We start from the raw sequence: 530,000 nt of genomic DNA, 5'->3' as shown, positions 1-530,000 counted from the left end.
CTGACCCATTCATTGACCCTATGTGGACTTTATTGCTTTAATTGCTACATCACATGACTTTCTGGCAATAAATTTACCACTTAGACCTCAGAGAATTTTTTTTTCTTAAAAATTTGCCACTTTAATTTCAGAGAATATCCATTGTTTTTTCTTTTTCTTTTTTATAAATGTACCACTTTAATATGACAGAATATCCAAACTTTTCTTATAAAAGTACCACTTCAGTTTCAAACAATATCCTTTTTTTCTCATAAATTTACCATTTTATCTCAGAGAATATCCATTTTTCAAAATAAATGTACCACTTTAATTTCACAGGATATCCAAGTTTTTTTCTTATAAATGTACCACTTTATTTTCAGGGAATATCCAAATTTTGTCTTAAAAAATGCCACTTTAATTTCAGAGAATATCCATTTTTTTTCCTTTAAATATACCTCTTTAATTTCAAGGAATATTCAAGTTTTTATCTGTAAAATTTACCACTTCAAATTTTTCTCAAATGCACCACTTTAATCTCAGAGAGTATTCAAGTTTTTTCCGGAAAATTTAACACTTTATCTCAGAGAATATCCATTTTTTAAAAATAAATTTACCTCTTTAAACAAAGAGAATATCCAAGTTTTTTCTTTTACACTTACCACTTTAATTTTATAGAATATTTAAGTTTTGTCTTAAAAATTTACCACTTTACTCTCAGTAAATCTGACATTTTCCTGGGAATTTTCTTTCCCTCTTTTGCTTCCATTTTTCTTTGTTTTTAACCTACAATGGCACCAATACCCCATTGTAAAATACAACTGAAAGGGTTAGAGATTATTTTTTTGTGACATCACTGTCCTCTGACCTCATCGTCACAGCTGCAGCCCAGGTCACTGGTCACAGTGGCATCAGAGTCTGACGCTGGTGACGGCAGTGTCACTTCCTCTGGCATGCTGGGTTGGTGTGGAGGATCTTTCAGCATGTCGTTCAAGCTGCCGTATGTCCCATTGTTAGGGGCCGGCTTCAACCCTAACAAGTCTGCGACACAGAGAGAAAGAAGGAGAGACAGCAGGGTCAGTTTGTCGATAAAAATATCAGAAGTGTATTTGAACAGGAGATAAAAGTTTGTTGTATAGCTGTAAAAAAGGTTTCAGAGCTCTCTTGACACATCACACATGAAAACATGACCTGTAAAGTGGCCTTATATGACCCAAGGTGCATCACTGATGACCAATTTAAAAAAAAGAAAGTTATATTCTCACCACACATGACGTTGTATAATTCTATATTTTCAAACTCTGGCACGCTTTTCTGGAACTTGAAGCTCGGTCCATGACCCACGAATATGGTCTGTGTGAAAAAAATAACACATTAAACCCTGAGGAAAAATGGTTCTCCTCTAAATCACTGGTTTACATATGCCTGGTTCTCAGTGGTTGGAACTACAATAAAAGAAAAATCATTGTGTATGCTACAGAGACATCAGGTAAAAACAATATGTTACTGTCAGAGGTGTGTTATACAATGTGATTATATCACAGTTAATAATACAGGAGACAAAAAGAGATAGTAATTTAAGGAGACTTTAAATCAACACAGTACCCTCATGCTGGTAATCTTGTTGTCAAAGCCGTGGTCACCAAAGAAACCACACCGAGTCCTCAATTTTTCGGGCATTTTCCTAAAGCAAAAACAAAAGTACGTTTTTTCCAACTATCAAAACCTTCTGCAGCCTTTCTTTAAGAAGTTTAATATAACAACTCCCAAATCTTAAAGTCTAACACTGTCGGGCAAATGTCTTTTGCCATGGGTTTATTATGATGACAGGACATTTTTCACTTTAACCAAATATTTCAGGAAATCTCCATTAACCCCTCAACAGACCACACAATCCTTCAACTCAGTTTAAAGGTGCAGTATGTAGAATTCAGTGGCATCTGGTAGTGAGGTTGCAGAACAGGCGCCAAGCATGTAAGAGAACCATGGAGGCCGGTGTGAAAACGCAAACATGAGAATGGCCCGATATACAGCCAGTGTTTGGTTTGACTGCTCTGGGCTACTGTGGAAGCATGGCGGACTCTGTAGAAGAGGACCCCCTCTGTATGTAGACATCAATGGCTCATTCAAAGGTAACAAATACACAAAGATTCTTAGTTTCCTGGGGGTTTTATATCAATGAAAGAGAACATAGTCATGAATATTATACTACATTTCTGCCCCTAAATCTTACACACTGGACCTTTGAAACATGAAAATTATTAAGGACACTCTCCAACATTACAAAAACTATAGAGATTTCTTAAAATACATCTTCATTGGGATGATTAAAGCAGTGGTGCTGGCAGCTGTAAACCTGTTTGCACTGCGCGCACATTTTTTTCAATGATTTATCATCCTATCTTGAAAATAAAATTGTGACAAATGCAGCAGATTGTGTCTTTGGGCTCTTTTTTACCGATGAATGTGCCTGAGATGCATGTTCTGGTGTCCACTCACTATGACACATACATTTGGATGCTGATGATTGGTGCACACATCACGGGCCAGAGATCAGTGTATGATAAACATTTCTGGAGCTCAGTAGTGATGCTAACAATATTGTGTTACTTATCTTGTGTGTTAACAAGCAAAAGTAGTTAGAAATGAGCAAACGAAAACAACTGAGCATTTTTCAGGATTTTGAAATAAGAACGCAAACAAGCCTCAGCAGCGAAGAGTATGCAGAGTGCAGCAATGCGAGCATCGAGTCTGCTGACGTTATTGCTGCTAGCATTAACGTTACAACGACAGAGGCTAGCAGCCAGCTACATGTCCAGGATCCACCAGCTTTGCAAAGCGATGAGCCCTGCGATCATCATGATATTGGAATTGATGCAGAGGCCATTCTGCAGGAGTTTGATGCAACAGGGAGAAATACAATGAACTTCAAATAGGTAGGAACACTACTTCATTTTATCATCTTTTTATTGTTAATTGTAGCAGCTTGGTTTGGGCTTCGTGTTACATATTGTTGCTGTATATTTTGTTGATGCTGAAGCTGTGTTGTTACTGTGTGATGCTGCTGCTAAATGAGGGAATCTTTTGTCTGCTAAATGCCTGTATGTTTCTCTGGGCTACAGTACAGGCCAAAAGTTTGGACACACCTTCTCATTCAATGCGTTTTCTTTATTTTCATGACTATTTACATTGTAGATTCTCACTGAAGGCATCAAAACTATGAATGAACACATGTGGAGTTATGTACTTAACAAAAAAAGGTGAAATAACTGAAAACATGTTTTATATTCTAGTTTCTTCAAAATAGCCACCCTTTGCTCTGATTACTGCTTTGCACACTCTTGGCATTCTCTCCATGAGCTTCAAGAGGTAGTCACCTGAAATGGTTTCCACTTCACAGGTGTGCCTTATCAGGGTTAATTAGTGGAATTTCTTGCTTTATCAATGGGGTTGGGACCATCAGTTGTGTTGTGCAGAAGTCAGGTTAATACACAGCCGACAGCCCTATTGGACAACTGTTAAAATTCATATTATGGCAAGAACCAATCAGCTAACTAAAGAAAAACCAGTGGCCATCATTACTTTAAGAAATGAAGGTCAGTCAGTCCGGAAAATTGCAAAAACTTTAAATGTGTCCCCAAGTGGAGTCGCAAAAACCATCAAGCGCTACAACGAAACTGGCACACATGAGGACCGACCCAGGAAAGGAAGACCAAGAGTCACCTCTGCTTCTGAGGATAAGTTCATCCGAGTCACCAGCCTCAGAAATCGCAAGTTAACAGCAGGTCAGATCAGAGACCAGATGAATGCCACACAGAGTTCTAGCAGCAGACCCATCTCTAGAGCAACTGTTAAGAGGAGACTGCGCCAATCAGGCCTTCATGGTCAAATAGCTGCTAGGAAACCACTGCTAAGGAGAGGCAACAAGCAGAAGAGATTTGTTTGGGCCAAGAAACACAAGGAATGGACATTAGACCAGTGGAAATCTGTGCTTTGGTCTGATGAGTCCAAATTTGAGATCTTTGGTTCCAACTGCCGTGTCTTTGTGAGACGCAGAAAAGATGAACGGATGGATTCCACATGCCTGGTTCCCACTGTGAAGCATGGAGGAGGAGGTGTGATGGTGTGGGGGTGTTTTGCTGGTGACACTGATGGGGATTTATTCAAAATTGAAGGCACACTGAACCAGCATGGCTACCACAGCATCCTGCAGCGACATGCCATCCCATCCGGTTTGCGTTTAGTTGGACGATCATTTATTTTTCAACAGGACAATGACCCCAAACACACCTCCAGGCTGTGTAAGGGCTATTTGACCAAGAAGGAGAGTGATGGAGTGCTGCGGCAGATGACCTGGCCTCCACAGTCACCGGACCTGAACCCAATCCAGATGGTTTGGGGTGAGCTGGACCGCAGAGTGAAGGCAAAGGGGCCAACAAGTGCTAAACACCTCTGGGAACTCCTTCAAGACTGTTGGAAAACCATTTCAGGTGACTACCTCTTGAAGCTCATCGAGAGAATGCCAAGAGTGTGCAAAGCAGTAATCAGAGCAAAGGGTGGCTATTTTGAAGAAACTAGAATATAAAACATGTTTTCAGTTATTTCACCTTTTTTTGTTAAGTACATAACTCCACATGTGTTCATTCATAGTTTTGATGCCTTCAGTGAGAATCTACAATGTAAATAGTCATGAAAATAAAGAAAACGCATTGAATGAGAGGGTGTGTCCAAACTTTTGGCCTGTACTGTATATTCAGTATATTATATTGTATTCTGTTATTTTGCTGGCTGCTGTTGTCAGGTCTGTTGGCTTGTCTCTGAAATGCACGTTGTAGGCTAATCAGAGTTATAAGGTGCTGTTGTGTTAGAAATGTTAATGTTAATCTCTTGCTCGCTTGCTGAGTACACTGCGTATGTCCGTGCGTGGGAAACCTACGTGTTCATGGTACCCTACAAGTGGGCGGGAGGGCAGTCCCTGTGTGCACTATGAAATATAATCCTGCCGGCACCACTGGATTTAAGTGCCACTTCATCTTTACTTCACTAACTTGAAAGAACACTTATTTGAAAATCAAATGAATATGGTTCAGTTATTTGAGCTACAATGTCTAATATGTATTAAATACCATCAAGCATTGTTTTTTTCTTACCTGATGAAGTAAACTGTCAAATAACACCACACAGAATAAACGAGTGGGCTTACTGTGTGCTTGTGTTGGTGACAGTATAAAGATTCCTGGCACAATCATTTCTCAGAATCAGTATGGTAATGATTTATACATATTAAACTGTCACATTAATAAGCACGTCTCAGGTTACCTGGCGATGTGCCACTTCCTCTCCATCAGCAGCTGGACTTCCTCGATCCTGCGGTTGTTAGCATAGTGAAGCCTCTTGGGTAAATGCTGCTTCAGGTACGGCTTGAAGTGCTGAGTCGGCATTTTACACTGAAACAACAAAGGTAGTGACTGATCTGACCTCTCTTTCTCTCTGTCACACTGGACAGTTTGAAAAATGGCAGGAAAAATGGTTTAGTTTATGTCTGTATGGTGGCACTCACAGTGAGGTTTGCGACCACAACTTTTGGGTCATCTGAAAAGAAAGAATAATATCAAAATGAAGCCCATTTTATTTCTTTTTTAAATGTCTGAAAATCTGATCCAATCTAGTGCTAAAACCAATCAGTCTCTTCTTACATGTAGTGGATTTGGGGTCGCGGGGTCGTATTCTGCCCAGTGAGCCGGGGATCAGTGTAATCTCGTCGATGTTGAGCGGGTAGCTGCTAAGAAACTCTGTCCGGTCACAGTGGGTCTCCTCCATACCTGACAGTCAGACAGAGAAGACAGCCATGGTGTCAGTTGTTATTATTAGTGAAAGGGTTGGTTCACCTAAAAATAACACAGATTACATACGAACTTTTTTTTCACCTCATTTTCTGTTCATGCTGATGCTGATTCATTTTTACGTGCCAAAATCTGAACCTGCTGCTCCCACTGAAAATACACTGGAGGTGAATGAGACTTTTTGCTCTTCAAAGTATTGAATAGACTGTATATTGATAATGGGTGTAGCCACTGTGGTGTCAACCACAGGTGGGTGAGATTATTATAAGCCCAAGCACAGTCAGTATTACTCAGTAATAACTAACATAATGATGTTGTTTTTTGGGTTTATCTGTATTTGTAGCCCTTGTATTTGATTTTGTAAGTCATCCTCTTTGTTATTCATTCAGCTTTAAATAAACAGATTTAACTATAGAAAAGAGATATAACATCAAATGTTACATGGCAGTCATACCATGGTCTCCTACGATGATGACGTTGACGCAGCGATGCAGGTTCATCTGCTTTAGACCGTTCATCAGCTGACCAATGATGTTATCCATCTCCCTCAGAGGGTTATCCAACTGTAGACAAGAGAAACTAGAATTACCACCTTGGGGTTGTATGCCTCTGCAAACCACTCAAGTTGCAGTTACAGTTTACATCCATGTCTGTGAACACATAAATTCTTCACATCTTCAGCCTGACAGCACAGAGGATCTTCAGCCATTGCCACCAATTCAGTATCTGACCAAATGTCTTCCCTTCTGCTCCTGAGATGTGACGTTGAGTAATGGCCAAAAACATATTTTATGAGGTCACACTGGCCTTGACCTTCAGCCACCAAAATCTAATCAGTTCATTCTTCAGTCCAAGTGGACCTTTGAGCCAAATTTAGGGAAACTCCTTCACAGCCTTCTTCAGATATCATGTTCACGAGAATGAGGTCTGGTCAAGGCCAGAGTGATCTTTGACCACCAAATTCTAATCAGTTCATTGAGTCCAAAAGGATGTTTTTGAAGAAAGGAATGAGATGTTTAAGAGAATGAGATGGACGCAAGGTCATTCCCACTAAAGAATTTCAAACAAGGTCACAGTGACCTTTGACCTTTGACTACCAAAATCAAATCAATTCATCATTGAGTCCGAGTGGACATTTGTGCCACATTTGATTAAATTGGCTAAAGATATGTTTAAGATATTGCATTCATCAGACTGGAACGGACGGAGGGACAGACAGAAACAGATGGACGGATGGATGAATGGACAGACAATCTGAAAACATGATGCCTCCAGTTACGGCTATCACCAGCACAGAGGCATAAAAACAGGATAAATAAAGAAATAACCGAGACCTTTATTTGTTTTTTCACTTCTCAACCCACAGGTGTCACACTCACCTCACTGCTGAGCGGACCCAGACGATGTCCGAAGGTATCAGGCTGCTCCGAGTGAACGGCGTAAACGTACGGTCTGAGGATAGACAACATAGACAATTTATTTATGATTTTTAATTCAAAAATCATCCAAGTGTGAGACCATTTTGAACAAGATTAAATCCTTTGCTGAGCGTGTTGTTTCTGGTGTAAGCATCTCATCTCATCTCACACTGAACTGAGAAACAAAAACACCTACTAACCCTCAGCTTCACTGCACTATAAAAACACTTATCAGCTCATGACCCCTTCGCTGACCCAGCATCTACTCAACACTAAAATAACCTTTATCTTCAAGTCTTGAAAAGACACTTACCAACCCTCAGACACGCCTAACTACATATAAAACATACAGCATTTCTTATATAAATCTATTTGAGACTAACAACTCATTGCTGAGATCTTTGACATAAAGTAAAAGTCCAAGTTGTATTTATAGGTCATCTTGCCTTGGGATCACTCAAGCTGGGATACAGCAATCTGCAATTTAAAGCAAATGTGAGCCAGGGGCGAAAATGGCCACCTTCCCTACTTCGTACCCCTTACCACCCTGGGACTGTCTGCTATTTCTTCAGAAGAAACTCTAGATACTGACACATACACAGAGCCATGGCAGGGGAAAGCTCAGACCAGCAGGAGCTGCAGCATGGACAATCTCTGTGTGACAAGTGTGTGTTGAATCCTGCAAAATCCACAAGAGGCTCATCATGCCAAAACTGTTGGATATATCTACAGGAAACTGCTGTGCTACAGATGAGAATTTTTACAATGGAAGATGAGAAAGGGCTTCATGGGATACTCCCCATGACAACCAATGGTTAGACAGCTATGTTTGCCACCACTGATCAAAGTAGTGTTAACCATAATGTTACCTCAAATATCCTAAACCTGGATGATACTAGGGATGTCCCGATCCGATATTCGGATCGGTATCGGCCGCCGATATTAGCAAAAAACGGGCATCGGCATCGGATCGGACTGCATGGAAAAATGCCGATCCAAGAACTCCGATCCAGTTTTTCACAGAATCCGATCCAGGTTTTCCGGCCAGCCCAGCGCCCTGTGATTCAAGCAGTCCATTCCAGTGGCAGCTCCAGCTCTTACTATCAATCCACCAGGCCAGCATGCAGACGGCAGACCATGCCGCAGACACACACGGAGGGAAGGGTTGGAAGAGTAGCGGTCAATTTAGTTAACTGACTATTTGTTTTCTGCTCTGTTTTTTTGAGAGTGATATTTTTATTTGGTTTACACTCTTACTGTTTAAGTAAAGAGCACTGATGGCATTGTTTTGGGCACAATTAGTAAAATTGGAGCCATGGATGGACTATTGCTTGTTTAAACAGTTGTACAATATTGTGTGCCTGTGCACCAGGCTGGCACTGACTACTAAAATAACTGAAAAGGAAAGGTTCAAGTTTAAAGTTTGTTTATTTAACCCTGTTAACAATAAACAGGTCAGTTTCTCATACTAACTGTTGTGGATCATTCTAACTAACCTGATTAAGTAGTTGTTCTTGATAGAGTAATATTGCTTGATCAAACCTTTTCTAACATGACTGACAACAAAATAAGTGAATATGTATAATACACACTTGGATCGGATCGGTATTGGCCAAAACTCAAGGCTGTAATATCGGTATCGGATCGGAAGTGAAAAAGCTGGAACGGGACATCCCTAGATGTTACAGTGTCTTTCCTGAAACTTTTTAAAGTGCTAAGTAACAAATGGAACAGAATCAGAAAAACAAATTGTGGTATCACAGGAAGAAATACAGCATTGCCGGGCATTTGGCTCAAAAACAAATATCAACCACTGTCTGCACTAAGTCTGAACGAGCCGGAAAGCAATTTCATGACTGGGAAGCAGGGAATAAAAAAATGATCTCACTCATAAAGGAAAAACATGATACTAATATACAGGACAAGACCAGAGAATCTGTGATAGAGGTGAAGGAGATAGATATCCTCCTTGTGGGAGACGGTGCTATCAGTACTGTAAACAATGGAAGGACAAGTTGTATTTAAAACTATAGATCATCTTTCACTGGAATCACCCCAGCCATGATACAGCAATCTGCAACTTAAAACAAATGTGGGCCAGGGTCATAAAGTGTGGGGCAAATGGCCCCTTCCCTACTTCCTATCCCCTACCACTCTTCAGCCCCTTTGCTCGGACCATACCCATTTTTGAACTCGGCCTTCATTGTGCGCTCAACTACACACCTGTAAAGTTTCATGGCTGCATCTTGCAGTTGTGCTGGTATTACAATTAGGGCAGCCTACAGTCTTTTCAAGGTAACTTGTTAGGTATGACATGATATAAGTCCATCAATGCCAAAACACTGGAAGAAATTGTCAAAAGTCTCAGTTCCCTCTGGCTCCCCTCCCAGTATTTTCACAATTTTTAACTGGACTTTCAACATTTATTTGTTTCACCAGAATTTTTTCTCCTTCTAAAAGTCAAAGTTTGTACCATGAGAAAACCTGGGTTTACAAAAATCCAGTCAGAAAGATATGTTTTTCAGAACATTGAATACATACATTCATGTCTAAAAAAATCCCAAGTCAAGTCCCAAGAATGGAAAGACACACCTCTCAGCATCAGGCAGGTGCAGCCAACCCAGGATGGTCAAAATCCTCCTCTCCAGAGGAATCACCCTGGAAGCAAAACATGGTGAATGATGATGAAGAAGTAGGAAAAATGAAATTATTATTATTTTTTTAGTTATTATTATTAATTACACATCTTTCACAGGACTTCCTAGGTTCATAGAACCACCCGTCTTTATGAACAAAAAGGGGGAAAGGGGGGAGCTGATCTATCTTTAAAACTGTCTGTGTTCAACATGTCCTCTGACAAACACAAACACATTTAGTGCAATAAATATAAGCCTAATTGCAATCAATATCAATAATATTAATATATAAAATCCAGTCTGATGTCTGTCTTTTACCACTCAGCCTTCAGTGTTTTTTTATTTTTCAGCGCTTGAACAGGCTGGTGTTTGAGTCTCCAATGGTCTCTGTTGTGACGGTGTGTGTGAGGATATTGTTCTGTGTCTGTGCATGCTTGAATCCATTGTCAGTCAGCCTCAGGATGTTGCCCTCGTGATCATTATGTCATCGATATGCAAATGTTTTCTGAAACCAATCTGTCTGTGCTGTCATTCAGCTGAAGTAAGGAGAAAAGCCTCTTTATGTTTTTTTCTGAGAAACCATATTTCTATCACTGCTTGTTTACTTTGGTAAATTGGAAATAAAAACTCTGTTTAAACCAATCAACTTTAAAAGAATCATATTGAAACAATTAAAAATAATCATTGATTGATTGATTGTAGACTTTTTTTTTTGGCATTTCAAAGTTCAGAAAACAGACTGAGACTGCTTAAGTGGACTGAAAACTTTAACACGTACACCGGGTTTTTGAATGAGTCCTCATCAGTGTAAACATTAGATTTTGGCTGGTTTTAAAGTATCTCTCTGTTCTACATTTGTTTCAGACACCTACAAAGTGAAGTTTAAAAGGCCATTGATTTAGCTCCCTTAAATTTTTCACGTTTGTTTTGCTCAGACCAAACTGTGTAATCATCTATATAACATTTTTGTCAGTGCGTAAACAGGCTTGGATTCTCCAACATTTGAAGTGTTATTATCATAAGCAAATTTTTTAACTCGTGAGCTACAATACAAGACTTAATGATGAAGGGTGACTTTGTTATTTTTCAACTAGTACAGAATTTTCCTATGGATGTGTCTAAGTGACGAGTGGAAACAACAAGTGTTCAATATTGAGTGAGAGCGCTGTAGAATGTCAAGGGCCATGTCATAGTTTCAGCCTCCACATGTCTCAAGGATCTGCATGTCTGTGAGAGTCCACATGACATAATTGTCATCATCCACCCATGTCCTCCACACAGATCCCTGTGCAGAAATCCGTATGCAGCCCATTTTCTGTGACCAAACAGACTTAACGTGTAGCGTGCCAGTGGTGCATGCTCCATTCTCTGGTTCCACACAAAACACTGTGGTTGAGTCAGCCGCAGCCACTGCACCACAGAAATTAGTTTTAATTTCAATATTTGACAGACATTGACCCCGGACCCAGCAGTATCTTCTTAGTTTCAGTCACATACAACACTGGCAGTAGGACGATGGTAACCTCACCTCCCAGCCATTCTGTTTATTACTGGTGGCTGATGCGGGCCCCTTAATTGTAATATAAATAGAAGCCTGGGCACGACTGAGTGACCGCACCTGTCCACGGTGGAAAGTATGTCCGAGCCTTGATGAGCAATTGTGCATCGTCAGTGTAGGTCTACCAAAAGTGTTTGTTTTTGCCACCAACAGGCTCAGATTATTATTATAAATGTCTGATTACATCATAGAATGAGATCATTTTGTTAAAGAGTAGAATTCTGTAAGTTTAACCAGAAACAGCTCTAAAATCTCTATCGCCAAACCCACCAGACTTCATTTACAGTAATGTTATCGTCATAAAACACACTTCAGTCAAAGTACACAGACACAAAATAAAAAAATAAAAAAAACTGCCTTTGTTCATCTTTCCAGTGTTCCAACAATCACCAACTCTGGTTTGGTTGAAATTAACTATTTTTTCACCCAGTAGATGTGAAACTATGCTGGCTCTATACACTGTCAAATTACTGTTTATTTAAATGAAGTCTGGTAGGTTTGCCAAAAGTGATTTCAGGTTTCTGGTTAAACAAAAGGAATGTCATACTTTAGCGAAAGGTCGATCTCTGTAGGGATCCTTTCCATATCCTTCCCATAATGTTGACCAGTTGTTATTTTTTTCAAATGTCTCCATTAGTCACTCAGACACAAAAACATGGGATAATGTGGTCCAAGTTGAAAAATACCAAAGTTACCGTTGAAGGTCCACCAATAACACAACAGAACAGGATCTACGATGACAACTCCACCAAGTATACATCATATATTATGCACTACTGTATACCATAAATTATATATTGGAAATTCAGCTCTTAAAAAAAATTTTGCAGTGGATATTGACATCATAAACACACAATAACCCATAATAATAACAATAACAATATCAGTATCCACAGCTGTTTTAAGGTTTGTAAGTTACCAGTGCAGTGCAGCTTTCAGTGTCTGAAGCTATTGAAAAATATTCCAGTATACTAACTTAAGTACCAAGGCCAGAAGAAAGTGGCTGCTTTCACTCCTTGCTCCTTTGCTGTGATCCAGATCTGTAAAACAAAAAGTAAAGGGGAATATCAGAATGTCCCACTTATACTGTCTTATGTGTGTCCTTAGCACACTACTTATGCAATGTTTCACATTTGCTCCTGAGATCAGAATGCTGCACATGAATTCCATACTACTAGCTAACTGCATAGAGTACTTCCTGTACTTCTGTTTTGCACTAACAGGGAATGATGCATTTTTAGCTAGGCCTTTTTGGTACTGTATTTAGTATAGCAACTAAATGTCAGTTTTATCTTTCTGAGTCCAGATGGGTACAGATATACAGTAGGCTCAGGGTGTGTTTACCTTAGCATAAATTAGCATGAAGACTGAAGGCAGGGAAGACATGCTCGCTTACCTCCATCAAAAGCAGTATTCTCTACATGTTGTATTTGTTAGCTAGCAGGGTAGTCACCAGTCAGTTTAACTGGATTTAGCTCCTAGTATTGTGAGGCTTTTCTCACTGGTTAGTTGTTTTGTCTGGCTCTCTGTCCCTGTCTCCAGCCCCTCTTCACTTTCCCCAGCCATGTTCTCTCCTCTGACTCCCCAGATCTGCCATCCTTGAACCATCCATAGATGCCCTCAGACTGTCTTGCTACTCCTGGTCACCTGATGTCCCCTCCCACTGACACACCTGTTTCCATTTTCATCATCATCAGCCCTGCAGACATATACCAACACATTCCCACTCGCTCCAAGTCTGATTGTCTTATGCCTACCATAAACTGAAAGACTTTATAAAGACTTTTTTAAGACTGAAGTGTTACGTCCTCTCACATCTGAAGACAATCTGAGTTTTTAGTCAGACACTATAGGATTTTGCAAAGATTGGGAATCTTGCAGTGTCACTATTTGCAAGACTACACTTAGATAACTTTTGACAAACACATGCATAGATAGATGCCCTTTTGGCCTCTGACTAGATAAGTGTCCTTTTTGTAAGACTTTTTTTCCTGTTTTGTCATTCTAATTTTAGTCTTTGAATTCAGACCAAGGAATGAACTCTAAATTAAAAGCTTGTTGTAACCACCACCAACTGCATTTGAGTTTTAATTCTGCAAGACGCAAGAGCCCCTGCCCCTCCCAATTCGACTTCCCTTGTCACAGGTAATGCAATCATTCATTCATTCATTCATCTTCTAACCGCTTCATCCTCTTGAGGGTCGCAGGGGGGCTGGAGCCTATCTCAGCTGACATCGGGCGAGAGGCAGGGTACACCCTGGACAGGTCGCCAGACTATCGCAGGGCTGACACATAGAGACAGACAACCATTCACACTCACATTCACACATACGGACAATTTAGAGTTATCAATTAACCTAGTGTAATGCAATCATATCAAGCACAAATCAGGAGGAGGAGAGTACAAGTGGAGCTGCAGCCATTCTTTAACAATATAGCATAGTGCTGGGATATGAGATTATTTCCCATCCTCTTCCTGGTGGAAAATACTACACTAAACTCCTTTTAGGAAATGTGACATATTAACAACTCCTTGCGTGTCTACAAAAACACATAAATCCAGAAATGCAAAAAAAACAGTGTCATATGTCAACAGTCTCCTTTTCAATTCAGAATCAATATAGGCTAATCCACAAATATAAACTGTATTTGTGTACAAACTTTACATTTGGATTTGTCGCCTCAACTTGCTACCAGCCTCGATTAGTTAGCTGTGTTGTTTTAGTGGGAATGAGAGGAGAGCTGTTTCAAAAATTAAGATCTCTCAGTCAAATAAGTGCTCTTTGGTGGATCAGATACATGCTGAGTTAAACACCAACTCTTGTTCACTCCACAACTCCATCAATTACTCCTTCTTTTCCACTGTCATGTTCATGTTCTCACACCTCCACGGAGTCTCCTCCATGGTTACTCAAACTGTATGGTTTGCCAAAATGAACGATGCAAGTACTATAGTACGCGATGACCAGCGCTAAAAACAACCAGCCTATTTGTCCCTCTATTAGCAAGTGTTGCATTTATCTTGCAAGTGTACTCTTCTTCAACGTTTTGTTTACTTCCTGGATTTTTCCTGCATGGACATTCTGACCAATCAAGAGCAGCTTTCTCGCACACAGCATTTGATCTGGTCCCCTTTTAAATGCTGCAGTGAGAACACGAATCTCCTCTAGACAATTATGACACTTGATAACAAAATTACTCCCTGATTCAGACCAAAGCAAGAAAACTCTAGGTCTGAGAGCACCCTTACATCCATCTTACACCAAGCGATTGAGATCACGTGAACGCATACCAACTGAGGTAAATTTTGTGGTGCACAAGGTTTTTAAATAAGGTGTCATTTCAAGTTAGTGTCAGCATTCTGCTAACTTTTTGTGCTAAGCCAGGCCAAACATGTCCTGTGTGCTCAAGTCAGATGCAAAATTTGATATCAGTCTTCTCAAAGATGGCAAACAATAACATTTTCCAAAATTCATTGTGGGTTTATTGAAATGGCAAAATGTACATCTGAATCATCTGAAACATCTTGTGCATCTGGCGTTTTTTTAAATTACTGATTGTATATCGTAAAATTATTGTGCAAATACAATAATTACTGTACATATGGCAACACTGAGTGACGTGCAGTAACTGATGGCTAACCAGTGCAAGTCTGAATTGATTCCTGTTACAAACTGATATGTAGAGTTTACTCACAGGCTGTCCACCCCACCAGCGGTGGTTCAGTTTCTCTCTGGTGCGCAGGCTGAAGGTGGCATTAAACACCGGGTCGTGCATCGTGTTCCCCACAATCCCATGAGACTCTGGGTACAGACCCTGCAGAGAGATCGTACAGAGCGAAGTCTCTACAGTTCATTTTAGCGTGGCTATCTTACAAATGTAGCAGTACATATTTACAGCTCTGCTTTACTGTACCATCTGATGTTACATAATAAAGATATAAACCAGTTATCAAGACTTTACCCAGCATCACTTACTGTGGCTAGGGTGTATAAATTTGGGAATGTCTTTGATGGGTAGATTGGTCGCATGTAGGGTGATGATGTACCACACTCTCCTAGGAGGAAACAAATGCACTGAATTTATAAAACATACTTCAAGCACTCAATTAAAATAAAAAAAGTTGTCTGCTGCTGACCCAAATCTTGACTTGTGCAACTGTAAGCAAGACAAGGCAGCGTTCATTATACAGCACATTTGAAAAACAAAGACTGAGCAGAGAAGAATAGAGAAAGTTAGTGGCACAGTTGGTCCCAGCTCTACTCAGGGACATTCATAAGTGCCATCATCCTTGTGGCCTGGCCAGACAGATCAGTGAGAGTTTGCTATATTTTGTACACAGTCAGTTGTGCCATCTGGACTTGATGTGCTTTAATCAGGCTGCATAGACAGAGGATGATTCTAATGCTGTTGAGGAGGAAGGGGAGATGGCGGGCGTCATAAACTGGCCGGGGACTTAAAGCCAATGGTGGAGGCAAACAGAGAGGGAGTTAGGGGAGGTAAAATGAAAACTGGGCGAGGGGTATGTTCACTGGCGCCTACCCCTATAGGCAAGTAAGGCAAATGCCCCTCCACTTTTCAAGGTGGGGGGGCAAAATATGAGCTTTGCCCCCCCACTTTTTTCAACTCTTTTTAAGTCAAAATGTTGTTGCATAATATTTAATTGAACATTTTCAATATAAAATGTAATTAAAATTTAAACAAATTAATCTTATTTACATTTAAATAATCGTATTTGAATTATTCTGCACCCCATTTTCAATCCAAGTGGCATATTCCAGGCAGTATGGAGCAAGTGCACCATGGTTGCCATGTCCGCTTATTAGAAGGAGTTTGGATTGTTTGTACTTCTGTAAATTTGCTCTCAAATACTGGTAGTTAGCTTGCCTGTTTTAGTTGTGGATGCATTTCACGTTTTCGCCATTGTAGTTTAAGACACATTAATGACAAAAACGGGAAAGATGTGGAGAAGCAGCTTGTCTGATTGCGTGTTTCACTCCGGACATCTAGCGCTGCTCTCTGCACGGCATACTGCAGCAGAAGCTGTACAGTCTGGTACAGTGTGCCACAGACTAGGCCTACATGAAAAACCAACTATGAAACGCCAGCTAACTATCCATAACTTATGGAACAATAAGATAAGGAAAAAAACATGTGGGGTGACCAGACGTCCCACATTGCGTGGGACTGCACAGCATTTCTGTCTCTTTTCACGCATCACGCAAATTGAGACCATGTCCCGCATGATTGGTTGTCACCCGCGCTTGCATTCACCCTCAATGAGAAGAAGCTACATGCAGCGGCCGGCCCATGTAGGCTCTCTGTTTATTGTCATAGCAACACCGCATGTGCTTTTAAGCCCTAGGGCTCGCCCCTCCCGCCCCATATAGCAACTATTTCAACCTCCTTGATCGCAACAGGTGACACTCGTTAGCGAGTGTCCATAGGCTCGTTCGAGATGAACTGCACCTCGCCTGAAAAGTAGACGAGATCAGGCGGCCGCAGCGGGGCCGGTGACAAAAAGCTGCGGTGAAGTCGGACAGTTTCCCGACAGTTTCCAGCAGCCTTCAGTCCGTACAGGAAGTCACAGACACACTTACATCCTGTCTGGAATGATGTCAATTTATTAAAAAAGTGATCAGACCCATGTATCAGTTTGTTCTCAGTCTCCAGTTGTTTTAATTATGATAGATTCATTTAGTAAAATGCTTTACAGGTGATCTGTAGTTTATGTTCATGGTTTATCCTCCATTTGACATGAATTCTCCTGTAAATCAGCATCATATCAGTTTGACCTGTCCCCTCAACTACACAGGTTGAATAAACTGTGTTTGACTGTATGGTTCATATTTTCAGAGGAAAAAAATACAAGACAACAGCTTTCATTAAGGCTCACTCAGATACAGTCAGAGCTTCACATCTGTAGGCTACAGATGTCATTATAAGAATCCTCAGATCCCACTGACCATAAGTCTCTGTGTTGCTAAATACTTCAATAAACAAAACAGTCCAGTGTTAATATACAGTAGACTACGTATAGTTTATGATGAATGTATTTAGTCTCTGATGACTAAACTTCGCGCTGGGGGCGGGTGTCCCACATTGTCCCTCACAAACCTACTCCTTGTCCCACATTTGATTTATTGGGACCTAGTCACCCTACTTACAGTTTTGACCAATGCAGCATTAATGCAGAGCCCTCCAGCGTTATGTTGCTCTGGACAGTTGAAAAAAAATGTGTAACTTCTGCCTTTGTAATCAAATGTGTAAATTGTTAAAATGGTATTTGAATGTCTCATTTCTTTAAATTACTTGGTCCTGCGACACAGCATTGAGACTCATAATCAATAAATTTATTGGAATATGTTTTGTTTCTGGTTTTTCGCACATCCTTACTCAGGTCATATTTTGCCCCCCCACTTTTACACAAAGTTAGGCACCCATGGGTATGTTTGGTCCCAGCAGTTTTCAGTTTTCTTATCTGTTCCTCTCAGGTGGTAGTTTTGGCATGTGGGGTGGAAAATTTCTCTCTTGGCTCTAATGTCCCTCATGTTTTAAAGTCTCCTTAAAGGTTTCTGGTCTGATGTATTATGTCTTGTTGTATATTTTGGTTCCTATTGTCTCTTGTCCTTGGCAGAGGGAGCAAATGGGTGGTGCAGGAAGTAAAATAGGTTGAATTTGAATTGTTGAGGCATATTCCATCTGCTCTAAAAAGATGTCCACTGTCCAAGTAAAAGATTAAACTGTTAATTAAGTGCTGTGATTAGACAGTACACGCAGTTAGAAGCCAGGTGTTTGATGCCAGCAATGCTTTTCTGAGAGTGTACGGGTGCACATTACTTATGAGTTTTAGTGGATATAATAATGGTTATGTTATTACAATGTTAATAATTATAACAATGATGATAGTAGTGATAGTTATAATAATATTATTTATAGTTGAAGAAAGAATAATAATACTAACAGTAGTAGTATTGGCAACTGCTTGCATTAATAATAAAAATCATAACAATAATAATAATAACAACAATAATTATCGTATTAAAAATAATGACAGTAAATAGTAGTAGTAGTAACATCAATAATGATGATGCCAACTATACTTCTTGCAAAAATAATAATGATGATAACAACAACAACAGTCTGGAGGAAGAGTGGAGGAGGAGGATGGAAGAGGCCAATTTTTAATAAAATTGAGTAAATTTGTAGGATGCCTTCAGCCCCTGCAGAGCCGCACGGGGTGGGGGTCACCCACACCCTCCAATGCTCCCGACTATCTCCTCCATGATGTGACACACCCCCTTGTCCTATATCTTTATCTGTGTTTTTGTTGTTGTTGTTGTTGTTGTTGTTGTTGTTGTCGTTGTTGTTGTTTTGTGTGTGTATGTGATGCAGAGGACCACTTACAAATACTGCTGTATTCAAGGAGCTGAGTGTTTTCAACGGAAAGTCGGTAAAGTCTCATTTCAGTATCTCTGATTGTCATAGGTTGCTATGTGCACTGTTTGTCACAGCTGGTCGTGCATCCAGAATTTGGTTTTTTGTTTTTTGTCAAAAACCAAACCTTTTTTTGTTGTTCTCAGTGCTCCTATCTTTTACATCTCTTACAGCAAATCCCCCACAATCAGAGTTTGGGGCCAGGTCGTTTGCTTTCCCTACAGGCTTTCAGAATGAGTCTCAGTGCTTTGCTTTGTGAGGATAAGAGGTTATCCAGGTCATCTGATGGAGATCCAGGGTCTTGCAGCAATGTTGGAAATCTGTTCCCAGTTTGGACACTTTGTTGCTGTGGAGGTTTGTTGCCAACTCCTCCATCCATCAAGAGTTCAAGTCATAATCTGAGCTTCATGGAGTCTCTAAATTAAGTTATTTTAAGGGCGAAAATAAATAAATAATTATCATCTGTCACAGTTGCACTTTCCATGAGAGACAGAGAGATTCCACTGCTCATTGCATGGTCCATGAACAGTTGTATCAAGTACATGATTGCAACATTCAATATTACGATAACGTTGGATAATGGCCTACTTGTAGTGGCTTCTTCTTACAAATGGGCTCTGACATTCACTGCTCATGCAGTCTAAACAGGCATAGGGTGCATTCTTCAATGGTCAGTACAAGCTCCAGAGCGGATTCTGGCAGAAACTGTAAGTTTGAAGCGCCATGTCGTTGAGCTAGCTTCCTGTCTCTCTTAAGTAGCTGTCTGTTATTCACTCACTCTACAACAGGAAACAGCACTTCAAAGTTATTTTAAGCTTTTGCACACTATGGTGGCTTGGTGATGCAGCCATATCATCTTCCTGTTGCGGTCCGGGAGGCAGACACCGTCTCCACATTTAAGACTAGACTTAAGACTTTCCTCTTTGATAAAGCTTATAGTTAGGGTTGGCTCAGGCTTGGCTTGTACCAGCCCCTAGTTAGGCTGACTTAGGCCTAGTCTGCCGGGGGACCTCCTATAATACACCGGGTACCTTCTCTCCTTCTCTCTCTCTCTCTCATGTCCTGTTACTGCATCTTGCTAACTCGGCCGTACTGCAGGTCACTAACCTGGTATCCTGTCAGATGCCTCCTGCTGCTGCTGTTATCATTAGTCATACTTCTACTGTTATTATACACATATGATTATTGTCACATATGTATACTATCTACTACTACTACTCTCTCTCTCTCTCTCTCTCTCTCTCTCTCTCTCCCTGTCTGATTGTGTCATATGGATTACTGTTAATTTATCATGTTGATCTGTTCTGTACGACATCTATTGCACGTCTGTCCATCCTGGAAGAGGGATCCCTCCTCAGTTGCTCTTCCTCATGTTTCTACCGTCCCCCCAACCCCCCCCGGTAAAAAGGGTTTTTTTTAGGGGGGAGTTTTTCCTTATCAGCTGTGAAGATCCTAAGGACAGAGGGATGTCATATGCTGTAAAGCCCTGTGAGGCAAATTGTGATTTGTGATATTGGGCTTTATAAATAAAATTGATTGATTGATTGATATTGTCATTCACAGAGAACACAGTGCGTAGTTCTTTTGGTAATTGATCTTGTTAATAATGCTCATTGCATTCAATTTTTTTGTGTGTGTGCTTAAAATAACAATTGATGGTTATGTATTAGGTAGATGTATGGTTTAACTGCTTTCATGGGAGCTCAGAGCCCTCACTTACCGGAGTTCAGCTCCCTCTGGCTCCCACCTAACTTGAAAACCAGCTTCCATCCTCATAAGCACATGGGTTGGACAGTATTGCAGACCAAGCCAAGAGCGTTGGAAATCTCATCCTCTCATTTCCCAGGGAAATTATTAATTTCTAGGCTTTGCACCAAGAGAGTTCCAGAGAGGACGAAGACTTGCAGATTTATTTCCGAAAAGTAGTCTTGCTTGTGTCAGTTAGCTATGTGTTAGTTGTCCACTGTTTTGAGGCCATATTTAAGTTGGCTGTACAATATGCACGAGAGCTTCTCTAAGATTCACATAGTTACACAGATCATGACCTCTACAATCACTACAACTGCATTCAGGAGATGAAATACAAGAGAAAGTAAAGCACACGTACTGAGTTTATGTATGTTGGGGATGACAGAGCTGCCCTTCTTCAGGTAGGAGGCTCTGAACCCGTCAACAGACAGCATGATGAGGGGAGGACGGATGAAGCTGAGCAGAACAAAGAAAAATAAACAGAATTCACAGGTGGTATTAATACCATGTGAAAAGATTATTAAGAGAAAGATTATTAACCTTTACTGGATCCTATTGAAGTGCTCCTAAATGGTGGTAAAGGACTGATTTTTCTAATATTTGCAAACTTACACTTTTTCAAGCTTAAAAATCCCTATAGTTTTACCCACCTGCTGTAAAATGAAACAAAAACTAAATATGCATGGATAGTATCAGTATACACACTCTTGTGCTGAACAGTTTCATGTCAGTTTCAGACTCACCCTGCAGGACATTCAGCAGTCTTGATCTCCTCACATTCTCCATGCACCCATGAAGTCTCACCTCACGTGGAAACAACAGCACAGAGTCATTACCTACTTTCATGCACATTAATTCTCAAGCTGTGTATGATGCTATGTACAGACACATCATGATGAGTACCTTTACATAGTGACTTGTAGTTGGAGCAGCAGTCTCCTTTCTCCAGACAGTCATCTGAGCAGCGACAGGCGTGGTTCTCATTCCTCTCCTCCCCGCAGCGATCCTGCGTGCACTCAAATCCTCCCGCTGAGACACAGGAAGGAGGAAAGTCAGTTCATCACTTCATGACAGTCACCTCACTGCTTTAAACAATACAGTGATGCTTTAAATCCATATGGCAAAAATCACAAATGAAAACATTAAACTGTGAGTTAAATCTCAAGCACATAAAGTCTGTAACAACTTTCCAATTATAAGCCAATCAGGCGTTGTAAAATCCCAAGTAGCTTGTGGTTGTTGAACCCACTTGGGGAGATTTAGTTTAGTGTTGGAAAATGTCCCAGTGTTGTTTGCTTAATGTTTTCAAGATGAAACTGTGGTTACACTCTCTTTGCCTGGCCAAGGTCTAAATTAGCATCAGATGAAAATTGGCATTTTGGCTAACTCCAGGACAGTTGCCCTTTGTTCATGTTGCCTCAGCTGCAGCAGAGAGCTCTTATCATGTTGTGTACACTGAGCTTTACTGAGCACTGGAGCTACTGTAGTACCGCAGTACGGTAATGCAAACAAATTAAGTAGAAAATTTACAGTATCACTATACTACTGCTTACTGTTACTGATATTATAAAGACCAGCACCATCAATACATGTGTGAATCTGTTTAAATGTGTCTACAAAATGTGGAGATAAACCTGTTGCACTGGGTGACATATTTACTTTATATAGTGGTCAACTAAGTCAAATACACTCAAACAGCCCAAAACATTTCCATTAGTGGAAATGTGCGGCAGCTTCAGAAACTCAGCTCAATTCAAAAACATGTGAAAAATCCAAAACAAATACAACGGACAAAGGCTGCAAATAAGAAACATGCTGCAGAAAGCATACATTAACAGCAATCACACTGCAAATACAAAAAAAATGCAGAGTCAAAAACACACACACACACACACACACACACACAAATAAGTGTTGCTCCTAGTGATGAAATTCTAAGGAAATTCTTAGAAATATGATGTTTTTTAAGAATTTCCCCTTAAAGTTAAGACTAGGGCCTGGTACAGATAAAAGTTACTTTTAGAAGGATTTAGAGTTTCTTAAGCAGAGCAGAAAATGGAGAAATATTCTCCAAACACTGACTGACAGTGAGTTAATGAAACACCACAGATTAGATGGTGCTGGAATGTTTGTGGTCGATCTCCGTAGAGATGCGTTACCATCTCCCACCCAAAGCAATTACACTATAACACCAGAAATTACAGTGATTACTACACAGAAATATTTGGCAACTGGAAAAATGCAGCAGTGATGATTTAGGTCTGTCTCAACCTTCCATCAGCAGAGTGATCACACAAACAATTTCAACGCTTTCACAGGCTCATATTGTGATGCGGTTCATTTCATTTACGGTGTTGGGTATAACTGTTTAAATGTACTTTGATTACTTTTTGCAGTAACGAGTAACCTAACGCGTCAGTTTGCTGTTTGAGTAATCAAATACTTAAGTACATTTTCAAACAAGACATCAGTTACTTCTGTTACTTTTTAGAACGCAGGTCCTTCAGCTCCGAAACACCACTGACTGTCTTTTGGTTCTAATAACAGCAATAACGTTAAACCTATCGTTCCGAAAGAAGCCACGAAGCTTGTGGCTTGCTATGTGGTAGAAGAAATGCTGCCGTTGTCTACGGTGGAGTCTAAAAAAAGATGGAGGAGGGCTCGTTGACAGACATATTTCAGACTCAGGACTTGCATTATGCGTGGTACATGCTACACGACTTTTCTGCCCGTTCTGAAAGTCACTATGTCACATTACACGATTGTGGAGTCATAAAATCGTGCCATGACTTTGCCGACAGACATGACACACTACACGATGGTACTCACCAATTATCCCTGGTCATCTTTCATGACGTGTGTGATGTCATCGGGTTATTCTTGTCCTATTTTAATTACTTTCACTATGATTTGAGTCACTGTCAGAACTGCGTATGTTCATGTGCCAGCCGAAATGTTGTTGTAGTAACGTAAAAAGCGTCAGCAGATGGCAGGAGCTACATTTGAAGCACATTACGCAAAAATTCAAGTTACTGTATCTTCCACAACAAGTTCCTACAAATGTTTCACAATAAAAGCCTATTTAGAAAATGGAGGGATTCTCGCAGCCAAGGTTATAAGGGGCTTTTAATTTGAAAAAGTGTTGAGTTTGAAATGACGGTGTGATATGTTAACTTTATAAAGACAACGGAGCAGATAAAAAGTAAATATATAAACACACAGAGGGATTAATAAATAACGGACCGTCTATAATGTAGTTTGTTTCAAATGAAGCTGGGAGCCTCTGCAGTTGTGGTGAGTAAAAGCCCCGCCACAATTTGTTAATGTTATTACTTTATGTCCAACCGTGAGGATGTACCATTGTTTGCTAGCTTGATGCTAATGACAGTAACGTTAACTCAGCGGGTTGACAAAGTGTCTCTGCTGTTTCACACCATCATTTCCCCCTTTTACTCTGTGTGGTAACATCCCTAGAAGAAATATTAAAAATGCTGGGGTGTTGTTGTCATACAGTTGTGTACGGCAGCAGATCGTTCTGTGTTTCTACTGGTCAAAGTGACGGCTGTGATGGGAGAATTGGATCTCAGTGAAGGGCAAGTGGTCCATAACTTTAATTTTGGAGACAAAAAATGTTGGCTTTGCGCCCTGTGGTCCATTGCCCAATAGGAAATGTAGAATACTCAAAAGTACTTTAAAAGTGCTTGAGTTACTTTACTCAGGGAGTAACGCAGTAAAGTAACTGGTTACCTTAAAAAAAGTAATGCAGTAAAGTACTTTGATTACTTTTAAAGTACCCTTACCCAACTCTGTGTAAAATACTGTGTCACTAGCAACAGGGTCAACCACACCTCCTCAGTAAGGTAAAAGTTTCTGTTCCTTCAAAAGAACTTTGCTAAATCACTTCAAAAAACTAACTCCTTATTGAAATTTTAGATTTAGCCCTAGTATTTTGCAATATGACAAAATAGCAACAGATTTTTGTAGCTAGCTAGCATTAGCGGCACCAGCTGCGTTGCATTTGTTTTGGAGGTTTGTGTGTTTTTGATTTTGTAATGTATTTGTTTTTTGCTTTGCAGCATGTTTTTTTTTAGTTGCACCATGTTTATGGTGTTGTATTTGTTTTGGATTTTCGTTTTAAGTTTTGAATTGGCTTTGTTTGTGAAGCTCCAGCACCTTACTCCTTATGGAAATGTTTTGGGCCATTGTAGCGTGTTTGCCATTTTCAGCCACTGTACTGTCATTACCATGAAAACACACTGTAGGTTAGTTGACTCAGTTGTACATACACCGTCCTGCTGACCTAAATACTCATGAGAGCTCCTGCAGTGAGCTGCCATGCAATGTCTACGGAAAGTTGTTGCTCTGAACTGCTGCCGTTTGATTCTGGGGCGAAGTGCGGCCAAACTAAAGGTGCTGTGACTCCCGTGACATGCTGACCTATGTTACAAAGAGTTTCTTCCAGCCTAGAACACATGAACGCACCTTCCAGCTGCAGAAAAATGTAATTATCGCAGTGATTGGCACTTGGAATCGCCACTGCTTAGTGTGTTTTGAGTGTAACACATTGTTGGTTTTGAGCTTTCCAGTGACTTTGTTGACAATAAGAAAAAGATGAAATAACAGCCAGCGTTATCATTGAAGATATAAGTAAATAGACTACAACAAAAACTTGATCACAAAAAGCTGTTTTTGTGAGATCTTATCAAACAGGAAAGATGACACAGCTTCCTCGTTGGAGATAATATGTTGAAGATAAAACCAGGAGAAGTGGTTAAGGCAGGGTAACATCACACTGACCTGTTTTCAGGCAGTGCTGGTCGAAGTCAGAGCAGCAGCTGTAGTAGGTTTTACACAGATTGTCACATCTGCATCCTGGAGGTTTGGCCTCCTCCAGCTCAAAGCACCTCCCCTTGCAGGAGCCTGCTGAGCTGACCCACTCTGAGACGACTGGAGAGAGGAGAGGGGCACAGTCAGCCACAACTGCTGCAAACATACTTTATGTACACAAAGTATTCATGCAGGGTAAAGGCCATTAACTACAAACAGCACACACTGCATATAACTACCAGCTGTTTTTTAAAGCACTCCACAGGAAGCATATAGTTTCAGTTCAATTTAATAAATGATAAAACAAACAGAGAGCGGAATAATAGTCTTTCTGTTCTGTCAAGGTTTCATTATAGTAGCACATGTTGGGACTGTTTTGTTTTGTTTCTGTTTTTTGTTTGTATCTGAACTTTGAGTCCTGGCTGCCAAACAGTGATGTTTTTATTTAATGCATCAAACAAATGAATCCATCTGATCCTTTTTCCACATCTGCGTTTGCTTTTTGGTCGTTTCCTAGATTGGGTTTTATTCTACTTCAACATAAGTCATTAATGCAGTGGTTTTCTGCAGCATATTGTTAATTCTAAGATGTCAGAGCATCAATGTATGCACCAAAATGATCTCTGCTTGCAAATGTAGCTCCAAATAATAACAAAACAATAAAATAAAGCACCTAAATTTAACTGTAATAGTTTTAAGTCTATAGGTTGTACGTAATATAGTTTTAATGGCAATGTGGAACACACTGAAACCAATGGATGTCTGGACAGAACAAAATCTATCCACTCTTGTAAATGATTGGCAATAACATTAAGCATTCTCACATTTTAGGGCTACAACACGTAAACCACCAGTTTGATCATTTGAAGCATGCATAATCAGCTTTTTATTTTTAAAACAGCTGATTTTTTTTCACTTGTCTTGAATCAAACATGGAGGCTGTTCTCACCTTTAGTGTGAGGTGGGTTGTCTCCTCCATCTGCAGGTCTACTGGCATGAAAAACATAAGCTCTGCTGACATCAGTTCCCCACAGACAGAACGCAACCACTACCTGCAGAAAAACCACAGACCGCACATTACAAAAACATAAATTAAATGATCGTTTGTAGTCTCCAATAAGCAAAATCTCATGTAGGTTAAAGGTCAGGATCAGCAGCAGCTCTGGGGCAATTAGCACTTCTGCAGAGTGCCCTCTCTCCAATATAATGGCACTAGATGTCACTTGGCTTGTGGTGGTGCTCAAAGCACTAAAAAAATACATTTGAAAAACTCAACAGCAATGTCAACAGAAATCATGACCTGGTTACTCAAGGTAATCCACAGACCTTGTTGTGAGCAGTTTCATGTAGGAACTATTTTCTTTCTACTAAACTACAACCGCCAACTGTATCACGGTACAGAAGGAAGCATGCCAGCTACTCATGGATGAGAGGCTCGTGACAGGGCAAGATATAAACAATACTGGTGTCCTCTATGACTGAGCTGCAATGTTAGCTAGCTCAGTGATGCTAGGTGAGCTAGCAGATGCACTCTCCACTATACTGGAGAGAGGGCATACAGTCCAGTCCAGTTTGGTACACTTTTCTTCTGTTTCCACTGTGAAAAGTTGTGGATGGTACCAACAGAACCGTTCTGTACCGCCCCCATTTTTGGTACCCCCTTCTGTTGGGGTACCTAGCACACAGGTCTGGTACTAAAAGGTGGAGCTGTGAACACAGCAGTCCATTGATTGGTCACTCTGCTCAGGGCTGAGTTGTGGCTGGTTTTGAGGCTCATGTAACTACTGTTCATACTGTGGAGAGTTTTATTAGTAAACTGTAACTATAAAATGAAAGGATGTTTTGCTGCCTCTTGCTCTCTTCAGTGGGCCAACTGCTGGCAACTTTTAAGGTGGAACATTTACTTGTAATGTTACTCAATGCATGAGGCAATGACACTATAACTTTAATTTTTAAATGACATACACTTTTAGTAATGAGTGGAGCTTCATAGCGTTTATGTATATTAATTTAGTTCTGGTTATGTACTGTAAACGGCATATATTCTAATCCTCAGAGAAAAAAAAAGCCTTGCGGAGCCTTGTTCCTGTGGGCTACATCAACAATAAACCTCTGAGCTTGTAAAGTTTAAATATCCCATGGAGAGAGACTCTCACTGCAGCCTGTTCTATTTTGTTCTGAAAATGTTACTTTTGGTTCCAAAACCATACCTAAAGTGTTTGGTGGAAACAGGGCTTAACACTCTGCAACTCCCTTTCTGTTGTTATTGGCAATGCCTCATCATCGTCTGCCCATCTCTCCTGTGGTGTCCCACAAGGATCTATCCTTGGCCCTTTATTATTTTCAATATATATGCTCCCTCTTGGCCAGGTTATCCACAAACACAACATTCAGTTTCACTGTTATGCTGACGACACCCAGCTTTATGTCTCACTTAAATCCTCTAATCCCAGTTGTCTTGCTTCCCTCATGGCCTGTCTTGTCGACATCCAATGCTGGATGTCCCAAAACTTCGTTCAACTCAACACTGACAAATCATAAGTTCTTTTGTTTGGCCCCCTCAGTTCCAGATCCCATTTCCAAAACAGTCTTGGCTGGCTGTGAATGTCAGAGATGTTGTAAGAAATCTTGGTGTTTTATTTGATTCTAATCTTTGTTTTGAGGCCCATATTAAGAAAACCGTGCAATCTTGTTTTATGCACCTAAGAAACATTTCTAAAATTAGACAGTTTTTATCTTTCCATGACCTCAACAAAACTGTAAATGCCCTTGTGTCCTCCCGCTTAGACTACTGCAACACCCTCTACACCTGTCTTAGCCAGAGTTGTCTCCACCGTCTGCAGTTGTCTGCTGCCAGACTGATCACCGCTTCAAGGAGATTTGAGCACATAACTCCAGTTTTAGCTGCACTTCACTGGCTGCCAGTTAAATTTAGAATTGATTTTAAAATTTTATTGTTAACTTTTAAAGCTCTCCATGACCTAGCTCCTGGCCACATCATGGAGCTTTTAATTCCCTACAAGCCAGCCGGTAATTTGAGGTCCTCAAATATGACTCTACTGGTTATACCTAGGACTAGGCTTGTGACTAAGGGAGACAGGGCCTTTGCCATCTATGCGCCCCGATTATGGAACGATCTTCCTGAGGACATCAAGTTAGCCAGCTCCTTATCTAATTTTAAATCTCTTCTAAAAACTTATTTTTCTAAAAAGGCTTTTTATTACTGCTAATGGCAGCAGTCTAGGCAAGGCAAGGCAAGTTTATTTGTAGAGCACAATTCGTACACAACGTAATTCAAAGTGCTTTACAGAGCAAGAAAATGCATTAAAATCACAATACAAAATAAAAACATAAATAATCATTATAAAACATAAATAATCATTATAATATATTATAGTCTAGTGCATCTATGCTCTTGTTCTCTTTTCTCCTTCTGTTTTTACTGATTCATTCATTATTGTTGTTATGTTGTTTTTATTGTTGTTTTACTATGTTATTGTCACTGTATTTTTTATTCCTTGTCCATGCACCTTGTAACTTTTTTTTTTTTTTAAAAAAGTGCAATACAAAAAAAGTTTATTATTATTATTATACAACTCGGACCAAAACGACCTAGAGTGATAAACAGAGCTACAGGTAAGAGGGAAAAATGAAATTTTGATTTAAAGGAAACTGTCCTTTAAATGAGAGAATTTTCCAAAATAGTGTCTGTAACGGTGGTCACTGTGCTACCTTGTTGCCCTTACTAGGAGTTTGTTTTCTTCACCTCTCGGACACAATCATGTTCACATCTCAAGAGAGGGGTCAGAGGTCAACAAGCAGACAGGAATGGCAACCCTTGGAAAAGCTGAGTATGTTGTGATTCCACTCCTTGTTTAACTCAGAGAGAGGAACCTGGCACTGACACACCACAGATAAAAATTTACATAACATGCTGCACAGAGCTGATTAAGATGTTCACAGCAGCATCATACTAAACATCTCTACAGTGCCAGACCCAAGGTCTAACTGTGAAATCAACATGTACACATATATCAGCAAGATTAGTTTTCCGAGGTCAACATCATTTGTGAGATGTCAAAATATATCAAAGTCTCAGTGATGTCAGAACAGAACCTTCTTGATATTGAAGAAATAATGATAAACAGACAAAGAAAACTAAACTAAATTTGGATTTATAACAAAACAGTTAGACAAGAAAGTTCCTAACCAGCTCTCACAAAGTGATGTCGTCTTAATTCAACCACCTGATTTTCTGTAACAGGAATTTAAATTTTCCTCAAAGTTAAGGATCTAAATGAAGAGAAAAGACAGACAATCTGTGGTGCAAATTAAAGTCACTGACAGCCTGCTTACAATTATTTTAACTATCTGTCTATAGATTATAGAATATCCAGTGAAAAAATATCCAAATTCAATGTAATGGTTTTAAATTTTGTCGGAACAAAAGTTCAAAACCCAAAAACGTTTAATTTATAGTGACACAAAACAGAGAAAAACAGGAAATCCTCACATCTGACAAGCTGAAACCTAAAAATGTTCTGCTTGACAAATGACTTAAATGATTACTTCACTGGCAAAACTGATGGTGATTAAGTTTCTGTCCAGTTCTAGCCCTAAAACTAAGGAACACTCATCCATGCTCCTTTCTTTGGGAGTTTCCCAACAGCACCCTGGCACATGATTTAATTCAGTATAAGTATGAAGCACAAGAAAGAGCGAACAAAAATATTTTTGCAGTGCTATTCAGCCCAAAGATCTACAAACTTTTAAAACTCAAAAACTCACAGAGAGAGATACAGTAAGTGCTCAGATTTGATTTAAATGATATATATATGTTTTCCATCTGTTTACTATTTAGCTTTGGATTAATATTCTTGAGAAACCTCCTAAAAATCTGTCAATAACCTCTGAAGTTCCCTGGAGCACATTGAAGAACCAGAACCACTGAATTGAGCAGGATTTGCATCTGTAGTCCCTCTCGAATCTCTATAAACAGATATCTACGTACGTATGCAGACTCTGTTGGTAATAACAAGATTTTGGTATCTGACTTCCGTTAGTACCCTGAGTAATACTGACCAATCACGTCTGAGCGGGCTTTCATTACTTGCACGTAAACAGTCCATGTGGAGAGCAAAGGAGGCGGAACACATTAGCAGAAGAGCAATCTCAGAGCCCATCAGTTATAATGTGCCGACCATTTAGCTTTGTATTTGCTTTTAAGAAATGTATCTGCATTCATATGCAGATATCTGTTTTTAGAGATTAGCCAAAATGGCATCTGGACCTAAAACACCTTGCCTCCCTTTGTCTCAAGATGCTAATCAGATTGTAAACAACGACCAGCACATGGAAGAGGAAGTCTTGGCTATCCACTGCCTACAGATAAACCCAAGCCACTAGGAATACTGCTGGCTTTTACGCCAATTTGACATAGTGGCTAAACTGTGGAAATACAACCTCCAGGTCCATCCATGGGGCCCACAAAGACTTGTTTCTAAAGATTTACATTGTGAAAGACACTGGGATTTGATCCATTCTGTCCAGTAACATTTTGAAAGTCTAGAGGAGCTGCACAATTAAATAATTTTATCTCCATTCAAGTTAGCAGTGGGCAAAACCAGAGGTTAGCTGCTCAGCTGGTGAAGGCATGGATGTATTCAGAGACCTGGATACAACATTGGCAGTGGGACCACGTTCATTCCTATGAAAGTTGCTCAGTGGCACATGAAGACAAAAAAATCACTTTTTCCACAGTATGAAATTACCCAGATGACTGGTGCTGTTTCACTGAGCCCATAGAGCAGGCGCACTAGACTTACATGGCCAAGCAGCCAAAATCTGCTGGCCAAGCAACTGACTTCAGGTTTAATGCTCTGCTAACTTGAATGGGAATAAAATTATTTAATCTTGCGGCTCTTTTAGACTTTTCAAATGTTTTGGACCAAATTCATTAAATTCTGATAGCAGATCGAATCATTTCGTGGAGTTGTGACACTCAAAAAAGTTTATCTGCTGACTTACAGATGTCTCTTTCCCAATGTAAGTCTATGGGAAAAAGTCTGGGCCCAATGGCACCACATGATGGACCCCATAAATTGCAATACCACTGTTTGGCCACTATATAAAATGGCTCCAAAGCCTGGCCCACTTCATGGAGGTCTGGGGGTAAGTCTCTATTGCGCTTGTTCTATGGGGTCAACAATATGGAGGATCCAGCTAATTTCAAACCCAGGAAGTCAAAGTTTTTTGACCTCATGCACCACTGAGCAACTTTCATAGGAATGAATGGGGCCCGCCTCCAATGCTGTATCCAGGTCTCAACTAAGGATAGACCGATACATCGGCCGGCCGATATATCGGGCCAATATTTGAGTTTTTTACTTGTATCGGCATTGGCCGATACGCGCGTGGGTTCTCGGATTTATTTTTCCCTGGCACTTTTTTTCATTTGAAAGTATGTGGTTAAGTTGAACAAAGCTGTTGAATCCTACTATGTACAGTAGTTGTTGTTTTATTTATGCTTCAGCTTAAATATTTGTTTATTTTATAAAGACATTACTGGAAGATTTAAGAGCACTGAACTCTTTTTTTTATTTGAATGTGTAATAATAATAATAATAATAATATTCTACCTGTTCTACCTCAACTTTCCATCTTGTTTTAGTATTTTTTACTGTTCAATAAATGTTTCTTATATTAAACTTGAGACCTGTAATATTTGTTATCATTGTGTCATTTTTTTTTTTATGTAAATTGAGGGAGCAAAAGCAGTATCGGCCCCAAATATCAGCTCAAGAAAATCGGCAGTCCATAATCGGTCATCGGCTAAGGGTGATGGAAAAAAATTGGTATCGGCATCAGCCCTAACAAATCCATATCGGTCTATCCCTAGTCTCAACACCAAAACCTTCAAAATACTGACTGCTGCCTCCAGGGGCTAAATCAGGCTTATAGCTGAGGGGTTCCAAAACTGGTCCTCCCCTTAGAAACAGTGTTTCCCAACCTGGGGACCAAGACCACCAAATGGGTCACAAGATCTACGCAAATTTTGTTGTTCTTCTTGTGCAATGACAATAAAGTCTACTCTATTCAATTCTGAGGGGTAACATGATCAATAAGTGGACAGAGGAGAGCTACAAACTTTTTTTCAACATAAAAGTCTGTGTATTTCTTTATTACTTTTCTCTACAAATTCCAATTTTCTGCTAGATAAGTGTAACTTTTAAGGATAGAACGTTTGAGAACAAAAGCTCTAAAGATCACTTGGTGAGACGTGAAGCACTTTCAGCTTGAATCTTAACATGAGTCAGTGAGACTGAGTGCTTCGTGGCCAGGACATATTGTAATTCCATGATCCCTTCCCATTGGACATTTTCAAATACTAGATTTAAGGCCGTACCTTTAGTATTACATTTGGAAAAAAAATATTTTTAAATGTCCACTAAAATCTTACACATCTTATACACTCTTACAGATAATAATATTATATTATTGAAGATTTTTCATTTTTTGAATACATTTAACATATTGACCCAATTCATCACCAATGACTGATGTGCCCTCTCAGGTGTCTTACAAATAATTCTACAGTTCTTTATGATGATGATGACGATGGTGATGGTATCAAACCCATGCCCTGACAGAAAGGAGGACAGTACATAGTGTAACTACTTAATCTACAACTCACCTTTAGCTCCCCCAGGTAAACAAATCTGTGTGTCACTGTTGACAGTTAGCAGTTCCCGGCAATGCATCATCACCATCACCATCATCACTATCATCATTATCATCATGCATCTTGTCCCAGTGACGGTCAGACCAAAATAACTGTTGCCAGTCATAGCTGCTTCATAATTCATATTCCTGCTCAGTTATGTAATGTCCTTTCTCTTGAGGTAAAGCTTCCAAATTTCAAAGCTTGCATTGATGTGAGGCAAAGTGCAACTCTCCCACTCGCAGGTCGATACATCAGTTCTGCAAGAGCTTTTTTTCGGGGGGGAAGAGAGCTGGGAAAGATTTCCAAATTAAAGCTAAAACAAAGCGACATGAGAATCAAACAACAAAACTGTCACAGTCTTACCGTACCAAATTTCCCAATAGCATGATCCAAACAGCGATTTCACTTCTAGCATTCCCTCTCAAAAAAGTGAAAGCTCAGAAAATGTGTCCAACGTCCGGTAGAAGCTCCTCTGTGCGCCTCCGCAGATCGATGGAGCAGAGCGCAGGGGTCCAACTCTCTCCGTGTTTGCCTTTGCTTTGCTTTGCCTCTGCCTCTCTCGGTCCTGAGCCAATAAGCATGAAGTAATGGTGACAGCTGCGCTCTGGTACAAGAGTGCGTCAGGTCGGGGTGACGCTCCGGAGTCCAACACAGTCAGCAGCACTGAACTGATCAGCCGGAGAGGGAGAGGCACTCTGAGGGAGAAGAGGGGCTTTTCTGTCAGGCGTAAAGGAATAGGTTTAACTGGCCTTTAGGGCAACTTAGTGACAACATAGACACCAAAATCATCCATGTGTCCCTAGTTGATACGGCGGTTCATGCAGAAACTTTAAAGGCTTAATATTTGTAGAGGAACTCTCTGCTACTCACTAGGCATATTTAGACAATGTAAAATGCCATAGGCTTGTGCTAATAATGTTAGCATGTTATATTTGTTTGGAAAACATGTTTAGTATTAGACAGTTGTTTTGTCAGTGAACGTTGTGAGTTATAGGAACAGAATTTTGTAGTGTTACCTTTGTTACATGCTGCTGTTGACCCTGGCTTCATATGAGTAGAGGAAAAGTCTACTAGCCGCTAGGCAGATTTTTATGATGTTAGGTGCCATAGACTGGTGCTGAAAACATAAGCATGTTGTATTTGTGAGGGAATTGTGTCTAGCAAGAAGCAAGTGTTATGTCTGTCAGTGCTGCGAATTATAGTGAAGCTGATTTGTGTACTTGTGTTTGAAATGGTTGCTATTAAGCTATGTTTAATGTGTGTTTAATGTGTGTTTTAGCCCCCATGATACCTTGTGTGCATTAATGGCATGACTTCTGGTGCTGAACCCAAACTGGTATTTAAAAATGTTAGCGGTATTGAAGCCAATCCACCAATCTTGTTTCTTCAAGCGATTGGGAAATAACACATGTGAAACACACCAGCTGCTACACCTCAGACAAGACGATGTGATTACACCTGTGTCATCTCTGACAGCCATCTCAAAGCGTTGGGTGGTTTCCTTTTTAACCAAGCACATTAACAATTAGCTTGCCTTGCTAGGCAAGCTACATGGGTAAAAATTAAAGGTGTCCAAGGTAGCTCACAGTAAACATCGACCTCTTAAAGATGATTTATAATAGTAATATGAAGTAGTAATAAAATAATTAACTTTAGGCGCTAATTTTATCTGATTATTTTAAAAAAGCAGTATTTGCTAATTGGAGGCAAATAACTTTCAAAAAGAACTACAGTTTTGTGGTGTCATTTGTGATGATTTAAATAAATTCAGTGTCCTGTATCATAAATTCAGTGCCCCCATGTTGAAAAACATCCCAGAGGAGACACTGATGTGTTAAATACATAGTTATATTGTGGTTTTAGCTGGCTAATGTTAGCATAAGAAAGGTGGTAGAGTTGCCATTTTGTTTAATGAATCCCTCCAAAGTAAGCAAATGTATTATGGAAGTTTTGCTTCTTTTGAATATGTGGCTCTTCAATTGAATTCCTCTACACAAGTGATGTTCCTAAACATCTACAGGCCGCCTAAGTACTGTGCAAACTTTTTTGATGACTTTGCTGAGCTGCTGTCCATAGTCTGTATTGACTCTGAATGTGTAGTTATTGTTGTTGATTTTAACATCCATGCTGACAACACCCAGGACAGAGGCACTAAAGAACTGTGTTGTGTCCCTGATAACCATGGACTGACTCAGCATGTGATGGTGCCCACACACAATAAGGGGCACACTCTGGACTTAATCATCTCCAAGGGTCTGAATATTTCTAAGGTTGTGGTAACTGATGTTGCTCTCTCTGATCATTCCTGTGTGTTTTTTGAGAGTGCTATCTCCATACACACTAATATTCAAACAGAGGTAATCACCAAACGGTATATCACTGATAACACCAGTGAAATATTTATTCAGACTTTCCCTTCCTCACCCGCTCTCTCACCAATGTGATTGATGCCATTGCGCCCACTAAGTTGAAGGTGGTCTCTGGTAAGAAAAGATCTCCATGGAGAAATGCCACGCTGGTCAGAATAGAAAAAAGAGAGTGTCGTAAAGCTGAACGCAGGTGGCGAAAAACAAATCTGATGATAATGATGAATCTGATGAATGATAATGCACGTGCCTTATTTGCTACAGTCGACAGGCTAACAAACCCTCCTGTGTCAGTAGCCTCTGAACCTCTGTCCACCAGGGCCTGTAATGAATTTGCGTCCTTCGTCACTAACAAAATCAAGAAAATTGGACAAGCAGTCAGTGCCTGCATATCAGGTACAGGATATGTGTTGTCCCTGTGTCCACTTAAGACCAATTCAAGTAACATGACAGAGTTTTATACGATCAACTTTAAAAACCTGGAGGACATTATACAACATCTGAAATCCTCCTCCTGCTGCCTTGATATTCTGCCAACATGCTTTTTCAAAAGAGTTTCTAACTGCATGGCCTCAGATTATCAACAGCTCTGAAAACTGCCGTCATCAAACCAATCTTAAAAAGAATAATCTAGACACCTCAGTAATGAACAATTATAGGCCCATATCAAACCTCCCATTTCTGTTTTGACGTCTTCCAGTCAGGATTTCGACCACACCACAGCACTGAGACGGCTCTTGATCTTAGTGCAGCATTCGACACAGTCGTCCACACCATATTAGTAGACCGACTGAAAAACTGGATGGGCCTTTCCAGAACAGTACTAAACTGGTTTGAATCCTACTTAAAGGACAGAGACTACTTTGTGTCTATAGGTAATTACACATCTGAGCAGAGAAAAATGACATGTGGACTTCCCCAAGGCTCCATTCTGGGGCCTCTTCTACTTCATATCTGATGTATGTTTTATGTAAAGCACTTTGAATTGCGTCGTTGCTGAAATGTGCTATACAAATAAATTTGCCTTGTCTTGCTTTGCCTTGCCTTGCCTTAACATTAGCTTGCTTACTAAAGGAGAGCTAGTTAACATTTTTCTAACTTTCTTTATTTTAAAATATGATTCTAGTTTATTTTTCAGCACTCTATCAGTCCCGTGGCTTCTTTTATGTCTTTTTTTTATGTCTTTCATTTCAGAGTGTTATGTTATTATAGGTCTTAATATATATTTTTTAAACTAATTAATAAATGTTAAAGCATTTTAATGGTATTCTTCAACGTGGAGCCAATTTTAGATACTTTGTGTATGACTGGGTAGATTAGTAGGCCAGTGTAATGTAGCACAATAGCATATGAGCATATCATATTTTCTTTGTGTATGAAAAGAAACTGTCAAATAAATGTAGTAGAGTAAAATGTAGTATAGCATTAATAAATAGACATACATGAAAAAATTGAAACAATCAAGTAAAGCAGGTAAGTATGTCAAAATTGTATGTAGCCTACCTGAGTAAATTTACTTCCAAGTTTGAAGAAATTTGGAGAAAAAAGACTGTTTAGGCACTTTCACACTAGAATCTGCACACACACATTTCAATACTGAACGAAGATGTCACAACAAAACTGTTGCTGATTCACCAAGTTGAGCTAGAATAACGCTGACTGATCAAATGTTCTGCATTTTGTAACATCTTACAGTAAAATCACAGCAGTATGCAGTGACTGTAAGCTGACAGTGTAAAAATTCTAACGGTCAAAGTACTGCAGGCTACTGGATTGCAGAATACTGATATTAGTACTTTTTTACAGTCAGGATTAAAGTTTGATTCCAAATTTTGGCCATAAATGTTTCTATCATAAAGAGAAACACTATTTTGCAAAAATACCATACGTGTTTGCACTGACGGTGTTTAGAACATGTACAAACAAATATTCAGACCGGATTGACTTTACTAAATTAACATTGTCCTGGTGACTGAGAGTGCTGTTGTCTGTTAAAATGTGAAGTGCAGCATGTTAAGTCCTGATTAAAAGCTTTTTAAAGGACAGTGAAGTCCAAAGAACAAAAGGGAAGCATGATTTGTTTCTATATCAATGATTATTTTCAGGTTCATACTTTATTATTAGTATTTTGGGTTTCTAGTAGAACATGTTTGCATGCTTTAATGTCCAAAAAACACTATATATTCCATATACTGTCAGTGCTGGAACAACAGTATTCACCCCTCTGTCTGAAACATGGACGTATAAAGACAAGTGGATATAACATTGGAGGCAGGGTCTCGTTCATTCATGTGAAAGTTTCTCAGTAGCATATAAGTCATTTCAGGGTTAAAAAATGTATCCACTGATTGATTTACAGATGTCTCTTTTACAATAAGGCTATTGGAAAAAGTGTTTTTTGGGCCCCTTGGCATCACATGATGCCAGACTCTGACATTGCAATACCACAGTTTGGTTTGTCTCTTTAAACCTACCTCACACAAAAGCCCAGTCTGCTTTGTTTGGTCAGCATTTCTGGGTCTTCCGTATCTCTGCGTCTCTGCACAACACAGCCGCTGTAAATGCAGAGGTGACTCAGTAAAAGACAACCAGTTTTGTTGTTTGTTGGTTTCTTACAGTGGTCTGCAGCTTAACGGGTGTCTAGTGTCACACCATCCACCAGCCCCTCTACCTCCTGATGACAAGGTCAGTTCATATACTACATCACTTTAGAATCACTGATAGGTATGAAACACACAAATGTAACGTATGAGTGGTTTGCAGAAATGTACAATGCCAACATTTTCTTCACACGGGTGTGCTGAATGGAAATGTGGTGTTGCAACCTGTTCTCTTTTCCAGGTTGTCAGATATGCTTTTTCACACCCCTCAATGTCTGATACAAACGCACAGGGCCCCTTTAGTATCTTTATGAGATGCACCATAAGTTCAACTAACTCCATGGTAAACTCACCTGTAGCGATATTACACACTCAAAGCAGCTGATGTAGTATAAAGAGCAAGAAAGTCCACATTGAGATGACGTAAGGGTGGATGGATGGGTCAAACAAATACAGGACTTTCAACAAGGAGTCCGCTGTTTGTGTCCTATGTGAAACTAAGGGTGCTTTCACACCTGCCCTGTTTGGTGCAGTTCAATTGAACTGAAGTTCATCTGCCCTCTAAGTGCGGTTGGTTTGGGTAGATGTGAACACAGCAGTTGCACTCGGGTGCGCACCAAAAACAACCAGGTCAAGACTTTCTTGAAGAGGTGGTCTGGGCCCGGTTACAAATGAACTCTGGTGCGGTTCATTTGTGGTGAGAACGTGTTCCAACCTCAATCTGAACCAACTGCAGTCGCATTACACATTACACATTACGCATTGCGCATTGCGCATTGTTTGGGTTAAACATGAGCATGTTACATTCCCCGGGGATTATTAATGTGCGCCTCCTGCTGTACTGCCTTAACATGCACATTCGGCACATTCAGTGCATCAAAAGATTGCTTTCTAGTTGGAACCGTGCCTCATTTTTGAACTGTATGATTTGCCTAAAATGAACAATGACAGCAATATAGTATGCAATGATCAGTTATGCATAACTGAACCAGTTATGCAACTTTGTAACAAATCTAGTCAATGATTCTGTCATGTTCAGGAAATCTGGTTGTGTTTAGTTTTTTGTCTTGTGTCTATGTTGTCCCGTGGCTTCCTGTTTATTTTGAAATCTGATTCTCCTCTCATTTCATGTAACTTGGCCCTTCTCCTTCCCTGCCCTGATTGTTTCCACCTGTTCCCCATTATCTTGTGTATATTAGTCTTTTCCTTTGTTCTGTGCCAGTTTGTCTTGTCCTGTTCTGAGAAGCTCCATGTTCTTTGTCGAGTCAGGTTCTGTATTTCTTTGATACTTTGTCTTGAATTTTGCTTTCGTCAAGTTTTGTGTTACTTTGATACTTTGTCTTGTTTTGCCTTAATCTAGTCTTGTTATTTTGATACTTTGTCAGGCCTTTTTGTTGTTACTGTAATTTTTCTCAGAGTGATTTTTAGTTCTCAAGTTTTTGCAGTTGTTTCCTCTTAGAGTGATTTTTCTTTTGCACTTTGAAATTAAAAGATTGTTTATTTGATCTTTGTCTTCTGTGTCGTGCATTTGGGTCCAAGTCCTAGTTCGATTCTGACAGATTTGGACCATAGCAAGACAACTTTGAGTCTGAAAGCACCCTAAAAGTCAATGTCATTATAACCCAAACCATGTTTTTTCCTAACCTTAACCACGTAGTTTTGGTGCAGAAAGAAAAACTACTTGGTTTGGTGTAAGTTTATTTTCAAAAGGCACAGTATGCATGCAATGACCGGAAATGGACCGTCCAAATCTGATGCTAGAGGGGTAGCTGGAGCATCATATTTTGAAGTGTAGGGCCACTGACCAAGCTTACGAGTTGGGAATGAGAACATGTTGCCAAATGACACCCTCTTGAATGTGGTTGTGTGTTCCCACCTTTCAGAAATCTGTTGTCAGCTGAGTGAAGCAGTCAGGACTGAGACTGATAACAGTTAAAAGACAAAAACAGCAATGAAACGAGCAAAGAATTGGCAGAGACACATAATATCAGTAGGGCCCCAAATCACAAAACACACCTCGTACTTTTTATGAGATAATAAGAAACCTGAGGAACACCTGAGGCTAGCGGTGAGGTAACAGTGAACTGAGCTGCAAGAGAGACATGTGAACATCTCTGTTTTTCTCTGTAAACAGAGAGGCAAAGACTTTGTGCTGTGCGGAGAGCTCTCCTGTTGAAAGCTGTCTCCACAGCAGACAAATGCCTCCGCTGCGAGATGGGTATCAGCCTTCGTAAGATGTTTGTCTGCTCTGTGATTTTGGAAGAATACCACAGAAAGCTGCAGCATTACGCTTCTTTTCACAGCACTGCTATCAAAACACATCAGGGCTTTTTTCTCTCACTGACAAGCCTGCACTCTCCCGGGAACATTTTGTCCATACAAATCTCCCAGCTTTGAAAAATGATCTACCACCACCTCGGGGCGAACATCCTCATCTTACAAAGACCACACACATTACATAAACATTGACATATGCACGGGCATGCACACACACAGAGGAAGGGGCTGCATACACAAAGATATTCATTGTGAATGAGCACAAAATACAAAACACTTTAAGAGATTTGAAGTGATGAAACCTCATTCACAGTTTTTTCTGAGGCTTGTTGAGCTGTGTGTGGGTGTGGGTGTTGAAGGTGACAATGCACAAACACACAGACACACTCGCTGCCTCTGGCATAGATTAGCCTCCATTGGCTACAGAACAATCTGATTGGCCGATTTGTCCCTCTTCACCTGAGGCCGTGCTTATCTGGTTCATCCTGGCAAGGAATCAGACTGCAGCTTGAGTTTCAGCGCACCTGGACTCTGTGCGTCAAATTATGAGCAGGGTGTGGACAGGTACAATCCAGCAGGTATTAAACAACATCCACACTCGTTGAAAACAGGGTCTGAACATCCGTCACAAAGGTTTATTTAAAGATACACTATGCAGGATTTTCCTAATAGACAATGTTTAGACACATGCATAAGTAATCCCTCTCAGTCATCACTTATGACCCACTCTCAGTGTGGTGGTTTATTTTTCTGCAGAGACTCTGCCCTCTGCCTGGAATTTATCATTTCTTCGTATATTCTGTGCTCAGGACGTTAATGGATGTGTACCCCCACAGCACTCAGGTGAGGTCAAGACAATGGCGAATTGGCCATCGGGACGTTTGGACAAATCCTGATGGGCTGGTGTGGGCCGGTGGCTAGTTGCTAGCTGTCAGTACTCCCGCATCCCTCCCATGTTGTTTGTTTGCTGTTGATGTTCAGAGTGAACATAAGTGTCAATCTTATGTTTTGATAATTGAAGGAGGAGATCAGAGCGGCCTCCTCCAATACAAAAGAGGCTCTCTTTTTTCTTGAAATCTGATTGGCTCAGCCGCAGTCATCAGTCTTTACTCATGGCAGACCAGGCTAGTTTGACCATTAGATACAAAACACGGATAAAGCCGGTAAAACAAGAAAGGGTGGCTCGGAAATAATTCAAATAAAAAAACTTTACAAGAAGAGGCAGCAAAGTGCTCCAAAATAACCGATCTGTTTGGCCGTGGCGTTGGTCAATGGGCTGAGGCTGCTGGTGTAGCTAACGGCAGAGATGGAGCTGGAGCTAACTGCCATTATAGCAGGTGTGTTAACGTTAGCTAACATTCGTGAGTGTGTAATGTGCAAGGTTGGCTTTGGCAAATTGCATATTTCTTCTAGGTGTCCAGTTCAAGAGGCCAACTAGCCTACTAGGTATTGCATTAAGTCATTGTAATTTAAACCTGTACTAAAAGAAAATATGTGCTTGCTTTTTTCCTGTGGATGCATCATGCAATTAACATTAGGTGGTGCTCCCAGTCCCAAGGACAATGAAGCTGAGGGACAGACTAACCCCAGTCGTGAGGAGAAGGAGGAAAACCTTTTTAGTAGTATTAAGTAGAATTTTTTTGTTGTAGTAATAAGTTGACTAAAAGTTGACTATAGGGCCTATTGCCCAAGTTATACCTGCTTAGTTCATGGCTGTGAGCCATGGAGATATGAATTGGGCAGGGCAGAGCAGACAATTATATTGTGCATAAAATCAGATGCATTAGCATAGAGTCATATGCTCTTATTTTAAGTTAAATAATAAGCACATAGCAATTTGTGGCCAGGTCATTATTGTATTTATTTTGGGCCGGTGTGTGGGCCGGTGCATGGGGCGGTGCGCCTGAATGTCCCGGGCTTAATTTGTGTCCCGGTCCACCCCTGGGTCAGGACTTTGTAAGGTCCAGGTCAGTGTCACATTTATTTCTATAGCACATTTAAAACAAGTGAAGTTTACCAAAGTGCTTTACAAGAACATCAATAAAAGTACCATATAACAAGAACATTAAAATAAATAAATACAGTATACAATACAATACACATCAACATAAAACAATACAGGAAAAATTAAGTCTGGCTCACAACAGGTCCAAATGTCAAGGAGAAAAAGTAAGTAAAGTAAGTTTTTAAAGAAGACTTAAATGTCTCCAATGAATCGACGTGTCTGACATGAAGTGGCAAGCTATTCCACAGCTTTGGAGCAACCACTGAGAACGCTCGGTCACCTTTAGTTTTAAGCCTGGATCTGGGGACCTCAAACAGCAGCTCATCTGATGATCTAAGGGCTCTGACTGGATTATGAACTTGAAGCAGTTCTGTCAGATACTGGGGGGCCAAGCCACTTGTAAAAAGGTAGCAACCAGGTGCAAGACCGTAAGCAGCAGGCATCCAAGAGACACAGTGCCAAAAAAATGCAAACATAGTGAGGCAAAACGCCAATCAAGAGGGGATCTTAGGATGGCTTTTACTATCATTTTTGCTGGTGAGGACTTCTACAAACAGTAACTACAATCTTGCGTACAATACCTTTAATTATTACTTTTTTTTTAAAAAAAAATTAAGATAATCTATGACTAAAGATTTTTATTTCGGGATCAGTCTGAGTTTTCTTTCTCTTCATTGTTTATTATTATCTAATTTTTTATAAAGACTTGTTTATAGACCCTTTTACTGTTGGTAAACAGTATGATGTGTCTTGGTGGCCGGGCTTAGCTGTAGGCAAAACAAGTCTCCACAGACATTAGCTAGTGCTAGCTAGCAAGTTCTGTAGGTTTGTTTTAGACAATGGAGGAAGATGATACAAGTGGTGCATTCGGACGTACTCATTCTCAGCTGACCAATGGGACCAGACTGGCCGACCCGTATGCTCTCACTCAGTGGATGGATGATGTCACAGGAAGCTTTGTGGTTGATTACCATGCCAATCTCACAAAGAAGGACGACACTTGAACGGTTTCCTCCAGTTTGTTTTGCTATTGAAGCCAACATTAGCTAATGTGCTAAAAAGTTAGCGTTACGGAAAAACCCAATATTGCTCTTAATACCTCCCCAATTTCTGATGAGGTGGACATGATAACCTTTAATACACATTACGTTATTCATCCCTACAACAGGAAATACTTTTTCCCTAACCTGATATGAAGTGTACACTGCACATGTCAGCATTTTTGATGATGGCCTCCGTCCAGTCCTTTTGTCTTATCACATTTAAAGCAACACTTACCTTTCTGGAAATTTTACACTTTTCTTTGTTTAGGTTAAAATGCTATTATAAGATGATGGCACACCAAAATGTAAGTGAATTCCACCAGAAATAAAAACTAATAATTATACCATTCTCATATGGTTCTAAGAACAGTTTTCTCCTGTCCTGTCTGGCTTCCCCAAGTGGAGGCATCCGACTGATGTAACCACTTGCGTAGTATCTCCCCACACCCCCACACCCCCGCCCACGAGTTTGTGAGACAACAAATATGCTAGTAACAGGAACGCTTGTGGATATAAACTAGTAAAAGGGACACTTGTGGATATAAACTATAAACACGGTGCAACAAGAAGTAAATTCGTCAGTGCAATACAGTCGCAAGTTTCTCCCCAACGGGGAGACGCTGGCAGCGCTGTGACAGGACGGGGGAGCGGGGGAAACGCGGAGCTGTGCCCAGCATCCTTTTGGCAAACATCCGCTCGCTGGAGACGAAAATGGATTACCTCCAAGAGAGGGAGGGACTGCTGCATCCTTGTGTTCACTGAGACATGGATGAATGGTAACATATCAGACTCCGGTGTTGAGCTAACGGAGCTAACACTACATAGAGCAGACAGGGAGGCTACATTATCTGGTAAGCTCCGGCAATATGTAAACAATTCATGGTGCTGTGATGTGAAGAGGATCTCCCAGTTCTGCTCTCAGGAGTTTTTGACTGTGAAATGTCGACCATTTTCATTTTACTATTGCACTATATGTTCTTTCTTAAATGTTGCACAAATAGTTTTTAAATGTTTTGTTTCTTTTTGCTTGGGTAGAAATGTCAGTTTGTTTTTTGTGCTGCATAAAAATGACAAATAAGAAGTTCAGTTCATAACGTTATATATGACAACACAGCATCCTGTTGCTAATGGCTAACGTTAGGCTACTGTAGCGTAGCCTCTGAAACATTAACGTTATCTTCCTTGTGCGTTTCCACTTACTGGTAACGTTAACGCTACTATCTAACGTTAGCACTGTAACCTTATTCTAAAACTCATCAGTCATCACTGACTCCGGTTGAGTTTTAAAACTCCGGGGTTGCATTTGTAACTTTGCGCTAGCCCTCCTCTTCTGTGTATCTAACGTTACCTTGCCAACGCCTACGTCTATCGTAGACGTAATGAGGTCGTAATGGTGGAGGGGGGAGTAGGCCTTTGAAAGGAGGTGGAGTTGTTGGAGGAGGGGAATGGAACTTTGGAGGGAGGCGGGAGTTGTGGATGTTCAAATTCAAAGTGCTGTGTGAAATGTAAGAAAGGTAAGAGTTCCTTTAACCATAGTTGTCTTTGTTTTTGTTGACAGGCAGTGGCGACTGGTATGTGATGAAATTTAAGTTGTGAGTCATGACTCCTTCTATTCTGGTTCCCAATAACACAACAAGATGACATTTTTTTATTTTAATATCAGGTATTAATGGGCGGACCAATTCTTTCACAGAAGTGGTGCCTTTGAGTTGATACATTTAGAGGTATTGAACAATTTTCAACCGTTTGACTTTTGATACTTTTTCAAAATGCCAGTTTCTCCTTTGTGCTGTTATAGTACATGTACATTTGACTCTCTTCGATGCAGTGCTAGTAATCATGTTTAAGTTTACTTATGTAAACATAAAATACTCATTTAAATGCACTGATTGAGCATCCCACTTGTATGTAGGTAGAACATGTAAACCAAACAGATGTTACAGAAATGTGATCTGAGTGTATTGATTTGTCGTTCTTCCTGGGCAAACAGCAGAGTTTGCTCAGTGAGTGTACATATCAGGTTGTCTGGATTCTGGTATGATCCAATTGCTTCTCGTTCACTAATCATAACAACCACCGTGATAACAGCAAGCAGGCTGTTCTCATGCACGGTGCATACCTTTTCTTACGAAAAGTAATGAGCTAAAGTCGGTACATATTCCACGTAATGATGAGCCAGTAAGTCGTGCATAACCCACAAAATTTGGAAGGCTGTGATCACATGACCAATGCACAGATGGAAGCAAATAATAAAGCAAGAGGTGGTCTCATAAAGAGGCAGGTTGGGGTTGTGGATGGGCTACAGAACACAGGACATTCCCCTGGGACTTTCCACAGAAGACTGATGTTCAGAACTGGATTTTGAGTAAACTTTGAGTAACTTTAAGGTACGCTGTCACCATGTGTCTTTTCTTAAACCTAATCACAGTAGCTTTTCTTGCCTAAACCTAAAATCTGTAACTTGTCGTGTTATGGCCCTGGCCCTGCCACTAGTCTCCCTGTGTTTTTCCTTGTCCTCTGTGTCCTCTCCCCCTGTCTGTCTCTCTGTGGGTTCATCCCTATATCCCTCCTTGACTCCTCTATCCTCTATCCTCGGTCACTTGACCCGGAAATCGGTCGACACTCGCCATCTTGAAATGCACCCAGAGGAGTCGAGGAGAGAGGAGACTTTCAGAGTGGAGGGAAGTGAGGATACTCAAGTGCAGCCTTCGCAGAAGTCTTTTACAGACCGACACACACCCCTGATTGAATATCAGTTATTGATTGGACAGCGCAATGATTGGATACATCATAACATCCGTGGAATGTCATTCTGGGGGGAGGACAGATAGGAGATTAAAGTCAAGTGTATCACTCCCAAGTTTAATATTGTATTTGTTCTCTGATTCACCATCGAGTTAAAAAAAAGAAAAGGAGAAAAATGACTTTCTTCATTTATTAGAAAATTTTTTCTCTTCACGATCTGTTATTTCCATCATCAACTTTGATTATGGATACAATTAAAGAGTCTGTCTGTCAGAGTGTCAGCAAGAAACATTTGTACATCAGTGATCGCCTTTTCCATTCAGTCACACTGAGGCTGGTCATTCCTGAGCGTCGGGTTGATGAGTTACAGAATTTTAATTTTCCCTGAAACATTTGGCCAAATAAATAATTTCCAGTGTTCAAAAGACACCATAATCATATTCTGGGTTATTAAATAATAAATTCACAATCGGAATATCAGTAAATACAGATACAAAAAATGAATAAATCATATAAACACTTTGTGTGACTCTAAGCAGGACACAGGACAGATTATAAATACAGAACATAGATTGTTGTTCATGTGCAGGTGATTGTTAGAGTTAATAAAGCCTCCTGACAGCTGATCTAGCTAACACATCATGTGACCCTTTAGAGGAAAAGAGGTCTCTTTTCTCTAAAGACATATTTCCACGTTTCTTTTCTCCTCGCGTCTCATCCTCGCATCTCTCTCCCATGTCTTAGGAGGGCAGAGCTAAGATGCAAAGAAGAGACTCAAGTGAGGGAAACGTGGATGCGAGATTTTTAATTTTAATTGTTTGTATTTTAACAAGAATATTGTAACAGTGGTCCATGTCCTGCTCCTTTGCTGCTTTGTTCACACCCAGACTATCATGAAGATACAAAGTCCTTCATCATCAAAGCACTGACAATGAGGAGATTCAGACTTCAGTGTCTGAGGACAAGCTAATCACAGCAGCTCAGGTTAGGAAACAGAGATTTTAGAAATCCTGAAAAAGCCATCAAATTGGCTGTAAATATGCCTGCCTGTGGAAACAACTTCTCTAATTTTGTGTGAGTATAACAAGTTCCTCAATTCTGTAATTTTTATTGGTTTGAAGAAACTTATGTCCAACGTGTCTGCATGCCTTTCAAACCAAATTTTGCAGTTTAATTTCTTGAAATACAGATGCATCAGGGATCCAACTCCATGAGTTTACTGAACAGATCATGTAAGTGTGTTCAGCACACAGGCAAATAAGTCTTTAACCCTGAATAATCAAGGCTCAGGTGATTTTGCTGACTCATTCGTGTCATTGAAATCAAAAAATTCCCAGACTGAAAGCTCCACTGTCAGCTTGTTGTACCATACAGTGACTTCCCGGTTAAAAGCAGCAGTGTTAATTTTGACAGCTGTTTTAGGTTAATCTTAGTCTTAAAACGAAAATGTGTATTAGTTTAAGTCACAGTTAAGTCACTTTTATCCTTAGTGATTTTAATCAAGTTTAAGTCGACGGATATTCAAAATTTTGTAGTCGATGACAATTCATGACATTTTTGTCAATTTTTTGTCATTATGTTTTCTTCTCTTTTTATCTTTAAACTAATCCAGTGAGGCTAATTCATGTATCAGAAATAAGAATCAAGGTGACAGGTTGTATAAAATTTAATTTAGATGATTTTTTTTTTCTTCAACTGCAAGTAATTTCTGCACATTTACAAACTGTCATTTCTCCAGCAGTGCTTGGCAGGTTTAAGGGCTGATTTACAAGCACACACTTAGTGATCATCATTTGAAAAGCTCAACATCTCTCTTTTTATGCTCTCAAAAACACCACAAATAACTAATATGAGACAGCTATGATTTGTACCCAGGTTCATTGAAAACTCTGACTCATCCATAAAAATAACTTAATAAGGGAAGGTTTGTAGGGATGTTATGTGTATTAAGGGTTATCATGTCACCTCATCAGAAATTGGGGCAGTATAAAGAGGACCTTTTTAACATTTTAGCTAATGTTAGCTTCGATACCAAAACAAACTGGAGGGAACCATTCAGGTGTTGTCAATCAACCACAAAGCCAGCCATCTCACCTTCAGCAATCCTGTCAAATCATCCATTCACTGACTGACAGCATAGGGGTCGGCCAGTCTGGTCCTATTGGTCAGTGTTGGCAAGTAACACAACTGTGGTCCCAAAGAGTGAGTGACCTGACAAGGTGCATTCATAAATTCAGTCTGACGCTCTACACTAAAATGAGAACCCTGTTGGTCGAAGAAATGAAGCGTTATATTTCTATATGAATTAACAATGTTTAAGATAACACATTCACTCTGCTTGGCGGTCTGCTGCTCCGTCTCCCCAGTATTCAGAGTGCACACTGGCCCTCTGAGAGTACCGTGCTCTGGATAACCAAACAGTACATTCCAACAGCACTCGTATTGCTGAATGCACCACTCACATCATCTTCCTCCATTGTCTAACACAAGTCAACAGAACTTGCTAGCTAGCGGTGGTGAATTATTTTGCCTACAGCTATGCTCCACCCACCAAAAAATGTCATACTGTTTACTAACAGTACAAGGGTCTATAATGCTTTCAAATTATAAATTGGCATGTATAAGTAATATAACATGTAATATTTATTGAAAGCACAAACTATGTAGCATACTTTAACAATATGATTTATAGACTGAAATGTGCCTTGTGCTCCTTCCTTGTCTCACAGTCAGCCATGCTTGTGGAAAAAGGGGGCATGGTTCTACTGCAGTCCACTTCAAATAATGTAGAAACCAGTGATTGGCTTATAAACCTCCAATCAAGTAAGTCTGTGCATTTGGGTGGAGTCAGATGACAGTAGTCTAAGAGGCCGTTTACACGTACACGGTGATTTTGATAAACGGAGACATCTTCCTTCGTTTGTGCCCTTCGTTTACATGCAAACGGAGATTTCTCCTCTGAAAACGAGTCTTTCTAAAAACTCCGGCCAGAGTGGAGATTTTGGAAAACTCTGGTTGTGCGTTTGCATGTAAACTGAGATAAACGCAGATAAACAGAGTTATAGGCAGCCGACGTCACAGTATGCGCCGGAACCTGCGCCTGTGTCAAAAGTGCGACCTATGTTGCTATGGTGACAGTGGATACATGGAAGGCTTGAGCTTCTCGTTACACTGCCACCTACAGGTTTGGCATGCTCTTGTGTATATATACACGGGTAAGTGTAAACGAAGATCTTTTTGAAAACGGAGACGGTGAAATGTCCGTTTATGAAAATAGCCGGCCACATGTAAAAGGCCTCATAGATCTAGACATGCTAGAAAAGTTTGGTCCATTGGACGGGATGGGAGTATCTGAGGCCGAAAAGATCACAGTAACTTAAATAACTGAATAAGATCACAAACACACCACTGATACAGTCTCACCTTGTTCTCACCAGCTCCAGAGTCTCTCACAGAAAACCTGACGAATGTTTGATTGTGCAGTAAAATGTGCTTTAATGATACAGATGGTTGGAACCGATGAAATTAGCTGTATATGCTCCTGCAGAGAGTTTGAAGTTCAGAGCACTGAAATACATCAACTCTGCTGACATTTGTGCATCGTAATTCAGGAACAGTAATGTACTTTGGACAAAGTTAATATTTGCCTCACTATGCTCAGACACACACACACACACACACACACACACAGACAGCCTGTTCCAATGTTCACGTGTCTCAATTAACATTAAGGTCCTATACCACCCACACAGTCCAACATTTCCACAAGGTTTGAGGTTTTAAATGATTTGTCTTGATTTTTGCTCAAAGAAAAATCAGATATTTTTGACATTCGTAATAAAATGTGTGTGTTTTTTGGCATTTAGAAACTTTTGGATGATAGACACACTTTAGATCCCTGAACTAGAAAGGTTTATTCATAGGATCTCTCTGATGAAGAGATAATAGTCGTAAAACTGAACTTTATACAGTGACTACCTCATAACCCTTCATATTTTCACTCAAGCATGTTTTAAACTCATATATAATAACTATATATAATATAATTTGCCTAAAAACTGTGTAACAAAATGTACATATTTTTATATATTAAAATGTTGCTAAATTACACACCAGGCCATATACACTTTTACACATATTTACAATATGTATCTCCTTAATTTTCAAACACTTGCAGATGCAGATGTTCAACCTTATTCTGAAGAATCCTTCCACAAGGAAGTGAATCAGGGATGCAAAACACACTGCCTCAACACTGGCGCTCCCTGTTGATAGTAATAGGTACTACAGCTTTACATGCTGACTGTGTGTCTTTGTATGGCCAGTGATGATATCATTGTCAAACCATTCTTTTTTTTTTTTTTTCTTTTTTTTTTTTAACTTTTTACTACTTTTCCTTTTTTGTATAATTATAGCTCTCAGTAATCACACAATTTTCTGGAAACCCTGAAAAGAAATAAGTGGATAAAGATGAATTACTGATTACTTTGTAGCTCTGGCTCTTACACTCAGCAACAGAGGAAAGCAAGGACAGTGACTAAGACTAAAAAAAGCTGGAAGAAACACTGAGTGAAGAAGAAGATAAAAGAACCTGGAAAAGACAACACAGTGAGGTAATAAAAGAATATAGAATAGAATAACCTCCTCAGTGCAAAGATAAGTAATAAAGTGCTTATAAAAACAATAACAAACTATAAAGTAAAAAGTAAAAACAGTAATAAACATTAAACTTTAAAAAAAAAAACACTACAAAACACACATTCAGGGCATTCAGCCTGTTGCACAGATCCCTTGTATTGCACACATTTCCGCAGCCAGGCCTTTGCGAATTCATTAAGTGCACTTATTACTTTTGGATAAAAACTGTTTTTTAACCTGTTTGTCCTTGTTTGAACGGTCCTGTATCTCCTGCCCGAGGGCAGCAGCTCAAACAGGTGGTGACCTAAGTGGGACAGGTCCTTCAGAATGTTTTGGGATTTTCTGAGGCAGCAGGAACTGTATAGTTCTTCCATGGAGGGGAGAGGACAGCCGATAATTGTCTGGGTGGTGTTGACAACCCTCTGGAGTGTTCTTCTGTCTGCTCCCGTGCAGCTGGCATACCACACACATATAGAGTACGTCAGCACCCTCTCTATGGAGCAGTGGTAGAGGTACACAGGAAGTATCTGGGTGAGCTGATTCTTCCTGAGAAGTCTCGGGAAGTAGAGTCTGCTGTGCCTTCTTAATTAATGCTGTGGAGTTGACGCTCCAGGTCAGGTCCTCCTCAATCTGAACACCCAGAAACTAGAAATCTGAGACCCTCTCCACACAGTCCATGCTGATGTTTAATGTCTGAATGTTCTTTTTATTCCTCCTGCAGTCGATGATCAGCACCTTGGTCTTGGTGGTGTTAAGGACCAGGTTATTGTCTCTGCACCACGTAAGTTTTGGGCTTGAATGTATCAGAAGCTTTTCTCCAGCAGAGGGCAGCACAATATTTGTTCAAGTAAACACAAGGTGGGAAATGGAGATAAAATGAGAAATGCACAGGGACAAAATTCACATAAAAGTTTACTTTAAAATTGCACTGGCCAGCTGCAAGAATGGACTCATGTCCGCAAAATACTGAAACAAGATACTCTACATATATTAAAATGTGTCTTACTGAGTTTCAGGATCATAATTCTGCAGAGACCTGTAGGTTTATGTCTGTTTGTGTATCCAGTGGTGTGACTGTAATATGTGTTATATTGTGCTCCCTCCATATGTGAGAAATGTACCAGTGAAAACCTCCAGGTGTAATAAAACACACTGAATCAATGATGAGAAACATAGACATTATGTTCTGTGTACCCCTCTGTATATTGACTGTGGTGTTCTCCGCCCTGCAGCCTGTGAGCTTATTGATCCATGAAATCGATGAGACACATCAGCATTTATAAAACTGCTCAGGTTAAGAGAACAATGTTGCAAAATCAGATTGAAGTTTTGCAGCAAATGTGCAGAGTCTCACTTTCCGAGTAAATTTTACATCTCTTAAACTTCAACTTCAAGTAGTTATTTGGTTATGACACTGATCTGGAAATGTTATGTTATGAAAACGTCTTTATAAAGGAGCAACTGGAGACGCTTTGCTCAGAGTCACTTCCACTGAGTGTGCAATGAGGAAGGGGAGAGTTTATATGACCAACCGTTACACAACAGCATACATCAAATTACCTCCTGCTAAAGCAGAAAAACCTGCCACAAAACACCCCTCAAAGAAATTATCTGCGCTTTTTTCTCACCATGCTTGTGTCCAGCCTGTTCACACTCCTACTCATGCTAAGTCATTGGCCCTCAGCATCTTATACTATCACAGCGAGGCATCCTTTTGCATCTGTATGAGACAGACCTGGCTGCGTGCTTATCCAAACAAATGACATGGTATAAAGAGCATGAAGGTCTGTGGAGAATGGGGGCGAGGCAGGGAAGGAGTGGAGGTGAATGGGTATAAAATATACAGGACTTTCACCCAGGACAAGGTTCTGTGGGACAAGGGACAAAGTGATTGTGCCAAATAAAAGAAACCAATATAACAAAACCAGGCCTCAACTAACCTCTACCTCTAAAAACAAAACACAAACCAAAAACCTAATTTTCAAATACAAGGAGGACAACAACCAATAGACCTTAAGTTTTGACCCACAAAATAACTACATGAGGGAAATGTAGTAGTGTACCCACCCACCACTTTGTCCCTTCCGCCCCCAGATTTGGAGAACCTTGTGTTAAGTTTGTAAATAAATCACTTTTCATTTTTACACTTCTAATCTGACTCTTTCAATTATGTGATTGTCATGTTATTGTTTTCTGTTGTCTCCCGTTTTCAAAAGGGGACATAAAATTTTTGTTAATTAATTGTTTATTTACATAAGGGCGATCCTCTATCCACAGATTACTATTGAACCATAAAATTTGTTGCAACGAGTTATCTAGGTTATCTGGTGGATGATATTGGTACTGCAGTCATTTTGCAATAGCATCTTCCATGAAAGCTGACATCAAGGAAAATAAATCATTTTTAGATGGATGAAATGGGTGACTTTTAACTGTATGTATGGAAAGAGCCCTTTTTCAAATAGAGTGTGCTTCTGAGTAATCTTGCTGAGAACCAGTGTTACCCACTAAAAAGATGCTGATGATCTACTTGGGGCCAAGAACAAATGTGTTTGTGTAGTTTTTGCAGTGATGAGGATAGGCGGATTGGGTCTATGATTCGACATAGTCTGGACCACATTTTAGTGCTGATGAAGCCTTATGTATCATATGTTTATATAATATTTCTTTTGATTACTTTTGCAATCAATATGATTATTAACTATTAATATTATACTTTTATTTTCCTTAACATTGTGCTGTTATTTGTTTTTGCCCGTTCGCCCACCTCTGTACATACTCCTATTTGATGTACATTTATGTGTATGTGTGTGCTTGTGAGTTTGTGTGTTTGTCAGCATGTATTTACCTGTTTTATGTATTACATCATCTGTGGAGATGTGTGTGGGTGTGTGTATGTGTTGTTTATGTGTATACGTCAGTTAACATGCTAATGGGAGGTCTAAATTGGTGGGAATTTTAGCCATGACTACATGAAAGATATGTAAATGTGTACCATGCTGTGTGACACGTGTGACAAGACATGCAAATCCCAATGTCCAATGGAGTGGAAGCTGGACCAAAGAAAGGTCTGGCAAAGTATAAAAACCAAATAAGTCTCCACGCCAAGAAGCTCCCGTTAAGAAGGATTTTAATGCAGAGTGACGGCTCTTTTTCATACTTAATTCTGCACACCACTACTTTTCACTTTCAAGTGTGATCATTGCACTGTTTCCTGTTTCCTTGATGTCACCTACTGACAGTAAACAATTTAGTTTAGTTCAGTTATCTCAGTTGAGGCGTTGAAGTGATAAAGTTTTACAGTGTCAAACTGCTGTTCTTGGTTAAACTTAATTGCTTCTGAGGGGAAAGTAAACAAATAAATGAAGTGATGCAGACATGCTGCTGTGTTACCACAGGATTTGCAGAGCTCACAGGGTCACTGTGTTAAAGGTTAAGAGAGTGCTGAGTTTGTTTTTGGTTGACAGTGCAGTCTGTTGGTTGAACAACTAAACTTTCACATGTAAAAGACCTCTGTAGATTGGTTCCTATAAACCCCTAATAAACCCCTCAAGGACCCCTGTTCCTTGGACTTTTTTGTATGTTACAGGCAATACAGTTATGACAAAAACAGAATAAATATCTCAATATAATATTGAATAGATGTCATAAAGTTGACTCATTGACCTTTAGCTATACTTCCAGAGCTTCAAGGAATTCTAATAATCGATATCACTGCTGGAGCCAAAACAGTTCAATGGAAATGATTGATTCCTTTAACAGAAATCAGACAAAGGAGGTCATGCAAAAATTAACAGGACAAAACTGCAACTTATTTCGAAGAGTGATAATAGTCCAACAGACTCTGAGGTTGAATTGATATTGATTGACTGATTGATATTTATTAAAAAAAAAAACAGAAACCAAAAAAAACCTGATATATGACAATAATATAAAATATAAACCTTTTTTACTTTAGAGTTCCATATAATGCAGAATATTATTTGTCATTTAAGTTGAATAAAAGCTACAGGTTATAATTTGGGGATTTGAAACTGGCTTCACATTTACAAACTTAAAGTTATGATTCTGCCACATAAGTTTGACTTTAAAGTTTGCACAAATTAGCCCTGAATTATTTGGTCATTTAAGGGGACCTATTAGGCTAATTTTCTGTTCATGCTTGTACTTTGTGTTTCTACTAGAACATGTTTACATTCCTCTGTTACAAAAAAATATTTTACTCATAATAAGCCCCGTTTCCACCAAGCAGTGCTGTACGGTTCAGTTCAGTTTGCGCTTTTTTTCTGTTTTCACTGTGAAAAGTTGTAGATGGTAACAATGGAACCATTGCATATTGTCCCCACTTTTGGTCACCCTCCTGTTGAGGTACCTAGCACACAGATCTGGTACTAAAAGGTGGAGCTGTGAACACTGCAGTCCGTTGATTGGTCAATAGACGACGGTCACTGTGCTCAGGGCTGAGTTGTGGCTGGTTTTGAGGCTCATGTAACCGTTGTTCATACCTTGGAGAGTTTTATTAGTAAACTGTAACTATAAAATGTGTAGATCTTGGGCTTTATAAAAAAAATTGAATTGAAATAAATAAAATTAAAGGATGTTTTGCTGCCTCTCACAGCAGCTATAGACTTTATTCAATGGGCTGACTGCTGGCAACTTTTAAGGTGGAACATTTGCAATATTACTCATTGCATAGGCTGACAATGTGAATCCACCAGGGCACCTTATATTTCACTGACAACTCTGACCATCACAGTTTTTATATGACATACACTTTTAGTAATGAGTTGATCTTCAAGCATTTATGTAAATGACCGGGTTATGTGAACTGCATATATCCCAATCCTCACTCTGAGAAAAAAAAGCATTGTGGAGCGTCATTCCTGTGGGCTCCAGCAACACTAAACTCCCAAGCTTACCTGAGAAGGACTAAATGCACAAACCCATTTTTAAATATCCCATGGAGAGAGACTCTCACTGCAGCCTGTTCTATTTTGTTCTGAACATTTCGGCATGCAGCCTCGTTCTGTGGACGATAAACAATGTGCAGATTTCCCTCTGTAGCCCCTTTTACACTGCCAGATTTTCAGCCAATGTTGGGCCGTTTTGCCGGCAAGCCAAGCGGCCCACGGGTTTGTTTAGCCACACAGAGCCGGATTGGCGAGTTGATCCAAGGTGCCCAATTTTCTCACCTCGTAGGGTAGTCATATTGGCGTAACCTTTTTGGTTTAAAAAGAACGAGGCGCCCTTCCGCCCTGGGAGGGGCTGTTGATGACTTGTGGGAGGAGTTGTTGATGACGCTGCACGTGCCACCCACTGGCAGTGGACTAACAGGAAACAGCTGATAGCAGAAATGAGCAGCTAGTAGCAAGAGGGAAATGCAAACCTTAAAGACACTGTAAAGATGAGAAACTGGGGAGACAAGGAATTGCACACCCTCCTTGCCCTCGTAAATGAAGAGGCCATTAAATGACAGGAACGGTGAAGGATGCTTTCTTTGTGTGTGCGAGTGGGAGAGCTGCATGTCATGAATAACGTGTTTGTATGGTCTACAGTCTATTTTCATTAGTCCGATGCTAATATGTTAAGCCATAGGCATAAGAACAAGCCAACGCTACCAAAGACAGAAGCATTGTGTTTATGAGGGAGGTTGTGTTCGCCAGTGTAGCATCTGACTTAACTCGGTATTGTTGTTCTTAGATCAAGTGCCACCGCCGACGAAGTGGCGTAAAGCAATGAAAGTATAGCTAGTGGCCCAAGAAATTAGAGACTTGATGGAGGCCATGGACCGTAAGGATAACAAGAGGGAGTGGATTCGCCTTGAACAACAGGTGGCACATGAAGCTGAGCTGCAACGAGAGGCACAAGAGGCAGAGAGAGTGGTACGGGAGGAAGACCGACAGGAGTGGGCGAAACAGTTCCGTATGCTGGCAGGTATGTTCCAAGAACAGGCAACCCTCATGCAGGATTTGATCAATGGACTGTCAGTTCTTGCAAAACAGCACTCGACCCCTCACTGCTATCGTCCACCTGTGACAATGCACTACTGCCGTTCTCCTCCGCCTCCCTTCCCCAGCTTCCACACAGACCCTAGGCAAGAAATGCTGACTTTTAGTTCAGGCAGCTTTTAGTTCAGGCAGCTTCGAGTGCCCGAGAATTGCTTGAATGAGGCAGTAGGCCATTGTTTAGGGCCATGTGAAAGTTGTCTGATGTACTCTTGTATTTATATGATAACCAGAGAACATTATTACCTTGCCATTCAGAGTATTGTTCAGACAGCCTACTTCTTTTTAACATGATAAGTGGAGAACACAATTATGCTGGGACAGGTGATAATTGCCTTGAAAGAGGCAAGTATTATGTAGGGTGAAACTTGAAACTTGTTTGAGAAAGAATGTACAATTGTATTTATAAGATAATAGATAGTATTATAACCTTGCCATTCTGAGATAGATATGCTACTTATTTTAATACTGCAGATGTGATAATAGAATGTACCACTAGCTCACAACAAGGAGCTTTTTCCTCTAACAGAAGGGGATCAGTGAAACAACTAAAACAACTTAATGAAAAGCATCACTTTCACTTATGTAGTCCTTCCAGTGTCTTTATTTACTGGCATTATGTCAACAGCCATATAGTGTCAAATCAAATAAAATCAAATCAGTAGTCCATGCATAATTCAAAGAATGGATATAATAGCTTCACGGACGTCTTGATGAGCAGCATGTGTCTATGCATGTGGATGAGCAACATGTCCAATATTCGCACGGATGTGGTCTTCAACCATGGTCCACTCTGGTAAGAAATTGTCTCTCTGGAGCTCACAAATATTGTGGAGAACACAACATGCAAGTCCAACGTCAGACACGGAGGCAGTGGCAATGTTAAGTCGCTTGGCCAGGCACCTCCAGCGACCTTTGAGACGTCCAAAGGCATTTTCCACAACCGTCCTTGTCGAACTCAGGCGGTAGTTGAAAGTCCACTGCTGCTGAGCAAGTACATGGTGGTGGGTGAACCCCTTCATTAGCCATTTTCTAAGGGGCTACACAGGGTTTCCAATGAAATGCACGGGGATCGCCACATCATCAACAGTCATGGACACCTGGAAGATAAGAGTCATATAGGTCTAAGTTAAATAACCTAAAAATTTTCCCCACAAAATGCTATTGTAGCTGTAGCCTATAGGACTACATATAGGCCATGATGCTGTAATCACTACACAAAACCAAAAATTTGAGAACCACTGGCCGTTCAGTGCTTAGGCCTACTGCTGGATTTGGCAGTTAGCGGGGCAAATGCATGCAGAGAGAGTAGGTGTACATGGCAGTAATGGCCTGACTTGTATAATATACAAAACACAGACTTGTTGGTCTGGCTGCCTGACAAATGTGTTTGACCAAAGAATGTTTATAGCAAACATGGAGCTCACCTCCCATGGGAAGAGATATCCACCTTGTTCTTCAGTCCTTTTGAAGATGGAGTTGGCAAAAATCTGAGCATTGTTTGCATGACCAGGCCAACCGACATTCTAGTCTGTAAAGCTGTAATAAGAAAACATTTGAGCGGATCTGTACATGAAACACACATTGCTCTAAAGCCTTCACCCCCCATCAAAAGAAATTTGTAATGCAATTCTTACCAGTAGTAAGTGGTCAACAATGGCTTGCAGAACAACGGAATGCCACCCCTTGCGGTTGGAGTATGACATAGGGTCGCATCTGGGGGTGATGATAGGGATGTGGGTCCCATCTATAGCACCTGCACACAGCGGATACCCCCGTGCAGCAAATCCGTTGATTGTCTCTTGAAGATGAGCACCACTCGGAAAGCATACAAAGTGATGAAGAAAGAGTCTTCAACACTGCACTCACTTGTCGTACCACTATGCACAGTGTGGCAATCCCAACGCCAAAAATACAGCTAACCGATCTGTATTCCGATGGGGTAGCATACCACCACAATGCAATAGCAAGTCGAAGCCAGGGTTCCAGAGGAAGTCGCCAATTTGTTGTCTTGTGCCTCAGCTGCAGCTCGACAAGTCCAAAAACAAAGTTGAATGTATTTCACGACATACAGAAGTGTCTCCGTCACTCTTCGTCGTCAAAACCCTTGAGGCCTGTTTAGCTTCCATATCGTTCTCTGGGACCCCACGGCGAACTGACAGAGAAGAATAGCACGTCTTCGTTGCTTGCATCGAAGATCATCAAGGCACCGTTCCTTTTCAAATTCCTCTCGACTTTTTTTCAATTTCTGATTGAAAGTGCATCGTATACCACGAAGACAACATCCGAATCCTCTGGGTAGTCTGAAATGCTGCATAGATGTGGACCACATTAGGCCACTGAGCACTGTCTTCTCTCGCCATTGTTTTGAAAATGATCCCACCCACATGCCTACTTATAGGCCTTCGATGCATGTATTGTACATCACTGTTTACGTCACACGCTGAGCTACATGTTTTGTTACTTGCTCATGCCCCCCCATTGCCCCGAAAAAGGCACATTTTGTATGAACAAAAGTAGGCAGGCGGCATTTTGCTGCACTGTTGTTATACTACCAATGCTGAGCGAAGACTGATTGGGCTTTCCTGCAAATTTACACAATTCCTATTTAAAAAGGGCTTGTGTCACCAGTCGGCAGCAGACACCAATGCACAGAGGAACCCTTAGCAGCGGTATGATAGGCACCAGGCGGCAGCTGTTTCTAACACTGTAGTGTAGAGCAGTGGTTCCCAACTGGTCCAGCCACGGGTTCCAGATTCCTCCTTAGTCATTAGTTCAAGGTCCCCACGGTTTAATATATTTAGCATCATATTTGTATTTGGCCATGTCGTCAAGCTAGTTTGCTGTTTCTGTCAAGAAGCAGGTCTCTCCTGGAAATTAACTGTACTTAAAAGTAAAGTGTGTTTTTTACAAACTTGACACGTTTGTGAGTCACTTGTGGTCCATTCAAAATGGACCCACAACCCACTTTTAGACCGCGACCTACCAGTTGGGAACCACTGGTATAGAAAGCAAGAAAGTCTTCATAGAGCAGACGGGGGTGGTAGTCAAAATATTAAAGAAATGCAGGACTTTCAACCGGGAGACTGCAGGTCATGTCCCGTGTGAACCCAAAAGTCAATCGAATTACTTTAATGTATGTCACCTGACATTACATTACAACAACCATAGTTATTGTAAGCCAAACCATGTCTTTTTCTGAACCTAACCATGTGCTTTTGTTGCCTGATGCCCAGTTCAAACCAAAGATTCATGAAGAGACAAAACCGTTTCAGAACATTGCAGAGAAATGTTGCAGTGGTGTGAACTGGCTGGTCTGAGCTGGACTCAAGCTGGCTCATGGTGTCACCTGCAACTCCACTGGTCAAATCGCCAGCAGCTGGTTTTAAAGCACGTTACCTGTTTCAACAGCCAATCGGCTTGTAGTAAAGTCCACTGGTCAAGTCAAAATGACCACAGATGGTGTATTCGCTTGCTGCAGCAGGTGCTCCATCCCTGTGGAACCCTCTGTTTCTATCTTCACGGTGTGCTGGTGTCAGGCAGTGGGTTGCTGCAGCTCACTGTATGTGCTTATGCCCCGCCCACACACACATAATTATTGACTGATTAATTGGCACTGGTTTTTAATATTATTGTGGCATGTTGATTATGAATACAGTCCGTCTGATGCACGTTTTATGTTTTTCACCGTTTCAACTGTAGCCAGTATCTGTCTATCACTGTCCTCATTCATCCTCTAAGTGGCTACAAATTATATTCAGCCACAAAATAAGCCTGAAAAGCTGCAAATCAGAACGGAAGTACAGAGGGTTGTTTGATGCATTGAGATGATACACCATTTCATCTCGTTGTATTGGTGTGACAGGTTTTTAGAAAGTTGCAAAATGGCGCATCGCAAGTAGTTGTTTCAGCTTGTCTTGTTGCAAATCTTTGGTCTGACCTGGGCTTATGTGATTAACCTAACGAAGTGTTTTATCTACGTTGCTATGCTATTTTGAAAAGGACTGCAGGCATGGTACAACTGTACATTTTCTATGTGAATATCAGGGTCCTTGCTGTTAAGTGTAGCTAAGGCTAGATAGCCTCTATTTACCTGGGGGTTTCTGTTGTCTGTGACCAGTATTTTCCCAAGGCTCTGCCTGGAAGACAGAGAGTCACTCATGGAGCAACATTTCATCTACAACATATGCGACCACAAGCCTCATCACTTCTTGTAACTGCAGCTGTTCACAATTAAAATCCAGGTTTGGTTGTTTAGCCAATGTAGGGCTACAGCTGACCTCCACAGCAGAGGAAGGCTCACCTTTGGTGGGGTGTATTTCCTGGAGCCTCATGTTGTTGTGTTGTCAGTTGTAGTAGCCAAGGTGTTTCAGATCAGAGGTTTGAGGATGTGCTTTTTTTGCAGTAGAAAGAGTTGTAGTTCTACTACCTGCAGCTACAGTGTTCTTGTCATCTTTCCTCCTGACAAAACCAAAGTAATAGGAATATTTCCAGCCGCTAAGATAAGTGTTTCCAACTAGCTTTCTGCTTAATGACGTGCGTGTGCAACATGACGATTACTAAAATGAGCCAGTAGTGATGTGATAACAAAAGTAACGTGATTGATGGGATTGGTTTTGGAGTAATTGTAATATTATTACTGAAATTTCATTAGTAATAAGTTACAATACTCGTTACTGGAAAAAGTGATGTTATCACTGTAACGCGTGTTACTAGTAACGCGTTACTGCCCAACACTGATTGTGAAGCACTTTGTAACTCTGGTATAGAAAAGTTTATATGTATGACAGAAAAGAAGGAAAAGCACAATATGTCCCCTTTAATATTTTAAACTATCATTGGTATATATTTAAACTAGTGAGCCAGGGTTTGGTAGCACAGTTATTAACTCTTTTCAGTGTTATTTATCAAGATCATATCACTGAGATCAAGATAACCCTGACATAAATCAGGACCTATTATGTGGTTAACATAGAGAAGGTCCAATCATAAGAGAAAGTGGATGAAGATGAAGACGATCATAAACTATAAACCAATTTCAGGTAGCTTCATGAAGACAAGAGTCTTCTTAGCTACACACCCTATTTAAGAAAGTAGGCTAGTAGTGGAGATTTTAACAACCGTATACAGTCAGGTCCATAATTATTTGGACAATGATACAGTTGTCATCATTTTGGCTCTGTACACCACCACAGTGGGTTTTAAATGAAACAATGAATACCTGCTTAAAGTGCAGACTCTCAGCTTTCATTTAAGGCTTTTTTCAAAAATGTAGTATGAACCGTGTAGGAATTACAACCATTTCTTCACACAGTCCCCCAACTTTAAGGGCTCATAAGTATTTGGACAAACTAACATAATCATCAATTAAACAGTCAGTTTTAATACTTGGTTGCAAATCCTTTGCAGTCAATGACTGCCTGAAGTGTTGGACACATAGACATCACCAGATGCTGGGTTTCTTCCCTGGTGAAGCTCTACCGGCCCTTTACTGCAGCCGTCTGCACTTCCTGCTTGTGTTTTGGGTGTTTTGCCCTCAGTTTTGGCTTCAGCAAGAGAAATGCATGCTCAATTGGATTCAGGTCAGATGATATGACTTGACCATTACAGAACATTCCACTTCTTTGCCTTAAAAATGTCTTTGGTTGCTTTTGCAGTATGCTTCAGGTCATTGTCCATCTGCACTGTGAAGCATCGTCCAATGAGTTTTGAAGCATTTAGTTGAATCTGAGCAGATAATGGTGCCCCAAACACTTCAGCTTTCATCCTGCTGCTCTTGTAAGCAAGACAAGACTTCACTAGAATAAATACAGAGGGTTTATCACAAGATGCAAACCATTGGTTAGCCTTAAAAATGGAAGGCCAGATTAGAGTTTGTCAAAAACCATCTAAAAAGCCTGTACAGTTGTGGAACAGCATACTATGGACAGATAAAACAAAGATCAACTACCAGAATGATGGGAAGACAAGAGAAGGAAGAAGGGAAGGAACTGCTCATGATCCAAAGCACACCACCTCATCAGTGAAGCATGGTGGAGGTACTGTTATGTCATGGCCATGTATGGCTGCCAGTGGAACTGGTTCTCTTGTATTTATTGATGATGTGACTGCTGAGAAGAGCAGCAGGATGAAAGCTGAAGTGTTTGGGGCTACATTATCTGCTCAGATTCAACCAAATGCTTCAAAACTCATTAGACGATGCTTCACAGTGCAGTTGGACAATGACCTGAAGCATACTGCAAAAGCAACCAAAGACATTTTTAAGGCAAAGAAGTGGAATGTTCTGCAATGGTCAAGTCATATCATCTGACCTGAATCCAATTGAGCATGCGTTTCTCTTGCTGAAGCCAAAACTGAGGGCAAAACACCCAAAACACAAGCAGGAAGTGCAGACGGCTGCAGTAAAGGGCTGGCAGAGCATCACCAGGGAAGAAACCCAGCATCTGATGATGCCTATGTGTCCAACACTTCAGGCAGTCATTGACTGCAAAGGATTTGCAACCAAGTATTAAAACTGACTGTTTAATTGATGATTATGTTAGTTTGTCCAAATACTTGTGAGCCCTTAAAGTCGGAGGACTGTGTGAAGAAATGGTTGTAATTCCTACACGGTTCATACTACATTTTTGAAAAAAGCCTTCAATGAAAGCTGAGAGTCTGCACTTTAAGCAGGTATTCATTGTTTCATTTAAAACCCATTGTGGTGGTGTACAGAGCCAAAATGATGACAACTGTATCATTGTCCAAATAATTATGGACCTGACTGTATGTGGACTTCGAACGTGTCTTCAAAAAAAAAAAAAAAAAAAAAAAAAAATCTAAATCGACAGCTGCAGCTTAACAGCCTGAGGTGGTATGGTAGTGTGTGATGTTATGTAATGTGAACCAAAAATATAAAAACATTTTTATATATATTAACAATATTCATATATTTTCATATATTTTGCTACATCTTCTTATTCAGCTGTAATCTGATGGAGCCCAAACACACTTGGCAGCAACTCAAAATCAAACACAAAATATACTGGCTAATTAGTATTTATTATTATTCATTATTTTGTTATTATTATCTCTAACAGATGGTAATGCAAATCCACAATGTGTAATATTTGATATATATATGTGGGTGTAGAAGATTCTTAGATAAATGATAGAGGGTGAGGTGAAACATCATCTTTCATGAAGACACTCTTCCTGGAATGATAAGACAAACTCAACAGGGTCTAATCACCTTCCCCTTACATAACAGCCTCTGAATAATTTGTTCCTCAATGTCCACGACTTTATTCTCAAAAGGACACGCAATGTCTCTCCTTCCTGCTACACGTTTAGCAGGCGATCAGCCTCAGGCTTAGATGAAGCAAACCTGCGAGCCAACAGGTTTGCTTTGAGGAGTATGTTGCCATAGTAACTGACTCAGGGTTACGCTGAACTGGCTTTGTGAAACAGAAAACTCAGATTTTCCCTCATCTCAGGCTTGACATACTCAGAGTTTTCAGTCATCCTGCTCTCTGAAATAAGGCCCAGATGTTTGTCCAGCTCATTTACATGTGGTTGGAAGAAGACAACCTATGAATTGCTATCTACCAAAAATAACAAAGGTATGAATGTGTGTAAACACAGCATTTGCACGGAACAAACTTCTTTTCCTTTTGTGTGTGTGTGTGTGTGTGTGTGTGTGTGTGTGTGTTCATGTCTTGTTGTCATCACCAGTACTTGTATCACTGGGCTTTTATCTCCAGTCTAAGAAGCCATATTGACTGTGTGACTAATGATTAGGAACTGAAACAGAAATAGTGACTGATCTCTGATCAGCTGTAAAGGGTCAGGAATGTTCCTTCTGCAGACCCAACAGATTGTGAATTTATCAGAGGTTTACTCAACATGTTGTTGTTATTGTTGTTGATGGTGGTACTGCATTCTTCTTTGTTGTCATTTTCAGCCACGTTGTCCAAATGAGTCTGCTGAGAGGTTCAGATATGTTTAGTTTGAGAGCAAGTGTTAGACAAGGCTTTTTAAAATAATATACTGCTAAGTCTGCCCTCACGTCTCTGCACTGTATCAACTGATGTAAAAGCTTTTGTCTTTGTCCTGACTCTCCTCGATCCGTCAGAGCAGAAATTATCTTTGTGTTTCCTTTTCCTCTCCAGCTGCAGCATCCTACGGTCTGCATGGCAACCAGGTTGCAGTTCAGGTATATTTTTAAGCATCGACTATCCTATCACTTTGTCATTTTGTTTGCTGTAGAGCTGACAAACTCTCTTTGTATAAAAGCTTGTTTTCTGAAGTTGCTTAATGTTAGATTTGTATGGAGAAATCCACCCTGTTATCAGTAGGAACCACAAACTGCAGCCTGCAGCGACCAGTGGAGCGAAAAAGGTTAAACACAGATATTACTGATATTATTCAGCTTCTCGGGAACAGTCCGTTCTGCTGCAGATATTAAAAGTAGAAATCACACATCCTCAAACATATGGCTCTTTGGCTTGCCTAACAGCTGAAGTTGAGGGAATGAGTTTGCAGAACTGTCTAGCCCTCAGCCCTTCAGGGGAATACACTTATAACTGTTAAATAAATTAAATCTATGACATTAATCTTCATCTCAAACCCTCAAGATTTCCACAGATCTGATCTTTAGTCTCTATTGTGTATCGTTTTGAGCCAACCGATTGCCAGGAAAAATGTTTGCATTGTACATTTCTGCAAATCACAGATAAGCTACAATTCTGTGTTAGTATGTAGCAGATATGATAAAACTTTACATTTCAACGCTTTTTTACTTTTTTACTGAATCACTGTTTGTGGCACTATTCTTGTAGAAAGTGTAGTGATGTTTTGGTACCATTTTTGGTGGCACCGTCCTAGCTGAAAACACAATGATTTGTGCCTAAAAGGAAAAAAGCGATAATGACTCACTAATAAATAACCAGTTTTGTTGTTTGTTGCTCTCAAACAGTGGTCTACAGCTTGAGAAGCACCTTGCCTAGGTGACATGCCATCCACCATATAATAATAATACATAATTTTAAAAAAAAAAATGTATCTGCTATAGCACCTAAATAAAATACACAAAGTGCTTCACAAAGTACAATGAAACAGTCAAACATGCAAGCTCTTATTTATTTTATTTAATTTTTTAAAAAAAGAATTGATGCACACGACTAAAGCTTGGAAACAGTTTTTTAAATTTCGTTTGGAAAAGTTATAAAGATATAAATTGTGAATTGTTAATATTGCTTTACTATTTCAGAGAAGGGAAAATCTACTTGAGATGTGTCTCCTCCTCCCTTGGCAGGGGTCAGTTTGTTTGTTCAAAGGTTTAATATTTAGCTCACACACACACACACACACACACACACACACACACACACTTTATTTTCCTGACCGGATGACTACCTTCGCTTTCAGACCTGTTGACACACAGACAGATTCCACCGACCAGATGATTAAGAAAACTGTGCGGAGACTAAATTAATGCCAGAGAGCTGTTACTGACGGTCTGTCTGTCTGTCCATGTGTCCATCTTTTTGTTTGTTTATTTGAGCAGTTAAAGGTCTTCCTCGTCTGAATTCATCCTCAGCATCTGTCCTCTCTGACCGACTGGATAAAAGAGATGGGACCTCGTACAGCAGGTAAGAACCAAAGGACATTTTTCAGATGATGTTTCAGTACAGATACTCCAGATTATTAACATCACCAGATGTGATATGAAATAAAGAGGTCAGAGGTCAGAGCCCTCAGCAAATATTCAAATAGTTTTATGACGTTTTATTTAGCCACAAAATTATCTGAGCTAATTCTTAGAGACCACTCTGGTTTAATCATTTAAACTTTGTTGGGCTCTTTTTTAGCTGTCACTGGTTACTCACTGTTGTCTTGTTTTTAACTGAGGTTAATGTGGTAGGTCATTAGTGGTAAATCAGTTTTCCAGTTCTAGTGATAGGTCATTTTGAAATGCAATTGCTCCGTTAAAACAAGAAAATCAGGCCCATATATTTTTCTCAAAAGAGGCATTTTTCCTTTGATCAGCCCAGTCGCCAGAGTAGATGTTGCCATTGTTTCTGTAAACCATAGGCTGCATTTGTATGTTTTATAAGTATCATGATAACGTGTCTACAGTGATGTAGTTCAGATTGCATGTATATGAGCTGAGTCTCTCAGGTGGAGGAGGGGATGGTAGATGGCATGAAAACCAAGTATTTTTTTTAGCGGCACGTCAAGACATTTCCAGCCTTGTTTGTTGCGATAAAACTGGGTGATTTAAGCCGAAACATGATTTTGATGATGTCCATTTTTGTGCTTAAATCTAACCCCACATTAACCACAATGTTGTCACAACATAAAATTGAAAATTTAAACATAAAGAAAAGTTAATTTTCAAGATATCAGCTAGCACACATTCAAGTGTAATGTTACTGTGGTTTGCAGAAACATACAAAGCCAACATTTGTTCTGGTGATTGAGGTTGGGATAACTGACAGTAGAGACAGAAACACAGGGACAGACAGATAAACCTCTTCAGCCAAAATCAAACTCTGGACAATGTAATTGGATGCCATGCCAACCGGTCTCACTCTGAAGTTGTCAAAATCCAGCGCTTTGGCTGTGACAGACACTAACAAAAAAGACGTCCTTTAACGTCGGCATGATACTGTTATATTTTAAGGGTGTTCGGCAGCCTCAGGGGGAAATGTGGCAGGACAAGAGAACAAAAGTGAAGACAGGGAAAGTCCAAGTAGGGCGGGTGGGAGTGGCGGAAGATGGGTCAAACAAACACAGACTTTCACTCTGGAGAGCGGGTGTTTGCATCCTATAAGATTAGAGAGCCAAACCCTGTTCTTTTTTCTTAAACCCAACCATGTGTGTTTGTTGTTGGAGGAAAAAAAACATCAATTTGCATTGCTGTACCAACATAGTGTATTTATTTTGAAAGAAACAGTAAATGGTAAATTTTCTGTGAAAACAGAAGAGGATTTTGAAGGAAGACAATGCATGTAACAGGCAGAACCTGACATGGCGCCCCAGAATGTCAACAGCCAACGCACCCAGGGTACCTTTCATGTCGTATCAGGATGTGGAAGGTCCATGACCAAATGTCAGATGAGCGTTGTGTACTATAACAACCCAACTGCAAAAATGTTGATATTGTACATTCCTGCAAACCATGCATTCATCTCCAGATGACAAAGTCAGCTCATATACTACGTCACTTTAGAAATGTTGACATGTTTTCCTGGTTTGCAGAAACGCACAAAGACAACATTTTATTTTGGTAACTGATTAAAATGCACTGTATTCATTTGATAGAGGATTTAACCAGTAGTTATAGGAGACAATTGGTAACTTAGTAAGTAAAACATATATTAAGTTCACACAATATGAACACTTAAGAGCAGTTTACAGTGAGCAAGCATGTTGTTGTCAACAGAACTTTTGACCTGACAGTTAGGAGACAATACCTTAAACTTCCACATTACGAGACACACATTTTAAAGACACCATTTTGGTCATGTTTATGTTATGTACAATAACCATGGCTACAGGAGGAAGTAGTGTATAAATTATTATCCTGAACAGGAAGTGTTATTATGATGAGACAAAGGATATGTCTCATCTAACAAATGAAATTTATCACGTTATCATTTTATTATCTGGGTGTGTGAGGTCATCTTCCCTGAATCAGTGTGTCATGCAATCATAAAATGATCATTTTAAAAATGTGTGCATGACTAGGTTCCTACATGTCACAACTAAACAAAGGTATTATATCCAGACTATGTAAGGGTTTTATGTCAAAGAAATCCCATTCCACAAAGTACTTAAAAAATTGCGGTTTCAGTTTTCTTGCCATGTCTCCTCTCGTCGCCCAAAAACATATGCATACATATGCAACATATTGCAACATATTGCTGCAAACCAACACCGTACATAATCACATTTTAATATTGCTTATTACAAAAGAAATACATGCACACTACTGCCTGTTCAGCCAGTTATATAAAGTCAAACTGGTTTAAGATGGTACACTGGACCAGACTGGCATAACCACAAATTGATTCAACTCGGCATGACTAATTGATTTACATATGCTCATTTAATTATTTTTTTATTTTTTTATTTTTAATTTTATATACTTTATTAATCCAATGTAATTCAATGCTTTCACTCCGTTGTCATAAACATATACACACAGGCTTGAAATACACACACATGCACAAACAGGACCTATACATGCACAAAGTGGAGAGATGTCAGGGTGTGGGCTGCCCATGGACAGGCACCCCGAGCGGTTGGGGGGGTTGGTGCCTTGCACAAGGGCACCTCAGCAGTGCCCAGGAGGTGAACTGGCACCTCTCCAGCTACCAGTCCACTCTCCATATTTTGTCCAGGCGGGGACTTGAGCCGGCAACCCTCCGGTTCCCAAGCCAAGTCCCTATGGACCAGTGGGTAAATATTCCTTTAAGATCATAACGTAGTATTCCAGAGTATATCACATAACATATATGATGTATGTCAAGTTACATACGTCATGCTTTGTTAATAACAAATGTACTTACTTTAAGCCAAACCATGATTTGAATGGGTCCAACAAACACCAGTTTTCACTCCGGAAGGGCAGGTGGAGTCCCGTAAGGTTATAAAGCCAAACCCTGTTTGTGTTTCCTAAACCCAACCACATGCGTTAGTTGTTGGAGGAAAGAAAACGTCAATTTGCATTGTTGTACTGAAATAGTACGTTTATTTTGAAAGAGACTGTATGTAAACAGTGAATTTCCTGTGAAAACAGAGGTGTATTTTGAAAGAAGACAATGCATGAAACAGGCAGAACTTGACACAGTGTCCCAGAACCAGGGGCGAAAATCCCATTTCAAAGATGGGGGGGACAATAAACAGTAAAATTTTAGAGAATAATTCCGGGGGGGGGACAAGGAAAAAAAGTTGTAGCCTATCTGTTATACAGCATCTTTTACCGCAATTTGACGCTTTAATCTTTTCTCTATCTCTCCAACAGGCAGGCATAGGACCTTTCTTAGCACTGGCTGAGTCCACCTGCACATGTCCAGATTTAAAACAAAATGATTGAAATCAAATTAACATGTACACATCGACAACAGTCAGGTGCGTTGTGTTGTCCAAGGTGCTGAGTGTGTCTGGAACACTGTCTCCCCGTGCGCATTAGTGTGAATATTTATGCTATTAAGTAAACGGAGAAAACATGTCTCTCATTGTTTAATAGCAGCAAAACAATAAGGCTTCATTCATCAAAGACCGAAACTCGATCTCTCTCCCCTTCTCCCCTCTTTTTCATCTGGCTCAGGTGTGTGGAATGGATCCTTCTCTCTGGCTGGCTGCAGCAGCAAACCGTTTGTTCGTTTTTTTTTTACCGGCAGTGAGATAAACATTTCCTGCAATTAAACTGGTGAACTGGTTTAAACAGTGTGCTGTGAGATCTGCCGCTGCGCACCTCAAAACCGTGCGTAATAATCATGCGTAATGACCGCTCCTCGTCAGTTAAACTGCACGTCTGTCATGTTTGTCTCACTGACAGGTGGAGAGCCTACAGATATTAACTACGAGCCGCTCCGTCACTGACTGCTCTTGTCTTGTCCTCTCCCTCTTCTTTCTCTCCTGTCCTCTCTGACTATCACTAAACTCTGGATTTTGAACAATGCAGGACAAATGTTGCAAACAGTTTATATTATCAGCCTGGGCCTGGGGACTGTTGTAACAGTAAATGGAATGTGTTGTAACTTGTGTAAGTTAAATTGTATCTGTGTGAGTGTACATCTTACCCCGCTATGCAGGATGTGGGCAGCGGGGTCCAGCCACACGCTGCTATTGCTGCCAAGTACTAACGGCTGCTAGCCCCACCCATTGGAAAGAGTGTGGGATATACCACTTCTAGGAATGGGAGGGGGGACTAAATCTTTTAAGATTTAAATAGCACATTATTGTGCTTATATAATGAGCACCGCTTACATTGTGCTTTTAATAAATACTACTGCATTGTTCAAAAATTATTAATTTTGTCTCAAATTATTCTAGGGGGGTACAGCTTTATTGAAGGGGGAATCATGTCCCCCCTGTCCCCCCCGAGATTTCTGCCCCTGCACAGAACGTCAACAACTAACACACTCAGGGTACCTTTAACATCGTATCTGGACATGAAAGGTCCATGATCAAACGTCAATATGTGAAGAGGTCAGAGTAAGAATGTGTTGGCTAGATGGTCACCCTAGATTTGTGAAACTCTGATGAGCCACTTCAGAAAATTCTTGTGTTGCTGTTTTGTGAGATGACAAAGCTTCGGTCAGGTTTAGTCACAGAAAGCATGTGGTAAGGGTTTGGGTAAGATATGGGTTTGGGTTGAAATGTTCACTTGAAACACGGAAGATGACAGGAATCTGATTGGATTAAGGCACACAGAGAGTCTCTGTTGTACTTTCTGAGGTTTCTTCCCGTTTTTTCCCCTTATAATGTTTTTTATAGAGTTTGTCTTTTCTTAGGGTCTTAAAACAGAGAGAGTCATATGCTGCAAAGACTGTAAAGCTTCTTGAGGCAAATTTGTGATTTTTGATAGTAGGATTCTCAAAGACAATGAACTTGACTCATGTGCAAAGACTCTATGGACCAGGGGCCAAAAAGAAGAGCTGGATATCTCCTCCATGTCCCTCAGCAACCAAACCAATGTAGCCAGTTCCAGAGTAAGAACAGATACACAAAGAAACCAACAAAACAAAATTATGACAAAAACTGGATAAAGCATTTTTGGTTGATGGTTAAACCAGAGCACTTCTGCAGTTTGGGGGTATTGTTGGTCAGCCAACACCATGCCCTCTGTTTATTTAAGGAAGTGTCAGCTGTTATCAAGGCATTTTTGGACAGTAACACAGTTGTTAATGTTAACTGTTAATTGTTAATAATTGAGGAAGTTAAACACAGAACTGGGTCAGTTATGACTCTGATTATTAAAAGTCACTGAGTTCTCCACCGGATAATGATTCCCTCTCTCTCCATTAGTGGCTCCTTCTAAGGAGGTGAAGGTTGCTGGCGGTAGACAATGTGGAGGTCAGGGAACAGCCCGGCTGAGGAGCTGCAGTGATGGCAGCAGATACAGCAGGAGAGGAGTCAGCCTTCACAACTCCACTTCTTCCCCAGTGCTCTACAACCCTAAATCAGGTGAAAAATAAAATAATACTATATATATGTATATATATATATGTATATATATATATATATATATATATGTACATAGCCTATATTTATATATCTACATATACTGTATACACATTTCATATTTTTTAATCTTTAATTTTCTTTTATTCAAGCTACATTCACCCTCCCTTTTCTGTCTGTGCTTTGAGCTGCTGTGACATGTTAATTTCCCAAGTGTGGGATTAATAAAGTTTTTATCTTATCTTATCTTATCTTTCGAAGAGGTAAATTCATGTCTATGGGTAAATTAACAACTGCATTTCAAATGCATGAATTTGTATCCATGAAGCATCCTGTGTTGGTTCAACTGCTCCTGCAGAAGGAGAGCGACATCCAGCACATCATTTAATATTTGAAATGTTAAAGGTTCAGTTTGTAGGACTGTGGGGTATTTAGCAGTGAGGTTGCAGAGCTGAAACTTCTCCCATGTGCACGTGAAGAAGGACTACGGTGGTTTACACAAAAATGCAAAGCCAGTATTTGATTTGTTCATTCTGGGCTGCTGTAGAAACATGGTGGACTCCGTAAAGAGTATATATTCCCTATGTATCATTTTAAAGTAACAAAAGTTGATTATAAACTAATGAAAACATAGTTATGAATATTATAAACCATTTCTTAGTCAGGAATTTCTCCTGAATTTATGGCTCCCATCTGGATTTCTTATCTCATCTTCACCAAGGTGAGAGCAAGATAGAGCTGGGGTGACTCCCATAGATGTGTTGTATACCAGATAGATATGATCAAAGATATGATTCTTTGGTGGTAGGTGAGTTGGAGTCTCTCCTTGTTTAGTTTAGTTTATTTACTTTATTAATCCACCTGAGGGGAAATTCAATGTTTTCACTCTTGCTTGTCAATTACACACAGGTCCGAAAGACACACACATGCATAAACAGGACCTATACATGCACAAAGTGGAGAGAGTCAGAGTGAGGGGGCTGCCCTTGGTGAGGTGCTCCGAGCGGTTGGGGGGTTTGGTGCCTTGCTCAAGGGCACCTCGGCAGTGTCCAGGAGGTGAACTGGCACCTCTCCAGTTATCAGTCCACGCTCCATATTTTGGTCCGGACGGGGACTCGAAGAGGCGACCTTCTGGTTCCCAACCCAAGTCCCTATGGACTGAGCCACTGCCGCTGTTGTTGTTTGGATCTCAGAAGATCAGTGAACTCAAAAGCATAGTTAATGACCCTGGTCTGACATTTAATCTGGCTGAGTTGTCACAATTCTGGATTTTCCCAGGATGGTAATCAGCAAACTGGGATCTGGAGGGTTTCCAGTTGACACCTTTACCACTCTTGACGCCAGGATGATGGTGAAAGAGTTCATCAACTTTGAGGGGAAACGAGCAAAGCCATAAACATTTGACCCTCAGAGTGGCCCATCTCACCTCTGTCCATTTACTTACAGTTTTATGTTTTTTTTTTTTTTTGGGGGGGGGGTTCAGCAGGCTGTTCCTCCTACAGTAACAATACAAATCTCACCAAAACCGTTGTCGTTAGTCTTGTTAGTCGTTCAGTTAGTCCATTGTTCTCAGTTTGGTCGCAATAAAACTTGAATCCACTGAACTAGGTGTGAAAGTATGCTGCTTTCACTGAGTTCTTTCTGCTGTTGCTGGCCGGCCTTTTACAGACTTGTGATGTTATCCTTACCACTGGCAGTAATGTTTCAGCTCCGGTAATCTTGTCTATATGTTATCTCAGTTTCAATACTATCATGGTGTAGCTCCATTCCTTGTGGGCAAGGATTTGGAAGAGGGATAGGACTACATGGTGTTGTGTAACTCAGTCCAATCTATTTTGTTTGTTTCCTATTTACAGAGCCAGGGCTATGTATGAATACCTGATTTCTTTTCAGTGCACACACAGAACAGACAGCCAGTGGACTGTGAAGAGATATACAGTACACAGAATTGAACAAAGAGTTATTGGGATTATAATTTCCAACTGTACATTTAAGGGCCAAAAACAGTCTCACAATGAAAACATGTATTTGCAAAACACCCAGATTGTTTTGAGTGGGTGGTAAAGTACACAACGTTATGCCTCATTTGTTACCTGCTGTTGCTGAAAATGTTTATATTCATTTTGACATTATGTTTTATGTTTAGTCCTGAAGAGACCAGTGAGCACAGAAGAGCTGCAAAGACCAGGAGGACCCTACATGAAGAAAACATTTACAGTATGTAACAAATGAACATTTTTAAACTATGAGCAGAGTGGAAAACGCCTATTTCATTTAATTGAAGATGAAAGACTGCAAGCACTTCTCAAGGACTAAAAGGAAATGTATTGTCTATAATGAGCTACATGAATTTTTAACAATATACACTGCAGTTTCAGCTGGCCCAAATAAACTCAGCATGTCTTATGTAAAAACAGCCTGGAAGTCTACATGCCCATACCTTTTAGATCTTTTTCTTTTGACAAAGTGTTTATCAGTTTTATTATTTTCTTGCTGGAACCACTGGGTTTCTATAGGACTTTTCTGATACCCTGTATGCTGCAGATTAATGTCTGATGGATGTCTCTGTGTGTCTCCAGATTGTGGGTGATGCAGTGGGTTGGGGATTTGTGATAAGAGGAAACAGGCCATGTCACATTCAGGCTGTGGAGCCCTGTGGCCCAGCTGCTGCTGCTGGGATGAAGGTAGGCATCTTAAGAAATGTGCTGGTTATTCCCTTTGGTGCATATTAAAAGAGTAAAAAGAGCAGAATTACATACTGATATGAAATTAGCTGAATTTGTAAGGTAAGTTGAGGTTTTTCCCATTGATTTCAATAGTTTTTGTGGATGTGACCTCTAGTGGACAGTATAGGAACTGCAGATTATTTTGATTATTATTATTATTATTATTATTACTACAATTGTGATTATTATTATTATCATTATTATATTATTGTTGTTTTATTATTATTATTATTATTATTATTGCTGTTGTTGTTGTTGTTGTTGTTATTATTATTATTATTATTATTATTATTAGGGCTGCCCCCGACTAACAATTTTCCTGGTAGACCAATAGTCGTCATTTAGGGCCATTAGAGTTAGAGGCCGTACACATACGACTGGAAAATGCAAGGTCCCAACAGAGTTTCATCATTTTTGTATTTTTTTTTTCTGCAACTAAGTGACCAATGAAATCTTGCCTAATGACCTTTCTGATCAACTAATGTTTGGTCGACTATTAGGGGCAGCCCTACTCCATTCATTTATTTATTAAGCAGTTTTCTGAATAACTATTTATCTGCATATGTATGCAGAATCTGTAGGTGATGGGACAAGATTTTAGTATTGGAAGTGTACCATTTTCCATGTATAGTCTGATTAGTTTTGACCAATCACATTTGAGCGGCAGGTAAATGTCTCTGTGGAGAGGCAGAGCACGCTGGCTGAAATTTGAATTTGCTTTTTTTTTTTTTTTAAATTATCTGCATTCATATGTGAATATCTGCTTAAAGACATTAGTCAAAATGAATTGAAGAGGAAGTCTTGGCCTGGATATCTGCTGGCTACACTGCACAGCCCAGGATATTGGCCCTCACCCCCAGAGGGCCAATACCATCTGCTGGCTACACTGCACAGCCCAGGATATTGGCCCTCACCCCCAGAGGCTTTATCATCTTCAGACAATAGCTGATAGTTTTGAGACTGATCTATTGTAGATGTTTCCTTTTAACTTTCTGGTAAAACACATTCAGCTCTGTCATTGTACATCTACCTGTAAATTAGTTTGTTGCTCCATTGCTAATTTTCTTCTCACTTCTCTTAATTCTTCTCTCTGTTCTTTACCTGCAGGTTTGTCAGTTTGTGGTTTCAGTCAACGGACTCAATGTTCTCGATCTGGACTACCGCACTGTCAGCCACCTGATCCTAACAGGACCCAGGACTGTTGTGATGGAGGTGATGGAGGAGACTGACCACTGAGCAATGAAAGAAACACTGATGGATGGACAGTACAGCAGAAGCTGCGAATGGCTTTTATGAAACAGTTACTTATACATGTGTTGTTGAGGTTTTCTTGAAAGAACTGCAAGAATATAGAAATGACACAAGAGGAAACGTTGTCAGGAATGACATGGGAAACATTCTGTGTTAAAATTATTGTCGATGGAGGGTGTTTTCAGATTGTTTGACTGACAATTAACTTTAAGATCAACACTCTGGATGAGAATATCTGTCAGTTCTGTATGGTAGTACTCAGGGGTGCAGTGCCATTTGTTTAAGTACCGGATCGCACCTATTACAAATGATGAAGCATGATACATCATTGCATGTGCATGTTAAGTTGTGGCTCGTTTCAAACATGTAACCAGTGTTTCTACAGTGGCAAGTTTTCATGCATCAGCAATCTATAACTGACCACAGTATTAAATGTTAGACAGACTTTATAAAAGGTTTCATGATATTAAGAATATTTTGCGGCAGTCATCCAAACATCAAGCTGAGTAGTATTAGGCGATATCGTCCAGCACTGTAGCCACTTGTGCATAGGGATGAGAAAAGCCAGAGGACTCACGATATATTATCACAATACTTAGGTAACAATACAGCATTACTGCCATATTGCAATATATTGCAATTTATTGCCTTTTTGTCAACTGCAAATTATTTCCCCAAAGGAAAACTTTGTCAACATCAGTTATACGTCCTTAGATAAAGTTTTCAGTTCGTTCATCTGATTTCAATCAATTTCATTGCAGCAAAATGTGATGCAAAGCAGACAGACTGACCAACACCATCATAAACCCTGCTGCATACATCTGACAAACTGAACTGTTGGCAGATTTAAAACCCTTTGCGAGGCCAGGTAGTCCTCTGTGAGATAATGTGCCATTATAGTCACATATGAATCCACTGACCTTAAAGGTGTCACAAGTTAATGTCACCCTTCCTAATGTACTCAAAGATTCCTCAGCTTTGTCCTTCACCTCTCTGTAGAACTTGAGTACGGCTTTGTCGGTGAAAAAACATGGCACATACCTGAGTTTACATCTTTTTAGCATGTCACAAAAGTGTTTCCAGCGCTGGCTGACTTTGGGTGGAGCAGGTTTGGTGTTAACCTGGCCGTCAGCAGCTAATGCTATCTCTGGATGGTGGCGTGTGAGGTGAGCCCTCGTGTTTGTAGTATTCCCAGAGTATTTTATTCACATATGACAATGACTGCAAATCACTTGTCATATCCAAGCTCTCCTTTCCTTCTGTGTTAAAAATCCACAGTATGTCCAGGCATTTAATTTAAATGTCAACAGCATTTCTTTCTCCGGTGCCTCCATCTTTGTTTTGAGGAGCTTCCTGCCAAATGCAGCTGACTGAGACCTCTGCTGACCTCACCAGGAAAAAAAAAAAGCATTATTTAGTGGACCAAAAAAGCAACTGATTTTATTATTCTAGTACCAAAAGTTGTATTAATATGTGTATTTGCAAACATTTATTTTGCATATAATAAAAGATCGATACGTAGTGCCTGTGTATCGATACAATATCACCACGCAAAATATAAATAAAATAGAAAATTTTCCCCCACCCCTACCAGTGCACCCCCACTCATTTTAAATGCATTTTGTTCTGGAACTGGACCTGTGTCATCATCTTTAATGCTAATGAACTACCTAGCATTAGTAGAAGCCAACCTGTTACCTATCCTGAATTGGGTGTGGGCTTAGTTTTATTGTTTCTTAACTAAAGTTACATCATCAAAAACTTTCAACTTTTTAACTATTCCCAAAAAAGAAAGGATGTTTTAAAGAGATGTGTTTGAGGGGGTGTGCGCCTAATTGATAAGTGTGTCAGCCTATCACAGTCATCATGGTGAGTACCTCTTTCTCGTCTCACCTGAGTAAATACCATTAAACTTCAATTAGTAGCACAGGCTAATATTTGCTTAAACCACTGTTTGGGACAGGCGTCTATATGGGACAAGCCTTCAGTTCCTCTCACACAAAACTGCTGCAAAGATGGGAAATATCATCAAACTGTTAATTTGAACAAGTATGAAGATAAATTGTATAAATATTAGGCATCAAATAACATATAAATGATATGTTACAATATGAAACTCATTTTACGGCACTTGAGGATTATGGTACCTGACATATAGACACAGCACCACTAAATCCTGTTAAAAACAATATTCATAAGTTGGATTAATGTCATGAAAAACAGTTTTGATTTTTTTGATTGTTGGACCCTTACGGACTAAAGGAATGTAAATAACTTACTGGGTGTTTTTGTAAATCTGAGTTACAGAGCTAATAATGTGTAGCAACACCATACTGACAAAAGTTTAAACATTTATATTTGCATGTACGATCTTAACGGCTAACTGCTCTAGCTCAAGTGGGTAGCCAACAGTCTGTTTTTATACATCCGAAGAACTTCTATAAAAATTAACTTTCTGACAACCAGAAAATAGAAAAGCTGTCATGAGCTGGGCAACCACTTAATACTACATGATCCTAGAAACACCTGCATTGTGTTGTCTTAGAAACTGACCCTGGAAGTGATCATGCTGTTGACATCACTTCAACTGTTGGTGTTTTCTTTAGTTGGGGGGGGTTGGACTTTTAACCCCGTGTGCCACCTCACTGCCTCCTCCAAACACAAACACATTACCTGCATGTATCACATCAGCGTTTACACTCCCCTTTTCCTCCTCTGTGTTGACTTTTCCATCCACTACCTGCGATGGAGTGTGAGGACCGTGTGAAGTATATCAACAACTTAAGGAAGCACACTTAAGCTGAACTGCTTTGTTTTGAAGTCTCTCTCAAGTTATTCCTTTTTCTTTTTTACCTAGTTTGTGGGATTTTTTTCTGTTCATGTGTACAGATTTGATAATAATGAAATATCTCTCAGCAGGCACCGTTTTATTCTCTGCAGGGTGATTCTAGAGACTCAGTGAGTCTCTCAGCTCTTCTTGCATCTTTAATGGTGGCAGTTAGAAGAATCACAGTTGGATATTGTTTAAAATATCAGGCACTGAGGATTTTATTAAGAAACTAAATATCCGTATTAAAGTTAGATCCCATTGTGTAATACATAATTAAAAGCATACAATAAGTCTGTTAGAGTCTTATCAATATTTAATATTCCACTTTAATTTCAATTTTGTAAGTATTACTGTTATGTATAATGCTTTGAATTGCTTGCGTGTTTTATTTCTTCACCTGTTGAAGTATAGCCTGGAAATCCAGACTCAAATCAAAATCTCAAATCTGGAAAGATTTTGAGTCTGGCCCTCACCGATACACCCTTCCTACCCAAGTGGCTGCACTAACTGAGGCATTTCAAATGCTGCCACATGCAATTGGATAGCACGATGGCCAATCAGAGCAAAAAACAAGGTGATGTATCCATTGCACTAAGCCCCGTTTGTTTGCCGACCAGTGGGGCTAACTGATATATTATGCTTTTGCCGTATCCCGTCAGCAAAACAGCAAAACTTCCTTCCTGGAAGTTAAGGCTTCTAGGGCAGTCTTCTGTTCCTCTCTCAAGGAAAAAGATAAGTGTTGTTGGCTTAGCGTTTCTTCCAAAGCTAAATTGAATGGACGCTGTCCTTCGGCAGCTGCCATCTTGGCTGTTTACTTTTTGACTCCTACGGCACAATGCTGTCATCATCATGTTACCCCCGCCCAGAGCCCGCTTCTGTCAGATAGACTGATTTGATTGGTCCGATTGGCAATTCAGTGGGCTCTGCTCCTCGGGGCCAGATCCCTGTGCAGTGCAAATAAGAATTTGCTAAGGGCGGGGCATCTGGATTTCCAGGTTAGTTGAAGTTTGTTTGATTTATGATTGCAAAACAGTACACTGCATTTCTCATGTAATATATAAATACAATATAAACCAAGGCTTGCTCATTTCTCCTGTTGGTTCAGAAATTCTTCCAAGTGATTTACAGTTATTGTAAGTGCTATATCGTAGGCAACTGGACTTGCTTGCATTTCTTGAAGACGTTTTGTCTCAGTTTACAGTTATTACTCAGTTTTTGAGAGGAAAAAAAAATCTAAATTAAAAAAACAGCTTTAAAATGGAGGCTTACAGGTGAAGCGGTGGTCAGAGCTGCTTCACATTCATTAACACCACAACTACATGTGATGAGAACAGACAGTTCAGTTTGTAGTTCTACCAGGTGGCAGCACTAAGTGTGTGTGTGTGTGTGTGTGTGTGTGTGTGTGTGGTCCAGCATGTTCACATCTCTGCAGTATTTACTGTTTATCAGATATTAATTGGATTAGTGTAAGATGAATGTAAGCCATGTATATGTGACACCGACAATTATACAGCAGTAACTACAAAGTCAAATGTACATTTGTAATATTAAGTACATAGTCAATATGTGGAACGTTTGATACTCAGTTTCTGTACACCTACGTTCACCTTTGGGGGTACCCCACCCATTAAGGGATGTCTCCCTCCTTTCTTCTCCCCTTTTGCTATTGTACTTCATGGGAGAGGTAGGTGGCATTACTCTTGTAGTAATTTTGGTGTTTTAGCACTGTTAAGCTATGTCTATATGTTCATTTTTCAGCCTAAACTTACTGTATTATATGCTAACATATTCCTGTGTCCCTGGGGATTGAGTTATATGGCAGTAATTGACGGAGGATTTTGTTTTTACCTCTTGCTGTCAGTTATGTTTTCTGTGTTTTATTGTACTCAACTGAGTGTAACATGGCGCCCTTTTTGCTGTTGTACTCCATGGGAGAGGGGTTCGAATTGGTCGTAATTGACGGAGGATTTTGTTTTTTCCTCTTGCTGTCAGTTGTCAGGAATAAACAGAGATCACCTCCAAAGGTATCCATGGTCTGGGCCTCTTCATAGTAACACAATGCAGACAACACTAGAGTCCACTGGTTACATATTTATATTTATATAGATATTTTTTTTATAATATACAGGAACTGTTTTGGTACTTTTATTACCTGCCTTATTTTTTGTCTCTATTTGAAAGGGGGCCAGATTAGATCATGTGAAAATACCTGGGGAAAGCTGGTTCTTGCATCATGTGGGTTATTTAAAAAAAACAGATGAGAGAAACACAATCATTTCATCTTTTCACTAGTGCATTTACTCAGATACTGTCACTTTCATTTTTCTTTACTTAAATATATTAATCTTAGGCTTTCTAATTCAACTGCACAAGCAAAGAACTCAGCCCTTAAATTTAGTGTTGCTTTGGCTATTTTGTAATGAATTATGCACACCAGAAAAAAAGTTAGTAAAAACACACAAAAAATTGTGGCAGTTTAATGTTAAGACAGCCAAAAAATGTGTTCAGCCCAACTCTGCAACTCTTGTTGTGATTATATTGTTGTTATGTCAAGTGAACACAATTTTTGTCACAGCTCCACTCTCCCAGTTTCCCTGCTCTTCCTCTCCCTCAGTAATTTTCCATTCTTGCTGCCTCTGCTCCACTCTACTTGCCGGCCACTCCAACCTCATCAGCCCAACTCCACTCACCTGCAAGCACAGCTGCAGCTCATCTCCAATCAGCCCAGCATATAAGCCTCACTCACCCTTTGCCAGATTGTTCTTCACCTTGATACAAGACTTTCCAGTGTTCTTAACCTGTCTGAGCTCCCATTGCAGTAGTGATGGTGAGATGAAGCCTCATGAAGCATTGAAGCTTTCCAGCAAATTGGTTTAGAAAAGGGTTAATTTCTCGAGGCTTCATGTGCATACAAAACCACCTGCTGGCCAAAGTGTATAAAATAGGCAGCTGTGATCTTAACCATGTAATCTGTGATACACTGTATTTTGTGTTGGTAACAGCTGTTGGGAATGACTATAAATAATGAAAAAAAAAGTATGACCATATTTGTTTAATTCAATATAGTGTATTTTCTACTGAGTATATTATGACTATACTGTATTGAATACATGTATAATAAACTGTAGTTGTTTTGTGAATGCTTCCTGTGTGTGTAAACCAATCATTTGGCCAAAAATTGTATTGTCACATAATATAATAATGGCAGGAGGGGTAATATTTGTGTTCTGTGTCACTTCTGGAAAATGGCATTGGTTTAAGCAGGCAGAGGACAGTGAAAGTGCTTGTGTAACTTGGAAGAGAGCACTGAATATGCTTGTTAACTTTCACAATGATGTACAGTACAGGGGAGATTTTGTTCATTTTTATTTAGAAACAATAGTTTTTCTATAGTGTTTGGGTTCAGGCGATTTTCTTTTTTGAGACACAACTTCCCCAGCCTTGGAAAACACCCTCTCGCAAGGCACAGATGGTGCTGGTGTACGCAAAAACCCAATGGCAAGTCTGTACAAATGTGGGTAAATTAGGTCCTTCAGTCTCCCAATATTTGTTTCGGACAAATAACGCTGGACCTCCACGGTAGCATCTGCTGTCACGTTCTGCGTTCTCCTCGCCTCCATGACCGCATCGTCAAGATGGTGCCACAGTTTGTTACCTGAGAAGAGCACACAAATCATGTTAGTGAGTGTTTTAATTCTAATTGACCTCAAAACCAAAAATAATACATTACCTTGGGTTACAGGTTAAACATCCTGTGACACTCATGCCTGATCCAGTTCTGGGGTCTGAGCCGACATCAGCCTTTTTATTGCCTCAGTGGCTTTGGTTGGACTGAAAAATCCAATCACTTTGAATCATGGGTCCAATAATGTGGCTAGTGACATAATGCTCATGGATTGGAGGGTGTGAAGCCTCTCCCTCAGCTGCCTGATCAGGTGGTCTCCCATGTCCCTCACCACTGCAGCTGCCGTATTTGCGGCATCTTCTTGTAGTGTCTGCTCTAGCATTTTCAGCAGTGGCACAACCTTGGAGCCAGAAACATTCTCCTCTGCTGAGAGCTCCACAGTGGCATCATTAAAGGGAGACAGCAAAGACAGGCACCCACCAACAATGTTAAATTCGTCCGAGGTCAGTAAGGGGATGTCAGTTTGTAGACCAGCTAAAGCGGCCCCCACTGGCTCTCTGAGCTCCATCAAACGATTAAGCATTTGATAAGTGCTGTTTCAGCATGTCTCCACCTCTTGAATGAGCGTCAGCTTTGGCCTCCCCAGATGGTCTTTAACCTGTGCATGCTTCTCCTCAAAAAAAATACAGATGAGAAGTTAATTCAATCACTGCAGCAGTAACAAGCAAAAACTTGAATAAAGTCAAAGAATGTACCTTAGCAGTGGTGCTGCTTCTAAAGTATCCACCCAGCTTCCTTGCCTTGGCCCGAATGTCCCACAGCACAGGGGTTTGATCAAGAGCCTTCTTCACCATCAGATTCAGCATATGTGCTATGCAGACACTGTGGCGAAGCCTCAGTTCTCTGCCACAGGCAAGCATGTTGGCAGCACCATCAGTAACCAGACGTGTGACCTTATCAGTTATTCCCCATTCCTCCATTAGGGAGGCTTTCACACGGGCTAAATTTTCTGCAGTGTGAGAATGGGGGAATTTCAGCACTCCTAACAGTACTGAATTTAGCCTGGTGTTCTCATCAACAAAATGGCAGGTAACAGCCAGTTAGGCATCCATGTTAATGGATGTCCACATGTCAGAGGTAAGGCTAACTGCAGCCACCTTCTGCACTTTAGCCTTAGCCTTCTCCTTAGCTGTGTCATATTTGGCCTCCACCATGGCCTTTACAGCCTAAAGGAAAAAAGAAAACAAAATGTGCTCAATTATCAGATGTACAGTGAAAGTACTCCTTTGCTTTATGCATGCACCCATACACACCTGCCTTGTGGGGAGAACATAGGTAGGATCCAGTTTGGACACAAATGCCCTAAACCCCACGTCCTCCACAGTACTGAAGGGCTGTGTGTCATTCACTATCATGGAGATTAAGGCGTCATCCAGCTCTTGTTTTCTGGCGGCTGGATAAAAGAGAATATATGTAAATACAGTTTCTGTTACTTGTTCATTTGCATAATAAACAAAAGTCAACATACTAAGACTGTGACAGTATATTTTAAGGACTTACCATGGCTGGGTGCACCTCCAGTTCCCACTTCCATGCCTTGCATGAGAATAGGCATAATAGGCTTCGGACGCCATCAATGACGTCACTTGTCCGAAATGACACAAGCCTCGATACACGTATCGGGGAAACTCTTCCTGAATTACTTGACACACGCTTCGAAGCATTGGCACGGCACGTAATATCCCTACATTGCAGATTCTGCCTATCTTTGACCAGCCTTCCTGGTCCGACTCTCGGTAGCCTAAACTAGTGATGGTGACATTGAAGCTTCATGAAGCACTGAACCACTTTGACACAACTGCTTCAAGAATGACACACTGCTTTGAAGCATTTCATACAGTCAGAAAAGTGACATCTGCTGGCTGTACGTCAGAACTGCATCTAAGTGGAAGACCTGAAAAAGCCTCAGGACTGCCTGTCACATACTGCTATGTACTTGTATTTAATAAATGTTTTAAAAACGGTGATATAGAATTATGTGATATAGAAGTTAATGCTAGTGCTTCTGCAACTTTGCCATTGTGGTAATATAAATGGGGTGTACTTGTAAACCAGGGAGTGTTTAAAGATTTTTATTTAAAAAAAGAAGGATTTCGACAGTGCGTGGTTTCGGTCTGCTCCTTTTGTGGCTGACTACCTCTCCAGCTTTGGAGAAGACCCGCTCACATGGCACAGATGTTGCTGGCATGTGGAGATATTTTTTGGCCATCTTGAAGAGGTTTGGGTAAGTAAGCGGGTCTTCTACTCTGGAGAGGTAGGGCTCAGACAAATATCTTTGAACCTGCACTGTAGTATTTGCTGTTGCACTTTGAGATTGCTGTGTTTTACCTAAACAGAAAGAAAAGGAAAATTAGCCATTTTTCATAATAAGAAAATGATGCATACAGTAATAACAGGCCATAATACAAACCAACTCTGCTGTCAAAAAGATTGCACAAGTGGCAGCTGACTGATGGAGCTGATAACATTTTAATACATGTTACTAGAGAGTTATGGAAAACATTAATAATATGGAATAATAAATGCTACGCTACCTGTCATTCCCTTCTCAGCCCTCATAGCTTCAGCGCATTCTGCAGTCAATTTTGACATGGCCTCTTGAGCATGTGTTTCATTGCCAAAAGCTTATGTTTTAAATCGTGGGTCCAAAATGGTGGCTAGGGCCAGAACTCTAACATTTTCAACTGTGCATCTTTTGACCACCTCATGCTGCAGTTGTTTTAGAAGATGAAGTGCTGTTTGGTTTTTAATGGCTGATGCCTTTACAGCCAGTTTGTGCTGTACCATTCTAATGAGTGGAATAACTTTTGAGGCAGAAACATGCTTTTCGGCTGACAACTCTGTGGAGGACAGATGGAAGGGTGCAAGAACGTCTAAACACTCACTGACTGTCTCGTAGTCTGCCAATGTGAGATGAGGAATGTCTGTGGTGAGGGATGCTACTGCCACACCAACTGGTTCTTGTTGTTCATGCAATCTTTGTAACATCAAATATGTGGAGTTCCATCAGGTTTCAACTTCTTGAACCAGTTTGTGAAGTGGCTTCTGCAGCCGTGTTTGCATCTCTGTGAGTTTTTCCTTTGCTTTTGTGCTTGTCCTAAAAAAATGTGACAGTTCTTCAGCCTCTTGTTCTGATGTCAGCCAGCGACGGAGTTTGATCCAGTGCCTTCTTCATGATACGATTATGTAGACAATGTACTTTCTCTCTCAAGCCCCACTGATTAATTTGCAGCTCCACTGCATCCCTCAAATTTTCTGCTGTGTGGGACTGTGTGAAATGTCCCACACCAAGCAAAACACTTGCTAGCTCCATGTTCTAATTAATAAAGTGGAAGTTGCAAGATAGGAATCTATGTTCATGGAGGTCCACTTGTCTGCAGTTAAACTTACAGACTGTGCTTTCTCCAGTTCCTGTTTTGCCTTCTCTTTAGCTTCTTGGCGCCTTTTCTCCCCCCTGGCTCTTCCCTCTGGGCCTGTCCCACCCCCATGTACAATACATATGCATACATAAATGCATAACAGTATATTGGTGATTGTCTGTAATCACCTCTTCCAGTATAATGTGTGCTTTGTGCACTTTGTTTGAGAGAGCAAAGTCAGATGTTTAGTTCTTGTGGCCACTGTGTATTCTTAAATTTGTGTTGAAAACTATGATAAAAAGATTGAATCAAAGTAGTATTATTCCTATGCTACAAAACCTGGTTGCACTGTGGAAGACACACGTAGACAAAGTGCACCAAACACTACTAAATGTCTGAAATATCACTAAGAATCAGGCTTCAGTTACAAACACAGGATTAAGACATGACCTTATAAGTCATGCAGGTTCAGAGCTGCAGAGGCTACCAATCATTATTCTTACACTGCCCCCTACTGGTAAAAGCAAGGAACACCTACCTATGTGTTGCATGGGCTCTCTTTTGACACTAAAATTGTCTTGAGAGGCAACTCAGTGTGTGACGACCTGTGATTGAATTAAGTGATGAGCACCTGAAGGCAACATTAAACTGTTTTTTAGTTGTTTCAAATGGGTTTACCTTATGACCAGCTGACACGGCAGAGAACTGAGGTTGTAGTGTTACATGGCTGACAGCTGCATAGACCTGCAAAATGCCACAAAGATGAAAAAGGGAGCAATACATTAACGCTCACCTTAGAAATCCAAGGGCCCGACTCTAGATGCCCCATCCTCCCTTGAAAAGTTTGGATAATTAATATGGCACAGTTCCCTTTTATACATTTTATATGATCCAACACACATCAGCTTTATTTATGTAAAAAACTGAAAGATTTAAAGGGAAACACCACCTAAATTAGGAATTCTAATATGTCATTTCCATGGCTTAAGAAAACTCAATTAGTATTTATGAACATGACCTACTCTCTCTCAAAGCCAGAAACCAGAGAAGTAGCCTAATTCTAAACCTTTGATGTCACTTGATATAATGTCTGGAGCTGCTTCATAGACAGTGAATGAGAGGCTGATTTTGTAGATGCACAGAATGTAATGTGCAGTTCAGACCAAAGATTCACAATGAGACGAGCTGAAACTTGCAACTACTTGCAATTTGTTGTTCTGCAACGTTCTAAAAACCTCCCAGTTCGCACCAATGCAACTAGATAAGATGGTGTATTATCTCTACCTATCTATTATGCAACAGCTCTCTGTAATTCTGTTCTGGTTTGCAGCTTTTCAGGCTTATTTTGTGGTTGAATTTAATTTGTAGCTTCTTAAAATATGAATGAGGACAGTGCTAGTGAGATACTGGCTACAGCTGCATTTGTAGTAGTGATGAAACGGTGAAAAACAGAATCAAAACGAGCATCAGATGGACTGTATTCATAGTCAATACACCACAATGATATAAGTAACCAGCGCCACATTAATCAGTCAGTGAGAATGTGTATGTGGGCGGGGCATAAGCACATAACAGCGAGCTGCAGCAGTCACCCACAGTCCAACACCGGCACACCATGTGGACTGAAACCGAGGGCTCAGCAGGGACGTTGCACCTGCTGCAGCAAGCGAACACACCGTCTGCTGTCATTTTAGCTTGACCAGTGGACTTCACTACAAGCTGACTGGCTGTTGAAACGGGTGACGTGCTTTAAAACCAGCCGCCGGCGATTTAAAGAGCTGAGTTGCAGGTGACACCATTAGCCAGCTTGATTCAAGCTCAGACCGGCCAGTTCACACTGCTGCAACTTTTCTCTACAAAAAAATCAGTTTCTTCTCATCGTGAATCTGTGGTCTGAGTTAGGCTCTATACCAAATGAGCTTTATTCTGTTGTGCTGTTCTCAGATCTAAAACAGAAAATGTTCTCATATTCTCAGAACATTCCCTGGGTGCTCTGTGTCATCTAAAACATCTCTCCTGATCCATTGTCTGTGGAGCAACTCCAGGCTTTACACCCCATGACATCACAAATCTGAGTTCCAACAATCCAGATTTTGGATTTGAGTTAATGTTGTGCTAATATTTTTGCTATTATTTTTTTAGGATTTTTTTTTTTTAAAAACAGTATGATGATGATGATTGTCAGACTATCATAAGGCTGACCCCACTTTAGGTGTAGTATGTACATTATGCTTATAAAATAGGATTTACCATAAAGGTTGAGATTACAGGTTCTTCATTCAGCTCCATGCAACCAGCTCTTTTCTCTGTGGGCACACACTTACATGCAACATCATTATTTTCCATTCAGTCACAGTCAAAGTGTGTGTGTGTGTGTGTTTGTGTGTGTGTGTACTTGTGAAACTCTGCAGGTGAGCAGGGTCATATGTTCAGTTTGAGCAGGAGCAGAAATAGAATTTGAGTTCATTTGGATGTTCAAGCACAGTCAGTTCATGTGTGTCTGCCCACAATCTGCCATCAGTATCAAGCAGCATCCTGTCACATAAGTCTCAGCTCTCAGGTTTATTAATGTGGGAGAGGAGACTGTTTATATTCACAAAACACAGGTTTGATTGCAAAAATACTATGTCCTGTATCAGACTGAAAATGTCTAATATTCAGTTTCAGTAAATGCAAATCTGGTTTGAAAGCAGTGAATCTGGAATGAGTCATAATTTTACCAACAACCCATAATATATGATGATTATTTTTTATCTATTTTGTGTGTGTGTGTGTGTGTGTGTGTGTGTGTGTGTGTGTGTGTGTGTTCAGGTTTAAATTATGTTTATGTTTTTGTTGTTGCTGTTGTTTTATCAGTGCTTTTGTCCACCATGAAACACTTTGTAAATCTGATTCAATTTTTACCATCATCACAGGGGCGTGAATAAGGACAGTGCAGGCAGGGGGTTGCACTGGAGCCTGTGGGGTGGGGTGGGATGCAGACCTGGCAAATTATTTAGATTGCCGCTGTGGAACTACACCTGTGTTTAAAAAAGGACTCACAATAAATTAAAAATGGTGCCATTTGTTATAGGCTTTATTCCCTCAAAAATGCAAACCCACCTCACCATGATTTTCTTAAAATAGTCAATATCGACACCAGGGATCAGCACACCCAGGACCCCGCCCCGCACACAATGCACCGGACCTTGATTCCTGTTCCTCCGGATGGTGGGCCCACAGGCTGTATTATTTATGTGGGCTAGCCCAACCAGGCCCCATGGCCCCCAGAGTAAACATTACTGTGGAGAGGGACTTCTGGAATACTTTGCTCAGCCTGCTGCCCCAGTGACTCGGCCCTGGATAAGCGGCTGAAAATGGATGGGTGGATGGATGGATGGATGGATGGATGGATGGATGGATGGATGGATAGTGAGTTGCAATCTATAACAAAATCATATGTTCTACATAAACTAAATGAACTAGGAATAAACTATTAATAAATAAGAATGTGTTAAGTTGAATTAACAATTTCTTATTTTCTTTAATATTTTTGTCATATACAGGTATGCAATAGTGGTTGTTGGTAATGTCAAGTCTTGATCATGTACTATGGTAGCTAGTTTAGGTACAAAATCTGTCAAGACTGACAAGCTGAGTTTATCTACAAGCCCAGTGAGCAGTCAGTCCTTTCAAACATAAAAGTTGCAGTAAGAAAGGACAAGAGAGAAACAAACAAGAGGAAAAAGTAGCAAAGCTCCCTGAAGTAGATTCCTCTGGCATTTTTATAAACAGTTGCCAGTGGTGTGCGTGTGCATTTTATAACTAATTACTAACATGTACTAGGGCCTGTCACAATAGCATGCACTGGGCCTGTGGTAACTACCTTACCCCACTGCTTCATCATGATCATCACCATCATCATTTTTGTAATCTGACCACAGTTCATCTTAATCCAAAGTCAGATGAGAAAATTATTAATTTATAGTTTTTCTGACATTGAAATTGCATAGTATCACGCTGCTGTACTTGTGGTAATGTAAATAAATTAAGCATGATAAAGGTTTTGTCAGTCTGAGTTGAAGGAGCATCGAGGCGCATTACTCTGTAAAAGATAAACAAACAGATTAAACATGAACTCCTGCTGAAGAAAACTCAGGTTGATAATCTGTTTATTCAAGCTGCAGTTTGAAACTCAAAGTCTGAAGGGAACACACAGAATTCCACTGTTAAATATTCATGATTATGATAATACAGGCGACTTCAGAGACCTCCAATTCTACTGTTGGTTAAAGGCTACATGGTCAGCAAACAAACCTGTAATAACCGGGGTAAAGAGAAACTGAGCGCCTCACCTTCGGCAGACAGAAGTCCATTATTCATTCAAGGCTCTGTGCTATCTCAAAGATAAGGATGCCTGCGTATCAGAACTGCAACTCTGTGTGGACAGTTACTATGTAAAGGATTTCAAGGCCCATCATATTATGCTGTGAAATAAACACATCACAATGAAAGGCAAATTATGCTGAAAGCAGTGCAGTGTTTGTGTTTACATCACCCATAGCACAAGTGACTCAACTTAAACATTTTTAACATCCATGGGAAAAAGGAACTTAATCTGGTTGGCTATGCACATTCACAAGTTGAAATAAAATAAACAAGAACTATTTGAATTAAAGTGTCTTTTTCTCTGCACCTTGGCCTTGTATAACCCGCCTATGAACATGAAGAAAAGTTGTCAGTCTAAGTGTTTCCCATTCTTATTCCATGATCTGCACTTCAAGTTTTTACAGTATGCCACCTGCCCAGAACACAGAGACGTATTAAAAGGAGCCCTGCAGTTTACAGCCAGGGGTCACAAAAATACACATTTTGTCCCCTCAGCCGCTCAGCACCGCCTGCCGCTCAAACACATTTTTCTGCCGCCTCGCCTCGCATTAAACGAGGTAAAAGGAATGAATAGCTGCAGGGGTGGATGGTGAATGAAGCGGGAAACACCCATCAGTCCGCTGCAAGTCTCAACTGAGAGATCAGCAGCGTCAAACCAGCTGGAGACACCTATGGATAGACAGGAAGTAATGACATGTTGTCTTCAAATTAAAAGAAAAAAAGGGCAAAGCGAGGTAGCTTTATTTGTCCAACACATTTCATACACGAGGGCAATTCAACGTGCTTTGCAGAGCAATGAAGTACAAAACATAATAAAGGATACAGTAAAGAGTAAAGAGAAAAAGTATACAAATGGTTAAATTAATGAAATTAATGTACGATTTAAAAAAAAAACAATCACCATTAAAAAAAAGTGCAGACAAGAGGTGCAAAGATAAAAAGGTTATTTAAAATGATTTTAAATTAAGGTTGCAGTCATCACAGGGCCGAGTAGGCAATGTAAAAAAAAAAAAATTTTTCTTTAGGCTTGACTGAACAGTGTTCAGAGTTGGGGCTTGTCAAACATCATCTGGGAGGTTATTTCAGGTTTGTGCTGCATGATAACAAAATGCTGCTTCACTTGTTTTGTGACTCTTAGGGACGTTTAATAGGCTGTCCTCAGGGTCCCAGAAGGTTCATATGTCACAAGCATGTGTGCGATATATTTGGACACTGAGCCACAGCGTGATTTATACACAAGCAGCAAGATTTTGAAATGAATTCTCTGAGTGACGGTTAGCCAGTGCAAAGATTTTAGAACTAGAGTAATGTGGTCATATTTCCTAGTTTTTGTCAGGACCCGAGCAGCAGCATTCTGAATAAGCTGAGGCTGTTGAACAGCTTGTTTTGAAAGTCCTACAAACTGACCACTGCAGTCATCTAATTTACTGGAAATAAAGGCTTGGTTGAGCTTGGTTGTTTTTTAAATGGTAGTAGGCAGATGATGTTACAGATTTGATGTGGGTGTGGAAATTTAAGTCCAGTTAGGAAGGTTTCTTTCTTGACTCAAATTTTTATGATATTTAGGAGGGACTCAAGGTGAGAGTTGACACTCTGTCTTGCTTTCTGTGGCCCAAAGACAATCAATCAAACCAAAGATTAATAGCCTAACAAGTCCATACCCATTGGTAGCTTTGTCACCTTCTAGCTATGCCAATCCTCAATGCCTATGTGCAGTTTCACATACAGTAGATTTTCCACGTCAGTGAGTAGAAAAACATGGGACAGACAGAATGACTGACTGACAGTTTCCGTGATTATGTACAGCATACCATACCATGACTTAGTCATACCAAATATTAGAAAAAAAAAACAAACATTGGGCCACAGGGAGAGCCACAGTGATCGGTCGCATTTTAGCCATTTTTAAGCAATTTTCTGTTGTTATAGCGCCACCCAGTTGCCAATTAGAGTTACATTTCTCCAGTCACCTTGAGGCGTCCTATTCTGGATATCTACCAAGTTTAGTAAAAATCAATATGGTGGTTTGGCCTAGATAAGAAATTAGCTCTCTAGCGCCCCCATTTTGTTTGATGGGGTCAATAATGGAGGGGTCCCCTCAGATTATGTGTGGTCATATGCCTACAAAGTTGCGTGGTGATCGGTGAAACCCTTGAGATGTTACACACCTTTATGTGATGAGCCATGCCCTCCACAATATTCATTGCCTTATAGAAGCTCAGTTTTAGTAAGTTTTCCAACTTTTGCCAAGAGGGAACTTTAGATATTGGTCCCTAGATTATGTTCACTGAGTTTCATGCAGATCGGTCAAGCTTCCTAGGAAGAGATCGATTTTAAGTGTTTTTCAAAAAATTCAAAATGGTGGAAAATCTATAAACCAGAAGTTATGGGTTCTTGAGGCAATCTCTGTGCAAAGTTTCATGTCTCTACAAAATACAGGGCATGAGATATGCCCATTCAAAGTTTGCAATTTCAATCGGTTGCTATAGCGCCCCCTTTGGCCAATTGATGTAATATTGCTTCATTACCATCCTCCCATGACCTTCTACCACTGTGCCAAATTTCACATGGATTGACCAAGTCAGTGAGGAGAAAAACGTGGAACAGACACGCACACACACACACAGACACACCCATAGACAGAGTTTTCGTCATTATATAGTAAGATAAGATAGCCCGGGCTATTATTTGCTTATTTTGCTTAAATCACTTAAATCCCATCAACTACGCGGGTTGATTTTAGCGCTGGTCATCATTTACTATATTGCTTACTATGTTCATTTTAGGCAAACCATACAATTCGAAATCAAGACAAGGCTCCAACTAGAAAACAATGTTTTGATGCATTGGATGTACATATTAAAGCAGTACAGGATGAGGCGCACATTAATAATCCTCGGGGACTGTAACACGCTCATGCTTGTTTAACTCAAACAATAAGGTCGGAACACGTTCTCACCACAATCAAACCACACCAGAGTTTGTTAAGCAGAGGGAGACCACATCTTGAAGAAGGTTTAGGTCCGGATGTTTTGGTGCGCATTGCTGTGCATACATCCGCTAAAAGGAACGCATCTAGGAGGGAAACAAACTTGAGTTGGATTAAATGGAACCAAACAGGGCAGGTGTGAAAGCCCCCTTAGAATGTAGCTACTGGTAATAATATGAAAACTTGAGTAAGAACTGGTGAGGAAATATTATATTTATTGACTTTCTAATTCTCCCTATCAGCACATATTTTAGGTTTTGACTGTCATCTTATTTACTAAAATGTGGTAGTAGTCAGCAAGGATTTTATTTTGAAAGGTGAGACCGGTAGTGAGGTGTTCCATTGGGTCTAACTTGTCTCCTGGTCGACAGGGAGCGGAGAGTTGGTGAACAGTGTGGGTCAGAGTCGCTTTGGGGACTAGTGAGCTTCTCATACAGCTGTCCGGAGAAGAGCAGCGGAGCCAGGGAACATATGATCTGAGAAGGTACGGCTGCTCTTTCTTCACACACATTTTGCACACATCTGCAAAAAACAGCTGTTTGATCCGCGGACCCTTTCTCATGCTGCTCCGCTCTGCTGATGGCGCAACGTGCAGATCTCACCTGTGCATGTTTCAATTAAGGAAAACTTCCGCTGGTTTTATTTAAGGTGAACAAAAAGTGGTTTGACATTGATAAGATATCATATAGGATTTGTCTCAGCATCGGGTGCCTGTGCGTTTTTTGTGCAACTACCGATGCCTATTACTGTATTTACAGTACCTTACAGTGTGAGTGATTGATCCGGTACATGCAAAGACATAAAGCCTTAAAGGATCTGTAGTGAGGCATGCAACCATATAACTTCAGGGCTCTAAGTTATACAGGAGCTGCTATTCTTAAAGTTTATTATAGGAGTTGGACATAAAATAGCCAGGTGCTTTAATGTCGTCATAAACCCTCTACAGTGAACTACAGTCACGCTGTAAGTCCCTGAGGGAATATTTCATGTATATTGTTGTGAATTTTTCTCAAGGCAGGGCTGCTCTTAACAGCCTCATAATCCTATCTCTGTTTTTATTACCACAAGCACGGCTTGTCTTAACACTGACATGGTGTAAATGCCAAGTTAGATCTGCCAGCCATATCAATAAATTATTGAAAATTGCCCGGAATTAAAAGTTGGCTGCAGCACTAGTTGGAAACAAAAGGTATATTTATGCATCCTTTCACAAGTAATGTGACTTTTCTTTAGACACATCAGATGCAGGTTTTTCCTAATCATTAAAATATTGCCCACAGTTGCTGCAAATATATATCATTTTTGTTATTTATGTCTTCAGGTGAAAACAGAGCTCTTGAATGGTTACAGCTGTGTTGCATGTTGCATCAGTCTTCTGCAGGGAGTTATGTACTTTATGGATGATGCAGCTATTTGCATGTGTATGTGACAGCGAGCTTTAAATTTACCCACTGATATGCTTATATTTAGTGCCTTTTATACTTTGGCCTGATCCACGTATTGTTAATATAGTATGGCAAGACATTTTGTGTCATTATCATAATATGGTATTTCTGCATAAGTAAACAGAACTCCCTCTGCACAGCCAGTTTCAAGGATCAGGTGCTGGTCAGCCACAGGAACATCTCTGATAAAATCATCAACATAAACCACTGCACACTGAACTAAATTACTGTGATTTATTTAGAGAGAACAATGCGTTTCTCCTGTGGTCTCTTCAGGTTCACTGAAAAGAATCACATGAGCACTCACGGGTGTGCTAAATATACATGGGTCACATGACTAATCATCACAGATATTTCACTCTTCAATATTTTTTTCTCTCACATTCTTCAAATACATTTTTCAAAAGATAATTTTCAGTTCATCCAAAAAGCATAATAAATTTAGAAATAATGACATAGATAAAAAAACAAAGCAAGATTCCTAAAGAGTACAAGAGTTAATAAGTTAATATTTACATCACAGTTCACAGTACACAGTATTTATATGCAGTTCATGGATCCAAAATGCTTCCCTTCTTAAAAGTTGGTTGATCAAAGTACCTCCTCTTGGTTGTACTTTTTCAATGCCAGTAAATATAAGGGAAGTGACCGAACCAGGGTTTTTCTCCTTGTAGTGTCTAGCAATGGCATAATCCATGTTCCCATGTCTAATGGCAGCCTTACATTCAGCAATTCTCAATATGAGATGATGTTTTGTTTGGCTCACATACATTAAACCACAAGGACATTTCAAAATTTAAATGACATGTATAAAAGACAATGAATACATTCTTCGATGCCATATTTCTTTCCTGAATGGGGATGATTGAATGTTTTGGTGTCAAATGTATTTGAACAGTGTACACATTTTCCACATGGTATTTCTGCATACAAGAAATTTAAAGAAGCAGCAAAACAGACACTGATTTGAAAGACATATATTTTGCAGCTTAATTTAAAAAGGGATCATTTTAAACTGTAAACCAATGGGATGTCAGTTTGGAGGAAATTTGAGGGGAGGGGCAGGGGGCTGGGGTGGTCATACAATTTGTGATGTAAGTGCACAGGTCTGCACATCACTAAGGGGTTGCTTTGCTACCAGACATGGCTGCCTATTCATATCTCCATTTACCAATTTTTGAAACATTTTTGCAAATCCATTCCTGCACACTTAATGAAATCACATGCTTTTTTAAAAAGTATATTTGCAGCAATGAAATACATCAGTCTGTAACTGCAAATACACATCTTAAGTGCCTCAATATTACAGCGTGATAACATTCTTATGTGTGTCATATGGAGAATTTAAGTTGTCTCTCACACTGTTTGAATCTCTCTTCTTACCCTTGTCTTCCTCTACCCCATCACTCCCTTGCTGCTCTTCCCTCTCTATCCTCCTCTCCCTATCTCCTCCAACCTCACACATTCCCTTTCCTTCACTCCTGTCCTCCTCATGTCCTTCCTGCTCCCTCCTTCCTCCCTTGACTTCTTTCTACATCCCTTCATCTGCCTTCTTCCTCCTTCTGTCTCTCTACAACTCCTTCCTTCTTCCCTTCTCGCTGTCTTGCATTGTCTCATCACCTGTTCCTCCTCCTGTTTGTCTCCTTCCTTACCTTACCTTTATTTTCATTTTTGTCTTCTCCTCCTGTCCTTAAGGTGTGTCTTGTCCTCCTGTCTGCTGCTACCAGGATGCAGTTCTCAGTCAGACTGAGCCTCTGCCTGCTGGGCTTCGTTCTCGTCTCTGTAATCCCTCAGCCAGCACAGGGTCAAGGTAAGTACCTCTACGAGCCTGCTCTCCACTCAAGGGCCAACAGGGTCAATGAGGCCTATAGGAGGTTTACCACACAGCTACACCGGACCACACAAGGCCAAGGTGGGCTTTCATAAGAGGGCCAACATGGCTAACCATGGTGTTTCCTAATGGTCCCCAACAGGGTAAGACAGAGCTTTCAAACCCAGTGCTAAACTATTGGGACTTTTCAGGGCGGCACCACGTAGAGCTAGAAAGTGGCTGATAGCTGGGGGTTTTCATTGCAGGGGTTATGCAAGGCTTTCCACATTGGCACCGAATGCCAAATGGGAATACAGGAATTCCCACAGTGCCAAACAGGGCCTACATTTTCCTAATTGAAGCTTGCTTTAGTGCTTGTCTTCTTGATGACTTTTATCTTCAACACAGCTTTTGACAGGCCTTCGACTTTGAGGCCAAACAAGGCTGTCTACCATCGAGCCAAACAGGGCTTCCTGGGGTTTCCCATTATAGTGCTTAGCAGGGTTTCCCATCATGGTGCTTAGCAGGGTTTCCTAAGGTTTCCCTTTATAGTGCTTCGCAGGGTTTCCCAGAGCTTCACCTCTTTGCTGTCGGAGACCGCCAGCCAGGTCTTTCCATAACAGGACCAGACAGGGCTATGAACAGCCTCATTTCCTTGAAAAATTAATTGTTTCCACGATGGTGCCAAACAGGGTTAGAAATCATTCAGCATTTATCTGCGTTCAGCATTATGATAAAGCTTGTAAGCTTGCTGCTGACTCGCTAAACCTCAGTGTGGCCCTGTTGTGGAAATGCAAGTATCATCCTTTGCACTCACCATTTCACTCAGCAGGTTATATTCTGAACTTCACAATGTCGCAATTTTGATGTGCTGCTTTGCTCCAAAGACATCAGCTTTATTAGTGTTTTGATTAAAGTGATCCTTTATAACATGCATTTACCCTCATGTGTCTGTCTCAAAGGGAAAAGCCTTGATGCCAAAATCATAATGAGAAAACATGTTTTACTGTCTGCTAGACAAACTGGTCTGTCACCTCTGTAATTAATCTGCACGTGTGTCACTTATTTATTTATTTGCAGAAGTGTTCAAAGGGCATTTCTGTTGAACTCATGTTACAGATTTAAAAACTTCACTATTCCACAATTTATTTTTTTTTTAGATATTTTTTGGCCATTTTTGCCTTTAATTGATAGGACAGATAAGTGTGAAGAGGGGGGGAGAGAGAGGGAATGACATGCAACAAAGGGCCACGGGCTGGAGTCGAACCCGGTCCGCTGCGGCAACAGCCTTGTACATGGGGCGCCTGCTCTATCCACTAAGCCACTGACGCCCCACTATTCCACAATTTTATGTCTGAAATCAAAAAAGGTTTGTGCTAAACGCATTAATGTACTTTATGTGATGCAGTTTTTGATGAACCTCTCTTAAACTCCTATACATCTGTTAACCTCATAACATCTGTGTATGTGTTTAACTAAAGCACCTTACTGTAAGACAAGAGCTCTTAATTATGTTTTCCCTTTTTTTCTGTTGTCAGTCCATATGCTGACATCGTCTCTCACACTATTTAACACATTTAGCTCGTTCAGCAATTAACACATAATCTCATTAATTAACAGAGAAAAATGATTCTCCTTCACAATATAATCATTAACAATCTTAGTCGCTCCTTTTTGTCCAGTTGACCTGCTCACTGGGAGTTTAAATGATTGGCTGATATTCTTTAAAATATAGAAGACTTGATTATTGAGCTAAGATAAGGGTTTCTATCTGTTCTCAGTCTCAATGTATTGGTTGTTACATCATGTATTAGAATGTGAAAAAAAGGAACACACTAAAAGATTTATGTTTTGCTTTAAGCACAGTTAGGTATTTATGCTGCACCCAAACACATTAAGCATCTGCCAGCTTTAAAAGGTTGTTGGCAGTGTTAAACTTGAAACAAGGCGAAACCTGCTCAGTACTGCGGTGAAGAGCCAAAGCCACCTGACATAGTGCCATTACCATAAAATCAAAAGATGGGCTGATACTGTGCCATACCATAATAGCAGATTAAAGCTTTGAAAGGTCAGCATACAAGTGTTCAGGCAAGTGAGAGGTTTTCACTGTGTCTGCTGCCCAGTGAATTAGGTATCTGTATTTTGACTGGCTGGCAGCAGGGCACAACTCTTCTGCTGTACTGGCAATGTCCTTGCAGACGCACCCTTTACCATTCACCACATTTTACTAAATCTACATGCTCTTACCCAGTTAAGACCACCTGTGGACCACTTTTAATTAGCCTGTGGTGGCTTGTCTTTCAAAATACATGTGGCCTGCCATACAGGTAAATCAAGCAATGTCACTTTGCATTTTTTGTCTTCACCTCACGATGGCGGGACTATCATACAACTTGTAGACTTTTACAAAAAAGGAGCTACCCAGGCGGAACTAATGTATTTTCATTAACAGATGGTAAACAATCAAACAAACAGTTAGCTAACAGCAGACATTTCCTGCTAGGTAACAGACGTGGCCACAGCAAAAAAGCATGAAGTCATCAGCGAGGGCCGCTGCTTTCAGGAATGGTGCAAAGTTTAATACTTTTTGTCTTTAGATAACCTGTATGATGCTAGAAGGAAACCTCTGCATTACATAATATTCAAATAGGTTTGTAGTAGGGTGGGGCAACATATCAATAATATATTGATAGCAGCCCTACATGAAACTTAACAGAGAGGGAATGCTTGTCAGTGTGGCATAATTAAAATACTTATTTCCTTGTGTCAGTGTTGGTAGGCCCATAATGAATAATCCAACTTTTAAAATAGTAATTTGAGGACACTGATTTAGCACTAATTTGTGTGCAAAAATGGCACCTTCAAAAAATGAACAGGGAAAAACATCAGCTTCAAAGTAACATGTAACATTTGCCTCATTGTGGTTTTAGTATTTGCTATGATTATGTGCCAAGATGGCAATGGTTTCATTCACCCTCTCTCTTTTTGCCACTGTCACCTCTTGCTGTCTGAAATTACATAGATAATCTGTAGGTACTCCCGGACTTCTCCCTTAGCGAGAAATTCTGTGGTTCCAATGACGTTTAGCTAAGCCAGGAGATCATTTTCATTATTGATGAATCTGCCAATTATTTTTTAATTCATTAATGATTTTGTCCATTATTTTATTGTGAAAAATCCTTCTTTAAATTGCTCATGTGGCCCAACACCAAAACCTAAAGATATTTGTCATCATAGCCATAGCCATGAATATTTGGCATCTTTATATAAAAAATGACCAAAGTTATTTTAACCATAGTCTTTTTTTCTGTAGAATTATCAATTGATTCATTAATTGATTGACCTATTGTTTCAGCTCTAAGTAGGGGTGACTCCATAAAGGGAAATATACAATTATTCAATCTAAGGAGCCTGATTTGACTGCCAATCTCACAGCTGAATCTTCGCAGTTGCAGGAAAATGTGGTTATTGAATAAAGGGTACTGTAAAAAACTGTAAAAAGGCGTCAATCAAATTGTTTATTTGAACCAGTATAAATATAACTTGGCACCCGGCATACCAACACTTCACCACTTAGTCCCATCCAATGTGTAGCATCTCCATGTTGACAAAAGTTGAAACATTATATTTGTACGTGCGATCAAAACAGCTAACTAACATTGGCTCAAGTGGGTAGTCAACAATCTGGTTTTATACATCCAAAGAAAATCTATAAACATTAACAGCTTGGTAACCAGACCAGGCGTCTATTTGAGACAGGCCTTTATTTATCACAATGTGTAGCCACATTGGGCTAGTAAAATGGACTGGCCATTTAACTGGGACCAGGGTTTTAATTTAAGTTTTATCGTAATTCTATTTGGGCCATATGACGGCAGTGAATGTCTGATTTTACAGAGAATTACTTGGTTTCTCTCAATAAATCGTGATACATAACCTGTTTTGGTATAGATTCACCCAGAGCACATACTCTAACTAAGAAAGTGATGCTCATATAGCCGTAAATGTTTTTTGAACTTACGAACGATGTGGAGGAGTGTAGAAACAGCTGTATCACTCTCTCTCTCTCCAGAAGAGGGTCGAAAGTTCTATTTGCAATCGTTAAAAACAACAAGAAACCGAACTAAGTGACATGTTTTGTCTGTCTGTCTGTGTATCATTCTCTCCTGCTCCCATTCATTACTGTGGACAGCACCGCTGCCATGCCTACACACACATCCCTGACACACAACAAACAGCGCTGGATGGAACATGTCATATTACAAAATAAGTCCCTTTACCAAATCAAAAATTGAAATTGTTTAATTAGGTGTTTCAGCTGTTTTGTCTGGTGTGGAAAAAATGGAGACATAGATCAATTAGCAAAAAAAACAAACAAGCAGAAGTCAACTACCAATCTATTATAAGCAAAACTCAACAAATCAGATTTGACTATGTAAATTGCTAGTTGGGGACACACCTAATTCTAAATGAGAATATTTTCACCTCCAGAAATGTTTCCCAGTAAGTCTTCAACCATAATTGTCCTAGTAAAGGTACAGCCTCTGGTGCAGACAGAATAAATCTGTCACAATAAGGACGTTTTGTCCCGAGTTTGAACTGAAAGCAACCACAGCATTCCTCAGTGAAGAGGCCATAGTGTGATAGCCTCGGCTACACCACTGACCCAGGAAGAGCTGAGGAGTTATGAGGAGCTTGGAGAGCTTCCACAGAGACGCTCCTCAGCTCTGCAGCTCTCTGGTAGTTTCAAAGGAATCAGATAAGGTGAGGAAGATTTCAGAAAATAAAATGTAACGTAAAGAGCTGGCAGATAGATAAATAGACAACCCTTTGCCAACAGGGATCCAGAGATGACAAACAAGAATTGTTCTTTGTTATTGTGATATTTAACCCCTCTGTTTTACCAAGTTCCCCTGTGCTATAAAGAAAAGTGAGTCAGGGCTGTCGTAAACTAATGATGTAGTCATGTCCTAAACTACTATCTAACCCAGCACCTGTCACAGAATCCCTATTTAAAGGTTTAATGGTCAAGAATGATTTGAGGGGCTTAGCTCAGGCTTTGTTGAGGCTTCTCAGGTTTTCTTCGCCTGCAGACACAATGAAAGAAATATCTGCAGGATTCGGCACCTGAATGGGAAACAGACAAGGGAAATGTGGTCAAATGTCAGCGGGACTCTTTCTAGGTCACAACTTGTAGGATTCATTCAGAGAGCCACTGACATATCTAGTGAATTTAATCAGAAGCTGTAAGGACAGAAAGGGGATATTGTCAGTGTGTGATATAACTGGATCTTCAAAATTACACAGAATTTTGACATGAAGAGGAAAAACATGTTTACTTCCATCAGTGTTTCACTCTTACTGACATCCTTCATCACCAGAAACATGCAGAAAGCTTTAACTCTGTGTTCTGAGAGGATGGCAGCCTTCATCTGTTTTGTGGTTTTAAAGCAATGAAACACATAGTGTTCAGTGTAAATATACTGTGAAAAATACAGCTGTGAAATTTAATGTGATAATGATTCATTGGTGTTGTAATGCTCTGTGTAGCATCTTAAAGAGCGTCTGCTCTCAGCAGTGACAACACGGGCCCTGGTTCTTTTCTTAAAGACATGTTTGCAAACTAAAAGTGACTTTCAATTTGGAAAACTTTCCATCATCCCTTTATAGCTCCCTACAAAGCTTCCTACTGGCAAACAAGAGTTTTACCATTTTCTATACTCAGCCTAACACCATCCCTTCACCTAATAATGTCTCCTGGATTCTCCTACTCTCACTAATAATTTAAAACGCTCTCAAAACTTTGCGTGCTGCACAACTCCCGGTGGGTGTGATGGACACCTCTCCAACACTCGGCAGCAGACGGCTGTGCTGTTTGCACAAGATTCTCCATGAAAAATAGATGAGAATTAAGTTCTCATCTCTACAGGCAAGGCCTTTTGTCTTCACCCGACTGTTTGCTCAGCATCCAATACTTGTCTCTGCGTGAAAATACAATCTCACTGAGAAGATCCTTGGCTTTCTGTGAATGAGTGTGTGTGTGTATGTGTGTATGTGCTGCAAAGGAACCGGCAGGTTTTCTTAACAGGCGTGAGAAAAAAAACAACCACCAAAGCTTCATGGATTTTTATGTGCACACACCAGAGTACAGTTGCCTCCAGTTGCGGATGAGCATGTATAATTCATGCACACACATGCACATGTCGATGCATTCACACTGGTACACACAACACACTCATCACATTCCAACTACACTACAAACCGAGAGGTGCAAAATCTGCTTCTCGAATCATTTGGGATTTGAGCAGCTCTCTCCAGACGAGAGAATGTCCTTTGTTTCCGAGACAGAGAGCTAAACCCTGAGCTGAAATCCCATGCAGCCCGCATTCTCATCCCCAGGTTGGTGAGATAATTGGTACAGTATTTCTTATATGTGTTTGTATATAAATATATTTGCCTGCTGTTGAATGCGCCGGCTTCATATTTCTCTCCATTGAAATCAGGATTATCCTTCCTGTGCTAAACTCAAGTTTCTTTGCATACCTACATGAGTAGTGTTCTGCAGATAATGACATGCATAAAGAGGCGGTTCATCCAAAATGCTGCAGAGGTGTTTGTTGATAGGTTTTATCAGCTTGACTAAATCCTGTATTGTGGAGAAAGCTGCAGGGGAGTGGATAAATCAGTTTAGAAAAGCTAAAGAAAACAGACAGTTTCTCTTTAAAATGTTATCATTTGCAACAAAGCTGTCTTTTTACCTTTGGCGGCACATTACAAACAACAATCTGTTGCCACATTATAGCATATTGTTACCATGTGTCATATGTTGAGACAACATGTATGCATTTCACCCCAGACAGACACGCAATAATAAGACCCTCCTGAGTCAATATGTTTTTCTCATTATGTCTTGTTTTGGGTGAACCATCCCTTTAAGCCCCTTGTTTATTGTGTGCCAGAGCATCAGAGCTCTACCAGGCGTCAATCACAGTGTAGGTATTTAAAGAAGTCGGCGGCAGCAGATGGCTCACCTCATAATGAGGACACAAACACAGGAACGAGTTTGTGGGTTTCATATTTTACCCCCGCCCCCCCTCCCCCTGGCTTTTCTTTTTTTTATTTTCATAGTTAACCAAATTAGATTGGGGAATGTGTTGCTTCTAGATACATGATTATTATCTGGGATTTGGCTCTGCCGATGTGAAAAGGATGGGGTGTTGTGGTTGTTGACCATGGAAATGTGGTTTTTGGCATTGCAGTGCTTGACAATGGCCTTAATCCAGTGTTTTAACCTGTGCCTTAATGTGAAAACACAATAACACTGTGTGGGAGCTGAGTGAAATCCGATCTTGTGTACAAGGGAAACAAGTTTTGCTAACACAGTGTTGTTGCCTTTTCTGAGGGTTTATACACAGGTTGAGGCCATTGTAAAGCGTATTTGGATACTGTGCAGCTCAGTGGATCTAGTCATTCTGTGTTGTACATCTAAACACTCCTGCTGAGGACAGGAGAGGAATAGTAAACAGATGCTATTCCAGTGCCTTTCCCTTTGGTGCCCTTTGTTCTTTTTCTCCTTGCAGTTAAAAGGAAGTCACATTCACTCCTTTTTCTCATCCTCTTCTTACCCCTGACGACAATTTCAAAGCACAGAGACACAGAGAGGAAAGAAAGGAAAGAAAATGAGATCAGGACATGGAGGGATCAGATGGAAAGGGAAAGACAGAGGGACAGATGAGGAGACGGAGATGGAGAGCGTGAGCTTGAGAAAATGAATGTAGGGGAAGGATACAGAGAGAAAAGTGGGGGGTAGGCCTCAAGGCGGCTGACAGGGCCAACAACTAATCAGGATGAGAGGCAGGGGCGTCGCTTTGATGCCGCCGGTAAGTGGAACACAGAAGAAGACCTGTCGTATCCCCACAGAGACAAGCACAATACGGGCTTGTCAATAGATGAGGAAGATGAGGATGAGGGGGAGCAGGAGAATGGGACTTTGCTTTTTAATGTGACATCTGTGCAAGCTAATCTCTCTGATGTGTATCCTCCTGCTTGGATGAGATACAACTTATCCTTCTTTATTTATTTTCTCTCCTAACTGTTTAAAAACACAGATGGAGCGACTGCCTCTACGCCGCCATAACTCTGGAGGGAGTTCAGTCTAACTTAACTCTGTCACAGTTGTGTTTAGTGGATAAACGAGCACAAAACAGAAGGAGAGCAGATTCTGTGAAACCTGCAGTTCTGTAAAACATCCTAAACAGTGATGCTGCTTGTGACTATTTAAGGATAAATTGACATTCACTGTTAAAGGGACAGATCACCCAGAAATCAAAACACATATTACGTCTTACCTGCAGTGGTATTGATCAAGCTGGACTGCTGGTGTCAGTTGCAGAGTGCTGGCAATATCGGCCATAGAGACTTCTGACTTCTCTCCAATATAATGGAAGTAGATGGCTCTCAAATTCAACAGCAATGTCTCTTTCCAGAAATCATGACCCACTTAGTAAAGATAATCCACAGACCTTGTTGTGAGCAGTTTCATGTAGGAACTATTTTCTTTCTGCTGAGCTACACCCACCAACTGTATCACCATGCAGTAGAAAATCAGAAGCACTTGACATCATGTATTGCTGACCACTTTATTAGGTACACCTCGTTACAATCAAGTGATCTGTTTGGCAGGTGAAGTTGGATAGAAAAAAAATAGTTCCTACATTAAACTGCTCACAACAGGGTCTGTGGATTATCTTGAGTAATCAGAGGCCTACGGAGCAGGATTTGTAGTTAGTGAGGTAACTTCAGGGTTAATTCTGGGTTTTCTGTACTGCGAAGCTGGTTCTCTTTTTACCGAGATTGAATCGCCATGGTAACTTATGATTAACAGCTAACCTGCTGCAGAGCAGGTTATGTTCAGAGTATCCAATTACAGCCTGTCAACACCCCAACCTCTGACCAATCCGTTCACTGAAGAAAAAAGTATCCATTGACAAAACAAGTCTCGGGTAAAAAAGACAAACCCATACTGTATATTGTTAAAGGTCAGTAGAATCGTTTCATTGTTCCAGGGCTCTCTATCCGCTGATTTTAAAACAGAGCTTCTGACAAATGGAGAGATTGTTTACAACAATAAACACATGATTTTAGAAGGATTTTTACTTATGCAAAGTTTACTTTAGTCCGCAGTGATCGCTGCCAGTGCTGCTGCTTTTACACTCTGATCCGTCACTACAGCTCAGAATCACATGAGACACCTGTGTGATGAGAACTAGGATGAAACAGATAATATTTTATCAGTAAAATAATCCACACACTGTTAACTGGCTCCCATTGTTATAAATGCCACATTCGGTCAGGTAGACCTCATCAGTCATTATCTAGGGTACTTTTTCACCCGTTACTTCAGTAGAAGAAACAGTCTTTAAATTGTTTTATTTGACATATTCATCATTAACTAACTAAACAGTAAAAAATAGTCAATGTGTCGATGTCACATAGGCCCATAGCTTACTGATACCTACACGTAATTTAAGTCTTGGCCAACAGTGGATCTTAATTTGAATGTTTCTACATTTACTGTCACAAGATTACAGAGTATTGTTTACATCCCATACCACTGCCATATTACTGTCTCACGGTCACAGACACTTTTGGTACTGTTTCATCTTATATGAAGCAGCCTCCTTCATTCATGGTTCTGATGATGTCACTTATAATGAACACACCTGCTTCTTTCACATGAACATGCTCGTGGCTGGATAGGAAAACCCAGAGTTGACTGAACTAGTTGTTAACCAGCTTTGTAGTACCAGTTATCCAGACAGCCAATGTGATGGGTTAGTCAAACCAGATAATGAAAAGATATCCTGGGTAAGCTGAACTGGCTTCGTAGTACTGGCCTCAGGTCATGATTTCTGGTAAGACACAGTTTGACAGTTTTTCAAATGTATTTTACTTATTTATTTATTTTTTAAAACACTACAAGCTGCATGCCATCCACTTCCATTATATTGGAGCCAAGGCAGATAAATCTATGGCTGACACCTCCAACACTTGACAAGTCATGCCAAAACAATCTGTTAATAAGTGGCATACAGGTAAGAAGAAAAATATGTACTTTTGATTTTGGGCACAGCAGAACAGCACATCTGTTGTTGGTTCAACCTATTGTGTTATTAATTCTGTGCCGTTTGAAAGCAGACTATATCTGTTGGAAATTCTCATCTAAAGCAGTTTATGTAAAATTGTTTATATCAACCACTGACTGAACAAAATTGAGCTCCATCCACTGTTATGGATGTATTCCACTAATACGCACTGATGACGGCAGTTTTTCTAATAATGAGATCAAAATATTTGTGGTATGGACGTTGCATGACAAGGATCTTTTATTCATTCATTTATCAATCACATATTTACAGTATGTGTTAAACTGACAGCTGTTATGCAAAGTTTTTAATTAAGTGTTTTCTCTGTCCAGTTTCATCACCAAGGAGATTCCGTGCCAAAGTCCTGAGCCCCACTAAGCTGCATGTGTCATGGAAAGAGCCAAAAGGACAGTTTGAAAGCTACAAGGTCATTTACACCACACAGCCAGGTAAGATCCAGGTCCTGAAAACACTGGAGTCTGTATTTCAGACAGTTTGCTTTACTGACACTTTTAGAATAACTCTTTCACCTGAACCGTAGAGGGAGTTGTTTCATTCCAGACTGTCTGTTTTGTTTTGAGAGTTCTCCAAAAGAAAACTGATTTAGTTGTAATTCTGTGGACTGATTTGAAGTGTTCTGTAAAACAATTTGATAGAGTTGGGTCAATTTCTGGTTTTGTGTCCGAGCTTAAATCAGTTTGATTTTAAGCAAACCAGCAGAACCAGCATTTGTCACTGGAACATGTTATAACTGCATCAGCATCCTGCGCTGACAGTGCAGTGTGAAACAAAATACATTTCTGTATAACATACAGACTGCAGACATTTAAATATGTTTTGAAATCGGGACAGAGCTATGACTACATAAACCATGTAGGCCTATTAGTTACATCTTCTTTTGTTGTTTTTCAGCCGATTTTCTAGCCCATATATTTGGCATTACCCTGTGCAAACCTACAGTATAGGGTAGGCTGCAATAATACAATACATTTCCTCTCTGTAGCCTATATTTCTAAATTTTTCTGTATCATGATGTTATTTCTGGCCTAAATGATTCACGTTTTGTTTTAACAGGCACAGTAACTTTTTTACAGATACCGTGTTTTGTTTTTCTCAGTCGGCTATTGAAAAAAGAACCTACCACGTCACATCTGTATTGCAGTGAATTGTGGGAAATTCAATCAGTGAAATGTGCACCTCAAGCAGACTCCCTGGAATTATGCAGAAAGTCTGCTTAAAGCCCCTTGTTGTCTGGTTGAATTGTGGATTTGGACAGCCCTAAGCACTCCCTGACTTCCCGGGAATGCGCCCCAAAATCTGCGAGTCTGCAAGTGCGGTGAAGTGCGGACATTTGGATTCAGCCTTTGTCTCAGTCTGATCTCGAGTGCACAACTGATAGCTGGTTTGATTATGTAACAAAAGGGCATATTTAATGCACTCAGTGCGGACAGAGAGCTCTGATGTTACACCATGCAACATGATCAGACACTTGTTTGCAGTTCGGACACAGTGTTATTATGTTCCACTCAGGAGTGGCTGCTGAGTCAAATCGGACATTTGGTCAAATTTGGTTCACCGGTCCGGTCCGGTGTTAGGCTTAATGTCAAGCTCCCAAAATACAGAAAAACTAAATTGAACAGGAGGCAGAGTTTTCCTCAAAATTTAAATGTGACCTATTTGGCAAATCTAAATGAGGTGTTTGTTTAATGAGAGTTAATGAGAGCAAAAGTGAAAATCATGTTTTACATTCATCATCATACATCATTCATAATAAACAAGCTGCAAATAATTAGAACAGAAAATTAAACCCAAAGACAAAACTGTTTGGTTTCAGACTTGTGTGCTGTCTAAATCAGTGTGTAAGGGATAACGTTAGTGGTGGTGGATGAGAGACTGTGGACCGAGCATATTGAATATCACTGTCTACATGTTAACATGTTAATGCTTGCTGAACACATGTTTTGATTAAGTATTAGCCTTTTACTCGCTAAGGTTTAATTGCACTTAGAGTAACAAGCGTACTTGCCATCAACACAAGTAGTTTTCGAGTTATCTTCACTTCATTTCCACCTCTGCCTCTCTGCTGTTCACTGTTTACCATGTCATGTGGGTGTTAGATGTTTGTGTATGTACGTGGAGGAGGTCAGCCCCGGCACAGAGCACATGGTAGAGGCTGCAGGGTGATAATGAATTAAACAAAATGTGTAAAAGTACCGATAAAAGAACTGATAACATCAGAGCTTATCAATACTATGGTCTTTGATAATTTAGCCCCAGGGCTAATTTAGTACTGGGTTTGGGTACCTATCCCTACAAGGGATTAACCTGTACAGTCATGTCTGGTGTTCAGACACAGTTAGCCATATTCACACCTGGAAGCTGAGCAGTACAACCTCTGATGGATTGTTTTTCTAGTGCCTCACTCAAAGGCTCCTCAGCAGTGATTGCCACAGGATAATGCATCATTAAAGAAGAGCCTCCATCAGTACTTGTTGTTAGAAGACGACATTAAGGGACGTCTTAAAACAGTTCCTGTCTGTTCACAAATTATATTGATGATATGGTGTTTGTCTTTTGCTGGTGGGACAAAAATTCTAGTTATGCAGAGATGAGCACAGTAGCTGAACCTCTTCCCCTGAGGGAGAACAAATCAACTTTTTTTATGTGGGTTTCACCTGCATGCTGGTTCATAATTCACTCTGTAGAGAAAGAGACACGTAACCACACACAGCATCTGATATAACTGATACAGGGGCTGTTCAGGAGCCCACTGTGAAAACCTGTGGTTCATTGCAACAGACACATTTGGATTTATTGATGAAAGCTTCAACAAGTTTGCTTTCCACAAGTTTGTGAAAATACTTGAGCATATTTGAGTCTGGAGTTGTGAATGGGCATAAAAGTTATTGTGTAAGGATTCCCTTCAGGTGTCATTTCAAGTGGGGTTGGGAGTCGATGAGTGAAGAGTGCTTCCCCAAGCTCGATTTCATGTCAATCAATGAGGGTATGAGACTAAATATTAGAACCATCTCTCAGTATGAGCCGCTACAGTTTATTGAACACTATAATCTTCATGAAGGAAGGATTTATTTGGAGGGCTAGCCTGCATATGCTTTAGCCAGGTGTACGTAATAAACAGGTAAACTGACACCACAACTCCTGATAGGCTTGCACCAACACTGTCAGTCTCAACAGCAGTGCAGAAGGTCAAATGCATCACCTCACTGACTTCAGCCACATAGAAACTGATTTATGGTGGGCTGCTGTTCTCTTTGTCTGTGTTCTTCACAGCATAGACATTATATTGGATTTATTGCTCTTCTATTGACTGGAATCATACTTACATAATGAGGTATGAGGTATATATATGTTAGTTTGAAATCAGGCCAAGTTGTTAATATAACATCGAGTAAAAAAACAGGTGCCCTGCAGATGTTTATGGATGTGAGGTAAAGCCACATTCCAAGTCCTCATTGTGTATTATATTGTAATTATATTGTGAAGAGTTTATGAATTACATCATGTAACATCAGGGAAGCTGTTACTGAATGTTATGAAACAATAAGATAGATTATATTTTCCCAAGGTGGGGAAATTTTGCTTGAGCAATAGTAGATAGTAAATTTTATTTTGAATTACGACTTCAGCTTCCAACTATTATGAAAACAAGATAACCAAGATAAAAAATGTATAGTGATGCATTCCGTTTCACAACGATGCTCTCTTTTTGTCTTGTGTAAAAGATCCAGCGCACCTCTTTCCTTTACAGTGGTGCCCTCAGTGTTGCCAGCTTGGAAACTCACTTCCTCACTAGATTTGACGACTTATCAGACCTTCTAGTGACTTTATTAAGAATAACCCTCTGCCACCATGACTGCTGCAGTTACAGCCCATTGAGCTCTTGTTAGGAGGCAGAGCTCTCAGGATTGCATTTTACGACAGCATCACCTGAAGGTGTGGATTAGTGGAACGAGACAAAAGCAGACTGGAAGGCGAGTCCTTCTCCCGGCATCAATCCGGCAGCCTAACAGTGCAAATCGGACCATGCCAAGGTTATAACTAATGCTATAGAGTGTTGATTAGTAGGGCTGCCATCAACTAAGAATTTTCCAAGTCGACCAATTGTCATCATTTAGGGCCATTAGTCGACTAGTCACCTGCATGTTTAAGATATAAATTTAGTTATTAAACTATATATTTTGGGTGGGGCAGCACAATGGTTTGAGTTGAAGGCCTGTGAAAGAATACTATCAGTAACATTGTCAACACTCTGCTACATTACAGAGAAATACAAAACCATACTAATGAACCTTCATTAATATAGGCCTATATTTTATCTACAAGTGCACGCCTGTTAATGATGCTGTCTGCAAAGCAGTAATGAATGTGCTAAGTGGCTAATGGGCATGTAGCTACTTCCATGTTTCAGATGATACGTCATGTTTGTAGTCGACGAATGAAGATGAGTTTACATATCACCTTGGGTTTGTCCTTCACCTTCTCAAAATGATCCCACACTTTGGATTTCCTGCCCAACATGTTATTAACTAGCCTGTGGAATAACCACAGGTACCAGCCCTGGAAATTAGGGGCTGTACACATGCAGTGTCTTTAACCGCCTGGAAAACATGACGTCAGGTGCTGGGTGCTACTCCTGTGCCTTTTTTGTGCCACTTTTCAAGAGCGCTGCGACAGGTTTCATCTTAGGTTATCAAGCATTGTATAGCCTATTTACCTGAAATCCTGAGTGCAGAGCTGATCTTCTTCCAGGTGCTGTTTATAAGTGTGTAGGCCTGTCGACTGTGGGACAGATGTAAAGCTCTGGGTAGCCCTGCACGAAAATGATCAACTTTCCATATTTATCAGACTGAATATTTACAGAAGAAGGGAAAGATATCTGTTGGCTGTGATTGGTTTGTAACGTGACTCCTGTCTGACTGCTGAGCGGGGCCTCTTTCTGTGTCTGTCCTTTCAAATTAAAAGTCCCACACGGTCCAGTCATATAGATTTTGATTTGTTTTTACAAGGCACAGCTGCTCATTGAGTTTCATGTTTGTTTGTTTGTTTGTTTGTTTGTTTTTCTGCAACTAAGCGACCAATGAAATCTGTCTGACTAATGACCTTTCTGGTTGACTGATGTTTGGTCGACTATGGGGCAGCCCTACTTCACAGTCTTTCAACATGGCGTCTCGATCACTAGGACGAAAGGGTCAAAATGTTTCTATGTATGATTGAGATGTTCAACATAAAGACAGATACCCAGGCCCCAACAGGTAGCAGCTGAGAGAGGGCTATGGATGCTGTAAATATTACTAGTGTGGGTGCATGATGTTTTACCACCAACTGTTGAACATAAAAATGCTCAGTGGGCTTTGACAAGCATTCATTCATGTACCTATTGTTTGTATTTTATTTTCATTTCTATAAAATTACTGGTGTGGTATGTGGTCTAACTTCACACTCAGTTTCACTTCACAGCACTGACAAATACACGGCAACTCTTCCTCTCACGATTTAGGTTAATTTTAGGTGTTACTCATTAGCATAAAGAAGTTAAAAATGGATACAGAGAGAAGAAACAGAGAAGATAAATCACAGATGATACACACAGCGTGTGTGTTTGTGCACGCAAAACTTGGAGAAAGGGTGTGTTGTTGTTGTATGTATTGCAGTCAGAGAAAATAGATGCAAGGGCATGAGTTGCTGTAAAAATTTATTAGTGTTCTTCAGTATTTTAAAGTTATGACGAAATGTTTCAATGATTTTTTTCCTTCCTTCTTTATTGCAGTGAGAAAAGGTGCAGCTGCATGTACTGCTGTAAAAACTGTCCTCTCCCTTGTTACTGTTATGACGGAAAGCTTCAAGAATTCATTTTGTTAAGGACTTGAGTTATAGCACAGTTAAAAAGATTCCCAAAGTTAGGTGTGAGGCCCAGTAGGGGTCCCTTAGTGGGTTTGTGGAGATTTGGTTAAATTTTACTTTTATTTCAGTTGCGAGACACCAGACACTCATGCAATTAAGAAAGATTATACTGTATAAGAAAGATGAGTTACGACTGTTCTGATAGGTTTACATATAGTATGAGTTGTACTTCACTGAGACAGGAAGGAATAATTTGTCCCCATTTTTTCAGCCTTGTCTGCAGTTGAAGTAACTTTTAAATTCCATAATATATCATAACTAATTTCTGATAATCAGGGCTGTTTCAAGACACTCTGGGGGCCCCAGGCAAGAGGCACCTTGGAGGCCCCCTGGCATCTGTGACCCCCGTTCAACCCACAACTGGCAGGATTCGCCTTTCCTTTCTGCTGCTGGTTGAAATCTGTCCTCACACAGCTTGCTCCTGAATGATTTGTTTTGCTTGCGCAAAACTATTTTTTTTATATTTTTATTACATGTAAAAAGAAAGACATAATAACTTTCACTGCTTAAAGATACTCAATAGCTAATATAATAATACAAACCACTGCAGCAGCATATTGAGTGCCAGGTGGCCAGCGCGCGCTGTTATTGGACGCCGCATGGACACTCACCCTCTTGCAATTGGACTTTGACCACAGTAGTGGTACCGTGAGGTACCGTAGTACTACGGTACTCCAACAATGCTAGCGCGGGTGGCAACCAATCATGCGGGACATGGTCTCAATTTGCAATCCTATTTGTTCTTTTTAAATTAATATATTTTCTAAAAAGCAATTATTTAGAAAGGAAAAAGAACGGATAAGACTACTGATAAAGTACGAAATCAATAAGGAGTATTTATAAGAGTAGCAGTATCGATAAAATCTTAACGATACCCATTCCTATTCCTAACTTAGCCTGACTTTTTTAGTAAGGACACCTAGCTTAGGAGGGATTGAGGAAAATTCTCAGAGCAACTCTGAGCAAGGATGGGACAGAAACTTTTATCTTAGTGAGGTGGTATGGTTGACCTGTCCTGAGGTGTGACACATTCTTTTAACAGACGTGATTGGTTGTCACAGACACGTCCTGTATTGAGCCTGCAAGGTGTGGACACCCAGTGGAAGTGAAATGAACTACATCACAATATGAGACTGTAAAAGTGTTGTCATTGTTTGATCACTGCTGATGTAAGGTTGAGACAGACAAATGTAATCACTGCTGCACTGTTGCATTTTTCCAGTTGCCAAATAAATTAGAGTTATGATCACACTAAATTCTGGAGTTCTTGCGTGGGAGATCTGTGTATATCCCCAATGAGATCACCTGCAGGATCTCATCGGTAACATTTCATCATCTGCTCTCATTCAGTAATTTGAGAATATTTCTCCCATCTCTTTGTCTCTCTGCCATTTTCCACTGCTTAAAAAACACTTAAGCCTCCCAAAAGGGGGTCATCCCTATGTTTCCCGGGTTCTATGTTTCCCGGGTTCTATGTTCCCTGCTTACCACCCAGAAAGGTTCTATGTTTCCCGGGTTCTATGTTCCCCGCTCAACCAAATAGGGTTCTATGTTTCCCGCTTACTAAAAAAAAAGGTTCTATGTTCCCCGCTTATCCAAATAACCCGAGAAACATAGAACCTTTTTTGCAGGGTTAAGTGGGGAACATAGAACCCGGGAAACAGATACACTCCCAAAAAAGCCCTCCTCCTTACTCGTTTCTTAGAAAATGTCATAATTCTGAGAATTGTCTTAGAATGTTGGCATGAGGAGCAGCTCTTTGTACTAGGAAACTTTATGAATACAGCCTCTGGTCCCTGAAGCTACACATCAACTTATTTCTAATATCCATGTATTGTAGGTATGAGGGGAAAAAATCGGTACTACATAATATGGTGATATGATATTTTGTGTGACGACATTGTATCGATAGCCTACATGCAGGGGCGTATAAAAGTGCAATAAAAGTGATTATCGCAATATATTGTATCGCACAGCTCAGCATGTGACAATATCGCAATATTATCTTATCGTGACCTAAGTATTGTGATAATATCATATCATGAGTCCTCTGATGATTCCCACCCCAATGTATTGAATTTGTGAATGAATGTGAGCAAACAGGTTTTTGAAATCCATAAGGAAAAAGTCTATTATCTTTGATTGCCTATCTCAATTTTTTTTTTTTTTTTTTAAGATCAGTTTGTGGATTTCTTCTCTTTCGATGTTGTAAAGCTTTATACTGTATATTACTGCCACCATCTGTCCTCATGCACTGGTGCCCTCAGCCTAGGCTAAAATTCAAAATTGTACCCCTCCTTTTACATGTGCATGAGTATTTACACATATTTTGGCAGAAGACAACATAGAAACAATAAAGAGATATGTATCAGTGACCTCAGCATCACTAGTGGTCAAAAAACTACACACACATACTCATTTACATTACCAAGCGGGGACAACTTCCGCCTCTCTGCTCCAACACTGACTGACAGCTGACTCCACTCATTCACCCTCACCACTGCCCCAGGGCCGCTACAATATGCTATCTACAGAGATAGCACTGGCGATCTGAACCGGTCAGTGTCGAAAAAAAGCACTTTTATACGGGACGCATTTGCCCCCATTACCGTTTTGGCTTGTTTCGCAGCTCAATACTGAACCAATTTTAGAACGAGTGGTACCCATGAATCATACGCACACCTAGACATGGGGAAATAGAGCCCAGGTTGAAAAATACCGAAGCTGTCCTTTAAGGGACATGTTTCAGGTACAGCTTTGATCAGGTCTAAAAAGTCAGGCCCAAAGCTACGTGAACCCGCCTAGTTTCTGTCCATGCCCAATCTGAGCCTGAAGCACAGCAGCAGTAGCTTGTACCTTATCTTGTAATAAATATTTTAATATTAGGAATATTAAAACATTTATTGCAAGCTGGCAAGGGCTGACGTGTTTCCTCACATTACTTCTCCTTCTTCTCTTCCTTCTGTTAATTAAAGGACTGTTGTCAGCTCTGTGTCTTGCGCACCATAGATTTGGCAGAATGGGCTGTGCCCCTTGGTGTGACTCTGTCTTTGAGTTTGCACGGCGGTCCACACTACTGCAGCAGGCAGATGATGGTCACAACCCTTGGCTACATGTCACGCACATCTCTCCTGCTGCTGGGGAAGCAAAGGCAAACACTGCCAACCAAGTTGCCTTGTAGCCCTTTGCTCTCTCTTTTGTTTGGTTTCCCTCCCATCCAATGCATCTCTTGCCATTTGTACACAAGAGCTGCCAGTTTTAAGCATCTCGTGTCCAGTGTACTGGAGTTTGTGTACTGTATGTGAACAAATGACCCCCTAATTATAATGTTTTGTTAGTTTAAATCTAATTCTAAATCTCAACAGTGTCATTAGTTGTAATGGGCTGATGGCAACACAGCTTGTACATTATTCATGACATTACACAGACTATAAAAAACATGGGGGAATTGGCATGAACCCAGTGCGAATGAAGCCCGAGGGGATTTCGTAAAATAACAGCCAGCCGGGTTCAGGCCCATTTGTGTTTGGGCAGAGAATCAAAGCTCTAGTTTCAGGTGTCTCAGCCCAGTGTTATCATCACTACTCACTACCACTGCCAAACTGTAAGTGAGATATGGAAGTTATGTTTGTTGGTCCTTAGCTCTCAGCCTTGAACTTGTTCAGTCAGTAGAACTGAACAGCGACTGTTGATTTCTGTGCTGTTGTTTACTGGGTGTTTCGAGGTAGTTTATGGATATCCCAAAATGATATCAGGTGGGTAGGAAAAAAGGCAGAAACAATCTCAGTAGAAACATGCGCCCACATACTGAATATATGCTCCCAAAAAGATCATTTATTAGGTTCAATACTAATGTTTTGGCATCAGGTAATATTCAGTATGTGACCACAATGGTCCACATGTGGACTGATTCAACCAGGCTGTAAATTTCAAGGGCGAGCCCATCAATTATGTCAATGAGCTCACATTAAATTATTAACAATATTTACAAGACAAAACTCAAATAAATAGCAGTGAATCACTGAGGTGCGATCTAATGCTTAACCTCCTGCAAGAAAGATCAACTCAGTAGTTATGTTGCTAGTAAAAACAAATAATATAGGCCAGTAGACAACTTGTTTCAACAGTTGAGATAGACAAGTTTAAACAAAGATACAAAGACCAATCACTGTTCATGTCTTCAGATTCCATGAGTCACACCTGGGTTGAATCAAGTGAAGTCCATGTGGAATATTGCCTGTTGAAGACGAATAATGTTGAAACGTTGTTAATGTACGTAAAAAAAACCCATATTTTTTAGATCTTTTGAGACTGTGTCAGACTGGAAACCTAACACTTTGCCAGAGATAAACTCACCCACTTCATATTTTTATTTACCTCTACCCTGCTGGATGCACCAATTCATTGTAGCCTGAAGTTTGAAGGTGAAGTCAACCTCTGCCACTAGTGCTGCTGTCAGCCAGCGGCGGTGTAAACCTGTAGCTTTTGGTATGGGTTGGCCGTCTGTTTGATCAAAGTAATGGAGAAAATGTCAGATAAGATGCAGTAAGCACAGGCAGCCATCCCCTGACACCGCAGGGGAGAGTCGAATGGATGGAGGGAATGACACAGGAATATAAAAAGAGGGAGATGCTAGAGGGCAGGATGAAGGATGGAGCAGGAGAGACATGGAGAGAGAGTAAATGGAAGGATGGATGTTGAGTATAGATAAATAAAAGGTAAAGCAGCAGGACAGTAAATCCAGAGAAAATCCGGTCATCTGCGGCTTCTGTCAAAAAGCAAAAACTTGTTGGTCTTTTCTGATTTCTAAGTTGTAGTTTGCTACGGTGTTCTGATACAGTATGCAGAGTTCCTTTTAACCATTGCAAACCTCTTTTGTCACATGATGTGAATGCTTTCCAGTTCAACAGTAGCAAGTACTGTCGCCTCCCGTGTGCTAGAAAACTTTAGTGCCTTTTTCATATTCTTTCAGGTGTCCAAATCATTTTGACATTTTCACCAAAGCACGATGGCCTCATTTCTGAGACATGCCTACACAGCTCGCTTTGCAACATGTTGCCTTTGGGTAATGCTGCGTTTTGAAGAAAATGAGAAAAAAAAAAATCTGATTTCAGAAAGTAACTGGAAGTGCATGGATGGCTGCGTGCCTTCTGGGCCAAGTGAGGGAGGTGAATGACGGGGACGATCATCTTCTCACTGTAGGCCGCTGGTATCAGTGTACAGTAAGGGTAATGAAGGTGGAGAAGCAGTGACAGAGCGGTAGTTAATTTTCTTAAACAGCAGGGAGTTTTTGTGGAGCTCTGCTGGATGGTTTCATTCAGCATGTCTTTTCCTGGTTTAAGTCAGCACATGACTCAGACTCTGTAATATTTGAAACATATACAGACAGATGCAACACATGCACATTATTGCTACTGCTAGAGTGTGAAGACTAGTTGATTATGATGTAATGTAACTGCATGGTATCAATTTCTATTTGAAAGAAAATGCCTTAATTGTAGATTTTCTTTTGTCTTTTAGGAGTTTCAGGAACCAATTACTGCCATAAAAGGTGCATTAGCATATTTTCTGTGCTATCAGTTATTTTGCTGGAGCAGATGGTGGAAAGTTTTTTTTAATCAATCATTTTTACATAAAGAAATTTGGCTTTGATAGTTGAAAATTTAAGAAGATTTATTGATCCCAACTGTTGTGCAGTAAAAGTAAAATAACTGAGCAGGAGGCAAAATGACAAATTGAATTTTATTACACAGAAAAAGCAAAGAAGGAATCAGAGCTTTCTTCATCACAAACTCTCAAACTCATTTGCATGTGCAGCTCTGGTGATCTTGGACTTCCCAGTCGATATCTGTGGACATGATACACTCTCTCACAAAGCCAGGAAATAGAAACCTACGCTTCTCAGTCAATCTGTAAACTGCTGACTTCTGCCAAACCCTCTGCTGCTACGACAGCAAAGCACATTTGGCAGGATTAGATGTTCAAAACATATATTATATTTGATTTTTATTTACACTCCTTATTACAGTTTTCTTCATATTCCTGGTTTATATCTTTGTCCTTATTTGTGTTCCCTCTAGTCTCTGCTGCTGTGATAAGCTGTCGTCACCTCAGGCGTTAATAAAGTTAATCTTTCCTTTCCTCAGTTTGTGAAGCCAGAGGGCTTCGAAATGTTTGTTTTCTTTTCTTGTCAGTTTAAGTGATCATGTCACTTTCAAATTACTCAAGATGTTTTTCTCATATCTGGAAATAGTTTAAAGCTATTGAGAGTGCAGACAGGCGTGTAGTAGGTGTGTACACTTCATTTGTATAATGATAGTCTGGTATGGTGGTTTGAGAGACAGTTCAATAACTGAAGTTCATTAAAAGGTTACTTAGGTTTTCAGACAGATTGTGGGTAGTATGTGTGACCATAGTAAACTTCCCTCCATCTTACCAGTGCTTAGATCTCCTTAGATCTGCTCACCTCTCAGCAGTTCTTTGCTAGATGACGCATGTAGTTATGCATAGATACCATCCGCCACCCAGGCTTCCACCATGGACACTTTGATCGAACAGTAAAACGAGGCAGTGGTGATCAAATATAAACCGAGATTATGTCACTGCATTGCATATTTCTCGCCTAAAATGTTCTTTAGAAACATATTTTATTGCTCTCTTTAGCTGAAATAGTGAGAGATTATGAACCAGAAGTTGGCCGGAAAAACAGAGATCAAACAGTAAAACTCAACAGGGCTTATCAAATATACACTCACTGGCCACTTTATCAGGTACACCTTGCTAGTACCGTGTCGAATCAGCTCTTGCGGTCAGAACTGCCTTAATTCTTGCTGTCATAGATTGAACAAGGTGCTGGAAACATTCCTCAGAGATTTTGGTCCATATTGACATGATAGCATCACACAGTTGCTGCAGATTTGTCAGCTGCACATCCATGATGGGAATCACTCGTTCCACCACATCCCAAAGGTGCTCTGTTGGATTGAGATCTGGTGACTGTGGAGGCCATTGGAGTACAGTGAACTCATTGTCATGTTCAAGAAACCAGTTTGAGATGATTTGAGCTTTGTGACATGGTGCATTATCCTGCTGGAAGTAGCCATCAGAAGATGGGTACACTGTGGTCATAAAGGGATGGACACGGTCAGCAACAATACTCAGGTAGGCTGTGGTGTTTAAACCATGCTCAGTTGGTACTAAGGGGCCCAAAGTGTGCCAAGAAAATATCCCCCACACCATTACACCACCACCACCAGCCTGAACCGCTGATACAAGGCAGGATGGATCCATGCTTTCATGTTGTTTATGCCAAATTCTGACCCTACCATCTGAATGTCCCAGCAGAAATCCAGACTCAGCAGACCAGACAATGTTTTATCAATCTTCTATTGTCCAGTTTCAGTGAGCCTGTGTGAATTGTATAGCCTCAGTTTCCTGTTCTTAGCTGACAGAAGTGGCACCTGGTGTGGTCTTCTGCTGCTGTAGCCCATCTGCTTCAAGGTTCGACGTGTTGTTGGTTGAGAGATGGTCTTCTGCAGACCTCGGTTGTAACGAGTGGTTATTTGAGTTACTGCTGCCTTTCTATCATCTTGAACCAGTCTGGCCATTCTCCTCTGACCTCTGGCATCAACAAGGCATTTTCACCCAGAGAACTGCTGCTCACTGGATATTTTCTCTTTTTCAGACCATCCTCTGTAAACACTAGAGATGGTTGTGTGTGAAAATCCCGGTAGATCAGCAGTTTCTGAAATACTCAGACCAGCCTGTCTGGCACCAACAACCATGCCACGTTCAAAGTCGCTTAAATCATCTTTCTTCCCCATTCTGATGCTCAGTTTGAACTTCAGCAGGTTGTCCTGACCATGTCTACATGCCTAAATGCCACATGATTGGCTGATAAGCTATTTGCATTAATGAGCAGTTGAATAGGTGCACCTAATAAAGTGGTTGGTGAGTTTAAACTAAGACTCCGTTACTGCATTGCCTATTTCTCTCTCCAGATGTTTTCAGAAACACCTTCTGGTAGTTGTACATTTTCTACCTCTTGGAAATACCGAATGCCACAGTCCTTTTCCTCTGTTTTCGCTGGTCATTTAGCACCAATTTCCAAAGTGTTTGCATCTTTCTGCTGCATAGACAGCCCAGTTTTATTACAAGTGGTGAAATACTTCTTTAATGGCATTCTCCATAAAAAGTGTCTTCATCAGCAGCCATTTGCTTTGCTGAAGTGTCCTTGAACAAGACATTGAGCCCCAACTTGCTCACATGCCTGAATTAACTTAAATACCAAAGACAGAGTAAAGGACCCACATATAGCCTCTCAGAGCTCATTTAAAATCAAATACTTAAAATACACTTTGCAGCAGTATATTATGTGTGAGTGTGGCAGCTGTGGCTCTGCGAGTAGTCAGCAGGGCTGGCAGTTTGATCCTCAGCCCATTGGGTGTAAATGGTTGAATGAGAGACCAGGAGTTTTTGAAAAAAGCAGCATATAATTGCAGTTTATTCCATTCCATAGTAGTATTAACTCATATAAGCAGTTTTTAGCCACTGCCTCGTTGGCTAAAATCAATCTTTACCAAAAGAGCAGTTCACAGAACTGAGTTGCAAAAGCATTTGCGAGAGCCTTTTGGGGGTTTGTCGCAGTTCAGTGAAGGTACAGCAGACGATGATTCATGCACCTGCAGATGCATGTCTGCCCTCAGTGTGAGTCAGAAGTCAAACTATCTTGTGCTCCAAAAAATACATCATTCTAGGTTGTACCTGTATGCTTCTCTGTATGCCGAGAAATGGGATTTGGCACAAGCACATTTTGGATACGCCTGTGATGTGTGGAGTACGCTGAGTGCTCTGTAAGCTGGAAACTGGATAACCAAAAAAAAAAGATAGATTTTTATGGAGATTCTTGGAAAGTTATCAATTGGTCTTATCTGAAATTCAGTATAATTGTTTGCCTTAAGTCATCATCTGCTTATGTTGTATTATCTTTGTACTATGGATGGCCGCCCACCCATGACTTGCTTATGTTAACTTTATTGATGGGTTAGAATTGTTTTTGGTTCTTTGGTATAATGTGAGTTCTACTTTGTAACCTAAAGTAATTGTTTCTGTCACCTTTTCTTGTTTTCTCAGAATTTTGAGTTTACTTATTTCAAAGTGATGATACAGATGCTGTTTTCTTTTGTCTTGTCTTCCTCCTGTCATCCTTTTTTTTGCCTTCCCTTCACTGTTTTCTTTTCTTTTCCTTCCCATCCTGCTCCAGCTCTTATCAGTTGTCCATCACCTGTCCATATAGTCTGCCTCTCTCCTTTTGTGTTGTATTGAGCTGTGTGTTGCTGTTCCAGGCCAGCAGAGTTTAAGTGCATGCCAGGTGTTCAAAAAAACTTCTTCCTAAAATACAAGTCCACAGTCCATTGTGTGGATGTCTCTCAGATTTATATTTCCACATAACACAAATTTGTAACATTTTACCTGCAGTGGGTACCTACAATGCTCATCTTCAGGTTCATGCTTGTATTTCGTGTTTCCATTAGAACATATCTACATGCTTTAGGTTCAAAAAACAGTTTATTTTCTTCATACTGTCTGTGCTGGAACATCTGTATTCACCCTCTGTCTGAAACACTTTGTTTTCACACCCCTTCCTAAAAAAGCCCAGTCTGCTCTGATGGTCAGTGTATTCAGGTTCTCCATATCTTGGAGTTTCTGCACCATCATTGCAGCTGAGGAATGACTTTAAATGCCAATTCACAGTTTCGGTGTATCTCTTAGCATTCAGATGCCTTTACTCTTAGCATTTAGATTTTAGCATTCAGGATGTGTGTCCGCATGGTGTTTTTCTTTGGCAGAGTGGTGGCATGGCACTTGGAGCACTTCATCAAAAGTGTTCCCAGCGTTTTCTTTAATGACACACTCCGCTTGGGTTTCTTGTTTCTATGATATTATCTCCACATTAATGTTAACTTGGTAGCAATCAGAGAGTTGACTACACAGTTAACAGCTACCTTTTAATGTGTAAGCTGGTAAAACCACAACACTCGCTGCCCTCCCACAGATGGGCTTTTCTGTCTTTGCTGTGGAAGTTGACGACTGACTTACTGCTCGGGATAGATAGTAGCTAAAGGTGAAACAGTGCCTTTCTTAAACATTCAGAGACTTTCAACTACCAGCTTTCGGTGTGGGAACTAAAAAACCAAAGCAATCTCAAAATATACACTAGGCACTCTAGGTGGCCGCATGCAGCCGCATATGCTCTCTCTTCAATGGGAACAATTGAAAAACAGACACTGGCACTCAGAAAAAAACATGCTAAGTGGACACAGGTCTGTGACAGAGCCTCAGACTGACAGAAATAAAGATATGGGTTTGTTTTACAGTCCTCACTGTTTGCATGTTCTCCCCATTAAAGTGATGATAAAATTTTCTTAGAAATTATTCCATTATGTGGCCAGGATTCAAATAAGAAACAGTTTCTCCTTTTCAATCTTCAGACTTGAGCTGCTGAGTGTTTTTGTTCTTCTCTTACTTTGGAACAGGTGGAGGGCAGAAGGAGGTTCAGGTATCGAAGCAGGATGCAAAGCTGCTCATCGAGGACTTTGACCCCTCTAAAGAATACAACTTTAAGATAATTGCTGTCAGTGGGGGACAGCAGAGCAAACCTCTTCAGGCCAAACATGAAGGTAAGAGACTTTCACAGACAGCCAAATCTTCAGCCCTCAGTCATACGACTCCCCTGATGACTGACTCTGAAGGCTGACACGAGCAGTGTTAGATTGATGCTGTCAGAAATAAATCACACATGACATAAAACTGCTGCTGAACTGATCACTATGTGACATCAGGCTGCGCTTCAGGCTCCAATCAGTGATGTCACAGTTGGTGTTTTCCATTAGCTATGATTGGCAGAATACCTGCTGTGACATCACTGATTGGGGTGTGGCCACCAGAGCAATAGCCTTGAAAGTTTGAACCTGTGGAGATCAACACAGCAGCAGTGGGTGATTCAGTGTCTCTGTGTTGTGCCTTAATTAATGCTGCTGACCTCCATTGTTTAGTGATGCCTCCGCTGTTTATTTGGCTAATGTGTGTGTGTGTTTGGTGGAAGATGGAGTGCAAGTTGAGCAAAGCAGGAAAGAATTCAAACAGCATCACAAACAACAGCACGCCTCAGCTCACTGCTGTGGTTGTGAATGCAAAAATATGCGCGGTGAGTTGTTTACTTTGTGTCAGTTGCTGACATTCAGCAACCTACAGATATTTACTTGTCATACTGTGCATCAAGAAAAAAATAAATACAACACAAAGACCTTTTAAACAGGATTTTTAATGCAGAAATCCACAGGAGTGTTGCCTTCATGTATCACATCAGGGTGGAAAAACCCTTTGACTCAGCATTTTTTCAGGATCATGCTGCTCTTCAAAACTGAAGAAATGGCATAAAATCACAGCTTTTTCACTTGCATTCCTGTGCTGTAAAGTGTTAATGAAAAACAATGTGGGCCCCTTTTAAATTATCTACTGCACATGCTCTAAAGGGCATGTCCGACTTCACTTTTGCTTGTTGTATTCTGTTCCTTAATTAATCATAGGTGTGTTCTTCATGTAACATTAAGTAAACAAATTAAAGTGTCATCTCTAGGGCTGCCCCCAACTAAGAATTTTTCTAGTCGACTAATAATCGTCATTTAGGGCCATTAGTAGACTAGTTGCCTGCATGTTTGCGATATTAATTTAGATATTAAATTTTATATTTTGTGTTGTGTGCTACATTACAGAGAAATACAAAACCGTACTAATGAACCTTCATTAATATAGGCCTATATTTTATCTACAAGTGCACGTCACACACTGAGCGAGCCGCCTGTTAATGACGCTGTCTGCAAAGCAGTAATGACTGTGCTAAGTGGCTAATGGGCATGTAGCTACTTTCATGCATTGAGGTTGCTAAGCAACCTTAACAAACACTGTATAGCCAATATACCTGAAATCCTGAGGGCAGAGCTGTACATGCATTGTAAACCTGCCTATATAAGCACATCTTTCTATCTGAATAATACTGTTTACATAGCAGGAAATGCTGCACTATTCTAACTTTAGAGCAGGTTTTTGATGGTCAAGGCGCAATCACTTTCTGCTGCCTCAAATTGCAACACGCCAACAAGGCGCCCATACCACACCTCATTTTAAGACCTACATGCCCATGGGTGCACAGATGGGCACAAGTACATTTGCTACTCACACAGCGTGGGTGCTGGCCGTGAAAATGACAACTGTGTTTCTCTAAAAAGAACAGTGACAGTGGCGCTGTGCTGTACGTTGCTTTGTGTCAGGTGTAAGATCAGGCCCTGTGTAACTGAACCCTGGCAGTCAAGCCAACTGAATAGCAGATCTTAATGGTGGGGTTCACTTGAGTGATTGATGGATCATAAAAAACAAATATTAAAGTGCAGGCGGTTTGGCCAAAATGAAATAAAATAATGAGAAGGTATTAAAAAAAAACATCAGTGTTGATTCACTGAGATCCTCAGGCTGATTGGGAGCTACAATTGAATCACACTGTGCCAAATTGATCAAAGTAAGGAAGTATTTGATGTTGTTTTTCAGTTGTTGCCACTTGGCCTGTTTCTTACATAAAGGCTTAAATACACTCATATTTTCTAATTTGTTGTTGAGTTTATTGTTATCCGTTCTCATTGATTCTATTCTTGGAATATCAGAAATATTTGGTTTTGCTTTTTTCTCCTCTCTTAAATAATTAATATGCACATAACTGCTTTTTGGTCTGTTCTGTTGCGTTTTGTGTTTTACTGGCAGATTTGTTGATGAAATGGAGTGATATGCATCATGGCCCTCATTTATGAAACAAATGCACGACATAAAACTGAGGCTACAATCGCACGTCCGGTCTTAACTTGTGTATGCAAGTTAGAGTCAGCAGGGTCTGGCGATTTAGCATAGTAAATCTGGCTGAGTTCTTAAAGTATATTCTAACTGACTTCTAAGTATTTGCAGCCACATATTGATCCCTAAAAAAATGAATAGTCACCACATGGATGTATGTTATCAGAGCTCGCAGTGACCCGAGCCGCCTGTTAATGACACTGTCAGCAAAGCAGTAATGATTGTGCTAAGTGGCTAATGGGCATGTAGTTACTTCCATGTTTCAGATGATACGTCATGTTTGTAGTCTGAAGATGAGTTTACATATCACCTTGGGTTTGTCCTTCACCTTCTCAAAATGATCCCACACTTTGGATTTCCTGCCTGACATGTTATTAACTAGCCTGTGGAATAACTGCAGGAACCAGCCCTGGAAATTAGGGACCTATGCATCCTTAATCACCTAGAAAACGGTGAGGTTTGGGCACTGGGTGCTACTCTTGTGCCTTTTCTGTGCCAGCTTTCAAGAGCGCAGGGGCAGGTTGCATCTGACAAGTATTGTATAGCCTATTTACCTGAAATCCTGAGTGCAGAGCTGATCTTCTTCCAGGTGCTGTTTATAAGTGTGCAGGCCTGTCGACTGTGGGACAGATGCTAACACTCTGGGTAGCCCTGCACAAAAATGATCAACTTTTCTGTAGGCTATATATCAGAATATTTACGGAAGAAGGGAAAGATATCTGTCGGCTGTGATTGGTTTGTAACGTGACTCCTGTCTGACTGCTGAGCGTGGCCTCTTCCTGTGTCTGTCCTTTCAAATTAAATTCCCAGATGGTCCAGTCATATAGGTTTTGATTTATATAGCGCAGCTCCTGATGGAGTTTCACATTTTTTTGTTTATTTTTTTTCCTGTGACTAAGCGACCAATGAAATCTTGCCAACTAACTCACTACTCGACTATTAGGGTGCAGCTCTGTTTTGAACTGTAAGCCATGTCTCCAAAGGAAAACTTTCAGTTTGTCTGTTTTATCTAATAAGATAAAGTTTTCAGTCTGTTCATCTCATTTTAGCCATTTTTGCAGCAGCAACAACTAAATGTACCTAGTGGACTAATAAAGCAATTGATTGTATTACTGTAGTAGGCTACCTAAAGTTTAATTTGTATTTGTAATGTTAATAATTTATGTAATAAAAAAAAGATATGTGGCACTGTGTGACAATATGATATTACCACTCAAAAATATTGCGATACTATGCTGTATCTATTTTTTCCTCCACCCCTAATATAGGCTAATATTATTGATGCCTGTAGGCTACAGGTTGGTACGCCTGTATATCATAAATCTATAAATTTAAATATTCTAAACTCGGGCAAACAGGGCAAACTGGTTAAATTGCTCTTGGGAAGTCAGTGCTTCCATTTCTAGAAGAAAAGTTTCTCCTCTTGACCGTATTACACCTCTTTATGTCATAAACTCTAGTGGCAAGGCCTCTAAACCCAGAATATTTTGGGGTGAGATTTGTAAATGAAGATTGTTTTCAGTTGCCATATTAATGACACCTGATCATTTCTACGCTGTGATTGGACAGATAAAACCGTTTCATGAATCATATGCAGACCCTATCAAAAGGTGATTTCTGCGCTTGGATCTGCACTGGTTTGTACATTTGATTGATAAATGAGGGCCACTGTGTTTCTCCTCTGTTTTCCCACCATTCATTAATGCAGATACTTGCATTGTGTGTTGTTTGTTCCAGCTCAACAATCGGCCGTTGAGATGGTTCAGTCTCAGAGGAGACAGGACAGCGGTGTCACCGAGGAGAACAACGAGATAACAGAAGGTAAGATCCTCAGCAGGCAAACAGAAAGCAAACCAGGTGAACAGAAACACCAACACGGGAAGGACTGATGCATCTGTCAGCATGAGTCTCTGGTCGTCTGGATTCAAGACCAAGAGCAGAGGAAAATTTTTGTAAAGGAGAAATGCCGTGTCAGGAAGATTGTCATTCTTAAAGAGCAACTACAAAAGGGAAAGTAAGAAAAGTGTCCTGTAACCAAGAACCAGTTTTTTTACAAATTGGAGAAGACTGCTGTACAGACTCTCTGTTCTCAGCTCATTTCTCCAAAATGCAGACAGCTTCTGTTTTTGTGAGGATTGCTTCCACACTGACACATAAAGCTATCATTTTTAGCACCATGACCTTTTTCAGACAGATTTTGACTGAGGAAAATAACGCAACACAAACAGGTAAGTAGAAGCTGAAGAGGCTGCAGAGTTTGTCACGGACGGCTGCATTCACTGCAGGTGTGGAACGAGTTTGATTCACAGCATAAATCAAAGACAGTTTGTCCTGTTCTCTCTGTCTCTTTTTGGAGAAACAGCCATTTTGTGATTTTTTTTTTACTGACCTCACTCCTTCAAAGATGGAAGAAGACCTGTGAATGTAATATTTCTGCAACCACCCAGCGATTACCATCGGCCCCATTCCAGAGAAAATGGAGGTGAAGGAAATGAGACAGTTTGAAAAAGAGAATTCAAGCAAGAGACTGCAACAATCAGGAAATGAATCAAGAGACAAGTGCAGTAAACAAGCCTATTATAATCTTGAAAGTGATTGTAAGGCCCACATGCTGAGGTGCACAATCAGACACTGCAAGGAAAAAAAACAGGAAACAAGGACAGGAGCAGGTGAGCCTTCATCTCTGAACTGTGTGTCTCTTTAATATTACAAACCACAGAAGCACTGGACTGCACTGGCAATCACAGTTTAGATTTATATCTCCACAAAATATCTCAAAGCTTTACAAAATGTTACATTTCAGTGTTTTGGTTTTGTACCATAACAGTGTTAATACAAGTTTTTGGACTGTGTATGTGTGTCTGGTGTGTTGCTGTGCTGTGTTGAAAGGTCTTTCCCATGTTTTGTTGCCCTGTGAATGTTTGTAGGAGTGGACAAAATATTGGAAACACTTCTGAATAGCAGCTTAAATCATATTTTCAGTTGCGTTTCTCTCTGTATGAAAACCAGAAACATTTTGTCGAAAATATCCTACTGCATAAACACAGTTAGTTTACCTGTCTGTGTTTTGTTAACAGAAACCTGATGTTGTGCCGTTGTTCCTTTGCAGCTTTTGAAAATGTGATGTGTCCCTTTGTGTGAGTGGTGTTGTGTTTTGAAGCCTTGAGATGGAGGAATGGTGTTAATGATGGTGCAGATGGGACTTCTGGCAGACGGTTAGCCGCCGCCTCAAACCCAAATTACAGCTTCTGCTCTGAAAATCGTCACAACGGGATAAATACTTGGCAGTTCAAAAAAAATATATGTTTTTTTCTGGTTTCCAAATCTCCTTATTGGTGCATCTCAATCAGCCATACTACATTTATTTTCTTTACCTGTCTGTAGTCACATTTCTGTCGCAGCATGTTTAGATCCTTTTGATGGAATTTTACCTTTCAGTTTCATTTTTCTATCTCTTTGTTCAGAATGAGAAAAAAAAAATCCTCGAACTTGAGTTTTCTGCTCACTGCAAATCTAATTTCACTTCATCGCCTCATCACTTTCCAAGCAATTACAGCCTGACTCCTTTAAATGGGGATGTTATTCTCTCAGCAGCACCAGACCTTGCCAGGAGAGCTTTGGTGATTGGTTTTTCCTTTCTTTTTTTTCACCCAGACGGCAGAAACTTTACAAACCTGTCAGGAATTTTTCGCTGCCTGTAGCTGAAATTACTTAGCCTATGCTAAGTTACCTCTGAAGTCCTGGGGTCAGTTTAATCTTGTCCGAAGTTTTATGCAATTAGCAATTTTATCACATGTTAACCGAGCCGTGTAACCAGTGTTGGAGTGTGGCAGCATCAGCCTTGAGATTAGATAACACTTTATTGCTCTTATGGGGGGATTAAGGGGTTGCAACAGCAGATGTAAGAAGATTAAAGATATTTTTTAGTTGTCAACAGGTGCAAGAGTGGCCCTGGAGAGCTTTGGACACAAAGCTTGGCATTTTGAGATGACATTCACTGCATCATGACAATTTGGGGGAAAAAAGCCTGGCACAAGAAGATGCAGCAGAATCAAAAGTTCTACATTATTCAGCTTTTATGATTAAAGGTCCAGTGTGTAGAATTTGATGGCATCCGAGGTTGTAGAACTGAAGCTTCTCCCGTGTGCCAAGCTTGTAGGAGAACTATGGAAGCCGATGCAAAAACACGAATGGCCAAATTTATAGCCAGCGTTTGGTTTGTCTGTTCTGGGCTATTGTAGAAACAACATGGCGGACTCTGTAGAAGAGGACCCGCTTTGTATGTAAATAAAATTGGCTCATTCTAAGGTAAGAAAAATGCAACAATTCTTATTTTCAGGAGATTAAAAACTAATGAAAACATTGGTTATGATTAGCCTGTAATATACCATGTCTGTCAAAAAATGCCCCCAAGTCCTATACACTGGACCTTTATGAGGCCGGGAGCAAAGTCCAGCTCTCATGATGTTTGTTTTTTTGCTCCCTTGTTCCATTATTTCCAGTTAGCCTATACCTTGGGCCATCACAAGTTGATAACCAGCCCCTACAACACAGGGCCGTTTGGTCTCAGGGGGCCCAAAACCCCTCTTTTGGGACATGCTTCTGGTGTAATGATGTAAATACAAATATTAAGGAACTACAGTGACATAAATAGTCATACAAGTGGGGCGACGGTAGCGTAGTGGATTGTGCCGGCGCCCCATGTACAGAGGCGATGCTTCGCTGCAGCGGTCGCAGGCTCGATTCCAGCTTGCAACCCTTTGCTGCATGTCATCCACCCACTCTCTCTCTCCCCATTTCACTGTCCTGTTTATTAAAGGCAGAAAGCCCAAAAAATAATCTTAAAATTTAAAAAACAAAATAAAATAGTCATACAAGTATGAAATTTGGCAAGGAGTATTCGGAAGGGAAGAGTACCAAAATAAGATTCTGGGGCTTGCTTACATTTTATTTCGAAATCACACACTACAAAAAACAAAAAAGTGTCTGTCCGTTTGACAAATTCTCAAAAACTATATATATATATATATATATATATATATATATATATATATATATATATATATAGCAGTAAATATATATATATATATATATATATATATATATATATATATATATACATATATATATATATATATGTATTACTGCTCCACCTCCAATTTCATAAGCTTCAATTTGAGCCCAAGATGACCTTTCTGTCTTGAAAATTACATTTGCTCTGGCCTAAATGTATCACTATACCTCAAACTGGAGAAAATGGATTTTTCAGTCACTAGCCTTCCAGAGAGTGAATGATGTACAAATGTAAACAGACTACAGGTGCCAAAAACTGCAGTTCCTCGAATGACCACTTGAGGCTGGCTCCAAAAGCAAGACGATCCCCATAGACCCAACTTTACAGCAGAAATAAACATTTTTACATCCTGGTACAAAAAACAGTTTTTATCTCTATAGTTAATTTCTCAGTTCATGACAACTGTATGGGGGATGAATTTTTATGTAACTCACCCTTAAAGTTCATGCATAAATAAGGGCGTGGACAGGAGTGACAGGTGGGTGCCGTTGGATGACAAGTCGCGACCACAACAAAAGTGCTAGCTAGGTATCATTACCATGGTGTAACCCTAAATTTACATAGGTGTAGCTATTACTATTTTAGTGTTTTGTTTTTTTTTTGTTTTTTTTTTAAAGTTGGTTGTTAATTAGTTGCCTAAAAAAGTCTTGTTCAGTGTTTGGTTGTACTGAAAGGCCCTCTAAGTAGTTGAATGTTCGATTTTTACAGTAAATGCATTTTTCCTTAATGATTTTCATATGTTTTTTTGCTAGCCAAAAAAAAAATAGCATTAGCATTATCACAGGTAACCATAGCTGCAAATGCACCGTGCTAATCAAGCTGGCAACTAGCATTAGGATTAGCTCCACTCTGTAGTCCAAGTACGGTCATTTCTGGCTACAAAAATCCAAGATGGCGACGATGGACAAAATGCCAAACTTGAGGCTTCAAAATGGGAGTCTACAAACCAATAGGTGACTTTGCATGGCTACATTATTTTATACAGACCAAATGTATTTGCCAAAAAAAAATAAAATAAAATAAAATAAATAAATCATGAGCCTGCGGATTCCTCTGGTTTACGGGCGGATTTCTTTTTTTTTTTTTTTGTGGTTCAGTATCACTGTATTATTCCTTAGGATGTGTTACGTAGATTAACAGCTGACTGGGTGCTAGTTCAAATGCTGGATGGATTTTAGTGTTTCTTTAATAAAGACAGCCAATCAGAAACAAGACTAGTAATGATGCATTTTTTGTTTGTAGTGGTGTTGAAAAAGGAAAAGAGTTTTGAGTTTAATAGCTTGAACTCTAACAAAATGTAATTAGAAGAAAGTGTTCATCCTCTCTTGATTCCTTCATTATAAGTACAAAAATAGAAGAACATTTAGATTCCTATAATATGGGACCTTTTGAAATATAATTGATTAGCAGAATGGAGGACAGCTGCTTTCACATAAATACTTTACTGATGTTCAAGATGTTCAAGTGAAGCTTTTACAAATGTGACAGATCTGATGTCGGCCATTTCTCTGTGAGAGCACTCATGGTGAGACAGATGTTTTAAAATGGGTGCTAGACTTCACCGTCTGTGTTTGCACTCGCTGCACAAGACGAGTCAAAGCAGGGAGTGCAGTGGCAGACCGGAGGGAGGGAGGAGACAAGCTGCAAGTCCAAAGAGATCTGATCCAAAATGCTGAGATAATTACAGCTAGGACTTCCATAAAAGTCCTTTTTCTGACTCATTACTGCTTGTTGGGTGTTGCAAGATTGCTACTCTCTGTCAGTCTTCTGCTTCTTCCCACTGCATTTGTCACTTTCTGTCAATCTTAACAGTCTAATTGTGTTTTTTACAAATATTTATTACCACAAACACAAAGCAGCATATAAAATGTACACTTTTTGGAAATGGCACTTTGAAAATCTAAAATAAAGAGGTATCAGTAACATCACACAACAGTAAGTTATTGTAGAAGTTGCATTCATGAAGATAATTGAAGAGTTTTATTTATACATAAAACAACTGAATTGAAAATAGAAGCCTGCTGTGTGCAAATGTAAATGTGTCAGGAAATGGCAATATTTGTTTTTTTCTAAGGCTACTGCACACCAACATTTTTCATCGGAAATAGGGTGCCCCAGGAATGAGTCCTAAAACCCAGAAATGAGTTAACATTTTGCCACTCCCTGTTCCCTCATCTTAAAGTCAGTGGGTTTTTTTGAATGGGTTTTTGGTTAGATGCCTAACATAAGGTCTGTGGTTAACAAAGCTTAAGAGACCTTTATGTTTTGTTCTACGATATATAATACATCAGTAAATACCCCACTGGTAAATTGTGAAGCTTTTGTGCGTCATAAAAAAAGCAGTTGCTAACAAGTGGTCAATGAGACTACAGAATGTCATTGCAATGAACAGGGCTTTACAGCCTCTCTGTGGGGGGGATGTTGAGTCATGCTGTGGTGTAGTTCATTCATAGCCTAACATTAGCTGTTTACTTCTGCGAATTACGCTTAAAAAAAATCTTGAAAGTTGTGTACATTGCTGAAGATCATCTTGCTGAATAAAAGGTATAAGTATCATAAGCGCATATCATATTTGCCACAGAGCTTATTTTCTGAAATAACTGAAAATCCAATGGAAAATTCCCATACGCTTACTGACTGGGGAACCAGTGTGACACTAACTTCCATGTTGGCCTACAATGTTGCTCTCTGCTGTCATGCAACATTTATAGATGCCACCTTATTCTTCAACAAGGGGTTCCTGTAGTGAATCAAAAAAGTCCAAAACACTCCATATCTTAATCAGTGTGTTTTTGATTTTGTCTCTGACCCAATGAGAAAAGGATGGGGGAGCGTGTTGCTTCCAATTTAGAAGGATCAAACATCTCGCCAGGAAAGTAGTGAAAGATATGACCATGTGGGCTTTATTTTTCAAGATAGCACGAGATTCCTTCAAAGTTAAACCAGAAAGTGTGCAGACTGGGTCGGGGTCCAACTGCGTTTCAAACATCTCACGAAAAAGAATGTGGAGAGGTTTTGGACATAACCAAAACATATGCATTCATTAAGTCTGCTGGCCAGCCTCTACATCAAAGGAATAACAGCACAATATTCAGATATAGCTTAACCAGTCAAGCATTAGAAGTGAGTCACATGTTTAAAAATAAATATGACTACATGTTGTGTTAGTCATGTTTGCGCACTGACTCTAAAAATATTTGTGTTCGGGTTTGATTTTCCCATTTTTTTCGCATCTGTCAAAAGCCACTATTGAGTTGTTTGACCAAGAACAAGTAAAGAAAATGTGGCATAACCTGTGGGACAGATACATCTGCAACATGGGAGGGGAACAGGGTGCGCAGTATCATTTCATAACTTGCCTACTGTCAATAGGTGAGAAAGTAGTCAGGTAGATGATGATGATGATGATGATGATGATGATGATGATGATGATGATGATGATGATGATGAGGAGGAGGAGGAGGAGGAGGATTTTGACCAAACACAGATGGAGGTGTGCAAACAGACTAATGTTTCAACACCAGTGTGTTTTCATTGGGTCTTTGAGTTTGCTCCAGTCCCTTTCGTTTCCCAGGAAGCTAATATTTATTATCATTTATTGAAGTTCCAAAATGGATAAGTGCTATATAACTCAGTTAGAGGTTAGAGTGAAACTTGTCTCCTCTCTCTGTTTCCTCCATCCTCTCTCTCATTCTCAAGCTGTCTCCTCCAGTTTACCAGAATTCCATATAAATACAAAGAAGTCCAGCAGCAGAAGCTGTCACTGGAGGAGGCAGCCCATTAGTGGAAGAGTGAGAGCAAGGTCTGACTGGGACCAACATAGTAACAGTTGGTGATGATTGTCAAAGATCCCTTGGTGCAGCATATCGTGTGGCCTCTGCCTAGGCTCTGGCAGCAAAAGTCACCATTTGGCTGAGAAAGTGTTCAAAATATTCAGGGGGAGTAAAAGAAGGACGGAGGGAGGAAAAGCATCATTCACCAAACTAGTTTGTCACTAATTTAAAGAGCAACTGAGAGAATTTAAACAAGTCTGTCAAACCTCAATACTACTTCAATATTAGATTAATATAGCTGTAAAACATCATAAATGATTAAGTCAATGATGCAAATACCCCAAATGATGTCTGCAAACATTTACAGTCAAATAACCCAAGTGTGTCTGATTGAAATACATATGAAACATATATTTATATGAAACAACATCACTGCAAAAGCTATGAGACAAATGCAAAAGCTACAACATAAATCTAAAGAACAGTTCTGACCAAAGATTCGCAATGAGACAAAACCATTTCAGAAAGTGCAACACACACCGCCGCGCGTCAAAACGCCCGCCTCCATTATATTCTATGAACAAAACCACACCGGCGCCAGCCGACGCGCCGCTCTGCTTCAGCCCACTGCTCTATTTCCAGCGTGGCTGATGCTGTGAGAAAAGCCTTTTATGTACGTCTGGGCCGCCGTAGTATCAACTCCGGTTGCTTCGAATTTTTAATAAGATGATTTTGATAAGAAACTCACCCGTGAAATCCAAGTTGTTGTTGCCTCAAAGTTTTTCCTCTTCTCCTTCTGTTACTAGCAGTTGGCAACCGTAACTAGTGTAGGTACAGCCACCTAATGGGCTGGGGTGGGAAATACACTTTAGTGTCGACGGTGCCGCTCTGCGCCGCTGCCAATGTGTGTTGGGGGGGCGGCACTTGACGGCCACAGCGCTGCACCGGCGGCAGTGTGTGTTGCACTAAAGGGTTGATGGTGTCATTTGCAACTCCACTGGTCAGATCACCGGAAGCTGATTTTTAGATCGTCACAGCACATCACCTGATTCAACAGCCAATCGGCTTATAGTGAAGTCCGCTGATCAGGTAAATTAACTGCAGATGGCGTGTTCCTTTGCTGTGGCAGTTGCTCTTTCCCTACTGAACCCTCTGTTTTAGTCCTCATGGTGTGCTGGTGTTGGGCAGTGGGTCACTGTCATTGTTTATCATTGTGGCCGAGTTTCATCAGAGTTAACGTGTAGTTTATTTTGTTTTATCAAGCTGCACGATGCTGTCTGATGCTTTAGATATGACACCAACATAGAAGTGCTTCAGCCTGGGAACATTTTCCACTATATATACAGTGTGTGTGTTTGTGAGAGTCACCTGCTATATCTCCAGACTGCTCTCATTGGCCGCAGGCTGAAGGGGACAGATGGGGGAGAGAGAGGAGCCAACCAGTGATAAAACGCTTTTTCTTTTTTTAATATGACTCCACCCCACCGCCACCGTCTTTACTCGTCTTATTGAAGCCACCCCCAGCACACACACACTCACACACACACTCACAACCCCATCATCATCCCCTCCAGCTGTCTTTTTTCATCAGCTTTCTGCTTTTCTCTCTTGACTGCTATCTCTGATTTTTTTCTCTCTCCATCACTTTTTCTCATTACTCTTTTCGATCTTTTTTGGCACTATTTGGTTTCATTTTTCATGATCTCACTCTTCCCTTTCGTTTCTTCTGTATTAAGGCAGTTATGGAATATATATATTACTGCATAGCTCACATACTTCACTTTATGTGAGCTATGTTAGGATGACTCCTCCAAAATGTCCAATTTTATCATCTCTCTTGTTGTCCCTTTTTCTTTTGTTGCCGTGATACCTCAACTGTGAATTCAGCACCAATCTTAAGTTCAGTATTGAGAAATTCCGTTCTTATATGAAGACAAACACTGAGGTTTATTTATCTGTCTGTCTCTGTTCTTGATGGAGAGTAGGCGACATTCGTGTGACTTTTGTTACCCTTTTACCCTTTTGTCTTCTTCTTCTACCTGTTCTAATCGATACAGTGCAGACACGTACTCTGTCTGGAGATGATGAAAATATAAATTCCATGTCAAATTTTACGAAAGTATTGATTGTTTTTCAATTAAAGCATTAAGTTCAATTTTACTCAGTCCCCTCACAGGCGTATTAAAGCGTTGGTTATCATGATTAGACTATCTGCTGTCCTATTTTTCTCCCTTCTTCATTTCGCTCTCAATTTTCACTTCCAGCCCTGTCTCAGCACCATTTCTGTGCCTTCCTTCCAGCTCTTTCTCTCTCTCTCTCCTTTCTTACAGCGTTACCTCTCTTTGTCAGCTTTTCCGTGCTCATAGCTGACAGTCCGCTCCTTGCCCACACTTGCTGAATACCACAGCTATAGCCTCACAGGTCTGTTCTTGGGCTGCTGCCTTGCTGCTGATCAGACCTTTAACAGCTGCCTGCCTGCCTGCATGGCTGTCAATCTGAAGATTTGGCTGCTTGTTTGTCTACCTGTGTTGTTGTGTATGTCTGCTGTTCTGCACGCTTGTCTCTGCAGGTCACCTAGGTACCCACAGGGTGCAGCTAACTCTCTTGCATGGTTGCCATGCTCCACAGTTTATGTCTTAAAGGTACGCTCCGCCAAAATCCAAGTTTGGAGTATGAGATACTCACCCCTTGTAGGCTTGAAAGGCAGCTCTGATTAGTTTGAAGCTTGCTCCTGTAATTAGCTTAGATTCACAGCAGTTACAATGGATTACAATAGTGACCCAGTTTTGTGGTGTTATCAAACAGCTAAAGCAGCATATTCCACTTCTCCATTGTTCATCCATATGTTTCAAACACTTATATTTTTTTGTCAAAATGTGGCTAAATATGTAGCGGGTGTTAGCTGCTATAAAGTGGTTAGCTGTTTACATTAGTGATTAATCTAAGCCAACACAGTACATGCCACAAAGCATCACAGCCCTTCTGATACAGGATCTTTAGGGGGTGTTCACATCAGGAATCGGGGCCCAGATCCAAGTATGGTTGAACCTTAAGTCCAGTTTGTTTCATTAAGGGGCTTCTACCGCACTTCAAGGGTGCTTCAGACCTAGAGTTGTCTTGCTTTGGTCTGAATCAGGGACTAATTTTGGTACAAAGTTAGATAATTGCCTAGAGTTGGTCCATGTTCACACGGCAGCATTTACAAGCAGATCAGATAAGATCCCTTGTGTGAGAAAGCCGCTTGCTCTTGATTGGTCAGAATTTCCATGCAGGAAAAATCCAGGAAGTAAACAAAAAATTGAAGAAGGGTACACAAGATAAACATGACACTTTCTAATGTCACAATGGAAGGACAACTACATGTTGATTTTAGCGCTGGTCATCGTGGACTATATTGCTTGCATTTTTCACTTTAGACAAACTATACAGTTTGAAAACGAGGTGCGGCTCCAACTAGAAAACAATGTTTTGATGCATTGGATGTGCCGAATGTGCATATTAAGGCAGTACAGGAGGAGGTGCACATTCATAATTCTACAGGACTGTAACATGCTCATGCTTGTTTAACCCAAACAATGTGTAATACGAATGCAGTTGGTTCGGATCGAGGTTGGAACATGTTCCCACCACAAACAAACCGTGTTCGTTGGTAGCTGGACCCAGACCACCTCTTGCAAAATGTCTCAGTCTGGTTGTTTTGGAGCACACCTGAGTGTGATTGCTGTGTTCACACCATCCCAAACGAACCACACTTAGGGGGCAAACAAACTTGGTTGGGGTGTTGGTTGCTGGCCACATTCATGCATACAGGTTTTGCTCTGCTGCGCTGAGTTCACCATGTTGAACTTCTGATGGTTTCTGCCTGGCTCTACCCAACCAAATAGCGGTGTTAGCAACTTGCGAGGACCATAAGAAAAACTGGGCCTGGAATAAGACCTCTGCCAAACTTTAGATGACTAGTTACTTGTCCAAATATGTAGAAATCTTTGGTAGTTTCAGTTATTTCTGTTGTCTTGCTGGAGTATGCAGCTACGAGCTAGCTTGAAATTCTGTCACCAGAGCACCTGCCTGACATCACAGCCATGGATTGTGGTGGCAGCAGCCACTTTTAAATATGCTTTTCCTTTTGGTGGAACACTATTGCAGGTACACGGCTGTCAGGATGGTTACCATGTGGCTAGTCTCTATATACAGACTCTACATTCAGTGAATGTAGAGTCTGTAGGCAAACCCTGGAGATCTTGCCTCCGGAAGAAGAGCAGAAGAGCCCTGGTTTCAGGTCGTAGGCTGTTTGTAGTCCACGTGATATTGACCAATCACGTTTGAGCCTGCTGCAGTTGTTGCCAGGTTAAATGGTCCGTGCAGTGAACTAACGAGGCGGAACATAGTTGGCGTCACTGCAAACTCTGAATCCATCACAATGGTTCAGCATATTTACTTATATATAAACGGAAGTCGGAAACGGAAATTCGCCTCCTCCGCCCAAATCAAACCGGAATGCCAAAAAATCGGGGGTCTGCCCCCAGAGGCTGTATCGCCGTCTGCCGGAAGTCAGATGCCGAATACAGCCGATGGGTTCCGAGAATGCCATGTAGCTGTTTGAAAGCAGCTTTAGTGTGAACACTGTGTAATGTACCCGGGGACAGTACGTTGATTAGCATGTGCATCCTGTCTTGAGTATGGTTCATGCGCCCTCAGGTATGATACAAATAAAAGAAACATTAACTGTACTAGAACACAGAAGTAGACTTCTGTTTAATGTGACTAAAAGGAGTTGGTTATGAAACCCTCTCAATTTAATACTGATGCTTCTATATCAAACAGCAGCATAGCCAGCTGCAGACAGACTCAGATCAGGCTTCACTCATGCCTTTAACCTATAGTTGGAGCTCCGGTGGGAGTTGAGGAGTTCCGCCCCCCTCAGCAGCAGCTTTTTCCTCTGGCCAGAAGCAAAGCTTCACCTCACTGCTCTGCTGGTCCTCGCTGATGACAGTCGCTGGACAGCATTGTTCATCTGCGGCGCCCTTGTCTACTCTGTACTACAACAAAAATGTTGCATTTATGATGATGCAAGTGCACTTGGTACAGAACAACATTACTCACACTAAAGCTTTGCGATGGGGGAATTGCAACCAAGGGCAGGAAATTTGAAAAACGTTACTCCTCTCTGGGGGACAAACATTAGGCTAGCATTTCTGTTTTGTTTTTGTTTTTTCTTTTGTTTTTGGCTCTCATTGGCATTTTGCAATTTTATAGTGCTGATTGGACTCTGACATTATGTGTAATCAAACTCCAGATGAGATCATAAAAGATCATAAAAAAAGCAGTTCAACAGCACATCTTTATCATCATTTATTCTGGCTGGAATTTAAAGTTCTGATCAAAAGCATTCTCAGGATGAGGTCCACTCAGAGAGTAAACAAGCTCAAATCTGTCAAGGAATGAAATCTCCAAACACGCAAAGCATTTTGTGGGGAATATTTTATCTTTCAGTGTAGTGTTGATGCTTTTCAGCTTCTTAAATTACAGGAGGAACTCCTCAGACAGTGTTAAAAGTTTTGTGGCTCAGAGCACAGACAGCTGACCTGATGACTTTTGTGTCAGAGTGCTGGCTACAATGTAAAATGGGCTAATGCAATATGCTTTATATTGCAGCTTTTCAGTGGCGTCTGCACCTCCTGTCTTCCTGCTCATCAGACACACTATTAGCCTGTCTAATTCTCTTGCCGTCTGTCCACCAATGTATGATGGATGTGGAGTGTAATCTGACATGAGAGCACTATAACTCATCTAATCTCTTGCTTTGCTCTCAGAGCACCCAGGTGGCATCCGCAGGTGTCCCTACAGGTCGGCTCATGCGCCTGTCTGTCCTCCTGTCTGTCTGTCATACCTTTCTTTATCTGTCTTTTGATCTGGTTAAACATTTATTGATTAAATATTAAACATAGTTGTTACTGTATCCTCTATTTTAGATTAACAGTAGACAGAGATGAAATAAAACAGGCAGCACATTGAGTGTTTTCAAATGCAGCTTTATTCTAGTAACTGCTGTGTTTAGTTTTAATGAGGTAAAAGAGTTGAAATCATCAGGCAGATTGTCATAGGGCTTTAGCAGAATTGTGATTTATGTAATTTTGTTTTTGTTCAGCGCTTATTTACCTGCAGTCAAGTGTAGACAGATGGTTCAGGTCTTTACGTCTTTATACAGTGTGAAAAACTTTTTGTCTAAACAAGTGTTTTTGTAAAGTCTTATGTCCGATATGTGCTCCCATCGTAGAACAGTGTTACAAAGCTGTTTGTGTCTTTGAAGGCCCAGCATGGTTGCATTAATATAAATGAGACACTTTTAGCAAACAGTGAAGTTAGAGTTGTGTGGGCTTTCTAAACAGCCAGAGTTTAAAGCTGAGTGCACAAACTCACACAGCTTCCACTTAACCATACCTGTATTTGTCAGAACCTCCTGTTGACCCTTCAGGATGTATTCAAGTAGCGCAACATCTGTAATGGGATGTTCCCTCCTGATAAGTCTAATGACACACCGCAACTTTAACTCTCCTGTAACAGCCAGGACAGATTTTTATGTTGAGGCTTGTCCCCTAATAAAATGGCAGGCGAGAGAGTTACGTCCTGTATGGGGGTAAGACAATATTTCTCTTCAGAACCAAAACTGCTTACATCTGACTCCACACAAATGACTGAAAAATAGATTTTCTGGAAGAGTGTGTTAAAAATAGGCACAAGGCCAAAGACAAAAGTAAAATATTTCATTTTAATAATGTTAATGTAAGTGTTGTGGATACATTTGAAGGACTTTTGTATTTAGAAATCAGTTTGTCATATCTAACTTTGGCATTTTATTACTTAAGTAAGAATAAAAAATGCAGTTTGTATTCTGAAACCATAACAATCCTTGAGACTTTTTTTTAACCCTTTGAAACCTAGATCGACATCAGTTTGCTTGTGCTGCATTCAGACACCTGTCAATAGCATTTAAACTATTAAAATGTGGGCACTGATGTGATTTCTTTCAAAAACAGGGTAAACAGACAATGAACAACTTGGTAAGAAATATCCTGCAAGAAATTGGGAAAAGGTGACGAGAAAATTACTTAAAAATAAAAAGATAAAGAAAGGGAGAGGGAAAGTATTATTATCAAAAAGAGGAAAAATATCCAGAAAACTATATTTATTATTATTGTTATGTAGGATATTTACAATGATGTTGTATAAAATGAATAATGTATTAATGAATATATTTCACACTTTGTTATGTTCATGTAATTTTCTTGTTACTTACAATGTTTATTTATTTTTTTAATTTGTGTGTCATTTCTTGTTAAGTTGCTCATTGCCTTCCACAAGTTTTTGAAAGGAATCCAGTTTTAAAAAAGGTTAACAGATGCAGTGTGAGGTGCAACTAACAGCTCTAAACCGTGAGCCTAATAGTTAAAATGTGATTTCACAGGTACATTTGTGACATTTGCTAATTAGCTATGTTTCCATCCAAAAGTGATTCAAATCATTGGGAAATGTGCACTAAAAGAAATATGAATCCTGTGTGTTTCCATTAAATGTACGGACTTTGGTACAAACTCGCGCGAGTGTTCCGCAGAACCGGAAACAAAACAAGTCTCGCATTCTTGTTCTTCTACGTTTTCTGCCGGTTGGCAACCAGCTTGTAAATGCATTACCACCTTCCCGACCCGGAGTGTGGATATCACCATGGAGAGAGGTGCGCTACATCAGGCTTAATTCAAACATAACTGTTTCCATCCCCCGTTTGGGAATCAACATTTTTTTGAATCAACCAAAACCCGGCTAAAGAGAGCGTATTTTAGTTTGTGCGAATCAGGGGATTTTAATTCGAATTGTGGCGTTTCCATCATAATTTTCCGATGCAATACGTCTAGATACGCATCTACACAGGCTGATGGAAACATGGCTATTGGTAATATGGTTTTGAGTGAATAGCTTTCTACCTGGCCATGTGGTAAATTCACAGATGTCGTAGGCTAAGTATAACTTTAATAAATTCTCTCTTTTCCAAGCTTCTAAGGCCCTTTTATTATGCCTCCTTGGCAGTGACAGCCGTGGCCAGAGGCAGTATGTTTTCAGGTTGTCCGTCTGTCCCATTCTTGTGAACGCAATATCTCAAGCCGCCTTGCGAGAGCACCTTGGAATTTTACACACATGTCCACTTGGACTCAATGAGCTGATCAGAATGTTTCTGGCCATAACTTAAGAATACATATGCCAATTATGACAAAATCTCACACAGATGTCGAATAGGGAAAAAGTCATGAAGTAACAATATTTTATATCCAAAAGGTCAAAGGTCAACTTGACTGTGACATCATAATGTTCTGCAAAAACACTTTTCTGGCCATTATTCAACACTATAATTCAGAAGCTGGGGAGCTATTTGGTCAGACACTGATTTGATTTGACACTAATCCTGAGTGTCACCTTGAAACTGTGCTGATTGCATAGATTGTCTGTGCTGCCGGGGCAAAAATGTTTGTGAAGCATCCATGTTGAAAAATTTGTAGCTTCTTTGCTGCAACATCCAAATTTGAAGCATTGTGTACTGCCATGGCAATAACTTTGTGCTTCATCCTGTACCTCTGGTAGTCCACCATATGCTTACTGGTTTTTACGTTATTGAGCTTCAGATGATTGTCGTTGCAGCATGTTACGAAGCTCTCTGTCAGTCCTCTGTACTCCTCTGTAAAAGTAGTCTCTAAGTGAGGACAGCATGTTTCTTACTGGGAATCATTCACCGGGGTCATACGTGATGTCAATATGATGATAACTCACATATCACCAAAGAATACAGTGCATACCTTTTCAAGAACTGCGGAGAACGGCATACAACTGCACACACACACACACACACACACACACACACACACACACACACACACACACACACAGGTACTATCTCACAAACACCCAGATCATTTTAATTGGAGGATAGATAGACAGCGTTAATTATTTTGTTTTTATATTTTCCTCACATCATTTATTGTGTCATTGCTGCGTTGCTCAAACAAGTTACTTCAGGAAGTCACATGATATAAAACTGTGCACTTTACATTGATCTTTTTCAGCATTTTACAACCCCGCAGTTAAGTTCAGTGTCACATTTCAGGGCATCGTTTTGGCTTTGGAACAGCAGGCAGGCAGGTGTGGGCTTGCTTGTGTAACATTTCAGTTATATGACCATACTGAGCTTTGTCTATTATTATATCACACTTATATCCTGATACACTATCTTACAAGATTGGAATCCAAATCATTCAAGGTCATGGTTCAGTGATCCATTAGCACACTCTGTTTGTATTTGTCTCAAGGCTGTCGGTCTGAGTTACATCACTGTCTTGTTGCGTCAGTCTACTCACCTGTGCACAGAATTGACACTGGAAAGTATGTGTATGTTCCCACATTCCTGAACCTGCTGGATGTGGAGCAGATGTCCTCATAAGGATATAAAACTGAGGTTAGGTGAAGGTGAAAGTACCCCTACACAACAATGCTTGCCATGTTTAAAAAGTCTAATATTACTGTTAAGAGCCAGGTCAGTTCATTTCACTGCACCATGAAAGTCAACTTGCATAGACTTGAAACTCTCTGCAGCAAAGTCATCCATCACAGTTAACATATTGTCACCTTCTCTTTTGTCAAAGTTACATAATTGTAATGTGGTAATAGAGTTATGATCAGGGACTGCTCAGAAATTCATTGCTTATGGTAAGTTCAAGTGCTTGTTGGAAACTTACACAAACTAAAGAGTCGTCAAAGGAAAGCAACTTTTAAAGACAAAAAATTAAATGCTGCACAAAGGGGGGATTTTAACACTTTGGGGTGGGGAACTTTTATAACTATGAAAACCAACATCACAATTTTGGCTTTTTTTTTGTACAAAATAGGAATTACAGTCTGGCTGGAATGGGCTCCTGAAGGAATATTATAATGAGTCACAATTACCTCAACAATGTTAATAAAGCCTGTGTTTTTCTCCACAGAGTAGGGTCTCATATCTGCGGCTATAAATGTAACGCTACTAATCACCGCTGTGATTTCTTTTGCCCTGAATCAGTTGGGAATGGTTGCCTAACTGCTGTGGGAATAACATTAGCTTGTAATGCTTGTGTTGCTCCTTGTTTTGGTCTGTTTCCACCAATTGGCCTTTCTCTAAGCCCTGCCCTTTTGTGATGGTCCAACAAGCTGTCAGAGTAAGCATGGAGCCCACACTGTAACTGACTTTTTTTGGAAAAATGAAACAGTGATTCCAGAGAGAAACAGACAGAGGGGTCTACAAAATGTGCTTGAAGGATATATCCAGGATGTCAAACTGACTGAGCAGCAACAACAGGTTAAAAAGATAAAGATAGTTAGAAGCTAAAGCCGAACTATAGGCTACAGATCACAGTGTAAAAGTGAACCACCACATCACTGCTGATCGACACAGAAGACAATGAATATAAACGGAAACTTTGCCGATACTGAACCAGCTGTGAGGCATCGCAGTGTGTGCAGATGAACAGTGTTTGGCTTTGCCCTTGTGCTGCTGCCAGCATCCGGACCCCCGCTAGACAGGCAGGGATCTCTGTGGTTATAATCATTAAAAGCAAAAGCAGCGTGTGTGTACATTCAGTAGGCTATATCTTCAGTAGCTAGCTAGCTAACCCTACACTTTTCAGGGTTTGATTTTGGTTTTGGAACAGGGAAGAAACGTATATCTTTTTCCAGCCTCTCCAGGTAACGAGTATCATGAATACACGACATGCCCCAGGCACAACATTTAGCTCCAAATCCACAAAACCAGCCTGAAAATGAAGGAAATCTGAAACTGGTCTGAGCCAGCCTGATGCTGCATTGTAATTTGCCAGTCTACGTCTAGGGGAAGGGACTTAGCGAAGGGTCTGTTAACACACTGCAGTGAAGTCGGTGTAAATGAGTTGACATTTTCAAAAGTATTCCCACTGATCATGTGACCAACTGTCATGTAGCAGATGCAACAAACCATTGTATTTTTTGTCCTCCCTTGCTATCGTCCTCATAATTAAAATCGAAACCAAAGTGACTCCAAACCGCAGACCTGTAGGTTATTGGAGGATATTCTACTTCTAGTCTGGTAATGGCGTTACTAAGCATATTACGAGTGTGTCTCACTGGAGTAGAATGCTTTGTTTGGTGGTGGGAGGGGCAGACAGCATGTTGCCTGTTCTGTCATGTAGGCTGCCTTGTTGAGCGCAGTGGCACTGAGCACACTATATTAAACACAATTGAAGCTGTATATTTTACTTTCCAAATGTAATAGGATTAGTTCAAAGGATGGTTTGGTTTGTAATGCATACTAAATTAAAGGCCCCATACCGAACTGTTCAGTAGGAATACATGTATTGTCACAGGGACAAACTACAGACGCTCATCCCTGCTGACATCTTTTTCCAGGGTGTGTGAGGTTTTAGCTACTACAAACATTTTATCTAATTTCATTTATACATCTTTTAATTCATTTTTGTGAAAATGAGTGAAGCCTCTCTATGTGAAAGTCCACATTTCTAATGTTACATTGACATAAAAAATACTGTCATTTTACTTAATACTTACATTTACCTTTTGCCAGAATGTCGAAAAACTTTACTCACTCTGATAACCATATTCCTACATAACACCTACCTCTGCACAAGACCCTATATACTACCTGCGATGCTTTGATAAGTAAAACATGATTTGTCCAAAAATCTGTCTTCAGTTTGGTTAAAAATAATCTTGAAATCTTAAAAAGCATCAAATTTACCTGTTTGATACCTGGAGACACCCGGTTTCCCCTTTCAAATGGGTGGCTCAGATGAAATTTTAATTTGTCTGACTGCATATGTTATTTGCTGTAATGGACTCAGTTGTGACTGGAATATTTCTGCAGACAACCTACAGAGCACACTCTCACAATACCCCCAAGGAAATTACTCCAAAAGTAGTTAAAAAGTTCAAGTTGTAGAATCTCAATTTTAACTTCAACTTGACATGCAGTGTCTTGGTCAAGGACTCAGTCTCTGTTCCAGATCTCAGACTTGTGACCTTTCAATTATAGACATGCTCACTTTGAGCAAAAGTGTGTGTAGGACTGACGTGACCCATTTATTGAGGTCTAATTGCTGGTCCATTTGTTCAGGCCACAATAATTAGACTGTGTCAGAGGAGGACGAGGCAGGAATAATACAATCACAGAATGGACTTTTTGTTCCTCTCATCAGGGGCGTGTGTGTGTGTGTTTGAGAGCAAAGAACAAACTACAGCATGTTTGACTTAAAATTGAGTCACACATTTAATTTAGGCTTCCCCACAAGTATCTGGAGAATGTGTACTTTTCTAACCTATATTTATCCAGATGTAGTTTGCTGAGCTGTAGTTTTCTCCACTTCACACGCCTGTGTTGTTGTAGTCTTCAAAGATCTGAATAAATCTGATATTTATTGATAAGAACCGGAGATGGGAGACAATCTGTTACAAGGAGTATAAGAAAAGCATAAATGCCTCTATTAGTTGCACTGTTTGGGTTGTGTTGATGCTTTTACTGTTGGTAGTTAGTTTTGGAAATCTCAAATAAATACCTAAAATGTTAATGTACATTGACATTTAAGGTTAAAATTAAGACTACATGTAAGTGGTTTAGTAATCGAGCTTCAAGAACCTTATGAAAGCTTTTAAGGAAGCTTTGTCTACATTTTTTGTCGAAATAACTTTCGTCCAAGCATATTGCATCTTTAGTGAGGCAGTTGGATGAGAATTAGGAAATATCAAGTCGCGGCAATTTTTCAGATGATTCATCTGCTCTTTTTTCTGTTACACTTGGACAGTTCATTTCTCTGTAGCGAGGATGTGTCTACACCGAGACAGTTGGTGTGGAAGGAGAGCCAGGCTTGGGTAAACTTGTCAGCATCAACAGTGTGTCAACTGTGGCAACGTGCAGCTGCGTGAGGACAGTCGAGATGTGGATTTGCACTGCTGCATATGTCAATACTTGGACATGTTGATGTGGATTTGTTCATGTTTCTGTTTTTGTTGTGTACACAATATGGTGCCGTACACATGGTGGGAGGACACAGAACTTATTTGCTTTATTGCTTGTTCAGCCAAATTTTGATTTGTAGACAGTGGCAGACGTTTGTTTGCTGTGGATTTCTGTCACATGAAGATAGATAGCTTAGTTATGGTATTGTGTGCAGAAGTTTTTGTCATGGTTTAACACATTGTTGTGTTTCTCAAATACATATAAGCTGTGCAGGTCTGGATATCATTTAAAATCCTGTTTGAGGAATAAATTTTTCCTCTTAGAATCAGTGCTGCAGCTATTGATAATAATAACTTTATATAGCACAAGTCACACATGAAATGCAAAGTACAAAGTGCTGAACATAAAAGACAATCAAATCAGGCTAAGATAAGATAAAACAACCATCAGTAAAAAAAAAATACATTTTAGGACAAAGCAAAGGTAAAAGATGTGTCTAAAGATTACCTTTAAAGGTTTCAACAAATGTAAAGCCCCTAAGACCCTCAGGCAGACTGTGCCAGAGTTTAGGGACATAATTGACAAAGGCTACGTCTCTGTGCCTTTTAGTTCTAACCCCTGGAACACCCAAGAGGTTTGAGTCAGAAAAACTTATGGACCTAGCAGGCACATACAGTACAGGCCAAAAGTTTGGACACACCTTCTCATTCAATGCGTTTTCTTTATTTTCATTACTATTTACATTGTAGATTCTCACTGAAGGCATCAAAACTATGAATGAACACATGTGGAGTTATGTACTTAACAAAAAAAGGTGAAATAACTGAAAACATGTTTTATATTCTAGTTTCTTCAAAATAGCCACCCTTTGCTCTGATTACTGCTTTGCACACTCTTGGCATTCTCTCCATGAGCTTCAAGAGGTAGTCACCTGAAATGGTTTCCACGTCACAGGTGTGCCTTATCAGGGTTAACTAGTGGAATTTCTTGCTTTATCAATGGGGTTGGGACCATCAGTTGTGTTGTGCAGAAGTCAGGTTAATACACAGCCGACAGCCCTATTGGACAACTGTTAAAATTCATATTATGGCAAGAACCAATCAGCTAACTAAAGAAAAACGAGTGGCCATCATTACTTTAAGAAATGAAGGTCAGTCAGTCCGGAAAATTGCAAAAACTTTAAATGTGTCCCGAAGTGGAGTCGCAAAAACCATCAAGCGCTACAACGAAACTGGCACACATGAGGACCGACCCAGGAAAGGAAGACCAAGAGTCACCTCTGCTTCTGAGGATAAGTTCATCCGAGTCACCAGCCTCAGAAATCGCAAGTTAACAGCAGCTCAGATCAGAGACCAGATGAATGCCACACAGAGTTCTAGCAGCAGACCCATCTCTAGAACAACTGTTAAGAGGAGACTGCGCCAATCAGGCCTTCATGGTCAAATAGCTGCTAGGAAACCACTGCTAAGGAGAGGCAACAAGCAGAAGAGATTTGTTTTGGCCAAGAAACACAAGGAATGGACATTAGACCAGTGGAAATCTGTGCTTTGGTCTGATGAGTCCAAATTTGAGATCTTTGGTTCCAACCGCCGTGTCTTCGTGAGACGCAGAAAAGGTGAACGGATGGATTCCACATGCCTGGTTCCCACTGTGAAGCATGGAGGAGGAGGTGTGATGGTGTGGGGGTGTTTTGCTGGTGACACTGTTGGGGATTTATTCAAAATTGAAGGCACACTGAACCAGCATGGCTACCACAGCATCCTGCAGCGACATGCCATCCCATCCGGTTTGCGTTTAGTTGGACGATCATTTATTTTTCAACAGGACAATGACCCCAAACACACCTCCAGGCTGTGTAAGGGCTATTTGACCAAGAAGGAGAGTGATGGAGTGCTGCGGCAGATGACCTGGCCTCCACAGTCACCGGACCTGAACCCAATCGAGATGGTTTGGGGTGAGCTGGACCGCAGAGTGAAGGCAAAGGGGCCAACAAGTGCTAAACACCTCTGGGAACTCCTTCAAGACTGTTGGAAAACCATTTCAGGTGACTACCTCTTGAAGCTCATGGAGAGAATGCCAAGAGTGTGCAAAGCAGTAATCAGAGCAAAGGGTGGCTATTTTGAAGAAACTAGAATATAAAACATGTTTTCAGTTATTTCACCTTTTTTTGTTAAGTACATAACTCCACATGTGTTCATTCATAGTTTTGATGCCTTCAGTGAGAATCTACAATGTAAATAGTCATGAAAATAAAGAAAACGCATTGAATGAGAAGGTGTGTCCAAACTTTTGGCCTGTACTGTATATGTTGACCACGTCAGACAGATAAGTTTGGGCTAGGCCATTCAGTGATTTAAAAACCAATAAAAGAATTTTAAAATCAATTCTGTGATGGACAGGCAGAACAAGTGCTGCTGCATGGCTTTCTTAGACACATCGGACAGAAGAGTGTTACAGTAGTCCAGTCAGCCGGAAGTAAAGGCATGAATCAACATTTCTGTATCTGCATGGGAGAGAAATAGTCTGACTCTGGCAATATTCCTCAAGTGATAAAAGGACACCATAGTCCCATTTGTAATGTGTTGTTTAGGGTTGAGGTCAGGGTCAATGGTAACACCAAGGTTTTTTACATGTTCCTTGGTGTTCAGTGCAACTAATTTTAGGTGGTTAGAGAGTTGCCTCTCTGCTTTTGCTCCAATAACAAGAATTTCATTTTTTCTTGGTTTAACTGTAAGAAGTTCTGATCCATCCACAAACTTACACTGAACAAAAATATAAACGCAACACTTTTGTTTTTGCTCCCATTTTTCATGAGCTGAACTCAAAGATCTAAAACATTTTCTATATACACAAAAGACCATTTCTCACAAATATTGTTCACAAATCTGTCTAAATCTGTGTTAGTGAGCACTTCTCCTTTGCCGAGATAATCCATCCCACCTCATAGGTGTGGCACATCAAGATGCTGATTAGACAGCATGATTATTGCACAGGTGTGCCTTAGGCTGGCCACAATAAAAGGCCACTCTAAAATGTGCAGTTTTGCTTTATTGGGGGGGTCTGGGGGGGTCAGAAAACCAGTCAGTATCTGGTGTGACCACCATTTGCCTCATGCAGTGCAACACATCTCCTTCGCATAGAGTTGATCAGGTTGTTGATTGTGGCCTGTGGAATGTTGGTCCACTCCTCTTCAATGGCTGTGCGAAGTTGCTGGATATTGGCAGGAACTGGAACACGCTGTCGTATACGCCGATCCAGAGCATCCCAAACATGCTCAGTGGGTGACATGTCCAGTGAGTATGCTGGCCATGCAAGAACTGGGATGTTTTCAGCTTCCAGGAATTGTGTACAGATCCTTGCAACATTGGGCCGTGCATTATCATGCTGCACATGAGGTGATGGTTGTGGATGAATGGCACAACAATGGGCCTCAGGATCTCGTCACGGTATCTCTGTGCATTCAAAATGCCATCAATAAAATGCAACCTGTGTTCGTTGTCCATAACATATGCCTGCCCATACCATAACCCCACCGCCACCATGGGCCACTCGATCCACAGCGTTGACATCAGCAAACCGCTCACCCACACGACGCCACACACGCTGTCTGCCATCTGCCCTGAATAGTGAAAACCGGGATTCATCCATGAAGAGAACACCTCTCCAACATGCCAGACGCCATCGAATGTGAGCATTTGCCCACTCAAGTCGGTTACGATGACAAACTGCAGTCAGGTTGAGACCTCGATGAGGACAACAAGCATGCAGATGAGCTTCCCTGAGACGGTTTCTGACAGTTTGTGCAGAAATTCTTTGGTTATGCAAACCGATTGTTGCAGCAGCTGTCCGGGTGGCTGGTCTGTGGAGGTCCTGGGCTGGTGTGGTTACACGTGGTCTGCGGTTGTGAGGCCGGTTGGATGTACTGCCAAATTGTCTGAAACGCCTTTGGAGACGGCTTATGGTAGAGAAATGAACATTCAATTCACGGGCAACAGCTCTGGTGGACATTCCTGCAGTCAGCAAGTCAATTGCACGCTCCCTCAAAACTTGCGACATCTTTGACATTGTGCTGTGTGATAAAACTGAACATTTTAGAGAGGCCTTTTATTGTGGCCAGCCTAAGGTACACCTGTGCAATAATCATGCTGTCTAATCAGCATCTTGATGTGCCACACCTGGAGAAGTGCTCACTAACACAGATTTTAGACAGATTTGTGAACAATATTTGTGAGAAATGGTCTTTTGTGTATATAGAAAATGTTTTAGATCTTTGAGTCCAGCTCATGAAAAATGGGAGCAAAAACAAAAGTGCTGTGTTTATATTTTTGTTCAGTGTATATCAGATACACATGCAGTCAGGTAATTGATCGAACTATAGTCAATTGAATTTACAGAGATATATAGTTGCCGATTGGAGGTATATACAGTTTGAAGAGAATTGGGCCTAAAATAGAGCTCTGTGGGACACCATGTAAGGTTTATTTTAACAGAGGAGTGCTCATTCATGGCCACATAAATACACAGCTAAGTAGGACCTGAATCATTTATGTGCTGTCCCAGAGAGACTAACCAAGTGTTTAAGTCTGTCCAGCAAAATATTATGATCCACTGTATCAAACACAGCGCTCAGATCAAACAGGAGTTTGAGTTTTTTCTCATCAGTGTTCATTCTGAGGTAATTGACAACTCTGACTAGGGATGCTTCCATGTTGTGTCTGGATAGGGTGCTCTTACAGAACCACTCTCTCAGTATGTTGACTCACATATCAAAGACTTGGTGTATGCATTGCCCTCTTATCTCAAAGACACTACAGACCTTTTGAATAAGTTGAAAGACTGTCATGTGGTCCACATGATGTCTCAATAAGGTATGCCAAGTTCAGCTGTCTGATTGACTAAAACCCAGGTCTAGAGACACTTCATTTCAGGGTCTTGCATTTGTAACCACTTACAATCCTGTATCTCAGTCAGTAAAAGAAATAGTGGGTAGGTATTGGCAGACATTGAAAAGTGACCCTCACATTTCAAGTTCATTTTAAATTCTGCCCACAGCTTTTACAAGAGGTCTTCCAACTTGCATGCTCACTTGGTGAAGTCAGATTTGCCTTCTTATTTTCTTTTGAAAATTCTCAGTGGGAATTTTTCTTATCTAATTAGGCCTATATGCACTGCTATTATAATTATGATCAAGGGTAATCAATAGGGGTGGGAATCTCAAGACTCATGATATGATATTACCATGATACTTAGGTCACGATATTATCACATTATTGCGATACAGTACATTGCTATATATTGTGATTTATTACCATTTATCAGTCTGTTCATCTGACTTTAATCATTTTTATTGCAGCAAAATATGACAGAAAGCAGACAGACTGACCAACACAGTCATAAAACCTGTCAGAAATGCTGCATACACCTGACAGACTGAGCTGTGGGCAGATATAACGCTCTCTTCAAGGCCAGGTTAAGTGCATGAGCGAAACACTTCACATGCAGGTATCCCGCTAACTGAATGGCAACACCCATGTTAGATGCGTTGTCTGTTACATTCTTGTGCTGCATTTTGCAGGAGGTCTGCAGTGTTTGCTCCTTGACTTTGGTGTACATGAGACAGCAGTCTCTCTTGATTTCCAGTGAAATAATGTACCATTATAGTCACATATGAATCCACTGACCTTGAAGTGTACTCAAAGATTCCTCAGCTTTATGCCTCACTTCTCTGTAGAGCTTGGATATGGCTGTGTTGGTGAGAAAACGTTGGATGGACCCCCTCGAAAACGAGATGATACATCTCAAGGGGTTTATCCTAAGAAATAAATTTCAATATATATATGGGGAAGAATGAGGCTGTGAAGCTAATTTCTAAAAAACATTTCATGAGTGAAAATGTGATTAAATACAAAACTGTTCCTCCGAAAGCAGAGGTTAGCCAATTTATGTATGCTTGATATGCAGGCATGGACTACAAGGGGGACACATCAGCATTTACAAACAGCAAATCAGTGTGATGTCAATCTGCTACGCCACAAATAAAGATGAATAATGAACCAATAAATCATCTGTGCATGGCGCTGGGAAGGCCGCAGAGGAGAAGTGATGTTGATTTAGTGAAATTGGAAAAAAGGGCGGCAGGGCAGGCAGGGCGGAGGGTTTCAGTGCAGCTGAAGCACCATCACCTTCTATTTGACACTGTGACAGCCTCATTTAGATCTGAGAAATGAAGGGATGCAGGGAGACAGATGGGGGAAAGACCGTAGGGTTACAGTATAAATCCAGCTGCATGGCAGCACTCAGTGCTGTGTATGTCATCTGGACGTCTGATTAAAAACTGTAGGAATACGACATTTGTACACTGCTGAATATACAGCTGAGTTAAAGAACATCAAGCTATGGTGTGGCACTAAGCTCAGGGACATTAAGCTGAGGGACGGTGTGTGAGGGTGCACGCTAAGGAGATGAAGTGATGTGAAGAAATTAAATTTTCTTTGGAAAAACATGGTTTCAGTTGGTCATACATACCTTTCTGTTGCTTTGATGCACCTTTTTCACTTTGAACACGCACTGATTGGACTTTTCTTGTTCAGGAAGTGGGATATAGTGATGGTCTGAACAGGTTTCTTGCACTGGGTTGTTGGACAATATCTAGGAGACCACATAAGTGGTGCCAGCTGAGATATGGACTTTAGTTAAAGTTTAAGTATATGCGGTGTGTGTTTATCACAGGCTTTTCAGACATCTTTATGCTTCTAAGGCAGCAACAGCCGAGGCCAGAGGCATTATGTGTTTGGGTTGTTCGTCCATCCCATTCTTGTGATTGTGATATCTCAGGAACACAGTGAGGGAACTTCTTTAAATTGTGCACAAATGTCCACTTGAACTCAAGGATGAACTGGTAAGATTTTGGTGTTTAAAGGTAAACAAGACCTCAGAAGACACATCTCTGGTCATAATTCAAGATTTTTTTTCTTATTATGGGAACATCTCACGCAAATGTCTTATAGGATAGAATATTAAGTGATGACATTTTATATCCAAAAGGTCAAAGGTCAACGTAACTGTGACATTGTAATGTTTTCTGGCCATTAAGCCCAGTTCAGACCAAGATGCGAGACAAGACGAAACCCTTCTAGAATATTGATGAGAAAAGTTGCAGCAGTGTTGGTTTTTTACTTCTACTTCTTCTTTTGTTCATTCCCTCCAGCCTATAAATACCACACATTATGTCAGTAAATACGCATTATCTTTCCTCTTTTCACTTTCTTTTCTTCATCCCGGGAATACCATCCAGTGTTTGTGTCAATGGCTGTAGTTATTATCTCCTTTTCATTTTGTTTGCCTGTTTGTTTCCATGCTGTAAATATCTGGTCGACATCTAGTTCCCTCTGGGTTTTCAGAGCCGACTGTCACACCCTGGGTTTGTTCTCCAAATTCAGCAAAGAGAAAGGCACTTTGTCACTCACTCTCTCTGGTTCTGTGCTCACTGCTTCTCTCACATTTTCCATCTGCTTTCCTTTCATTATCACTTTCTCTTTCACTTTTATCTCAGACTGTCACTTGCTTTTTATCTCTGTGTTGCTCCTCAGTCACTCCCCCCTTCTTTCTGTCACAGGCTTTCACTCTTTCTCATTTCTTCTTCTCTCTCTTATTCTTACCTTCCATGTATCTTTCTTTATCTGCATCATTATCATTTCATCCTGTTGTCCAGCTCACTCCTGTTCTTTGACCTTCCTTTTCTTTATCCATCTCTCATGAACATTTTTCAACTGTATCTCTGCTCTTTCTGTCTTTCATTTTCTCCTGTCTTTTTACTTTCAATTTGTCCTTTCTTACTTGTTTCCTTCATTGACAAGACCTTTCCCTCTTCTTTGATTGGCGGATGGGTTGTATTTGTCCTTGCACATTTGTTCAAATAATGACACATTTTCTCCTTGCCATCAATCTGTCTATCTCTGCTTCCTGTCATTGTCTTCTCCCATTGTCCCTCCACTGACAAACAAGTCAGTTCCTTTTTGTTGTTTTTGTTTGTTGAGATTGTGATGGCAGCAGTCCTGTTATTTGCTTGTTTCTGTCTTTTAATGGTAAACTCAACACAGCTAATCAGATTTAAATCATGACAAGGAGGAAATGGACAAGTTTTTGCTCTAACTTATCATTACGAAGTGAATGTTCATTGCACAATGTAATGGCGAGAAATAATGACACCATCAGCCTTTAGATGTATTCTCTACACCCCTGCTTTCACCATGCACTTATGTCGGCCACCGGGTAGGCTCATCTGGGAGAATGGAGGCTCGATATACAGCACAAAGGAAATGTGTCAACCATTGGGCTATCAAATATGAAGCGGCTAGCACTTTTGTTTTACGTGGTAGCTATAGCCCCTTTTAGGTCCGACCAGAGTTGGGTATAACGCGTTAGAGTATTTTGATTACTTTTTGCAGTAACGAGTAACCTAACGCGTTAATTTGCTGTTTAGTAATGAAATACTTGAGTACATTTTCTACAAGCCATCAGTTAGTTCCGTTACTTTTAGAACGCTGGTCCTTCAGCTCCAAAGCAGAAACGACTGTCTTTTGGTTCTAATAACGGAGATAACGTTAAACCTATGAAGCTTGTGGCTAGCTACGTGTAATGGCAAGACTCAGGACTTGCATTATGCCTGGTACACACTACACGACTTTTCTGCCCGTTCTGAATGTCACTATGTCCCATTACACGATTGTGGAGTCATAAAATCGTGCCGTGACTTGGCCGACAGACATGACACACTACACAATGGTACTCACCAATTATCCCCGGTCGTCTTTCAGACGTGTGTGATGTCATTGGGTTATTCTTGTCCTATTTTTATTACTTTTACTATTATTTCAGTCACTGTGTCTGTTCCTCTATGGTCTGTTCATGTGCCAGCCGAAATGTTGTTGTAGTCACCATAAAGCGTCAGCAGATGGCAGCAGCTACATTTGAAGCACCTTACATAAACATTCAAGCTACTGTATCTTCCACAACAAATTCTTACAAATGTTTCACAATAAAAGCCTATTTAGAACATGGAGGGATTCTCTAGCCGAGGTTATAAGGGGCTTTTAATTTGAAGAGATATCAGGAAGTATTGAGTTTGAAGTGATGACGCAATGTATTAACTTTATAAAGACAACGGGAGCGGATAAAAAGTAAAAACATGAAAATACAGAGGGATTAATAAATAACAGACCGTCTATAATGTAGTTTGTTTCAAATGAATCTTGGAGTCTTGCAGTTGTGGTGAGTAAAAGCCCCGCCGCTATTTGTTAATGTTATTACTTTATGTCCGACCGTGAGGATGTACCATTGTTTGCTAGCTTGATGCTAATGACAGTAACGTTAACTCAGCGGGTTGACAAAGTGCCTCTGCTGTTTTACACCATCATTTCCCCCTTTTACTCTGTGTGGTAACATCCCTAGAGGAAGTATTAAAAATGCTGGGGTGTTGTTGTCATACAGTTGTCTACGGCAGCAGATCGTTCTGTGTTTCTACTGGTCAAAGTGACGGCTGTGATGGGAGAATTGGATCTCTTGGAAAAAAATGTAGGCTATGCGCCCTGTGGTCCATTGCCCAATAGGATAGAATACTTAAAAGTACTTTAAAAGTGCTTGAGTTACTTTTCTCAGGGAGTAATGCAGTAAAGTAACTGGTTACTTTTTTAAAAAGTAACGCAGTAAAGTACTTTGATTATTTTTAACATAACCCTTACCCAACTCTGGAAAACATGACTCTCCGCCACAGGGCTGTAGGCTACATAGGAGTCTCTACTCTTTTAACAGTACTATAGTTTTTTATACTATCTTGTTTAGCAGATGATCCTTTTTTTTATTTCATTGTCTGAGTATTCTGAAGAATCAAAAGTTCATCACTCTTTGAAAAGGTTTAATAGATAGATAGATAGATAGATAGATAGATAGATAGATGGAAGCATGCTTTATGTAGCCTGGTGAGACCATCCTGATGACGTGAGCTCAACATTCTGCTTGGCTCTCTGTATCAGTCTGGGCTCAGTGCCGCTTTAAACACTTTTAGTGGGCGTGAAGTACTCGCCTTGACGGACAAACTCCTTCAGCCAGTCAGTGTGTCAAAACACCAGGGAACATCTTCTTCATCACCAACGGAGCCAGTTTATAAATCAAGCTTCAGAGGAACAGCGAAAACATATTTTCCTCTGAGAAACTCCACAAGTGCATACTCTTGTTCTTGTGTAATTGTTGTTATTGACTCTGTTTCTGCAATAACTTCATATGTATCGATATATATACAGTACTTGTTGCTTCAGGAGCCACAATTGACCTATGGCTAAGCCACGCCTCCCTCCACTCACTCGGACAAAATATCTACATTCAGTGACCGGCACCTAAGATACTGGATTACTAAAAAATTGCCCACCTACAAAATACTCCCATTGTATGAAATGGTATACATTTCCGGTCTCCTAAGTAGGCCTTGTCTCCCGTACCCCAATCAAAGATGATGGAGAACCGCCAATCAAAGATGAGTATCCCCAACCTCGCTTCTGTCAACATGTGTGTACCCTTACTGGCTGTAAGCTAAATAAATAAACGGTCCATGAAAAAATTTTTTTTTCCAGCGGATGTCTTAGTTACAACATGATTGGGGTAACTGGAGTAGTTTGATGTCGTATCCGACAACGGGAAGCTTTTAACAGATGACGTCCTGATGTTAGCTTTGCTGGTGCTGTTAGCTGTCCCTGTCAGCTGCAGCCACTGATGTTTCGTGATTTCCCAAAACTGAATAAATACCACACATAGTAACACAAAACTGCTTTGCTAGCTCAATCATGTTGTAACTAAGATATCCGCTGGAAAAAATAATTTTTTAATCCAGTATCTTTGGTGAAACTGAACTGATTTCAGCACCAGAGAGGAGATATCTGTTGCCAGATCTCGCAAGAGTGTGTTGTTGAGACAGAGACAGGTCTTGAACAAAGTAAATTTTCTCCTGATTTGTCCATCTGAAATTTGCCATTTTGGTGTCGGAATGTTCTGAAGATGTGTGGCTTGTGATAAATGGGTCCAATATTTGCTTCCGTGACTACGGAGCGAAAGAATCGGCCATAATCTGTAATCACGTTCATTTCTCCCACTGAAGTCAATGGACTCAGGTCCTGCTGTTAGTCTCCTAAAGGGGCGTGGTGGTCGCAAACCCCACGTGACACTGATACAAGAAACTGAGTCGCAGTGGACCGTCTTACCGTCTTTGCCAGCGCTATGGCAGGTGTCACAGTACACGCCATTTTGCAGGAGGCAACTGATGATTTTTGGAGACATAACGATCAGATGTCATTGAGAAGTAACCAAACAGGCCTAAACTACGCTTTAATCATTTTATTGTTGAGAAGGTCGATGAAAAGCTTAAATGCCCAATCAGTCTTTTTTCAGCATTGGCAATATATAAACAAAATCGGGGAGTGCCGCTTCGGTCTGTTAAAACTATAAGGGTTCCGCCAATATGACTACCCTACGAGGCAGAAAATTGGGCACCTCGGATCAACTCGCCAATCCGGCTCTGTGTGTCTAAATGCTCGCAGCTTGCCGGCAAAATGGCCCAACATTCGCGGAAAATCTGGCAGTGTAAAAGAAGCTAGAGAGTGTGCAGACCTGTGGGACTTCCTGTGGTTTTAGTTCCTTTTTCCTCAGTCTTTTGAGAGCACTCATTAAAGAACATCAAAAACTTATTTTCTCTTAACTCTCCCTCTGTATCTGTCTGATTCTCTCTCTCTCTCCCTCTCTCATTCACACACATACACACACGCTCACCCACTCAGAGAGCTTCTTCACAGCTCTGTGTAGAAAACAGTGTGAACTCAGTCCTCAGAGGTGACGACATACCTGTGAAAATAATGTCAACAAGAACTCCCAGCAACACGTTGGTGACAGGTGTGCCGTCGCTTGTACGACCTGCATGACACAGCAGGGCAAATATAATACCACCTCGTGATGAAGTTACATCCCCCTCAACACTTTAAACACCACTGTACTTTACCTGCAGACTTTGTCCAATATTAGCTCATTTGGTTCAGCTGAGAATGGCTGTCAAAGTAAAACAAGGAACACAGGTAGCCAAAATAATTGATATACTCTGTTTTCCTCACATCTCATGTCCAGAATGTGGTGTAACATATTATAAATGTTTTGATTTAGGTGGCTTTAAATCTGCTAAATGTTGGAATGCAGCTGTTGTAAATAATTATTAAACCTAGTAATGGCATTGGTTTTAAAATCACTAATAGTAGGATAAATGATAAAAATGAATAAAAAGATATAAAAGATGAAGTAGTCATAATGGCATGTTTTCCACAGTCATGAAATTCCTGGAAAAGTACTGAAATTTGACACACTATTATCCAGGCCTGGAAATGGTTTGGAATAAAGAGATGTTTCGGAAGAATTTTGAATATTCATTGTTATGGCTATTGATTACCAGTAAACTCTGTTCATAAAAATCCCCAAACACCTAATGTTCTGTGAAATATGTTCCTTGTATTAGTAATTTAAAATCTAGTACTGTGCTGTGTGACCACTTAAGTGTCACGTGAAACACATGATACACATAGACCATACCAGCATAGCGTCATTGCCAGGGCTGCGCCTCCTTTTGGGGGAGAGAAACATGCTGTCATATAAGGATTTAAACAGAAAAATGCAGGAACGTTGTTGTTGTGTTGGGTAAACTAAGGCTTTAACACTGAAATTTGAGGCACTTAAGACATATGAATATTCATTGTCGGTGTGGTAAATAGCTAAATGATGCTGGTGACAGTTAATACTGATGTATCACTAATGTCAGCTTGGTTGGAAGGCTGCTGCAGTACGGTCAGTATAGCAGCATCACACTGTCATCAACAACTAAATCTCAGCCTGTAGATCAAACAGTTGACTGTTGACAGCTTTGTTTTTTACAGACAACACTTTGCCTAACAATATCTGATTATTCCATCAGATATACATATTTGTTTGAGTCACTGAGTATCCAGATCAGGTCGGGACATTTATACACATATGAATGTCCAGATAAGCAGTATCTGATAACTGTGTTGGGTCATTGATCCATGTGGATGGCGAAAGACTGAAGAGACATGGTGGTGATCAACGTTCATTTATTGAGGTTTCACAAACGCTTAAGTTCAGGTGAAGCTGCAAAACAATTATTAGACATGTCTTTAAAACATACTTTTGATATATGATCTCAAATGTAATATTATTTGAAAATAAACTGCACGTTGTAAAGCTTTTCGACCTCGGTTTAGTGTACGAGTCTGTCTCAGCACTTGACACTGAACAGGATTGATGAAAAAAAAAAATCTGACATACTGAACACTGTAGAAGATAACTCTATAGTGACAATGGTTGACAATGACATCTACAAGATAAGGTTACTAACGTTAGATTTCTCTGAAACCAACCAAGTCTCACTTTGAAGTCATCAAAATCTGGCGCTTGGGCCACTTGCGGGGTCAGACACTGACGAGAAAGCAGTCCTTAAATGTTGGCATGATACGCAGCCGGTTGCTGTTGTAGTTTAACGGCACTCTGTAGCCTCAGGGGGAAACACGGTGGCACAATAACGAAAGTTAAGGCGGCAAAAGTCAAAGTAAGATGGGCAGGAGTGGTGGTGGATGGGTCCAACAACCACTGCCTTTCACCCTTGAGAGCGGTGTTCGCGATCCATAAAGACTATAAAGCCAAACCCTGTTCTTTTTTCCGAAACCCAACCATGTGCTTCTGTTGCCGTAACCTAACCACAAGCATTAGTTGTTGGAGGGAAAAACAAGTCAATTTGTGTTGTTGTACCTACACAGTGCTTTTATTTTGAAAGAGAGAAAAACTGCATTTGAGAGAAAAACTAAACTATTTTAAGCCCAGTAACTAACATTAGCTCTCCTGCTGCTCCAACAAGCAGCCTTGAACTGCGGTGTTTTTTTTTTTGGATACTTAGTAAAATAAATCTATACTGAAAAAAAATCTTACACTGAATATCTTCTGTAATTATTTATCTGTTTTTTGATTAAAAAAGTGAAAGGTTGAAAATGTTTAACTTTGGGTAAAACGCTGTGCTCATCATGTTCACCAGCTGTCTGATTACAATGGAGAAGGGGCAGGACAGATAACTTCAAGACCAATAGTCACAGAGGACAAATGCTGTACACATGCTAAATAAAAACATCAATTGCTGTTTTCATGTGGGGAAAAAAGGCTTTAGTGGACAGAAACACCAGCGACTGTCTGACCAATGACAATTTGGCCAGATGAGAGCATAACAACCAACCAACCAGAAGTTTACAGAATGTGTGGGAACCCTGTGGCACTTTAAGTAGCACATGAAGCTTTTCTGCTCTGTATAAGTGTGTTTCAAACACACTGAGATAAAAGATTGTGGTAAAGAAACAAAACCAGGGAGATACAACATTTAGTCATTCTTCTTAACTTATGTCCGACAGTGTTTGGCATAAAAATGTTGTCATGATCATAGCAGTACATTTCAAGCTTGTTTTTTATACAGGCTGCATAGAAACAAATATTTGGGCAGTATGGCCACCAGTTAACTGATTTGCGTTGATTTGATTGACTCACTGTCTAAAGGAGTGCATGGCTTTCTTTGCAATTTACAAATGTTATATTGTCTGAAGAAGTGTGGCAGGTGGTGAATCATCTGCCACTGAGAGATAGCATAAGCATTTACCGCCGGGCTGCTGGAGATTATAGACCTGATGTGCAGCTAGCTCACTGATGTGAGGATTACTCTCTTTTAAAAAAGTTTTTTTTTTTTTGTACAGTGCACATTTAATTCTATATTTTTGTTGGCAAGTGAAACATGTAAAATACAGTTTGCTCCATGCCTGCTGACATTAGAAAGTCTTTAAATCACTCATCATTGTGTTACAGTGATAGATAATAGATCTGAAGCCAGCAGTACGTGTCTCAACAGTCTTTGGGTGGGTCTTGGGAAGTTAGATTCCTCACATGAATAGTTCTGTATGTAAAACCACATGCGTATGTTTACCTGCTAACAAGTGTTATGTTACTCTAAATAAGATTGAAGTCAGTTGTCTAATGTCTTTTTTCGTCTTTGTTGTTCTGTACTCACGCCTGTGGTGTTTCTGCACAGCACTTCAATCAGTCAACACTGTCAAGCAAACTGCTGGCAGGAGTGTCATGTCTATTCTGCTGGTGCAAGTGTTTTTCTTCTGTGGAGTGCAGCATGTGATTGTGTTTAGCACAAATGCAAAGTGCACTTTGTCTATATTCGTTCATTCATTGTCTTCTTCTTAGTGTGATGCCTTTGTTGGCCCCTCCCACATAGGATTACAAAACACTGTTCTTTCAAAACCGCCCTCCTGTGTTGCATTTATAAAACAAAACAAAATGTGAAAAAGGAAAAGAAACAAAAGAAAAAAAAATAATTTAAAACTGAATGAAGAATGTTCCTAATGTACCGCTTACACAAGAAACTACCAAACATTTACAGATGATCCCAATAAAGAGCCTGCTTTCTTTTCTCTCAGGCGTTCTCCAGATAAGTGGCTAAATTGAATGTTTCAAATGTGAACAGATACCTCAGACTGCCATCTCCCATGTTTATAAGATTGATATCTATTTTTATCTCTCTAAACAAAGCATTGTGCAGCTGACAATAAACGAATCGTAGAAAAAAAACTTTAGCTCTTTTTTTTATGTTGTTTAGACAGCATTGAATGGATCTGCATTTCTTCCTCTAGTGTGTGATGGGCCAGAGAAACAGCTCATCCTCTGAAATCTGAAGCACGGCAGGGATGATCCTCATCGTGTTCCACGATGCGCCCATTCCCTCTTTAAAAAAAAAGTCTTTGAAAAAATTCAATAGAGAATTGGGCCAGGTTCCCACTGTAAGTGGAAGTGCCACAAAGTCGGACAATTTTCCGTGGAGTGCTATCCCAACACAATCTCACTCCAACCTTGTCACATACTGACATTTGGTCATCGACTTTCCATGTCCAGATATGACATGCAAGGTACCCTGGGTGCGTTGGTTGTTGATGTGTCCAGTTATATGTATTGTCTTTTTTCAACATACACTTCAGCTTTCACAGGAAATTTAACGTTTACATACAGTCTCTCTCAAAATAAACGCACTACGTCGGTCCAAAACCACAAATTGATATTTTTTTCCTTCAACAACAAAAATACAGTCAGGTCCATAATTATTTGGACAATGATACAGTTGTCATCATTTTGGCTCTGTACACCACCACAATGGGTTTTAAATGAAACAATGAATACCTGCTTAAAGTGCAGACTCTCAGCTTTCATTTAAGGCTTTTTTCAAAAATGTAGTATGAACCGTGTAGGAATTACAACCATTTCTTCACACAGTCCCCCAACTTTAAGGGCTCATAAGTATTTGGACAAACTAACATAATCATCAATTAAACAGTCAGTTTTAATACTTGGTTGCAAATCCTTTACAGTCAATGACTGCCTCAAGTGTTGGACACATAGACATCATCAGATGCTGGATTTCTTCCCTGGTGATGCTCTGTCAGCCCTTTACTGCAGCCGTCTGCACTTCCTGCTTGTGTTTTGGGTGTTTTGCCCTCAGTTTTGGCTTCAGCAAGAGAAATGCATGCTCAGTTGGATTCAGGTCAGATGATATGATTTGGCCATTGCACAACATTCCACTTCTTTGCCTTAAAAATGTCTTTGGTTGCTTTTGCAGTATGCTTCAGGTCAATGTCCAACTGCACTGTGAAGCATCATCTAATGAGTTTTGAAGCATTTGGTTGAATCTGAGCAGATGATGTAGCCCCAAACACTTCAGCTTTCATCCTGCTGCTCTTCTCAGCAGTCACATCATCAATAAATACAAGAGAACCAGTTCCACTGGCAGCCATACATGGCCATGACATAACAGTACCTCCACCATGCTTCACTGATGACGTGGTGTGCTTTGGATCATGAGCAGTTCCTTGCCTTCTGCCTTCTCTTGTCTTCCCATCATTCTGGTAGTTGATCTTTGTTTTATCTGTCCATAGTATGCTGTTCCACAACTGTACAGGCTTTTTAGATGGTTTTTGACAAACTCTAATCTGGCCTTCCATTTTTAAGGCTAACCAATGGTTTGCATCTTGTGATAAACCCTCTGTATTTATTCTAGTGAAGTCTTGTCTTGCTGACAAGAGCAGCAGGATGAAAGCTGAAGTGTTTAGGGCACCATTATCTGCTCAGATTCAACTAATGCTTCAAAACTCATTGGACGATGCTTCACAGTGCAGTTGGACAATGACCTGAAGCATACTGCAAAAGCAACCAAAGACATTTTTAAGGCAAAGAAGTGGAATGTTGTGCAATTGCCAAGTCATATCATCTGACCTGAATCCAATTGAGCATGCATTTCTCTTGCTGAAGCCAAAACTGAGGGCAAAACACCCAAAACACAAGCAGGAAATGCAGACGGCTGCAGTAAAGGGCTGGCAGAGCATCACCAGGGAAGAAACCCAGCATCTGATGATGCCTATGTGTCCAACACTTCAGGCAGTCATTGACTGTAAAGGATTTGCAACCAAGTATTAAAACTGACTGTTTAATTGATGATTATGTTAGTTTGTCCAAATACTTATGAGCCCTTAAAGTCGGGGGACTGTGTGAAGAAATGGTTGTAATTCCTACACGGTTCATACTACATTTTTGAAAAAAGCCTTAAATGAAAGCTGAGAGTCTGCACTTTAAGCAGGTATTCATTGTTTCATTTAAAACCCATTGTGGTGGTGTACAGAGCCAAAATGATGACAACTGTATCATTGTCCAAATAATTATGGACCTGACTGTATGTGGTTAAGTTAAAGAAAAAAAAAACAGGGTTTGGCTTTATAATCTTACAGGACACGAACAACGCTCTCTCAGGTGAAGGTTGGGGTTTGTTGGACCTTTGACGTTTTGAGACCGAGTTGAGAGCTCTGTGTGTCTGCCTGCTTGTGTGTGTGTGTGTGTGTGTGTGTGTGTGTGATTGCATGTGTCACTGAGTGTATCTCTCTCTCTGTTTAGATACAACTAACAAAGATGTGTAAGCATGGGATGCATATTCTATCATTCATCATAGTCAGATCATTTATATCATATCTAATATACACTTCATATCGTTTATCGTTTTCTTGCCAGATTCGTCCGCAGGTCACGAAAAAAATAGCTGCAGATTGCAAGCCGCCCAGGGCACTCAGTGCCTCATTTAGTGTAAACAGCCTGATGACATAACATGGGCACCGAAAGCTAGTGGGCTCACTCTGAAGTTGCCAAAATCTGGCGCTTGGGCAGTGACTTGCGGCGTCAGAAACCAACAAAAGAAGCAGTCCCTTGGAGTTGGCATGATTCGTGGCTGGTTGCCCTTATAGTTTACAGGCACCTGGCAGCGAGACAAGAACGAAAGTTAAAGCAGCAAAGGTTTGAGAATGGTGGTTGTGAGTTGTGGTGGGTGGGTTCAACAAACACTGACTTTCCAGGGAAAGCAGTGTTCACGTCTTGTAAGAATATAAAGGCAAACGTCAAGTCGTGGTGTTGTATCGACGTAGTGCATTTATTTTGAAAGAGACTGTACGTAAACAGTACATTTCCTGTGAAACGGGAGTGTGTTTTGAAAACAGATAATGCATGTAACAGGCTGAAGCTGACACGGCGTCCCAGAACATCAACAACCAACACACCCAGGGTACCTTACACGTCGTATCTGGACATGGAAAGTCCATGACCAAATGTCAGAATGTGACAAGATCAGAGTGAGAATGTGTTGGAGCTCTCCATGTGATTTAAACAGAGCAGAGGAGCAGAATTGCATCCTGACTGGCGCAGATAAAAACGCTTCTTATGTGAATGTCCAGGCGACTGCTGATGGGCGACTGTGCAGCAGTTAGCAGTTAACAATTTTATTGTATCACTCATCATCCTTAAGTTTGTGTTATCCTCAAAAGCACAACTTGATCTCAGACTGAGGCAAGCTGGAACCTGGCCAGGCCTGGTGCATGACTTATTGGCTTCAGCCTCTCCGCTGCAACTAAGCTGGGCACAGGTTTGCACCAAAGTCCCCCTGATAACAGCCTGGACACTGATTGACAGAGCTGCACAAAGGACATAGAAAAAATAATCACATACCTACTTTTATTTCACAGAAGAGCAATACCTTTTGGATTGCTTTGTGGCACAAAATTGAAAGAAGGCTCTGTTCTACCAAAACTGAACAGTTAACTGTGGTGTGTACTCACCTGCCAGCTATTTTCATATTCTACCTGTTGGCTGAAAAGACAGTTTTCGCAGCAGGATGTAGACTGATGAAACAGAGGGAAAGTCATATTTCCATCTCCACATGTGTCAAAATCACTACTCATCTGCTTGGTGGTAACCCTGCTGCTCGGCCACCGTTCTCACAGCTCAGTGCTTCACGGGAGCAGTCAGATTTGTCACATCATATTGAGCTGTTCCTCTGCCATTATGCATCCATTTAGAGCTTTCTTCTTGTCTCATTGCAACGGGAAGTAGAATGATTTAATTACGTCACTATGATGTGTGTGAAGTTATTAATATTGCATGTTAAAACGTGCTGACATCTTTCATGATAAAAATTAGATCTCCGATTTTGATAACATCTCAAGTGGAAGCCATCCAGCAGTTGGCTGCAAAAACAATTTGATCTAACAAACGGTAAGATTGGAAATAAACGTCTAAATACAGAGATGCACTTAGATGTTGAATACAAACACCTTGACAGAATTCATCTGTTCCTAGTAATATATTTTGTGTAAATTAGGACTCCCTAATATGCTAGACTCTAAAGTAAGAAGTCTGGCCAACTCTGCTCCTTAGCTTTGCACTCTTAAGCTATAATTTCACACCTTCCTGTAAAGTCAGAGGGACATTTTACTGAATACTTATCTAATGTTGAGTTTGATGTGTAGGTTGAGAAATGGTTGCCATGGTCAAAATGACATTAAATGAGGCTGTAGTTACCTTGGAAAATGGACTCTTGCTTACTTGACACATTCAGGTTTTCCTCCTCCTCAGACGTTTACATTCAAATTATTTAATGCTGTGTCGGATTCAACAACCTGAAAGCCAGCTTTTTCCATCACAGTCCCCAGGCTGAATCTTCTTGCAGTAATAGCATCAGTAAATGGGTGTAGCACAGGGAAGTCCTTAAAAAGTCTTAAATATGCACTAACTAATAAAAGTAAAGTATTAAATTGCATTAAATTGGTTGATAGACTTGCATTTGTATAGCGCCTTTCTAGTCTACCGACCACTCAAACCCCTTTTACACTCCATGTCACATTCACCCGTTCACACACACAGTCACACACTGGTGGTCAAGACTACAACGCAAGATGCCACAAGATGCTACTTGGATAAACATTCACAAGACAAGGATACTTTGACATGCTCACTGGAGGGGGTCGGGTATTGGACGATTTGATTAGTGGACAACCTGCTGTACTTTCTAACATACACCCCAGATTTCAGATGGGATGGGTTTTGGTGTTTTTAGTAAGGTCACTGCTAGAATTAACGTTGTTGGTTCTACAGGAAAAATCATTTTGAAAAGAAGTTGTATTCAGTGGCCTGTATGCACACAGTTACTCTATTTTTGCCTTTGTAGCCGGCCTGCTTTGTGGTTTATTGTTTTTTGTTTTTAGCACAGAGTATCATCAGTGTTAGCTTACCTTATGTTCACTTTTTGGGTGTATTTCCATTGCAAGTTTGGTCTTGAATTTGATTTAAGTCTTAAATTTAGCCTGATTTTACCTGTAGACACCCTGGTGGCAGTGTTGATGAAGGAGCACTGACAGTTGAAACTTAAAAAAACCCTTAGAGACATGCAGGGTTGATCATTTGAGAAATTGAGAATTGGGAGTAGTCGTTTGGATCCAATCTTACCATTAATAATAGATTTTATTGTGGATCCTTTAAAGGTCTTAAAAGGCATTTTATTAATTAATCTAAAAATGAAGCCTCAGTTGGTTTTAATTTGTCTTTTATTTTTCAGAAGTCTTAAAAAGGCTAAGACATAGGACATTTGGGGGTTTTATTAATTGGTTTTCGATGTATTATTGTAAAAACTCAACATATTTGGTTACCGAATGTCTTTCGAATTAATGTCACACAGATTGGAATTTGTGTTTGACTGTGATGTCCAGTGGATCCACTGTTTGCTAGTGACCTGTCGATGTCCTCTGGATAAAAGTGCAAATTCAACGAGAACCGGCTTTTTATCTGAGATACTGGGACATGAAACTGATACAAGGCATTGCATTCAAGGCTTGTTGTATTTTATGCAAAAAGCTTTTTAAAGTCAGCACTGTGGGAGTCAAGGTGGAATTACTCATGCAGAATGAGAAACACAAAATCGCCAAGAAAACTTGACAACAGACGCCACATATTTCCCAATTCTGTTGCGACCTCCAAAGCCTGAGCCACATGTATGCTGCTCAGTCTAGTCCAGTTCCTCTGTTCCCTTTGTGAAAACTGGTGTGCATCTATACAGTATGAATAAACCATACACCCACACATATGTCCTGCTATTTCCAACTCACTTTACCTAGGCTTTCATGTGTAACCTAACTATTCTAAAGACAGCTGTTCCTTCTTGGTTGTGATAAAGAAAGACCATTGTTGAGCTTAGTCCCTGGATTGCCAGCGTATTCCATCAGACCAAGGACAAATCAGGTGTTGCACGTTTCCACCAGCTACTAGACACACCTAGGGCTGGGCGGTATGGCCTAAAATCAATATCACGGTATTATTTTGGGGGGATACAGTGACGGTATGATATCGCGGTATCGTCTTCTCTCTTTTTTTTTTTTTACACCTTAAATAAAACCATTTAAAAAGCCATACAATTCTAGGATGGAAACTATTTATCGTCAGAAGTAAAACAGTTGCTAATCCATCTATTATTGTGTATAAAACATCATATAGTATGTATAAACTAGAGGAAAGAGGGAGGGCTGCTGGCTCCCGGGCTCCCTTCTCCCGCGGGCCTGGGTTTGGTGCGGTCGGCCAGGCCACCTCCATCACGTAGCGAGGGAGGTGCGTGAGGCAGGCAGGCAGGCAAGCAGGCTGGCCGCTGGGCCCTGTTCTGCCGCTGTAGCTGGAGTAACTGTATGAAGGTAACCAAAAAAGCAGTACTGCGGGTCATGTTTACTGCGTTAAGTTACCGTCACCGCGAATACCGCCCAGCCCTAAACGCACCCTGTCCTTTACAATTCCATTGTCAAGCTGTTCTTTAGCTGGGCGCTGGAACCAATGAGGAGTAGCCTAATAGGAACAATGGCGAGTGCTATTGGGTGAGATAGATGCTGCAATTGAGGCTGTTCAAAATTGACAAATTTCTCCATATAAATATGGCGGACATCATAGTTTGTATTAATTTAGCTCCCCTTCACCCTTAAATCCTCGGCAAAACAAGTATGTTGGTATGACTAGGCATCAGTGTGGCAAAAAAAGATGATAGATTCAGATGCATATTTTGGTCTCTAGTGATTGATTAGGGAAAATGGAATCTCTCTCCCCCAAGGAAATCTGTTAGAGTAAACACAGTGTCAGACTGAAGATGGAAACAATGTGTAACCAGCAACCAGATGACAATTCTGTCTGATATGAAGCAAGTTACAATGAACATTGGGGCAAAATTGACCCCAACCCTAAGAATATGATGTTAGTTTTTTCTTCAATTTTGGTAATTGTAAAAGTGGTCTTAAGTTTTTTATTCTGAGTGGCATTAAAAAAGTCCTAAAGTCCTGCAGCCTCAAGCTGTAGGAACCCTGACATCAGAATATTGTACACTCGTTTAGAGACTGGAGAAACACCTCTTCTTCTGCACTCTAGAGCCATTTATTTCTTACTCTAAGACAAGGCTGAAATGAGTTATGATTCACAAGCCTTTCTGTCATTGTTTAGATTTATTTTGACACTGATGAGGTGCATTAATCTACTGCTAGCTTGTAACTAAGGCTCATCCAGCCACATCATTCCTGCATGTTGCAGTGGAACAAACTGCAGTTCCTTTCCAGAGGCAGAACTGGCTCCACAAAAACAACAAACAACAGAGGATTCATTTGTATCCTATGGAGATTTCTATGTGAAAAATATTTTTCTGGCCTGATAGTGTTGACTGATCAAAGGAATTACTTTTAGATTTGTAGCATTGCAACACTTTTTTTTGCAAACTGTGCATGTGTCAGTGGGTTTACCATTTACCTGTAACCTTTATTTTCCCAGGGATGCTCTTTGTGCTGAGCAAGCTTGTTTACCACAACACCCTGCTTCACATTTATATTGTTAGACATTCTCACACCTGGGAGCAGTGCAAGTACACTCAGTCCCTGAGAAGCTTCATTTGTACAAATTGGAGCTCAGTGCCTTACTTAAAGGCTCCCCAGCTAATAAGAGAGCATTCTCTGTTTTTCTATTCACATTTCCATTGTAGCATGGAACCAAAACACACGCCATCAAGTTATAGCCATGCTTCTTAAATCTTTCAGATATCTGAAATCCTTTTATAGAGTGAAACTTTCTGAAACTGTAACACTAATAAGACCTGTGACACTTCATATTCAGTGTAATAACCCATAGCTGGTATCTTTAGGCCACTTTATTCTAAACACAGGCTAAACAAACAAAATTTGCACCAGTGTTTGACTCAGGTTTAGAGGTGTCATGTGACCAAGATGACAGGAGATGTGAGATTAGAAATGTCATCCATGGCTCAGAGGAATCTGCAGCTGCATCCTAACCAGCTTGCTGCTCTTTCATGTTTTGGAAAGAAATTAGGTGCTCGCTGTTATTGGCTTGAGGTGCCGGTTGTCCTCTTTCTTATTATGTCTGAGGGTAGAAAGCCCTGGATTTGCCATCAAGCAGCCACAAGAACCACAATGTGCTCGTTTTGTCTCTGGGAAGCTATTTAAAACATCTTTCTTGAGCAGTTGCAAAGCAAAAACCTCAAGCAATTTGAACCTTGATATAAAAAAATATGATACATAAATTTGAACCTTTCTGGAGATCTCATCCAAAAATAACAAATACAGATTTATTGATGCCAAATATTGTCCTTTTTACCTTGTAATCAGCATGTTGCTGAATGTAGGATTACAGGTACTACAAAATGCAATGTACTTAAATCAACTGATTTTTTTATCATTTAAGGGGTGCCACATCATATTAAGCTTTTTGGCTTTTTGGCTTTTTAGCTTTACCTGCAGATCTGTCATTCTTTCCTTGTGTTTTAAAAGGAAGCTCTTATGCATTTTCCTAATTTCTGTCACATAGTGTTTACATTATGTAGCCTAGCCTGCTACATGTAGCTACATGCTTATGATGCTAATTTTGTCAATTTCTCCCCAATTGTGGATCACATTTGTGCTGGAACGCTTCTGGAAGCTTTTACTGGTGCTTTTTCACAGTAGAAAGTGCTGCTATTCACCATTACAGTCATTCCACCAGCTATAATAACAGGCAGAGAAGCCAAGATATAGTAGACCCAGAAATGCGGACCAACCAGAGCCGACTGAGCTTTATTCTACAGTTACACATGAGCAAATGCAGGTGAGTGACTATTGCCTGCTGAGGCAATAATGTGGCAGGTGCTAGTTGTGATGCAAATGGAAAGCTAGCTACCATTAGTTTGCCAATAAATACCGCAAAATATTATATTATTAATACATTTTCCATTGTCTTTCGTTTCAGGCCTGTCTCCCGACTCGCTAATATCCAGGCAGCATCCTTATTGGGCTGTCTGTATTTTTCATAGCCAATATCATACACTCTTAACCCAAATTAGTTGACTTTACTCACAAATTGCGTGGAAACCCGTTGCCTTATACCACTTTAGTTTTTACATTAGCTAAAACTAAATAAGTCAAGTTGTATTAACATAGAACCTTTTGTTTTTACACGTTATGTATGTTTTTACAAAACATGAAAGAATTAGTAATGATTACTCAGAAGTTTAATTAGAAACAAAATCTGGGTTTACAGTGTACAGCTTGGGATAGTTGGGAGAGATTTACTGCCTCAAGCAATGGAGTGCAAGTATCTCGGGGCTTGTTTATGAGTGAGGGTAGAATGGAGCGTGAGATGGACCAGCGGTTTGGTGCAGCTTCTGCAGTGATGCAGGCGCTGCACTGTACCGTCATGGTGAAGAAGGAGCTTACAAGGCTAAGCTTTCAATTTGCTGGTCCATCTATGTCCCAACCCTCACCTATGGTCATGAGCTGTGGGTGGGAATCAAAAGAATGAGATGGCAAGTACAAGCGGCTGAAATGAGTTTCCTCCGTGGGGTGTCTGGGCTCAGCCTTAAAGATAGGGTGAGGAGCTCAGACATCTGGAGGGAGCTCGGAGTAGAGCTGCTGCTCCTTTGCTTCGAAAGGGGTCAGTCGAGTGGTTTGGCAACTGATCAGGATCTTCCTGGGCGCCTCCAGTTTGAGGTGTTTCGGGCATTTCCCACTGGTAGGATGCACAGGGACAGACCCAGAACACACTGGAGGGATTACATATCTCGTCTCACCTGGGAACACCTTGGGGTGCTCCAGGAGGAGCTGGAAAGCGTTACTGGGGAGGGGGAAGTCTGCGGTGCTTTGCTTGGCCTTCTGGCCCCACGACCCGGCTCCAGAAAAGTGGATGAAAATGGATGGATGCATGGAATATTATACAGTTTTGGCTGGTTAGACACGGCATCATGGCATAACCACTGGCTGGTTAGACTACTTCTTTGCTATTGGTTAAGGCTGTGACTTCGCCAATGACAGTTAACCAAAGTTGGTCTCTGTGGGAAGTGAAGATGCAAATTTGCTCTGCCACCGGAAGCGAATGTTTTATTCACTGTTTTGCTTGTAGTGAATGTAAGTGAAGGGAGGCTAATATTCCCTGGTATTAATTTTGCTAATGTGTAACTGTGCTCTAAAGAAAGCTAATATGGAGCATTTGAATACAGGTGTTACAGCACAGACAATAGGAAAGATAATGTGTGTTTTGAACATTAAAGCATGTAAACACATTTTAGTAGAAACCCACAGTACAAGTATGGACCTAAAAAATAATATAGTAGGTCCCTTTTAACCTGTATTAATTTACCTATGAAATTAGAGATATTGTGTGACAGTGTATTGTATAGAAATTTTTCAATTTCAAGTTGGCTTAAATTATTTTATTAGTTCTGCAGAAGGTATTTTTTTTTCCAGTGACGAGATTGAAAACCATTTCAGAACATTGAATTTTGACTTTTGGCCCTGTAATTTAGTTGTTTTGGTTACAACAAACTACTGAGCATACACTACACTCATTAAGTTACATGTATAGAGAATGCCTCTCACCTTGCAATTAAAAAGTAAACCCTTCTTTCAGCTAGTTTGAAGTTACACAAATTAATAAAAGTTGCATGGTGCATACACAAGGTATTGTATGATTTAAAGGTAAATAACTGTAGACATCATACAGCTGCTGTGAAAACATGTTGACTGCTGTACCTGTAGACTTTCCACATGCATGACTATGTGGAATCCACATGAGCTGGACATGAAACGTGTTTCATGTGCAGCAGAAGAATCAGAGGCAGCTGACCTTTTGACCTCCTGCCATGTAAATTAGCCGAGCATAGATAAAACTATCACACGGAGCCCTGAGGCGGGAAAGCTCACCTCTGACACACCAGGTATTGGCATTGCAGTTGCATCTCCTCCCCCGTCGCCTCAAGCTGTTAGCTTAGCCCTGACCTCACTCTGACTGCTGGACGTTTGGATCAGCAGGGTTGTTGGAGGTGTTCTGTTTCTGTCGTTGTAACCTTCCACAGTTGTAAATTGTAAGTGAGCTTGCTTTGTTTATCCCAACAAAACTGATAAAGATAGATTTTTTTGCTTGTGCTGTTTACATATTTAAAAAGTACAGTATTAGAGTTTAATATATGAATAATTTGACATGTAGTTTAATCAGTCTTCACAGTATTGGTAGGTTTGTTTCCCATCATGTATTTAGAAATGTGTTTGTTATTTAACAATTTCCTCCTTCACTTTAGTGTCATTTTTATTTAATGAAAAAGGGAGTGAAGTAAATAATCACTGGCCAATTTACACTTATAGACAATTTTTTTTTCTCACCAGTGGTTCACAGCTCTATGTGCAGATTCCATGTGACCACATACTGAAGAAAATATGCTTCTACTTTAAAAAGAGATTATAGCACATCTTTAGATTTTGTGCAGGTGACAAAGTTGAAACTCTGACAATAAAAAAGTTAAAAGCACAAGCAAAGAGGATTTAGGTGTTAGGTGTTAGGTCTTAAAATCTTGCGCTGTCCATTAATAGAAGGGGGTAGCTGAACCTGTGAAGGTAGAGTTTTTAGTTGTGTGTCAGCTTTTTGCAGAGCCTACGCATGTGGCCTACTCATGCATTTATATTTGTTTGGCGGTATGTCTATGACGCCTCCAAAACACAAGTCAACAGTTGGGTTTCTGTGAAATGCTGTAAAGTCTGACTAATTCAAAAGACTCCTAAAACACACATTGGCGTAGCTTAACGGTGGCAATCTCAAACTCAAGTAAACAAATCCGTTCTTTTATAACACAAACTTCACACACTTAACACTAAAGGCACATTTTTCCCGCAAAAACAGCATGCTAACATTGTTAGCATGTTGTTTTTGCGGGAAAAATGTGCCGCAAAAACAACATGCTAACATTGTTAGCACAAGTCTGTGACATTTTACGTTGTATAAATTAGCTTAGCAGCTAGCAGAGTTTTCCTCTACTCATAATCATTCAGAAACAACGGCAACATTTAACAAAGGTAACATTAAAAAATTCAGCTCTATTACAGCTCATAAGTTTCACCAACAAAACAGCTGTCTTGCACTAGAAACAGTTTCCCCACGAATACAACATGCTAATGTTATTAGCATGCGCCTATGGCATTCTACATTGCATGCATTAGCCAAGCAGCTAGTGGAATTATTTTCCTCTCATATGAAGCCAGGATAAATCACACACAGTATGCCATTTTGTGGAGGCTATAAGCAGGACTTATAGTTCTATGTCGAATAGACGCCATACCTACAGTGTAGCCTGAGGTGCACCTCCCCAGAAATGTAACTACACATTGCAGCAATGCAGAAATGCAGAATGTCTGTTTTTGTAAGCTGAAAACCATTTCCCTCAGTGGAAAGGAAGTCTTTGGTAAGACACAATGAATAGTGAAGACAATAAAGCCGCCATAAAATAGGATTTTCTATCTTGTGTATGCTTATCCTGGCTTCACATGGGTAGAGGAAATCTCTGCTAGTCGCTAGGCTAATTTATACAATGTAAAATGCCATAGGCAGATACAACATTAATAATAATAATAATAATATTAACATTAATAACATTAGCATGTTGTTTAATTGGGGAAAATGTTTCCAGCAAAAGACAAGTGCTTCGTCAGTGAATCCTGCGAATTATCATGAAGTCGATTTGTGTATTTGTGTTAGAAATTGTTGCCATTAAGCCATGTTTAATGTGTGTTTAATGTGTGTTTTGAGTCACCTGAAATTTATAGCACTTCACCGCCGACTAGTGGTTTGGAGGTGACACAGATACACCTCCTCACAAGTGTAGCCTATAAAGGCTAAGGCATAGGCTCTGTGTAGCTGAGGCAGAACTGTAAATTTGCTTTATTGTCTTCACAATTTATTGTTTATCTGTGAAACCAAACCAAACCTTTGCTTCCAGCTAGGGAAATGATTTTCAATTTACAAAAATACAAAAATAAGCACTTTTCTGTGGAGGTGCATGTAAGGCCAAGGTGTAAGCTATTGTGTAGGGTATGTGTCTACGTACAGCCTAAGCTGTAGGTATGGAGTCATTTAGAGGCAGAAGTACAAATCCCACTTGACCCTGACAGAGGTAGTGCCTAGCTCTGTATGTATGTGATCCTGGCTGAGTGCAGCCTGTATCAACCTGTGGCCCTGCTTGAAATTATGAATATGTATGAAAATGTCAGTCCACAGGAAGGACTCATTATAATATTGTTTACACTCAGTCCACATGGGTCACGTCCTATGTTTGACCCTTGCTGTCTGGGGATGTCCCTCAGACATGTGCTATTTTGACTTTTTGACCTGTGGAGAAACACTTTGCCTGAGGGACCTCTCTGCTAATAGCTATCTGATTGAAGAATCTGTCAACAAATCTTTCTTTTCTACGTTTCCGTTCCCTCCCTCCCTTTGTCTCTCTCTTTCTCTTCCTTCCTGGTCTCCCTCCCTGTGCATTTCATCCCTCCTGTTTTAAGACTGCGACCTCTCCAAATTTAGCAATTGGACATGGTAGACCGGTAGAGTGCTTTTTTGTTACCAAAAGACAGTCTCACATCAGACTCTTGACTCTTCTGTCCTAGTTCTTCACAGCTTTGAACGTTGATCCACACAGGCTCACATCAGGACACTTCAGATCATATCAGGGAAGTTTCTTATCACAGAAAACAACATAGCCGCCTGCAGCAATATGCAGGTTCCCAGAGTGTGACAAAGCACACAGCTAGTTTCCTGTTTTCGTTCGAAGCGTCATCGATGTGCTAGCATTTGCTGCTTTGAAAGAAGTTCAGCAGGCTGTGTCTTATTTTCTTCACATATTAACATTTAAAACACATGGCTATGCAGATTTCTTTTAAATTATTCTTTCTGTTAACCTGCTGGTTTAATGTTTGGATTGATTATTGTGCCATGGGTTTAGAGTGGGCTAAACTTACAAGACAAACAATAACAACTGAACAAGTTTATGCCTAATTCTTTTGATATTTGGTGAAGACACAGTAGTCAAATTTTGACAGTCACGACAATTATGATAAATGTGTTTATTTAAACAAACTATATGTTAATAACTCCAAAGACTAATATGCTATATATTTTTTTTGTTTGTCATCTTTCATTGAATCATATTTTTATTATATCATTATGTAATGTTAATTATTTTTTCGTCCAGTCTACTAATGGGAACAACATTTTTTTAAACTACTTACATCCTTAATTTACGTTGAAAAAAACCCACTAGACTCCATTTAAATAAACAGTAATTTTACCATGTATAGAGTCAGCATATTTTCACATCTAACTGGGTGAATTAAGGGTTTATTTTAACCAACCCAGAGTTGATGATCGTTGAAACAGTAGAAAGATGAACGAATATGGTTTTTATGAGTTTTCTTTTATTTATGTCAACGTTAAATGAAGTGTGTTTTATGACATTAAAATTAATGATTTTGGGGCTGTTTCTTGTTAAACAAAAATGATCTTACTCTTAAACAAAAAGTCTTTCTCTGTAGGGATCCTTTCTGTAATGTTGTCAGACATTTTAAATAACAATCTGAGCCTGCAGTGGCAAAAAAAAAAAACACTTTCAGTGGACGTTCGATGGTGCGCGCATGCCCTAAATGGTTACATAACAGTCTGTTTCTTAGTGCCCTCGCTGAGTGCTGGACATATTTCGAAAATTGTTGTTCCCATTAGTCAGTTAGACAAAAAGACGTAGGGAAAATTGTGTCCAGGTTGAAAAGTACCAGAGTTAACCTTCAAACAAATTGCACCAAGCCCTCTTGCCCAAACAACTACAAGTCATTTGTTCCTACTCTCTAATACAACCTACAGGAGCGCTTCCTAAAATGATGCCCCTACTGTCATACCTAAGTGATAAAAAGGTCATAGCCATTGATGATCAGAGCTTTAAACATGTGGTTGCCATGCAATACACACAAATCAGCCTATTGTAAGTGTAAATAACTCATCATAGACTTTTGGTTGCACATGGGACACAAACACTAGTCTCCTGGGTGAAATCCCTGCGCTTATGTGACATATCCACCATCCTTCCCTCCTACCCTGTGCACACTTTGTTGCTCTTTATAGACCCTTTTAGGGCCGACCGCACAGTGAAATAATTTTATTAGCTAAAGGCAAAACCTGCCTCTCCACCACAGGGCTGCAGGCTACATAGGAGTCTTAAAATGACTAGAAGGAGTCATGGCTCAAACCTTAAATTCAAACGGACTGGACAGAGGCGATCATCAAAAATGCTCACATGTGCAGCACACACTTCATATCAGAATAGGGTAAAAGTATTTCCTGTTGTAGGGATGAATAACGTTATGTGTATTAAGGGTTATCATGTTCACCTCATCAGAAATTGGGGGGGGGGTCATGGTCAACTCTCACGCATTGACCATGAGACTCGCGCAACTGACACTTTTCACATGCTCTCACGCCACATGTCCATTTTCTCACACAGTGAAAACTAAATTTATAACTGATAATGTCGCGGCGTGAAGAGGATACTGACAGCGCACGGACAGACAGGACAGAGCAGCAAAACGCAGCAGCAGCACGGTGTTATTCAGGTCATCAGGGGGAAAGCAAGAAATATACATATATCTATTATATTGTAATTTATTCCCATGCATGCTGCTCCGAGTAATCTCAGTCAGTGTCTCTTCCTCTCCTCTCATGCCGTGCGCACACAGGCAGGAGCGAGTGGGTTACTATGGTTACGGGAATGCTCTGTGTCTCTGTCGCTTTCTCATGATTCCCAATAATAGGTTTTTAGGTTGGCATGCCTATGTGTAGCGGTAGCCATCAGGTACAGTGCTGTGCGTAAAACCTCACTCCCCGACACATTAAGATGCGCACTAGCGACAGACACTCGGGGCCATGGATTTTAGTCTGGATTATGTATGTAACTACCTCAATGCTGAAATCTAGTAATATAATTTTACATTTTTGGTTAACATTATACATGGTTGCTCTTTCTTGTCTTAATCCAAGAGGTTAGGTGGTGTAGAAATGCAGGAAATTTGTTTTAAATTACATGTTTTTTCTGGGAGTTGGTTCATAAGGCCTTCCTGGAACAAATCTCACTCCAAGCTGAAGTCAAAAGTTGGCAGCCCTGGGAATATTGGATTTCTCTGTAAAGCCACTTTTTTTTTAGCACATTAGCTAATGTTAGCTTCGATAGCAAAACAAACTGGAGGAAAACGTTCAAGTGTCGTCCTCCTTTGTGAGACTGAAATAGTAATCAACCACAAAGCCGCTCTGCTGCTCTGTCCCTGCAGACAGAGTGCCTAGAGCGGGCACTGCCACTCTGAGAGTGCGGTGCTCTGGGTAACCGAAAGGTGCTTTGAATTTACAAATGGTCCAGTTTGTGCCAGAGTGCACTCCTGCACTAAGAATGAGTATTTCTGAATGCACCACTTGTATCATCTTCTTCCATTGTCTAAAACAAGCCAACCGAACTTGCTAGCTAGCACTAGGTTATGTCTGTGGAGAACTGTTTTGCCTCCTGCTAAGCCCTGCCCACCAAAAAACGTCAAAGTGTTTGCTAATGTTAAAAGGGTCTATACTTTGTCACCTGACTTTCTCCGTTGCTCCTGTCATAACTACTACAGCCACCAGAGTTCAACTCCTAAAAATATTGGTCGTAACTGCTGCCTGTACAAACAACTTGTGTCTTTGAATTTTGGAAAGCACACTCACATAAACGATTTATGTGCTTTATCTTCTGTAATATGGAACAGAGTTAACAGTTTAATTTTTATGTGATTGTACATACAATTGTTTTATTTTTTTTTATGTTTTTGATGTCTGAAAAACGTTAATGCTGAATTTTATCTTCATAAAGCTTCAATCTGTGTGAACACTCGAATGTTCCAAGTGACTGTGAGTGCACTCCTTCTGGTGAGTCTGCTGATAATCACAATCCATGCTTTAAATTCTAAAGTTCAAAATGTCTGTATGAAGTCTTGGACAAAAAATAAGTTGCCTAGAGAGACACATTGAAACATGAATTAGAGCCATGAGGAATCAGCGGGAGTCCTTTTTACTCTTCCTTTTTATGGGGGGCTTATTCTGAGATATTCTGGTTGTTTAAGGAGCTGTAACAAAGTGGATTTGTCCTCTCACATCATTCTCCCGTAGCCTCTTCTGTTTCCTCTTCACTTTCATCTCTGTCCACTCCCTGAAATGTCCCACCTATTATTTTTTTTTCTTAATTCCTGATACTTATTTCTGTTAGATCTCTACAATACACTTTTCCAGATATCAATTTGTATGGAACTGTGACCTTGTCTTTGGATTTTCTGTGACTCCTTTCATTTTATTGAAGGTCATTCTCAGCCAGGTGGCTATTGCTGCTCATGTTAACAACCCTGTTCCTTTTCTTCCAAATAAACCACAAATCAAATGCATAACTTCCTTTGCAGAAGTCATGTAGGATCATAACATGGACATTTACATAAACTGAAATTATGGTTAATATTTCTTTAAGCTGTGCCATTGTTTTCTTTCCTAACCACACCCATTGCTCTTGCTGGCATCTGTACTGAGCACGATATTTTTTTAATCTCTTTTATCCCCCCTTTCAGCATTCCTGTGTCGTTACATTTTATTCCTTCCCATTATCCTGTTTACTTTTATCTTGATTTTTATCTCTTGTATAATTAGTATGTGTAGCTCTGAAGTGAAAATAGAGACCCATATTGCAGTTAGAGCATAAATAAGTAATAAAATAGAACAGCGCTGATGATAATATAAAAGCAAAGGAATCAGGACAGCAAACTCATAGAGAATAAGAAACAAAGGAAAGCAAATGCCAAGGTTTAGTAAATCAAGCAGAAAGACACACAACATTGGTATTCGCAGCAGACTCTCTTGTGTAGTTACACCCTTTAATATGCATCTGTCACAGCTTTTTCCATCGCTTCTTCCTTTCCCTCTGTCCTTTTTCCTTTTCCTCCATCTGTCCAGGTGCGAACATTTTCCCAGACGTGCTATTAAAATGAGGCTAGTCCTCTTTCACTTAGTTCTCCAAAGCACTGGTTTGCCCTTCAATATCACTTCCTGTATTGACTGAGAAACATCCTTCCTTTCCATCCTTAAATCTGTTTAAGCCCTTCTTCTGTTTAGCAGATCCATTATTCAGGGTTTGTCATCTGCGTCTCCAGGTTCTTGGACAGGATTTTTTAGTAATGACATGAATAGAGATACCGATTGAAAACCTGTGGACATTTTGTTGTACACAAATAGAACATGCAACAACGTATAAAATATGGCTCAGGGGCTTGTTCTTGTAATTTTTTCTGAAGACCAAATCACAACGTTTGTTTAAATAACATCCAGACAGAAAATCCTGCATCACATACATAAAAGTAAACGGCGCTTGGGAAACACTGCCTACCTAAAAAAATCAACATCAGTTTAATGTACACTACATTGACAGTATTTTCACCGCTTTACCTTGCTGTCTGTCAGGGAACTGAAGCCGTTATCTCAAAGCTACCAGCCTCCATCGACAAAAACAGTAATTTTACTTCGCAGAACACGGGAGTTGCAAATCAGTCGCAATCTTGATTGGTTATGTGTAAGGAAAAGTGGAAAAAATATTCCAAATGAAGCTTACACTGATATTGTTTAGCTTCCATGTTGGTAGACGCTAGCAAAGCAACACAGAATATAAAATAAGTATATCAGAAACGTCAGATAGGTTGGGCCATTGTGTTTAACCATGTACCTCTACAGTTGAAAAAAAAAAGAAGTAAAAAAAAAAAGTAAGAAAAAAAAAAAACAGAAAAATTTGGAGGTGTTTGTTATGTATAGGATGTTATGCACTGTTTTTACTGGTCCGGCCCACCTGTGATCAAATCCGACAGTATGTAGCCTGTGAACTAAAATGAGTTTGACACCCCAGCTCTTGTATTAAATGACTCAGGTCGAGATCTGGAACAAAAAACTTAAATCGAGACATCCCTACCACAAATATGTCTGTATGGCAATGACATAAGATGGGGAACAGCATGAACAACGAAATACAATGACTGAAAGGCTACATTATAATAATGTTTTACTTTTCAAAAAATATTTTCAGATGATTTAATTTGAATTAATAATTAATTCAAATAACAGAAGAAAAGTTGAGGCTTCTTTTCCTCCAGTGACATAAGTGGCTCTGACTCTTTGTACCTTAAACTGAACGCCTGTCTTTTATCATCCATGATAGCTACTGTAACTAGCCAGTAAAAATATTATGGATTTTCCATCTTGAGTAACCGACAGGTACTAGTGCCAATTGAAGAATCAAATTTACAGTTATAGTTTGAATTTCTTAGGATGAGATAGGAGGTCTGAGATGGGATAGGACACAGCCATCAGTTTAGAAATGATTTCTGTTCTCAGAAGATATATCGTTTCCTTTCTTTAAAACTCATCAGTTTTAATGCTCATGTAATGAGGCCCTGTGACTACACAAAGAAAGCATGGGTTGTCATATGTCTGCTTTCTACCAGTTATGATTTTGACTTTGATTTATTATGTTTTTTAATTTCTGCTTTGTCCTCTCCAAAATAAAGTGGTCAACCACTGGTTACTGTTCCCTACAGCTGCCAAGTGTAAATCACAACCCAATAAAGCCAGCAGAGTAACCAAATCCAGACTCTTCCACCGCTGTCTGCAAAAGTGACACATTTTACTGCTTTGAAATGCTGCTGCTGCTGCTGGGAAGAATAATTCATGTTTGCTATTGTGGTTAAAAACATACAGATATAACTCAGTGATATGGCACAAAACACACGTGCATGCTACAGTGCACAAATCTTTTGCTTCAGAATATTTTTGTGTCGTTAAGCTGACGGCGACTTGCGACGACAACCCATGAATTAACTTTAATTTCTCTATCGCTCATTGCACAGCTAAACGATAATCAGCGCCAAAGCTCAGGGCTCATTCTTTCCAGAGCAATGAAGTAATTGTGTGTCTTATGTGTCACTGCCTTTGATCTGCCAACTGAAGTCATATTGGATCACGGCACCAAGACTCCTCTGATAGACCAAGGAGGAGGTTTGAATTCCAACACTGTAGAGACTTGTAAGGAGTGATACACTTCTTAGTTCCTGTCAATGATGAATGAAATGACTGCTGAAGAATGCCCTCGCCACCCCTCAAACACACACTCTCAGATACACACACATCCCTCTCCACCTCCTGAGATGTTAAAACATGCTGCAACCTGAGTGAAATATTCTCTTATACATCTGGAAGATAAGAAATCGTGTGCCAGCGGGTGCAGATATACAGTTGAGGTCTCACATGTACAGGCCATGGCAGCATGAGGCCAAGTATGTGTCAGATTTATACTGAAGTTAAAGCTTAATGCAAATCAGTGGCTCATGCTCATGTTTCTACCAACAAGTAAAGCAGTTATTTCTAACAGTTTTTGCTTAATCCAGTGTGAAGTCAAACCATCAGGGTTTTGTTTTTACAATCATCGGTGCTTTATGGCTGCATCACTGGCTTTTGTGTGTTTTCTTAAGCTTTATTTATTCAAGGAGGGTGCCCCGGCATGAAGGGCTCTCACACAGCTCCACCTTGCTTCATTGTCTTTTAATATACACCTGAGAATCTCCCGGTGCGACCACAGCCATCTTTTGTTGGCTTTTTGGTGCTTTAATGTTGGATTTGTCGCTCAAACTACATTGGTAGTTGTAGTGACCTGGTCTTTGAACATCTTTTAAACTGTGCCACCAGGACAGGGCAGGGACGAGGACAGGGCTCCACTTTCACATGTTAAAATCACAACTTTGCAGTCGCCAAATTTACCTTTTGATTGAACTTGGGATGCACCGATTTTTTCAAATTCTCAGCCAATACTGATACCATTGTTTGAAATAACAATTTAGCCAGTAGCCGATGCCAATGTTTTTATATTGGTGTTTCTTTAGTTTTTTGTTGTTATTTATTCTTTTGTTCCAGGGAAACACAGAAATCTTCACGATCAAAAAAATGAACAGTTTCTTCATTACACTACCCTTGAATGAGCACAACTGCAATAATAGGCCTACACATGGAACACGAAACAAACTTTAACCTTCTTTCACATCATCACATCAAACTTCTTTAAAAAATAATCAGTAATCAAAAAGCAATAATCCTTTTTTACTAAATATGATACATCATAATTCCCTCTGTTATATCTTTTTTTAGAGTGCTGTGAAAACATCATCACATTTCTCCCTCAAACAGCTGGATTTATTCAAGTTTCTCACCAAAAGCTACATTTTACAATATTACATGGAACACCTCATGAGAAGGTTATAATTTACCTTTGCTCAGTTCTACTTTTTACTGGATAGACTTTGAACGACTCACAATGTAAATCAATGCAACCTCCATGAGCTGTTTGTTGCGGCCACCGGCTGCTCAGAGGTAATGATAACTAGCTGCTGACTGCTAACAGCTAACTTAAATAGTTCTCCCGCTGATTTCATGTTCTTTCTCTCCACATCCACTCCTCTCAGTAGTGTAGTGATAGTTGAAAAGGCACCAGAGAGCTTTTGTTATTTTGACATGATAACAGCGCAGCATGTTTCGGGGTTCACGTGACATCAGTGTACTCGCCCCAGAGAGCAGGTAAAGTGGAAGGAGCTGGGGAGGGGGGGCGGAGGGGAGCAGAGACCCCCAAAAAGGCCTCTGTATTATTTAGGAGGCTTTGCACGTAGTTACGTTGTTGTGGCCTTATGTCGTATTTCTAAATAAAAGTAGTAATATATTAGTAAAAAAAAGTAAAAGATAAACATTTTGATGACGGCGCTCTTAGCATTCGGCTTTACAGCCTATGCCCAGGGCTGGCTCTGGATGATCGTCATCTAATTAATAACAATCTAAAAATAATTGATTTGAATGATAATTTAACATCAATTTTTAAGTCAAAAGAAAATATTAACATCACCTACAGTAGATAAACTAGAAAACTGTGAGACTATGACTGCAATCAACATATAAATGACTCTAACAGCAGAAGGTTGAAACATAATTAGGTATCAGCTCAGCCAAGTGAGTGAGAATACTTGCTGTGCTGTTGTCAGCCAGCTCTTCCTCCCTTCATTTCCTTTCGGTCTCTACAATATCGTCTGTCTTATCAAGGCAAAAATAAACACAAATAATATAAAACTAGCAAAATTTTAGCACATAGCCTATATCTAAGGCTGTGGTTATGGATTTGAGCAGAAAGTCCAAAATTTCTAAATGAAACTTCAACATATTTAGTCCATACCAGAGGTGGGACCATTGTTTTGCAAGTCACAAGGACTGTGTCTCAAGTCTTTGCACTCAAGTTCCAAGTCAAGACTGACAAGTCCAAAGACAAGTACCAAGTCCTAAACATAATTTGCTCTTCAAATTAATTGCCATTTTAACAACAGCATAATGATGTGTTAAATTTACATGAAATATATTAAAAATCGTGAATGTTTATTGTCTGTATGTCTGTCTTAAGTCTGCCCTGTTCACCTTTGGTGTGTATGTGCCACCTTTTTTTTCTGCATTATTTCACTCAATAAAAAGAGCATGAATGTGTTTTAAAATGCGTACATAAATCTCTTGTTGCATCTCTTGTTTTGCACAGTGCAGTAACTTTTTGTTTCACCACTGCATAGTTTTTGTACATCAAACTTATCTTCTGAATCATTTTTTTTCCAGCTGGCACTCAGTAATGTTAGTTCTTGACTTGTTGGGAATAAATAGCAGTAACTTAAGTTAGATACAGGAAAGTTGATACAAAAAAAATAAAGCAAAATGAACTGATTTGTGGCATACTGTTGAAATAACCTACAATTTAAACTTTGGGTTTGAGGAAAGGTATCAAAGCTTCTCTGGTATGTGTTTATACATTTTTTTTTTTTTAGGAAAATCCAACATACCATGCAGTACCTGGAAACAAATACAATATGAGTGTTGCATAAGGTGATGAGTGTAAGGAGCTAAAAACAAAACAAAAAAACCCCCACAATTTTCAGTCCTTGTCATTTTTACAAATTAACAATTGCTGATGTTGAAACTTCATCACAGTTGACCAGAATGTTGACCAATGACATGTTTAACTTTGGACGTGGCTAAAGAAAAATGTGGATCAAAGAAAATTTAACACAAGCATTGACGTTATAGTACAGTACAACTACACTTCAGTAATCTGCCTTCAAGCAAATTAAATTGTGATGGATAAGATAATAATCTATATTTAAAATGTGCTTTTGAAAACAGAGTTACAAAGTGCTTTACATGTCAATAATTAAAATAGACAAGACATGAAAACAACAACTTTTAAAAGAACTTATAAAAACACTTTAGCATATAAAAACAGTTGAAATAAAAACTCGAGTAAAATCACGAAAGTCTGTCCAATGAAAGTATATTTTAAGAGGGGACTTAAAAGAGATCACTGACTCAACGGACCTGATTTCCTCGGGCAGATTGTTCCAGAGCCTCTTGGCCCTGACAGCAAATGCTCTGTCCCCGGTAGTTTTTGTCCTGGCATGTACAGCACAAAGAGGTCGGAGATGTATCTGGGAGAGAGACCAAGAAGAGCATCAGTAAAATCTTAAAATCTATTCTTAAACATACTGGAAGCCAGTGATAAGAGGCTAAAACTGGAGTGATGCGATCCCGTCTCTTCCATCCATCCATCTTCTATCCGCTTCATCCTCTTGAGGGTCGCGGGGGGCTGGAGCCTATCCCAGCTGACATTGGGCGAGAGGCAGGGTACACCCTGGACAGGTCACCAGATTATCGCAGGGCTGACACATAGAGACAGACAACCATTCACGCTCACATTCACACCTATGGACAATTTAGTTATCAATTAACCTAATGATCCCGCCTCTTGGTTCTGGTTAAAAACCTGGCAGCCAAATTCTGTTTCAGTCTGGAGCTGATTAATAGATTTTTGATTCAGGCTAGAAAAGAGGCTGTTGTAGTGATCCAGGTGTGAAGAGATGAAGATGTGTAAAATTGTCTCAGTGTCTTTAAAAGTTAAAATGGGTTGTATTTTTGAAATATTTCCAAGATGATAAAAACATGATATAATACGGTAGATACAATGTGATACGATACAATACGATACAGTAACACTGAATTTATCCTGTGGGAAATTGCTGAAGGAAGGAACAGAAAGCAACTATTGTTGATTTCGACTGGTACAGCGTCCAAGTTCTGTGTTCATAAAATGTTATTGCACATATGTTCTTAACCTTCATTTATCTGAGTATTGATTTCTAACCATACTGCACAGCTGCAGTAGTATCCACTTTCCTGCTCTTCAACTGGATGAGCTGCTGGGAATTAAAGGGCCTTGCTCAACTACATTTTGGCAGCTTTTTATTAATTCTGATTATTGGGTCTACTGCGATTAAAAAACAGCACCTTTACGATTCCATTGTTTTTCCACCCAAACTCACAAAGGTTTCCTAAGCTCTGTGAGAAAGATAATTGGCTGATAGACATATGGTTGTTTCCTAATTTGATTGGCCTTTGGCTCACTGTGTGCTGGACTGGCTTTTGGTAAATGAACTGCTGTTGCCTCATTAGAGTCGGGTCTGTTTTATCACCCAGTAAACTGTTGAGACAAACAACAGAGTGGGCTGTTATTTTTCATCTGCTAAAACTAAGTACCTCACTCCTCCAGGGTTTAATTATACTGTGTTGAACTGAATTAGAATTAATGAAACACTTTGTAATACTCTGGGACAAAAGCTGCACATCAAATTGTCCTACTTTTCACACTGCAGATTGAACGTGTGTGCACTGTAGGTGGCTGCGTACATGCTTTACATCCTGTTTTGTCTGGTTTATGCTTTACATTATGGATATTCGTTTTAATACATTATGAGCAATATGTTTATGCATGTCAATGCTCTAACCACAAGGGCAGGAAACTGAGCATAATTACTTACAAATTTTACAATGTTGCACAAGACTATTTTCATCTGGTAAATTTCTGTTGTTGTTTTCTGTGTTTTTGTGTGTTTGTCTTTAGCTGGAGACGAGTTTATGTGTAAGACTCCGGCCATATCTGACATCGTTATTCTGGTGGATGGCTCCTGGAGTATCGGCCGCATCAACTTCAGGCTGGTCAGGACGTTCCTGGAAAACCTGGTCAAGGCCTTTTCTGTGGAGTTTGACAAGACCAGGATTGGTGAGGAGGTTTTGATTCTGGGTTTCAGGTGTTTCAGCGTAGAAACTACATTCAGACCAGCTGAAGGATTCATTTAAGTACCTTTTTTAGCTTGTTGTCCAACTACGGTTTAACCAACATATTTTGAATTATACTCTAAATTCCAATGTTTGTAAAGATACCAAATACATCAGGGTGAATTTTAAGGAAATGTATATAAAATGATAAACAAGATTTTTTGTTTACAGTGCAATGTTGCAGCCATTGACTGTGAAAAACATGTTGCGATTGACCTCAACATGACATGTGTGCAGGCCTGGCTCAGTACAGCGGCGACCCCAGAATCGAGTGGCATCTTAACACTCACACCACCAAAGAGGCTGTGATCGATGCTGTGAAGAACCTGCCGTATAAAGGAGGAAACACACTGACAGGTACAGTATGCTGCCAACCAAACCCCAAGCTTTCCTCCAGTTATTATGGTGCTCCATACTCATCACATTTAACAGATAACACTTTAGAGGTTGACTTGGACCAAAGCCAATCCTCTACCTCAGCTCATTAAAATCACTTCAGTGCAGTTCATTTCAGCTTAGAGTTCAAACATCTGTGACCTCACAGCCTGAAGCTGATAAGAGCAGACTGAGAGTCAAAAGGTCACTGCAGTTCAATTAAAGTTTTGACATCAATGTGACCACACACAGCATTTGAACATTAACAGCAGCCCCACTGATATTCAGGAAGTATGAAACTAAATTAAATTCTTAACAATGTCATGGGTCTTGTCGCTGTTTCAATTTTAGTTTTACCTTTAAAATTACTGTATCATCATGAGGAGGCACAGGTGTTAGAAGCAACAGCTAATATATCCCCTTCCAAACAAAAGAAGAGTTCATTTTATTCAGTTGTTCCTCTGGGTTCCTTACAGTCAAGATGGCAGTGAAGATGATTTACTCGTCTCTTATCATGCCTAACTTTAGTGGATATGGAATTAATCTGCAGTTGTTCCAGATCAAAATGAGACCAAACTTTTTTTGTGGATGTCGGTTTTTGAGCCAGGACAAATGCCACACTAGGTAAGGCTTGTTTGTAGCCTTGCCAGTTGCTGGTAATGCCAAACTGAGGCAACTCTTGCTTAGTAGTCAATGACGTTATAAAACACAGATTCAAAAATTGTGACCCACAAGAGGTCTTTGAGCATACAGTCATGAATATGCACAAGACAAAATATTGCTTATGGATCCAGTAGTATCGATGGTTATCTGCAGTAAGACAGATTTACAGATGCATGCACACGCCAGGCTTACTCCATCTATCCATCCATCCATCCGTCAATCGATTTTCACCCGCTTATCCGAAGCCATGTCATGGGGGCAGCAGGCTGAGCAAAGTATTTCAGATGTCCCTCTCCCCAGCATGGCTGTCCAGCTCCTCCTGGGGGACCCCAAGGTGTTCCCAGGCCAGATGAGATATATAATCCCTCCAGCGTGTTCTGGGTCTACCCTGGGGCCTCCTACCTGTGGGACGTGCCCGAAACACCTCTAATGGGAGGTGCCCAGGAGGCATCCTGATCAGATGCCCGAACCACCTCAACTGACCCCTTTCGACGCGAAGCAGCAGCGTCTCTAGTCCAAGCTCCCTCCGGATTTCCGAGCTCCTCACCCTATCTTTAAGGCTGAGCCTAGCCAACCGTCTGAGGAAACTCATTTGGAACGCTTGTATCCACAATCTCATTCTTTCGGTCACTACCCAAAGCTCATGACCATAGGTGAGGGTTGGGACGTAGATGGAGCAGTAAATCAAAAGCTTCGCCTTCTGGCTCAGCTCCCTCTTCACCATGATGGTCTGGCACAGCGCCTGCATCACTGCAGACGCTACACCAAACCACCTCACATTCCAATCTACCCTCACTCAAGAACAAGACCCCGAGATACTAGAACTCCTTCGCTTGGGGCTGTAACTCACTCGCAGTCCAGAGGGGGTTGACTATTAGGGGGCAGCCCTACTAAAAACAAAATTTTTTACTGTCTCGAGTTTTTTAAATATCTGTATCTGTATATATATGTAAACAAATATCATTACCAGCAGAAATATGGGTATCAGAAATGTTTTACTCCCTAATATCGGCTTGGCATCCGCCCCAAAAATCCAATTTTCGGTCGGGCTCTAATTTATAAGGCTTTGAACTGACTATAAACAGACTGCCAGAGTTACATCTTCAGAGTGTGTTGGTCAACAGGCTGAGTAAATGAACAGGAAGCCAGCAGGGCTTAAAACAGACATAAAATATTAGTAGAGTCACTAATGGAGCCAACAGAAGTTAGCAGCTCATTATGTTAACACACTCATTAGACTAAACGCTTGTCGAGCTATTAATGACACTTGAATCTTATCATGTCCGTTAAGTCTTTGAGCCAGGATGTCACAAGTCATTTCAGCTGTCCTCACTTCACCTCAGAGGGGAACAGAAAGAGCAATCATACTGTCAGCCACGGCTTAACCTACTCTCACAGCTTTCTTATAAAGGACTATAAGTGGCTCTAATTTTCGGCTAACTGTCATTTTAAACAGTAGCTGACACTTAGTCAAACAAATGATGGATACAGCATGTCAAAACAAGTATAAGGAAAATGCAAAAAATGTCTTATTTTCCAGACGACTGCACACTGATTGATTGAAGGATTTAAAACATACTTGATGTCATGTCATGGCCCACTTCTGTTTTGCATTTAGCTTTTGTCAGTATTTTGATATTTTAAATCCATTTCTATTCTGCTAGATATTAGGATATGTATGATTTCCATCCTAAAGCCACTGTATCTTTTTTAAAATATGGTTTGTGTTGTTTGTTTTCTGCACAAAGATTGATGTGCTGCATAGTTTTACCACAGGAGCTGCAAACGTAAAACCTGCTGGGGACAACAACAAATAATGCATTTAAAAATTTGAAAAAAGCAATCACTGAGTATATTAAATCTTTTGAATTAGCTGTATTTTTTGCAGGGGAAATATTAACGTCTTGTTTTTTGGGGGGGTTATTTTGAGTTTTCTCATGTTGTACTTAAATTCTCCCTGCAGCCTCACAGACTATGTTCATTTTACTTCATTATTTGAGATGTTTTGGATTGTGACATCAGAACCATGGATGCTTGTTGTCAGAGTGTTGCGTTGAGGAGTTGAGGACCTTTTTCAGGAGTTGGGCTTGGGCTGGGCGATATAATGACTATATATGATATATTGATATATTTTCAAGCAAGATATCGATTTAGACAACACCATTTTTATTGATATAGGGTCAAGTTGTGTCACATAACACACGCCAGTGTTCATCTCTCCTCTCTCACACTCTGCACAGCTCCACCCACTCACCCACTCACAAGTTCTCTAGCAACACTTAGAGAGACACAGAGCTGCACCTCTGCTTACTACGACTGTTAATTAGTTTACAGTACACTCGCTACACAAAATCAGTCTGTGAGATGAATGAAATTACCACAGCAGCACATGTACAATAATGTGGGCCTTTTCAACTGTCACTTTTGACAGAGCCCAGTCAAGCCATGCTGCACTGATTTGTGTTTCCATTATCAGTTAGGACACGCTGTGCCAAGCTGACCTGCACCAGAGATAGACCTTCTCTGGAATAGGTCCGTAATGTAACAGTGTCTGTATTACACTGTATTCATTGTATTTCTGTATGTGTCTGACCAGGTCTGGCTCTGACCTTCATCCTGGAGAACAGCTTCAAACCCGAGTCTGGATCCAGGCCTGGCGTTCCCAAAATAGGAATCCTCATCACTGACGGGAAGTCCCAGGATGATGTGATACCCCCCGCACAGAGCTTGAGGGATGCTGGGATAGAATTGTTTGCCATTGGTACGTGTCACATACACTAAGACTAACAATCCAGATTGACACTGACTTGAAATGAATGTAAAACAGAAACATTTTACAAGACTTTGTTGATGGTAAAAATGCCTCAGGGCAGTCAACTGACTACTTTGTTGATATTTGGATCTTGGATACACATATATCTATAGTATACATGGAACACATTGCTCTTTATTTTTTCTTAGACCCACTGTCTTTACAGACTGTTGCTTTCAAGCAAAAAAGGCAAAAATCTTGATTAGATTTACACTTTACTTCATAAAGCTGAATAAATGTTCGCTGTGATGGATTACAAGTCTCCACAAGTTGATTTTCATATTGTACTGAAATGAGCTGAGATGCCTGGAAGGAAGAAAGTTAATCTCAAAACTTAGTTGTTATTTGGAAAATGGTTAGAAGGGAAAATGCACTTGTTTTGGAGTTATTGGGCTAACAAAACAAAATCATGTTTGCACAACTAAAATTCTCCACAAGTTGAATTTCATATTGAACAGAAACAAACTTAAATGCCTGGCAGGAAGAAAATCAGTCTTAAATCTCATGTTGTTCTTTAGAAAATGGTTGGCTGGGAAAATACATTTGTTTTTGAGTTGATTCAGAATGCCAAAGTTTTGTTCCCTTTTCATCTTTGTCAGAGTCAAATTAACTTTTTTTTTTAACATTAAGTTTGTTGTTTATGGCAGAGCACATAGACAGGGGAAGACGATGTGAGGAGGCCTGAAAAATGATTTTCAGTAATCATAGTCAGTAGTCAGGTCATCTCTGTTTGACATATTTGATTTGAAAATTAAGTATAAAGGCAAGTTTGGTGTTTACAGGGTTCCCATAGTCATGTAAAACCTGGAAATGTCATGGAATTTCACAGTCATGTTTTCCAGGCCTGGAAAAGTCATGAAATTCATTAAAAATCATTGTAAGTTTTGGAAAAGTCATGGAATTTTGTTGTGTGTAAGGAAGTTGTTACAGTAATTTTCCGTGGATAACCTTCCACGTAATGTACCATAATGACAAATTTATTTTCTGTAGCTGTCGACTAGGGATGCACCGAAATGAAAATTTGTGGCCGAAGCCGAATAATATTAAACACTTGGCCGAATACCGAGTACCGAATACTGAATATTGTTTTTCATTAGTTTTTGCAGATGAACCCCCTCCAGATTAGTGTTGTCAGGGTACCAATATTGGGACCCACTGTACGATACCAATGAAAATATCATGGTTCTGAGTAGTATCACGATACCACAATGAAAATGAGGCAGATGTGCCTTTTGTCATTTATAAAAAGATAAATCACTTTTCTATAATACATCAATGATATTTCAATGGAATAAATTACTTACTGACTTATTCATACTTCAAAAACAGCATCAATAAGTGATTAACATAGGGGGGGGATCAAAATAAAATAAATAAATAAAATAAGAATCAACCAGCCACCCTCCTCCCCTGACAAGTAAAGAACAGTCCCTTCATAAGTAATGAACAGTCCCTAAAGTGCGGTTAGGTTTGTGGGCCGTGAACGGCTCGTTTTTCTTCTGACACGTCACAGAGGAGAAACGAGAAACGCTGTTCGGCTGGCTTGGCTGTTCAGGTACTTGTGGGCAGTCATGACGCCAAGAAGAGGATATTATGGGAGCCGACTTCTCCGTCGCCGGGTAAGCCGATGGCCGCTGTATTTGACAAGAATACATTAACGTTACTGTCTGTGTCTGTGACCCCCGTTCAACCCACAATCGGTGGGATTCGTCTTTCGTTTCTGCTGCTGGTTGAAATCTGTAGGCTGCTCGCACAGCGTGCTGAATGATTTAAGCCTACTTTGCTCGCTCAAAACTATTTTTAGTCGCAAATGCGAGTGCGGTGACGGGCGGATCGCCACAGTACCGACATTTTACTCCGCCCATCATGGCACGCTGTTTGATTGCGTTATCAAAACACGCCGCTATTATTCGGTCTTGCTTTTAACTTATTCCACCGAATACCGAATGTGTGTTTTTTGCAATATTCGGCCGAATATATTCGGTTACCTTCTCTCGACATTATGTAGCTCTAATATGCATGAGTGACGTTTTGTTTACCAACACAGGGCTCCAGACTAACTTTTTTTAGTAGGAGCACTGTAGCCCCTAACTGAAAAGTTTTAGGAGCACAAAGAGAAAATTTTGGGGCACACCTTAAATCATCCTGTAATGCAGTTATTCACATTTTTAGTCATTTCAACTGTATCAAAAACTATATGTAGTCTAGTGTACATTAACATTGGACTGTTTTAATTATTGAAGTATTCAGCATCACAGACCCTTATGGTCAGTGGGAGGTAAGCATTCTTAAAATAACATCTGTACAGATGTGAATCCCTGACTATATCTGACTGATCTTTAATGAAAGCTGTTGTCTTTTTTTTTTCTCTGAAAATATTAACCTTATAGTCAGACACAATTTATTCAGCCTATGTAGTTGAGGCAACAGGTCTGCTCTGCAGCAGCAAACTGATACGATGCTGATTTACATGAGAATTCATGTAAAATGGAGGTTGAACCATGAACATAAATTGTAGATCACCTGTAAAGCATTTTAATATACTACTCTATCGTAATTAAAACAATTGGAAACTGAAAACAAACTGATATATGACTCTGATAATATTTTAATGATTGTAAGGTTTATAAGTAATACCCAATTTATTGGGTTATAGTCCTGTCGTTATTTCCAAACTGTTTTGTTTTTTTTCTGTTTTGAACACGTGTAGCCTGTTATATAGAGATGTATTAATGCATTTTTTAGTCACATGCAGTAGTATACATGGGATTTATATCTTGTTATCTGCAAGACCAGATAAGCAGGCACTATTCATTAATTTATACGACATATACAGTACAGGCCAAAAGTTTGGACACACCTTCTCATTCAATGCGTTTTCTTTATTTTCATGACTATTTACATTGTAGATTCTCACTGAAGGCATCGAAACTATGAATGAACACATGTGGAGTTATGTACTTAACAAAAAAAGGTGAAATAACTGAAAACATGTTTTATATTCTAGTTTCTTCAAAATAGCCACCCTTTGCTCTGATTACTGCTTTGCACACTCTTGGCATTCTCTCCATGAGCTTCAAGAGGTAGTCACCTGAAATGGTTTCCACTTCACAGGTGTGCCTTATCAGGGTTAATTAGTGGAATTTCTTGCTTTATCAATGGGGTTGGGACCATCAGTTGTGTTGTGCAGAAGTCAGGTTAATACACAGCCGACAGCCCTATTGGACAACTGTTAAAATTCATATTATGGCAAGAACCAATCAGCTAACTAAAGAAAAACCAGTGGCCATCATTACTTTAAGAAATGAAGGTCAGTCAGTCCGGAAAATTGCAAAAACTTTAAATGTGTCCCCAAGTGGAGTCGCAAAAACCATCAAGCGCTACAACAAAACTGGCACACATGAGGACCGACCCAGGAAAGGAAGACCAAGAGTCACCTCTGCTTCTGAGGATAAGTTCATCCGAGTCACCAGCCTCAGAAATGGCAAGTTAACAGCGGCTCAGATCAGAGACCAGATGAATGCCACACAGAGTTCTAGCAGCAGACCCATCTCTAGAACAACTGTTAAGAGGAGACTGCGCCAATCAGGCCTTCATGGTCAAATAGCTGCTAGGAAACCACTGCTAAGGAGAGGCAACAAGCAGAAGAGATTTGTTTGGGCCAAGAAACACAAGGAATGGACATTAGACCAGTGGAAATCTGTGCTTTGGTCTGATGAGTCCAAATTTGAGATCTTTGGTTCCAACCGCCGTGTCTTTGTGAGACGCAGAAAAGGTGAACGGATGGATTCCACATGCCTGGTTCCCACTGTGAAGCATGGAGGAGGAGGTGTGATGGTGTGGGGGTGTTTTGCTGGTGACACTGTTGGGGATTTATTCAAAATTGAAGGCACACTGAACCAGCATGGCTACCACAGCATCTTGCAGCGACATGCCATCCCATCCGGTTTGCGTTTAGTTGGACGATCATTTATTTTTCAACAGGACAATGACCCCAAACACACCTCCAGGCTGTGTAAGGGCTATTTGACCAAGACGGAGAGTGATGGAGTGCTGCGGCAGATGACCTGGCCTCCACAGTCACCGGACCTGAACCCAGTCGAGATGGTTTGGGGTGAGCTGGACCGCAGAGTGAAGGCAAAGGGGCCAACAAGTGCTAGACACCTCTGGGAACTCCTTCAAGACTGTTGGAAAACCATTTCAGGTGACTACCTCTTGAAGCTCATGGAGAGAATGCCAAGAGTGTGCAAAGCAGTAATCAGAGCAAAGGGTGGCTATTTTGAAGAAACTAGAATATAAAACATGTTTTCAGTTATTTCACCTTTTTTTGTTAAGTACATAACTCCACATGTGTTCATTCATAGTTTTGATGCCTTCAGTGAGAATCTACAATGTAAATAGTCATGAAAATTAAAAAAACGCATTGAATGAGAAGGTGTGTCCAAACGTTTGGCCTGTACTGTATATAAATATCACACTAGCGATAGTTGAACATTTCCATGGCAACGAGTAAAACAGTCTTGAGGGCTGTCTATCAGCCGCTTGCTGTCTCTGCCCTCGCAGACTTTGTGCGATGACAGTAAAAACATCACACTAGGTCCTACTGCAGTGTGCGCAAAGGCTCAGTCTGAAAGTCCAGAGTATGGACATTTGGACTCAGCCTCCGACTTGACCGCAGCTTGTTGTCACTGCCTCCTGCTGCAGCCGCCTGCTCTCGTCTACTTTGCAGGCCAGACACAGTTCATCTTGAACGAGCCTACTGATGAGTGTAGTTGATGTGATCCTTGCATTTAACTAATCACCCCACCTGGACTTTCCCCCACTTACACACACTGACCTACACTGGCAAACTCACAAACAAGCGAGTAGTTGTAAAATATACTCGCACTGACTCCAAAAATAGTCGGAAAATGCGACCATTTGGCCGCAGTCTCCATTTTCTTCTCATGTTCAGTCTCTCCCTTCATGTATGCTAGATAGCCAAAACTAAGTTTAAATAGAATTTGAATTTGGTATGTTTAAAGAATGCCAGGCAAGTGTGTTTGGCAAAACATTGTTCTTAAATCAGGAATCCTTTTTAGAGGGAGCTCCTTTCAGAGTTTGACTAATTTTTTTTTTTTAATTAAAGACTTATAATTATCGACATGTTGCATCTTCTAAAACATATTTCAAACACCTTAAATGTAACTACTTAACTGTCAGTCTGATCACTCCGTCTGTCTGTCTCTAGGTGTGAAAAACGCTGATGAGAATGAACTGAAGGCCATCGCCTCTCCTCCTGAGGAAACTCACGTCTACAATGTGGCGGACTTCAGTGTGATGAGCGACATCGTGGAAGGCCTCACCAAGACTGTCTGCGACCGAGTGGAGCAGCTCGACAAGCAGATCAGAGGTTTGGGCTCATTTCAGCCAAGTCACATGACAACAGACAGCTCGGACTGTGATTACTCTGTTGATGCCGTTGGTTATAATTATCACTACAGGAGATCCCCAAGCAATAAAAACCCAGTCCCCATCTAATATAACGTAGCAGTCTCATCTCAGTCATGACATCCCCCCACCTTCATTAAATGTATATAACACACACATGCTGCCTAAAATAGCAGGTGAAGATTTTATAATTTGACATTGTCCACTTCAGAAAAACAAGATTTTAAGTTTGCACATATTTCAGGTTCTGGTGTGAAGGGTGTTTGTCAGCCATTTGCTTAGACAGTATTAATAAAACGCCAGTATGGTAAGGATGCAGCATGCGCTTCTCTTCTTCTTCAGGGGGAGGACAACCAGCCCCCCCGCCCACCTCTGTAGCACCGCCCCGTGATCTGGTGACATCAGACATCACGGCTCGCAGTTTCCGGGTGACGTGGACCCACGCACCAGGCCAGGTGGAGAAGTACCGCGTGGTCTACTACCCAGCCAGCGGAGGACAGCCAGATGAAAAGGTACTTGGATTATTATTACCTTTAATCATAAAATTTGTGTATGAAAGTGACTTTATTATCATCATGTTTATTGCAGTCTGTTCTGTGGCACTGACCCCAGCTGTGATCCTCATACATTTTGCCCTTGGTCATGAATAGTTTTATTGTTATTCTGCACAAGAAACAAAAAATCCATTAATACAGGAATTCAGGCTGTCATTTAAATTTAAATTAATCCAATCGACTGGTTATTAAGTGGTTCATCTGTTTCTCCTGCTCCTTATCAGTGATGAGAGGGGGTTTCCTTTTGTCACCTTAATTGGTGGGACTTTGCTCCTGATTTCCCTGCAGAGGGTAAACAAAATGCTGAGATACTGATGTAATGGCTACATTTTAATTAAGGCTGCTCAGCTAAACCTTTTCGGGTCAATTCAGCGAGTTAAATTCATTTCTCAAAGTGATTTGCATCATTAATGGCAACGATTCTGCAGAATTTGCAATCAGGCGTTTATAAAACCAAGCACCTCCTTATGCTGTGGTAAAATATGTTCTGCTTCCTTAATGAAACACCCATTAAGTCTGATAAATGGTGGGGCGCTCCACACTTATTTTTGCTCAAGATCTTTTTTATTGGTAATTAAAGATCTACAAAATGCAATAAATCACAAATACAATTGGAAATATACAACCACTCCCTCTTTCAGAAAGCTGGGACACACAAAACTCCAGTAGAGGTGTCAGAGAGGTTCATGACTGCCCAAACACATGAAAAAATGTGACGGCGCCTGACTGTAATAGGGGTGTACATCACCATTTTCATCACAGTACTATATTATATTGATTCTTTGGTAAACCATACGATATTTGCCAATATTACATAGTCTGCCATAATACAGTTTTGAGTCGATGTGATTTAAAGGCTTGTGATCAACCCGTTTAACATCATCGTTTACAGAAGAAGCTGCCGCCCCTTTCTTTTTACTTTTGGCCATAAAAAGATAAAAACAACACGTAAATAAGTGCAGTGAAGTTTTCTTTAAACTGACTCCACGAACACATAAAACAGCACATGGGTTAAGTTAACCTTCAGGGCTTTCTATCAGAGAGACCTTTCTGGAAGAAATCTTTTCATTTTAAGGCAAACCATTATTTTTTTCCTAAAACTTCAGGAATATCTGTCTTAAAGCCCTGAAGACAAACTTCTCCCAACAGCCATAAAACATGGATTAACAACATCATTTAACATAAGAATCAAATTCAGCTCAATAATAACTGTCAAGCTTCATAGACAAAACAACTGTTTTTTGCTAATCACCCATTATTAGCTTAAGCATGTTTATACTGCATTAATTAGCCTAGCAGCTAGCAGCCTTTTTTCCTCTTCTCATAGCTTAACAAATTATATGTAACATTATTATTTCTCTTACTCACCGTTGGTTTAAGTCTCTGTATCTCCTGACAGAACAGCTCGGTTGAATTTCAGTCTGCATGCATGGTCTTTCAGCCGAACGTTGTTAAAACAGAGCAGCTAATGCTGCTGTAGTGAGAAGTTAGTGGAGTGAGATGGCCGTCCAGGAGAGTAACGTTACGTTGCGTTTTATCTCGTAACGGCATTGTTAACGTACAGCATGTGCTCTGTCTGTTGACCCCGTTTTTCTCCAAAATCCCAAATATTTCCACTGCTGATTTATTCCGGAGTAAATAATGTTATCCTCATAGTCTTTGTCTTGGCTGCTTGCCATCTGCCTGCTGCTGTTGACAAAAAGATGACAGTACGCATTGATGTTTTCACTTTGCGTCGATGATAGGGGACTGTTGATCATGGAATCGATGTATTGATCCAGACTGATGGATCGTTACACCCCAAGTGTATAACATAACAAAATTCTTCAGGTATGCGGCATTAGAGGAAAATGTTGAGAGACACCTTTTTTTATGTCAAGAATATGTCATTTCTGTTGAACACCACTCATCAGAGCCTTATCATAAATCAGACTTTAATTGTGGCAAAAACAGAAGAAACCATAAATTATTCTAAAATAATTCTACAAACCCCTGATGCTTTACCACAGAATAAGAGAGAGAGTTAATATAAAACTTGATGTAGACAGGTGTTTCTATTATTTTTTCCACCCCATTTCTTTCAACCAAGAGCAGGCTAAATAATAGAAATGCATCCCTGTGTGGTGCAATACAATTCAAACGCACCACTAACTACATCCTACCTAATAATCTCAAAGTTAAATCAACACCTTTAAAACATCTTGAACACAATCTGACCATTATAACCTTAATAAAGGAGGATTGATTACACTCGTGTTGTCTTTGACTGCAGTAGTTGTATCCAAGTGTACTTGATAAACTGGCAACTGATTGTATTCTGTAGGTATTTCCCCAGATGACATAACTGCAGCATCTTAAGCCATTTGTGGTTCTATGCAGTAGATTTTTTAAAACTTGCTGGAAGTCTCCCTACCTTTATAACTACTCATACACGCAGTGCTATAATTTCCAGAGTTGATATTTATGTTTATACAGTTCCCTCTTATTTTTATCCAGTTTCCCTTTGATGTTTATTACAACTTGCAGCTGGAACGGCCCAGTTTCCCCACAAGGAAGACTGAGGTTTCATCAAAGCTAATCTGATCTAGTTACACTCAATTTAAATCTCTTTGGAGACGAGCTGAATGCCTACAGCAACATGTGGTGCATTTTCAACCGTGCAATATGAGCCTGCCTAATAAACAGAGGCCTTTTGGATATTTCAATTCTTTTTGACGTACAAAGTGCTGCTGTCTGTTTCAAAGTGACTTAGAGCACGAAGTCAGAGCTTATTAAAGTATTTTTTAAATAATAATGCTATCAGAGATTTAGCTCCCTGAGCACACAGCTCAAATGACTTGCAGTAATGAACATTGCACATTCGAATGATGCTGTTCAATGATTCAAAAAATGAAGACTGGAGGATGTTTATTTTTGAGTGTGAAGCAGTATTGTTGTGTCCAGGTGTAACTCCAGTTGTGATCTGTCCTTAAGGTGGTCCACGGGACAGAGAACAGTGTGGAGCTGAGCTACCTAAACTCTCTGACCGAATACCAGGTGGCTGTTTTCGCCGTCTATCGCAGCTCTGCCAGCGAGGCTCTGAGAGGAAGTGCTACCACATGTAAGTTAATATGTCGCCAAGGATACAATAAAGGCATGGAGGGACTGTTAGTGGGAATTCGGGTGGGGTTAGCTATATGTGAGGTGTAGTTTTCCTGCAGTCTCTTATAGAGTGCTGCTGGAATGAGTCCTATTACCCGGAAATGAGTAAGTATTTTTGCACTTCTGGTTCCCTCCTGTCCAAGTCAATGGGTTTACTGAATGGGTTTTTGGTTTGATGCCTGAAAAAAGTCCCAAGCCCCAAGTCACAATGTGCTCTTCACCAAATGTAATGCCATTTTAACAACAGAATAATATAAATTGAATTTATAAAAATGATTAATTATTTTTAATTTAATGTATTTTTTGTTGACTGCTGCATTGTTTTTGTACGTGACTGAAATTATCTTTGGGATCATTTTTTAAGCTGGTGCTTGGTAACGGAAAATCATTTCTTCATGGTTCTCTCCTTTGACTTAGTTGGGTGCTGTCATACTGGTTAAAACAAAGTGGATCTGGGGAATCAGTTGCTAACTTGCTGGGAATAAATAGTGTTAACGTTAGTTTATTCAGGGAATGCTTCAAGACAAGTTCAAGACACAAGTCATTGGTGTTAAAGTCAGAGTCGAGTTGCAAGTCTGCTTTTGTCAAATCAAGTCATTAAATTTGTGATACGAGTCTACACCTCTGGTAAAAAAACCCACTCGATAATTTTGAAGCTTTTATATGTCACTGAACGTCATCAGGCCGAATACGAAAACTCATCTGCTCACTATTCTGCCTTTTCAGCCTCGTTGTTTTTATACTGGCGCGTTTACAAACTCCTCTTTCTCAAACTTGTAGATTTATCAATTTATGGTATTTTTCAATTGTTAAGTAAAAAGCTTAGTGTTGGTGATGTTGAAGAAATGGGTCCGTGGTGTAGTTTGTTTATAGCCTAACATTAGCTTTTTACACATGGGGATTTCACTTTTGCTTCAGAAATCATAAGATCTGTGTTAATTTGTGAAGATTATCTTGCTATATGAAATGTTTACATATCTTAAACTTTTGTTGGCCACACAACTGATTTTCTGCAATAATATAAAATTTTATGAAAAAGCCCATAGGCTTTTTGACAAGGAAACTAATGTCTGGGTTGACCTACAAAAAAACAAGTCAACCCTGCAGCGCTCTATGGATGATACACAAACTTTTCTTGAGCATGCTGGGAAATGTCATCCCTTATAATGTCTCATCCCTGTCAAATTTGACTCACAACCCTCCAAAAAGGTAAAAGCATCATCCTAATGAACTGTGGAAGAGCAGGTTTGACTTCCTCACTCTCATTAGCTTTTACCAAGACCTCATCCAGAACTACATTACCATTTAAAGAGCCCACTTTCCCTCAACCATCTACTAACGTAATAATTTCCGACTTTTCTTCATTATTGGGACCTTTCAGAAATCCAAAGAGAGCAGGATCTCCAGGAGTTTAGCTGTCTGCTAATTTTCTGCATTGCATTCTGGTCTTGTGTAAAATATGTTTGCTGTCAGTATGCTGCTGAATGCATGAGGGATGCACGATAATATGGGCACATCATCGGTATCTGCAGATTTAGGCTTTAAAATTAACTATCACAATCGGCCAATGTGCTTTTTTTATATAACCTACACTGAAATGTATTGTATTTCATGTCTCCGTCTGCTGGTGAGCCATCACGATAAGGGTATGCGTACGTAATATGATGTTTATTCCACTACAGAAGAGACTTGATTACTAAAATTATATGGGGAAAAAAGTGGATATATCATTATCAGTATCGGTTATCAGTTAAATGAGTTGTTACATATCGGCATATTGAATATCGGCCAAAAATCCAAAATCATGCATCCCTATGGCTGAAACATTTCACTATATTGGAGCTGGAGTAAATATCTGAACATGACATCACACTGTGTATCTTTATGAGCAAGTATCCACAGAGTGACAACAATTACGCAAGAAAATAGGTAGTGTAAGCCCAGCAGATCTTTTATTTAAACTTTTTTTTTTTTCAGATGAACCTTCCCTTTTTATTGCTTTAAATTAATTGAAAGAACTGAAAGGAACAGCACATAATCTGGATGCTTACTTCAACAGAAGACACACATGGCCAGTTCTTTAGCATTTTGATAGCAACACTTATCCACCAGCACATATGTGTCGTGCTACAACAGAAAACACTGAATTTGGGCCACAAAATCTGCACAGGTGTACCATTATGCATTTGAGCCCTGATCCTCCACCTCTGACAGGACGCCTGTGGTGAGCTCTAATTCTGGTTGTGTAGCCTGAGGCCCCATCATGAGGTCTGAAACACTGAACCAGAGCCTGGCAGGATTCTCCAGCCTCTCTCAGCCTTGCGCTTGCTGATGAATGACGGGGAATTCCTCCCCGTCGGTAGAGGATGAATGCTAAGTTGCAAGTCGACCTTGTCCCAAAGTTAATGGGGTTTGGCTGCTTTCATTAGCTGCCACTGCTGGTTGAGCTGCACTGTCTTTCTCAGGCAACAAATGAGACGTGACACTAAGGACTAATAGGTGTTGAGGTGTGGGGCTGTGTGTGCCTTATAGAAAACACAAGATGTAAAACGGGGGGAAAATATGTGAAAGTGAAAAGTGAGGAGCTGACCAGTTTTGTTTTTTGAGCATGATTTGGACCAATATCTAATATTTCAAATGACAAAATTAATAGCATCTTAAACCTACATGTTTAAAGTTTAGTGAATGTATTAAAAGCAAATCGAACAGTTAAACTGGCAAGTAAAATGTAGAAGAAAATAATATTTAATTTCAGATTTTGCTGATTTTTTTTCTCTTGCTGTGAGTAACCTGGTGACAGCGACTACCTGTAATATACTAGATTTAATAAACCTTGAGCACTGGCCACACTGTTCCTGACATTAAGATATTATTTGAACTAAACTGAAAATGGAAGTCTAAAGAAAAGTCAATGCTGGAGACTTTATTTGTCGTCAAATTCAAAACGCAACACAAAATTTACGTTATTTTGGATGATTTGATTAGTTCTATTTTAATATCAACATGTATTGTTTTACAACTGATGTGTTAAGGCTCCGACACGCCAAACTGATGGTTGGCCGTTGGTCAAAGTTGGGCCTTCGGTGAGCATCTGCCACCCTGCCGCCAGTTCAGGATGTTGAATTGGCGTCAGCACAGCAGAGCCCGTCAGTGAATGAAATCACTCTAATTGGTAGTTCAGCTCAGTGAACAAGACGAAAAACTCAAGTGAGGGAAGCAAACACAGAGCTAAAGTTAAGAGTGAGTGAGGTCGAAACAAACTTGTTATAAGATTTTTTTTCTTTAGCCATTGAGGTCTTCAGCAGAAACGTTCTTTCAACACTGTTACCAACCTGCTCACTGGCTAAGTAGTGTTAAGATTGTCTTCTGTTTTCCCATTTTGAATAACAGTTACAGACGACTGCTGTCTGCTGGTGTGTAGGGGTATGTCCTCGACATACAGGGGCACTCTTGTTGCTGCGACTTCTCTGACATCAGTTTAGTGTGTCTGGGCCTTTATGTTTGAAAGAAGTCTCTTTGTGTTCTCTGTGTGTGTCCTGCAGTGGCCCTGCCCATGGTGAACGACCTGGAGCTGTTTGATATCACTCACAGCACCATGAGGGTCCGCTGGAAGATCGCCGCTGGTGCCTCTGGGTACATGATCCTGTATGCCCCGCTGACCGAGGGAGATCCTGCAGACGAGAAGGAGGTGAGGATTGTGTGTGTGTTTGTGTTTCGGGGTGGGGGAGAGTTGGGGGTTTTGTCCCTTAATTAATCATAGGTGTGTGACATGAATTCAGCCAATTCATGATCATTTGCTATTTACACAGAATGGGTGCTGGTTGTGAAAATGACAACTGCGTCGGTCTGAAACTAGGAATAACATTTGCACTGTGCTGTGCACCACTTCGCGCCAGGTATAATATATGGCCCTTTATCTCCCTCTTCAACTTCCCGCATGGCAGCAACACTCAAATTGAGCACCCTGGAGCAGCGTCATGTCTCCCTGACCTGCCTTCATGCACAGCCAAGTAACAATAGTGTTTGCCCTGAGCTACAGCATTAGTTGTCACTGTTGTGAAATTAAACCACTATTAAAATGTATCACAGCCAGCCTAACTCAGGCTATAACCCCACGATTAAGCGTAACAACAAGTAGGCTAGTCTGACATTAAACCACACCACCTGCTTCCAACTCTGCTCAGTGTGAGCGGAGACACATGCCAAACTGCTTTCCCATTTTCACATCTTTTAAAATCATAACTCAATTTAAACTAATGTTGACATCTCCCAACTTGCATTTTTGATAAGTAACTTAAACAAAAATGACATGCATTTTGGGACTGTGGTGCGTAAAGAGGAGGAGAGGAGGAGAGGAGGAGCGCAGTGCTCCACACGTCTGTTCTCTGGGATTCTTTATGAATATTTAAAGCTTATTCAGGAGCTTATTTGTTTTCTTTTTTGTTGCCTGTTATGGGTAAATGATACATGTAGAAAGTGAATGTGTAGCAGCTGTTAGGTGTTTATAGTTTAGATATTCAGACACCTCACATGTAAGCTAGACAAACATTTTCCTGCTCATTATTGTGCACAAATGTACCATGTGTACTTAGGCCTTAAGAAACCCTCTGGTGCCGGCAGATAAAAACCTCCCAGCAGAGTGCACTTTGCGTTTTTTTTTTTTTTGTTCTTTTGCGCATGCGCAAAAGAACAAAAAAAAAACAACAACAAAACAAACCAAGCACCTGCTCTGCAAAATGTCTGTGCACGGCACTAATACAGCATGATGGTCATTTTGTAAATCATGGTCCTATTTAAAGTAAAACAGACATTAGGGCATAATGTCATTTAGGGCATAGCTCCCTTGTGACTGACAAGTGGCTACCATGGCAGTCTTCTTGGGTCAGATCCACCCCTTCCTCCTCCACAGCTCCACTGTCTTGTTTAAATATGGTAGTTTTTGGTCTAAAAAAAACAAGATGGAGACAGCCAAATGCTGAACTAGAGGCTTCAAAACTCAGATCTACAAACCAGTGGGTGACATCACGGTGGCTACGACGACTTCTCTTGTACAGTCTATGTTAGAAAGACAGTGTTACTGGAGCTGACCTTTGTGACATGATTTCATTCTTCTATGCAATGGTTTACCAAGTCTGAATTAGGTACAGTAACACTTGCATTGTAAAATGTTAGATAAATACATAATATATAGTAGAACATGTCATGGAGGCCCCCATGGTTTTACAACTTCCAGCTTCCTGTTTGATATGAAGGGGGCTAGTTTCCGGTCTGACTGTTTGATAAATAGTTCTTCCTCAGAGTAAAAGAAGAACAAGAAAAATTAACATTAGCAGAAACAAATATTGATGTTTTTGTACATTGTGCAAAGAACTAGTAGAGTCAAAGAAAAGCTGACAGAACAGAGCTGATGTGGACGTTGGATCGGCAACACAAGAACATTGAGTTATGTCTCACAGCGTGACAATCATACAGGACAGGATTTTTTGCTTTGGTTAAATTATTTTGCCAGTTCTGACTCTTCCTGTGGTAATAGCCATCTGAGTGTCTGTCTTTTGTAATTGTAGTGTTTGAATTTGTAAACTCCTGGCTCCACTCTTCTCCTTTTTTGTCTGCAGTTAGTTTTGGGCTTCTTTCTGTCTTTGGCCTGATGGGTAAGCGTTATAGGAACTCTGTCTACCTCCTGAAGTTCCTTTGAAATTGTCTCTTTAAAGATGGTGACTGTTGGAATCGACACAGACTTCAGCTTAATAAAACTGACCTGTGTAGACGCCTTTGTAATTGTAATTGAGTTACTTCAAAGTAAGAGTGTGCTTTGATGTGGCATTTCTGTTATTTTTCAATGCATTTTGTGTATCAAGCACATCAGCCTTTATACTCATTAAAATCCTCAGTGAGGAGATAAGACGGAGGTGAGAGGATGGGATGAAAGAGAGGAAAAAAAACGAAAAAGACAAAATGCAGTTGGCAATCTGTGAATGTAAAAATTGTGAGTTAGCCAAGGAGAAAAATCTGGTGTTCCTGACCAATTTTTTGAAAATTAAATAATTAAAGAGGAATATTGCAAGTCGAGCCACAGCAACAGCTTCTTAAGGCAGCATAGTAAACAGCATGGCAAACCCTGAGCAGCCTCCCAGCGACTCAGTGGCCCTTTTTTACAAAGAGATCACGCTACAGGGCCACCTCAAAGTCCTGCCTTTACACCTTCTTTAAATTTTTACAGAACCAAACAACCGTGGCATTATGATGTCTCCGTTTGTGATTTTAGATCGCAGAAGCTAAAAAGGCGTGACGGGTGTGACCTGTAACCCACTGTAGCGTTGGCCTCCAGTGTGACATAACATAAACATCGGCAGCACTTTCTAAACAAAAACAATGACATAACATGGCAAGAACAATCATTTACCATCCCTGTTATATGGCGGCTGATCCTGTCCTCCAAAACACTAGTCAGCACTGGGGTTTCTGTGAAGTGCTGTAAAATTTAGTTGATTCAAAACACACCTAAAACACACATTAAACCTGGGTTAATAGAGACAATCTAAAACTCAACTACACAAATCAGCTTCACTATAACTCGCAGCATTCACAGACGAAGCATTTGTCTTTTGTTTGACACATTTTCCCCACAAATACAACATGCTAATGTTTTTAGCACAAGCCTATGGCATTTTACATTGTATGAATTAGCCTAGAAGCTAGTGGACTTTTCCTCTACTCATATGAAGCCAGGGACAATGGCAATATTTAACAAAGGAATTGTTACAAACTTACAAGGTTCATCGACAAAACAACTGTCTTATACTGAACACATTTTCAAAACAAATATAACATGCTAACATTTTTAGCACAAACCTATGGCATTTTACATTGTATATATTAGCCTAGCGACAAATGGAGATTCTTTCTACTCATATGAAGCCAGGATAAATCACACACACTGTGGGTTGCACACATAACATGTAGTCATTGCGTCATACCGGTCCCGTTGATTTAGTGTTGTTACCACCTCCTCTGCTGGCTTAATGGCAAAGTAACTGGATTCCCCCATTTTGTGATTGTACCTTTCATAAAGAATGCAGAGTAATGGCGTGATAGTCCCTCCTTGAACAGGCAGTGTAAAGGGGGCTAATGGTGCACAACCCTCTGTAACTGGGGGAAAACAGATCTGCTGCCCTCAGAATTACATTGCTTTAATCCAAAAAAAAAAACTGTTAAAGGACCAGTCAGAGGGTAAAACCTAATGAAAAGCTTTCAGCTGGTGTTAGAGATCAAAGGGAAGAAAACTGAATATTGATAGAAAAGAGAAACACATTTCTGGACAGCCACATACTGAGACAAGACAACAGCTAAGAAAACACCAAAACCAAACTGGAAAACAAAAGATTTAAACATGCAGGTCACCGACAGGTAAATGCAGCAGTGAAGCAAGATGAGACAGAAGAGGAAGTGGAGGAGAGGTGTGAAGTCACCACCACCAGTCATCTATATCCCTTTCCCATCAGACCTCATTACGCCTGCCGTCACATTCCCCTGCAGGCAGAACGCAATAAAAACAATCTAGGAAGAAATTCAGAATCAGGATGGATGCTTTCCAGTGGCAAGGATGAGCCAGGTTCTGAGGCTTTGCTGTTGGAGCCTGGGCTTGGCCAGCTCGTGCTTGTGTGGCTTCCACTCGTGAGCCATGTGGGGACTCGTATGGGCCAAAGCCAGAGTCAAAGCCCATCCAGTTTGACTTAGACAAGTGCTTTCATCCACCAGAGCTCCAGGGGAGCAACAGTGGACTTCAATACAGTCTGTACCCAAGAGAGAGACACACAGTAAAAGATGTGAACAGCAACAGGGAGATTTGGTTTAAATGGGCTCCGAAGACCCGTGTCCCTCAAACTGTTTTCCTGCCAACAAAAAAACAAAAGTGAGAAGGACTCAGTTTGTGTGAGGGAGTGACTTTCTGTCAGAGAAGGAAATGCTTCTCCTCAAGCTAACAATTGATTTCAGAAACAACAATTGTATTGAACTCAACTCAGAAAGTTTTGACTTTTCTCTTAGGATTATCATCAATAAAGATCTAATTAGCTAATTTAACCTCTGATGTTTTTCTCAATGGATATTTTGATAGTGATTTTTATTAAGGCCCCGATCACACTGAAACATGTTGCCAGAAATGCAAGTAGAAAAGCAAGCAAGTCTCAATCGCACATTCAGCCTTGCTCTGGGCCCACCAGGCTGATTTGCTTGACATGAAGGGGCTGCACCTGGACTTTAAGCTCTCCACTGAGACCCAGACTAATGAAAACCTTTGAGGTCAGTTTGGCAGGTTTTCACACCAATACAGCAATCTAACTTTTGTCGTGTGTTTGTTGGGGATGCACCAGTTATCAGCAGATATATTGGCAGGGGCAGATATTAGCCTCGTTGCCTGCTGTTGGCCCTTCTGCAAATAAGATGACATTCATCGCTGACAGTGACCAATGCTTTCCTGTTGTGTCACATCTATTTTGCACAGGCTAAAAAGCAGGGTTTGAAACTCATGTTGTCCCCTTGTCCTGGGGACAGTAGAAAATGTGTTGGTAATGAAGGGACATGCTTAACTCACTATTGACACCTCAGTGGATGCAACCTGTTGTTGCACTGATAATGCGACAAATTAACAACAAATCCATGTTGACACTAACAGGAGGAGAGCTAGTTAGCTGTTAGCAGCCAGTGGCAGGAACCAGGCCCCCAGGAAGTGCACCGGGCTTTGAAGCCAATTTTTGTAGTGGTCAAACAGTGGTACTGCAACTTCCGGGGTCTGTCTCGTGATGCCAGACTTTTTCCCATACACTTACATTGGAAAAAGAGACATCTATAAATCAGTGGATACACTTTTTTGAGTGTCACTACCCCCACAAAATGACTGGTTTCACTATCAGGATTTAATCTATTCAGTCCGATAACATTTAAAAAGTCTAAAAGAGCAAATGATTAAATTATTTTGTCCCCATTCAAGTTAGGAGAGCGCTAAACGCCACTTGGCTGGCCAAAGTTGACTGTCCTCAGCCGTGTTTGGCTGTGCTCGGCAGCTGTAAGTTTCTAGTGTGCCTGCTTTATAGCAGCGCTGATCATACAGAAAATTTCATATTGTGGAAAAAAGCGATTTTGGCTTCATGTGCCATTAAGCAACTTTCATAGGAATGAACGTAGGTAGTGTAATGAAGGACTGAACAACTTACACATAGTTCAGTTATTTTTTTCACTAAAGATTTCTTTGTGTCCCTGGCACAGAAGGGGGAAAAACAGCAACAAAATAACATTGGTGTTGGTACCAGGTCTTGGTGAAATTGTTATCTTTAACACTGGTATCGATATGGGACCAGAATTTCAAAATCAGTGCAGCCCTAGTATTTGGTTATGTATATGATAGAGGACATGACAGCAACAGGGCCAAGCCAACATGCCTCCTAATGCTTATACTACCTTGTATGTGTGAACATCAATAGTACAAAAAAAATGAAACTAGGCCAAAATTAAATGTAAATATACTCTACAGGAATGGGAACCTGCCGATGTATGTAACAACCATTTAATTTAGGCTCAAACAGCAATGGAGTATCTCTGGAACATGAACATCTTCATGTCGGCAGCATGTTTTGAGTCAGTACCCAGATCCCTGTTTAAAATTCTGCATCAGTTATGAAGTATGACTCCTAAAATTTGGCAGTACATCTTATTCTCTCAGGCTCCAAAAGGAAACCAAATTATTCATGGAATGATCAGAGAAGAAGAACAGATGGATAAACATTTGTCAGGGCCTCCGTTCTGCCAGATTTTTTTTAAACATCCGTTTTGTGTTTGTCAGAAGGTGAATGCTGGTCAAGTTCTGGGTTTATGGCCATCATGTGTTAGCAGCTGCATTACAGTGGAGTTAATCATCCGGCTGGAAACTGAATCAACCTCTGATCTGGCATCAGACTGTGATCAGTTTGTTAGAAATCATTTCACCTCTGCATGACAAATATCAGCTTACAGATAGAGAGAAAGGCATATATAATTAAAATACCGTAAGCTGTGTAATAAAGCTAAGTATAATAATGAGAATAAATGTAACTGATTTATAAAGCATCTTTCAAAATGACAACTTGTTTTACAGTAAAGAAATGAAGAAAATTGAAAAGAAACAAGAAAAGTTTTACAGCTTTGAAATGGTGCATTAAGGTTCTTCAGACACCTGGAGTTTGATCATATATGTCACAGCTTAGATCATGAGGCACATGGAGCCTGAGTGGTCCCACCTGCTGACAGTAGGAGAATAAAAAAGGGCACAGCTCCATTCAGAACTCATCTTATGTAATCACAGTTCGATTCTCTGCTCGTCTGGACAGGACTGTGCATTGATGGAGGGATGATGGAAGAGTAGATGTGCTGAGCGGTAGATGATACGATAGATAAAAGGGACAGATGCGTGAGAGACAAGATAAGATGGTGAAAAGAGAGATAAGGAAACACTGCATCCTCTCTCTGCTAAAGGCACATACCTTCATGCTCTGTGCGCGTGTCTGCAGGTGAAGGTGGAGGGCTCGGTGAACGAGGTGGAGCTGGAGGGATTGACTCCTGACACGGAGTACACGGTGACGGTTTACGCCATGTATGGAGAAGAGGCCAGCGACCCCATGACCAGCCAGCAGACCACATGTGAGTCTCACACACACACACACACACACACAAACGCAGCACTGAGCTGATCAATCAATTAACTGATAAAACCATGGACAGAAAATAATAGACTGGTCCCCTGAGATTAATAAATCCACATTCAAATGTTCCCTTTAATTAATTGCCTCAATTTAGCAATGTGTGACAGTTTGTACTACATCATAATAAACAAAGTGGTGAGCAGCTCAGAACAGAGATCTGTCCTCGTCTCTGCTTTTACTCCACGCATTGGAGATGTCTGTCCATTTGTCTTTGTCCTGTCGACTCCTATCTTAGATCTACAGTAAATACATGGATGTACATCGGTTAAACACAATCTTGTCTTATCAACATCCCATAGATTTGGTTTAAGACATAACAGATCATGTCACCATAAAGACCACCAGTGATCAGTATTACAATTTATTGTGATTTTTGTCTATTTTTTCAACACTATACCATGGGAAACAAGCAAGCAGCAATCTCTGGGGCTGAGAAATGAAGCCAACATGGAAGGGCCGAAAACTGCACTGTCTTTAATGGCCACTTGAGGCTGGCTGCAATAGTGAGTCATTCTCATAGATCCCCAGTTTAAAATGCTCAATTTCACAGCAGAAATAAACATGTTAACAGTCTGGTACAAAAACAGTTTTTGTCTCTATAGCTTCTTTCCCCATTCAAGACAATTCTATATAACTTATGTTATCAAAGCAGAAATTTGCACATAATTAAGGATGTGGCTGCATTGAGTGACAGGCCCTCTGAAAGGGTCACCACCGTCTATGAGTCAGATGCACCCCTTGCTCCACAGCTCCACACTCTTGTCCAAATATGGTCACTTCTGGCTTCAAAAAACCAAGATGATGGCTAGGTCCATTATTTTTATACAGTCCATGGAGATAAGTTGAATCATAAACTTCTAGAGACTGTATATAATGAGGTATATTTCCAAAACAGTGCACATCATATGTCAGTTGGTGTGACTTTTATATCAGCAGCATCATATGCTGCATACAGAAATGGTAAATAATGGTGCTTTCAGACCCGAGTCCACTTGCTTTGGTCTGAATCAGGGACTAAGTTTGTCACAAAGTTACATAATTGCCTAGAGTTGGTTCATGTTCTCATGAAAGCATTTGAATGTGGACGGGATGAAATGCCTTGTGCGAGAAAGCTTCTCTTGATTGGTCAAAATTTCCATGTGAAAAAAATCCAGGAAGTAAACATGCATTGGATGTGCTGAATGTGCATATTAAAGCAGTACAGGAGGAGGTGCACATTAATAATCCTCCAGGTCTGTAACATGCAGAGAGTCAGGGTGGTGGAGGATGAGATCCCCGGTGCTGGGGTTTGTGCTGGCTGAATTCAAGTTGCTAAAGCCGCTCACTGAAGGCCAGTGCCACCTCTACATGGACCAAAATTAAGCAATTGAAATGTTAAAAAAATATTGCAATAAGTGAATGATTAAGTGAATCCTTTTTTTGCTTAGTGAAGAACCTGGGCTTTAAATGTGAAAGTCATTTTAGCGAACAATTTCAATAAGTTGAGGCACAAATATTTCTTAATGAGCTCTGTAATTTGCTTCCATATAAATTATGTGTCTTGTTTCTTGACATTTCCTTTCAGGTTTTGTTTAATTATGCAGCTACATCTTTGAAGAGAGCAATCAAGAAGATCAGGAAAAGTAAATGACATTGTGCTTTCCAAGACTCCCCTTAAGTTAAATTGAAATGAGCAACTATCATATTTTATATTACACACATCATCTCTTGGTTTGCTCTTTCAACACAAGCATCTGTTCTTTACATAAAATGTCAGTGAGGGAAAAATCACTGCCGCTGATTAGTCTCTGGAAGTCAGCAACTGGGTAATGCATACTGGTCTTTCCCTGTCACACAGAAAGAAGAGAGAGCCAGATTAGGAGAATCAGTTCTCATTGAGAAAGACCTACACATACACATGTGCACCTGTACTTCTATGCTTGTAAGGACACTCGCCGGTACAGCACAATACATTCCCTAGTCTCTAAACCCTAATCAGCATAACTACAAGTCTCACGCCGACCTTTACCTAAACCTAACTCTGCTCTGAAACTAAGTTTTACCCCTCAAACAGTCCGAACTGTCCACAATGTACTCATTTTACAAAAACATGTCCTCAAGTCAAATTGGTCCTCACAAAGATAGAAATACAAGGTCACACTCATTCTCACACAGTAAATATGAATATCACTGAGAAACTGTGAATGAGCTTTGCTAACTGTTGATGAAATTCCATTTCATTAAATCCCTGACAGATATTATGACCCTCTGAAGTCTCATCTCTAGATGCACTCACATTTCATTTACCACCACAGGACACTGAGATTTACTCACAGCTGTCTGATGTTGACACATCTCCTGAAAATGTATGTGGAGAGCACTTGCTTTTAGAAACCTTACAGTGAAGTGTAGGCAGTTTCTAAAGATCTGGAGTGCCACTGAACTTAGTGATCAAGAGGAGGCAGCTTTGTACTCCAAACGCTACAGCAGCTAATTTCTCTGATCAGCGCTCTCTCTGCTTCTAATCACTCAAATCAGCTGCTGCAGATACGTTTCATTTGCAAAGTATTTGCATGCAATTACGTGGCTTTTCCAGGATGGCTGCAGCATGTTGGAGTTGCGTCTCGGCACGTTTTCTGTCCCCGACAAAACTGGCAACCACCGTTGCCAAAATCACTGCGTGGCTTCCTCTTGCTGTGCTATTTTTTGCACCTCACTTTCATTTTTAAGAGTTTTGAAGCCTTGGCGAGTGTGTCTCCCCCCTCTGCCCCCTCCATATCCCCAGCATGCCCACTAATTAATGTTTTATGAAGCCTCCTTTAAGGTCTGTGGCCTGTGGCTTAAAGTCAGGGCATGTTTTTGTCTTTATGATGCGTGTAAGGGTTTGAATCCAGGTCGGATAAGGACGCCGGCGGCTGTTGGGGGGGGGAGAGTTGAGGTCTCTTTCAGATTACTTTTCATTTCCTTCATCCATGCAAGCAGGGCAAGCACGCCTCCATTCACCCATCCAGACATCATTTGTGCATACATTCAGTCATCCATTATGTTGTAAGTTCATTTCTCTTTATGTATATTTAATCATTCATTCATTATGTGCAAGAACATATCACATGAATCTCCTCTGACAGTCAGATGTGTTTTTGCAGTGATTATGCCTAGAGGGATGATGGGGTGCATGATTGTATTTTATCAGCATAGGGCATTTATCGAAAACTAAATTGATTTTAGTCCACATTTGTGGTTTTCTGCACTGCTCTGCTCATCAGCCGGTGGTCACAGTTTTCCCCTGTTTCTTGTTTCCTGATGCATCTGGACTTGCGGGAGATGAGTTTAATGTGCTTTTCACTCAGCATGTTTATTTATAATCACTCAGACCCCATCACTCTGCCTTCAGTTGCCTCTCGTCCCTCATTTCATCCAGTTATTTAACTGTTGTTTCTGTCTTTGTTAAGAAAAAATGAGCTTTAATGATGGCGGCAGTGAAAAGAGGCCACCACAGCTACAAAGAAAAGGACCTTGATAAGAAGAGAAGCAGCATGATGGAGATAAAAGATAAAAGCTCTTTTTGCAAAATCAGACTTCATATTGGCTGTGATCATGACACGCAGTTTTTACATTGTGTTATTCACTGTTAAAAGATCATGCAAGTACACCATGTGCCAATGATGTTGCGAGGCAGAGGTCCTGCTTCTCTGATGGATTTAAATCTGAAAAGACACAGTAAACTCACCGTCCATGCATGAGTCACACATGAGTGAATGCAGGGAGAGTATCATGTGCTGAGGTGATACTTGCACTTAATGTGGGCAGAGCTTGATGTGATGGACAGGAAAAGGTAGCTATCGGCTGGTTAAACATGGCAGCAATCAGTGCACCCCCACACAGACACGTCCATTGCTATTGGCTGAGGCTGCAACTGTGCTGGTCAAAGTTCATGTCATATCTGCCCCTTCGCTTGCATTAAATGGAAGTGAACGGGAGGCCAGTATTTGCCGGTGTCAATGATGCTCGTGTGAGTGTGCCCTAATGCTACATTCTAAACAAAAAATCTGTACTGAAATCACAGTAACAGTGGCATTGCGTGACTTTGCTATCTTCTTATAGTCTTCTCCTGCTTTATGGGCATCAGTTATTTTAGTTTTCATAGTGCTAGGCAGCTGTTTAGAGGAGCCCATGGCTGCTTATTGTTAGGCCAAGGTTTCAGGAGTCAGAGTATTTAAAAAGCTTTGAATTTTGCATCACCTGGCCTTTCCTACCGATGACTGTGAACAAGCCAGAGCCCTGACAAGCTAATTAAAGTCTGAGACCCTGGTAAAAATTGTCCGAGGGTTGAAATGTCCTGGGGTGCTCAAACTTTGCATGGTGCTCCTTTCCTTTTTTCATTCTAAAATTGTATTAAACAAAAATAATACTTTAATCTTGCTTAAAATGCTGATAAGCATGTTTCAACTTTGCATGCCACTGTAATCGTGCTTCTGATCGATACTCTCTTGTGTCATGTTGATGAAGACCTGATGATGATTTAGTGTCCAGGTGACACACCGTGTTGAAAAGATATTTTAACAGGCGGCTGCCATTTTCAGTATGTCCACAGTTTGTCTCACACACACAAGAGGCTGTTTTGTTTTTAGTCTCAATGAGTGAAAGGAAAACAGGAAAACTCTTGAGAGCTTATTATACTCAGCTCTCAAGATGTGATATAAAGATATATATATACTGTCTGTGGTTTTGTCAATAAAGTTTTCAGATTTGCAATTTTGTTTAATATTCAGATACATGAATATAACTATATTTATAACATCAAACACCACAATTAAAAAAATACATATGTCATTGGGGACCTACTCAGATCGCCACCTGTGGGTCCCAGAGACTCAGTACATTAAAAAAACTGTCAACATCACTGCATGTGCAGTAGAAGTATCAACTGTCAGAACTACATGAATAAATGAGAGGTGGTCTGTAATGCTGCATTCATCAACACCTTGATTAAAGAATGAAACATGGTAAATAAATATTATCTTTAATTTTGGGTGATTCTGATAGAATAGCCACCCATCGAATGGGTCTTTTAATGTAGTGGGGGCTTTTACATACTTTTGGAAACTTTGGAGACTTACCTATGCCTAAACTTTTTAATTTCCCATCCTCCTCATTCCTGTGCTGACCTCGGCTTGACCTACAGTAAAAGCAGAGGCAATCTCTGCCTTCCTCCCTACTTCTCTGCTGCTTTGTCTTTATCCTGACCCCCCGTATAATTGAGGTGAAGCAATGGTGGGCACAATCAGGATTTTAAGAAAACAGATCAGTAATTCTGAAGTTTCCGAGAGTAAATCAGATTCCCTGGCTGAATCAAGAAAAGCACTTCCTCCAGGGGAGAGAGAGGGAGTAGGAGGGTGAGTGATGGAGTGAGGGTCTGTCCACTTTATAATTAGAATAGTGGAATTCAATAACCCTGGTTCAAACACCCATGAGTCTGTGCGTGCGTACGTGCGTGTGAGTGCAAAATGTCTTACATACTCCAAACTCAACTAACCTTTGACCCCTTTATAACAGCAGCTCTGTGGCAGTCAGAGTTTCTCTTATATTCTCTTATATTTAGTAATTAAAATGATATGTGAGGCCATGGAGTTTGTTGTGTGATTTGAGTTTGTGTTGATGATTACAACTACAACTCCAAATCAACTTTATTTATAAATTTGTTGCTCAAAGTGCTTCACATAGCAAAATTAAACATTAAAGGTGCCATATGTAAGAATGTGGCCAAAATGGTTACTGCACTACTACTGCCGTGAGTCGTGTCCGCCCCCCCTCCCCTACAGATTCAAGGATGCTGGACAGTGGCACACTAAAGACTGACTTGTTTGCCCACGGGCGTCGCTGCATCCTTGATCTTTGGTTTTCCAGAGGACCGTTCAAGCAAGTCCGGCTTCTCTGCTGCTAACGCTGCTGCCGGGATACAGCTGAGGAGGAGCCGGCTGCTAATGCTATGTACTGGGACACTGCTAAAGCTGCTAGCCGTGCTGCTGTAGCTCAGTTGTAACTGTAAGTGATGCTGAGACTCTACTGACTGCGTGACTGGTAGACGGCGGTGGGTGGCGCAACAGGCCAAAACACAAATTCAAAACATAAACATGATTTGCAGACTGTAAAAATGTTTTTTAAATGCGAATATTCTGGCTGTACTATTGTTATCGGTGAGATCAGTATGTTATATGAACATTATTCCTTAGTCTCTGTGACATAGTAGGAGGATTTTACGACTATTTGCTTTAGATTTCTTACATATAGCTCCTTTAAATTAAAAAACATAAAACAAAAATAAATAAATCAAGACTAAAACTAAAAATGATTTAAATGATAAAATACTAAAAAAAATCAATAAATGTAGGTATAAATGAATTAACACCAGTGTTAAAAATAATGTAAAAATCTATGATTAAAACTTAAAAACTAATGCAACAACATTATTTCAAATTAAAATCAGACCTAATATTTTTTTCTGCTTATTTGCTTTTAAACAGGAGAGTTGCAGTGAAGAAGTTAATGTTCTCATATTTTATTTCCAGTTATTTGTGAAAAAGCTTTGTCTCTGTCGTTCCTGTGGTTGTAGAGATAAGGCAAGGTTACCGAGCACATTTCTGCAACAAGGCAATTCAAAGTTCTTTACATAAAACATTAAAAGCATCGAGACCAAATGCAAAAGAAAATAATTATGAAAGAACTTTTAAATACAATTAAAATGCCATTAAAGAGCCAAGAAAATAGAAAATGAAATTAAAAACACAACTCAGACAGGTTTAAAATACAAGAACACAGTTACAGTACAGTGTAAGAAGTGAACTTGAGAGTTGCAGCAGACCTGCAATTTTCAGGGAGTTTGTTCCAAATAGGTGGTGTATAAAAACTAAACACTGCTTCTTTGTATTGAGTTTTGACTCTGGGGACGCAAAGCAGACCTGCTCCAGATGACCTGAATGGTCTTGATGGTTCACACTGTAGCAAAAGGTCAGAAATGTATTCAGACCCTAAACCATCCAGTGCTTTAAAAACCAACAATAGTGTTTTGAAATAAATTCTCTGGCATACAGGAAGCCAGTGTAAAGACCTCAGAACTGATGTGATCCACTTTCTTGGTGTTAATGAGGACTGGAGCAGAAGCGTTCTGAATCAGCTGCAGCTGTGTGGTCGATGTTTTAGGAAGACCTGTAAAGACACCATCACAGTAGTCAAGTCTACTGAAGATAAATGCATAAATGCGTTTTTCTGAATCCTGCTGAGACACAAGTCCTTTTATCCTTGATATGTTCCCAAGGTGATGGCAAGCTGACTTTGTACTTGTCTTAATGTGGCTGTTAAAATTCAGCTCTGATCCATGACTACACGAACATTTGTGGCTTGGTCTGTGGTTTTTAACATTGCCAATTGAAGGTGAGCGCTGACTTTTGATTGTTCCTCTTTGGCTCCTTGGTATAAACCAAACACAGATCAGCTGGTAAACAAGAATCTTGTGTTCAGTTTATCATTATCCCCTTGCAGGATTTGCAACAAAACTGAAGTTCAGATACAACAATTCAGCAGAGATTCGATATGGAAGTTTACAATGTCCTCTAACGTTAGCTTTCTGTCCTTCATCTCCTCACAACTCAGTACCGCTGACGCCAGCAAGGAACCTGCGTTTCTCAGATGTGGACCACAGCTCTGCCCGGCTCACATGGGACTCTGCTTCCAGGAAGGTCAAAGGCTACCGCATCATGTACGTCAAGACCAACGGAGTCCAGACCAATGAGGTGAGGGGATCCTGCAGGCCTCAGCCACTGAGAGCAGAGGTTACAAACCTCGTCTCAGAATGCCAACTGAGCCAACAGCAACCACAGGGCTGCAGCTCTGGAGATTCTGAATCATTGCATGTCTGTAAAAATCCACACGGCTGGGTGGAGTTTTTGTGCACTGTGATGTGCCTGAACATTTAAACACCATCAGGCTGCACATGTTGACTTAAAGAATAAACCACTCCGCTGAGGAAAAATCTAAAATATATGTCACATGTTTGGTCATGTTTCTTCAGGTGGATGTTGGCCATGTGACATCCTGGTTGCTAAGAAACCTGACTTCCCTGACAGAGTACACAGTTGGTGTGTTTGCCGTTTACGATGAGGGACAAGCTGAGGCTGTGACTGACAGCTTCACCACGAGTAAGAACAAATATCAGTATTATTACCACACAGGCATTCTAATCATATACAAATTTAGACCCCAGAAATATCAGAATATACACAGAATTTTTTTAAATGGAAACATAAGCAGTCCAGTTTATGTTACATTGTTACTTTAAGTGTTTATTTGTGTGTAGAGACCGTCCCTGACCCGCCAGACCTGAGGAGCAGTGACATCTCCACTGACAGCTTCAGAGTGTCATGGCAACACCCAGCCTCTGATGTGGTGCTGTACCGCCTCATCTGGACGCCCACAGATGGAGGAGACAGCGAAGAGGTGTGTGTGTGTTCATGTTTTTCATACTTAGAAGTAAGAGGAAGTTCAGGAAAGGTTTCCCTGCAGGAATCTTAGGTGAGAATATCAGGATTTTAATGTGGGAGATTCTGTTTGCACCCAGGAATTCGTAGCTAACAATGCTCCTTATCTATTGGCACACCAGAGTGTATATTACCGGAGTCCTAGCAACGTTGAAATATAACATTAACATGAACGGATCTATTCAGCTATTCAACTAAAGTTTATGTACACAATGTGTCTTCAGCAGCTTTACACACCCTAAAAACTGAAAACATGTCAACTAAGTCTAAAAAGAATAAGCCAATGTTGACTCACAGGTGACTTTAAACCCAATCACCTGTGTGAAAGTCTGTGCTTAATCTACTCACTCACCACATCTTTCTCCGTCTGTGGACCGTGTCGCTCATCGTACTACGTCACCTGACTGTCTGGCAGCAATATTTTTCTAGTAAATTGTATCCAAAATTTGCGAGTACTACACCTAACCATGACCTCTTTGCCCTAATCCTAAGCGCTTCTGACCCTGACATGTCGACGTGACGAATACTAATCAATCACAGCACGCAGTGAGAGCCATAATAACGCCTCAGAGGGATGGGTGTAAATAGCCAAATAGCTGCAATTTGACTGTTCTCACCTGGGTGCAAATAGACTAGGGCAACACATTCTCACTCCGACCTCGTCACATATCGACGTTTGGTCATGGGCTTTCCACGTCCATGACATGCAAGGTATCCTGAGTGCGTTAGTTGTTGACGTTTTAGGACACCGTGTTAAGTTCCGCTTGTTAGATGTATTGTATTCTTTCAAAATACATTTCTGGTTTCACAGGAGTTTCACCGTTTACATACAGTCTCTTTCAAAATAAATGTACATGGTATGGTAACTGTCAGCTTTTACATCACTGTATACCTTGAAACCGGAATATCGCTGCAACCCTAAAATAGTTTTTATATAAATTCTTTAAAAATGTTCTTTAAAAAATGTGTTTTTTAAGTAGATCTCATTCGAATTTCATTGAACCAGGCTATTCCCTTACTTTTAACAACATTAAATAATATTAAAAACTCCTAAGAAAAATATTGTCAGGACATATAAGTGTCCTCTTGCTCATTTTTCTGTTCCTTTCTTTACTTCTCCCTTTTGAGGTTACAGTGGCACAAGGCTTCTCTCGGCTAAATAAACTCCTTCTGGCTGCTTGTATCAACTCTCTCTTTCTTTAGCTCACTACTGAACAGTTTATGACCTAAAAAGAGGTTTCAAGTGTAGATGGTGAATTGAGAGCTTCTCCTTCAGCATCAGCTTTCTCTACAGCCTCTGCATTATCTGCCCTCAGTCACATCTGTACACACTTGGACACCTTTATTGTGGGTAATAACTTCAAGAGAGCAATCCACTGTTGTCCAGTAGAGCACCATCGCCTCAGATGAATATGATTTAATTTAGTCACTGATGATTTGCAAACATTTCTGCTTTGCTGTGCTTATCATTGTTGCTTCCTCTCTTTCTTATGTGGATGTCAAACATTAACACGAACCAGTCAAGGTCCTCATAGCTTTAGCAATACAGACACCTATTTTTGAGTGCTACTGTCTCTGTTGTTTTTCGTTTTTATTTTATTTATAAATGAAGCCACATTTTATCTCAAATTTGATAATCTTGAAGCAGATGATTCAATTAAGATACGAAATAAGCAGAGAGGTGAACACAATAAGATTTAAAGTCAGCTCTCTCCCTCGTCTCACTCTGTCTGTCGCACTAATGAGGATTATCTCAGAGATGATATTCCCAAAAACAAGACGTGTTATCAGTCTCTTCACCTGTTGTCCTGTCACTTATCTGCTGGTTTCTGTTGTTATTTTGATGTCTCTACCTGTCTGTGTCTTCATGCAGTGATGTAACATTCAGGTTTGTTTTGCTGCAAATATATTACAAAAGAGGAGAGACACTATAGGTGAATTAAGTGATATCACCAGGAAACTTCCTGAGTTGATACATTAACTTACATTAACACAGTTTTTGCATTACAACTTTTCTGAAGTTTTTTTATATGCAAATTAGGCATGACCTAATACATTTAATTATCTAATGAAATATGTGCTGAATTGCATAAATGTCCAAAGCTGAAATCTGAACTTTGGGTAAAGCCGGATTTAAAAGTTTTGTTTCATTTCGTTGACATATCAACAGTCAGAGTTTTTTACAGAGGGGATTTTGGATATCTTGCAAAGTACTGTGCTTTCAGAAGCAGGATCTCACCTTGGTTCTTGGTGCAACAATAAACATATTAAGAGGAAGAAAATAAGGCAAAATACTGCAATACTTCATTACATAAATATAGAATAGAAAACTTACAATAAAAATATGAGGGACTATGAGTGGGAGTAATTGAGCCATCTGGGGTTTTCTGAGTGGGAGCCAAAGGGTTAAGGCTAGATGGATAGAAAAGTACAAAAGAGCATAGGTAGATAGAAAAGTAAGAAGGAGCATAGGTAGGGAAGGCAGGGCCAACAAGAGATGTCTGCACAGACTGAACTCTCCCCCGCCGGACCGAGCCGTACACTGTATCTCCACCTACTCACTCATTTTCAGGGAGGGAAGAGAGGAGAAACTAACAGGAGAAAAACGTTGCCAACTCTAACTGAGGTGGAGTTTAACTGGTCAGTTGTTATTGTACATCTTACTCTATAATGACGAAAACTCTGTCTGTGGGTGTGTCTGTTCCACGTTTTTCTCCTGACTGACTTGGTCAATCCATGTGAAATTTGGCACAGTGGTAGAGGGTCATGGGAGGATGCGAATGAAGCAATATTACATCAGTTGGCCAAAGGGGGGCGCTATAGCAACCGATTGAAATTGCAAACTTTGAATGGGCATATCTCATGCCCCGTATGTCGTAGAGACATGAAACTTTGCACAGAGGTGCCTCTCCTCATGAGGAACAAATCTGCCTCAAGAACCCATAACTTCCAGTTATATAGATTTTCCGCCATTTTGAATTTTTTGAAAAACACTTAAAATCGATCTCTTCCTAGGAAGTTTGACCGATCTGCATGAAACTCAGTGAACATAATCTAGGGACCAATATCTAAAGTTCCCTCTTGGCAAAAGTTGGAAAACTTACTAAAACTGAGCTTCTATAAGGCAATGAATATTGTGGAGGGCGTGGCTCATCACATCAAGGTGTATAACATCTCAAGGGTTTCACCGATCACCACACAACTTTGTAGGTATATGACCACACATAATCTGAGGGGACCCCTCCATTATTGACCCCATCAAACAAAATGGGGGCGCTAGAGAGCTAATTTCTTATCTAGGCCTAACGGCCATATAGATTTTTACTAAACTTGGTAGATATGTAGAACAGGACGCCTCAAGGTGACTGGAGAAATTTTACTCTAATTGGCAACTGGGTGGCGCTATAACAACAGAAAAATGCTTAAAAATGGCTAAAATGCGACCGATCGCTGTGGCTCCCCCTGTGGCCCAATGTTTGTTTTTTTCTTCTCATTTTTGGTATGACTAAGTCATGGTATGGTATGCTGTACATAATCACGGAAACTGTCATTCTGTCTGTCCCATGTTTTTCTACTCACTGACGTGGTCAATCTATGTGAAACTGCACATAGGCATTGAGGATTGGCATAGCTAGAAGGTGACAAAGCTACCAATGGGTATGGACTAGTACTTATGATTGTGAGTGAAGGTTGGAGGCATGCTGGGAGGGTAAATGCTTCACTGAGGTCATCAGGTGGATACCCTCCTTCACTAATGTTTCAAGGGCTCATTGCCAACACCTGGCGTGCAAAAGTCAACATCTCACAAACAGAAACAAGGAAGTGAATGTGGCAGACTGCTATGATTGGTGAAACTCATGGAAAGCTACGATAATTGGTCAAATTTGTGGAGAAGTAGTGGGGATCGGATGGAATTGAGCAGAATTCACTGGAATTGGATAGTTTGTTAATTATTGCAATCACAACAGCCTTGAGGGTTAAATAGGTGAAATAATTCAACTAATAGATATCCCAATGAAACTTCCCCAGCTGATTACTTACATTGAGACAATTATTTTTCTATTTCAGGTTTTCTGAAATGTTGTTTGATTTGAAAATTCGGATGTTTGTTAAGTGTGTTAACTGCAAACATAACCTGATTCAGTGTGGTTTACCACCTCTGTCTGATTTTCTGTGTCACCGACTTTTATTCATCTGCATCAGCTGTTCGTATGCTTGTCTGACAGAAAATATCTATCCCTGTGTTTCTGTTTCAGGTTCTGGTGAACGGAAACATTAACACCTACCTGATAAAAGGACTCAGCCCCCTCACCGAGTATGAAGTCCTCCTCACTGCCATCTACGGCAACGAGGTTGAGAGTGACGAGGTGATCCTTGTAGAGTCCACGGGTAAATTAAACATTACTACTGCAGGTCTTCCAACTCTACTCATGTTTCCAAAAAGTTCATCACAGTAATTAGTGAAGTTACAAGTTTGGTGCTTTCGCCGTTAAGCCAACTGTTGTGTTTATCACTAAGCCAATGCATAATCCTTTTTTACTTTATGTTGTCTGTTCTAGTGTTGGATCAGAGAAAGGCATTCCTTTTCAGATTGAAACAAACATCAGAGGATCATTTAAGATATATTAAATATTTTTGTTTCATTTTCAGTTGAAAGAACAACTACCCTGGCCACAACAACCACCACTGCAGCAAGTAAATATTTCACTCCTGCTGTTGTGATGAATTGTGTTTGTTTCTCCTTTCTACTTTCCACTCCACCTTCCTTTACCTCTTCCTCATGGTCAATGTTTTTAGCTGTAATAATACACAAAATGACATTTGGATTTGAACATTTTCTTCTGTACAAGTTTCACTAAAGTTTTAGCAAAGTCCTTAAACAAGCAGAGAGATTATAAAGGTGACGTTATCTAACAGTGTAAAAAAACATGTTTTTAGAACTTCTCATGAATCTTTAAGAACTTATCCTTAGGGAAAAAGCAGGGTTCAAGATTAAGAAAACATCAGGCAGCAAACTTCAGATTACAGTTTGCTGCCTGTGTTTCATTGATAATGTTTGTAAATCTTTTCTCATGTCTCTAGATGGATGTTGTGTCATCCATCATGAAGGCTGGCGGAAATTTTGCCAAGTTTTGATTTTGAAAAGACGCTGATATGAAGTTGAAAACCTGAGTAAATTAAATGCCAAAAAGATGACATGGTGATATGAGGAGTTTTTCCGATATAAGATGAAGAACATCAAACTGTGACAGTGTTATGCTTCGGTGAGTTGATGTTGATGTGTAACTCAGTGGCCTGCAGTGTGATTTTTTTGTGCTCTCTCTCATCCCGCAGCTCCTCGTTATGGGGTGAGGAACATGAGGATCGATGAGGAAACCACCTTCAGTATGCGGGTGGCGTGGCAGCCTGCGGACACGAGGAATGTCCGACATTATCGACTGAGCTACATCAGCGCCAAGGGAGACCGAGCAGAGGAGACGGTAAGACAGAAGGACAGAGACAGTGTTTGCTCTGTTTCATGAAAATCCGTTTGCTAACTTCTAACAGGCTGAGGGATGTTTTGATTGTCTGCTCACACTCATTAGAACGTTTGGATTTAAAGTGGCACTGAGATTGTTGTTTTTTAGTCTTTTTAAATTTGATGAATTCTTTCATCTTTTTTTGCTTTGGTGTTTCAGCTTCGATCTCCTGTTAATCAAATGTGGTTGTGATTTTTCTGTTTTGGATGTGTTTGCTCCAAACAAACTAGAAGTATATCAGATCATTTCAAACCATGAGGCCACTGGTTTTATAACTTTTATTGGCTGATAATTCGTTATCAGTGCTGTTTATGAAACAGTTGATCTGAGACATGCTGGCACAGTTTTCAAAGAGTTGTGTGGGAAATCTCTGAAGGACTTTATCATTTTTATATGTGTCATTCAAGCCACTTGTTTAATTACAGATGCACTTGGTTGTAGTTGCATCTCAGAGCAGTTTCTTTTCTAAAGGAATTCATAGAAAGTGTGTCTTTTGACTATCAGCTACTGCTTATCTCATTGAGGTTTGAAATTTAGCCCTGAAAAGCCAACCCAACTGCCAGAAAAAAATATCTGCATTTTGTTTCTGCAAACCACCAATATGTTACATTTGCATGAACCAGCGGCCGGTGACCTTTACCATTAAAAGAGCCATTATTGGCCAAAAAAAAATCTGTCTGGAGTCACAAAACATATTTGAATAAAGGTAACAGCCTATTAAGTCTGAATTATCCCATCAACATTACCAAAATTCTAAATAAGCATTCATTAAAATGATTTACTACAAGGTGGCCACTCTGCAGTTGGCTGTTTTTAAAGCCTAGTTTATGCTCGACGCAGTCACGACTGTGCGAGGTTCGTGCGCCACAAATGATGTAATTGTGCACCCGGTGACAGCCGTGCGAGCTTCGCGAGGTCGTGCACCTCCAGGATTTTGAAACTTTTTCGCAAGCCACGCTAGTGTCGCTCAGTTCAAAATGGATGAATTTGAGGGAAGACTAGCTGAAGCATCTCTTCATCTACAGCCCGCATTGGCTTCACAAGCTGGCTGTGTTCCCCAGTCAGATATCTCGCTACATGTAATGGGCGGATAGACCATCTTCTTTTGCAATGCTTTTGTCTGGTCAAAAGCCATAAACATAACAATTCCACCTTCTCTGCAATCCATACTTTTCGTGCCACCATCATTGCTGTTTACATCGTTTTCCACTTGCTTCTACTTCTACTGTTTTTTGCCTGCTTCTACTACTTCCTATAGTATTTTTTCTCTTCCGCCCCCTGCCTTTGCGGCGAATACTGCAACGGAGAATGTGCCAAGTATAAATGCCTTTGCGCTCTGTTGAGGTGCGCACGCAATCCGCGAACGGAGCCAGGCGAAGGTATAACTGAGGCTTAATTATTTAGTACTTTAACAGGTGGTGGTGACAGCAAATTAATCTGTCCACACACTTTTAAATCCTCTGACTTTTCTTGGACTTTTTTTGGATTTGGGATCCATAGTCAGCCTTGCTGGCATGACTGTAGGCTAGCTATGCTTCCTGAATTCAGTAAAAATTTCATTTCAGGTCGTAGACATATGACACACATTTAAACGTTAGAATATTTTTCGGTTTGATATATAGGCTACACATTTTTACAATTGTAGAATGCAATTATACATTTCCATATAGTTTTATGTCAAAGCCACAGGGAGCCAATGGAGAGGGTCTAAAGAGCTGCATGTGGCTCCGGAGCAGCAGGTTGCCTTCCCCTGGTTTAGGCACAAAAACCACTTTGTTCTAGTTATGGAAAGATAATGTTTTGCCTTAAAATACCAAGTCAGTGACTAAAAAGGTACAAGAAAAACAGCAAGCAGATGCTACAAAACACCCAGTAAAAAGCTGCTGAAAATGCAGGGATGATTTGCTAAAAACAACTGGTTTTGTTGTTTGTTGGTCTCAAACAGTGGTTCGTAGCTTGGCCGGCATCTAGTCTTGGTGTCATGCCATCCACCATTCCCTCCACCTCTGAATGACAAAGTCAGCTCATATACTATGTCACTTTAGAAATGTTAATATAATACATATATGGAACATTCAAACTTAACATATCCATGGTTTGCAGAGATGCACAATGTCAACATTTTATTCTGGCAGCTGGGCTGAAAAAACTTATAGCTTGTTCTCTCATTAAGTGTGGTCAGGTATAGAAGGCTTGAATTCACAAAGGTTTAAGACCTAGTCCACACGGACAGTCACTTTTGAAAACAGGTTTATTTCCCCCCATCTCATCCACACACACTGATATAAAAAAAATCCTGTCAAAACAAAAACGCACTTAAGGCCCAGAGGCAGCTATATAACTATAACTCTAAAGCCAGGCGAAGAAGAAGAGAAAATTAAAGGATATTATCAGCCTGTAAAAAGCTATTACCGGGAGGCCACCTGAAACAGTTACCTCTGAAGTACATCCTGACACCTCTGTTCCTCAGTATAGTGGGAGAGTACCTGTACAATTGTGTGTTAACATGTAAAAAGTCCTGATCGCAAGGTTGGAACCAGCACTAATCTGACCATGTCTGCCATTCAGGGTTGGAAATTTGCACCAGCCACAAACCCAATGCAGGTAAAATATACAAGAAGCTGGTAGATTTGCTTGACTCACCAGCCAAAAAACAATGGTAATCTATTGATAGATAGGTAGATGTCAGGATCCCCCAGCCACAGTGGCAGGTGGACAGAAAAGGTCAATTTCCAACCCTTTTGCCCTTGCAAAAAATGATGCCTCATTTGCAATGCCTCACAAGGGAAATTACTGCACAAAGTCTTAAGTCTCAAGCCGCAAACTCCTTTCTGGAAGTCTTCACCCTGTATGGAGTTTTGTAAAAGGTGCATTTTCAGTGACCTAAACACAGTTTGCGTGTGGACAAAAGGCCCAAACACAAAAAAGCTATGTCTTTAAAGAATACCCCTGTACTTGTGGACAAGGCCTAAAAAGAGTAAAAGATGTCCATCAGAATCAGAATCAGAATGTCCATAGACACACCTATTTCATATCCACTTCTCCACCAGTGATCTGAATGTTCAGTATGAACAGAGGACCACATGCACATCCAGCACTTCTGTCACCTCTTTGTAGTTCTCAAGCTCCACCCAAAGGAGCTTACACAGTGATTTATTGTAACATACTTAATATAAAGCCCCGTTCCCACCAAACACATTGAAACCAAAAGTAACCCCTCAGACATGATACCTAGACCCTAGCGTTTCCACTGCAAACAGTAACCACAAATGTGGGCGAGGTTGTTGTCACTTACTGCTCCATCCTGCACTGTATTTCCTAATCACAGGAGTCTGCACCTTATTTACCATCCACAGAACGAGGCTGCATGCCGACATTTTCAGAACAAAACAGAACAAGCTGCAGTGAAAGTCTCTCTCCATGGGATATTTAAAAATAGTAGGTTTGTGCGTTTAGTCCTTCTCAGGCAAGCTCAGGGGTTTAGTGTTGCCAGAGCCCAAAAGAACAACGCTCCGCGACACTTTTTTTTTTCCCACTGAGTGAGGGATATATGCGGTTCACATAATCTTGTTGAAATTAATATACAAAAAGGCTTGAAGATCCACTCATTACTAAAAGTGTATGTCATCCAAGATAGACAAAAACTAATGATATGGCCAAAGTTGTCATGTTGATATTTAAGATGTGCTGATGGATTTGTGTCGTCAACACTGAGTAATATTACAAGTTAACGTTCCACCTTAAAAGTTGCCGGCAGCCGGCCCACTGAATTAAGCTATTTTTTTCTCAGTCTACAGCAGCTGCAAGAGGCAGCAAGACATCCTTTCATTTTATAGTTACAGTCTCCTAATATATGTAAACCTCTCCACGGTATAAACAGTGGTTACATGAGCTTCAAAACTCAGCCCTGGGGAGAGTGACCGTCCTCTATTGACCAATCATTGACCAGTGCCTTGGACATATTCATGGCTTTCTTTTTTTTGGCGGGGTTTCTGAGTCACATTCAGAATCCATTTTAAACCCACAGGGGGTAATTAATATTTTAAAATAAGGATTTAGAGTAAGTGGTTTGATCAAGTGTGTAATAACTGTTGCCAATGAAAAGTTTGTTAAGAGTCTTAATACTATTGCTGTGTGTAAGTTGGATGGTAAAAGATTTGTCAAGATGTGCAAGACATTTGGGAAGTCCTGGAAGGAGCAAAAAGAGGAAGATGTTGATTTAAACAAAGCCAATCCTTCCATGTGTCAATCCTCAGTGGAGCGTAGGTATGGAGATTATTGATGAAGACGAAAGTCCTCCATGTAGAGAAAGAGGGAGGGAGACAACGACTGTGTTGTTGAAGTTGATGGCAGGCCTTCAGAGTGGAGTTGAGAGGAAGAGAGAGGGAGAGGAGGATAATGATGATGAAAACAGTGGCAGATCCTCAAAGAGTTTGTTTCATGAGAGAGAAAGGGGGACAGAGACAGACAGAGACAAAGAGAGAATGGCAGGTCTTCATACTAATGAGCCACAACAGACAGGGAGAGAAAGAAGTAAAGACTTTTATAGAAAACAAACACTGATGCAAAAACATCCAGTTTGGTATGGTGGAAATGTTCTGTGTGTGTTTACATTCCTGTGTTTGGGCATGGTTGACATGCAAACATTGGGATGCTACATAGATGAAGTGCCGAAATTACAGTTGAGATGTCTGCAGTTGTGTTCAGTTTCACTGAAATGAAATTACAAACTAAATATATTTTTAAAGGAACAGTGTGTAAGATTGAGGGAAGTGGTGTCTAATGTTGAGGATTGCAGATTGTAACCAGCTGAAACATCTCTTGATTAGAATCCCTTCAGTGTTCATTATTCAGGAGGTTTTTAGTGGTAGCTGAGTTATCCACAGGTCTCTTCCTCCCCAAAACAAAGGTACCAGGGGCCAAATTCACAAATATTTTGAGAATACTCTCAGAGGGCTCCTAACCTAGCCTAAATTTTTTAGTAAGGAGCCCTAGCTTAAGAGTGATTTAGGAAAGTTCTCAGAGCAACTCTGAGCAAGGAGGGGACAGAAACCTTTGTCTTTGTGAGGAGGTGTGGTTGACCCTGTTGCAAGGTGTGATGCATTCTTTCTAACAGGTGTGATTGGTTGTCACAGACACACCCTTTTGTGGGCCTGCAAGGTGTGGACACCCAGTGGAAATAAAATGAACTGCTGACCGTGAAAGTGTTATCATTGTTATTTTGATCATTTTTGCTGATGGGAGGTTAAAACAGACTCAAGTCATCACTGCTGCACTGTTGCATTTTTCCAGTTTTCCAAATATCTTAGTGTTATGATCATTTTATTTCTGGCCTTAGAGTGTTAGGTGGGAAATTTGTGCATATCCTTAATGAGATTAACCGCACATATTATTCCTGCACAATCTAATTAGTACTGTTTCATTTACTCATTGTCATGCAGTGTTTGGAGAATATTTCTCGCACCTCTTTGTGTTTCCACAATTTTCTCCTCTTCTTAAGAAACTCTTAAGCCTCTTTAAAGTCCTTCTTCCTACTCCGGTCAGTTCTTCACCTTAGGAGCTCTCTTAATAACTTTTATCTTTACAAGGACCTAGTCTTAACGCCAAGGGATAATTCTAAGGAAACGTCACACTTCTAAGATTTTTTTTAGAATTTCGTCACGAGGAGCAACTCTTAGCACTAAGGAGCTTTGTGACTATGTCCCAAGGTGATTCAAATCGGTAAAAACACTGAATAAAGCAATTTCACGTTACAAATCAGTGTTTCTCTGACACTGTTTGGCAAGTCAGAGAGGCTGCTAGCCGAGCACCTGCTTATCTGTGCTCACCTTTTTTCTCTGCTAACTTAAGATCCAGGGGCCGGATGTACAAAGAACCTTACGTTTGCTCCTTAAGTATGACACGGAAAGATGTCGTTTTTCCTGAGCTGAGGATATTACTTAAGGGTGTTGCACAGAATCTCTTAAATGGTTTCCCTTTCCATTTGTTTGCTTGAATGTACACTTGTGATAGCCCAGGCTACCTATTGTTAATCTTAAGTATCCTCTCACAAAATTGGCCTGATAGTGTAAAAAAAGGGCAGAAGATAAGAAGACATGAAAACCAAACTGGTTGGAGAAAGAAAAAGTCATACTTCTAGAGCAAATTGATAAAAGAAAGAACAAATTTGAAAAGTAAACTTGATCTAAAAATGCAAGTATGAAGCAAGGAATGTGGTAGGAAACTGCAATGCTTGGACAGGAACTTCACCATGGTATTCAGCACACAGGTAAGGGCGTTTGAAGCCTGGTGAATGAGGCAGCACACCGTTGACTTGTGTACATGAAATACCTCACCAATAACTGATTGGACAGATCCTGTTGCATAAAACCACAGAGCAATCCCAAATTGTTACAGGGCTAGAGAAGTGCAGCTTTGGAAAGTTGAGTAACCCAACTCCAGGCGTTGAGACAATTCATAAATTGACCTCCAGTCAAATCTATAGTGCAAATCAATTGCTCATCATTGAGGGTGTCCATCGGGTTCTCCCGGTCCTGAAACACTCGTCTTCGAATGCCTCAATTTCCCTCATTTATTGCCATAAACTCATCTAATGTTTTTATTTACTTTGGTTGCTGAGGTCCTCTGTGCAACAGTTTAAAGGGCCAGTGTGTAATATTTGGCATGGTTTATTGTCAATCTGAATCTGAATCTGAATATTCTACCCATTAATATGTTTATACAAGTGTATGATCGCTATAAAATAAAATTCGTTTGGTTTTCGTAGCCTTATAATTATGCTTTTACATATATATATATATATATATATATATATATATATATAGCAAGGGCCTTGCTTTAGAGAGGTCGCCAGACCGAGCGGACAATCCAGCCAGCCAGAGAACGCGTTTCGCGTGTATAAATGAACCAACAAAGACAGTGGAAGGAAGGAAGAAGGAGGAGGAAACAGCAGAGAGTGTTAGTAGTTCGTCAGTAGAGAGTAGTGAAAAGTTTTTTTAGTTATAAAGTTTGCGAATGGACCACACTTACCACGCAACAGGAGAGAATGAACCCGAACCGTCATCTGCGAGGAAAAGAAGACGCAACTTCACTTCTTGTGATGCACTCTCTGCGGTGCTTTTCCTCCTGATGATATATCTCCCCAACAATGGTAGCACCAAATCCCATTCTGTGCATTCAGCCTCTCTTCTCACCTGCTCAGCATCAAACACATGGAGTTCCTCATCTGTGTGCTCCGGCTCAAACAGGTATGGCTCTGGGTCTGTGTCTGCTACAAGAAACTCTTCAAAATCGCGTTCAAAGTCGTCCATTGCAGCTACTATAGTCCAGAGATATCGCTAGGCTAAATAAACAGCTGAGCTCTGTTTACAGGCTACGCTGTCAGTCAGTGTGCGGGCTGGAGATTGGTGGAGCAGAGAGGGGAGGGGGGTCCCCACTCAGAATGGTAAACGAGTATGTGTATAAAGTTATGAAGTGTGTCTGTTACGCTAGAAGAGTCAGAGTTTGGGACGGAGTGGAGTGTTACCGGAGTTTCTGGAGTGCTCAAATAAACGGGCCTTTTTCCCGAACGCTCCTCTGGTCTCCTGCTCGTGAGGGATTCATTACAATAACATGGTTTAGATTTCTAAATAAACATTCACCTCATCGCTAGATAGACCTACTCCTGAAAAAGTCATGCGCAAGGCTTTTTGTCCCTACGAGGCCACCGTCATTTACCCGACGGGAGGGGTGAGCGAGTGAGCCCTGCAATCTAGAATTTGACCACTGATGTCACTGTTTTCAACCCATTTTACACACTGGCCCTTTAACTAACTTTAAGATAAGCAGAAAAACTTAGAAGAAAACCTTAAAGAGAAGACCTAAGAATGTTTTGTGCCACAGATTCTATTTAAAGGAAACCTTTACGTGGATTTAGAGGAAAATCTTTACTTAAGGTGCTTTGTTTAACTGGTCCCAGGTGTTCATAAGGTTTTTTATAGGGAGCCAAATTATCTGCAGAGGTCTCTCCCTCTCCAAGACAAACTAACCAGATAATTTAAACCAGTAGAAACACTGCAAAATGCGAAAATGCGAATGGCCCAATCTAGAGCCAGTGTTTGGTTTGTCTGTTCTGGGCTAGTGTAGAAACATGGCGGTGAAAAGGAAAAACTGAGCACACACACACAGCTACAATAAACTTTGTAACCTGTAAGTTGATGATAATGTCTGAGACGCGGCCGTTCTGATCTATGACGGACAAAACATGAATCTTCACATTCAGTGGTCAGAAACCTCGCATCTCCATTCAAGCTTGATTTGGTCAAATATTAATAATATAAAGACACTTGAAACTATCTGACCGTATATAAAGACAGAACACGAACTTGACAGCGCAGTGTTCAATTATTGTTTTTCATTTCCTGAGAAGTAACGGTTTATAGGGCTGGGCGATATGGACAAAAATTCATATCTCGCTAGTTTCAGGCTGATTTTCAGTGTTTTTTTTTTTTTTAAGAAATGGGCAACATGGTCAGTTGCAAGATGATTCATGGCTAAAGCCTCCTGTTATTTATGCTGCATGTGTTATTGTTATTCCTCAGCAGGGCAGGTAAAAGAAGTTTACCTGTTGGATGAGCTATTTGTAGAGGTGCAGTAAGAGCCAGTTGTCTGCAGCTCTTCATCAGCATTTCACTGTAGCTGTTTCTGCTTGTCTTAAATGAAGAAAAGCTGCTAACAAAATCCCACTAATTCAATGATAAACACATTTCATTTTTTACAGATTCTTCACAATAAAAGATATGTAAAATAAAAACAGGATGCAAGAGAGAAACTAAACTCCAAACCACAGAGATTCAGTTAGAAGCTAAAGTGCTGAGAGCTGAACACACAGAGACTTTCAAAAATGCCTTTCTCTCTGGTCTCCTGCAGACAGAGGTGAGTTCAGTGTTACAACACATACAGCAGGGGAAGAAGCAGGGTCATCGGGTGTTGGTTGTGGTTGGCCAGATGTCCCCGCTACCAGCTTGAGGGCGGGCAGCCTGGTCCATCTCTGGCACAGCTCGGTGTAGCACCACACGTCTAAACTGATAATGGAAACACAAATAGGCACTTGGTGCGGCCAAAAGTGACAGTGGAAAAGGTCCACAGTATTGTATGTGTGCTGCAGTAATTTAATTCATCTCACAAACTGATTTAGCATGTGCACGTTCGATCCCAGGAGGGAGCCCCTCTGTGTGGAGTTTGCATGATCTCCCTGTGTCAGCTTGGGTTTTCTCTGGGTACTCTGGCTTCCTCCCACAGTCCAAAGACATGCAGGTTGGAGATAGGTTAATTGGTGACTCTAAATTGTCCATAGGTGTGAATGTGAGTGCGAATGGTTGTTTGTCTCTATGTGTCAGCCCTGCAATAGTCTGGCAACCTGTCCAGGGTGTACCCTGCCTCTCGCCCAATGTCAGCTGGGATAGGCTCCACCCCCCCTGCGACCGGCTACAGAAATAAATGAATGAATGTCACACTGTAGACTAATTAACAGACAAATTAAACAGATCCCTATATCAATATAAACTGTGTTTTCAAAATCTATATCTTGCTTGAAAATATATAGATATAGCGTACATAGTCATTACATGCTCAGCCCTAATCAATACCTCATGGGTAAATGTATGACATTAAATATCCATCCTTGTTTTACGTTGCACAGCTCCTTAGTGGTATGTGTACATGTGTACAGCCTTTCAGATTAACAAGTGTCAAATATCTCCGAAAAAAATCTCCCATATTAAAGAAAGTCTGAGTTGACAGGTGTGCATTTTGTGTGTGACAGTTTGTGCCATCACCACCCTGGTAGCCGTGTGTCTGCGGGCGACGCTTGGCCACAGGTCCCACATCAGCCTTTTCATCCTGACAATAAAGAGCCGCCAGCTGCTCGCACCAGCGCCTTGTTAAATGAGATCTCTTATCAAAGTGCGAACAGCTGTGGGCTCTGTTTGGCAATCCGGTCAGGTCATGAATCACCAAGTGCTGCACTCAATAGCTACCATTTAGATGTCTATCTGCTGAGGGAAAAACCTGGCAGCTTCCTCTCCTGCTTTGTTCAAAGCAAGTTTCACTCTGCGGTCTGTGGCTGCCAAATGAGGGACACCAGCCATTAAAAGAAGAAGAAGAAGAAGACAAAAACCTCATTTACATGCGATTGATTTCTGGTTGGCAGTTATCCCACATCATCTTCACTGATGGAATTAGGTCTTAAACTGTTAATAACTTGTACAAAATCTTGGATTGCAAGTTGGCTCTGGAGTTTAACAAGATTATATCAGATTTAATTAAATCACAGATTTTTTTAGTAGCAATTTAATGCACAGTGCTTCTCAAACACGAGCAAAACAGTTCAGAATTATAACACAGACAGAAAAAGGGTGTTCAACATATTAAAGCAAATCTGCAACAAAATGTCACAACCACTGTTTTCTCAAGTCTGGCTTCTCTTGACTTCAACTGCTAATTTGACCCATCTAGAGGAAGAACAACAATGTGCATGTTATCCCTGAATAGAATTATGTAGGCACTCCCTCCTCTTGGCACTTTTAGGCTTTAAATATCTTGGCATCAGTAATGGGAGCAACTTTTATCCAGACCAGTGCATGACAGTCTGATGTTATCGTCTCATACTGAGCTCTTTGCCACAGGTGGAAAACTTTATGTAAGAATATTGTCTTTGTGGAGCGTCGGTGGCTCAGTAAATAGAGCAGGCGCCCCATGTACAAGGTTGTTGCCGCAGCGGCCCAGGTTCGAGTCCAGCCTGTGGCCCTTTGCTGCATGTCATCCCCTCTCTCTCTTTTCCCCTTTCAAACTTGGCTGTCCATTAAAGGCAAAATGCCCAAAAAATATCTTTAAAAAAAACAAAGAAAGATAAAAGAATATTGTCTTTGTGTACTTGTGCATGTAAACGTAGTCATTGTTTGTAGCAGCAGTAGGCAGCAAACAACCGACAGACACATTTAGAGATTAGCTGGTGGGCGTGGTGGAGCATTTAGCAGCTAAAGAGACAGAGTTGGAGGGGACCAAAAACTGAGCTCAAAAGACATGACTTACTTACATTCATTAGACGGACACAAACACCACTCCTACAAGATGATCATGTTGAAATATGCAAATAAGCTAGTTATTTGTAAAATGGTAACCACAACAACTTTATAAGGTGATAATTAGCCATGACTGTGTGGGGCACCTTTGTTTTGGAATTCTTCTGCCCCCTGATGGTCAAAAAAAGATTACTGCAGCTTTATAGCACACTACTTTTTGCACTAAGCTCTGTCAAGATCAGCTCTTCACATGCCTGTAGATATAGAAGTTAATGGTCATGCCCATTTTTATGGCTCCGTCACTGTCTTACCAGACATTGCTGTGGGGCAACTCGACTCTGCAGCCATCTGTCCACACACAGCTGTGGTTCTGAACTCAGTGAAGCTACATTATTTCCCTGAGCTGCTTCGTTCAGTGTCCAATAAACTAAAGCTGCAGGGCATCAAGTGCAATTCCGCTGTGTGTAAACAGAGTTTTGGCTATTATTGCACAGCAACAACATGTTGTCTAGGAGGTAAAAATGTCATCAAGGGAAAATTAAAAAGTTTAAGTTTTCTTCTGTCACAGATTGTCTGTAGTTAAAACAACTTTGCCAACTCCTGTCTTAAAGTTTTGTTTTTGTGCCATCCTCCAAAGCATCCACACTCCTGCTAGATGACCTTTGTGACTTGTTTGGGTCTGTTTCTGGTGTTCATTCAGTCTCTTGTCAGGGTCTTAGTAGTTTCACCCATCTAACAATTCCCACAGCTGTCACACAATGTCATCATGAGGTCTGAAGGCCCTGACACACCAAGCCATCGGTCAGCCATTGGGGGACGTTGGGCTGTCGGTGGGCATCTGTCACTTTAGTACATGTAGTGTGTCCCATACCGTTGGCCCCTTATAGGCTCACGTTGTCGTTTTTCCAGCAGATTTCAGAATACTGAATTGGCGTCGGAAAGAACGAAGCCTGTCGGTGAATGAAATCACTCTGACTGGCAGTTCAGGTCAGTGCACAAGAAGAGAGACGGAAGTTTGTAAAGTAATGAAACAGCTAAAATCAAGAGTAAAGTTAGTTTTCTTTAGCCATTGCACTCTTAAGCAGAAACGTTACGTGATGGTAAGTGTTATTGTTCACTGGCACACAGTAAACATGCTCCGTTCTGTCAACATTGGATTGTGTTGTTAATGTGCAAACTGGCTCACTAGCATCATCACGGTATTCCGGTTTCCCTTTTTTACATTACAGACTACTACCTTCTGCTGGTGTGGAGAGTTATTTCCTCTCATGCAGGTGCAGAACGTACATGCTTGTTGGCCATTGGCTTTAGTCTTTGCAGTATGTTCATGTGCAACTTTTGGCCGACACACAGGCGATGTTAGGTGACCCAACAGTCGGCTATCGTTGCTGCTAGTTCTTTGAAGTCGGTTTGGTGTCTGCGCCTTTGCACCACTCTAGTCTTTGTACTAGAAGTGGTGTTGTAGTTGCAAATAGTTTATGGTAACTCCTGACTCCATGTGACTTTGCTACCTGCCTGATGAGGGGAGTCCAACTTGGAAGCTGCTGGTGGAACCTGTTGAGTCAGCAGGGTCTTTTCTGGTCTTAAGTAGGGTTGTCCACTCCTTGTTACCGTTGGCTCAGACTGCTCCCTGGACTTAGACCCCTGGACTTTGTAATAGTCTGAATGGCAGTTGAAATGTTTTCTTTAAATTTGTTATGGCTGGTGAAAAAGGTAAAAGTGTGGTTTCCACAGAACTGTGGCTTTTGTCGGGCCACAGTTCTGTGCAGTTTAGCAGATGTATTGTCATTTTGCTTACCAGTATAGTCACCTCACATTGACTCCCATCTCCTGTGTACTTGACCCCGTGCAGTTAGCCTTAAAGCATTGTAGCTCCAGCAAAGTCTCAGATGGATCAAACTTAATATTCTGGGCCTGCACATAGCCTCTGTCAAACTAGATTGGGTTCCTGAATCCTATAAATACTTTATGAAACCATGTTTCCATTTACAAAGTGGAGTAAAAGGAGTGTAGCTTGAGGTGGTTTCTTCCAACTGTGTGGCTCGGTGACAGTTTAGAGACTTGCTGGCTTTTTCATCATACTGGGCTGAAATTGATTTGTCAGGGCCTGCAGTGTTTGTCTGACTGACACGTCTGAGAAAGTGTTTTTTTTTTTTTTTTTGGGGTGGATGTAGAGGGTTTGTGGATGGAGCTGGGCTAGACTGTACATGCTCAGAATGCAAACGAGGCTGACAGACAGAAGGACAGATACACAGACAGACAGACAAACAGAGACAAAGACTGTGGTAGAAGGGAACAGAGGAATGAAGAGACTAAGGTTGTCTCTGTGCACATGCACAGCTTCAACCTTTAACATAAAAGATTTATCCTCCCCAGAACAAAACAACCATAGCACCGTTTATCTGGAGGTAAAAACAGGTTATCCAGCTGCAAAAAAACCTCTGAACACCCAAGTTTATAGATAACAAGCACCAGTTTATTATAGCTGTGACCTGGTATGCACATCCACCCCCTGATTACCAAGCTCCCTTTTCAACCAGTTGGCATTAACATAAAACAAACCTTCACCAATCCATTCTCACTCCCAACTCCTAACATATTGCTGCTTGGTCAATGGACTTTCATGTACACATATGAAGTGCTAGGTATCCTGGGTGCGTCTGTTGTTGATGTTTTGGGACGTCCTGTCAATTTACATCTGTTAAATGCATCGTGTCTTCTCAAAACACATTTCTGTTTGCACAGGAAAACTACAGGGTCTGTTCATTGGATGCATACAGTCTTTTTCAGTATAAACTTCAGCACTGCATACTTAAGTTTATTACATTGTCCTAAAAACATGTGGTGGCAACAAAAGCATGTGGTTAGGTCTAGAAAAAAGGATCATGGTTTGGCTGTGCATGCGAACACCGGCCTCCTGAGTGAAAGTCTGGTGTTGTCTGACCAATTCCCAACCCCTACCGCCCCTTTCCAAACAGACTTGTTCAGTCCTTAAATGACATTGCCTTCCAGTACATTATTAACTGACGCTGCCTGGATGCGTATCATACCACCATGAAAGGATGCCTGTTTTGTATTGGGAGCTCAAGTGGATTAACGACCAAGCAGTGGTATTCGATGACTTCAAAGTGAGAAAGGGTTGCCTTCACACACACACACACACACACACACACACTCCTTAATCTACTTCAACAACAAATACATGTTGTTAGGTTTAGGCAACAGAAGCCTCTGGTTAGACTTAAGAAAAAAACAAAAAAAAAACAGGGTTTGGCTTTATAATCTTACGGGATGCGACACCACTCTCCCAGGTGAAGGTAGGGGTTTGTTGGACCTGCCCACCCCACTCGGACTTTCGGCACCTTAACTTTCATTCTTGTCCCACCATGCTTCCCTCTAATGCCGTCGGGCACCAGTAAACTATAACAGCGGCAGGCCATGCATCATGCTGACATTAAAGGTCGGCTTTTTTCGTTGATGTTTGACACTGTCAGTGTCTGACACCACAAGTCACTGCCCAAGCGCATGGATTTCATCAACTTCGGAGTGAGACCGGGTTGACTGGTCAAAGCTAAAAACACCAAATTCAAATGTTGGAACACAACATTTTTAGGTGAGCAAAAGTATTGGAACATATAAACTTAAAATAGATTAAAGTGAATGAGACTTAATATTTAGTTGTAAATCCTTTGCTTTCAATAACTGCATCAAGCCTGTGACCCATTGACATCACCAAACATGCATTCTTCTTTTGTGATGCTTTTCCAGGCTTTCACCGCAGTCTCTTTCAGTTGTTGTTTGTTTTGGGGGGTTACTCCCTTCAGTCTCCTCTTCAGCAGGTAAAATGCATGCTCTATTGGGTTTAAGTCTGGAGACTGACTTGGCCAGTCTAAAACCTTCCACTTCTTGCCCCTGATGAACTCCTTTGTTGTTTTGGCAGTGTGTTTTGGGTCGTTATCTTGCTGCATGATGAAGGATCTCCCAATCAGTTTGGTTGGATCTTTCTTTAAATTAGCAGACAAAATGTTTCTGTAGACTTCTGAGTTCATTTTGCTGCTGCCATCATGTGTTACATCATCAATGAAGATGAAAGAGTCCGTCCCAGAAGAAGCCATGCAAGCCCAAGCCATGACATTACCTCCACCGTGTTTCACAGATGAGCTTGTATGTTTGGGATCATGAGCAGATCCTTTCTTTCTCCAAACTTTCGCCTTTCCATCACTTTGGAAAAAGTTAATCTTTGTCTCATCAGTCCATAAAACTTTTTCCCAGAATTTTTGAGGCTCATCTCTGTACCTTTTGACAAATTCCAGCCTGGCCTTCCTATACTTCTTCTTCTACTTCTATACTTCTACTTGTTACTCCTATGAGTGGTTTGCATCTTCTGGTGTAGCCTCTGTACTTTTGTTCATGAAGTCTTCTGCGAACAGTAGATTGTGATACCTTCACTCCTGCCCTCTGGAGGTTGTTGCTGATGTCACTAACAGTTGTTTTAGGGTCTTTCTTTACAGCTCTCACAATGTTTCTGTCATCAACTGCTGATGTTTTCCTTGGTCTACCTGTTCGACGTCTGTTGCTTAGTACACCAGTGTTTTCTTTCTTCTTCAGGACATTTCAAATGGTTTGTACTGGCTATGGCCAATGTTTGTGCAATGGCTCTGATTGATTGTCCATCTTCTCTCTTCACAATTGCTTCTTTTTCACCCATAGACAGCTCTCTGGTTTTCATGTTGGTTCCACCTCTAAATGCAGTCTGCACAGGCAAAACCTATCGTACCCAATCTGAAACTGAGCTCAGACATTCAGTGCTATTTATTGTTTGAATAATCAATGTAATTGGGAGACACCTGGGCAACAAAACACACCTGTCAGTCACATGTTCCAATACTTTTGCTCTCATGAAAAATGGGTGGGTTCAAACAAAAGGTGCTATCTTCTAAGTTGTGTATCAGATCCAGATGTAAATACCTGGAAATGAAAGCTGAAATGTTGATCTCTTGTCTCATATTCATCTTTTGATGTCAAACCCAAATATTTTCAGTCTACAACAAAAATAAAGGAATTGGCCTCACTGTTCCAATACTTTTGGAGGGCACTGTAAATCAGTAAGTAATTATAACTGTTAAACAGCAGCAGATGTGGAGAGAGAAACGTGGATAGAGAAACAAAGCAACAGAGGAACAGAAGAACAAAGAGTTGGAAGCAGAGATAAAGGGAGAAAAGAAGCCCACAGGGTAACAGAGCAGATTAGCTTTTCTTGAGTTAGGAGCAGCGCTTCACCTGGACGGATGACTCATTTAGGGATCAGTTTTAACAAAGGGCCAAGTTCACAGACAGGTGAGGAGGAAACCTGGACACAATTAACCTCTGCAGCACCTGAAACCTCAAAGTCTCACTGCAACAGCTAGCTATGCCTCACCTCCATTAAAAGGCTAATGCAGTTTTTTTTTTGGAATTCATGAAATTCTAATTTGCTTTTTTTTAGTTCATTTAAGAATCAGTCCCAAAGAGGTACAGTCATGCAATAAGGAAGATATTAAAGAGGCATTCCAACAAGACAAAATCTCTTTCAGATCCCTTTCATCTCTTTGGCAGTGTGCAACATTTTTATTGTCCTTAGCAAGTCCTGTATCAGAACACAGGAAATGAAACATAATTTGCCAGAAAACTTTTTTCCCTAGAACAAACTTAAAGCCAGTGGAAGTTCTTGTTTAAGCAATCAGCATGTGTTTCTCCTGCAGAGTGTGGAGAACAGTCAGACTCTCCTGCTGTTCCAACTTCTGCCATCAGCACGTCACCTGACACTGTGTGATCTCACAGTGTGTCTGCGCTGTAACATTAATTTAAGTAATGAGAGCCTATTTAAAATGAATGTATGACTAAAATTTTACAAAGGAAAGCAGTGTTTTTTCTTTTAATAAACAAAGCAGGAATTATTGGGGAGTTAGAATGAAATGCTACAGAACACACACTGAATCAACATAATATATATGTAAAAAAAGATAATTGTTAGGTTTCCAAATGTGGCACAAATTTCAACACATTAACTCAAAATTCGAAGTCATATTGTTCAGTCCACCAAACCTAACAGCCCCATTGAGAGTGGCCTTGGTCCCTTGTCTGCTAATGTGAATCCTCCTGCCAGAAATTGGGAAGTAATATTTGACCTTCCAACCACAACTCAAAAAAGTTGTCCAGTCCTGCTTCCTGAAATAAGAGCCATCTCATAAATCAAACCAACACTCTCACTCAGCCTTGGAAAAGTCACATGCACTAATTTTCTCCGGGCTTGACGGCTGTAACTCCTTCCTATTTGGTATCAACCAAAGGTCACTCTCTCACCTCCAGCTAATTCAAAGTGCAGTGCTAGGCTTCTTACTGAATGACGACACAATCCTGGCATCTCTCCATAGGTTCCTTGTTTATTATGTTATCATTATGTTTCCAGGTTGTCTGTCCATCCATGCGTCCCTCCCTCCCAGTCTGGTGATAGTTATATTTTAAGAACACTTAAGGGAATTTCTTCAAATTTGGCACAAACGTCCACTTGGACCCAACAATGCACTAATCAGATTTTGGTGGTCATAGGTCAAAGGACAAGATCACCGTCGCCTTGTCTATCTTGTTTTTGTTATCGTAATTTCTCAAGGAAACCGAGAAGGCATTTCTTCAAATTCTGCCACAAACGTTCGCTTGGATCCAAAGATGAACAAATTAAATTTTGGTGGACAAAGGTCAAGGTCACTGTGACATTGCATCTGTTTCATTCTCGTGAACAATATCTCCAGAACACCTTGAGGAAATTTCAACTTTGACACAAGCATCCTCTTGGACTAAACTTGCACTGTGACCTCACAAAACATGTTTTTGGCCATAACCTCCTGAGACTGTGTGTCCTCATATGCGGACATTACATTTTGGGTTTACTGGAACTTAAATGTCATTCTGCTTAACTTGGACCTCTCGTCCCTGTTTGTGGACACTTTTTTGTGGCATGTAGTGGTAGTAAGACCACAATACACTAATTCATGTAAAAACAAGATGGCAGCTATCTCTGCCAAGTCAGTCTGCAGCTGATCCCAACACAAAGGTGGACAAGCTAAGACGCTGTTAATTAGAAAGTACTCATTTGCAGACATTGGGGATTTATCAACAGCTTGTTGAAGGACATTGGAACTTTATTATTATCTACTGTGATGACATCAGGGCTTTATTGTTGTCTCATTTGAGGATATTGGGACTTTATTTATTATCATTGGCAATCTTTAGTTTTTATACTTATCAGGTCCTACTAATCTCAAATAGCTAGGAAAAACTGAAAATGTATACCAAACAAAAGTTTGGGTCTCAGGAGGATAACTCAGAAATTCTTACTTCACACAAATGGCTAACAGGATAAAATGATGAAGTGATGACATTTTACAGTATATCCAAAAGGTCAAAGGTCAACTTCACTGTGACATCATAATGCTCTGCAAAAACACTTTTGTAGCCACTACATAACATCATATCTTAGAAACAGAAGAGGATAAAAGTTAAAAAGTTAAAGTCCCACTGATTGTCACACACCTGAGTGTGTGAAATTTGTTCTCCGCATTTGACCCATCCCCTGAGGGAGCGGTGAGCAGCAGCGGTGCCGCACTTGGGAATCATGTGGTGATGTAACCCCCCAATTCCAACCCCTGAATCTGAGTGCCAAGCTGGGAGGCAATGGGTCCCATTTTTATAGTCTTTGGTATGACCCGGCCGGGGATCGAACCCACGACCTCCCAGTCTCAGGGCTGACACTCTACTGCTAGGCCACTGAGCTGGTTAAATTTGGTGAGATACCAAAATGGTGACATTAATCTTGGGTATCGTATGGATCTTTTGTGCTGCTTGGTGGAAGATGTGTGTGAAGCATCCATGTTTTCAAAGACTGTAGGAGCAACTTGACTAGTGCATGGAGGCATTCAGCTGTAGGGTGGTAATTCTAGTTTTAAGATAGATTTTAAAGTTATACAGATCACTCGTAAAGCTCATCTGGGTCTGGCCTCAAGCCACATAGCAGAACTGTTGACCCAATATGAGCCAGATTGCAGCCTCAGATCCTATGGGCCATTTCAGTTGAGGCTTAAAGGTTATTGTGCCTTTATCTTCAGGGCCCCTCTGCTTTGGAACGACTTGCCCGAGGAGATAAGGCTTGCAGAATCATTGATTTCTCTAAAATCACATCTTAATAGACTTATTTGTATGTGATGTGTTTTTATTGATTTTATTCCTTATTTATTTGGTTGTTGTGTTGTTTTTTGTGTTTGTTCTTTTTGTTTGTGTGTACTGACATTTTGCAACTTGCATTTGGCATTTTTTTTCCTCTTGATTTAACTTTATCCAAACTCTATTCTAGTTTTGTCTTACTTGTGTTTTGGTAGGACTGTTAAGCTCTCTGTTGCTGTATTGCCTTCCGAGTGTCCCATTTCTGCTTTTGCTTTACTTGTTAAAGCACTTTGTAAACTCTGTTTTTAAAGATGCTGAAGATAGATGACGGTACAGTCATTATTATTAGATTCTGAGCAAATTTTTTAGAAAATTAGCACACGAAAATGCAGTTTATGCGCTTTCCCATCCACTCCTGTTATGTGAATATTGGGAGTTGATCCATCAAGATTAGCAGTGGGTGGAGCTCATTCTCCAGGAAGATCTCACTGGAAAAGAATTGAAAGCAATGAGATGACGTAGGTGAAAGTGCCCCAAGAAAACTTTAAACGCAGGAGTTTTGAACAACAGATATTATAGCTTTGTGCTCATGAAGAACTTCTGGTACAAGCCCTGTTTGCATACGTGTGTTAAAGCCTCCAGAGACATTGAAGAGAGCTTGCAGTGGCCTACACAATGACAGTATGTCATTACTGTATGTTACCATTAACTTGCTTAATCTGTTTTCATTGCACTAAGTCACATTTGCCTTTTATGGATGCACCAATTTTTCTACCTCCTGCAAGTGTTAAAACTTTTTTTGCAATACTGAAAGATTTTTTCAAAATATTTATTAAAACTCATTTATTTATTTATATGTTTAATTTTATGTGCAATTTGAAAATGCGCATAAGTACAGGTGGATGTCAAACACACCTTCTCTCACCATCTGGATTATTTTCACATCTTGACATGTGGAGGTGGGCGTCAAACTATCAATGCTGTGATCAGTAGATGACCCACCCTACCTCCTGACCCAAAGCCACAGCAAATGCTAGTTTTTTTGTCACCTGAATCTTAATTTTAAACTTTAATTTGTTTCTGCATACAGAGGACGGTGCCCGCAGGTCAGAACAGCCTGGTTCTGCAGCCCTTGCTGTCAGACACTGAGTACAAAGTCGCCATCACTCCTGTTTACCCTGAGGGAGATGGACCGACAGCGGCACGAATGGGACGAACACGTAAGTCATTTTCATGTCCAGTTTGTTTTTACTATTTGTCCTGTAATCCAGTGGTTCCCAGCTGGTCCTGCCAAGGGGTCCAGATGTCTCCTTTGTCATTAGTTCAAGGTCCACACAGTTTAATATATCCAGCATCATACTTGTGCTTGGCCATGTCGTTAAGCTAGTTTGCTGTCTCTGTCATGAAGCTCTCCATTAGTCACTCACTCTATAGCAGAAAACAGCACTTCAAAATAAAACTCTGTCCAGAAAAATCACTGTACTTCAAAAGTAAGTGTGGTTTTTACTAACTTGACCTGTTAGCGAGTCACTTGCGGTTCATTCAAAATGGATTGTGATCTACTTATGAACCTACCAGTTGGGAACCACTGCTATAATCTATTCAGGTCATTGTTTTCTTCTGTCTCTACACGTTTAAACCTACAGTAACTGATTTTTGGTCACTTACAGGCAGTGCAAATAAATTGTGAACACAACACTGACGTATCATAACCTTTTATATCGATGAACATCAGTCAAGGTAAGGCAAGGCAAGGCAAGAGAAAAGTAGTGTTTATATTGCATATTTCATACCCAGAGGCAACCCAAATGCTTTACAGATTACACAGGTAAAAGCACAAGAAACAAATGATGAAAACAATACATGTAAGCAATCAAAAGCACATAAAATAGAAATAAAGGCAAACAGACAAAAGCAAACAGAGTAAAACAATAAAAAAAAAGTTCCTCAGTTCAATATTTACTCTCTTTTAACTCTGTTTTGGTCCCAACCAGCACCTAAGGGAAATTTATCTCTTTAGTTGCTAAATGCTGCAATGTGTTCACCAGCTAGTTTCTAACTGTGTCTGTCTGCTGTTTGCTGCTGAGCAGGTAGACTACAGTAGCTTTTTACAGGGTGGCTTTCTCATAAAAAAACTCTATGGAAGAGGTGAGAGTGAACCACAACAGTAAAGCTGGGGGCTGGACAGAGAAACAATAAACTGAAACTTACTATACAGGAGCTGGAGTTGGTAGAGAGCAAAAACTAGAGCCAACAGTGCGAATATAGGATTGATGTTCGCTAGATGACCAGAAGGTGTGTTTCTGCTGCAGTATGAAACCCTAACCTCTGCAAGGCTCTGAAGAGCAAGACTTCATTCTGGGTGAAAGAAATATTTCCACCCACAGTAGCTGTCTTCATCTAAACCCTCATTACCCCGACACACAACAGTGCAGTTTCAACAGAACAGAAATGTGTTCGCTATTCATCTTCTTTTGAACGTCTCGTTTACTCAACAAAATGTTGCAGGAATGTTGCCAGAGGGGGAGTGGAGATGGATTGAGGGGGAGTTATCCTTCTTAGTGCCAAGTACATGAAAAGGATTAATTTCTTTTAGAAAGTATAAACCCTGGAGATATAAAAAGGGAAAACCTGTTAATTTAAGACCTCATTATGATGTTATTTGACTTAATCAGGGGGAAAAAAACAACTTTCTTTAAAGAGTAAATTTAAATAGACTTCTAGATAAAAGTGAGGCGCTAAATGTATTAGTGATTCAGTAATATAGTGAATTGTAGGGTTTAATCCTGGACATACACATCAAAATTATTTTCTATTTCCACAGAAATATAGTTAAAAAATAGGTAAGATTAGTTACATTCTAGGCATAATTCTAAATTCATTCTAAAGTAACAAAAACACAACGATTCTTAGGATGCTTACACACCTGCCCTGTTTGGTTCAGTTCAATCAAACTTAAGTTTCTTTTTCCCTGTAAGTGCGGATTGTTTGGTCAGGTGTGAACACAGCAATCACACTCAGGTGAGCGCTAAATCAACCGTGCCGGGACCTTCTTGAAGAGGTGGTCTGGGTCCGGTTACAAAGTAACTCTGGTGCCTTTTGTTTGTGGTGAGAACGTGTTCCGACCTCGATCCGAACCAGCTGCAGTCGCATTACCCATTGTTTGGGTTAAACATGAGCATGTTACAGTCCTGGAGGATTATTAATGTGCACCTCCTCCTGTACTGCCTTAATATGCACATTCGGCACATCCAATGCATCAAAACATTGTTTTCTAGTTGGAGCCGCGCCTCGTTTTCAAACTGCATGGTTTGCCTAAAATGAGCAATGCAAGTAATATAGTACACGATGACCAGCGCTAAAATCAACCCGCATAGTTGTCCCTCCATTGTGACATCAGAAACTGTCGTTTTTATCTTGTGTACTCTACTTGTTAAAGTTGAAGTTTTGTTTTCTTCCCGGATTTTGCCCACATGGAAATTCTGAGCAATCATGAGCAGCTTTCTTGCGCAATACATTTTATCTGGTCTGACAAGAACCTGCTATAGGCAATTATGCAACATTGTAACAAAATTAATCCCTGATTCAGACCAAAGCAAGACAACTCTAGGTCTGAAAGCACCTTTAAATTCAGGTGATTACACAAGTGAAAACATAGTTGTGAAAATTATATTCCAATTTGCCAATACATCCCCCAAAATCCTACACACTGGACCTTTAATTGAATGGCTCTGAAAACACCAAATTTGTTAATATTTCATAATTCCGGCCATATAAAACAACATATGTTTTAAATAGCCATATGATAGCCAACATCTAAGCAGCAATGAAACACAAATGGGATGTCCCTCTTTGCATTCCAAGCTCTTCAGATTTGAAAACAAGAAGCCTTCTATTGAAAAGAGTGACTAATCAGAGAAGATGAGTGGCAGAGGCAAAGGAGGACATTTCTCTTTGTCCCGACTTTAGAGAGCATCTGAAAAATGAGTGGCCGTGGAAAAACCGGTGGATAGCGGTCTCTTCCTCTCCGTGTGCCTCACGCCCGGCTGGGCAGTGAGTCAGCATGACTCCTCTTGGCAAGACGCCTCCACTTGCCTCCAAACATGGACAATACTGGGCTCAGTTGAGATTTGTCCGCAATGGTGAGCCTCCTACACGTGATTATGTCGGTGACAAACTACTGTTGGAATCCTGCTGGATAAATGTCACGGATGTATACTCGTTCATATCTCTGCCAAATAAAAGAGATTTCGAGTTAATATTTTTCCAAGAGGCTCCTTTAAAACGTTTCCTGAAGGTATACACCTCCAAACAAGGAGAACCTAAGTGGAAAGAGTGGACGGTGGAGTCCTCCACTCAGCTGGATGTCATAAATGTGATTGTCAAGTTCTGGACTGGCAGGGTGCCAGACAGCGATATCAACTTATTTCTGAAGCGGTATTGTGACATCCTACAGGTCATTAAACCACTGGACAAGTATGGCATCTGGTATGGTGTCCAAAAATACAAAATTAAACTGCACAAAACTTCTAACGGACAGTACAAACAACTTCCCAACAGTATTTCTCTCAGTCCATACAACGGGCGCATCATTTACCCGGGACAAACACCTGCTTCATCTGTGGCTCGGCTGACCACCAGGTGAAGCAGTGTTTAACAGTTAAGTGCTTGAGATGTGGCAATCTCGGCCACAAAGCAAAATCATGCACCCTGGAAGGCGTTTGTAACCTGTGTGGACAAAACGGCCAGACCTTTTTCTCCTGTCCAAGATCATATTCCAACCAAGTCAGATCTCAGAAGCAGCAGCCTGGTTCCTCTGAGAAGCCCCCTGACGAACAGCAGCGGCAGCAGCAGCTTCGTCAGCAGCACCAGCAGCCTGCATCAACCATCCTGCCTTCTGATGACCAGCGGCAGCACCAGCAGCCCGGAACCACAGTCCAGCCCCCTGATGATCAGCAGCAGCAGCTCCATCCTTCTCCTGCTCAGCAGCAGCAGCAGAACCAGCAGCCCCCTGGTGGTCAACGCCCATCTGATTGACAGCTGCGTCGATAGGAGCAACAGGGCCCCAAGGCAGCGGACCATCGGCATACTCACAGCCAGCCACCATTTCAGCAGCTGAAGCCCGGCTCCGAGTCTGCTACTCTGCGACGGTCACACAGCCAGCCACCATCTCCAAAGCTGCAGCCCAGCTCCGAGCCTGCGCCTCAATCTTCCACCCAGCGACCAGCGTGATCCAGCAGACCAGCAGCCATGCAGCCAGCAAGCGGGTCTCAAGCCTGCAGCTCAACAGCCTCGTCCTGGCCCCAGTTCAGCTGATCCCCCGCAACAGCTTCTCCCCAAGTCCTGAACTTGTCATAAATACTGACGTTGAATGTAGTGATGATGATGATGATGAGCATAGCTATGAGAGTGCCAGTGAGTCTCCGATCTCTGATCTCTCTGACCCACTAACAGCTGGTCAGAGAGTCAGTAGTACTCCCCTTCTTTCTCCTCTCGCTGAGCTCATCCCCTGCATCAGTAAGCTGGACTGTTTTTCCACCACACCTGAGTTTCCTGCTCCCTTGAGCGAGTCTGAAGAACCCTTTCAACTTGTTAAAAAAAAAAAAAGAAAAGAAAATCACGTTTTGTGAAAGAAAAAAAAAAGTAAACGGCATGACAACAAACCCACACCTTAGACCTTTATGTTATGTGCTTTCTTAATGTTGCTACCTTGAATGTATGTGGCATAAAATCCAATGTTTTCAGACAGCAAAAGATTGATCATCTGTTGAATACCAACTTTGACATATTATGTACTCAGGAATTGCGTTTGACAACAGATGAAGATGTTAAAAATGTGTGTGATATGTGGTCTAAAGGTAAAAGTGTTATTTCAATTGGTGAAAGTAGTGCGGATGGGGTAGGAATTTTCTTTAATTCTCAAGAGGTTAATATCATTAGGAGAAGGGACATAATTACAGGTAGGCTTCTCATGATAGATTGTTTTTATAGAAATGATAAATATCGAATTATTAATGTATACACTCCACCCGAAAGTACTAAAAAAAGAGCTTTTTAAAAGACTTAGAGAACTTCTCTCAATAGGATTTAATACCATTTTATGTGGAGATTTTAATACAGTTACATCATAAAATGACAGACATAGTGCTGTACCTTTTACTTTGACATCTGAAGGTAAAGTATTAAAAGAAATATGTGAGGAGTTTAAATTAATTGATGTGTGTAGATCTTTGAATCCTTCTGGTTTTGATTTCACTAGATTTGATGCAAAAACAAAAACACATAGAGACAGTTTACGTATCATCTAACTTTAGAGTAAATAATTATTCAACTGTCCTGAACAATTTTTCTGATCATCTCCTAGTCAAAGCATCAGTGTCTTCCGAAACCTCTGTTAAAAGAGGCTTCTGGAAACTGAATACACAGTGTTTAAAATACAATGATATAGTAATAGATTTAAAATCCGAAATTAATAAAATAACTCAATTAAGCATTATAACTAAATCAAACATTAAACTGTGGGAAATATTAAAATCCAGGGTGAAAGATTTCTTCAAATTCAAAAGTAAAGAATTAAATAAACTTAAAAATATGAGATATGAGCAAAGCAAATGAAACAAAGATCAGTTGAAGAAGAAATCATGTCCAACTTAAAATCAGAAATCGATAGTATGAATAATGAACTGTTGTTTAATATTTTTAAACAAACAGAAATAAGCAACAGAGGTAATTTAATATATGCACTGAAATCAGGACAAAAGCAAATTCAAGATAAATTTATTAAATCTATAAAAAATCAGTCTGGTGATGTTTTTCTCGATGAAAAACAGAAAAGGGAGGTGATCAGAAATTTATGTGAAGAATCTTATAAAAAGATTGATATTGATTCTGGATGTGTTAGTTTATCACTCGAATCTGTTCCCAGAAGCACTGCACTTAACGATAATTTTCTGTTAGGAGAAGTTAAAAAAGAGGAGGTGATTCAGGCTATCCAACAGTTGAAAGTAGATAAAAGTCCTGGTCCCGACAGTCTTCCTACTGAGTTTTATCAGTTATATATAGATGACATGATGTTAAATGTCCTCACACTTATGCTTAATGAAGGTCTGCACTCTGGTACTTTTGGTGACTCTTTTTATGAAGGCGTGTTACACTTATTATATAAAAAAGGAGACAAGACAGATACAGGCACCTGACTATAATGAATACAGATTACAAAATATTAGCTAAAATAATAATGAATAGATTAAATGATACTCTAGATGATATTATAGAAAAAGAACAAACGTGCAATTAAAGGACGTCTGATGTGGGACAACTTGTGCACATTGAGAGAGACTCTACAAAAACGAGACTTTTTCGTTATCAGGCTGGATCAAAAGAAAGCCTTTGATTATGTCTCTAGAGACTACCTGTGGTCTGTGTTGGAAGCATACGGCTTCCCTAATGATTTTATTCATATGATCAGATGTCTGTATAGAGAGTCATGTGTCCGTATAAATGTTAATGGTGTACTTACTGATTCTTTTAACGTAGAAAGAGGTGTAAAACAGGGCTGTCCACTGAGTGCTGCTTTATATATCTTAGCAATTAGCCCTTTAATCAAAATAATAAATGCTGACTCTTTGATATCCGGTAAACTTATTAATAATAGTTGCAATGTTAAAGCAATGGCATATGCCGATGATGTTACCGTTATTATAAAGAATCAGTTAGAGATGGCTATTTTAATTAATCATTTGTGTCTTTATGAACTGGCGTCTGGTGCTAGATTAAACCATGAAAAGACTGAGGGAGTTTGGATAGGAACAGAGAGTAAAAAACCTCACTTAAAAAGAAGAAATTAAAATACTTGGTTTGACTCTCTGTAATAATGATTGTAGTGAACGAAATTGGGATGAAAAACTGAATATTGTTAAAGAAGAAATTAAGAAATGGAGAAACAAAGATAGTAATTATAAATCTAGAATTAATATAATGAAAACATACATTCTATCCAAACTCCTCTTTCTTGCTTATGTATTTCCACCAACTCCCAGCATATTAAAGCAATTAAATAAACAATGTGTGAACATGGGTCTGGGGAACCACCAGAGAAGTCACTAAACATGACCTTTTGTTTAAAAGCAGAGAGTATGGAGGCCTTGGCGCCGTTGATTTGAGTGTTAGATTGATGATTGCTTTCGTTAAAAATGTGTCAGCAGCCATCTCAAGAAAAGCACCCTGGGTCGGTCTTGTTAAAAACTGAGAAAAAAAACGGGGCAGTGCAAGACAACACCCTTATTATAAATTACTATATTCAGATTTTTTATATGAACATAGATGTGTACAAATAAACTGGGTAAGTGATACAAGTAAAATAATTTTTAATAAAATAAATGATTTTAAATAAGGTGGTGTAATTAAATATAAAAATATCTTAGAGAGAGATTATATGAAAGTAATTAAAATAATAAATGACAAAAGATACTCAGAGAGCATCAGGGACGTCCGCTGGCTCATTTCAGTTTCCAGGCTCCCTGTGCGTGCTATTGTTTCATGGAGCTGTTATGTCACAACCACAGAATGTCCAATGATTTACTGTAATGAACAAGAGACACAAAAACATCTGTTAATTGACTGTTAGATCCCAACAAGTGTAGAACATTTTACATGGACTTGGTCTATCTTGTGACATCAATTACAACTCAGTAACTTATGGACTCATAACAGAAAACATTCCACAGAAACACAAAGAACTGTATCAACTGGTCATTATTATCACTTCATACAAACTCTGGAAAACCAGATGTGCCATGTCCCTCCAACAGACTGTTATAGATGGAGACATGGTAATAAAACACATCCAGGCTGACCTCCGGAGGAGAAGGACATTAGACAAGAATCAAACTCTTCCGTGAAACATTTTGCACTTTTAATGCACTCTATTACGTGCACCTTGTTGCCTACTTGCACTTTATTATTGTAATGTGTATTTTTTTGTGAATGAAGGGTGTTGTCGTGTCTGATTTTCTGTGTTTTCGAACATGTTTTGGTTGTTGCAGTGTATTTTTTGTATGGAATTCAATAAAGTATTTTTGTAAAAAAAAAAAAAAAATTCAATATTCAATACTTAAAATATAAAAAATATTAAATATATATCATCACTGTGCAGAGCCTATAAGTGTGAAATTTAACTACAATATATACATAGATAGAATATACAAGAATAGAATAAAAGTAAACATAACCACGTCTCTCGGGGGGTCTTGTGGGGGGTACTACGAGAGTACGGGGTGCCAGGCTTGCTGCTACGAGCCATCCGGTCCCTGTGTGACCAAAGTGAGAGCTGTGTCCGCATACTTGGTGTGAAGTCGAACACGTTCTCGGTGGGTGTTGGCCTCCGCCCTTGTCACCAATCCTGTTTGTGACCTTCATGGACAGGATTTCGAGGCGTAGCCGGGGGGAGGAAGGGGTCCGGTTTGGGGACCTCGGAATTGCATCTCTGCTTTTCGCAGATGATGTGGTTTTGTTGGCTCCATCACACCGTGACCTCCAGCATGCACTGGAGCATTTTGCAGGCGAGTGTGAAGCAGTCGGGATGAGAGTCAGCACCTCCAAGTCTGAGGCCATGGTTCTCTGTCGGAAACCGGTGGATTATTGCCTCAAGCGAGGGAGTTTAAGTATCTTTGGGTCTTGTTCACGAGTGAGGGTAGAATGGAGCGCGAGATGGATCGGCGGGTCTGTGCGGCTTCTGCAGTGATGCAGGCCCTGCGCCGGTCTGTCGTGGTGAAGAGGGAGCTGAGCCGGAAAGCAAAGCTTTCGAGTTACTGGTCCATCTATGTCCCAACCCTCGCCTATAGTCATGAACTCTGGGTAGTGACCAAAATAATGAGATTGCGGATACAAGCGGTGAAAATGAGTTTCCTCTGTGGGGTGACTGGGCTCAGTCTTAGAGATAGGGTGAGGAGCTTGGACATCCGGAGGGAGCTCGGAGTAGAGCCGCTGCTCCTTCGCGTCGAAAGGGGACAGTTGAGGTGGTTTGGGCATCTGACTAGGATGCTCCCGGGCACGTTCCGCTGTTAGGAGGCCCCGCGGCAGACCCAGAACACGCTGGAGGGATTACGTATCTTGTCTGGCCTGGGAACACCTTGGGGTCCCCCAGGAGGAGCTGGAAAGCATTGCCGGGGAGAGGAATCTCTGGGGTGCTTTGCTCGGCCTGCTGCCCCCGCGACCCCCTCAATGAAAATGGATGGATGGATGGATGGATAACAAATTGCGAATCAGTTAATTAAGTCTACCGGACTCACAGACTCATGAAACATCCTCAATGTTGTCCGGCAGCTGTTGAAAGACCTCAGCCTCCTCAGAAAATAAAGGCAGCTCTGGCCCTTCTTGTAGAGAGCTTCAGTGTTCTTGGACCAGTCCAGTTTATTGTCATTATGCACTCCTAGGTACTTATAGTCCTCCATAATGTCCACACTGACCTCATGGATGGAAACAGGGGTCACTGGTGCCTTTGCCCTCCTCAGATCCACAACCAGCTCCTTTGTCTTTGTCACATTAAGCTGTAGATGGTTCTGTTCACACCATATGACAAAGTCACCCATCACAGCTCTGTCCTCAGCCTTATCATCCTCACTGCTACATCCAACAATTGCTAAGTCATCAGAAAACTTCTGAAGATGTCAGGACTCTGTGTGGTACCTGAAGCCCAGGGTGTTGAGGGTGAAGAGGAAGGGAGAAGAACTGTCCCCTGTGGGGCCCCACTGTTGCTGACAACTCTCCCTGACATACAGTGCAAGCACACATACTGTGGTCTGCCTGTCGGGTATCTTACAATCCAGGACACAAGAGGGGCATCCACCTGCATTGCTGTCAGCTTCTCAGCCAGTAGAGCTGGCCTTATGGTGTTGAAAGCACTGGAGAAATCAAAAACATGACCCACTACACTGTAAGCTATTGTACTATTGCAGGAACATTACTTTTGTTGTCATGGAAAAGCCGATACTTAAGCATGCTTACTAGGTTAATTGCCAGCACCAACCTGTCGAACAGAAAACAGGCCAACTTTGTGTCATTCTTTGTTCCCATCCTCTCCGTCAGTGCTCACCAGTGAAAATGAAAGTTAAACCTAACCCCAGATTTACTCTCATTTTGGAACAACTTTGTCTTTGCTTCTGTTTTTTCAGTACTGTGTTTAAAATTTTCATAGCTTCTAAGATGATGCCTGCTGCTTCCACCTGGTCGCTACCTTTTGAATAAAGACTTTACCTTAGCAGCGCGCTGTTATTGGCTGGGGGTTGCACAGCAATGCCCAAAGGTTGCAGCCCATTAAGCATCCCGAACACAGCAAAATAAGAAGAAAATCAGACACTACAGACAGAGGGCAGAGTCCCTGCAGATAAATACAACACCACACACTGAGAGTGGGTTGTAAGTAATGATTGAGAGGGATTACTTCTATTTGTGTCTATACCGAAGAGTATGTATTTAAAATCCAGTAAATTTCCCAAGATAGTTTGCGTCTGTTCCCGGGACAGAAAATGTGTCATTTTTGGTGAAAATATGAATTCCTAGTGAATGAGATTCATCCACCTGGGCCATTCAAATCTGTTGGGAATATTGGAGTTGTGCCTTTAGTTTAAACTTTTTAGCTTAACTGTAATATCTAGTGTATTGTTTCATAGTAATTATAAGGAAAATACTTTAACCCTTCCCCTCTAAAAGTTGATGATACATTTTAACAGCACCACCAGTAGATGGTAAATGTCTCAGTAGAGAGGAGCACTTTGCTCAGGTGCAGTCTTTCTACCTCAGCCCTCCCTGCGTCTCTGTGCAGCTCATTACACTGGAGACAATTTCAGGGGAGTTAAAAGAGATAGCAACATGTCCTGGTAGCTCAATGTTCAACATCCATTTTCCTTACTGTAGAGCTGAAGACAGAAATATGTTGGAAGCGTTCTTTTCCCTTTTGTTAAATGTGACTGATTGCTGCTGTGAATGCACCAGCAGAGCCTAATGATTTTCTCTGCTGCCAAGTGCATTACAGAACAAACACTCGACTTTCAGCGAGGAGGAAACGCTAAATTCAAGCCATTCATCTTTCCATTCCGTCACATCATGTCTCCCGTGCAGCGCATTACACACATTAGCAGACGCTAACGACATTCTCCGGTTTTTAAACGACGGGGCCTCCGACACCCGGTGATGATGAATGGTTACTGTTAGCAAGTGAGGAATGGGAAGATAGCCCAGGGAGGAGCGACAGGGAATGCAGAGGGGGGAGATGATTGGGTTTTTTAGAGTGAAGATAGATGATGTGACAAAGGGAGCCGGTGTAATCTGGGGATTTGAACCTATGAGGGATGGGCTGAACGCTGAGGGAGGCATGACAGGGAATGCAGAGAGGATGATTGGGTTTTTAGCCTCAAACTAAAGATAGATAATGTGACAAAAGAGGCAGAAAAATCTGTGGGTTTGATCCACTGAGGGATGGGGTTATCACTGAGAGAGGCGTGGCTGCGAATACAGAGAGAATGAGAGTTCTTGGTGATGTAAGAAAGAGAAAAAACAGGTAATGTGACATTATGAACTGTGGAGTTGAAATTATAAAGAATCATTGAAAGAGATACGGCCGAGAACAGAAAGATTGTTGATTTTCAAACCTTCAGAGGGGAGGCAGATATTGTGACATGTTTAATCGGGACATTTGAAGCAATGAACAATAAGCTGATGTCTCACAGATGAAAAACTGAGGATGTTTGGATTTTTAAATTCTAAACATTTGGATCTTGATGGAGGAGAGAAGGATTTGAACCAGTCAAAGCCTGAAGAGATTTAAAAAATGCTGACATTAAGACAAATGTTCAAAGGATTTTGGTTTTCAGGATGAAGACAGAAAGGTTTATTTTTTGAAACAAGGGCAAAGTACATAAGTAAGTACCGTCATAATAGCATGCACTGGGGCCCATCGTTACCACCTTACGCCACTGACATCAAGCCTCTAAACAAAACTGATTAAGAATGATTTTACTTTCACATCCTTGTAATTATAATGTTCATCTGGGGGCTGAGGGTAATTTGTCTTTTTCACAGTCTAATTTTGGCAGGTATGGAAGAGTCACGGAACTGTTTGTTGTTGTTGTTGTTGTTGTTGTTGTGTAGTGATGTCAGTTTAATTTGGTTCGGTCAGAGCTGTGGAATATTTAATCATTCATATTTTACAATGATCAGTTATTGTATCTGTATCAGCTATGAAAAGCAGGTAGTTATTGGTTGAAAGAAATCTATATCCTGCATCCCTATTTGTATTAACGCTATGGTTTCCAGTCAGTATATGGGCTGAAGTGGAAGACATTGCAGAAGGAAATGGTAGAAAAAGATTATGACTTTATGAGTCCTTTACGGTCACAACAGTAGAATTACACCATGTTAGGAAAGCTGTGGCAGTGGCACGTGATCATACTTTATGATTTGGCTGCAGCACTGTAAGCTATACAGTGATTGAAAATCCCTACCCCCAGGGATGCAGGAACTACAGCCTTTGAACAAAACTGAAACCAACTTTGTGAACTTAGAATGCAGAATTAGTACCAGAGTTTCTAAAATGTTCCAAGGGTGCTGAAGAGTTCCTTTGGTCATTAATGGTCTGGCCATTAAATCTCCAGTTCCTCATTACTGTTAGGCCTGAAGGGCGAGGACACAGTAAGGAGTGTCAGAGAGAACTCAGAGGATGATGGTAATTTTCTCAGGACCAGTGAGGGCACAGTGAAGATAGAGAGTGCAACAGAAGAAGAAAGTATAACGTGGGGATTTGAACATGCGAGGATGCAGCACATACTGAGAGGGGGGACTAAACGCAGAGAGCTTTTTAATGGTTAACGGCCGCAGAAGGTGAAGAGGGAAAATGAGGCAGAGGAGCCGTTATAATCCAGAGGTTTTAGTTGGTGAAATGGTTAGAGGGATGGATACTCAGGGAGGAATAATGGGACAGGGAGAGAATGATGGGAGGTTGTTAGCATTTGAAATGTGCAACAGAACGGCAGATTCACTCGGAGGGTTTAGACCTGAAAATGTCTCATGTTTCCCATTAACCAAAGGGATCCTGAGAAGATTTGAATCTATCAGAAGAAACAGAATGGACTGCAGAGAGGTTATAAAATGTGTGTGAGTGCACAGATGGGCTGAAAATCACACATTCCTCAAAGAAAGGACTTTTTAAAATGTACTATTAATACCGTCCTGCCATTAGTTTCCTTTTCTAAAGTTCTGTCCCAGTTGTCAGTGATAACTCCTCTGGATTTAATATCTCTCTGATAGATTAATTCAACTGTACACTCAGTAACAGCAAAGGAACATTTTTCACTGTGCTGACTGTTGAAATTCTATTAAGTGTTATCAAATGTTATCCTTCTTTGACTCTTCCTCATTATCTTCGTCTCGCTAACTTCTGTCCTTCCAGCTTCTGCCTTTACTTTCTCTCTGCTGTGCGATGACAGTTTCCTTTAATCATTCTGACATGCGGAGGATTACAATTTTGGAAAATGTATTTAATTTGATTTACTTTATAACTACATTGTATTTTCTTATGTAAAGATTCTTTTTTTTGCCATACTTCTTGTTTAATCCATTTGCCTTCCTTAAACCTTCTCTCCTGCTCTTACATTTGTCTCTTTCGTGTCATCCCCTCTCCACCTCCTGTCTTGCTCTTGTCTCTTTTTATCTGATTATCCTCTCTTCCTCTAATCTTTCCTGTCTGTTTCTTTTTCAGTCTCCTTCTCCTCTCTCTCCTTATCTTCTTTTTTTTTTTTATCCCTCTCCCTGCTTTTGGTCCAGATGGAGGTCCTTGTTGCATGTCGCCCACCTCTTTATCAACATAAGAGCTGTTAAAACAATACAGGGTGCATGTGGATCAAAAGGGTCAAATGAATTCCTCTAAAAAACACAGATGCATGATTATATTATCTTTCCATGTCCTCTAAAATGCATTGTATTTGTATTTCTAAATGTAGATAATGCACTGATCATTATTTTACCTTGCTAACATTTCAGAAATGAAGTTTTTAATCAAAACATAAAATCTGTTTCTTCCTCAGTTCCTCTCTCAGCTCCAAAGAACCTGCGGGTGTCAGAGGAATGGTATAACCGCTTTAGGATCAGCTGGGACGTTCCTCCTTCACCCACCATGGGCTACAGGGTTGTCTACCAGCCTCTCTCTGGTAAAGTACACACACAAACTGTGTCAGTCAGATGAAACTACATTTTACTGTTTTGTTTCGAGTATTACAGATTCCACAAAATAATATATCCAAACACTTTTTAACCTTTTGTAATATAGCCAAAAATCTGAAAATTGTTAGTGTCTTAATAACTTGGATATTTTTTTCCTGAACAAGTCTAAGAGTCTCCTTAGAGGACTACTTCACCCCTTAATTGATCATTTGTATATCAGTTACTTACCCTGTGATTTGTTGAATTTATAAAGAAAACTTTGTTTTCCTTGCATTCCTCCTCACTGAAAGGAGAATCCAAAACGAACAAAAAATGATTGATATCTTAAATTCATTGGGGTCCCCGTTCAACAACCGCAAAACTATACCAAAACACCCGTTAACAAACACCCACATAGCTTGTGCCATAAAATCCAAGTCTCATTTATCAAGTCTTTTGCTCAGGACCTCCCAAACAGCGAACACTTTCCAACGGGGAGCTGAACAAAAAGTGAAACTTATCTCTGCTCCCTTTGAAACCAGATTCCATTGACAGAAACAGTAATTTTACCTCACTGAACACAGGAGCTGCTGCTGGCCTTCGTTGTTTAGTTTGTTTGTGTTACTGTGTTAATTTGGTGTTTTGAAGAGTTAGCTCGGATTCACCAAAGTCCCATATTCACACAAACTACCAGCAGCTATCAATCAGCCAGGTAAAAATGACTGTTTTTGTCAGGGATGTTTGCCTTTAAAGGAGCAAAGATAAGTTTTACTTTGAGTTCAGTTCCCCGTTGGAAAGTGCAGCCTGTTTAGGAAGCAGGGAGCATATGACTGGATAAATAAGAAGTGGATTATACAGCACGAACTGTGTGAGAATTTGTAAGTGCATGTTTTGAAAATATTTTGCTGCTGTTAAATGCTATTCCCTTTTTTTTAGGTAGTTAAGAATTTTCTCCGTTTTTGGATCTAATGAGCAGTAAAACTGTTTTTTAGGACAATCTATATGAGGTGTTTCATGGCAGAGATGCATTCACAATGATATGAGATGAAGTTCACTTCAAACGTGAATGTGAACAGTCTTGACAAAAAGATTGGATATGGGGAAATAATCAGAATTGTGCATTAGGCCCTGTAATGTGAATGTAGCCACACAAATAAAAGACACAATTTTCCTGCATATTGTTTTCGTATTCTTGTGCTTTTCAACTTTTTGGTACTATCTTGTTTTTAGTTATCTTCCACTCTCTCCTTACTCACTGAAATTGAAGCTAATGATCATCTCTGAAGTCACCCTTCTGTGCTCCTTCCACTCACTGACCATTTGCCCCTCCTTGATGCATCTCCTCAATTATCCCGCGCCCCCCCCTCTGCAGCCCCTGGACCAGCTTTGGAGACCTTTGTAGGAGAGGACGTGAACACAATGCTGATTGTCAACCTGCTGAGCGGGACTGAATACAGTGTCAAGGTCATCGCCTCCTACACCACCGGATCCAGCGAGGCTCTTTCAGGGAGGGCCAAGACCTGTAAGTTAAAAGTATAATAGAACTAATAAACATACCTGTACCTTATTGCTCTTCTCCTCAGCTTCCGCGCTTTCTCCAAATAATTCACCAACCTTTAGGATTTATTTTTAAACAGTGATTTAAGTAATTGTGAATCAGACAAATTTAAGTTTTCTCTTCCAAAACAGCCTCCCTGCACATTTCAGTGTGGCAGAATTCAAACTCTAATGTGGACATAAAGAGACCTCTTTGTGTTTGACAGATTTCGCAGAGCACAGAGTAACATTCAATAAAGTAATTATATATTTATGTTTATAATAAATACCTTGCTATGGTTTATATGTCACCTGATAGAACTACATCCCCGCATTTGTTTCCCCATAGTTTATATTGCAATTTAATGCCATTTAGATAAACAGCTAATATCATCAGTTATCATACCAACAGTCACATCAAATCTCAATCTCTTCTTTTTTGTTTTCTGTTGCCCAGCTGTTGATAGCTGGTTTTAGCCTTTTATTTTTACACAGAATATTTTTCGCTGGACATCCATGACAGCACCAGCTGCTGTTGGAGAGAAAAATCTTTTTCTCCCCACCAATTAGAGGAGCCAGTCAAACACTTCAGACGTTAATTCCATCATAGCCATCTGATGCTCTTTGCAGCAGTCACAACTAATTACAGGATACAGTCTTGAAATTTTATTGTGACCATTTTCGATGTAACCAGAACCACTGATTAAAAGATTTAGATGGAGGAGTTTTCAGCCACTGCCTTGTTAGCGCTACAGTCCTTCTTTATTTCTCTTTGTTCTTTTAAGAATGGATAGTGGTTTACCATGAAGATGGTGTTAATTGGTTTGGGCTTTTATTGACGTACACTGTATGTCTATCATCCTCTTTTCTTCAGCAATTGTTCCCCAAGAAATTTTTAGTAATTTGTGTTTATTATTACTAGGGCTTCAGTGGTTTGTGTATTTGTACCAAGCAGTCATGGTTAGGTGCACGCAGTCACAAGCAGAATGTATTGTATGTAGATTAATGCATACGCAGAACCAAAGTTTACAAGCGCCAGTTTTGCCCAGTAACTTTCAGCTGAGCTTTGTTATGAACCAATGCTGTTTTTAGCACAATAAGCTGATCATGGTGGGCACAAATGAAACTGCAGAGCAGAAAGACCCAGCTGTGGGTTCCTGATTAGCTACAATAGCAATGGAGAGGGAGTTGGGTATAAGAGAAGGACGGTGTGTCAGCCTTGCTTCACTGTTGCAGGGTCTGTGAATGGGAACACATCCAACATGCACACATTGGACGCATCACCCAGATGTGCTGATCACCAGGACGAGGAAAAAACAAACTGCAGCGAGACTCCTTATCACTGCTGCTTCCAAGCAGCCTCAAGACGCCACAGCAGAATAGGATAAAACAATTACTGAAGCAGCTGGCATTTACATCGACATATAGCCAAGGTGGAACTAATTAAAACACACAAGCAGTCAGGCTGGTGAATACAGTTTGCTGACAGAGACGCTAAATGCAGGTCAGGGTCAATGTGGATTGAAAACTACATCCCCACGGCGACATTAGTAACCCTACCCAAGCACAAAGCACAACAAGATACGACTGTGTAGTTGTGTCCATAACATAACAAAATTCTCTTGGTACACGACATTAAAAAGAAAAATATCCAGCAGGGTTGGAAATGTACTTTTCAGTCCACCTGCCAGTGTTGCTGGTGGTTCTCAATATCTACCAGACACTCAATAGATTACCATTGGTTTGTTTTTTTGGACAGTTAGTGAAGCAAATCTAGCACCCTCTTGCATATTTCACCAGCATCTGGCTAGTGCTAATTTCCAACGCTAGTGTCCAGCAACATTTATTTTCTGTCAAAAATACAAATCATTTCTGTCAAGCTTCATTCATCAGAAGTGTTGAATGCCCTGTCATAAATCAGGCTTTTAGTCTGTCTTTGGCATCTGCACTAGTGTCTGCTCAAAATAAATGAAAAGGGAGTGCCCACTAGCTCACCTGGTAGAGCGGGTGCCCCATGTGCAAAGGCCCTGTTCTTGTCACAGAGGCCGCAGACTCAATTCCAATCCACAGCCCTTTGCTGCATGTCGTCCTCACTCTCTCCCCCCCCTCATGTTAACAACTGTCCTGGCAATTAAAGGCAAAAAAGCCCTAAAAACTATATTAACATAAAAGAAAGAAATGAAAATAAACTTTTTTTTTCACTGTGTCGAATTAGCACCAAACCATGACTTCTGTGTTCCATTACCCTTAGCTACACATGTTTGTAATAGTCTTTGTAACTGCAGTACATTGACATTTTTCACGACAGTTTTTCATCTAATTAGCAGTAAAATCTGGCTCAGTGGGCAATCGTGGCCTATGAACCAATTTTAAATGGCCTATGGCTTGTCTCTCAAAATATTCTAAATATGGCTCATCACACAATATTGGTTAATAAAGTAAAATTACTCCACATTTTTTCTGCTCACTTCAGAATGACAGAACTATTCTTACAGTCTGTAGACATGCACCAAGTAGAAACTACATAGGCAGAACTAATGTGTTTTCATGAACAGGCGGTAAACCAAAGCAACCCAAAAGTTACCTATCAGCAGACATTTTCTGCTAGGTAGCAAACAAGGCCACATCAGAGAAGTGCAAAGGTCGATGGCGAGGGATGCTGCTTTTGGGAGTCATGGAAAGTTTAATATGTATTCACTGAAAAATGAAAGTTGACCTTGTCTCGTTTTTTTGCTTTGTTTGTTTTTTTCAGTAACCCATATCATGTTAGATGCAGCTTGTCCTAGGTATTTTCAGATACATTTATCTGATCCCCGTTCAAGAAACACTTCTGCTTTAACCAAAATAGATCAACTAGCCACACACGACTTTAACATCCCTCCTCCGGCAGAATTTTGTTTTAAGGAAAAACAAGGGCAAAGTTTTAAAATTCAAAACATGTTTGTCCACATCATGATGAACTATCATCAGACTGATAATGCTGCTCTCAGACAATCTTCTTATTGGTAACTTAATTGTTTCCTTGGCATTTTCTAAACCTGATCATTTATGTACCTTCTTATCGTTCTTCTCTGTACAACGATCTCCACTAATCCAATCAGGGAAGCAGCTGGACACCTGCAAACATCAATACCTTGATATCTATCTGACACTTTAAAGGAAACTTCACCTAATCACATCCCAGCCCTGGAACGGACTGTAGATGTAATAGATTTGAGTAATCTCACCGGCGATGTGGATCCTTCCCGCGGCTTTTTGAGTGTCTGGCTCGGTTCGATCAATCAGTGCTTCTCAAGTACAGCCATTTGAGTAGGAGCCTGGATTTTCCTCTCCTGCATGATAATTAACCACTTCACTGCAGGCTGGCCTATTGGTGAAATAGCTGTTTTTGTAACTGAAAGGTCTGATTCACGGTTGATCTCTATGACAGCCAAAGTGAATGATAAAAACCACGTGACCTTTTGAAGTGTCCTTGAGCAGCACAGTGACCCTCCACCCTTTCATCTACTCTCATTTCTCTCCGGGTAAGAGCTCTCAATGCAAGTGTCAGCTTAATCCCCGAACATGTAGCTCTAAATGGGTCGCAGGCACGTCACTTTGCATCGGAGCCACACTTTCCTTCGCTTGCATGACAATTAAGCACTTCTTGGTTGATTTGAAGGACAAGTTTGGGGGGGTTAGGCAAAGAAAACCTGAAGAAGATGGGTAAAGGAAGAAGAAAGATGGAGAGATGGGTGCAGTTGAAAAGAGAGTATAATGATATGAGGCCAGTGAGATCCCAGGAGGTGAATGGAGCGTCTGTCATTTTGCTCAGCAGCATGTTAATGAAGCAAGTGGACCAGTAGAGATGAGTGGACTGATGCTTCAATGTCACACAGCAACACAAGTATCTCAGTAGTTGAGGACAAAAGGAGACTGGAGCTTCAGATTTTTCTGTAATACCTTTTCACTGAGCTTTGGGTTTAAATTCAGTTTTACAGTTAGTGATGGATGAACATTGTCATTTTAGCAAAACCAATGCCTGTTGTAGTTGAAAAGATACTGTACAAGTGCTTCATGTGAAAGAAGTCAGAAAGACCTGAACAATAAGCAGAAATACAGTAGCTTCTGCTATTGTATCTACCTTTAATATTTAAATTATACTTTAACTTTAATCTGATGAGCTGTGGTGCCTTTTGGTATGGTACCTCTGGAACCAAAAGTAACCCTTCAGACATGGTACCTAGACCCTAGTGTTTCCACCACAAACAGTACCCTTAAATGTGGGCAGGGTTGTTGTCACTCACTGCTCCATCCAGCACTTCCTGTATTTCCTCAGTACCAGTGACACAGATGGAGGTCTGCACCTCGTTATCGTCCACAGAACGAGGCTGCACGCTGACATTTTCAGAACAAAGTAGAACAGAAATATCATTGATGTATTATAGAAAAGTCATTTATCTTTTCATAAATGACAAAAGGCACATCTGCCTAATTTTCGCTGTGGTATTGTGATACTACTCAGAACCATGATATTTTCATTGGTATTGCACAGTGGGTCCCAATTTTGGTACCGTGACAACACTAATCTGGAGGGGGTTCATCTGCAAAAACTAATGAAAAACTAAACAACAATATTCGGTATTCGGTACTCGGTATTCGGCCAAGCGTTTAATAATATTCGGCTTCGGCTTCGGCCACAAATTTTCATTTCGGTGCATCCCTACTTTGGTTTCAGGGTAAAATATGAAGATGGAAATAAACATGTTGACAAGACAAAAGCAGTGTGCCGACACTGCAGAACAGCGGTCGGGTATGTACTTGGAAACACGTCTAACATGCTAACGCATCTAAAGCGACACCACCCGAGTTTGAACGTTAACCGGCACGACTAGAAAAAGCAATCTGGTGCAAACTACGATATCGTCGTTGTTTAAAAAGAAAGAGCGTTTCCCTGACCATCGCGCTAAAGAAATAACCAACGCCATTGGAGTTGAGTAAAATTGTTTAAGCTGCACTTTAGATATAAGCATGTTTTGTTTACTGCACTTTAACAAAGTGGGAAAGCTAAGTAAGTTCCTAGTAAAACTGAATCTGAGCAGGCTTTAAAGCTGACCAGCTGCACTATACTTTTTATTTTAATTGAGTAAAACTGTTTAAGCAGAAATTTATATTTATATTTTTCATTCAAAAAAATGTGTTAAAAAAACAGCAGGATTTTATTTTTCACTTTTATATTTCTATTTTCATTCAAACAATGTGAAAAAGCAGGATTTTATATATATTTTTTTCATTCAAAAATTGTGTAAAAAGAGTTAAGTGCTGTGGTGGTATGTTTCAATAAGATTACCAATAAGTAAAAGATATTTAATAGTTGTCTATTTTTTTTATTACTGTACCGAAAAAAAATGAACCGTGACTTGTGTACCGAGGTACGTACCGAACCGTGATTTTTGTGTACCGTTACACCCCTATTATCCAGTGTTGACACAGATCAAGACACAGGTTAAAGTGCAGCCACACAATTTGGTAAAAAAAGAGATATTTTAAAGGCTACAGTAGAATGTAGGGTTGCACAATATTGGAAAAAACTGACATTGACAATTTTATTTTTATTTTTATTTTTTAAATATATATTGCAATATTAAAAAATCCAAGAATTTTCACCAGATGACTTAAACTAAGAAAATTAAAAAATAGTGGCGGGGCTTTTACTCACCACAACTGCAAAGGGCTAACAGCTTCATTTGAAACAGACTACACTATAAAAGGGCCGTTATTTATTAATCCCTCTGTATCTTTATATTTTTACTTTTTATCCGCTCCCATTGCCTTGATAATAGACTCACACACAATGACATCACACACGTCGTTAAAGACGACGGGGGATAATTGGTGAGTACCATCGAGTAGTGTGTCATGTCTGTCACGGCACGATTTTATGATTCCACAATCATGTAATGTGACATAGTGACTTTCAGAACGGGCAGAAAAGTCGTGTAGTGTGAACCAGGCATAAATCCACTTTTACCGTTTCTCCCTCTTGCATGACGTTCATTTTCAGTGTGTGACTGCAGCGTGTGCATGAGAAGGAGAGCGGCTGCTGTTGTCAGAGAGGGAGAGAGGGAAGCGGAGCGGAGCTTCAGAGCTGCTTTTCTGAAGCAAAAAAAAGTTTACATGTTCTAAAAAAAGAGAAAACATCGCATGTCCTGCGATGTGACTATTGCACATGCGCACATCATGATGCCGATGTTCAAACGATAGCGTGCGTATGCGTAATGACGTGAGGTATTACGTGGTATCGGATTGGTCATAGGCTGTACTCGCCGATGCCCAATGTTGCATTTTAGGCAGTATTGGAGGCATTTCCGATACTGGTATTGGTATCGGTACAACTCTAGTACCATCCACAACTTTTCACAGTGGAAATGGAAAAAAAATATGCAGCGAACTGAACTGCACCATACCATACCATACCGCACAGTGGAAACAGGGCTTAAGGGTGCAAAGCCCTAGTGATCAAACTTCACTTTTTAGAGTGGCCTGTTATTGTGACCACCCAAGGTACACTAATAAAGCTGTTTAATCAGCATCTTGATATGCCACATGTGTCAGATGGATGGAATATGTGGAAAAGGAGAAGTGCTTACTAACACGGATTTTAACAAATTTGCACCCGATATTTGAGAGATAAGCCTTTTGTGTGCATAGAAAACATTTTAGATCTTTCATTTCATCTCATGAAAATGGGACCAGAAACAAAAGTGTTATTTATTTTTGTTCAGTGTATAGAAAATCTACTCTGTACTTGTTTGGTCATTGTGAGTAAAGTTATTACTGATATTTCTCAGTTTTCTTCTGTGTGAACTTTAAGCATCAATAGTTAGGGTATACTCACATTATGGACCACAGTGTATTCAGTCACAGCAGTGGTAGTTTGTCTCCCACTCTCTGCACTATGCTCTTCAGATGCTGAATTGAGAACCCCTCTGTGTCCTCTAATTGAATCACACGCTGAGATTTTTACATGAACTCCATGCAGAGATGCATTATGCATTTCTACAGAGTCCAAAATAATGCATATTGGATATTTGGCTCAACTGGAAAGTGTTCTGTTTTGTCAGAGGGAATGTAAAATATATTGTGATGTACAAGGCTATTAACCAACTCACAGAACCATGCATGCTTATGTCTTTCGGAACAGTTGCTGCTTTCAAAAGTTGGGCGATAAAAGTGCATACATTCCATTTGCATAAATAGAGAGTGTGTGGGTTTGTTTGGGTGCGTGTGTGTGTGTGTGTGTGTGTTTGTGTGTGTGCATAGGCTGCACTTCGAAAGCAAAGACAGTGAAGTTATATTACCATCTCTGTAAGTAACACTGTGAAAAGCATGTCGGTGTCCTTGAAGCCAACAGGCCATACTTGTCATAATTTGTCATCTGGAAACACAATGGCATGTGGTTTCCCAGATGTGAGCTCAGTACAGTTATATAGCGTGCAGAGAAGAATCCTTATGGGCATTATTTACTGTTCAGAAGAGTTTGTTTTTACATCTCAACACTATTTCAGTGTCATAATATCAAAATATGGTCTCTGCAATCCATTTACAACTACATGTGCGGGCCTTCAGCTGACACTTGCATTGAGGAAGTCAGGGTCGAAATATTATAGGATATGGTAGTAGTAACCACCACAGGTGACTGTTATAGAAAGAGAGGAGGGATGGGAGAAATCTTCTTTCACAGTAGGCTATATGTAATTTAATATCACAGTAACGGTATATATCATGATACAGTAAATGTTCTGTAAATTCAATCAAATAATAGTTTAAAATAAAAGAACTGTACTTCATCACAATATTAAAATGTCTCTTTTATCTTTCATCCAAACAAGAAAAAAATAAAATTAAAATTCTTTCAAAATGGAAGCTTAAAGGTTCCTTAGAACATCCCAGCCTCCACCTGGAGAGGCTGGGGTGAAGGAGGCAAAGCTTTGCCAGCAGCAGCAGCAGCAGCAGCAGTGGTGTGTAGCAGGGATCAGTGAGTAGGAAGCCATGTTTAAATGGGCCGCCTTGTTGTGAGAATGGGCTGTGATTGGTTTGTCCTTCAAACAGCTGTTTTTATTCAAGTTTCTAGCCATAAATTACATTTTACAAGATTACATTTGAACGCATCATGCTAACATAATAATTTACCTTTGCCCACTACTTATTTTTTTTTCTGAAAAGAGCTTAACCCTATGGGCCCTAGGTATTTTTGGGGTATTTTTGCTGCCTTTACTTTTAAGCTCATATCACAGTCAGGACAATGTGGGCTATCCAGATTTGCCATCATTCCATGTCCTTCTATGTGCCTGTATTTTATATTAATTTTTATATCAATGAAAAAAACAAATCTGTGTTACTAAATTCTTACATTTTTACATGTATCTCACCATAGCAAGTTGGAAGTTGACATATTCTGTCATATGCATGCAGAGGGGAGACTCTCCGGAATCTGGCAATATAAGAACCATGATGGTGGGACATTCTGTCACTTCACAGTTGTCCAAAACATGTGGTTTGTGCCAGGCAGACATAATTGCCAGTATTTTTTCATTATTGCAAGAAATTCCATTGACTCATTCACAAGTCAAAATGTGTTTTATCTGAAAGAAACATGCAATATTTACATCTAAGATAACAGAAAAATAGTCAACCAAGTGCAATGATGTCCTCCAAGATAATATTTGCCACGTTGTTTGCAGTAAACAAAATTTGTTGTTGTTTTTCAGTTTCAGTTATATACTGGGGGGGGCATTTTGGGCATTAGGGGGGACACGTGTCCCCCTCAATGTATATGGTGACTATGGCCCTGTCATGCATGCATAATTAGGCTACAGTTGTCTGGGTGTGCAAAGGTGAATTGGCTGGTTTTGTCATACAAAGTGATGGAGTGTCAACTGGACAATATGGAGATATTTGCATCTTGAAAGCCGGACTACAAATGTGGATAGACAGGGAGAAACACACGCAAGCCTAAGACATGGTAAGATACAATATTCCTCACTATATGAAGTGACTGATAACAAGATCTGTATAATGGATTGTAAAGAAATTTGTCAGGTTTTTATTTTGTAGACAATTAATCTGTATTTATAGCGTGATGGGATGACAGCACAATGATGTGTGTGGTATCATTGGAAAGCTCTGGTCCTGCACTTTCATGTGATATGCGTGGCATTTCTGTGCGATGCTGCATTCGCGAGTAATCCATCCAACAGTAATGTGTGTGCAAAGCTGTATGAAAGCTCTGTTATACATATTTTTAGTGTAACTTTATGATTGTTTTTCACTGTGAAAACATTGGACTACCACAAGTGCTTGGTCTTGTCAGAAAGCTACAATTCCGCTGTTTCACGTGATATGCGTGGCTTCTCACTATAACGCACGGTCGCGGAGAAAATCAATAGAGAAGAACAGGTGTGAATTTGGACGCACTATGCGTCGTTTGGGCCCATAGGGTTAAACACATAATAATGTAACTCAATGCAGCATCTTAGTATCGGGCACCCGCTGCTTAAAGCTAACGCTAAGTAGCTCCTGTCGTGCTTATACACAGATTTGTTGTTCACAATGTAGCATTATCAGAAAAACAATTGGGTGCGTCCCCTGACACATCAGAAATGAGTTTACTGCGTCCTTTTGTCCTAAAGGCATCCCAGTGAAGATCTTTGTTCATCCCAAACATGTTTAGTATTGTCCCTGGGATGATGGGATGACATTAGTCTTGAGCCCTGCTTTTCAGACTCTGCAAATGTGATGTGACACAACAGAAAAACATCAGCTACTGCCATACGTGAATGTCATTTTATATGCCGACCGATGGCAGTCAACAAGGAGAATATCGGCAAACACTGATGTTTGGCTGCAAAATTGGTATCACGCAATCACGCAAAAATCCTGAGATCAGGCAAGAATTCAGCCCTGATTTGCTACACAACCTGCCCCAAATAGCTCCCATGGTAGAAACGGCCAAATCTCTACCAGTGGACATATTTCTACTGTCATATGGTATATACCAGGGTTTTTCAAACTTTCTGTGCCCAAGGCACACCAAAGGGCAAGCCAAAATCTCAAGACACGCCTTTATTTATATCTGTGCACAATAGCTTCCATAATGTGTTATCACTCTTATCGCGACACAAGACAATAAAAATAAGAAATAATGAGGCAGGTAGCTTTCATGATACTGTCTACTGACATATCTTTTTTTTTTTCTATGGTAGTGCTGGTGCTTTGTTGCAAGTTGCTCTGGACAATAAAGCAATCCATTGTCCTTTCTCCTTTTAAATGTTGTCATCCATCACACTGGCTGCCAATCAGGGATTTGGATGTGTCACAAACTAATAATTCCCATTTGCAACAGTGACAAATAGGTTCCCTGTGAAGGTTTATTTAAATTGAATTATGTTTTTAGTTAGAGTTTGCCTCTTTAATGAGAAAACTAGTCCATACCCATTGGTAGTTTTGTCACCTTCTACCTATGCCAATCCTCAATGCCTATGTGCAGTTTCACATAGATTGACCACGTCAGTAAGTAGAAAACATGGGACTGACAGAATGACTGACTGACAGTTTCTGTGATTATGTACAGCATACCATACCATGACTTAGTCATACCAAATAGAAAAAAAAAAACATTCGTCCACAGGGGGAGCCACAGCGATCGGTCACATTTTAGCCATTTTTAAGCATTTTTCTGTTGTTATAGCGCCACCCAGTTGCCAATTAGAGTTAAATTTCTCCAGTCACCTTGAGGCGTCCTGTTCTACATATCTACCAAGTTAAGTAAAAATCGATATGGCGGTTAGGCCTAGATAAGAAATTAGCTCTCTAGTGCCCCCATTTTGTTTGATGGGGTCAATAATGGAGGGGTCCCCTCAGATTATGTGTGGTCATATGCCTACAAAGTTGCGTGGTGATCGGTGAAACCCTTGAGATGTTATACACCTTGATGTGATGAGCCATGCCCTCCGCAATATTCATTGCCTTATAGAAGCTCAGTTTTAGTAAGTTTGCCAACTTTTGCCAAGAGGGAACTTTAGATATTGGTCCCTAGATTATGTTCACTGAGTTTCATGCAGATCGGTCAAACTTCCTAGGAAGAGATCGATTTTAAGTGTTTTTCAAAAAATTCAAAATGGCGGAAAATCTGTATAACCAGAAGTTATAGGTTCTTGAGGCAAATTTGTTCCTCATGAGGAGAGGCACCTCTGTGCAAAGTTTCATGTCTCTACGACATAAGGGGCATGAGATATGTCCTTTCAAAGTTTGCAATTTCAGTCGGTTGCTATAGCGCCCCCTTTGGCAAATTGATGTAATATTGCTTCATTCACATCCTCCCATGACCCTCTACCACTGTGCCAAATTTCACATGGATTGACCAAGTCAGTGAGGAGAAAAACGTGGAACAGACACACACACACACCCACAGACAGAGTTTTCGTCATTATATAGTAAGATGGGTGTGCACAACATACTGATACAGTCAATTAAAAAATAATTCATAACTTTTTTTATAGGCCCACTTGAATATTGCAATAATAATGAGTGGTTATCAAAAAATCCCACAGCACACCTGGACTGGCATCACGGCACACCATTTGAGAACCACTGGTATATACCATCATATCGCCCAATCCTGACTGAGAGATGGTGAGAGATGCTCCTCAAGCATACCACTGTAGAAACCTTACTGTCCCCTTTGTGGAGCACTGGTTTTTAAAAATGCCACTAATGCACATGTATCCCCTGCTAAGACTGAAACATGCTTATTTTAAAGCAAAGGGAGAATTCACAAACTAAACTCCAGATTTTCTTTTGTATTTCTTATTTTTGTTAATGTTGTCAACAATGCTTTACATACAGATACTGAAAATGTATGCTCCTCAAGGAAAAATACTCCATGAATAATTTCTCTCTGTCCTTCCTGCAGTGTATCTTGGGGTGACTAACCTGAATACATACCAGATGAGGATGAACAGTTTTTGCGCCCAGTGGCAGCCTCACCGACACGCCAGTACCTACAGAGTGGTCATCGAGTCTCTGCTCAGTGAGTACTCACACAGCGGCGTGGTCTGTCACTACTTATGGTGTTCTTTTCATTGTTCTGTCTACACCCTATACCCTACATACCACACCCATATGCTATAGGTGTTAAAGTACGCAATTCATCCAATTGTTGTGTAGTTGGAGGGCAGCCTGGGATGACAAAACATGCACAAAATGATACTCACTATTTTAATTTCAAAACTAGTGAGTGAATCTCCTGTGGTGATAGAAAATCCTGAGAATAAATCAAGAGAAAAGTTGGACCACCTGAAGTGTTATTGGTTGATGGAACACAGTTAATACTGTAGTTGTTCATGTGCCTGTGAAACTATTAAAAAGTGCTACTTTTCTGTTGAGCTATCACCAAAAAATACAACTAACAACCTACAGGCACATTTACATGTTACATTTTGTGTGTGTAGTATACAGTCTGTGCCAATAGAAACATCTTTAAACAAAACAACTTTGAAGTTGGTTGAAGGTGTGGTTTTACCAACTTTGATGCCTGAAGCATTTCCACACAATTATCTTTTTGAGCTGCACCGTTTCACGTCACAGTCCATCATCTACATACACAACCTAATCCGTCCTTACATTTGCAACATTACCAATCGTAGTCATGCTCTCACATCCCAGCAGATATTGTGTGTTGCGCTGCGTTTCTTTGCAAATGGATGTTTTTTGTACAATGTGGGAGATGCTGAGCACTTGAGTAAGGCAACTGTATGCAGGGCGGTCAGAAAAGTGTGCTCGTTTTACAGGCATCTGCCTTCTTTCTGTTGGCTGAGTAGAAGTCTGTGTTAGTTTAAATAGGCTTAATTATTTAACAGAACATGATATAGATGAGAAGACATTTATGTGTGTGAAAACAGCATTATGTTGGGGATAAAACAACTGCACAGTCAAACAGCCACTTAATATTTACTTTACAATGTAAAACATGATCTAAATGAGGTACCCCCATGAGACTATGCCGAGGTCTTACCTGTTTGAACAATGTTTTTATATTTCATCCTAAACTGCTGCCAAGTGCGCTTCTCCCCCGCGGGATTGCACTTAAATGAAATAAATTAATAGGCTACCATTCAAGCAGTTTTCCCCTGTAATATTAAAATAAATTAATAGGCTACCATTCAAGCAGTTTTCCCCTGTAATATTAAAATAAATTAATAGGCTACCATTCAAGCAGTTTTCCCCTGTAATATTATTGTGATTGCAAAGGACTACATTTAAACTTACGCATTGACCCGAGCAGCAATGTTCTCCCACGCCATCTCCCTCTCTTTTACAGCTGCAGCAGTGTTGCACTTCTTTTTGAGAATGTGTTCAGATTTCTAATTCTAGTGGGGTGAAAAACGCAGCCCTCCTCGTCCCCCGTTGCCATGGTGACTCGTCAAATCGGAGCTCCATTGATGTTGGCTTTTTATACTTGTGGTGCACGTGCTTAACTCCAGGTGAAACTACTCTGAGTTGATTAAACTGATTCAAATCAGCTGTTCTGGAACCGGAAACTCAGAGTTTCCTATCTCAGAGTAGATCAACTCAGAGTTCAGGATTAGACTCAGAGTTTGTTGAACCTGCTTTGTGAAACGGACCCCTGTTCAGTATGACGCTTTAGGGGTGGCTGTAACTCATTCATTTCCCTTGGGGATTAGTAAAGTATATCTTCTTCTCCTTCTTCTATCAGTTTGGTACGCATTACAACCAGAGTTATACATTGAACTACCCCATTATATTTGGAAAATAAAACAGCTTAAACTAGGGTTGGGAATCACTAGGTACCTCACGATTCGATTCAGTTCCGATTCCAAGGGCGACAATTTTGATTCTAAAACGATTCTAAAACGAGCCAATAAGAAAATTTACACTAGATATTGAAAAACATTATTGTAATAAAACTGGGAATACATATCCAGTGCATACAAACTGTATTACTTATTGTGGTTGAGATGACTACACTCCACCAGTTTCCTCCGGTCCATCCTCCTCATCCACAAATCTCAAAGGGACTCTCCTGTCCCTCGTCGACGTCCTTGTCATTTCTCCTCCAGTATTTATAACTGACTATAACTATCTATGAACTATAAAAAGACGAACGATGGAAAAACTACGAACTATGTTGAAAACACGATGAAAACACGGCAAAAAACACTCAAAAGCTCTCAAAAAAACACAAATACTATTATTTACAACACTAAATATTATTTGCAAAGAAAACTCCACCCAAACTCCACTAAAACTCACCAAAACTCAGCTAAAACACCGCTAAATCACTCCAACTTGCACTCTCCTCATAAGCTGTCACTCTCCTCCTGCTGTGCTCACTTCCCTCCCCTCCTCCACAGGTAATGACGTCACTACTGTAATGCTCTAATGTATATATATCACTGGAAAGCTCCGCTTCTCAACTTTCAGAATCCGTTGGAATTACGTGAATGGTCGAGAAGTTAAGGTAATTTGAAAAATAAATATAAAAATAAAATAAAATCGATTATGAGTTTTCCACGCTTATGCTTGCATCGTTCAAGACAGAATCTCGATGCATCTAAAAATCGATTTTTTTCCCCCCACCCCTAGCTTAAACTATGTTAATTATAATGCTCTCAGTGCCATGACAGAAGAGGCGACATTCAAATCAAATCAAATCAAATCAAATCAACTTTATTTATATGGCACTTTTCACACAACAGTAACACAAAATGCCTCACAGAGGTTAAAAACAACAAAGATCCAAAACAGAAAACAAAAAGAAAAGAGAAAACCCAACCCTCCCACCCCACATAGAGATACGTAAATATACATATACGCACACACACACACACACACACACACACACACACACACACACACACACAAGCTATCACTAAAGAGACATGGCCTAGCACCGGCAAGGAAAAAGCCACCTCTGGGGCCCGTCCACACCGAGAGGGCCCATGGTCCACGGCCACAGGGAGCGCCGCCATAGAGACACCCCGACCCGGGCAGACATGAGGCCCCACACCGAGGTGCAGTGCCCTACAGCCACCCAGGTCAGAGCAGTCTCCCGACGGCACCCCCATCGGGAGACCAGGAACAACTCTCAGTGTGGTAGGCCCCCGTGAGGAAACACTGGAGCTAAAAGCTGAGGGACTAAAACAGTAAGATAGGATAAAAGGTATAAAAAGAACCAAATAAACAAAAAGCTATTTAGCTCATAAAATTGAGTTAGTAGCTAGGTAAGAATGATCTAAAACAGAGACATAAAATGCATCCAAACTAAAACCTATAGGCTAACTAAAATAACAAAAGATAAAGGTTAAATGAGATAAGAATGTAAAAAGAGGAAGGGTAAGAATATAAAAAATAAATAAAAAATAGATAATAGATGGATAAATCGGTTATAAGAGGAATTAAAAATAGATAAATAAAGAGATCAGTTAAAAGCCTGATTAAAAAGATGAGTCTTGAGCCTCTTTTTAAAAACATCAACAGTCTCTGCAGCTCTGATGTTCTCCGGCAGGCTGTTCCACAATCGGGGGCCATAATAATTAAATGCCGCCTCCCCGTGTGTTTTAGTCCTAACTTATGGTATGGTTAAAAGGCCGGTGCCGGAGGACCTCAGGGTCCGCAAGGGTTGATATGGTAAAAGCAGGTCAGATAAATAAGAAGGCCCAAGACCGTTAAGACATTTAAAAACTAATAAAAGAACCTGTCTGCCCCTCCAACCCCCAAACAAAAGTGAGACACACTTGGACACAAGCTACGCTAAGCTAGCTTGCTGCGGGGAGAACACGCAAACTCTGCACAGAAGTGCTCCCCCAGGTACCCTCGTCGTAAGGCGACAATGCTAACCACTGTACTACCGTGCCGTCCCAAATGATGATGTTATTTAAAAAAAAAAAAAACAGGGAAATTTCTCTCGCTTTTCAGAAACAGAAAAGTTTATTTTGTGTCCTTTTTGTGTGTGTTTGTTTATAACTACATTACTACATTTAATATTTTAAAAGAGACATTTTTAAATTTTTCATACTGGTAAAAAGACACCCGAGAAGATGGGTCACTTGCTGCTTTTATGGTGTAATTTTTAATGAATTAAAAATGTTAAAATATGGGGAAATTACATCCCTACTGTGAATGTCTTTTTTTGGTGTTGGTTATTGTTGTTTAAAAGATCTAGCAGCATAACAATATTTCTCTGAGATGATAAAGTTCACCTTGACCTTTATTTAGGGGGAAGATAAATACAAATGCAGATCACGTGCACACAAATATTCACAGTCCTGGCTCTCCAGATTATCTGTTTGATTTTAAACTGAGGCTGCCAAGGTTATTAAACATGACAGTGTATCTCTACCTCTGCATTAACCAGGAAGTCGGATACATAATGTTGTAAATACAGCTGTGATTCTCCCACAGTAAATTTTTACAGTAAACTCCTACACTGCATATCTGTGCTCGTAGGAGTTTGGGGGGAGGGGGGGGGGCTTATGCATACTCATACATGCTTTCATCAGTGGGAGTTTCAGTATGCAGGGCAGGGAGAGTGTCCAATTTTCTGAATCCCTAAGCAGCCTGAGATGACAAAGATTTTGTTGTATCCCATCAGAGACGTGCTGACAGCCTCAAAGGTTTAGCTATGCATTCAGACACTGAGCCGCTCTGTAGACAAGCAAGGCTTACGGATCACAGCCCAGCTGACATTTACATTTGCTGCGTGAGGTAAAACACAGGAAAAAAAGACAAAAGGTCGGTATTATGGCTGCCAAGCATGTTGGGATGAGGTTTATCTTGTTACAGCAATGACAGTAATTATGCCTTGTTGTCTGTTCTGTTAGGAAAGCTTTAAGGAGAAGACACGAAATAGAAAAAATATAGAAATAGCTCTCCTCATCAAGGTCTCTCTGATGAACATTTGGTTGCACCTGCAGCCTGTTCTGTGATTGTGGGATGATTATTTCATAGAAACAATAAAAACAGAACAAGTGCTTCTATTTGAGGTTCAGCGAGTGTGTGTGGGAGTGTGAAATGAAGTGAAATTAAGGCCGCTGTCTTCATGAGGCACAGCAGACGGAAATGACAATCAAAGTTTCTGCAAGAGAATGACTAACAGTGAATGAGCAGATGTCTTTAAACTCGACTGTCAGGTGATCAGACCATCAGAACGATCATGCAAACATTCTGTCTGCATCATAAAACTATTAGAACTGGGACAGGGCTTTTTTTTTCATGTTTCATCTGCTTTAATACAAATTGCCTACACAGACCCAAGACAACTCTTAAGTACAAGTTTAAGTTCAGTTTATTCACAAAAAAATGTGAAAAATACAAGTACAGTCCATGACAAATAATGGAGATATGAAATGGGACACCCTGACAAGCCGTCTAAAGCTTGAGAATGTTAGCCCAGACATGAAGCAAGTAGTATTTTAAAATATGTTTCCTAGATTTAAGGAAAAGAAAGAGTGTGTAATATACAGTCATGCCCAGGTCACACTACAGGATATCACCCCGATTATATCATGACACAGCCTCGTATGATGTCGGCTCGGATCGTGAACGACAATCAGTGTCGTATGCAATAATCCATCGTTTTATCCTGTGTAGTGTGTCATAGTAGTTGAAAACCAAAATCAACTGACTTGAACATAGTTCACCTGCGGCCTGAACTCTCAGTCTTACACCTTCCTCCTCTTGCGCATGGATTGGAACTCCGTGCCGGCTTGTGCGTAATCAAACGCATCAAGGGAGGTTGCTGCGGAGGCGATTGTCATTAAGTTTTGTACTTTTGCCTCGGACAGACGACTTCTCGTGGCTGTTTGGATGTTGTTCTGAAGGCTGAATCTGCACTCTGCTGCCACACTGGAAACTGGAATTACCAGCGCCACTTCAGCCACAGTTTTAAAGTTGGGGAACATTTCTCCCAGAGAAGTTATCAGAAGTCGGCAAGACTCTGTGAATGAGGGGTTTCCTGATCCTGCAAGCACTCGCTTCACTGGGAGGAAGTCCCGCAGCATGCGCTCCTTCTGCACCAGTGGTTCAGCTGCAGCGGTGTGTGAGCCGTAGTGGTCACAGACGCACTCCAAGCCAACGAGGTGGTCATGCATCAAGACTAGACAATAGCTAATTAATGCGTGCACTCTGCCGCCAAGTCGGTAGGGGTGGTAATTGCAACCGGTCAAAATGACCGACGGCCTTCAGATTTTCCGGTCATTGTTGTAAAAAAACGGTCAATGACCGAGAATATCCGGTTAACACGACCCCTGGTTGGAACAGACAAAAATGTCATGTAGTGTGAACACGGCATAAGATTTACAATCTACCAAACTCCGAAGATTAACCAAGATCCAAAAAACTAAACTACTCTAATGCTAACTACAAAATGCTCCAAAGACATTTATTCAATCAGTCGAAACATTATGTAGGTAAGATACCATAAATAGAGACAAGGCAAGTGGAAATAACAATACAATGTAAATGGATTTCAGTGTAACTGGTTTAGAAGTCCCCACAGTTTAGGGCGTTCAAGCTTTTACATATTTTTGTAGTAACTGCTGCCTGAGGCTCTTTTTGAAAACAGATAACAGATAAAAACAACTGATGACTGTTAACAAGTATAATGCAGATTTAGGGTACCTCCATAAAACTGTATCCAAATAGTTCAAGCGGTTTTTGAGAAGTGATATCAAAACCAACAATTGTCACAATCACCCCCGGCCTCCTCTAATCAACCCTGCCTTTCCACTCGCAGAGACAAACAACTCAAACAGTGGAGAAACTCAGGCAAGAAACAGCTTGTAAAAATAAAGATGCCACGTCGGTTGCGTGAGCACAGTTCAAGACGAAACAAAGCTAAATGTAAATACTGTTAAAAAAACAGCATAGCAATGTAACGCAGCATTGTCATTGTCAGTATTGTCGGTTTCGAGCTAAATGTGTATTAATGACACCTGTTACCTAGAAAGGTTGAAAAAAGATATACATTTCTTCCCTGTTCCAAAACCAAAATCGACTCTGAAAAGTGTAGGGTTAGCTAGCTAGCTACTGAAGATATAGCCTACTGAATATATACACATGCTGCTTTTGCTTTTTAATGATCATAACAGTGAAAAAAAGCCCAACCCTGCTGTACAGGAACCAGTGAAGGGAAGCAGGAAAACTTTGCAGATATTCAACCAGCTGTGTGTCATGGCATTGTGCGCAGATGAACATTATTTGACTTCCCCTGGAGATCCCTGCCCATCCAGCGACAGAGGAGGATCGGGTGCTGGCAGCAGCACAAGCTGAAGCCAAACACTGTTCATCTGCACACACTGTGATGCCACACAGCTGGTTCAATATCAACAAAGTTTCCCTTTATATTTATTGTCTTCTGTCGTGATCACCAGTGATGTGGTGGTTCACTTTTACACTGTGATCTGTAGCCTGTAGTTCGGCTTTAGCTTCTAACTATCTTTGTCTTTTTAACCTGTTGTTGCTGCTCAGTCAGTTTGACATCCTGGATATATCCTTCAAGCACATTTTGCAGACCCCTCTGTCTGCTTCTCTCTGGAATCACTATTTCATTTTTTCCAAAAATATGACAATATTTCTTTAGGGAGTGCAGTGTGGGCTCCATGCTTACTCTAACAGCTTGTTGGACCATCACTAAGGGGCTGCGCTAAGCAAAAGGTCATTTGTCTTGAGTGATTTTCCATCCTATCAGTTCTTCTGATCAGGCTTCAAGCTATTTGGAATGAATATCGGCCGTTAATGATTGGTGGGCGATTGAGTAGACGATGCTTCTGGGGGTGTTCAATTTGTAATCTTCCGTTTTGAGTTTATTGTGTATGGAGAGATTTTTTTTGCAGCAGCGCTCTGACGATTAGCAAGTAGTGCATACTGTATAGGGAAAACACTGTGTTTCTGTGTGTCTTTAGTTGTTGAAGAAAAAAAGGTCAATTTGCGGTGTGGTACCAGCGTAGTGCATTAATTTGAAAGACACTGTATGCAAACTGTACATTTCTTGTGAAAATGGAAATGTTCTTTGAAAGAAGACAAGGCATGTAACAGGCAGAACTTAAAACGTCGTCTCAGAACATCATCAACCAATGCAGCCAGGGTACCTTGCGTGTCATATCTGGATGTGGAAAGTCCATGACCAAACGTCAATATGTGACAAGGTCAAAGTGAGAATATGTTGTTCTGACAGGAAAAGTGAATATTTTCAGTAGTTTGCCACACCAATAAATCTTGATACAGACATCCCTTTAATTTAGCCTGGGATATTTGTGTCTTTGTTAACTTTAGGATCTGGAATTTAAAGTTCTGTGATCCATCATATGGAGTAATTTTACCTGTACGAATCTGACAGTAAGGGTCAAACTTTATATATTAAAATATTGGAAATTAAAGGGAAAATTACAGAGCTACTGCACAATAAACCTTATTTAAACCTGTCTTCAAATTATCTCTAGAGTCTTTATTAACGTCTTTCTGAAATTCTTTTTTTTTTTTTTTTTTTTGTTTGATGTGCTTTGATGTATTCAGCTCCTACTTTGGCTGTCAAAAATGAGTCTGCACCAAAGTCACCTCCATAAAACAGCCTTGCAATTATTGAAGTCATTTTCTCGGTCCTGATTCTCCGCAGCCACTGGGCTCCGCGCCCACAGAAATAATTGTGTATTTTCCCATTTGTTTGAAAGTGATAACACACTCCAACACACCAAAATAACATCAAACAACAGATGGTGTGGCCCCGATTCGATTGTGCACGTTCACCATTCAGTCACCACCTCAAAGGTAAGATTGACTTTTAATACAGCCGTCATCCAGCAAATGGAAGGTAGTAATGGCTGTTATTCATCACCTTCAGGCCTCCAGCAACAACACCGCCGTCATTAACGTCACATAAAAGACGCATATTATTGCAGTTTCCCTGTGTTTCTTTAGGGAGCTTCGAGGTATTGGTTCTCTTAACACATACTAGAACTAAATGTGGATTTATGTTTGTGCAGCTGGTAAATAATTACCAGAGAAAAGTGTCTGCAGCAGGAGGAAGAAAGAGTGATATGATGTGGAGTTGTCCTGTTTTTGGTGTGGATGAGTGAGACGTAAAAAAGATCAATAAAGAATGAAGAGTTGGTAAAGTGTACTTTTACAAATCCTCCTGTAGGACAGAAAGTTATTGTTGAATTGAATTGGAGTTGACAAAGATCAGCTCTTCACCTTTTCCTGTGCAGGATAGTGAGGTCATGCTTAATACACACACACACACACACACACACACACACACACACAGTATCTTGGTTGCCATAGATTTGATTCCACACAGCAGGACTCCAACTTCATTAATTCTAATCCTAAAAGTTGGTCTGTTTTTGATCATACCTTTCCTGATTCTAATCAGTTTGGGTATTTTTTAGGGTCCAGGACACTATTGTAATCCTAGGTATTCTTCTTCTTTCTTCTTCTTCTTCTTCTTCCGAGGAAATCATACTTCTCATGGGTGAAAACTCACCAAACTTTGCACAAAGGTCCAGTCTCATGCCAGATATCCTCAGTTGTAAACTCAAGCCAATAGTCCTGATGGTGGCGCTACAGCAAGCGTCTAAAGTTCAAAACTTTGAAAATTCATAACAAATCAACCATACGTGCTACAACTTCACAACTATTAAAAATTATGAAGTTCATCACTCTGTTTTTTTCAAAAACTGTAAAACTTCTTAAACCTATCTCCTCCCACATTTTTTGCTCAATTGACACCAAACTTGCTACAGAGCATCTTCAGACTGTCCTACAAAAACTATGTTTCTCAGATTTTTGATTTATCAAAAATTGAGCCTACAGTGCATCAAAATGTTTGACTGTAAACATATACATGCAAATTCTTGCTAAATAAATCTTCAGTGTTCATGAAAAAAAAGACAAAATTCTAGAGTCATGGTAGAAGATGTGTGGCAAATTTCAGAATTTTACCTCAAAAACAGAATTTTTGACAGCATTTTGAATTTTGCTCTAATGTGAACAATTGGAGTCAATGTAAAAATGGCAATTTTAAACATCAGTTTTTCACTTATGGAGCAAATCAATCATTGTTACAAACAAATTACCAACATCTCCATGCTGTCTAGATGCAATATGTGTATTTTCAGATTTTTGTCTTAATAACTGAATTTTTTATAGTGGTTTCAAATCTGCCTTTCCGTGCACGGATGGCTGCTTTCCTACACAACAGTGAATGGCTTACTCAGTTTGTAAAGCCACTGTTGAGTTGCTACTTGGCAATTACCTCAGAGCGGTAGATGACTGTCTTAGGTTCCAGAGGTTGCAGGTTCGAGCCTCAACTGGTGCAGAATCCACATTGTAATGTAATCATCTTCTTGTGCTCCAGCTTATTGCTTAAAATTGCCTGAGCGTGACTCATCACTGTGCAGCATCTTCAAGTCTTTTTTCTGCTAGAAAATCTGCCTTCTCATGCTTGAAAATAAACCAAACTTTGTACAAAGGTCCAGTGTCAATACTTCAGTGTGAAACCATCTGAGGCTTCTCACTTTGCACATAGCTCAACTAGTTAAACATCAGTTTTTCACTTATGAAGCAAATCAATCATTGTTAAAATAAAATACCAACATCTCCATGTTGTCTAGATGCAATATGTGTATTTTCAGATTTTTGTTTTGATAACTGAATTTTTTACAGTGGTTTGAAATCTGCTTTTCCATGCATGGACGGCTGCTAAACCTGCACGTCTGGCTTAGTCACTTTGTGAAGCTACACATAAATTGTCACTGACTAATTAGCTCAGTTAGATAGAAATTGATTCTTAGTCTCAGAGGTTGTGAGTTCAAGCCTCAGCTGATGCAAAGGCAGATTGTGTTCCTAAATGTCTTCCAATTCTTCTACTTGTTGCTCAGAATTGCCTAAAAATGTCCGGACCCGACCCATCGCTGCGCAGCAGCTATAATTTTTATTATAGTTTACATTGAAGGTGTTTGTAAGACAACAATGAACACTATTTTTTAAAAAATACCATCCTGACCTGCCCAATTTTAATTCTCACTCTGTGCACCCTCACTCTCCTTTCCTCGCCTTTTCTCCTTGCGTCTGTGTATTATTAAAAAAAAAAAACATGGTCTCTCCATTTTCTCCACCCATCTGCATTGCTTAGTTAAACAGCGTCGGATATGCACTGATCCGCCACATGGGACCCCCACAAAGGGCCGTGTCTGATGGTGTGACCCCACTTTGGCCGTGGGGACACTCTCAAGGTTCACAGATAGGTCAAGCATAAATCAAGAATAAGAAATTCATGCTTCAGAGCTGTTATCTAATTGAATAGGACTTTGGTAAACACAGCAGACATTCAAGATACTACAGTGAATCTGGTCATCTAAACAGCGCTCCAACAACACCAACCTTGGTATCCTCAACACCGACATGAAGACTGTCCCATTCTATGGTCCTAAGACATGGAAAAAAATCAGGGCACTCACAAGAAAGATACATGTGTTTTGCAGCAAATGTCAATGCTACTTGTAAAGCTCAAAAACCACAAATGGGGAACTGTAAGGATTACCATCTAAGAAGACAATAGCGACCACAATCAAAAGAGGAGAGAACACATATAACATCACAAGACAAGCCCACACTACAACCCAAAGGGAAAGACAAAACACGTTCCAGACTTCAAGACTTCAAGTATGCTGGCAGAAAGTAAAAACTCATGTGAAGAGAAAAGTAAAATGGTGAGCTCTGGATGATGTCCTGTGCCACTAGATTGGGTAAAAGGTTTAAAGTTCCAGTTTTGGTGAAATCTATCTGTCACAGTTTGCACTTTTGACCTGCCATACACGCCATTCTCACTCCACCTCTCCACCACACCTACCTGCCAGCCTATCACCTATTCACACGTCTCCCGCTCCTGCCGGTCCACCACACCCACCTCATCAAGCCAACTCCCCTTACCTGTGCCTCATTACTCCCTGCCACTATAAAGACTACTGCTTCACAGAATCTCATTGCCAAATTGTTCTTCACCATATCCATGGAAGATTTTCCAGTGGTTTTCCCTGCACTACCTCCCTGTTGCCAACTCGCCTGCTTCACCTGCTCCCTGGTAAACTACTTAGCCTTCTGTCTCCAATCAAGAGTTCTGCTTCCATGTTCCTGGTTCCTGGTCACCTATTCCCCATGGCTGTGTAGTGGGACTGCCAGTCAGCTCCACATTGTGAGTTTACCTGTTCTGCTGCCTGTGATTTCCTGTGCTGTGGATTACCTCGCTGTGTAGCGGCACATTCTGCCTTTGTGTGTGCAATGTGGCATACACTCGTCATCACTGATGGTTTCTTGACTCCTTGCTGGTTCTGACCAACCTATAGTCGGCTCCACACAGGTGTGTTGTTTCTCCCATGTGTACTCCTGGTTCTGGACCCCCTGCTCATCTGACTTTGCCCGCTGTCTGCTCCCTCATGGTACCGCTGCACACAGTTGAACTGTTTGCCATTTGTGTGCACTTGTGGACACCAGTGACTGACCTGCTCTCTGCTTTGGTGTGTTATGCCAAGCGCTTACTACTGAAACCTTGTCCTGGAAGACTCTGAGCCAAGAAATTGACTCTAACTGTTGTTTCACTTGTCTGCTCATTCTATGTTTGACAAGCAAAATATTAAAGGACATAACTTTTCTGTCTGCCTGTGGTGCTTTATTTTGTTCTCACCATACCTGTAACACTAACAGTGAGGACTGCAGATTGCAACCAGCTGAAACTTCTCCTCGATAGAATTTTTCTTTAGTGTTTAGGTTTTTACCAGGAGCTTAATTTTCAGCAGACTAGGTGATTTAAACTAGTAAAAACACAGGATAAAGCACAAAAACATGAATGTCCCAATCTAGAGATAGTGTGTAGTTGTCCATAGACAAGGACTCGATCCCTAAGTAGATATGAACAACTGATTCTAAGGTAACAAAAACACATTCTTATTTTCTGGTCATACACTAAAGAAAACATACTTATTATAATATGCATTCCGCTGCTGTCAGTATCCTCCTACATCCTACACACTGGATCTTAAGTCAAGTCGGTCAATAAAATATGACATGTGGCACAGCTGCATGATCAGGTGTGTATCATGCCACCTTATCACGGTTGTCAAAAAGACTTCCACAAAGGATACACCTGTGCATCCTCATAGTTCTTCCTGCAAGCCTCCTCTCTCCTCATGATGCTTTTTTGAATTTGATATATCCTACAAGATGGCGTGCAACGATCCATTTTCAGGTCTCAGGCAGGAGGACGGACGGACAGGAGACAAGGAGGAACAAAATAGAGAAATGAGAGGAGCCTTATGTTATTGTACCCAACAGTTCCTCCACATTTTCTCCCACCTTGCCCTGTTTACAGTGAGTTTTAAAAAACCCACAAATGGCTCAGAAGGATTTGGGGCCTCTGGTGAGCTGTCAAAACATAAGCGAGTACCTTGTCATTTTTTAACATTGTCAGTAGTTTCCCATAAGCCCATGTGGGTGAATGTTTGACATTTATAATATTATAATATGAATAATTTACCTCACCTTTACCTAGCCGTACTTCACCTTGAAATCGAATGAATAGGGTTTTGTTGGGAAGTAAGCTTCACTTAGTGCTTTGACATTATATTTCTTAGCTTTTCTGTTGAAAATTGGCTTAAGGACTCGATAAAATGATGAATTGAATGAGTTTGAGACAGTTTGAGTAAAAGGGATGCACATGTGAATATAATGAATATTCACTTGTTCCCATCCTGCAGCACTTAACGTGACTTTTGCTCTGCCATTCATTCTGCATCTGCAATGAAAGCATTCAGTAGTTGTGGTCATGGGGAATGTACCTGCACTGTGTCAAAATAAGTCTTTCTGGATGTTGTTTTATATTGTCAGTTTTGTTATGAGCTTCAGTTGTAAAAATTGACTTGGCACAGTGCTGCAGCTCTTTAACTCATTAAAATGTTCCACCTGCCCTTTGTGATGAAGCTGTACAAGTGAATGCGTTGTGTTTTGTGGATACGTTTTCCTTAGAAATATATTTGACAGGTTGCCAGTAGACCCTGACTGTTAGCGTGGAGTGAACAAAAACAACAAACACATGTTGATTATTTTAGTAATTGGATTTGGTTTGTCACGTATTCCTGACCGTGAAAAGTTTAATTTTATTCAGTTTTATTTGGGGAGAAAAACAAACTGAGCTGCTATAAAAAATAAAAAAAAACAGTCCTGTGGGACGTTTCAAACATGTCACTGTGAAAGAGAAAAGTGAGAACAAACTGAAAAACACATCCAAATGACACACAAGTGTTAAGGAGATCTGGTGCGTCAGTAAATGGTTCTATATTTGAAGATAATCATCATCATCCACCTCTGGAATATATAGAGGAATCTTAACAACAACCTTGCTAAGAGGAAGGCCATTTTGACTCACAGTTGTTTACCAGTTTAGCTTAGAAAATTCAGTTTGTTGTGCTGAGGAAATGAGTGCGGGATGAGCAACACTTTTGGGAAGTAATGCAGATAAGCAGTCCTCATTAAAAGCACATTTTTACATAAATCTGAAAAGAATCTGAATCTGTAAGAGTACAATCATTATCACCTGCAGAGTCCTTGTACATTTGTAGAAAAAAAGTTTCCCAAAGGGTCCTTTTTATTGGACTGAAGTTCTGCCCAGCACCATTCACTTCTGAAGAACCCTTTTTTGACAAACGGGTTCTTTTAGGGCTCTTGTAAGATTAAGGGTTCCATTATGAACACTTTTCATCGAAAGAACCCCCCTTAAAGCCCCCCTTGGAGATTCTAGATGAGACCCTTGGAATATAAGAGGGTTGTCAATATAATCACCTGGATGGGTTGTTAACCCCCCTAATAGGTGAAAAATTTCTGGATAGTTCTTCAGTGGTTCTCTGTCAGACTAAGGGTTCCAATATGAACCATTTTCGTCCAGAGAACGCCCCTTTTTAGAGCACTCCCAGGTAGGTTCTAGATGAAACCCTTGGAATATAGAGGGTTCTCTATAGAAACCCCTGGATGGGTTGTTAGCACCCTTAGAAGGTCTAAAGATTCTCTGTAAGACTTAGGGTTCCATTATGAATCCTTTTCATCCAAAGAACCCCCTGGGTGGGTTCTAGATGAAACCCTTGGAATATAAAAAGGTTATAGATAGAACTGCCTGGGTGGGTTGTTAGCACCCTTAGAAGGTGGAAAGACTGGATAGTTCCATTATGAACTGTTTTCATCCAAAGAACCCCCTTTTGTTTAGCCCACTCCTGGGTGGATTGTAGATGAAATATAAAAAGGTTCTTAAAAGAACCCACCTCGTGGGTTCTTAGTACCCTTAGAAAGTGGACAAATTCCGGATAGAACCTGCTGGGTGGACATGTTTGTTGGATTATGTTTGACCATATGATCATTAATGAGGAACTCTCTTGGTCTTTTTAATTTCTCAGCGTATATGCTGTTTTTAGTTGTAGTATAAATCTGAGTGGTATCAAATGTCTTACTGACTATTAAGATATAAAGTGGGTACTGTTTGTCTTTTTTGTACTTATTGTCATTAGCACTTTTATTGATGTTTTACTGATGTTTTTTTATTTGCTTATTTATTTTTTGTAGTTTTGCCCGTAATCTTTTGATTTGCTCACTTTGTCTTGGATTCTACGTTATATTTTTGTTATACATAATGATTTAATGTTTACTTGCGTAAACCCCAGAAAGAGTAGTTGCTTCCTTGGTAGTGGCCAATGGGCATCCAAAGAAAATAAATGAATAAAAAAACAAACACATGAATAAATAAATAAATACTGTAGGGGGTGTTGGTGAAACATTTCACAGATGGTTCTGGGTATCATCCTTTGGGTTCCAGGTGAAACCTTCATGAAAGATTCTATAAGGAACCACAAAGGGTTTTCTTATGGGGACAAGCCAGTGGACCTTACATAGTTGTAGTTGGCACCTTTATTTCCAAGAGTGTAGCCTCCTCTCTGTCTCACCTCAAAGACCGACACACCTTCATCCTGAATCACACTAACGGCGTCAAATCAATACAATGATAATAAGATATTTTTATATAAGAGGCCTATTTAGGAACAAATAATGTTAACTGGCATCGGGTGCTACAAGGAAAGTTTTGGCAGCTGGCTTGTTGTGAGACAGTAAATAATTCAATGTATTTACACATCTTTTTGTTTCTTCTCTGTTATTGCAAAACCAGTTGCCTCTCCAGAATGATAGCGAGGTGATCTCTGTATTTTTACTGCAGATGGTCAGAAGCAGGAGACGAAGCTGAGCGGATCATCCAACAGACACTGTTTCAACAACCTGAAGGCCAACACGCAGTATAAGATGAGTGTGTACGCTCAGCTGCAGGACGGGACTGAGGGGCCTGCAGTCACTGTGATAGATAAGACACGTAAGTACATCAATACACAGTCACATCATCAAACAGTACAAACAATACAGAAGGTTGTCTATCATAGATTCATTTTTCTGAAGGATTTTCATGCTTTAGTTTACGTGTAACTGAAAGTGTTGTGGGCAGTTTTAGGAGAAATTAGGCTTTTTCAGAATCCGGTATCCTGAAAAACTAACATTTCAGTTACGCTAACAAACAAATTTTTTGCACATTTTTTTGCACAGTTGTCTCTCATGTAAGGCTATGATACATAAACACACTTAGCCTATATATACACCACAGACACATCAAGTACTTCACCTCCTCCATACAATGTGCCAAACCCATTTAAATGAGCCCAGTCAGATTGACAATAGCAGAAACACACGCTTGACAAACACACACTTGTACAGAAATTGGTGGCAGCTGTCACTATGTATAATAGAAGCCCACTACAGGCTGGGAGAATGATCACGTCATAATAACATCTTTTATCCTCGTGGGAGCCCCAAACGCTAATCAGGACCCACTGTCTGCAAACAGGGGAGGGAGGCTGGGAAGGAGGGAAGGTGGAGTGTTTTCAAATTTTCAGTGTGTTCAATGAACAGCAGCAACATTTCCATTGTTTAAATCTATATTACCTATGATGACATTTAACTCAGCAGCTTCACTGTAATGATGAGGTCAAGTTCAACTCATTATTTCAGAGTGATTGTCAGCATGCCTGAAATGTCCCTCATTATGGCCATTGTTGTCAAATGGGTGTGTGAGGCTGCAGGGAAAAACGACCACATGCAGACAACCGAGCAGACATGAACAGTTCATAATTTATGTATTGGTGGAATGGTGAGACAAAAACCTCACAGGAAGCAGTCCAAACAAAAGTAGCTAAAAATCCATGAGATAAATACACCTATCAGCCAAAACATTAAAACCACTAACGAGTCAAGTCAGTAACACATCTCGTTACAATGCATTATTCTGGTGGGAAACCTTCGGTCCTGTCATTCATGTGGATGCCACTTGACATGCACCACCAACACAAACACTGTTGCAGGACAAAATTCCATGCCACACCACAAAAACTGCTCAGCAATGGCCAGATTAACGTCACAAAGAGCTCAAGATGTCGACCTGGCCTCTAAATTCCCTAGACTCCAAAGTAATCGAGCGTCCTTGGAGCATACTAGTACCCCAGAGGTACCCCACCTCACAACCCATAGGGACTTAAAGGATCCGCAGTCTATAGTGTGTGCCAGTAAACTCGGAACTCCGTTAGCGCTTTTAGCGCTTCCCGGTTCTCTCGTCTAAAAGTCAATACGTTTTTTGAATGGGATTTTGGTAAAATGCCTCAAATAGGGTCTGTGGTTAACAAAAGCTTAAGCGAGTTTCACGTTTTGTTCTATGACATAAAACACGTCAGTAAATACCCTACTTGTGAATTTTGAAGCTTTTACTTTTCGTAAAAAAAGGCGGTTGCTAACAAGTTGCTCAATATGACTACAAACCCTGTCGGGGACATTAAACGTCATCACCCCTGAACAGGCGAGAGTGCTGGCAGTCTACCATTACAGTTTCTTATTTAGCTTAAACAGTCCGATTTCCCCATTATACAATGTTTTAAAAATAAAGTGGCCGAAATCAGTTGAAAGCTTAGTGGCGGTGACATCAAGGGTTCTATGTCATTGGTTCGACAGCCCATTGGTTCGACATCCCATTAGTCCGACTGTCCGCGGTGCTGAACGGCTCGCGGCGGGCGTATGGTGCGCCGCGACCGGCTTGAGGCGGAGCAGGCTCACGGCGTATGTGTTTGTCACTTTCTTTTTCATTTTAACCCACACCATGATCTTTTCCTGACCCTAACCAGATGGTTTTTGTGCCTAAACCTAACCAAACCTTAACCAACAATGGGATGTCGAACCAATGGGCTGTCGGACCAATGGGCAGTTCCCACATCAAGAGTCATGCGACCGTGGAGTAGTCATGTAGTCCATTAAAGCCTAACGTTTTTTTACTTCTGGCGATCGCATTTATGCTTCAAATGCGGTATGAAAGGTGTTCATATGTGAAGATTATCTCGCTGAACAAAACCTGTAAGTATCATAAAATTGTGTTAGCCACAGAGCTTATTTTCTGACATAATCCAAAACGCAATGCAAAAATCACATTCACTTTTCCTTCGGGAAACCTGCGCGATGCTAAATTTCCGGGTTTTCACATCAGCCCTGGCACACTCTATGACCTGTTGGTGTACAGTCGAGTATATCAGGCTGTCTGAGTCACTGGCTTCGTTTAAGTCTCTTCTTAAAACATACTTCTATAGGGAAGCATTTTCTCACTTTATCTGAGCTGTCTGTCTATTTTATTGCTGTCTTAAGGATGTTATTTCCCATTTATTATCTTGATTTTAGCTTGGGCTTTCCTTAAATATGTTAAGTTTTAATTTACAGCATTGTGTTACTGTGTATGAAAAGGTGCTTTATAAATTAAGTTTATTATTATTATTCCCTGCTTTTAACTACACATTCATGTTCACATAATGGCTGGCCTGTGTAACCCACTTCTGTTCGGAGCGTGGGTTTGCACATCCTTAGAAATTAATGTGACTTGTCCACAAGACGCAATACACACATGACAGGTAGAAGCAGTGTTGCCAGAACAAAGTAAACATAGTTAACATTTTCACGACATGCTTGATACATATCATCTACAGTGGTGTCACTGTCACTTATTCTGTTATAATCTACAGCGATCTCAGAGCTAACAATATTGTAACCTCCTAGAGTGTCACCCTGTTTATTGTTAACATGCAAATCCAGAAGTTCTATACGGTGTGAGTTATCTGCTTTGCCCTATAGTGTAATCCTCCAGTAACACACGTCATGCATAGACAAGTATGTTAACAGTAATGTTCTCGATGCAGCTGGATGTCTACGCCAACGTGTGGTTAAAAAGCACGTATATCTCTCGCCTTAAAGTTACAGGTTTAGGTACAGGTGACAGCTGGGACAATTGGGTGTTTAAAGCTGCACTTGGTAACTTTTATAAAATAACTTCTTGTCATATTTGCTTGGACTGTCAACACATCCCTTACAGTCATACATGAGATGGATGATTTATGAAAAAGGTGATCCTCCCATTCACCCCTGAATTGCTTCTTATGACATTACGGCACAGGAACAAAAATATGTTTCTGAAAACCTTTGAATCTTAATTCATATTTGATCAGCACTGCATAGTTTGGCAGCTCATGAGCAGTGATTGTCATGATTGACAGCTGCACTAGAGACTCCTATGCTCTTATTGGTCATTTCCCAGGATGTGGGACATGATTTTTTTCACAGACTTATGTAATACTTTCTGGATGTAGCGACAGTTTCAGCCAAAATGACAAAAAGTTATTTTCATAAAGCTGCCAACTGTAGCTTTTACAAGAAAAAAACTTATAATATTACGAGAATAAAGTCATAACTGAGAAAAAGTCATAATATTGCGAGAATAAAGTCGTAATTTAATGACCTATACTTATTCTCATAATATTATGACTTTTTTCTCATTAAATTACACCTTTATTCTTGTAATATTACGGCTTTATTCTCGTAATATTACGACTTAATTCTTGTAATATTATGACTTTTTCTCAGTTATGACTTTATTCTCGTAATATTACGACTTTATTCTCGTAAGATTATGACTTTATTCTCATAAGATTATGACTTTTTCCTCAGTTACGACTTTATTCTCGTAATATTACGACTTTATTCTCGTAAGATTATGACTTTATTCTCGTAATATTACGTAATATTACAAGTTTTTTCGTGTAATATTATGACTTTATTCTGGAAATCTCCGAATTTTTTTTTCTTCAATATGGCTGTTCATCTAGTGGTTTTATATCACAATCACTGGAAAATCAACAGAACACTAATTAATGGGTGGAATAAGTAGATACATCATCTGTTTTTGGCTCTTCATGCAAATAAATAAATAAGTAACGACAAGAAGCTAACACTAGCGGTTGCAATCACATCTTAACCCTAGTGTAGCGTGGGTTTGTCCCCAGATTACCAAAATTTAAACTGGGTGCCAGACAGGAAAATAATCTCAATCTGACCTGTTGTTTTTCCACAACGTTTTTTCTAACAAATTCAGAGCTAAAGATGCAAAACTTTCAAAGATCTTTACTGTCGTTTGTTCCTCTGGCAGGCAGCTGTTTGATACTTGCATCTACTGTAGCATCCACACAACTGAGCCTCATACTTGCAACATTTTAATTTAGTTAGAGTTATTCTGTTTCTGTTATGATGTTGTATTTGACGGTGTTAACTGATTTGTAAAGGCTGGACTGTATTGCCAGGCAATTCTAATGAAACTTTGACAAAAACCATAGCAGGCACAATGTTCCCTGAGATGGATTACCTTTCAGGAGCACATTTAGAGTCTGGACAAGTTCATTTCCATAGTGTACTGAAATTAATGAAGTGAGAACAAAAAAAAACAGAGACAAAGGGAGAAGAGGCTGAAAAAAAGAAATAACCACAGCGATAAAAGAAAAGGAAAGGATAAAGAAAGAGCAGATATTTGCTAGCTTGAAGCTGCTGCCCTCCGTACTGTAGCTCCGCAGAGAGCCTCCACAATGATTTATTGCTTTGTTTTGATGCAAATGAAAGCCAGAGCCTTTCCTACAAATGACTCTCCCAATCGCTGCAGGCAGCCGTCAGTGAACGCTCCCCACCTGCCATCACAAGTAATTCGCAGCCTCAGGTAGCTGATTTACTGCCTAAACACCACTGAATCAGTAAACTGTGTGTTGTGTGTTTTTGAGAGGGGGACAGCTGGTTTATCTAAACCTCCCTCTACACACACAGAATAAAGGTGAGGGGTTGAAAGCAGAGACATTTAGACTGTAGCCAACGCTGTGATCAATCTACCAAATTATACAGGAGCTGAAATCACAGAGCTGAACGTAGTTATTTGACACATTCTGTATGTTAATGTATGACTGTGTGGCTGTCTGAGGCTTTCTTCTCTCTTTAATTGTCTTTTTATGCTTTTGAGAGGGGAAGTTTGATTTTGGGGAGGTGATGGTTTTACGATGAATGTGGTCACGATTGCAGGTTTTCACATCTTCATGTGTGTCTTGTTTATACTCTCTGTGTAGTGCCCATCCCAACTCCGGCTCCAACCAGGCCCCCCACCACCACGCCGCTGCCCACCATCCCCCCTGCAAAGGAAGGTGAGACCTGATTTTACATTGTTTGTTATCATCGATTGTCTGCAGTCCATTTCCTCATTTTAAAGGGGTAGTTCCAGTTTTTAAAGCAGCGCTTTATGCTCCCCGTTAGGATACTGACACGGGACTAGCACCCCAGCATCTCAGCTATGCATTCCTGTGGATGAGGTTAACAGCAAAACATATTTTAGCCACTTCAAAAAAACTCCTGCTTAAAAAATTAACATCAATCTAAGTTAACGCTATATTAACAATATTTTCACTGCTTTGCTGTCAGACAGCCCTTTCCTCTGGCATTACATTTTCTCAACCCTATAACTTCCATATGTCTACACAAAAACACCTAAATGTGCTGCATTGTGTTATGCTGTAGGTCAGCTGTTTGGGGCAGAAAATGACCCTGAGGTTGTGTTGTGACCACAGACTGTATATAATGATGGACGATATGACACCTCCGCAAAAGTGAAGCCAAAACATCTCAATCTCCCCCTGGTAGCTGGCTGCTTGATTTTCATTCAGTACAAGCATTTCGTCCATTTTGTGTTATCTTCTTTGAAATGGAGATCTTAGATCCATTCTTGATAAAACTTTTGCCATGAGTTTAGATTGTTCCTTCACTTTGTAATGAATCTTTTTAACACAGGAATTGTTGTTAGATTATTTAGTTACAACTGCATCGTGTAGAAAACATTCATATACATTCATCATTCAAATAAAACATGAATAAATACATTTCCTTGCTGTCGTGACCTGGTTGGCTAATTTAACTGCAATTTTGCAAATAGTAGAACATTTTAAAAATGCACAACAGCACAGTGAAGAAAAAAGAGACTGCCTGGCAGCAAATGGCAGACACTTTAAACTTGCTCTGCCATGTTTGACAGTTACTCCAGTTATTCTGTTTGGCTCCATAAAAGTTTGCCTGCTGAACCACTATCATTAGAGAAATTTAGCAGCATCACGGAACTCTGTTGGGTTCAGTCCTTCAGTCCTTAACTTTCTCTGAGAAACCTCCTGTGTAGGTTTAAAGTTATAACTGGATCACATTTTAAATTGGAGTTTTAAGTTTTGGTGTAACAGAATTAAATAGGGGTGTAAATCACCAGTTTAATCATGATAACATATTGTAGCGATTCTTTGGAAAACTTTATTTTACTTTAGTTGTTTTTTTTTACTATTTGAAATTTGTTAATTCTGTTTTTATTGTAGAGTTTCTCTCTCTGTTTGTCATGAGACAGTAGCGCACCCTGCAGTCTGCCTGAACACACACTCATGGGCTAACTATTAGCATCACGCAGCTAATGTTATCTACCAGTAATTAATGGGTTTGTTTTTTTGTTTCTTGTTATTTGTTGTTGTTGTTTTGTCCCTGAATTTTAAACTTTGAGTGCCCTGAAAAGCGCTTTATAAGTATAATGTATTATTATCATTATTATTATTATTATTATTATTATTATTATTATCCATTCATCCATCCATTTTCGTAACTGTTTATCCCCTTGAGGGTTGCAGGGGGGCTGGAGCCTATCCCAGCTGACATCGGGCGAGAGGCAGGGTACGCCCTGGATGGGTCGCCACACTATCGCAGGGCTGACACATAGAGACAGACAGCCATTCACACTCACATTCACACCTACAGACAATTTAGAGTCATCAATAAACCTATCCCCAACCTGCTCTCTAGTTAGTATGCTGCGCTTGCTCTTCTCCTTCTCTGTGTTTATTGGTGGTGTTGATGCTGCATCTGTTAAGTCTATGTAAGCAATTTGGCTTTGTATTATTGCCATTATTTATCAGCAATAATTTGTCATTATTGACCAATAATCTATCTGCCCAATATAAATCCTGCATGTTAGAAAATAAATGCAAGTTTTGGTCAGCAATAATTAACAGAAAAGTTTCTCTGAACAAAACTCTCTGAGTGTTTGCTCTCTAAATTATCTCTTCAATTTTCCTTTTTTTTTCTCCTGATGTAATTATAGCGACTTTTTCTCTCTGACAGAGAAAAGTTTAGTTCACTGACTGCCCACATTTCATGTGAAATACATCACAGTGTGACAAGTTACTTGTTGAAGAGTTTGAGGTTTGTGCATGTGTGAGGACAACAGTTTAGTGTCAGTCAGCACTGACACCGTACAAGCAGAGTAAATAAGCTTTGACTGCTCTCCTCCCACACAGTGATGGGTCTTAACCACACACACACACACACACACACTTAATTATGGTATATAAAGACAGGCTCAAAGATATATATATATATATATATATATATATATATATATATATCACAGAAAGATAACATAGAATTACAGAGATAAATCTTCAACAGGAGGGTAATTTAAAATAAATGTCTGAAGTGTAAACCTGGTGATTGCTAGATCTGTTACAGCATCTCCACAAACATGTAATTCACATTCTTCACATATCTGTCACCACAACATTCTTAAAAGACTGCATAATCAGCTGAAGTACAGGAACCAGCATGTACAGTGCAAGTCTTATCTAATCTTTATATTTAAATTTGCTATTTTCAATCACAGAGTAAGAGAAGTTTTTTTTTTCTCCTTTTTTTCCCCACATGATTAAAGCATCATGTTCATAAGACACTTTGGTTTTAAGTTGAAGCTGTCAGGCCCAGAAAGAGAGACCGAGAGAGAACACTGCTTTTTACTCAACCTACATGCATGTTCACTGTAAAAAAAAAAATAGACAGAATTTGATAGTAACACATAAGGCCCGTTTCCACTGAAGAAGTTCCTGGTACTATTTGGGTTTGGGGGGCAGGAACTACTACAGGAACGTCCTCTCGCTCGGCCCTCTCAACCACCGTGAGATTTAGTTGCATGTTGCCTCAGTTGATGCTTTCTAGACATCGTGATTTCCCAAAACTGAATAAATACCACACATAGCAACACAAAACTGCTTTGCTAGCTCAATCATGTTGTAACTAAGATATCCGCTGGAAAAAAAAAAAAATTTTCACGGACCGTGACCGGAGTTATTACAGACACCGCTAACTGCTAACCCCGAAGTTCCTGCAGTGGAAACGGACCTATAGAACTTTTTGGACATGAAGTCCTTCCACTTAAAATTTGGACTTGTTTATAAGTAAAGTTCTTTTCAAAACCTTCATGAGTATATGTTTATAGTACAGAATAAAACAACAGTGACACAAGGGCAAAATACTACAACAGGCAAAAACATTTCCTTTTTTTATAAATGTGAGGATGTTGTTCTGCATTTAATATGGTCATCCCTCACAAGCTGGTCACAAAACTGTACAGTCTGGGCACCAGTTCTTCCCTGTGTTCTTGGCTCATGTACTTCCTCACAGACACCACCAGAGCAAGTTAGAGTGGGCAAGCACATCTCCTCCACCCTTACTCTCAGAACTGGGGGCGATTTTGCCTTATTTATAGGACCACAGTAAATTGACAGGAAAGGTAGAAGAGAGAGGGTGGATGACAAGCAACAAAGGAATGAATGAAATTCTATTTGACTTCCTTGGTGTAAGAACAATTAGAAATACACCAAAACACACACAAAAGTTAAGAGCAGCAGCAATTAAAAGTGTCACAACTTTAAAATAAAATAGTAAAATAATAGCCGCGGCAGTGATAGTGCATGTTTAACCCTGTGTATTGTAGTGTAGCAATGGAGGCCACAGCTCTGGGATGGAAGCTGTTTTTCATTCTGGGCTTAATGGGCTTTCTTTTTGAGTTTGTTGGTGTAAATAATGTCCAGTCCATGGAGCTTCAACCTGATGATGCGCCATGCCGCCTTTACCATACGATGGAGGCTGTGACATTCTGCAGCTGTGCAGTTGGCATACCACACTGCGGAGCAGCTGGTCAGGATGGACTCAACAGTGCTACTGTAGAAGTTGAGAAGAAGTTTTTGAGGTAGTTTCCTCAGGATTCAGAGTCTCTGCTGAGCTTTTTTTGACCAGCTGTGAAGTGTTGTTGGTCCTTGTCAGCTGGTTTGACAGTATGACTCCCAGGAACATCACTTTTCCACCTCCACTATCTCCCCATGTATGTGGAGGGGGGCGTGAGCTCTGATCTTGGTCCTCCGGAGGTCAATAACCATCTCCTTGGGTTTGGAGGTGTTGAGGAACAGGTTATTGTCTCCACACCAACAAGTGAGATGGTCCACCTCACGCCTGTAGGCCATCTCATTCTCTTCAGAGAACAGGCCCACTATGGTCGTGTCATCAACAAATTTGATTTTGGTGAACAGTGTAAAGAGCACTGGCCTTAGCACACAGCCCTGGGGGTACCAGTTCTGAGAGTAAGGGTGGAGGAGATGTGCTTGTCCACTCTAACTTGCTCTGGTGGTGTCCGTGAGGAAGTACATGAGCCAAGAACACAGGGAAGAACTGGTGCCCAGATTGTACAGTTTTGTGACCAGCTTGTGAGGGATGACCATATTAAATGCAGAACAACATCCTCACATAGGTGTTTGGTTTCTCCAGGTGTGTCAGGGCAAGATGGAGGGCTGTTGTGATGGCATCCTCTGTGGTGTGGTTAGTCCTTTATGCAAACTGGTGTTTATCCAGATCATGTGGAATTACAGTCTTAATGTGTGAGAGCACCAGCATCTCAAAGCACTTCATGATGATAGGTGTTAGTGCTACAGGATGGTAGTCATTTAGGCACATCACAACAGGTTTTTTTTGGGCACTGGGATAATCATGGAAGTTTTAAGGCATGATGGGACAGCAGGTTATTGTAATAACAGGTTAAATATGTTGGTTAACACTCCTTTAAGCTGGTCAGCACAAACCAATAATACTCGCCCGGATACTCCATCCGGGCCAGCTGCCTTGCTCCCGTTGACTCCCCTCAGGACAGTCCTCACCTGATGTTGCTAGAGGACCAGCACTGGCTCACTGTCAGCTGAGGTGAAGGGTGGATCCACCTCCTCCCTCTGGGTTTCAAAGCGGGCGAAGAACTGGTTTAGGGCATCGGGCAATGTGGCATTATGACATCCATACCTGCACTGTTTTGATGGTTAGGTTAACTCTGCAGATCCGTGATCAGGAGGAGATAAATGTGGTCTGACTGACCTACTTATGCTGACGGGATTGCCTTGAATGCCCCTGAAATATTGGTGTATACTTGGTCGAGTATACTGTCGTAAATGTCACATTCTTGTAGAATTTAGGTATGACCAGTTTAAAGTCTACATGACCAAAATCCCTTGCTACATTGACTACACTGTCCGGGTAAGCTATTTACTGGCACCGTCATGCCTCTCCAGAGCTAACTTAGCTTTAGCTTGCGGGGGGATGTAAACTGCCATGGTTGTTATGTTTGTTAATTCCCTTGGCAAAAAGAAAGTTCTGCACTTTACCACCAGGAGGTCCAGGTCAGGGCAGCAGTGTCTCTCCACCATGTCCACAGCTGTGCACCATTTATTGTTCACGAAGATATACAGTCCTCCCCCACGGCTCTTACCAGAGTCTCTCGTCCGGTCCGCTCTGTAAGCAGAGAGGCCCACTAGCTGGATGCTGTGTCTGTTAGGTTTTCATTGAGCCAGGACTCCTTGATGATAGTGACACAGTAAGGCATCATTCTCGCTCTGATCTCGTCCAGCTTATTGACGGGTGACCTTGTGTTCGCAAGGAAGAGGCTTGGTAGGGCTGGTTTGTATGGGTTAGCCTTAAGCTCAGCCCGCAGGCGTGCCCACTTCCCTCGCTTTTGCTTCCTCTCCCTCTGCCACAGGCACAGCTACGCTGATATGGTGGCTAGTCCGAGAGTCTATAGGGTACTGAGAAAAGTTGTACCAACTTGCGGACTATACAATGTTCACAGATATTTAACAACTGTGAACAATCATAACTGATAATAGCTACTGTCTTGCTTAACAGAGCTAAGAAATACACAAACAACACTAAAGCGGTGTAAAACTGGCCGGTCTGAGCTCGACTCAAGCCGGCTGATGATGTTACCTGCAACTCAACTGCTCAAATTACTGGCAGCTGGTTTTAGAACTAGAGCATGTCACCTGTTTCAAAAGCCAATCGGCTTGTAGTTCTTTGGTCAAGTCAAAATGACTGCAGACGGCGTGTTCGCTTGCAGCAGCAGGTGTTTCATCCCCGCTGAGCCCTCTGTTTCCGTTTTCATGGTGTGCCGGTGTTGGACGGGGGGTTGCTGCTGCTCGCTGTTTGTGCTTATGCCCCCCACACATAAACTTTCTCACTGAGCTTCTCGGCACTTCTACCTTCAGAAAACCCGATCAATGTGAGTCACAGGGTGCAATTTTATTGTGAAACAATAGAGATGGATGCAGATGGATTGAAGCCGTCTGCAGTTCAGTCCGGCAGCAGCTGACCCTTTAATGTGATTTATTAGAGGGGAAAAGGAAGTGACTGGAATGATTGGTGGACAGCGACGGAGGCAACTTTTAATTAATTTAACACATTTTCAATCTTTACAATTTGAGACCTCAAATCAAATCAATCAAAGGTTTACTTCACTCAGAAGCTGCTTTTCTTTTCAGTCCTGAGTTGTCATCCATCAAAATCAAGCCAGAGTTTGTTTATTTGAACGGTGATAAAAACACAAATCAAATAGCTGAGAAATAAATGGATACATTTTTCAAAGGTTGGAGCCGATTTAAGTCATGCACCAGCAAAGCAAACAAAAGAAAGCTGAGCAAATAGAAAACAAACAGCCTGTGTCCCCTTTCTTAATTCTGAGTTTTTGTGGGTCTGTGAACACAGCACAGATGGAGCTCTTCTTACTTTTTCTCAGCAGTTTGTGGAGTTTTTTTTTTTGTTTTGTTTTGTTTTGTTTTTTAAGATTTTTTGGGGGGGCATTTTTTTGCCTTTATTTGATAGGACAGACAAGCATGAAGGGGGAGAGAGAGAGGGAGCGACATGCAGCAAAGGGCTACAGGCTGGAGTTGAACCCGGGCCGCTGCAGCAACAGCCTTGTACATGGGGCGACTGCTCTACCCACTAAGCCACCAACACCGCAGTTTGTGGAATTTTGAGTCATGGGCTGGATAATTGATGTGTTGATCCGATCACAGCTGATCAGACCAGATCAATGGCTGAGAGAAGCCGTTGTTTATGAGTGAATGCAAACTTTTAGACCCAGCGCAATAAATGGTTAAGTTTCACTTTCCCTGCGCCTGCCATTTTGCTGCTCCACCTGTGCCCAGAGAACGCTCTGCGCTACAAGAATGTGTAGCAAAGAATAAAAAAAAAGGAAATCAAAATGTTCATTAAATGCTCAAATCATGGCAGCCAGCCACCAATAAATGAATAGGTGGAAAACCCTGTTGCCTCTTGAATTCTTAACAATCAAATATATAAGGTGGCAGTCATATGAGCATCTACCCTAAACAATATCAGCATCAGAAAACCTTCAGTAAAGTATTGTGGTAAAAGGCTGGCAAGAAATATGACTTTGATTGTTTTTAAGTATCTCAGGGTCTTGTTCATAAGTGAGGGTAGAATGCAGCGTGAGATGGACCAGCATTTGGTGCAGCGTCTGCAGTGATGAGGGCGCTGCACGGGACCACCGTGGTGAAGAGGGAGCTAAGCTAAGCTAAGACGAAGCTCTTGATTTACTGGTCCATCTATGTCCCAACCCTCACCTATTGTCACAAGCTCTGGGTAGTGACCAAAAGAGAACAAGATTGCAGAAACAAGCGGCCAAAATGAGCTTCCTCCGTGGGGTGTCTGGGCTCAGCCTTAAAGATAGGGTGAGGAGCTCAGAGATCCGGAGGGAGCTGAGAGTAGAGCTGCTGCTCCTTCGCGTCGAAAGAGGTCAGTTGAGGTGGTTCAGGCATCTGATCAGGATGCCTCCTGGGCGCCTCCAGGCATGTGCAACTGATAGGAGGCCCTGGGGCAGACCCAGAACACGCTGCAGGGATTACATATCTGGCCTGGGAACGCCTTGGGGTCCCCCAGAAGGAGAATGCGTGCTGGGGAGAGGGACGTCTGGGGCGCTTTGCTCGACCTCCTGCCCCCGCGACCCAGCCCTGGATGAAAATGGATGGATGGAAATCTGGAAATCATAACATGTATCTGTCTCAATCATTGTCCTCTATTTCCACCTGTTTATTTTGTTTACTCCGTCTCTTATTTCTTCTTGTAATTGTTTTGTCCTCCTCAATAACAGAAAGAGAACAAATGTGAACTTCCCCCGCCTCTCTGTCTTTGTCCAGTCTGTAAGGCAGCTAAAGCAGACCTGGTCTTCCTGGTTGATGGTTCCTGGAGTATTGGTGATGACAATTTCCTGAAGATCATCCGCTTCCTGTACAGCACATCCGGAGCTCTGGACCAGATCGGCCCGGATGGCACACAGGTAGGACACACAGGTTGCCTTCACGGACGTTGTTATTGCTGGTTTTTCTTTCACTCTTCAGTGTTACTCAAACTGAGAACTATTTGTAGTCCATGAAAACCTTGACTCCTGTCATTCTAAACACTTTTTGTCTGGTATAGTAGCTCTAGCCACACTGTTTGATTGACAGGTCATTGACAGGAAGTCACAGTGCAGTAAAAGCACAAGAAAGGAAAGAAAAAGCCACTGAACTAGAGATGGAGACCTGGAGCTCTGCTTTCTTTGGGGAGCAAAAGCTGCACTTTGCCAGTTAAATGGTGTTTTCCTGAGGCACAGTTACCTTTTCATGCTTTTTCCTGTCCTGTATTTTGGTGACTTGTCATGTACTGCTGTGGCAGCAGAGAAGGAGCAAAGAAAGAGAGCATCAGTGGTAATCCTCTGAGAACTGAAAAACTGGTGTTCGCACTGACTCACTCTGCACACACCACTCCTGTGTTAAACAATACCTTCCTGATGAAGTTGTTGAAGGCACAACCACCTATCTAAAATAGTAGATGGACCTATCCAAAACAAAACTCATGTATTTGATCTATACATGAATTAAATGGATTCTTGTGATTTTCATTATATATTTATCTCAGCAAACACAAATAAACCCATCATTTCACTGTGATTATGGCAGTGGTGAGTAGGATTTAAATTACCAAATAACTGAAAACAAGTAACATAATCGATAAAGAAATTTGTTATTGATTAACTTGTCAGCCTTTTTTTTATACACTTTATTTTTTTCAAGCTTGTTTTCATATATACAGCTTATTTGTGTTTTAGTTTGTAATTCATTACCAAGACAGAGTTAAATGGAAAATACGTTTGAAAAAAATACACTGCTCAAGAAAATGAAGGGAACACTTAATGGTCACAAGTGCTTTGGTGCCAATCAAAAAGCAAAACAACCCCCAAAAAGAGAATGGTTTTACATGTGGTGGCCACAGACAGTTGCTCGTCCCTTATCCTCCCTGACTGATTCTTCTCTAGTTTGGTGTTCTGCTAGTGTCCTTGTCACTACTGGTAGCATGAGGCGGTACCTGCAGCCCAATCAAGGGAATCAGGACAAATTAAAGGTTATTTTCACCATTTTCAGCATTTTTTTTAGCCACAGCAGCCAGCATGTACGAGGAGCTTTATAAGCCAGCTGTTAATTTTGTTATTAAAATTGCAAATGCTTTAATTCAATGTTGATTTTTTAATGAAATTTTACCTCTCCCTTCAAACTAACTTCAGCTCTAAATACAGCCTTGCACTCTTGTGAAACAGCACTAAACTCAGCAGAACCCCAGAACAAGACATTTTTAGGACAAACTAGTACAAGATAACAAACTGTGAAATGCTGACAGTCATTGTACTCTGTGTCAGTCATTTACATATAACCATTTTCCCCTAGTGTCTCCCAAGTGGCCCAAACCCTGCTCAGTTCTGTGTTCAGATTCTTGTGCTACAGCAGCTGAATACTTGAAATAAGCTTCACTAAGCTGCTCTCATTTATGTGTTTTGTTAGTACAAATAAAGATTATTCCTGTGTGGTCTCCCAGGTGGCCACGGCCCAGTTCACTGAAGAAACAGCTCATTTATATTCTCTGGATCGTGGTGCTCTCCTCAGTTCCTGCCATGTTTTTGGTTTATGTATGTTGTCATTGTTTGCCTTTTTCTCTCCACTAATCCAAGTTCAGCTCAGTCACAACACCAGGACCAAATTCAGTTAGTGGACCGCCTATTAATGCTTAGACATTTGTTTAAAGCACTACATGATTTGTATCAATCACAACCACACCACAAGCACAGAAAGGAAACAAGGCTGTGCTGTTCTTCTGCAGCACACAGGTGAAGTTCTCTGATTTTCTGCAGATGGGGGAAAGTAAAAACAAAGTGCTAGCATCACATTCAGGCTCGCCTCTGTTCCACTGGTTTCAGTAACGTAAAGCAATCTCTCATTTATTCATCTTTTTGACTAAGTGAAGCCTGTTCCTGGATATACTTCCTACATGCTAAATTTACCAGGGCAGGTACCTACAGTACATCATCATACCTAGGCTTCGTCCATGTCTAAAATATCCACCAGCACAATTTTTATGAAGTAATTCTTCCTATTTTGTAGTTGTAATATCTGCTGTCTTCACTAATCAGTCCCCTCGGTATGCTGTTATTACAGTCATGTCTTAGATTGACTCATGTCTTTTGTTGATATCTGACATTTGACCTTTGATGGTCCAGGAAGGCTCATGAGAAGTTATGTTGGTTGATTGCTTTTTTTGGAAAAAATATTCTCCTTATCTCAACATAAGTGAATCATACAACGCACTGTTAAAGAAAGGCTCTTTTCCAACAACCAAGTCTCACCCGTAGTCGTCGAAATCCGGCACTTAGTCAGTGACTTCTTTCATCAGACACTGTTGGCATGATACGTGGGCGGTCGCCATTATAGTTGAACGGCACCCGGCAGCATCAGGGGTAAACACAGCAGGACAAGAATGAAAGTTAAGGTGGCAAAGTCCAAGTGGGGTGGGCGGGAGGGGTGTTGACTGGGTCCAACAAACACAGACTTTCACCCAGGAGAGCGGTGTTCACATCCAGTAAGATTGTTCTTTTTTCCTAAACTCAGACTTGTGGTTTTGTTGCCAAAACCCAACCATGTGGGTTAGTAGTTTAAGGAAAAAAATATCAAATTGCAGTGTATCAGCATAGTGTTTTGAAAGAGACTGTATGTAAATGGTAAATTTCATGTGAAAACACAAGTGTATTTTGAAAGAAGGCAATGCATGTAACAGGCAGAACTTGACCTCCCAGAAAGTCAACAGCCAATGCACCCAGGGTACCTTGCATGTCTTATCTGCACGTGGAAAGTCCATGACTAAACATCGATGTAGCACAAGAATGGAGTGAGAATGTGTTGGTTCCAAGGTGGCATTTTTACTTTTAGCATTATAGCAAATAGGGATGGGTCACGATTTTCGAATTTCGAATAGTCGTTTTATTTTTGAAAAATCGATTTTTTAATTACTATTCGCCGTCTTATTTCCCCTCCTTTATTTGACATGCAATTCAGCTCCTAACCGCACGAGGGCAGTATAGGATTGCTACAGCGGTGTGAGATGGGCTACCAGCTAGTTTGATGCTCTTCTACAAACAGGAGAAACATGCAGAGACTACTACTCCGCGAGGAATGACCGCAGTCATTCGGGTTTCATAGTCGAGCGCACTTCCGTGTAGTAGTTTCCGTCAAAAATCCCCACGATGTGAAAAATACATGCCGAGCAGTCACCAGTGCGCGCGGTCGTAAAATGTGAGCTTCGTGTGCACAGGGCTTGTGGACGTCCGCTTTGAGTCCCCGCGCAGACCTCGTTCCGCCCAAGTATGTTCGGGCCTTTAAAGATGAATGGATCTCTGTGTGCGTGGCTTCGAAAAATTGTCGAATAGTTGCCATGATTTTCGAATAGTGTTTTTGCTTGTGCTGCCCATCCCTAATAGCAAATGTCAGTGGGAACCCAATTTATTATTCTTACTTATGTAACAGAACCTGGAAGTTCTTGCTTCATTAGAAGCCTGTTTACGCCTGGTATTAACATGCATTTTAGGGATTCAAACACAAGTGGACAGCCAAAACACATCGCCATTCACAACTGTGTCTATCATGTGTCTCTAGCTGACCGTTTGTGTTCAGATTTCGTTCTTGCTAACATGCTCACTGGATAGGTCAGGCACCTAACTTTTCATCCAACTTTTCATAAAATGGTGAAGTTATACAGGGTGAGCGCACTGTCTCTGAAACAACCACCACATCCTGCAGTGATAACCTTGTACATGTTGGGTATCTCTGCAGGTGGTTTGAGTGATTGCATTACAATGTTTCTTGGGGGTCGTTTACACTTGTAATTAGCATTGTTCACTTGTGATTCGATAGCCAAAGACGCATGTTAAAATCAGGTATAAACAGGCCTAAAGGCTCTTTATAGATGTGGACTACTCTTAAAGGTTAGTTCAGATTTTTTAAATGAATATTTCAAATTTCTCCCCTGACCTCAATACAATGGAAGCAGAGCTGGTTGATAAGAAGAAATGAAATGTTACAATAATACCTTGCAACAAAATTGCAGGGTTGACTATTGGTGCTTTCACAAAATATTCACACAATGAGATACATAATCATTTGTGATGTGGACATAATGACTAAGTAGAAAAAGGTAAACAGCTAGAGCAGTTTGGTAAGTTCAAAAAATTACATCACTTTACTCAACAGTTTTACGATGTTAGAATATCCAAAATCTAAGAACAGTACCTAGTCTCCAATCATTATATTAATATAATATGGATAGTAGCATCAAATGTGATTTAGGGCTGGGCAATACGCCCAGCCCTAAATCACATTTGATGTCTTAATGCATTGAAAAATTACTTTGAAAAACAGGAGTGTGTCCATGGCAGCAGAAACATGGAAAGACCATAGCATGCAAAATGAAAGGCATCTGCTTGGTTAGATCAAACTAGGGTCTCTTTTTAAAGTCGTGACCCTTTAAACAAAACTCACTGTAAGACTTTGCACTTTCTTGTTGTTTAATAGTTATTTTATTGCATTGTCTGACAGGTTGCCATCGCCCAGTTCAGTGACGATGCCCGGACTGAGTTCAAACTGAACTCGTACAGTGATAAAGAGCGACTGCTGGACGCCATCAACAAGATCTCCTACAAGGGAGGAAACACAAAGACAGGTGAGTGCACCGCAGGGAGACACAGCAAAATGAGCAGGAATGTGACCTGCTTCTGTTGTAGAAATACTTGTGAGTTATTGAATGGTGGCTGAATCTGGTTCAGTGGCTGCAGCAGATAAAATCCAGATTTTTACCCAAAAGAAATCATCTCTAAATCTAGGGCTGTCCCCCACTAAGAATTTTCCCAGTCAACCAATAGTCGTCATTTAGGGCCATTAGTCTCCGGCATGTTTACGATATTAATTTAATTATCAAATTATATAATTTGGGCGGGGCAACACAGCGGTTTGAGTTCAAGGTTTGTGAAAGAATAGTATAAGTTACATTGTTAACACTGTGCTACATTACAGAGAAATACAAAACCGTACTAATGAACCTTCATTAATATAGGCCTATATTTTATCTACAAGTGCACGTCACACACTGAGTGAGACACCTGTTAATGATGCTGTCGGCAAAGCAGTAATGATTGTGCTAAGTGGCTAATGGGCATGTAGCTACTTCAGTGTTTCAGATGATATGTCATGTTTGTAGTCGACGAATGAAGATGAGTTTACATATCACCTTGGGTTTGTCCTTCACCTTCTCAAAATGATCCCACACTTTGGATTTTGGTTATTAACTAGGGACTACTAGGGGCCGTACACATGCTGCATCTTCAACTGCCTGAAAAATTGAGGTCAGGCGCTAGGTGCTACTCTTGTGCCTTTTTTGTGCGAGCTTTCAGGAGCCCAAGGCAGGTTGCAGCTGAGGTTGCTAAGCAACCTTAACAAGCATCATATGGCCTATTTACCTGAAATCCTGAGTTCTGGGTAGCCCTGCACTAAAATGATCAACTCTTCCATATTTATCAGACTGAATATTTCCAGAAGAAGGGAAAGATACCTGTCAGCTGTGATTGATTAACGTGACTGCTGACTGCTGAGCGTGGCCGCTTCCTCTGTCTGTCCTTTCAAATTAAATTCCCGCATGGTTCAGTCATATAGGATTCAATTTTTTTTTTGACAAGAGGCAGGTCCTCACAAGCTTTCATGTTTGTTTCTTCTGCAACTAAGCGACCAATTAAATATTGCTGACTAATGACCTTTCTGGTCGATTAACTGTCAATAAGAGGGCAGCCCTATCTAAATTCAAGAAAGACACCATATGAGACACAGACACACACGCACACACACACACACACACACACACACACACACACACACACACACACCACCTATTATCAATAGTTATTGAGCAGCAGGCAACCACACACAGAAAATTAAATGTGTGAGAAAATGTGTGTTTGCATTTGTGTCTGCAAGTCAAACATTTGCATGTTCTTGCCCTTGTGAACACATCTTCATGCATACATTCATGTAAAACAAGTTTACATAGGAATGTGATCACACGTTTGCATTAATGCCGACAATCTTGTACGTGTATAAGATGCACAGCAGCCTATATTTCTTGAGTGTGTGTGTGTGTGTGTGTGTGTGTGTGTGTGTGTGTGTGTGTAATGAGAGGAAGTCTGTGGGGAAACAGGGAGAGGTGTAGTCATTAATCAGTGTTTACAAAGCAGCGCAGTCACTTTCTCCTGCAGCGACGGGACTGCAGAGATTTGTAACAGTGTCACTGCTGTGGAGAAATTCTCCCACTGCTAATGTCACACTGTAAAACACTAATCCTCCTTTTCTGTCAGGAAGCAGCAGTTTGGGGCATTTAAGAGCACTCAATCGCTTCGTTCTGCACAGTGCAATTAAAAATCTGTTTCCCAGTGTTCCCACAGGCCTGAAGGGTATTTGATTACTGGATCTGTCTGACAGACCTGGTGCTACTTGACTTCTTTATTAAAATGTATTAACCCTGCAGCAGCTCTGTGGTCTGTCCTGCATAAAACATCTCATCCTGAAGAAAACCCCTGTGATCAATACATACATAGGCTGCTGTTTTAAAATGAAGCAACCAATTATAATTTTGTGAAGCTGACCATTTTACTATACATACATACATAATACTGAATAAATAAAATGATATAAAACAGAAGAAAGCAACAAAACTTGCCATCTGGACAAGCTGAGATACAGAGAGTTCAATCTGTTCCTTTTACCTCATGAGTGACTCGAGTAAAATCTTGATAATTTTTCATTATTTTTTTGTTTCTACACCACAGACATCTACACAGTGTAATGCTGGCGTATGTATATGTCTTAAGAATATATGCAGCTTCCCTGATTGAGAGAGTTTGCTACATTGATTTGAACTTAACTGGATTTCACTCAAAGACCAAACAACTTTTACTTTTTTTCCATTTTTTGCAAGTTCAGCAGTTTAGTGCGATAGTTCCATGAGTTTCAATAACTTCATTAGTCATCAGGTGAAAAACCTTTCAATAGAAAAACACAGAAAAAGAAAAAAAAACAAAAACATCACAGACCCAAAGAGGCCGACAAAAATATCAAAATATGTGTTCCTCAAAAAACAGTGGTCAGAATTTCACCAAATTTAGTATACAAGCTCTTGGGCCAACTATTAACGAAAGAATCAAGTGCTGTATTTATTGATGAAAGTGTGCATGGCCTATTAAATTTTAACTCATAACTCCAGATGACTTGATTTGACAGTCCTAATGAAATTCTCTGGAGACATCTGAAGTGGTGTTACGAACATGCCTACAAAAATTCCACCAAACTGTCACATGGTGGCACTGTAATTAAGGCATTATTGCCCCTCACACCATAAGCCCAAATGATTGGAAATATGACACACAAGTCCAGCTGAATTAGTCTTATCAAATTAACAGATCTTGATGAATTTTGAGTTTATTAACACTAAACATATTATACAACATCTTTGGAGAAATATACAACTTTCTATTATAAATGAGCAAGATGAGTCAAAAAACATGGCGTTCATCAATGAAGCAACCTTGTTCAGGATGAGGCTTGGCAGGAAATAGGCCATAACTCAAGTTTCCTTTGGGCAATTCTGATTAAACTCAGTGGACACATCATAACTAACATCTTAACTTACATACCAAATTTTGTTTAGTTCCGTGAAGGGGAGCTAATGACTTGACTTTGAGTGTACTGTTATTGAAATGCTGCATACGCTGTAATGATGGGACACCTTTGTGACTTGTCTAACTCCTTTTTCAGACAGAAATAAACAAGCTGAAGTGACTTTGCTCAGCCGCCTGGTGGAGCACTGCTCTTAAAGGCTCTCTAAGTCTTCCTAAGCTTGAAAAGTTTTTGTCACATACAGCAAACATCCCCTCACGATATGCTAGCTACATGTCCTCTGAAAATGCTGTGAAAAAGTCCACTCTCTGTAGGCAGCCCAGGCTGACCGGACTTTTTGCACTACTAAAGTTAAGCATTATACCGGCTGCCTCTCCAGACTTTGTAGAGCAATCAGTCCTGCACAGTGTTACTGCAGATCACAATATGGTGAAGACACTTGTTCATAGCTTTTACTGGTACACTGTGGTGCTTTCGATTGCTCCAGGCAGCACATAGGCTGATTGGTTCAGTCCAGTTTGACTTGACTGTGTGTCTTACCCTGACCCATTGCTTCAGTTCCAAAAATGTTCTTTTTTTTTTTTTTAATGAAAGCTGTTAGTTAGGCTATTATAATGTTTCCAGGAATAGCAGATTTTATTTGCCAACCAAACCACGCCAGCATACGCTATATCAGTTCTCATTCCAATGTATTAGTCAGATAAAGGCAGTTTAATTGGATTTTTAAATAAGTCTGGGATCCCAGGTGTCCTCTTATTTCTTGATACAGCCCTAAAGTGCCGTGCCATAGTACTTTAGTGGTCTTAGATGTGGAATTGGTCCCTGACTGCTGCAGAATGGCTCCTAACTGTTCTTGGACAAAACACACAAGACCGATTCTCTTCATTCATTCTGTCATCCTTTAATAAAAATTCAGACTGTGGCTGCTGGGCCTGTGGTTTCCCTGCTGAGCCACTCCGATGTTCATTTATATCAACATGCTGTGCACCAATTATCATGGTCTGTCATCACACTATAGTAGCTACAATTTTTGTGTTAAGTCATTGTCTTGTAGTGGCATCTAATGATTAATTTGTATGAAACCTGAATTTCAGTTGTCAGTGCTCTGATTGTCTCCACAAAGTAAACAATAGATGTTAGATGGAGGACAAACAGATCTTGTATTTGTAAAGGTTACTGGGACATGGAGTTCAGACGCAGCCATTTAACTGGTACTTAATTAAAATCCTACAGTCTCAGAACACCATTATAAGGGGAAATAAAGTGGAAAAAAGTCTTCTGTGAAACAGCATTTCTCCTCTCCATTTACAGCAATTTGATCTGTTATGTCCTGTGTCTCTTATGTAATCATTTATTAGTAGCAACCAGCAGCTCTATAGTTCGCACTTAGTAGGTTGGTTGGTCAGTCCAATAAAAAAATCCCCAACCTTTGGCCGGGTAGTTTTTGCCTTCAGAGGCTGATATTTGTTATGGAGGTTAAGTGCATGAAGTGTGTGAATTCTCATTGAATTCTCTCTTTATTTTGTATGTCGTGTATTATGTTGCAGCAGCACAGGACAATCACCAAACTAAATTACTCTAGAAATAGTTAATAAATAAAACTTAAGAATGCAGTTAAAAAACTTCTCGTCACACTCTCGTCCTCAGTAGCTGCAGTTACATGCATTATTTCTTTAATTCTATTGAATTCATTTTGATTAGAGATTCCAACTGAACTGTTTACATGGACGCTATATAAAGCGATCCAGGCACACAGTGGTTCTACGTGCTGCGAAATGTCTTATCTGCCAGAAAAATATAACAGAGGAAGTTGTAACCCAGGTTATTTTCTGTGGCAACCAATACAGATGCCCCCTAAACACTTCACATCCAGACTGTCAGTAGATACTACAATTTACCATTGTTCCCTAAACATCTCATATGCAGGCTACTGCAACAGGTAGTGCATGCAATTTATTGATTACAGCACTCACTTAAGCACTCGCAGAGCATTGAATATTTTTTTAAATTTGTCAGAATCTGCAGTTGCGGTACGTAAAACAGCCGTTGCAACATGTTGTGTGCAGCACACGCACCAGCTACGTCCACTAACAATTCCCCCACGTGGGCACCTTTTTTTTTTCCCCCCAGTGAGAAACAATCAGGTTTACACAGTTATTAGGCAGTAATATTTTACTTTTTAATGTAATAAGGTTTAGGTTTACAACACCCCTCTCAACCTGACTGAAAAGTTCTTGCTATCAGACCAGTCCCTTCTGATTGAGATGATTACATGAGGCATTTTAATCTGATTGAGTATTATTCTCATCATTTGTGGAACAACAGGGTCCATGTAAACAGATCTGGGATTTAGAATCAACGTATTAAAAGACAGACTTTAATTTACCTTAATATTTTTTCCATACTACCCTGTATCAATACACAGTGCAGTATCAGTGTTTGCTGCTGCTGCTGCTGGAAGCATGTGTTCCTTCTCCCGCATCTGTTTTTAGGACTCTGAAGTACAGAAATAATTTCAAAATGATTGTATGATCACAACATTTAGCAGAATGATTTGCATCGTCTGTCCAATCAGGTCGAGCCATCCAGCATGTGAAGGAAAACATCTTCACAGTAGAGGGAGGAGTCAGGAGGGGAATCCCCAACGTCCTTGTGGTCCTCACCGATGGCCGATCTCAGGATGACGTCAACAAGGTGTCCAAAGAGATGCAGATGGAAGGTCAGAGCTGTGTACTTTAATTTTTTACATGATAACAAGTCCCAGATATCCAGTTTGGATTTCAGGATTTAAGAAGAATAGGCTTGTTTTGTTGGTTTTGTTCAAATGACTGCATATGAAGCATCAACAGAAAGAAATAGCAGCACTAAATTTAATTTGCTGGTCCAGTTGGTCACCTTTTAGGACTATATCTTACATTTTCATTCATTCAAAATAACGTTTTTTTTTTTCAGTGGTGTAATCAAGCAGAAAGTAATGCACTTCTCTACAAAAAAAGGTTTTATATACCTGCATATCACATGCAGTACAGAAAATGTAGCACTCATGTAAATCTGATGTTAATTCAGATAGATCATTTTTGGCTTGTAAAATATTTTCTTTCAATTTTAGAGTCCTCATCCTCATTCTTCCTCTGCTTGTTGCCACATCTCTGTGTTTCTGTAAAGGGTACATTGTATTTGCTATCGGCTTTGCTGACGCTGACTATGGGGAGCTGGTGAGCATCGCCAGTAAACCCAGCGACAGACATGTCTTCTTTGTGGACGACCTGGACGCCTTCAAGAAGATTGAAGAGAAGCTGGTGACCTTTGTGTGTGAGGCTGCCACTGCCAGTGAGTAACCACAGCTCATCAGACATTCAGAGGTTGTCAGTTTCTAGTTGAAGACTGGAAGAGTCCCCCATGCTACATGTTATGTAGGCACACTGCCTTTTAACAAGGTGGGGTTTATTTACATGTCACTTCTGATTTGGTAACACCTCTGACACTCCCACCGCCCACAAGACAACACAGCTCAAAGCCCATTTATGTGCCTTTTTACACTGTTTTGAGGAAAAGGATCATTTAACCTGGAAATCATAGCAAACCTGTGCACATAATTTTCAGATTGAATGTGCCCCACACGATGGAGGTGTCTGTGGAACCAACAGTCCACTGTAGCTCTGTATTGCACTAAACTCTAAGCCCTGCCCTCTTTTTAGCAGTCCAGTCCAAGGTGAAGGATTTGATTTAAATCCCTTTTGTAACTGTACGGTGGTCAAATATTGTTTCATCAGTATGTCACAGTACAGAAGCTAAAGATGCTCCAACTTCTGTTTTGCTTGCTCTTTATATAAAACATTGAACGTGGTTGACTGTGTTAACATGATTCTGCTGTATTTCAAGGCTCTCTGAAGGAATGTGTTTTCTTAATCCAACACACATTTTTTTGTCTCTCCCAGCTTGTCCGTCTGTACCGATGAGCGGCAGCACAACTCCAGGTAAAAGATGAGGCTTTGAAGTATTGATATAAATAGAGAACAAGGGAGTAGCACAGAGTAAAGTCAAAGACAAACCCCTGCATATAAATCTACTGCAGTGCTGGTCTTTTCCATGTTTCCGCATTGTAAAAGCAGAACAGTATGCACATGTTCTCTACCCTGAGGATGTGCAAGTAATATTCTTTTTGCAGCTGTTTATTTTCAAGCAACAAGCAGAATATCTATTTACTCATTGTTAGGTAGTGCAACTATGATGATTTGAAAAGGCATAAAACAGTTATCTACAGCAGCCCATTTGGTGAGATCTTGCTCCTCCAATTGCTTTTCTCTATTTCTGTTTTCATGTCTGATTTCATAAATAAGACTGAAAGCTGATGTTAACAAGGTGCCACAAGTCACACAGAAACCCAGCAGTGCAGTGAAATTGCAAAATTCTTTGTGCTTAAAAACTCAGACACACTTTTAAAATGTCTCTTGGGGACATTTTGTTGTATGACAACAATGCCAAATTGTGGGAGAGCCAAGTCCCAATATCAAAAAGTCACATCAGGGGGCTTTACAGTCTTACAGCATGTGACTCCCTCTGTTCTCAGACCCTCAGGAAAAAAACAGTTTAAAAACAGCAGGGAAAAAAATGGGGAAAAAAACCTCAAAAACCACCGCAACAGAGGAGGGACCCATCTCCTTAGACGGTCAGACAAGGAATAGATGTCAGAAAATTGCAGTATTGAATCTGTATTGAGTCATTATGACCAAATTATGAAGCATCAGAAAACAGAAGTTAGTCAGTTACTTAGATTAGATTCAACTTCAGTCAGGACCACATTAGTCAAAGAAAACTTTATTTCCATGTGCAGTATTATATTTGGCAGTATGGCTCTGTTCTAGGGCCTCTCTGCCTTTCCCAGACTTACGCAGAAAGCCTCTTCCACATGCCTACGTGGAAATCTGAGGGCAGATTTTAAAATCTATTCTTTGACTCACAGGAAGCCAGTGTAGCGATTTAATGACCGGTGTAATATGGTCCAGTTTCCTGGTGTTTGTAAGGACTCTGGCGGCAGCGTTCTGAATCAGCTGCAGCTGTCTGATTGATTTTTTGTTAAGGCCTGTAAATAAGCCATTGCAATAATCCAACCTACTAAAAATGAATGCATGAATAAGTTTTTCCATGTCTTGTTTAGACAGAAACCCCTTAATTCTAGCTATATTTTTAAGGTGGTAAAAGGCAGATTTAGTAATAAACTTTAAATGGCTGTTGAAGTTCAGGTCTGAGTCAATAATAACACCAAAATTTCTGGCTTGATTTGTAGCTGTCAATGACAGAGAGCCAAGGTGGGCGCTGATCTTTGCCCTTTCATTTCTAGGGCCAAAAATTAATACCTCTGTCTTTTCTGGATTTAGCTGGAGAAAATTCTGGCACATCCAGTCATTGATTTGATGAATACAGTTACTCAGTGAGAGTAAGGGACTGCAGTCGTGTGATGACACTGAGATATAGAGTTGTGTGTCGTCGGCATACGTATGATAGGAGATGTTGTGATATTCCATAATCTGGGCTAGGGGTAGCATATAGATGTTGAATAGAAGTAGTCTGAGAATGGACCCTTGAGGAACCCCACATGTGATCGTAGTTCGCTCAGATTCATGGTTACCAATTGACACAAAAAAGTCCCTATCTTGTAAGTAAGATTTGAACCATTGTAGCACAGTGCCGGTGAGTCCCACCCACTTTTCCAGTTTGCTAAGTAGTATATTATGATCAACTGTATCAAATGCAGCACTGAGATCTAGTAATACCAGGACAGAGGATTTGCATGCATCATTATTCTGATGAATATCATTTAAGACTTTGATAAGTACAGTCTCAGTGCTGTGATGTGGCCGAAATCCAGACTGAAATGTGTTGAAAAGATTGTTTTGCATCATAATAGTATGGATTTGCTGGAAGACAACCCTTTCAATGATTTTCCCCAACAATGGCAGATTTGATATTGGCCTATAGTTACTAATTGTTGTGGCGTTTTTTAGGAGAGGTTTTATTACTGCAGTTTTCAAGGCCTGGGGAAACTGGCCTGCTTTAAGAGAAGTATTTATTATCTGCAGTACATCTGGAGCTATGCCGTTAAAAATGGTTTTAAAAAAGTTTGAAGGCAGAATATCAAGGCAGCATGTTGTGGGCTTTAATTTTGAAACCGTTTCTGTTAGAGTTGTGTAATCTAGGAGGCTAAAATGTCCTAGATTAACCGGAGGACAGGAAGGCACAAGTGTTACCATTCCTGAGCTGGAGCTGCACACTGCCTGTCTTATCTGTAATATTTTGTTTGTGAAGAAGGCTGCAAAGTCATTACATGACTTGTTAGACAGTAGTTCAGGAGGGAGTGATGCTATGGGGTTGGTCAGTCTGTCCACTACAGAAAAAAGTGTGCGGGCATTATTACTGTTTCTATTGATAATCTCTGAAAAATATGATTGCCTTGCATTCTTCAGTTCCTGGTTATAGTTGTAAAGACTCTCTTTATAAATGTTGTAATATACCTGGAGTTTGTTTTTTTGCCACCTGCGTTCAGCTTGTCTACATACTCTTTTGTATTCTTTAACCAGTGTGGCGTTTCTCCAGGGTGCCTTTTTCCTACCTGACATAACTTACATTGAAAGCCTTAAGACAGAGAGAGCACACCTCTCTGCCCTTCCATGCACCTACGTCGCAAGCCTGAGGCAGACAAAACAAACCTCCCTGCCCCTCCATGCATCTACATGGAAAGCCTAAGGAAGGGAGAGCAGCAGCAAAGCCCCGTAGGAACAGACCAGAGCAGCATCAATGACAAACAGAAATGACACTGATAAGTCAGACACAGCATGAAAAGGAGGAGCTGGGGTGGAGGCGGGTTGCAAAGCAGCTTGCAGAGGAAGCAGCAACAGTAGGCAGGCCAAAGCATTTTAAATAGGACACCCTGAATGAGATTTGCCAATTGGTTGCATAGAAAGGAATCAATCAATTGATTCCATCAATCGAGCTGATCCATCAGTTTATTGGGCTGAGATCAGCTGATGTAGCTGGGATGTAAGCTGAGCTTGACATCGTGTCCTGACTAAACTAACGCTATGCTCAGTTTTTCTGTCATGCACAAAGTGCAAGGACAAGAATTGCTGCTTAGCATCTAACCAGAAGTGTATTTTGTCAAGTGGTTCTATAAGTAATAAGTAAAACAGTAATGGGTAGATGTGAATTGTATTTGAATGCACTTTATACCTGCACTTGTCTTTGCTATGCACTTTATGTCTGTTTCTGCACTACGTATGTATTTTTGTGTGGCAGCCTTTGTGTCCAAGACAGATTTCCCCAGGGGCAAATAAGGTAATCTTGAACACTCTGGATATATACAGTATGAAACATGTGCAGCAGTTGCAGTAGGCATTGCAGGTATAAGTGTACAATATAAAAAGTGCTGTTAAATAAAATAGGTGCTATAATTATTGCTGTGATAGGAGGTGAAATATCTCTCTGTCTCACACACACACATGCACTCCAATAGGATTAAAATCACAGGAACAGCCCTTGAGAAATACATGTAATTTCATGAAATTGTAAATTTAATGTTGTGTTTATGTTCAGTGGTGAGTTTCTCAGTTGTGGAATGCACCAAACTGTCAGCAGCGATCATCATCATCAGCTGGTGTAGCTCTACTTTTATGGGATGTTAACAAGTTAAAATTCCTTCCATGTGTCATCAGGTTTCCGTATGATGGAGCTGTTTGGGCTGATGGAAAATCGGTATGGAAGCATGTCCGGCGTTTCTATGGTACCCGGCACCTTTAATACCTTCCCCTGTTTCCACCTGCACAGTGACGCTTTTCTGGCACAGCCAACCAGGTACACTAGTGTTCATTTTATCAGCATTTTTTTTTTATTTAATCTTTGTTATTGACCTGTTTCAATTGTCCTTTTAAGTTTTTATTTGGTGCTATATTTAGTCAGTCGCATCCTCTTTGTAGTTTTAGTTTTAGTTGACTAAAAGACTGGGTATTTTAGTAACATCTTAGTCAAATGAAACCATAAGTATTTTAGTGTAGTTTTAGGGAATGAAAACTGTTGACATTTCAGTCTTTTTTTGTCATCAGATTACAATGAATATAACAGTCAATCTTGTTGAGCCAAACCAAAAATTGCCATTTAAGTCAAAATGATTTCACATAAAATTTTATCTTACCACAAGTTGAATTATTAAAGGAGTATTTCACCACCAGAGACATGGCCTCTTAATAAAGCTAGGATGTCTATGTAGTAGGAAGACACACATACTTTTCAAAGTGGTGCTATATAACCAGAGAAAACAGAGAAAGCGAACACTTTTGCTCAAGATGTAGAAAACCCACAACTACCAGAACTCACAGTGACACAACATACCAATAAATGCTCAGCTGGTAAGTGTGGAGTAATGTGAACATGTCTGTTTGAAACAATGGCAGCCGGCTGGCAAGAAATCATCTCAGTCTCTTACACTTAAACATTAAGCTAAAACACATTTCTGAAAACATTTGAGGCGAGTAATAGGCAACAAAAACAGAATTTATTACCGTGCAGGAAATGTTATGGCTGTTCACAAACTCTCTTACTGCTAAACACAGAACTAAAATATGTTTCTAAACATGTAAGCGAGAAATAGGCAGTGCGGCAACATAGTCTTGATAGATATAGATAGATAGATATATATATATATATATATATATATATATATATACCTATCAAGACTATGTATATATGTATATATATATATATATATATATATATAGATATAGATATACATCCCAGTATATAAAACAGAGAGGGGCAGGTCTGTCTCTTGATCTGCTTCTATACTCTTTAGCTCAGTTTCCACCAAACACTTTTGGTATGGTACTTTTGGAACCAAAGTAAACCTTCAGACATGGTACCTAGACCCTAGCTTTTCCACCGCAAACAGTGCCCTTAAATGTGGGCGTGGTTGTTGTCACTCACTACTCCATCCAGTACTCGCTGTATTTCCTCATCACTGATGACACAGAGGGAAGTCTGCACCTCATTTATCGTCCACAGAACGAGGCTGCACGCCGACATTTTTAGAGCAAAATAAAACAGGCTGCAGTGAGATTCTCTCTCCATGGATATTCTAAAATAGCGGGTTTGTGCATTTAGTCCTTTTTTAGGCAAGCTCAGGGGTTTAGTGTTGTCATAACCCACAGAAACGACACTCGGCAATACATGCAGTTCACATAATCCGGTTGAAATTAATATATATTTTTAAAAGCTTGAAGATCCACTCATTACTAAAAGTGTATGTCACCCAAGAGAAACAATAAAAAGTAATGAAATGGTCAAAGTTGTCACAGTAAAATTTAAGGTGTGCTGATGGATTAAATCAGTGAAGTGCCCTTTTAAAAATACAGATTTGCAGAAAGTATCTGATCTAGTGGTCTAATGATATCAATCTAAGGAATACATCCAGACAGCCTGATGTTGTCATTGTTAACTCTAAAGGGAAACTTTGGATTTTTTTAACCTGAACCCTATTTTTTCATGTTTTTCCTTTTAAGTGACTAATGGAGACAACAATGTTTGAAACTGGTCCAGTACTGAGTGAGAGGGCTCCAGTCAGAGCGGCAAAATGGACTGCAATGTAATCCAGTGGGCAATTGAGCACCGTCAATTTATGTCCACTAAAAGCCACTGACAGGCTCAGATTGTTATTACAAGTTTCTATCATTGTCACTTAAAGGATTTTATGGAGAACTGAAAGTTTTTCTATACTTTTTGCTGATCTGTTTGTCATTGTGACCAAGTCTTGCTTAAGGAAAAGTCTCGTTCTGACATTTTAGAAGAGATGACTTGCTGCAGGAAAAACAAAGGTGGAAAGGGAAGTGAGGCAGGAGTGCCGGCAAGACATTGTTGTGTTGCAGTACAGAAAGTGTCGGGATTACATGCAGCTGGTTTCACTGCTGCAGATGCAGCCCTCTCTCTCACTACTGGACCAATACCTAAAAATGATTGTCACTCAGGCACAAAAATATGGGAAAAGGGGTCGAGGTTCAAAAACACTAAAGTTACCCTTTAACTTAAGAAAGTTACCTCAAGCCCTGCTGACTGTGCACATTGTATGCTGTGGCTGTAGTCCTGTTATGGTGCACGCAGCAAAGGAACCAAAACTGCTACACCAGAAAAAAAAAATCTATTTCTTTCAACAAAAATAAAAAGAAACTTCATTTTAGTCCTGCTGTTTTTCAAGAATATTGCATGTTGATACAGTCACAGTTAGTGATGTCAGTGCTGTCTCGTCTTAGTTGTGGAAAAAAGGTTGTTGAGAAACAGATTTGGTCATAGTTTTTGTTAATGAAATTAACAGTAAGGTACACAGTTGCATTCATAGTCATTTTTCACAAATCTCCTCTCCTATTAAATTAGAACTAACACAGTGTGATATCTCTGCTGATTATTGATGGTATCCAGATCTGTCATAAATAGAGATATAAATATATACATAAATATAAAGACTTCCAAGTGTTTCCCTGGGTCTGATGTGTCCCTTCTGGCTCACAGGTACATCCATCCTGAAGGGCTGCCCTCTGACTACACCATCACCCTGCTGTTCAGACTGCTGCCCGACACTCCAGAGGAGCCCTTTGCTCTCTGGGAGATCCTCAATAAGAACAACGAGCCTCTGGTGGGAGTCATCCTGGACAGTGAGTCTGGCCTCTCTGCTGTGAAAGCATCTGGGTCTCACCCAATAAAATCAATAAAAACACATTTGTTTCTCTTAGTTATTATTTCTGTAATAACAAATCCATCACAATCATGAAGTGAATGTACTAAACACAAGGGACGCTCAGTGTTGCCATTCAGGAGCAATTCAGGTGAAAGCTGCTGAGTTCCATCAGGAAATCAATACCAATCACAAAGGGAAAAAAAAATATGAATAAATGGATTTTTTGTGAGACAAAAGTGTTTCTTGTTCAATATAGAATAAAGAACAATCCACACTGTTGTTGTTGTTGTTGCTGTTGACATGTAGTTTGTGCGTCTTCCTGCAGATGGAGGAAAGACTCTGACGTTCTTCAACAACGACTACAAAGGAGAGTTCCAGACGGTCACCTTCGAAGGGCCAGAAATCAAAAAACTCTTCTACGGCAGCTTCCATAAGGTCAGAATTACTCCTGTCTGACTGACTCCTGACATACTGACTGACTGATCATCTGTCAGAGTGACTGACACACTAAAGATTCATCTTTACTTTAGCCCGAGAGTGTTCACCAGGAAGCTGTACACCTTAAATGATGCCGACTCAACCGATTTTAGACTTGACAGTGACGAGTGTTATATCTGCTTTTGTTTCATAAAGTTGGACAAGCTGTCGTTAGTGTGACAATGTTGTGATGAAGTGTAGGATTGCTCACACAGTAATGTTCAGATAAATGTGACCGTAGCAGAATAATAGTTGGAAGTTGAAATTTACTCCTCACTCAAAATATTTGTCTTTCCATCTCTTTTGTGGCCTGAAGACAAACCTCAGCTCGTGTGGGGGCAGAACTATAAAGCACGTGTGAAGGAGCCAGTCTATCTTTGCCTTAGTTGGCGCAACAAAATCTAAAACCCCAATGTGAGATCATCTTTCTCAGGCTCTATGCGCATTCCCATAAAAGGGGGTGTTTGGCATCATTTGACTCAACTACCGCACAAAATGGACCAATCTTGCTGCCTTCTTCTGCCTTTGAAGAATTAAAAAATCTTTCGTCCGTCATTAACATTTTAGGAACAGGTTCAATTTCCTTTTTACATCCATAAGAAGCCTTTAGAGACATTTGACCAAAAATCAGTGAAGAAAATGTGGTAGCTGGACACAATTGCAACAAGACAGAGGAACAGGGCGCACAGAATGATTTCATAACTCAGATAGCTCACGTTCCACAGGTCAGATAGTGATATTCAGGTGGATGATGATGACGAGGAGGAGGAGGAGCATGTGGGCCGCACACAGAATGTAGAGGACAGCTCCACCCCTTCATGCAGCTGCAGTGCCAAATGAAAGACAGGGAGGGAATGATGACAGCCACATAGGTAACTCCAATGGAGAGAGGCAAAGGAGGAAATGTGTCCTTTCATTTTGTCACATATTGCGAATTTCACCAAAAGAACAATAACTGCGTTGGGATCGGTGTGTAAGGTTTCTGTGCACAATAATTTTTTCCGGATGACAGATTTAAAAAACTCATCTGAAAAAAATGGACTCCGTGTGCAAACTCCTTTAGGTAAGGTTAGGTTTTATTGTCCCCAAGGGGAAATTCTTTTCCACAGCACTGTACTTGTTAGACTCAGCATGAAAAACAATGACACACAAACACAACACTTGACACTGGGGCAGCTGTGACTGAGAGGTAGTGTGGGTCGTCCTCAATCCCAGGCTTGTGAATGGATGGTCAACTGAATAGCAGGTGGCACCTTGTATGATAGCAAAGCAGAAAAACCCAGCAGCACTCCCTAATAAGTATAATACTTTCTGCACAGCTTTGCTCAGTGGCATTTATAACTTATTCCCTCATCTAAAGATCTTCATCACTCATGGATAATATAATCAGGAAAAGCCAACAGATTCGTTCGGTCCCTAAACAATTTCTCCTTATGAAGAGAGCTGCTTACATTTCTGGCATGTGATGAATGATGACACTTTTTCAGATTATCAGTAAAAGTTGCATTTTATAGCTGATTTCAAAACTGGTCTGGAGCAGGTGAGGTGTGCAGTGTGAGTTATCATGAAGATTTAGCCAGGCTAAGAGAGAGCTACTATTGTAATGCTAAAAACTCTGGCTTAAGGCCCAACATACCTCGAGTCAGAGCACGCCTCTGAGGTTGCTTTAGAACAAGTGTGCACTGTCAGTGAACCAGAAACACAAACCTTTGTATGACAAAGCTCGACTTGCTGCTTAAGTACATTATAGTCTTTAGTTAAGATAAGCCTTTATTCATACCCACAGGGGGAAGTCAGTCGTTGCAGCAGCACAAGGACAGAAATAAGTATAGAGAAAAAGTACAAAAATGAATAACAAGAGGTCTGTAAAACTAAAATTAGAATAGAAAATAATAATAATTACACAGCAGCAATGAAAGACTAAATTAGTGATTAGTGATTAGTTGCAGCAAAGTCAGCAAGGTGGAGTGTATGTAAACAGTGTGCACCAGAATCATAAATATATCACAGTCAGGTTTATTGCCAATAGGATTTCACATACAAGGAATTAGCCTCATAAATACAGAATGGAAAAATGCACAATAAAAATATGGATAAATACTATAAAATGTGTACAGTATATGTGTTTAATTTCAAGCTGACTCAACTACTGTAACACACTTTTTACTGGCCTCCCAAAAAAAACATCACTGAGAGACTTCAGTTCATTCAAAACTCTGCAGCTCAGCTATTAACCCAAACCAAGAGGAGAGGCCAGGCCACTCTGAGCTGCTCTGCACTGGCTTCCTGTTACATTTACAATTGCCTCTCCACCGCCTTCTCCCTCTCAACCTCCTCCTCTTCCCTCTCGTCTCCGTTTACCCTCTCTCCGTCCTCGCGTTCCTCCTCCTCCTCCTCCCTTCCCTCTCCTCCTCCTTTCTTTCCTCCTCCTTCTCGTCATCCTCTGTACTCCTTCCTCACCCTCTTTCCTTTCCTCCTTCACACTTTCCTCCTCCTCCTCCACCCTCTCCACCTCCCCTTCCCTCTCCTCCTCCTCGTCCTGCTCCCTCTCCTTCCTTTCCTACTCCTACTCCTCCTCGCCTTCTTTTCCTCCTTCTCCGTCCTCTCTTCCTCCCTATCAACCTGTCAACCTCTACTCCCTCTCTTTACCTCTCTCCGTCCTCCCTTTCCACCTTCTCCCCCTCTTCTCCTTCTTTCTCCTCCTCCTCCTCCGCCTCTTCCTCCTCCTCCTCCTGACACTCATTCTTCTGTTGTCTGAAGCTGGCTGTGCAGTGAGACAGCAGTGGGAGTCCTGACAGGCCGACTGTAGTTGAGTTGTGCCCTGATTCTGAACCTGCTCACAGTCGTGTTGTGTTAGTGTCAGTGTGTCAGTGCTGAGGGATTCACTGACTGATCTGCAGTCACTTCTGTCTGCTCGCTGTCAGCAGAGCTTATCCTGCTTACCTTTTCACCTTTTCTTCTGCTAGCTGTGTGTGTGTGTGTGTGTGTCACTGCATACATAGTGGGTTTTATAATCCTAGAGGACCAGTACAGTACTTTCAGTGCCCACCTGAAGATTCTGTGTGACATTTCAATGGGTTTATGTGACTAGGGATCAGAGGACATCTCTAATTTGATCATTTTCTCTGAACTTTGGCGAACTTAACTAACTTTAAAAGACAGAATGGTCCCCCGTGGGTCACAAAAGTTCAGTTTTCCTCAGTCTTGTAACGCTTTTCACACTAAACTCTGAATGTTTCTGGCTGTCATATTTCTTACTTCCTGAAAAGCTGATGTCTTGGAAATATGACAAGAGTGTAGAACATTCCTTTAGCAAGGTTTCTAAACTGATAGTACAGTGTTGCTTCACACTTCACACTCTTAAACAGGATTTGTATTACAGTTCTGCAGTGCTAATGCAGGTTCGAGGGAACTCTGCAATGCCTGTAAATCTGTATTTACACACACAGACACACACACACACACGTGGGCTTGCAGTAGATACAGTAGCACACTTTGTGATTACAGCTTACAGCTGGCTTTCCTGATATAGAATAAACCACCATGACTACATTTATTTCAGCCTCCAAAGTTTCAGATATTTTTACCTGAGTACTGCAGCCACATCAGTGAATATAAACCAAAATGTTTATAAAGGTATACTATGCAGGACTTTACTAAAAAACAATGTACAGACTCATACAGTAGGTAATCCCTCTCAGTCGTCACTTGTGACTGACTAGAAGTGTGTGGCGGCGTCTTTATCTGCAGAGACTCTGCCCTCTGTCTGGATTTTCTTTTTTTGCTGTATTGGGGACATTGTTATTCATAGTGCGCAGGTGAAATGGGGACTTAATAAAACCATAGCAATCACTTGCCAGACTGTAAGCAGCATATATTCAAGAAGAAGCTACAAAAAAACCTACAGTGCCGAAAAAATGCAGATACAGCAGGACGAAACGCTGGGCAAGCAAAGCTGGGGTTGCTTTTCACTTTCACCAGCAATATTGTTGGCAAAAAGTAAGTGACAATTGTTGCCTACTGTACCTTTAAATTCACTGTAGAAGTTATATATTAAGCGTAAACAAAATGTAATTTTTGACAGCCAGCTTGTAATTCATTGGAATACCAAAAATATTTCTACAAAACACTGGTCAAATCACAGGTTAGGTTCTGGTGGATACACAAGCTTATTTTCACAGCCACCTCTACATCTGCAGTGTATCCGGTGTGTAATAGTGTACAGTGACATAACGAATCCTGTTGTATCTCAATGTTGTTCACATTTCAAATGAGTAAATTCACTCAGAAACAGTCAGTGCACCAACATGCTTGTTGACATGAGTTTGTTCCTCTGCTGATAAATCACTTTGACATTTACAACAAAGTCACAGCAACAGTGAACTTACACTCAACAGACTGACCAAACACACACTGAACACAAATCCTGTCCCACCTCCTTACCTCATACTAATACTAATAGTGCTGCCCCCGACTAAGAAATTTTCCAGTCGACCAATAGTCGTCATTTAGGGCCATTAGTCGACTAGTTGCCTGCATGTTTCCGATATTATTTAATTATTAAATGATATATTTTGGGTGGGGCAACACAATGGTTTGAGTTGAAGGTGTGAGAAAGAATAGTATCAGTAACATTGTCAACACTGTGCTACATTACAGAGAAATACAAAACCGTACTAATGAACCTTCATTAATATAGGCCTATATTTTATCTACAAGTGCACATCACACACTGAGCGAGCCACCTGTTAATAACGCTGTCAGCAAAGCAGTAATGACTGTGCTAAGTGGCTAATGGGCATGTAGCTACTTCAGTGTTTCAGATGATATGTCATGTTTGTAGTCAAATGAAGATGAGTTTACATATCACCTTGGGTTCGTCCTTCACCTTCTCAAAATGATCCCACACTTTGAATTTCCTGCCTGACATGTTATTAAAGGCTTTGGAAAGCAGAGCTAAATGGTAAACAAACATGGCACCACACCGGTAAGATAAGACAACACGTTTACATGTCGTTTTCTATATGTTCTCTGACATTTATCCTAACGATATGAGGCGGTCTTTGTGGAAAAAAAGCTTGTTTAGTGGACTAACTTTGCACTTGAAGGTATGCCCGTTCACTTACGTTTTAACAGGTCTGATGCTACTAATGCGCCCCAGCTGTATCTAGGCTAATGGCTAACATGCAAACTATTATTTCTATGTCACTAGTCACTTGAAACAAATTTAGGACGATAGGAGACAGGTTGAAATAAACCGAAATTTCCCTTTAACTAGCCTGTGGAATAACCGCAGGTACCAGCCCTGTAAATAAGGGGCTGTACAAATGCCACATCTTTAACCACCTGTAAAACGCAAGGTTGGGCGCTGGGTGCTACTCTTATGCCTTTTTTGTGCCAGCTTTCAAGAGCCCATTTGTTTTTATTTTGTTTGTTTGTTTTTTCTGCGACTAAGCAAAATGAAAATGAAAATGAAATGCCAACAAATGACCCTTCTGGACAACTAACATTTGGTTGACTATTAGAGTGCAGCCCTAAATACTGATACTAATACTACTGCGAATACTGCTCATCTTAATGATTAGTGATAAAATTGTCACTATACAAATGAAGTGGCTGTACATATTTACAGAAATAAGATATTTAAAAAAAAATGTTTTATTTTGTGACTCTACTGCTATTACTACTACTACTAATAATAATAATAATAATAATAATAACCTTATTCGTATAGAAGAGTTTATCCCTACAGAATCATGACAAAATTAAAAGAAATACTTGAAAAAAAATGCAAAATGACCATCTGTATATCAGTTACACACTGCGTGTTACACTGGATTTGTGAAGAAAACCTTGTTGTTCTTTCATGCCTCCACAGCTGTAAACAGGCGAACATTATTCGTGAACTGAAATTAACAGGTACCATGTTTAACTAACTATATCAGAACTTCAATTTACAAACCTTCACTCAAGGCGTGCAGTTAGAATTAGTGTACAAAATTATGGTTGAGAATGTTTTAACTTTTCACCTTCCTGCCTGGTATGGTCATCTTAACTGTACATCCAAGAATAAACCTTCTGTGATTGTGACAATCATAACGGCATGTCAAAAAGTAAAATGAAAATTACAGTGTTACAGTGCAGTGCAAGATATGACTAAAATTTCCCAAATTTATTTTGATAAAATGCAGGACAAACTGAAGTCTTAAGCACTGATTTGCAGGCTGAACTAAAATGGTCCATCAGTACTTTTGGTGTTTAAGACTACTGAAGTTGTTGATCCCTCTGTTGACTGTTTGCAGTGGTCTACTAATAAAAAAAAACAAAAAAAAACTTGGCTCCCTTTGTCCACACAGTGCAGTGAGAGTGATAATATAAAACGTGTATATTTTCCTCTGGCTGATGAAAAGAAGTCACAAATGAAGACGTCATGTGAAAATCACTTGTATGTTAAATGTGTGAAAGTGTTTATTTGATTGCAGGTAAACTCTAGTGATGTCTCTTCTCTCTGTGAAGATAAAACTAATGTTCACTTGTCACTTCATCAGAACATTATTCACAGCAGACAGCAAACTGTCAAACAGAGTAACTTCTTCTCTGACACACTGATTACTACACATGAAAATGAAGCTCATTATCACAGCTGTTTGTAAAACTGTGTAATTTTGTAGATTATAATAATCTGTGGATGCTGAACTGTAATTTCTTGGCTCCAAAATGAATGCACAAATAAGAATAAAATGTATTTATTTCTTCTGAACTAAACATGAAGGTCTGACAAGAGCTCCAAAACAGCAAAATGGAAATGAAAAAACAAACAAACAAACAAAAAATAAAAACATGCTTGTGATATCTTTCACTGCCAAATTAAGTCATGCTTATATATCACATCGCTTCACTTATAGAATCAAAATTACAGAGCAGACACTTAAAGTTTATGGCCTGTTTTCCTTGGAGCTGTGTGTGCATGTGTGTGTTGAATGTCCTCCGTGCCAGGACAAACATGGAACATTTTAACAAGTTAATTTGCACTGCTGTGAATTATAATTGTACCCTATATAAAATGGAGATTAAAAAAGAAAATAAAAGGGGGAAAGAAATGAGAAGCACGCACCGACAACCCGTGAATTCCCAAAAAAGAAAGCTCAGACAGCATCTTGATTTTTATTCTTTTCTGTAGATACAGCAGGAAACAAACCAGAGAATAACTTTTACAAACTCTTTTTTTTCTTCTCCCTGTCAAACGAAGGCATGCTGACAGAGGGAGGTTAAAAGGGTTCAGATGTGTGAGTCACTGACAGCAGCCGCTCGCCGCTCTGTTTCAGTTACAGGAGAGGAGGGTTAATGATGTTGAGGAGCCACTCAGCACAGACAGGCAGCGTTTCATCCACCTAACAGTTCAGCACTCGACTGTCCATGATGGTGACAGTACTTCCAGTAATTATAAATAGCAGCCACGCTCAGAGAGGTAATTTTAGTTTTTTTTCCACGTGTGCTCAGATTTTTGTCCCAGTTCCAGCTCTGCTGCAGGTTGTGGAGCTATAGATGTGGTTCTTCATAAAACTGTAAAAGCATTCATTTTGAACACGAGCTCGTAATTCTTTAAAATGTAATATTAGATGTAAAGTCAGGGTATATTTTTGTCCTGAATAAGCAATGCACAGAGGCGGCATTTTGTATTGATTTGTTTTTCATTTGAATTCATTCAGGATGAAAACACTAGTAGTGCTAAGTCCAGTGTGTAGGATTGAGAAGGATATATTGGCACATATGGAATATAGTAAGTATGTTTCCTTTAGTATATAATCACCTGAAAATAAGAATCGTCCTGTTTTCGTTACCTTTGAATGAGTCGTTAATATCTACATAGGAAACAGGTCCTCCTCTACAGAGATCATCATGTTGCACCGCCATGTTTCTGCTGTAGCCCAGAACAGACAAACCAAACACTGGCACTAGATAGGGACATTTTTTGTGTACGCCACCGTAGTTTGAAGCCCCTCTATGGCGAGAGTGTCAGAAAAATACTGATTGTTTATTGTGAAACTGCTTTAATTAAGCACGTCTTCTTCGAACAGGGTTGGAGAAACACTGATTTGTAACGTTAGAGTGCTGTATTCAACGTTTTTACTGGTTTTAAACCTGCTCCATTTGTTTCAGAGGGGAAGTGACCTCTGCCTATAATTCACCTCCCCATAAAAACCTCCTGAACAATGAACACTGAAGGAATTCCAACCAGAAGTTTCAGCCTGTTGCAATCATCAATCTTCACCACTAGAGGCCGCTAAATAGGCCAAACTTTTACACACTGGACCTTCAGACCAACACTAAAGCACATAACATGTAAAATTAGAACTGGAGACAGCCATGTATGTATTCTTGAGTTTAAATTCACCTAAAAATAAGAATTGTTGTGTTTTAAAATGAGTGGTTTATATCTATGTAGGGAGCGGATCCTCGTCTACAGAGATTGCTGTGTTGCACCACCATGTTTCTACAGTAACCCAGAGCAGACAAACCAAACACTGGCTTAAGATACTGCCATTTGCGTTTTCACATCAGCCACTGTAGTTACAAGCCTGTCTGCTAAGAACAGTATTGGAAAAACAGTGATTTGTAACATGTAACTGCTTTATTTGGTGTTTTTACCAGTTTAAGACCAGACCTCTGCCGATAATTCATCTTCCAGTAAAAACCTCCTAAACAATGAACACTGCAGGGGTTTTAACTGAGAGAAGTTTCAGCTGGTTGCAATCTGCAGTCCTCGACACAAGACCCCACTAAATCCCCCTAAATCTGGAGCATCTGTTCCTTTAAATTGTGTGTTTGTGTGTGAGTTTGTGCATGTTGTGAATCAATTTTTAATTGTTTTGCAGACTTTTTTCCTGTGAAAACAAAATTCCAGCTTATTTACTGAATTATAAGACTTAATTTAAAGTGAAATTTTAATGCACTTCTTCCATCATCTATTTAGCAGTTTCCCTAATAAAAAAAAGTTTACTTTAGATTTGTGTTCAGACATCTTTGTATGGCAGAGAAGAACCAACTTTATTAGCTGCTATAGCAGTCAACTGGAATCAGATCTACAAAATAAATGTGGTGCAATTTAACACTCACTTCAGTTGAATGAGATGAAGAGTTTAGTTTTGGTTGTGTCTGTGCTGTTTAGTCTTGTCTGTTGTGCTCCAATGTGTGCTTTAATGTTTTTGTATTCCTCTGCCTTGATGTTTGTGTTTCTTAATGTGTAACATGCACCTGAGCAGGGATTGCACATCATATTGATTTTCATTAATGTGTGTTGTTGTTAAGGACAGTGTAAAGGACAGTGGACTGTATCAGCCTCCACTCTGAGCTTTATCTTCTGAGTCACCAGGTTAGATTTGGTTGAAAATCTGCTTCATGATATTACAGGAGCACACAGGCAGAGGGTGCTGTTCTACTACAGCATACAGAGACTAAACCTTCTGAAGGCTGCAAATATAGGAGAGATTGACACACATCCTCCTCAGGGACATCTACAGTCCATAGTATATAGCTAATGGCCGCACCACAGCCAAACTACTGTTTTCATATCACTTATTTTGACTACAGGCAATTTACCTTGAATGTAAACACTGGTAATTCTGCTCAAAACTTATCGAAATTGATGAACTGTCTAAAGACATTTTTCAGGTGTTCAGCACTAAAAACAAGGTTAAACAAGTGGCTGAGTCAACATGTTGGATGTTTTCTCTCATTGCAGCTTCATATTGCAATCAGCAAGACGAGTGCCAAAGTGGTGATTGACTGCAAGATGGTGGCCGAGAAAACCATCAACGCAGCGGGAAACATCACCATCGACGGACTGGAAGTTCTGGGCCGGATGGTCCGCTCTAGAGGGAACAAGGACAATTCTGCACCGGTGAGGACAACACGCACACATATAAGCATTAATGGAAACATATCTGCTACATAACTACATATATTGAAGTTAGTTAATATTCATTTGTCAATGTAACTGTGGAAAGGGCCTTGGTCCTTGAAGGTACCGACAAGGAGAGGGTTAAAAACAGGCCTTGCTTACACCTGTACCTATTTTCCATAGGGTCAGGTTTAGGTTTTAAGGTGCTGGCTTGGCTTGACTCGGTTTGACTCAGCACATCAGCCCAGCATGGCAGTGATTTGCATTTCCATTACAAAAGGGCTTGTCTTGAGTAGATGTCAGTGGGCTGATCCATGGCTAAAAGTCTTCCATTATTACATCATTTCACACAATATTGTAGGTAAAAGAAGTTTACCTGTTGGAGGTGAGCTGTTTGCAGAGACACAGTAAGAGCCTGTTGTGTGCAGCTCTTCATCTAACATCTCACAGTCACTGTCTCTGCTTGTCCACTTCCCTGTGGTATTAGGGGTCATACACATGCTGCGTTTTTTTGCACCCTCAGATTCATTGTTTTCAATGTAGACACGCAACATGCACACTCAAATGCCATAATGTTGCAGCGTGCACACATTCCTTAGCAACTATTTTTTAGGGCACAGCGGCTGCACTCACCACATGTCATGTGACAAGGACCAACCAGTCACAGCTGACAGATATCTTTCCTTGCTTCTGTAATTTATGTATCAGTTTGTGATGAATATGGAGAAGAAGTTGATCATTTCAGTGCAGTGCAGTGCCTATTATCCTATGCACAACAGTTAGAAGCTACAAAAGTACTGAGAGCTGAGCTGAACACGCAAAGACTTTCAAGAACGCCTTTCTTTCTGGTCTCCTGCAGACAGAGGTGAGTCGAGTCTCACCAGGCACAATTGTTTTGGGGGGAGAAGGGGGTTTGGCTGCAGTTGCCAGGATGTCACTGCTACCAGCTTGGAGGCGGTCGGGTGCGCCTTTTGCCCGTCTCAAGTGATAATCCATCACGCCACGCCATGGCTCATCTTATTTTAACTGACAATTGAAACACAAAATGGTTTGACTTGGCGTGGCCAAAAGTGCCAATGGAAAAGCCCTACTGCGGAACAGTCATCTTACAGCCCAGTCCCCAGAAGAAAATATTGGTATTGTACATATTTGCAAACCACAAATAGGTTGTATTTGTATGCTTCATATGCATCATATTGTTTCTAAAGTCATGTAGTTTATGAGCTTTGTCATAGGGCAGTGGAGGGGACAGGGGGGTGGCGTGACAATCAGATGAGACAGCTGCCAAAGTTGCAGCACCTAACGTAGGTGTTTTTTAGAGACATGTCAGTGTGTATTTGTTGTTTTTTTACTGAGATATTGCTGCAATTCCTGCCAGGATCATGCCCCCAAAACCGGGGATGTTAAGTCCAAACATAGTCTTTTGCGTAGTAATTTTTGTGCCTCATCCTAAACGTTTCTACTACATAATAATGTACAAATGTAACGTATCCATGGTTTGTAGAAATGTACAGTGCTATATTTTTTGGGGGCAATTGGGTTGCATTTAAACATGAGGAAAATACATTTAAAAGTAGCTATATGTTTACATGTTGTACCAGTTTCGAGTCTCTGCGAGATACTAGGCTCGACTCAGACTATTATCAGCACCATCATGTGTTCACTTGTAAAGATTTCATAAGCTGAGCATGCCAACAAAAAAGATCCCTGAACTGAAATCAGATAAAGCACTCCTCCTTCTGACTGACTTGATCACACTGATGTTCTCCAAGAACGCAGGCAGACGTCTTCTTTGCAACATTAGTAACCGAATGAGTTATGACTAACAGTATTTGATCTCATGCTGTTGCAGCGCTTTCATCTCTGTTTAATTTTCTTCCATCAAAGCCAAGGCATTTCCTCGAGCAGCTTTATGAATGCAAACAAATCGATTTCCAGCCGCTCTCTTGCAGAAATAGCAGCGATGCAGATTATGTGTCTGATTGGTTTGATCTGCCTTTGAAGAGAAAACTCTTGACAGTGACTGCTCTCAAGCTGAAGAAGTCTACTTTTGTGTCAAATAATTTTTTTCTAAAAATTCTCTCCACTGGCCACAGTTGTGCAAGTCCCCAAACGTGGGCAGCCGAGCCCATGTTTTCTTACAGACGAAAACAAACTGCTGATCTGAGCCTCGGAAAAGATCGTTTACCAACCTGCAAAACCTTTCTTTTTATTGATTGTACACTTTGTACACACATTTACAACCTCACAGTACAACACGGTCCTCAATCCAGAAAAAAGCAGCAACAAATTTAGTATCACTTTCTGTGCATTGGCCTCCAGGAACAGCTGAATGTGTTCTTCTCCCTACTTTGTTTTTTGAATATTTCTATAAAGCAAGATGAGTCTTATAATCTTGCGCTGTGTTTTAACCCCCATGAATAACAGGGAGGCTGTGACTAATAGTCTAAATTTGTACCTCAGATTTCACCATACCTAATTACACAAACTGAAACACAGACCTTTGCAAAAAGGTTCAAAGTAAAGCTGTAGACCAGAGGTAATCTTTTCTCTTTGTCCTCATAATGAGGATTATGAATTAAAGTCTTTCGCTTAAGCACTAAAATATCTTGCAACATCCAATGATTTGTCACAGTTGCAGAGATCAACAGTGATTTTAATCCTGCCATGTGACATAAAAATAAAACACCACTTCTTCTCATATTTTGATTTCCATCACATTTGTTTCAGTGATGTAACGTCTGCTTTCCCGCCTGTCGCTGTGAATTCCACAGAAGACGTTTTTGAATGCATCTGTAGTGCTAACTTGGTGTATTATTTTATTCAGTCATGAAATTACATTACTTTGAGCCAGTTATGACTAGGGTAGCCCCCTGAAAGTCAGAGATTCAAATCATCATCATAACTTGGACGCCTCGATACTTAGCAACTACAGACCAGTGTCCAATCTGCCACTTTTAAGTAAAATCTTAGAGAAGCTTGTTTTTCATTAGTTAGATGATTTTATGATCTCCCACAGTATTTTTGAAAAATACCTGTCTTGCTTTTGAGCTTATCACCGCACAGAGACATCAGGGTTGTTAATGACCTGAAGTCTAATATGGATATGAAGGAACTCTCTATTCTAGTACTACTCTACTCTGCTACTCTCCTAGCTAGACTTCACAATCTGGTTGGCCTCTTTGGTACTGTTTTTAGCTGCTTTAAATCATATCTCTCCGAAAGAGAATTTCATGTAACAATGGATGAATGTTCATCAAAAAGCTATAAAATGAATTGTGGGGTCCCCCAAGATTCAATTTTAGGTCCAACACTTTTTAATCTTTACATGCTGCCACTTGGAAACGTCATCAGGAGGCACGGCATCAGTTTCCATAGTTATGCTGATGATACACAGCTGTACATGGCTGTGTCTCCTGATGACTGAGGGCCAATCGATGCCCTTTTTAACTGTATTTTAGATATCAATTCCTGAATGGCAGAAAACTTTCTTCAACTCAACCAGGACAAAACCAAGGTCTTAGTTATTGGTCCTGAAGCTCAGAAAGAGAAACTCAACACAAAACTGCGAGAAGTGACACTAAAATCCCGTCAACAAGTGAAAAACCTTGGAGTTATCTTTGCCTCCAATCTTAGTTTTGAACCCTATATTAGAAGTATAACCAAAACTGGATTTCATCATCTTAGGAACATTGCCAGGGTGCTACTGTTTCTCTCTCAAACCAACACAGAGACACTAATGCATGCTTTTATTACCTGCATATTTTATTACTGCAATGCTCTACTTTCTGAAGAAAAACATTGCTCAGTTGCAGTTACTAAAAAACTCAGCTGCATGTGTGCTGACAAGGACCAGAAAGAGAGCACACATTACACCAATTTTAAAAGTCTCCCTATCAATTATTGTCATGACACACCTGTAAATGAAATTCACAAGTAAAATATGCAGAAATGTGCTATATTCTGGAGTATATTCTGTTTACAGAAGTGCAAGACAACTCTTTGCCTGTTATATTTCATTAGATGACTGAACCATTTCTTGTGTCCTTTGGGATGCTGTAAACCTTGCTGTCAAACATCCACTTTGTGCTGTCAGTTGTGTATTCACACATATTTTGGTTTGTGTATTGAAGTTTTTTTGTGTTTGTACTCCTTGTCCTCAGTTCCAGCTTCAGATCTTTGACATCGTCTGCAGCACTTCGTGGGCCAGCAGAGACAAGTGCTGCGAACTTCCTGGTCTGGTGAGGTCAAAGTTTACTTTCCTGTGAAAACTCTCTTTACTCCAGTTCACACCTCTGTCTGTTCACAAAGTAAATGGTAACAACTGAAGAACGGTTTGAAAGAATTTACCGTATCATTGCTATGAAACAGACATTTTAATGGTGTAGATCTCAAGTATTCATTTACACAACACTACTATACTATAGTGTGGGATTGTGCCAGTGTAAAAATTGTCAAATCAGTTTGATATTAGGCCAGACACTGCACAGCACTGGTGTACCAAATTTTACCACTAGATCTAGGTCATATAAAGACACCATGTACAAAACAGCTGTGCACTCAAGAGCAGCCTGGAGACAAAACCACTGAAAAGATGGGTGAGCACTTGCTGTTTTCCTGCATTTGTACTTTAAACACAAACACAAGTTTTTTATTGTGATTTTTCTGGAAATAACATTCGATATAGCCAACTGCAAGTAGGTTGTTAATTCTGCTGGTCATTTTTCAGAAACTTTTAGCTTCCTCGTGACCTTCCTAAAGCCAGCTGCCACCTTATTTTGGCAGTTGTAGGGAAATATGGGCAATATGGACAATATATATATATATATATATATATATATATATATATATATATATGTGTGTATGAGAATAAAGTTATTTTAGGTGAAATGGGGTTGAGAAATGCATTTCATTTTCTTCTGTTATTAGTAATGTGACAGAGAGAGAGAAATCAAAGGCTGTTAACTGCATGTCCTCTGTTGTGAGAACCATCCAAAAAGTTAAACAAAAAATGGTTCGACATGAAACCTGATGCAAAAAACACACAAGTACACACAAAAAAACACAACAGCTACAGGAAGCTCTTCCCAGCCTCAGCATTGTTTGCCACTGCTGTAAAATTAAATCACTATTCAAACATCTTAATACAGGCAGTCTAATGTAGGCAATAACCCACTGTTAAGTTTAACAACAAGTAAGATAGTCTGGTGTAAAATCACACTGTCTCCCTCCAACTCTCTGTCAGATTTAGGTTCACCAGCTGCGCGGTGTGAGCGGAGACAGACGCTGGATTGTTTTACCAGATCCACAAGTCTTACTAAACCAAAACTCAATCTGAAATAATGTTGGCATGTCCCATGTTGCGTCTGTGATAATTAAATTAAATCAAAATTACATTCAGTTTTGGGCTGCAGTGCAAGAGAACAGCATTCTGTGGCACACAGCTGTTTACAATATTATATGCTTATTTTTTTAAATATCATTTCCTTCCTGAGATCATTTGTCTTCAGTGATAATCTGTCAGTCAATGGAAAATAAAACTCAAACAGATAAAACCATCACAGATATTTCCTGTCTCAGGAAGCAATGTTATCTGAAACAGTGACATACATGTGGAAAATGTCACATGCCCACTTTTCTGCTTTATTTTTGTCATGTGTCATTATTTTCTCATTTATCATGCCATGTCACCGTGATGTCTTTTATTCATTTAATTATTTTTTGTCTTTGTGTCATCCCCACCATGCTGTGATCATCCAGAGGAAGGAGGTAGACTGCCCGGCCATGCCCAAAGCCTGCACCTGCACCCAGGACAGTAAAGGCCCCCCTGGCCCTGCTGGACCACCAGTGAGCCTCACACAAATACATTAAATACATGCCCACTCACTGTCAAAGAAGTCCTGCTCAGAGTCCCCCTTCAGTCAGTTTTACTTCCTGTTTAACAGTTAATCTTATCTCTTAAACAGAGAATGGACGTGTGCTTAACAGCTGGATGTGATGTTAATCCATTACCTAAGCAACGAGATTGCAGCCAGAGTAGTCTGGAAAACAGCAATATGGCACGCAAATTTAGTGTTTATCAGAGCACAAATGAGACCACAATTAGCACAACACAGTGACTCCCTCTGTCATTCACAATTCAGACTGTCTCATGTGTTGTGTTATTTTCGCCGTGGGATTAGGTGTAATTCACTGTCTTGATTGCAGCTGTTCACCACACATGATCTACCAGTGCCATTATGAAAATATACAACAAACTAAACTTAGGTTGAGGGCAACTACACAGAGAGATCTAACTAAGGCTATGATACAGTTATGATAAAGCTAGTCATACGGCATCTTCCCCTTTTAGCAACAACCTTCTGTATTTAACTGTGAGCACAATATTAAGTTATTTGTCAAAAAATATTTGGTGAACAGAGTGGCCAAACAACATTGTAAGGACATGAAAATATAATATATAATATGAAAAATGCCACAAGAGGGAGGTTTAGAAATAAAGGGGAGAGGCTGAGGAGTCAGAATGTTCAACACTTTTGCGGATGCATTGAATAGTATTGGAGTATGTTAAAATATGTGAACAGTTTAACGGCATAAAAAACAGTAGAGTTGTTTTTACAGTAACAGTAAAACAATAGATTTTATTTGTTGTCCACCTGAATGGACATGTAAAAAACTCCTTGAAAAATGCATGTTTAAAAAATGAACTTCAAATTTTTGTTTTTCACAACTAAAGACAAATATAAACACTTAGAAAAAATTCTGAACCAGAGTAGTCATGACTCATGCATGAAAGGGATAAGGAAATAATGTGTCAATATATACAGTGCGCTCTTCTTCAGCAGCAGTTTCGAAGCAGGCAGAGAGCAACAGTGGGACTATATTTTATTTTAGTTTCTCAGGGACAATGCACATTGATCAGCATCACTATAAATGTGCCAGTGTTAGCCAAAAGGCAGATTTTCAATGGTTCTTCCTCTGCCAAATGTTAAACTGGCCACTGAAGGCCCAGTGTTTAGGATTAAGGGGGATACATTGGCACAAATGGAATATAATGAGTATGTTTTCTTTGGTGTATGAGAATCATCCTGTTTTCATTACCTTTGAGCCATTTATATCTACATAGGGAGCAGGTCCTCGCACAGAGATCATCATGTTGCACTGCCATGTTTCTGCAGTAGCCCAGAAGTGTTGGGGAAAAAACAGATTTTTTTTAATGTGAAACTTGCCAGGCAAGCGGGCTGTCTGCGCCGTGCTGAATAGGGTTGGAGAAACACTGATTTGTAACGCTAGAGTGCTCTATTCAGTGTTTTTACTGGTTTTAAGCCTGGTTTGTTTGTTTTAGAGGGGAAGAGACCTCCAAGGATAATTCACCTCTCTGTAAAAAACCTCCTGGACAATGAACACTGAAGGAATTCAAACCAGAAGTTTCAGCTGGTTGCAATTTGCAATTCTCACCACTAGAAGCCGCTAAATAGGCCAAACTTTTACACACTGGACCTTCAAAGCAACGCCAAAACACACAACATGTCAAATTAGAACGGGAGAAGGAAAAACATGGACAGCTGAACAGGTTAAAGAAGTAAGGCAGTATTGTGCAAAGGAGGACATGTAAAAAACAATGTTTAGCAGACAATCAGTACCCACTGCAGTGTCCACCTGCTAAAACACACACACATGCCACACATTCATGCATGCAGTCACACAGATGGATGAAGACACAAAATAACAGTTCATGCTTTATGTGCAGATTGAGTTGCTAAAGTTCATTCACTACATTTTTTCTTCCCTTTTCTTTTAGTTAGTTTTGTTTTCTTGTATCTCAGCATGTTAGTCAGCTTTGTGGGTATCTGTACACACACACAGTATCAAGATATGCTACATTTTAATGTGGTGATTGCCTCTAATCAACTCCTGCTATGTGTGCTTCAAACAGGGAGGCCCAGGAATCAGAGGAGCCAGAGGTGATCGTGGAGAGCCAGGCCCGGTGGTGAGTGTTGGTTTTCAAATGGATACCAAGTCATGACTGTTGAGACTGAGAAAGGGCAACATTGGGAAAAGGAAGTGAACAACACGGGAAGTGAACTTGTATCTTTCTGCTATCTGCAGGCTTTCAAACAGTCACTGAAGCTGCCGAACAAATGCTGCTTTTTTTTGTGGATCAAACTTTAGCAAGTTGCTTCGTTGTGGTGATTATCATATTTTTTGTCCGCTGAAATATGGACACAATTTCACTTTTGTCAGTATTTCTGTTATGTTATTTCTGTCTGCCCAGTGTTCACGTTAAATGATGTGTAGATGCATCATTAGGCCTCTGCAGGGAGTACCAGGCCACACCATTCTCTAACCCTGACCTAACTTACCTGTAAGTTTCCTCTAAATCCTGTTTAATTCAATTTCAATTTTATTTATAAAGCCCAATATCACAAATCACAATTTGTCTCAGAGGACTTTACAGCATACAACATCCCTCTGTTCTTAGGACTCTCTCTCTCACAGCGCATCATTTAGCAGGGAATAAAATATGACAAAATGATACATTAAAGGGGAACTAACATTTTTTTCAACCTGGGCCCTATTTTCTGATCTACATTTGTCTAAATGAGTGATAGGATGTTCAATATTTGACATTTCTCCAGTACGAAGCTAGGGCTGACCTGCCTGCAGCCCATGAGGGTGCGCTATATTAAAGGGATAGTGCACCCAAAAATGAAAATTCAGCCATTATCCACTCACCCATATGCCGATGGAGGCCCTGGTGAAGTTTTAGAGTCCTCACATCCCTTGCGGAGATTGGCGGGTGGAGCGGCTAGCACACCTAATGGCAGACAGCGCCCCAGACTAACGTCCAAGAACACAAAATTGAATCCACAAAGTATCTCCATACTGCTCATCCGTAGTGATCCAAGTGTGCTGCAGTCCCCACATAAAAAGTTGTTTGGAAAAAATATCATATGAACTCTGTTTTTAGCCTCACTGTAGCCTGTAGCTCTGACTGCTTCTTTGTGCTCCGCGCTCACGTGTGCGCGCTTGCTTCAGAGACCGCGCATCACCGATCACCCTGAGCGCGCAAGACAACTGTCCCTTGCCTACAGTCAAGTATAGTGGTGGCAGCATCATGGTTTGGGGCTGCATGAGTGCTGCCGGCTCTGGGGAGCTCGGTTCATTAAGTGAAACATGAATTCCAAGCAGAGCATGATCGCTCCTCTTCGGAAACTGAGCTGCAATGCAGTTTTCCAACATGATAATGACCCAAAACACACCTAGTAGATGACAACTGCCTTGCTGAGGAAGCTGAAGGTGAAGGTGATGGACTGGCCAAGTATGTATCCAGCCCTAAACTCACCTGTGCACCTGTGGGGCATCCTCAAGCTGTAGGTGGGGTAGTGCAAGGTGTCTTCACATCCATCTGCTCCATGATGTCATCATGGAGGAGTGGGAGAGGATTCCTGAAGCAACCTGTGAGCTCTGGTGAATTCCATGCCCAAAAGGGTTAAGGCAGTGCTAGATAATAATGGTTGGCACACAAAATATTGACACTTTAGGCACAATTTGGACATGTTCACTGTGGGGTGTACTCACTTATGTTGCCAGCTGTTTAGATGTTGATGGCTGTGTTTTGAGTAATTTTCAGAGGAAGGTAAATCTATACTACTATACAAGCTGTACACTGACTACTTTAAGTTATATCAAAGTGTCATTTCTATACTGTTGTCCCATGAAAACATATAATGTAATACTTGCAAAAATGGGAGGGGTGTACTCACTTATGTGAGATACTGTATATACTTTGCTTTTCTACTTTATTTAATCACCATTGTTTTCTAAATTATTGTTTGAAAATGTCTGTTTAACTGAGGTTAAATTTCATTTGCCAGAATTAACAGCAAAGTACATGTTGTACCCTTTTCCTCCCCTACAACTCACTTCATCAGAAAATAAAGTATTATCTTGAAGGGATACTTTGCCGATTTTCAACCAGCTTTGTATGGTAATAGTGTGGGTAGTATGCACCAGTAAACTGTGTAAAAATTCCTCCAGCTTGCCATTGTGCAGATCTCCCTGCTCATTTTCCAGTGAAGCGTCATCCGGCTTATTTTTGCTGGCTCCAGGACTGTTGCTCTGTTGTACTACGCTGGCTGTCACCATGGACACCTACAATATAGAAGTGTATGGAGAGAGTGAGCCGCCCCCCTTGCTCAGATCAAACTGCAAAACTAGGCTGTGCTGATCAAATACAGCCCAAGATTATGTTACTGTATTGCCAAATCCTTGCCCACAATGTTTTCAGAAAGAGTTTGTGAACATAAAGTGTGCGCCATACGGTTTTCTGTATTCTGAGAAATGGCGTCTAAAAAAACTCTGATCAAATGGGAAAACTAGGCAGTGCTGATCAAATATATATATAAAAAATCAATTATTTTACTTATTTCTCACATCACCAGCAGCCACAATGTTGTTTTCAGATGAGCCAAAGCCAACTCAGCCCACCACTGGGGATGTTTATTTGTCCAGTGCAGTGCATTCTGGTAGTTCTGGCTTCTCTAATTCTTGAGCAAAAGCAGATGCCACATCCCTTCTTCTCTGTTTTCTCTGTTCATGTTGCAGCAGTTTCTTTCTAATGCATAGACAACTTACTTTTGTAGAAAGACCCATCTTTCCAGAAGTGAAATACCTCTTTAGCAATGTATATTACCTTCTGACTCTCAGTTTCAAGTTTTTGGCAACTCTATGTGGGGTCATGAGAGAATTTGAGAACCACATATCAAGATTATGTGAGGGTCTCAGAATGCAATCATAAAATTTGGACTTTCTGACAGAGGTCCAGATGCCACAATGTAAAAGCAATTCTATTACTGTTTAAGAAAGTGTAATCTAGAAGGCATACTGAGCAACCTCAGAGCACCATACAATCAATCCACTTGGTTCAGGTTGTCATGGCAACACGTCAACCATGGTGCACAATGGTGAAAGTGAGAAAACTCTAAAGCCCAGTTCAGACCAAAGATTCCAGACGAGAAGACACTGTTTTAAAACGTTGCAGAGAAAAGATGCAGCTGTGTGAACTGGCTGGTCTGAGCTCGACTCAAGCTAACTGATGGCGTCACCTGCAACTCCACTGGTCATATCACCAGCGGCTGGTTTTAGAATGTAAAGCATGTCACTTGTTTCAACAGCCAGTCAGCCTGTAGTGAAGTCTGCTGGTCAAGTCAAAATGACCAGACAAGGTCTTCGCTTGCTGCGACAGGTGCTCCATCCCCACCGAGCCCTCTGTTTCCGTCCTCACGGTGTACCGATTTGGACAGTGGGTCGCTGCTGCGGCTCGCTGTATGTGCTTATGTCACCCCAACACACACATTCTCATTGACTGATTAATTGGCACTGGTTTTTTATATTATTGTGGCATATTGATTATGAATACAGTCCATCTGATGCATTCATTCCATTCCCCTATCGCCCAGCTGTAGTTGTGATACTGACTCTTCCAATCACTTGTTTTCTGCAAAACAGACATGCTGAATTTACCATGATGAAAAATAATCACAGGGGAGTTCTTAAGCTTGCATTAATAGTTCTTTATTTTGATGTTATCTTATTCATGTGTAAGGAGCCATCTGGAATATCAAATAACAATGACAATGACAATAACAATATATGAGAGTTAGCTTGAAGCTAATTTTCATGAGCAATCCAAATACAATGCAAGAACCACACTAAACATTTAGGCAAGGACCAACACATTCTCACTCCGACCTTGTCAAATATTGACGTTTTGCTCATGGGCTTTCCACATCCACATGCGATGTGAAAGGTACCCTGGGTGCGCTGGTTGCTGACGTTCTGGGACACTGTGGGTCCATCCCAATATCCCTCCTCGACTCCTCCGTCCTTTATCCTCGATCACTTGACCTGGAAATCGATTGAGACTCGCCATCTTGTAAGACGTCTCAATACATTAAATGCACTCGGAGGAGTCGAGGAGAGAGAAGAGAGGACACACGAGTGCAGCTTCAGGTTAGTCTTTTACCAACCGACACACCCCCCTGATTGAATATCAGTTATTGATTGGACAGCTGATCGGACTGATCTGATACATCCCAACATCACTGGAGTTTCATACAGAGTGAAGACAGATAAGAGATTAAACTCAAATGTATCACTGCCACATTTTGTATTTTATTTGTTCTCTGATTCACCATCGAGTTAAAAATCTGAACAAGAAAAGGAAACAAATGACTTTCTTCATTTATTAGATTTTCTTTCTTCACCATCTGTTATTTCCCTCATCGACTTTAATCATGGATACAATTCAAGAGTCTGTCTGTCAGAGAGTCTGTCTGTCAGCAAGAAACACTTTTACATCAGTGATCGCCTTTTCCATTCAGTCACACTGAGGCTGATCATTCCTGAGCGTCAGGTTGATGAGTTACAGAATTTTAATTTTCCCTGAAACATTTGGCCGAATAAATTATTTCATGTTCAAAGACATCGTGATCATATTCTGGGTTATTAAATAATGAACTCACAATCAGAATATCAATAAATACAGATGCACATAATGAATAAATCATACAAACACGCTGTGTGACTCTAAGCAGGACACAGGACAGATTAAAAATATCCTACGAGGGCGGAGCTAAGACACGGGGAAGAGACACAAGTGAGGGAAACGTGGATGCGAGATTGGACTGCAAAGCTGAGTGCAGAACTTGTAAAATGAAAATAACATATCAGAACAGGGTCAACAGCAAACCTGCACAGACATCTAATAACTGCCCACCCATCCGTGCAACTGGAGGGGAGAGAGCACTGTGGATTTTTTTGCACTGAAAAAAAAAGCATAAAAATTAGGCTTTTATGAAAACACTGAATGAAAAATTGCTTACCAACACAAAAACCGTTAAAAAAATTAGACTAAAATAGAAGGCTCAGAGTGATACTAAATGAAAAGCCATTTGGGAGCCGTAAGAGCCAGCTCTTCTAAGGGAGCCGAGTCAAAAGAGCCGAATCTTTGAAAAGAGTTGGACTTCCCATCACCAAAATGGACAATGGCCTTCAGTGGAGGCGGAACAGGTGATTCCAAAGTGGGAGAGAAAAGAAAACAAAAGTCAAGATAATGCCAGACTGACAGGATTCAAAAGATCTGTTTGCTTGACAACCACTCTTACCTCTATGTGGCCAAAATGTATCCAGATTAAGACCCCTGCACATATTTAGTTCATCTTTTAGCCAGCTGTAGCTGTTTTTAAGGTTGTCATATCTGGTCTGTAGCTCGTCTCTCTCTGCAGTCAGATTGATGATTCTGGTTTGCGCCTGGTTCAGACTGATATTGAGCTGGTCTCTCTCTGTCACCACATTTTGTTTTTCCAATGTGGCAAGAATATCTGGTGGTAAAAGAAACAAAACAGAAAGTTTATGACTTAGTTTTAAAACACTAACAATATGTGATAACTGCATTACCAGAGGTTTGTTTTTTTTTTTTTTAACTTCAACTCAGAGTGGAAAAACACTCCACGTCATCTCAGCTTTTTTCCCACTGTCCAATCAGATGATTTGAGAGGCGGGCCTTCTGTGGTGGTCACAATAAGTGGAGGAGAAACTGGTGGTAGTGGTTGCTGGATACCCAGAGCTATACAGACTGACGATAGACAGCAGGTTGTCAAACTGTCCCCAAGTCATCCTAAAATATGCCTGGAAACAGCCATCATGGAGGCGAAGCCCCTGGACCAACTTGTGGTAGTCCCCATGATCCATCCTCTTTTTTAGGGTCTCATGTACCCACACAGATCTCTGTTTCCCTGTGCCCAACAAACTATTTACTGACAGCCTCTCGCCCTCAACCAGAGCTACAGCAAGTACACTCTGCCTGAACATTTTAGAAACTAGATACTAATTACTGGGAAATAAATAAATAAACAGTAGATTGATGTCACAGGATGGTTATGGTAAGGAGGTGATAAGGTGTTGCCCAGCAACAATAAAAAGGCACAGCAAGCTTTTTTTTTTTTTTTTTTTTTTACTTATAGCATTCAATTTAAAAAATGATAGTGCAGCGTGCCTCATGTTTTTCATCCTTCTGTGTGGCCCCAATCACACAGATCACACAAAGTGTTTTGGACGATGCATATCGTGAGGTGCACCACACTGCCTTGTTCTCATGACCACCACAGAAGGCCACCCTCTTAAATCATCTGATTGAACAATGGGGGAAAAAATGATAGGAAAATAAATGACGTGGGACACTTTTCTGCTCTGAGTTTAAGTTTTTTTCGACTTGAGGAGTTCAGAGCGCTCTGGCAAGAATATACAGCGCCTAGAGCACAGAAACACAAAGCACGTTGCAACACAACAACCGCAAGCAAAAAGCTTGAATAAAAGAATCACTCATAGATTAATTTAATGAATGCAGACTGCTTCATTGACAATCCTGCTTTAACCACATCAAATGTTAATTTTCTTATACTGTTTTACTGATAGGAAAGTGTTTAATCACAGTACTCTATTTACATTTTAAGCACTATTTTCAGCATTTTCAGCACATTTGCTCTGAGTTTAATTTGCTCTTGTTGACAGAATTAATAAACCAACAAACAAAGAGTGAGTTTATGTCAGAAACGCCATGTGGTTCTGATATGTTTATTCTCAGTAGGATTTTTAAGACCCAATTTCCACCAAAATACCACCAACTCTCTTTGTGCAGCCTCTCTTCGTGCTTTTCCCCACCTTTGCACCATGCAAAGTTTGCTGGGGCAACTGAACACCACAAAGGCTAGCAAAGAATATTACAAGGTCAGAGAATGACCAACCTGTCAGAGTGCAAAATAGAGTCTGATATGTATAATAAAATAAAATAGATCCTCACAGCGTGTGTAGATCCCAGCCAATATCAGAAGATACAGCACTCCCATAATCACCGCAGTAGCTCTGAAAGGACTTCTCTTGACAGCTGAAAGATTATTTTGAGTGAGTGAGTAAAACAACTCTTCATGAAGCATGTTTGATGTGACCTTTGCTTCATTTTATCTGTCAGTTGTGCCCATCTGCTCAGTAAGAACTATGACATTTTAACTCAGGTGGCACTAAACTGCATTTCAACGTCTCAAAGTCTCAGTCCACTGCACGGACCAGTCTATAAAGTTGCTAAAGTTAACTGGGACTGATGATATTGTATTCTGTACAACAAAAAAGGTTAAAAAGAATAAACATTTATTTTTTTGAATTTAATCAAACATGCACAAACATCTAGTTCTTCCTTGTACAATATTTAGGTTTTATTTTATACTTACTGACTTTATGGGAGCCCAGATCAGAAAGACTTTGTATCAGAGTCTCTTCATTCATGTAGATCTCCACCTGGCTGTCATCTTTTGCTCCACCATCCCGTTTGTCTTTTCTGCTATATCTCACATTCAAACTCAAATCTGGTGATTGAGTGTCTGAAGACATCATGACAGGTGAAAGAACTTGAAGTGTTCGTAATTTGCACTGTTGGTTTCTCTGTGAGTCAGGCCGCTTTTAAACAGCGAGCATCAAAGGAAGTAGCATAGGCCAAACCACAAACACAGATATACAGATTTTTTTACTGTGTGGTAAAAAATGAACTCACAGTTTGTCCAAATTACAAATACTTGTTATATTTACATTTTAAAACTTATCCAAATCACCGTATAAAAAGTCCAATTAAAGATACATTTTGCTACCTTTTGTGTGGATGTCCAGTCAGTATTGATGGGAAATGTAGTCCACTGAAGCAATTAATTCCTCAGGGCATGTTATATTGACCATTCTCTTGCTTGGAAAGCCGTGCCAGTAGTGCCTATATGTGCCAAGATGCATTGCACACGCTCATGGCTATTATCCTGCCAACCTATAGCTATTACTTTGCCTGTCAAGACATATTGTGGCAAAGATGTACAAGTTGCACCCATTGCCACCCATGCACCCCTTTATTTTATGCACCCATAAAATAAAGGGGCCCTGTAATGTCAACCAGCCTGAATCAAGACAGCAACACTCTTTATTGTTTTTCATATTCAATTTTCAATTTTCAATTTTATTTATAAAGCCCAATATCACAAATCACAATTTGCCTCACAGGGCTTTACAGCATACGACATCCCTCTGTCCTTAAGACCCTCACAGCGGATAAGGAAAAACTCCCCAAAAAAAACCCCTTTAACGGGGAAAAAAAACGGTAGAAACCTCAGGAAGAGCAACTGAGGAGGGATCCCTCTTCCAGCACAACAGCACATTACTGCTTTACTCCTTCCATTTTTACTTTTCACAATTATAGCCCAACTTTAACTCAGAGCATCTTGTAAAGAGGAGACTCAACAAAATTGCTTACAATAGTGTCAAGCAACAAAAATACTGATTGGCTGTTTATCTGCCCTCTCGGCCCTGCTGGTCTTAGCCATCTTCTCAAGATTATCTTCTGGATCCTGAACCAGCACACCTCTGTCCAAGTGAGGGGTTAACTTTTTAGACATAGTCCCATGCACACAGGCTATCATGAGGCTCTCCTGACTTTGGCAACAACACAATTTAAGGAAAAACTGCCCAGCTCAAAATCCTATGTCAGTTTTAACGTAAACACTATGCATTGAGTTTGCATTAATGATAAACAGGAGTAACAGTTGGGTGGCATGGTGTGCAGTGGTTGGCATTCTTGCCTCACAGTAAGAGGGTTTCTAGTTCAAACATCGGGGTAGAGGGCTCGAACCCCGGGATGGGGGAGCCCATGTGTCAGGGCGGGTTTTCTCCAGATAGTCTGGCTTCCTCCCACAGTCCAAAGACATGCAGATTAGGCTAAATAGTGACTTTAAATTGCCAGAAGTTGTGAATTTGAGCATCAGACAACTGTCTCTATGTGTTTGCTCTACAATAGTCTGGTGACCCGTCCAGGGTGTACCCTGCCGCTTGCCCAATATTAACTTAGATTAAGGAAAATAATCACGGTTGGGTGTGGTCACATTATGTACTAAATGTAACCTGATAATGTGACGTGATGACGTGACGATGTGAGGTTTCATCCTTATGTATAATACTTGTGTATTATGTATACAGATGTACTTATATGTGAAAATAACTCAATATTGAAATTTGGTGTCACATTGGACATGAACCCAGGTCTATTGGGTCAAAGTACTGTGTTTGCCTAACCCACCCACCACCACGACCTCTACCTCTGTGTGAACTTTGTTGCTCTTTATACTGTATTACTTAAGTTCCTCCTTTGCTCCAATCATATGACAAAGGACAGCCTGCGGTGGATAGGTCACATGATCACAGCCTCCTGGCTCACACTTATGTGGGATATACAGTAGCGTGCAAAAGTTTGGGCACCCCTGGTCAAATTTTTGTTTACTGTAAATATTTAAGTAAGTAGAAGATGAACTGATCTCCAAAAGGCATGAACTTCAAGATGAAACATGCTTTTCAACATTTTAAGCAATATTAGATTATTATTTTTGTTTATGCAATTCAGTTCAATTTCAGCCCTCAGATATCTTTTACCAGGGTCTCAAACCTTAATTAGCTTGTTAGGGCTCTGGCTTGTTCACAGTCATTGTTAGGAAAGGCCAGGTGATGCACATTTCAAAGCTTTATAAATACTTTGACTCCTGAAACCTTGCCCCAACCATCAGCACCCATGGGCTCCTCTGAACAGCTGCCTAGCACTCTGAAAACTAAAATAACTGATGCCCACAAAGCAGGAGAAGACTATGGGAAGATAGCAAAGCATTTTCAGGTAGCTGTTTCCTCAGTTTGTAATGTAGTTAAGAAATGGCAGTTTAACAGGAACTGTTGAGGTCTGAAAGACCAAGAAAACTCTCAGAGAGAGCTGCTCGTAGGATTGCTGGAAAGGCAAATCAAAGCCCTATTTGACTGCAAAAGACCTGCAGCAAGATTTATCAGACTCTGGAGTGATGGTGCACTGTTCTACTGTGCAGTGACACCTGTACAAATATGACCTTCATGGAAGAGTTGTCAGAAGAGAACCTCTCCTGTGACCTCGCCACAAAATTCAGCATCAGAAGTGTGCAAAGGAACATCTAAACAGGCCTGATGCTTTTTGGAAACAAGTTCTGTGGACTGATGAAGTTAAAACGGTGGGTATTTTTGGAGAAAAAAGGGTGTAGAATTTCTTGAAAAGAACACCTGTCCAACTGTTAAACAGGGGGCTGGATAGATCATGCTTTGGGCTTGTGTTGCAGCCAGTGGCACGGGGAACATTTCACAGGTAGAAGAAGAATAGATTCAGTTCAATTCATGCAAATTCTGGAAGCAAACATCACACCATCTGTAAAAAAGCTGAAGATGAAGAGAGGATGGCTTCTATGACAGGCAAATGATCCTAAACACACCTCGAAATCCACAATGGACGACCTCAGGAGGAGCAAGCTGAAGGTTTAGTCCTGCCCCTCACAGTCCCCTGACCTAAACATCATTGAAAATCCGTGGATAGACCTCAAAAGAGCAGTGCATGAAGACAGCCCAAGAATCTCACAGAGCAGGAAGCCTTTTGCAGGAAAAATGGGTCAAAATCCACCAAACATGAATTGAGAGACTCTTAACTGGTTAAAAAAAAGTATTTATAAGCTTTGGTATTTGCCAGAGGGAGTGCTACTAAGTACAGGGTGGCCGAACTTTTGCTTCAGGCCCTTTTGCTCTTTTTGTTATTTTGAAACTGTAAAAGATTAAAATTAAAAAGTGATCCTGCTTACGATATTTATGAAATGTGTTATCTTTAACTTCATGCCTTTTGGAGATCAGGTCATCTTTTACTTGCTCAGCTACTCACAGTAAAAGAAATTTTGAACAGGGATGCCCAAACGTTTGCATGGAAGTGTATAAAACTTATAGTGCATTACTTTTTGTTGGTAAATGTACAAACAGTGAATAAGAACAGCCTGTCTTGTTACTTTCAGCCATGGTATATTTATCCTCTCAGTATCTGCTTTTGCAGCACAGCTCCAACATTATTTCCTGTATCATAATATAATGACATGATGATAATATGCCTGATATAATGACACTTTGTGCTAATCAGTTTATGTCTGCCAAAACAGACATTATACTGAATTTACCATGACCACAAATAATAATGAAGGAAGCTTGCATTAATAGTTCTTCATTTTGATATTATGTTATTTATTTTAAGGGGATTTGTGAGAGCATTTATGTTTCAGTTCAGCAGCATGATAGATACATGTTGCAGTGAGAAGAAAGAGTAAACCACACAAGTTTAGCAGCAGGCTCCAGTTGACTGCCTGAACCAGCTCACAGACATTGTGTAGTTATTGCAGAAAAAAAAAAGACAGCTAGGTAAATGAAACGTATACATCTGTCTACAATGGGGAGAGACCTCCGGTTTGCATATACAGGTCTTCTGGGGAGGAGACTAAATTGGAAAAAAAATGAAAATATAGCAAATGTCAAGTCAATGCCAGATTGACAATACTACAATAATATCTGTTTGCCTGACAACCACTCTTACCGCTCCTTGAGTTGCATCACCATACGCTTCCACCGATTTCGTTCATCCTCTAACTGACTGTATCTTTTTCCGAGGATGTCATATCTGGTCTGTAGCTCGTCTCTCTCTGCAGTCAGATTGATGATTCTGGTTTGCGCCTGGTTCAGACTGATATTGAGCTGGTCTCTCTCTGTCACCACATTTTGTTTTTCCAACGTGGCTAAAATATCTGGTGGTAACAGAAAGAAAACAAAAAGCTAATTAGGAAGTGAAATCATTCAGATATAAAGTAATGGCGGTGTCAAGGTTGTGCTGTGTTTCAGAACAATCATTTTCATTTATTTTTCTAGTTGCTGTACCCATTTTCCGTTACCCTGCCTGGTGAACTTTGATTTGAATACCAGAGTATATTTGTTTTTTGCTTCATGTCCATGAAAAGTCTACATTTTCTTGTGTGTAGGGCAAGATAATGGCCTCTAGTTTCCTGGCGCAGCACAGGGTGGCGAACCCCGTGCAGAGCTAGTTTCGAGCAGCGCAACCCGAGGCACGCTCAGTTTGGTTGTTTGGCAGGACGAGGTGCGCTGAGATGGGTGTGGTGGCGCAGCAGGGGGAGGTGTCGACAGATCCAGCTTGGCGCAGTGACAGTTTTGTGCCAAAAGGCTTTGCCGAAGGTGCGCTAAAAGCTCGCCAGCGGAAACAAGGTCTACTGTCTGCTTTTGTGTAGCTAGATTTCAATACAAGTGAAGAGAACAAGGAAGTTTTGTTTTTTCAAGTGGCATGACCCCTGGCTATTTGGAGGCAGATACTAGTAATCCAACCTGAAATAGCTTGTATTTCTTCCTGTTTCCAACCTTGTCACTGTGGCATCGAATGATGTAGCTGGAAGGAGGAAGAACAACAGGTTTTACAGCTGCTGAATTCCACTTCTCAATCAGTGTAGCAGGCACTGAGGAAGTATTGTTTAAGTGGACTACATTTACCAACTGATGGGACATCCACATTAAGGTGGCAAATTTACCCTCTGATCTCTTAAACAGTCATTTTTGATGCTGGTTTAAAAGCGTCTACTGATTCGAAAGTGTTGTATAGAAACAGTATGCGATATTGTTCTGTTATTGATTCCCATTGAATCAAGTACTTAATTTTCCCCTATTTGCAAAATTTACAAACTGGCAAAGAGTGAGTTTGTGCCAGAAACAGACATGGTTCTGACAAGTCTATTCTCAGTGAGATGTGTAAGATGCAGTATCCACCAAAATACCACCAACTGGTTTTGTGCAGCCTCTCTCTGTGCTTTCTTTCTGCCTGTGCACCATGCACACTTTGCTGCGGCACCCAGACACCACACAGTCTGGTGAAGAGTTTTACAAAGTCAGAAGATTACCAAACTGTCAGAGCACAAAATAGAGCTATTTTGCTAAAGTATAAAAATGAAATCCTCACAGCGTGTGTAGATCCCGGCCAATATCAGAAGATACAGCACTCCCATAATCACTGCAGTAGCTCTGAAAGGACTTCTCTTGACAGCTGAAAGATTATTGTGAGTGAGTGAGATGAGGTACAGTAAAACAACTCTTCATGAAGCATGTTTGATGTGACCTTTGCTTCATTTTATCTGTCAGTTGTGCCCATCTGCTCAGTAAGAACTATGACATTTTAACTCAGGTGGCACTAAACTGCATTTCAACGTCTCAAAGTCTCAGTCCACTGCACGGACCAGTCTATAAAGTTGCCAAAGTTAACTGGGACTGATGATATTCTCTCCCCCAAAAAATTTAAAAGTTATAATAAACAAGCATTCATTGTTCTGGATTAATCAAATATGCTCAACCATTTAATTTTTCCTCACACTTTAAGTATAATAAGTGTTATTTTTACACTTACTGACTTTATTGGACCCAAGATCAGAACGGCTTTGTCTTTGAGTGTCTTCATTGTCGTAGATCACCACCTGGCTGTCCTCGTTTTCTCTTCTGTTTCTTTTGTCTCTTCTACTATATCTCACATTCAAACTTAAATCATGTGCTTGAATGTTTGTAGACATTATGAAATGTCTTCACTGTCTGTTTGTCTGAGCCAGGCAGCTTTTTAAGAGGGAGCATCAAGGAAGTGGCAGCGGGCCAAACCACAAACACAGATACACCCTCAACACGTTCTTCCAAACTGCAATAAATGTCAGCATTTCTTCACTTAAGTTTTGAAACTGTGGCGGCCAACTGCTTTGAAGCAGTGGGTGCATTAACTCAACTTTACCCTTGTTTGCTGTCAATAAACTTTGAGAGGAGACATATTTAGATCATCAGGTGACAGAGGGGATGGTGGATAGTGATAGACACAGATGAGACGCCTGATAAGCAGCAGACTGCAGTAGACCACAATGTTTGAGACCAACAAAAGCGAGTATATTTTAAGGACATGTCGGGATATTTTTCAGCCAAACACAATGTTTTTCTAACTCCAGCCCATTGATGTTTGTGCACAAACATAACCACACATTAACCACAGCACTGTTCAACATAAAACTGAAAACTGCAACAAAGTGTTTCAACATATCTGCTACATATGAAACATACAAATATTACATGTGGGGTGCAGAAACACACAATGCCAACATTTATTCTTGCGATTTGAGTGAAGTGTATGGGTATAATGTGGTAGGTGTATTTTTTCCTATCTACATTTTTATAGTGTATTTAGGTTTTATGACACTGAAAGATGTACATTTAATTACACTTCATGTAAAAGCCCAACTAGGGACAAGAGTTGAAAATTAGCAAATAGCTAAACACTCTTTGTGCAGCACATCAGTTTCATTCTCTGTATTGGAACTATATTAAATTGCATTGCCCCTATTAACTGAATAAATGTAATTCAAATTCAGCCTAAGAATATCATTGTGCTGTTTTAATTTGATAAAAACAAAATAAAAGAGATTACAGAAAATCTTCCTCACTGACACATAGCCAGGGTCTGTGATAACCACCTGAAGTTCAGCTGGGTGGAATCAAGAATTGGCTCTGCTACATGCAGGACTATTAACATACAGAGAGCAGATAACAGATCTGAAACAGTGTAGAGGAGCACAGAAATGAAATATGACATGAGTGACCAATGTTCATTGTGTCAAAAATAAAGCCATGACAAAAATTAGGACACGTACAATCTGCGTAAAACAACATGGAATATGTAGTTAAGCAACATCCCACTCGAGGTCATGCTGTTGAATATCACTTGACTGAATATCAGCATAGCTGTGATTCTGTTGTAGGCACGAGGCTGCAGCCGTGCTGATTTACAGCACAAGAGCACAACCTCAAGTGTGATACTGCTTTTATACAACAGCTCTATAAGCACTATTTATCAACAGTAAAAAGCTGCAACAGGCTCTGATTCATTTGTTTATTTAATGATTTATTTGACTCCACCAACACAAATACTTCCACATTTAGACTGGGACTGTCGCCAACCAACACATAAACATTCGTGTACACTAGCTTGCTGTTTTGTGTAGGTTGGCATTTTACCACAGACCAGCCACTTTGTATCATGTAGCCTTGTAGGCATCTGTGTGTCTCCATTTATAATGCAAGCAGTGAAATCAGTCTGCTGACAGTTGTTTTAGCCCAGTTTCCACCAAACACTTTCGGTATGGTACCTTTGGAACCAAAAGTAACTCTTCAGACACGGTATGTAGACCCAAGGTCCGCTTAGTGTTTCCACCGCAAACAGTACCCTTAAATGTGGGCAGGGTTGTTGTCACTCACTGCTCTATCCAGCACTCACTGTATTTCCTCATCACTGGTGACACAGATGGAAGCCTGCACCTCGTTTATCGTCCACAGCAACAGGATTAGAATAATGCAGTTCAGATAACCCGGTCAAAATTAACATAAATGAACACTTGAAGATCAACTCATTACTAAATATGTATGTCATATAAAAACTAAAGTAATAGTCGAAGTTGTCACAGTGAAATTTAATTTGAGTTGATTAATTCATGTTGTCAACTCATGCATTGAGTAACATTACAAGTAAACGTTACACCTTAAAAGTTGTCATAGTTTTCTCCAACTCCAGCTGCTGCAAGAAGCAGCAAAACATCCTTTATTTTATAGTTACAGTTTACTAATAAAACTCTCCACAGTATGAACAGGACCAAGGACTAAGGACCAAGACACCGGTGACCCCTGTTTCCATCCAAGGGGTCAGTGTGGACATTGTAGAGGACTATAAGTACCTGGGGATACACACTGACAATAAACTGGACTGGGCTAAGAACACTAACGCTCTCTACAGGAAGGGCCAGAGCCGTCTCTATTTTCTGAGGCGACTGAGGTCCTTCAACATCTGCCGGACTATGCTCAGGATTTTCTCTGAGTCTGTGGTGGCCAGTGCTATCCTCTATGCTGCTGTGTGCTGGGGCAGCAGGCTGAGGGTGGCGGACGCCAACAGACTCAACAAACTGATCCGCAAGGCCAGTGACGTTGTGGGAACGGAGTGTGACTCTCTGATGGTGGTGTCAGAGAGGAGGATGCTGTCTAAGCTACGAACTGTCTTGGACAATGTCTCACACCCACTCCACCATGTGCTGGTCAGGCACAAGAGTACTTTCAGTGGGAGACTCATACCACCAAGATGTACCACTGAGCGCCACAGGAAATCATTCCTGCCTGTGGCCATCAAACTGTACAACTCCTCCCTCTGAGTGGCCCTGAGACTTTTTCACACACACTGCAATAATTTAATTTAACTTGTGCAATAACCCCATTTCACCCTGACTGTATATATTCTGTTTGTGTAAATAATCTTGTTCAGTTTACAATATATATATATGTGTATATATATATATATATATATTTATTTACGTTTATGTCTGTTAATAATTCCTGTTTATTTAACTATACATTTGTTAATACTATTGTTTAAATTTTTTATATTTTCATGTATCTTTCTTCTCTTGCAAGGAGCACCTGTAACATAAATAATTTCCCCTCCGGGATCAATAAAGTATTTCTGATTCTGATTCTGATTCTGAACAGTGGTTACATGAGCCTGAAAACCAGCCACAACTCAGCCCTGAGCAGAGTGACCATCCTCTACTGACCAATCAAACTGCAGTGTTCACAGCTCCACCTTTTAGTACCAGATCTGTGTGCTAGGTACCCCAACAGAAGGGCCAAAAACAGGGACGATATGGAATGGTTCCATTGGTACCATCCACAACTTTTCACAGTGGAAATGGAAAAAAAGGGTACCAAACTGAACTGAACGGTACCGTACTCCTCGGTGGAAATAGGGCTTTTGGTGGAATAGGTGTGATGGTGATGAGTTCACAGTTTAATCAGTACATTGCGTCACCTTCTGATATCATATCATTGCAGTGAAGTAATCATACTTCTTTCCGTCCTTTTGTCATTTTCTGACAACCACTGATTATTTAACTCAAACGTTATTTGTGGAAATATGTTCCTCTTTGTGGTGCAGAGTTTGTTACGACAACTCTCAGTGTTGGTTAACATTATGCAACAAAGGCACTTGTACCCAATTTACACTCTGCCAGTTCATATATGTTGGGATAATTAGATAGTTTTTGGATAGCAAAGAACTCAAGTGTGATGCAGCTGGGTGTTCAAGATGAATTAAAATGAGATTCAGTGTCAGATCTATCTGTCTCTCTTAAACACATTCACAATATTAACTCTCCCAAGTGTAACTACATCAGTAAGTGGTCTGTAGATGTCGCCCCTACAAGGTTTGTCCCTCGTTTTTATGACTTAAGTAATTAACTGCCATGTATGTGACGTCTCCAGCAATTTGAACACTGACTGTCTTTTATTTGATTCCTGATCAGTGCAGCCACCTAATCATCTGTGTGAGTGAGAGACAACCAAACCTCCCTTTGAGTTTTAAAATACTTATTTTTAGAAAATATTGTGTGAGATATTCTTTTTTTCTATGAGATATCCAAAGTTAGATTATATGTTAATGTAGTGTTATTGTAATCTCCTCTCTCGGAGCACTTGACTACATCAGACTGCTGTGCAGAGGATTTCAGATTTAGACAATAACACTTTTATCTTGCCTGTAGTCCATCTTCGCAAGTCTTCTATGTTCATTACTGTATGTGTATGAGTGCAGGATTGGGTAGCTAACTTAAGTGCTGTTGTAGTAACAAACCCTATTAAGCTCAAGTCATTTCTGTTGTGGTTGACCCTGGTTTGCATGTTGCTCAGGAAAACAAAGACTGATTGCCATCAGATTGTGTCCTGGCTAACAGAGACTCATATGTGGCAATATGACAACCAAATTGTATTAAACTGTATCTGTATTTAACCTGTATATGAGACACTTGAAATGACAAGTGTAACTGTGCCTTCGTTAAGATTCAGGAAATATCCTTATCATGTTGAAAGCCAACGGTTAGCCTGTTGTTGGGTTCAGGACATGAACTGCAGTGCCTCCTGGACAGACACACATTACACAGACTTTAGGGTCCTGACATGAACCTCCTGCATGTTGGTGAGGTGATGTTTGAGGTGACAGTTAGAAGCTGGTGACTGCAGGTGTATTAAAAGAAATGCAGGAAAACCTCAAACTGAATACAAATGTATTATTTTGATAATATGTAGACAATCTGCAATTGTATGTTTTTATTGACTTTTATTATAATAATGCTGAAGGACTACAGAGTAAGTTCTCATGTTAATCTGTGTGGAAGACTTCCAACCACATTGTCCACTATAAAGGGCAGAGGAGCATCTGTGTAATCCAGGTTACTTAGCATGCAGCACAGAATAAAGGAATGAAGATTGGTCTGAATTGGCAAAGCTGATGGCAACACCACCCAATACAAGAATACAAGAAATCTATTTCTCACAGATCCAGTGCTTAGACATGTAATGCGGACTCTGTGTCCATTGTCCTTGGTCATTGCAGCATGTTGCAGCATGCTGATATCCCTCATGTCTTGGTAGTCCTGGTGCCCAGAACCTATAGGGCAAATAAAATGTTGTCATTTTAAACAGGGCTGAAACAACTGGTTACAAAAGTGAAGATACAGTTTTGGCAATTGATGTAATCTGTAATGTCTGCCAAAACTGTATCTTCACTTTTGTAACCATTGCCACAAGAACATAACATTGCCACAAGAACATAAAAGTGAAGATACAGTTTTGGCAATTGATGTAATCTGTAATGTCTGCCAATGAAAGAATGAAACCTTGGTCAGTACTCCCATCTTGATGTGTGATTGAAGCAAAAAACCTTTCAGGTGTCTCACATTTCTGTCAGCGGTGATCCGTCCACCCATTTCTGTTCCCATTCCCATCTTCCCCCTGTCCATGTTTCCTGTAGACCAATCCAAGACTCTCCATGCACATTCAGCTCAGTGACAAACTTCTAGTCGTTGACAACAGACAAAAGTCAGCCACAGCTAACAGAGGGGGGATCCACTTGTACACCAATCAATCAATCAATCAATCAATCAGTCAATCAGTCAATCAACATTTATTTCTATAGCCCTTTACAAAACCCAAAGGTACCCAGAGTGCTTAACAATAGTGTCAAATAACAATGGGAAAAAAAAAACATAAAAGAAAAAAACTATGGAAAGTGGGACAGTGCTACAGAGTATTAAAAGCCTTTCAACATAGATGAAATACATTAAAACAGAATAAATAAACCTAAAAAAGGATAGCCCTAGTCGGAATTAAAAGCCATTCTAAAAAGGTAGGTCTTCAGCTTAGATTTAAAAAGGCTGAGATCAGTAGTGATGCGAATGTCAGGGGGGAGCTTGTTCCACAATCTCAGAGCAGCAACAGTGAAAGAAAGGTCACCCCATTTTTTGCATCGCGACCTTGGGACTTCTAACAGAAGCTGACCAGATGAACTCAGGGCCCTGCCACTATCGTGGATAGTTAAAATCTCTGACAGGTAGGGAGGAGCCAGGCCGTTAATGGCATTAAAAACAAACAACAGTGGGATTTCCAGCATCCACAGACAAGGCAATGTCATTGTGCACCTTTAACAGTGCTGACTCGAGACACCAGACTGAAATTTAGCAAGAACTGAAGAGTGGACACAACAGCATGATAGTGAATACATATACAAGTTAACATTTAATTTGATTGGAAAGCATTTTTTTTAAAAAAAGAAAGAAACATGTTCTGAGGGTTTTCCTAAACATTTCAGTTTGACTTTTTTTAATATTTGACTATTTCAACAACTTCTTTACTCTTAGATTTTGATCTGTCCAGAAGTCTATGAATTGATTTAAAGTTTAAGTTTTATTTCCATCATCAGTGTCAGTCACAAAAGCATGGTTGGATGAAAGGACTGAGGTCAGACCATCTGGTTCCTTTCATGTATTTTTAGGTCTTCAGTTTTTATCAAAAGAATACGAACAGTCCATGTGCTTTGATTTTGGACATAACTATTTGGAAATATCTAATCAGTGTATGGACTCTGTTAGTATTCAGTCAAACACATGTCTGTTCCACTCATGCCGACCTTGCACCTTTATGTACAAAAGCAGCAGAAGTTGACCCAAATGTCTGTACAGTACACAGAGTCAGAGCAGGTTGAAGTGAAGACATTTTACCAGAATCAACAGTTAATGAACATTCTTATGCGTTGGGACCTGAAGGCTGAACAAACTGGAAAATAAATCTGACAGGGTCTAGACATGAGGCAGGTTACAACAAAAACAGAAGTAACAGATCACTGTGAAACAAACACACTCACCTGTTCCTCTTTGGTGTTTATGACCACCAGATCTGCTCCTCTCTGCCGACAGTTAGCTCTGCTTCTATCCCAATTTTTCTCTTCATTCATTTTAAAGTAACAGCTGCATCCAAATTTGCTCCATCCATCAGGACACCACTTCCCTTAATGTCAAACAAGTTTTTTAAAGAGAGATTTCACTTCAGTGCTGTCACTGTTTATTTAAAGCTCTTTCTTAGCTTCAGTGTTTCGCTTTCAGGTTGTTTACTCTGTAAATACTTTAAGTTTTCACTCCAGAAATAGTCAAGTAGTAAAACAGTTCAACAGCGTCAAACAGTTACACTTCAAAAATACTCAAGTTATATTTATGTAAAATTAGTATAATTCTGGTATTTGCTGTCAGTTTTTAAACTTTTCTCACCTTCAATTTTGTCCCTCAGCTGCTTCACTTCATCCTGTACCTGACTATAGTGGACTGATATGTCTTGAGAAAAACAATAGATACAAGTAAGACAGTATGGAAATATTTGTGATTTGTCGTCAGTGTGAAGGTGGATCCTGTATATAATGATATTTTGACACTGATCCTTACTTGAAATTTGTCTTTGGAGCTGGCTGTAGTTTTTGCTCAGTTGGTCGTATCTGCTCTGCAGCTTGTCTCTTCCCAAAGTGACTGAAAGACAGTGAGACAAGACAAAATAAGATAAGGTAAAGCCTTTACTTAAATCCAGAGGGGGAATTCTGGTGTTGCAGCTACACAAGAACAGAAATAGGTACAGCTACATGGACAAAAGGTAAAACTAAAATAAATTAATTATTAGTATATAAATATAAATTGAGTAACAGGGGACAAACATTGATTCCAGACACTGGTGGTGATGGGGAGGTGGCGGGCACGCACAACTGCAGCGAGAAACAACTACAGCAGAGGAAGAGCTGTATTTAAAATGAGGAGCTGTAAGATGATAGGCTGACAGTGCCCACCTTGAAACTGCTGACTGTATAGATCTTCTGTGTGGTCATGGGGACAATGCATGTGAAGCATCCATGTTTTCACATACATGCATGTAAACTGTAACTACAACCTGACTGGTGTGCAGAGCCATACAACCACAGGTTATAACTCATAAAAGCTTCAGTTAAATGTTAACACAGAATAAGTCCTGTCCATTTTGTCTACCTTTTTCTTTTATTGCATTTGGGTTTGGAAGGGACTGCTTAACAGGCAGTATGAACAGTGGGAATGATTACAGCGACCAATAACTATTCCAGCAAATATTTTGCACATCAGTATTATATGAAGACCAACAAAAAAATCTGGATCTCTCCTTGAAATCTTGAGGCTGAAACTCCTCACCATTTGAGTACACCATTGAATACTGATTTTATCTTACAGAGTATAGATGAGAGGATGATTCCTGTCATCATCAGGAGGCACAGCACTCCTAGACAATATGCAGCAACCCTGAAAGGCCTCCTTTGGACGGCTGGAGGATGCTTCTCAGCGTGTGGTCCTGAAGTGGCAAAAACACACACACAAATAGCTAGTTCATTAAAAGAAAACAACATTTGTCTGATCATAGTTTATGTCATTCCCCTGTTACAATAACATGTTACTCAGTAGCTTCATTGACCTCTGGTTCGGTGACATTTGTCAGACACACTTTAAACAAATAATTTAAACACTCTGTAACATTTTATTATAATGATCCTTTATAAAGCCTTTATAAAGAATTAACACATAATTTGTAAATATACTAGTTAAACATTTATAAAGCCTTTATTAATCAATCAATCAATTTTATTTATAAAGCCCAATATCACAAATCACAATTTGCCTCACAGGGCTTTACAGCATACAACATCCCTCTGTCCTTAGGACCCTCGCAGCGGATAAGGAAAAACTCCCCAAAAAAACCCCTTTAACGGGGAAAAAAAACGATAGAAACCTCAGGAAGAGCTACTGAGGAGGGATCCCTCTTCCAGGACGGACAATGTAAGTGTTTATAAATATAATGAAATAATAATGAACATATCATTTGTATACATTTATAAAGGATTAAGACATGATATATATATATATATATATATATATATATATATATATATATATATGTATATATATATATATATATTTACAAATGATGTGTTAATCCTTTATAAATGTATACAAATGATATGTTCATTATTATTTCATTATTAATAAATACTTAATAGATAGGAGTACAGGTAGGTGTGGCCTGCTGGGCATAAGTGCCTGTCGCACCTCCGACGGTGCCCGTGGGCCCGCTGCAGGGTCGTCAGCCGGGAGCCACCCCTCATTGATGTTTCGCCCCTTTCATCCCGGAACATCTTGGGGTGGTGGGGCAGTGTCAGGGACATCTCCCTGCCACTCCCTGCAGCTGGCTTATGGGCTGGGCCCCGGGGGACTATGCATGGCAGGGGGGTCCAAGTCCCTGAGTCAAGCGTAGGCCTGACCACATACCAAGCCAACTTGGAGGTCCTAAGCTCCTTGTTTCCCCCACGCTCTGTCTTTCCTCCAGAGCCAGAGCCAGAAGCTGCCTTGCTCTGCTTCCTCTGCCAGGTCTTTCAGGGCTTTCCTCTGTTTGGGTCCCGTGACTCCCAGTGACGCCATTAGCCGCTGGGTGGAGGTACCTATGAAGCCTCTGCACCCGACCTCTGCTGGGAACACTGTTGCCTTCCAGCCTGCTTGACGGCATGCAGCTGCCAGGTCGGAGTATCTCTCCTTCTTTCTCTCGAAGGCGGCGTCCTTCCCCTCTTCCCACGGAACTGTTAGTTCTGCCATGATGACTGTCCTCATGGGGACAGACCAGAGGACAATGTCTGGCCGAAGGGTGGTGGATGTGATGACCTGGGGGAACTTGAGTTGCCGGTCCAGGTCGGCTCTCATGTTCCACTCGCCTCCAGGGGAAAGGAGAGACCGCTGCTTTGTGCTGCTGCTGTGGCTCTTGCCTCCTTGCTGGACGAACTTGATCCTCTGGCGTGATGTTAGCGGGCTGGCGTTGTTAGCTTCAAGCCTGCGGGCCTCGAGGATTTCGGCCAGCTTGCGCAGAACTCTGTCATGGCGCCACCTGAACCGGCCCTGTGTCAGCGCAGCCTTGCAGCCGGAGAGGATGTGTTGCAGGCTTGGGTTGCTGGAGCTGCAGAGATGGCATGTCTCCTCTGTGCCGTACCACAGGAGCAGGTTCTGGGGACTGGGAAGCGTGTCATACGTGGTCCTGATCATGAAGCTCAGCCTTGCTTGGGGCATCCTCCACATATCGGCCCACGAGATGGTTCTGTTGACAACAGCCTCCCATGTCGTCTATCTTCCTTGTTGTTGTTGGCTGACAGCTTTGATTTTATAGCTCTCTTCTTCGATCTTGATGACTTCGGAGATCACCAGGTCTTTCCTTTCCTTCCTTGAAGCCTTGGACCACATCTTTGGTGTAGGACCCCAGCCGAAGCCAGCCCTGCCTTGCTGCTGAAACCCGACGACTTCCAGATGTTTTAGATGGGTAATAGCCTGGTCGACGGCCTTAGCAGCGTCCCACTTGCGGCCTGTGCGGACGTGGGCCTTGGTGTTTTGGACAGCTGGATCAGGTGAGTCCCTAAGTTCGAAAACGAGTCTCACCTTTTCCTGTCTGTAGCCCAAACTGATGGACTTCAAGGGGAGCTTCAGTGTGGTGCTCCCAAATAGCGCTGCGGTAGAGGCTATTATAAAGGATCGTTATCATAAAGTGTTACCAAACACTCTAATATAAACCACTTTGAATTTTAAAGTGAAACAAATATGACCTCATCTAAAATATCTGAATTGCACAAATGGCTCACAACAAAAAGCTGTCATAGGTTTCATCCTCCCCCTCCTCAGTCTCTCTTTCTTGGCTCTGTGTTGATAATGATATTCAACAGACCTTGTCATGTTGCACTTCTCTTCTTGCCGTAATGCTGTTGTAACACTTTCTTTACCAGAATTAATGCTTCTTCAGATCTCAGATATGACACTTGTCAGTTAAATGGTACCATAAGCAAAGGGGATGAAGCACAATGATGTGCGATGAAATATTACACCGAGCTTGTGTTTGAAATAAGCAACAGAACACCTGCAAATGAGTTCTCTGGTACTTTCTCTTAACAGATAATTGTCTGGCTAACTACAGAGGTTCACACTATATGTATACTATGTATGTCTATAAAAACAAAAATAGATGGTCAAGATGCTTTTTTTTTTACAGAGACATTGCTGTGTTTCCTGACAGATTGTGCTTCCAAACTGTGTATTTTGAGCCAAAGCATGACCTTTTCTTGACCACAGCCAAGTGGTTTTGTGCCTAAACCTAACCACACAGTGACCACAATGTTTTTGAAACATAAAGAAATATGACTTTGCAATGTATCTGCTACATACATGCAAAAATGCATAATGCCAACATTTATTCTCGTGATTTGTTTGTGTAATTTCTCACTTACCTCCTTCGAGTGACTGAATATCAGTGTGATTATTCCCGATAGCGTCTGTACTCTCGTAGATATCCACCTGCCTTTCCTCCCACTCAACTTTGTCTTCCTGCACCTCTCTGTTGTATCTCACCTTCTTTGATAAATCTGGTGTGGCATAAATATCTGAGGACATCTTGAGAGGAGAGAGCCAATTAAACTGGAGCTGCACTTTATGTACAGCGCTGTGTTAAATGGTCACTATGCTGCTGTAAAACTTTAATGTATACTAGTAAAGTATGCAGTATGTCCTATGGTAGATAAAAATTCAGTAACGTAATATACTGCACTGATGCTGCTGCCAGTGTTTGATAGTCTGTCTTTTGTCTGGTTTCGGTAGGGAACATAAAGGAAGTACCAGCACACACACACGCAGACACAGACACAAAGAAACACACACACACACACACACACATACACACACATTTATTTATTTGACTCATTGTGGATTAAAACTTTGTAACTCTAGTTTTGGTGGTCAGGCATACTTTAAATATGGTTGTAAAACTGTTTTTGTCTTGTTAAAAAAAGGTGAGATAGAAGGTTTTCTGTCAGCAACAACAACATGCGTGTCTTTATAGATCTACTCACACATTAATTCACAATTTGGTTCAATGCTATACACACACACACACACACACACACACACACACACACACACAACGGAAAAGCAGAATGGGTAAAACAGGAAATTTCATTTTATCAGTTACCTCTGTTGCCTAAACTGAAACTGTTTCCCAACTAAGCTGTCATGTTAAGTGAAGTTAAAATATGACAGTTGATGAATGAAAATATTCTCTTTTAGTATAAACTATAAGAGTTTTATTTTTTTCCAAAAATTAAATATCTTTGAGTTTTGTTCACATGTGAGGGCAAAATGGAGCGTGAGAGGGATTGGTGATTTGGTATGGCTTCTGCAGTGATGCAGGCGCTACACCAGACCGTGGTGGTGAAGAGGGAGCTGAGCCAGAAGGCGAAGCTTTTGATTTACTGGTCCATCTACAAACGAACCCTCACCTGTGGTCATGAGCTCTGGGTGGTGACCGAAAGAATGAGATTGCGGATACAAGCACCCGAAATTAGTTTTCTCCGTGGGGTGGCTGTGCTCAGCCTTAGAGATAAGGAAAGGTAGAGCCGCTGCTCCTTCACGTCAAAAGGGGTCAGTTACTGTAAGGTCGTTTGGGCATCTGATCAGGATGCCTCCCGGGTGCCTCCCGTTAGAGGTGTTCCAGGCATGTCCCACTGGTAGGAGGCCTCAGGGTAAACCCAGAAGCCTGGTTTAATATACAATATGTAATAGGGGATCCCTCCTTCGTCACTCTTTCAGCTTAGGGGTTCATGGCCTAAAAAACATTGAGGACCCCTGTATTAGACCATGTGTTTGTCAATCCATGATTTACAATAACAGTTTTTTGTTACTGTAGGGCAGACCACCCTAAAACAAAGATTGTGATGACACCCTGATGTTTCCATTACTGCCAACATCAGGCCAAATCTTCCAATGGTACAAAACAAACACTAAAATGTTATGGTCAATGTGCATTGTACTTCTGGGGATGTTTTGGGCCCTGAGATTTTGCTGCAGAGAAAGCACTCCTTCCTTTCACGCTCTTTGGTACAGCTGCATACTGGATTGCGTCAGGAGCTGTAAAGTCCCAATGGGTGGGTGGGAGGGGAAGTGGATGGGTCCAGAAAACATCAGACTTTCAACTGAGAGCTCTGTGTTCACTTCTCGTACAAATGTAGAGCCAAACCATGGTGTTTCTTTTTTTTCTGAACCTAACCATGTGCTTTTGTTGACAAAACCTACCAAAGTGCTTTTGTTGACATCCTGGTATTGATTGTGGATTCCCAATGTCAACAGCAGATGCAGAAGGATACCTAGCGCGTAATATATAGACGTGTCAATATGTGATGACTTGGGATGAGAACGCATTGAAGTAACATTATCTTCTACCTTCTATTCAGAGGTGATGAATTTACAGCAACTTAATGCAATACAGTCTCTGGCTTATTGTTTGTTATCTAGTGTTGGCAAAAAAATGTTGCACATTTCTGATCCGTCGTCCCGCTAAACACTGTTTAAACTTTCAAACTCTATATGGAAAAAACAGGAATAATAGTCAAATATTAACATTGAACAGCCTAATCTGATTGAACTGACATAATTCTGAGTTGCGTACAGCCCTAGTAATGGTCACATTGCTACTAAATTCATAAGGCACCTTCAAGCATCACAGCATCCATTTTTATTCTAGACACTGTATATGACCTTTCCTTTCGCGTTACCCTCAGGACAAACTGTGTGGTTTTAGCTGCACCACTATTAAGGCTCTGAGAACAGCAGAAAAGTCTGTATGTGTTTCTTTGAATATTATATTGTTTTTAAGTCATGAAAGTTTTTAGCCTTTTTGTACTATTACATTTTCCACCTCTGAAGTAATGCAGTACAGTTCATTTTCTCATGATGGCCTTTATTATGTATTTTTAGGAAGGGCAGTAAGAACTATTGCATAGCCCATTACATCACAGTTACATGACATACACATTAGACACAATAGATCTGTCTCTCACAGATCCATCGTTTGGATCCAGTCTTGGTATGCCTCCATGTTCCTTCCAGATCAATGTATGCTGTCAACCCAGCGCCATCCTTAGGATTAAAATCGACTTCTCGGTGCCAGGCCCTGTAGAACAAGCATTATATTGTTACAGGTAAAAGCTACAAAACATTGTTGGTTTCAGATTATGGATGCAGTTGTTTCATAAAATGTCAAGACTGACACTCCACTTGACATTCAAATGTAGTTTCTTGATGTCTTTCAACTGTGTGTACACCACAGACGAAGAGTTCAGGAGGTAAATTAATGTTTTAGGTTGTTTTTTTAAAATCCAAACTCAAGAAGATTTTTTTTTTCCTGTGAGCAGTTTCTTTTTATTTTCTGTTTGTCTTCCACCTTTTATCTGCCTTCAGTAAAGAGGGCAGCTCAGAGGAGGATATATATGAAAATGTTGGCGCCCCCCTATATTGTGGTGCTGATCCATCCACCTTCAGAGTACCTGGCATGCCACCCTGCTCACCCATTCATTTGACAGTTTTTGTGATCCTGCATAGTTAGCAGTACATGGATCCACGATCAGAAATCAAAGTAAAGATCAAAGCTACGACTAACACATTGAGTGTGCTTCAAAGCCTTTTACTCCCTGGTGAACTAGTGAGCAGGCCCACACAGAATCTGCGTTCATAGAATTCTGACGAAATCTTTCGAAAATGTTGGAAAAAAATACAAATGTTATTTCAAATGAATATTGCATATCACACAACATGCAAAATTAAAGATCACAGCTAAAAACTTAATAGCTTATCAGGTTCTGTTTTAATCTGCTTTTGAGCAAATCTAATAAAGAAATACTTGAATATGAAAATATGTTTTTGTTCTTTTCATTAAATAAATTCAAAATGGATCATCGTGTCCAGCAATTAAATGAATACTAGTAGCAGAGCGTTTTCAGTCCTGTTGCCTCAACTGAAACTGTCTTCAGACCAAAATTTGACAATTGATTAATTAAAATGGATGTTCTCCTTTGGAACAAGATATTACACCATCTCTTTGTCAATCAATGATGTAACAATTAACAGACTTTTACCACTGTACAGTAGATTGTCTTGAGAATGATTGTAATGACACCCTGACGTTTCCAGCACCGCCAACTTCAAGCCAGATCTTCCAATTAGGGGTGTAAATATGGGCAGTGGGGGCAGTTTGGTTTCACTGGGGCCCGTGGGGTGGGGCTGGGGGGCTTGCAAATGATTCAGAATGCCAGCTCAAAGCTATGCCTGTGTTCAAAGAACTCACATTAAATTGAATGGTGCCATTCGCTATAGGATATTCCAAACCCATCTCCGTCATGATTTTCTTGTCTTGTCTTTTTTGTTTTGGTAGAAAAGTCAGCAACAATCTGTTACAAAACTAAATGCTTATTCTACATAAATTAGGAAAACCATGAATAAACTATATAGAAAAACTGTTCAATTCAATGAATAATTTATTTTCTTTAATATTTTTTGTCATATACAGGTCTGCAATTTTGATTGTTGGGTAACATGTATGTTCATGTTGTGTAATGTCAAGTCTCTATTTGATCATGTGACAAGACGATATGATACAGTAGCTATTTTAGGTACAATATCTGTCAAGGCTGACAGGCTGAGCACATCTACAAGCTCAGCGAACAGTCATGACTTTTAAACAGAAAAGCACCAGTAAAGAAGAAATGAAAGGGACAAAGTAGTAAAGCTCCTTAGACTTGATTCTTTTGGCATTTTTAAAAACAGTTGCCAGATGTGTGTGTACGCGCCTTAGAACTAGAACCCAGCATGCACTCGGGCCCATGGTAACCACCTCACACCACGGCTTCCAGTGGTACAAAAGAAACACTGATATGTAATTGGTCGGGCCGCCCACTAAAGTTGGAGACCTTTCAGTCGACCGAGATTGCTTTAAGTCAAACAGTTGTTTTCTTTTTGTCAATTAGTGTGCAGTGCACTTCTGGTGACATATTGGTCCCCAGATTTTGCTGCAGAGTAAGCTCTCCTCACTTTCACACTGCTCTTCAGTACAGGCGGCTGCAATACAGAGGCAACAAAAAACTTTGTTGCACATTTCTTATGTGTCCTCCAGCTGAACCCTGTTCAAACTCTATATGGAAAAAAAACAAGAATGAAAAGTCAAACATTTGTATTGAACAGCTAAATCTGATTGAACTGACATAATTCTGACTTGGGTACAGCCATAGTTATGGGCAGTTTTCTATAAAATTCACTAAATTAACACCACAGTGGATTAACCATTTTCATTCTAGATACTCTATGACCTTTCCTTTAGCATTACCCTCAGGACAAACTGTATGGTTTTAGCTGCACCACTATTTAGGCTCTGAGAATAGCAGAAAAGTCTGTGTATGTGTTTCTTTGAATATTCTATTTTTTTTTTTTAAATCATTAACATTTTTCATACTTTACCATGTGTCACTTCTCACTAATGCAGTGCAGTTTATTTTCTCATCTTTGCCTTTATTATGTTTTTTTTTTTTTTTGGAAGGGCAGTAAGAACTTTTAAAAAAGAAAAATAACATGCAACAAAGGTCCTTAGAAAGATTCCAACCCATTACATCACAGTTACATGACACACACATTAGACTCAATAGATCTGTCTCTCACAGATCCATTGTTTGGCTCCACTCTTGGTATGCCTCCATGTTCCTTCCAGATCAATGTATGCTGTCAACCCAGCGTCATCCTTAGGTTGAACATTGACTCCTTGGTTCCAGACCCTGTAGAACAAGCATTACATTGTTACAGGTAAAAGCCACAAAACCTTGTTGGTATCAGATTATAGATGTCGTTGTCTCATATAATGAAGTCAGGACTGACACACTTGAGATTCAAATGTAGTTTCTTAATGTCTTTCAACTGGTGTGTACACCACAGACGAAGAGTTCAGGAAGTGAAATTAGTTTTTTATTCTGTGAGCAGTTTCTTCTCATTTTTTGTTTGTCTTCCACTTTTTTCTGCTTTCAGTAAAGAGGGCAGCTCAGAGGAGGATGGATATGAACATGTTGGCGCCCCCATGTGGTTGAGCAGTAGACTGCAAGTTCATTATCCTGAACTGTCAGAGCTGACTTCTTAAATATGAGCCAAACTTCAAGTACAGAATGTGGTGGCACAAAGCATGTCTAATTCAGTCCTTCAGATTTAGATTTTGTACAGGGATGCAGAAAAATACACCCATCATGTTCCTCTGATGTGAAATCAAATCCATGGGTTGGAATGTTCAATGATTATCTTAAGACTTTCTGAATGACATAGTGCTAATCTAAAACATCTAATTCAAAATACAAACATTTAAAAACATGATGGACTTGATAAGCGATCGATTATTATCTATGGAACTCTCTTGCTATTTAGTTTTCAATTTCATCCAACTATTAGCTCTAAACCATGACCCTGATATATAATGATAATAAAAGATCTCACCTATATTGTGTTACTGATCCATCCACCCATTCCCATGCGTTCCCCCAGCTGCTTTTTTTCACTGACTGCAGACCGATCCAGGAATCTCGATATTTACTGACAAATTCCTAAAAATTAAGGAAAAGAGCAGATAATTATTCCTCTGTTAAAACACTAGTATTTCTGTGGATGTAAATACATGTTTCATGTTTTAACTATCTCTGAAGGAAAGAAATCTCCATGGTGAAGCAGATATGGATAAAGAACATGGAAAGTACATTTTCTAAGGGTCAGGGATAACAAACATTTAGTTTGCTGTGATGTAAATGTGCCAGGTTGAGCCAAATAGCTAAATATCATATGCAGTCCATGGGAAGATTAATAAAGCAGCGAGCAAAACACAAGGATATAGAACATTCACATAAATCTTGATCTGCAATCTAACTAGTAACTTCAGACTATCATTTTCTGAAATGTATTGAAACAAAATTATGACATGTCACAGAATATAAATGCCCAAATACATACACTTTTTATGCCTCCACACCGCCATCAGCTGTGGCTGGAGGCATTATGTTTCAGGGTTGACCGTACACACATTTGACCGCACATCTGTCTATACATCTGTCCATACAATTTTAAATTTGGCACAAACATCCACTTTGACTCAACAATGAACTTTTTAAAAAAATTTTGGTCAAAGGTCAAGGTCACTGTGACCTTGCATCCATCTCATGCTTGTGAACACAATATCTCAAGAGGGACTTGAGGGAAATTATTTTCACATTTGGCACAAATGTCCAATTAGACTTAACAATAAACTGATTCGAATTTGAGACAAAATAAACACACCAACTCAGGGAGCCAAGAGCCGCTGCACCCATGCGTGCCGCCATATTTCGAAGGGCAAAGGTCAAGGTCAGTGTGACCTCAGAAAAATATGTTTTTGGCCATAACTCAAGAATTCATATGCTAACTATGACAACATTTTACAGAAATGTCTAATAAGTTAAAATTATAAAACATTTTACATCCAAAAAGTCAAAGGTCAGCTTCACTGTGACATCATAATGTTCTGCAGAAACACTTTTCTGGATGTTGATCTGCATAATAACTCAGGATCAGAGGGGGAGACATTTTATCAGATACTGAATTGGTGACACTTATCTTGGATGTCCATCCTGAAACTGTGCTGATTAAATCTCCTGTGTGTGAAACATCCATGTTTTCACAGATATGGATGTAAACTGTAACTGCAACTTGGCAGGTTCACAGAGTCATGCAAACCATGAGGCGGTCATTCTAGTTTTTACGTTGATTATCTCCGAGTGCCAAAACCATTTTATACAATCACACTGACACACATAGAGTATGACTTACATTACAGTAAAGCACGAACACGTCAACAGACACTCACATGTTCTTCTTTGTTGTTTATTATCACCAGATCTGCTCCTCTCTCCTGACAGTCTCTCCTGCTCTCTGTCCAGATTTTCCTCTCAGTAGATTTGTAGTAACAACTGCATCGAAATCTCTCCCATTCTGTGTTCCATCAAGTGTTTTAGTGACACATTTCAAATCATTTAATGACAAATATATATAAGACTAAAAGTGTTCCTTTTTAATCATCTCTCACCTATAATGTTCCCCTGTGTCTGGCTTTCTGTCCCCTGTATCTGGCAGAAACTGTTACTCAGGTTGTTGTAACTGCTCTGCAGCTCCCCATAACTGCTCTTCAGCTGGTTGTTTTCCAAAATGACTGAAAAATCTGGTGAAAACCAAAAACACAGGGCAGTAATGTCAAATCAAACCCCTTGATTAAGGTTTTGAGTCAGTCAGATGTGATGTTACAATAAAGATGAGGTCCTTACAGAGTGTGGTCAGGACAATGACTGCAGCTACAAGCAGTAGACACAGCAGACCCAAAACCAGTGCAGCAGTTCTTAAAGGGTTTCTTTGGACAGCTGCAAGATGCTTCTGAGTGTGTGCTCCTGCAGGGGCAAAGTACATAGAGAAGAACAGAACATTACTACTTGAGCTGACAGCAAGCTAACTTTATGTGCCCCCATCATGTAACCCTTTACCCCTCTGTTTTGCACATCCACGTTTAGGGGTTAAGTGTTCTGATTGTTGTTGAGATGAAGGGGTAGGGTGAAGTGTTAGCACTACATGGCCCTGCAAATGGAGGTTTTTCAGAGGCACACTCCAATCTGAGTGTTATGAGAAATCATCAGCAGGATGGCTGCACAAGCAACAAAAGAAACCCACAAATGCATTTTCCTCGTTAATAAAGAATTAAAAGTTACAATAACCATTGTGTTAACATAGATTAATGTTGTTTCAATTATTATGGTCCTTTTCTTTAAAACAAACATGACAAAAAAAATTACTAGTAGCTAGCTGGCTAGCTAGCTCTCTGAAGCTCACTATTATTGCTGATTTGTACATGGCAGTCCCACATTTTGAAATATTTCCATAACCCTCCGCGCAGTTTTCATGAAAAGGGAAAATTAACCAAAGAGACAAAAAACATTTTTGCACCAGGCTGTAAACATGTTTATATCTGCTATAAATTTGGGCACTTTAACATGGAGGTTTATCAGGAGTACAGGTTGCCAACATTAGCCTACAGTGCACCGCTAGTGGCCTTGTAATGAAGCAGTGTTCTTTGGTATTTAATGACTTGTTTTATTGATTGATAGTGTCTAACTTAAATTGTGAACAAATCGTGATCATCCATGTATTTCTATCTCCTTCAGATAAATGGCGAATGTTATTGTGATAATACGATTATTAAAGGGGTGTGAGGATTCACAAAATTCTCAGTTTGGTTCTCTATGATACAGTGGTGTCATGATTCGGTACAAAAAAGTAACTTTTTTTTTTTTTTTGTACAAAGCAGGAATTATGGTCTGAATGAAATAGGCAAAATCAGTCATTCCTTTCCAAATACATTATACATGATAGAAAATACTTTATTGAAAACATCAAAAGACGAGGAGCTGTGTAGTACTGAACTGTGGAGTTTGACCTGTTTTTCATCATTCCTTTGTCCAGGATTTTTTTGGAGGGCCTAAGAGCCTGCTTGATGACGTTCATGGAGCCATTTTTAGCTTAACCCCCCTGTAACTGTTACAAGGGGTAAAGAGGCAGTCAGGGGTAAAATAAGAATGGGATTGGGCTCATTTAGTAATCATTTTACACCTAGGAAATATGACACAAGCCGTGAAAAAACATAAATCAAATCACAATTGTAAAACACTACTTAAATTTTACATTTGGCAGCTGTATGTTTCTCCAAGAGTTTATGACTACACAAAAATATTTGTCTTTCCATTTTTGTTTTTCTGCACCGTGGGAACAATCTGAAAAGTCAGGTAACTTTAGTTTGCGTGCTGGTATTTAAGATATACTCGATTTTGTCATTTTGTCACTGTGAATACGCTACAGACTCAGAAGAAGATTACAATATGAGAGCACACACATAATAACTCATCATGCTCATGTTACAAGGACTGGATTTCAGTATTTTAAAGGTATTCTTTGCTACGTGTTCATTCTATATGTGCAGTGAAATGCAGATTGAGTTCGAGAGCTAGTGAGGAATACAGCATTATTATCACAATAGGAGTAAAAATAGGAAACAAATTAAAGATACAAACAATATATATGTAATATCAGTATTAAATGCTCCAATGTATATTGATCCTTTGTTAAGGTGGTAAAATGTACATGTCACAGTTGCAAGGCAAACTTATTTTCAGAATGATTATTACTATAATTTCGTCAATTTTACCACAATCATGTACAAATGTCATTTATAACTCAGCACCTAATTAAAGAAATTACATCAGTAACATTTAGTATTGATTCTACAGTATTCAAAAACTCTGTACCTTCATCCCGTGTGCAGACAGGATGGTCTGCGTCCACACTCTCATAAATGTCGACCAGTCTCTCCACTTTGTCTCCTCCGTTGTCTCTGGCTCCTTTGCAGTATCTCACATTCATATTCAGATTTGGGTCTTCATAAATGTTGAAAGACATTTTAAGGAAAGAGACACTGGATGAGTGTCAGTAGCTTTACAGTAGTCACAATTTGCTGTATAGTGCACCCTGTTGCACCCTGTTGCTGTATTTCTCCGACACCAGATGCTTTAATGTAATTTGTATTTCTAAATCACAGATATAATGCTGTGCTCTATTCTGATGCTGCTCTGTTTCTGCCTCTGTCTCTCAGATCAATAGATAGTATTCAGGAAGTGGTAGCAGGAAGACACACACACTGTGCAGTTAAAATTTCGTAACTAATTGAGCAATAAAAACTTTTTAGTCTTCCTTTCTGCATATGAAACCGTTTTTTTTCCAATACACGTGTGAGAGCTGATTAACTTTTTTTGAAGTGTGATTTGATCTGTGGTTTTTCAAGTATGCTTGAGCACTTAAAGGTGTTAAACAGAATTCAGATTGTTCACTGATAATGACATTGAAGTGTCAATGTTGCTGCTGTATAATAAACTACCAAAACAAAAAAAAAACACTGCTTTAACTCCCCCACAGCACAGCAGCTGCTTTCAGTGCAGCAGGGTCAGTTGATGGAATAGTCAAGTCAAGTCAAGTCAAGTCAAGTCAAAATTTATTTATATAGCACATTTAAAAACAACCTTTGCTTTTAAGTTTAGTTCTGGGACAGGCCAGCAGCAGCTGGTTGCTTGATCTCAGTGCTCTGGCTGTCGTGTGAAGCTGAATAAGCTCAGATAGATAGGATGGAGCTAAGCCATTCAGGCTTTTAAAAACAAATAATAAGATTTTAAACTGAACTCTAAACTGGACAGGGAGCCAGTGCAAAGAGGTCAGTATCGGGGTGATATGATCACGTCTTTTCTTTCCTGTCAGCAGTCTGGCTGCTGCATTCTGGACAGCCTGCAGGCGTTTCAGTGACTGCTGGTCCAATCCAGCATAAAGAGAATTACAATAATCCAGAAGACAGGTAATGAAAGCGTGAATTGCCCTCTCAAAATCAAGTGGAGGGAGGTAGGGCTTTGCCTTACTAAGTAGCCTTAATTGAATACAAACACAACATAATGGTTGTTTGTCTCTATGTGTCAGCCCTGCGATAGTCTGGCGACCTGTCCAGGGTGTACCCTGCGTCTCGCCCAATGTCAGCTGGGATAGGCTCCAGCCCCCCCGCGACCCTTAAGAGGATGAAGGGGTTAGACGATGGATGGATGGATATTATGTCATGACCACCACCACCATTTCCTCATTCACATTTTCAGATGTTAAACTTGATATGAAATGGAGCCGGAAATGACCGCAAGCACACACAGAAACAGAGATCAAAGCTGAGAGTGATGAAGCACTATAAACCAAACAACATTTTTCAGTTTTAACTAGGGCTGTCAAGCAATTAAAAGAATCAATCTAATTAATTACATGCTCTGTGATTAATTAATCTGTATTAATCACATACATCAACTTTTGCTGTTAAAGTATTTGAATAATTTACATTCAAATTAATTTTGGCAGACGTGTTGTAGTAAAGCAGCTGGATTTTGGACACAACTGACCCCTGTCCTCTACTACCAAAATTGGTTTGCAGTCCATTGCAGTCTATTTTGCAAGGGAGAGAGTCAGTCGGTACAGGTATATCCTGACTTCACTGAACTTGGAGACTTGCAGACTTTGCAAGGGTGCTCCTGGGAAGTCTGGGAGTGCTCAGGGCTATCCAAATAATAAATAATATCTAGAAAAACAGACTATGTAGGGGAATCAAAATGCATTGTGTTATTGCAGCCTACCCTAGAGGCTGCACAGTGTAATGCCATGTACATAGGCTAGAAAAATGGCTGAAAAACAACAAAGGATCTTCTCAAGCCTACACAGTTTATTTAGTCATAGCTTGGTTCTTATTCACAAACACCTCTGTATTTAAATGTCTGCAGTCTGTATGTTACACAGAAATGTATTTTGTTCACTCATAAAACAACCCTATATATGAGATTTATATAGGGATAGATGAGCAGACAGAATTTGACAGCAGTTACAATGGTAGTAATCGTTGCTCAGCAGCGAGTAAAACTGTCTTGAGGGCTGTCTAACAGTCTTGCGGTCTCTGCCCTCACAGACTTAACGTGATGACGGTGAACTCATCACAGTATGAACTGAAGTCCGTGAGGACTCATTTAGCAAGTTCAGAGGGTGGACATTTGGATGGAGCCGTACACTTACTCAATGTGTGTCTGAAAGCCTGGTCTAGTGGATTGACAAGGTTGGCTGCTGGCTCTAGCATCAGAGGCTGTGCTACTTCGGACCTTCGGGTTCGCTGCCAAATGCTTTGGGTTGAGGTGATATTTGAGGGTTTAAGTTCTCCGATGCTATGAAAATTCCTTACTGCAGAAATTGCAGAGAACGTTGCTCCTATAAGCAGTTCCATCTGGGCTTTTTTTTTTTTTAAATGTAAATGTTTCATTCACAGGGCTGAGCATCATGTGACAATACCACTGTTGCCTTCAAGGGCACCACGGAACATGATTAATCAGCATTCATTTTTTTAATGCGTTATTTTTTCAGTGATTAATAAATCAAAATGAACACATTGTTCTGACAGCCCTAGTTTTAACTTTACTCTGAGCACTTGGTCATAGTTTGTTTGTGGCTAGATTGCAACACAGACCAGCTACAGGATTGTATGTAGATATGTGTGTGCATGTGAACTAAAAAGCTGTACTGTTCAGATTTGTCTGCAGATCATAGAAGCCACTTCCTTTTTCATGTGAAAGTACAAGAGATGTATTTCCTTTCTCTGTGTTGTTCATTTTTCAGCATTTAAAGCATAGGTATAACAGAAAACAGGACTCATATATTCTTGGCTTGTAGTTAGATATGGTTCTGTTAGCGTATAAAGCTGATACACATCACTGCTTTCATTTGTTTTTGATGTGGTGAAATTGCATCATTCACCTTTGATAATAATGATATTTTGTATTAACTTGACTAACTCAGGGTCTGAATCAGGTTTTTACACTGATAGTCTCAAGCTGTGGTGTGTCAAGGGGTGTTTCACAATGCTATGATGCACAGCTAATGCTCTTTTAATGATATTGACACACACTCCGCAGAATTGTATGTGAATGTCTTTTATAAATGCATGACATAAATAACTAATTGTTATAAAGTTATCCACAGCAAACATCTCATTAGTCATGCAGTACACTTAAGCCTCCTATCTTATCCCACTGGTTCATAAATGACATTAAATTTAGCCAAGTTACTGGAAAGCTATCTAACTGCAAACAGCCAAGTGTAAATCAGGGTACCCACAGTCATGGAAAACCTGAGGAAGTCATGAAATTTCACAATCACATTTTCCAGGCCTGAAAAAGTCATTGAATTAGTCAAAATCATTGAAAGTCTTGAAAAGTCACAGAATCCTGCTGTGTATAATGAAATATTCTGGATAGAAGTCCACATAATGTAACATAATGGCAAATTTATTTTCTTTAGCTGACAGCTTAATGTAGCTTTAATACGTGTTGATGTGTGACAACAATTTGTTAACCATCACGTATGTTTCGTTATTTTCTCCCTGGGTTAATCTCTCCCTCTCTGTATGCCTGCTAGCTTAAATTATGCTTGAATAGAGTTTGAGTTTGAATCTGATATGTTTGAAAAAGTGGGGCAATAAAAAAAATCTTTATTATGGGTCCTTGAAAAGTCATGAAAAAGTTTGGAAATTTTTGTTCATGAAAATGTGTGGGAACCTTGGTAAATTCTTCCAGGAAGTAGTCAAATCTTACATCCTCCTGGAAGTTTCCAGTTGTTGAAAAGATGTAAATGCATCCAACTCTCCAAGACTCATACCTAATCTTTACCATTACCATGTACAGATGTACTCATTTTTATCCAATATAAGACAGAAAAATCTGTAAATCTGTATCTATGGAATAATATGATGAACAAAAACAAGGAAAGACATTTAGGCAGATACATGTACAGGTCTTTGAAAACCCTACAAAAATTGAGAGTCGATCAATCTCATGACCACTCTTAACAAAATTTCTAGATATTGATAAATGTTTTTTCTACTTGATGGTCTTCTCTAGTCTTTCGTTCATCTCATCTTAGTGTGCAGAAACTCACCTGTTACAGTGAGTGTGTATGAACAGTGTTTGGAAGGAAGACCGAGTGTAATGTAAAATGACCGACAACTCTGCTGTTGTTGTCTGCTGCTCTATTGGAAGCTACTGTGTTGGAGCATAAGCCTGCTGAAATACTGTTGTATTATTATATTTTATACAACAGTTAGTTCCGGCCCTGCAATCTGATTGGTCGAGAGACAGTCAAACCGCGACGATATTGGAGTACAATATCACGGTTATTTCACTGTGTATGTATCACTCCGCCTCACAGCTGATTGCAATCAACAATCAAATCAAAACTGACGGTTAGTGTCAGTTAGGTCAGCAGTTGCGTTGTAGGCTAATTAATTCATCCACTGTCAAACAGCCAAAAATATGGCTTTATTTTCTAAAATAAGTTTTGAATTGAACTATGAATGGTCATCAGAGGAAGATGAGGGAGAGGAGAAGCTGAATCCATCTGAGCACACATCCAGGTTTGTCAGTGTTTCATCAGCGGAGCTCAATGACTTGGAGAAAAGCAACATACTGTCAGATCAGAAGGCAGAGTCGGCTGTGCCTGTGAAGCGACAGTCCACCATGCAGTCACCAGAGACTTATTTCACCGGCTGCACAATTAATGGAAACGTGCAGATAAATGTGTATAAAGAGTAAGTGCCTGGCGCACCATGTCTGCGTTACTTAGCAACAGTGACAGCGGAGTCCTGAGGGAACTATTTTTGTTGGCGGAAGACAAATAAAATGCTTAAATTATCTATTTTGTCCTCATTTTTCAACATTTCTTAATCAGCCTTGCTTATTTAACTGTTAAACTGTTGTATAAAAGCAATATCACACTCAAGCTCGTTATGTTATGCTCGTATATCGTCACGACCGAATCACAGCCGTGACGATATCACAGTACAACATCACTCCCTCTCGTGTGATATTGCTTAAACAAGCACTTTTGTTTTGTAAGTTCAGACTACATGATGTAAACCAGATATTATCCTGACTCTATAAGTGTGTGGTGTCGGGGAGGAGAATGGGCATTGGGCACAACAGTTGACCCTTCGCTAAGTCTCGCCCCCGGAAGCAGACTGGCCAATCATAAAGTAGCATTGGTCCAGCTCAGACCAGGGTCGGACAGCAACACAGCTGTGCTCCATTGCCTCTAATGCAAACGTTTCAGATTTCCTTCATTTTCAGGCTGGTTTTGTAGATTTTGAGCTAAATGTTGTGCCTGGGGCAAGCCGTATATTTATGACACTTGTTACCTGGAAAGGTTGGAAAAAGATATATGTTTCTCCCTGTTCCAAAACCAAAATCAAACCCTGAAGAGTGTAGGGTTAGCTAGCTAGCTGCTGATGATAGCAACATGCTGCTTTTGCTTTTTAGTGATTATAACACTAAAATAGAGACCAACCCTGCCGTACAGGAATCAGTGAAGGGAAGCAGGGAAAATTTGCTGATATTCAACCAGCTGTGTGTCATCACATTGTGCGCAGATGAACATTTGATTTGCCCAGGAGATTCCTGCCTGTCCAGCAGTGGAGAACCGGGGGCGAAGCCAAACACCGTTCATCTGCACACACTGCAATGCCACACAGCTGGTTCAATATAGGCGAAGTTTCCCTTTATATTTATTGTCTACTGTGCGATCACCACTGGTGTAGTGGTTCACTTTTACACTGTGATCTGTAGCCTATAGTTCGGCTTTAGCTTCTAACTATCTTTGTCTTTTTAACCTGTTGTTGCTGCTCAGTCAGTTTGACATCCTGGATATATCCTTCAAGCACATTTTGTAGACTCCTCTGTCTGTTTCTGTCTGGAATCACTATTTCATTTTTACAAAACTGTGAGGCAAGCGGAGCATATCAGAAAAGTTTTGCCTTCTCTTCATGAATATGACAAAATTCCGCGACATGTACTGTGACTTTGACCAATAAGAGCACAGAGCGCTCTTCAAGTGTAAACATGTTTAAGTGAAAGAGGAACAATGTTGTTGGTGCAAGGTGGAGGCGTAGACTGTTTTAAGAAAAATGGACGTAGCCATCGTGACATCACACATTGGTTTGGTGACTTCCATTTTGAGCTTGGATGTATAAAGAGAACTGGATACAGCGTTGGAGGCTGGTCCTATGAAAGTTGCTCAGTGGCACATGAAGCCAAAGAACGTCGACTTCTGCATATTACTCCGATGATCAGCACTGCTTCCACACTGTGTGGCCCAAAGAACAGGCGCATTTTCGCCAGTTTAGCACTCAGCTATCTTGAACGGGGGTAAAATGATTTAATTGTATGGCCCCTCTAGACTTTCCAAATGTCTGACTGAATGGATCTAATTCTGATAGTGAAGTGAGTCATTTTGCAGGAGTTGTGGCACTCAAAAGAATGTATTACTGATTTACAGACGTCTCTTTCACCGTGTTAGTGTATGGGTAAAAGTATTTTTGGGCCACATGGCATCACCTGCCAGACTTAATTTTACTGTTTGGCCACTACATATATTGACTTCAGAGCCTGGTGCACTTCCTGGGTTCCTGGCTCTGAAGCCTCGTCATTGGCATTTTTGCTGATTCCGTCTTGGATTTTTTAAGTGACCATATGGACAGGAGGGTGGAGCTGGGGCTGGCCCTTTGACCGTCCCAAGAGTCAGAACAAAACATGCTGAAGTATCGGTTTGTTATTATGCAGCACAAACCTGGAATAACCTCCCAGATGATGTTAGACAGCCCTGACTCTGACCAATTTTAAGTCAAATTTATAAACATTTCTGTTTTACACTGCCTACAACACTCTGTAATGACTGCAACCTTATTTTTAAACTCAGTTTTAAATCATTTTAAATAATCTTTGCACCTCTTGTTTGAACTTTTGTTCTTTTAAATAGTGATTTTTTTTAATGTTTTACATTTTATTGCTCTGTAAAGCACTTTGAATTGCCCTTGTGTATGAAATGTGCTATACAAATAAAGCTGCCTTGCCTAGTCTAGCTGTGGAGGACTGAGGTGTGGATCTGACTGGTAGACCGTGGTGATGAGTTGTAGATAGCATGTCACTCAAAGCAGCCCTGCCCTTCATTATGCATAACTTAAAGCCTTAAAAATTTTACAGGTTAGTTATACAAAAAAAAAAAAAAAAGTACCCCCCTGTACAGTTGAATGTTGAAATTAGCTGTGGAGACCAAAACCGTTTTTTGTACCAGGCCGTAAACATGTTTATTTCTGCTGTAAAGTTGGACATTGGGGTCTATAGGGATTGACTCTCTCCTGGAGCCAGCCTCAAGTGGCCATCAGAAGAACTGCAGTTTTTGGCACTTCAGCATTGGCTTAATTTTTCAGCCCCGGTTGTTGCTGCTTGGGTGGAGGTGTAAAAGAGAAAGGTCACAGCCACTTTTTTTTCTTTTTTAGGACTTTCCAACCACAACACCGCTGGTATCATAAACACCACTTCAGGCGCCATTGTTTGTTTACATTCACGACAAGACTTTATGACTCTTTCACCTAATCTGACGCTGTAACCTGTCAGTACAGGTTAAGCAAGCACCTGGCAGTTTTTTATCTTGGTCCTTGTTGGATGTCAGTGTTCAACAAAAAAGTGTTGAGCTGTTGAGGTTAGCCAATCAGCAGCAAGTCTTTAGGAGAGTGTTTGACATGGCCCAGTGTCCTCACATCAGGCTATACAAGACAATACATGTGCCAACAAGAGAGTCTGTTGTTAACTCTCTGTCTCTTTCCTCTCTCTTTCCAGGGGCCCACTGGTCCAGCAGGTGATACAGGTGTACCAGGACCTCAGGGACCCCAAGGACCACAGGGACCCAGTGGACGCTCCATCATAGGACCCCCAGTAAGACAAACATACCCAGTTCTCATTCTCATCATAGAACTGAGGAGCACATCACTGGCAGTATAATCCTGATACAAGTAAACTTTCTCCATATTTATTAGGTTTTCATCTTGAAAGTTAATTCATATGGCGACACAGTCAGTAACTGTCCTTGGAGTGTGTATAAAAGAATATAACATCTACTGTCACAGTTTTCTTATATTAAGATGCAATTCATACTGTAAGTATAGAAAAAACACAGTATTTCTTACATCGTTGGAACTTGTGTCCTTAAAAGTGTCCTTTTATCTGCAGGGTGCTCCAGGAGAGAGAGGACAGAAAGGTGAAGCTGGACAACAAGGAGCACAGGTAAAAAAACAACAACAAAAAAACAATGCAATTGTGCTGGATTTATTGTTTGGTTAAGGTGAAATAACATTTAAGGCCTTTGCACAGTGAGTCCTTTTTTTTTCTTTGTAAAAACAAATAAAAAAAATATGACCGCGTTTTGTGTCAATCGCATTTGCACACTGAGTCCCAAACTTTCGTTTGTCATTAAAAACTTCGGAAGAGGTTAGATTTTCTGCGTTTTTCGCATCCGTCAGAAGCCTTTAGAAACGTTTGACCAAGAGTCAGTGAAGAAAATGTGGAGGCGGGACACAGCCTCAACAAGACTGAGGAACGGGGCGCACAGAATCATTTCAAAACTCAGGCAGCTACTTTCAGTGGGTCAGATAGTAATAATCAGGTGGATGATGAAGAGGAGGAGGATGTGGGCCGCACACAGAATGTGGAAACACACAGAAAGGACAGCTCCACACCTTCATATAGCTGCGGAGCAAAATGAAAGACAGGGAGGGAATGATGAAAGCCAGATAGGTAACTCCAGTGGAGGGAGACTAAGGGGGAAATGTGTCTTTTCATTTTGTCTCTTCCTGTGAATTTTTGAACCAAATAGAACATTAAAACACATCAAAATCAACTGTGCAATGTTTCTGTGTGTTCTCTGAGTTTTTTCGGATGACGGATTAAAAAACCGCATCCGAAAAAATGGACTCAGCGTGCAAAGGCTTTTAATCTGCAATTATTGTAACATTTCTGTATGTTAATTAAGCAATATCACACTAGAGGGAGTGATGTTGTACTGTGATATCGTCACGGCTGTGATTCGGTCGTAGGCACGAGGCCGCAGGTAGGTGATATTGTTTTTATACAACAGTTCAACAGTTAAATAAGCAAGGCTGATTAAGAAATGTTGAAAAATGAGGACAAAATAGATAATTTAAGCATTTTATTTGTCTTCCACCAACAAAAATAGTTCCCTCAGGACTCCGCTGTCACCATTGCTATGTAACGCAGACATGGTGCGCCAGGCACTTACTCTTTATACACATTTATTTGCACGTTTCCATTAATTGTGCAGCCAGTGAAATAAGTCTCTGGTGACTGCATGGTGGACTGTCGCTTTACAGGCACAGCTGACTCTGCCTTCTGATCTGACAGTATGTTGCTTTTCTCCAAGTCATTGAGCTCTGCTGATGAAACACTGACAAACCTGGATGTGTGCTCAGATGGATTCAGCTTCTCCTCTCCCTCATCTTCCTCTGATGACCATTCATAGTTCAATTCAAAACTTATTTTAGAAAATAAATCCATATTTTTGGCTGTTTGACAGTGGATGAATTAATTAGCCTACAACGCAACTGCTGACCTAACTGACACTAACCGTCAGTTTTGATTTGATTGTTGATTGCAATCAGCTGTGAGGCGGAGTGATACATACACAGTGAAATAACCGTGATGTTGTACTCCAATATCATCACGGTTTTACTGTCTCACGGTTTTACTGTCTCTCGACCAATCAGATTGCATGGCCGGAACTAACTGTTGTATAATGTTAATTTGATGTCAAAATCCTGCTGGGTTCAGTCTGCATGATCAACATGTGAGTCACACATGTGAATAGTGCGCTTTACACAGGTTACTGTTATTAAGACACCAACGTCTGCAGTCACTTGTGTGTGCTCACTACATCATTTTACAAAACCAGGACCAAACAGCTACTAAACTACTAAAGTAAACATTCTTTATCTGATAATTATATAATGCAGTTTTTCTCCTTGTTTGGGTTGATGGCAAGCTGTGAAGTATTTGGTAAAATTTAATTTTCTACTGTTTTGGTTGAATGAATTAACTGTGTTCATGACAGAACAGTGGGCAGTGTGCTGTTTCAGAAAGGCCTGTTACTTGAAAAGAGCCTCCCACAAGTAATTATGCTCCACTGTAACTTACTGGGACTAATGTGACCTTTTGGAAGCAAAGAGTTGTCAGATTTTGAAAAATGGTGCCATTTGCAAAAGGTTGATTTCTGTTGTTCAAATCTATTTATATTCCCAGAGTTTGTGACACTACAGCATGTTTAAATCTTACAGTGTTTGTGCAACAACACAGTCTGTGTCAGTAGATTTCAATGTTGTGCCATTTTTGCTTGTGATGGAAAGTTGATCGTATACAAAGTGATGCAACAAAGGGCCCTAACTAGAGCTATCACCTAAAACATATGTGCAAATATTACAAACAAATCACCTACCACTTCATGGAGGGTTTTTTTTTGTTGTTGTTGTCATGTTGTCATTTTATATCAAACATTTTGAGTGTTGCGGCTCAAACGATCACACAATTTTTAAAAATATTACTGTCATTTGTTAAATGTGTGTAGATGAAGACTTGGTATGTATGTAACCTGCAGATTCCTCTGCTCTCCTCTTTGTTTTTCAGGGAGTTCCTGGCAGAGCTGGAGCTCCAGGCAGAGAAGGACCTGCAGGACCCAGAGTGAGTCATTTCATAAATATCACCACTAAAGCTGAGGAAGGCAGAAATCTGGAAAAGGCAAAAAAAAAAAAAGCTCAGCCCCTCCTTGCCCACTCTCTCTCTCTGTTTATCAGACCACAAATGAAATAAGAGTTAACTGCACCAGCCCACTGTCCCTCTGCCTTGTCCCCGCTGCTGTGGTATGCTTTGCCAGGAGGAGAGCGGACAGCAGCTCTGGAGAATGCCGACTAAGGGTCTATCTCTGGAGATGCTGCCCGCTCTCCTCCCAGTGAGGTGCAGTGGGGAGTTAAGGGGAGGACCACTGTGATTTAAGGCTCGAGCTAACGTTAGCTACAAGTGTAGTGTGTAGTGTGACTCCTTCAGAATACATTAAATTGAAAAAAGTTACTGGCATGATTTTTTACTTAAATATAAACTAAGATTAAAACATATTACTTTGTGATATAATAATTCCTGCATGAAAAAGGTTGTCTCCTACTGCAGTGGCAGTAAAGGTAGCTCCTGCTTTTCCTTCTGCCACCTAGTTAACCACTACTGTAGGTAAGTATTTCCTGTTGTAGGGATGCATAACATTATGTGTATTAAGGGTTATCATGTCCACCTCATCAGAAATTGGGGAGGTATTAAAAGGAATATTGGATTTTTGTGTGACACTAGCTTTTAAGCGCTTTAGCTTATGTTAGCTTTGATAGCAAAACAAACTGTAAGTAACAATCGCGCTCCCAGAAAGAATGAGTATGTCCGAATGCACCACTCACATAATTTCCCTCCACTGTCTAAAACGAGCCAACAGAACTTGCTAGCTAGTGCTAACTAATGTCTGTGGAGACTTGATCTGCCTTAAGCTAAGCCCCGCGCACCAAAAAACGTCACACTGTAAAAATGTTTATTTGCAAAAAATCAAATATCACAGTATTTTTGGTATTCAAATACCTCAATATCAATATTGCAGGGTAGAATATTGGTACCTGCACAAAATATTTACACAAGATTTTTGATAAATAATCATCAGTAATAGGATATAATCATCTCTTTACTGTAATGCAGCCTTTAAAATCAGGAAAAGACAACACTTACAATTTATCATATTCATAAATCTAAGGCAATATCTAGTCTCATATTACAGTGCTGATGTGATATTGATGTATTACCCAGCTCTATTTAAAAATACTTTATGCACACAAATACCAGCATTTATTTTCAACATATGTATCTTCTCATCCACAGGGACTGCCAGGCAAAGACGGCCCACCGGGCAGACAGGGTCCAACAGGAACTATTGTAAGTGGTTATTAGGTTGGGAAATTTTTTGACTTTGAATGCAGTGGTAATGTCAGCTTGAAGTTGATAACTGTGAACACAGAAAAGAAATTGAAGACTATACGCTGTTGTACTGATCAACTGGACCAAAATTTTGTAAATCACCTTAAAGCTCTCCAGTCCAGTGGTAACAGGCCAGTGGAGATCGAGCAATCAAAAGTGTGTTGACTGCTTTTGGTATTGAGATTGTTTCAAACCAGGACTTTTTCAGAGAGCTTTGATCCTACTGTGGTTAGACCTGTTAGTCAATCTAAAGTAAACACCCTAATTAAAAACACACACACAGATATATAATATATATAATACTTTGCACTGTGTAGAAATTCCAATGAAGTCGACTTTGATTCTTCCTCCCTCCTCCTGTGTCTCTTCAGGGGACACCAGGAGCCCCAGGGGCCCCGGGTAACACAGGCCCTCCAGGAAAACAGGGAGAACTGGGACCACCAGTGAGTATGTCCGTCAGCAAATTGAACACAGGAGACGATACTTTTCTTTTCCTAGCCAGTCTGGGTTTACACCTGCACAAGACCACCTTGTTTTTATGTCTCCCATCGCCTTTCTGAGAAAAGCTGCTGTACAAATGTGGACACTATCCAGGAAGAGGCAGGAAGTTGTGTCAGTCAGTCTTAACAGAGTCTGTCAGAGAATCACAGCGTGCAGTGAAAGTGTCTGTCAGCAGGATAAACAGCTTCCTGTCTGGTCTGAAGGTCCACGAGACTGTCAGCCTCAACCTGCCTTCCTAAAAATGTTCATTAGACATTTACTATTACCGCACTGTTAAACAAAGATGGACCCACCAAAGAGTTAAAATGCTTCCTGTCCTCTGTCAGAAGCAGTTAGTTCCATCATCTCTCTATGAACGTGTTTTACAAGATGAACAGTTAGAACTAATCTTATTTTCCAAGTTCGTGCATCAACTAAGGTTGGGGAAAAATAACAGAATCTTCTATGCATAATGGTTTTCTCTTCAAAGATTCAGAATCACTACATTAAACTGCTGAACAATCCAGTTAGCGCGATATGAACAAAAAGTAAATATTTATCTTTTATTATATTTAATATTTTTTGACCAGATACCTCAAAGTCGATATTGGAAGTAAGTATCATCATAAGTAATGTGGATATAATGACTAAGTAGTTAAAGGAAAATAATACAACAGCCAGAGCAGTCTGGTAAGTTCAGAAAATTACTTGCCTGACATCACACAAAATTTTCAACTCATTAGAATACGTTTCCATCTTTAGTCTGGCACTGGTTGACTAATTGAGTCCCACCTAGCAGTTTATCCTATTCAGGGTCGCACGTGGGCTGGAGCCTATCCCAGCTGACATTTGGCGGGGTACACCCTGGACAGGTCGTTAGACTAAAACACAGGGCTGACATATAGAGACAGACAACCATTCATGCTCGCATTCCTACTACGGGCAATCAAGAGTCACCAGTTAACCTAACCTGCATGTCTTTGGACTGTGGGAGGAAGCCGGAGTACCCGGAGAAAACCCACCCTGACACGGGGAGAACATGCAAACTCCACACAGAATGAATCAAGGCTAAAACACACCTGCGGTGAATATCGCGTGTCAAAAGAAACACCCCTCTTATTTTCATTGTACAACCCCACACCGGCAGCAGCAAGACATGTGTCGGCGCTCCTGGTGGCACTTCATGCCACTGTCCTATTTCCAGCCTCGCCGCCCCTGGAATTAAATGCATTTTTCTCCCACTTGCTCTCCACTTGTAGATGCCAGCTCCCATAGCAGCACTTTTTCATTGCTCCTATGGCAGCTTGACTCCTCTGCTCACTGTGGATGTATAAAGAAAACTCTGTAGCTGTTGCTCTGTCTTGAGTGTGACAAAGACTGGATGATGAAAGACTTGTTGAGGTCGAGAATATCCCGAGCTTAACAATCCACAATCTTGTCATTATAAAGACAATGGCAAAAAAGATATTGCCCTTGGAGATCAGCTCTTCAGGTGAGAAATAAAGTTTAATTAGTGGCTGTCCACACATGACTTGTGGAAGAGGCAGAGGTGGAAGAAGTGCAGATCTTTCATTGAAAGTAGTAATAGCTTTGTGTGGTCATCTGTTATCAAGCTGCAGTGCGACGCATCAAGTGCCACCCCTAGCACACACCGGATGCGTCACTCTGCAGTGGCAGCATTGTGTTTTCAGCTTTAGTAAACTCGATTCAGTGGAGTGGGCGGATTCAAGGGTCTGGACCCAGGCAATCACTTCACTGTAATACAGCCTTTAAATCCAGGAAAGTGCACCACTTATGATATTGCGATATCCAAAATCTGTCCCATATTACAATATCCATATAATATCAATATATTGTCCAGCCCTTTGTCCAGTGTGTAGGATTTAGTGGGATATAGCAGTGAGGTTACAGATTACAACCAACTAAATACCCCTGCCCTAATGCCTACCTTTCCAAGTGTGGAGACAACCTACGGTGCTCTTCAGCTAAATACGTAAAAGGTGCTCTCTAAAGCCAGTGTTGGGTTTGTCCATTCTGGGCTACTGTAGAAATATGGCTGTAGGGAGGGATGTTTGCCTGAGGGCTTTCTGCCACGAAGGGAGGGAAAATCAAAGAAAACTTGTGGTTTGGGTTAAAATGAAAAGATTTGTGGCAGAAAGCCCTCTGGCCAGAAACACGGCGGACTCTGTGGAAGAGGACCTGCTCCCTATGTAGATATGAAAGGCTCATTCTAAACTAACAAAACACAAAAGTTTTTTAGTCTCAGCTGCTGTAGAGTAGTGGCTCTAACTGGGCAACGTTTAGGTCCCGATTATGTTCAGGCGTCACCGTAACCAAAACAAAAAAGCTCCCCCTGACCTTGTTCTCCTTTCTAGTTAACTTACATGTATGTACAGTGCTTGTTGAGTGTTAGCTTGTGATGTGGTCTATAAATATATTGATATAAGACTATGGAAACGTATATTTTTCACACTGAATGCAAGAACTTTCATTAAATCATTTAAAATTTATCATAAATTTCCACACTTTCTATTAATGATTATGTGACAGTAAATGTGCTTGCTGAAAATTAGATACTGATACTGATGTTTATTTCACTGCGTAAAGTGATTTTGATGTTGGATCCTAGAGGCCTAACAGAGTTGTTGAAGCACTTCAGTCCCCTTAAAAACAGAAAAACTCCCACTCGACTGAACAGTAAATAAAAACACCCCAGGTAGCAGCTCAAGTGAGACGACGGCATCATCTGTTAAACCCGCCGTGGTTATTTCGATCTTGACTCCTGTCTGCATGTAGTATCCTTGAGCAAAACACTGAGCGTTAAACTGTACCTGATGAGCAGCTGTATGGCTGCTCTGCCACCATCATCAAGGCTTACTGTTCTCACGTTAAAATATCAGAATGCAGTCTGTTCATCATATTGTTCACTGCTGTAACAGAGTTGAGTTCAGGATGTGACCACTCTCTGCTTTGGCATTTATTCCTGTTTAAATGAAATGTTCACAGACAGTAAATCACATTTCGACTGCAGCGCCAAAGACAAAATGAGATTCTGTGGGAGGTGAAACAAACTGCTGGCAAATTACTTTGCATCACTGTGAAAGAAAAAAAATGTTGTCAAGCATGTAATTACAAATATTTGGGTGGACTGCAAAGAGCCCTCCTTATCTAATTACCATGCTTTTGTCAATAACAGGTCTTAATGTGAATTTACCAGAGGAAAATACAGTTCAGTTGTTGGAAATGACACTTTTTGTATAAAATGTTTAAAGATTATTATTTCAGTTTTTTTAATGGCTCAATGCAGCATTAAAGGGACAGTTCACCTCAAAATAAAAAACGGTGCTGGATGTCTGTCTTCTCTCTTGATGACACTGGTGCTCAAAGCGCCAAAAAAATACATTTGACTGCCGACAGTATCACTACGCAGAAGGAAGCATGCATGTTCTCATAGACAAAAGGCTCATGCTCGTGACGGAACAAGATATAATCATTGATGGCGTCCCCCTTGGCTGAGCTGTACCTTTGATTGTTGCCAGGCAACCACCCCATCACACCCTTATACTGACCTTCCTGTGTAATCAATCTACCATTTCTTTTTTTTTCCACAGTAAATAGTAGTTTGTTCCTAAAATGGACAGGCAGAGGGTACCTGCTGTAGCTCTGGTTGAGAGGCTGTCAGTAAATAGTTTGTTGGGCACAGGGAAATCAGGGAGATCTGTGTGGGTACATGAGACCCTACAAAAGATGTGGATCATGGGGAGTACCACCAGTTGGTCCAGGAGCTTCGCCTCCATGATTGCTGTTTCCAGGCATATTTTAGGATTTCTCCGGGGCAGTTTGACAACCTGCTGTCTGTTGTTAGGCCGTATAGCTCCGGGTATCCAGCAACCTCCAGGAGGCCCTCCTCTCAAATAATCCGATTGGACACTGGGGAAAAAAGATGACTACTCTGAGTTCAAGTTTTTTCAACTCAAGGAGTTCAGAGCACTCCGGCAAAAACACCTGGCTCCTCAAGTGCAGAAATGTGAGGCGCATCTCAATGCAAGAAACGCGAGCAAAAAGCTTCTTATTAAAAAACAGTTACAAAGAGCCGCCTCTAACTGCTAAAATGCTTTCTATGTGATTGGGGCCTCAGTGGTGCTAGGTGAGCTAGCAGGAGATGCACACTTCCTTCTGCACAGTGATACAATTGGTGGGTGTAGTTCGATAGAAAGTGGGACTAGGTGTTGGATTCCTTGAAAATTGATGACCAAAATAACCCAGTATCAAGTAGTATCAAAACGTTTCCAATACCTGTATTTGATCCTTTTTACACTGAGGGTGTTATGCTGGACTGTCTGGACTTCCCACTGGATTAGCAAACTTTCTGTTCCTGCCCTCTCTCCTCCCAGCAGGTTGTCAGCTCAACAACTATCCTGTCAGCATGAGCTAGCATCCAGCACCGAGCTGTTAAAGGGTCTCACACTGACTCTAAAATGGCTTGAACCTGTCGTTACAGCTGTTAATAACCGTTAACATAAACTGTGTGATTTTGTGCTTTTAGCACTCTCACTGTGTGTGTGCAGCTGGGTGGAATCTCACAACTGTCCCCGGTGAGGAGCTCACACTCCTGCATCAGCAGCTACAGTTCAGAAACAGGTGTGGTGACGTCAAGCACAGTGTATTTGACGCAGATGGCAGTTCAGCGTGCCGAGATGCCAGCAAAACATTTAATATACAGTACTGTGGCTTAACTACACACCACTCCTCAAACATTTTGGGTGTCGAGTGATGTACACTATTTGTATCTGTAAAAAAAAAAAAAAAAAAAAAAAAAAAGGAAAAAGGTTCCTACATCTGTGGATTGTTTTGAGTAACCGGGTCATGATTTCTGTAAAGATGCTTTTGAGATTTTCAATTGTATTTTTTTGGCACTTTGAGCTCCACAAGCCAAGTGTCATCTAGTTCCATTATATTGGAGTTAAAGCAGACGTCTGTACGGCAGATATCTCTAACTCTCGGCAACTCAGACCAAAACAATCTAGAGTGATAAATGGCATTACAGGTAAGATTTTGGGTTGAACTGTCCCTGTAAAGAAAAGTTCTTCGAGATAGGTAATGTTTTTTTTTAACTTTTATTTTATCTGTTGTGTTTTGCAAGCCTGAAATCTGTCTGATGAAAGCAACACATTTCTGACACTCTTCACTGAAGGTTAAACGTCTTGTTGGACGAAAGAGAACTTTGTCTAGATCCAGTCTTTACTCAGTGCTCTACATGTGTTTACTTCATGTTTTTAGCTTTCACGTGTTTAACATTTAAAAGAAGTGTGAGACCCAGCTGAAGGCTACTGCTGCTTTAATCCAAAAAGTTTATTTTGAACAAAATATTCCTGACACCGTGAATTTGTCAACATGAATCAAGATAAAGCAGAAAGGAAACAAGAAACAGAGAATTCCAGATTTGTAAGAGGATTTGCATGCTGTCATGTCAGAGGAAAGGAGAGAAAATCCTTTACTTTGTGTTGTTTTGTTGCTTTTGTTTGTTTTTCAACCTGAGGAGTGCACCATGCTCCATGAAATCTGAACAGGTTGTGTTTGCAGTGTTAGATCCTTCATGGGTTTGTGTTGTGTTTTCCTCTTTTCATTGATTCTTCTGTGTTGCAGGGTCCTCTTGGAACCAAGGGGGAGAAAGGTGAACGGGTAAGTGGATCTGTCCATGATGCTTGTTTTATGCAAAGAAGGAAATAATAAATTAAGCCACTCTGTGTCTCCTTGTTTATGGAGCATGACATGAACAAGTCTGAGCGAAAACCTGAAAAGAAACTATTTTTGGTCCTTTACTAGTTACAGAATATTGAGTAGAGCACTAGTGCTCAGTTAGTCTCCCATTATTTGTAAAATTGTTGTAAATCTTTTCTACACACTGTGCAGGGACCAAAGGATCTTTATCAGATAAAAAACTAAAAAAACATAAGTAATAAGCAACATAGTTATAAAAAGTCCTGCAGTCAACGTCATGTTTTTTTCCGTGACGTTGATAACATATCTCATATCAGGTTTAGTATCTGTGCTTCATGTTGCTGGCAGCAACATTTGGGTATTTCCTAGTGTGACTCACCGGATGTAGAGTATAACAGTAAACCTGCCATTGGCCGGCTATAGGCTAGCATTCTCCCTCCCTTTCTGCTGTCTACGTCTTACCGTCTCCAAAATCCCCTTCAATATGAAAAGCAATAACAACAACCTCAGAGCTAAAAACCTACACAATGAAAATGGCACCTTTTGATGAAGATCTGGATCATGTAATAAGGCATGCACTACAAAGAATACACCACAGCAGTTTTAACACTAAACTGGCAACTAGTTTAGGGCTGCAGAATGTCTTTGAATTTGGCACAAACGTCCACTTAAAGTCAAGATTGAACTGATTAGATTTTAGTGGTCAAAGGTCAAGGTCACAGGGACCTTGATTAAAGATCAAGGTCCCTGTGACCTTGCATCCGTCTCATTCCAGTGAACAGGATATCACAAGAATACCTCAAGGGTAGGGTGACCATATTTTGATTTCCAAAAAAGAGGACACTCGGCCGGCCACGACATAGCCTACTTAAATGATACTCGCAGTTTACTCAAAGATGCCTTATAATTTTAATATATTTAAAGTTTATATGTATGGATAGAAAATTCAGTTATATTACAAAATAATATCTCTCAAAGACAGAAATTCAGATAGGCCCCAATAGGGGACATATACACACACTAGAGTGTGGCGATCCGAGCCCGACGGTACCCGACGGGTCAGCCAGGTTTGGTCAAAAATGTAGCTATAAATTGTATTCGGGCTCGGGTCGGATTCGGTCAGCTTTCAGTGAAAATGTAGTGTAAAAATAAATAAAATCCTATTGTCTGTCCTGTTTATTGCTTGGGCACTGTTATTTACGTGACAACACCTGAACATAACACACACAGACACACATTGGCTGTTTGTTTCTACCTCTCCCCTCTCTGGAAGTCTCGGACCTCCAGCCGCCCGCCTCCGCCTTGATTAAACGCTGAAAATAAAATAAAAGAGGGAGACAGGTTTTTCCTATTTTATCTTATTTTGTTTTATTTCTCCCTCTCCTCTCGCTAGAAGCGTCGGACCTCCCGCCTCCCGCTCCCGTCTCAAACACGGAGGTCTCCCTCTCCGCTGAGCACGCCCGGCCTGTTAAATAGCCTGTAACCGTAACCACTGTGTGACACAAACTCAGTGCTTTGGTCATTAAATAATGTCGAGCTCGGTTCGGGTTCGGACAGAAATATGCTGCTTGTGCCGCACTCTAACACACACACACACACACACACACACACACACACGGAAACCGGACATTATCATCAGTTTATAAAAAACCCCCGAACGCCCCGGACGGGACATGAAAAGTGGACATGTCCGGGCAAAAGAGGACGTTTGGTCAGCCTACTCAAGGGAATTTCCTCAACAGTTAACAGTTTTAGTCCAAACTCTAGAATTCATATTTATGACATGATTATGACAACATTTCATACAAATGACCAATAGGATGAAATGATTGATGACATTTTATAACTAAAAGGTCAAAGGTCAGCTTCACTATGACATCATAATGTTCTTCAGAAATGCTTTTCTGAGCATTACTAGACGTCATATCTCAGGAACAGAAGGGGAGACATTTGATCAGCTACTGAATTGGTGACACTAATCTTTGGTGTGCACCTTGAAACTGTGCTGATTGTATAGATCTTCTGTGCTGCCTGGCTGAAGATGTGTGTGAAGCATTCATGTTTTAACAGACATGGATGTAAACTGTAACTGCAACTTCACTGAACTGACTGAATTAACTATTTCTAGTTTATCACTAAAAGGTGAATCACACAGTCGACATATTTCTGTCATTTTTCAAGACAGTTGCGATTGGTTTAAAAGACAAGCCAGAGCATTTTTTTCTTATAGCAGAATGATAATGTGTGCTCTCGGAGCCTTGTCTGGTGCTGGAACAGCTCTGTGGAGATAGGTCTGGCTACATGAGGCTATGTATTTTTGAACTCCATACAGAGTTTAAAAATACAGAAAAGCTGCTGCTCTGTCACTTAGTGCAGTTCAAATGTCTCATCTTCAAAGCACAGGATATCACACCCAGAGACTGTGCTGCGGATTATGTTAAGGAGAGGTCAGAGGTCAAATATTTCCCTTGCTCAAACCCCACTTGAATAATTTCTCCGGTGTCTTTCTCTACAAACTTCTCCTCAGACTTCTTCCTGTCTCAGTAAAAGTAAAACGACAATGAGAATATGATCTTTTTTTTTTTAATTTAATCCATTCCTGCCAGACTCATTTGAGTGGTGTCAAATATTTATGTAAACATCTCAAGAGTTTAATTAATTTTGATTTTTAAAATTTACATACTTTATTAATCCCCAAGGGGGAAATTCAGTGTTTTCACTCCATTTGTCATATACATCTACACACAGGCCCGAATCTACACACAGGCCCGAAATACACACACACATGCACAAACAGGACCTATTTTGAACCGGCGGCCCTCCGGTTCCCAAGCCAAGTCCCTATGGACTGAGCTACTGCCACCCTAGCTCATAATAACCACAAACTTTGTATGGTCAACCTCAAGCTGTTCAGACAATGTTGGTGTTCAGAGTGAAGGCTACAGGGTTGTAACCACCAGCAGTAATCTTTTTATTTCCCTTCAGCTTCATCCTGAAAACTCATCGCAGGCTCCCATTTATGTGAGAGCTTAGTAACGTCAACCACAGCAGATATCAAATTAGTGCGATTAAGTGTGATTTAGGATTTTTTCAACCGTGGTTGAATTTAAATTATTCAAGAGTTTCACTAAATGCTCAACCAACAAAAACAGCTAGAGGTGGATGGTTTCTGTTTTATTCTTTTCTTTGAGGGAAGGCAACAGTTAACTTTGATAGTAACAGCTCACCTGGTGCCAGGCTGAGAGTCACCTGTGGGAACTGTCACACAGAGATATGTGTGTGGATGTGTTTTTATGTGGTATGTCACTCGTAAGAGTAAAAAAAAAGGGTTGTGTATGCTTGTAATTATTTTTTTTGAATATAAAATCTGCAGACAGAAAGCTGTTGATCACTCATACATTGTGAGTGTTGAACATTCACACGGACAAAATGACAAATTGAAGGATACTTAATAAAATGAGTGCTTCTCTGTGTGTGTTGTTGATGGAAACTTTGGTGACAACATCAGCAGTTTGTAAGAAGAAGTTGGAAAAATGTCAGACATTGATGCAGCAGCTCTGGCAACAGCTCAGGATCCAAACACACTGCAAAAAAAGAATGATTTTGTAAACATACTGCAAAGTTACAGCTCAGCCTCTCTTGGCACAAACAAACACCTTAATCATTAATCATTACTGTTGTTACAGAACTGCCGAGTATGTTGGCTCCTTTCAAATTGTTTCAGTTGGCTGTTAAAAAATTATATTTCAGGCCACCTCGGTATTGGAACCATCTATCTTAATCACTACAGAAGGAAGTCCATATATAATTAAAAATACTTCTGCTCGCCTGTCTCCAGGGTGACCTGCAGTCGACAGCATCAGTTCAGGCCATCGCCAGGCAGGTCTGTGAGCAGCTGATTCAGAGTGAGTAGAAATACCTCCTGTATATTTCTAAGTTTGAGGAACAAGACTTGGTTTTAGGATTAATTTTAGAATTGCAGTTCAATAAATTACCTGCATGGGGGTTCCAAACATGTTGCTTGCAGGTTTGTGACCTCCTAAGACTGAATATTTCATCCAGTCTCTAGAGATTAATTCCTTTTCCTGTTTCCAGGCCACATGGCACGCTACAACTCCATCCTGAACCACGCGCCCAGTCCGCCGGTGTCCATCCGCACTGTGCCAGGACCCCCTGGAGAGCCTGGCAGACAGGGAAGTCCAGGGCCACAGGGAGAACAGGGTCCCCCAGGAAGACCCGGCTTCCCAGGACAGAATGGCCAGAACGGGCAGCCGGGAGAGAGAGGTAAAGGGATGACCGCAACTGTCTGTTCTGAAAGATGGGCTGAGAATCACGGTGGTGTCAACAAAGTTTCACATGGTGGGGGAGCAAACTTCTAACTACTGCCAGGGAATGCTTTGATACAAAAATGTGATGTTTGAAAAGTTAAGCGATGTAAACCTGGGCGAGTCCCTCCCCAGTGGACACTGTGAACTTTTACCTTTTCCACTCCCCCCTTCCTACCATGTACCATTTTTGTGTTTTTTTTATGAGGGACAGAGGATCTTCATGGGGAGATAGCAGGTCAGCAGTGTATTCCACATAGAAATGGTATACATCATGGCTATTCAAGCTTTGAAAATTTTGAGTGTACAGGGGCTTAGAACATTACTGGGGAAGTATATGATGGCCACTGCCATGCTTTACAATGTCTTATAAGTTTTTGCAGCAATTTTTGGGTTGATACCTTTTTTTTATCCAGATTTGGTGCTAAATTTAAACATTTTTGACCACTTGAAAACCGATCAAAACGGTGAGTAAATCCCTCCAAAATATCACATTAAGATATTAAGGCTTGAGGATTTTTGTATTTTTTAGTGACTGGAAGGCGGGCATTTCTGATCTGGAAACTGCTGAGAAACACTCTTATTGTCAATATATCTCAGGAAGTCAAATATCCTCTGAATGCCTATGGTCTCTAGTTTGGGTTTGTAAAGTTTCACAGGGTTGTGATTATGCTACAGGTCACAGTAGGCCATTTTTTACAGTGAGGTCAAGTTTCATAATAATAATAAATACAACTGAGCTCATTAAATCCACAAGAGTCTCAACTTTGCAGTCAGACCCAGTTTATGCAATTCCAAGACTGCTGAGGGACCCATAGTATAAAGAAATATTCAAGTACACTAGGTGAAAAAAACATTTAAACTGCATGAGAAAAACTGGAGGTTTTTTTTCCCCAAAACTGGTTGGGACTAGCATAAAGTGGGCACGTCGTGGGTACCCTTGAACGCTTTGTCATTGAGATTGCTTGAGGTGAAAGGTCAAGGGACCCCTGTGGAAATGGCTATGCTGTCATAAATCAATTCAGGAAGGACCCAAATGCAGAGCAGTAGGGAGGTTGAAGGTTAAACAAAAAATGGGCCTTAAGGCTGAAAAAAAAATTCTTGAAACAGGCAGGCCACAGAAAGTCCACATGACAGAAGAACCAAAACTAACTGAAAACCAATCAGGATAATACGATGAACTCACTGGAGTAGGAGGACATGGGCAAAAGGAGGGAAATGGAGATTGGCCTACAACAAGGGTGTGGAGGGGAACATTAGGGTGTAGCAAACAAGGCTAATACAGAACAGGTGTGAAGGGAAGACTGGGAACACAGGGAAGGACTAACAAGACAGGTGTGACAGAAAACAGGCAAGAAAACACACAAACAAAGGAGGTAACACATGAGGAGAGAATCTACAAAATAAAACAGGAAGCAGATTAAACATGAATAAATAACATGAAACAAGGAAGAACACAAACACAAAACTCCAAAACAAAGTCCACAAGATGTAAGAATAAAGAATATAAACAAAAACCCAGGATCATAACACATGCCAGTTTTTTCCTCGCCCAAATTGAGCTTTAACTTAGGTGTTGTCAATACCATTATCACTCTAGCTTTAAAAGTCAGCCCGCTGCAGCCTCTAGAAGACAGGAATGTCATCCGAGGATTCGGGCAACCAGGCAGAGAGGAAGAGGTTAAAGCATTAAAACTGTTCAAATTTAAAAAAAAATAAATAAATAAATTAAAAAAAAAAAAAAACAGGAATGTACGTACACAAAACTTCATGCCTTAAAGACTTCCAACATGACATACTTTATCCTTTACCGACATATTACAACACTGTTTTACGTGTGTTTCCAGGTCAGCCAGGAGAAAAGGGTGAGAAAGGATCTCAAGGTATTGGAGTCCAAGGCCCCAGAGGACCCTCAGGACCCCCTGGTATATTAACATTACTAAACTGTTCTGTTCATTCACCAGTACTTCTCAATATGGACCTCCTAATCGTTTCTCATAAATTCCTCCTCCGTTCCCAGGTCCCCAAGGGCAGGGCAGACCTGGCAGCCAGGGTCCCTCAGGGCGACCTGGAAATCCTGGAGCCACTGGTCGGCCTGGGGTCCCTGGACCCGTCGGTTCTGCTGGGCCTCCAGGCTACTGCGACCAGAATGCCTGTATGGGCTACAATGTTGGAGGTATGTCGGGTCCCTGAAATAAATATGACGACAGCAGTTTTAACACTAAACTGGCAACTAGTTTAGGGCTGCAGAATAACAGAAAAATTAAACTTGATCATGATTTTAGCTTCCCACAATTAAATGGTCTTGATCGACTGCAATACTGACGTTTAAAATGCGAGTTCCACTGATAGAAAACTGCTGCATATCAAATCAAGCTTTTCCTAAACTAACAGCCATGGCAGCTGGCATGCACACAGCAGCTAAAAACCTTTACTTTTGTGGCTGCAGTCCCGAGTAGAAGAGCAACATACAACGGAGAGCAGAAAAGCAGAACAAAAATCAAATGTCAGGAGCAGAAGGCAAAGATCTAGTCCCTCTACACAGATCATCAGCTGTTGTTTGGAAGTATTTGGGATCTAGACTGTATGAGACTCGTGTCGGTTCCACAAACCAATACAATTAACTTGTTCAATCTCCTGAGAAAAACACCACAAACTGAAGAACGATGAATGCATAAAGGCAAAGAAGAGTAAAGTCGTTAACGTAACTCTTATGCGGTTCATTTGTGGTGGGAACATGTTCCAACCTCGAGCCGAACCAACTGCAATCGCATTACACATTGTTTGGGTTAAACATGAGCATGTTACAGTCCTGGAGGATTATTAACGTGCGCCTCCTCCTGTACTGTCTCAATATGCACATTGAGCACATCCAATGCATCAAAACACTGTTTTGCAGTTGGAGCCGCGCCTCGTTTTCAAACTGTATGGTTTGACTAAAATGAACGATGCAAGCAATATAGTCCACGATGACCAGCGCTAAAATCAACCCACATAGTTGGTAGTTGTCCCTCCATTGTGACATTAGAAAGTGTTACATTTATCTTGCAAGTGTACTCTTCTTCAATGTTTTGTTTACTTCCTGGATTTTTCCCACATGGAAATTCTGACCAATCAAGAGCAGCTTGCTCGCGCAAGGCATTTTATCTGGTCCGCTTGTAAATGCTGCAGTGAGAACATGAACCAACCTTTGGCAATTATGCAACTTTGTAACAAAATTAGTCCCTGATTCAGACCAAAGCAAGACAACTCTAGGTCTGACGGCACCCTCAGACATCCAGATATGCTGTATAGCCTGTCACCATATCTATCCAGCTCCGAAAGACAGACTGAAATACATCAGTTCCATTTGGCCGAAGCCATTAGTCCAATAAACACTTGTATTTATATTTTGCTTCAAGGAGACTCACAGAATTCACCTTATTTTTAATCTTATTTTGATGCAAAGATTTGCACATTAGCAGGAATGTAGCACAGCGTGGAAGTGAAAGCAGCACTCTGTTTATTTAAATGTGAAAATGCAATGAAAATATTTTGTTCCTAAAATTAATTAATAAATCATGATCTCAATATTGATTAGAGTAATCCTGGTCATCATTTTGGCCACAATCATACAGCCTGAAACTAGTTATAAAAATGCTGCAACGGGGACACCTGACATTTCCTGGACTCAGTGTAATTGAAGTTATCTTATCTAGTCTACTACTGGACTGCACTAGCCTTCACTGTGACTGCTGTGTAGTTACAGCCACAGAGTGTGGGGGCTGGCATTGCAACAAGAAATCTAAATTACACATTTAGTCTACACAACTTGCTTCTACTGTATCTAATACTGACGCATAATAATCAACACAAAGTATCTTACTTAAAACCCATCAGCTTGGTTAAATGTGGATGTTGTAAACTGTGAAACTGAGCATGAAAAGCTTTTTTCAATGCAGAGAATGTCTTTTGGATTGAAGGTTGTGAAGTGAAACGTTTAATTCAGTCGGTTCCTTTTCATGTTGAAAAGCTGCCACAGAGTTAAACAGGCTGCATGTGGCTGAGGTCATCCGTCCTACTCTGTGCTGTGTATTTGAAGACCTTGAAATACAGTCACTGTCAGGATACAGAATTCTGCTCGTGTTCAGGCTACGTGTCTGAAATGCATGTGAAATTCAGTTGTGCAGTTGTCTTATTTTGAAATACCTACCTACCTCAAAGATGCCTAAAGAGTCACTTCACCCAAATCATTAAAAAGATAAATATGGAAGCATCTATCAGAAAAAAAAAACAAAAAAAACCCCTAAATTATTTTCATTTTGCTGGGTCTCAAAACCTCAGCAAATAAAACAAACACTGTAAGGGAGAAAATGAGAAAATGTGTTGACTGTGAATTGGGTGAAGCAGCCCTTTAAGCTTGAAACTGCACGGTCCCCTGCACGTATGAGCAAAGGGTGACCACAAGGTAACCAGATCACTGACTGAATTCTGCATCTTAACACTTTGCAGCTGAGATTTTTCTGTTAAATCACTCAGCAGAGTTTGGGTTAAATCAGTTCACTGAAAAGATGCTGCATGCTGGGTTTTCTTTTTCATATATCACTATTAAATACACCAGGGCTCATTACAAGAGCAAAATATTACTTCCCAAATTTCACATAAAAGTTGCTGCTGGCAGCTTTTGTATTTAATCCAGTTCCTTGTGTATTTTCGTTCAAAACTTTTGGGGAGTTGATAAACTATATCTTTTTGGAATCGTTAGAACATGAGAAATATGAAGATAAATGTTTCCATGGTGGCCATTTTGGATTTTAAAAATAGTGAATGTTCAAAACACTTTATTAAAAAAAATAAGGTTCCAAGCTATGCTGGTGTTTACTTTCGATGGCTGAACATACATTTTATTTATTCAGATGTTCACATAAGCTAAGAACAGTCACATGGACATTAATTAATTAAATTTGGTGGTTGAAGGTCAAAGGTCAAGGTCACTTTGACCTCATAAAACATGTTTTTGGCCATAACTCAAGAATTCATGCACTAACATTTCACACAAATGTCTAATAGGATAAAATGATGAGGTGATATCATTTTATATCCAAAAGGCAAGGCAAGGCAAGGCAAAGCAAGTTTATTTGTAGAGCACAATTCGTACACAAAGTAGTTCAAAATGCTTTACAGAACAAGAAAATGCATTAAAATCACAATACAAAATAAAAACATAAATAATCATTATAAAATGAACTTTAAAAGAGAAGAGTGCAGATAAGATCCTTTCAGTCATATGCACAGTGAAATAGAGCTGTTTTGAGCCTAGATTTGAACATAGTCAGAGTAGAGGCCTGTCTCACATCTTCAGAAAGACTGTTCCAGATTTTAGCTGCATAAAACTGGAATCCTGATTCCCCATGTTTAGTCCTGACTCTGGGCACCTGCAGGAGGCCGGTCCCTGAGGTCCTTAGAGTCCGAGATGGTTCATATGGCACTAACATGTCAGAGATGTACTTTGATGCTATGCCGTGGAGAGACTTGTACACAAGCAGAGCTGCTTTAAAGTCTATTCTCTGAGCCACAGGAAGCCAGTGTAGAGACCTGAGCACAGGACTAATGTGCTCGTACTTCCTGGTTCCAAAAGTTCAAAGGTCAACTTCATTGTGACATCATAATGATCTGCATAACACACTTTTCTGTCCATTATTCAGCATCATATCTCAGGCACAGATGGAAAGATATTTGGTCAGATACTGAATTGGTGACTCTAATCTTGAAACTGTGCTGATTGAATAGATCTTCTGTGTGTGAAGCGTCCATGTTTTCACAGACATGGATGGAAACTGTAAGAGAAACTTGACTGGTGCGTGGCAGCATACAATCACATTATAGTTTTAGTGATTGCCTGTAAACTTAAATTGTCAGTCTTCATCTTCAGTATCACTTTCATCTTAATCCTGGTTTTTAGATCTTTAGTCCTCATCGTTCTCACATTGTTTTCTCCAAAAGCAAAGGTCAGTGCATTGTAAGTCTTTTGACCTACAGGGACATCTTAGTGTTGAACGATCTCCTTTGCAGTGGCATCTCACCATTTCAATGATGGCCTGAGGAGCTGGTAGTACATCAGGGGTAGTGGGTCTCAACTGGCCTTTATCATCCATGTAGTGGCCTTTTTGCAGAGGATTCAAAGCTACTTGCTGCTGAATGCTTCCTGGCACCAAACTCAAGCTTGCACATGTAGCTCCCCTATCAATAAGCTGCTTCAGCGCATCCTCTGTAGGTGGTGGCTTGTAACTATCTGCCTTATATTTGTCAAAATGTGCCATCTCAGCTCTGGAATGTTTCTTATTGCGATTCCTTTTGAGTAAAAGGAAGCACGCACAAACCTAGTCAAGTGTTTCTGTTGTTCTTCCATTACTCTTTAATTATCTGAAAGCATCCTCAGAGCTTCAACGATGTCATCCTCAGCTTTAAGAACGATCTTGAACCATGTTGCGTTATGCCTAGTTAACTCTACATGACTTAAGCCCTGATTTGCCACTAATTTAAAATCATTTAAAATATTTTTGGGATCTCCCCACCAGAGGGCCCAGATAAGATGCAAATCAGTGTTGGCTCCACACTCACACACCACAAAATTGGTGCTCGAACATTAACTGTTCAAATTTGAAGCAAGAAGTCACCAATGCAATTCAGACGCACTCCAGATATTCAGCATTCAGATATTCATACTTTTCACTCCAATGGGAAAAGTGAACATGAGTACAGATTATGACCAATTCTTTCACCTCATAGTCACTGAAGTAAGTACTGAACCCCTCCTGGCTCCTCCTGTACACAGGCAGTGCTGCTTTGCAATCACCTCTGAATGGCGTATGGCCGTGATCCAGAGTGTTTATTCTCTTTGTGGTGCAGGATGAGCAGGAACAGAACAGCACCTCACATTCATATTGTCACACCAGTCCTTATTTACCATTAAGCACACCTCCTCTCTTTCTCTCACCAGAGAGTCTTCTGCTCTGTCAGATCAATAGAAAGAGTCACCTGGCTGAATGACGCCTATCTGTGCCTATGTCTTAGCTGTCAAGCGAGTTCTCATCTGACAACTGCTAAATAACTTATTGTACTTGACATTAGCTGGGTATGTCAACCAGTGGCTAACGCTAGCTACTGAGGTAATCTTTGCTGTTGTTTTACTAAAGCCAGCTGCTAACACTACCTAGCTAGTTGCCAAATGTAGTATTAACAAGAGATACAGCAATTATTTGCCTAATACAACACACATTATAGGCAGACGCAGCATCAGATTCAATTCTTAATGTGTTGGAAATTGTCCCATTCCTTTCTTTGGCTTGAAAAATATGTAATTAACTTATAAACTCAGAACCCATTTGATTTATCATTAGGGATCCAGCTAAAAACAGGTAATGGGTGGTCACCATTTTGAAAGTCCAAAATGGAAACATTGGTTTTTGGGTTTGTCAGACTCTGAACTTTCCAAAAATGTATAGTTTATAAACTCCCCAAAGATTTTGAACGAAGGTTGCATCACATACTCAAATCAGAATACATGCCTTTTTTAACAATATAAATAGGTATAGGTTGATAGGTATAAGTATAGGTATAGGTATAGGTTGATAGGTATAATAAATTCTGAAAGAAAACCCAACATGAGCCATCTTTACCCGTCTTTACATGCATGATTGTGTTAACCCTTAATGTGTGTTGAGGTTAAAGGTGACACAGCAGCCTTAAAGGTGCTGTACAGCTCGCAGCCTGCAGGGTCGTCATGTGAGTAACGTCTGCATGTTGTAATCATTCCTATGTCTTTGTTTTTGTGTCTCTCCATCTGTTGGTTTGTTTGTCTGTCTATCATCACTTTGTTTTACAATTTTTTCCTCGTCATAACCCTCAGCACAGTATTTCAGTGACAACTGAGTCACTCTCACAAACTCTGCAAATCACAAAAGCAGCTTTTAGTAGCTTTAACTGCTGAAGAGGCTGCAAAATACAGCAGGTGATGGAAGTGGTGTCACTGCATCAGCTGACCAGCTTCGACCCTGACTCTCTTTACCTACACATAATGTTGTACCATCTTAGAAGATAAGACAGTTAGAAGGTGGTTTACAGGGACTAAAATGAATCCAGTTACACCAAAATGAAATGAAAAATATGTTATGAAAGAGATAATAACAAAAAGTATTCCTGTTAAAGCTCTTTTCTAATAGGTGCTTAAACAGATCATGCTTTTGTAGGCTTCTCTCAGCCCGTGAACATTCATATTATCATCATAATCGTTCATCTTTTTTTTTCTTTTAAAGATAAACCACCACCTGACTAATTGGACCAGCAATTTTTGAAATCCATCCAGTATTGAGCAAAAGTACTGCAGTCAGCAGCAATGAAACAGACTGCAATGTAAACACTCATGTTCGCCCTGTCAGTGTACATCCATGAAAAGTTCTTGTTTTCATCACAGACAGGCTCAGCTTGTTATTTAAGTGTGTGACAGCATTATGGAAAGGATCCGTTCAGAGAAAGACCTTTTTGTTTAAGAGAAACAGCCAAGAAATTGCATCATGAAACTCATCAGACTCCATTTTAAAAAGTCGGTAATTTTCTAATCATAAAACATACTAAATTCAAAGTCAACAGAAACTAAAAAGTGCCCACAAAAAACACCTCAGTTCATCTTTCCACTGTTTCAACAATCACAGACTCTGGTTAGGTTAAAATTAACCCCCTAATTCACCCAGTTAGACGTTAAAATATGCTGGCTCTATGGACTCTTTTAGGGCTGACGTCACAGTGATGTCAGTTTATTAGCTGGAGGCAAAACATGACTCTTCCACATGGGGCTGTCGGCTACATAGGAGTCTTAAAATGTTGTCTTGTTGTGGTATTGGGAGCCAGAACGGAAAGAGTCATGGCTCAAAACTTAAATTTTATCACACACCAGCCGCCAATGTCCATCAACAAAAACAAAGACAACTATGGGTAAATGTGATAAGATGAAAGGACTGGATGGAGGCGATCATCCAAAATGCTCACATGTGCAGCGCACACTTCATATCAGGTTAGGGAAAAAGTATTTCCTGTTGTAGGGATGAATAACGTTATGTGTATTAAGGGTTATCTTGTCCACCTCATCAGAAATTGGGGAGCTATTAAGAGGAATATTGGATTACTCCATGATGCTAACTTTTTAGCGTATGAGTTAACGTTAGCTTCGATAGCAAAACAAACTGGAGGAACTGTTCAAGTGTCGTCCTCCTTTGTAAGATTGGCATAGTAGCACTGGCTAATGTCCATGGAGAATTGTTTTGCCTCCAGCTTAGCCCCGCCCACCAGAAAACATCATACTGTTTCCTAACAGTAAAAGTGTCTATACACGCTAAAATTACAGTTTATGCAAATGGAGTCTGGTCAAATTTCGGGGCTGTTTCTGGTTAAACAAAAAAAGATCTTATGCTTCAGCAGAAAAGGTCTATCTGTGTAGGGATCCTTTCATCTGAGCATGTCAGTGGCAAAAACAAACACTTTTAGTGGACGGACATGGATGGAAGTTTACATTGCAGCGCTCTCGCTCAGTACTGAACCGATTTAAAAAATTGTTGTTTCCATTAGTCACTTAGACACAAAAACATAGGATAATAGGGTCCAGGTTTATTTACCCTTTAAAAGATAAGGCCAGTATTATTGTATATTTTCCTTATTGTAAACAAATCCAGTCAAAAGACCAATACCAATAATTTGGTAATAATTTCTGACTTTTTGTTATTTCTTGTCTGTAAGGGAGTCAGGAAAGACAATTAACAGTCCCTCCAGGATCTCTGGCAAAAAAAACCTTGAATTTGTGCCCACAAACCCTTGAATTTTGTCAAAAATTGTGATAAAAATTGCTGCAATTTTATGTGATTTTTTTTTTTTTTTTTTTTTTTTTTTGCGGGAAATTGTGGCAAATGACAAAAATTGCGGCTAATGACAAAAGGAGAAAAACAATGTGATTTTTTTTTTAAATTACTACCTCCAAAAAAAAGTCATGTAATCACTTGCTATAATAATCATACTGAATATTACAAAAATAGCTGCAAATGTTTTTTTTTTTTTTTATAGTTCTCTTCTTTAGTTTATTTAATTCGTTTCAAAACATGGACTCCAATAATGTTGCAAAAAATCCTGAGTGAATATTGTAGCTCTCAAACCAGACAATGTGACTGTAAAACAACATGTAAGATACATCTAATGTCAACATAACATTTTAATAAATTCAACACATATTGTATGCATTTAAACAGTGCAAATTCTTATATCAATACAGAGCATTTCTCCATACTGTGGTGCCATTAGCGCATTTGATGACGCATCTGATGACGTCGCATTTCCGCAAAATGCGGAAAGATTGCGGAACTTTTGAAATATTGCAAGCCCCCACAAATATTGCGGACTTTCGTTGAATTTGCATTAATTATTGCGATCGCAAGATTGCGATTTTCTAGAGGGACTGAATAATTAAATGAGATTCAAGTATTCTTTGTGACACAACTGTCATGCATTCCTTACACTCTCTGTTGCACACCCATATGCCCACAGACACACCTGCCCACCACTAAATGCACTTTTTCAATTGGGGATTATTTTCAGCAGCACATTAATTCACATTGGGCGTATGTGGGATTAAGTCAAAATAAACTGCCGTGTGTGTGTTGATGGTAATGAAAAAACATGTCACCCAGTGCTACAGTGGGGCTCACTGATGCGTTTTAATAGTTTTGGACAACAGTGGAGCTGTATGGCGCAGAGGAGGAAGATATATCAGACTTTGATACACACACAATACTTGTTAGTAGATACATTCACTTGGTTTTAGTCTTTGCATGTGATTTATTGAGAAGAAGAAACTACAGAATGTCACCTGATGTATTCTTAAATTGGCGTAACAGAACTGAGCCCAGATGTTGTACCATGAACTCCCACTGACACGATCGTCCTCTCCTGACTTTTTCTTCTAGATTACGATCATCCATTGCCTCTTTTTTAAACCACAGGCTTCACTAACTTAATGTAAACTCCCATAACACACAAAAAAAAATCATATGAGGTCCTAAAAGCTCATATGCATGACAACTTATCAATAGAAATTTTGCACGTTATTTTAACCTTAAGTATCTAGATACCTTAAATTTGAAAAATACCACTTAAAAAGTTAAATTGTGACAATTTGAATGTGAATTAAAACATAACAAATCTAATGAATGCCCGATGAAACTACGAGACATTTGCACAAAACTTCTCACATTGAACTCAAACTTCTTTGCTTATTTTAATTTGCAGTTGTAATCCTAAATGTATCCTTCCCTTTAACTCTGCCTTGGTAACCCTGACTCAATAACCCTTGGTAACCCTTGGTAACTCTAGGTAACCCTTGTCCCTCTGTGTCTCTTGCTCCTTCCTTCCCATCCCGCCCCCTCTTCCTGTCTCACTAACCCAATCACACCCCAACAAACCAATCCAAAACTTTGCTTCCTGTGGTGGCGGGGGGTCGACCATCTTTGTTTTGGGCTCTCACTGACTTTCTGCCTGTCTGACTGGCATACTGGCTGGCTCGCTGCCTGGTTGGTTGGCAACACAGAGGGTGAAGATGTCATTGACCGCGACGCTATCCCCCCAGTCCAATTGCCGTCCACCGTCTTCCAGAACTACGGCGAGGTTGAGGAGGATGATCCCTACCGCTACTACGAGCCCAATTATCCAGCACCGCGGCCCGTGGCGCCTGACGACCCAGCGTTGGACAACATCGAGCTGAGTTCCCCTGGCATCCACCGCAGCGCCCGGAGCCTGAAGAAAGACGAAGAGATAGTCGGGCCGAAGAGGAGACTAAAGAAAGGAGCGAAGGCGCTGCCTGGACTAATTAAATGAGAGAAGGTGATTGGAGGACGGAGGGCCGCTCGCTGTTTCCGATTGGGCGGTTACGGACTAATCAACAAGTGCCTGATGTAGAGGATTTCTTATGGACATTGTAGAGGGGATGGGGTGGGGCTATCAGGTTGGGACTATTTTAACTCATCTATGCTATTGAATTAACTTCAAAAAAGTTTATGTTGTTTAATTTGTTTTTGTCATTTTTGTCTCAGTTGAGACAGTCATCTTAAAATGGATTCAGCTTAACTGGATTTTGTATTTCACTGTCCCACAGCATCTCTCTTTTAACAGGTTAACTGTTTCGGTGATAAAAGTTTCTCAGATATTTTGTCAACAGATTGATTGGAGAAAAGTAGCCGGCCCTGTTTTCAGGTTTCACTTCTGCTGTTTGTTATTATCCTGGTTGGTTAAGTGCCTCCTAATCATCTGGAACAAATTTCAAAATGCAGAAATACAAACACACCACAACATTTAGACATGTGCAGCAACTTATCAAGCAACACTGTCACTCTTCATGTTTCGACATCTTTAATGTTGTATCACAACCTTTTAATTTTTGGACTGCAGAGGTCTCAGATAACATCATGTGCAAGCACAGCAGTATTACAGTGGCTGCAAGTCAGACATAAGATAAACACAAACCACCTGTGAGATTACTGCTGTGAACAGCATGAAAGGTTTACAGTGTTTCAAAGTGATGAGACTTTATATGTGCTTATAAGTGTGAACTTTAGGTTAATTACTTGACAACGTGACATGACATGACATGACATGACATGACATGACAACGTCAGAGTCCAACAGTTAGGGCACCTGTCATCCAAGGTTTATCCTCCTGAGACCCGAACTTTTGTTTGGTGTGCTTTTTTAATTTCTCCTAGCTATCAGGGATCAGTAGGACCCGATAAGTATAAAAAAACTAAACATTGTCAACGATAATTAAGTCCCAGTGTCCTCAAACTATTCCTTTCCAATTAACAGTGTCTTATTTTGTTACTGTTGCTAAAATTTGTCACATTTGTTGCCATGTCAAACTATGAACAGTATTAATCATAAATAAACAAGTTTCAACCATAAAATGTGATCAGGTTTTGGATCTTGTCCACTTTTGTGTAGGGATCGGCTGCATATTGACTTGGCAGAGATGGCTGCCATCTTGTTTTTACATGGATTAGTGTATTGTGGTCTTACTACCACTAGATGGCACAAAAAGTGTCCACAAATGAGGACAACAGGTGTAAGTTCAGTAGAATAAAGTGTAAGGTTAAGTAAACCCAAAATGTGATGTCCTCATATGAGGATACAGGGTCTCAGGAGGATATTTAGAAGAATACGTCACCCACAAAATGACCATTTGTATCAGTTGCTCACCACATGTTATATTGAATTCATGAAAAATACATTTTTCTCGCATGCCTCCACGGTAAACGGAGAAAACATAAAAGAAGACCATCCTTCATGAATTGAAGTAAATGGGTCGACATTTAACAAAAACAAAACTATGTTAAAACACCCCTTTTCAAACTCTCACACAGCTCAATAGTAGTGCAGTATAATCCAAGTCTCATTTATTCAGTTGTATTCTCAGTACTTCACAAACACATGCATTTTCACTAAAACATTATGATTGAAAGCACATCACTACCAACTGTCTCACGCACAGACAGGAAGCACACCTTGCACCTGCGTTTGCTCAAGCTACTCGTAGGCAGAAGTGTTTTATGTTGTAACGTCTTCACAGAATTGCATGTGTTTGCGAAGTGCTGAGAATACAGTTGGATAAATGAGACATGGATTATATTGCATCATTGTGTAAGAGTTATGATATTGTGTTGTTGTTGAATGTCATCCCTGATTACTTCAGTTCATAAAGAATCAGGGCTGCCCCCGACAAAGACTTTTCCTAGTTGACCAATAGTCATCATTAAGGGGCATTAGTCAACTAGCTGCCTGCATATTTAAGATATAAATTTAGTTAATAAACTATATATTTTGGGCGGGGCAACACAATGGTTTGAGTTGAAGGTCTGAGAAAGAATAGTATCAGTAACACTGTTAACACTGTGCTACATCACAGAGAAATACAAAACCTTACCAATGAACCTTCATTAATATAGGCCTATATTTTATCTACACGTGCACGTCACACACTGAGCGAGCCGCCTGTTAATGACGCTGTCTGCAAAGCAGTAATGAATGTGCTAAGTGGCTAATGGGCATGTAGCTACTTCCATGTTTCAGATGATACGTCATGTTTGTAGTCGACCAATGACAATGAGTTTACATATCACCTTGGGTTCATCCTTCACCTTCTCAAAATGATCCCACACTTTGGATTTCCTGCCTGACATGTTATTAACTAGCCTGTGGAATAACTGCAGGTACCAGCCCTGGAAATTAACATGACTCCTGTCTGACTGCTGAACGTGGCCACTTCCTGTGTCTGTCCTTTCAAATGAAATTCCCACATGGTCCACTCATATAGGTTTTGATTTATTTTAACAAAGCGCAGCTCCTAAAAGAGTTTCACATTTGTTTGTTTTCTTGTTTTTTTCTGCGACTAATGTCCTTTCTGGTCAACAATTAAGGGGGAGCCATATAAAGAATGTTCCCCTTTTTTTGTTTCTCCATTCATTGCGGAGGCAAAAAAGCAAAGACGTGGTGAGTAACTGGTACACAAATGGTCATTTTGTTGGTGTAGTATTCTTTTAACTGGTAAGCCCTGTTTTTAAGTAGTTTAATGTGTTTGTCAGGGACAATACAGAGATAGCTGTGAACAAAAAAAAGAGATGCTTTGCACCAGATTTACATGCTTGCGACACATCTGTACTTCCTGAACAGGTAAACACACAAAAAACAAAAAAATGTACAAAATGTAATTTACACTCTCAGCCCTACACAAGATAAGTAATCATTTCCCATTTTGTTTCTAAAATACTAAAATAAGTAAGTCACACACTTTACCTCCAGGGTAAGAACAGGTAATGTTAGCGTCTTAGCACAACTGTTGCTTACATTAAATATCTGCGGCCACTCAGCCAGCTACAGTAAAGCACAATATAAAGATTATATTTTCTCTCCATCAACAAACAATATGACAAAATGAGCTTTCATGAGGATGATTAAACCTAGAACACCCCAGATGAGGGGAGAGGAAGTGAATTAATTACGCCTTATCTTCATAAACTGCTAAAACCCCAGTTGAGTCCAAACCTGCATCTTATATCTAATCTTTGACTGCCATTTGTTTGTTTTAAAGGCTCCCAAATGCTACAGGTAGTTTCCCTTGGGATAAATAATGTTTTATCTTTATCTTTCCCCCTTTACAAAAAAAAAAAAAGAACCCAAACATTTATTTATGTAAAGTTTTGCATGTTTTTGTTTTCCATTTATCGTATGATGTATGATATTTTTAATCTCATAGAGCCACAGACACATTTCACTGTTACATATAAAGATCATTTTTTTAGTTTTTCCTTCAGAGTGTTAGGTGAGTGGAGTCATATGCAATTATTGTTACAGTATTAAGCTCAGACTAATGTTGGCTCTGTATTTCAGAAGGTTGGTGAAAAGAAATAAGTTGTAAAAACAGTAACAGCTGATGTAAGAGAGTTATTATATTTTTAAGTAAATGTATTTTGGTTCAGTTTTCAGGTTTCTGGATGCCGTTGTAACTGACAGGAGCTGTTTTTCATGTTGTCTATAGAAAGACAATTAAAGAGAGATTAGGAGTGAAAAATGAATTTGATTTTTAAAGACTGACAATCTGTTTTTCCTCATTTTTTGGTTTTGTGTTTGAATTGATCTGCCTTCATTTTTTAACATTTATTATTTAGCTAATTTAAGTTAAACTGGATGCCATCTGTTCGAGGACAAGACTCTTTGGCTCTCTGTTAATTTTCCATATTTTATGCAAAAAACTGAAGATCTGAGTTTGATTTATTAAATGTGTTTAAATTGCTGGAGATCAGTTATATAAAGGAAGGTCCACTTATTTGGAAAATGGTCTGCTTTGTTTAATCACCTGTGGACATCATTTTTTTCTCTTTCAGAGCAAACTAATTTTCCCAAAATTCAAGCACATTAAACTTTTTCAGATATCTTGGAAACCCTCTGAGTTAAGTGTTTCTGAGGCCTACAGGTCAGTGAGGAGTACAAACCGACCGCAGTATTTCCCTCTACACCTCTGACCAGGATATGTTCAAAAAAATAAAATCAAGGAAGTAATTTATTTTATTACTTGGTATTGATTTTCTCAGAACAATAAAACTGAAGTACAACCGTTACTGTTGTTGTTGTTGTTATTGTGTATTTGGTGAGTGTGTTGCTCAGCAGGTGATGTGACTGGACTCTGAGGTCTAATTAAACTGGAGCTGAGCAGGAAGATGAACACTAAAGCATGTTGGAGCTGCAAGCTGCAGGAAGCTGATTGGAAACCAGCAGGTGAGCTGCAGCACCAAGTCCAACATCACACCTCTGCTTAGTGCTCTCATATAACCAAGAGTTAGAAATACAGCTTATACCTGAACAACTGTGAACACCACGTGAACCATCCTCCTTACCAGCCTAAACACTTACCTCTGTTATCACTATTGTCTGTCATTTTCTTATGACACTTTCTTCTTATGAAAACAAACCATATACGTAAAAATAAAATCTGTTTTCAAAGAATGCTTCATGGTTTTCCCCTTAAGGGAACACTTCACACATGAAATGACTATTTAAATATCAGTTACTCACCCTTTGTTAAGATGAATTTAAATTTGAATTCGATTTTGATTTGAATTTATTGAAAGGCTAGCCCCTTGAGATGTAGCATCTTATTTTCAAGGGGGTCCTCAAACACAAATACACAAAAAACAAAACTGCATTACATAACAAACATACACTACAAATACACAGATAGAGACATCTAGCTCACTATCTCCCACCCACACCCCCTGCCCTCACCTGTTGTACAGGAAAATTGGAATTGGATACCGTGACCTTGAATAGTTACATAGCAGTTTTCAGTACAACTCTTTAAAAACATGAAAGCAGCAGAAAGAGGTAACAGATCTCTAGAAAAGAGGAAGATTATTCCAGTCAGATGGAGCTTTGTAGTGGAATGAACTTCTTTGAAAATTCTGGGGACAAAGAAAAGGATATTGCATATATCTAAGTGGATATGTAGGAATTACATGGAGCTAAAACTGTTTCAAATATGAGGGACACTTGAAATGAACACATCTGAAAATGAACTGAATCCAGTAAAACTGCCCTCTAGATTTAGGTTGCAGCCAATTCAGTGATTCATACATGAAGCAATGGTGAATTCTATATGGACATCTCAAAACTAATCTACATAGAGAATTATACACTACATTAAGGTGTTTAAGATGTGTGTCAGATGTGTTTTGATAGACAATGTCAGCATAATCAATAATAGGTAATATCAACTGTGAAATTATTCTTTTCCTGACCTGCAATGTAAAACAATGAATTGATCGATAAGCTGAACTAAGACAACAATACACTCTTTTAATAAATAAAATAAATAAATTAATTAATATTGGGCTGAAAGGAGAGTTCAGGGTCGATCCAAAGTTCAAGATATTTGAACAAGTCAGCTTTGTCAAGAGGTGATCAGTCATCAAAATAAATATGCATATTGAGGGGATGTGAATGGTTGTGTCATGTGCCAAAAACCATGCTGCAGAATTTCTTATTCAGTACAAGTCTGTTGTTATGACCAAGTTAAAATCGAGGTGTAAAGAATCCTGGATTTGTAATTTATCAGTGTTAGAAATGTAAATAACAGCATCATCAGCATACAAATGAACAAACTTAAGGTAAGTCATTAATAAAAATAAAAAAAGGAAGTGGACCCAAGGTGGATCCTTGTGGAACACCCTTTTTAACAATTAAGTAGTCAGACTGATAACCCTGAATGACAACACACTGACATCAGTTGTAAAGATAAGCATAACACCACAGGAGAGCATTTTGATTTAAACCAATAGAATATAGCTTGTCAAGATGGAGGTAGTGATCAACCATATCAAAAGCTCTGGAGAGATCAGTAAAAATAGCACCTGTAAGTTGGCCTTCATGGAACATCATTAGTGAATTTTAGAAGAGCTGTGGTGGTGGAAAAATTTGGTCTAAAACCAGACTGAGGTGGGGATATAATTTTAAACAGATTGATTTACTGCAATAATTGATTAAAAATTAGTTTAACTTATGCAGTGGTACAAATAATAGAAATAGAATGGTAATTATTCACATCTGATGAATCTCCACCTTTGAGCACTCAATACCACATTTCCATATTTGGGGCAAGGGACAGGTAGGTAAAGACAAGTTGAATAGGTCTGCAAGGGGATACATAATTACATGTGCAGCAAGTTCAATAAATTTGAATTCATGAAGAAAGCTTTCCACAGTGAACCAAGAATTCCAAACAGGCAAATATTCTTCGTGAATTGAACTAAACAAGGGCCACATTAAACAACAGCAAAACTGTCATCTGCTATCAATTAATGTTTATAGGGTCGAATTCAGGTTTAAGAATTTGTTTAAGGGGTAACTGGTATATTTCAACCTGGACTCAATTTTCCCATGTTTTTGTGTCTATGTGAGTAATTGTTACAACACTTTAAAAAATTTGGCCCAGTACTGTGCATGAAAGCTCAATAACATTCAGAGCATGTTAAGTGGTACGTCCACTTAAAGTGTTTGTTTATTGCCCATGACAGGCTCAGATTGTTATTCTAAGTGTCTGACAACATTGGAACATATGTACATAATGAACATATGGAAAAGATCCCTACAGAGACAGAACTTTTTCTGAAGGTATAAGGTCCTTTTTGTTTGACGAGAAACAGCCCCAAAATGGCTATCCCCAAACACACCAGACTGCATTTAAATAAACAGTCACTTTACTATGTATAGAGTCAGCATACTTTCACATCTGACCAAGCCAGAGATGGCAATTGTTGCAACAGTACAACGATGAACCAAGTCAGTTTTTGTGAGTTTTATATTGTTTCTGTCAGCTTTCAATTAAGTATTTTTTTACAATAGTAAAATTACTGTCCAGTCAGATCAGAGCAGCCACCAGGAGCCAGTGCAGGGTATGGAGGAGCATAGTAGTGTGGGAGAACTTGGGTAGGTTGAGGACCAGTTGGACTGCTGCATCCTCCTGAACTATGAACACTGAAGGATTCTAACCACAAGTTTCAGCCAATTGCAGTCACCACCAGATGCCACTAAATCCCCCTAAATCTTACACATTGAACCTTGGTCTGATCACCCCAGGGAGATTGTTCCAGAGGAGGGGGGATCCACTTGTGATGAAAAAAGGGGATAAAATGCAGAGAAAACTCTGGAAAAATATCAATGAGCTGCTGCTGATGATGTTTCAGAGAGTCTTAACCCAAGGTAGAGTCACATGTAAACTGCAGAGTGCTTGAATTATAAATTGTACTTTTTTTTGGATAGACTTTACATGAGCAGGTCTCTCTTCCTCTCTTACCCTCTTGACCTTTTAAAATTTGTTTTCGATCTCAAAAATAGTTGATTTGAGTCGGCTTCTTCATCGGAAGTGGTCGTGGTTCAAAGTGTGAAAACAGAATGAATCACATCAAACTTTTATTTTTGTTTTTAAATTTTATTTACCCAAAGTGAGAATCTCATTTTAAATCATAAGAAGTGCTTTTTTTAAAAAAAATACTTTTTTTCTTTAAAACTACTACTTCTTTTAGGCTACATTTCCAATCAGTCACCACCATTTATAAAATGGCTTGTAACTGGGATGCTGATGCTACAACAGCCATTGAAATTAGCTGTACTGCAGGAGGATTATCACACACACACTGATAGGGGTGCATCAGTGTGTAAACAGGAAGTGGAAGCCGTGTAGAGTGCCTCCTCTCAGCAGGTTGAGGAGCATCTCGGGTGTAAATATGATCTGAAGTGTAGATAAGAGTGAGACGTGGGCTGGGAAATCAATTATCTCCTGCGTCACTACGGAAATGTCCTGCGTCCGAGCTGCTTTTATGTCTCTTTATGTGACAACTGTTTGTACTGTAGCTGGTTCAGTAACATTTCAGTCATTAATGGAATGTTTTTATTCAGAGCAACTCTCAGCAGAGGCACCTGAGGAATTCATTGCAAACATTAGATATTTTCTTTACAACTTGGCTTTTATTTTTGTATCTTTGAACAGCAGTTTTATCAGTTAATTGAACGTTTGACTCACAAGCATCTTGTCTGAGATCTAAGGTGCTTTCAGATTGAATGCAAAGATTGTTAGACTCTTGGTGCAGTCTGTGTTCACTCTCTGGCATCCAAACTTCACAGAAAAATAAATCTTTAAAGTAAAAAAATAATTTAGTTTTTGTGAATGTTGTATCTTAGTTCAGGCCAGTGTTTGCAAAAGTTTCTATTGAGATATTATTAAAGGGATAGTTCATATTTTTTGAAGTGAGGTTGTATGAGGTACTTATCCATTGTCTCTGTATTACCAACAGTAGATGTTTGTTAGCACGCCCCCAGTTTGGAGAAGCAGACAAGTGTACTGACACAGAAGCTGTACTGCTATGGACGGGGGCAACAACAAAATACATTTTGCCCACCTAAAACAAAATCAATATCAGTGTAAGTATATGCAATATTTAGAATATTTTCTCTGCTTTCACTGCAGACCACCCGTTAAAACAGAACTGAAGCTTTTAACAGCTTAAGTTTTCCATCTATGCTTTTGTCAAAGCCACCAGACTCCATGGAGGAAAAACAGTAATTTTGGCTCGCTAAGCACAGGAGTTGTTGGTCTGCCACTGCCTTTAGTTGGTTAGTTAATGTTATTGTCAGATTTTGGTGAATCTAAACTAAGCCTTTTACATACCAAAGTCACACACTAACACAAACAAACTAACTGACTGAGACATATGAACAACATATCCTGTGTTCAGAGATGTTAAATCACTGATTTTCTCAATGGAGTCTGGTTTTAAAGAGAGCAATGTAACAGCTTCAGTTCCCTGTCTGAAATTGCTGTCTGGCAGCAAAGAAAAGCTGTGACGGGTAACTGAAGCTGTTATATTGTTCTCTTAAAAGCCACACTACACTGAGCTGGATGGAAACGGCTGTCTGACGGAAAGGAAAAGTGGTGAAAATGATCTCAATATAGTGTACACTTAAACTGATAGTAACTGTTTTAGGTGCCTATAATATGTTTTGCTGATGTCCCTGTCCACAGCAGTACATTGCACGGCTTATTTGGCACGACTACTGTCTGCTTCTCCAAACTGGGGGGCGTGGCAACTGACATAGTGTAGGTAATACACTGACCATGGATACCTCCAACACATTCTTACTCCAACCTCGTCATATATCTATGTTTAGTCATGATATGTCCACGTCCACGTGTCCCCTGGGTTGTTGACATCCTGGGGTGCTGTGTCAGCTTCTGCCTGTTACATGCCTTGTCTTCTTTCAAAATACGCTTTCGTTTTCACAAGAAATTTACCATATGCATACAGTGTATTTCAAAATAAACGCGCTACGTCAGTACAACACTGCGAATGGACATTTTTTTATCCTTCAAAAACTAACGCACATGGTTGGGTGAAAGCAACAAAGATACATGGTTGGGTTTAGGAAAAAAGAACAGGGTTTGGCTTTGTAATGTTACAGGAGACAAACACAACTCTCCAAGGTGAAAATCGGTAGTTGTTCGACCCATACACCACCCCTCCCACCCAACTACTGGGACTTTCACCGCCTTAACTTTGGTTCTTATCCTACCACGTTATCTCCTGAACCTGCTGGGCGACATTTAACTATAACGACGGCCGGCCATGCATCATTCCAACACGAAAGGATTTCTTTTTTTTTTGTCGGTGTCTGACACCGGAAGTCACTGCCCAAGCACCAGATTTCCACGACTTTGAAATGACACAGGGTTAATACCTTATACAGCCCCACTTTAAAACATCAGAACTATCCTAGTATCCAAGTGTGAACTTAGAGAGTATAAAAGGACAAAGCTGAGAGAAAGAAGTGAGAAAGAGATCTTTCTTTATAATCTGTCCGTGGCTGCAGCATCTCAAAACGATCTGACGTTTATGAAGCAGAACCACAGTTCACGAGTATGAACATAGACTCTGAGCAGCTGAGAGTCCAGTCTCCTGCTGTGACTTCTAACACTGATTTAAACACTGATCAAAGTGTTCGGACCATCTTCCAGCTCCGCAAACATCACATGTTAAATAAAAAGACAACATACTGAAGGAGCTGCAGTGAGCTTTCTTTGGCCTGGTGGGGGAAATTAAGTGAGGAGGAATCCTCCTTTAACTATTAGTCCTCAGTGGACAAATGAATTGATGATCATTTATTAGTCCTAAATCTCTTTCCTCTGCCTCTAATTGAATCTTCTTCCTCTATTGCTTGCTTTTAACTTAATTAACCTTAAATTCCACATGTAGTTGTCCTTCCTCTTAAGTAATCTATCATGTTTAAGGCTGCCCTTTTACACCAAGTGGAATTGATCACCAAGTCCCGTCCCCGGACGCAGACTGGCCAGTCATAACGTAGCATTGGGCCAGCTCAGACCAGGGTCCAACAACAAAACAGCTGAGCTGATTTCCTTCATTTTCAGGCTGGTTTCGTAGATTTGGAGCTAAATGTTGTGCCTGGGGCACGTCGTGTCTATTAATGATACTTGTTACCTGGAGAGGTTGTAAAAATATGTACATTTCTTTCCTGTTCCAAAACCAAAATCAGACCCTGAAAAGTGTAGGGTTAGCTAGCTAGCTACTGAGCATATAGCCTACTGAATGTATACACATGCTGCTTTTGCTTTTTAATGATTATAACACTGAAAAAAGCCCAACCCTGCTGTACAGGAACCAGTGAAGGAAAGCGGGGAAACTTTGCTGATATTCAACCAGCTGTGTGTCATGGCATTGTGCGCAGATGAATGTTGTTTGACTTCCCCCGGAGATCCCTGCCCGTCCAGCGACAGAGGAGGATCGGGTGCTGGCAGCAGCACAAGCTGAAACCAAACACTGTTCATCTGCACACACTGTGATGCCACACAGCTGGTTCATTATCAGTGAAGTTTCCCTTTATATTCTTTGTCTTCTGTCATGATCAGCAGTGATATGGTGGTTGACTTTTACACTGTGATCTGTAGCCTATAGTTCGGCTTTAGCTTCTAACTATCTTTGTCTTTTTAACCTGTTGTTGCTGCTCAGTCAGTTTGACATCCTGGATATATCCTTCAAACACACATTGTACACTCCTCTGTCTGCTTCTCTCTGGAATCACTATTTCATTTTTCCAAAAATATGATAATATTTCTTCAGGGAGTGCAGTTAGTTACAGTGTGGGCTCCATGCTTACTCAAACGGCTTGTCGGACTATCACAAAGGGGCGGGGCTTAGCGAAAGATCAGTTTTTCTGGATGTCTGGTGCATCAATCTAAACATATTTAGTTCAGTTTGATAATAATCAATAACTTTCCCCCCTTATTTGTATTGTGTTATGATCATACTACACTTTACATGTTTGGATACCTCTGTGTATTTCTGTTTATTGCATGTATTACAACAGCAAACTGCTTTGCCCTGCACAGAGAAAAAGCAAAAGCCTTACTTTTTTAAAATCTATACTATCAAAGTGAAGCTGGTGCTTGTGTGTTTATTCAGATGATGGTTTGTGTGCTCTGTACTGATGCAAAAAGAGTTTAAAGAGTTTTGCAATTGTTTGCTTACGCAAGAGATGTGTAATGCTTTGCTGGTTTGCTGTGAGGTGCTGTGGTTAGTGTGTAGAGTTTCACAAAAAAATAGCTGATAGTTTCAAAGATAAAATAAGAAATAAGTGACTTCACCTTTAAAACCATCATAAATACCAGCTGTTAGTTTGCAGGGAGGACACTCATGATAGCCTGTCATCATCACAAGAGCTCAGAGTGGTTAAATACAGTAATTACGGTTCTTAAGTTCTGATGAGGTTGATTATAATTACATCTACAGTTAAATTACAGTGTGAGCAGAAGATGTTGCTTCTCTTTGTTTAGATTTTTAATGAGTTTTATTGGAATTACGGTGTGAAACCGAGACAGCAGTACATAGTGAACATTATCTGTACAAATCTTCTCTTTATTCTTTTTCTCTTCTTCTCCCTGCAGTGACCTTTGACCTCTAAGCAGAGCTGTCTGATTGACAGCTGAAGGGATGAAAAACGTTTTAGCTCCCCTCTCAACATGCAGCACTCTGCTTTTACACTGACTAAATGCTGCCCTCATGTGGTGAAGATGATGTATGACAACAGTAAAATGTATAAATCTGGTTTATTTCAAACTTTTCCTTCCCTTTCTCTGCATAGCATCTGATGATGTTTCATATATTTATATTTATATTTATATTTATTTGTCATACCTTAACATAATGTAATCCAATAAATAAGCTCATGGTGGAGATATTGGTAGCCTTTTTCAGGAAAGAAATCGATAATGTTGCCAGGCGACTGTCAGTCAAATCTGTTCACACTTTTTCTTCGAATGTTGCTTATTTAATTTCAAGATTATAATGTTATTCAGAAATACTTAATATTTGAAACCAAGACTTCAGAAATTTCAAACCTGCAAAATACGATCAAGGATGTAAGCAATAGGGAGCAAAAGGAAAAACAGCTTGGTGTGTTTTGGAAAAGGATGGGGAGCTGGAGAGTTTTGAAAATCTGAGAGTTCAACACGAATTGGGAACGCATTAATTTTATAGATACCTTTAATTAAGGGATGGAAATCAAATTAGATTCTTCCAAGCAGGTGAATGGTGTTATCCAAATCATAATTAAAGCATATAAGGAAAATAACATGAGTAATTTTGGCATTATATCAAGGACTGAAATGGGAGACAGAACTCAATGTAGAAATTTCAGACAGAGATTGGCATAATATGGGGAAGATATACCATTCAACCACTAATTCACGAATCCAGAGAGAATTCTCGTGGAATAACCTGATTGGTTTCTTTATTACACCAAAACTGAAAAGTAAGCTTTTCCATAGTTGCCAGAAATGTTGGCGAGAGTGCAGCTTCTTTGATGTAGACCACTCTCTTGTTTTGGAAATATCAGAAAATAACTGTATTTTGGGAAATTGTATGTAAAGAGCTTCAGCACATACTAGGATATGAGGTTCCTAACAGTTGTTTGGTGCTTTATCTATGTAAGTTTTCTGGAAGAAATGTTATCACTAGTGAAAGATATTTTATCAAAATATTGCTATTAGCAAGCAAGAAAGCTATCATTAGGAACTGGAGTAAGGAAACACCACCAACGAAGGACCAATGGCTAATAACTGTGGAAGAAATCTTTTCAATGGAGAAATTGGCACACATACTGAGCACAACTAGACAGAAATGGACTCAAAAATACAACACTGAACTGGGATAACTGGGATACTAATCAATAGATACACTAATCTACAAGGCTGTAAAAATGTATATTTACCTATGCAGTTTTTATTTCATTATTTTATAATTTTATTGTGCTGTTGTAATTGACATGTCAATGTTACAAAAAATGTTTTAATAAAGATTAAAGTGAGAAAAAAAAGAAACCATGTCTTTAGGGGTTTTAAAGGAAAATGTCATCCCCAGAATGATCCTTTTTTGTTGTTTGTACTCATAGCATGACACGCTTAATATGTGAAGAAATCTTTGTTTTTCTCACACGATAAGAGGTCCACATCTTACAACAGCCCTGTCAGCTGTTGTCAGCCCTGTGATAGTCTGGTGACTTGTCCAGGGTGTACCGTGCCTCTCGCCCAATGTCAGCTGGGATAGACTCCAGCCCCCATGCCTGCCCCGCGACCATCAAGAGGATAAGTGGTCATGAAAATGGATGGATGGATGGATGGATGGATGGATTTTACAGCATAAATACTATACCAATTTTATGCTCAGTGCTTCCCAAACAGACAGCCCCTTCTGACAGGGAGCCGAACTGAAATGAAACTCATCCTTATAATCATCAAAGCCAGACTCCAGAGCACGGAAGCTGCTGGTTCACAACTGCTTTGATCAGTCAGTTTGTTTGTGTTATTATCAGACTTTCATTCATTCATTCATTCATCTTCTAACCGCTTCATCCTCTTGAGGGTCGCGGGGGGGCTGGAGCCTATCCCAGCTGACATCGGGCGAGAGGCAGGGTACACCCTGGACAGGTCGCCAGACTATCACAGGGCTGACAGATAGAGACAGACAACCATTCACGCTCACATTCACACCTATGGACAATTTAGAGTTACCAATTAACCTAGTCCCCAACCTGCATGTCTTTGGACTGTGGGAGGAAGCCGGAGTGCCCGGAGAGAACCCACGCTGACACAGGGAGAGCACGCAAACTCCACACAGAAGGGCTCCCACACCCGGGATCAAACCGGCAACCCTCTTGCTGTGAGGCGACAGTGCTAACCACCACACCACCATGCCACCCATTATCAGACTTTGGTAAATCTGAATTAAAACGTTAAAACATCAAAGTCACACAATAACACAAACAATCTAAACACTAAAGGCAGCGGTAGACCAGCAGCTCCCATGTTCAGCAAAGTAAAATAACTGTAGTCAGTGGAGTCTGGCTTTGATGAGAGCATAAATCAGTCTAATTGTAAGGAAGTCTATGAGAAAATGACCCTACATCTCACTTGATTTATTACCTCAGTAAATATTTTCCTAATGAGTTTATGGGCTCAGTCATGAGTTTCAAGCCTTCTTCAATAAAGCATAATGTTCATTTTATTAATTATGGTCCAATTTAGAGTAAAGTAGACCACAAAACGGGATGCTTTAGGGCTTGGCTACTTTGTTACTAGTTGCTACCATGGCGGTGTCCTCCATCAACCCCTCGCTCCTCCCTCTTGTCCAAATATGGTCACTTCTGGATCCATAAAACTAAAAGGGGATTTATGGTTGTGCACAGACCCTATGCACGTAGCCTACGCACGTAGCCTACGCACGTCGCCTATTCCGTTGTGAGCATTTTTACTTCTGCAGTGATGTATCTGTGTCACTCTGCAGCTACACCTCCAAAACATTAGTCGGTAGCAGAGGCTTCTGTGAAGTGCTGTAAAGTTTAGTTGATTCAAAACACACCCAAAACACACATTAAACATGGCTTAATAGAGACAATTTGAAAAACAAGTACACAAATTGGCTTCACTACAACTCACAGCATTCACAGACAAACACTTGTGTTAATCTGGACACATTTTCCCCACAAATACAACATGCTAATGTTATTAGCATAAGCCTATGGCATTTTACATTGTATAAATTGGTCCCATTTCGAGCCTACGCCGTAAGCTACGCGTCGATTCAATATAAAGTACGTGTAAGGTGGCAACAGTCAAACTTGAGGCGTCAAAATGGGAGTCCATAACCAAATGAGCAATGTCACAGTGGCTACATCCACTTCTTTTAGAGTGCTTTCACACCTGCCCTGTTTGGTTTGGTTCAATCAAGCTCAAGTTTGTTTACCCCCTAAGTGTGGTTCATTTGGTCAGGTGTGAACACAGCAATCACACTCAGGTGTGCACCAAAACACCCAGACTGAGACCTTCTTGAAGAGGTGGTCTCAGTCTAGTTACAAACGAACTCTGGTGTGGTTCACTTGTTCAACGTGTCCCGACCTCAATCCGAACCAACTGCAGTTGCATTATGCCTTGTTTGGGTTAAACAAGCATGAGCATGTTACAGTCCTGGAGGATTATTAATGTGTGTTGTAGTATATTATGATCTACTCTGAAGCTTTGGAACAGATGACCAGTTAGGGGCCCAGGGTCTAAAGCATATATGGCCAGGGTCAAGAAGATATTTATGGCCCAAGGTTTAGGTTTGGTGAAGTCCAACAAGAATGTCTCTCTGTTGTCTGTTTGACTTTGTCTACCATTTCACAGAAACAGCAAGTCTATATATAACGGGGGTAATTTGGGGCTGTTTTTCAGAGCAGTTCACATTGGCCTCGAACCTCTCCAAGCATCCTAGATGTTTGATAGATGCTGTACTTCTTGCAATAAACCTTTTTTTATGCAAGCAAGATGGTGTCATCGGAGTCTCCTTCATCACCTTCACATAATCGCCATTTAATAAACAACAATGTTAGAGCCACAAACAGGATGAGAAGAAGGCACAACAATAAACAACAGTGTCTCCTCCTGTACTCCCTTAATATGCACATTCAGTGCATCCAATGCATCAAAACATTGTTTTCTAGTTAAAGCCACACCTTGTTTTCAAACTGCATGGTTTGCCTTAGATAAAAAATGCAAGTGTGACCTGTGTGTTGGACGTCTTCTACTGTTTAAAGAACCACTCGGAGCTTGCAAGTGGTGGTAACAGTTTATTCATGGAAACCCTTCATAAGTCTGGGATAAATAGCAAAGGACACTGGTGTTAAGTGACCTCGTGTGGATAACCCACTCATGCTCTATCTGGAAAGATGGTATCACAAAAATGTTTACCGGCAGTAAAAATAATTAAACATTTAACTTTATAAAAACATGGTGAACTTAATGGCAAACAATGACTATACAACCAGCTCTACTTCTACATGCTTTTTGAGTAAGTTAACTTTATATTTTTCCGCAGACATTAACGAGCCAGTTACCTCATGGAAATCCGCATTACATTTTACCCACAGTCTTTCGCTATTTACTACCTCACACTGATACTGAGTTTTGACAGCAGGTGGCCCTGTTGCTCCCTCAAACTGAATGTATTCTGAGCTTTAAGCATCTCAACAGCATAGATATATCTTATGGCTGGTATACACTGTGCAATTTTGGGCTGTCCCAGACGAAAGATGACCATCATGGGAGAAACGTGGCGATATCTTTGGTCGTGGCTCTAAAACGGTGGTTTTACGTTGCACTGTCAGACAGGTTCCAGGACGGCTGTTGTCAACGTCTTGCGACCAGATAATCTGAGATAAAATTCTGACAGTGTCAGAAATTTAGGATGACTATCTCACAGTGTGACAGCTGCTATGACCTACGTCTGCTAATCAACCAATAGAAATGCAGCACGAAATGACACAATGGTCACCGCGACACTGGCGCTAAACCCAAACAAATGATGGCTTGCCATGGAGGTAAAACGAACAAAAAGATGTCTGTGGAACGCCCAGAAAGAGGAAAGTCTGATGGAGCTGTGGCAGCAGAAGCCTTGTTTATTTGATGTTTCCTCCAGCTGCTATCAGGACCGCGAGAAAAAAGACACTGCATGGAAGGAAAATCCTGAGAAACTGCAACTTCCAGGTGAGCAAGCTACCTCTGGTGGCACAGATGGATGACGTATGCTGATGCGGTGCATGCTAATGACGTTGCATATTGACGTACGTCGTAACCTGCGATTCAGTAGTAAACAGCCATCGTACAGTCTGCACACATCAAACTTGACATTGTACCAATGTTTATTAGATCCCCGTCTCACAGTGTGTCATGCAATGGTCTTATAAGATTGCTAAAATCGCACAGTGTATAGAGGGCATTAGACACACAAAATTAATAGAAAAAGGGCACACGTAATGTCACTATTATCAAATTTAGCTGGATTTAACTCAGACCTTATTAACTATGTTACACAAGCAATATAGTACACAATGACCAGCACTAAAATCAACCTGCGTAGTTGTCCTTCCACTGTGATATTAGAAAGTGTTGCATTTGTCTTGCGAGTGTACTCTTCTTCAACATTTTGTTTACTTCCTGGATTTTTCCTGCATGGAAATTCATTCAGTCATTAAAAATACTGACTTGAGAGCTGAACAGTCGCTGTTGTTTTTACCTCCAGTTATGTCTTCCCCCATTCAGGTAACGTGGTTTTCTATGTTATTGCTCATATCCCTATTTTGTTATTTGAGTCATTAAAAATGCTGACTTGAGAGGTGAACAATCGCTGTTGTTTTTAACTCAAGTTATGTCTTCCCCCATTCAGGGGTGTAACACATACAGTCTGTCCCTCAAAGCAGCATTAATTATGCGTAACTTTAAGCCTTAATAAAATGATAACAGGTGAGTTTTATAAAAATTCACCCACTGTACAGTTGTCATGAATGTCAAAATTAGCTATAGCAACCAAAACCGTTTTTTTTTTTTATACCAGGCTGTAAACATATTTATTTCTGCTGTAAAGTTGGGCATTTTAACATGGGGGTCTGAGGGGATTGACTCACTCTTGGAGCCAGCCTCAACTGGCCACGAGAGGTACTGCAGTTTTTAGCTCATCAGTTTATTCATCACAAAGAGGAGGACAAGAGTGCCACACTGTCAGGACTCAAACATCAGCAACTCATCAGCGTTAATTCAGTGTGTTCCCTGTGTCTTCTTATGTTGACATCACATTTTGTGGGTTTACTGGACCTAAAGGTGCTGACACACCAAACCGACATCAAAGAACTAGTGGCGACGAAAGCCAACTGTTGTGTCGTCTACGTCGCCTCACATCGCCCTGTGTCACTTGCATTTGAACACACTACACGGACTACATCCAACGGCCAAGTAGCACGTACGTTCTGCACCTGCGTAAAGGAGAGAGCGGAGTGAGAGTGGTACATCCTGTCAGCCGAGGGGTTTCCTATCTGTGCAGCAGAACACCGCAGCATCTCCACGGACTATTACATCCAGACGGTCCCGGTGTTTCCTCCGCAGGCTCCACTTCATTCAGCTGCCCAACAAACCCGCTGCTTCTTCCCACTTTAACCTGAATAACAAACCAGGGCTCGGTGCTCCAGTTGGATCCAAACGGAGAGCGGGGGCTAGCTGGGAAGCTAGCGGAGGCTAACTGGCTGTGCTTCCCTCCGGTCATGCTGCGGCTAACGCTCCTGTTTGTTATTCAGGTTAAAGTGGGAAGACACAGTGGGTCTGTCAGGCAGCAGAGTGAAGTGGAGCCTGATTCACTACAGGCAGATTCACTTGCTACAGGGGCGAGGAAATAAAACCTGAACAGCCAATCAGAGTGATCTCTTTCACCAACAAGCTCTGCCGCCGATTCAACATGCTCAATGGGCCGAAAAGCGACCGATGCCGAAGTGCCAACGGTGTGGGACACACCGCAAAATCTAGGCAGACAGACGTTCACTGACGGCCCGACTTTGACGGCTTGGTGTGTCAGGGCCTTTATACTTCATTCTGCTTAACTTAGTCCTGTTGTCCTCATTCTTGGACACTTTTTTGTGCCATCTAGTGGTAGTAAGAGCACAATACACTAATTTATGTAAAAATAAGATGGCAGCCATATCTGCCAAGTCAGTCTGCAGCTGATCCACAAACATGGACAAGGTCCAAAACCTGATCACATTTTATGATTGAAACTTGTTTGTTTATGATTAATAATGTTTGTAGTTTGATGCGATTGCAATTTTAGTGACAGTAACAAGCTAAGAGACCATTAATTAGTAAGTACTTGCTTGAGGACATGAGGACTTTTTTTATCATTGACAGTATTTAATTTTTTATTCTTATTGGGTTCTACTGATCCCGAATAGCTAGGAGAAATTAAAGACGCATACCAAACAAAATTTCAGGTCTTAGGAGACTATGATTATCTGCTAAGAATCCTGCCCACACTGAAGGGGTATTATATGTGTAAATTTTGTGTAAAGTTTTGGGCTGGATAGATAAACAATGGGCTGAAACTCACTTTAAAACTCTGTAAAGCCTACAAGCTGCAGATTCAGCTGTTTGCTCTCTGAAGGTTCATCGTCATGTCATTTGATACAATGTTATGATTAAAATATCGATTACAGCCGCACATTTCAAACAGCCGTTTGGGTCCTCAAAACTCAGCAAGGACATTCGCAAGTAAAATCAGGAATGATGTGACAAAATTATGAAGACTTTCCCTCAGAAACAGAAGGGAGTTATGAGATTTCACAGCCAGACATCCACAGATTCCTCACCTCTCACCTCTGTGTACTGATACTGTAGCTTTATAAATACTCATCTGTGTGTAAATGAGCCCAAAGGTTTGAGTTGGATGTTATTATGCAGAGCAGGTGAAGCAGCTCAGCTTCTCCTCTGAATCTGAATAAACACAAAAACAGAGACGAGGCAGCCGAGCAGAAAACTCTCTCTCACACACAAGAGGGGTTGTGTGTAAACAACACGGGGCGATCGACCTCACAAAATCTGATAAGCTCCTGCTCGCTCACACACACACACACACACACACTGAATTAACGCTGATGAGTTGCTGATGTTTGAGTCCTGACAGTGTGGCACTCTTGTCCTCCTCTTTGTGATGAATAAACTATCAAGGAGCACCAGAGTGAGGCAGGTGACTTACTAATTAGCACCAAAGAAGAAGAGGAAGAAAGCAAGTGACATAACTAAAACCTTCTAAATGTTTCAGACGTGGTTTCACTCAGGCTACAGGTTTTAGTTTCTTGTAATCGGGGCCCTTTAAAGACTCTTGGTCGTTGCCAATGTTTGGCTCAGTGCACCTTTTTGTTTACCTTTAGCAACAGCACAAGTTACCGAGAAAATACATATGTTGTTATATATTATTGATTATGGAAAGGAGCAAAGAATGTGTTTTCCTAAACAAGAACAAATGTATAAGTTGGAGCGTCTCCTCTATTGACTGCAGGTGACTTTGAGTCTGGAGCTGCAGTGAAGGTTGTTCCCTGTTTTGTAAAACAAAGACTCTCAGCTGTTTTGGCTCGGATCCCTCAAAAAGGTTTTGACTTTCTGGCCGAGACACAAAGTCAATGTGAGCAGTGCCAGGGCTCATAACCTCCATGTATATGTATAACACCAGCCAGACACTAGTACAATCAGTTCAGCAGCCGGTCTGCGACAGGTCCATTCTGATGGTTCTCTTCAGTTTGTCTCTAAAAATGATGAAAATAAAACCACACACATACTCCAGTGTTTTCCTTTGTGACATGCAAGAAGCAAAACAACCAGAACATTATTCAGATCAGCCTAATCTCCAAATATTTAATGAAAAATATGCACTGAAAGATTGTTTCGTGTCTGCTGAATACTGATGATCACAACAACAGCATCTAACATGTTTCTGTCATGCTGGGGATGTGGCTGTAAGGATGGTGATGTCCATCTATCAACACCACAGTCCAAAGAGAATCCATTTGAATTTAGACACTTACAGTCCCCAGAGGATGATAAAATGAAACTAAACAAACTAAATAAAATGTGATGCAGTGCCCAGTAGGGTGCCCTTCCAGTAGAGAAAACATGCTAAAATGCTCGTTTTGGCACCCTTGCAATGGAGAAAACGCAATGTACTGCGCACGACACTGCCCTTCCAATGGAGAATACGTGATTCAGGGCAAAAATGTGATCTATGTTCTTCTATGGTGCTCATCCAATGGAGAAAATGTGTTAAAGTGACCTGCTTGGTTGCCCTTCCACTGGTGAAAATGTGATCCATTTTCTTCTAGGGTGCTTTTCCAGTGGAGAAAATGTGATCTTTTTTCCTGTAGGGTGCCATTCTAGTGGAGAAAACGTGATGAATACCCTTTAGGGTGCTCATCCAGTGGACAAAAATGTGACGAATATCCTTTAGGGTGCTCTTCCAGTGGATAAAACATAATGGAAATGTCCCCTAGAGTGCCCTTTCAGTGCAGAAAAAGTGATACAGTTCCCTCCGGGATGCCCCAACTGTGACAAAACATGATTCAGTGACAGGTAGGCTGCCATACATGCTAGAAAACCTTCTGCGTGTTGGTCCTCCGCCACATGCAGCTGGTACCTGTTTTATTTTTCTTGCACCCTGACCGTCAGACAACCTGAGTTCGCTACTGAATGTCTTTCAGGACAGACTGTATGAGAATATACTCTGTTATCTCCATTTGTCAGACATGTCCTTGAACTTACTTTGATTCAAGCACTGAACGCTATAGTCTTTTTTTTTTATCCAAATATTAAAAGCAAACGGTTTATATGGTGTTGAAATTATGACAAGTCTGTAGCATGTAAGACGTAAGTAGGAATGAAACATGATTAAGTACTCAGATCTTTTACTTCAGTAAAAGTGGCAATACCACAGTGTAAAAGTACTCTGTTACAAGTAAATGTCCTGCATTCAAAATCTTACTAAAGTAAAATTATATATCCTTTGAGTACTAAAAATTAAAAGTACTTATTATGCAGAATGTCCCATTTCAAATAATGTATATTACTGCAATCTAATTACTTTAATTATTGATGCATTATTGTGTACATCACTTAGTCAGCAGGTAAAATTGGAGCTAATTCAACTACTTTATATACTGCTGGGTATCTTAACCTATAATAATACATCACAATGTATTTGTCTATTTATATTTAATAATCTCAATCTCCAAAGTAACTAATATCAGATAGATAGTAGTGCAGTAAATAGTACAATATTTTACACAAAATGTCGTGGAGTAGAAGCATAAAGTAGCAGAAATCCATCCATCTTCATCTGCTTACAGGAGGCCGGGTTGCGGGGGTAGTAGGCTGAGCAGGGAATTCCAAACATCCCTCTCCCGAGCAACACAGGGGATCCTGAGACGTTCCCAAGCCAGATGAGATATATAATCCCTCCAGCATGTTCTGGGTCTGCCCCGGGGCCTCCTACCTGTTGAACGTGGCCGGAAAACCTCTAACAGAAGCCGTCCAGGAGGCATCCTGGTCAGATGCCCGAACCACCTCAACTGACCCCTTTCAACACAAAGGAGCTGAGCTCTACTCCGAACTCCCTCTAGCTGCTTATATCCACAATCTCATTCTTTCGGTCACTACCCAAAGCTCATGACCACTGGTGAGGATTGGTACGTAGATGGAGCAGTGAATTGGAAGCTTTGCCTTCCGGCTCAGCTCCCTCTTCACCAGGACAGTCTGGTGCAGTGCCTGCATCGCTATGGATTCCATTTCAAAATGCTTGTCCATTTTAAGACCCCGAGATACTTGAACTCCTTCACTTGGGGAAGTAACCCTCTCCTAACGTATTCGGGGCTATCTACCGTTTTCCTGCAGAGAACCATGGCCTCAGTCTTGGAGGGGCTGACTCTCATCCCAAACTGATCACTTTCCTCCCTCTGGCTGCGCCTTGAGATCCTGTCCATGAAAATCACAAACAGAGTCGGCAAGGGACAAGGGAAAACCCTGGTGGAGGCCAACACCCACTGGAAATATGTTTAACTTTGTGCAAAGTAAGCGAGCACAGCCCTTACTTACTAACCGCTCCAGCACCCCTGCAAGGGTAAGGGTGGCAGAAAATGTACCTCAAAATTGTACTTAAGTACAGTACTTAGGTAAAATTATTTAGTTATTTTCCACCACTGAATATGAGTCACGGCGTAAACATCTATACTAAGACACTGTCAGCAGTCAGATTATATCAGTTTCTTCAGTCAGTGTTTGGCAACAAAGTGAGTAATTAAAGCAGCTGGTGAAATTGTTGCTGAGTCACTGCTATTGATCAGCAACTTTAATAAGTCCCCATTGACGTATTAGTTTATAATGTTTGTGCTTTAAACACTCTTCCCTTTTAACAGCTCATATCACATACACACTGCAGCCTGTTAGTATTTAGACTGTGACACACTTTCTGTTAATCTATGTCTGTACTCCAGCACGTCAGACACCCAGTCCTGATGGATTGATTAGATGATAAAGCCCTCTTTACGATGTATGTATTTTAAGGGCTGTTTTTCTGCCCTGATGCATAAACTACTGATCATTTCGACAAATATGTGTCCTATATTTTTCATTTGTAGTAATTTGCTGTGTTTTATTCTGAGCTTAACTATAAATCCTATCTTTAAATCATATTGATTTTATGGTACAATTATCTGAATTAAAACCAGACTACTTGTTTGTCAAACCTCCCTGCTATACTACTACAGATGCAGCTTCTCAAACCTAAAACCAGTAAATAAGCCACCCGCAGCCTCTCGGCACTGACACCCCGGCACAGTGTGCTGAACTGTGACACCAAATAATGACTTTTGTTTTTTCCTTTTCAGGCGGCTTCATTTGATTAATTGCGGGAAGGAGGCCAGCGGCTGCAAGCGCTCCTGTCAGGAGACAAAAAAGGAAAACCACACGACTGCAGCATGTTGTGCTGTTTTTACTTTTCCATTTGCATTTTGAAAGTTTACATCAGTTACATTTGACTCTTACAACTGCTGTGTGACTGAAACCCTGATAAAAGCCTCCTTTGTATCTCTGATATCCCTTTTTTATTATGTGGCCTATCTTTTTTTACAGATATATGATTTTTTTTGGGCTAACCACAATAATATGCAAATTCTCTCCCAGTGTGTGTGTGTCACACGTTTTCCTGTTTTTCTGGTAGAGTACAATTCCAAATGGCCACCTGATTAATGAGTCAATGTGAATAAAAACAAAAATAAGTGATTCCTGTGGTTCAATTCAGCTGAGTTTTTGTTTCTGATATTGGTTTTTGAAGTTCTAGGCTACCAAATCTCACTTTTCTCAGTTTTCTCAGTGTGATGGGTCATAATTTTAAATATGTTTTATACACGGAAGGACTAATGAATGGGCCTACAGCCCCAAGAGATCATGGAGCCTCTGTTTGGAGTGACGGTTAGTTATCCCTTTGTAAAGTTAATCAAGCAATTGCAAAGAGGCTCATAATGATCACAAAGATACGAATATCTACAAAGACATGCAATATCACTACAGAGAGACACAAAACTATTGCAAACAGATGCAAAACCACCACAAAGAGATAGAAATCCACCACAAAGAGATGCAAAACTGTTGCAAAGAGATGCAAAACCACTACAAAGAAGAAACAAGATACAAAACCACTGCAGAGATGCACAACCACTACAAAGAGATATAAAATGACTACAACAAAAGTAAAAAAAAATCACTACAAAGAGATACAACACCACTACGAGGAGATGCAAAATCACAGTAAAGAAATGCAAAACCACTACAAGGATATGCAAAAACATTACAAACAGATGCAAAACCACCACGAAGAGATCCAAAGCCACTATACAGAGATGCAAAGCCACCACAAAGGGATGTAAAAACACTACAAAGAGATGCAAAACCACAACAAAGATACAACACCACTACAAAGATATACTACAAAATGACCTCAGAGACACACAACATACAAGATACAAAACAACTACGAGAAGACACAAATTACCACAAAGAGATAAATACCAACCCCAAAGACACGTAAAAGGACCACAAAGAGACTCAAACTGACTACAAAAACATGGAAAATAACTGGAAAAACAAGATACAAAATGACCACAAAAAAATGATGACCACTCAGACACAGAAACAGACTACAATAACTGAATGGCCACAAAGAGACACAAAACAACAATGATACAACTACAAGTAGTTTTTGAGTCTGGGAGTCTTGCTTTTATGTAGGAGAAGTGGAGAGCCTTTTACATGTCTGTGTCCAGGGGCCCATTGTCCTACCTCTCTCCTCATTGTATTGGTGGTAAAAAGGCCTTTAATTGCTAATAATTAATGTAGAGCTTACTTTTTGTCAGAGCAGCAGACAAACTTTTCACTTTCTTTTTTTTCCGGGAGGGTAATTCTCACTCATGAGGCTTTTTATCTGCAGAAATTTGTGACACTGATGGGCTCTTGATTACTATTTTAAAGACTATTTTTAAGCCTTGAGTGGTTCAGTTTTTAACTTTTGTTGCTAAGCAATGTTGGCCAAAACTCTGCTTATTGGCTAGAGCTGGCACTTTTGCCTGGCAACATTACCTGATTGTGTATTCTGGAGACACTGGCAAGAGCTTCCAGTTGCCGACAACTCTTCTGCAAAGATGGCTCTGGCTGTGGTGTCGTTTCTGTTTCGAAGGCCCCGTATTATTCTCATTAGCTAGTCTCTAAATGCACCACATCTGAGCATAAAGGCACTGTGTTTGGTGATGTTATAAAAGAAGCGGTTTACATGGTAAGATGTGTATTTGACTTTGAATACACTCCTGACTGGCAGACGGTCACAGGCCTCCCGTTCAGGGGATGGAAACCTGCTGCAGAAGAGGGTTGAGTAAGAAGCTGGCTGATATTTCAGTAAGTTTTAGGTGGTAAATATAAATTCAGAAAAAAAAGTCATTATGGGATTCTTTAACACAAGATAATCTGAAACCACTTGGTCTTCTTCAGACTTAAGCTTTTAATTTATTCATCCATAAAGACATGGAAATAACAGCACTACCATCCCAATTAACCCAAAACACCAGAAACAAATATCATTAATATATCATTTAATTTAAACAAGATAAAATGACAAACAAAAACATAAAACTATGTGGTTTTGCTGTGGAGGGAAGACATCTCCTGTCCTGGAAATTTAGGGTTTGAGCTGAGCAAGACACTAAATCAATTCAATCAGACTTTATATATATATATATATATATATATATATATATATATATATATAGTACCAACAAATTGATATTATTTTTGCATTGATGAGATAAATGCTAGAAAATAAAGCTATTTGAGACTAACGCACACAAGAAATACATGCATTTAACAGTTTTTAAAAAAAAAAAAAAAATGTTAAATGGTTAAAACACAATGAGAAATAAAATAGATAAGAGGGAGTAAAACAAACAAATCATTAGCAGAGATTCAAGAGCTGCTGCTGTTTTATTCACCTCTGACCTTGTGGAGGAAAAAGTATTAATTATTTACCTGTGATTATTAATGAGGAGCCACACTGCTTTAATTTTCTTCTATTGTTTCTCTGAGATCTTTGAATCTAATGACTGAAACAGATTCATATTTTGACTAAATCTTGTTCAAACTGTTAACAATGCGATGTTTTTTACTTTTAAATTTTTAAAAAGAATTTTAAGTGACCTGGTAAAATAAAAAAAAAGGGATCAATCATATGATTGCACCCAGGATGATTAGGAGCTTGATTCTTGTTATCTGAACATGTTTCACCTCAGCTGTCAAAAGTCACTGAGTGTGCAACAGTCTACTTCACGACACATCGACCGACTGTAATATATATTAAACATACAGTAAAGAACCACAGTCATCACGAGGCAGGCTGTAGCTCTGAGACGCTCCTGTAGGTGTCGCTCTCTGTCATCTTTTCGCAGACCTGTGCTGGGATGTTTCTACATTTATTGCATCTGATCAGCTACAACAAGCCCGTTTATCAAAAATACATGAGCATGATGAAATGCAGACAGCAATCTGGCGAACGGGGGAAACTTAAACTTCCACTCCCACACCTCTTTACAGTCACATCTAGTTTATGTTTCTGTAGATGGCTGATTTCACATGCAGCTGCTCGCAGTGTGATGTTGCTGCACCAGAGCAGTTAGTGAGGTCAGCTCCAGGATCAAACAGGTGTTATTAAGAAATGAACACACTGGCATTTTTTTTTATATATATATATGTATATATCATCACATTATTTTATTTACATTTTTAGAGAGATGGGCTTGTGTAAACATTTTGGCGTGAATGAAAATAAATCATAGATGTTAAAAAGAAAAAAACAAAACAAAACTATAGGCTACATCACAGGAAAACGACATGTGCCATGAGGAATGTTGCGGAGGCAGTGTGGTGATACCTGCAGATAAAAGTGGCTTTGCATAACTCAAAGTCGTAATAAGCTAAATATAGAGGACCACAGGTGTGCAATAAGTCCCTACATGAAAGCATACGAAGGTTATGGTGATGTTTAGTGGAAGCCACCCGTGCTGGAAGTCGTGAAACAGCAGACCGGTGCAGATCAAGGCTGCAGGAGGGGGACAGGAGGGTGCGTGGCTGCAACATGCCTGCACCTCTCCACCGCAACCCGACCAGCCGTGCCAGCGTCCGGCTGCGCCATAATCAAACTTTTCTGTACATTTTCACGTCACCTGGATGCGAAACATAAATTTGGCATCCTATGCAAATATATGCTGACGTAAAAGATCATGTGGTTTTTGTCGTCGATCCCCCCTATGAGCAACGAGGAGGTTTTTTTTTCTCCTCTCTACTGTTGTCTTTAGGTTAGCTATGCTACAATCTTTACTGTACCCAGCGCTAGCTATATGCGCCCCGCACCGCACCACTCTGGATATCTGGGAATAATCAACTTCCAGGCTGTCGCACCCTGCACCCAGAGACTACACACAGGTAGGACACAAGAGAAACTTCTTATTTATTAAACTCCTGGAGAGAAATTTTGACCAAAGTGACCGCAAAAGTGAAGTTATTAAAGCGGCTTGGTTGCAGCCAGACTAGCCGCCTGGCTGGCTGTCTCTGCCCGGGCTGCTGCTGCTAGCGACCGTCCCCTCCATCACAGCCTCTCAGAGTGGGAATCACCTTGCTATCACCCAGCAGAGCTCCCCGGCAGCCAAACTAGAATTAAAACAGTTAGACACCTGGCTGTCAGGTAACTTTGTGCCACCGCTCTCTGCTTATATTTGCGGATAGTTGTCAGACAAGTGAATGTCATCCGGTTCGCGTTGTTTTTTCTGGTGGCCAACTTTTGCCGTCCCCCCTCCACCCCCGGTGAAAGTGCACATAATAAATTTATTAGCCAGCGGAGCTAGCCGTTTACCAGTTAGCCCCTGTCAATGACGGGCGACCCTGTGAAGCTAAGTGCTTTAGCTTTAGCCTTTCCCCGCACACAGCAGCACGAAACGTGGCTGCCCGTCTCTGGATGTTATGCTTTCATGTCGGGAAATGCATTTGTTTTGGCTGGCTCCCTCTCCCTCTTCTTCCCCATCCGAGTTAGCGTTACTCCGCCGAGCCAAGTAGAAAATGGTCCCGGTGTTTTCTTTGGTGACACGGTGACGGTAGAGCGGGTGACAGTTTGGTTTGTAGCGTCGGTTCAAGTGTTGTTATTGCCCGCTGTATGTTCGGTTCAAACGGGGCTAGCTAGCAGACAGCCAGTCTGGCTGGTTGGGTCATCTGAGGTGAAGCCGCCGTCAGCGGGCTGTATAGAAACACACAGCCTGTTAACGGCACACTGGTTTTTAACTGTTTTTTAAAGAAACGGACCGGTAGATTATACTGTTGCTCGTTTTTTAACAGGTTTATGTGTTAAAACGAACTGTCTTTCCCGTTAGAGCCGCTTTAATGTGTGTTTTGTATAGAAACGGACCGCTGGTGTACATACTGTACGGCAGTCGCTGCTTGAAACGAACTGCCGATTAGTTTGATATTTAACAGTTTTACATTAAAAAGGACCGTTTGTTTATGATTCTAACGTCTTTAACTGGTTTGTATGGAGACATATAAGTATATTAAGTTTGTTCATTAATGTTATTTAACTCGTTTTATGTTATATACGAAAGAACTGTCGCTGATATGGTTCAGAGGAGGGACTGGTTGCTTGTTTGGTGAACAGACGTTGACTTCATGCCAGTTAATGGCAGACTGGTTCTCTACTGGTTTAGGCTGCCAGCTTGTACAGTATTCTGGTTTTAAATTGTTTTATATAAAGCACAGACTGTCATTGTGTATGGTGCAAAAACCTGACTGTCAGTTTCCTTAATATTCCACTGGTTTTAACTGGTGTAGGTCCCCAGTATGTACACATTGTGGGTTTATAAGAAACACACTGCTTGTGTGTATGGTACTGCTTTATAAAGAAACTGACTGACTGGTTTTAACTGGTTTAGGTCACCAGTATTCTGGGTTTATATAATGCACAGACTGTCAGTGTGGCACTGGTTTATAAAGAAACTGGCTGTCAGCACCTTAATGTTAAATTGGTTTTAACTGGTTTAGGAAGTCAGTGCACAGTATTCTGGTTTTAAATTGTTTAATATAAAGCACTGACTGACAGTGTGTAGGGTTTAAGAAACTGTCTGTCAGTTTTCCTAATATTCTACTGGTTTTAACTGGTTTAGGTAATCAGTACAATATTCTAGCTTTGTATAAGGAACGGTCCTGTCAATGTTTATGGTACTGGTTTATATAAAAAACTGCCTGTCAGTAACTCTAATAGCAGTCTAGTTAAGGTCACCAGCATGTACAGTATTGTGGTTTTATATAAGGCACACACTGTTAGTGTTTATGGAACTGGTGTATAAAGAAAGTGGTTCTCAGTTACTCTATGGCAGACTGGTTTTAACTGGTTTAAGTCATCAGTATGTACAGTATTCTAGTTTTATATAAGGAGTAGCCTTGTCGGTGTTTATGGTACTGGTTTATAAAGACATTGACTGTCAGTCCTCCCAATGTTAGACTGGTTTTAACTGGTTTAGGGTCACCAGTATGTTCTGGTTTTACGTAATGAACAGACTGTGTGGTACTGGTTTATAGAGAAACTGGCAGTCACTTACCCTAAGGTTAGACTGGTTTTAACTGGTTTAGGCTGCCAATATACAGTATTCTGGATTTTAAGTGTTTTATATAAGGCACAGACTGTCAGTATGGATGCTACTGGTTTGGAAAGAAACAGTTATCCCTAATGTCAGACTGGTTTTAACTGGTTTAGGTCATCAGTATGTACGGTATTCTGGTATAATATAAGGAACAGATTGTTAGTGATTATGGTACTGTTTTTTAAAGAAACTGACTGTCAGTTACCCTAATGTTTAATGGGTTTTAACTGGTATATGGAAACCAGTGTGCATGTAGGCTGATTGTTGACTGTCGGCAGTTTAATTACTCGATTTTTATTGTTTTACATAACCTGGCTGAAAAGTATAGGGACAAACAGGTTTACATGGTGTGTTAACCCGGATTGTACGAAGGGAAACATGCATTTCTTAACGGTTGTATTGTCTGTGTAGACTAGCATTAACAGTATAAAACATAGAGAAATTCCTCGTGAAGAAACTTTTCCCTTTTCCAAGTTCATCCAGTTCCTCCTCCGACCTAATTTTGTACCCGAATCTTGTTACATAAAATCATGAATAATTAGGTGTGCCTCACAAGGCGGTTCAGGCCATATGCAGCGGCATGGTGGCAAACAAAAAATTCTTGTGACCTATGACCTCCAGTCAGGAGAATATCATCAACCAAAAAATATATATCTGCTTTTGTTTGGTTGTTCATGCTTTCCTCGCTGTCCTCGTGTGACTCTTTGCAGTTTGATTCTAGTTTGAAGGACATACAGAGGGAAGGTTTAGACGAACAGGTGTGCAAACTGAAATTGGGCAGGTTTCACCCTCCACCACATCCCTGACAGTGTGACTGAAGTGTGTCTTGGCTCTTGGAAAACACTGGAGAAGCTCATATTTGGCAGCAGCTCCTCCTCTTCCTCCTTCCTCTATACTGCCCGGTGACAGCGTTAACATCCACCACGTCCTCCCAGCTGCTGCACTGTATGGCTCTTGTTGAAAAGTGTGTCAGATTTTTTAATATTATCTCCCTCTCGCCTGTTCTGGTTCATAATCACATTTCCTTTTCCATTGACCGACTTTTTTTTGTCTCATATTTTGCAGCTATTGTATCGCCACCGTGTCAGGCTTTTTAATCCTATGATATGGATGCAGGGATCACTCAGTCATGCTGCCAGTCTCCGAATCAGAGCGCGCTCGCTTGCTCTCTGGCTGCTATTTATTTGTCACAAACGCCAACACACACACATCACACAGCTCTCATGCGCTTTCCCTTTCCTCACTCGGAGATTTCTACACATACTCTCACACATCACACACACACTCTCGCTTTTCCTGTTCCTGCTCTGACACGCTGCTATTTCTTTGACACACACTCACACACATTTTGCCGGTTCCTGGGAAGTGCAGCTGTGATTTGCTGTTGCCACCTGACCTGTCACCCCAATACAAACACACACACATACACACACACTGCAACAGTAGTGAGCTTTTATTTCACCGTTTAGACTGTTCACATCATTGGTTTTTATCGCTGGAAATTGCAGCTCGACGCATGTTTTTTTTTTTTATTATTTGTGGCGATTGAAATGGACCCCATTCTGGGTTTCTGTTGCCCTCAGTGGCATTCAGTCATGAGGGTTTATGACAGCTATACGAGCTGGAACAAACACACACACACACACACACACACACACTGCAAAATCACACACACTCTTTGTTGCTGTGTCAAACTGCTATTTATTTCACACACATGCAGAAAGCATGCATGACAGCTGCATCTCGCACACACACACACACACACACACACACACACACGCACACACACATTGTTATTCCACTCACTCTTTATTGCTTTTATTTCACTCTCACACACACTCTCACACATGTATTTTGGGTGCTTTATGAAATAGTGAGAGGCTGTGTTTGTGTTTGTGAAATAGAGTACGAGCGTGCAGGTTGTGCGTGAGTGAGTGAAGTGGCGGTGATTGTGTGTGTGTGTGTGTGTGTGTGTGTGGTGAGTCATTGGAGAGCATGGGCTGGTCAGAAACTGTGTGTGTGTGTGTGTGTGTGTGTGTGTGTGTGTGTGCGTGCGTGCGTGTGTATGTGTGTGACATAGTGTACGCCTCTCTGTTGGAGCTCTTCACAGGGAAACTCGACACACACACACACACACACATACACACATACGCACACACACTTGCTGTATTGGATGTACTCGGCTGCTGTTGGACCAAACCCACCTTCCACGTCGACTGGGGTTTTTTGGGGGCAAAGTCTGTGTGAACATGAACACCAGGGATCCCCATTTGACCAGATTTAACTCTGACTCCCCCACACATAAAAAGAGCTCTTATTTTGGTGTTTAATCAGCTTTAATAATAATCTGTGCTCTCGTTTCCTTGTTGCACAATCTGACGTGTCTCTGAAAGACGACATGTTGTTGATGATTTCTTTCTGCATCTGGAAATTAATATGCTTCTGATACTTTTTCCATGCACACATTCTGCACTTGTGTAGAAGCTTTCATTACACACTGTGAAATCAATTTTTTAAAAGTTATGTGCAAAAATACTGCACCAATATTTGTTCATGCCACGGAAAGGCTTTTTACCCATGTATGGTAATTTTCCCAGTTTTCCAACTTGGACCCTCTCCTCTAAAACATTAATATCTTCCTTTCTGGTTATTCATTTCAAATCTAACAGGCTGTTTTCCTGTTACATCCTGTTCTCCAAAATTGGGACTTTTATTCTTCATAATATAACAACAGACAAACAATCACATAGCAGCTTTGGAAGAGCAGATCTTAGAACTACATCTTTACACATTTGACTTTTTTAAAATCTGCCAACCAGGAGGTGACACTGCAGTTATTATAGTCATTAAAGGTAGACTGATAAATCAGCAGATTGCAGATATATTAGTATCGGTGTATATCTTGGCCACTAAGTAACAAGAATTTGCAGTGCAGAAATGTGAAAATAGGTATGAGGTATTTTAAGAAAGTGTTGTTATGACATACTTTATAGGTTAATGTTTTAACTACAGGATAAGAGGGGTTTTTGTAGGTTGTGACCTGAAGATGTTTCAAATGTAAAATATTCTACTCCCCAAATATCAGTCTCTCCAAGATTTTGGGGGTTTGTTTTGGGATTGTTGCGGCCTGAAATGCCTGAGCCATGACAGCCTTTCCAAAAAACTGCGATGCACATTGCAGCACTTTCACTGTTTTATGCCTGCACACTAGCGATAACTGTGGCCAGAGGCATAACGTTTTCAGGCTGTTTGTCCGTCCCATTAACTCAAAAATGCCTTGAAGGATTTTTCTCAAATTTGGTACAAAACATTCACTTGGACTCAAGGATAAATTGATTAAATTTGGTGGTCAAAGGTCAAGGTCACTGTGACCCCATCAAGATTATTCTCGATCCTGACCCGAGCCCGATGCAGTTTGTTAGCTGACATAGTTATTGTTATGGACAGTGTGTAAATGACCAAAGAGTGCTGTTATGCACAGTCAAACACGCCGCTCGCACAGCAGCGCAGCACGGCACTGTACACACGCTCAATTGGAGCAGAGCCTGTGCTGTGTTCAGGCGTTGTCACGTAAATAACAAATTCCAGCACTTGAATAGGCCATAGCACAACACAGCAGGATATCAAGTGGGCCGAACCTGAACCTAACCCGAGCAAAATTTTTTGATTTGAATATTTAATGGAACTCAGTGTGATTCTTTAAGCACGTGCAGTGGATATGGATGTAACAACCTCTGTCATGATGATTTGTCTTGTCACACTGCTGTATGTGTTTTAGCCATTCTCTGTGTGTTCGTGGCAGAAAAGTGTTTGTCAGTTAATGTTTGTGTTCCACCATAATGTTGCATGCTGTACAAAACAGTTTACACCCTGCTTTTGCACAGAACATCAAGTAATTGCCTTGCATGGTCTTTAGCAGTAATTTTTCTTGGTTAGTGTGAGACATTTGTGTCGCACATCTCTGCATTTTCGCAACCATTAACGTTGAGCAGTTTCCCACTAAAAGGAGCTATGTGTAAGAAATCTAAAGCAAATAGTCGTAAAATCATCATAATATGTCACAGAGACTAAGGAATAATGTTCATATAACATACTGATCTCGCCGACAGCAATAGTACAGCCAGAATATTCGCATTTCAAAAACATTTTTACAGTCTGCAAATCATGTTTATGTTTTGAATTTGTGTTTTGGCCTGTTGCGCCACCCACCGGGGTCTACCAGTCATGCAGTCAGTAGAGTCTCAGCATCAGTTACAGTTACGACTGAGCTACAGCAGCACGGCAAGCAGCATTAGCAGTGTCCCGGTACATAGCATTAGCAGTCTCCTCAACTGTATCCCAGCAGCAGCGTTAGCAGCAGAGAAGCCGGACTTGCTCGAATGGCCCGCTGGAAAACCAAAGATCAAGGACGCGGCGACGTGGCCCTGCCACGGCAGCCACCCGTGGGCAAACAAATCAGTCTCCAGCGTGCCGCTGTCCAGCAACCTTGAATCTGTAGGGGAGGGGGGGGCGGACACAACTCGCGGCAGTATTTTGAATTTGTGTGCAGTAACCGTTTTGGCCACATTCTTACATACAGCGCCTTTAAGTTGGTTATGACGGCAAACTGCTGTCAGATCAAGACCCTGGTGAGGACAACGAACCAAAGATATTCTCTGGTCCTGCAACTCAGTTGTTGCATCAGCTGTCCAAGTGGCTGCTTTCAGATGATCTTGCAGATGAAGATACTGGATGTGGAGGTCCTGAGCTGGTGTTGTTACATATGGTCTGTGGTTGTGAGGATGGTTGGATGTACTGCCAAATTCGCAGAAACATCATTGGAGATGGATTATGGTAGTGAAATGAACATTCAGTTAATTAGCAAAAGCTCTGGTGGACATTCCTGCAGTCAGTATGCCAATGGCCCGCTCCCTCAATACATCTCTGTTATTGTGTCATGTGATCAAACTTCACATTATTGTATAAGCTTTTATTGTGACCCTCTCAAGGCACACCTGTGTAGTAATGATGCTGTTTAATCAGCATCTTGTCAGGTAGATGGATTATCTTAGAAAAGCAGAGGTGCTCACTAACACCGATTTTAGCAAATTATAAATATATCTCTTAAGTGCATAAAAAAGTCTCAGATCTTTAACTTAAACCTGTGAAAAATGGGAGCCACTACAAAAGTGTTGCCTTTAAATTTTTGTTAAATGTGGAATGATTGGTCAAATTTGCAGAGAAGTGGGATGTCGGTGGCTTAGTTGTTCAAGCAGGCGCCCCATGTACAAAGGCACAGTCCTCACTGCACTGCCCAGGGTTCAGCACCGGCTTGCAGCCTCTTGCTGCGTCAGTCCCACTCTCTCTCTCCCCCGTTCACACTTAGCTGTCCTATCCATTAAAGGCAAAAAGCCCCCAAAAATAATCCTAGAAAAAAAATTGCAGAAAAGTTGTGTTGAGCGAAGAGAATTGCAAGGTGTGCATAATTCACAGGGATTGGTTGAATTTGGGTTGATTGCTGCGATCACAACATCCTGGAGGGACTGAAATATCAACATCAGTATCGGCCTCCAAAGTCCAGTAGTGGTTGGGCTATAGTTATTAATCCATCTGGACTTTCATCAGTAAAGCAGCCGCATGCTCTTGTTGTATTTCTAATCTCATCTGGTCCATTTGTCTGAACCAACCAGCAGTGAGTGATGCATCTTGCCCGCCAACTGCATTTGCAGTCGACACAGAAGCTGATTGAGGTTACTAGGCACCACTAATATGAGCAGTTTGTCAAAGAAATATACAAGAAGACTGTAGAGGCAATCAGTTTGTCAGTTTTACAAGCACAAATGAAAACATCCTTCAGGCACAATCCTCTAAGTTAACATTGTAATTGTGTTGACCTCCAGTATATTTTCTATACAGAGTACCAAGTGTAATCAATCATCTTCTGCTGCGATGACGATCATGTGAGGTTGAAACTGATCGCCTGACACAATAAAGACTTTTAAAAGAATGCTTCTCCTTGTTCTTCCTAAAAGTCAAGTCAGTTTTATAGCCCAATATCACCAATTTCCCCTAACTGGCTTCAGAATCTGTAGCGCATACGACTCCCTCTGTCCTTAGACTCTTTAATCAGATCAAAAAATGCTTAAACAGGGCAAAAATAAATTAAAAAGAAACTTCAGGAAGAGTAAGAGGATAGACAGACAGGAAATAGATGTTTTTACTGAATAACCAACAGAATAAAATCACTGTATAGACAAAAGTACAAACATTATACATCTAAACATATATGAAGAACATGGATCGGTGAGGATGTCGAGCAGCTTCCAATTGTAGCCAAACAGATAGAGCCTGAGCCACACGACCTCTCCTCCACCATAATACCTGGAGGGAGGACAGACTAAACAAAGGCACAAGAAGTAAAACTGAAGCACATTATTCATAAAGATATAAGAATGACTACACAGAGGAAGAGAGAGATGAGAGGAAAGTGCCTGAAGAAGGTTTTTATTTTCTGCAACCGATCGAAGAAATACGTCGATATAAAAGATGTCATCTTAAGCCGTACAGTTTTTTGTAGCCATTTTCTAAATTGGGAAGATGACGTCCTCATTCTTGAATTTTATGGTTGTTTTTATGCAACGCTCTCTCATACCTAAATAATAAAAGAGGTTGATTTCCAGTTTATATGTCTAGGACTTTTATTTTGAAAGTTAAGAACGGAGGAATTGAAGCTAATGTGCTGTTGCTGACAGTGTAGGAGGGAATTAAGAGTTGGCCATCTTGGTTCAGACTATGAGGACTCTGTGTTATTATTTTATTGCGTTCATAAGTATGGACGCAACGCTAGCATGCAGCAGACTGGCAGCAAGTAGGCTTAGTAGTTTAGTAGATAAGCTAATGTCCTGTATGGTAAACAGTACTGCAAAACTAGGAGCGCTCGAGATGATCAGTTTCGCTGCACTGTTTCGATGTGCGTACATGTGTCTGTGTGAGACAGAGAGCAGAGGTGTAGCCTTGTAGTAGAGGGCTGCATTGGGATTGGGTCCCGCCGGGTCCCACGGGATCCAACCCAAATCTTGCGGGAGCGGGCGGCTAAAAAAACCACTGCGGGATTGGGATGTAGCCTATAGCGACAGGATGGAGTTAACAAATGATGTGGAAAAGAGGCTCAAACAAGGTCTGAAGGTGCACTGAGCCCTCTACTTCCCAGCGCTCTCAAAGCTGGTGCGTTTCATCCTCAGTATCCCCGCATCCAATGCGCCTTCAGAGCGGGCCTTTAGTGTCTGTGGGCGCATCTTGGAAGAGAGACGCACGGGATTGGGACTGCAGTCGGTCAGCAACATTCTCTTCCTCCACAGCAATATTATGGCCAAGTGATTCATTTGTTAAATTCATTCGTTTCATTCGTTAACTTTGTTTATTTTATGTTATTTATTAGTGTTATTTGAGCCACTCACAGCCTACTCTCATTGCTATTTCTTAATTACATAGAGGCGTGATGATGTCAGTGTTATTGAGCATAGGCTTTATCTTTATCTCATTAATGTTTCTTATTCAGGTCTCTCTTAGAAAAGAGACCTTAACCTCAATCACTGCGTGATCATATAAAGGTAGAAAAATAAATAAAATTCATTAATTTCATTAAAAACTAAATGAAAACAATGAAATAGGAGCGCTATTCCTGACCAGTGCGTCAAAAGACATGCAGGCCAGGGAAACGAAACAAACAACCCCATGAATCTCTTTATTAATAGCCTGTAAAATGACGTGTTTTCTCCTGCGGGACGGGAGAAGACACAAAATCAATGCATCTCTATTATTGTGTGGGCATAAATTTTAGAGTTTTTCGGGAGCGGGCGGGGGTGGACATACACATTGCGGATGCGGGCAGGAGAGTAACACACGTTGCGGTTGCGGGCGGTAATGGTCAGAAATTCAGTGGGAGTGGGCAGGAGCGGGATGAAGAAAACAGTCCTGCGCAGGGCTCTACCTTGTAGTAACAAGGTAGAGTAGTGTGCCCCTAAATGACATATTACATTAGCATTGAGTAGAATTAAAATTTTGGCACAAACATTTACCCACCAGTGTGGTGGAAAGTCTGCCAAGGTTTACTGGTCAAATAGAAAAATTTACTCGCATATGGTGCTTTGTGGGTGTATTTAATTAAATACTTATGAGAGCATAGTTAAGTGTGTAGACTTTATTTTTCATCTCTTGGCATTGAATACATACTTTTATCATTAACGTAACATCACATGACATATGTAACTACTGTAGGGTGTTTCACATATAGCATACTAGGCTACGTTGTCATTAAAAGAAGTCAACGTTGACTTTGGGAGGCAAACACCAGTCTCCTGGGTGAAAGTCCTGTGTTTGTTTGACTCACCAATCCTAGAGGTGCTTCTTTGATATTTCGACAACATAATGTATACTTCATTATTTTATTTTTAAAAATTTTCTTGGGGGGCTTTTAGTCTTTTATTTGATAGGACAGTGTTGACGGTGAAGCGGGGAGAGAGGGGGTGGCATGCAGCAGAGGGCTGCATGTTAGAATTGAACCTGCAGCTGCTGCGCCAAGGACACAGCTTTTGTACATGGGCCGCCTGCACTACCTGGTGAGCTGCTCAGCGTCCCAATGGTGTGTGGACACTTTATATCCTTCGTCAGCTAACTTTCTCCTCTACTCCTGTAATAATTACTAAGGCCACTAGAGGATGCCACTTTAAAGTGAATGCTCGTATGGGTCGTAACAGGCTATTTCCACAGTCAAACCTATGTAGTTGTTTATCGGTGAGAGAGGGCTGTTTTATGTCTCTGCGCGGGTGACAGCCATGGCAGGAGGCATTATGTTTTAGGACTGTCCTTCCGTACAACCTGTTTCATGAACGTGATATGTCAGGAACACTTTGAGGGTTTTTTTTAAAATTTGGCACAAACATCCACTTGGACTTAATGATGAACTTAGATTTTGGTGGTCAAAGGTCAAGGTCACTGTAACCTCACAAACCAAGTTTTTAGCCATGACTCAAGAATTTATACACATGACAAAATTCACAGAATATCCAATAGAATAAAATGATGAAGCGGAGCCCCTTCAGTGGATCTTCAACAGGAGTCTTCCAACAGGCCTGGTGCAGTCCTGGTGCAGTGGAAAACATCTTGTCTCGTACAGGTGCCCAAAGACAGAAAGACCATGCGATTGGACAAGCTGGTTAAAAAAGCTGGCTCAGTGCTCGGCAGGAGATTGGACCCCCTAAGAACTGTGGTGGAGAGGGGCACATTTAATGAACTGAAAGCTATAATGGAGCGACAGAGGAGCAGTTGCACTAGTCGGCTCATCTCACTGCATTGCAGAACGGAGTGTTTCAGGAGATCCTTTGTCCCCACGGCAATAAGTCTGTTAAACACCTCCTGAATCCAGTCACACACACACTAACATACATCACATTAGCCACCACTGGACTAGACTGTGGAATGGACAATTTTATTTTAATTTCATTTCTTTTTATGCACTTATTCTTAACTTATTTAATTTCATGTCTATTTTAATACCGCTCTGTTGTTGATGAGGGGAAGTGCGGTTGTTGTTTTTTGTCTTTTATAAGTTGCTAGACAGTTGAATTTCCCTTTGGGGATAAAAAGACCAAAAATCATCAAAACCAAGTGTTTTTAGTGAGTCAGTGCTGCATTTTCTGCGACTTTTTACCCCCCAAACGTGGTTGTTTTTTGTGCCGGCATATTGCTGTGTTTCCTGTAAGATATCGCTGTGTTTCCTGCTGGGATTGTGCCAACAGAACCTGGTATTTTAAGCCAAAATGTGGCATTTTTCCGAACCACATCCAAGTGGTTTTGAGCCTAAACCTAACCACACATTATACACGCTACGCTACCTTGTGGAAGGGTAAAGTTTCAACACTTCCACTACAAAATAATGTACAAATGTAATGTGTCTGTAGTTTGCTGAAATGTACAGTGCCAACATTTATTCTGAGGATTGGGTTGCAAATTCAAGGATCACTGATATCAGAACGGCCCTTGCTCAGAATGTTGAGCAGGTGGCCCCTTAATCACAAGGTTGTCAGTCGGTTCCTTGGCTCCACCTGTCCGCATTTTGAAGTGTCCTTGAGCAAGACACTGAGCCCGAAGTTGTAGCTCTGCCACCATCAGTGTATGATTGTGTGTGTCATTGGGTGAATGAGAGGCAAATTGTAAAGCACTTTGTCTGGTAAGGTAGAAGGTAGCTGTATAAAGCAGTCCACTTACCATCAGCTGATTCTGATCAATGCCTGATTTCATCATCTATTAGTTATTAAGAGTCAGATATCATTCAACATCCTTCATATCTAATGTTGCTTCTCCTTCTGTGTGATGATTTTTTTTGTTTCAGTTGTCCACCTGAATCTCTGATAATGGCAAAAAATACTGGATCTTGATCGTATTAGTGACGATAAAATGTGCATAACAACAGAAATATTAATGGTGATGGTGATGGAGTTTGTGGTCCGCATGCTGCTTCAGAGGCTTTTCCACATTGCCAAGAATAACTGGGGGAAACACTGAATACTTGGGATTGTTTGAAATGTTTTGGCAGGAGGAGGCTAAATTTTAGGAGATTGAATACTGGCACAAAACAGCAGCTTCACTCCAAAAATATCAGCGTTGACTTCTTGGAAAACCTGCGTGGGTCAAACCAGGAAACAGTTTACAGTATGTTCTAATGACATGTTCCTGAAATGTAATCTGTGCAGGGGTACAATCAAACTTAAATACAATGACAGAAGGAATAAAATACAGGAGAAATGCAAATGAGTTATTTCTGCAGACGAGATAAAACAAGCTCAGTTTGTGGTTGTCAGCTGAGAGCTCTAATTAATATTAATGTAACATGCAAATAAAAGTGAGACTTCACTTCTGTCGTCTGCAGAAAAAGAGGTATAGAAAAGCTGGTCTTTATCCAGCCCTGCAGGGAGCCGTGTGACGGAGAAACAAACCAACAGTAAACATGTCGTCCTGGACATGATGAAGTGCCTGTCTGAGCCAATCACTGACAAATATGTCCCCTCCTTTCTGGAGCTGGAACTGTTGTTACCCCTCCGGGCCAATCAGCTTAACATCGATCTGGAGCTGAGTCCCGCCCACAGCTTCATCAGTGAAGACAGAGAGAGGTCACATGATGTTACACAGTCAGATGTAGGAAATAGAATTAAAAGACAAACATACAATTGACAAATTATACGATAAAAATTAGTGTTTCAGCCCATTTGTATGTTTCTTTGGGGTCACTGCTCCATTCAAGGAGGACATAAACAATACTGTGCTAAAGAAATCAAATTGAAATGATATTTACATTTTTGTTTACAGTAAACCAAATGAGACATCATAGGGTGGCTTAAAATTGTGTGGATTAAAAATGGGGTGATCAGGAGAAGATTTGTCAGAATTCAACTGTTTAACAAGCAAATATCTAATTAGTATTTTTCTTTGAGGGTATACTTCAAAGAACTTCATTTGTATTTAATTTGTATCTAAGAAAAGCAGATCAGTTTACTGTGGCCACTATGGAGTGAGATTAAAGACATTCCTGAGATATTTAAAATATTAAGCCTTAGGGATTCACGATAATATCGACACCTCATTAGTACTGGCCAATATCAGCTTTAAAATGAACTATCAGAATTGGCCAATGTGCTCTTTCTTATTTTGGACGATGAATGAATATACAAGCAATGAAAAGTATTGTTTTACATGTCTTCATCTGCTGGTGGGCCATCATGATAAGAGTATGCATGCATAATATGATGTTAATTCCGCTACAGAAGAGACATGATGATCACTAAAATTAGGTGATGAAAAAGTGGATATATCGATATCGGTATTGGCCAACTAAGTTGTTATATATCGGCATATCTGATATCGGCAAAAAATCCAATATCGTGCACCCTTGTTAAGCCTGTGTAAATATTGAAAATAATTATTCAGGGCTCAGCAGTGAGGATTGCCTGGGGCAAATAAAATTCCCAGTTGGGCAAGTAAATCTGTCAATTCACTTGCCCAATTGGACAACTAGTGTAAAATAATCAAACAGAGTAGATGATGAAAGTAGCTGAGGAGTGAGCCATCTTGCTTTCTTCTTGTCTCTGTTGAGAGTTGCACGTGGAGTTTAGTTGGGTGGGCAGGTGGGCAAAACTCCAGGTATGTATTGTGCAGTTTGCAGAAAAGTAACTGCACATTAATGTGTAACTGTGTAAAAAGTGCACAAAATGTCACCTTATTTTTGATGCCTTACAAAGAAGAAATCAGCACACACTCTGTGGTCTCGCTTTTTTGCTTTCTCATGTCAGCACTCAAAACAGTTTCTGAAAATCTTCACTCTTAATGGAGTTTTATAAAAGGTCTGTTTTCACTGACCTAAAACCAGTGTTGGGCAGTAATACAGTAATAATATTACTTTTTTCCAGTAACGAGTAGTGTAACTAATTACTAATAAAATCGTATTGCCGTGCTGCGCAGGCACGTCACGAAGCAGAAAGCTAGTTTGGAAGACGGAGGCGCTTACCTTTAGCCGCTGGAAATATTCCCATTACTTTGATTTTATTGGGTAGAAAGATGATAAGATCACTGTTGCTACAGGTAGTAGAACTAAAACTCTGTCCACTGTGAAAAACACATCCTCAAACCTCTGGTCTGAAACACCGACTATGACCGACAGCACAACAACGTGAAACTCCAGGAAATACACCCTACCAAAGGTGAGCCCTCCTCGGCCACGGAGGTCAGCTGTAGCCCTACTGGCTAAACAACCAAAACTGGATTTTAATCGTGGACAGCTGCAGCTACAAAGAAGTAATGAATGAAGCTTAGTCCATGAGTGACTCTCCGTCTTCCAGGCAGAAATTTGCAAGCTATCTAGCTTTAGCTACACTTACCAGCAATTACCCAGACTTTCACACAGAGGCACACATATGAATTTTGGGGAAATACACAATTACCAGTTTTATGGCGTGTCACGGAAAAGTAATATAACGAGTAGTGTAACAAATTACTGTTGGCAGGGAGAAATAAGTAAAGTAATATAATCCTTTCAAAAAGAGTAACGAGTAATGAGGAATATATTACCTTTTTAGAGTAACGAGCCCAACACTGCCTAAAGCATAGTTTGTGTGTGCAGGAAAGACCAAAACGCAGAGGAAAAGCTACATTTTAAAGAGTACATGAGTCTTTTTGGACAGCAAAGAAGACACACTCAGCTGCTATTATTTAAAATAACCAAACAATACAGAGTGGCACTTCTGTCAGTAATAAAAAGTACCTTAAAACCGCCAACAGTTTTGAAGTTTGGCTAACGTTAACACGAGACAAATGTGAACTGATTATAGGGCTGCAACTAATTATTTTACTGATCACTTAGTATGTTAATTATATTCTGTAATAGTTTTTTTGTATGAAATGCTAGAAAATAGATTAAAAAAACTAAATAAAAAACAGCATATAGATAATTTCTCTCATCATAAATGCTTGTTTTGTCTGATCATCAGAATGTGTTTTATATCGTAAATGAGAAAGAAAAGCAGAAAATCTTTGGCATTTCTGTTTAAAGAAACGACTGACATGATTAACTGACTATCGAAGAAATTTCCGATTAATTTCCTGTCAATTTACTAATTGATATCTAACAGCATTACTTCTGCCATTGATTTAGGAAAGTTTATGTTTTTAAGGTTGTGATGATGCACACTGGATTAAACTTGCAGGATTCCACCAAAGATGTAAAGCGAGATAATTTCAGGGTAATTTATACTTCGGGTGGAGAATGTAAGCTGAATTTCCTTCCTCAAATACATGCAGGCCTCACTCTGAAAGTGTCCTATCTCATCATTTTGACATAATTTACTGAATGTCCTTTAAAAAGAAGCTGAATTTGTTTCTGTTTCATGCCATCAATCATCTGCTGAAAGTAAGTAGGTGTCAGGCTTTTTTATTTTATTTTTGTAATATCTCATATTTAGAGCAAACACTTCAAAAACAGATGCTGTGTTTGTTATCACTGCTTATATTATTTAGATTTCTTTTTTCCTTAAATCTCCAAGAAGTCATTTTTATTCATGAAGAGAGAGAGAAAAGACTGCTTATTTTCTCATTAAAGCCTGCAGTGTGTGTTTCTCAATTACTCAACACATGAGTGACCAGCAGCACTGATGGGCTCATCAGACAGAAAAACGTCTCCGATTTGCCCCCCCTCCTCCCTGAACTGTGATTTGTTGAAGAGCCCCCTCCCCTCATGTCTGAATCGTTAATTTGAACCTTGTTCCAAACCCTCATTTATCCAGAAAAAGCTTACTGAGCACGGCCCCCTCTTTCTCATCAGCGTCCTCATTGATATTCATATGTTTCCTCGTGTTCACACCTGGGGGCCGCCCGCTAACACCATGGGCTTGTCTCATGATAGACTCCACTGGGAGGGGACACTGCTGCCCAGCTCAAGAGAACTTCAGCTGCGTGTTTTTAAGGCAGATGATCCTCATTCACGTAGTTCCACTATTTCCAGATTTTGCCAGCTGGTCCACAGTTGGTGCCAAACACTTTCCAGGCGAGAGGCTGTTTCTCTGAATCTGCCTCGGCCCATTTTCTACTTTCTGTCTGTGTTTGTGTTTGACAGCAGCTCCTCTGCTGAGCCGCCTCACTCTGCTGAGACAAAGTGGAAAACTCAGCTGCTAATGAACAGGTTATCAGTGTGGTAAGACAATCACATGAGTTTATTTACTGTATATACTGTGAGACCATACTGTTTATACTGTGATAGCTATCACTTAAATATCTCTGAGTGTATTTGGCCCAGGGCTGGGTATCAGTACTCGATACCAGTGTGTAGGATTTAGGGGGATATATTGGCAGAAATGGAATATAATATAATGAGTAAATTTTCCTAGTGCATAATTTGTGTTTTCGTTACCTTAGAATGAGCCATTTATATCTACATAGGGAATGGGTCCGGCCCTGCGTTCCAATACCCATACTACCATACTATTTAGTATGCCAGAAAAAGAATTAGTGTGTCCCAATACATAGTATGTCAGATGCAGTATGCCAAAAGTACCAGGATGTTCTACTACATCCGGTCACATTTCGCAGTATGCATGTCAGCATGCTTCTTTGGCCATTCTGACCCACAATCCTTTGCGCAGCGGAAGTTAGGTCACACTGAGCTGCGTGTACAACCAACGCCCACACTTCCTTTCATACATGGTTTATTTAATTTGAGATACTAAGACACTACATATTAGGACTGCAATGATCTGATTATATACTGTCACATATCATACAGTTTTGCAAGAACACGGTTACAACATTCAACTTTACTGTGATTATAATATAATCAGTGTTAGGGTTCAACTATGACTACAATATAGAAGATTCTACCAGTATAGGCAGTGGTGTAAGTGTGGTATAAATAATGAATGCATATGACTAAATATGAATACACTATGGGCCAGGTATGAGCAGTATAGACTAGTAAATATATGAATAGTAAAAGTCAAACACATATTAAGTAATGTAGTAAGAATGTGCAGGTATGTTACACTACAAATAAAAGCAATGTGAATGTAAGGCTGCTTCACGTGCAGACAGAATATAGTGCCAGCAGCTGCATAGCTGTAAATATATTTAACAACAAACATCTGCCAGCAACAGAGAGCTGTGTGTGAAGGGGTTAATATGCCTACTGGTGACTAGTTCAATAGACAGGTCACTAATAATAGCCTTGGGACTGTTTATTAGAAACAACAACATACATGACGACATAACAGCAACAGAGCTCTCCGGCACCTCCAACGGTATGCACGACTCTGGCGAGCTCGACGAGAGGAGATTTGCTGCATCTCCGAAGTACAACAACATAAAATATTCAAATGTGGCGCTACGGACGGCGGCGGAAGTGAGCAAGAGGGTCGGAGTTCAGGGAGCGATGTGATGGCGGATGTAGTGTGTCCCAATAGTATGCATACTGCATGCACACTGCATACTACACTATATACTTTTTAAGGGCAGCTGCAGTACATACTAAAAGTATATAGTAGAAGTATGCGATTTGGAACGCAGGGCTAGTCTAGGAAGATCACCATTGTGCACCACCATGTTTCTACAGTAGCCTAGAATGGACAAACCAAACACTGGCTTCAGATAGGGCCATTCACGGTTTCACATCAGCCGCTGTAGTGAGCAGCCTCTCTACAACAAGCTGTGTGAGAAAAACACTGTGTTTCAAATGTGAAAGTGTTTGTTTTGGGGAGGAAGAGACCTCTGCAGATAATCTGGCTCCTGGTCAAAACCCCCTGAAGAATGAACACTGAAGGAATTCTTACTGGGAGAAGTTTAAGCTGGTTGCAATCTGCAATCCCAGTGTTTCCAACAGAATTACAATGTATTTGTGGCAGTAGCTGACAACAGGTGGGGCTATCAGTCTGTGTCCCCTTTCTGAATTTGGAGATTTTTGCAGAATCATGAACACAGTTGAACTCTTATTTTTTACCTCAGCAGTTTGTGGAGTTTTGAGTCGCGGGGTAGATAATTGATCAGTCAATAGATCAGAGCTGTTCAGATCAGATCGATGGACGAGAGGAGCAGCTGACTGAAAGCAAATTTCAGACTCAGCACACTGAAGGTACAGTTTCAGTTTCACTGTGCCTGCTATCCTGCCGCATTCTTCTGCTTCATGCAATGTGTGATTGGCTCACCACTGCAGCAGCAACTCCAACCTAAACAGTCTGTGGTGTGGTGAACTCGAGCAGGGTGTATTTCAGTTTGTGGTTCAGTTTGCCGAGATGCCACCAAAATGTTTAAAAGTATGGTAGGTTTTCTGCAGGTCCTTAAAATGTCTTGAATTCTAATTTTGTGAATTGTAGTGCTTAAAGGTCATCGAAGTCTGAAATTTGAAATTGTGATATCATAATTGCCACAAATATTTTATCTAATTTCTTACTGTCAAAACAAGTTTTTTTGTTTGTTTTTTTTTTGCATAAAAGTCCACATTTCTGATGGTACAAATATTTAAACCTAACACTCACTCTAATACTGTCTTTTTATTTTACATTTGCACTTGCCTGTCAGCAAAATATAGATTAACCTAACTCACTCTAAATCATATTCCTATATAAGTCCTACATTAGCATGGGGTGGTTATCACTGGAGGATCCATGATACAGTATTATCATGATACTTACGTCACGATACAATATTATTGTGATTTTAGATATGTTGCAATATGCTGACTATTGCGATCAAATATATTGTGATATATTACCTTTTTTCAACTGTTAACTATGTCCCCAACTTCAGCATCTGTTTTATCTAACAAGATTTCAGTCTGTTCATCTCACTTCAGCCTTTTCTTTGCAGCAGCAAAATGTATGTAGTGGACTGAAACAGCAATTGGTTAAATTATAGTAGGCTACCTTAAGTTTAATTTGTATTTCTCATATTAAAAGTGTATTTCAACAAAATCAATACTTGGCACTGTGTAATGATACAATATTGCCAAAAAATATATACTGTATCAATTTCCCCCCACTCCTGTCTCTGCACATGACTACATAACTACTTACAAAAGTGCAGTACTTGAATAAGAAAATTATGATTTGTCCAAAAGGCAGACTTAAACATGTTCTATGCAGGGTTTTTAAAATAAATAAAACTATGTATTGACTCTTATGGAATTTATTTCTCCCAATCATCACTTTTGAGCAGCTCTCAGTGTGTGGTGATGTATTTATCTGCAGAGACTTTGCCTTCTTCCTGGAGTTTATTATTTTCCTCTTAGTTTTTTTTACTTATTATTACTTATTTTTTATTCTTCTTATTTTCTGTGCTCGGGATGTGTATGGGTGCTCAGGTGAGGTCAGAAAGGTAGCTGCCAGGTGTCAGAACGTAAGCAGCAGGCATCCAAGAGACACAGCACAACAAAAACACAAGTATAGCGGAACACCAAACGAGAGAGAATCTGAGGTTGGATTTTACTTTAATTTTTACTCACAAACAGCAACCTTCAATCTGATGTAGTATGAAAAGCATTACATTTAAATGCAGATTCCAGTTGACATCCTGTAAACTACATGCAACTCTATTCACATGATGGGTATCAATGAATTTCTTTATTGGAATCTGTATCACTTCAAGGGTACTTGTAATTTTTACATGCTACCCAGCCCTAAATCGGCTGATGTGGGCATTGTTGCAAGTATATTGTGCATGACTTCAAAGAAATTTTATTTTTTCATCAACCTGGCCTCCAGGCCAGATCCCAATCCGATCCCAATCCGATCGAACATTTGAGGGATGTGCTGGTACGCCCAATCCATGGTGGGCCCTTCTTAGACTAGGCATGGCTCTGACCTGTCAATGGATGGACACAGGACCTCCGGAGGGTGTCTGGCACCAACGCGTTGGATCTTTTTGGTCCTGTGGGTTGTGAGGTGGGGTAACTGCACGTCCCACAGATGTTTGATCACTTTGGGGATCTGGGGGAATTTGGAGCATGTCTGGTGGTTTCCCAACAGAACCTTGCATTGTAACAAGATGATCAATGTTGTTCACATCACCTGTCGGTGGTTTTAATGTTTTGGCTGATAGGTGTATGCCGAGAATTTTCTCTACATCGCCCTCTTCTGCCACACAGTATTCTGGGAAATGGAGTCTTTTCTCTTCTTTTTAAGCAGCCCTTGTCAATCAGCCCATCAGCAACATTGTCATCACCATATCAGCATGCATCCGCTCGGCTGATTATATTAAAATTAAATTTTAGATTAAACTGTAGAATTTGATGTGGAGTTATTTTGTGCTGAAACTCTAGATTGATTGACAACAAATTTTATAATCAAAAAACAATTTAAGTCATCGAGGAAAAACCACAAAGGATCTCTGATTCCTGTTTCATTTTTGAGATAATTTTCTGCTTTTTCTATCTTTGGTCTCTGAGATTTGGACAATTTGTCAAACAAAACAAACCCCCGACGTCATATTTTCACTATTTTCTGGACAAAATAAGCGTCTGATTCATTGTTAATAAAAATTGGCTATTTGAAGCCTTGGAGTTACTGCTGTGTCATGATTTCATGTTTGGCTGATTTTTGTCTGTGCAAATGAAGAAAAACTGGCTTTCTGAACGCATTGCTTTACCTTTATTACATAATACCATATCTAGGGCTGCAAGTTAATTAATTTCTATATTGTTAAATTAATCATCTTGATTGTTAAGAATTCCATTCATTTTAAAAGCAGCTATTTAGCTGTTTGGTCTATAAAATAAATTACGGTTTCCCATCACATTTCCAGAACCCAGAGACGTGTCCTCAGATTTCTAACCTGCAGCCAAAAAAAGTATTCATTTATAATTATATGACATTCAGAGAAATACAACTCAATTATCCTTTATAATGCTTTATCCAGAAACTATTTAGGCATTTTATTATCTTACAAACAACCAAAAAATCCAATCTGGTAATGAATAAATTACCTGTGGGATATGTTCATCATTCTGCTGTGGTTTCTTTTGATTTATTTGCAGCATGTTCTGTCTTGGTTGCCATATTGGAGCTGGTCAGGTAGCACTCGATAAGTTTTTATTTCCCAGGTGAGTTTTGGAATTTAAACTGGTAGAAATTAGAAATTAACCCCAGATGATAATAATTAAAAGAATATTGATAATGATGATAAATCTCCAGAAGCACCAAGTGTGACTGCAGAACACAATCTGGACACAAATCTCCATATTTTTGGTGTCGAATGCGAAAGATATTTCTGCAATAACATTATAATTACATATCTTTACTCAACTAACCTCATCAGATGAAGTGATCTGTTGCACCGTGTATCCAAACATCAGGAGCAGCTGTTCTTTGTGTGACACAGAGTGAAACAGGTGAACAGATGTTTTCTTATTGACTCCTGAATTCTCCTCAGACCTGCAGCAGATGAGTTTATTTTCACCTCCCACATAAAAAAAACATGAATTGAAATGACGTATATGATAAAAGTTTACTCTCACCTCGGCGACGAAGCACATTTCTTTTTCAATGTAACTTTTGGTCCCGCACTCTTTGTCACATCTGACTATTTAACATATAAATGAGAATAAACTTTAGTTATTTGGGAAAAGAATCATAGTTTCTATTTTCATTTTGAGCTGATTGAATTAGCGTCATCCTGCCATCCTGCTGCTCTCCAAATTTAGGATTCGGAGGAATCTGGAGCTCTCAGTCTTCATCTATCTCTCCCACACACACACACTCAGTGTAAATAGGAAATAGTTTCTTGGCAGCGGAGCTCTGAGACACTAAAAGGCTATGTTTCAAACCAGAGGAAGGTTTCTATTTAAGCATTTCTTAGAATCAGAACGTTGGAATAGTCTTATTCAGGTAAGCAACAGTGGAGGAAGGAAGCAGCGGCTTCTCACAGCGCAATGCAACAACACTGCTATGTAAGAAGAACCACAAAACTTCTCCCGACACTATGATAACTAACAGGTGTGAGGTCTTTGAGGAAAAGTTTTCCAAAACTGCTTTTTTTAAACACTGAAATACACACAAGAGACTGTTAGAGCATGTCCAACATGTGACCACGCCACATCACTGATGTCACAACAGGTGTTTACAGTCCGATTGGTGAAAGGCTGGCCACTCTAATTTTCTTTTTAATCTGTGAAGAAAGTTTGAACATGTGGGAATAATGAGTTTAATAGCAGCCCTGTCACCGGAGGAAACTATTGGGATTGTGCGTTTTTGCCAACATTTGCACGTCTCATACGTATTATTGTTTCTGAAGTAATGTAGTATAAGAACTGAGGTGGAGGGGATGGTTGATGGTGTGACACTTGGACGAAATGCCTGCCAAACTGTAGACCACTATTCGAGACCAACAAACAGCAAAACTGGTTGTTTTTTAGTGTAATTTCAGTTCCAGGAGCTTTATAGCAACTGTTCAAGACCTAAAACCAACCACATGTTAGCAACAGCACTGTTGACATAAACTTTTCAACCTATCTGCTACTTAATAATGTGCAAATGTAACGATGGTTTGCAGAAATGTACAATGGCAGCATTTTTTTCTGGTGACTGGGTTGTAAATAGAGACAGTGAAAAAACTTGTGTTGGGTGTTTTGTGGATTTTAAATTAATATATTGTCATTTTATTCTTAGAGTTTTCCTCTGTTATTATGCCTTTGCATTTACTGCACTGCATTACCCTCTGTTAGCTTGCTAAATTGTTAGCCTGGTTGGCTTTAAGATGCTATTGCCAAGAAACCACCAAGAAACTTTATATTGAATTTTTACTGTGGTTAACATGTGGTTTGGTTTAGGCAGAAACAAAAAATGGTTAGGAAAACATCGTATTTTGGTTTGGAGGTACAATTCCTTCTGGTGAAACGGTCGATGTCTTGGTTAAAAACAACAAAAAAACACAAGCACTTATGATTGCACATCAACACATTGATGACTTGCAAAAAACAACCTGTTTTGTTGGTCTGGAACAGTGGTCTGCAGCTTGCCATGCATCTCGCTTAGGTGTCACGGCATCCAGCATCCCCTCCACCTCCTGAGGATAAAGTCAGCTCATATACTACGTCATATTAGATATGTTGATATGGAACATATTAAACATACAAATGTATCGGTAGTATGCAGAAACCTAGATTGCAAAGATTTACCTCTGACAACTAGGCTGCATTAGCAGACGCTCTCTTTATTTAGGCGAGGTGTGACACCTCTGCTATAAAACGCTGTGGAAAAGCCCTGAATCATTATTGCCAGACCTCTGAATCACCACACTCACCTCTGTTGTTATTGTTTTCCCGGCTGTAAAAACAGTCAACCAATTCCAGATTTTAAGGCAGGATTAAGAGTGGAAATGTCATCTTCTTCCTGCAACAGGGCCAAAAAAATTGTGACAGAAAAATGGCCACAAGAAGTTAAACAGAAATAACTTTAAAATTCTCACACATTCTTCGATCCCCATGATAAACATCAGGCAGCAACTACATCAGATACATTAGTCACTGCTGATTGGTTTAGTGCAAGATAACCTCCTGTTCCGAAAAGTAAACCGCTAACATGAACACAATGTCTGATTGAATGACAATCAAAACAAAATGACAATCCTATGTGGTTCTCAGGCTATATCATTTATAATTCAGCTGCTTGTTTTCACACAAAAAACTTCCCAAACTTCCCAAATCTTTTAAAGAATTGCACTGTTTTAAGAATCCAGCGGTCATAAAATCCACTCAGAGAAAGAGCTGTGATGGAGCAGTGAGAATGATATGTGCATATTACTCCATTAAATACCTAGATTACCTAAGTTTGAATATTCCACACAGACTGACCTCAGTTTTTTGCCCTCTCTGTTGCCCCGGCTCCTCCAGCTGTAACTAAAAGAGCCATCGGGGCAGACATTACTCACACTGTCCCCTCACTCTGAACAAAACCCTGCTGCTACCGAGGCCACCATCACACCAAACGTGCTGAATGTGATACTCCCTGATGGAGGCTTATTCATCTCTAATGAAAGAATCTGTTTCACGCGCAGGCAGTGAAGACGTTACTCTGCTTACCAAACTGTCCCCATCTTCCTTTTTTTTTTTTTTTTTTGGAAAGGAAGTTGTTGTGAAGACTAAAATGAAATCAAGAGAGATCAGCATGTGGGATGAAAACTGATGCCGCAGTTTCACAATTGATCTCCTGACGCGATCAGTTTCATCCCAAGTACATTACAGTGCTGGACTTTGAAGCCAAGTAGTTTTCAAATGTGTAGCTACAAACTGTCAGTCCTTCAGGTGATGCCACAAGGCCCAGAAATACCGTTTTCATAGACTTACACTGTGAAACAACCCAAAATGACTTGGAATCTGATCCATTTGGCCTGATAACATCAAAAAATCTAGAAGAGCTGCACAATTAAATGATTTTTGCTCCCATTCATGATAGCGGAGGGCTAAACCAGAAAGATAAATGGATTGCACTAGTATCGCGCTTTTCTAGTCTTCTGACCACTCAGAGCACTTTTACACTACATGGCACATTAACCCATTAAAACTCGTTCACACACTGGTGGCCAAGGCTACCATACACATAGTCTCGCATGATCAGCCTCCCTTACTTCTGAATGGGAGTCTGGGGACATTCGTCTTTTGTTTTGTAGTATAAATGGGTGGGGATATCCAGACCACATGATGGCGAGACGTTGCACCTCCGCAATATAGCTGAATCAAATGAAATCATATCCATTTTAATCTCTTCTTGCGATGCTCTGAACACTTCCTTTTCTGTTGTACTACGTACAACAATTCGGGGAACAGCAATTCCGGTGTAGGTGGGTGTAAGGCAAAGCTAATCAGCTGTTGGTCGAGGAAGTACGGAAGTACATGGATTTGGATCCAATCACATCACTGCCGCTGGGAGCCAGAGCTAGTTCTATTACAGCTTTCCTATGGGAATGTCCACAGACGACAGCCAGCGTGCTGATGTCATCGGCGTCTGTGTAAGAGACTACCATACACAGTGCCACCTGCTACTCACTAACCATTCACTCAGTAACCGGGAGCAATTTGGGGTTCACCGTTTTAACCAAGGATACTTTGACATGTGGACTAAAGGAGCCTGGGATTGAACTGCCAATCTTCTGACTAGTGGACGCACTAATTGGGGCAGCTGTGGAGCCACAGCTGCCCCAATTAAATTCTTACTCTTATTTTCATGTTATGGAGAGTAACTATTTTATTTAAATCACTTTTAAGTAAGCTGCTCAGCCACTTTAAGTCTCTCGTGTGCTTCCTCTATTGCCTCGATGCCGAAGATCCAGGTAGTTTCATACTGCGGAAATCACCGCTGAGCAACTTTCATAGGAATTAATGGGTCTAACAATCACCAACTCTTACCTGGAAGGCCGCCGTTCACTTTCTGTACAAACATAAAGCCAAACCCTGTTTTTTTTATTTATTTGTGAACCTAACTATGTGCTACTGTTGCCTAAACCTAACCATGTGCGAGTGTTGGCTAAACATAATCACGTGTTTGTTGTTGAAGGAAAAAAATGTTTATTTGCGGTGTTACACCCTGTACCAATATAGTGCATTTATATTTGAAAGACACGTATGCAAACTGTACATTTCCAAGCAGCAATATGTGAGGAAGTCGGAGTTAGAATGTGTCGCCATAAAGTTTCACTTTGACTGTGCCTACCGTTCTGCTGCTCCGCCTGTGCCCTCTGTCTGTGGAGAAAATAACAACTCAACAGTATGTATTCCAGCGGTGCACCCAATGACTGGTTTAGCTTTAAAAATAGAAAATCAAAACATGGCCACAAATCAACGAATGAGAGAGAAACCCTGGTTGACTTTTGGTTTTACACGGGACGTGAACTGCAGTCTCCTGTGTGATTTTTTTTTTTTTTTTTGACCCTCCCGTCCTACACAGACTGTCTTGCTCTTTATATTACATCAGTTTCTCTCAGCGTCAAGTATTGTCATGGATGGGTTTACACGGAAGTTAGCTGAAAGCCCAGTGTGTCCTATAAAGACGTTGAAGGGTGCCCTTAGGGTCGATATCACACGGCAAGGGGTGTGACAAAGCGTCAGTATTTGACAATCTGGAGATGAAATGGATGGATACCTAGTGTAAATAGTAATGACTCAATAACAATGCTACCAGTAGCGTCAGGGAAAACAATCTTCAGATAGTTTTAATTGTTTGAGTGATGTCACTTTTCACAAATGCACAATAAACCCAACAAGGAGAAGTGAAATGTGACAGATCGGTCAACTGAACCTGCCACACATTCAAAGATACTGTGGATAATAGTCCTCACAGATGGACTGAGTATTTAGTGTTTGAGGATTGTGGATGTTTTGTTAAAACAACCTGCTACATTTCACCTCCATTTATATTTGATGGAAAACATGTTTTTTCGTGTGTGAATATGAAGCGATTGTTATATGAACAGCGGTCTTTGTCTGAACATGGTCTGTGTGTTTGAAATCAGCAGGGCAGAGTATTTTCCTTTTCCCAGTTTCCACCCTGCAGAGTCGTACTGTATGCAGGTCAGTGTACTGCAGGTATTTGTCATAGTGACCTCTTTCTCCGTCTGTAGAGCCGCCGTTACAGAGATGTGAACAGACAGACTCTGGGTGTGTGTGGACGGTCCAGACTCCTGCTGCTTGCTACCGTACGTCCACATTAATATTTCACACTGAGTTTGTGCACGTTTGTGAGCGTGTAAGACGGTATTAATACTTAGAGCAGGACACTGTCGGTTATGTCAGTAAAAGGAAGTCTGTGCTCTTCAAAATAAAAGCAGCAGGAGTGTTTCTGAAAACATCTACAAATCATCAGGTTTTTAAAGGGACTTATTCTCTTTGATGCTGTAAATCTAATAAAAATCTTCATGTGGCACACTTTTTACAGTGTGTTTCCATTTTTTGAATTAGTATTTTTGCATGAATTCCTACTGTACACAGCAGAGATGGAAGAGGAAAAGTTAAGCCTATAAAAGAATGTAGTATTTTTAACCACGTTTGCCACTTCTGTTTATAATTTTACAGCATTTCTGCTTCATTAGACAGTGTATATACAGTGGAAAGGTTACAGGAAAGATGGGAGAGGAAGCTACACGTAACCTTGGAAAGAAAATGAGTCCAGCACAAACACAATGGCATTTTCTACCTTTTGTTCCTGTCCTGTCTGTGGCGTGCGAGCTGTTGTCAGACAGTACACAGAGACACAGGGAGGTATAAACTGAGCCAAACTCAGGCTCGTTAGTTTCCTACTTTACTTTTTAATGTGGTAGAAAATTCCACGTTTTGGTGAACTGTAGACAAGGCGTAAAAACCACGGGGACTATTTTTAGGCGTCGGCGGCACAGGGCTTGCGCCATCCTGCCATTTCTCCGCATGACTCATCACCACGACAGGAAATGAACTTCTGCCTTTCTGCACCAGTCAGAGCAGCAGATGGGTTTCCAAATTCAACAGCCACTCCCTGCTCTTTTACTAGCCAAATAATTTGATGTAAATCTTTTTTTTTCATCGTACACACCTTGGAGTGGTTGGGCTCTTGCCAAAATGGCAGGTTCACCAGATGTTACCAAACTGAACCGGTTTTGCTGGTGGCGACAAAACTTCCTGCTCAACAGAAGTCACTAATTTGCACCAAAAACCAAATTACTGGGTACACCTCCGGCTAAACTTTAATGTTTAACTGCCTCATGTTATGTTTTTTGTGTATTTTAACTGTTGTTTAGTGGAAGATATAAAAAGAGGAATTTGTGATTTCAATCCGACCGATGCTGAATTCTTGAGGCCGATAAAAATGGAAATGCTGACCTGATCATGGCACGAAATGAAAAGTTAGAGGATCACCAAAGTTATTACAATTCACCCTGAAGGAACATAAATGTCTGAACAAATTTTTTATTTTTATCCATCCAATAGTTGAGTTGTTTCAGCCTATTTTTAGTCTTTCAACATATTGCAGCGACTGACACATTGCTGTCCACCAAAGCCAGTCAAGGCCTTTCAGTGTTGCTAAAAAATTAATATTATAATAAGCAAACAGTTTTGAGAGGGATCCATTAAATAATGTCATAAAGGAACTGGAGCTGAAATGATTCATTCACTTATAAGCACTTGTCAAGCTTTTTTTTTTTCCTTATCCTTTATGAAACTGATATGTCTTGGTTTGACAAAACTATCTTTTTAAAGGTCCAGTGTTTAGAGTTTAGAGGGGTTAATTGACAGAAATGGGATATAATATCAGTATGTTTTCTTTAGTATTTAATCACCTGAAAATAAGAATTGCTGTGTTTTGGTTACCTTAGAATGAGTCGTTTTATATCAACATAGGGAGCGCGTCCTCGTCCATGGAGATCGCCATGTTTCTAAAGTGGCCCGAAATGGACAAACCAAACACTGGCTCTAGATAAGATCCAATCCAAAGATTTTTTAATCTGAAACTGTTTTATTAAGTATTTTTACAGTTTTAATCACCAGGGATCTCATTTGTAAACACTGCATACGCACAAAATGAGGCCTGAAAGAGGTGTTGCATGCAAAATTTGTGATCTATAAAAACAGATTTGATGGGAGAAACTCTGACCCATGCTTCCGAACATTTTGGGAACAGAAAATTGGCGACCCAGATGGTGAGTTGGAAGCCTGACTGTAGAAATCGGAACATTTTCTGGCGCATGCAATTTTTGGGCTTTGTCCGTACATACATTTTTAGTGTGGATCCTTAGCATTGTTTTATAAATGAGACTCCAGGTCTGTTTTTTTTTTTTAAAGAGGAAGAAACCTCTGTGGATAATTCAGCCCACGATAAAACCTCCTGCACAATGTACACCAAAGGAATTCTAACTGTTCTAACTGGTTGCAATCTGCAGTCCTCACAGCTAGATGCCACTAAATCCTACACGCAGATGTTCCTCTAAGAAGTCAACTGGTGCTGTTGGAAATTTTTAATTTTCCACTGTTTTCTGTCTTTTGGAAGACCCACTGTTAAATTGAAAAAGAAAAATACTCTGAAGACTGATGAACAGAATTAGAACTGAAACAATAAGCTGATTCACTGATTAGTCGCTGGCCAGAAAATTAATGGCGTAAATAAAGGTAAAAGGTAACACCTGCACACTTTCTCCATGCTACACAAGTTTAATGAAGACAGCGTTTCGGTCCTACTTGTATCTTCGTCAGATATTTGAGGACTTTGAAATGTGAAATTTTATGGACAAACCAATGAATCAATCATGCAAATAATTATTAGTTGCAGCCCTTTAAAGAATTGTGCTCAGCATATAGTCAGTGAATTGTACAATGTGAAAATGAACTTGTCAGTGCACTTAAACAATAATGAATGTGATTACACAGTTTTTTTAATTACCTTAAATCATATCTTTTTGCACTGAAATGACTTATTACTAATCAGCCAATATAATCATATCATATGTATAATAAGCTAAAATGCCTGTTTATAGACCAAAACATCGTTCTGTTTTGGTGAGAGTAGGACAATAAAATTGAGCAGGAAGCAGAGATAATATGCAGAGATTGTTACAGGTCTGACCGTGCCTTCATCTGTCTGTGACCAGCTTATAAAATTTTCTTCATCAGTTCACCCCAGTCCTTCTCCTCTTCCTCACATCCCCTCCAACCTGAAATAACCTTCCCAATCGGAGTCAGAACCGCATAGTCACACTCCTCTGAGTGTCGGAGGCTGGAAACTCATCTGCTCAAGAAGTACCTCATGTCCTTGTCTTCCTCTTCAATCATCCTCCCTTCTCCAGTTTCTTCCTCCTCTCCTTCATCCTACATAAAAAAAAGGCTGTGATATTTCTAGTTTCCTGACAATTCCCTTCTCCTCGCCAGATTCACACTCATTCATCAGGATGGTGAGCACTCTATGACCTTGACCTTTGACCTTTCTGAAGCTTTTTTAGGAGTCAGTCTGTATTGTTTCGTATATGCCGAAAAAGATCCACACTTACTAAACTGTTAATAGCAACCATGCATCTAGATTATGTGTGAAAGTGTAACAATACCTTTCAATATAGTGAACTGTGAAATAATAAATATAAAGTTATAGACTAAATATTGATAGTGATTGATATGATATTGATTGATATTGATTTTTTTCATCGATAAATGATTTTTAATTTGATATCTAGAGCCTGACTGATACATCAGTTGATTTAGCTCATAGATACGCTTTCATTGAAAAGTTTAGAATCAGCTGCGGTCAACTCGGTCGCCAAATGACATGTTGGCATTTTACATTTCTGTAACCCACAATTACATCTCTACGTTTCATACGTATCATATAAATAATTCTGAAGTGATGTAGTGTATGAGCTGATTTTGTCATCAGGAGGTGGAGGGGATGGTGGATAGCGTTACACCTAAGCGAGATGCCTTCCAAGCTGCAGACCACTAAAAAAAACTGGTTGTTTTTCAGTGAGTAATTTCTGTGTTTCCAGAGGCTTTACAGCCACCAAGCATGGGTATGTTTTAGGGGCTGTTTTTCCTGATGAGATAGTGCCACGAAATGCAGTTTATTTTTACCAAGACATTCTTGCATTTCCTGACGAGATACTGGCACAGAAAGCCATGGTTTTAACTAAGATATCACTCAATTTCCTGATTAGATAGTGCCACTAATAGCAGATGTTTTTCACCTAGACATCTCTGTGTTTCCTGATGAGATAGTGCCATGAAAAAGCGATTGTTTTTCACCGAGACATCGCTGCGTTTCCTGACATGATAGTGCCAAAAAGATCATATGTTTTTAACTGAGTCATAGCTGCGTTTCCAGACAAAACTGGCACAAAAAGCAGTAGTTTTTCACCTAGACATAACTTTTTTCTGATGAGATATTTGCACAAATAGCGTTGTTTTTTACAGAGACAGTGCTGTGTTTCCTGACAAGATAGTGCCATGAAAAAGCGATTATGACTGCGTTTCCTGACTCAATAATGCCAAAACAATCTGTTGTTTTTAATCAAGACATCGCTGCGTTTCCTGACAAGACAGTGGCACAAAAAGCAGTTGTTTTTCACCTAGACACCGCTTTTTTTCTGATGAGATAGTGGCACAAATAGCGTTGTTTTTCACCGAGACATCGCTGTGTTTCCTGACAAGCCAGTGCCATGTAAAGTGGTTATTTTTTGCAGAGACATCGTTTTGTTTCCTGCCAGGATAGTGGCACAAAAAGCGTGTTTCCAGAAAGCATTGTGCCGTCAAAAGTGGGTATTTTTAAGTCAAAACATAACCTTTTCTAGTTCCAACGTATCTGTTACCTAAGATTTTGCAGGTTAAACCTATTTATGGTTTGTCGAAATGTACAATGCCAACATTTTTTACAAGTAATTAGGTTGTGTACATCTGTATTGAAATTGTTTTTGAGGTAACTGAGACACAGCGTCTCAGTATCTGAGAGCACTGACAACATATCTCGCTCACACTTTTTATCTGCTAAATTTAAGGAATCCCACAGAATTTCTTCCCAAGGAAAGCCACTCACATTTGACTTTTTCTTAAAGGTATCCAGCAAAAGTTGAAAGTAAAAGTCAACCACCTTATTTGCATTTTTACGGCGCTGTGTCTGTTTGATGCCTGCTGGTTACGGTCTGGCACAAGGTCACTTTTTATAAAGTCTCCGACCTCTGTTCCTTTTAACACCAGTTTGGTTAATTGGCAACTATTACTTGTAAACTTTAAATCCTGAATTGACATGTAGCTACAGTGTAACCAGCTGGTGAGGTAGCTTCTCTGCTCTCTCTCTCTGAACATGGTCCAGCTATGATTCTTCCTCACTGGGTCTGGACGTAAAGTATTGAAAGTTGCAGCAGTCAAATAGAAGTGAAGTGTGGTGCGCAGGTCACTTGGAGACAATCATGTGGTTGTTTCTACCACACTTGTAAGATGTAATACGTTTTTGTATTTCTGTTTTGAATCACCTCAAACAGAACAGCGGATCAGCCAATCAGCTTGTTTTTGTGCAGTGTTGTCTGCATTACCCATAAGACCCTGCTCTGTGTGTCTTTGCAGAACCAAAGCACCAAAGTGTTCCTTTGGTTCTTGAAAATCATTCAAAGTTTGGAAATTTTTGGAAAAGTTAAAACTTAGATTCATGAACTAGGAATCGCCTCGGCCATGTGTGGAGCAACTTGTGATGGATAGCTGAGAATTTTCACTGTCATTGAAAGTCATTGAAAGGTCTTGAAAACATCCTTAAAAAGTGTGGACAGGATTGATTTTAATGTTGGTCTCTGATGAAAGAATTGGAGCGTATTCTTATAAGAAGTGACTCTGCTTTTTGTTTTGTGTTTTCCTCCCTGGCATTAATTTCTGCCTGGTTACCTTTCCCTGAGGTTTTCAAACATGCATGTTCGTGCCACTGCGCCCCCCCCCCCCCCCCCCAACCTCCATCACCCCCCCTCTCCACTCCGCTCCTCCTCCTTAGTTTCCCACAGTTCCCTGCTTCACCTATTGAACCCAGCCACCAGCCCAGGAATGGAGCAGGGAGAACGGCAGGAATGTGGCTCCCAGTTCGAGCCAAAAACACAAAACAAGGAAGGCAGAACTCAAACGCCCCGCCTCCTGGGAGCCAGAACCGCATTTTTATTGGCTGACCGCTGTAGGCTGACCACAGATTCTCTGTCCCAATTGGCTGCTTTTCCATCTTCTCTCCCTGCTGCTCTCTGGCCTATCAGAGCGCTCTCATGCTGTTAAACTATGTGTGTGTGTGTGTGTGTGTATGTGTGTGTCTGTGTGTGTGTCACTCTGATCCTTACCAACAGCACCGTCTTGAATCCTGCCTGGTTTCACCAACAACACTGGGATAATTATTCTGCAGCTCAGGACATTGTTCTGTATTAGCTCTTGTTAGCTTCTGTGCAGCTGTATTGAAGCTGTCACACACACATTAGTGTCACTGCGTTATCATCGTCATAAAATAAAGCAACGTTAAAGTATATGAGGCAGGAAATACAGTTATCATGGTGCTGTCTGTTCCGCTGTTCTGTGCAGTGCGGCATTGAAATCAGGCCGAACGCGTGCGGCTATAGGCCAAGTTTCTACACAGCTATTATTAGACTCTACTTCATCCTACAGGGGAGAATGATAAAGATAAGTCAGGTCAGTCGGCTGTGTCATCTGGGACGCTGGCTGCTTTTTAATGTCACAATGCAGAGACTCTTAGAGGAGAACAAACTGAAAAAGCAAATGCAGCAGAGTGAGAAATGACAGTGATGAGAGGAGGTCAAAGGTCAAAGGGAAAGTGCCCTGACAGCAAGAATATTGTTGTCTTCTTCTTAGTTTCATTTTCTTCATATCCACTTATGTTTCTGTTGGCAGAGTTGCTGAAGGATTATTTCAGGGCTGGGTCATCTTAAACTTAAACTCTTGTTTAAATTCCAATTTATTTATTGCATGAAAACAGAAATTACAGACAGGTTATTTGTAACCTGTTTCTCAGCAACAGAATCCCTCAAGTATTGTGGAGGATATAAAGGCTTGGATGGGAATCAGATGGTCTATAACCTTTGTAATAAAAACCATGTGGGAGAGGAGTATCACATTTTGTTCAATTTTTTATAATGTAAGGGTTGTGAATAATGGGAAACTGTTCAGTTTAAACAGCATGCTAACATGCCATATTAAGGTGACGGACATGATGCTAACAATAGCATGTTAGCATTGTCATTATGCAGATGGTAGTGTTTTACAGCCTCACAGAGCCACTAGCATGGCTGCAGACTCTGAAGGTTGGGTTACGCCTGATCAGAACAAGCAATGTTTTGTTCGACCATGTTGAAAATCACAAGTGCTTATAGTTGCTCTGAAAGGTGCAAATCCCCTGGAGGACATTCATAGGGTTGCATTCAGTTGTTCACGTGAAAAGTAACAGAATCAGTTGTGTAAAAGATGTCCACTTGCAACCTGTTGTCTTTATTGGTTGCATATTTTCTGCAGGTTGTGATCAGTTTTGACAAGGGACAGATTTTTTATTTCAAAGATGGGAGCAAAACGTTCTCACTCCCAACTACATGTCAAAATATGATGCGCTGGGCAACCCTCCTGTATCAGATTTGGATGGATAAGTACAGCTTCTCATTTTACTTTTCACAAGGAGTGTACAGTTTTCCTCTTGTTAAATGTATGCAGTCTCTTTCAAAATAGACTTAGAACATCGCTAAAACACTTACAGGCTCCCCCCCCACATTCATTTATTTGTGGGAGCCTGCCATTATTAAAACATCTGCTGCAACATATTGGTTTTCTATTTTTGGACCTGGACCGTTCATTAGGTCCACTGTAATCTCACAGCACAGAGTGTACTCTGGGCACAGACGGAGCAGCAGAATGCCAAGTGCAGTGAAAGTGAAGCTTGACCGTTCATTGAGCTGGGTCTCAGAGTTTGCTTTCACTCATCTGCAGCAGCTGCTCCTCTCATCTGTCGATCTGATTTGATCAGCTGCCGGGGTAAAAAAATGAACTCATGAATAGTTTTGCCTGTGCTGCGTTTGCAGACCCATAAAAACCTCAGGGGACATAGACTGCTAGTCTTATTCTACAACAGAGGAATGTGGTTAAAAAAACATCATTGTTTAGCTTAATATTATTTCCTTTGGTACTAACGACACTAGCACAGTACTATTCACACATACTAGCACACTATGTTCTTCTCAAAATACCTCAATTGACTTTTGGTTTCACACGGGCCACAAACAGCAGGCTCCCAGGTGAAAGTCCGGGGTTTAATTGACCCATCCATCTTTCCTCCCACTCACCCTATATGGACTTTCTTTTTCTTCCCTTTATACTACAGCAGTCGCTCAGAGTGTCGCAAATGCCACAGCCCGATGTGTCTCATACTGGCACTAAAGGTGCCTCTGTGCATCGGTGTCTGACGCCAAGGGCCACTGACCAGGTGTTGGTATTTGACGAGTTGGGAGTGAGACTGAAAAAAATATTTCAAAAATATTTCAGCAAAAACTGATGAAGTTGATCAATGTATTAACTCACCCCATAGATTAAAACTGCAGAATAAGACTACTCTGGACATGGTGGGGGGTACCCACTTAATCTTGTAATTTTTCACCTATTACTTGGATTTGGTTCAAATTTGCACTAATAGTGTCCTGATATCTACCCTACACCTCAAAGCAATTTGAAAATCAAAATGTGTCTATGTATTTATTGTAAAATTAGAGACTTTTAAATACAAAGTTGTCATTAACATAGATTTCACACAGACACCTTTTTTTAAAAAAGAAAGATACTTTTACTTCAGGTCATCACTGATGGTATGTTGTTACAGTTCAGGCCATCACACTGATTAAGTAATTTTGTACAAAAACAGTAAAGGTGATGTAATAAAGCAAAATGTATAAAGTGAGGGGTATCATATCAATATATGTGTTTTGGCTGTAAAAGCTGGTTGTAAAAGTTAAAAAACGACTTCAAAATAATTCAGTTTCTTCTGGAAACTCGTGCACACGTCCTGGCCAAGCATGAGGTGGTGCACACTGCTGCCATTAAAGCCAGCATGACACATTGTTTTGATCGTAAACCAGCACGTTCTCGTTTCTTGTGAATTTCCATTTTGAGCTTTATTTATGTTGGAAAAAAGATTCGACCTTCCATCTTCCATCTTGTTGCCTTCACTATAATCCAGCAGGTTTCTGTCCTGGTGGATCATTATATTAAAAACAGAGCAGAGACGGATGGAGGCCGACGGTCCTGCTGCTGACGGCCTCATGTGTTTTAGCGTATTCATTTCTCAAGATGAATGTGTTGGTGATTAAATGGTGTGAAAACATTACACATTCTGTATTTAAAAAGCCACACTCTTTGCCTTCTTGTGGTGCCAGGAGGCATTTTGTCAGAGGAGGCGGCACGTACAGTAGATTCATTAATGGCATTTATTTTACTGATTTTAATTTGGGTAAACAAACTGTTGAAATGGTGGGAAGTGGCCGGACTTGGAAGGAGACTGCAGGGCCGAGTGAGGCTGCAGTCCTGTCAGGTTTCTTTTTTCTGGTGAGGGGAGAGGTATTTGGTTGGAGCCTGGCTCCTCCACTCATCTGCATCTTATTTGAATTTCCTGCTTGCATAATTCCTTGGTTAATGGAGAACTGCTCGGCACTGCCACAGCTGTTTTGCCTTTCCTGCCTGGCAAAGAGTGCAACGCTCACACAGTGAGAGGAGGGAGAGAGGGGAGGAAAAATGTTTAAAAAGAAAAAATCTGCAAGTCATGTGGTGCAAAAATACAGTACAAACAACGTGTGATCCCCCCGAGGACGGAGGAAGAGGAATGGAGTCAAACACCCACCCACTCCCTGCTTCACCCCCCCACTCTCTGCATGTACACACACACACTTCAACAGCACCACACCCCCTTCTCTAGAGCCTCACTGAGCATGTGCAGTGATAGTGATGAGTCTCTCCTCTTCCTCCCCCTCCTCCTCCTCCTCCTCCTCACCCAGCTCTGCCATGCTGGTCCTGTAATTGGTTGGTAACAGGCTTGAGCAGCACCACATTGCACCAGGCGGACTTCAACCAGCCGCATTAGTCTGTTTACGCATTCACAGCCCTATTAGGGGCTGTTTGTTCACTCATTAGCAAACCCGAGCTGGAGTTTGAACCCTGCCACAGCCGCTTTAATCAATAAAAGAACGGAGAATATGCGAGAATTTGTGGCTGTGACGTTGATACGGAGACGTGTTGACACCTGACAGGGCTTCCCTGATAAACTGAGACCTGTTTGTCTCGAGCATTAATTCCTGCGTTTAAAAGGTTGACAACATCTTATATGATCAAAGTTTGAGACCTAAATAAGTGTTGTAATGTGTGTTTATAGATAAAGTCAGTTTAGGGGTTAGTGGTACAGTCTGGATCCTGTGTGCTGTCACAGTATGTGAATGTGTCTCTTTAAATAATGTATTTCCTTTTGTTATTTATCTCATTCTGTACAACGTTTCATTATTCGTGTTCAGTCAGACGTGGACAGATTTTTTTGGTGGCATTGAAAGCGTCCACACTTGCTTTAGCTCATTTAATACAAATCACATCCTTACTGCAGATCATTTTTCAGACTGTAGTTGGGCAGAATTGATCGGCCTGTTAGCCTTCTGACAGAAAATTATTTTTTTTTGGCAACTGTTTTGATAATCAATCATTTTAATCATTTATTAGTGACCATGGCAAAACATTCTCTGGTTTCAGCTTCACAAATGTGAGGACTTATTTCTGTTTTATATTTTTGTAAATTAAATATCTCTGAGTTTTGGACGTCCCCTCAGGCTCTGATTGCTGTCTTTCTGATATGATTCACTAAATGGTTTATACATTCATCAAAAAAATAATTAATTGATCAAGTAATAAAAAAATATAATCCAGAATTTAACATATGTTTCTATTCCTGTTGGGGGCAACTGTTGCTCAGGAGGGTGAACAGGTTGACCACCAATCGGAAGAGTGACGGTTCAATCCCCGGTTCCTCCAATCCGCATGTCAAGGTATCCAAAGACCCAGACACACCACGCTGATGGTTGGCTGTCAGTCAATGATGGGTGTTTGTTTTCTTAGCTGGTGCATTGTGCACCTTGTTGGTCCCCAACTGCCTTTTTTTTTTTTTTTTTTTGGCTAATTCAGCATGTTGAATCGATGTGGGGGAGGGCGGAGCCCGTCGATGAATGAAATCACTGAACACACAGCTAAAGTCAAGAGAGAGTGAGACCAAAACAAACGTGTTACATAAGGTAAGATCATTTTTCTTGAACCATTGAGCTCTTTAGCAGAAAGGTTTCATGACGAGTAGTGTTACTATTCATTGGCGCTCGGTAAAGATGCTGTGTTCCTGGATTCTGTTGTTAATGTGCTAACTGGCTGACCAGGGTCTTGAATCCATCCTGATAGTCTTTCAGTTTCCCTTTTTGAATGAGGATTAAAGACTACTGCCATCTGCTGGTGTGGAGGGTTATGTCCTCTCACCAGGTGCACAACGTACGTGCTGCTTGACTGTCGGCTGTAGTCTCTGTGATGTGTTCATGTGCAACCTTATGGCTGAGGCACGGCTACGTCATGCAATGCAGCAGGGAGCCCTCTTCTTCGCAAGTTCTATAAAGTTGGTTTGGTGTCTCTGGGCCTTAATACCCCTTTGTGAAATGTTCACATGTGGGTGAGTGTGATGAGCAGGTGGCACCTTGTATGGTAGCCTTGGCCACCAGTGCATGAAAGTGTCTGTGAATGGGTGAATGTGACATGTAGTGTAACAGCACTTCAGACAGCCACTGGTTTCCATTCATTTCACAGTGTTTTAAAAAAAAAAATCAGCCTTTCACAGACTTTAAACGCTCAATGTCCTGCCTGCTTTTGTTGCCAAGGTTACATTGTTGTTGTGTGGTTTGTCAGTTGTGCAGTTTGAGTTAAAAGGTTTGACAGTAAACCTTCAATAACATTAAATATTAACTTTTTATTGGCCACTTTATCATCAATGTATTAAAAGTGCACATCACCCAGAGAGTCTCTGCACACTTTAAAAATCAGTAGAAGACAACAGTGGAAAAGAAAACACAAAATGTTACATGTAAAAAAATAAAATAAATTGTCTTTTTATAAAATTCATGGTGAACATGGCTTGACAGTAACAGTTGCAAGGTTGCCATTGGCAGATATTTGGAGAAATTGCCAACCAATTCTTAGCCTTTGGTTGCCATCAGTCCGCTTTTTAACATAAAAAAAATAGGGACAGCAAACAGTGAAACGTGCACCCCAAAATCATGAAATTATTGATCCTTATTGCATTAATAGGGCTGCACCGTAGTAGTTGACACAATGTTAGTCAACCAGGAAGGTCATTAGTCGACAAGATTTCATTGTTTGCTTGGTCGCAGAATAAAAAAAAGAGAAAAAAAAGTGAAACTCAATGAGCAGCTGTGCCTTGTCAAAATAAATCAAAACCTATATGACTGGACCATGTGGGACTTTAATTTGAAAGGACAGACACAGGAAGAGGCCCCGCTCAGCAGACAGGAGTCACGTTACAAACCAATCACAGCCGACAGATATCTTTCCCTTCTTCTGTAAATATTCAGTCTGATAAATATGGTAAAGTTGATCATGTTAGTGCAGGGCTACCCAGAGCTTTACATCTGTCCCATAGTTGACAGGCCTACACACTTCTAAACAGCGCCTGGAAGAAGATAAGCTCTGCTCTCAGGATTTCAAGTAAATAGGCTATACAATTGCTTAGCAACCTCAGATGCAACCTGGTGCGGCGATCTTGAAAGCTCGCACAGAAAAGGCACAGGAGTAGTGCCCAGAGCCTGACCTCAACATGTCAGGCAGGAAATCCAAAGTGTGGGATCATTTTGAGAAGGTGAAGGACGAACCCAAGGTGATATGTAAACTCATCTTCATTCGTCAACTACAAACATGACGTTTCATCTGAAACATGGAAGTAGCTACATGCCCATTAGCCACTTAGCACAATCATTACTGCTTTGCCGACAGCACAGTGTTAAGAATGTTACTGTTACTATTCTTTCACAGACCTCCAACTCAAACCATTGTATTGCCCCGCCCCAATATATATAATTTAATAATTAAATTGTTATGGAAACATATCATAAATGCGGCCGACTAGCCGTCTAATGGCACTAAATGATGACTATTGGTCGACTAGGAAAATTCTCAGTCAGGGGCAGCCCTAGGCATTAGTGATATTTAAATACCACAACCAAACAGTGCTGCACGTGCATTGGTGCATTTTTTCATGTTCGCACAGGCAACTGTTCAAGAGGCAATGGCAAAGCAAAATTTAAAAGGGACAAACAGATGAACAAGCAACCAAAAACTTGCTTATTCACTTTTATATGATCAGTGAGAACATGACAACAGCTGCACTATTACTATTTTGTATCAACGGAACTGAGGGTAAACTCCTTAACTGATGGCCTTAACTTAACCCTAATTCAAATTATTATGTATCGGATAAAACACAAACTACAAAGAAATTAGTTTGGTTACAGTAATCAAGCTTTTAAGCTTTTTTTCCTATCATATTCGCATTATTTAGATGTCATATAACTGCATAGTATCTTAATTATTCAAATATAAGGTGAATGAAAGTGGCAACCATATTTTCAGTTTCAGTGACCAAAAGCTGATGCCTGGTTGCCAGCCTGGCAGCCACTTTTAAAGGTTAGTGTTGAGCCCTGGTGAACGAACCTGATGAGAGCTTAAATCTGCATCTGGCATCCATAAACAACCCTTTAACGTTACAAGAAAATATTTGTATTCAGTGGTAGAAAGTGTGGAGGTAACATGACACACTCCTGATTTTGTTGTAGCAGACATATTCAGTCTATTGTAGTTTTGCCTCCTGATTTGGCCCTTTTACCAACACGGTCAGCAGTTGGAGCTGCAACGGTGTCAGTGATGATGGTACTTTAAAACCCTTTAGCGCCTGATTGCTGCAATTTGCATCAAAAATACTGCTCCTTCTTTGAATCATAACTGAACACACAGACATGATACACATCCTTTTTGATTCAATGTGACTTACACTTTGTGGAGGTGCTTTTACCAACAGAGTTTGTCTATAAATGCACAAATTACAGAAAAAAGACACTCCTTATGACTGCAGAACCTTACTGAGAATCATCATATTTCAAGTCAAGTTTTCGTCAGTATCAAAATGACCCAGTGGTAGTTGTCTGTACATTCTTTGTTCATACTGCAAACACAGCTGCTGACAGCCGATTTGGCATAATTTTAATTATGCAAATGTGCCAACATGTAAACAAATATAGGCTAAATCTAAAACACAAACAAAAGAGCAGTATAACTCTCTGCACTTAATTCATAGCAACAAAAGCATCTTCCTTAAAGTTGTCAAACTAAACACAGTTTATGTAAATTAAAGTGAAAGTCTTTACAGGTGAAGATTTAAGCTTTTATTGTGAACATTTCAAAATAAAATATTTAAAAATAAAATACCACTCTTCCTCTTATTATTGTGATGAACTATATTCTGTTGATGAATTCATAATGAAACCATCTTTTTAGATACAGTGTGACTTACACTTTCTGAAGATATCATTACTGTGTGTCCATCTTGAACCAAACTCCATAAATTTGCATAGAAATCACTGAAAAGGATGCTGATTATAACTGCACAACCTGCCTTATATAGAATCATCACGTTTTTAAGTTTCTTACAGTGTCAAAGTGATCTAGTGACAGTGGTCTGTACATCCATGGTTACACTGCAAACAGTAACTGCTGATAGCTAATCCTGCATATTTTAACAGTTCCAGCTTGCTAACATGTAAACAAATATGAGCTAAAAAACAAAACAAAACAAAAAACAGGGGCTGAAGATGTTCCCCACAGTGTAATTAATCTATAGCAACATTATGCTTCATTGACGCTTTTTAACTAAACGCAGTTTACAACCCAGTCACTTTAAGGCAAAGTGCAGTTTTTTTCATGGACTGGTCAATTTTGAGATTTACTGACTTTTTTTGCTTCATAACATGTCTTCTTTCAGACTAGTTTAAAGGAAACATCCAAAATAAACATTTAAGTGTATTTTCGTTCAGATTTCTGTTCTGGAAATGTATGCAAAATGTGCATTTTTAATCAGATAGCCCCTCATTTCAGTATTTACACATGAAATTTCAGGAAACTTGTCATACCAAAACTGGGGAGGTTTAATAGTGAAACCCTGTTAGTTAAAACCTTTACTCGAGTGTGTTATTGTTGGTTTAAAAGTGTATGGAATTTTATAGTACATGTCTTTAAAGGCTGTTTTCTCAAAATGAGTCTTTTTTCTCAAACTCTGAGTTTTCCAGAGGGGTTGATTTATTCATCATCCATAGCCTGATTTATAGAACCTTTTATTCCTAAAAACATGGTGAATTTTTTTTTTTTTTTTTTTTTTTGAGGCTGTTGTCAGTATTTTCAGATTATGGAGTGAAAAAATTAGATATCCAAAATTCCCACTGCAAAATACTTTGACCCTGATTATGTCAACAAAATGAAACAAAATTTTTGAACCTGGCTTTATTCAAAGTTAATATTTCTGTTCAGGAAATGTATGCAAATCAGCGCATATTTAAACTTAGAAAAAACAATCAAACCTTGTAATAAAAAAATTGTCCGAATGTAAGTAATTAACTGGGGAGTTTTCATGGTGATATCTTAGGAATTTTTTTTTTACCCTGTTCACCTGTAGTGATTTCCCTTAAAGCAGAAATTTTAGATACTGAATATAAATTCATATGGATACATAAAGAAGAGAAACAGACAGGATGCTGACAGGAAGACTCAACTTTTTGTTGTTAACTATAGAATTTTGCGTGTGTGTGTGTGTGTGTGCGATTGTGTGTAAGAGAGCAAGCTTGTGCACACTTGCACAGCCTTAATACAATCAATGAAATCTTATTGGATGTTTTTACTCTCCCTTCATTTTTTTGGTGTGTGTGTGTGTGTGTGTGTGTGTGTGTGTGTGTGTGTTTCAGTCACAGCTGTTGTGTCTGTTTTTATTACTTTCTCAGCAGGTGGGGAAGACTTTTTTCCCCCAGTCTTTATTCAGCTCGTCATCTCTTTGTCCCGGCCTGTTATTAGCTCAGTCGAGCACCGGTCATCCTGACATATTGAGTCCTCACCAACACGAGATCTCCAGTATCCTGCATCAATAACTGGGGAGGAATTTACCGCTGTCCAGATCAGTAATGAAATCTGTGGTGTCTTTGTTATTCAGCTGTGCTCATTGTTATGATCTGAAGTCAGAAAGTGCAGATTGAACTCTGTGAGAAGCTCCAATTGTCACATCATGTTTGTGATGGAAGCTGCATTCATTTCAGAAAGAGGTTGTGCATTTACTGATATTTGCATCAATGTTAAACAAAGGTTTGCAGATTTTTTTTCCATGCCTCCAATAATTGGATGTGCTTTACATGAAAACTATTCATCTATTAAGGTTCAATAGAAAATGAATTGGCTGCAAATTATAATCGTATAATTGTAAATATAATAATTGTCACTTTTCAAGCAAATATCAAAAAAAAAAAAAAATCAGTTTACTGCTTTTGTTTTTCTTGAATCACAGTATACTGAATATATATTTGGATTTTGGAATGTTGGCTGTACAAATCAAAACCCATACCTACTCTTGACCTCAGTAAGTTAAATATTTAATAATATTTCTTAAAAATGAAAAACTAATACTAGTGGTGTAACGAAACACAAAAATCAGGGTTTGGCATGCACCTCTGTTTTTCCATACAGCAGGAAAAACAAACAAAGATGCAAAAAATATCCATCCATCCACTTTCATAACTGCTTATCCTCTTGAGGGTGGCGGGGGCTGGAGCCTATCCCAGCTGACATCGGGCGAGAGGCAGGGTACACCCTGGACAGGTCGCCAGACTATCGCAGGGCTGACACATAGAGACAAACAACCATTCACACTCACATTCACACCTACGGACAATTTAGAGTCACCAATTAACCTATCCCCAATCTGCATGTCTTTGGACTGTGGGAGGAAGCTGGAGTACCCGGAGAAAACCCACGCTGACACGGGGAGAACATGCAAACTCTGCACAGAAGGGCTCCCTCCTGGGATTGAACCAGGAACCCTCTTGCTGTGAGGGGACAGTGCTAACCACCACACCACCGTTGTTTAAGTGTAAACATTTAACAGTGCTTCAATGGAGTTCATTCTTCCTAAAAAAGTTAAGGCACTCAAGTACTGGTATATTGTCAGTTCTAATAATAAAAAAATAAGAGAGGCCGCAACGGGACAAGGACCTGTAACTTAAGACTGTGGGCGTTAATGTTGCAGTTTCAGTATTGGTTATCAGATTCAGAACCGTTACATCCCTACCAGGTCAACATATCCTCATACAGTTTGTATGATGTAAAGTTACAGAGGTCAGGGCTAGGCAGTAAAGTTACATTTAGGAAAACTAACAGGACAGCCCAGGACTGCTTCCTTCTTTACTCTCATTAGCGTGTTGGTCACGTGATTGCAGCCTTCCGAAAAACCTGAGTTCGACCCAAATTACTGGCTCATGATTACGCGGTATATTTACAAATTTATAGGAAAGCATGATATGTAACAGTGACTGTTTACAGCCTGACCTCATACCTTTTTACATATTCATTTGTAGTCGGCAAGTTCTTAAAGGGCCAGTTTGTAATATTTGGCATGGTTTCTTGTCAATCTGAATCTGAATCTGAATATTCTACCCATTAATATGTTTATACAAGTGTATGATCGCTATAAAATAAAATGTGTTTGGTTTTCGTAGCCTTATAATTATGCTTTTATATATATATATATAGCAAGGACCTTGCTTTAGAGAGGTCGCCATCTTGCGCCGCCATGTATGTACGGCAGACTGAGTGGACAATCCAGCCAGCCAGAGAACGCGTTTCGCGTGTATAAATGAACCAACGAAGACAGCGGAAGGAAGGAAGAAGGAGGAGGAAACAGCAGAGAGTGTTAGTAGTTCGTCGATAGAGAGTAGTGAAAAGTTTTTTAGTTATAAAGTTTGCGAATGGACCACACTTACCACGCAACAGGAGAGAATGAACCCGAACCGTCATCTGCGAGGAAAAGAAGACGCAACTTCACTCCTTGTGATGCACTCTCTGCGGCGCTTTTCCTCCTGATGATATATCTCTCCAACGATGGTAGCAGTAGCACCGAATCCCATTCTGTGCATTCAGCCTCTCTTCTTGCCCGCTCAGCATCAAACACTATAGTCCGGAGATATTGCTAGGCTAAATAAACAGCTGAGCACTGTTTACCGGCTACACTGTCAGTCAGTGTGCGGGCTGGAGATTGGTGGAGCAGAGAGGGGAGGAGGTCCCCACTCAGTATAGTAAACGAGTATGTGTGTAAAGTTATGAAGTGTGTCTGTTACGCCAGAAGAGTCAGAGTTTGGGAGGGAGTGGAGTGTTACCGGAGTTTCTGGAGTGCTCAAATAAACGGGCCTTTTTCCCGAACGCTCCTCTGGTCTCCTGCTCGTGAGGGATTCATTACAATATCGTAACATGGTTTAGATTTCTAAATAAACATTCACCTCGTCGCTAGATAGACCTACTCCTGAAAAAGTCGTGCGCAAGGCTTTTTGTCCCTACGAGGCCACCGTCATTTACCCGACAGGAGGGGTGAGCGAGTGAGCCCTGCAATCTAGAATTTGACCACTGATGTCACTGTTTCCAACGGTTTTCAACCCATTTTACACACTGGGCCTTTAAGATTGAGTGTCTCAATATCAAGATGAAACAGACACATTGTCTTTGGAGGTGGTTACAGTATTTTAAAGAAAAAGCCATCCATCATCAATAGTAAAAAATAAATAAATATGTTGCTGTTAGATTTAGATTTGTCAGATTGCGACCCTGAACCCAATCAGGAAGAACTGAAACACACATTCTGCCATCCGGGTGCTTATGAGCAAGGCAGCATTCCGTCTAGGCCTCCTGTATAAAACCTTCATGTGTTTGTCTGCATCGGCGTCTGTGTTTGAGCATCAGCACTCGGCCTCACTCACATTTCACTCATAAATTCAGATCTTGCTGTCTCTCTGCAGGTCGCCTGTTGCTGTTGTGTGGAAATCCCCACAGTTCCAGTAATGTGTTGTCATTAAGACAAAAACAAGCACATTTTCTCACTTCCTTAAGATTCAGTTCTTGGCTCACTGGATTTTGTGTAAAATGAAAAGTAAAACATGAATTTGTGATAAATATATTTTAATGATATGTGTTCTACATGAGGGAATTAAAGTGTTAATCATCTACAGCTGTTGTGACTGGTAATAATGTCAAGTGGGTTTTCATAATACATATCTAAATGTGTGTCAGTATTTCAGCTTAAACAAACCAGTGCACTTCTGTAAAGCACACTGAGCAAAGTGGGGATTAAACTCCAAAACCTGATTTAATAAACCTTACAAATTAGTCTGAAGCAGTTCAGTAAAGGTCATTTCAAGTTCACACAATTGACACAGGTTCACATAGTCAAGCTAACTGTGTGTGCTTGCTAACCGCCCACGATGAACTCAGTACATCATGGCAAAATAAAGTAGTAAAGAGAGATTGGGGATGTTCACGGCCACCGAGCAGCGCTTACTTTCAGAAACATATGAAGACTTCCAACATCACATAGTGCGAACTACAGGGTGAGCTCGGAACTTGTACAGCCCCGTAAACATGATTTCAGAAATGTTCGGGGGTCTCTAAAATATTGGCAATATGCTACTTTTGCCATGCACTTCTGTTTTTCTATATCTCCACCATCATGGATCATGCATAACATTATAATTGTATAATTGATGTTTGCTGGTTTGTTGTTACTTTATCCTTACATTTGATGTCTTAAATGTATTGAGAAATTATTGTACTAATCTGCAGGTCCACCATCAGGGGGGGTCAAACGGTACAGATGACCCCGGCCCAAGGCCAAGGCAGGGCCTATGAAGGTCTATGGTTGACCCTTAACTGGGATCAAGTACAACAATCTACTAACTGACTTAAATCACTGATAATACAAGTTCTATGTGTTTACATGATAAATAAATGTATTTTTTAAAATTGAAACACATTTTAACAGTGGAGGTCAGGTGCACGATGGGCAGAACACACAAGTGCCGCTAATGTAAACATGTGAGGCGATCTGCAGCCTGATTAGCTAAGTCAGAAGGCCTCACCAAAAATCAGGGGCTCCTAAAGGATATCCAGGGTACAGAGAGAACAAGAAAATAAAAGGAGCAGAGAGACAATGGCCAAATGTCTGGCAACAAAATGTGAAGAAGCAGTAGGTATGACAGGCAGAGCTGAAGGTGATAAGTTAGGTAGACTAAATGCTAGCAAATAAAACCGGCTGTAGCGGGCTCAGTTTTAAAGCTACAATGAAGACACAAACTAGAGGACCTAAGGCATCCATTGGTACCAACCATGTTACGCCATTGTGTATGCAAGGGGGCCAAATAATGCTCCAGAGTTACGCTAAATTTTGGCAAGGAAAAAAGGAACATTGCCATTTTTCAAAATGCTGTATTTAAATATTTCTGCATACTGGGGTCCCTAATCAGTCTTTAATTTTCATAAATTGGGTATTCCTGGAAAACTGCCAGTTGACAGCCACACACTCTTTACACTATTTCAGGTCTGCACACAATTTGACCAGTATTTATTTAAAAATATACTGTATATAATATATATTTAAACAAGTAGGTATGCATGCTCTGGCTATTAATGTTTTTTGCAGTCACAGTCAGTCGTGGCCTTTGAGGCACTCGCAATCCCCCCCAGTTGGCAAAACCTTTGTTTTCATTTTCAAAACAATGTGGCGGCGGTCTAATTCATTCATCCCGCCCTCTTCTTCCTCCTAATCCAACAGTGAGGGAGGTGTATGTGGAGCCAATAGTCTGCTCAGCAGCAGACTCCGCCGTAGATCCGTATTGCACTAAACTTTAAGCCCGTCCATTCTTTTGCGGTCCAATCAAATGCGAAGGATTTGATTTAAATCTATCTTGTAGCTGTACACTAATCAAATATTCAGTTTCACTGGGAAATACGTCACAGGACAGAGGCTAAAGATGCTCTAATTTCAGTTTTACTGGGACTTTAAGCATAATCAGCGTGATGCTACAACTGTCCAATCTCATGATGTTTATTAATTGACTCAGCTCCTCTGTTTTACTCATTTTTATGCCTCAGCCATGGTCAGAGGCAATGTTTTCAGGTTGTCCGTCCGTCCGTCCGTCCGGCCATACAAACATTCACTTGGACTCAACAGTGATCTGATTAGTTTTTGGTGGTCAAAGGTCAAGGTTGCCTTGACCATGCATCCATCTCATTCTTGTAAACACAATAACTCAAGAACAGCTTGGGAGAATTTCTTTAAATCTGACACAAACGTCCACTTGGACTGAAAAATAAACTGTTAAGTATTTTGTGATTGAAGGTCAAATGTCAGTGCGACCTCACAAAATATGTTTTTGGCCAAAACTCAAGAATTCATATGTTAATTATGACAAAATAATGAAGTGATAACATTTTATATCCGGAAGGTCAAAGGTAAGCTTCACTGTGACATGATAATGTTCTGCATAAAACAAATCTGGCCATTACTGAACATCATATCTCAGGAACAGAAGGAGGAATATTTGGTCATATTTGGGGGGGGGGGTAATTCCAGTTATTTATGTAATCAAACACATATGTAGGTTTATGTCTTAAAATTTGTCATTGTATGATTTATTATATGTGTTTATTTAAGTTGATATTTTGTAAACTTTAATGCCTTGACTCGTCTCTAAGTGTGTCTGCCTGCTGCTTAGCAGGTTGTGTGGAGTGGGTTTATCAGAAGAGCTTAAAGAGGTTAAAACATGGGACAGAGCTGCAGTACTGCCATAAATTATCTGATTTTATGACAATAAATGACCCCTTTTCCCCCATTACACACAGTCATTTGATTTATTGTTAATATAAAGTGGAGTTGTAATAAAATGAAAATCCAGATTCAAAACTGTCACAAAAAGACTAAAACAAATCAGAGCATATTGTTTTAAAATCTTCATTGTTGGCATCATCCACTTTTTGTCTGCATCATCCAGCCCTGCAGCTTCATGTCTGCTGACTCTCACTGCAAACAACAGTCCCCTCTGTAATGACCTGATTGATTAAATTCAGATTGGGACAAAAACGCAGACAGACAGAAAGATAGACAGACAGACAGACACCCACTCACTATTTCCACTAAAGAAGAAAACCCACAAAGCTAATTAATTAGGGCCGACCAGCTCATTTGTATGCTTTGTAAGCATTAATTAAGATATGCAAAATATTCAGATGAGCGCCGCAGCCTAAATATATTTTAAGCGAGTCGTCAGCGCGGAGGTATGGACAGGAAAATGGATTGAGGACACGTCCTCGGCCACCGTCGCATTAATCTGCGGCTTCCCTGCGTCAGAGTCAGGAAGTGCAGGACGTGCAGGGATTCGTCTGGGTGACTTTGGCACTTCAGTTTTAATACAGCATGTAGTGACAGAGAGCAGCTGGACCTCACGTATGATGCAAAAGGACTGCAAGACCTGGAGCACACAGTGCAGCACGTATAGACAGGAGAGGACACGCTGTGCAGACTCACTTACTGTATATCTCTGCTCTTTGGGACAAAACACTCAAAGAATGAAAGATTTTTGTGTGTATTTCAGTTTAAAAGCAGCATGGATAAAGCAGATATAGTGTGAACGTGCTCCTGGCGATAGAACGAAAGGTTCAGTTCACCCTAATGACAAAAAAGAAGTTCCAAAGAAAAGGGTTCATGCTGAGGTCTGAGGATTATACTCACTGTTTATAGAACCACACACTGCTTTTCAGTAATTTTTCAGTACGTTTGCAGGACAAATTAAATTCCATCTACCTGCAATGAATCAGGTGTGATGAGATCGATTTCTTTTTAAATAATAGTCTGATTTTATTCAGAATTTGTATCCATCACATCTCAAGAAATAAAAACCAACTCAGATACAACTCAGACGCCAAAATAACTGACTGTAGATTTATTTATTTCTGTTAATCTTTGTTTAATCAATCAGATTAGTTAAAGAAGGGACTCTTGTTGACAGCAATGGTCAGCCAAATGGATCTGAACCTAAAGTGCTGGATAGCAACGACAAATGTTGCATCAGAATAATAAAAAGCAAACTATAGATATATAGATTCCAAAATAACATTCCTTGATTCGTGACAGTCTGAGAGTTTTGAGTAAACAAAAAAGCTCAGCCTATATGTGCTTCAGATGTTCTGACAATCAATCAATCTTTCCACGTTCATGTACATCAAATAAAAACAAAAACAACTGGTGCTATCAATCAGTAACCATAATATCAACATGATGTGATGTAAGCAGGCCTGGGTGCTGAAACTCAGTAGTTTTTCTTTTTGGGGGGGGGGTAAAAACCAAAGTTGCATTGAATGTCTGGTGAAGTTTGTTATCTTGTTTACTTATTTTATGATAATGGGGTTTCTAATTTAAATCAGAACTTTGTTATTTTTAGACTATTTTGCTCAGATAAAGTTGTTGTAGAGCTGCTTGTGTCTAGACATTTATCATTTGAAAACTGTGGCTGCTTTTGTTAAAGGTCCAGTGTATAGGATTTAGTGTCATCCAGTATTAAGGTTGCAGAACTGAAACTTCTCCTGTGTGCCAAGGGTGTAGAAGAGCTCATATGACTGAAGCGAAATCATGAAAATGCAAATGACCTTACCTAGAGCCAGGATTTGGTTTGTCCATTCCAGGCTACTGTAGACACAACATAGCCGACTCTGTGGGAGAGGACCCACTCCATATGTAGATATAAACAGCTCATTCTAGACCACTGGTAGGCAACATGCACCTCTTCAGCTACTGCCCAGTGGCTCCTTGTGGCTGTTTTGGTGGTTGTTTTTTAGTCATCACTGCGTTTCCAGCAGCTTTTTAGGCACAGAAAATGGGTACCTTTTAATGACTCGTCACTGTGTGTACAGCAGGGATAATGCCACAAATAGTGGTTGTTTGTCTTTTTAAAGAGACATTGCTGTTTTTCCTGCCGGAATTGTGCCACTAAAACCAGGTATTTTATGCCAAAACATGATCTTTTCCTAACCATAACCAAGTGGTTTTTGTGCCTAAACCTAACCACATGTTAAATACAGCGTGCTTGAAACTTAAAGTTTCAATCTATCGACAGCATAATAATGTACAAAAATAACATAACTGCAGCTTGCAGAAATGTACAATGCCATTTATTCCTCCTATTGACTTGATCATACCCTAACACATACGCTTTATTATATTTAACATCAATGGAGAAAAAAGGTTGAATATCAATTTCTCAATACAAGTAGATAAAGTAAATTAGATAGAGCTACAGATTTGCTGCTTTTTATGTGTATGTGTGTATGTTTTTGTGTATGTTGTATTTGTGAATGCAGTCTCTCAGTAGAATAATGTACAGTAAAATACAAATACTGCTTGGCTTCTATCTGTAGTTTAGTGTAGTGATGATCACCTCTGGGCCTTTGGAGCATTGTGAGTAGTGTGTATGTGTGTGTATATATATATATATATATATATGTACACACACACACACACACATACACATACACACACACACACACACACACACACAAACATGCACAGTCCCAGAGCAGAGCTGGTTCGTATCAGGTTGGTGATGGATGGAGGATGAGGTCAGTCCTGAGGGGGATCCAGACTCTCTGGAAAAGACCTGTTGTTCACTCTGTGCATCTCTCCCTGCTGTGCTGCAGTCCTCTGATGATCTCATCCACTCAGTAACACACACACACACACACACACACACACACACACACACACACCACATGCACTCATCACATCCTGGGGAAAACACTGCCGGTGATTCCCTTTTTAAAGGAGCTCCATTTGATGATTGATGTTGATCTCGGAACAGGAATGTGTTTGGCTTCAAATAAACTTTAAAATCCGACCGTATCATTTTGGAATCAAAGGTGTGTCTTTAAATAAACTTGTGTTTGTTTACGTGTCAAGTCTTTAAAATCTGCTTTTAATTGGTTAGATTTACAACAAAACATTGTGAGCTGTGCAGACTGAAACAGGAGGAAGGACTGAATCCTAGAAGAGGTTATTTGTACAGAGACAGTTCAAAGTGCTTTACATTGGCAAAGAAAAGCATTAGAATCCCAATGAGCAATAAAAGCCAGAAAAAAGTGAAATAAAATACATAAAATGATATAAAAGCCAAACATAATAGATCAGAAATGCAGTTAGAATGCAGTAATAAGTTGTAAGTTGCCTCAAATGCAATAAAAGGAAATCAAAGTGCAGCAGGGAAATCAGTAATGTGTTTAAAATATCATACAGACACATTTAAATGCTGCCATTTCATTCTTGATAACCTGAAAGTAAATGTTATTCATCAGAGCAGATCTTATCTCCCTGCATGCAGCACTAACAGTATATATTCAGCCTGTTGAATGCTGTCGTGACAGTGACGGGGATTTCCCACTGGTTTTACTTTGTGTCATTGCTTCCTGTTTGGATGTTTTAGTGATCAATGGTGATGTGGCCTAGCGGTAGAGTGTCCGCCCTGAGACTGGGAGGTCATGGGTTCGAAAAATGGGACCCATTGCCTCCCTGCTTGGCACTCAGCATCAGGGGTTGGAATTGGGGGGTTACATCACCACATGATTCCTGAGCGCGGCACCGCTGCTGCTGCTGCTCCCTCAGGGGATGGGTCAAATGCGGAGAACAAATTTCACACACTCAGTTGTGTAACAATCAGTGGGACTTTAACTTTTTAACTTAATTATGTGCAATATTTTTGATTGATTGTTGTATTGATTGTCTGTACACTAAATTGCCCCTTGGGGACATTAATGCGGGTTGCTTGTTCCTTACTGTACATTAATGGTTAAATATATATTGACTGATGAGGACAGACCTTTCTTTCATAGACATCTTTGTTTATTATAGCAGCAAACAAACTGCATTAAAGAGGGCTGTGTTCCTTTTAGTGCCCCCTGACGCCTCTCCAGTTTAAACCGGTGGTTTAAGAAGTACTCAGATCCTTTTACAAAAGTAAATGTAGACATACCATTGTCCAAAAAATACTCCATTACAGGTAAAAGTCCTGAATTCGAAAGGTTACTTATGAAAAAGTTCATTAGTATTATTATCAAAATGTACTTTAACTATCAAAAATAAAAGTGCATGTTATGCAGAACGGCTCCTTTCACAGTATAGATTATATTACATTATTGTGTAAGAATACATGTAAGAGCATTTTAATGTTGAAGTTCCTCAATGTGAAGGCAATTTTAGAAACATTGTATGGTACATAGTAGTAGTAGAAGGTGTGGTAGTATAGTATTGTGTCATATCATTAAAGCATGGTTTTATATGTAAAAAGTAACCAATACCTTTGTGTGTCAAATAAATGTAGTGAGTAAAAAGTCCAATATTTGGCCCGGATGATGGAGCGTAAACTGTACTCTATTAAAGTACAAGTACCTTAAAGGCCCAGTGTGTAAAATGGGTTGAAAACCGTTGGAAACAGTGACATCAGTGGTCAAATTCTAGATTGCAGGGCTCACTCGCTCACCTCTCCCGTCGGGTAAATGACGGTGGCCTCGTAGGGACAAAAAGCCTTGCGCACGAGTTTTTCAGGAGTAGATCTATCTAGCGACGAGGTGAATGTTTATTTAGAAATCTAAGCCATGTTATGATATTGTAATGAATCCCTCACGAGCAGGAGACCAGAGGAGCGTTCGGGAAAAAGGCCCATTTATTTGAGCACTCCAGAAACTCCGGTAACACTCCACTCCGTCCCAAACTCTGACTCTTCTAGCGTAACAGACGCACTTCATAACTTTACACACATACTCGTTTACCATTCTGAGTGGGGACCCCCCTCCTCTCTCTGCTCCACCAATCTCCAGCCCGCACACTGACTGACAGCGTAGCCGGTAAACAGAGCTCAGCTGTTTATTTAGTCTAGCAATATCTCCGGACTATAGTAGCTGCAATGGACGACTTTGAACACGATTTTGAAGAGTTTCTTGTAGCGGACACAGACCCAGAGCCATATCTGTTTGAGCCGGAGCATACAGATGAGGAACTCCATGTGTTTGATGCTGAGCAGGCAAGAATAGAGGCTGAATGCACAGAATGGGATTCGGTGCTACTGCTACCATTGTTGGGGAGATATATCATCAGGAGGAAAAGCGCCGCAGAGAGTGCATCACAAGGAGTGAAGTTGCGTCTTCTTTTCCTCGCACATGACGGTTCGGGTTCATTCTCTCCTGTTGCGTGGTAAGTGTGGTCCATTCGCAAACTTTATAACTAAAAAACTTTTCACTACTCTCTATCGACGAACTACTAACACTCTGCTGTTTCCTCCTCCTTCTTCCTTCCTTCCGCTGTCTTCGTTGGTTCATTTATACACGCGAAACACGTTCTCTGGCTGGCTGGATTGTCCACTTGGTCTGCCGTACATACATGGCGGCGCAAGATGGCGACCTCTCTAAAGCAAGGCCCTTGCTATATATATATATATATATAAAAGCATAATTATAAGGCTACGAAAACCAAACAAATTTTATTTTATAGCGATCATACACTAGTATAAACATATTAATGGGTAGAATATTCAGATTCAGATTCAGATTGACAATAAACCATGCCAAATATTACACACTGGCCCTTTAAGGTTGTACTTATGTACAGTAGGTGTGTGCCATATCATATCATTTACAATAATACTGGTATAATTTTTAACATGATATGAAAAATTCACATCATTATACTAGTGCTGGAAGCGAAATTATTACGGACCCCGCGGTGGTTCCAAAAAGAGGAGCAGCTTCAGAAATGTGGAATAAACTGTGGTGCTGTGGTGCCTGGGCATCCTTAAATTATTTGTTCATTTCTTTTCCTAATTTTTCATATTGTCAAGAATATCATGATCACAAAAAATCCCCTAAAATACCGTGATATTATTTTAGGGCCATATTGCCCACCCCTCATGTACAGTACTTGAGTAAATATACTTGGTTACTTTCTATCACTGGTTAAACCTAACCTAACCCTAAATAGTGCACAGTATTCATTATTGTTAAGAATTACACATGTCCAACGTCTGCTGTTGAAAAAGTCATTTTCTTTCATTTTTTATGTTGTTTTTTTATTCAACGGGTAAAAGTTTGTTGAAAAGTCATTTTCTTTCATTTTTTATGTTGTTTTTTTATTCAACGGGTAAAAGTTTGTTAGAGCACTGATCCACACAGTACAAAACTGCTGAATGCTGCTCATAGTGAAGGTTGATTGTCTTTGTGTGTGTGTGTGTGTGTAAAGTGGGACACTAGCTTATTTTACACTGCCTGTTCAAGGCTGGAATACTGTGCTGTTTCTCCGCCTTGCTGTTCTGTATAAAAGGTGCGATGACAGAATGGGGGAACAGAGTTGTCTCACCCTTAAGTCGGCAGTGGAGGAAGTATCAGCGCTGAAACTGTGTCTGTGTGAAAGGGACAGCCGGCAGGATGAGACTATGGGCTGATGGGTACGACGTTTTGACAACTTGTTATGCGTGCGACCCACCGCGGGAAATTTAAAAAGTACAGCAGCCGAAAATGTCCACAACTTGGGAAGACAATGATGTCTGGGAGCTCCTTACCCTCCAAGCAGAGGACGAGATCAGTCGTCATATAACTGGGACAGTAAATGATTGTTATTGCCGTGTTATTGCTTATAAAACGCTGGCGACGCATGTTATATGTCAAACTAAAGGCCAGCACTGTTTTACACGTCAGCCCGCCACAACTTTTTTGCCTCTGTGATGCCGGCATGCTGTGTAAAAATCACACACAGGGGCGGAATGATGCTGCAGTTATTTGGCTCTGAGTAAAAAATGCAAAGGTGGTGTGAGGGGACTTTGTAATGGCCCTATAGCGCCATCTCCGTGTAGAAAGGGTTAATGTTTAAAGGTTAAAGCTGAGAATTAATTGGAGTCAATGGAAACTAAAATAATGCAAAGCATGTGTATACAAATGTGTCACAAGCGCAAACACACACTCACACAGCCAGTGACTGCACAGGAGTCAGCTGCGTGCAATTACACACACACACACACACACACACACACACACACACATGCACACACACTAATTTTCCAGGTGTTTCAATACCTCCCTGAATTTGCCCTTGTCTTGTCTTTTTCTCTTTGTTTGTACATGTGAATTTAAAAGTGGTGTACTGTTGCTACCTTTGTAGTATATTAACTTTGCAGAATGTGCTGCTGAAACTGTAACAGAACAACAACACAAACCATCAGCGTGGTCTTTCTGGTTTCGTATCTGCTCGTAAAGCTGCACTGATCCTGGTGTTGTTCTGGTAAACAGGTGTTAAAAAATGGACATTTTCCTTAAGTTGAAACTTTCTTGACTCTCCCATGTTGCACCGCTGTCTTTCTTCATTGTCTTACGCTTTTACCGCCTGTCTCACTCTTTGTTTTTCTGTCTCTCTCTCTCTCTTTGTCACTTCCTCCCTTCTCTCCGTTTTGGCACATGTTGCCACGGTAACCACAGCCTCTTTTTTTTTTTGGCCAAGTTGTAGTGGTGCAGTTTTTAAAGGCCCATATTGGGCTCCTTCATTTACGCACACATGCTATCACACAATCATACACACCCACAAACACCCCCTGTTCACATACACATCATCAACACCTCTACATACTGCTAACACACACACACACACACACACACTGCCACACCTACGCACAGTGAATCTGATTTGTCTCACACACACACACACACACACACACACACTTTCACACACACTCACTCCTTCATTGACATCCCTCTCTGCTTTCAGATTCCACAGGAGATTACCCAGAGTGCTGCTCGCCTGAGGATCATCAAGAAGAGACGGAGAACGACAGATTGGACGTGGAGGACGCACAGTGATTGCAGGAGGAGGTGGAGCCTCAGAAAGACCCCCTCTGCGTCCAGTGAAGCCCCTCCCCTCTGAGGAAGTGCAGTGAGTAGCAGCTTTTTTTTCTTTCTTTTTTTTTTCTTTTTTTGGAGGGAACCGGACTTTGTCTGTATCTGGGGTGATCTCTTTTTTTTTTGAAATATGTGTATCAGCACATCCAGTTTGACTGCTGAAAAAACTGTATTTAGAGCTTACAGTTTAGTTAGTCAAGGCTTTTTTCCTAGCTGGTGTAGTCAAATCTCAAAATGAAGGCTCTATGTTAACCGATAGTTAGCCAGAAGTGACCATATTTGGATGAGAGGGTGGAGATAACCCTAACGCTAGCTGCTAGTTTGGTTAATTGAACAAGACTTTTTCAGGCGACTAAAACAATACAATTAACTTTCAAGAACTGAAATAAAAGTATGAAATCTTTATGAAATCTGTCTATAGAAACCAAAACTGTTTTTGCACCAGGCTGTAAACGTACTGTAAAGTTGGGCATTTTAACATGGGAGTCTATGGGGACTCACTCTTGGAGCCAGCCTCAAGTGGCCATTAGAGGAACTGCCGTTTTTGGCACTTCTAAGTTGGCTTAATTTCTCTCCTGGAGATTGCTGCTTGGTTTCACAGGATAATGACATAACATGTTGCCAAGTTTTGGCTTTGTAGTGATGTTCAAACTGTCTGTAGAAGGAAAAAAAACACTCTTAGTCTGGACAGTACAGTCATGAATCACCCCACCTCAACCAACAGGAAGAATTGTGCAAAAGCTTCTACATGATGATGTTTTTCAACATGCAGCATTTGTGACCAGGTCTTGTGTATTGTTGGTTTAATGGCAGCCCTGCAGGATAGCAGAGCTCGGGCTTTGTGGTGAGAGCTGGAGGAGATGTGACTCCTCTGTTCCTCAATGCAAAAAGTAAACAAGTAACTGACATTTCTGACCTGTTGCAGGTGAGGGTGTGTTTTTGCAGCAGTGGAGGCTCGTCTCGCTTTTCTTTTTTTGTTGCAAACCTGCCATTTTGTCTGTGTGATTTAGTTTTCACCTGCAGTGTAATAGCAGTATCAGATTTGCAGCTGCTTTTTCTAGTGAGATGATTCTATCACTGCAGTGTCAAAGTGCATTTTCCAACTAATAAATTATGCCATGCAAGGGATCCCAAATAGGCTCTCAGTTCCTCGAGAGCATTCGCAAACGGAGCCACAGTGGTGTCAATAGCTGCTTTAACTTAAGTGAGAATGAGAGAGCTCAGATATTAAATTAAATATCCATCTGGAGGTTTTGTAAATCTGTAGCTTAACTTCTGAGAAGCTTTCTGTGGTGACTTTAGGTCTAAAAGCATTTAAATGTTTTAGGAACATGGGAAACTGTTTTTAAAGTTTCTTAAATTAAGAAAGCAGTTGTTAATTTGGAAACCTGTTCCATATGTGATGCTCCACAGGAATTTAGGTAATACAAATCACCCGCAGACTCATTTATCAAGTAAAAATGTTCCAAATAATTAGATGTGAGCATCTGTTGCTCTTCTTAGTTTTATATCAGTGTCAGCTGGATTACTTGTAGACATCTCCTTGGGATGATTAATAGAAGAAAAGAAATAGAAAAAGCAATAATTAGAAGATTTGTTAGTTTTAGTCCTTTTAGTTAGCTAAGAGATGAACATAATAATGGGTATCATGCAGCAACATTCTCTTTTTTTTGTTTAGTAGAAAAAAAGAGAAGTCACCTCCAGATGCACAATACATTCTTAACCATCCCAATCTGCTCTTAACCAGGCATACTAAATGAAACTTTTTGACTCAAAGCCAGACTTTTTTTTCCAGCCAGAATAATAAATTGCTTTTTCATGTCAAATTTGGTTCAGACTATTCAGACTACAGAGCCTCTGCGTTATTATTTATTTCCTTCTTAAATATGGGTGAAACTCATAACCCTCAGCTATGAATTAGCCAAATGGAAGCTAGCAGCACCAACAGCAAGTGATAATTTAACGGATCAGCTGATGTCCCGTACAGTAAACAGTGCCACAAAACTCAGAGTACCTGAGACAGTCAGTGTTGTGGTGCTGCTTAGATGTGTGTAAAACACATCTGTAGTGTGTATATGTGTCTTTGTTTGTGTGTCAAACTCGGACAGCAGAGGAGCAGCAGAGCAGAGCGCCTGTAAATACCACCAAAACACTGTAGAGATTCAATGTATTACATGACTATTTTGGTACAGACATTTACCCGTCATGGGTGGCACACGGCCCTCTGAGATTTTCTTGCTAAACGGAGAGTCCACCCGCATTTGGCGCTTGGTGGTTGGGTGTTAATTTCAGACCTTGATCATAAGTAACCTATTAGCATTGGTAATGTCCCTTAAACACTATGGACAGGTGTCCTGTCCTTATAAGGACATGCCTAAGAATGCGAGAGATGCACCCAGAAAAAAAAAGAAGTTGTTCAAGAAACTTAAACAAAGTAAGAGTGAGATTTTCCAGAGTGTCATTGCTGGTGTTACAAGAAAATCCAAAACCCAGCAATGCAAAACATTTGTGATGCTGTAAATGCATGTGCGCACTAGTGGTCGTCATTCATCTGTCTCATAAAATAGATCTGTGTGATCTCTAAAAACATGTTCTCTGTGTAAGACCTGGATGGCCAGAGCATTCAAGAGCAGCATGTAAGCCATTAAGAAGCTGAACGCAGGCCATATCATCCAAGGGTCTTTAAATCCTTAATTGGGATCAGTGGACCAACAGTATTTCTTTAGCTCAGAAATGTAATTACCCAATCATTACAATTAATCTAACAAACACAATCTAAATTTGATCATGATATTTTTTTATGTTCCTCAAATTAAAACTTGTGTTTACTTGCATTGGACAACAATTTATGGACTGTGAAAATGAGATGTTGTTGTCTTATCTAAAGAATGCTCTAGGCCACTTGCAGAGTTTTCTTGTACCTAAGAGAAGAGCAAAAAAACAAAAAAACACCAGTGAGTCCCAGAGATCAGGGGGTATTAAGAAAATAAGAACAAACTGTGGATACAAACAAAACTGAAGGAATATTTGTTCGTATAGCGCTTCTTGCATGAAGCCCAGTGAGTCAGTATTAAGTGCTGCTTCATCAGCTTTGTATGGAATTCCTTGGAGGCAAAAAAAATCTGCTATGTAGGAGTTATTTTCTCCTAGGTATGGGATGTTATCTCCTGTGTAGGAGATAAACCTTTATTTTATGCTGCATTTGGCTGATCTTTTAACGCCCTTTGGATCTTGCGCTAAGTGCTTAATTGTGCGCAGCTTTCTTACTCAAAACAGCTTAATTAAGCCTAAAGTTTATCTCTTACACAGGAGTTATTAGAACCTACGTAAAAGATAATATCTTCTACGGAGGAGATGACATCGCATACATAGGGGATAAACTGAAGCTTTGGCCCACTCAAGCCCAGTTTCCACCGAGCAGTATGGTACAGTTCAGTTTGGTTCGGTAAGCTTTTTTTCCGTTTCCACTGTGAAAAGATGTGGATGGTACCTAGCACATAGATCTGGTACTAAAAGGTGGAGCTGTGAACATTGCAGTCCGTTCAATGGTCAGTAGCGGACATTCACTCTGCTCAGGGCTGAGTTGTGGCTGGTTTTGAAACTCATGTCGTTGTTCCTGTGGGCTACAGTAACACTAAACCCCTGAGCTTGCCTGAGAAGGACTAAATGCACAAATGTGCTATTTTTAAATATCCCATGGAGAGAGACTCTCACTGCAGCCTGTTCTATTTTGTTCTGAAAATGTTGCGTGTAACTCTGTTGTGTGGATGATAAATGAGGTGCAGACTTCCATCTGTGTCACCGATAATGAGTAAATACAGTGAGTGCCAGATGGAGCAGTGAGTGACAACAACCCACATTTAAGGGTACTGTTTGTGGTGGAAACGCTTAATGGACGAAGGGTCTAGGTACCATGTCTGAAGGGTTACTTTTGGTTCCAGAGGTACTATACTTAAAGTGTTTGGTGGAAAAGGGGGTAGAGTCTGCCTTTTTATTTATTTATTTATTTTTTATCTTCCATAGGCTTCCATAGCTTTGTCACAGTTATTCTAAATAATCCCTAACTGCAGTGCAGATGGTTACAAATCTAACATATTTGCAGCCACAAACATCAAAAATTACCCATGAGTCCTGTGCTTGCACTAGTTATCCAGCTAGTCAGAGAGACACTTGTAAAACAAACAGTTTGTAGACCTGAATTGTTACTCACCTAAACTGCCTGTATAAACAGAGGGAGATGAGGTGAGACTGAAGTCACATGTCTAAATGTAACCAGGAGAACATCTAACAGCTCAGCGTGAAAGTTTTAATCCCTAAACTGTGTTCGATTATAAAACATGACACAAGGACAACACAACTTTACATACAGAACAAAAAAAACACACTGTAACTTAAAAAAAAATAGTCATTTTATCTCCTTTGTATGTGTCACCCAGGACAAGCAGCTGTATAAGAGTGTGGGAGAAACTGTCAGAAAGTCTACACATTTTGTAGTAAAGAGTGAAGCCACAAATCTCAGAGATTTGTTCAGAGCCTCGGTCGGCAGCGATGAGTCAGTCAGAGGAGGTTTCTGATCAGGAGCCTCGGAGGAGAAAATCCAGGAGGAGAAACAGAGGACCAGATTACTAGTGGATGGTCTGGTAGAGGAAGAAGAAGAGTGGGGAGAAACAAAGGGAAATATTCATGTCAACTCAAATTTACTTAAAGTCTCACCTTTTGATATACACGATTGAAACAAAGCAAAAGAACTAAAAGTTTCAGTGGGGAAGGGGAGAGGATCATCTCATCTCCACTGGCTGAGACAAACTGGTCTCATTTTTTTAACCGAAATTACACACTGGTGTCAGGTACAGTCGCTTCTCGTCCACCAGGAAGATGAAACATTAAAGTAAAAACAAACCCAGCCTCACATCTTGGGCTCTTTTGTCCCTTCAGTGTCCTTCAGTCCCACAATAAAGTTGGACAATGTGAGGCATTTAGAGGTATTTACTCGCCATGCATCCAGTCGGTGTTTGCTCTTATTTCTTTAGTTTGCATTGGAAGGCTTTAGTACAAAGTGTTCTTATTTTCTCCTTCTCTCTACCCAACACAATTCTGCATCACTAAAGCCAGGCGTACACTGTAAAAGATGAGCTCATTTCTGACCAGATTCTCCAGCTGCACAGGGTGGGCATATTCAACATTTTGTATGTATTGTATCACATTTCTAAAAAGACGTAGTATGTGAGCTGACTTTTTCATTGATATGGTGGATGGTGCTATTTTGGCAGCTGCCTGCCAAACTGCAGACCACTGCTGACCACTGTTCAAGACCAACAAACAACAAAACAATCTGTTTTTGAGCAAGGTATTGAGGCGTTCGTGGTAGCGTTTTAGCCACCAGAAGTGGGTGTTTTTAAGTGACCCTTTGCTGTATATCCACCGGGGATAGTGCCATGAAAAATGGTTGTTTTTTTACTGAGATAGTACTGAGTTTCCTGCTGGGATAATGCCACCAAATCTATTTTCTGAGCCCAAACATGATCTTTTCCCTGTCGTAATTATAGAAAACAAGTGTAGCACACTCTGGCTCCATATGCATTTCTTTAATTTTGATGATGACGTTTCACGCTTTGGACCTTCCTCAAGATCAACAACAATTATACTAAGACACAGGTACACTGATCTGTTATAAAGGCCACACCTTTGTCACACAGCTGATAACGATTAGATCATGAGGCTACACCATTAGGTTGAGCAAGTCAAGTTTTCCAAACCATAACCAATAGGGGTGTAAAGATACATTTATCTGGATTGATGTATCGATTCAGTGACCAGCAATCCAATATCATCAATGCAACGAGAAAACATTGATACATATTGTCCTCTTGAGGATAGTCCCTAATTTTTAAATTCCCATAATGTGTCTATCGCCCCATTTCTATCTAAGCACACTTCCTTCCTAAACATTCAATCAGTGCTAGTGGCTTTATGCCAGACAGATAATGTCACGCAGCCAAGAAAAAGACAATGAGGATATTTACTGATGTCATCTCATATCGATTGCAGGCCCCGGAATTGAACGGAATCAAAATCGTATCATGGCAGACTTTGTGATATAGGCATATATCATTATCTTTGTCCTAAGAATCGATATATTATTGTATCCTGATGAAGCTAGTGATTTACACCCCGTGTGCCCACACCTAACCATGCATTCACCACAGCATTGCTGAAACGTAAAGTTTCAGCGTAGCTGCTACATAATAATGTGTAAATGTGAGATACTCATGGTGCCAGGTAGCTCACCTTGGAGAGCAGGCTCCCCAGGTACAAAGGCTATGTCCTTACTGCAGCAATCAAAGGTTCGATTCCAACCTGTGGCCCTTTGCTGCATGTCACCCCCTTTGTCTCTATCACTGTCGTATCAAATAAAGGCTAAAAATACAGCCCAAATGTAATGTTTTTGTAGATGGCAGATAGGTACAATACCAACATTTTTTTCTGGCTATTGGGTTGGTGGTCCACAGGCGTGGATGAGCATTTTTACTTTCTATTTTACACGTACAGGGCGTTTACATTGCAGATGATTTACTCTTACAGTAGGAGTTGGACATAAACTCCTACATTTATAAAATTTTAGCTTTAGTGATTCATTTCTTGTTTTCTAACCTACTCATGTATAGTTTTAAAGCTGTGTTAAACTAAAAACAGGCCGGTTTTCTAACTCATTTAGTTCAAGGCAGAATTTAAGAATAAATATAGAGACAGGAGCTTCTAGCACATAGAAATCTGTAGAAACAGTTCTATGTAGATACCGCTGATAAAATGTATAAAGAGAAGTGGCATTGTGAAGAGAAGAAAAGGAATGAGAGCAATGGATGAGGATTGAAGAGTCACACCTGGAAGGCCGAAAGATTTTTGGGTGAGTAGGAGAGGGCCGAGGCAAACTTTCGCAACAGAAAGTGGCTCCAGGAAAAAGTCAGACACTTTAAAAGATGTGACATTTCATCTCCCAAAATTCAAAACAGAGGTCTCTGCAGATTGTGCCTTTTGCAGTGTTAAAAAGTGTAGATGGAGTGAGGAGGAAACAGGAGGAAGAGGAAAAATCATATTTGAGAGTGAAGTATTAAATGACTTGACAGCGGAAAAGAAGAAAATGAGGGGTAGAGTTGAGAGGAGATGGAAGGAGATTTGATACTTGAGGAGGAGAGAAAAAGGGCTAATGGAAGAGACACGTACTTTAAACTGTATATACATTCAGAGCCAGGAGGGACGACAGCAAGAAGAGAATCTGAGCTGCTTTTTGGATCAGGTAGAAAAGTGTGTGTGGAAAACAGCGTCGATCCCTCCTCAGCTGGAACCAACATGCTCGGTTCAGCAGGTTCATGCAGTAACAGTTTAAACATGGCAGCGTCCGCAGCCTCTGGTGCCCCCGCGGCGCTAAACTAAACCCACTTTGTAGTCCGAGCTGCCACGGAGGCTGCACACGTTAGACTATTGTGTAATTTGGGCCGGCAACACATTTGGGGGAACTCTTAACAAAGCTTGGTTCAGTAGAGGCACTGCAGTTTGTGTGTTAAAAGTTTTGGTAACCACATCTGGAGCTGTCATGGAGGTCCAGTGAAGAATATTTGTCATAAGGATAAATGTTTCACAACCAGGAGAGAAACAGACAACTGACAGACAACAGATTCAGTCAGCAAAGTTAAGTCTGAAATGGTAATTTGTTTGCTGCATGGTGCTTTCAAACTAAAGAGGCGCTAAACTATTGCTAAACAAAGCGTTTCCCGTGTTTGCACGCATGCGCACAACAAATTCCCTCACTGGAGGATAATCCGAAAATGATTTGTTTAGCAAAAATAGTTGTTTGGATTTCCGTGTGCCCACAAATGGATACAAGACACTTGGATAATGCTGCACAGGGATTTTCAGAAAGCTTTTTACACGTTTTATAACCTTTTTGCTGTCTGTCGTTTGGACTCCGTTGAAGTCTGATATGCTTTTATTTTTCGACCGCCCCGCTCTCCTTAACGCCATTTGATAGAAAACTCTTTCTCGGAGCATAGAGAGCCTAGGGAGGTGAGTACTATATAACATTTATATTGTTTTGGGGAAAATATTTCCTTTAAGCCTTTAATATCTTGGCTGCCTTGACCAAATTAGGATTTTAGGCTCCAGATAACTTGGCGGTGAGCAAAAACCCACAACTCCATCCTTTCATTCTGATTTCACCAAAACTGTTTTCATGTTTCTCTACAGTCAGTCTGGCTTCTATTTACTATGAAGTGCTCTTCAGATTACTTTACAGCCAGTCAGTCACGGTACAGAGATGTCTTTTCAGTGCAATTAACATCATCAGAAGTTGTACAATGAGGGATGCTTATAAAAGTAACCACTACATAAAGTAACAGCTGAATACAATATGGCAGATGTCCAAGACCTGCCGAAAGAGTTTGTTTGTCTAAGTTTCGGTGTGGAAATCATAAGTTACCTATCTCTGAGCGCAGGTATGATCGTGAAAATGTCCCCCGGAAATGTACTCTTTGTTTGACTGGCAATCGAGGAGACAAATATCATTATGTACTTGTGTGTTTTTTTTTCTGATAAAGAGAGAAGAGAGTTGGTCGGACAGTTCTATAGAGCAAATCCAAATATTTATTATTATTATTATTTATTTAGTTTCAAAAGTTAATGTCATCTCGAAAAGTAAAGGTCTTGTCAAATTTGTTGAAACTTTTAAAGAAAATCTTGAATAGTTTCTCTTGATTTGCTTTGACTTGTATGTATGTACACAAATTCTGTTTTATTTATTTTGCTGTGCTTTGGCTGCCACCTGTTCTGATTTGTTAATGTTTTTTGTTGTCTGCCCCTTATACCCCGGGGAGGGGTCAAAAGGAATAAATGAAATGAAATGAAATGAAATGAAATTCCTTGGCTACAAGTACACCGTTACATGTAGCTACATGTAAGGCTAACATGTAATCTTGGTTGCTGACGTTGTTAATTTCTTTCTGATTTTGGAACATATTCCTGCTGGAACATGTGCGATTGTGTTAAGAAGATTTTATTGGTGATTTTTTACCACAAAAAGTCCAGCTATTCTCAGTCACAATTATTCCCTTGCTGCAAATGCACTGCTACATGTAGCTACATGCTAATGTCAGGTTAACATGTTATCTTGGTTGCTGATGTTGTTAATTTTCCCCTGATTCCGATTTGTATTCCTGCTGGTTGTTTTCCAGTTGTGTTTAGAAGCTTATATTGGTGATTTTATTTTTTTTTCTAACAGTACAAAGTACCATTATTCTTTGTTTGAGCCGTTCTCCCACTGAAAGTACACTGCTAACATACATGCAGCTACATGCTAATGCCAGGGTATCATGTATCTGCATTTTTTACCATTAAAGCATATAAATACGTTCTAGTAGAAAATACAAGCCTGACCCTGAAAATGAGTGTAATAGGTCCCCTTTAAATTTATAACTCAGTGCCACTTGATCAACTTTTTTGGTTGTCCTGTATGCCATTGGATAGAAAGTCAGACAAATAATTTGTTGAATTTAATATTAGATAAATCTTTGAAAAATTTGAATTAATCAATATATAGAATAGTATAAATGTATAAACAAGTGGTGTGTTAAAAGTGTCAGGATATCAGGGTAACATTAGAACCTATCACAAACAATTTAATAGCACTGGTCTGCCTGATTTATGCCCCCATAGTTATACATGACTTATGACTTGTTGGTGTGTGAAAGAAAAGTGCCTCCTGAAACACAAATATTGTATTCATTTTGTGCGTGTGCATCTCTGAACCCGTCAGCAACTTTTACCATTCCCGCCTGCATGTAAGATCTCTCCTCTGCAGCACCAACACCGTATCATAGTCACCAGTCTAAGGGCTCGCCAGCACAGAAAACCTGACCATCCGAAGCCAAAATCTACCAGCTCTTGGCTGCGGTCCAGTCAGCTTTTTCAACGTTTTCCTGGGCTGCAGCCAGCCTGCGGGCCGGTGCCAGCCCCACTGGGTGCTCGGGAAGGTTTGTTTTCACAGCCCTTCTGCTTTATTGAATGGGCTCTGTGAAGCTCAAGGGGTGGAGCACCGTGCTAACACTGCCGGGGTGATGGGTGCAGTTTGCACATGGGTCATCCCTGCTAAAAATATTTGCATCGAAGGTGCTACGAAGCACCGCGAATGAATGCATCCACCAAATGGCACATTGCTGGGGTTGCAGAAACGGCTCTGCACCTGATTATTCAGTGTTTTTTTTCCTCTTGTTGCTCACATGGAGGCTTCTTTAGTCGTTTTCATGCTGAGTGAGTTTCATGACCCTCGGGCCTCTGAAGCCTGATTAAAAACCGACCGTATCATTTAAAGAATGAATGGGCATTAGGAGAAGATAATACTGTTTTCTTCTTCTCTGTAAAGCTTGCAGATACGTGGCTTTATCACCGCTGAGATATATCTGAGTGTATGTATTGCTGCACAGTTACAGCTTGCAGCTATTATGATTCCTCTTATGAATAAGATTATTTGTCTTCATTATGCGATGAATCAAAATATTTAACATTTCAGCTGCAGCTGATCTAAATGTTTGAATATTGCTGGTATGTCTCATAATTAATTGTGGAACAAACAAAGACTGCACGATTAGTGTGATGCCCTAATGTTGTGTCACTCTCTGATCATACTGTTGTTGATAAAATCGCCATCTGTTACCTCCAAATGCTGCTGCTGCTGCTGCTGTAGTCTTAAATGTGAGTGGCGGTGGCGGCGGTGTTGAAGCAGGAAGCGAGCAGGGATCTGAACCAGCGGTGGGAGTGTGAGGAGCGGTGCAGGTACAGTGTGAGGGCTGATGGGATCTCCACAACCGCTGGTGGAGGTATCGACTACGTGGGAGAGAGTGACTCACCCTAAAAATCCACATGCACACACCTGTGGAGGAGGTGTGTGTGTGGGCAGCCAGCGTGGCCGGGCAGATTGCTGCTCGCCTCTCTCGCTGAGCTGTAGTATTTAACCGTAGCCTCGCTGCTGCTGAACTTCACCACCACAGCACTCCATTTCTTAGTTTTTTCTCTGTTTTTTTTTTTATTTTATTTTATTTTTTTTGTGTATGTGTTTTGTGTTTGTGTGTCTTTGTGTTTCCCACTAACACACCTGTGCCAGAGTTGCTGCGGTGGCTGGTTGTAGCAGGAGACATTTTACTTGGTGATTCACTTGTTTTGCTTGACGGTTGTGTGTGTGTGTGATTCCTCTGAGGTCTCGGGTGTTCAGTTTTTTAACTTTTAGGTTGTCTTTTTTTTTTTTTTTTATTCCTCTCCCCCTTGCTGTGAAATGTTGTGTGGTAGTGGGTGTTGTGTGTTGAGAAATGTGTCATCTGAAAAATCTGTCCAGATCCTGAATTTCTAGAAATGTTCACAGCAATTTCAGCAAGTGTGAGTGAATTTCGACACATTAAGTGTATATCAGTTCATACCACAGAGTGTTAATTTAACTCCTTTTTAAAGTTGCTGTTTTGACACTCTGTTGGAGTAATTATTCGTTCTTTCTGTAGTTAAGATTTAACACTCCTCGACAAGAGTGTACACTGTTAGACCTGAGCTCCCCCACAGTGTTAACTATACAGGTGTTACCTCCACGTTAACACTGTCAGGTATAAATATGGTTTTATACAAATATCTCAGAAATCACATCCAATACAATGAGCAGTGAAACATAAGTGAAACCGATGAAGGCTGTACCAGGAACATACAAAGAAGTGTAATTAACTGACCAAACATCACTGGTTGTTTTTCTTGTTCTTGTTTTAAAAACAGAGATTGGTGTGTTCTTTATGACAGTATTCATCTTGCAAAGCTAATTATGAAGTTATTAAATACAAAATGCACCCAAATGTTACTTTTCTTTGAAGATGAACTTCGAGATAACTCTAACATGTGCGTGCTCTACACTTTTCCTCACTTTTGATTCCACCTTTTCTGTTCCAACAACATTGAGATTTTCATTACTGTTTAGGGATAATTACTAAAGTAAACTTCAGTTATTTAGATCTTTTGAAAACACTGTTACAAAGTACTTTTTAGAACACGATTAAATAGTTTACACTGTCAAGCAATAAAAGCTAAACAAACAACAGATTTACTGTTAAAAAAAAAAGCCTTAGTCAGTGGTTAGCGGTTCATTGAACAACCGCAGAGAATATTTTTGGTTGCATTTGTAATGAAGACACAGTGAAAAACAGAAACAAAACGAGCATCATATGGACTGTATTCATAATAGATACACTACAATAATATAAGTAACCAACGCCAATTAATCAGTCAATTAGAGTGTGTGTGTGTGTGTGTGTGTGTGTGTGTGTGTGTGTGTGTGTGTGTGTAATGTGTCTGCAGCTATACATGTCTCTAAAATGAAGCTGCTAACTTACTGGGTTGACTTGGGGGGAAACAGGATGGCCATAATGTGTCCGCAGCATAGTCACCTGGCCATCATGGGTTGGGATGGCGCTACCTGCAGTAGTTGCTAACGGAGAGGTGCTACTAGCTAGCTTCTGCCTGGTCAATGCGCAGTGCAGAGCAGCTAGCTAACTCATTGAGATCAGAGGGTGGGCGGTGAGCACAATGTTTTTGCACGTTAATGCAGCTAGCCGGCTGTCTGTCAGCAAAACCAACAAAAAATAAAAGGCAAAACATTTACAACAAAACATGGGTAGTTCTTCAAATGCACTTCTAAAGCTCACCGAGTCAGTGGAGCACCAGACTAACAGGAGAGGCCTCTTGTATTTTATTGTATTTCATGTGATTTTGCTTTTTTTTTTTTTTTCATAAAAATTAACAGCTTAGTTACCACTTAATGGGTGTTGGGCTATCAAAGGTGAAATTAACTGAAACTGACATCCCTACTAATGTTACTAGCCTACAGAATTTTTTTTACCCATCTTCAAGTAAACTATGCTAAAAGGAATAGCATGTTTTGCCACAGCATAGAGGCATTAAAAATCTGTTTCTGTTAAATCTATTACATGTTCATACATTTAGTTTAGCATCACTTGTTCACATTAACGTGAAAATAATCTGGGATTTCAACTTTCTGCAAATGCAACCTAATGCAACCTAACCATCCCTGTATGCAGCAGAGCACATATACAGGCTGTTGTGTTTTTTTCTGATGCCATTATAAATACAGGAAGAAAAGACTGTAGCCAGATCCAAGAAGTCAGAGAGAGAGAGAAACACAATTTAAAAGACGCATTACAAAGTTACTTTAGCGGAGCTATCCATTCAGCACGACATCACAAAACAAAAGTCTTCTGTTTTTCACATGACTTATACTTTCTTTTTCCCATTGGTGCCTTCTGTTTCCTGACTTTTAGTGTTTTAAGCAGCCCATAATATTTATTAGATCTAAGTAGGAGGTAATAGTTAAAGGAGTTTCAAAAGTTTTACTAGAAATCTTCCACTTTTAATTTTAACAACAATAATCATTTTGTTGACCTGATAATATCATGTTAATATTTCCTCACATTTCACCTTCTTTTTGTGGGATAAATGCCCACCTTAAGTTCCAGAAGTGTTTTCTCATCAACAAAAAAGTTCAGTTAGAGAAAGCTTCCCTGAATCTGTGATTTAACACCAACTATTTCTTCTTCATAAATGACTCAAACAAGCCAGAGTTAAATGAACTCTTCATAGAGGTTTGTGAAGGTTCTCATCAACACCAAAACTGAAACTTTTAAATTTAAGACTCTAAAAATCTGCCCATTTTCAAACTTTAATCAACTTGAGGTTTCTGAAGGTTTAAAGTGGCTCCTTGTGGGTGTCTCTCCAGCCCAAAGATGCTCAGGAGCCCCGTCCATGAACGATAAGGAGGTCAGGATTTAAGCTGCACTTCTCTCCCAGACACAGTTTTTGGATATTTATCACCAGCCCCCCCCCCCCCACCCCTCCATTCGGCGAAAGCAGCTCAGTAACACTGGAGTTTATCCAGCACCACATAATTGAGGCCATGATGAAGTCAAGTGTTTTTCAGAGTAATGAGTGTTAGACTGTTTTATTCTGGAAGGTAGTTCCACCTCACAGCTCCCCCCCAATCAGACACCCACCCACCAACGCATTTGTTCAATTTTGTTAAGTGCCACTCAAGAGATATTCCTCAAAAATAAAAAAAATAAAAAACATTCTCAAATAGATTTTTTGGGGGGTGGGGGATGGGGGGTTAGAAAGGTGCCGATTTTACATGTTTTTAAGAGCTAAAGTAACAGCAGAGATAGAGATTTTAAAGGTAACTTATCCAATTACAGTTGGAGAAAATGTGGTTGCTGTGTTCAAAATGGAGACGGGAAACAAGCTAATTGCGGCAGAAGAAAGCACCCAGATGACCCACGTTTAGCCCTACTGCTAATGATCAACAACTTACTCAATTCTTAGATGCATTTGTCAGAAATCACACGAGCCTGTGGCTGAAATCTGGTTTGAAGTTGGTAGTTGGCAGATAATTTTTTGAAATGCGGAGACAGAAGTTTGGCAGTGACTTCTCAAGAGTGGAGGTTTGGTTTCAGAGGAGGAGGCGGCACAAAGTAGTTAAAAAAAGTGATTGCTATTTTCTGCATTTCTATAAATGAAGTTTGTTACTGTGTTTTCCAAAATAATGGCAATAAAAAGGTAAATCTCTGTATTGTTAAACGGTCACTCTGCTGATTTAAAGATAGTCACAAAGAGCTGAACTCATTAGAGAGTTGACATATCAGGAGAAAAATGACATGCAAAAAATCAAGGTACAGACAGACACAACACACACAATACACATGTTAATACTCTGGTTTATGGTCAGCCAACACATTTTCATCCCAACCCGCCATATACTGATGCTTGGTCAGTGGACCTACACTTCAAAATATGACGTGCTAGGTACCCTCTTGCTTCGGTTTTGGGTGTTCAGGGATGGCGTGTCATTTTGCGCTTGTTGCATGCATTGTGTCTTTCACAAAATGGGCTTCTGTTTTCATTGGAAAGGGACAGTTTCTACTCGTTAAGGGCATATAGTCTCTTTCCAAAAAACTTAAAACATAGATAAAACACTTTGTTTTTAGGTTTACCTCCTTATGCTTTGGCTACAAAAGTCCATATGGTTGTAACTTATGTAATGCAACATCATGTGTCATACATCATTTGACATACGTCAGTAGCGTTTCATGTCACACATACTGGCACCAGACGTTGCACTAGACTTTTTCCTCGCCGGTCATTTTGACCAACAGGGTCATAAAAATCTGGTCATAATCTATTTTTACCGGTCATTTTAATTTTCCTTTTTAAATGATAATAAAGATATTCAAAGACATTTAGTTTTCATTTGTTCGTTTTTAATAAATCCAAAAAGCAAGTTATAAAGTGTGCATTAATAATGACATGAACGAAAAGATGAACAGACATCCACACACCGCAGTGCTTCAGTTCGGCGTCTGGTCTATTTTTCACTCGAGCCGCGAGCACTTCTGTCAAGCTGGATAGAGCGGATCGTACCAAACAGGAAGTCGGACACAGAAAAGACGAGAGAATCCAGCCAATTTTCAAAATAAAATAACAACAGCATGCACTGTGGAACGTGAGGAGAAAATACTGTGTTTATAATTTAAAATAACACAACAGTGCATAACTGAACACATTTTTCAATACCCTAATCACTTCATTACAATTTTAATTTTGTGTCACCGAGCCTACAGGCATAACTACATAAATAAAATGGTCAGAACAATATGCCCTATTCATTCAGTGTTTATCCAACACGCTCAATACATGGACATGCAATGACAAATTGTCATTAACTTATTACGTTATAAAAATGATTAAAATATGGACTTACCCATGTTTAAAATGACCTGTTGAAGTGAAAAAACGAGTACTGACGGAAGCAGACAAGTAGAGTCGATGTTTAACTGGCGCGGAGAGCGCAGGAGAAATGCGCTGCCTGTGTGAACAGTCAAGCGCCTGGGAGTATACTCGCAGGACTTTTGCGGCACTACCACATCTGGTCTGTCCAGGGCGTTATGTCAACAACGCTACATGAAGCAGATGAATGACTTTTTCTCTGCAGTGTGAAAACGGCAGCCACTTAAACCACTGACTGTGCACTCCGCCGCCAAGTGGGCAGGGGTGGTAATTGCAACCGGTCATAATGACCAACGGCCTTCAGATTTCCCGGTCATTGTTGTAAAAAAACGGTCAATGACCGAGAATATCCAGTTAACGCGACCCCTGAGTGGCACACCACATTGTTATTAGAATAACTCCATTGACTTTTGGTTTCACACAGGAAAAGCAACAGCGGGAGTCCAGAGTTTGTTTGACCCATCCACCTCCCCTCCAACCCTCTGTATGCGAGCTTTCTCGCTCTTTATCTTACAGTTGTTGCTCGTTGCGTCAGAATCAGCTACTGCCCAGTATGTATTATACCGCCACAGGGGGTGCCTCTGTGCTTTGGTGTGTGATGCTGAGATTCACTGAAAAAGCGGTGGTATTTGACAAGTTGCGCAAATATGGTCCATGGTCAATGCCATAGAGACGTCCAAAAGAGAATATTGGTAAATATGGATAAGACGGAAAATGTGGGAAGAGAAAGAAGTAGAATTACATTCAATAAAAAGTCCCAAGCTGGACTGAAAATGTTGATGCTCTGATTTATGGTCAGCACCTTAAAACCTCTAAATGATTACCGCTATCACCCTAGTCTCGTGTCGCCAAACCTATCTCCACAGTGCTGTGTCTGCACTAGAGAAAGCACACATTATCATTCTGCTATAGGGTAAAAATGCTCTGTCTTGTTTGTGTTCTTTTAAACCAATCACAATCGTCTTGGATGGCGCTAAGCCCAGGATGCAGCAATGGTGTCCTTACAAAATAGTTTCGGGGGGGACCGATTTTGGTGGAAAATTTGCATTTGGTGAGGTAAGCACCGCTAAAATATCTCATTCTCTGCAACAGAAAATGTCACAAAAAACAGTACAAAACAACAGTTAAATGTTTACTGATGAAATTTGATAATTACCTCTGCTAAGGAGGTTATGTTTTCACCGGTGTTTGTTTGTCTGCAAAATAACTTGAAAAGTTCTGAGCGGATTTTGATGAAATTTTCAGGAAAGGTTGATAATGGGACAAGGAACAGATGATACAATTTTGGTGGTGATCGGTTGAAGCGAAGTGGAGTGCTCTAGTCTGATATCAAATTGATAATAGGTGCTATAGAGGTGAAGCTTGGCTGTACTTTAGCTGTGGAGGAACTCACTGGAATACACAATATAAAGAATATACTAGAATACACTATAAGTACACTTAACTGCAAATCCTATATAGATATACACATGACAATACACTACCAGTATACATGAGATAAGTTAGATGGGAGAGGTGAGAGTTGCTTGTCAGTTTTGAAGTCTATTGTGACCTGTAGCCTTTTGGAAATGTGTTTGTTCAGTGGTTTTAACAGTGGGATACACAAGTGTATGAAATGTTTCTTATTTTTTTTATAGTGAAAATAGTTTACCAAAGTTGCCAGAGGCAAACTTTTACTTCAGTCCCCAGCAGGACAATTTAGTCCGTCTTTTACACTCGCACTTCACTGGACCCTTTAAAACCACAGACAATTCGCTAGCTGTATGTGGCTCTAGCACAACTTTTTCACGACAATATCACAGACGCTCGTGTAAAATGGAACGGAATGGGACATTTGTGAAGTCAATGTGAGTGTTGAATGCTGCTACTGGAGTTAAAAGATGTGGCAAATCAACTTTGTCAGAAAATGGAGCAACATTGGACGGAGTCTTGGCTCTTCTGAGGTGGGTTCACATGTTGTTTCATTTTTTGTGGATCTTACCAACAATTCACAGAGAGAGCAAAGCAGATATGCCTTATTGCACGATCCAAATCCTCAAGGTCAAAACCTGCCATTTCAGTGTATTGGTGATTAGCTTGGAGGTTGTTGTTGTTGTGTTTCCCATAGCAAAGGGGGCTTTGAAAATGGTAGGATGCAGACTGCAGACAGGGAGGAAGAATGCCAACCAATGGCAGGTTTGTAGCCACAGTTTACATCCGTTGAGACAGACGACTATAACTCTAATAACATGCAGAGAAAGCGGAAGTAGTCTTCCCCATCAGACTGCATAAAGTCCCAACAACCATCACCAATGACAGAGCAGCATGTGTGTAACTTGCAGAGATAGTGCCAGTGATGTACTGTAGTTATAGCAAAGAAATAAGTTCTTTTTTGTAATTTTATGTTTTCAGGAACACCTTCATGTCACTGTGGGTCACATGTCGCAGCAGTGTTAACACTGTGAGGAGAAACGTGGAGAAATGTTAACTGGGGACCGACTGAGGAAGAGAAACGTTGCAGTGGTAACTGGGTTATGAATAAAAACAGATTTTAATGTGGCTCAGGTGTTTTGTTGTAGCGAGAGTGTCTGGTTTCACAGAGCTGAGATCATATTTCTGCTGTTCAGAGGTGGTACGCTGCGATACTTCACTGATATCAAACAGTACTCCCAGTGAAGGCCAATTGGAGATAGACTGCTGGGAAATTTCTAAAATTACTATTCCAAATTTACAAGGTGGAGCGCTGCCACTGTTAGACAGTTTAGGGAGAGCCGCGGTGCGTAAACCGTTTTAGTTCGTCTCCTGCTGTGATGCAATCTGTTACGAGCATCAGTCAAATCACCCTCTCTGTTAGAGGATAAGAAAACACAGCCGTCAGCCAAGTCGGTAAACTCGGTAAACATTATGGAGGATTCCCCAACCTGCATTTACTCTGCAGATCGAGCTGCAGTGTTTGTGCTCTCTCAGAGGGAGGCTGCAGCATTTAGAGAATTCCTACAGGTACTTTTAACACATGCAGAGGTCCTAAATGTCTACATAGGAAATGAAATACAGGCTTTTAAATGTGGGCATCCTCTTTTTCAGCATTTTACTTGAGGCGTTTTCTTCTTCATCTTCTTCTTTTTCCTCTTCTTTTTCTTTTACTTCTCTTTATGTCCACTTTGATTAATTCAGAATAGTTAGAAGCACAATCTGCTTCCTGTCTGCTTTACTGAACACAGATGGGCTTTATGTCCCCAAATATTTAATTTCCTGGTGTTCATTTTTTATTTTTTCTGCCTATTTATGCTTTCACAACTTTCATAACAACTGCAGGAGATAGCAGACATATCTTCAGAATAAATGAGAGTTCAGAAACTTGGAGAATCTTTAACAACCAGAATGGAGAATTTTGTTAACACACCTCATGTTGGTCACCAATCTGTACGTCTGAAATGACTCATTCATTCACAAGGAACAGTAAATGACGTGTTCACACGTGCATGTACAAAGTGTCAGACATTTTCTTGTCTCTGAGAGAATGAGCCTGGAGCTTGTGTGTCTTGCAGGTTTGTAACGGTTTTTATCGTAGTGCTGAACCGTTGAGGTATGGGGATCACGGTCTGGTGCACACAGCCACAGGCAGAGTACACAATATGTAGGGCACTAGTTTCCCGGCGCAGCGCAGGGTGGTGCAGGGTGGCGAACCCCGCGCAGAGCTAGTTTCGAGCAGCGCACACATCCCTCTCAGCCAACCACAAACAGCCACAGCATCAGATAGGGAGTATATATTCAGCATCTGTCATCTTAGAAAAGTCAAAAGAAAAGAAACAGAGTGAGACTGCGAGAGAGAAAGAGAGAGTGCACGCACACGAGAGAAACGCAACATTGATTTACAATTGTGGTGACCTCCTCCCAGCCTACCTTTGCATCATCAGCCCGTGGAGGTCTGCTCACAGTTCCATATATTCGGACACTATGAGCACACCTCCCGGACCAAAACATCAGTTTCTTCCTGGGAGAAGTTTGGCCGCCTGACGCTGCTGCTCTCTTCTGCCGGGTCCATGTCATTGGTTCGACAGCCCATTGCTCCGACATCCCGTTAGTCCGACGGTCCGTGGTGCTGAACGGCTCTCGGTGGGCGTATTTCTACCTTGATGGTGCGCCGCAACCGGCTCTGGGTCAGCTGGGAAAGGCTTGAGGCGAAGCAGGCTCACAGCTTATGTGTTTGTCACTTTCTTTTTCATTTTAACCCACACCATGAGCTTTTCCTGACCCTAACCAAGTAGTTTTTGTGCCTAAACATAGCCAGACCTTAACCACAGGGCATCATGATGATTTCGGAATGGACTTCGGAACAATGAGTTTAATATGGTCGGAACAATGGGCTGTCGGACCAATGGGCAGTTCCCCTTTCTGCCATGGCGAATTGAGTAAACTCTCATTACGCCTTTGCGCAGCGCATTTAAGGGTGAGGAGAGGGGCTCATTTGATTGGTGTGATGTGTGTAAAACCCACTCCACGCCTTCTCTCCTCCCTCTTTCCGACTTGCACAGGTAGGAGGGACGGAGGGAGAGGAGTAGCTGCGCCAGGCGCACGGTGTGCCAAACTTGCAAAATCCGTGTGGCCACACCCAGTTGCGAAGCGTAGGTGCGCTGCGCCTCCGCCTCACCTGGTCTGTGAAACTAGAGCCCGTAGAATGATGCGAAAAGTGTGGAATCAAAGGTCACAAACCAACATATGCTAAGGTTAGCACAACAAGCTGATTGTTGTGCAAGTCAGTCACACCATGATGAGCACAAATGAAGCAGTGGAACTGGAAGACCTGCCTGCAGGTTCCTGCTCAGCTACAACAGTAGTTGAGAGAGAGTTGTGTGTAAGATGAGGACGGTGTATCGACATTGCTTCGCCGTTGTAGGGTCTTGGAATAGAAATGTTGTGGCACATTCAACAGCATAACCTTTATTTTCAGTTTCATAGCACTGGATGGATTGATGGATGGCCTTCATTGATCCCCCACTGGGACATTATTGTGTTAGGGCAGCAGGTTGTATTAACGCAAAATATCAATACAAAAATAAATAAATGAATAAATTTAAATAACTCAGTACGGAATACAAGAAAAAAAAACCTTGGCACTCACTGTAAGTATAAAAAACAATATAAAGAATATACTAGAATACACTAAAAATATACTTAACTACAAATACTAAATATATATACACAGGACAATACACTACCAGTATATACATTAGATTCATTAGAGATGAGAGAGGTGAGAGTTGCTTGTCAGTTTTGAAGTCTATTGTGACCTGTTGCCTTTTGGAAAAGTGTTTGTTCAGTGGTTTTAACAGTGAGTTACACAAGTGCATGAAATGTTTCTTTTTTTTTTTTTTTTTAATAATGAAAATAGTTGACCAAAGTTGCCAGAGGCAAACTTTGGTCAACTACTTTCAGAAACATATTCTTATGTATTTGTTGTTGTTTTTTCTTTTTCCCATTGACCAAACTTGCCTCGAACTGTGACTTCTGTGTACTGTTATACCCCCATAGTGTTTAGTGTTTGGACATAATTTACATACTCAGCTCTGATCAGGCAGTTGTTGTTTTTGTTTGTTTTTTGTTTTCATTTCCACTTTCATAACGACATATGACTCTTCTTCATTTCATGGTAGCTTGTTAAAGTTCCTCTGTAGAGAACTGGGAAGTCGACTATGATGGTTAGCTTTTCGAAGTATTTTAGCTTTGTAAATGTGTTTGAGTATAAACAACTCCGTGATTTTGTGATCGGTTGCTGCCAGGTTATCTCTACCAAGCCTCAGGATATTTGAATAAAGTTCACAACTTCAACCTTGTCATACTGTTGGGTGTCTTATGGGAGTGTTTGCGTAGTTGTGGGCAGCACCAGCAGGTATAGTCAGTGTTGTGCTAGTTACTGAAAAATAGTAACTAGTTCCTGTTACTAGTTACTTCATTAAAAAGTAACTCAGTTAGTAATAGGGCTGTCAATGAATATTCTAAATTCGAATTTAAATTCGAATTTGAAAATTGATATTCGATTGTGGAGAAAAAAAAAAAAACACCACCGCAGCTGTCCTCTTTGCGAGTGGGCGTTGGCATCAGACGCACATTTCTCCAGCCTGGTCGACAAGCGGTTCTGCTCCCAGCTGTTGTCTCCGTCACCCGGCTTGACACATTCACTCGCAGCTCACGCAGAAAATAGACCAGACGCCGAAACGATCGCTGCAGGGCGCGAGCTGGTCACGGTCCGGCGCTTCAAGGCTATTTGTAGAGCTTTCGCGGGTGGTGTGGCCTGACGGGTCAGAGAGGGGGGGTGAGCGAGAGGTCTGCGGTCGTTTATAACGTAATGTTATAGATAATTGTTTTATGTGTTTTAATGTGTAGGTATGTAAATGTTTTCAAAGACGTTTATGTTGAAATAAAAATACCTATAAGTAGTTATGTTGCCTTGTATTAATACATATACAAGTATGTTTCCTTGTATTAGTTTGCCCTCTTGTGGACATAATGCGGAAAAAAAAATATTCGAATGGTTCGAACCTATAAGTTATTTTTAGAAGGAATATTCGAATGTCATTTTTGAGCAATTTTGACAGCCCTAGTTAGTAATTACTTAAACCATAAAGTAATGCGTTACTGAACTTAACTGGACTTAGGACTCTCGTCTTGGCTCGCCATCACGCCATGACCTTGACGCATGCACACTAGTGTCATCTATACTCTGAGTACGTCCTGGCTGTAGATGACTGAGTGGGGATGCTAGAGGGCGCCAGGTGCTTTTCTTTTTTGCAGTGTAGTTTTTCTAAGCCACAAAGAAGACAACATTGCTAAGAAGGATCATGTTTTGGGAAACTCAGCCCTGCAGCCCAAAGCATTTCCTAACTGTATTGGCTCGTAGCTACAGTGCCTAAGGGACAGCAGATAGAGTTTAACCAAGGGACTGTTAGACTACAACTTGACAAAACAATTGAACGGTATAGAAAACATGCAACCATCTTCTACAGTGGAGTCACTCTACAAACTACTTGGATACAAATATGGAAAATGAGCTAAAAGCTTCCTTGGGATGACAATGGATATCATGTCACTGGATATAACGTTACTGGGACTAAAAATCTACAGAAGCGCTACAGCTTAATGTAACGTTACAGCACTGTGGTGAGGCCAGCAGGTCGACAGTGACTTCAGAGATGGTTAGAGACGTGTTTCATTAAGATGCTCTGGTAAGAATGATTCATTTATCTCTATCTGACTTGACTATCTTTTATTGTTTAGGGCTAAAATGTTTTAGTGAAAGGGAAAGGAATACTGCATGCTGCGCGCAGTTTTAAAACCTGGACAAAAATAACGGAGTAACGCACCGTTTGGTAACGGTAACTGAGTTACTGAATTTAAAAACTAACGCGAGTATTAGTTACTGCCAAAACTAACGGCGTTACTGTAACTTAGTTACTGCCCAACACTGGGTGTAGTCAATGTCAGTGTCAAATATAGTGGTGTGGCTCTCAAGTTGAACATGTCAGTTGGTCAGTCCATTACTTTGGTGCAGACTGAAATATTTCAGCAGCTATTGGATGGATTGTTATCAAATCTGGTCCCCTTTAGCACCATCGTACTTTGGTCTATTAAAGAAGCAACAGACAGCATTTTCTCCTAAATATATCCTTATGAAAATAATGTGGGTTGCACAGGGTAGTGGCCACAGTAAAATCAGACTATCAGCGTTTACATAGGTTACTTAGTGGCTTTGCAATCTTTGCAATAAGCTTCTGCCACCGGGGACGAAATTTTGCGGAAAAAATCTGCTTTACGGCAGGAAACGCGTCATGTACTGGTCGGTCAGCCAATCAGGGACTGGAGCTGATCCTTATGAGGAGCTGGGCATGAGATAGTTGAGTCACGAGCACAATGGCAGACGGACAAAGTTTGGAGACAAGTGAAAAACGGCCTAGCAAAAGAAAACGAGCTAATCTGAGGAGGCAAAGAAGAGCAAAAAGGAGAGTGATAAAAGAAGAGGAAAAACAAGAGTAAACCTCAGTCAGGCGTTCAAGAGATGGAGGGAGCTCCGTGACCAAAGAGGCTTCAACACCGGTGTCCAGCTAGCTTTCTTTCTAATGGATCAGTAGGTAACACGGCTAAATGTTAGCTAGCTGAGAGAGGACTGTACTGTACTGGCTGCTAGTGAACTCCTAGCTGGCCAGCATCGCAAATCGCTGCAACCAGGGACCAGGTAGTGAGTGTTGGTCGGCTGACATGCTCGTTGCCATTCTACGCCCCCCCCCCCCCCCCCCCCAACCGGCCCCATGTGAGGGCAGCCTTCTCAGCTACTGGGCACCCAGCATCTCCGACCGGGAGAAGTGGAGTAAAATCCTCTCCTCCAATTCCATTTGTCTGGTGAACGCCTCTCCTCTGTCAATACACTCTGCCAGCAGTTTAATAATATTGATGCCAGTTGTAACATTTGAATGTTTTAGTAGTAAGCCATGTTCTAAGCGGGATAATGTGTAGTGAACCGGTGACTGTTGAAAAATAACTCTGCTGCGCGTCGGGGTTCCATTCCCCTGTCGGGAGTTATTTTTCAACAGTCACTGGCTCACTATACATTATCCCTTACGTGTCTACTGTTGTTTGTACTAATACTGTGCATATTGGTATAATTTACTGTAAGTTGTTTGTACTGGTACTGTGCATTCTGGTATAATTATTTGCATTACTGTTTGTTTTTTCTTCAGATAAATCTGATAATTGTTGCTCGGTCTCTTTACTAATTTATTTAGTATAGTGTCCACACACATATTCTCATTCTACATATACATAGAGCTATACTGGTGGCTTTACAGCCTATATTTTATTGATTATCTCTGATCCCCACGGTCAATTTGGTCGTTGCAACAGTGCGAGCAACACCGCTGACGCTAGGTGGCGCCAAGCTAAAAAAAAAAAAAAAAAAACGAATCCTATCTGTTGCCTCTTTAACTGTATGAAATAATGGACATAGCTTCTGTGACATCACCCACCATATCATGGACTCCCATTTGACATGACTCGAGTTTGAGTTTTGACCGTCACCATCTGGGTTTAACCCTAACATTAGCTGCTAGCTTGGTTTTCACTTTGCATTTTACAGCTATGGTTGACATTATGATAATGCTAATGCTATTTTTTTCTTCTTGCAAAAAACAGGCTCAAAACCATTAAAAGAAAATGTCCTTACTGGAAAAACTGAACATCCAACTCTTTAGAGGATCTTTTAATACAACCAAATGCTGAACAAGACCTTTAGGAGACCAAAATGTTACAGCCTATACTATGTGAATATCGGGTTACACCCTGGTTATGTCACCCAACCAATATTGTCACAGTGGTAGGAACTTGTCGTCAGATGGTACCCACTTGTCACTTGAAGCAGTCTTCCACTTAATTATGCATAATTTTAAGCCTTAATAAAAAGTGGACAGGTGAGTTTTATCAAAATTCATCCCTGTGCAGTTGTCATGAATGTTGAAATAAGCTATAGAGACCAAAACTATATTTTGTACCAAGCTGAAAGCATGTTTATTTCTGCTGTAAAGTATTTATCATGGGGGTCTGTGGGGATTGACTGGCCTCTGGAGCCAGCCTCAAGTGGCCATTAGAGGAACTGCAGTTTTTGGCACTTCTGCAATGGCTTAGTTTATCTGCCCCGGAGATTGCCACTTCCCAAACACTTGAAAAAATGATGACATATCCATCTACCTCACCTATACTTTGCTGCTACTTGTTAGCTTGCTTATTAAATGTTAGCATTCTAACGTGCCAAACAAAGGCTGTGCACATTGTAAACATTATACCTGCTGAACTTCAGGCAAAGCAGCACTGTGCCTAAAGACAGCCTCACAGAGCTTCTAGCATGACTGTGGACTCTTTGTCTTGTATGAGATTCAATGCACAGTGAATTACATGCTGTCACATCTCAAGTGTTTGAGTGTGAACAGGGCTCAAGTGCAGTATGTCCAACAGAACTGGCAAGTAAAGTAAATCTATCTGCAGTCCTCTGGGATCATGATATAAATAAGGTCATGCTCACAAAATGCGGATAACAGTGAATACTCATCTGGATTTTCACAGACTTTTTGTACTTACAAAAGATGATTATGTACACCTTAATTAAGAAGTATTCTTGCTGCTTTGGAAGTGATGATACAACATGACAAACATGCAAAATCATAGCATGGCTGCACAGTTTATTCTCTCATCTGTTGACAGTTGGATTGTGCAGAATTCTGCCTCTGTGTTGCTGTGTTTTGACTCCAAGTAGTGTCCAAAGAAGGTCTTTTTTAGAACAGTTAAATCTGGCTTTTTGAAACCTGAGCTATCCCGCTGAGAGACCAGAGACGGGGATTGAGGGCGGAGAAGGGTCGAGGATGTTGAGGATGGATGGAGAGATGGGAGAGAAAGGATGGGAGGAGCAGAGAGACTCTCTGATGTAAACTGAACGCTTCAACAATCCATTTGTACTGCAGGATTTTCCAAACAATTCCCCGATGACGGAGGTGGTGTAACAGAGAGAAAGAGACAAAAAACGGCAGTGCAGCCATAAAATCTGTCTTGTATCAGAACAGCTTTACTTGATTTTTCTTGTAACCATTTTTATGTCTGTTCTTTTCCTTCTGATGCCAGTTCAGCACAGTTTTCAAAGCAGTTCTAGTGTGTATTATTTTCTGTTTTATAATCATGTGAAGATTGGAGCTTGTTTGGGTCGACACAGAACTTGACCCCCCTCCTGCTCGCTTGGTTTTCCTCTCGGAGCAGGAAACAATATCAATGTAGAGAGCACGGAGAAGTGGGACTTGGACTATGTCTCCATCTGTACAATATTATCCTTGTTGATTCGCCCTTTGTGAGCCTGATTTCTGAGAGTCTATTTTGCATTAGTGCTGCATGAATTTTTCACAAAAATCCTCCTCAAGGGTCAAAACAACAGAGACAGTCGGACCTGGTTCAAGTATTTGTGTGTGCGCCTGAAGGAGAAATCCACCCTGAAGACTGTTACACAACTGTTGGCAGCGTGCTTCACATGTTTTGGTCCCTTTAGCAGTTTGACGTATGTTTATTCTTGTTGTGGATAATTGGCCAAATGTAACCATGTGTAGGGATTGGTATCGAATTAAAGTGTCCATAGCGCAGAGTATCAAAAACTTTTCATAGTTTACCATTTGCTTCTTTACCACATTTAACATGTCAGGCTTTTTTTGTTAAATGAAAATTGTACAAAAGTCACATATTCATGTCTCAAAGGTAATGAAAATAGTAAAGAAACTCAGGTATTGATTTGACACCGATATCCAAATCAACTTTTTTTCCTCCAGACACAACTGAGAGAACATTTCTCAATCCAATTGCCAGAATAAATGTTGGCATTGTACAAGGATATATTAAATGCGTATGTTTCATATGTAGCAGATATGTTAAAACTTTACATTTCCTTGCGTTTAGGCACAAAAACCACTTGGTTACAGTTTGGAAAACATCATGTTTTAGCTAAAAATACCTGGTTTGGTCGCCACAAATACAGCTGGAACTGTCCCAACACCTTGCTAAAAGTACACTGCTGGAAATGTTGCGATTTTGTTGTTGAAGAATATCTGTTTTGGTTGACACAAACATGGCTGTGAATGTTCCAACCTATTGTTAAGAAATACCTGTCTTGGTTGCTACACACAATGCCTGAAATGGCTCAACCTGTCATTAAAAAATACCCAGTTTTGTTTCTACAAACATGGCTGAAAATGTCTAGACACCTTTTGCAAAATACCCAGATTTGTTGCCACAAACACAGCTGGAAATGTCCTGACCTGTTATTAAAAAAATACCCAGTTTTAGCTCCAAAAACACAGCTAAAAATGTCCCAACATCATGGTAAAAATACTCCTTTTTATCAAGACAAACACAGTTGGAAATATCCCAACGTGACGTTAAATACCTGTTTGTTTGTTTTTTTCACTACAAGCACTGGTAAAAATGTCCCAACCTTTCGTCAAAAGTTTACTGGTTTGGTCCCCAGAAACATAGCTGGAAATGTCCCAATATCTTGTTATTTGTTGCCACAGAAACGGTCGGAAATATTCAGCCTCTCATTAAAAAATACCCAGTTTGTCCACTTCAAACACGGCTGGAAGTGTCCCTGATTGATCATGTTGAAACAGGAATGATACAAACACAAATTGTTGCTATCAAGTTGTCTATAACACCATGTAAACTGTAGCATAAAGCTTTCCCTTTATTGAAACTAAGGAGCCCAGATCAAACCATGAGAAAGATGGCTGGGATCTTTTCAGTTCAGTATGTGAAGCTGATGATTGTGAGTGTTGAGCATTGTCAAATTATCTGGGAAACTCCAGTTTCTTTTTGAGGAACATTGAGATTATTGAGTTTAAAAGTTGGCTTTCAGCAACAAATTAGCTGTGGGGAGAAATGCTTCCCTCAAATAAAGACAAAGAGTTCATGCACTCATCACTGTGTTTGATGCATTTGAACTTAAGATAATCCCTGACATGCGATAAACACCACAGACTGATGCTTCCCAACAGTGTCAAAAAATCTGTATAAACTAGTTTTGGTTGCTTCCAGATTCTCCTTCTTCACCATAGCAGCAGTGCAGCGAGCAGGGAGTGGGAGTCGTACCGAGCCTACATCTGCACAGCATTACACTTGTTAATCTTCTCTGAGAGGCCAGAGCCTGTTCTCTCTGTAACAACATCTTGATTCTCTCTGAGTAATTTGTCCCTGGGGGTGTGAAGAGTTACAGCAGAGCAGTGCTGCATGTACAGAAACTTTGATATATTTCAACCATTTCCTCATGGGGTCGGCGGGTTCGGTTCAACCTTTTGGTTTCAGCAAAGCCGGTAGGTTAGCAGTGAATGAACAGACACAAAGTTGGCCATTGTTTTGGTCAGCAGGCAGGGTGTGTGCTGCTGAAGAGTCCTGGAGCAAGACACTGGCTCTAGATGTAGATTTCTATCTTTTAGGGCTTCAAGTAAACTCTCCTGCAAAGTTGTGGTGCTGAAATAAGTCATTAACCAGCGATTCTTCGATCAACAAAGCTGAAAATATTGGTCATTTAGCAGTTTTCCTTGGGATAAAGTTCTATCTTAAATGATCTTATCTTATCATTATCAATTATAATTTCAATTATAATTTATAGATTTATTGAAAATAAAACATTGTTATTTGCAGCCCCAATCAACAGCAAATTTATTCTATTTCCTTTTCTCTTTCTGTGTCTTGTGCCATCTTCACATCATATTTAACTATGAACAGCTGAACAGGGGGGAATAAAAGGTTAACTCCAGCCTCCAAGTTGAGAAATTTGTGTTGCAAATGTTACTTCTTTTTGCTTCATCTTTTACTACTGTCCCACTTCTGTGATGGCTGCAAAGCTGCCAGTTGTTACATCTAAACAAAATCAACAACTGTTAACAGAAAAACAGTTGATTTTACTAATTAAAAATGAGCTTAACACTGTTTGTGTCTACTTTTACTTTAAGGAAATGCTACAAATATGCAACATGATTCAAATTCATGATTCATTCTTAGTTCATTTTTCTGGTGTGACTACAACGCAATCGGGTTATCCTACTGGACACATTTTTAAGATCTTTTTAACAGATTTTCTGTTTGTGAATGCAGCATCAGCCTTTAGCAATAGCCACTGCCAAAGCCTCATTGGAGCTGTAGTTGTATAAGCTTGATCTGTTTTAAAATGACTTTACTAGGAAGGTCAGCTTCACCAGACAAATTCACAAATGCAAATCAGTGCAGAGCCTCTGAATTCATTTTTGATTTCTAACAGACATGTTTGAATTGACCCAGCATGTGACGTAGCGCTGAGTGACAGACAAACGGACTACAGCGTGCAGAGATGAGCTGTGATGGTGTAGCATGGAGTGCTGCCATTTTTGCCATTAGAAATTGAAAATAGTACGTCAACAGAATGTCCCAGATCAGCTGCAGCCATCTTGGTTATTTGTCAAAATGCTTCAATGGCACCTCTCTTCACTAAGCTAGGGTCATGCTTGCCATCTTGTCCACCGCGCAAGGATGTGCGAGCCAAAAATGGCGTCATTATGCATTTTGATATAACAACAACATCAGATGAACAGTTATGATTGGCCTGAGCAGGGCCAGGTCATCTGGAAATTGGACCAGAGGCAGCTGGCAGAGCCTATATACCACAAGCTTGTAGATTTGGCTGGTTCCTATACTAGACCAGTACAGTTGCAATAGACAGTTCAGTTTATCCTAGAATAATCACTGAAACCTCTGGTTACACATGCTAGTGGAACAAATGATAACATGGCAACGGTTGGCAACGGCTGTAGTTGCTGAGACTGTTGGACTGAGCTAGCAGCTAGCTGGACAAGAACAGGTTTCCAGAAAGCACAGCTGAACAATCAAATGCAGGTTTTCCAGTCAACTGCTCAGTTAAGGCAGATGGCTGTGACCTACAGAAGAGCCTGGTTCTGTTCGAGGATCAACCAATTGCCAGATTAAATGTTGGCATTGTACGTTTCTGCAAACCATAGAAACATTACATTTGCACTTTATTATATAGCAGATATGTTGAAACTAGGCTTCGGTGGTATCTACTTTTTATACCTTCCTTAAATTTCACTGGGATATACAGTATATGAAGGTATCACTGTGCAGCGCAACATCGAGTTAAATGTTAGAATATGCTGTTTTTCCCATTCTCTCTCACTCTGCTGTTGCTGGCTAGCTGTTTACAGTCCTGTAATGTTATCCCCACCAACCACCACTCAGAGTTGCTTTGTCTGTTAGCTCAGCTGCCTGTTCCATCAGCAGAGACCGGAGGCTGTAATACACTACATACAGTGAGTTTAATAGTGAGGGGAGGGCCTGTATTTTTGACACTATTGAAAATCATACCGTCAGGACTTCAAAATACCCTGGTATGCTGTAATACCATGATACTGCCTCAGCCTAAAAAAGTTGAAACTATATGTTTTACCAGTGCTGGGGTTAAAATATGGTACGGTTTCGGCAAAAAAAACCCCACTATGGTCAGGGAGAGATCAGGTTTGGCTTAAAGTATCTGCTTTTCGTGCCATTATCCCAGAAAGAAACACAGCAATGTCTCCGGAAAAAAAAAAAAAAAGCTTTTCGTGGCACTTTCGCTGGTGGAAATGGTCATGGGTCACTAAAAACAGCCATGTTCAGGGCCAAAAACCTGCTCTAAACGGCAGCTATGTTAAAAAAAGCAGTCGGTTTTGTTGTTTGTTGGTCACAAACTGGTCTGCAGCTTGGCAGATGTCTCGCCGAGGTAACACGTTATCCATCAACCCCTCCATTTCTAGAAGACAAAGTCAGCTTAGTGTGCTTTCACACCTGCCCTGTTTAGTTCATTTTAATCAAATCAGGGGTGAACACAGCAATCGCACTTGAATGCGCACCAAAACAACTGGACCGAGACTTTCTTGAAGACGTGGCCTCGATCTGGTTACAAACAAACTGTGGTGCAGTGTGTTTGTGGTGGGAAAGTGTTCCAACCTCGATCCAAACCAACTGCAGTCGCATCACCCACTGTTTGGGTAAAACAAGCATGAGCATGTTACAGTCCTGGAGGATTATTAATGTGCGCCTCCTCCTGTACTACCTTAATATGCACATTGGGCACACCCAATGCGTCAAAACATTGTTTTCTAGTTTGAGCAACGCCTTGTTTTCAAACTGTATGGTTTGCCTAAAATGAACAATGCAAGCAATGCAGTAGACAAAAACCAGCGCTAAAATCAACCTGCGTAGTTGTCCCTCCATTGTGACATTAGAAAGTGTCACATTTATCTTCCAAGTGTACTCTTCTTCAATGTTTTGTTTACTTCCTGGATTTCTCCTGCATTGAAATTCTGACCTAGCCAACTCTAGCTCTGAAAGCAACCTTATATATTATGTCACTTTAGAAACATTAACATGATGCTTATGAAACATGGGAATGTAATGTATCCTTGGTTTACGTGAACATACAATGCCACATCTTCTTTTAGGGATGGGGAGGCGTAGGTTCTGCCTGTTAAAAGAGCGTTTTTCCTCACTGCCATCGCCAGGTGCTTTCTAATAGAGGAAATGTTGAGTATAGTCCAGTCTATATGAAAAGTGTTCTGAGATAACTTTTGTTCTGATTTGGTGTTATGTAAATGGAATAGACTTGACTGCTCTGTTTGGGGGATATTGCATCATATTAGACGATGACCCCACTGACTGATATCTGATATTTACTACAGAGCAAATATATCAGCTTTTATACAACATATCGCTGAGAACTACAGCGAGGAAAGCAATGGCGCTCCCATCACCCCTACATCTGTGCAGCATTAGCTTGTTTTCTGCTCGTCTCTGTCCGAGGCCAATGCCTCTGTGTGTATTTGTGTGTGTGTGTGTGTGACTCAGAGGAGTTTAGTTTGATGCTGTTGCAGGAATTAACAGGATGTTAGATGACAAGAAGTTACACCGACACACAGTGGTCTCTCTGTCTGCTTCTTCGAACGGTTTGTGTTTGTTTATGGCAACAGGAGATTAGGACCCATCTGGTGTTCATGTGTATATGTGTGTGTGTTTGTGGGTGGGTGGGTAGTAGGTTTGGTTTGGTTTAGTTTGGAGTGGAGGGGGTGCAGAGAGAAGAAGAATAGAATTGGCGAACGAGTGTTTTTCCAGCTTCACGTGTGTAAACGAGAGAGAAAGAAGCAGTTACAGAAAGATGGATATCAAGACAAAAGCAGTGTGTGTGTGTGTGTGTGTGTGTGTGTGTGTGTGTGTGTGTGTGTGTGTGTTAGTGTAACAGAATCTGATGTGTGTATTTTGTGTATCTGTGTGTGTAGGATGTGTTCCAGATTAAGCGTTGTGTAATGTGTGTGTGAGTGTGTGTGTGTGCTGTGTTTGGCGGTGTGTGAATGATAATGACCTCTGACTCTGTCGGTTCTCTGTTACTTTACTGGATTAGCTCCCCTTCACTGCACTGCCTCTGGACACGCGCACACACACACACACACACACACACACACACACACACAAAAAGACACACGCATATATACACAAACGCAAAGACACACATTTACACGCACACTTGGTAAATATCCGACCTTACGAGCAGCCAATATTAAGCAGGGTATTGGTCGGCGCCACAGCGCCCTGACGACAGATACTACATAACAAATACTCCTGCTTTATGTATAAAGTATTTCTACTACTGAAGTACTATGACACAACATATCGTCACAGTACACAAGGATACTATTCAGTACTGACAGATTAATACCAAATGAGTTTTCTGTATTGCTATTGAATCATATTCATCCTCGCTGTATTGATACTAAATCATATCCTGATTTAGTTATTGATACCGACTTGTGTTTCAGCGTCCTATATTGATACCATAGACTGTATGAAATAATGATCATAACCACAGTGACGACACCCATTGGTGTGTAGACTTTGTCATTTTGGCTGTCACCATCTTTGATTTTTGGAGCCACAAGTGTCCATTTTTGGAGGAGAGGGTAAAGCTATACCTAGTGCTAGCTGCTAGCCTGGTTAGCATGGGGCATTTACAGCTATGATTAACTGTTTTGATGCAAATGTTAATTTTTGCTAGTGAAAAACAGACCAAAACCATTCAAACAAAATATACTTAATAGAAAAACTGAGCATGTGATGGCCAGGTATATGGGGTACGGGCGCGACGTGTCATGTATGCAGGGTGGAGCGAGATTTTTTTTTTTTTTTTTTTTGGCGTGCTACACAGACTCTGTCTTTGCAGCATGTGGTTGCTGCCAGCTTCATTGTGTCCATATTGAGTTTTACCAAGTGTGAGTTATATGAACTGGTACTGAATTAATCTACTGGACTGCTTTAACTACAGTAGGCAGTGATTTGATTGATTTATTTTAATGTGAAATGTATAAGGAGACATAAGGCTGCTTGGTGGCTTCCCATTGCCTCTGGTACAATGAGGTATTCATTTTAACACATTTTTTTCTCCAAAGTTGTCACATATTGACATTTGGTCATGGACTTTTTACATCTACAATGACATGCAAGGTTCCCTTGGTGCGTTGGTTGTTGATGTTCTGGGACGCCATGTCAACTTTAGCCGGTTACATGCATTGTGTGTTTTCAAAATACACTTCTGTTTTCACAGGAAATGTAGAACTTGCATACAGTCTCTTTAAAAATAAATTCATTATCTCAGTACAACACTGGGAATGGAATGTTTTTTTCCTTCAACAACAAACACACGTGGTTACATTTAGCCAACACATGCATGTGGTTGGGTTTAGGAAAAAAGTACAGGGTTTGGCTTTACAATTTTAGGAGAAGTGAATACCAGCCTCCCAGGTGACAGTCTGTGGTTGTTGGACCCATCCACAACCCCTCTGACCCGCCCTACTTGGACTTCCACCGCTTTAACTTTCGTTGATGTCCCACTGCATTTCCCCCTGACAGCGCT

General features: G+C 40.3%; 6 protein-coding genes across 16 annotated transcripts in view; 3 read left to right on the top strand and 3 right to left on the bottom strand.

The window, feature by feature from the left end:
• The window catches only part of enpp2l (ectonucleotide pyrophosphatase/phosphodiesterase 2-like), an 85,414-nt gene extending 51,713 nt beyond the window's left edge, over window positions 1-33,701 (bottom strand). Inside the window, exons 1-18 of the mRNA XM_033637624.2 lie at window positions 33,539-33,701; window positions 26,397-26,499; window positions 25,418-25,567; window positions 21,524-21,649; window positions 21,364-21,424; window positions 20,979-21,076; window positions 15,412-15,491; window positions 15,131-15,250; window positions 12,419-12,474; window positions 9,833-9,898; window positions 7,202-7,274; window positions 6,277-6,385; window positions 5,676-5,801; window positions 5,540-5,571; window positions 5,299-5,426; window positions 1,585-1,663; window positions 1,245-1,332; window positions 848-1,020 (exon numbers count right to left, since the gene is read on the bottom strand). Of these exons, the coding sequence (XP_033493515.1) occupies window positions 848-1,020; window positions 1,245-1,332; window positions 1,585-1,663; window positions 5,299-5,426; window positions 5,540-5,571; window positions 5,676-5,801; window positions 6,277-6,385; window positions 7,202-7,274; window positions 9,833-9,898; window positions 12,419-12,474; window positions 15,131-15,250; window positions 15,412-15,491; window positions 20,979-21,076; window positions 21,364-21,424; window positions 21,524-21,649; window positions 25,418-25,567; window positions 26,397-26,499; window positions 33,539-33,556 (1,686 nt within the window). The 5' untranslated portion in view covers window positions 33,557-33,701. The remainder of the gene's footprint in view (window positions 1-847; window positions 1,021-1,244; window positions 1,333-1,584; window positions 1,664-5,298; window positions 5,427-5,539; window positions 5,572-5,675; window positions 5,802-6,276; window positions 6,386-7,201; window positions 7,275-9,832; window positions 9,899-12,418; window positions 12,475-15,130; window positions 15,251-15,411; window positions 15,492-20,978; window positions 21,077-21,363; window positions 21,425-21,523; window positions 21,650-25,417; window positions 25,568-26,396; window positions 26,500-33,538) is intronic.
• Window positions 33,702-66,244: 32,543 nt separating this feature from the next.
• On the top strand, window positions 66,245-76,149 carry LOC117263985 (DEP domain-containing mTOR-interacting protein-like). The gene is made up of 5 exons (XM_033637738.2): window positions 66,245-66,481; window positions 71,871-72,029; window positions 74,173-74,243; window positions 74,606-74,710; window positions 75,860-76,149. The coding sequence occupies exons 1-5, from the start codon at window positions 66,463-66,465 to the stop codon at window positions 75,986-75,988; spliced, it is 483 nt and encodes a 160-aa protein (XP_033493629.1). The 5' UTR covers window positions 66,245-66,462; the 3' UTR covers window positions 75,989-76,149.
• A 17,440-nt stretch (window positions 76,150-93,589) lies between these two features.
• col14a1b (collagen, type XIV, alpha 1b) lies at window positions 93,590-414,497 on the top strand. Of its 6 annotated transcripts, XR_013493638.1 has the most exons (49): window positions 93,590-93,718; window positions 96,375-96,489; window positions 106,967-107,083; window positions 123,092-123,235; window positions 127,194-127,277; window positions 188,204-188,362; window positions 188,656-188,775; window positions 192,053-192,217; window positions 197,499-197,660; window positions 198,041-198,210; window positions 201,226-201,352; window positions 204,936-205,081; window positions 211,935-212,064; window positions 219,756-219,895; window positions 220,174-220,300; window positions 220,459-220,598; window positions 224,896-225,028; window positions 225,290-225,334; window positions 225,974-226,119; window positions 246,505-246,634; window positions 260,492-260,614; window positions 261,979-262,128; window positions 274,096-274,212; window positions 290,452-290,601; window positions 295,745-295,819; window positions 303,998-304,137; window positions 308,756-308,879; window positions 314,454-314,597; window positions 315,044-315,208; window positions 315,817-315,855; window positions 319,588-319,726; window positions 322,427-322,569; window positions 322,918-323,027; window positions 332,812-332,970; window positions 337,134-337,211; window positions 338,731-338,817; window positions 340,907-340,960; window positions 383,561-383,656; window positions 383,951-384,004; window positions 386,414-386,467; window positions 387,695-387,748; window positions 388,162-388,233; window positions 393,917-393,952; window positions 397,830-397,896; window positions 398,087-398,275; window positions 400,164-400,241; window positions 400,337-400,492; window positions 406,205-406,306; window positions 409,302-409,787. XR_013493638.1 is itself a non-coding variant. In XM_033637164.2 (48 exons), exons 2-48 carry the CDS (start codon window positions 96,408-96,410, stop codon window positions 410,206-410,208), a joined length of 5,568 nt encoding a protein of 1,855 aa, XP_033493055.2. In that variant the 5' UTR covers window positions 93,590-93,718; window positions 96,375-96,407; the 3' UTR covers window positions 410,209-414,497. The 6 variants fall into 6 exon arrangements, 5 of the variants coding, with proteins under 5 accessions (XP_033493055.2, XP_033493053.2, XP_033493057.2 ...); XM_033637164.2 differs by lacking the exons at window positions 406,205-406,306; window positions 409,302-409,787 and adding an exon at window positions 409,961-414,497; XM_033637162.2 differs by lacking the exons at window positions 406,205-406,306; window positions 409,302-409,787 and adding an exon at window positions 409,922-414,497.
• On the bottom strand, window positions 344,541-366,003 carry LOC117263609 (uncharacterized). 5 transcript variants are annotated; one of them, XM_078176046.1, is made up of 10 exons: window positions 365,645-366,003; window positions 362,566-362,685; window positions 361,764-361,844; window positions 361,593-361,655; window positions 361,193-361,335; window positions 359,730-359,848; window positions 354,335-359,440; window positions 347,834-347,917; window positions 346,140-346,355; window positions 344,541-346,024 (listed from the first exon to the last, which is right to left on the bottom strand). In XM_078176046.1, exons 1-7 carry the CDS (start codon window positions 365,805-365,807, stop codon window positions 359,317-359,319), a joined length of 813 nt encoding a protein of 270 aa, XP_078032172.1. In that variant the 5' UTR covers window positions 365,808-366,003; the 3' UTR covers window positions 344,541-346,024; window positions 346,140-346,355; window positions 347,834-347,917; window positions 354,335-359,316. The 5 variants fall into 5 exon arrangements, with proteins under 5 accessions (XP_078032172.1, XP_078032168.1, XP_078032169.1 ...); XM_078176042.1 differs by lacking the exons at window positions 344,541-346,024; window positions 346,140-346,355; window positions 347,834-347,917 and adding exons at window positions 352,095-352,375; window positions 352,472-352,679; window positions 353,894-353,977; XM_078176043.1 differs by lacking the exons at window positions 344,541-346,024; window positions 346,140-346,355; window positions 347,834-347,917 and adding exons at window positions 352,095-352,375; window positions 352,472-352,679; window positions 353,894-353,977 and having other exon boundaries at window positions 354,339-359,440.
• On the bottom strand, window positions 368,135-375,943 carry LOC117263610 (uncharacterized). 2 transcript variants are annotated; one of them, XM_033637170.2, is made up of 7 exons: window positions 375,584-375,943; window positions 373,559-373,678; window positions 373,324-373,455; window positions 373,105-373,229; window positions 371,709-371,815; window positions 370,866-371,005; window positions 368,135-368,358 (listed from the first exon to the last, which is right to left on the bottom strand). In XM_033637170.2, the coding sequence occupies exons 1-6, from the start codon at window positions 375,732-375,734 to the stop codon at window positions 370,873-370,875; spliced, it is 768 nt and encodes a 255-aa protein (XP_033493061.1). In that variant the 5' UTR covers window positions 375,735-375,943; the 3' UTR covers window positions 368,135-368,358; window positions 370,866-370,872. The 2 variants fall into 2 exon arrangements, with proteins under 2 accessions (XP_033493061.1, XP_078032173.1); XM_078176047.1 differs by having other exon boundaries at window positions 370,893-371,005.
• Window positions 414,498-437,963: 23,466 nt separating the features above from the next.
• Window positions 437,964-530,000, top strand: part of LOC117263125 (zinc fingers and homeoboxes protein 2-like) — a 184,978-nt gene continuing 92,941 nt past the window's right edge. The window contains exons 1-2 of the mRNA XM_078176039.1: window positions 437,964-438,358; window positions 495,519-495,683. The gene's annotated coding sequence lies outside the window, so the exon portion shown is untranslated. The remainder of the gene's footprint in view (window positions 438,359-495,518; window positions 495,684-530,000) is intronic.

Source organism: Epinephelus lanceolatus, chromosome 16 (assembly GCF_041903045.1).
Source record: "Epinephelus lanceolatus isolate andai-2023 chromosome 16, ASM4190304v1, whole genome shotgun sequence".
NCBI lineage: Eukaryota > Metazoa > Chordata > Actinopteri > Perciformes > Serranidae > Epinephelus > Epinephelus lanceolatus.
This window is presented reverse-complemented; position numbering and strand designations above follow the sequence as displayed.

Bases quoted from the DNA above. Each gene is read 5' to 3' on its own strand.
- LOC117263985 (XM_033637738.2), top strand. The intron at 72,030-74,172 runs GTGAAAAATAAA...TTTTATGTTTAG, and splicing joins GCTCTACAACCCTAAATCAG to TCCTGAAGAGACCAGTGAGC. The intron at 74,711-75,859 runs GTAGGCATCTTA...CTTTACCTGCAG, and splicing joins CTGCTGCTGCTGGGATGAAG to GTTTGTCAGTTTGTGGTTTC.
- LOC117263610 (XM_078176047.1), bottom strand. From the start codon at position 375,734: ATGTCTTTCAACATTTATGAAGACCCAAATCTGAATATGAATGTGAGA. The intron at 371,006-371,708 runs GTGAGATCTTTT...CTTGTTCTACAG, and splicing joins GGATCAGTAACACAATATAG to GGTCTGGAACCAAGGAGTCA. The intron at 368,359-370,892 runs GTGAGAGACAGA...CTTGTTCTACAG, and splicing joins TGGAGCCAAACAATGGATCT to GGCCTGGCACCGAGAAGTCG.
- LOC117263609 (XM_078176046.1), bottom strand. From the start codon at position 365,807: ATGTCCTCAGATATTTATGCCACACCAGATTTATCAAAGAAGGTGAGA. The intron at 362,686-365,644 runs GTAAGTGAGAAA...TTGCCACTTCAG, and splicing joins TATTCAGTCACTCGAAGGAG to GACCACACGCTGAGAAGCAT. The intron at 361,336-361,592 runs GTGAGAAAAGTT...TTTGACATTAAG, and splicing joins GCTGAGGGACAAAATTGAAG to GGAAGTGGTGTCCTGATGGA.
- col14a1b (XM_033637162.2), top strand. From the start codon at position 96,408: ATGCAGTTCTCAGTCAGACTGAGCCTCTGCCTGCTGGGCTTCGTTCTC. The intron at 398,276-400,163 runs GTAAAGGGATGA...GTGTGTTTCCAG, and splicing joins CGGGCAGCCGGGAGAGAGAG to GTCAGCCAGGAGAAAAGGGT. The intron at 400,493-409,921 runs GTATGTCGGGTC...TTGGCAACACAG, and splicing joins TATGGGCTACAATGTTGGAG to AGGGTGAAGATGTCATTGAC.